Raw genomic sequence first — 576,716 nt, forward strand, 5'->3', positions numbered from 1 at the left:
ACCTGCCTGCCTGTATATGAACCGTGCCAGTCTGTATACCAGCTTTACCTGTCTACACCTGCCTTGTCTTCCAGTATACCTGTCGTGTCTGCCTGTACTCGCCAAGTCTACCCATTCCTGGCAGTTCCAGCTTCCTGCCTCTTTGGGGGTCAGCTGCCGTGTGTCCGAAGTCTTTCCTGGAGTAGCACCTGGTGTCCATCTGGAGCCAAGTCTAACCACACCTTCAGGGACTCTATCAAAGAGTCAGGTATTCGTCTAGTTGCACCACACCAGACTCTCCTAGGTCCATGGCACAGTAGTTCCACCACTGTTCCCATTACCGATTGCTCAGGCCATGGAATCCGATGGGCTCTGAATCTTCCTCTATCACCGATCTGTACCAGGAAGTCTCCCGCCAGAAAGACCAGCAGAACAAAATCTTCACCTATCTGCGGACAGTAACCACCCGCTTGGACACGCTGACATCTGTGACTACATCCGCTCCTGTCCAAGCTATGGCAACCTAAGGGCCCCGTCACACTAAGCGATGCAGCAGCGATCCCGACAACGATACGACCTGTCAGGGATCGTTGCTGCATCGCTAATACATCGCTGGTGAGCTGTCAAACAGGCAGGCTCACCAGCGATCAGGGGAGCAGCGATATCGTGGAAAGAATCGTTCCACGATGTCCTGCTCCCGTTACCAGCCTGCTGCAAGCAGGAGCAGGCTGGTAACTATGGTAAACATCGGGTTACTAAGTGCGCGTGTGCCCCTAGTAACCCGCTGTTTACCATGGATACCACTCTGCTACGGTGCGCGGGAGCCTCCGTGCACCGTAGCAGAGTGGTATCCATGGTAAACAGCGGGTTACTAAGTGCGCACGTGCCCCTAGTAACCAGATGTTTACCATAGTTACCAGCCAGATCGTTGGTCCCGCTGGTCACACACAGCGATGTGTGCTGGCCAGCGGGAGGCCAACGACCAAAAAATGGTCCAGGACACTTTGCAACGATCAGCGACCTCACAGCAGGGGCCTGATCGTTGCAAAGTGTCACACACAGCGACATCGCTGGTGAGGTCGCTGGTGAGTCACCAAAACCGTGACTCAGCAGCGATATCGCTAGCGATATCGCTATGTGAGACGGGGGATTAAGTTGTGACTTACCAGCCTACCAGCTGGTTACAGACCTTGTCTGTCGGCTGACGGTGATTCTACTCTATGCCGTGGATTCATTAATCAATACACGCTGCGCTTTGAACTCTGGGCACATCAGTTTGCTTCAGATCGGGCCAAAGTGGTATTTATCATGTCCCATCTTACTGGTGAAGCTCTGGCATGGCTCAATCCCCTATGTGAGAGAGGGGATCCTCTTGTCTCCAACCTCCAGACTTTCTTAGAAGCCTTTCGCAAAGGTCTTTGATGAGCTAGGCCGTGTTTCGTCTACAGCTTCCTCTCTCCTCAGATTGCGCCAGGGAGATCTCACTGTGGGCCAGTATGCCGTCCGTTTCCGCACCCTGTCCTCCAAGCTCGCCTGGAATAATAGCTGCATTCTGGAAGGGTCTGTCAGGGAGAATTAAGGATGAGCTGTTCGGTCGAGATGTTCCCATCTCTCTAGATGATCTGGTGTCCCTAGCTACCCGGATTGAGCTCATATTTCAAGAGCGCTCCAAGGAGGTGATCCGAGAGAGATCTATGCGCTTGGCTCCCACCTTCCAAAGGCTGGTCATGCTGCAAACCTCAGCTTCGACACCCTCCTTTGAATCCATGCAAATTGAGTGGGTGAAGCTGGCCAAGCATCGTCAGGAGGTCCGTCGTGCTGAGGAGAAGTGATTCTATTGCGACAGTCCCGAACATTTAATTTGCTTCTGTCCTGAAAAACCGGGAAACTCCAGAGCCTAGGGTCTGTAGGAGAGGCTACCGTGGGCGAGGATTACTCCTCTCCCTCACTGACTCTGCCTGTGTCTGTTTCCTGTGGTAACATCCGTTTCATTGAATCGGACTATCTGGACTCTGGTTCTGCAGGATATTTCATTCAAAAAGCTGTTATGGAGCGGTATCAGATCCCCATCCAACATCTACAGAGTCCTTTGGTGGTATCTGTGAATGGGAAACCTCTATCCGAAGACATTCTTTTAGTTTCCGAGCCTTTAGAACTTCAGGTAGGAATGTTGCACTCAGAGAAGATCCCTCTCTATGTACTATCAGGTCTGTCCCATCTCTTGCTCCTGGGCCTGCCATAGCCATGTACACACAAGCCAGTCTTGGATTGGAAATCTGAAGAAAAACTTAGCTGGGGTCAGGCCTGTCACTGGAGATGTCTTGTCCCCATTCGTCCTGCCCGACCTCCGACTAATCCATCAAAATTACCTTTCTTGCCTTCAGATTATTGTGCCTATGCGGACGTTTCGATAAAAAGGAGACGAAGACACTACCACCACACAGGCCGTACTACTGCCCTATAGACCTCCTCCCTGGCTCTTCTCCTCCATGAGGCCATATCTACCCTCAGTCCCAGGCTGAGACCCGAGCCATGTCCGAATATACCAAAGAGAACCTAGCCAGGGGATTTATCCGGAAGTCATCCTTCCCGGTTGGAGCAGGATTCTTCTTTGTAAAGGAGGATGGCTCAGTTCGTCCCGGTATAGACTATAGGGTTCTCAACTAGATAACGATCAAGAATAAATATCCTCTGCCTCTCATATCAGAGTTGATTGATTATCTTAAAGGCTTTACTAAACTAGACCTGCAGGGGGCATATAAACTAATCCAAATACGCCAGATGACAAGTGGAAGACTGCCTTTAACACCTGGGATGGCCATTATGAGTATTGCGTAATGCCGTTTGGGCTCTGTAATGCCCCAGCAGTCTTCCAAGGACTGGTGAATGATATCTTCCGGGACCTTCTCTACTTGTGTGTGGTAATTTATCTGGACAACATATTGGTGTTCTTTCCCGATCTGCCCACACACAGCAGGGATGTCCTCCAGGTTGTGCAGAGATTGAGGAAGAACCGTTTGTACGCCAAGTATGAGAAATACGTCTTGGTGCAAACTTCTCTTCCATTCCTAAGGTACATCATCTCTGAGACCGGACTGAGGATGGATCCCGAGAAGGTGTCTGCCGTCCTGAAGTGGCCCCGTCCTGAAAGCAATCCAGCGATTTCTTAAATTTAAAAATTTAAATTACTACCACCAGTTCATTCCGCATTTTTCCTCTCGAACTACCCGATTTCTGCTGACCTGCAAGGGAGTTAACCCTAAGGTATGGATTTCGGTGGCTCAAAGTGCCTTTCTCTCCTTAAAACAGGCCTTCTCCTCAGCTCCATTGCTGCACCGACCTGCACCGCCCACGGGGACCAGAGCCATCCTCACTCAGAAGTCTACTTCCGGCCGTATGGTAACATGCAGTTTCTTTTCCAAAGTCTTCTTGGCTTGAGAATGCAACTTCTCGTAAGGCGACCGAGAACTGTTGGCAATTAAACTGGCTCTCGCTGAGTGGCGCTTTTTACTTGAAGGAGCAATGCATCCAGTAATTATTTACACTGACCACAAGAACTTAGCCTATCTGCAGTTGGCATAGTGGCTAAATCCGCGTCAAGCCAGGTGGTCTCTGTTCTTCACCTGGTTTCATTTTATTCTTCATTTCTCACTGGCGGACAAGAACGTCAAGGCGGATGCACTTTCTAGGTCCTTTCTGTCTTCTGACCAGGAGGAAGAGCCTCAACACATCATTGGCTCCTTCAAAATGGTTACCATCGCTCCTCTGGATTTGTCCCAAGTTCCATCCAGAAAGACCTTTTGTCGCCGAACCAGACAGGAAGCAGGTCCTTTAGTGGGGTAACTCATCTAAATTGGCTGGTCATGCCGGACAGAAGAAAACTGCCCTTCTCATTTCATTCAATGTGTTCGACCCCAAGGCTGTAGGTCTGGTGGGGGGAGAAACAAAAAACAGGCGCAGATTTAAGTGTAGATGTATATATATATATAGAAACAGAAGAAAAATGAACTGCTCACCTTTAGCAGATCTTGTACCAAGGCTTATCGACCAATTCTGGTCTAATGTGGGTAGCTGGTCCACTGGTATGCAGCTTCTATCTGGATTAAACGGATCTCCCAGCTGGAGTCCGTAAGAATAGGGTTCAGAGTATGTATCCAGCCAATTGAGCGCTCCCAGGGTCACAAGGAATGATTATCCAAAAAAAGGATTTACTTCTTCAGAAGATTTATTCAAGTTAGTAAATAGATAAAACTTATAAATAAAACAATGCGTTTCGGCTATTAAAATTAAAGATATATAGCCTTCCTCAGGTCTAATGTAAGAGAGTCCTCTCTTACATTAGACCTGAGGAAGGCTATATATCTTTAATTTTACTCTGAACCCTTCTCATTTCATGGCATTATTGGTGGCCATCCCTGCACAAAGATATTGAGGATTTAGTTTCGGCCTGTCCCTCCTGTGCCCAGAATAAGACTCTGAAACGGCTTCCGACTGGTCGGTTACTTTCTTTGCCCATACCATCAGCTCCCTGACAGCACATAGCAATGGACTTTATTACTGATCTTCCAGTATCAGTCAGATGTACCGTCATCTGGGTAGTTGTGGATCACTTCTCCAAGATGGCCAATTTTATTCCTCTGTCTAGTCTCCCATCTGCTCCTGTGCTTGCCGAGAAGTTCATCCAACATATCTTCTGCCTCCATGGGTTACCTCTCCATATAGTCTCTGATAGAGGTGTCCCAGTTTACATCTCGCTTCTGAAGGGCTACCTGCAAATTACTAAATGTCCCTTTTGGTTTTCTCATCAGCCTATCACCCACAATCCATTGGCCAGTGTAAGGTGGCTGTTAGACACATAGTTGATGGGAGATAAACCTTAAGTAATGCTTTAGTGAATATATGACTGAAAGGGGTTAATCAGCCATGATAGGTTGATTACACAGGTCTGCAAAAAATAAAATTTCAAGAGCTGTTTTGGTTATTCCACGTAATCTTTGTTGTTTGGTGCGCTGAATCCGAAAATGACCTCTGTTTTGTCATAGGACATCACATTTCCTGACAATTTAGGTAACTATGTTAAATAAGGCAATACTGTGAAATAAATTAAAATAGACTTATAAAATTATTTTTTTATTACAAATTTTTAATGAAAATAATTTTTGAACTGAAATGAGCTCACTAACACTCACTAAAATCATTTTTTTCCCTGTGAGGCTCCTCTTGGTACATTTACGCTTGTGAGTAGCATCTGGGATGTCTCTCTGAAGCATCCAACAGTAGTCTGCCATCATTGTAATGCTCCATTTTCCCTGGTATCTTCTTTCCATCTCTTTAATGTCCTGGTGTAATCGTTCACCTTGCTCTTCAGTCACAGCTCCCAAATTTTCAGAAAAGCAGTCAAGGTGGGAATGGAGGAAATGCACTTTCAAACTCATCAGGCAACCTAAAGCTTGAAATGCTTTCAGCATTCGTCCGATGATCTCTTTGTATTCAGGATCTTTTTTATTGCCTGAAACTTTCTCTACGACCTCTTTAAATGCAATCTACCCTTCTTTTTGAGGATCTGTCATGGTATTGACAAACTCTTTATCACCTATAAGCTGATGAACACACCTTCCTTCCATTTTGCCTCCAAGAGGCTTGGAAACTTGATGACCAAGTATTTGAAGCATTCCCCATCTCTTGGAAGTGATTTTACAAATTGCTTCATCAAGCGCAATTTTATGTGGAAAGGTGATAGAAAAACTTTATAGGTAGGTACCAAAGTTTCTTGGAGGACATTTTTTTCACAGACTGTGAGCACTCTCGGCTGCCAACTCTTCTTGGCCCAGTGATTTTGTCAGTCTCGACTATCCCACAGACACAGAAAACAAGGGTATTTGGTATACCCAGCTTGTTACCCGAGCAGCATGCACAAGACCTTCCAATCCCCACACACTTGCCAACCATGGTCTTCATATTTAAGTTTACGAAGAACCAATTCCAAGTTCTCTTAAGTTTCCTTCAAGTCTACGGAATGACCTACAGGGATGGAAAGTTAAAAACCGCCGTTGTGAAGTAAAACTGCTTTGAGACTTCTTTTTGAAGAATCTATAAAAAGACACCATTGCGCTGAATCATATTGTATTTTGAATTGACCCATCAAATCTTAGACATCGATGCAATAAACCAACTTGTCTTCCTGGGCAAAGTAAGGAACGAACTTCTTTTCACGATGTCTGAACTATGAAAAAGACACTCCTGGTAACAATACATTCCTGCTTTTGAGCCTTGATTCGAGTAACTCAGGGGCATCTTTGGGAAGATTCAAGTCTCTTACTAAATCCTTCATCTCGTCCTGGGAAAAAAACTGTGGTCTTGTATCATCTTCAAAGTCAGAATTTATCTGGTTCAGGTATGATTCCACCTTCATCGGAGCTAGGTATCTCTCTCAAGGTAACAGGGGTCTTGGGTACTGGTATATCTGTGCCATGAGGGATGGGACACATTGCAGAGTGAAGATTGGGGTATGAAATGGAATGCTCCATGTGGAATTATACCCTTTCACATTGCATGAACAAAAATAACAGTTGTCACTATTGTTCTTTTCCTCTCGCCATACCATAGGAATCCCATAACGGAAAGCTTTTTTCTTACCCTTGAACCAATTTCGGAGGTCCTCAACACACGGTTGGCACACTTTGAGGCGCCCAAACTTTATCTTGATCTCCAAGTTTTAGTCCGAAGTATGCCAAGTATACTTTTTTTACAAAGTCTAATATTCAGCTGTTGCGTCAACACTGTATATTCACCACAAATGAAACAGAAACCGTCAGGCGAATTTAAACACTTGCACAAAGCCAAAACGCTAATTTGGGGAAACATGGTTGATGAATCAAATTCCAATGCAAGTTTCTTGAAAGCATAAGGACCTTTCATTATGTCACTAACCACCTGACTGCCACCAGAAAATCGCGCAGTTGCTATTGATGTTAATAGGGAAAGGAAATAAGCTGCCTGACGATGATTCACACCAGAGTTTGCAGAAGAACCTATGTTTAGTAATTTTTTTTCGTTATCAAAACACCAAAATACATAGAAATTATAAGAAAATAAGCTTTTTAGTCGCTTGCCATGCCGCAGACACTGAGAAGCTCCTCAGTGAAGCTCCTCAGTGTCTGGCTGTGACAGCATCCAGATGAGCCGAGTTCATGTCCAATGAACTCAGCTCACCTCATGCACGTCACTGACAGCGTGGGAGAATTCTCCTGCGCATGCGGTGCCGGCAAATGACGTCACCACTTGAGCAGGAGAATTCTCCCACGCTGGGATGGCATTGAGATGGCAGGTTGGATAGTAGCAGAACGCTGCCATCCAGCATGCCATCCTTCAGAGACACTGAGGAGCGCAGGCATGCTTGTCATTTGCCGACACCGCTTGAGAAGGAGAATTCTCCCACGCTGTCAGTGACATGCATGAGGTGAGCTGAGTTCATTGGACATGAAATCGGCTCATATGGATGCCGTCACCGCCAGACACTGAGGAGCTTCACTGAGGAGCTTCTCAGTGTCTGCGGCATGGCAAGCTGGATGGCAGCATTCTGCTGCGATCCAGCATGTCATGTCAATGTAGCAGAGCTGAAGCCGTCCTGGGAACCATGGAAAGGTAAGGATGAGATTGGTTTATTATTTTACTTTTATTGCAGGAGATCGTTGGCTTCAGCTGGAAAGGGCGTGACGGTAAGTAGAGTTTAATTTAGAACATTAAAGAATTGTGTCTTTATTTCAATTAAAGGACTTTATTCTGGGTGTTTGTGTTTTTTTTTTTAACTTTCACTATGGGGTTAGTAATGGGGGTGTCTTATAGACGCCTCTCCATTACTAACCTGGGCTTGATGTCAGCTGGCATTATAAGCTGATATCAACCCCAACCCTATTATCCCACTGCCACCGCTACAGAGCAGTGGGAAGAGCGAGGCTAAGTGCCAGAATTGGTGCATCCTATGGATGCGCCATTTCTGGAGCGGCTGACGGCTGGTGTTTCTAGCCTGGGAGGGGGCCAATATTCATGGCACCCTTCCTGGGCTATGAATATAAGCCCCCAGCTGTCTGCCTAACCTTTGCTAGCTATTAAAATAGGGGGGACCCAATGTCATTTTTTTTTTGGGTCCCCCATTTTAATAGCTAGTAAAGGCTAGGTATTCAGCTGGGGGCTGATGTTAGTAGCCTGGGAAGCTCTGTGGGTATTACCCCCTTCCCAGGCTTCAAACATCAGCCCCAGCCGTCTGCTTAACCTCCGCTAGAGACTAAAATTACGGGGAACCCCACGCCAATTTTTTTTTTAATAAATCCTTTATTTTAACACGAAATGACAAGTACAGTAACCAACACTGTCAGTGTACTTCTTATATATGTGACTGACATGTAGATAAATGGTATCTGACCCAGCACCACAATTATCAAAATACACGCTTGTGCCAAAGTCCCTGTATAAATGTTAAGCAAGCAAAAGAGGAAAAGAGGGACAATAAAGGCACCAAGCGCGTTAAATGATTAAATGAGAATGCAATATAATGAGAAAAATATAGAAATTTTATTATTAATAGGACACTGGACACAACCATTTAAAAACATGATTAAAAAAACATGTAAGACAAAAAAGGGACATAAAAGCAAAAAAATCCCCTTACAGAAATTGACATATAGATCCGATATAATATATAATTACAAACAATTAGTCTGTGGAAAATATTTAACAGATGTAATAAATAACCTAACACATCTGGTATTTGCACAATAACATGATTAGGGTATACCCTCCATTATTCAGTATATATGGTCCCCAGACAAATGGGATACCTGATAAATAAATAAATAGTAAGTATTAGAAGGTCCCAGAATAAGAAGGAATCTAAAAGTACAAACCATATGTATCCACAGAAAGATAGAGGAGATGTCAAAATACAAAACCTACGCGTTACGCCGTCCAATTATGGCTTCCTCAGGGGTATAATGATTCCTTCTTATTCTGGGACCTTCTAATACTTACTATTTATTTATTTATCAGGTATCCCATTTGTCTGGGGACCATATACAGTATATTGGATAATGGAGGGTATACCCTAATCATGTTATTGTGCAAACACCAGATGTGTTAGGTTATTTATTACATCTGTCAAATATTTTCCACAGACTAATTGTTTGTAATTATATACTAGCTATTGAACCCGTTCTACGCCCGGGTGGCGAGCATTTTTATTGGTACATGGTCTCCCATGCTGGTATGTGCTGCCCCCATCCTGTCCCCACCATCCAATCCCGGTATGCGTGGCTCCCCTCATCCCAGATCCCGGTATGCATGGCTCCCCTCATCCCCGATCCCGGTATGCGTGGCTCCCCTCATCCCCGATCCCGGTATGCGTGCCTCCCCTCATCCCCGATCCCGGTATGCGTGCCTCCCCTCATCCCCGATCCCGGTATGCGTGGCTCTCCTCATCCCCGATCCCGGTATGCGTGGCTCCCCTCATCCCCATTTCCGGTATGCGTGGCTCCCCTCATCCCCATTTCCGGTATGCGTGGCACCCCTCACCCCCAATCCCGGTATGCGTGGCACCCCTCACCCCCAAATCCTGGTATGCGTGGCACCCCTCACCCCCAAATCCTGGTATGTGTGGCCTCCTCAATCCCCCAATCCTGGTATGTGTGGCCTCCTCAATCACCCAATCCTGGTATGTGTGGCCTTTTCAATCCCCAAATCCTGGTATGTGTGGCCTCCTCAACCCCCCAATCCTGGTATGTGTGGCCTCCTCAATCCCCCATTCTTGGTATGTGTGGCCTCCTCAACCCCCCAAGCCTGGTATGTGTGGCCTCCTCAATCCCCCATTCCTGGTATGTGTGGCCTCCTCAATCCCCCATTACTCTCATGTGTGGCTTCCTCAATCCCCAAATCCTGGTATGTGTGGCCTCCTCAATCCTCAAATCCTGGTACGTGTGGCCTCCTCAATCCCCCATTCCTCATATGTGTGGCCTCCTCAATCCCCCCATTCCTGGTATGTGTGGCCTCCTCAATCCCCTAATCCCTGGTATATGTGGCCTCCTCAATCCCCCATTCCTGGTATGTGTGGCCTCCTCAATCCCCCATTCATGGTATGTGTGGCCTCCTCAATCCCCCCATTCCTGGTATGTGTGGCCTCCTCAATCCCCCATTCGTGGTATGTGTGGCCTCCTCAATCCCCCATTCCTGGTATGTGTGGCCTCCTCAATCCAAGTATCCTGGTATGTGTGGCCCCCTCATCCCCCAATCACTGCACACATAAAACAATAAACACTTATACTCACCTTCCTTCCTCACCTCTGCTCCAGCGCTGAGTCCTGTCTGCAGCAGCTCATGTCGGCATCTGAGCAGCGCGCGCTCTCAGAAGCCGAGGTGAGCTGCTGCTGCCGGCACATTCACTCCTCTCCACGCCGGAACTATGGGCGTGGAGAAGCGTGAATATGCTTTCTCTTTAGCGGCGGCCACTGACAGCAGGAGCCGGGGCTCAGCGCTCCTCTGTGCCTGCTACTAAAGAGAATGAATATTCCGTCTTCTCCACGCCCATGGGATAGCTGCAGCAGCTGGCTACTGCATGTGCACCGCTCCTCCACTGCGCAACCCGCTCCTCTGCCGCCGCAACCTCCTACTCACCTACCCTCCTCGTTCCCACACTGCTTGGGGCCCTCACGGGCCCCCTCCGGCCACGGGCCCCATAGCAGTGGCGTGGTCTGCCGCCATTGGCGGTACGCCACTGTCTCACCTGTAACGGCTGGATGCGGTCTTCTGTCTGGAGCCAGACTGCGCGTCACGCATGCGCAGTCTATCGAGGCTTCGCACAGAGACCCGCATCTCCCGTTATATTAATATCGGATCTATATGTCAATTTCTGTAAGGAGGTTTTTTTGCTTATATGTCCCTTTTTTGTCTTACATGTTTTTTTAATCATGTTTTTAAATGGTTGTGTCCAGTGTCCTATTAATAATAAAATTTCTATATTTTTCTCATTATATTGTATTCTTATTTCATCATTTAACGCGCTTGGTGCCTTTATTGTCCCTCTTTAACTTTTGTTTGCTTAATATGTGACTAACATGTTTCTATCTATCTAATCTATGTGTGATGCTCTATTCTTTCTGTTCTAAATTGTCGGGTACCGGTGTATGCCGCTGATGAATTGCCGGCCGGCTTTTTTAAAGAGACCGGTGCATGAAAATCGGAGGGCACTAGTGTGTTCCAAGTGCCCTGCTATGTTTTTCATGCACCCTCCTATATACCGTGCCTGCCTGTCTGCCTATATATTCTGCCTGCCTGACGTTTAATTGAGCACTGTTCCCATCGATTTGGGCAATTTTTGACCTTCTGCAGACCGCCGGGGGGGACCGCCAGAAAAATGCTCGAGTTTCCCGTAGACTTACATTGGGCTCGATGCTGGGGTTGAGCACCCGAGTATTCCAATGTGCTCGACCCGAGCTTCGAGCACCCAAGCATTTTAGTGCTTGCTCATCACTAGTCAACACCCCAATATTCCATTCCCTGTGGCTACCACCTACGACATCCCTGCGGCCGAAGCTTTCAACAAGTGCTTCTCCAGAATTTGGGAGGACACCAAGGCCGCATTGGTGAAGTCTTCTGAAAGGATGAAGAGACACGCAGACATGAGGCATCTGGACCCACCTCAGTTTTGTCCTGGGGACAATGTTTTGCTTTCTTCGAAGTTTGTTTGACTCAAGCTAGCTTTGTACAATTTAGGTTCTCGTTTTATTAGTCCTTTCGAGGTTCTCAAAGAGATAAATTCTGTATCCTAAAAGCTCAAGCTCCCAGTCGCTTTACGTATCCCCAACTCATTCCATTCTCCTCAAGCCTGTTATCTTAAACTCCTTCTTCAAGGACCCGGGTAACACTCTTGCTCCAGTCGGGTCTGAAGCTGTCCTTTTGGTAGAGAATATTCAGGCTACTAAAATGCTAAGAGGGAAAACCTTTTTTTCTAGTAGATTAGGAGTTTGGACCTGAGGAGAGGTTGTAGGAGCCAAAGGAAAATATCCATGCCCCTCTCTTCCTGGAGAGATTTCTTGCAGGCTTGAAGAAGAGGGGGCTTAAAGGTGGGGTAATGTAGCACTGGCATTCCTGTACGCTACCTATCCTTCTCTCCCCTGGCAGGGATGCATACTTAACACTCTAGTCCTCAGAGCACACGTCCTCCTCCTGCTCCTGATTCCCTGGGTCTGCGCTCCTGGCAGATCCCTGGGCACTGTGCTTAAGGCACGTGCTCCCTGTCTCTTAAAGAGACAGAGCGCACTGTCCTAAATTGTCCCAAGCCAGTGGCTGAGAGATATTTATTATTTAAAGTACCTCCACCTGTTGGGAGGTGCCTGAGCAATGTGTTGTTCACTCTGCTTGTTTGCATGCTTGCTAGTTCTCAGGGCTCCTGTCCTAGTTTATCTTCAAGTACCTGCCTGCACCTGCTGTGCCTGTCTGTATACCAGCAGTACTTGTCTACACCTGCCTTGTTTTCCAGTATACCTGCCCTGCTAGTCTGTACTTGCCAAGTCTACCCATTCCTGGCAGCTCCAGCTTCTTGCCTTTTTCTTTGGGGGTCAGCTGTCGTGTGTCTGAGGTCTTTGCTGGAGTAGAACCTGGCGTCCATTTGGAGCCAAGTCTAACCACACCTTCAGAGGCTCTAGCGAAGAGTCAGGTGTTCACCTAGTTACGCCCCTCCAGGCTCTCTTTGGTCTGCAGCACAGTGGTTCCACCACTATTCCCGGTACACCCTCAAGATTGACAGTATTTGAATCACCAGCCATGGCTAATTTCGTGCCGTTGAAGATGGCCCATTTGCTTGTTTTTTTAATTCCAATGTAGAATCAAAATGAAACTGATCCAAGAAAAACTTGCTGACTTGATGCTGTGCTGCAAGTCCATAAAGTTGCCATTCAGTGTATGTGCATCTGCAGACTATGCAGATATTATTTTACAAATATGACTAGGTAGCTTTATAGTGTTGTTCCCAAAATAGTTCACTGGTAGTCTGACAGTTTGAACAACCGATTCCGAGACCCTGGCTCTGGAAGCCAGACATTAGGTTTTGTTGATTTCCAGAATGAATCAGAGGTGCACAGAGGTGTAGTTAGGGATTCAACTCAGGAGGATGGGGGAGCAAAACATCTGAGTGGACCCCTAATCCCTGAATAATACTATGGTGACGCACTTTAATCGTGGGTGCAGGGGAACCTCAGCAGATGACCTTGCTGTAACTGAATAAAAATATCCACAAAGACCAACACTGATATTCAGCATCGGACTGGCCCACTGGGACACCGGACGATCCTCCGGTGGGCCCCGGGTCCTCGGTGGGTCCCCGTGCCGGATATAGCGGGGACCCACTGGTAACCGTGGTCTTTAGAAAGACCACGGGCCTATTAAAGTGCACACTACTGTCATGATGGCCACCGGGAACGTCACTGCTATGCACCGTGCACTGCCATCATCATGCGGTACATGCACAGGTAAAGTCCAGGTAACAAGCTCTGCAGCTTCCACAACACTGTCTGGAGACTTCCATCTCCAGACCACACTCCAGAGAAAAAAAAAAGGACTGAGCTTTTACACATTGCTCAGCCACACCCTGAGAGGAGGTAGGGGGAATGACGTCCCGCCCTCTTTGCCATTCCCATAAAACCGCACACCCTTTAACAGAGTAAACCTACCAGCATATAACACGCTGGCAGAAAAATAAAGTAGGTCTTAGTTCACACAGGAGAGCATCCTGAGTGACACATACCTCCCCTCACATATAAAACCAGTGACACTGTCACATATTCCCCCCCTCAGCCCAAAGCCGGGGGTTTGGGCACCTTCTGACACCAGGCAGGGAATCCTAGAGAGGGCATCTGCATTCCCTTGTAACTTCCCGGGCCTATGCTCCACGTGAAAGTTAAAATCTTGAAGCCCTAGGAACCATCTAGTTACCCTGGCATTTTTACCCCTCTTCTCCCTCAACCATCTCAACGGGGCATGGTCTGATACTAATTTAAACTTCCGGCCTAGTAGGTAATATTTCATTGTTTCCACGGCCCATTTTATGGCTAAACACTCTTTCTCTACTATGGCGAAGTTCTTCTCGCAGGAGGACAGCTTTCGGCTTAGATAGAGAATGGAATGTTCTTCCCCATTTATCTCTTGGGAGAGTACAGCCCCTAGACCAACCTCTGAAGCGTCCGTCTGGACCACAAATTCTTTCTTGAAGTCTGGCGCGACCAGGACCGGCTACTTGCACAGTGTTAGCTTCAACTGTTGAAACGCGGTCTCCGTTTCTTCCGTCCATTTCACCATGGTTGATTTGGTGCGTTTTAGAGGATCCGTTAGTGGCGCGGCAATCATGCCGAAATTCGGGATAAACCCCTGGTAGTATCCCACCATTCCCAGGAATGCTCTCACCTGCTTCTTCGAGAGCGGTTGCGGCCAGGTTTGAATTGTACTTTCTTGATTTGCGGCTTTATTTCGCCTCTCCCAACAACATAGCCCAGGTACTTGGCCTCCTCTTTTCCGATGGCACTTTCTCAGATTTATGGTAAATCCTGCCTTCCTTAGCGCCTCCAGAACGGCCTGTAGTTTAGGTAGGTGACTAGCCCAGTCTGGGCTAAAGACCACAATGTCGTCGAGGTAGGCTGCGGCATACTTCTTATGTGGGGCTAGGATCCGATCCATAGCCCTCTGGAAAGTGGCTGGGGCCCCCTGTAGTCCGAAAGGCATCCGCGTGTATTGAAAACACCCATCAGGTGTTGAGAAAGCCGTCTTCTCCTTAGCCATCTGGGACATGGGGATCTGCCAGTAGCCCTTCGTCAGGTCAAGAGTGGTGTTGTACCTCGCCGGTCCAAGCCTCTCGATGAGTTCGTCGACGCCGGGCATCGGGTACGCGTCACACTTGGATACCTCATTCAGCCGGCAATAGTCATTACAAAACCTCCACTCTCCATTGGGTTTCGGCACGAGGACGATTGGGCTCGACCACCCACTCTTTGACTCCTCTATTACCCCGAGGTCTAACATCCTCTTCACCTCAGCCGAGATCACCTCCCTGCGTGCTTTCGGAATCCGATACGGTTTCAGATTCACTCGTACGTGCGGCTCTGTCAGCACGTCATGCTCTACCACTTGAGTATGCCCCCGCAACTCTGAGAGCAGCTCCCGATTCCGCTGTAGTAATTCTCGACACTGTTGCTTCTGGGCCGGTGATAGAGTCTCTGCAATAGTGACATCCTCCACCTTGCCTTCTGGTGCGGCTCCCAGGCAAGGAGTTTCCACAGGTTCACGGTCCCGCCACGGCTTGAGCAAATTTACATGATATATTTGATGCGGCATTCTTCGGCCAGGCTGGTGGACTTTATAATTAACCTCGCTGACTTTCTCCACCACCTCGTATGGACCTTGCCATTTGGCAAGGAACTTGCTCTCGACGGTAGGGATCAGCACCAAAACACGGTCCCCGGGCTGGAACTGTCTTAGTCTCGCCGACCGGTTATAGACCCTCGCCTGGGCTTCCTGCGCCTGGAGGAGATTTTCCTTCACGATGGGCATCACCTTTGACATTCTCTCTTGTAACTGGGCGACATGTTCGATGATACTCCGGTGTGGCGTGACTTCAGCCTCCCAAGTTTCCTTAGCGATGTCTAGGAGACCTCTTGGATGCCGCCCATATAGGAGCTCAAATGGAGAGAAGCCAGTGGAGGCTTGAGGAACTTCTCAGACCGAGAAAAGCAGAAATGGGAGCAGGTAGTTCCAGTCTCGCCCATCCTTTTCAACGACCTTCTTGAGCATCGCCTTTAACATCTTGTTGAAGCATTCCACTAGGCCGTCCGTCTGTGGATAATAAACCGAGGTCCGAAGCTGAGTTATCTGAAGGACTCTGCAAAGCTCCTTCATCACCTTGCTTATGAAGGGGGTTCCTTGGTCTGTCAGAATCTCTTTTGGCAGACCTGTCCGAGCAAAAATATGGACCAGCTCTCGGGCTATACTTTTACTGGACGAGTTCCTTAGGGGAACCGCTTCAGGGTACCGGGTCGCATAGTCCATGACGACCAGGATATATTGGTGGCCCCGAGCTAATTTAACTAAGGGGCCCATGAGGTCCATCGCAATCCTCTCAAAGGGAACCTCTATCACAGGTAGTAGGACTAAGGGGCTATGGAAGTGGGAGGACGGAGCAGTTATTTGGCAGGTGGGGCAGGACCTACAATAGTTTTGAACTTCTCTATAACACCCTGGCCAATAAAACCTTCTCAGTATCCTCTCCTGAGTTTTCTCGACCCCTAGGTGTCCCCCCAGAACATGTGAGTGGGCCATATCTAGCACCCACCGTCTGTATGGCCCCGGCACTAACAGCTGTTCCACTATCTCACCGCCCCTCAGTTTGGCCACCCGATATAGCAACTCCCCCTGCACTGCAAAGTGGGGTAATCTGGTGTCGGCCCCCGGCTCTTGGGCAACCCCATTACATACAGTAACTTGGTCGAACGCCCCTTTTAAGGTCAGGTCTCAAACTTGAGCAGTCCCAAAGTTCTCTCCGGACATATCTAACGCAGGGAGGTCGGCCTCCTCGGTCACCGTCTCACCCTAGTCACCGACAAGGACGCACGGTGGGAACTCCTCCATCTGAGACTTCGTCTGGGGTTCTTCTTCAAGGACCTGGCTTTTCCCCATGCTACTTAGTCCAGTTCCCTTCCCCCACAAGTCCCAAAATAAGGAAAAATCATGGCCCAATATGACAGGGTGTATCAGGTCCTTCACTACCCCGACTTCATGGGACTGGGCACCACAGTCTGTCCCCACTGTCACTGTGGCCATGGGATAGTCCTTGGCATCACCATGGATGCACCGAATGCCCACGGTTTTGGAAGGGATCAACTGGTGGGGAAGGGTTGCTCTGATCAAGGTCACCAGACTCCCGGAGTCCAACAGCCCAAGCACTTTTACTCCATTAATGGACACTGCACACGCCTGCGGCCCCTCGCCGGGTCGACAGTCCACGCTACAGGCTGGATAGGCATAATAGGAGACCCATCTGCCTAGGCTGCAGTCCATGGGCTCAGGGGATATTTGACACCTGGCGGCTACATGTCCAGGGTTGTGACACCGCCAACAAACTATATCTTTACCAACAGTTCTAACGGCACCTTCAGTGGGAGTGGGACGTCCCCTAGTGGTGGCTCTAGACCCCTCCGTGCTGAACCCGCCCCCTTTTGAGTATCCCAGTCGGGAGAAGTGACTGCATCCGGTTTCAAAAGGGATCTCTCAACTACCCGGTACCTTTCTACCAGGCCGATGAAGTCATCTGCGTTCTGGGGATCACCCTGAGCAACCCAGGTCTGTACTGGCTTGGGAAGGGAATGCATGAATCTGTCAATCACCACCCGCTCAACCATCTGGGCCGGAGTGGAGGACTCCGGTTGTAGCCACTTCTGAACAAGATGCAGGAGGTCAAACATCTGCGAGCGAGGGGGTTTGTCGCTAGCATACGCCCAGTGATTAACTCGTTGGGCTCTCACCGCCATATTTACTCCCAGACATGCTAAGATCTCTGTCTTTAGTTTGGGATACTCCTTAGCATCTTGCAGCGCCAAGTCAAAATACGCCTTTTGGGGTTCACCCGATAAATATGGCGCCTGAACCTCTGCCCACTGTGCTGGTGGAAGTCTCTCCCGATCAGCCACCCTCTCAAAAACAGTCAGAAATGCTTCTACATCATCCCCAGGGGTCATCTTCTGCATGGCCCGCCTTACCGCCTTCCTGACGTGAGAATCATCAGTCGGCCCTGGGGGTGGAGCGGCCGCCCTGCTCTGGATGGCGTCCACCAAAAGCTGTATCTGCTGTTGCGCCTCCTGCTGGTGCTGCTGCGACTTTTGCTGCAACTGGATTTGCTGAAGCAACAGTTTGGTTGTCTCCTGGTGCTGCTGCTGCATGCTCTGCTGGGCCTGCTGCATACTCTGCTGGCTCTGTAGGTGTAGCTGCTGCATGCTCTGCTGGCTCTGGACCAGGTGCTTAATGAGCTCCTCCATGCTGCTGGAATTCTCTGGCTGGCTGGCAGCCTTCACCCAGGACATCCACCAGTCTTTGTGGCAGGTACATGTATTCCTGGAATCCTGCACGCAATCTCACACCAACTGTGGCAAGACGACTCGCTCGGCTCTCCCGGAGGCAGACTCAGGACACACGTTCTCAGGTTACCTTTCTGCTGGTTTATTATCTGGCATAAACTCATGCTGGGTTCCGCAGGAAAATAAAACAAGACCCCCCTGGGTTAAATGGGAAAACAAAACAAAGTATAGCTCAGTCCATAGGTGAGCGGGTTCCGCCCGCTCTCGGTAGCATAAACTGCACAGGTAAAGTCCAGGTAACAAGCTCTGCAGCTTCCACAACACTGTCTGGAGACTGCCCTCTCCAGACCACACTCCAGAGAAAAAAAAAAGGACTGAGCTTTTACACATTGCTCAGCCACACCCTGAGGGGAGGTAGGGGGAATGGCATCCCGCCCTCTTTGCCATTCCCATAAAACCACACACCCTTTAACCCCTTTACAGCCCATGACGTATTAATACGGGTCAGTGCCCTGGGCTTTAAGAGCCTGACCCGTATTAGTATGTCATCGCGATCGCGCGCGCACACAGGCTGTGCGGGCGCGATCGCCGCTGGGTGTCAGCTGATAGTACCGGGTGTCAGCTGTGACAATGTGCAGGGAGCGGTCCCGCACCTCTCCCAGCACATTAACCCCTGCAATGCTGCGATCGAAGTCGATCGCAGCATTGCGGAGGCAAGGGGAGGTGATCGCAATACTCACCTCCTCTTCCGGCCTCCAGCGCTGTCTGCCGCGGCTTCCCGGGTGTTGCCATGACGACCCGATGTCGTCATGACAACATCCGGGTCACCAGGCAGCAGGAACATTGTTTGGTCATGTGCAGTGCACGACCACACAATGTTCTCACTTTGCAGCGCTGACTGCCTGCATGGAACAGGGATGGTGCTCCATCTCTATGCTGTGCAGGCGATCAGAATAAAAAAAGTTAAAGTCCCAGAGTGGGACAGAGTAAAAAAGTGTAAAACCTCTCAGAAAGTGAAAAAAAAAAAAAAAATTGTAAAAATATTTTTTAAAAAATAAAAAAAATAATCCACCAAAAATAAAAATATAATGTACCCATCAATAAATATTATTATGAAAAAAAAGCAAACAAACAATAAAAGTACACATATTTGGTATCGCCGCGTCCAGAACGACCTGACCTATAAAACTGTCCCACTAGTTAACCCCTTCAGTGAACATGGTAAAAAAAATAAATAAAAAACAAAGCAAAAAACAATGCTTAATCATCATACCGCCAAACAAAAAATGGAATAACACACGATCAAAAAGACAAATATAAATAAAAATGGTACAGCTGAAAACATCATCTTGTCCCGCAAAAAACAAGCTGCCATACAGCGCCATCATCCGAAAAATCAAAAAATTATAGCTCTCAGAATAAAGCAATGCAAAAAAATATTTTTTTCTATAAAATAGCTTTTATTGTGTAAAAGCGCCAAAACATAGAAAAACAATATAAATGTGGTACCGCTGTAAACGCACTGACCCAAAGAATAAAGCTACCTTATCAATTTTACCACATGCGGAACAGAATAAAAAAAAACAAAAAAAACAATTCCTGAATTGTTGTTTTTTGTTTATTCTGCCTCCCAAAAATCGGAATAGAAAGCGATCAAAAAATGTCACGTGCCTGAAAATGGCACCAATAAAAACGTCAACTCATCCCGCAAAAAACAAGCTGTCACATGACTCTGTCTGCCAAAATATGGAAAAATTATAGCTCTCAAAATATGGCGATGCAAAAACTAGATTTTACAAAAAATGCGTCTTTTAGTGTGTGACAGCTGTCAATCATAAAAACCCGATATGATTCTGGTATCACTGTAATCGCACCGACCCGAAGAATAAAGTCGTCTAATCACTTATACCACACGAGGAACGGCGTAAAAAATAAACTCTCGGGTTAGGGTTGTGCTAGGGTTAGGGTTAGGGTTAGGGTTGGGGTTAGGGTTGGGCTAGGGCTAGGGTTAGGGTTAGGGTTAGTGTTGTGCTAGGGTTAGGGTTGTGCTAGGGTTAGGGCTGGGGTTGGGGTTAGGGTTGTGGTTGTTTTTTTTTTCAAAAGTAAGAAAAAAAGATGACGATATAGCGACTAGTGTTGAGCGCAAGTGCTCGCTACTTGAGTTTGCATCGGGTGCTCTGGTATTCATTGAGTATCATGGGTATTTGAGTGACATGCTCGAGTCTCTGCCCCATATGCTTCGCGGCCAAAAAAACTTTGCGGGGATTGCCTGCCATGCACGAGCGATCCCCGCATGTTTTTTTTTGGGTGTCTAATAACCGTGAAACATGCGGGGCAGGGACTCGAGCATGTCACTCGAGCACACGCAGTACATGGTGCATACCTGAGCACCCGATGCAAACTCAAGTAGCGAGCACTTGCGCTCAAGACTAATGACAACTTATTCAATATGATGACCTAATATTATCAAATTCTGTGTCGTACCTCTGGGTTCAAAATGTTCACTATACCCCTTAATAAAATCCTTGAGGGGTATAGTTTCCTTCCAAAATGGGGTCACTTGTGGGGGAGCTCCACTGTTTAGGCACATCAGGGGCTCTCCAAATGCGACATGGTGTCCGCTAACAAATTGAATGGAAAATCGGCTCAAATTGTTAGCGGATGCCATGTTGCGTTTGGAGAGCCCCTGTGTGCCTAAACATTGGAGCTCCCCCACAAGTGACCCCATTTTGGAAACTAGACCCCCCAAGGCACCTATCTAGATGCATAGTGAGCACTTGGAACCCCCAGGTGCTTCACAAATTGATTCGTACAAATAAAAAAGTGTTTTTTTTTTCCACTTTTTCATTTTTACGAATCAATTTGTGATGCACCTGGGGGTTCCAAGTGCTCACTATGCATCTAGATAGGTGCCTTGGGGGGGTCTAGTTTCCAAAATGGGGTCACTTGTGGGGGAGCTCTAATGTTTAGGCACACAGGGGCTCTCCAAACGCAACATGGTGTCCGCTAACAATTTGAGCCGATTTTCCATTCAATTTGTTAGCGGACACCATGTTGCATTTGGAGAGCCCCTGTGTGCCTAAAATTGCAAAATTTTCAACATTTTCGCCAAATTTACGTTTTTTTCACAAATAAACGCAAGTGATATCGAAGAAATTTGACCACAATCATGAAGTACAATATGTCATGAAAAAACAATCTCAGAATCAGGGGGATCCGTTGAAGCGTTCCAGAGTAATTACCTCATAAATTGACAGTGGTCAGAATTGTAAAAATTGGCCTGGTCATTAACGTGCAAACCACCCTTGGGGGTAAAGGGGTTAACAGAGTAAACCTACCAGCATATAACACGCTGGCAGAAAAATAAAGTAGGTCTTAGTTCACACGGGAGAGCATCCTGATTGACACATACCTCCCCGCACATATAAAACCAGTGACACTGTCACAATATGTATGAGTGTGTGAACATACACATGTGTGTATATATATGTATGAGTGTGTGAACATACACATGTGTGAGTATATATGTATGAGTGTGTGAACATACACATGTGTGTGTATATATGTACGAGTGTGTGAACATACACACGTGTGTATATATGTATGAGTGTGTGAACATACACATGTGTGTATATATGTATGAGTGTGTGAACATACACGTGTGTATATATGTACAGTACAGACCAAAACTTTGGACACACCTTCTCATTTAGAGATTTTTCTGTATTTTCATGACTATGAAAATTGTACATTCACACTTAAGGCATCAAAACTATGAATTAACACTTGTGGAATTATATACTTAACAAAAAAGTGTGAAACAACTGTAAATATGTCTTATATTCTAGGTTCTTCAAAGTAGCCACCTTTTGCTTTGATGACTGCTTTGCACACTCTTGGCATTCTCTTGATGAGCTTCAAGAGGTAGTCACCGGAAATGGTTTTCACTTCACAGGTGTGCCCTGTCAGGTTTAATAAGTGGGATTTCTTGCCTTATAAATGGGGTTGGGACCATCAGTTGTGTTGTGCAGAAGTCTGGTAGATACACAGCTGATAGTCCTACTGAATAGACTGTTAGAATTTGTATTATGGCAAGAAAAAAGCAGCTAAGTAAAGAAAAACGAGTGGCCATCATTACTTTAAGAAATTAAGGTAAGTTAGTCCGAAAAATTGGGCAAACTTTGAAAGTGTCCCCAAATGCAGTTGCAAAAACCATCAAGCGCTACAAAGAAACTGGCTCAGATGAGGACCGCCCCAGAAAAGGAAGACCAAGAGTCACCTCTGCTTCTGAGGATAAGTTTATCCGAGTCACCAGCCTCAAAAATCGCAGGTTAACAGCAGCTCAGATTAGAGACCAGGTCAATGCCACAAAGAGTTCTAGCAGCAGACACATCTCTACAACAACTGTTAAGAGGAGACTTTGTACAGCAGGCCTTCATGGTAAAATAGCTGCTAGGAAACCACTGCTAAGGACAGGCAACAAGCAGAAGAGACTTGTTTGGGCTAAAGAACACAAGGAATGGACATTAGACCAGTGGAAATCTGTGCTTTGGTCTGATGAGTTCAAATTTGAGATCTTTGGTTCCAACCACTTTTTCTTAGTGCGACGCAGAAAAGGTGAACGGATGGACTCTGCATGCCTGGTTCCCACTGTGAAGCATGGAGGAGGAGGTGTGATGGTGTGGGGGTGCTTTGCTGGTGACACTGTTGGGGATTTATTCAAAATTGAAGGCATACTGAAGCAGCATGGCTACCACAGCATCTTGCAGTGGCATGCTATTCCATCCGGTTTGTGTTTAATTGGACCATCATTTATTTTTCAACAGGACAATGACCCCAAACACACCTCCAGGCTGAGTAAGGGCTATTTGACCAAGAAGGAGAGTGATGGGGTGCTACGCCAGATGACCTGGCCTCCACAGTCACCAGACCTGAACCCAATCGACATGGTTTGGGGTGAGCTGGACCGCAGAGTGAAGGCAAAAGGGCCAACAAGTGCTAAGCATCTCTGGGAACTCCTTCAAGATTGTTGGAAGACCATTTCCGGTGACTACCTCTTGAAGCTCATCAAGAGAATGCCAAGAGTGTGCAAAGCAGTCATCAAAGCAAAAGGTGGCTACTTTGAAGAACCTAGAATATAAGACATATTTTCAGTTGTTTCACACTTTTTTGTAAAGTATATAATTCCACATGTGTTAATTCATAGTTTTGATGCCTTTAGTGTGAATGTACAATTTTCATAGTCATGAAAATACAAAAATATCTTTAAATGAGGTGTGTCCAAACTTTTGGTCTGTACTGTATGAGTGTGTGAACATACACACGTGTGTATATATGTATGAGTGTGTGAACATACACACGTGTGTATATATGTATGAGTGTGTGAACATACACATGTGTGTATATATGTATGAGTGTGTGAACATACACGTGTGTATATATGTATGAGTGTGTGAACATACACATGTGTGTATATATATGTATGAGTGTGTGAACATAAACACGTGTGTGTGTATATATGTATGAGTGTGTGAACATACACGTGTGTATATATGTATGAGTGTGTGAATATACACGTGTGTATATATGTATGAGTGTGTGAATATACACGTGTGTATATATATGTATGAGTGTGTGAACATACACGTGTGTGTGTATATATGTATGAGTGTGTGAACATACACGTGTGTATATATGTATGAGTGTGTGAATATACACGTGTGTATATATGTATGAGTGTGTGAACATACACATGTGTATATATGTATGAGTATGTGAACATACACGTGTATATATATGTATGAGTGTGTGAACATACACGTGTGTATATATATGTATGAGTGTGTGAACATATACGTGTGTGTGTATATATGTATGAGTGTGTGAACATACATGTGTGTATATATGTATGAGTGTGTGAATATACACGTGTGTATATATGTATGAGTGTGTGAACATACACATGTGTATATATGTATGAGTATGTGAAAATACATGTGTATATATATGTATGAGTGTGTGAACATACACGTGTGTATATATGTATGAGCGTGTGAACATACACGTGTATATATATATGTATGAGTGTGTGAACATACACATGTGTGTATATATATGTATGTATGAGTGTGTGAACATACACAAGTGTGAATATATATATGTATGAGTGTGTGAACATACACACGTGTGTATATATATGTATGGGTGTGTGAACATACACATGTGTGTATATATATATATATATATATATATATATATATATATATATATATATATATATATAGGAGTGTGTGAACATACACATGTGTATATACAGCACAGACCAAAAGTTTGGACACACCTTCTCATTTAAAGATTTTTCTGTATTTTCATGACTTTGAAAATTGTACATTCACACTGAAGGCATCAAAACTATGAATTAACACATGTGGAATTATATACTTAACAAAAAAGTGTGAAACAACTGAAAATATGTCTTATATTCTAGGTTCTTCAAAGTAGCCACCTTTTGCTTTGATGACTGCTTTGCACACTCTTGGCATTCTCTTGATGAGCTTCAAGAGGTAGTCACCGGAAATGGTTTTCACTTCACAGGTGTGCCCTGTCAGGTTTAATAAGTGGGATTTCTTGCCTTATAAATGGGGTTGGGACCATCAGTTGTGTTGTGCAGAAGTCTGGTGGATACACAGCTGATAGTCCTACTAAATAGACTGTTAGAATTTGTATTATGGCAAGAAAAAAGCAGCTAAGTAAAGAAAAACGAGTGGCCATCATTACTTTAAGAAATGAAGGTAAGTTAGTCCGAAAAATTGGACAAACTTTGAAAGTGTCCCCAAATGCAGTTGCAAAAACCATCAAGCGCTACAAAGAAACTGGCTCAGATGAGGACCGCCCCAGAAAAGGAAGACCAAGAGTCACCTCTGCTTCTGAGGATAAGTTTATCCGAATCACCAGCCTCAGAAATCGCAGGTTAACAGCAGCTCAGATTAGAGACCAGGTCAATGCCACAAAGAGTTCTAGCAGCAGACACATCTCTTCAACAACTGTTAAGAGGAGACTTTGTACAGCAGGCCTTCATGGTAAAATAGCTGCTAGGAAACCACTGCTAAGAACAGGCAACAAGCAGAAGAGACTTGTTTGGGCTAAAGAACACAAGGAATGGACATTAGACCAGTGGAAATCTGTGCTTTGGTCTGATGAGTTCAAATTTGAGATCTTTGGTTCCAACCACTTTGTCTTAGTGCGACGCAGAAAAGGTGAACGGATGGACTCTACATGCCTGGTTCCCACTGTGAAGCATGGAGGAGGAGGTGTGATAGTGTGGGGGTGCTTTGCTGGTGACACTGTTGGGGATTTATTCAAAATTGAAGGCATACTGAAGCAGCATGGCTACCACAGCATCTTGCAGTGGCATGCTATTCCATCCGGTTTGTGTTTAATTGGACCATCATTTATTTTTCAACAGGACAATGACCCCAAACACACCTCCAGGCTGTGTAAAGGCTATTTGACCAAGAAGGAGAGTGATGGGGTGCTACGCCAGATGACCTGGCCTCCACAGTCACCAGACCTGAACCCAATCGACATGGTTTGGGGTGAGCTGGACCGCAGAGTGAAGGCAAAAGGGCCAACAAGTGCTAAGCATCTCTGGGAACTCCTTCAAGATTGTTGGAAGACCATTTCCGGTGACTACCTCTTGAAGCTCATCAAGAGAATGCCAAGAGTGTGCAAAGCAGTCATCAAAGCAAAAGGTGGCTACTTTGAAGAACCTAGAATATAAGACATATTTTCAGTTGTTTCACACTTTTTTGTTAAGTATATAATTCCACATGTGTTAATTCATAGTTTTGATGCCTTCAGTGTGAATGTACAATTTTCATAGTCATGAAAATACAGAAATATCTTTAAATGAGGTGTGTCCAAACTTTTGGTCTGTACTGTATGAGTGTGTGAACATACACACGTGTGTATATATGTATGAGTGTGTGAACATACACACGTGTGTATATATGTATGAGTGTGTGAACATACACATGTGTGTATATATGTATGAGTGTGTGAACATACACATGTGTGTGTATATATGTATGAGTGTGTGAACATACACGTGTGTATATATGTATGAGTGTATGAACAAACACGTGTGTATATATGTATGAGTGTGTGAACATACACGTGTGTATATATGTATGAGTGTGTGAACATACACACGTGTGTATATATATGTATGAGTGTGTGAACATAAACACGTGTGTGTGTATATATGTATGAGTGTGTGAACATACACGTGTGTATATATATGTATGAGTGTGTGAATATACACGTGTGTATATATGTATGAGTGTGTGAACATACACGTGTATATATGTATGAGTGTGTGAACATACACGTGTGTATGTATATATGTATGAGTGTGTGAACATACACGTGTGTATATATGTATGAGTGTGTGAATATACACGTGTGTATATATGTATGAGTGTGTGAACATACACGTGTGTATATATGTATGAGTGTGTGAACATACACACGTGTGTATATATATATGTATGAGTGTGTGAACATACACGTGTGTGTGTATATATGTATGAGTGTGTGAACATACACGTGTGTATATATGTATGAGTGTGTGAATATACACGTGTGTATATATGTATGAGTGTGTGAACATACACATGTGTATATATGTATGAGTATGTGAACATACACGTGTATATATATGTGTGAGTATGTGAACATACACGTGTATATATATGTATGAGTATGTGAATATACACGTGTGTATATATGTATGAGCGTGTGAACATACACGTGTATATATATATATATGAGTGTGTGAATATACACATGTGTGTATCACACGTGTGTATATATATATATATGAGTGTGTGAACATACACACGTGTGTATATATATGTATGGGTGTGTGAACATACACATGTGTATATACAGTACAGACCAAAAGTTTGGACACACCTCATTTAAAGATTTTTCTGTACTTTCATGACTTTGAAAATTGTACATTCACACTGAAGGCATCAAAACTATGAATTAACACATGTGGAATTATATACTTAACAAAAAAGTGTGAAACAACTGAAAATATGTCTTATATTCTAGGTTCTTCAAAGTAGCCACCTTTTGCTTTGATGACTGCTTTGCACACTCTTGGCATTCTCTTGATGAGCTTCAAGAGGTAGTCACCGGAAATGGTTTTCACTTCACAGGTGTGCCCTGTCAGGTTTATAAGTGGGATTTCTTGCCTTATAAATGGGGTTGGGACCATCAGTTGTGTTGTGAAGAAGTCTGGTGGATACACAGCTGATAGTCCTACTGAATAGACTGTTAGAATTTGTATTATGGCAAGAAAAAAGCAGGTAATTAAAGAAAAACGAGTGGCCATCATTACTTTAAGAAATGAAGGTCAGTCAGTCCGAAAAATTGGGAAAACTTTGAAAGTGTCCCCAAGTGCAGTTGCAAAAACCATCAAGCGCTACAAAGAAACTGGCTCACATGAGGAACGCCCCAGGAAAGGAAGACCAAGAGTCACCTCTGCTTCTGAGGATAAGTTTATCCGAGTCACCAGCCTCAGAAATCACAGGTTAACAGCAGCTCAGATTAGAGACCAGGTCAATGCCACACAGAGTTCTAGCAGCAGACACATCTCTACAACAACTGTTAAGAGGAGACTTTGTGCAGCAGGCCTTCATGGTAAAATAGCAGCTAGGAAACCACTGCTAAGGACAGGCAACAAGCAGAAGAGACTTGTTTGGGCTAAAGAACACAAGGAGTTGACATTACACCAGTGGAAATCTGTGCTTTGGTCTGATGAGTCCAAATTTGAGATCTTTGGTTTCAACCACCGTGTCTTTGTGCGACGCAGAAAGGGTGAACGGATGGACTCTACATGCCTGGGTCCCACCGTGAAGCATGGAGGAGGAGGTGTGATGGTGTGGGGGTGCTTTGCTGGTGACACTGTTGGGGATTTATTCAAAATTGAAGGCATACTGAACTAGCATGGCTACCACCGCATCTTGCAGCGGCATGCTATTCCATCCGGTTTGCGTTTAGTTGGACCATCATTTATTTTTCAACAGGACAATGACCCCAAACACACCTCCAGGCTGTTTAAGGGCTATTTGACCAAGAAGGAGAGTGATGGGGTGCTACGCCAGATGACCTGGCCTCCACAGTCACCAGACCTGAACCCAATCGAGATGGTTTGGGGTGAGCTGGACCGCAGAGTGAAGGCAAAAGGGCCAACTAGTGCTAAGTATCTGTGGGAACTCCTTCAAGATTGTTGGAAGACCGTGACTACTTCTTGAGGTATTTTCAGTTGTTTCACACTTTTTTGTTAAGTATATAATTCCACATGTGTTAATTCATAGTTTTGATGCCTTCAGTGTGAATGTACAATTTTCATAGCCATGAAAATACAGAAAAATCTTTAAATGAGGTGTGTCCAAACTTTTGGTCTGTACTGTATATATGTAGGAGTATATATGTAGGAGTGTGTGAACATACACTGGTGGTGGTGACCTGACAGCAGCCCTCGCCGTCACTACAATCCTCCGCACAGTAGTGATATGTAGCAGTGAGCTCACAGCCGAGGTCTCCTGTACAGGCTCAATAAATGTGGCAATAACACCGCGCACTGTAAGAAGTATTTGGTCTCCGGAAACATGGCGGTCACCAAGCAGCAATAGGGACATGTTATGTGTAAAAGGACATACATTTCATCCCTGGAAGAGGAACTTGATGCAAATGATCAGTAAATCTCCGTGTACAATGTAGCCATGACAAAGGGGCGTTCAGGAAGTCGTTCTCCTCCACAAGGTACAACCGTGATGTCACAGCCGGCCAGGTGAGCAGGGTCCGGGTTGGCACGGGGAGCAGTCACCGCGCTTCATTCCGGAGGAGGAAGAAGAAGAGGAGTCGCGGTCTGAGGAGTCGCTGGCAACATGGTGGCCGCCCGCTACACTCGCCTTCTTCCCATGATGGTTGTGTGTCTGTGGCCGGGCCTGCGTGAGGTGGAAGCGGTGCCGGAGCAGGGAATCTGGAGTGTCCCGACGTCTAGTGTGAGTGCTGGTCTATTACTATATCCACAGCAGGGAGGGGGGCACTATGGTCACAGGACCGGTCATAGTGGCCACAGGACCAGTCGTAGTGGCTGCTGAGACTTGTAGTGCCTCAACGTAGACAGATAAAGATACAGCTCTTCTTAGTTTTAGTTTTGCAATCTGTGACAGCTAATTTCTGCTGTGTGCTAAAGCCACGCTGCCCCTTCTCACCCTCCATAGCCGGGTGTTCTTATTTCTGTCACTTGTCCCCTTTCAGGCTGGTTGTGGGTATACTGTCTGCAGTGTTTCCGCATCAGAATCCTCACGTCACCTGAGGATATTGTTCAGACTTTTCATTGGAGAGCGCCGCCGGCAGTGATGTCCCCCCCTGCAGTGATCCCGGAAATTTCCAATATTGATATGTTATGGCTGGGGCATTTTCACAATATTGGAGGGTCACCCACAGACGATGGAGGCTGACCGACGGTGGGGAACTGCCTGACAAGCCACAGGGCCAGGGGTCATTGATCTTAGTGTCCCATGTACAGACTGTAGGAACTGATTTCATTATTGATTTCTCTTCACACTGTAGGCATCGCTGTACCATGACACATAAGGGTCAGTTCACATGATGTAACCTGACCTCTATGGCAGAGGGTTTTCCTATTTAGTAATTGGTGTCTCCAGGACTCTAAAGTAGTTGCCGTTGCATCAAACTTTCATACTTTCAAACTTTCCTGTGGTCAGGCCCTCCGAGCTGAGAATTTGGGGTCCGCAGCTGTCCGGACTCAGTTACACAAATGTAGCACATGGAGTACTAGTTTTCTGAAAGGCTGTATAGGCACTGGCATGGGGCTGCCATGGGGCTACATATGTACAGTACAGACCAAAAGTTTGGACACACCTTCTCATTTAATGATTTTTCTGTATTTTCATGACTATGAAAATTGCACATTCACACTGAAGGCATCAAAACTATGAATTAACACATGTAGAATTATATACTTAAAAAAGTGTGAAACAACTGAAAATATGTCTTATATTCTAGGTTCTTCAAAGTAACCACCTTTTGCTTTGATGACTGCTTTGCACACTCTTGGCATTCTCTTGATGAGCTTCAAGAGGTAGTCTCCAGAAATGGTCTTCCAACAATCTTGAAGGAGTTCCCAGAGATGCTTAGCACTTGTTGGCCCTTTTGCCTTCACTCTGCGGTCCAGCTCACCCCAAACCATCTCGATTGGGTTCAGCTCTGGTGACTGTGGAGGCCAGGTCATCTGGCGTAGCACCCCATCACTCTCCTTCTTGGTAAAATAGCCCTTACACAGCCTGGAGGTGTGTTTGGGGTCATTGTCCCGTTGAAAAATAAATGATGGTCCAACTAAACGCAAACCGGATGGAATAGCATGCCGCTGCAAGATGCTGTTGTAGCCATGCTGGTTCAGTATGCCTTCAATTTTGAATAAATCCCCAACAGTGTCACCAGCAAAGCACCCCCACACCATCACACCTCCTCCTCCATGCTTCACGGTGGGAACCCGGCATGTAGAGTCCATCCGTTCACCTTTTCTGCATCGCACAAAGACACTGTGGTTGGAACCAAAGATCTCAAATTTGTACTCATCAGACCAAAGCACAGATTTCCACTGGTCTAATGTCCATTCCTTGTGTTCTTTAGCCCAAACAAGTCTCTTCTGCTTGTGGTTTCCAAGCAGCTATTTTACCATGAAGGCCTGCTGCACAAAGTCTCCTCTTAACAGTTGTTGTAGAGATGTGTCTGCTGCTAGAACTCTGTGTGGCATTGACCTGGTCTCTAATCTGAGCTGCTGTTAACCTGCGATTTCTGAGGCTGGTGGCTCGGATAAACTTATCCTCAGAAGCAGAGGTGACTCTTGGTCTTCCTTTCCTGGGGCGGTCCTCATGTGAGCCAGTTTCTTTGTAACGCTTAATGGTTTTTGCAACTGCACTTGGGGACACTTTCAAAGTTTTCCCAATTTTTCGCACTGACTGACCTTCATTTCTTAAAGTAATGATGGCCACTCATTTTTCTTTACTTAGCTGCTTTTTTCTTGCCATAATACAAATTCTAACAGTCTATTCAGTAGGACTATCAGCTGTGTATCTACCAGACTTCTGCACAACACAACTGATGGTCCCAACCCCATTTATAAGGCAAGAAATCCCACTTATTAAACCTGACAGGGCACACCTGTGAAGTGAAAACCATTTCCGGTGACTACCTCTTGAAGCTCATCAATAGGATGCCAAGAGTGTGCAAAGCAGTCATCAAAGCAAAAGGTGGCTACTTTGAAGAACCTAGAATATAAGACATATTTTCAGTTGTTTCACACTTTTTTAAGTATATAATTCCACATGTGTTAATTCATAGTTATGATGCCTTCAGTGTGAATGTACAATTTTCATAGTCATGAAAATACAGAAAAATCTTTAAATAAGAAGGTGTGTCCAAACTTTTGGTCTGTACTGTATGTGCTATGGATTGTCTATATGGTTGACACCACGGCTTGGTACCTGCTCAGCACTCCTTCAGGACTTCTATCTGAATAACTGAAAAATGGTCTGTAGACTTTCCACTGAGAAGTGATAGACCACAGTGAGGCAAACAAGAAATTGGGGTCTCAATTCCACCATAGCAGACTTCAGTGTGCCATCATAAATATTATGGTAAGACCCTTTAGGCTTCATTTGTAGAATGATTGTGTGATATAGAAAAGGCGAGACATCTCTACAGCTGTCACCTTTGCTCTATTCTGAGTGATATGACATAAACAGAACACTTTTACAATCAATTTATTGCTTTGCAGAGCCACAAGAAAAATATGTATAATGCTCTCTTGTAGTGAAGTTATACATGCAGTGATCATGGTGCACGACATGTGGATGATCTGGAACGTGAAGAAAACAGATTTATCACCCCATTGTTATATATTGTAGTTTATGTGAAGGCAGTGATGTGCAGCAAGGTGGAAGCACTTCAGGCAGTCTTGAATGGAATCTGTCACCAGGTTTTTGCTATGTAATTGGAGAGCACCATAATGTAGGTTCAGAGACCTTGATTCCAGTGTTGTGTCACTTACTAGGCTGTGTTTTGCTTTTTCAACACAATTAGTGTTTTATCAGCAGGAGATTATCACTACAGGACAACTGACCTCCTGGTCTAACCACGTCCCCAGCACTGATTAGCAGCTTTCTGTCACTGAACAACCGGGGTGGGGAACTTTTTTTTTTTCTTCTGCCAAGGGTCATTTGGATATTTATAACATTCGGTGGCCGTACAAAATTATCAATTTGAAATTTACCCTGCTATATTTGGTCAAACAGTTAATTGACTCCCCCCTAATGGGGCGGCTGGAGCTGCTTCTCTTTGGTGCAGCTGATTTTTCAGGCTTGCGTCAGTCTGGAGTGCAGTCAACTCTTTACGAAAAAGTTAAAGGAGTTGTTCACTAGTAGGACAACCCCCTCCTTGAACGAAATGTTTGGCCCCGATAAAATAAAAAAACCTATACTCACCTCCCTTGCTGACGCCGTTCCCGTGGTGTCAGCACTCGCTCTCCCCGGGACCCCCGTGCTGTTGTTGTGACGCTGTCGCCCAATCAGAACAGCTGTTGACAGGTCCTCTTTAAGTTGTAAAATGTGACACTGGTGCAAAAAGCAGGATTGTAAGAGGCATCTGGACTTGGATTAATCAGCTCAATATAAAATATATATTTTATATTTATTTACAGTAAATGGTGGGAGAGGTAGATATGTAATAAGCTTCTTGCCTATTGGACACAATTTTTATTAACGATCAAATCTTTTAATGTACTTTCAGGCTATGAGCAACAATCCTCTTTTATTCCGGAAGATATTGTTCAACCATACGTACATACATCTAAATTGTAAGTATCACAGATCTTATGTCCTGCTTGCTTTTCTGACACTGCTGAGTAACTTCAGTGCTTTTATGTGCTTTTTTTTACAGGGGCATGCGGTATAGATATCTAAGACTAATGATGGCACTCAATATTATATATATATATTTTTTTTATTAACCCAAATAAAAAATACCAGCTTCCCCCTTGGGTCCTCCTGTGGGAGGACTTAAACATTGCACATGGACTGACCCCACCAATGTTGTGGTACAGCTGCTGTGTGTAATATTGTATAAATCTTCAGTTGTAGATCAAACTCACTCTAAAGAGGCTCTGTTCAGATTTGATGGGTGGAATACCATAAAAACAATGGACACTAGAATAATCTCTGACAGACCCCATTATAAGACAGTGGGATCCATCGGGTGGTGGTGGTACGGGGTGTATTATAGATATGGCAGAGCAAAATGTGAACATAAACTTAAAGGGTTTGTGCTTAGTTAAAACTTGTACGGAGTGTAGTTGCCCACACTCCACCTCTGATCCATTCTTGGGATCGGTGAGGAACCACACTGATCTGTTTCCTAGAATAGCTTACTCGGTGCTGGAGGTCAAACTTCTGGGACCGCGACCAAACCTAAGAACAGGGCTTTGCTCAGCCCCCTTTAAATGGAGTGTAGGGGGAGAATGCATACCTTTGTTTCATTTATATGGGAGCCTTGCTGCCAGATGGAAATGAACTTTATTCCTCCCAACAACCTCGGGCTTTCAGTCATAGGGTTGCGGCATGTGCAACTTCAGTCACCGTTCAGTGGCTAGTGAGCAGCGGCTGTAACCGCGTCCCGACACTGACTGACTGCCAGCTCAAGGCTGCCAGGAGAAATAAAATTTGTTTCCTCCCTGCAGTGGGGCTCTTAGTACAGGCGCTGGGCATCTTCAGAATTCTATTAACCTGCAGATTAACCCCATGCCTGCAGAATAAAGAAATGTTAATTAATATACTCGCCTACGGCTGCTCTCTCCAGTGTCTAGCGCCCTTCTCAGTGATGTCACCACAATTTTGACTAGCCGGCTTACTCTGTGTGAGCCTGAAGTCTCTTTCACAATGAAAGGAGCCTCCTTCAGAAGAGGAGAATAACGGCGCTTTACCCCGGAGAGAGCAGCTTTAGGTGAGTATATTAATGCACTCACACTACCTTACATGCACATACAGTGAGTGAAATAAGTATTGAACATGTCTCCAATTTTCTAAGTAAATATATTTCTAAAGGTGCTATTGACATGAAATTTTCACCAGATGTCGGTAACAACCCATCCAATCCACACAGGGAAAGAAATTCAGTCATTTATGTCAATAAATTAAGTTGCGTGTAATAGTGAGGTCTAAGGGATAACGTTTTTCCTTGTGGAGAGTAACAAGCCTAGCCTGGCATGTCAGAGTGAGGAGATTTATAAGCCATGCATGCTCGTCTGGGAAATTAAAAATGCAAATTGTCTCTTCAGAGAGGAAGAGGACTTGAACTCTAGCGCCACCTATTGGAAGCCTCTCTGAAGAGCCAATTTGCATATTACATTTCACAGAGGAGCATGGATATTTTATAAGTCTCCTCAATCTGATTTGCCAGGCTTGGCTTGTCACTCTCCACAAAGAGAAACGTTACCTCTTAGACCACAGTCCAGAGCCTCTCTCCTAACCAAATCAGATCTCCTACTTTGCACTGATGAGGAGCAACACCCAGAAATACTTTGTCTGCAAACTGAGATTCTGGTTTTGCTTTTAATCCTAAGTCATGTAGCAAGGAAGTTAGAGTTGATATTTACTTTCAGGATCGCTCCTTCTAATAGGTGGCAGTAGAGTTCTAGTCCTCTTCCTCTCTGAAGAGACAATTTGCTTGTGTAAAAATGAGAAATTACACAGGGAAAAAGTATTGAACATGTGACTAAAATTTATTTAATACTTCACACAAAAGTCTTTGTTGGTGTTGGCCGCTTCAAGACGCCTCATGTATGGAGAAACTAGTTACATGCATTGCTCAGATGTGATTTTGGCCCATTCTTCCACACAAACGCTCTTCAAATCCTGAAGGTTCAGTGGGCTCCTTCTATGAACTCTGAGCCTTAGTTTCTTTCATAAATTTTCTATTGGATTCTGGTCAGGTTGATTGGCTGGGCCATTCTAGCAGCTTTTATTTTCTTTCTGTGAAACCAGTTGAGAGTTTCCTTGGTTGTGTGTTTGGGTTCATAGTCCACCCTCGATTCATCTTCATCATCCTGGTAAATGGCAGCAGATTTTTATCAAGAATGTCTCTACAATTTTCCATTCATTCTTCCTTCAATAATATGAAGTTTGCTAGTGCCGTATGCTGGAAAACAGCCCCACACCATGATGTTCCCACCTCCAAACTTCACTGTTGGTATGGTGTTTTTGTGGTGATATGCAGTGCCTTTTGCCTCTAAACATGGTGTGTATTATGGCATCCAAAGAGTTCAATTTTGGTCTCCTCTGACCAGACTATATTCTCCCAGTATTTCACAGGCTTGTCTAAATGTTGTTGAGCAAACTATAAATGCGCTTAAACATACTTTCCAGTCTATCCCTCCGTTCAGCACCACTGGAGGAGTCATTCCTTGACCTATGACGGGACAGGATCACAGAGAGGTTAAGAGACCACTCCCACCTCTACCCTCCAGTGTTTTTCCTGTCCCCATTAGGGACCGACGCATGAGAGGAGCGTGGGAGGAGCGGAGAAAATTTTCCTGATCAACCGGACCTTCCCTGATTGCCAGACGCAGGAGGATCGGGTGGGGTCTTCGCATCTCTCCCCTTCCTCCTGCAACAGTGTCTGGAGGCTGACACGTCGCTAAACAAGAGGTCCCTCAGCCTGCCAGTAGAGCTGGAGCTCCTGGTACAAGCCCCTTCCCCCTCAGGGGGGCTCTCGGCTCTTTTTCGTCCATCCCCTGATCGCGCGGTAGGGAGGTTCACCGCTGAGACGCCGGCATACAAAGACACTTTTCTGGTTTACAGGTGAGCGACATGTAAGTCTCCATCGCCCAGCCTGCGGTCCAGCATGGACCACACTTCTTGGATTTGGAAAAGGAGTGCCAAGAATCACCTACTTAAAGGGGAAGGCCGCTCCTAACGGAGCAAATGGAAACAGGTGAGAGTTACCAGTGCAGCGAAATAGCCAGCATTTGAGAAACAAAACATTAGCTGTTCTGACATCCCTATTAAATCACTGGGACAAGTGAGTAGTGTCTCCCCCTTTCAAGCGGTCTGGGGCCGACACCTCTCGGGATAGAGGTCCCTCAGCTAACAGCCAGCCAGTGCACTTTCTACAACAATGCAATGTTCCTGGTTATGTCGCCACTTCCCTTCATGTGGGCTTGTGGCATTTCCAGCTTACCCGGTTCTTCTAATGATTGAGAGGTGAGGGGAGGCAGCACAGATAAGTGCACAGTGTAAGTATTGTCTTGAACGACAAGGCTTCTGGGCAAATACTAGCCTCATGTCTTAATGCCGAAGCTGGCCTGAGGGCCTTGTGCTGATGTTTTGGCTTCAAAGTTAACTTTTGCGAAGCATGTTATCCTTAGTTCTGGTTGAATGACACTCAGATGGTTTTCACTGTTGTCCACCAGACCAATACCAGTCTAACTACTCCAGATCTGTGGGAGGACATATGGTGTTAATACAGCACATTATCTCTGTGAAGGCTGCCCTCTAGCTGCGGTGCATTAATTGGCTCCTTCGGGTGAGGCTAGTCTGACAATTGTGGTTGGTAGGTTTATCCTGAATTCCAATGGATTACCCTCTTAAATGTAAGTCTGAGTCTGGTCTTGTGTGTCGCACCTTCAAGCGCTGCCTAGCCAAGTGCCTCGGGGCGCCTCGGTAGTGCCTCCTTTAGGGCCTTGGGGCGCCTCGGTAGTGCCTCCTTTAGGGCCTCGAGGCGCCTCGGTAGTGCCTCCTCTAGGGCCTCGGGGCGCCTCGGTAGTGCCTCCTCGGGGCGCCTCGGTAGTGCCTCCTCTAGGGCCTCGGGGCGCCTCGGTAGTGCCTCCTCTAGGGCCTCGGGGGGCCTCGGTAGTGCCTCCTCTAGGGCCTCGGTAGTGCCTCCTCTAGGGCCTCGGGGCGCCTCGGTAGTGCCTCCTCTAGGGCCTCGGTAGTGCCTCCTCTAGGGCCTCGGTAGTGCCTCCTCTAGGGCCTCGGGGCGCCTCGGTAGTGCCTCCTCTAGGGCCTCGGTAGTGCCTCCTCTAGGGCCTCGGGGCGCCTCAGGGCTCTTTTATAGCTCTTCTGTGCTTTATAGGGCTTCATAGTGCCTCTAGTTTGAGCCTTGTGTGTTTAGCTTGGTGCCTTGTATGTCCTAGCTTTGCGATTCTTGCTTGGGGCCTTGTGCCTGTGGGCGGGAGCCTCTTTCTTCATGCTTTGTGCTTTTAATCGGTCTGGCACTTCGCACTTTGTCTCTAGCCTCAACTCCGGTTAGAGAGTCTGGACCCAGATCCAGCTGCAACTTCTTAGCCACAGGAGCAACTATGTTTGGATTGGCCTAGTATTTCTTTTGTTTCAGAACAGGTGTCTTAATTCAGTATACTGTTTAGTCAGGAGTTTAAGACTTGGTCCTTAATGGCTAAAGTCGGGACGCTCTTTCATAGTTACGGTGGAAGGGAGACGTAGGTCTATTGAATTCATCCTACAACACGACACACTACTGCCGGAAAAATTCCCACGAGGTAGAAGATAATTTCCTCATTGAGGGAAAGATAGTTCCCGCCTCCACATATGGCAATCGGATTCGTTACCTCGATCAACAGATTCTAATGCTATAATTTGTAGTATTATTCATCAAAGAAGGCATCTAGGCCCTCTTTGTACTTTTGGCAGGAATCAACAGTACAGCTTCACAGGGTAGAAGGTCGCATACTCTCACTACTATTTTCAGTAAAGAACCCATAGTTAGGGCTCGTACAATTAAGAACCCAAGGTTCCACTGCCCTCACAGTAGAGTATCTCCCTCTGTTTGGAAGAAAACTTTCTTTCACTGGAACCTTCAGTAGTTTAGAAATTCTTCTCTAACCAATGCCATCAGTATGTTTTCAACAATAAATTTATGAAGGCACATGAGACGGCTCTCTAGTTTTACCCATCATGAGATGTTTCTTGTGTAGCACCTTGGTAATGAGACACCTTTTTATAGACCTTCATTTGAACCAGCTGATATTATTTTTCACTAAGTGGCAGGATTGCTTTCTAATTACTGATGGATTTCAGCTGGTGTCATGACTTTCCATGTCTTTTTGCACCTTTTTTCAGGTATTCAATACTTTTTCCCTGTGTCATTTCTCATTATTACACATAAGTTAATTTATGAGCATCTATGGTTTGATTTATTTTCGCTTGTGGATTGGACGGGTTGTTACTGACATCTGGTGAGAATTTCATGGCAATAGCACCTTTTAGAAATATATATTTACTTAGAAAATTGGAGACGTGTTCAATACTTATTTCACCTACTGTATACGCACATTTAATGAATAACAACTGTGATGGGAGTGCTTTGTTAACCTGCAGATATGGGTTTATTCTGTAGGTTAATAGCGTTTGGAAGCTGTCCGGCGCCCGCACTGAAAGCCCCGCTGGCAGGAGGAAATAAGCTTTTTTTTCCTGGCAGCTGCCGGGAGGAATAAAGTTAATCTCCTCCCGGCAGCGGGGCTCTCAGTGCGGCGGCGGGCATCTTCAGAATTCTATTAACCTGCAGATTAACCCCATAACTGCAAGTTAATAGTTTTTTTTTTACATGACAGGTTCCCTTTTAATTAGTTGCAAGATTAGTTCATTTTTATTTTATTATTTAGAATGTGTTTTTTTTTTTTTTAACGCTTCTTCAGTTTTCTTTTAACAGTTGTTAAAATAAATTGTACTAGTTCTATGAAGATTACCGTGGAATGGTACCTGAAACATCACAAGTGTTACAATGAATTCACAACCATTGAGGTAAGTGTTATGACAAGAAGTGCATGGTCTTCAATGGACGAAAGCTCATATAGTTATTGTCTCAAGAGATGCTTTGGCGGACTCTAGTTGATTGTTTTTGTTGAATGGTCAGCATGTAATATAGCAACAGACATCTCTTCTCCTAGTGATATCAGTGCTTTTAAGAAGTCCTATTCTAATGCTAATATCAGGGACCAGAAAAGAACTGGAAACAAGTATTTTCTCTATTCTTCCTTACTTCTAATCCTATATTTTGCCTGTAAAAAGTACAGTAATATTATCTCCTTTTAGCACATGCTGTTTCTTTAAGGGGTTGACTAATTTACGTGGATACTCATCTTATGTATAGGGGCAGTGCACTTATGGCAGGCCATCTTCTCATAAACTAGTTTCACTGTTTTCTCTAAGTCACTACAGTTGTGGAATCTGTCTATTTTTGCTCAGCAATTAGGGACAGCTGCTCAATTACCAATCCCCAAATATTTATTTTGCTCTCTTATATAGCGTCATTAACTCCACAGAGCTTTACGGACATCATCATCACTGTCCCCATTGGTAGTCAATCTAAGTTCCATATCATTATGTCTTTGGCGTGAGGGATGAAACCCACACACAGACTGGGAAAACATACATACTCCTTACAGATGTTGTCTTTGGTGGGTTTTGAACCCAGGACCCCAGCGCTGCAAAGCAACAGTGCTAAGCACTGAGCCACTTTGCTGCCAACATGAAAGTATTGTAAAACCTTGCCCATCAACTACAGAGTCCTTCCATTATTTATAACCACCTATCCTTAGGGGAGTTAAACTTTAACTCCTCATTTAGGAAGCCGGCATTGGATCCCTATCCAGTGCCCAGAGCTAATTTTCTCATTATATAGCCTGAGGTCAGACATGAGTAAGTACTGTCATGCTCATCGTTATTTTCACCCATTCATTTATTTCATAGACTGTACAATATCTTCAGAAATAAATGGAAATGTACCAAAGTTATAGCCTCAGGATTTTTTAATTAGTGGTCCAAAGTAATACAACAATAAAACATTGTTTTTCAACTTCCATGTTGCAATTTCAAAGAAGAAACAGAATGAACAGCATGTGCAGCAATAAAAGCACCCCTATTTAATACTTGGTTGCATACCCTTTGGCATTGATGACAGCTTCTACATTTCTGGTAGCCATCTATAAGCTTCTTGCACTTCTCAGCTGGAATTTTCTCCCACTCTTCCTTTGCAGTTTGTTCAAGCTCTTGAATGTTTGCAGGGTTCTTTTTCCCAATGGCAGATTTCAGCTCACCCCAAAGATTTTCAATGAGATTGAGGTCAGGACGCATTGCTGGCCATTTTAACACAGTCCATTTTTTTCTTTTTCAACCAATCCTGTGCACTTTTGGATGTGTTCTTTGGGTCATTGTCTTGCTGGAGGACCCATGATCTTTGACTCAAACTAAGTTTTCTTACACCGGGTAGGACATTTCGCTCTAAAACCTCTTGATAATTCTCAGATTTCATGATTCCTGTGATACAGTCAAAGCATCCAGTACCAGAAGCAGCAAAGCAACCCCACAGCATTATGGATCCTCCACCATGCTTAACTGTTGGTAAGGTGTTCTTTTTGTTTCATCTGTCCACAGAACATTTTCCCAGAAGGATTATGGTTTGTCAAGGTACTCTTTGGCAAAGATCAGTCATTCCTTTTTATGTCTTTTCTTCAACATTGGTTTCTTCCTTGGCCTTCCCTCTTAAAGCTCTGCTTGGTTTAGTGTGCAGCAAATGGTACTTGTTGAAGCCATGACCCCAGACTGTTCCAGGTTGGCCTTTCGGCCTTTGGATGTTTGACGTGGTGTTTTTTCCACCATTTACACCAACCTTCGAAGACATTTCTTGTCAATTTTCCGCTTTCCCCTTGTCCAGGGAGGTTCTTTACTGTTCCATGCTTGGCAAACTTCTTAATAACATTTTGCACTGTTGAAACTGGGATACCAAGGTCTTTGGAGATGGCCTTATACCCTTTGGAAGTCTTATTTGCTAATAATAGTAGTTCTGGTGTCCTCAGACAGCTCCTTTGTCTTCACCATTGTGACAAAGGAACAGGGCCTACTATGTGGCTTTTTAAAATGGTGGAGTCATTATTCATTGGCAAATTCATGTCACATGGGCACCGACAATTAATCACAGGTGGATCTCTTTTGTGGTTTACCACAGGCGAGTCAAAATGTGTTTCCATACTAAATTAATGTAAAGGGTGCCAATACCAGTGTCAGAGCAAGCTTTAGGTTTTTATATTTTTCCCTCCCATTGTTTTTTTGTTTTAAATTATTTATCATTTGCTCTTTTGTATTTAACACGAGTGCACTATACAAAAAAACTGCTTCACTTGACTCATTTTTTTCAGGAGATATTCCACATTATGTACTTAAACTTCATGGGTGCCAATAACTATAAGCAGGACTGTGTAAGCAGAGCGATCTTTACCTTGGCTTCTGTAGAGGTTAATGGCTAACTTTCAGTCCTTCCGTGTATTTATTAAATGCAACAAGAAGCATTTACAATATTTATGGTCACTTAAAGGAATCAAGAAACACTCTGGCAGACTCGGGTTGACCATTTTTGTTGATTGGCCGGCAAGTAATGTAGCTACAGACTTATAGTAACAGTAGTTGATCTCTGTGAGACAATCCTTTAAGATAGCCTAAGGGAGCTACTACCATATAGAATAGGATAATATCTGTGACCACATGAAGTGAGCAGAGAATTGGGAAAAAGTATTTATTTTTTTTCTTTGCTTCCTTTCTTCTCATCCTATAAGCAATCTTGAAAGAATATATGATCTAATTTCTTTTTGATTTATTGTTTAATAGCAGTAAATAGAAATGTTCAAGGGGTTTTCCATTACGCAACCAACCCCTTTTCAATTACTATATTCTCCCATATAAAATAATGTCAGCCTGTACTGGTGTGCTCCAGCGGTGACAGCACTGGCTCCTGGGGCTTGCGTGAGATTGGCCGCAGGGATCAAGTGACAATCCTCTTTTACTTCCTTTGGACGAAATTGACACCTGGAAGAAGTGAGAGCTGCTTCTGCTCTCGGATTTCCTCTGATTGTCAGTTATGTCCAAAGGAAGTGAGTGAAGAGGCCACTGATTATGTCACTTGAGCCCTGCAACCAATCTCACGCGAGCCCCAGGAATACAGTGCCGATACTGCAGGAACGGCACGGAGGCGAGCATAGGCTGTTGTTATTTTATATTGGGGAATGTAGCAATTGTAAAGTGGGTGTCTGAGTTCTGGATAACCCTTTTTTAAGCGGATCGAACAACTGGTTATATATTTTCAGTGGATTGTTCATCAGTATATTTTAGGAGGTTTGGGTTGAATTACACGTTCTTCGAGAAAACGCACACAAGCATCAGTAGATGGATAAAAATTTGGAATTTCTATACTTAAAGGAGTTGTCCAGTACTTTTGACAAATGCCCCAATGTATTTACCTTGGACCCATAAGTGTTTTTTGTAATTACCTTGCTGTATCTTTTTGGCCTGTGAGTGTTATCTGTGGCCGCTCACAGGCATCACACGACCCCTCGGCTGCAGCCGGCTCTGACATCTGCTGATGTCATGTCAAGTTCCAGCTGCAGCCGGGGGGTGACTCACTTCTGCGTTCCACGCTTTCCCTCTCCTCATTCTTTGGGAAAGCGCGGGGTAACCCCGCCCACAGCCCAGCATCCACCACGGGGACCGCGTCACTGATGTCACGCCTCACTTGACGTGACATCGGAAGAAGAAAAAGCCAGCTGCTGCCGGAGTCACGTGGTGCCTGTGAGTGGCCAGGTAATTACAAAAACACTTATGGGCTCAAGGTAAATACATTGGGGGACATTGGGGCATTTATCAAAAGTACTGGACAAACTTCTTTAAAGCAAGATCCAAGAGGGAATAAATGACTAACAAGCATTTTCAGAACAGAATCCTGCTGCCCCATTAAAGGAGTTGTTTACTTTATATTTTAACAAATGGATTTGGAACATGATTTTGTGGCACTTGCTAATATATAAGTATTACAGGTTCTCCTCCTGGACTTGTTACTGCAGTCGTCTTCACAGACTGCAGAGTTTTCTTGTTCTCAAAATAGTCACTGACTGAGGAGCATGTGATCAGACCTGTCCGTCATGTTTAAAAACAGGCAGTGACATGTTTTACCTCACAAAAGGAATCAGCTGTGATCTCGTGCTGTAAAGTCTGTATCCTCTTTTCCTTCCTGCCCAGGAGCTGTGGTATGATCAGACCATGTTCCTGCACGGTCAGACAGTCATTACACAGTACACAGCAGGGGCACATTTATAAGATTATCTCAGCACAGGAACATTTTATTTAAACACATCCAATTTTGGAAATTATTATTATTCCAAGATCTATTGATTAAAATGTACTTTGTTAATGCGACAACCCCTCTAACTGGAGGATTCACACATAGTTTTAGCAATTGAATTTCTAAAATATTCAAAAGTGATGGTTGGCAGACATTGGTCAATTGTTACATGGAGCCTTTTCCAAAAATTTTCAGCAGAAATTGCCTTATTTGGATGTTAGATCTGTGTATGTTTGTAAAATGACATTTTAAGCTTTATTGTATAGGATCTTCAGGCAAGTTCCAAAGTTTTTTCTGAGAAAAATGAAGAAAACTCTGAAACCTTCAATTGTGACCCAGATTTGCAATCATTCTCTCCTCATAACGTAAGTGTTCAGTACAGTAAGTGGGGGGATGCTTTAGATCTCTGTAGTTCTCCTTCTCTAAAGTCAGGTTCAGCTTTTCCAGTTGAACCTTGTTACTAGATACTACGTGCCCGATTCTTCAAGAACAGCGTTGTCCTTGCTGGTCTTAATGAGGGGGTGTGCTGGGGTCAGAAGCTCCTGATTCATAAAGAGGTTCACGCCTGTTCATGAATCTGAGATATCTGATGAGTGGCATGCGCCTCTGGGCGTTATGCCTGAAAACTAACTCCAGTCAGGCGTAGCGAACGTCACAGCTAATCATGAAATGGACTATCTGTGGCATCTTGCTGCTACCATACCCCGCCCCTGTTCCGCTCACTTTGGCGGAGCTGTGAGAAACTAGCGTCAATACGCCAAGTCACAAAACTTAGCCCCAACTCTGAGTTTTCTCAGAGAATTGTGCCATGAAAGCTTTGATGAATCAGACCCTAATACAGTTATACAGGGTGGTCCAAAAGTAGGTGGCCAGAAAATAACATTTATTTTGATTTATATATAAAATTATATTTACTAACACAAGCATAACATTGACAATTACATTTTATTCTGAACAATAAAGCCCTTAAATTTTATCAACGCAGGTGCTCAAACTGTTTTCCATTACTATTTGCACAGCTTTGAAGTCTGCCTCTTACGCTTCTACAAACTTTTTTGCACAAGTCTCTTTGGGTATTAATTTCTTGAAATGCATCTCATATGTAATTTTTCAAATCACTGACACTTTTTGGTTTTCGACTATAAACTTTGTCCTTGAGAACTACCCAAAAGAAAAAATCCATTGGGGTCAAGTCTGGTGAACGTGCCGGCCAATCAAGTGGGCCTCTTCAGCCAATCCATTTATTAGGAAATGTTTCATCTAGATACTTGCGGACTACTCTTGAATAATGTGGAGGGGCCCCATCTTGTTGGAAATAAAGGTCATTTGAATTAGGCTGTTGCTGTAACTGGGGAACAACTTGATTCATTAGAATTTTGAGATCTCCTGTGACTGTTCCATCAAAAAATATTGGTCCTAAAACACCAAAACTTGAAATAACACCCCAAACATTGACACCAGGCTCATTTAGTTGTTTCTCTAATGTTAAAAGCATGTTCTCATTATACCAGTAAAAACAATTATGTCTGTTAATGTGGCCGGATAATTTGAAAGAAGCTTCATCACTCCACATAATGTTATCTAAAATTATTGGATTATCTTCAATTTCATTAAGCATAATCTCACTAAATTGCAGCCGCCTGTCTGGATCATCCTCCAATAAACCATGAATTAGACGTGGACGATAAGCTTTCCACCCAATAGATTTAAGGATTTGCATGATAGAAGCTCGTGAAATTCCAAAAAGGCTCTTCTGGTGGACTTTTTTGGACTCTGAACAAATGTTTCAGCAACAAGTTGTTTATTATCTTCTGTACAGACTGTTTTGGGTCGACCAGTTTCACTTTACACCATGTTTGATAAATCTCCCTCTTCATAACCTTATTACACTTTCTGTCTACCTGCTTTTGGACCACCTTGACCTTGATGACACGAGTGTGAGCTGGTAACTCCAAGAGCCTGCCCCTATTTTTGTGTACCAATTTCTTGCCGTATTGTCTTTGAGAAGGTGACAAATTTCCTGCTCCTTTGACATCCGCAATGTTGTCTTCTAACTGGGCTAACAAGCAAGGGGGGATTTTTAGGAGGTACATATTCTTCCAGGTATGATTTTTTTTGTGCTGTATAAAAGATAATTTAATTAGATGAGCGAACATTTCTCTCGTTCATCAGGTGATCTGTAGCCTGTTTACATGACAAGATAATCGTGAAACGAGCATTTTTAACAGTTGTTCATGATTACCTTGCAGTGTAGATGCCCCTTTAGGATATGCTCCTCTCAAAGCTGTCAATCCGTAGGCTTGTGTTCATCGTCCCCACCCTAATCTTCCTGAAATATAGAGACCGTAAAAAGGATTATCTTGTGATCCTATTGTACAGGTCACATGTAATGGTTATTGTCATAAGGGATGAACTTATAAAATTGCATCTTCTGGTTTCTTTTTAACAGAAAAAGTTGTCCGCTTCAGAGGACTTGCAGAAGCAGGTATGAAATCTTGTCTATAGGATTATAAATGAAAACTTGCTGATCTGAACTCAATAAAGCACTTACTCATGTACTGCTACTTTGACAATCCATAATTATTCAGTAACCCACTGTCCTGCACTTTGTAGTGTATGCGCTACTTGTCTTCTCAACAACCCTGCACTTTGCAAACTGGTGAGAAGAGTCAAACTGGTGGGGAAAGGGAGGGAGACCATGGAAAACGTGAATGGCAGGATTTGCAACTTCTTTATGCATGCTGTAAAGACTGGCACCACCTTTAAAGCATCACTACAGTGTTTTGTTTTTTTATTACAGAGCTGGAGTGGTGCTACTAATCTTAAGTTTCCTGCCCCATGTCTTATACTCACCAGCCACCATCTTCATCTGTTATCGGCGGCATTCCAGTCAGTCTTCTGCAGGTTTTGACTTGCTGGATCACTCCAGTGCTGGCTGGGCGATCCGGAAGTCACAACTCAATGGAGGTCTATGAGAGCTTGTGACTGTTACTTCTGACTTCTGTTCAGTCACAAGATGGCGGCGTGGGTCCCGAGCAGCGATGCTAAGAGCTGAAGACGGGGGCTAGTAAGTTTACTGCTACACTGGAGTGGTTCTTTAATGAAGGAGGTTCCCAGCATTGCAGATGAGTGCAAAGAGGTTTTTGAAAAACTTGCTGAAAATATGAAATGGAGAACAACACATTTATTAATGAACTTCCATCGAAGCAGGAGTAAGATTTGTTTGTAATAGAGTTGTCTGCATGGCAAAACCGTGTTCTGTGATGAGTTCCCAAACATTAAGCAGATCCTGAGGGTTCATCTGCCAATAAGTGGCTATTGGCAGGGAGGTGCTGATGTCTGGAGCAGTACTTTCATGTTCCTATTGCTAGAGATAAAAGTGGTGGTGTGGTGTTGCTGTTGACATTTCTGCTTTCAGCTGATCTATAGAAGTAGAGATTTTATGCTGAGATTTCCCCACTTTTTGACTAGTGATTTTTTTTTGTCATGTAATGTAGACAGAATTTAAGGAGTTATTTGTCAGTAAAGGTTTTTCCTCCCTTGTTTTTCAGAAATCTGTCCTCTTCAACTCAAAGGTGAGATGATTTATGGAACTTTCATGGGATTTAGTGGATTCAAGGTATAAAAATACACCAAAATTCTAATGGAACAACACCAAAAAGTTGAGCACCAAATGTATTGTGTGTTTGAGGCATTTTTTAACCCTTTTCCTGTCCGGGTGATTATTTTTTTTGTTTTTGTTTTTTTACGCTTTTGTTTTTTTCCTCCTCTTTTTCCAAGACACATCATTTTTTTTAATTCTCCATTGACATAGCTGTAGGAGGGCTTTGTTTTTTTTCGTGGAACGAGTTGTACTGTTGAATGACACCATCCATTTTATCATGGGATGTACTGACAGTCGGAAAAAAAATGCAAGTGCAGCGAAATAGTGAAAAAATGTCTCAAATTTTTTTTATTTACTGCTTTTACTATATGGCACATGACCTGGAAATATAATTCTCCAGGTCAGTACAATTGCGGTGAATACCAAACATGCATACTTTTTTCATTCAAATGGTAAAAAAATAATCTAAAATTTTGAAAAAAAATTGCTTGTCTCCATTTTCCCAGAGCCATAATATTTTCAATTTTTTCGGAATAGATGCGATGTTGTATTTTTTGTACTGTTGCTGGGGCCAAAAAATCCGCAATTCTGAGATTTTAATATATATATTTTTTATCATTACTCTTTTTAATGTTTTGGGTTAATTCATTATATAGTTTAATAGATCGGACTTTTACAGATGTAGTGATACTAGTGATGAGCGAGTATGTTTTGTTAACCCTTTTGCCGAGTATGCTCGGGCGAGCACCGAGTATTTACAGCTGCTCGGTGATATGTTTGAATCGCTCCCATGTGAATGATTTGCAACTGTTTGACAGCTTTATTACATGTGAGGAATGTCTATTTCTTACACATTCCTCCCATGTAATAAAACTGTCAAACAGTCGCAAATCATGCACACGGAGCGATTTAACCTTATCACCGAGCAGCTGTAAATACTTGGAGCTCGGCCCGAGCATACTCGGCAAAAGGGTTAATAGAACATACTCGCTCATCACTAAGTGATACCAAATATGTGTTTTGTTTTTTGCGCTTTATTTTTAATGGGGAGAAAAGAGGGGTGATTTGAGCTTTTTAGATTTTCTTTATTCATATTTTTTTTCTTTACTTTATTCTATTAGTCCCCTTGGGTGACATTAACCATTTGTCTGGCGTATGCTATATACAGCAATATAACAGTACTGCTGTATATAGCAAAAAACATGGTCTCTTATGAACACCAGCCATGTGGCCTTGATTCATAACCCCTTTACAACCTTTAACGTATAGGTACGTCATAGGTTGCATTCCCCTCCAGCGTTGAGCCCGCACCTTTTCCGGCACATGACAACTGATCTGATTAGCTGTCATGTGCCCCTAACAGCCGCGGCTGTTAACATGTTAAATGCCGCTGTCAATCTCTGACAGCGGCAATTAACTTGCACAAACTAGATGCGTGTCATTGGCTCCGCCCATGGATGCGCTCGTCACATGATCGCGGGCCGCCAATGGGTTGGCATGACAATCCAGGGTCTGCAGGAGACTCCTGTGGTTGTCATAGCCGATCTGAGATGAGCAATTTTGTTACACATAGCTGGGCTAAAGCCATGCTATGTGTAACACAAGCGATCAGATGACCGTAGCATCATTGAAGCATGTGAAAAGTAAAAAATATACAGTACAGACCAAAAGTTTGGACACACCTTCTTATTTAAAGATTTTTCTGTATTTTCATGACTATGAAAATTGTACATTCACACTGAAGGCATCAAAACTATGAATTATCACATGTGGAATTATATACTTAACAAAAAAGTGTGAAACAACTGAAAATATGTCTTATATTCTAGGTTCTTCAAAGTAGCCGCCTTTTGCTTTGATGACTGCTTTGCACACTCTTGGCATTCTCTTGATGAGCTTCAAGAGGTAGTCACCAGAAATGGTCTTCCAACAATCTTGAAGGAGTTCCCAGAGATGCTTAGCACTTGTTGGCCCTTTTGCCTTCACTCTGCGGTCCAGCTAACTCCAAACCATCTTGATTGGGTTCAGGTCTGGTGACTGTGGAGGCCAGGTCATCTGGCGTAGCACCCCATCACTCTCCTTCTTGGTCAAATAGCCCTTAAACAGCCTGGAGGTGTGTTTGGGGTCATTGTCCTGTTGAAAAATAAATGATGGTCCAATTAAACGCAAACCGGATGGAATAGCATGCCGCTGCAAGATGCTGTGGTAATCATGCTGGTTCAGTATGCCTTCAATTTTGAATAAATCCCCAACAGTGTCACCAGCAAAGCACCCCCACACCATCACACCTCCTCCTCCATGCTTCACAGTGGGAACCAGGCATGTAAAGTCCATCCGTTCACCTTTTCTGCGTCGCACAAAGACACGGTGGATGGAACCAAAGATCTCAAATTTGGACTCATCAGACCAAAGCACAGATTTCCACTGGTCTAATGTCCATTCCTTGTGTTCTTTAGCCCAAACAAGTCTCTTCTGCTTGTTGCCTGTCCTTAGCAGTGATTTCCTAGAAGCTAGTTTACCATGAAGGCCTGCTGCACAAAGTCTCCTCTTAACAGTTGTTGTAGAGATGTGTCTGCTGCTAGAACTCTGTGTGGCATTGACCTGGTCTCTAATCTGAGCTCCTGTTAACCTGCGATTTCTGAGGCTGGTGACTCGGATAAACTTATCCTCAGAAGCAGAGGTGACTCTTGGTCTTCCTTTCCTGGGGCGGTCCTCATGTGAGCCAGTTTCTTTGTAGCGCTTGATGGTTTTTGCAACTGCACTTGGGGACACTTTCAAAGTTTGCCCAATTTTTCGGACTGACTGACCTTCATTTCTTAAAGTAATGATGGCCACTCGTTTTTATTTACTTAGCTGCTTTTTTCTTGCCATAATACAAATTCTAACAGTCTATTCAGTAGGATTATCAGCTGTGTATCCACCAGACTTTTGCACAACACAAGTGATGCTCCCAACGCCATTTATAAGGCAAGAAATCCCACTTATTAAACCTGATAGGGCAGACCTGTGAAGTGAAAACCATTTCCAGTGACTACCTCTTGAAGCTCATCAAGAGAATGCCAAGAGTGTGCAAAGCAGTCATCAAAGCAAAAGGTGGCTACTTTGAAGAAGGTAGAATATAAGACATATTTTCAGTTGTTTCACACTTTTTTGTTAAGTATATAATTCCACATGTGTTAATTCATAGTTTTGATGCCTTCAGTGTGAATGTACAATTTTCATAGTCATGAAAATACAGAAAAATCTTTAAATGAGGTGTGTCCAAACTTTTGGTCTGTACTGTATATTTTTAAAAATATTAACAAAAAATGTAAAAGTTCAAATCACCCCCCCCCTTTCGCCCCATTCAAAATAAAACAAAACAATGGAAAAAATCAAAACCTAACACATATTTGGTATCACCGCGTTGGCCCAATCTAACAAAATATAAAAATAATTAATCCGATAAATAAACAGGGTAAAGAGAAAAAAAATCAAAACTCCAGAATTGCGTTTTTTTGGTCGCCGCAAAATTGCAATGACGGGCGATCAAAACATCACGTCTATTCCAAAATGGTATCAATAAAAATGTCAGCTTGGCGTGCAAAAAAATAAGCCCTCACCCTGCCCAAAATCTTGAAAAATGGAGAGGCAACGGGTCTCGGAAAAATGGTGCCTTTTTTTTTTCGGACAAACTTTTGGATTTTTTTTTTCACCACCTAAATAAAAAAGAACCTATAAATGCTTGGTATCTGCAAACTTGAAATGACCTGGAGAATCATATTGACAGGGGAGTTTTAGCATTTAGTGAACATGGTAAATAAAAAAAAAACAAAAAACAATTGTGGAATTGCACTTTTTTTTGCAATTTCACCGCACTTGGAATTTTTTTCCTGTTTTCCAGTACACTATATGGTAAAATCAATAGTGTCGTTCAAAAGTACAACTTGCCTTGCAAAAAACAAGCCCTCACATGGCCATATTGACGTAAATATAAAAAACTTATGGCTCTGGAAAGAAGGGGAGCAAAAAACTAAAACGCAAAAACAGTTAAAACCCAAGATGGTAAAGGGTTTAAGCTTAATTAAGTAAGATGCTCCAAGATTTGCGCCTCTTTAATGAATTTGCCACATATTCCAACTGCCATGCACCACTGCCAGGAATGTACACCATGCAATAGCTGGTGTTATTTCTGTTGTAATTTGTCATTTTTTGTGCTTGACCATGCCTCACCCTGCCAGAGCGCCACCTATTTTTCAATAAATTGGTGGGGTGACATAAAAATTGCAAGTTGCTAGATTTTTGCACAACTTTGAGTTGTACAGAAATTTAGCATTGTGTCCAGAAAACTACTTTGTTGGCCCTATGTTTATGCATTTCTATATTCTATTTAGTCTCATGTCGTTATGTAATGTTAGCAGAATGGATTGCTTTTCTTGCAGGTGATTCCATAATCACGAGCTACTTCTTGAGAGTAGAAAAAGCCTGCATTGTGCTGCCCAATAGAGCTGTTATGGCATCACTAATGTTTTACTAAGAATTTGCCAATTCCCCATTCTAAATTGTTTAAAATCAATCCAAATTAACTTCAAATACATTTTGGGGCTCCTTAAGTAGTATTAAGACTCTCATATGTTTGTGTTCAGCATCTGGATGTTGTGGCGCAGACTCAGCAAGACGGACCCCATGCTTTTGCAGTCCACGTGTCTTCAGATACCAAGGATCAAAAATGGAGTTTAACAGGTATCAAGTGAAATTGGGTAACTCCTGTTATATCAGTTTTCAGCAGGATCTAACAGTTGCACGTTATCGTACATAATGTAGGGATATAGCCTTCAGATGTAATGCTACAGAAGATCATGTCTCAGAGGACATATGTAGAAATAGAGTTGCCTCTAGAGGGCAGTACTGATGAACTCTATATCACTCCCTGTAGTGCAGGGATGTCAAACTCAAACACACAGAGGGCCAAAATGAAAAACTTTGACAAAGTTGCAGGCCAACCAGTATACAGTATAATGGGCCTCACATAGTCCTTCGTACAGAATAATGGGTCCCACATAGTCCTTCATACAGAATAAGGCGTGGTGGTTCTGGTGTCATGGGCCAAATATAATCACCCTGCTGGCCAGTTTGACATATATGCTGTATAGTAATATCGCTTTTCTAAATATCTGACTGGTGAATTAACAAGCAAAATCTCATGATTATAAAAGTCATAGACCTTAAATTAATGTTGACCGAACCCACTATTTTCAGTGTAACCAATTTATGTGGGTCACCCTCAACCCTAAATAAAAGGGACACAGACAAATTTGTTTTCCCTGGAGAATCGCTTCCGTCAGAGGCCTGTAATACTTACTTACTCTCCTCCTCCTTTACTGAAAACATGCATGTTCGATCGAACTGGGCATCCATGTGTATGGGGGATGGGAAAGATTTATGTTGGCTTAAAGCGAACCTGTCAGCAGGATTGTGCTCAGTAAACTACATACACTGTCAGGTGGGTGACATTACACTGATTAATATGATACCTTGGTTGAAGAAATCCATCTTGTGGTTCTTGTGTAATCTTTACTTTCAGTTTGGAGATAATGATATACTCGTGCTCCGGGGCGACCTGTGGGGGGCGCTCTGTCTGGTACTCTGCTTACATATTCATCTGTATGCTCTTATGACAGGTTACTGATCCTTCACTTACCTGCCTCATATTTTACCTAGCCCCGCACTACTAGATGCATTATGTAAAATAGGAGGCTGGTCAGTGAAGGATCAGTGATACCGTGTCCATTTTAGGACATGATCAGATATCAAAGTCAAACATCAGAATAATGTCAGTTTGAGGCTAAATATCCTGTCTGAGAAGTGACTTTGGCATCTGACTTTGACATATGATGATGATGATGAAGATGTCACTGTTCGCTGCTGGGGCTTGAACCCAAAGCTGTATGTCTAGAAACCAGTTGAGCTATCCACACTCCGTTGACAAAACCTAGGCTTTCTATTTTGTTATGTGATTTTCAGTGCAAACCTGTCTGAAACTCAGTTGGTCTTATACACAAACTTCAAGCAAGACAAATTCAAATGATGTGTGAGTTTGATATCTGACTTTCTTCACACATCAGAATCACAATGACTTTTAGATACCCTGACCATTTTCATGGTTAATCCCATAAACCAAGAAAAACTGCTAGTCATTATCACTTGACCCGATGGCTGAATGGTAAAACATCAACCTCTGAAACTCCAGCTTCTGGGTTCAGATCCCAGGAGCAATAAAAAAATTTTTGTTTAAAATTATGTTTAGTTAGCACACAAACTACAGGGATCTTTTATTTTTAATACCTGTCATTCTGATTGCCATCCTGACATGTTAAAAAAGAGTTTCAGACGTGTTTTCTATTTGCATGGTAAATCACATCGCCAAAGTAAATTGGGAGTTTGCAGCCAGTTCTTGGGTGGATGGAAAGAAAAATTTACAATAATATGTTATCATTAGACCCCTTTATGAAATTATGCAAATGTACAGTCACTTGGAAATAGATATATAGTAAATTAGTGCCTCCCAAACATCCCCATTGACACATCCCTCTCAGCTGTCTCTAAGCATCTATCTCTCACTTCCTCCTTCGGCCTCACTCAATGGTCTTCTTCAGCCACTCACAGAGGGTCACACACTGGACCTCATCTTCTCCCGCCTCTGTCCCCACTCCACAAACTTGAACATCTTACAGACATAAGTGTCCTACACAATGCAGATGCTGCTGCTGTATTATATAACACCACAATAGCTGCAGCTCTCAAATCGGTCGAACCTCTCACACATACCAAAACTTGCCAAATCAACAGGCAAGCCTGGCACACCAACCTGACTAAAAGAAATGAGACGGGCTTCCAGGATTGCTGAGCGGAGATGGAAAACATCCCACTCCAACGAGCACTTTATCACATTAAAACAGTCCCTCACTACTTTCAAGCCCACACTCACTGCAGCAAAGCAAATCTACTTCTCATCTCTCATATCCTCCCTGTCTCACAACACTAAACAGCTATTCAACACTTTCAGTTCTCTCCTCTATCCCCCACCACAGACTTGACCCTATCTTGGATCTCCTCATTCCTAACAGACCTCCTCATCTTGCCCCTATCTTTTGTGTCTTGCAAGGTTTAGTTCTTGGGCCCCCCCTCTTCTCCAGTTACTCCTTTGGCCTGGGAAAGCTCATAGTCCCATGGTTTTCAGTATCACCTCTATGCTGATGACACACAGATCTACCTCTCTGGACCCGATATGTCCTTACTAACCAGAATCCCACAATGTCTGTCTGCTATTTCATCCTTCTCTGCTAGATTTCTAAAACTTTACATGGGTAAAACATTCTTCATATTCTTTTTCCCTATCTCACTCAACACCCCCACCACCCCCAATGGACCTATCCATTAAAGTAAATGGTTGCCCACTAAGTCCAGTCCCGCAAGCTCGCTGCCTTCGGTAACCCTGGACTCTGATCTCTCCTTCAAACCACATATCCAAGCCCTTTCCACTTCCTGCCGACTCCAACTCAAAAATATTTTCCGGATCCACACATTTCTTAATCAAAAATCTGCAAAAACGCTAGTCTATGCACACATCATCTCTCACCTCGACTGCTGCAACCTCCTGCTTTGTGGCCTCCCCTTTAACACTCTCGCACCTCTTCAATCTATCCTAAACTCTGCTGCTCGACTAATCCACCTGTCCCCCCGCTATTCCCCAGCCTCCCCCCTCTGTCAATTCCTTCACTGGCTCACAATTACCCAAAGACTCCAGTTCAAAATCCTAACCTTGGCATATAAAGCCATCCACAACCTGCCCCCTCCATACATCTGTGATCTAGTCTCCCGGTACTTACCTGCACGCAACCTCGGATCCTCACAAGATCTCCTTCTCTACTCCCCTCTCATCTTCTCTTCCCACAATTGCATACAAGATTTCTCCTGTGCATCCCCCCTCCCTACTGTGGAACTCTCTACCCCAACATATCAGACTCTCGCCTACCGTGGAAACCTTCAAAAGGAACCTGAAGACCCACTTCTTCCGACAAGTCTACAACCTGCAGTAACCACCACTCCACCATACCGCTGCACGACAAGCTCTATCCTCACCTACTGTATCCTCACCTATCCCTTGTAGATTGTGCACCATCGCAAGCAGGGTCCTCTCTCCTCCTGTACCAGTTGGGGACTTCTATTGTTTAAGATTATTGTACTTGCTTGCTATATATACCCTTTTCACATGTAAAGCGCTATGGAATAAATTGCACTAATGTGTTGTGAGGTTGTGAAATTATATATCTGCCAGATATCTGTCTCTTTATATAAGCTTGCTTTCTTTTTTTTTTCAACCAGCTTTATAAGCTACAAATAGCAATCATTGCTGAACAAAAATGCAGGTGAAAAACGCATGCAAAAACGTGCGTATTGTCTGTTTTTCCTGCCAAGAGATAGAGAAATTTCTGCATCCAAATACTCAACGTGTGTACAAGCCCTAATAGTCATAATTTGTTATTAATATGCAGTTTAATTTCTTAGCTTTACTATTCTACTAGGGTTTTACTATTCTACTAGGGTTTTCTGTTAATTAAACCCTATATCTGCAATTGCAAGTTAGTGGGGCTGATTTCAGTGCAGTGCACAGGAAAAATCCTCCAATATGGGACACCGATGCTGTAAAATATCATCATGTGAGAATGAGGAATGGATATACACAAGCCTTCTGTTTCTTCCCTGACAGTGTCTACCTCAATGGAAGGCCCTCATGGGTACATCTCTGCTTCAGAATGGCCATTGATGATTGTAAGTAAATAATCATTGTATACGCTGTTTATAGGCACGCTAATAGTGTGCTACAAGCGCTTGTGTCATTAAACGGAAACTTCCAGTTGATTCATGCTGCAAAAAACACAGGCGGCATAAATCTGAGCCTGTGTTGCGTCTTGCGGCGTTCAGAAAAAACATAATTTGAAAAGCCAGCTGGCCAAAAGGGAGAGACTTGATAGTCCGATGAAATCCCCGGCCAGATTCTCCCTGCCCCGCTATACTTGAATGACTGGTCTCTCGTATGTATGTGTGTATGTAGGTAGGAATCTGTTATTCACCTGGAGCGGGTGGAATAGTCAGGTCTCTCCCTATAGTTCCTAGCCCATCCTTCAGACTATGCTTTTCTGCTATAGTGCAGCCAGGTTCTAATTCATGCTGCCTGTTGTTCGGGCGGCATGAATCTAGTGAAGGGTTCCCTTTAACACTTTTTTTCTATTTAAATGTTTAATGCACCACTCCAGCGTTTTTTTTTTGTTTTTTTTATTGCACTGCTGGAGTGGTGCTTTAAATGTAAGTCCCTGTCTCATACTCGCCTGTTGTCCCGTTCATTCTTTTCCAGCATCGCTCCGGTCCGTCTCCTGCGAAAAGTGACCAGTAGTGTTTGCTGGAGCGTGTCAGATGTCACTTTTCAATGCATCTCTGTGAGAACCTCGTTCTGGCTCTCATAGACTTGTACTGAGACCTTGTGATGTAGTTTCTGACTTCCGGCCAGTCAGAAGCTACTGTCACAAGATGGTGCTGCGGAACCGGAGTGGAGCCAGTAAAAGGTGAAGCCGCCGGAGGGTGAGTATAAGAACGGTGGCAGGGGACTTGCTTTTAAAGCACCACTCCAGCACTAAAAAAAAGCAAATTACTGGAGTGGTGCTTTAAATTGGTTTGTGATCAGACAAACACATGGTATTTTTTTTTTCCTGAATTTTCTTTAATTCTATCTATGAAGAACTTGGCAGTCAATTGAAGTAAAAAAAAAAGTTGCTTTATTTCCAATTTCTTTAATTCTATTAAATTCAACAATAAAAATGCTCTTCCCAGCTTGAAATGACTGATAACAGGAACAATAGATTCTAAACTGGGAATGACAGCCCAAAAGATTTCTTCGCTCTTGTTAAATATCTTCTGTTTTCCTGGTTATTCACACAATGGGACATAACGGCATGAATACATAAGACACACTACAGTATATAACCGCATGAATACCTTTTATCTTTACAGTTCTACATGGTGATGTGCATTATGTACATTGTGCTGGGACTGATGTGGTTCATCTGGTCGGCCTGCTATTGGAAGGACTTGTTAAGGATCCAGTTTTGGATCGCAGCAGTTATTTTCCTAGGAATGTTGGAAAAAGCTGTGTTTTATGCTGAATATCAGAATATAAATAGCACCGGAGTGTCCTGTGAGTTACTCTCTTAGAAATATACCATTCATTAAAATTCACAATCAAACATCTAATTGCTATTCTCTTTCCCTCTTTGTAGCTCCTGGTCTGCTGATATTTGCAGAGTTGGTATCTGCTGTTAAAAGAACGCTGGCTCGGTTATTAGTTACCATTGTCAGCTTGGGATATGGTACAGTAAAGTAAGTGATTGATTTTTTTTAGCCTTTCTGCATCTTTTATTTTAAGAATATACTACTGTAGTATCACTCTGTCCTCTCTTGGACGATGCAGTATTGAGGCAACATACTTACTGTGAGGGTATATGAGGTCTTATAGCCTCAGGTTATATTTTGGCATTGGTATTTCTGGAGGAAAAGCTTCTACCTTTTGGAATCTGGATGTCTGCATCTTTCATGTACTTGATGAGTTTGTACCAATAATAAATTCAGTTCCTTTACCAAAAACCAACAATCAGACAAAATATACACTTATTTGGAGAAACAGGCTATGATTGGGAAGCATTTTTGCCTAAGTCATATGTTCATCACGTAAAAAAAAGTTTTAGATGTTTTCTAACAACTTGTGTTTTAAAATTGAAACAGATTTAATTTTCCACATCCCATTTTCTGAAGTTTTCTTTTTGTCATTTATCTATTTGTACACAATTTATATGATTCTTTATAATATCCTTTGGTGCAGATCAAAAAATACTTGCTTCATTATGCTAGAAGAATGGGACATTTTCTAATGATTCGTTGAAGGGAGGTCTTTGATGCTTGTGGAAGCTCTGAGTGGCAGAACTGAAGACTTTCCTTTTGGAATGAGAGCCATCTGCCCTACCATTTTCCTTTGCCACTTTTTAAAAAGCCACCTCCTAATTAAAGTCTTGAAGTCCAGACATCATTTTACAGTGTAGTATTATTTGAGACTCGTTTAGCAGTTTGCGATAAGGTGCTTTCATCATCCTTGCAAGTAAGCATCATAAACATTGGTAAATCCTAGGTGGCTTACCATGGACAAGGGTTAAACAGGAAATATATTCGACAAGAACACTGAACCTATTATGAAAATTATGCTGTCAAGTGCATGAAATAAATCCTGCTTGATTTCTGTTTATTAGGAAACCCTTTATCCTTTTTGGTAAGAGTTTGTCTGCTAGTCAGTTTTCACCATAACCATAGCTGAAATGGAAGAGCAAGAGTACATGTAAGAAAATATACTGGGTAGGCAGCCTATTTAATACTTCAAAGTACAATAACATAATTTTTGGTAATCTTGAACTAAATATGTCACCATTTCATTGTATATTGAATTGTCATCTGTTCTTGTTTCCTTGGTCAGGCCTCGATTAGGTGCCGTCATGCATCGTGTGGTTGGGATGGGCGTCCTGTACTTGGTATTCGCTACTGTTGAAGGAGTAATGAGAGTCATTGGGGTAAAATGTTTTCTTTTGATTAATGCTTATAGATTTTGAGCATTGCTTTCGCTAATCTTCTGCAATGTACAAGCCTAATTGGTCCCGCTCCATTTTCAGCACTAATTAGCTGGCCATACGCATGAGATGTGTGTCTGCCAAAAGAAAATTTGGCTAAAATCTATCTCTCCATACTCCCTCATATACATGAACACTTAACTTGGCCAAACATACTTGTTTTCTCAACAAAGAGAATGGTGAAAGCTGCTGCCGGACACCTCTGATAACAGCTTTCTTGCCAGAAAACAAAAGGATCCAGCATTTTATTTCCGACTGCCTGATCCTTCTTTTCCTGGCCTCATTGATGGGGAAGAATCTGGAAGCCTGCCTAGACAATCAGCTGATCAGCTAGTTTGACCAACTTTAACTTAATGTGTTTGGGTTCTTAACCAAATGCTTTGGTTTAAAGCCATGACATCTGCAGTTGAACTTTATTTTTGTATTCACGGAGATCTGCATTCTACACACATTACTATATTGCTTTGTCAGGACAGATCTCATGGCTGCTTTTTCTGCATGTAATTGTAATACAGTGAATGGGTTTGTTTTATTCCAGGCAAAAGAATCAGATTTGGTATTGCTGGCAAGTATCCCATTAGCTCTGCTGGACTCTATGTTGTGCTGGTGGATATCCTTTAATTGTACCACTTTAGGAAGAAAGAACATATGTACTGTTTCTTGATCGGGTTTGGTGTACTTTCAGCCAAAGTGATCTAGTTAGATAAATGTGCTTACTATTCATTGTGAAAATGTATGAAATTTGCAAATTACTGTATTTAATAATGATGTTTCTCATCCCTGGAAAATTACTCAAAAGTGCTGGCCCCTGAAGATGCATTTACCCAAAAGATTATCAGGAACGAGCATTCTTAAGAAGTGTAAATAAGCTGCCACTTGTCCAATGAATGGGCTAAATGCTGTTTCTTTGGGTAAAATGATGAGATCAGCATTCTTGGTGAACAAGGCTTGTGCTTTGGAGAACAATGGCAGCTTGTGCACTTAGCGATCTATTGACAGATCGCTTAGTGCACATCCTTTACTTTGGGCTGACTGTGTAAACAGGCTATTAAGCGATTGCCAATTAGTAAATATTTATTGATCTGTGGTTGTGTAGTGTCACTGGTCGGTTGATGTAAATGGACCTTAATGTCCAATTCTTGTTATCAAATCTGCCTCTAGTAGCGGAGGCGCTGAGACCGGGTACAAAAAGTGAAGGACGGCTTTGTCTGTTTGCTCTTGCTCTCCAGCACACGAGCCATTGGGCAGTGGCTGGAACAGTGCATCTTAATTCCTTTATTTCTCAATCGAGTTGATGTTATGCGGCAGTCACACCACTTGAATTTTGATATTATTTTTTTTTTTTTTTTAGCAGTTTGTATGTTGCAATATGTTTTCTGTTTTTGTGTATTTCTAGTGATTGATCTGCTTTCCTTAACCCATATATACATATTTGTAAGTCTGGCACAAACAATGAAGGTACTAAAGTTAAGAAAGAATGCAGTGAAATATTCGTTATATAGACACTTTACCAACACCTTGATTTTTGCTATATTAGGTAAGTCTTCCTAAGTTCCGTTTCTTCGTGGTTTCAAATGGTTTCCCTTTTCTAATTTGTATTGTCTTTTCCCAAAGCTTCTGTAGTATTTATGGCTTGGACAACTAAAAAGTTCCGATTGGCAGATTGTCCATCTGTAAGTATAACATGGATACATATAAATAGCAAATGATTATTACAATTTTGAAAGATTTAGAAGGAAGCTCTACATTTAGACAATAATACTGTGTTAAATTTATACATCTAATCCCTTTGTGCTTGAGGTAGATAGTCCCTGCCAGAGATGGCTGCAAATTACCCCACAGTCCCCATTAAAAGCACATTACCGCTTGGAGCAAACCAAACGTTCATGTATATGTGTGTGTTTATGTGGAGGTCGGGAAAGATGGATGTTGACTGACCGCTAGCGAAGGAGGTGTATTTGAAACTTTAAAGAGGTTTTCCCACATATAAAATTGATTTTAATCAATAGATCTTGGAATAATAATAATTTCCACAATTAGATGCGTTTAACCCCTTTACTCCCAAGGGTGGTTTGAACGTTAATGACCAGGCCAATTTTTACAATTCTGACCACTGTCACTTTGAGGTAATTACTCTGGAACACTTCAATTGATTCCCCTGATTCTGAGATTGTTTTTTTCGTGACATATTGTACTTCATGATAGTCGTAAAATTTCTTCGATATCACTTGTGTTTATTTGCGGAAAAATCGGAAAGTTGGCGAAAATTTCGCAATTTTCAAATTTTGAATTTTCATGTCCTTAAATCTGAGTGCTATGTCACACAAAATAGTTAATAAATAACATTTCCCACATCTCTACTTTACATCAGCACAATTTTGGAACCAAAATCTTTTTTTGTTAGGGAGCTATAAGGGTTAAAATTTGACCAGCGATTTTTCATTTTTACAACAAAATTTACAAAAGCATTTTTTTTAGGGACCGCATCACATTTGAAGTGACTTTGAGGGGCCTTTATGACAGGAAATACGCAAAAGTGACACCATTCTAAATACTGCACCCCTCAAGGTGCTCAAAACTACATTCAAGAAGTTTATTAACCCTTCAGGTGCTTCACAGGAATGTTTGGAATGTGGAAGAAAAAAATAAATATTTTATTTTTTTTCACAAAAAATGTTACTTTAGACCCCAATTTTTTTATTTTCGCAAGGGTATCAGGAAAAAGTGGACCCCAAAATTTGTTGTGCAATTTCTCCTGAGTAAGCCGATACCCCATATGTAGGGGAAAACCACTGTTTGGGCGCACCACAGGGTTCAAAAGGGAAGGAGTTCATTTGACTTTTTGAATGTAAAATTAGCTTAAATAATAAGCGGGACGCCATGTTGTCACGTTTGGGGAGCCCCTGATGTGCCTAAACAGTGGAAACCCCCCACAAGTGACCCCCATTTTGGAAACTATACCCCTTAGGGAACTTATCTAGATATGTGATGAACACCCTGAACCACCAGGTGCTTCACAGAAGTTTATAATATTGAGCCGTAAAAAATAAATTTTCACATTTTTCCCACAAAAATGTTTTTCAGCCCCAAATTTTGCATTTTCATAAGGGTAACAGGAGAAATTGCACCATGCAATTTGTTGTGCCTCCTGAGTAAGCCGATACCCCATATGTGGGAGAAAACCACTGTTTGGGCGCATGGCAGGGTTCGGAAGGGAAGGAGCGCCATTTGACTTTTTGAATGTAAAATTTGCTTGAATAATTAGCGGATGCCATGTTGCATTTGGGGAGTCGCTGATGTGCCTAAACAGTGGAAATCCCCCACAAGTGACTCCAAAAATTTTATCAAGGGGTATAGTGAACATTTTGAACCCAGAGGTATGACACAGAATTTGTTAACATTAGGTCATCATATTGAATAAGTTGTCATTAGTCTTGAGCGCAAGTGCTCGTTACTTGAGCTTGCATCTGGTACTCTAGGGCTAGGGTTAGGGTTGGGATTTTTTCAGAAGTAAAAAAAAAAAAAAATGATGACGATATGGCGATTAGTGTTGAGCGCAAGTGCTCGCTACTTGAGTTTGCATCGGGTGCTCAAGTGACATGCTCGAGTCTCCACCTGCATGTTTCACGGTTTTTAGACACCCAAAAAAAAACCATGCGGGGATCGCTCGTGCATGGCAGGCAATCTCTGCAAGGTTTTTTTTCTGTATAACAGCTGCAACACATATGGGGCGAAGACTCGAGCATGTTACTCGAGCACCCGATGCAAACTCAAGTAGCGAGCACTTGCGCTCAACACTAATCGCCATATCGTCATCATTTTTTTTTTTACTTCTGAAAAAATCCCAACCCTAGCACAACCCTAGCCTAGTTTATTTTTTACGCCATTCATAATGCAGTATAAGTGATTAGATGTCTTTATTCTTCGGGTCAGGGCGATTACAGCGATACCAGATTGATATTGGGTTTTTATGATTGACAGCTAAATTTTATGATTGACACACTAAAAAACACTTTTTTTGCAAGACTAGTTTTTGCATTGAAATATTTTGAAAGCTATAATTTTTCCATATTTCGGCCATCAGAGTCATGTGACGACTTGTTTTTTGCGGGACAAGTTGATGTTTTTATTGGTACGATTTTCGGGCACGTGACATTTTTTGATCGCTTTCTGTTCCAATTTTTGGGAGGCAGAATAAACACAAATTCAGGAATTTTTTTTTTTATGCCGTTCCGCGTGCGGTAAAATTGGTAAGGTAGCTTTATTCTTCGGGTGAGTACTTTTACAGAGGTACCACATTTATATATTTTTTTATGTTTTGGCGCTTTTACGCAATAAAAACTATTTTATAGAAAAAAGAATTGTTTTTGCATCGCTTTATTCTGAGAGCTATATCTTTTTATTTTTCGGCCGTTGGAGCTGTATAGCGGCTTGTTTTTTGCAGGACAAGATGACGTTTTCAGCGGTACCATTTTTATTTACATTCGTCTTTTTGATCGCGTTTTATTCCATTTTTTGTTTGACGGTATGATGATAAAGCATCAATTCTTTTTTTTTTTTTTGCTTCGTTTTTTTTATTTTATTTTTTACCGTATTCACTAAAGGGGTTAACTAGTGGGACCGTTTTATAGGTTAGGTCGTTCCAGATCCAGCAATACCAAATATTTTTACTTCTATTGGTTTATTTATGGGTACAATATATTTTTATTTGGGACTATATTTTTCCATTGTTTTAAAAATATTTTTACAATTTTTTTTTTTTTTTCATTTTTTTTTCACTTTCTGACACTTTTTGATCTTTTACACTTTGTCCCACTATAGGACTTTCACTTTTAACATTCTGATCGTCTGTATAGCATAGGAATGCAGCAACATCCCTGTGCTATACAGCCTGTCAGCGCTGCACGGGGAGAAGTTACTTTGGTCACACACCAAAGTAACTTTTTGCCTCCTGGTGACCCGGATTTTGTCATGACGACATCGGGTCACCATGACCACAACCAGGACCCGGCACAGACACTGCGGGACGCCGGAGAGGAGGTAAGTATCGTCGCTTACCTCCTCTCTTACTCCTGCAATGCTGCGATAGACTTCGATCGCAGCATTTCGGGGTTTAATGTGCAGGGAGCGGTGCGGGACTGCTTCCTGCACATAGCACCGGGTTTCAGCTGTGACAATCAGCTGACACCTGGTGGCGATTGGTCCTGCACAGCCTGTGTGCGGACGACATCGCCAAGGTGCCATCGCCATAAGGATACGTATTAGTACGCCTTGAGCTGGAAAGGGGTTAAATAAAATGTTCCTGTGCTGAGATAATCTTATAAATGTGCCCCTGCTGTGTACTATGTAATGGCTGTGTCTGTATACTTTTTTACTTTCTCCCCCCTCCTGCCCAGGAGATGTGGTATGATCAGACCATGTTCCTGTACGGTAAGACACAGCTATTACACAGTTCACAGCAGGGGCGCCTTTATAAGATTATCTCACAAAGGAACATTTTATTTAAACTCATCCAATTGTGGAAATTATTATTATTCAAAGATCTATTGATTAAAATCAACTTTTGTTTGTGGGAAAACCCCTTTAAGCAAAACTTCAAAAGTTAATTTTTTTTTTTTTTTTTATCTACTTGTACATCCGCCTTATGTAGTTTGTAGTTAGGCATAAAAAGATGGATGCTATTTCTAGTTGTCTTCCTTTTGTGACTCCAGTATTCCTCTTAATATATTTTACAGGACTGGATGGAGCTCTGGGTGGATGACGCTTTCTGGAGGTTTCTGTTCTCTGTTGTGTTATTGGTTATTATGTTTCTGTGGAGACCATCTGCCAACAACCAAAGGTGCATTTCCATGTACTATAAAAGCTGAGTACATTGTAACTACTTTGCTAATTGCTGTTCTCTGCTACTTTCTATGAAGTGTCTAGAAAATGTCTATGAAAAGCCTAAAAACTGATTTGTATGTTAGAAAATACAAATCCCCTGGGTACACACTTAAATTACAGATTCAGCCATTAAAGAAGTTGTCCACTACTTTTCCATTGATGCCCTATCCATAGAATAGGGCATCAATATTTGATCGGCCGGGGTCCTGTACCTGGCACCCCTGCCGATCAGCTGTTATCTATGGCGGCCGCCGATCGGAGGTACTTACTTGCGTTGCTTGGCCTTCTAGCTGTAGTGCAGCCGCAGGGTACTACACATCCGCTTCCTATTCAATGTGAGGCGGATGTGTAGTACCCCTCGGCGGCCACTACAGCTAGACTGCAAAGCACCGCAAATAAGTACTTCTGCCGCCGGCAACAGTACATGTGAAAAAAACTTGGGTATACGAATAGATCACAGATTGAACATGAGTCCACAGTAGGATGCAGCAGCAAAAAAAGACAAACATAAACACCCAGTATAGATCAAGTAATTTTCCCCCTCTACTCCTCTTTGGTCAGACCTCATCAGGGGTCTGGGCACCACATCTTAAAAAAGACATGAAGAAATTGGAGCAAGTTCAGAGAAGAGTGACCAGAATGGTGACCGGTCTGCAAACAATGTCCTATGAGGAACGGTTAGAAGATTTGGGAATGTTTAGATTGCCAAAGAGAAGACTGAGAGGAGACTTAATAGCTGTCTACAAATATCTCAAGGTCTGTCACACTGTAGAGGGATCAGCTTTATTCTCACTTGCACAAAGAAAGACTAGAAGCAATAGGATGAAACTGAATTGGAGAAGATACAGAGTAGATATTAGAAAAAACTTTTTGACAGTGAGGGTGATTAACGAGGGAGATTGGCTGCCACGAGAGGTGGTGAGTTCCCCTTCAATGGAAGTCTTCAAACACAGGCTGGACAGACATCTGTCTGAGATGGTTTAGTGAATCCTGCATTGAGCAGGGGGTTGGACCAGATGACCCAGGAGGTCCCCTCCAAATCTAACATTCTATGAATCTATGATTCTGTGCTCTGAAACTATGTTGTATAAACAGGCATACATGTTTATATTCTTATGCACAGTGTGATGCAGTCTGCAAGGTTGTCACAAGAACTGGTTTCCCAACGCGCATTTCGCGTGTTTACTTGATAACTTGCAATGTTGAGAATAAACCTTTTAAGTACCTTTGGTGTTTAACCTGATAAAGATAGAATTCTCTTTCCTCATTTATTAGGTTTGCATTCACCCCTCTCATGGATGATTCAGATGATGAAGTAGAAGAATTCCTTGTGACAGATCACTTAGGTGAGTAGCAATGTTTTACTAAATCAGTCTGTATTTTCTACTGCTCCGATCTACTCGGGTAATAACTTTCCTATTGTGTTCTTTGTGGCTGAAGGCGTGAAGCTTAGGGGAACAAAGACTGAGCCCAATGGAACAGCCAAGAATACTGCTACAAGTGCTGTGAGTAATGACTTTCTTTTAGAAATCTGTTTGTAAATGGAGGGATGTCTTTGGTTTTTCTGCTAAAGATGCCTCAATAGATTTACATTTCGGCAGATTATTATGACAAGTGAGTGTGTAAAATTATATAATTTATACAAGATGTCCATAGTATTTTAAAGCTATTGGTTATCCTGCTGGCATTCCCAGTTTTGTTTAAATCTGACATCTATTGGCTGAAGGTAATTGCATTAAAAAAATGTAGAATCATTTCCAGTATGCAAAAGTCTCAGATTAGCACTTGACGCTATAACATAACATGGCCGTACATATTAGGATAATGATATGAAAAACAGCTGACAAGGCAAATCTTGTAAGACGCTGTCAATGATTGTCATTATCTTTCCAATAATATCAAATTTATTTTTTTGCTCATTATAACTTGAAAGTACATGAACAGATCAAAGATGTAATTTCTTTCAGTACACTGTAAACAACTGACAATGTACCATTTGCTATACAGTCTTTTGGAAAAGTCAATTTATAAAATTGTTCAAATTTTCTAGTCACATTACTTGGTAAATCATTAAAAATAACTAACTGGACTAAACCATATCAGTTTTGAAGTCTTATTGAGCACTGATATATCAGAGATTGATGCAAGCAACAGGGCTGTGGAGTCGGTAAGCCAAACCTCCGACTCCCTCATTCATGGCTCATGTATAAGTGATAAATTTACTGTAGCACAGATTAATCTCAGCTAAAAGTCTAGACCCTTAGATCAGGAATAGGACAGACATTTATAGGACATTTCATAACTTTCCCAAATTCTTATGAAAAAATATTCCCCACAAACTGCATTGAACTACTGTACCCAATTTATTATATATTTTAGGAGTCGGTCTATTTTATTCCGACTCCGATTCCGACTCCACATCCCTGGTAAGCAAGAACGCGGCATTATTCCTGCATCACTAGGGAAGTGATTAATATTGGGAGTCCAGAATAGTCCGTTATCCTATCAACATTACCCACTTAAATTATAGTAAATGTTAGTTGAGCCAGCCATCGCCTGCCACTTTTAGTTTTTTTTAAAGTTACGTGAGTAGGGGGCCAAACTTTAAAAAAATCACAAGGTATGCCATACATATGGCGTGCTTCTTAATTTGCAGCTTTTTCACACCAGAAAGTGGCATAAACACAATGATAATTGTTCCTATGATATATACTACATTATTCTACAACTTGTGGCTGTGCAGCTGAAGCTAAACTACAACTCTCACTATGCTGGCCAGTCTACAACTGTGCAGGCATGCTCGTAGACTAAACAGCTGCAAGATGGAGCATATTGGTGTGTATACTCCATTCTTGCATAAGGGTTTTATAAAAAGATTTGTGTATGTGCATATGGAAATGTATACACCATCAAACATAATACACCAGTTTACCACTGCTTCAGGGGTTCTGTCCAAATCCAAAAAACAGGATACAGACACCGGCAGCCTCTTTAATAAAGCAGATGAGGCACTTTGTACTCCATCTGGCATCCAATTCAGCGGTGTTCATCTTTTTAGACATTATGGACCACTCTTATTGGTCCAACTAAAAAGACAGACACCACTGGAGGCCCAGTGGAGTACAAAGAGACTTAATCTGCCTCATTATAGTGACTGTGTCAATCGGGGGTCCCACCTGAATCACACTTTTGTATGGAACCTCCAATACATGCTGTAAAGTATAAATGGGATCCTAGCCTTAGACTGGAAAACTATCACTGTCTACAGTATTGTGGGCTTAGATATTCTTGATTACCAATGCAGTATCAAACATCATAGACTTAGCTCTAATTATAAGCACTACTATCTTTATTCTATTGTGGCTAGTTATAGCGGTGCATGAACACAGAACAAAACATGATAGGCTTAGATATGCCAGCTCAGTTGGCAGCATCACACACAGTATGCCGCAATACAATAGACTAGCAGCACAGCACCACACATAACAAACGTAGGATAGACTTGGAGACACAAACCCAATGGATAAGTACCACTATTTAAATTCTCTTGGCATTAGGTACGTGGCTATAGCTATACCAATAACAAGCCTGTCTATTCCAGCACTCACTGATTACTTACCTGGTTGATGGACCGCAGTCCTGCAAATCAATTCTCCCATCTCTACTTAAAAAATTTGATGGTGATCGGTCTTCTTTAAGTGCAAAACTAGTCTGCGCTCTTAAGGGGTTAACATGGTAGTATAATATGTGATTGAGAAACCAGAAGCTCATAACTGTTGGGCTCTGTTCACATTACATTGCAGCCTTGCGATATGTCATCTATAGATCACAGTGTTATGAATAAGTGTCAACTGCACTTTGTCTATGCATACCACCAATTCTGAGGTGGAAGAAGCACTCTTTTGGCTTCTGTTAGGTGAATGGTACCCCATCGATACGTGTTTATAAGACTTAATATGCTGTCTTTACACGGTCTTGGAATGTAAAGTTTGGGATCTGCTGTTAAACTGCTGAGTGGACAGATAGGGGAACCTACTGAGATTAAGAGCTTCAATGATATCTTACTAAGGTACTAAATATGTGTCTGCGGTTGTCTGTTTGAAAGTTAGTTATTACTTAGAAAATCTACCTTGTGCATTAACATCCGAAGAACACGTATTCTATTTAATATGACTGTTAACTTGCTTTCCCCAGTCAGCCCCTTTCTCACCTATCTAACGGATAAGTGACAACTTATTGATTTATGGGGACTGAACTAACCACTGGGACCCGCACTGATTTGGAAGCACAGGAAACTTTTATTCCTGTTAGAATGGAGCAACCGTGTGCATTTTCGACCTGCCATTCCATTCCGCCCTAGGAGGCTTCTGAGTGTTGCACTCAGCTTTTTCTGACGGCCCCATAAAGATTGAATGGAGTTGCTGTTGGGCATGTGATAAAAGTGCCCAATTATGCCAATTGGTGAGGGTCCCAGCAGTCAAACCTTCACCTCCTGATGATAACATGTTTTTAAGTGCACTGCTTTAATTTCCTTATCTTCTTGTTTAGGATGAAAACCTAAAGTGGGTAGAAGAAAATATCCCATCTTCTTTCGCTGACGTGTAATTATCATTTTTTTTTCCGATTTCTGTGGGATTTAAATATTGTATTTGTTTTCTGATGTATCATACTATTAACATTTTCCTAAGGCTGATTTCACACACCTGACATTCATGGTTTGACGACTGGCCTCGAGTCTCCTGACATCGAGGATGGTACTCGGACCATGAGTGTTGAATGTGTAAAATCGACCTTAAAGTGAAGCTGACAACTGATACTCGCTGCTCAATCCCTGGGCCGTATGTATCCGGCACTGGCTGTACGATCTCAGCTTCGGCCTTTCAGAGAATAACATACCTACTTTTGATAAAACCCTGGGGACTGAGGCGCACGGGTGACTAGTCAGACAGGCGGGTCACTGGTGGCTTCCCCCTGCCTGCTGCCATGGATTGACAGGTCTCTGCCTACAATTTGAGAATACACATTTACACATTGGAATGTGTATTCTAGTTTCAGGGAAATTTAAAAATAATGATTGCCTAGTGAAGAAATCATGCCATTTTCCAGTGTACTTTCTCTATCAATTCCTTTTGTTTTTTTATGACCTGGGCTTTATTTAATTCAGTGAGCACATTAATTACTTTTGGTAGATAAAATCCTATGCTGGCCATGTGATGATCACAGAGGAACATGGCTTATTACAAGGCTGTGATAACTGTACAGTTATTGTATATTCACATCTCTGGATATGAACAAATCAGCTCCACACGCTGCTGAAATTGATCTCCTACATGAGGCCCATGCATTCTGGGAAACGTGAGGTTGTCGGCTCGTGGTACCCATAGGGGGATTCTGTCTGTATTTCCCTTACATAATGATCTGCTACATGAGGCCCATGCATTCTGGGAAACGTGAGGTTGTCGGCTCGTGGTACCCATAGGGGGATTCTGTCTGTATTTCCCTTACATAATGATCTGCTACATGAGGCCCATACATTCTGAGAAATGGTGTGAGATGTCGGCTCGTGGTACCCATAGGGGGATTCTGTCTGTATTTCCCTTACATAATGATCTGCTACATGAGGCCCATACATTCTGAGAAATGGTGTGAGATGTCAGCTTGTGGTACCCATAGGGGGATTCTGTCTGTATTTCCCTTACATAATGATCTGCTACATGAGGACCATACATTCTGAGAAATGGTGTGAGATGTCAGCTTGTGGTACCCATAGGGGGATTCTGTCTGTATTTCCCTTACATAATGATCTGCTACATGAGGCCCATACATTCTGAGAAATGGTGTGAGATGTCGGCTTGTGGTACCCATAGGGGGATTCTGTCTGTATTTCCCTTACATAATGATCTGCTACATGAGGCCCATACATTCTGAGAAATGGTGTGAGATGTCGGCTCGTGGTACCCATAGGGGGATTCTGTCTGTATTTCCCTTACATAATGATCTGCTACATGAGGCCCATACATTCTGAGAAATGGTGTGAGATGTCAGCTTGTGGTACCCATAGGGGGATTCTGTCTGTATTTCCCTTACATAATGATCTGCTACATGAGGACCATACATTCTGAGAAATGGTGTGAGATGTCAGCTTGTGGTACCCATAGGGGGATTCTGTCTGTATTTCCCTTACATAATGATCTGCTACATGAGGCCCATACATTCCGAGAAATGGTGTGAGATGTCGGCTTGTGGTACCCATAGGGGGATTCTGTCTGTATTTCCCTTACATAATGATCTGCTACATGAGGACCATACATTCTGAGAAATGGTGTGAGATGTCGGCTTGTGGTACCCATAGGGGGATTCTGTCTGTATTTCCCTTACATAATGATCTGCTACATGAGGACCATACATTCTGAGAAATGGTGTGAGATGTCGGCTCGTGGTACCCATAGGGGGATTCTGTCTGTATTTCCCTTACATAATGATCTGCTACATGAGGACCATACATTCTGAGAAATGGTGTGAGATGTCGGCTCGTGGTACCCATAGGGGGATTCTGTCTGTATTTCCCTTACATAATGATCTGCTACATGAGGACCATACATTCTGAGAAATGGTGTGAGATGTCGGCTTGTGGTACCCATAGGGGGATTCTGTCTGTATTTCCCTTACATAATGATCTGCTACATGAGGCCCATGCATTCTGAGAAATGGTGTGAGATGTCGTCTTGTGGTACCCATAGGGGGATTCTGTCTGTATTTCCCTTACATAATGATCTGCTACGTGAGGCCCATGCATTCTGAGAAATGGTGTGAGATGTCGGCTTGTGGTACCCATAGGGGGATTCTGTCTGTATTTCCCTTACATAATGATCTGCTACATGAGGACCATACATTCTGAGAAATGGTGTGAGATGTCGGTTCGTGGTACCCATAGGGGGATTCTGTCTGTATTTCCCTTACATAATGATCTGCTACATGAGGACCATACATTCTGAGAAATGGTGTGAGATGTCGGCTCGTGGTACCCATAGGGGGATTCTGTCTGTATTTCCCTTACATAATGATCTGCTACATGAGGCCCATACATTCTGAGAAATGGTGTGAGATGTCGGCTCGTGGTACCCATAGGGGGATTCTGTCTGTATTTCCCTTACATAATGATCTGCTACATGAGGCCCATACATTCTGAGAAATGGTGTGAGATGTCGGCTCGTGGTACCCATAGGGGGATTCTGTCTGTATTTCCCTTACATAATGATCTGCTACATGAGGCCCATACATTCTGAGAAATGGTGTGAGATGTCGGCTTGTGGTACCCATAGGGGGATTCTGTCTGTATTTCCCTTACATAATGATCTGCTACATGAGGACCATACATTCTGAGAAATGGTGTGAGATGTCGGCTTGTGGTACCCATAGGGGGATTCTGTCTGTATTTCCCTTACATAATGATCTGCTACATGAGGACCATACATTCTGAGAAATGGTGTGAGATGTCGGCTCGTGGTACCCATAGGGGGATTCTGTCTGTATTTCCCTTACATAATGATCTGCTACATGAGGACCATACATTCTGAGAAATGGTGTGAGATGTCGGCTTGTGGTACCCATAGGGGGATTCTGTCTGTATTTCCCTTACATAATGATCTGCTACATGAGGCCCATACATTCTGAGAAATGGTGTGAGATGTCGGCTTGTGGTACCCATAGGGGGATTCTGTCTGTATTTCCCTTACATAATGATCTGCTACATGAGGCCCATGCATTCTGAGAAATGGTGTGAGATGTCGGCTTGTGGTACCCATAGGGGGATTCTGTCTGTATTTCCCTTACATAATGATCTGCTACATGAGGACCATGCATTCTGAGAAATGGTGTGAGATGTCGGCTCGTGGTACCCATAGGGGGATTCTGTCTGTATTTCCCTTACATAATGATCTGCTACATGAGGACCATACATTCTGAGAAATGGTGTGAGATGTCGGCTTGTGGTACCCATAGGGGGATTCTGTCTGTATTTCCCTTACATAATGATCTGCTACATGAGGACCATACATTCTGAGAAATGGTGTGAGATGTCGGCTTGTGGTACCCATAGGGGGATTCTGTCTGTATTTCCCTTACATAATGATCTGCTACATGAGGACCATGCATTCTGAGAAATGGTGTGAGATGTCGGCTTGTGGTACCCATAGGGGGATTCTGTCTGTATTTCCCTTACATAATGATCTGCTACATGAGGCCCATACATTCTGAGAAATGGTGTGAGATGTCGGCTTGTGGTACCCATAGGGGGATTCTGTCTGTATTTCCCTTACATAATGATCTGCTACATGAGGACCATACATTCTGAGAAATGGTGTGAGATGTCGGCTCGTGGTACCCATAGGGGGATTCTGTCTGTATTTCCCTTACATAATGATCTGCTACATGAGGACCATACATTCTGAGAAATGGTGTGAGATGTCAGGTTGTGGTACCCATAGGGGGATTCTGTCTGTATTTCCCTTACATAATGATCTGCTACATGAGGACCATACATTCTGAGAAATGGTGTGAGATGTCGGCTCGTGGTACCCATAGGGGGATTCTGTCTGTATTTCCCTTACATAATGATCTGCTACATGAGGCCCATACATTCTGAGAAATGGTGTGAGATGTCGGCTTGTGGTACCCATAGGGGGATTCTGTCTGTATTTCCCTTACATAATGATCTGCTACATGAGGCCCATACATTCTGAGAAATGGTGTGAGATGTCAGGTTGTGGTACCCATAGGGGGATTCTGTCTGTATTTCCCTTACATAATGATCTGCTACATGAGGACCATACATTCTGAGAAATGGTGTGAGATATCAGGTTGTGGTACCCATAGGGGGATTCTGTCTGTATTTCCCTTACATAATGATCTGCTACATGAGGACCATACATTCTGAGAAATGGTGTGAGATGTCGGCTCGTGGTACCCATAGGGGGATTCTGTCTGTATTTCCCTTACATAATGATCTGCTACATGAGGACCATACATTCTGAGAAATGGTGTGAGATGTCGGCTTGTGGTACCCATAGGGGGATTCTGTCTGTATTTCCCTTACATAATGATCTGCTACATGAGGCCCATACATTCTGAGAAATGGTGTGAGATGTCGGCTTGTGGTACCCATAGGGGGATTCTGTCTGTATTTCCCTTACATAATGATCTGCTACATGAGGACCATACATTCTGAGAAATGGTGTGAGATGTCGGCTTGTGGTACCCATAGAAGAGCTGTGTCTGTACTTGCTTTACATAATGATCTCCTACATGAGGCCCATGCATTCTGGGAAACATGAGGTTGTCAGCTCATGGTACCCATAGGGGGGCTGTGTCTGTACTTCCTTTACATGGTGATCTCCTATGTGAGGCCCGTGAATTCTGAGAAATGGTGTGAGATATCGGCTTGTGGCACCCTTAGGGGGGCTGTGTCTGTACTTCCTTTACGTGGTGATCCTCTACATGAAGCCCATGCAATCTGAGAAACAACATGGGGTTACTGGCTTGTGGCACCCATAGGAGTGCTGTGTCTGTACTTCCCTTAAATAGTGATCTCCTAGATAATGCCCATGTCTGCCGGGAGCTGTCAGAACATGGCTCTGTGCTAAATTAAATGCCATCCACTTTATATTTTTTCTCTTTATTCTTCACATTGTTAATATTTTCATCCCAATATTAGCTCTGTTTAGTTTGAAATTCCCTTTGAATAATTACAGTTTATCCACTTTGTTTTGTTTCAGAGCACTTCCAATGTTGCTGGACTCTGACGAGGTAAGTCCTACCGATTTGATAGTAAAGTCTGTGTTTATCTCTTTCTCTAAGTTATTTTAACTTACTTTTTGTGTTCTTTTGGACATGCAGGAGATTATGATGACCAAATTTGAAATGTCTAAAACAGAGTGACGGGTTACTTCTCATCTGCGATCTGTGAACTACTCCACCCTGACGCCAGCATTGGTACAGACTTCTTCAGTCTTGAAGAGTTCGAAGTGTAAACTAGTGTTTGGTGTGTTATTACTATTCAGTTATTACAGACTTTTCTCGTTTTTACTGTTGACTAAAAAACTCTATTCTACGAGAGAATAATTTTACAGCAAAGCAAATGTGAAGAGCCTTTCTTACCAATTTTTTTTTCCATTCTTCATTTCCACAAAAATTGTGTTGTGTTTTTTTGGATTAATAGCAAATATGTGTGAACTATACGTATACATTATCATATGTTTAGGATGAGCCTTCAGATTGGTGAGCATTATGGAACACAAGATATTGTACAATTTTGCTCCTGTTGTCCAGCCAGACGGGATATGTACTGTATGTTCTATGCAGTTACTGCAGATGTTAGAGAACATGGTGTGAAGTCACCGATTCCCTTGATCAAGTTCTTTTATAATATTCTTCCATTCTGCAGTACCATAATGATAATGGACTTTTTCTTATTTATTTGATTGCTTACATCTTAATTTATGATTCAGTCATATTCTTTGCCTTAAACAGAGAAGCACATTTCGGGCATGTGGCAAAAGTATTGCAAACGAGGACTGAGGGAGGCGCCGTCTCTTCTAATATGCATACGTTTTTGTGATGCACATTGCAGAGGTTCATGTAAATATTTTGGAGGAACAGCTATGATCCCATGCAAATAAAGTTTTTCAGCTCCTTTCTAATCTTGGAAAATAAGTTTTGTGAATAGAATTTTGACGCATTTGTAACAGGTTTAGCAGATTGCAGCCTCCCCATACTTTACTTTGTAATGTTACCAGCTGCTTTCATTCTTACAAAAGCAATAAATACTTTTGGCTATTAATATTATTATTTTTTAAAGCAGATTTGTATGAATCTAAAAGAACATTATTTTATTTTGTAAACATACATATATTTGATCAAAGGAGGCTTTTTTTTTTTTCTCAGTTGAGATTTCTTATTGAATATTTTACATTTCCGACCCAAATAAGATATTATACATTGCATTACGGAGTTAAAGGGATCACGTCTGGTGATTTTTGCTGCCCAAATCTTGGGCAGAATGAATTGGGAACAGAATTTCCTTATTGTGGGTATGTTTGAAAGAATGTGTGAATGTAAAGAACAGTTATTTGGGCAGGTTTCCATCAACTTTTCTACGCCTAGCTATACTTGATTGACAGGTATCTATCTATACACAAATTAAGCCGAGACAGACCAGTAGCCGCCCACATGACTGCTTTCCCATTCTTTGCTCTTATTTAACCTCTCTTCTTTGAAAAGCTGTAGTAAAATATAGACGTCTGCAATTAGGGGGCCAGTCCCTTATTCATGCTGTCTGGACATAAATCACCTGAGAGGGTCTCTACATTTAAAGAGGTTGTCCACTACTTTTACATTGATGACCTATCTTTAGGATACGTCATCAATGTCTGATTTGGCCGGGGTCAGACACCGTTAACCCCCGCTGTTTATCTGTTATCAATGTAGGCGGCGACGACCATCGGCCGGAAATGCTCACTGGCAAGCATGGGTACTGCACATCCGCCTCCTATTGATTTGAATAGGGGGCGGATATGCAGTACCAAGCCTCATCCACTACCAGAAGACGGAGCAGCTCGGCAAGTGAGTACTTCCGGCCAGCCGCTGCCACCGCCAACACTGATAACAGCTGATCAGTGGGATTGGCCGGTGTCTGACATCTGGCAATCAGACATTGATGGCTTATCCTAGGGATAGGTCATCAATGTAAAAATAGCTGACAACCTCTTTAAATGGCTGTCAACCTTGCTGCTATTTTGGGGTTTATTATAGTAAGATGCCCAAATAAATTTCTGTTTTCAAAAACTAGTTTCTCTTAAATGATGGTGGAATCACAATGGCAATTCTGTTCACGGATGAGCTCTCATGTCCCTGGAGCTGGATGTGTTAGTACATTTCTTTTTTTTTACAGTAGTATTTGGTTGGGTAGGTGTATTTCTTCACGTGTGGATATTGAAGCAGTGCTTTAATGTTGCTGGATGCCAGATTAACTGCAAAGACCACCATGTAATCTCAAGCATCAGACTCTTAAAAGGAAGAACCTTCTAAACTAGATGTCTTTTTTTATCTCAAATATAATGCACCATATTCACTTGTGACCTGTATGGAAAATAAACGTGCAAACAAGTTGCCTATAGCAATAGTTTAGATCCCAAAGGCCGACCAATGATTCCTTTTTATTGAAGCCAATGTGCTATTTGCTACAACTCCTGTACAGGACCTATGTTCAGGTCCTATAGCTTGCTTTCAGTTGTTGTTAGTGTGAACACCCCACTGAGGTGGTAGTAGGGCACATGGATTCCCCCCGCTCTGCTATAATGGCATGTTATGTTTTTTTTATCTAATGAATGCAAAATCTCAAATAAAACAAAAAACTCTTTATGCCTCAGTAAAAAATAGAGGCATATGGAAATAAAGCCGGGACCCAAAGACTTTTTTATATTTTGGGCATATTACAGTTATAGGGACTTTTCCTAAAATTCACTCAATGTAAAACAGCATCACAGTAAATAATTGGTAAAAAAAACCCCTGCAGTGTGTGGATCATCTGTATAGTATGTCATGTAGTACAAAAAAATGATATATATTTTAAAGTAGCACAAATCCTCAATATAATAATAAATATAAAACCGGCAACAATATATTGCTGAAATGATTCTGTACATGCGTTTGTTGGTAACAATGCAACTACTTGGATTCATTCCTGAAGTTACTGTAGATGCCAACATTCTTTTGTTTTTTTTTACTCCAAGAACACTGCAAAATTGTTACGTTTGTTTGTTTAAAACCAGCTGAAAATCTTTTTAATACCGAAATATTTGTTTTTCATCTGAGCCTGAATGATGAGCATGTTGATTCTGAAGGAAATTCTTTACTTGAATCGGAAGTCTTTGTTATTGTGCCTTAAAACTTATTCTGATTCTGAATAAAACTGTGTTTCTAAGGGTTGTTGTTTTAAGTGTGAATTAATAGTCTGATCAGTTCTTTAACCGGTTCAGGACCGCCCATTGTACATAAACGTCGGCGCTGCCTGGGCTCTGTGCAGCGCCGACGTTTAAAAACGGTGGGTGGTCCTGCAAGCGCTGCGGCTCCGGTGCAGAGCGATAGCTCTGACAGGGGACATCATCGGGACATGATTGGATCAGGTCCCAATGATGTTAACCCTTTGCTATCTTCTATATGCCGCTATCTATAGTGATTGCGGCATATAGAAGATAGTGAGAGGAGAGGGGGTCGTCAACTTACCTCTCCGACGGCCCCCTGATATCTTCCAGGACGTGCCGTTGTTATGGCAGCTGGAGGTCACATGACCGCCTCCAGATCTGCCATATATGGTGTCCTGCTAGGCTCAGCCTGCAGCTGAAGCCTGGCAGGAGACACTGACTGTGAAACAGTCAGCTAAGATGTCATGCAATGTAATACATGTCTATTACATTGCATGACATCAGTGATTAGAAAAATAAAAATTAATGTCCCATACAGGGACTAAGTAAAAATGTCAAAAAAATGTTTTCAAACTGTTAAAAAAAAATAATCACAAAATAAATAAAATATTAAACCAATAAATCCGTATATTGATGCAAAAACAAAAAAAGTACACACATTTGGTATCGCCTCCTTCTGTGCACACCGTAATAAAAATAAATAAAAAACCGAGCAAAAAACTATGCTTTTTCATCATATCGCCAAACAAAAAGTGGAAAAAAATGCGATCAAAAAAGCAAAATGGAAATAAAAATGGTACCGCTGAAAACGTCATCTTGTTCCGCAAAAAAAAGCCGCCATACAGCTCCATCAGCCGAAAAATAAAAAAGTCATAGCGCTCAGAATAAAGCGATGCAAAAAAAATATTTTTTCTATAAAATTTTTATTGTGTAAAAGCGCCAAAACATAAAAAAATATACAGTAAGTGTAGTATCGCTGTAAACGTACTGACCCGAAGAATAATGCTGCCTTATCACTTTTACCACACGCAGAACGGCATAAAAATACCCCTCAAAAAACAATTCCTGAATTGTTGGTTTTTGTTAATTTTACCTCCCAAAAAACGGAATAGAAAGCGATCAAAAAATGTCACGTACCCAAAAATGGTACCAATAAAAATGTCAACTCGTCCCGCAAAAAACAAGCCGTCATATGACTCTGTCGGCCGAAATATGGAAAAATTATAGCTCTCAAAATATGGTGATGCAAAAACTAGATTTTGCAAAAAAAAGCGTCTTAGTGTGTGACAGCTGTCAGTCATAAAAACCCGATATAAATCTGGTATCTCTGTAATCGCACCGACCCGAAGAATAAAGTAATCTCATCACTTACACCGCACGAGGAACGGCGTAAAAAAAAAATAAAACCAATTCTTCACCTGCTACTGAATTGTTTATTATGTCTCCCAAAGATCGCAGTAAGGCTCTGCTCACATTTATCCTGGGCTCTGCGCTGAGCACTTACACCAGAGTTTCTGTGTAAATCTCTGAAATACGTGATTCAGACGGAACCCATGACGGAAGATTCCCTGTCATGAAGCAGATATAGGCCACTGTGGATGCCATCTGGCCTGTGATCCCACATTGTCAGTTTTTTTAGGCGTGTGTAAAAGTGCGGTTGGCCACAGTTTTGTGCACTTCTGAAAAAAAGGACACTGGTAAACAGAGGCCAGACGGAGTCCAGAGTAACTCTGCTGCCTCATTACAGTGAATGGATCCCACAGGGGTTTCATCTGAATTATATCACTTGGAAATTTAGATGGAAACCCCGGTGTAAGTGCTCAGCCTAGAGCGCCTCATAAATGTTACGTAAAATGTTCCCAATAAAAGCTTCAACTCAGTCCTCAAAAAAAGCTAGTCCCCACTCAGGTCCGTCATCTGTTAAAAATATAAGGGACTTCCAAGTTACTGGTAGCAGAAAGGCTCTGGAAAAGCAAAATGGCCCTTGCCAAATTCAGAAAATGTTGTGCTCCCAAATCCAAATGCCTATTCTACAATAATTTGTTCTCCAATTGTCAAATAGCGCTCCGTCCCTCCCAGATCTCGCCGTATGGCTAAGCGGTACGATACAGCCACATATGGGGTATTGCCACTTTTAGAAGAAATTGTGTGACACATTTCGGCACCATTTTTACCCATTGCCCTGTGTGAAAATGTAAAATCTGAGGGTAAAACATTTTTTTGTGCTAAAAATATAATTATGCTTTTTTCACTGCCCAATGGTATAAATTTAAAAATTAAAAAATACTCACTACTTCCCTAGATGAATTCCTTGAGAGGTGTAGTTTACAAAATGGGGTCACTTGTGGGGGTTTCTGCTGTTTCGGCATGTCAGCGACTCTTCAAATGTGACATGGTGTCTGCCACCTATCCCAGCCAACATAGCGCTCCTTTCTCTTCCGAACCCTGCCGTACACCAAAGCAGTGGTTTTCCCCCACATATGGGGTATCGACGTACTCAGGAGAAATTGCACAACAAATTTCATGGTGCAATTTCTCCTGTTATCCTTCTGATAATGCAAAATTAGGGAATGAAAAACATTTTTTGTGGCAAAAATGTGAAAATTTTATTTTTACGGCTCAATATTCTGAACTTCTTTTGAAGCCCCTTTGGGTGCAAGGTGCTCACCACACATCTAGATAAGTTCCCTAAGAGGTCTAATTTCCAAAATGGTGTCACTTGTGGGGGGTTTCCACTGTTTAGGCACATTAGGGGCTCTCCAAACGCAACATGGCGTCTGCTAATTATTCAAACAAATTTTACATTCAAAAAGTCTAATGGCGCTCCTTCCTTTCCGAACCCTGCAGTGCGCCCAAACAGTGGTTTTCCCTCACATATGGGGTATCAGCGCGCTCATGAGAAATTGCACTACAAATTGTGTATTCCATTTTTTCCTGTTACCCTTGTGAAAATAAAAAAATTGGGTCTAAAGTAACATTTTTGTGAAAAAAAAAGTTAAATGTTCATTGTTTTCTTCCACATTCCAAAAATTCCCATGAGACACCTGAAGGGTTAATAAGCTTCTTGAATGTGGTTTTGAGCACCTTGAGGGGTGCAGTTTTTAGAATGGTGTCACTTTTGAGTATTTTCTGTCATAAAGGCCCCTCAAAGTCACTTGAAATAAGATGTGGTCCCTAAAAAAAATGTTTTTGTAAATTTTGTTGCAAAAATGAGAAATCGCTGGTCAACTTTTAACCCTTATAGCTTCCTAACAAAAAAAAATTTTGGTTCCAAAATTGTGCTGATGTAAAGTAGACATGTGGGAAATGTTATTTATTAACTATTTTGTGTGACATATCTCTCTGATTTAAGGGCATGAAAATTCAAAGTTTGAAAATTTCAAAACTTTCGCCAAATTTCTGATTTTTTCACAAATAAACGCAAGTGATATCGAAGAAATTTTACCACAATCATGAAGTACAATATGTCCCGAAAAAACAGTCTCAGAATCAGGGGGATCCGTTGAAGCGTTCCAGAGTAATTACCTCATAAAGTGACAGTGGTCAGAATTGAAAAAATTGGCCCGGTCACGAAGGCAAAAACAGGCTCTGGCGCGAAGTGGTTAAAAGATCAATAAACCCAGATGATGTGGTAAGAAAATAAAAAATATATGCCAGCAATCCCCTCCTAAAATAAGATCAAAGAAAGAGGCCATTATATCTTGTATTACAGTTAAAAACTGTGTGTGTTTCTAAGGAACTACTTCCTACTGTCCTGTATCTGGCCCTAAGACAACTTGCTGTGGTAGATACCTCTTTGCTATGCTGTCTTCAGATGGCTTTCAGTGCAAGACAAAACAGATGTAATTGAATGAGGATTTGTAAAGTTAATTGAACACAATATTAGATGTAGAAATCCTTCTTCAGTTTGCTCTTTTGAATAGGTGGTGCAGTCATACCCTCCCGCCATACCTGACTTCAGGCACGGAGAAATGTTATGTGGCTGATTCATCAAAGTCCTCATGCCAGATTTAAAACACTTTGCTTTGTACAAAAATTGTGTAACTTTACAAAGTTGAGCAAAAATTTTAACTTTTGACATTTTCAAATCAGTCCCAGTCAGCTCAGCTCACTGGATGTGACAGAGTATGGGCGCCTCCTGAGTTAATTAAAAGTTATGCTATTATTATAGTGGCTTAGCTTAAGCCTAAGATATTACCCCACCTTTCTGGTGAGGCGGACATCAATGAGAAGATGCGCCGAATTCATTAAGTGGCATGCGCTTCTCAATGAATTTGGCGCATCTTACCACGCCATACCTGTTCATTAACACTGGTGTGTACAACGCCAATCTAAATCAATTGGCCTCTAAGTGTTTAGAGTTGTGAAAAAAACTGCTATGTCAATCAAGTGAAGGGCACAAGTAATATTAATTGCGACACTACAAGACAGGACATGTGAATGTTACTCACTTTGGATGGTTTCCGTAGCAACTGTAGCGCAGTAGTGTTTCGTTATACCCAAAACCAGGTCTTGAGAATAAGTCCCCCTTCACATGTCCGTTCCAGGTACGTATGGGGCTGCGCATATGTCTTTGTGTTCACACGGACGGTGTGACCCACACATAGACATATCAGTTTTTTCCCAGCAGCACAGATGTCAATATGGGACGCACACGTGCACACGGATGACATAGTGTGACATCACTCTGCCGGCTCTGTGACAAGAACCAGAATAGAATGCAGAATAGAAATGACAGATGTTTAGGTGTTAAAAATGTGCAAAGATAAAGTTATATAATTTGTGATTTGCGTGTGTAGCTTACTGTACTTGTATTAAGCTAATAAATGGAAAAAAACAATGTGGGATTCCCCCTATTTTTGATAACCAGCAAAGGTAAAGCAGAAAGCTGTGAGCTGATATCAGACTGGTCCCTGAATATTGGACCCTTCCCATCCTAAAAGTACCAGCCCACAATCGTCCCAGAATTGGCGCATCACATTATAGGCATCAATTCTAGTGCTTTGCCGGGCTTTTCCTGATTGCCCTCTTGCGGTGTCAATCGGGGTTATGGTATTTGGGGTTGATGTCAGCTGTGATTACTCAAAAATCACAGCTGACATCAAGCCCTGGGGTTAGAAATGGAAAGTTGCTTATCAGAGATCCCATTACTAACCCAGTAATCCAAAAAAAAACCCCCACACACACAAAAAAGTTAATTTGAATAAAAATTCCCTTACACTATCCCAGGTTCACCAATTTATTGAAAAAAAAAAAAAAATCCCATTCAGGTCTGCCTTAGCCCACCAAATCCAAAGTAGTCTAGAAATGGAAACCTGAAAAACATAAAAAAGGAGAGAAATAAAAACAATACTGTCCTTCGTTCACCAATTTATTAGCAAAAATGTTTCCACGCAGCAATGACTTAGTCCAGTGTTCCCCGAATCTGGCCCTGGCAACTGTGAATAACAGTAAAGTTACCGCTATTCACTGTCGCGGAGTACTAACTGAGTCGCCGGCTCTGCGTTCAGCCGGTGACTCTGATGAGTGTTGACGTTAGTGCCGTCATTTTACAATCTGTTAAAAATGGGATTTCAGACCAATCACCTCGATGGAACCATTAGCTATAATGAGGCAGATGGATTCACTTTAGACTTTTATCTGAACTCTCTCCTGGTGCCATATCTCTTTTAAGCATGCACAAAAGCGCAGTCAATAATGATTTTGTGTACCTCAAAAAAAGACGGGACACCTCCAGATCAGAGGCCATACAGAGTGCAGAGTGACTTTGTCTGCCTTGTTATAATGAATGGTTCTATTGGTTCAGTATGAATAATATATTTTGTAGCTTTAGACTGAAACCCTGATGTATGTGCTCAGCATAGTGAATGAAGATAAGTGTGAACCAAACCTTAACCCTTTCACCCCAAAGCCTGTTTTTACCTTCCTGACTAGGCCAATTTTTTTGATTCTGACCAGTGTCACTTTATGTGGAAATAACTCTGGAACGCTTCAACAGATCCCAGTGATTCTGAGTTTGTTTTTCTTGACATATTGTACTTTATGATAGTGGTAACATTTCTTTGATTTCACATGTTTATTTGTGAAAAAAATCGAAAATTTGGCAAAAATTTAGCAATTTTCAAACTTAACTTTTATGATTGTAAAATCAGAGAGAAATAGTTAATAAATAACACTTCCCACATGTCTACTTTACATCAGCGCAATTTTTGAAACATATTTTTTTTGTTAGGTTAAAAGTTGACCAGCAATTTCTCATTTTTCTAACACAATTTCCAAAACTATTTTTTTAGGGACCACATCACATTTAAAGTGACACTGAGGGGTCTATATGACAGAGAATAGCCAAAAGTGACATCATTCCAAAAACTGCACCCCTCAAGGTGCTCAAAACCACATTCAAGAAGTTTAAACCTTCAGGTGCTTCACAGGAATTAATAGAATGTGGAAGGGAAAAATAAACATAGCTTTTTTCTTCACACAAATTTTCCTTTTAGACCCAATTTTTTTTTTTTTACTTTCACAAGAGCAATAGGAAAACCCAAAATTTGTTGTGCAATTTCTCCTGAGTACACTGAAACCCCAAATGTGGGGGAAAACTACGGTTTGGCCACATGGCAGGGCTCGGAAGGGAAGGAGCGACATTTGACTTTTTGAATGTAAAAATTGCTGGAATAATTAGCGGACGCCATGTCGCGTTTGGAAAGCCCCTGATGTGCCTAAACAATGGAAACCCCCCCACAAGTGACAACATTTTGGAAACTAATTCCCAACCTTACTGTTCCAAGGTCAGTGTGGGGCAATTACTATAAACACTATTTGCCAAAGGCAGCAAAAAACGCAACCTAGAGACCCCAAAATATAACTTTTAATTTGACTAGTATAAAGGAATATAACTTTAAAAGTTTACAGAGGCCAGTATAACAACTAGCTTTTTATCGAGGATCCATTGATCTCTCATTTCATCTATCTGTATGACTACTATATATCCTAAGGTAAGCAAGGTGTGGCCGCTATCTATGCTCTCCTATGCTTATGTATGACTTTTGTATAGTGACGTATGCCATTAAAACAAAACACAGAGCCTCGCCAACATGTTTCACCAAAGATCTGGCGTCATCGGGGAATAGAGGCTAAATGAGCTGACACATGGGTTGCCAGCCTTCTTAAGCCCTTGCACATGACATCATCAAAAGGTCATCCAATCATATAGCACCGATCATCTACCACTAGCAATCATTACACATAGTCACTCAGCGCAGAGCGCAGGATAAATGTGGGCTGAGCCTTACTGCGATCTTTGGGAGGCAGAATGAACAAATCAACAGCAGCTGAAGAATTGGTTTTATTAATTTTTTACGCCATTCCCAGTGTGGTATAAGTGATTAAACGACTTTATTCTTCGGGTCGGTGCGATTACAGCGATACCAGATTTATATTGGGTTTTTGATTGTCTGCTGTCATATACTAAAAGACGCTTTTTATTGCAAAGACTAGTTTTTGCATCGCCATATTTTGGTAGCTATAGTTTTTCCACATTTTGGCCGACATAGTCATATGAGGGCTTGTTTTTTGCAGTAGATTTTTTTATTGGTACCATTTTCGGGCACATGACATTTTTCGATCGCTTTCTATTCCGATTTTTGGGAGGCAGAATGAACAAACACCAGCAATTCAGGAATAGTTTTTTCTGGTGTTTTTTTTTATGCCATTTCGTTTGTGGTAAAATTGATAAGGCCACTTTATTCTAAGGGTAAGTACAATTACAGCAATACAACATTTATATAGTTTTTGGGGCTTTTACACAATAACATTTTTTTTTATAGAAAAAAATAATTATTTTTGCATTGCTTTATTCTGAGTCAGCTCACCAGATCAACGTTGTAATGAAGTTGTCCAAGTCTTCGCACGAAGCAAGCCAGAACCAGGCGCAGTTAGCAGACAGTAGGAAAACAAAAGATCTCCAGCGAAGAATCAAATAAGTAAAGCTTCAGTATTTATTTGAACATAAAACAGTAGCGGTTCTTCCAGTGGTCTCCAACCAGTGCGTTTTGGATAAGCCTTACTCATGGTTGGAGACCACGGGAAGAACTGCTACTATTTTATGATGTTCACATAAATACTGAAGTTTTACTTCTTAGATAAATGAAAAAAATGCTGTTCTAAGATCCTAGCAAAAAAAAAAGAAAGACTTTTCAAAAACAAAGCTGACAATGTAGACATGTGATAAATGTTAGTCATGCACACAAAATAGTTCATAAATATATGTTTTAAAAGTATAAAATGTAAACATTTTCAAAATTTTGTGAAATTTCAGATATCTTCTTAAATGAAACGCAAATCATATTGGGCTAAATTTACCACTAACATAAAATAAAGTGTGTCATGAACATATGCATGGGAAGGATTTCTGCTACTAATTTTTTCTGCCATTAGTGAACATAGTTAGGTCCAAAAATATTTGAACAGTGACACAATTTTGACATTTTAGCTGTTTACCAAAGCATATTCAAGATAGTTATATAATCAATATGGGGTTAAAGTGCAGATTCTTAGCTTTAATATAAGTTAATTCACATCCTAATTGGAGTAAGGGTTTAGGAATTACCCTTTATCTCTCTAATATGTAGCTGCCTCTTTTTAAAGGGACCAAAAGTAATTGGACAGTTATCTTAAAAGCTCTTTTAATGACCTATTCCCTCGTAAATCCAGTATCAATTAAGCAGGTAAAAGGTCTGGAACCTATTCCAGGTGAGGCATTTGCATTTGGAAGTTGTTGCTGTGAACCCACAACATGCGGTCAAGGGAAATCTCAATGGAAGAGATGCTGACCATCATTACGCTGAAAAACTGAGATCCATCAGAGAGAGCAGAAATGTTAGGATTGGCAAAATCATCAGTTTGATATATTCTGCAAAAAAAAAGCGCACTGGTGAGCTTGGGAACTCAAAAAGACCTGTACATCCACGGAAGAAACCAGTGGTGGATGATCGCAGAATCCTTTCCATGGAGAAGGAAAACCCCTTTGTAACGGGTCTGGGAGGTGGAACCTCTGAGCAACTATACAAGGGGGCAGTCCTTGTAAGGAAGCGGGTGGCTCCCAGGGAAGGCGGGCAGGTAGTCACGGCTAGTGACGGGGACAGTCTCTGGGTAGAAGGGCAGGAGGTCACGGCAAGTGACGGGGACAGTCTCTAGACAGGCGGGTGGTCACGGCAAGTGACGGCAGAGCCTCCAGGTAGGCTAGCAGGCAGGTAGCAGGTGAGCGCTCCCAGGTGAGCGGGCAAGAGTCTCTGGACAGGCAGGTGGTCACAGCACGTGACGGCGGAGCCTCCAGGTAGGCTAGCAGGCAGGTAGCAGGTGAGCGCTCCCAGGTGAGCGGGCAAGAGTCTCTGGACAGGCAGGTGGTCACAGCACGTGACGGCGGAGCCTCCAGGTAGGCTAGCAGACAGGTAGTAGGTGAGCGCTCCCAGGTGAGCGGGCAGGCTGGTCCATAGACAGACTGACAGGTGTCGGAAGGCAGACCGTCGGACCGCAGGCTTGCAAGCAGGTAAGCGGATATAAGGCAGGTATCAAGCAGGAATCTGGCAGGTGACTGGCAGGTAACAAGCAGGAATCTGGCAGGTAACAAGCAGGAATCTGGCAGGTGACTGGCAGGTAACTGGTAACGGGACCTGAGGGCTGAATCAGAGTGAAGGCTTTGCAACAACATTGCTCGGGCACCTCCATTTTGGAGGAGGTGCCTTATATATGGGAGGTCCTCCGGCAATTGGCCGGGGACTCCTTAGGACGGCGCGCGCGGTCCCTTTAAGAGAGGGGGAGCGCGCGCACGCGCGCCCTAAGCACACTGCCGGGGAAGGAGCACGTGCCGGAAGCAGCGAGGAGAGAAGCGCTGGAGGACGCCGCGCCTGGAGCGGGGAGGTGAGAGGGATGGCGTCTCTACCTAGTACCCCCCCCCTTTTGGCCCCCTCTTTTTTTGGCCAGAAAGAAATTTTTCAAGGAGAAGCGGGGCGTTGATGTTCTCCCTGGGTTCCCAAGTTCTCTCCTCAGGACCAAACCCCTTCCAATCCACCAGAAAAAAGGTTTTTCCTCTTACCCTCTTGGAGGCCAGAATACTCTCTACCTCAAAGACGTCATCAGCGGAAACCGGAGCAGGAGGGGCACCTGGATTATTGGAAAAAGAGTTAAAGACAACGGGTTTGAGGAGAGATACGTGGAAGGAGTTGGGAATCCGTAGGGTGGCCGGGAGTTTTAATTTGTAGGCCACAGGGTTAATTTGCCTGAGGACTTCGAAGGGACCGATGAATCGAGGGCCCAACTTGAAGGAGGGTACTTTGAGCCGCACATGTTTGGACGAGAGCCAAACCTTGTCTCCCAGACGGAATTGAGGTGGATCCAGACCTCTCTTATCAGCATATCTCTTCATCCGCTCAGAGGACAGAAGCAGAGCGGACCTGGTACTCTCCCAGATAGTAGAAAATTCGCTGACAAGAGAATCCGCAGCAGGGTTGTCCACCGAAACGGAGACAGGAAGTGGAATCCGGGGATGTTGGCCACCGACTATAAAGAACGGGGATTTGGAAGAGGATTCGCTCTCATGGTTATTGTAAGAGAACTCGGCCCATGGTAGGAGATCCACCCAGTCCGAATGGTGTGCATTAACGAAGTGCCGGAAGTAACTGGTCAGGATCTGATTGATCCGCTCCACTTGACCATTGGACTGTGGGTGGTAAGCGGAGGAGAATTCCAGGGTGATGTCAAGCAGCTTACATGTGGCTCTCCAGAAGCGTGAGGTGAACTGAACCCCACGATCCGACACGATGTGGAGGGGCAGGCCATGGAGACGGAAGATCTGGCGGATAAAGTCTTTAGCCAGCTCGGGTGCAGATGGGAGACCAGGCAGGGGAATGAAGTGGGCCATCTTAGAAAAGCGGTCAGCGACAACCCAAATGACTGTACAACCGGCAGAAATAGGAAGATCGGTGATAAAGTCCATAGAAATGTGCTGCCAAGGAGCAGCAGGTATGGGAAGGGGCAGGAAGTGGCCGGCTGGAAGATGTCTGGGAACTTTGTTACGGGCACAGGATGAGCAGGCCGCGACGAAGTCTACCACGTCCTTACGCAGGGTAGGCCACCAGTAATGCCGGGTAATGAGTTGGAAGGTCTTCTTTTGGCCAGCATGACCAGCTAGTTTAGAAGAATGTCCCCAGCGAAGAACCCTCTCCCGATCTGGTACAGCTACAAACGTCTTATCGGGTGGGAGACGAGTCAGATCCAAGGGGGCCACATTCATCACCTTGGAGGAGTCGATGATGTGCGTAGGCTCCTCCTCTTGATTGGAGGACAGGAAGGACCGGGACAAGGCATCAGCTTTGACGTTCTTGTCCACCGGACGGAAATGAAGAATGAAGTCGAAGCGGGCAAAAAACAACGACCACCGGGCCTGGCGAGGATTGAGTCTCTGGGCATTTTGGAGATATGCCAGGTTTTTGTGATCCGTGTAGATAATTACCGGGTAGAGAGCCCCTTCAAGCAGATAGCGCCACTCCCCCAGTGCCAATTTGATGGCTAGCAATTCACGGTCTCCTATGGAGTAGTTGCGCTCAGACGAGGAGAAGATTTTGGAGAAGAAGCCGCAGGTTACCATTCTCCCGGTAGAAGATTTTTGGGTGAGTACCGCTCCGGCTCCGGAGGAGGAGGCATCAACCAACAGGTAGAATTGTTTATTACAGTCCGGACGGTGCAGGACGGGAGCAGAGGCGAAGGCTTTCTTTAAGGAAAGGAAGGCCTCCTCGGCTTCAGGCGACCATGTCCTGGGATTAGCCCCCTTACGGGTGAGTGCAGATATCGGAGCAGTCCGAGACGAGAAGTGTGGGATGAAAAGACGATAGTAATTAGCGAAGCCCAGGAATCGCTGTATCGCCTTCAAACCTTCAGGACGAGGCCATTTTAGAACGGAAGAGAGCTTCTCGGGATCCATTTGCAGACCTGTCTGGGAGATGACATAGCCCAAGAACGGTAGGGAGGTCTGGTCGAAGAGGCACTTCTCGTATTTGGCATAGAGGTGGTTCTGCCGAAGCCTAAGCAGGACCTGACGAACATCCCTTCGGTGTGTGGGGAGATCCGGAGAGAAGACCAAGATATTGTCCAGGTATACCACTACGCAGGAGTACAGGAGGTCACGGAAGATGTCGTTGACTAGTTCTTGAAAGACAGCGGGAGCATTACAGAGACCGAAGGGCATCACAAGGTACTCATAGTGACCGTCCCGGGTATTGAATGCCGTCTTCCACTAGTCTCCTTGACGGATACGGACCAGGTTATATGCTCCTCGTAGATCCAGCTTGGAGAAGATCCTGGCGCCCTTGAGACGGTCAAACAATTCAGAGATGAGCGGCAGGGGGTATTTGTTTTTTACTGTGATGAGATTGAGTCCTCTGTAGTCAATACAGGGACGTAGCAAGCCGTCTTTCTTTTTGACAAAGAAGAATCCGGCTCCAGCCGGGGAGGTAGATTTTCGGATAAATCCCCTAGCCAGATTCTCTTCAATGTACTCAGTCATGGACCGGGTCTCGGCTGCAGACAACGGGTAGATACGCCCACGGGGAGGAGTGGTGCCAGGTACCAGGTCGATTGGGCAGTCATATGGCCTATGGGGTGGCAACGTCTCTGCTTCCTTCTTACCGAAGACGTCCGCATAGGGCCAGTAAGGAGCCGGAAGACCTGGTAAATTAGCTGGAGTAGGCGGAGGGCGAGCTGGGCGGACCGGAACCAGGCAGGTCCTATGGCAGTCTGGACCCCATCGGAGTACTTCACCGGATCGCCAGTGCAATACGGGTTCGTGTGTCTGGAGCCAAGGTAGACCTAGCAACAGGGAGTGAGAAAGTCCGGACAGCACATGGAATGAGATTTCCTCAGAGTGCAGCATACCCACCTGCAGGGTTATGGGTTCAGTGACGAGCAGGATGGTCTCCGAGAGAAGTCTTCCATCCACGGAGGCGACTGACAATGGTTCAGCCAGTGGGAATACGGTATCTCTCTACCAGAGACTGGGAGATGAGGTTTCCAGCAGCTCCAGAATCCAGGTGGGCGAGTTCAAAGTGACGGTTTTCTCCCCAAGCAATAGAGACCGGTAAAGTCAGAGACGGAGAGGGCTTACTTTTGTCTAGGAGGACCTCTCCGAACGGTCCTAGACACTGGCATTTCCCGGCTTTTCCGGGCAGGAACGGATGAAGTGCTCTATACTGCCACAATAGAAACAGCTTCCCTCGGCTCGGCGAGATTCTTGGCGAGATCTGACCATCTTGGTCTGGTCGATCTGCATAGGTTCAGGCGAGGGCGCCCGCGGAGTGACTGGTTGAGAGGCAGGTCTCAGGGAAGTAGGAGCAGAGCAAGAAAAGTCTTTCTCCCAGGCAGTCTCTTTGGCACGTTCTTGGAACCGGATGCCAATCCGGGTAGCTAGTGACACCAGGTCATCCAGAGTGGTAGGAATGTCCCGACCAGCTAACTCGTCCTTAATCCGACCGGAAAGACCCTCCCAGAAGACGGACACCAGAGCCTCATTTTCCCAGGCAAGCTCAGAAGCGAGGGTGCGGAACCGTATGGCATATTGGCCCACGGTGAGACTCCCTTGGCGGAGACGTAGCAGAGAGGAGGCAGAAGAGGTTTTCGGTCCAGGTTCATCGAAGACTTTCCGGAAAGCAGCGAAGAAAGACGGCAGGTCGGACACCAGGGGATCCCCTCTCTCCCACAGGGGATTTAGCCATGCCAGTGCCTCCCCAGTGAGATGGGACATGATGAAGGCCACCTTGGCCCGGTGGGAGATGAACTGGTATGCCAATAGCTCAAAGTGCAGGGTGCACTGGTTTATGAAACCCCGAGCTAAAGTAGGTTCGCCGGCAAAGCGTGGAGGTGCCAGACTCCGAGGTCCATAGTCGGGTATCATGAAGGGACTGGATTGCGGTACCGCAGGAATGGGCACGGCTGGACCAGAGGTAGACAAAGACGAGTCACACAATGCGCCTAGACGAGAGTTAACGGACCGAAGATAGGACAGTACCACCTCCTGCTGAGTTTTCTGACGTAAGACTTCCTGGTGCAGATCGGAGATCTGGGGACCACCGGGTTCCATGGCCCGAGCAAATTGTAACGGGTCTGGGAGGTGGAACCTCTGAGCAACTATACAAGGGGGCAGTCCTTGTAAGGAAGCGGGTGGCTCCCAGGGAAGGCGGGCAGGTAGTCACGGCTAGTGACGGGGACAGTCTCTGGGTAGAAGGGCAGGAGGTCACGGCAAGTGACGGGGACAGTCTCTAGACAGGTGGGTGGTCACGGCAAGTGACGGCAGAGCCTCCAGGTAGGCTAGCAGGCAGGTAGCAGGTGGACGCTCCCAGGTGAGCGGGCAAGAGTCTCTGGACAGGCAGGTGGTCACAGCACGTGACGGCGGAGCCTCCAGGTAGGCTAGCAGGCAGGTAGCAGGTGAGCGCTCCCAGGTGAGCGGGCAAGAGTCTCTGGACAGGCAGGTGGTCACAGCACGTGACGGCGGAGCCTCCAGGTAGGCTAGCAGACAGGTAGTAGGTGAGCGCTCCCAGGTGAGCGGGCAGGCTGGTCCATAGACAGACTGACAGGTGTCGGAAGGCAGACCGTCGGACCGCAGGCTTGCAAGCAGGTAAGCGGATATCAGGCAGGTATCAAGCAGGAATCTGGAAGGTGACTGGCAGGTAACAAGCAGGAATCTGGCAGGTGACTGGCAGGTAACAAGCAGGAATCTGGCAGGTGACTGGCAGGTAACTGGTAACGGGACCTGAGGGCTGAAGCAGAGTGAAGGCTTTGCAACAACATTGCTCGGGCACCTCCATTTTGGAGGAGGTGCCTAATATATGGGAGGTCCTCCGGCAATTGGCCGGGGACTCCTTAGGACGGCGCGCGCGGTCCCTTTAAGAGAGGGGGCGCGCGCGCGCCCTAAGCACACTGCCGGGGAAGGAGCGCGTGCCGGAAGCAGCGAGGAGAGAAGCGCTGGAGGATGCCGCGCCTGGAGCGGGGAGGTGAGAGGGACGGCGTCTCTGCCTAGTACGGGGCAGAGACGCCGATGCTACACCCTTCACAACATCCGAGGTGAAGAACACTCTCCAAGAAGTAGGTGTGTCAGTATCTACACTTCAATTGCATCTCAGTTGTTTCATTTTAAATAAAAAATAGTGGCATGCAAAGCCCAAATCACGAAGACTTTGTCACTGTCCAAATATTTCTGGACCTTAATGTACAGCTGTATATACAGGTTACCGTTATGGACAGTTTAGTACCCAAGTAAAGTCCTCTGTGCTTTAGAACTCTCAAATACTTTCTGGATGGTTGGCAACACAACCCTGGCACAGAACATGGGCTTCTGCGGAGGATCGCTTTCAAGTCAAATTTCCTGAAATTCACGGTTTTATGTTAATCCGATTATTTTGAGATTCGATTTGTGGTTCAACATTTCCCACACTGATGAAGTGTCAGATAGAAGGCAAATGTCATCAGAGGTCAGCGGTTCCCAGCATGGCACAGTTTGTATGGCAGAGTCATTTTCCATCTCCAGAATTACTGAGTAAATCTCTCTTCTGTAGAATGTAAGCTCTTATGGTCAGCAGGGTCTTATTCCTCTTGTGTTGACTGTAAACTCTTAATAGTCAGCGGGGTCCTCTCTTTCTCACCTATGTAGTGTAAGCAAGGTTCTCTCTCTCTCCCTCTCTCTTTCACCCACGTATGTTTTACGAGCCATTACAAGCTTTCCAGTATTGAAATTAGCGTGAATTTATTCTCTGCAAATCAAATTTTTTGGGAGAATTCTCTGCAAAGTTGGAAATTCGAATTTAGACAAAATAACTAAAGATTTTTTTATTTTATTTAAAAATATAGTATGATCCTGAACAGTTCTCCGGGGCCCATTTGAAGATGCACTATATTGCTGTTCGCTGCAGTGACATTTTATTCATAGACTTGTTGCATGGTATGAAATAGAAACCACATTTATAAGAAATTTATGAGACATATTTTCAGTTGTTTCACACTTTTTTGTTAAGTATATAATTTCACATGTGTTAATTCATAGTTTTGATGCCTTCAGTGTGAATGTACAATTTTCATAGTCATGAAAATACAGAAAATCTTTAAATGAGAAGGTGTGTCCAAACTTTTGGTCTGTACTGTATGTTAACCACAAACAAAAGGGGTCTGATCATTGGTACTTTTTCCCCATCTTTTTCTTATTAATAAAACTTAATTCACAGGGAACTTATTTCACAGAAATGAGAAGGGTAAAGGGATTCTGGTTTGGGTAGAGTCGAGTGAAATCCAGAGATTAACTGAGAATAACTGTCTTGAATAAAAATGAAAACATATTTGTAAACAGGAATATAAAGTATATATTGTTTGGGAATTGCTGTCTTAAATGTATGTATTTACCATTTCTGCCAGCAGGGGGTGCCACAATACTGAGTTACTGTGAATGCAGTTCTCCAGTCAGACTATGAGAACAGCTAAGCAATTATTTTCTCTGTTGTGTGTTTTCTCTTAATTTCATCATGCTTCTAGCTATGGTAGAATATATGCACAATATAGCGCAGTTTTTTGGTACTTCTTACATGTTCACTGTGGAGACACGGTATTGCACTGCTACAAGATCCAATGTACTTTGTTATTTGGGCACCTCGAGAAGATGTCAGGACTAGTTTGCTTATCTGTTTCCTTCCTGGCTTTCTTGTAAATCAGTGAGCGATTGGATCAGGTTATTTCTCTATGCCAATTATCAGGAGTGATGTACTGTTTGGCATATAATGACCCACTATTCTTTCAAAAAAACTAATTCTTAAATTTCCTATGAAATAATAATTCTAGAGTAAATATACTTAAAAGTATACATTGTGTCGTTCCTATGGTATTCCTCCTGAAAATGTATACAGAAACTGACTACCGTATGTTATATATCCTCTAAACATATGGTAAATGCAAAGTTCTAAGAAAAGAAGCTCCCGTATTTTTATTTTGTAAAGCAATACACATATGTACTATAGCAGACGTATCAGGAGCACTAACCATGAAGTTGGTCTACATAGCAAATGCAATGATTACTTCATTTGATATACACGTTCATTCTTAACTATGACATGTGCACCACTGAGGTTTCCCATACAGAGGGTAGGCCAAGCTCTTTTTGGTTTCAGCATATTGGGCAATGAGAACGTGTGAAGGACTCCTCACTTCTGAGATAATGCACTGTATAGGTGGGGGGGGGGGGGGGGGGGGGACTGTCTCAATAATCATGAAATGAATGAAAAGAAACCAAGGATATTAGCTCCTAGATGACATTATGGGGATCGAGAATGATTTTTGCTATGGAGTCCATTCTTATCTCTGTATGCCACAGATATTACTTATGTGTACAGAGTAAAACATCTTTTAGATGATCTCTTCTAGGATGAATGATCCTCTCTAGCAGGAGGGTTTATACACTTTGATATGAATCTTTTAAGGAGAGGGCGACTGTCTCTCCTTAAAGAGAATCTGTCATCAGGTTTTTCCTACCCTATCTGAAACCAGCATGATGTAGGGTCAGCGACCCTGATTCCAGCAATGTATCACTTACTGGGCTGCTTGCTGCAGTTTTGATACAATTCCTGTTTCATCATGCTGCAGATCTACCAGTTTTATGAATGCTGAGCTCTGTATAACCCTACCCACAAAACTCATTGGCAGCTTTCTCTGTACGCTGTGCATAGGCAGAAAACTTCAGATCAATGGCTCATAAATAAAAGAATTCATAAAAATTGGAGTACTACATGGCAACAAGTTTACTAGTCCTCTAGTGATAACCTCCTGCTGACTAAACAGTGATTTTATCTAAACTATAGCAAGCAGCCCAGTAAGTATCACATTGCTGGAATCAGAGTCTCTGTCTCTACATTATGCTGCTCTCAGATTAGGTGGCAGAAATCCGATAACAGATTCCCTTTAAGAAGATGAGGTGAGTAAGGAGTCTTATTGGAAGTGCTACATAAAAGAATTGTGAATATTGTTTAGCTGCCTGAGGACTATTTTCCTGTTCATTTTGCAAGGGACAAGCATTGTCTTCAACTAGGTAGCTCTTTCTCTGCCAAATAAAAGCGGCTGCATGCCAAAGACTGGGAAAGCGTCACATGGCACATAGATTACATGCCGACACCAGCTAGTGATGAATGTTATATCTTATCACTAACTGATGTCAGCAGCATGGTGTCTGATATTGGTGGAGATTCATCTCCATGGTATCGGTGGAGATTCATCTCCATGGTATCGGTGGAGATTCATCTCCATGGTATCGGTGGAGATTCATCTCCATGGTATCGGTGGCGTGCAGCTGAGAGCAGAAGATGTTTAATTAAACGAGTGGGCAGATAGTGCACATGCTTTGAATATGATCGCACATTTGACCTCTTTCTTGCATTTTGTCTCTCATTGGTGTTGTCCTGCTCTTTGTATACTTCCAGTTCTTGACCCATCCTCACACACCCCAGAAGAAGCTGGGCGAAACATGTGTAGCTGAGTTACATTATTATTTCAATTTTCTTTTATTGTCAATTCATTATGGATTTGCCTCCTATAGGGCTATTTACCTATATCCTTTAATCCTGTGGTACTTATCTACCGTACTGTTCTAGTGTTTCTAGCTGTTATTAAATTGCCTGAATCAATTTTTGTAGTCCTCCTGTGTTGTATGTTTTATTCTGCCTTTCTTCTCTTTTAACATTGGCATATAATAAGGATTTATTTTTATTGGACCAGAATCTCCTTTCTGTATATTAGGATCTATGATTATAGGTCATTGCCATTTTGTGTCTTATCTCCCCCCTCACTCATTTTAACTTATAAATAAATTTCTTATAGGGAAAAATATAATTTTCTCTTCTCAAAAGATCAAAAAGGTCATGTTGCATATTATTTTTGCATTAAACTTTGCAACTTTTGTGATTTTACATCTCTCTTGCCACGTTTGACATGTGAGTGGGAAAGTTTGCATGTCAGACAGACAAATACCTTTATTCCTGACATATTCATTTGTCGCTCATCCAACTCCAGTAGGGGGGTAGTGTAAAATTGGAGAAACAGCTCTTAAATGTTCTAACTAAAGACGCCCCAAAGTTCTAAACATTGTGCGACACTAAAAAATTTGACCATTGTAAGGCTGTGTGCCAACTATGCGTTTTTTAAGCGTTTCCGCAGCAGCAATTCCGCCCCAGAAATGCTTAAAAAACTCTTGGTAGAAGGTCTGCTATGTTCCCCAATGATAATCCGCATGTGCTGTGCACATGCTGCGGAAATTTCCGCTGTGGATTATCATTGCGGAAAAATCCACAGCATTACCAATTATTTTGGGGAATCGCAGCGTTTTTGCAGCCATTCACTTGCATTGAATCGCTTAATATCCGCATGACTACATGTGCACATGCGGATATTAAGCGATTCAATGTGCGGATGGTACCTGGTACCCGGGTCTGGAGAAGAGGAGACTCCCCTCCAGACCCGGGTACCATAGTACCTGTAAAAAAAAAAAGAATTTAAAATAAAAAAATACATTATACTCACCTTCTTATGGCCCCCGGTCTCCTTAGTGATGTGTTTTGGCTCCCCGGCAGCTAGCGATGGTCTAAAAGGACCTGACATGACATCATTTAGTCATGTGACGGGTCACGCGACCGCTGACGTTGGCGGTCGCGTGACCTGCCACATGACTAAATGACGTCATGGAAGGTCCTTTTACACAACCGTGAGACACCGGGGAGACCGGACACATTGCATAAGGAGACTGGGGGCCATCGGAAGGTGAGTATATGTTTTTTTTTTTACCATTTTTATTCTTTTAGCTAACTTGGTCACACTATATAAAATCCATGCCAGTTGCATGGATTTATATAGTGTGACCAAGTTGTCAAGCACTTTCCAAGTGATGCTAAAATCGCTTGGAAAGCGCTTGACAACCCGCATGCGAAATCGCATGTGCAAAACGCGTGACAAACGCTTGTCCCTGGCTGAAAAAACGCATGTAAAATCCGCATGCGTTTTTTCTGCCAGGGAGATGCAGAATCCAGAGCATTTCTGCATCGTGTTCACATAGCCTAAAGGTAACGCAGCCTCAAGCACAAGTGACTGTAAAAATTGACATTGAAACCAATGTTTGTGCTCTTTGCATTCAGAGGAAACACTGTATACTGTGCTCAGTGGATATTTCACACATCCTGTCTTTTCAAATGCGAGAACTCCAAGTTTTGTTGGGCTGAATGAGACGTAGTAACTTGCTCTGGCATTGTCAGATCCTGGGTACTTTTTTCCATAAGACGTCCTTTCCCCACCTTTTTAATTTTGCTGAGAAAAATGTGGGAGGGATAGAGAAAGACTTAGTAAGGTACAAGCAGCAACTTAGGTGTCAACAGTTGGAGAAAGCTGTGCGGTAGCAGTCAGAGGCTTGCACACTCAGAGGCTTGCACACTCAGAGGCTTGCACACTCAGAAGCTTACACAAGCACAAGCTTACACACTCAGAAGCTTACACAAGCACAAGCTTACACACTCAGCTTGGCTGGATACTGTTTCAGCTTCATTAACATGAAGTTTTGATCTTGCAGCACCAGTGGTCATGCTGCCTCATTCAAATATATGGGTGTGCATTGAAGACATCTGCTAGAGGAAAGTTCACAGAGAACAGACAGAGAAGAAGCTCTGTGGTTTTCATTAGCCTCCAGTCTGAGTACATTTTGCATTAAGGACTTGTCAGCATGACCTCTGGATTACAGTACAGTCTACTTTTCTTCCTTTGCTTTACAGGCTTTCAGGAGTCACATGCATCTCAGGTAAGATATTCCTTCTAAACCTTCTGTACCTTTAATAAATCTAAATCTGCAGATTATAAAATTGCAATTTATAAAAACACTTTAGCAAGTATGTCAATGTTTCTAGAGGCGCTCAGAAGTGGAGGTAACATGAGATAAAGTAGTAATCATAGGGGGAAGATATTTTTCTGCATATTGTAAGATTTTCCAGGATATTTTAACCTTTCCTTAACCTGAAATGGCTAATAACACTAACAGAGAAACACAGATTGACTTGACAAAAAGATATATTGGTATAATTGGATAGGAAGAGGGGGAGGGTAGGAGTTTGGCTCAGTAGAAAAGCATAAGAATTGTTGCAAGCAAATATAACTGGTGGGTGCTGTACCTGCTGGTGACTTCAGCCGAGATTGCTGAGACGAAATGGTAATTCAGGCACATCCACGCCGGTAGAATAAAATCTTCTTCTTTTAGAACAGTTTAAAAATGTTTAAAAATAGAGGGGAGCCCGACATGGTCGTGTTTCTGGCTCCCCTTAGTCATGGCTTGGAGGGCTCCCCTCTATTTTTAAACGTTTTTAAACTGTTCTAATAGAAGAAGATTTTATTCTACCTGAGTGGATGTGCTGGAATTACCCCTTTGGTATAATGGTATAATCTAGGTTTGGGCTTTCTTTAAAACCGTAGTCAGTAAAGCTATTGTTTAACAAGATACTGCTCTGGTTTTGTGATTCCTGTACATATTTTGCTTGTATATTGCATCAAAGTGGCCGTTACTTTTTACTACTTTGCTAATCTTTGTATGGAATGGAAGATTGGTGTCTATGCTATACTTTAAATGTGTATGATTTGATGATGAAGCTCCCGCCTTACACAGTTCAGATACTCAGGGGATTTTCCATCTGGATTTTCTAGAGTGAAAATACACTGTTGATGGAATTTCAAACATAAGTTGCTGGGAAAATTCACAGCGTAAACTTTGAAATCTGGAAACTGTCAATTTGTGCTAAGCATTATTATTATTAAGGGAAATTCAATTGCACCATCCAATATATGCCAAATTCACATTGGCTACGTAGAGGGCACCATTGTGTGGCAGTGGATATCGGACTCCAGTCTATCATCAAACACGCCGTGCCTGCTGACTGATCTAAATTACTGAACATGTAGCAAAGTATGTTATATACAGTATGTAAAACATGTCTGTAGCTGATATGAAGAAAAGGAATTGTCTGATCACATCATTCTCATGAGACCTCAAACAAAAGTCTGATTCTGTAAGAATTCTGCTGGCAATTTGTCTGCTGCTGGGGAAATGTAGTAAAAACTTAACCTGCTGAGGTCAGAATTTTATAAAAATGCAGGGAGCAATCGAAAACTATAGGGGCACGCAGGTCACAGAAAGTTGAATAAAATGGTACCTTGATCTCTACAATCTGATGTCTTATTCCAGAGATCCACAATTAAATGAGCTGTTAAGATCTATGGGTCAAACATTGATCTCCCTGAGAATCTGCCTCCAGAGCTTATTTTAAGGGGGTGTTATCCATGTGAGTGAGACATGTAGATCAGGAGAGCAGACTGCCAGTCATTACATGTCTCACACTGGTAACGCCCCCTTCCATTTAAAATAAGCTTTGGAGGCAGATTCTCCAGAAGATCTTAAAAGCTCATTTACATATAAGAAAAACATGGATTTCTCTGGAATAAGACATCAAATTGCAGATATCAAGGTATCTTTTTATTCAATTTTCTATGACCTACGTGCCCGTATAGAAGGCTTAGGAAGGTTGATCCTACTGACAGATTCCCTTTAAGAATGACTTTCAAGCATACTGTACCTAAAAGGGGACACATCCGGTACCACCGATGCCCACCATGACAACAGCCAAAGTTCTCTATACAAGAGCCAGCAGAATACCATGGCAAAAACTGTAACAGCATTCAGAGGTAAATAACACACTATATAGCGAAAGGTATTAAGACACCAACACATTATATCTATAGAGCTTTTATGACATCCCAATATAAATCCATAGACATTATTATGGAGTTGGTCCACCCTTTGCAGCTAAAAGTTTTCACTTTTTAGCTTATTTTAAAGCCCAAATTCCAGAGATATGAACTCCAATAGCCTGCAGCTAAAGCCAGTGCAGATGGAGTATGTTCTGTACAGAGCCCTTGTTGTGTAGTGGCTCTTTTCACTGTGCAGTGGCTATTCGTGGTTCCTGCAGCTCAGCTCCCACTGAAGGAAATAAGTGCTGAGCTGCAGTACTTGAGAAGGGGCTCTACATAGAGCTTTGGCATTTTTGCTCTGTAATTTACTTGTGGCCATCACGAGAAATGCGAACAGCTGATCAGTGGAAGTGCTGAGTGTCAGACCACTACCGATCTGATATTGATGACCTGTTATAAAGATTGGTCATCAATGTCATAGTCTTTGGCAACCTCTTTATTGAGTTATTTGAATAGGTCAATACAGTATAATTATCACTGTGACAGATAACTGTCAGCTAGCTAGACTATATTGCCACCAATACCCTTATGCCACTGTAGATCATGGAGAGAACAGTGGTCAGCTATTCCCTATTCGCAGTACTTGCTACTAATTTCGATGGACAAAGTAATTTTTATGAAGTTAGGTAGTAACTTCATGGTAATAACTTACAAAATGTATAAAGTTACTAAATGTATTTTTGCTTGTTATTTAATTTGCAAAATTTAGAGAACTCCTATAAGACAAAAATTCAGCTCCAGAGAGCACTATTTTAAAGTGATAGTGGCAATAATTTAAAAGGCATCGAGTCCTTGCAAACTCCTTGGCTAGTACTCAATTGCTGGCATCCTGGGCGCCTATGGAATTAGTAGGTCCCCGCAACGTCATCATGTCGCAGGGGTCTAGCATTCGCAAGTGTGACCCAGGATATCAGCATTCAAGTGCTGGATGAGGAAGTTTTCACTGTTCAGGTTCAGCTGCCACAGAGTGCTGAAATCCATGCTGGATTGGAGTAATGCAAATCTTTTTGCTAATCTATAGTAGTCACTTTGTTGAGTTGAGCTGATGTTGCACCCATGTACACTGCAAATTCATTTTGTGAGTTACCCTCACTATGAATATTTCTCTTAGAAAACCTCAACCTAACGGCATGTTTGCACTGGGCAATTATCATCACACATTGCTTGATGAGTTTCATTAAAGTGAAACTGCACCACCAAATATAAAAAAAACATTTTTTTGGTCGGCACGTCATTCCAAAATACAGTAATGTTCAAAATAATAGCATTGTGTGAGAAATGCATGTACAACATGTGCTGGATTCACCCTTAAATAAGGGCCAACTGATTCCCACCTGCTTCTTGACAGAATGATTGACCTCACTAATTGAACTCCTCACTATTATTTTGAACACACCTCCTTACAATTAATTATTCAAATACACAGACTCAAAAACCTGCAGATCATGAATGAGGAGTCTGTAGGTTTTCTTAGAATCTACTGCACCAACTGGTAAATTTTTTTGACATGTGGTAATATAATTTATACTAAAAACAGTGATTAATCTGGTTAGTCTTATTGGACTGCTATTATATTGAACACTACTGTATAAGATTGTGAAGCAGCAATTCTGAATTCTTCTTTTTCTTGTATAATAATATGAGTGTTCAGTATACAAAGTGTTTTGGGGACATAGCACCTCCTTCCACAGGTGTTTTTTTTCCAGAATAAAAATCAGCTGCCTCTCAATCCTTTATTTTTATGACGTGCCAACCAAAAACCTCTGTTTTTAATACTTACTATGTCATTACAAGACCAATCCCAGGTGTGTACTCGAGAAAAGTAGGTTCAGCAGCTGCTCATATTGGGATGGCGATAGGCATCCGGGATGTTGTGTTACAAGCGCAGCCCCACAAGGTGAGCATAAGTACCCCACTGAAGTATCGTTATACCAATTATCAGTAGGTTTTTCCCTGTGCAGCAGTTTATTTATTTTTTTTGTACATTTAGAGTTGCAACATGATAAGAACAGTTTTCAGGCTTTTCTTTCTAAGCTACACTACATGTGCCTTATTAAACCCCATCTATATCAAATCATAAAACCCCTTTAAGGCTATAAAAAACATCAAACAGGATAAAACTTCTCTTCTCAGCAGTATCTGGAGACATTTTTGAGATCCAGTAATGTATATCCTAAATTCCTTTCCGTGAATACTTTTATTAAAATTTCATTCATTCCAATCATATCTGACCAGTCACAAAGATTCCATAACCATCATATGAAAACATCATTCATTTTTCTTTGTCAAGATTGAATTAGATGGAAAATGTTACTGTGAAGAGCAATAAGTACATTGGGCGGAGAGGGATTTTCAAGTAAATAAATTAAATGCTGAAAAATGCTAAATGTTGGAATGTTGGTTATAGGAAAGGGGAAATATTTGTGCTAATTTCTTTCAACTTTTTTTGCACTTCAGATCCATAGAGATTGGAAAACCAATTCATAAAATTAGTTTTAATGTAAATTTGAATAATGTTTCTAAAAGTTTATATTGTTAAAAAAGGGTCCACAGTATATATGTAAACATCAAGGGGCACTACCTCTTCCTCCACAATTAGACAAGAAGTAGCCACAATTAGTATTTTAATGGAACATGAAGAGATCGCAGTACTCATGGAATTCTTCAACAATAATCTTTTAATAAAGGCCACATCATATTTACCAGAGCAAATAGCCTATGACCGTTTTTCTAGTCTTCAAACTTTGTCCAGTACCAGAATTCTGATTAAAAACTAGAGTTGCTGTACAGCACATTTATGAAGTGTTTTAGGCTAGTTTCACATCATGTTTTAGCCACATGTCAGTGACTGTGTCAAGGCTTCCATCTGAATCGCTAAAAAAAAAGATTCAGGCGCATCGTCGATGGAGCCATTCACTTTAATGAAGCAGGTTTTTGTGCCTGCCTAAAAAGGCGAGCATATTTTTGTTCCAGCATAAAAAATGTAAATTGTGCCGAAAGTAAGGTCAGACTGTTATGTGCTTTGCAGAGGGACCCCCACATCACCCACTGTAACAAATCTGAGACATCTTCAGACTGTCTTGTCTAATTTTATGCTGTCTAAATTTTAAACAGAATTAGTAAATCTGCCCACCTGTACACACATGAATGAATATAATCTGAGTTACCTCCCGAGGGGGGCCCATGGCCAGATTGCCCTCATTATAATGTTGTGTGCGCCGCCGATGAGGCGCACATATCCAAGCAGGCAGGGGCGGGTCTGATGGACTAGTTTCTCTGCTTGCACAATACAGCAATGCGAACAAAATTAAACAAATCTGCCTGTATGCTGCTAACAAACAAATGGAGCAGTAAAAATGGTGTATTATATTGCTTTTTAAGCAAATAATCAGGATTAAGAGCAAAAAAAAAATAACACTGATATCTATGGCTATGGATATCTGTAACAGCAGCAGACAGAACGTGCAATGGACCCTATTCTGCTCTATACACTCTCCACAAACTCTGCCTGCCTAACTCCTGCTATCACCAGGAGTAATATATGCAGCTGGTTTAGTCCTTAGAAAGACTGTTAGTTCAAATGGATATATATCTTGGCGTGGAATACCTAATATCTCACTAATAAACCGCCAATTCTCTCCCTACTCTGCCTGTCTGAAGGGTATACTGTGACGTGCATAGGGTCATCGGGTCTGATATAGACCCGATGATGCTGTGTGGCCAATCACTGTAATGCCACAACCAACATGTCTGAGGCATTACAGTGAGTGGCAGGCAATTCCCACATGTTTATTCGCTGTCTAAACAGTGCCAAACATGCAGGGCAGGGACCTTACCACTCCTGGTTTTGGTTCCCACTCCTGAGAAAAAATACTGACCGAATACTGACCAAATACTGATAGTGGGGCAGTGGTAGATCATGCAACTTTTTTTCCCTCTTAATTTGTGCTTTAATTTGAATCAATGGCGCAAGTTGAAAGTAAACTTTTATGCTATGTAGTTGCATTGAGTTACAAAGATATTTTGACTGAAGTTCCCGTGTAGAGTCATTAAACACAGTTCTGAACAGTTCAAAGACATTTTTTCACTTATATATACAATAGCATTCTGTAGAGTATGCAAGCAGAGCTATGCAGGTGTGCAATGTCAGACGGGCCCTCCTACGTATCAGAGGATCCTACAGTGGGGGCCCTGGTGTCTAACACCGCAATAGACCCCCTTCCGGCAGAAAAGAAGTTGAGTTACAAATCAACAGTTTTCTTTTAGTTTTTGTCTAAAGCATTTTTAAAATATCTTTGGAAACATAAAGCAATAAGTAAAATAAGTAAAATAAAACAAAGAGAAACAGCTGAACATGGAGACCTTGTAGTGAGTCAGTGTTTTCAAAATGTCAGTAATGTTCACACAAAGGGCACCTTCTGAGGTCAAATCACCATTTCGATGGAAAATATCACAAGTGCTGCTCAGAACAGATGCATTTAGCTGACATTCTTTAAAGCAAATGCCAGGTGTAAGTGAGGTTAACCTCTGCCTAAATGTATGAAGCAACATTCAAAGAATGCATACATATGTTTCTGTTGGCAAGTACACACAGATGTAAGTATTTTGCAATGTTTGTGGTACATGACTACTTTTTGATGCCTATTTCCGACAATTTAAATCTTTGTGACTAAGGTAAATACAATTTTATTTCCCTTAAGGCTACCATGTATAGAAAGTATATGTGTGTGTCTATGTATATATGTATGCCTATATACATTGTGACAGAGTCACTGGTTTTATATGCGAGGGGAGGTATGTGTCACTCAGGATGCTCTCCTGTGTGAACTAAGACCTACGGAATTTCTGCCAGCGTGTTATATGCTAGGGGTTACCTCTTTAAAAGGGTGTGGTTTTATGGTAATGATGTAGAGATGGGAGGGAAGTTATTCCCCGTACCTCCCACTCAGGGTGTGGCTGAACAGGGTTTAAATTTTCAGTCAGTTTGTTTTCCAGGGTGGAGTGTGTGGTCTGGAGATTGAAGTCTGCAAGCTGTGTGTGGCTGATGCCAGAGAGCAACACCGAAGGACTGGTGTTGCTGAAACTTCACAGGACTATCTGCAGCCGGCAAAGGCCTTGCTGGCTAGAGGACTATGCTATATATTTCATCTTTTGTTTTCCCGTTAACCCCAAGAGGGACTGTTTATTTTTATGGGACGCTGCTCGAGTTTATGCCGCACAATAAACGCCAGGAAGTTTACCCAAACCGTGTGTCATGTGTCTGCCTCTGGAAAGCCGAACAAGTCGCTTTACCACAACATATATACATACAGTTGAAACCAAAAGTTTACATACACTATATAAAAAGACACATATGCATGTCTTTCTCAATATCTGACATGAAATCAGAATAAACCTTTCTCGTTTTAGGTCAATTAGGATTACCATCATTTTTAATATTTGCCAAATGCCAGAATAATGAGAATGTTTTAAGGAATTTTTATTACTTACTGCAAAGCCAAAAGTTTACATACATTTCATTAGTATTTGGTACCATTGCCCTTAAACTGAATTACTTGGGTCAAACGTTTGGGATATCCTTACACAAGCTTCTCACAATAGTTGGTTGGAATTTGGGCCCATTCCTCCTGACAAAACTGGTGTAACTGATCCAGGTTTGTAGGTAGCCTTGCTCGCACCTGTTTTTTCAGCTTTGCCCATAAATTTTCTATAGGATTGAGATCAGGGCTTTGTGATGGCCACTCCAAAACATTGACTTTGTTATCCTTAAGACAATTCGTTACCATTTTGGCAGTATGCTTTGGGTTATTGTCCATTTGGAAGACCCATTTACGCAAAAGCTTTAACCTTTAACTTCCTGGCTGATGACTTGAGATGTTGCTTCAGTATTACCACATAATCTTCTTTTCTCATGATTCCATCTGTTTTGTGAAGTGCACTAGTATCTCCTGCAGCAAAACAACCCCACAACATGATGCTGCCACCCCCGTGTTTCACAGTTGGGATGGTGTTCTTAGGCTTTCAAGCTTCTCCCTTTTCCCTCCAAACGTAACGATGGTCATTATGCCCAAAAAGTTCAATTTTAGTTTCATCAAACCACAGGACAAATTAAGGTCTTTGTTCCTGTGTGCATTTGCAAACATTAATCTAGGTTTTTTATGTTTTTATGAGTAATGGCTTCTTCCTGGCAGAGTGGCCTTTCAGCCCATGTTGATACAATACTCGTTTCACTGTGGATATTGACACAATCTTATCAGCTTCAGCCATCATCTTCACAAGCTCTTTTGCTTTTGTCCTTGGGTTGATATGCACATGTTGGACCAAAGCACGTTCATCTCTGGGACACAGAACCCGTCTCCTTCCTGAGCGGCATGATGGCTGGACATTCCCATCTTGTTTGTACTTGACATTAAAATACATCCACAGGTGTGTTTCTAATTAACTCAGATGTTGCCAAAAAAACTATCAGAAGCTTCCAAACACATGACATCATCATATGGGCAGTCCAGAATTGTTTAAAGGCATAGTAATCTTAGTGTATGTAAAATTTTGACTTTGCAGTAAGTAATAAAAATGCCTTAAAACATTCTCTCTCTCATTATTCTGGCATTTAGCAAATATTAAAAATTATGGTAATCCTTTTCTTTTCAAAATTCTGTTTATTATTAATATCAAAGAATAAATTCCACATACAAGTTTGAGACTTACTCATGGAATAAGATTAAGTACAGTATAATAAACAATTATTAAGCAATATGGAACAAGCAAGAAGAAAATAGAGCTCGCACTATAACATTATTTCAGTTCTCGGAAAACCGGACGAGCCGCTTGTAGTGCGGAGTGTAAGTCTAATACAAGGGTAGAGTAGAACATATAAAGTCCACTTATGCGTTCTATACTTGCCTGAAAAACAAGGTGTTTAGAAACTGCAGAAAGCATAAATTTAAATAGATATTAATAGAGAGTAAGATAAAGGAGAGAAAAGAGATGGGGGGGTAGATACAGTAAAGGGGGGGAATAGATAGAAAAGGGGAAGAGAGGGATATGGGAAGGGGGGGAGAGGCACAATGTGTCATGGATTGTGACAAGATAAAATTAAGTTAATTTATTGGGGGAGGGATCTATAGGTAATCCACGGTTGCCAAATTTTTAGGAAATTAGCCTGAGTGTGGTTCACCAGCGATATTGTTTCCGCAACGTGATAAAGCAAATGAACTTTATACTCGAGGTGTAGTAAAGTCGGAAGGGTAGTGGTTTTCCAGTGAATCGGTATTAACAGTTTGGCCACGGCAATAATATGTTGGTCCAAAATCGATGTCTTTCTATGATCAGGCCAGATCAAAAAGTTCAACAAAACTGTCTCTGGTATCAGACGTAAGGTTTTCTTTACCACAATGTGGATAAGGTTCTCTACTTGTTGCCAGAAATTGAGGATGATGGGGCATTGTCACCAAATGTGAAAATAGCTACCAGAACCAGTTCCGCATCTCCAGCACGAAGTTGATGTGTTTGCACTCCAGCCAGAACTCCAAAGAGGTGTATGAAACCATCTCGTGACTATTTTGAAAGAATTCTCTTGTGCACGTACACACTGGATCGGGCCATAGGAATGCTTATAGATATAGAGAGTTTGGGCTGGTGTGAAATGATAACCTAAGTCTCGTTCCCAATGAAAAATATATGCTCTCTTTGGGCAAGTGTGAGAGGTTAGTAGAGTCTGGTTGATAGTAGAGAATATTTTTTGGGGTCTAGTGGTCCTAGTGCATAGTACTGTATTTCATAGTTGGTTAGAACTCTGGAAAGATTGGAATGCTTAATATGTCGTTTAATAAATTCTTTAAAGGAACCATATTGGATAAAGTTTAACGATGCTAGGGATGGATTAAGCTGTAAATCCGATAGTGGGGCTAGCGAACCATCCTGTAGTAAATAATAGATATAGATGTTAGAATATTTTTGACGGCCTCTGGTTTGCCCTGAGCGTGGCATTGAATGGGTTAGAATGTCTGAGAGTCTAAGTATGGGGAAGAAAGGCGGGGTTAAAATGTCACGGGAATCTTGGCAAATTTTGAGCGTGACCCTAGTATGAGGGTTTGGTATAGAGGTGTTAGGTTGGATGTGAGATTGTGTTAGAAAAAGGGATCTAAGAGGGAGAAGAGCGAGTGCTTCCTCCACCTCAACCCATTGCTTATCTTCCGAGCCGCTAACGATGTCCACCGTTCTAGTCAGAATTGCGGCTCTATAGTAGCGTCTGATGTCTGGTGCACCCATTCCCCCACTTGTCCTTGGTAAGGCCAACAAGCGGTATGAGATGCGGGCCTTTTTACTCCTCCAAATGTATGAAGAGAAAAGAGAATTTACCCTCTGAAGATCAGACAGAGGTATTTTTATGAGCAACATCTGAAATAAGTAGGTAAATTTAGGCAGAATCAAACTTTTCAATATATTTTTTCTCCCCATCCATGATAGGTAGGTGTCTCTCCATTGCTTAATGAGATTTACTGTGGAGTCTAACAAGGGAGGAAAGTTCAATTTAAATAAATCTCCATCCGTTCAGCCTATCTTCACCCCAAACTATGTGATATGGGTCTTAGGCCAAGTGAATGGGTATAAGTTTTTCAATTTTGCTAGGGAGTGTGTGGGGATATGAAAGTCCAGAGCTTCCGATTTGGAGAGATTTATTTTGAAATTAGAGAGACTGCCATATCGCTCCATCAGCGCCATCAAGGCAGGAAGAACTTTTAGAGGATTGGTTAAGAGGACCAGAAGGTCATCAGCAAAAGCTGCCGTTTTAAAATTTGAGTTGTGTATTCTGATGCCCTCTATCCTCTGATTTTCTTGTATTGAGATTAATAAAGGTTCCATAGCCAAGACAAAAAACAGTGGAGACAACAGGCAGCCTTGTCTGGTCCCATTATGTATGGTGAATGTGTTTGACAAGGAATCGTTGATTTTGATGCGTGAGTTTGGGTTATGGTACATAGCCATAATGGCAGTAACCAGTGCGGGTGGTAAGCCAAAGCGTAGAAGTGTCTCCTTTAATTAGATCCAGTCCACCCTGTCGAAGGCTTTCTCAGCATCTGTACCCAGTAGTACCAAAGGGGTCTTGTGGGCTTTGGCTTATTGAAGGAGGTGCAAAATTTTGTGAGTATTGTCCTTTCCCTCTCTCTTGCCCACAAATCCAGTTTGATTCAATGAGATAAGATTTGGCAAGAACTCGGCAATCCTACGTGCAAGCATACTGGCCAGCAGTTTCAGGTCAACATTCAATAGGGATATAGGTCTGTAGCTGCCACAAAGGGTCGGGTCCTTGCCTTCTTTATGTATTAATGATATTTTGGCTTCGAGCATTTGTTGTGGAAGAGGTTGACCCTCTAATGTTTCATTGCAAATCTTCAGAAGATGGGGCAAGAGGAGAGGGGCGAAGGTTTTGTAGTATTGCGCAGAGAATCCATCTGGACCAGGGGCTTTGCCTTTCGGGCACCTCGACAGGGTGGACTGAAGTTCTCCTAGTGAGAAGGGTTTAGAAAGTTTGTTTTGTTGAGATGTTATTAATACCGGGAGATTCAATGTAAAAAGTGAGCAGTATCTGACTTTCTTTGTATCACATGAGCTTCTCTGTCATTTGGGCGAAGATTATATAACTGAGAATAATATTCCAGAAAGGCCGTCTCAATATGGGTGGGGTTCTATGCTGTAACACCTCTGGAGTTCATAATGGAGTGGATGTGGGTGCGGGCTTGCCTTTTGCGGAGCCGGGATAAAAGAAATTTGGAGGCCTTATCTCCGTGTACAAACATCCTGTTTTTCCACGACACATACAATTTTGCCGAACTGACATTAAGAATATCTTTCAATTTTTGTCTCTTACTAGTGATGGTGGCCAAAGTTATATTGTCATTGGTTTTTTTGTGGTTCAGCTCCAGCTCTGCTATATCGTCGTATAAGTTTTGAACTTCCTGATGTCTCTTTTTATTATAATAAGATGCAATGGAAATAAGTTCGCCTCTTAGCACAGTTTTATGTGCTTCCCAGAGGGTTTGGGGGGAGGTCCCCTCTAATTCATTTTGTTGGAAGTATTGGAGAAGTTTATTACTCAGCCGCGATCGGATAACAGGTAAGCCCAGTAGTGCTTCATTAATCTGCCAAGATCTGGGACCCGAGTGCATTCCGGGTGTAAATAATGAAAGTAATACAGTGGCGTGGTCAGAGTAAACGTTCGGGGTTATATTTGCAGTAGAAAGTCTAGGCAGGAGCGACCTTGGTACAAAAATGTAATCTATATGGTGGTAGGATTTATGAGGATTGGAATAGAAGGTGTAATCTCGTACGGAGGAATTTAAGTATCTCCATGAATCAATTAGTTGCATAGAATTAAGAGTGGTGCGCAGTCTCACTAGATCTCTAGAAGAGATAGCGCTTTTTTGTTTGGAAGTGTCCAGCTTAAGTTCCAAGGCAATGTTGAGATCTCCTCCAATCAAGAGAATACCCTCCCTAAAGCTCTCTATCATCTTTAGAATCGATATTATTAACCATTTAACCAATTTTTTGTTGGGTGCGTACAGGCTACATAGGGTTACTAATGAACCATTAAGTAACCCCTTAACACATATGTAGCGCCCTTGAGGATCTACGAGGGATTCTCTAAACTGGAATGGGACACCCCGCAGCATAGCAATGGAGACTCCTCTCGAGCCAGATTGAGTTGAGGTGGCATGGTACCATGTATCATAGAGTGAACGTTCAAAGTTTGGCAATCTATTGGGTTTAAAATGGGTCTCTTGGATGAATAGCACATCTGCCTTTTGTTTTTTAAGTCTATGTAGTGTGGGATATCTGGAACTTGGAGAGTTTAAACCGTGGGCATTTAGGGATGCAAAAGTAATTACCTTATCGGCGTCCGTCATAGTGGAATAGGATTTTCCCAGGTGGTGCTTCCGGTGGAAAGAAGCTAATTGTGCCTATAGGGTTTAGGAGATGGAAGGGAATAGGTAGAGGGGAAGAAGGGAAGGAAAGACTAGAGATCAGAGAGAAATGGAAAAAGAAGAGTATTAGTTTAGATGATTGAAAACAATATGAAACAATTCCAGATTCAAATTCAAACCACATACAGTTAGGTCCATATATATTTGGACAGAGACAACATTTTTCTAATTTTGGTTCTAGACATTACCACAATGAATTTTAAACAAAACAATTCCGATGCAGTTGAAGTTCAGACTTTCAGCTTTCATTTGAGGGTACCCACATTAAAATTGGATGAAGGGTTTAGGAGTTTCAGCTCTTTAACATGTGCCACCCTGTTTTTAAAGGGACCAAAAGTAATTGGACAGATTAAATAATTGTAAATAAAATGTTCATTTCTAGTACTTGGTTGAAAACCCTTTGTTGGCAATGACTGCCTGAAGTCTTGAACTCATGGACATCACCAGACGCTGTGTTTCCTCCTTTTTGATGCTCTGCCAGGCCTTCACTGCGGTGGTTTTCAGTTGCTGTTTGTTTGTGGGCCTTTCTGTCTGAAGTTTAGTCTTTAACAAGTGAAATGCATGCTCAATTGGGTTGAGATCAGGTGACTGACTTGGCCATTCAAGAATATTCCACTTCTTTGCTTTAATAAACTCCTGGGTTGCTTTGGCTTTATGTTTTGGGTCATTGTCCATCTGTAGTATGAAACGACGACCAATCAGTTTGGCTGCATTTGGTTGGATCTGAGCACACAGTATGGCTCTGAATACATCAGAATTCATTCGGCTGCTTCCGTCCTGTGTCACATCATCAATAAACACTAGTGACCCAGTGCCACTGGCAGCCATGCATGCCCAAGCCATCACACTGCCTCCGCCGTGTTTTACAGATGATGTGGTATGCCTTGGATCATGAGCTGTACCACGCCTTCGCCATACTTTTCCCTTTCCATCATTCTGGTAGAGGTTGATCTTGGTTTCATCTGTCCAAAGAATGTTCTTCCAGAACTGTGCTGGCTTTTTTAGATGTTTTTTAGCAAAGTCCAGTCTAGCCTTTTTATTCTTGATGCTTATGAGTGGCTTGCACCGTGCAGTGAACCCTCTGCATTTACTTTTATGCAGTCTTCTCTTTATGGTAGATTTGGATATTGATACGCCTACCTCCTGGAGAGTGTTGTTCACTTGGTTGGCTGTTGTGAAGGGGTTTCTCTTCACCATGGAGATTATTCTGCGATCATCCACCACTGTTGTCTTCCGTGGGCGCCCAGGTCTTTTTGCATTGATGAGTTCACCAGTGCTTTCTTTCTTTCTAAGGATGTACCAAACTGTAGATTTTGCCACTCCTAATATTGTAGCAATTTCTCGGATGGGTTTTTTCTGTTTTTGCAGCTTAAGGATGGCTTGTTTCACCTGCATGGAGAGCTCCTTTGACCGCATATTTACTTCACAGCAAAACCTTCCAAATGCAAGCACCACACCTCAAATCAACTCCAGGTCTTTTATCTGCTTAATTGAGAATGACATAACAAAGGGATTGCCCACACCTGTCCATGAAATAGCCTTGGAGTCAATTGTCCAATTACTTTTGGTCCCTTTAAAAACAGGGTGGCACATGTTAAGGAGCTGAAACTCCTAAACCCTTCATCCAATTTTAATGTGGATACCCTCAAATGAAAGCTGAAAGTCTGATCTTCAACTGCATCTGAATTGTTTTGTTTAAAATTCATTGTGGTAATGTCTAGAACCAAAATAAGAAAAATGTTGTCTCTGTCCAAATATATATGGACCTAACTGTATATAATACCTGGCATTGATAGCCAGTTTAGGGGAGCATGACCAACATACAAATTTATATTCAACAACAACATCTTTGTAGAGCATTGCATAACAAGAGTTATGCAAATAGCGAGGCCAAGACCTAAAGTGGGGAATCGTATGATGAGACCAACAATATACTTAGGGATTCAAAAAAGGGAAGAGGTCGAGGCCCGTTTCCGAATTCCTTGTCCGAGACCAACAGAGTCCAGGAGAAAGAAACAAAACAGTTTACCCTTTCACAATTGTCCCGAAAAGGACCAACGAAGAGATGGGACAGCGACGAGTGTCAAAGCCACTCAGGTGATATCATCAGGCCTTTTAGATGTCGGAGACTTAGCTGACTTTCTCCTCGCACGTTGTGCTTTCGGGGTAGCTTGTTGCCAAGGGACTGGACTCGGAAAGGGTTGAATCAGCGTCGCAGAATGAAATGTCTCCAAGTCAGGGTAGGATGCAAGAGATATGTCAAGGGATTTGCAGGCAGCTTTAACATCTGCAGATAATCTAGCGATGATCTTCATGTCTCCTGCTGTCACATGGACTGCTAAGGGGAATAACCAACGGAAACGGTGACCTCTCTGCAGTATAGCATCTGTGAAAGGTTTCAACAACCTTCGTTTTTTTCAAAGTGATAGCTGACAGATCTTGAAAGAGATGGATCCGTGTGTCTTCATAGGAGATCTCCTGTTTTTCCCTTGCTCTACGGAGGATCAGATCTTTTACTCGGTAATCCAAAAAGCGGCATAGTACGTTTCGGGGTGCCTCTCCTTGGGGCGGTTTGGGGCGGAGGGCCCTCTGGACCCGGATTAGTTCGATTTCTCGGGGGTCATCATCAGTAAGTATGCCCCTGAAGATTTCTACTGCAGCTTTGCCCAAAGCTTCAAAAGCCACAGATTCGGGAAGGCCTTTAATTCTAATATTGTTGCGACGCTCACTATTTTCGTGGTCTTCCAGGGTATTATGGATCAGATGTAGTTGTTCATGAGCGTTCAAGTTATCAAGCAGCGCATTGGCTTGGTGTGAGAATGCAGTTTGGGATTGTTCAAGCGACTCCATCCTATGACCCTGTTGAGTAAGATAATTTTTTATCTCTGCCAATTCTAGACCAATTGGTTCGAGGGTTTTAGCCAATATTCGCTTTATAAAGGAGCGAGTAACCGTGGAATCCTTAGTCTGGCATTCACCATCCGAGTCACTTTCCACCTCAGAGTCAGAATCGTCTATGTTTGTCATATCTAAGCGCTTGGCGGTCTTTGTTGATTCAGTTGTAGTGCCTTGTTTCCTTAAGAATTGGTCAGCTTGGGTGACGGATTTCACAGCTTTAGATGTATTTTTAGGGGGTTTAACACTGGACTTCCCCATAGTGTTACTGGAAAGCTCTGTAGAGGAGAATATAGTCAAGTTATAGTGCAATGGCTCCCCCTGCTCGCTTAGGGGTGTTTAATACGACATATCTTGTCAGGCAGTGCTATATGGTCAGAATCTGAATATATTACTGGTAGATCCTACTGGTGGGAGTTGTGGTACGCCAGAAAAGAGAATTAACTGCTGTACAATCCGCTGGATGAGAGCCTATAATAAAGTGCAAAAAAGCTCTATGCACAGCTTCTCTATCGCCTCTAAGATGCTCAAGACGTCAGTCCCAGGACAAAGCTTGCAAGCTCAATTGGGGCTAGAACAGTGGGCTGGTGATAAAATGTCAGAGGGTGTCCAGGTAATGCTGGGACCTGCTGCACCGATTTATATATAAAAGCAGCAGCCTCAGCCTCTGTGACCTTAATTGTTCTTCAGCTCTGCTCAGATTAGGCCAGAGTCTGTGGTACAAATCTTAATAAAGGAGCAATAGCCACAGATTCAGGAGTCTCCACTTCTCCCCAGCACTGCTTAAGTCCCGCACACCTAGTCTAGTCCCCCCCGCTCTGGCGATGGGGCTGAAGGGAATCCCAGGCCCCCGTGATCTCCGGAGCTCTCACCGCTTTTCAATGGCGTCGCCCCTCTTGTCTCTCCGTCTCTCTCACGGAGCGAGCTGCGCGGTCAGCCGGATGAGGGAACCAGAGGCTGATGCGGCTGTGTCGTCCAAGCCGCGCTCCTCTCAGGAAGCAGGACCGCGTGCACGCCGGATCAAGATGGCGATGGGCGGTGGGGGGGACACAGTGCAAACACACCTGGGTCAAGCGGTAAGGCTTCTGCAGCTTTCTTTGTCGGGCTCCTCGGGTCCCAGAAGATGTAGGCACCAAAAGCCTAGGGGGTGGATGGCGTCTTTTGCGAGGCCAGATGGCTTGGATGCTGCTGATCTGGAGAGGAGCTCTGTTTGCAGCAGCCTCCTCAGTCAGCGGCCATCTTGGATCTCTCCCAAAAATTATGCTAATCCTAATTGACCTAAAACGGTAAAGGTTTACTCTGATTTCATGACAGATATTGAGAAAACATGCATATGTGTCTTTTTATAGTGTATGTAAACTTCTGGTTTCAACTGTATATGTTGCATTTCTGAAGAAGAACAAAGGGGGTTACTTATTTATGCTGAGCGCTATATACTGTATGTAATGGAATGTTTATATTGTCGATTCAGACTGAAGGCAGAAAAACCATGACCGAACATGTATGGAAAAAACTAAAGAAATAAATACATGTTAAACAAACCAGAATGTGTATTAAATCTTTGATTCCTCAAAGTATCCCCCCATTTATTTTCATGACTGCTTAACTCCCCCTCTGCATTCTCTCTAGGAGTTTCTTCACATAGTCACCTGGAATGGCTCTCCAACAGTCTTGAATGAGTTCCCAAAATTGCTGAGCACTTGTTGGCTGCTTTTCTTTCACTTTGCAGTCCAACTGATCCCAAATCATCTTAATTGGGTTGTGGATGGGTACTTGTGGAGGCCATGCCATCTGATGCAGTACTCCATCCCTCTAAATCTTTGTAACATAGGCCTTACATAACCTGGAGGTGTGTTTTCGGTCATTGTCCTGTTGCAAATCAAATGATGGTTCCTCTAAGGCTGGGTTCACGCTAGCATATAGCAAATCATCCAAATTGCCACCCGTGTGCAATCCATTTTATACAGCAGCATTTGTTAAGAATTTGCTAGACTAGATTCAGTTTCCTGTGTTAAAGAATCACATTGTATCCATAAAAATTGGATGCTATCCTGCTATATTTTCTTTTTTGCGCACCTATAGACTTGAATGGATGAGTTTCATCCAACACATAGAAGAAACATGTGCATGCTGTGATTTTTTTCGAGGGCAGGTTCAGTTTGTGAAAAAAATCTCTCATTTGCACTGCCTCAATAAATAACATTAATCTAAGTGCTGTCTGTGTGCTGAACGTTTTTTCATGTACAGCACTCAGATCGAAAATATGCTCATGGCGGACCTACCTTAACAAAAAACAGATGAATGCTGTGGTAACCATGCTGTGTAAATGGGCCTAAAATTTTAAATAAATCGCCAACAGTTTCACCAGCAAAGTACCCCCGACACTATCACACATCCCGTGATGGTTGCTATCAAAAATCTTGGCATTTGAATTAGACTGCAGTAAAGATTTCCACTGATTTTATGTTCAGTCTTTGTGTTGCTTGACCCAAATAAGTCTTTTTTTTGCAGTCCCCAGAACTGGTGTCACAACTCTGATGTTGAGTATCCCAGAACTAAGGTCTCCTTCCCTGTCCCTAACGCTGGGGGTGCCCTAGCAATCCCTGCTCCCCGGATTACTTCTAATGGTAAAGACACCAGGGCCACGTAAGTTGCTGAGCTCCTGAAGCTGCCCTCAGTCTGTTCCCTCCCTCCACCAAGGGAAGAGGGGAGTAGTAGTGTATGGCAATGCACTAACCAGACTAACAAGGTAATATGAACAGGGATAAAGTAAAATACCAATCATGCAAATAAGCACTCACAAACAACAGAGGGAAACACCTTGGAGTGAAGAATGGGAAAAAAAACAAAGTAGGAGAAGGCGAGGATTTGCACACAACCAAAACCAAGCAACAGTCTTAGATAAATCCACCAAACGCCTTCTCAAACAATAAAACTCCACCAATTCCTGAACCATGCAGCAATGAAGCTAACCCTGGCACTTCCTGATTGCCAGAGGCCAGTATAAATAGGAGAGGCCAACTCTTAACAGCTGAAAGCATCAGCACAAGCAAGCTTCCAGGAGCTCTCAACTGAAACAGATTAACCCCTGCACTGCTAGAAGAAACCTGCACCGTTTAATATGAAGGTGAAGTGCTTCTAATCAGTACAGGAGTAGGAGAAATCAGACAGCGTGGTCTTCTGGCTCCTTTCTGTCACAGTAAACAAGTGACATGTGGCTTGAATCAATTCAACCATAAAGCTCTGATTTTCGCAGTCTCTTATTGGCAGCTGATGTTAAGATGTAACTGCTACTTGATATCTGTACAACATTTGCAAGGCCTGTTATCTTAGCTACTGTCAATTAACATTTTCTGAGACTGGTGACTCTGATGAACTTATCCTCTGTGTCAGAGTTAATTAATTTTCTTCCTTTTCTGGGGTGGTCCTCATGAGAGTCAGTTTCATCATGGCAACTAGACTAGTTTTGCACTACTAAGGACCTTCTAACCACTTCCTGCACAGATATACCTTGAAAAAAACCCTATTTGGCCGAAGTGTAGGCTCATTCTGTGTTCACATGGGTTGGTTTATCTTAATAAGCTACTATCTTAATTTGCAATCATCTGAGTACCGAAGTTTTTCCTATCTATTTGAAGACTACGTCTTACTTCTGTGCACCTATTAATCACAGTCACAGCAAAATTATTTATCTCCTACACTTGAGGATACATTCAAGGTTTTAGCAATTTTTACAGATTGACGGACCTTAATTTATTAACCCTAGAACGCATGACCATAAAAATCTACTTTTTCACATACCTGGGGCCTTTAAGGGCCGTGTGCAAATAACATGGAATAACTGAAACAAAAATGACAAACAACTATATACCTGAGGAATACCTAGAGTTTCAAAATTCTAACTAAAGTAATCTTGCAGAAAATAGAAAACAATTAACAGGGCGGGCCTGCGAGGCCCCAGGTATGCGTTCTAGGGTTAAAGTAATGATGACCTGTCGATTCTGTTTACTGTGGTGACTGATTCTTGCCATATTATAGCTTAAAACATTTGTGGAATAGGGCTCAGTACTCTATGGAACTGTGTGCCAACACTGTTTCTACAAAATACACCTGATGGTCATGCAAAATCTTTCTGAAGGTCGGTGATTCGACAAACAAACTTTTGACAAGTCATAACTTTCCAATGGAAACCTATCCAGGTGATGGGTGTAAATCTCCCATCAAAGTAAGAGGGGGATCTAAGGTTGAACAAATATTCTGGTTTGTTTCACACTTGTTTTTTACACATTGCTTCCATGTGTTCCTTTGTGGGTTTGCTGACTTCAGTCTGAAGCTACAATTTTCACATTCCAATAAGAACAAGGAAAATCACTGCATAAACGGGTGTGTCCAAACTTTTGACTAGTACTGAGTATAAAATATATTTAGTACTCTACTCCGCAATGACGAGAAGCAAAAACTCTGAAACAAAAGTGTTTACAGATGGGTGTTGAAAGTTTGTCTGACTTACCTAGGCATGTTTCAAAGTGCTTTAATAACCAATAAATTAATTTACAAGCTAATTACCTGTAAGTGGCACTAATGAGGCAGTATTGCGATTTAGGAAGGAGAGCTAGTTTGCATTATGTATTTTAAATTTAAGTATTTGTACCCTCAAATTGTTATCAGAGGAGTTTCATCATGTTCAGATGATCTATTTTCATCTAGATGCAATATACAGTAATTTCTACCAGTACATCAATATATATTCACACTTTGTGCAGGAGCCAAGTTTATCTTCATCCAGATATATAGCACAGTAGTGGGATATCATGTCACAAAAAAGTCTAATTTGCACCCTAACTTGAAATCGGACAATGGCTTGTACAATGTTTTCTTAATTCTCTTAAGAGAGGAAACCTTCTGTGATAAGTTATCAAAATGGTACATTACTTGAAGAGTTAAAGAAGCAATCCCATCAAAGTTTTTATTCTCTTACTATATTGCAGTCATCATACTATATGGCACCTTGTGCTTACAATTGCTCATTGTTACAGATCCGGGTGGTGGAACCTCTGTGCTGTGATACAAGGAGGGACCAGAGGGGCGTATCTAAGTGCCTACCCAGACCGACCCTGGCCACACGGTGGCTTAGTCGACTCCGTGAACCAAGGAGGGACCCAGAAGGTGAACCAAGTGCCACTCTGGGACCGACCTTGTGTGAGAGCAGGCGACTCCCATGGGACTGATGGCCGAGGCCGACAGGCACAGCGGATGAGCACGGCTGGTAGACAGGCAGGTGATGCGGGTAGAGAAGCAGGCGGGCACGGCTGATAGGCAGGCGGGCAAAGCTAATAGACAGGCAGGCAGGCACGGCTGATAGACAGGCAGGCGGGCACTGGGACCTGAGGACTGAGGAGAGTATTAGCACACAAACAACAATCTTGCACAGGCACCTCCATTTTGGAGGAGGTGCCTTATATGAGGCTAGTCCTCCAGCCATTGGCCGGGGACTCTTTAGGATGGCGCGCGTGGCCCCTTTAAGAGGGAGGGAGCGCACACACCCTAAGTACAGGAGGGGAACCGGAGGACGCCGGACCGGGACCGCGGCGGTGAGGGGATCGGCGTCTTTGCCCGACAGGAGGCAGAGACGCTGACTCTACAATACCCCCCCTTTACGCCTCCTCTTCTTTAGGCCTGCAAGAAATTTTTCTAGAAGACGAGGAGCATGAATGTTCTCCCTGGGTTCCCAAGACCTCTCCTCAGGACCAAACCCCTTCCAATCCACAAGAAAGAAAGTCTTTCCTCTTACCCTCTTGATGGCCATAAGATTCTCTACCTCAAAGACGTCCTCAGAGGAGACTTGAGCTGGAGTGGTACCTGGATCATCAGAGAAAGGATTAAGGACAACAGGCTTGAGGAGAGACACATGAAAGGAATTGGGAATCCATAAGCAGGCATGGAGTTTCAGCTTGTACGCCACTGGATTTATTTGGTTCAAAATCTCAAAAGGACTGTTGAACCGCGGACCCAACTTGTTTGATGATATCTTGAGACGGACATATTTGGAGGAAAGCCAGACCTAGTCTCCCGGATGAAATAGAGGCGGATCCAGACATCTCTTATCAGCATGCTTCTTCATCCGCTCGGAGGACTGAAGAAGCGCAGATCTAGTGTCTTCCCAAATCACCGAAAAGTCACTGACGAGAGACTATAAGAAAACTCGGCCCAAGGCAGAAGTTCTACCCAATCGCTATGGTGAGCGTTGACAAAGTGCCGAAGAAAACTGGTAAGGATCTGATTAATACGTTCCACTTGACCATTGGATTGAGGATGATAGGCCGAAGAAAAGTCCAAAGTGACATCCAGCAGCTTGCACGTGGCTCTCCAGAAGCGAGAAGTGAACTGAACTCCTCTGTCCGAGACAATGTGGAGGGGTAAGCCATGGAGACGAAAGATGTGACGGATGAAGTCCTTAGCCAGCACAGGTGTGGACGGAAGACCAGGAAAAGGAATGAAGTGAGCCATCTTGGAGAAGCGGTCAGCGACCACCCATATGATGGTAGAACCAGCAGATACCGGAAGATCAGTGATGAAGTCCATAACAATGTGTTGCCAAGGAGCAGAAGACGACCAGCTGGAAGGTGCCTAGGTATCTTGTTATGGACACAGGAGGAACAAGCTGCGAAAAAATCTGCAACATCCTTGCGCAGGGTGGGCCACCAATAATGTCGCGCAATGAGCAGAAGCGTCTTCCTCTGGCCGGCATGACCAGCAAGTTTGGACAAATGACCCCAGAGTAAGACCCTCTTCCGATCCTGAGCCGCTACAAAGGTCTTACCAGGCGGTAGATGAGACAGGTCAAACGGAGCAACAGTCATTATTCTGGAGGGGTCAATGATGTGTAGAGGCTTCTTCTCTTGGTCGGTAGACAGGAAAGAGCGGGATAGAGCATCAGCTTTAATATTCTTGTCTGCCAGGTGGTAATGGAGAGTGAAACTGAAACGAGCAAAGAACAAGGACCATCTGGCCTGACACGGATTCAGTCTTTGGGCGGTCTGCAAGTAAGCGAGGTTTTTATGGTCAGTGTAGATGACCACCGAGTGCAGAGCCCCCTCAAGTATGTAGCGCCACTCCTCCAGTGCTAATTTGATGGCCAGCAATTCTTGATCTCCTATGGAGTAATTGCGCTCGGACGGAGAAAAGAGTTTGGAGAAGAAGCCGCAGGTCACCATTCGCCCGGACAAGGATTTCTGGGTGAGCACTGCTCCAGCCCCGGATGAAGAGGCATCAACCTCCAGAAAGAACTGTTTATTGCAATCTGGATGATGTAGCACTGGAGCGGAGGAGAAGGTTTGTTTAAGAGAGACAAAGGCACTTTCCGCCTCGAAAGTCCATTCCCTGGGATTTGCCCCTTTACGGGTGAGAGCAGAGATGTGAGCAGTCCGGGAGGAGAAATGAGGAATGAAGGATACGGTAATAGTTAGCGAATCCTCGCTGAATAGCCTTCAATCCCTCAGGTCGGGGCCATTTTAAGACGGCAGACACCTTCTCGGGATCCATCCGCAGTCCGGTCTCAGAGATGATATACCCCAAAAATGGTAGGGAGGTCTGCTCAAAGAGGCATTTCTCATAATTTGCACACAGGCGTTCTTCCGGAGCCTCAGCAGTACCTGACGAACATCCCTCCGGTGAGAGGGCAGATCAGGGGAGAACACCAAGATATCGTCCAGGTACACCACCACGCAGGAATATAGGAGATCTCGGAAGATGTCTTTAATTAACTCGTGGAAGACGGCTGGAGCATTACAGAGACCAAAGGGCATCATGCGGTACTCATAGTGACCATCCCGAGTGTTGAATGCCATCTTCCACTCGTCTCCCTGGCGAATCCGGACCAGATTGTACGCCCCACGAAGATCAAGCTTCGTGAATATCTTCGTGCCTTTTAGGCGGTCAAACAGCTTCGAGATGAGAGGCAGGGGGTACTTATTTTTGATGGTGATCAGGTTTAGACCTCTATAGTCGATACATGGACGAAGAGAGCCGTCCTTCTTTTTAACAAAGAAGAATCCTACTCCAGCCGGAGAGGTGGATTTCTGGATAAATCCCCTAGCAAGATTCTCTTCTATGTACTCAGACATAGCACGGGTCTCGGCCAGCGACAAGGGGTAGATTCGCCCTCGAGGAGGTGAAGCACCAGGTATTAGGTCGATTTGGCGATCATACGGCCTATGAGGTGGTAGTGTCTCTGCCTCTTTTTTATCAAAGATGTCCGCATATGACCAGTAGGGTGCCGGCAGGTCAGGTAGGTTAGCTAGAGTAGACGGAGGTCGAGCAGGATGAACCGGAACCAAACAGTACTTATGACATTCCTGACCCCAACGGAGCACCTCACCCGAGCTCCAATTCAGGATGGGCTCATTTCTCTGTAACCAAGGCAGGCCAAGCAAGAGGGGATGAGAGAGACCAGACAGCAGGAAGAAGGAGATTGTCTCCGAATGTAGCATTCCCACCTGAAGAGTTACAGGCTCAGTGACAAACAAGATGGTCTCAGAGAGAAGCTTTCCATCCATGGAGGAAACCGCTAGAGGATCAGCCAGACGTATGGTAGGAATCTGATATCGCTCCACAACGGCCTGTTGAATGAGGTTCCCAGCGGCTCCGGAATACAGATAGGCAGTCTCGAGGTAGTGGGTCTCACCACTGGTAACCGAAACGGACAGAGTCAAGGGCGGAGGGGAAGAACTTTTGCCTAGGACGACCTCTCCAAGCGGTCCTAGACACTGGAGTTTCCCGGTCTCACCGGACAGGAGCGGATAAGATGCTCTGTACTGCCACAGTAGAAGCAACTTCCCTCGGCGCAGCGGACCTCCTGGCGAGACTTGACCATCTTAACTTGGTCTATTTGCATAGACTCTGGAGAAGACACCCGTGGGGATGCTGGTTGCGAGACTGGCCTTTGGAAGGTTGGTGCGAGGCGCAGGGGCCTTCTCTGACAGGTCGCCTCCTTAGAACGCTCCTGAAAACGGATGTCGATCCGTGTAGCTAATGACACCAGGTCGTCCAGAGAGGGAGGTATGTCACGACCGGCTAGCTCATCCTTGATCCGTCCGGAAAGGCCCTCCCAAAACGTGGACACCAGAGCCTCATTGTTCCAGGCAAGTTCAGATGCGAGGGTGCAGAAATGCATGGCATACTGTCCCACAGAGAGACTCCCTTGGCGGAGTTGGAGAAGAGAGGAGGCAGTTGAAGATTTTCGTCCGGGCTCATCGAACACCTTCCGCAAAGCTGCGAGGAAGGCCTGGAGGTCGGACACCAGAGGATCCCCTCTCTCCCACAGAGGGTTAAGCCACGCCAATGCCTCTCCGCTGAGGTGAGACATGATGAATGCCACCTTGGCCTGGTCGGAGGTGAACTGGTGTGCCAGGAGCTCCAAGTGCAGCGTGCACTGATTTATGAAGCCCCGACATAGGGCAGGGTCACCACCAAAACGTGGAGGTGCAGAAAGCCGGGGTCCTAAGCTGGATGCCACAGCGCCACTGGGTTGAGGTGCCGCCGGAACGGGTACCGCTTGGTTAGAGGCGGACACAGTCCGGATGAACAGCGCATCCAGGCGGGAGTTGACTGTTTGCAAATAGGAAAGGATAGCATCCTGTTGGGATCTCTGGCGAGAGACCTTTTGGTACAGGTCTGAGAGCGAAGGAGCCTGGGAGCCATCGGATTCCATGGCCTGTGCAAACTGTTATGGATCCGGGTGGTGGAACCTCTGTGCTGTGATACGAGGGACCAGAGGGGCGTAACTAAGTGCCTACCCGGACCGACCCTGGCCACACGGCGGCTTAGTCGACTCCGTGAACCAAGGAGGGACCGGGAAGGTGAACCAGGTGCCACTCTGGGACCGCCTTGTGTGAGAGCAGGCGACTCCCACGGGACTGATGGCCGAGGCCGACAGGCACAGTGGATGAGCATGGCTGGTAGACAGGCAGGTGATGCGGCTAGACAAGCAGGCGGGCACGGCCGATAGGCAGGCGGGCACAGCTGGTAGACAGGCAGGTGGGTACGGCTGATAGACAGGCTGGCGGGCACGGCTGATAGGCAGGCGGGTACGGCTGATAGGCAGACGGGCACGGCTGATAGGCAGGCGGGCACGGCTGATAGACAGGCAGGTGGGCACTGCTGATAGACAGGCAGGCGGGCACTGCTAATAGACAGGCAGGCAGCCACGGCTGATAGGCAGGCGGGCACTGGAACCTGAGGACTGAGGAGAGTGTTAGCACACAAACAAAAATCTTGCACAGGCACCTCCATTTTGGAGGAGGTGCCTTATATGAGGGCAGCCCTAAGTACAGTGCCCGGGGAACTGCGCGCACCCCGGGCAGGCGCAGGAGGGGAGCCGGAGGATGCCGAACCGGGACCGCGGCGGTGAGGGGATCGGCGTCTCTGCCCGACAGGAGACAAAGACGCCGGCGCTACACTCATTTTGCCCTTGTTAATTCTTCTCTTTTCCATTAGGTCTATGATATCACGTGATTAAAAACTGACTTTGTGAATCCTTCTAAGCTCTATGTAGAAACAGGAAGTCAATTTTCCTTGCATAAGTCATCCCCCTCTTCAACTCCTGACTCAACTGCTCTGCTCCTTTCCCATGCCAGATACTTTGCAGTGACTAGAAATGTAGTTTTAGTGCTGACTCATACAGGGAAACAGACTTCCTGTTTATATTAAGAGTATAAAAACTGTGATGAAAGTTGCTTTTTTAAGTGCAGAATCAAAGATTTTCTGTACTATAAAAAAACACATTAAAATAGCGCTTCAAATCTGCACAAAAAACGCATGAATTAAGTAAGAAAACATAAAAAGTACAGCAAGAATACAATAACCAAAGAAGATTGTTATACAATAGTTTGGTGCGGACATCTGCAAAAAACGTGCCGAAACCCGATCCTCACAGTATTTATACTACATGTAATAACGGCCCTACAGACACAAAAAAGCAAGATGTCATATACAGTGTTGAGCCACCCCCGTAGTGTTCGAGTTCGGTTCGGTTCGTCGAACACCCGTGTGTTCGCCGAACTGTTCGTCGAACTGTTCGTCGAACACCTTCGAACACCGTTAAAACCAATGGCAGGCAAACAAAAACACATAGAAACACATAGAAAACACCTTCAAAGGTGTCCAAAAGCTGACAAACTGCTCAGAAGACACAACTAACACATGGAAAAGTGACAAGTACATATAGTCATGCAAAAAGAAAAGAGGTGGAGGAGTAAAATGTAGCGCCGGCGTCCCTGCCCTCTGCTAGGCAGGGACGCTGTTCCCCTCACCCCTCTGCTCCGAGCCCGGCGTCCTCCTCCCGCTCTGCTGGCAGCGCGCGCTCCTTCCCGGCCACTGTGCTTAGGGGGCGCGCGCGCGCGCTCCCTCCCTCTTAAAGGGGCCGCGCGCGCCGTCCTAAGGAGTCCCCGGCCAATGGCCGGAGGACTTCACCATATATAAGGCACCTCCTCCAAAATGGAGGTGCCCGAGCAATGTTGTTGCACTGTTCACTACTCTGCTTCAGCCCTCAGGTCCCGTTGCCAGTTACCTGCCAGATACCTGCCAGATTCCTGTCAGCTTGCTGTCTTATTCCTGCCTGATATTCTGCTACCTGCCTGCTAGCCTGAGGTCCGACGGTCTGCCTTACAACTCCTGTCAGTCTGTCTAAGGACCAGCTTGCCCGCTCACCTGGGAGCGCACATCAGCTACCTGCCTGCTTGCCTGAGGTCCGACGGTCTGCCTTCCAACTCCTGTCAGTCTGTCTATGGACCAGCTTGCCCGCTCACCTGGGAGCGCACATCTGCTACCTGCCTGCTAGCCTACCTGGAGGCTCCGCCGTCACGTGCTGTGACCACCTGCCTGTCCAGTGACTTCTGCCCGCTCACCTGGGAGCGCTCATCTGCCGCCTGTCTGTTGGTCTTCCTGGAGGCTCCGCCGTCACATGCCGTGACCACCCGTTTATCCAGAGACTCTCGCCTGCTCACCTGGGAGCTCACGTCTACCATCAGCCGCCACAGGTCATACCAACCCTTTACCCAGAGACTGCCCCGGTCACTTGCCGTGACCATCTGCCCGTTCATCCAGAGACTGCCCCGGTCACTTGCCGTGACCATCTGCCCGTTCATCCAGAGACTGCCCCGGTCACTTGCCGTGACCATCTGCCCGTTCATCCAGAGACTGCCCCGGTCACTTGCCGTGACCATCTGCCCGTTCATCCAGAGACTGCCCCGGTCACTTGCCGTGACCTCCTGCCCGTTCTTCCAGAGACTGTCCCGGTCATCTGCTGTGACTGCCTGCCTGGTCGCCACCCGCTCCCTTACAAGGACCGCCCCCTTGTATAGTAGCTCAGAGGTTCCGCCTCCCAGACCCGTTACAGTTTGCTCGGGCCCCGGAACCCGGTGGCACCCAAGCTCCCTCACTCTCGGACCTGTGTCATGAACTGTCCCATCAGAGCTCACAACAGGAGTCCATCCTGGGTCACCTGCGGAATGTCAATACTCGCCTGGACACTCTGACTGCTCCACCAGCAACCACCGCCAGAGCCATGACTCGCAATCCGACAGCTCCGCTGCCCACCAATTCTATGGTATCCTACCCCGGACCCCGGCTTTCCGCACCTCCTCGCTTCGGAGGCGACTCCGCTCAGGCTCGGGGCTTTATAAATCAGTGCACCCTGCACTTTGAACTCCTGTCCCACCAGTTTAACTCCGACCGGGCCAAAATTGCCTTCATCATGTCCCATCTCACCGGGGAGGCCCTGGCCTGGCTAAATCCTCTATGGGAGAGAGGAGACCCCCTGGTGTCCGACTTGCCTGCCTTTCTCACGGCTTTCCGGAAAGTCTTCGACGAACCTGGACGGAAGACCTCATCCGCATCATCTCTGCTACGCCTCCGTCAGGGAAGTCTCACCGTGGGCCAATATGCCATACGGTTCCGTACCCTTGCCTCGGAGCTGGCCTGGGATAACGACGCTCTGGTATCTGTCTTCTGGGAGGGTCTGTCTGGCCGTATTAAAGATGAACTTGCCGGTCGAGACATTCCTACCACTCTCGATGACCTAATAACTCTTGCCACCCGGATTGACCTACGGTTCCAGGAGCGTGCCAAAGAAGTCACCCGTGAGAGGAGGTTTCCACGTCTAGCTCCTACTTTTCAGAAATCCGTCACTCCCTCCGTTTCTCCCCAGGTACACTCTCCTGAGCCTATGCAGGTCGACCAGACCAAGATGGTCAAAACCCGTCAGGACTTACGCCGTGCCGAGGGGAGCTGCTTCTACTGTGGCAGTAAGGAGCACCGGATCCGTACCTGCCCGGAGAGGTCGGGAAACGCCTGTGTCTAGGTTCGCTCAGAGAGGTCGACCTAGACAAGAATAAATCCTCTCCATCTCTGCTGCTGTCAGTCTCAATTATCTGCGGGGAGAATCGTTATTTCGAACTAGCCCAACTTGACTCTGGAGCGGCCGGGAATCTTATTTCACAGGCCCTGGTAGAAAAATACCGCATTCCCACCAAACCTCTGGCTATACCATTATCTGTCGCTGCTGTGGATGGGGGCCTCTTACCACGTCCCATCCAACTCATCACCGAATCCGTAACTCTGCAGGTGGGAATGCTGCATTCTGAGAGCATCTCTTTTCATGTTCTGCCTGGACTCTCTCACGCCCTCTTACTAGGTCTACCTTGGCTCCAGAGACATGCACCCGTGCTTGACTGGCAGACCGGAGAAGTCCTTCGCTGGGGACAGGACTGTCATAAGACTTGTTTGGTTCCTGTTCATCCCGCCCGTCCTTCTCCTACCCCAACTAATCTACCTGGACTTCCGATTCCCTATTGGTCATTTGCTGATGTCTTTAATAAAAAGGAGGCAGAGACATTACCCTCTCATAGACCATACGACTGTCCTATTGACCTGTTACCCGGTACTACGCCTCCCCGTGGGCGTATTTACCCATTGTCCGCTGCTGAGACCCGGTCGATGTCCGAATATATTGAGGAGAATTTGGCCAGGGGATTCATCCGGAAATCTACCTCCCCGGCGGGAGCAGGCTTCTTTTTCGTAAAAAAGAAGGACGGCTCTCTCCGTCCCTGTATAGACTATAGAGGCCTTAACCAGATCACGGTGAAGAATAAGTACCCCCTTCCGCTCATTCCAGAATTATTTGATCGTCTGAGGGGGGCTAGAATCTTCACCAAACTGGACCTCCGTGGGGCGTACAACCTGGTCCGTATCCGTCAAGGGGATGAATGGAAGACTGCATTCAACACCCGGGACGGCCACTATGAATATCTGGTAATGCCCTTTGGTCTCTGTAACGCTCCTGCCGTCTTTCAAGAGTTGGTCAATGACATCTTCCGGGACCTTCTCTACTCCTGCGTAGTGGTGTACCTGGACGACATCTTGGTCTTCTCTCCGGATCTCCAGACTCACCGGAGAGACGTTCGTCAGGTCCTGCTCAGGCTCAGGCAGAATCACCTCTTCGCTAAATATGAGAAGTGCCTCTTTGAGCAGACCTCGCTTCCGTTTTTGGGCTACATTATTTCTCAGACCGGCCTTCGAATGGATCCAGAGAAACTGTCTGCCATCGAGAAATGGCCCCGACCGGAGGGGTTGAAGGCCATTCAGCGGTTCCTGGGCTTCGCCAACTACTACCGCCTCTTCATTCCGCACTTCTCTTCCCGGACTGCCCCAATTTCCGCGCTCACCCGTAAGGGCACTAATCCCAGAGAGTGGCCGCCCGAAGCAGAGGAGGCCTTTCTTTCCTTAAAACAGGCCTTCTCTTCCGCCCCGGTGCTGCATCGCCCAGATGGCAACAAGCAGTTCTTCCTGGAGGTTGACGCCTCCTCCTCTGGAGCCGGAGCGGTACTTACCCAAAAATCATCTTCCGGGAGAATGGTAACTTGTGGCTTCTTCTCCAAACTCTTCTCCTCTTCTGAGCGCAACTATTTCATAGGAGATCGAGAGTTATTGGCCATCAAGCTGGCATTGGAGGAGTGGCGTTACCTGCTCGAAGGGGCTCTTCACCCGGTAATAATTTACACTGACCACAAGAACTTGGCTTACCTCCAGCATGCCCAGAGACTTAACCCGCGCCAAGCTCGGTGGTCCTTGTTTTTTGCTCGCTTTGATTTTATTCTTCATTTTCGCCCAGCTGACAAAAACATCAAGGCGGACGCCTTGTCCCGATCCTTTCTGGTGTCTGATCTCGAGGAGGAACCGAAACACATCATCGATCCCGCCAGAGTAATGCAGGTGGCTCCCGTGAGTCTAAATCGTCTCCCTCCCGGTAAGACGTTCGTATCAGTACCTGATCGGGAGAAGATCCTACACTGGGGTCACTCGTCTAAACTAGCTGGCCACGCCGGTCAGAAAAAGACCCTCCAGCTTATTACCCGGCACTACTGGTGGCCTACCCTGCACAAGGACGTAATAGACTTTGTTTCTGCCTGTGTGTCCTGCGCCCGCAACAAGGTTCCGAGACATCTGCCAGCCGGTCGCCTCCTTCCGCTCCCAGTACCTGCTGCCCCCTGGCAGCATATAGCAATGGACTTTATAACTGATCTTCCTGTCTCTGCCGGTTGTACGGTCATTTGGGTGGTCGCTGACCGCTTTTCCAAGATGGCTCATTTCGTTTCCCTGCCAGGCCTCCCGTCTGCACCCGAGCTGGCTAAAGACTTTATCCGCCACATCTTCCGTCTTCATGGCCTGCCCCTCCACATCGTGTCGGATCGTGGGGTACAGTTCACTTCACGCTTCTGGAGAGCCACTTGTAAACTGCTAGACGTCACCCTGGACTTCTCCTCCGCTTACCACCCACAGTCTAATGGTCAAGTGGAGCGGATCAATCAGAACCTGACCAGTTACCTCCGGCACTTCGTTAATGCCCACCATTCAGACTGGGTGGATCTCCTGCCATGGGCCGAATTTTCTTACAACAATCACGAGAGCGAATCTTCCTCCAAATCCCCGTTTTTTGTTGTCTTCGGTCAGCATCCTCGGATCCCATTTCCCGTCTCCACCTCGGTGGACAATCCGGCTGCGGAATCTCTTGTTAACAAATTTTCCTCCATATGGGAGAGTACCCGATCTGCACTCCTTCTGTCATCAGAGCGTATGAAAAGACATGCTGACAAAAAACGTCTGGTTCCTCCTCAATTCCGTCCAGGGGATAAGGTCTGGCTCTCGTCCAAGTATGTCCGGCTCAAGATTCCTTCCTATAAGTTAGGGCCTCGGTTCATCGGTCCTCTGGAGGTCATCAGTCAGATCAACCCGGTGGCCTATAAATTGAAACTCCCGGCCAACTTGCGGATCCCTAACTCCTTCCATGTATCTCTCCTCAAACCTGTGGTACTTAATTCTTTTTCCAAGTCTACAGGTACGCCTCCTGCTCCGGTTTCCGCTGAAAACGAATTTGAGGTAGAGAACATTCTGGCCACCAAAAGGGTAAGAGGGAAGACCTTTTTTCTAGTAGATTGGAAGGGGTTTGGTCCTGAAGAGAGAACGTGGGAGCCCCGGGAGAACATCCATGCCCCTCTCATCCTAGCTAAATTTCTCTCTGGCCTAAAAAAGGGGGGGCCTAAAGGGGGGGGTACTGTAGCGCCGGCGTCCCTGCCCTCTGCTAGGCATGGACGCTGTTCCCCTCACCCCTCTGCTCCGAGCCCGGCGTCCTCCTCCCGCTCTGCTGGCAGCGCGCGCTCCTTCCCGGCCACTGTGCTTAGGGCGCGCGCGCGCTCCCTCCCTCTTAAAGGGGCCGCGCGCGCCGTCCTAAGGAGTCCCCGGCCAATGGCCGGAGAACTTCACCATATATAAGGCACCTCCTCCAAAATGGAGGTGCCCGAGCAATGTCGTTGCACTGTTCACTACTCTGCTTCAGCCCTCAGGTCCCGTTGCCAGTTACCTGCCAGATACCTGCCAGATTCCTGTCAGCTTGCTGTCTTATTCCTGCCTGATATTCTGCTACCTGCCTGCTAGCCTGAGGTCCGACGGTCTGCCTTACAACTCCTGTCAGTCTGTCTAAGGACCAGCTTGCCCGCTCACCTGGGAGCGCACATCAGCTACCTGCCTGCTTGCCTGAGGTCCGACGGTCTGCCTTCCAACTCCTGTCAGTCTGTCTATGGACCAGCTTGCCCGCTCACCTGGGAGCGCACATCTGCTACCTGCCTGCTAGCCTACCTGGAGGCTCCGCCGTCACGTGCTATGACCACCTGCCTGTCCAGTGACTTCTGCCCGCTCACCTGGGAGCGCTCATCTGCCGCCTGTCTGTTGGTCTTCCTGGAGGCTCCGCCGTCACATGCCGTGACCACCCGTTTATCCAGAGACTCTCGCCTGCTCACCTGGGAGCTCACATCTACCATCAGCCGCCACAGGTCGTACCAACCCTTTACCCAGAGACTGCCCCGGTCACTTGCCGTGACCATCTGCCCGTTCATCCAGAGACTGCCCCGGTCACTTGCCGTGACCATCTGCCCGTTCATCCAGAGACTGCCCCGGTCACTTGCCGTGACCATCTGCCCGTTCATCCAGAGACTGCCCCGGTCACTTGCCGTGACCTCCTGCCCGTTCTTCCAGAGACTGTCCCGGTCATCTGCTGTGACTGCCTGCCTGGTCGCCACCCGCTCCCTTACAAGGACCGCCCCCTTGTATAGAAGCTCAGAGGTTCCGCCTCCCAGACCCGTTACATAAAAGGAGGGGGAGACACAGATATAGGCATGTCATGCCCTTCTAAAATCCAAAAAGTGAGAAGCCGACACGTTCAGTCCGCTCCTGCCCGTGCCACCTCCGTGTCGCTGGGTTTGTGCCAGAGCCGCGGTGAACCCTGACGGCCAGCCCCCCTCTCCCAATACTGGTGCCTGTCCGCTGGTGGGTCGAGCGAGCCCCCCTGTGGTGGAGGCAGCTCTAAGCTTTTTAATTTAAATTGTCTCTCTAATTTGAATAAATACACTTTAAATCCATTTACAAGGATCTATTGGAGGGCAAGTCTCATGCCAGCAGCCGCGTAATTCCAGCTCCAGTAGCGTCCACTAAAGCTGCTGCAGTTAAAAAGCTTTTATAAGGATCGAGCTCGGCTGTCCACCGCAAGGCATCCTACTGCCAGTCCGAGCCCCTATGCCTTGGGGTGCCTCCTGATGCTCTTCACTGAGTATCCCGTGGTCCCGAAGCATTTCCTTTGAAAAAATGAAGTGTCCAAACTACAGGTGGTGTAGCTTGCTTAACAGCCGGGATAATCCGCTGACTAGCAGACCCTGCTACTAGGCACAAAGTATTTCCTGGGCTAGATGCAGTTAAAAATTTGTAATTAGATACTCTCGTTGGATGCTGAGAAAGCATTCCATAGAGTCTCCTGGCACGCCATATATGATTCTCTTAAAAAGCTTGGGGTAGGGGTCTAGGGGACCCTTTTATAGCCAAAATCACGGCCCTGTATCGCAATACGTCACCTAGGCTGAAGATAAATGGAACTGTAGCACCCTGAGGGCTCGGTTGCTACAGAGGTATTGCACCTCACCCAGAGGTGTGATATCTCACTCTCAGGTAAGGATGTAGTGTGGATCAGGACCCGACACCTGCATGCATTACACCACATTGCCGTGGGGCAGGGCGACCAATATGCCCCTGAGATGAGCTCGACAGTCCCTGTCCCTGGCTGGAGTGGGGGGAGGGAACACTGAGGAAGGGGAACCCTGTAGTGCAGGAGCAGGGAGGAAGCAGTTCCTGGGTGCATTGAGAAGGGAGTATAAAAGGTGGGCACCATCTTAGTTCAGTGCAGAGAAGTCTGAGCAGAAGTGGCAGGGAGCAGGGGCTCTGCATGAGCTCTGCTCCGGAGGCGGGCCTAGTAACAGAGGCCCAGGCCTGGAAGAGGGAGAAGGAAGGAAGAGGAGCGGAGAAGGCTCCAGGAACGAAGGGATCTCAGGGGTGCGGACGGGCGAGTCGCCACCGCACGCCCGAATCCACCTGCGTGGAGGGGTCAGGCCAAAGGGGGAGACCGGTCTCCGAAACTAGTGGAGGCAGGAAACGACCCTCAGCTAGAAACAGGAGGCTGTGACATTTTATGTGGCGCAGCCCCTCGCTACACCCGCTAGGAAGGCACTACATAGGGTCAGGGAAACTGGCGCCAAGTTTACCAAGAGGAGGCCCGAGGCAGCCGGACAGAAGGGTTGGTAAGAAAGGCCAGACAAAGGACACACAAAGGGGGTCCTGTGAAGCACTCCAAAGTTATCTGGGAGTTGTCTGAGCCCCTCACCTGGTGAGCACAGTACGACGTGGGCAGCCGTTACCTGCAGACCTGGTCTGGATAATAAGAACTGTGAGTAAAGGCCCTGGACTGCATCACTGACTCCGTGTCGTTACTGCTGCTGCCCTGCACCATCACCCCCATCCTCTGCATACACTGCCCTGAGGCTATACTCCTCCCGTGGGGAGTTATGCTACGCTCTGCTGCACCCACAACACCAGCCTCAGCGGTCTGCCCTGGAGCGGCGGTTCACTCTGACCGCAATCCACGGGTGGCGTAGTCGGACATTTAAACATCAAAACCACATAAATAGTTCCGCCACTGGTTTGACCGCCCTGAGCCACGGAACCGGGTTGCCGCCACGGAGACTACAACCACCAGCATCCACCAAAAAGGGTCCGGCTCCGGGTGTCCCAAGGCCCAGGGGGCGCGTCAGAACATTTTCATCACCTTTCACAATCACCAATGGGACAAGGCAGGGATGTTCTCTGTCCCCTCTCTTATACATCCTAGTGACGGAGCACCTGCTCTCATCAATTCGCCATAACCCCAATATTAGGTGGATTGAGGTGGGAGGCACCGAGTACAAGTGCTCTCTATTTGCTGATGATGTCCTAGTATATATCACTCAATCACATATATCCATCCATGCTGTTATGGCTGAAATAGATCACTTTGTTACATGGTCAAATTTTAAAATCAATGCAGCGAAGTCTGAGGCCCTCGATGTCTCCCTCCCCAAATCCATATAGGATTCCATCCAGTCCAACTTTCCCTTTGCCTGGCCCTCACAGGGTATCAAATACTTAGGAATTCCTATTCATAGAGACCTCTCCCATCTATGTTATCTTAATTTTGGGCCCTTTATTGAACAACTCCATACAGACCACGGTTGGCAAGTTAGAACTGTAAGATTCACTACGTGAACCACTGGTGTTTTGTGGAAAAGCACATGTACACTGTGTTCCAAATTATTATGCAAAAAGTGTTTAGGAGTGATAAGGGAAGAATTTGTTTGTTTGTCAGTTAAACTCATTGATGGTGATGTGTGTCAGGGCTCTTTATATCACTGTAAGCAATTGCAGACACCTGTGCTAATTAGTTTGGCAGGTGTGTCCAATGAAAGGCAAGACTACTTAAGAAGGCTGTCTCACATTATTAAGCAGCCTACATTTTCTGCCAAAATGGGAAAGAAAAAGGATGTGTCGGCTGCTGAGAAGCAACAAATTGTGGAGTGTTTAGGTCAAGGCATGACTACAATCAACATTGTGCGATGATCAGGATGAAGTGTCTTGGCAATCAAGAAGTATGTAGCTGATTCACAGTACACACGTGTGCGTGCTGATAAGGGCAAATTGAGGACTCTTTCCTACAGGCAATTACGTCAGGTTGAAAGAGCAGCGGCAAAAAAGCCTTGTCATAGCAGCAGACAAGTTTTTGAAGCTGCTTGTGCCTCCAACGTCCCCCGAACAACAAGATGCAGGGTCCTTCAGAGGTTTGCAGCTGTGCATACGCCATCCTGTCGACCTCCTCTATCCACTTCACACAAGCAGAAACGGCTCCAGTGGGCCAAACATTACATGAAGACTGATTTCAAAACTGTTTTGTTCACGGATGAGTGCCGTGCAGCGCTCGATGGTCCAGATGGATGGAGTGGAGGATGGCTGGTTGATGGACACCCCACGCAAACACGGCTACAGCGCCAACAAGGAGGAGGTGGAGTAATGTTTTGGGCTGGAATCATGGGGAGAGAGATTGTCGGCCCCTTTAGGATCCCTGAAGGCGCTAAAGATGAACTCCATAATGTATGTGGATTTTCTCAAACAGCACTTCCTGCCATGGTTCAAGAAGAAGAACCGTGTATTTCACAGCAAGATCATTTTTCTGCATGATAATGCACCATCTCATGCTGCACATAAAACATCTGCATCTCTGGCTGATATGGGCATAAAAGGGGACAAACTTATGGTGTGACCCCCATGCTCCCCTGACCTCTACCCCATTCAGAACCTTTGGAGCATCATTAAAAGGAGTGTCTATGATGGCGGGAGGCAGTTCACATCTAAGCAACAGCTCTGGGAGGGTATTCTGTCCTCATGCAAAACAATTGAAGCAGAAACCATCCAAAACCTGACAAATTCAATGGACGAGAGAGTTCAGAAGCTCCTTTCGAACAAGGGGTCCTATGTGAAAATGTAACATCACCTAGAATAAAGTTTTGAGTTGAAAACTGTTTGATTTCAGTTTCTAACAACCTGCTAATGCTTAGAATTTCAAAAATGACCATTTTTTTGGTCTTTATTAAAATGAAAAGGTTGATCGAAAAGTTTGGGGGATCTAAGAGTGTGGCAACCCAGTAGTCATGATTACTTCGAATTCTGACAATATGAGGGTCATGCTGCAGGTAGTGCAGCAAGAAGGCACTTATGTGTCTTGCGCATCTCGGAGCCCCAAAATTATTTTCCGGGCTAGATGCAGCTAAAAATTATTATTAATTTTAAATCTGGTGAAGCTTTAGTATAGATGGCCTAATAGGATCAGTGCTGCACACTGCTACAAAGCCCAAATTATTTTCCAGTCAAGATACAGATAAACATGATTAGTAATTTTAAATCTGGTGGAGCTTATTATAGATGGCCTAATAGAATCAGTGCTGCACACTGCTACAAAGCCCAAATTATTTTCCAGCCAAGATACAGATAAACATGATTAGTAATTTGAAAGCTTAAAACGGTTGGTAGGGTGATTTTAACCAATCATCAAGCTTTTACTCTCCCCAGGATGACACAGGGGTAGAAAAGTCGTTTCGGATCCATGATTTGTTCATCTTTATGAACGTGAGTCTGTCTACATTATCAGTGGAGAGCCGCGTGCGCTTATCTGTCAGCACACCACCAGCAGCGCTGAACACACGTTCAGACAGAACGCTGGCTGCGGGGCATGACAAGATCTCCAAGGCGTAAGTGGCTAGCTCCGGCCATTTATCCAGATTGGAAGCCCAAAAAGAGCAAGGGTCCAGTGACACAGTCGTGGCTTCAATGTTTACTTGGAGATACTCCTGTACCATCGTCTCTAGGCGTTGACTATGTGTCAGACTTCTTGTCTCCTGTGGCCTTGCAAAGGATGGGCTAAAAAAGTGGTGAAATGATTCCGCAAAATTGATGTTACCAGCAGATACTGTGGTTCTGTTACGGTTTGAGTGCTGAACACTTGACGGTCCCACGGTTGGCAAGTTGGAACTGTGAGATTCACTACGTGCACCACTGGTATTTTGTGGAAAAGCACATGTAAGATTCTGCAACAGTCTCTGCTGATACTCCTGCATGCGTGCATCCCTTTCTATGGCAGGAATAATTTCTGCAAATTTACTTTTGTACCGGGGATCTAACAGTGTGGCAACCCAGTAGTCAGGATTATTTCTAATTCTCACAATTCGAGGGTCATGTTGCAGGTAGTGCAGCAAGAAGGCACTCATGTGTGTTGCGCATCCAGGAGCACCAAGTCCCTGTTGTGTTGGTGGCGAGGTAACAATCATGCTTCCTTCCTCTGTCCTCTCCCCCCAACCTCGCACAACAGAAATGTGATCAAGGTCTCCCTTATCTGATGAGTCTTCCATCAGTTCGTCCTCCACTTCTTCCTGGGCTCCTGCACCTTCCTCACTAGTTTGGCTGCTACCATGCGCCCTGGTAAAACCATCTCCCCCACCCTCACATGCCTGCCGCCTTGGTGCTGCCGACCGTCTGGACCTTGCAGATGTTAGCCCTTCCGCATACAACTCCTCCTCCTCTACTTCCTCCACCTCCTCTTGTGCCACCACCTGACTCCGAATTCTGTTTAACATGTGCTCCAGCATGTAAATCACCGGAATAGTCATGCTGATAATGGCATCGTCAGCACTAAACATCTTCGTCGCCATTTCAAAACTGTGCAGAAGGGTGCATAGGTCCCTGATCTGAGACCACTCCTCCAGCGTGATTTGCCCCACCTCTGGATCTCGTTGGCCCAGGCTATACGTCAGAACGTATTGCACCAGGGCTTGTCGGTGCTGCCACAGTCGCTGCAACATGTGCAGAGTTGAATTCCACCGGGTAGGCACATCGCATTTTAGCCGGAGAAGTGGCAGGCCCAACGACTTCTGTAGAGATGTAAGTCGCTGAGCTGCGGGATGCGAACGGCGAAAGTGAGCACACAGCGACCGTGCCCTCTGCAGAAGGCCATCTAGTCTGGGATAGTGGGCTAAAAATTGCTGGACAACCAGGTTCAACACATGAGCCATACAAGGCACGTGTGTGACATTGCCCCGGCGAAGGGCCGCACCCAGGTTTGCAGCATTGTCGCACACGGCCTTCCCTGGTTTCAGGTCCAGTGGAGACAACCATTCATGAAATTGGTTCTCCAGAGCTGACCACAACTCCTCAGCTGTGTGACTCACATTTCCCAGACATTTCAATGTAAAAACCGCCTGATGACGTTGAGCCCTACTGCCAGCATAGTAAGGAGGTGTGCAGGATCCCTTCTGCACAGTTAGAAAGCTTGTGGCATGACCAGACAGGCTTTGGGTGCAGGTGGAAGACCGAGAGGAGGTTGAGGAGGCAGAAGCAGTGGAGGAACTTTGACATAAAGAGGATTGACGCACAACTCGTGGGGACGGCAAGACTTGGACAGCAGCCCCTTGTCCTGCTGTCACCATAGTTACCCAGTGACCAGTCAGCGACATGTAACGCCCCTGTCCATGCCTACTCGTCCAAGTGTCTGTGGTGAAATGCACCCTGTCACACACAGAGTTTCTCAAAGAAGCGGTGATGTTGTGTGCGACATGCTGGTGGAGCGCAGGCACACCTTTCTTTGAGAAGTAGTGCCGACTTGGCATCTGGTACTGGGGCACTGCGAGGGACATAAGGTCTCGAAAATCCTCTGTGTCCACCAGGCGGAAAGGCAGCATTTCTGTAGCCAAGAACTTGCAGATGGTGAAATTCAACCTCTTAGCTTTCTCATGGCTAGGAGGAAATGGTCTTTTACTTGTCCACATCTGAGGGACCGAGGGCTGGCTATTGTGCTTAGACGGGGTTGATAAGGGTGTCCCCGGCAAACTGCCGGTCTGTGAGGAAGATGCAGGCGGACATGTTAGGTTGCCTTGATCCAAAGGTGGTGCTATCGATGTCGGACAGCGCTCAACACCAGCTGGTGTTACCACCTCCAAAGAAAATGATGACCTGCCAATCACGCTGGCTGTTGCGGGTAAAGAGGTGGCAGGTCTGCGCCCCAAAACAGGCGTGACTGCTGTCCCCCCAGTCACAGAGGATGAAGAGGCCGCGGATGCACAAGATATGGCAGACGGTGGTTGGCCCGGCCGGCTAGGCCGCATTGTAGCACACTGAGCTTCCCACTGCAACTTATGCTTCATGTCCATGTGCCGGTTCATGCATGAAGTACTCAAACTATGTATTTTTTGGCCTCTACTTAGCTTTTGCTGACAAATGTTACAGATAACACGAGTTGGGTCATCTTTATCGATCTGAAAAAATGCCCAGGCTATGCAAGGCTTAGAACCCATGCGACCTGAAGAGCCACCACGACTTGTGGTGAGAGGCAGAGTTGTGTTTGAGGATGCAGTTGTTGACGTGTTTCCAGTACTACGTCTCTGTCCAGGAAGGCGCAACCTGACCTCGTCGTCACTAGCATCTTCCTCCACCTCCTCTGCTGACCTCATCTCTTGGCTGACTGTGGGTTGACAGTAAGTGGGATCTCCAACCTCATCATCATCACCCTGTGCGTTATCACACCCGTCGTCCTCAGAGCCAACCTGTTCCTGCCCTGACAAAAAACTAAAGTTGTTGCTCCAATCAGGTATTTGAGTCTTATCATCGTCTTCCTCATTGTCTCCACCAACAGGAGTTACAGTTTGGGAATGAGGGTCTACATTATGGTCAGAACCTTCTGCGTCTGGTCCTGGATCCGACTCATAAAGATTCTGGGCATCAGTGCAGATCATTTCCTCGTCTGGATTCACAGAAGCGCTGGAGTCGACCTCTGATTCCCAGGCTATAGTATGAGTAAACAGCTCTGCAGACTCAACCATCTGTTCTACCTCATACTCAGACGGGCAGCTGGAGATTTGGGAGCTGTGAGGAAGCAAGTGCGATTTGGGTGACACCTTTGAGGACTGGAGTATTTGTGATGTTGAAGTTGATGTGGAGGAGAGCCCACTTAAAGGAGCACTTGATATCCGTTGAAGCACCTGCTGTTTTTGTGCCTCATCTGGAATTTGTAGCGATTGGCGTGGCCGTAAGAAAGGGATCTTATCACATTGTCCGCTAAAAGAAGTAGACATTTTAGTTTGGCTGGAAGATGGTCTTTCTTCTGCAGATGTTACTGTTGCTTTAACACCTACCCCACGGACACAACCTTTTTTCCCCTTCCCAACACGCCTATTCCCCTTTCCACCAGCAGCAGGCCTTTTCCCACTCATTTTGGTGGTTAACTAATTAACAACTCTGGAGTTGTTTGCACAAAAAAACAATGGATGGGAACCGAGCAGAGCTGAGTGGCCAAACTGTGGTATTAGGCCAAAACTATTGGCTGGGTTAGATGCAGAAAAAAATTATATTCAATTTGCAACCTGATGGAGGTCAGTATAGATGGACTAATAGAGAAAGTCCCACACAGTGCTAGAAGGCCAAATATTTTTTCAGAGCTAGATGCAGAAAAAAATATATTCAGTTTGCAACCTGATGGAGGTCTGTATAGATGGATTAATAGAACAAGTCCCACACACAGCTAGAAGCCCAATATTTTTTCAGAGGTAGATGCAGAAAAAAATATATTCAGTTTGCAACCTGATGGAGGTCAGTATAGATGGACTAATACAACAAGTCCCACACACAGCTAGAAGCCCAATATTTTTTCAGAGGTAGATGCAGAAAAAATATATTCAGTTTGCAACCTGATGGAGGTCTGTATAGATGGATTAATAGAACAAGTCCCACACACAGCTAGAAGCCCAATATTTTTTCAGAGGTAGATGCAGAAAAAAATATATTCAGTTTGCAACCTGATGGAGGTCAGTATAGATGGACTAATACAACAAGTCCCACACACAGCTAGAAGCCCAATATTTTTTCAGAGGTAGATGCAGAAAAAAATATATTCAGTTTGCAACCTGATGGAGGTCTGTATAGATGGATTAATAGAACAAGTCCCACACACAGCTAGAAGCCCAATATTTTTTCAGAGGTAGATGCAGAAAAAAATATATTCAGTTTGCATCCTGATGGAGGTCTGTATAGATGGATTAATAGAACAAGTCCCACACACAGCTAGAAGCCCAATATTTTTTCAGAGGTAGATGCAGAAAAAAATATATTCAGTTTGCAACCTGATGGAGGTCAGTATAGATGGACTAATACAACAAGTCCCACACACAGCTAGAAGCCCAATATTTTTTCAGAGGTAGATGCAGAAAAAAATATATTCAGTTTGCAACCTGATGGAGGTCTGTATAGATGGACTAATACAACAAGTCCCACACACAGCTAGAAGCCCAATATTTTTTCAGAGGTAGATGCAGAAAAAAATATATTCAGTTTGCAACCTGATGGAGGTCAGTATAGATGGACTAATACAACAAGTCCCACACACAGCTAGAAGCCCAATATTTTTTCAGAGGTAGATGCAGAAAAAAATATATTCAGTTTGCAACCTGATGGAGGTCTGTATAGATGGATTAATAGAACAAGTCCCACACACAGCTAGAAGCCCAATATTTTTTCAGAGGTAGATGAAGAAAAAAATATATGCAGTTTGCAACCTGATGGAGGTCAGTATAGATGGACTAATACAACAAGTCCCACACACAGCTAGAAGCCCAATATTTTTTCAGAGCTAGATGCAGAAAAAAATTATATTCAATTTGCAACCTGATGGAGGTCAGTATAGATGGACTAATAGAATGATGCTATGCCCAAAAGATTTTACTTCACTAGGTGCAGTAAAAAAATTGGTATTCTATACACAGGTGGTATATCTTGCAACACAGATAGGCTATTCCACTGACTAACACACTCTGCAATAGGCCAAAAAGGATTAGCTTTGCTAGATTCAGCCAAATGCTGTGAAAAAAACTTGCACAGCACTGGCACAGACCTGCCTGGCAAAAACTGATAGGAACTGATGTAACCTAGTCCTGAAAAGGACTCCAATTACAATTAGTCTTTACTCCCACAATCTATCTATTTAAGAGCACAGACCTGCCTGATAAAAGTCGTAGGAAATGCTGTAACCTAGTCCTTAAAAGGACTGCAATCACAACTATTCCCTACTCCCAAGCTATCTGTAGATTTGTGCGAAAATTGGCTTGAAATTAACAAGGTATAGCGCACACAGCAACAGCGGTGCCGTCTAACACGCAGCTGCAGCAGTGAGAAAATGGTGGCGACGGGGAAAATGGCTTGGTCTTATAGGGCAAGGACATGTGACATACACTGCCAATGACACATGCCCTTGCTTGTGTGAAAAAAAGCACTTCGCTCCGTGTGTGCGCTGCTGATAGGCTGACAGATTGCACCTCCCCACTGTAAATGCGGGAAAGAGAAAAAAAAAATGGAGATCTTCATTGTTCCTGCAGAGATCCATCCCCTGCCCCTCCCCCCACCCCGCTGTACACTCAAACTGCGTATTAACATTAATTTTCATCATTACTGAGAAAAAATCCAGTTATGATTTTGGTGCACGAACAGTTATCGAACATAACCTCGAAGAGCCGAATTTTTCTCAAATTGTTCGTGTTCGCCGAATGGCTCGAACACCGCCCAAAACAGCTCGAATTTGAGATTGGCGAACAGTTCGAGTAGAACAACGCTCATCTCTAGTCATATAATCTAGTGTTAGAGAATGTATAATTGACGGAGAAGGGTTGACCTTGATGGACCTATGTCTTTTTCAACCTATGTAACTAACTATATTGCATCAGTATGCGATTCAATTCCCTCCCTAAAAGACTATTAATTAGTATTGTTGATCTGATGACATGCTGATTCAATAGACCCGTCATACAGATTGAGATTCTTTAATATGTATATGTGAACATGGCCATATTTGAATCAATAGATTTACATGTGTTTTTCTGCTATGTCACTACATCTTTTCAGCAGGGAAAGGGTGTCTTTTCACAGCAGTGAATGATGACTATATTGACGGGCTGGTGGGCAATGCTTGACTTAGGTCAGAACTGTAGTTAACTATAGTGCCTTTTCAGAGGTTGGTGTTTATTATGGCTTTTTGGTCTCCTGGCATAGTGAACAAGTTAAACATAACTTTTCAACAGAGGGCTTATTATAAAGGTGCATTACAGCATAGCAAACAGCTCAGCTGATCTCAGCTTAAGTTTCTGCTAAAACTTGAATATTTACTGTAATTTTGTTGCAAAAAACATACATGAATGAATGTCTGAGCTCTTCAATTTTCTCCTCAAATGAACTCAGTTCTCAGACAGAAAGTATCACTGATTATTAACCCTTTGTACATAGATGAATTTAGAGCAGGGGTGCACAACTTTTTTTGGTCGAAAGGCAGCATTGTCATAATGAACCAGTCCAGGTGGGGCGCAACTAAAAATATATACTGTACCATAAATATCTGATAGGTACAAATTCTACTTCAGTGCACAAAATAAACACTCCAGCTTCACAAACAAACAAAGCTTCTTTATTTATGGGAAAATACAAAGTCCAAGATAGTGGTTAAAAGGTCAGATAAATATCATGACTAAAACATGGTGCATAGCAGAGCTAGGACATCTATGTTGTTCGAGTGCATTGCACCATTAGTCATGATGTCAGTCTCAGAATGCTGGTGCATTTAAATAGTAGTACGTTCCTGTGCACACAGTGACAGACTAATTAATTCATTCACAAAATATAGTAATGCTCATGAAGTAGAATGGTATTTCTCTGTGTAAGAGGCTAGGGGAATGGCTAGCCTTCTCCAGCCTCTGGTGCAGAGAGCACCTAGCTCCCTAAAAGATACAGGGGACATTCTTGAAATCACTAAAGATTTTATTTGGACTTCACAGTTACCTTGGTTAGAATGTGACGTGGTATCACTTCATATCTCCATTCCCCATCAAATTGCCTTGGTTGCATTAAACTTCCATTTGAAAAAATACAGTAATCTCTCTTCCGACCTCCAAACTTTCACCATAGAAGTTGTGTCCTTTCTCATCAGTAACAACTACTTAAGCTTTAATGACTAAATTTATTTTGAAGTCACATGAGTTTCCATGGGAACTAAATATTCCCCATCATTGGCTAATTTAGTAATGAAAAACCAAATTAAAGAGCCGGACTATTGCCTGGTATGTGTGCAAAGTGTATGAGCACATTCACACTGTGGGCATTTCACAGACAAACCCAAGAAAAAAACAAAATGACTCTATTTTGATCAAAAAAGCATAAAAGCCATCCCACCACGACAAAGTGGCCCATGCTTTCTGAGCTAAGTATTTCATCTTTATAGCTTCCCATGGATGGGTGTCTCAGTTGGGGCCCTGTCCTGCTCTGTCCTTATTCACATTGACGTGATATGACACATGGTAAGGTTTTAATATAAAACATGTTTGTACCGTCCCGATGGGTACACCTTGTCGTGGTGGGATGGCTTCTATGCTATTTTGATCAAAATAATGTTAACTAAGTACCCTGTTATTTACATGTACTATTACTATTTACTTGTAGGGTATATGCTCGTTTTGTTTTTTTCTCGGGTTAATTTAGTAATGAGTTTGTAGGAAAAAATGTATATCTTTAATGTTGACAATCCCTTTATCAACTGCATCAAGAGGTATGGCAGGTACATAGATGACCTGCTTTTCAATTGGGAATCTGATGTACCTGCAGTACACTACTTTATTCACTACATTAACCCATTCAATTTGCGCTTCACTCACAATTATCAAAAACATTCTATAGAGTTTTTAGGTCTCATACTTACAGGCATTGACAATACCTTTATCTCTACCTATACATACTGAAAAACTACTGCAGGTAATACCACATTACATGTGAAAAGACATCACCCAAAACATATTATTAAAACTATACCTGTAGAAAAACTTATAAGAGCCAAACGCAACTGTAGCACAGATCAAGCCTATTTAATTGAGATGTCACAAATCAAGTCCAGATTAGAAGACAGCAGCTATAAAAATGGATGATCAATAGAGCCAAAAAATTGTTATAAGAAACCAAGATTTAAACCTTCTAATCCTCCACATTTCAATAATCTAGATCAATCCCCATCAACATTGGTTTTGCAATTCAGCAGGCAATTTCCTGCCATAAGAGATAATTTTTTAAAAATCTTTCTATCTTGAAAACAAATGAACAAACAGCTAATATATTGTATAGGGGTGTCAAGTTGTTTCCAAACAATCTCCATCCTTGGTCCAAACCCTATCATCAAGTTTTCTAAATGCATGCAGTATTAAAACTAAGGGACTATCCACCCAGGGCTTTTTAAAATGCAGTTTGCACTCTTGCAAAACATGTCATTATACAAAAAAATGTAAGACTTTCAGCAATTCATCAATAACGATCAATTTCATATCAAAACCTTTCTCAATTGCAGTTCCGATTACATATTGTACATCATTGAATGCGTCTGTTTTAAACTTGAATATGTTGGCTGCACAATGCGATAAATAAAAATTCGTATTAGAGAACACCTATACAACATTATTATTATTTATATTTGTTTAGAGCACCGTTGCTTCCATGGTGCTGTACATGAGAAGGGGATAGATACAAAATGCAAATATAAATTACGTTTAACAAACTAACAATGACAGACAGAGGACAGATTTAGAAGGAGAAGTATAGAAAATTGTCTGTTAGCTTTGGCAGTAAGCTCTTAGTAATTTTGGCCAAGGCAGTTTTGGTGGAGTGGTGGGGACGGAAGTCGGATTGTAGGTTGTCAAAGAGTGAGTTAGATGATAGGTGGGAGGAAAGTTCAGCATGTGTGGTTCTGTGCTCTCTCCCCTGTGAATAGAGCAGGTTGGGGGCTGCGCTACTCCGGTAGCAGGCACCGCCATTGTCTTGATGCTGGAGGCAGAGCTACTACGCATGCACAGAGACTGTCCCAATCTTTTCGAGCATCACGTTCTGGTGTTGTAGGATGTGTGAGGACGCCGTGTCTGTCACTGATTTCCCCGGTTGCCAGGCAGCGCAATACGCTGCTTTGTTTGGTACTAAGCAATGATGGAATTGTGTTCATTCTGCTGTGCAGGCTAGCAGAGAGTGGCTGTCTGGGCATGATTGCAAGGTATTCAACACCAGATCATTAGGTGGGCTATATAATCCTGCTCCCTGCTCAGTGCCTTACTGTTTATTGCACATGATCTATGGTAAGTTTACAGTGACTGGAGATGTGTGCAGAGAAAGAGGGAAAGTACAGTATACTAAGCCTGTATTGTGCCATTGTTAACACCTTGAACATTACTGCCTACAGAAGAGTCTCAGGAAAGTGCTTACTAGGTGAATTGGTGAAGTGGGAGCAATGTTAAGAGGGAGAAACTGTTTGCGCAGCGATTTATCCATCTTGAGACTGTATAGAAGTCTCAGAATGGTGCTTTGTAGGTTGAATGAGTGGTCACAGAGTGTTTGGAGTGTGTGAGCTCTGCCTCTTGGGAAATGTAGTTTAGATGCACAAGGAGAGAGAGAGCTGTCTGAAAGTTCAGTATGTAAACAATAACAAATCACAAAGATGGCTACAGGGGGCTGAAGGGGAACTAAAATAATAACAAATAAATGTAATGGGGGTATAGGGACTTATTACATGGATAATAATGGATCATTTAAAATTCCTTTTTCTGCCCTGAAAACCCCTTTAAGTCCAGAAAATTATTTTTTAAATCTTCCTGTAACTTTACATTTATTTAAAACTTCCTCAGATGTCATAACAAGGTTGAGATTAGCAGAAGTTGGATCTGTATGGCTAAGGTCTTTCATTTACGTCGAGATGGCTGTTTTCATTTAAAGATCAGCACTTTACTAGAATGTTAAAACACTGCACTTTTACTGCATTATTAATTATGGACATGTCCTAAATATGCTTCCATACATGAACACTATATTTATTCCTACGGAAGATATCAGATACCATGGCAAAAGATTGGTGCTATACAGTCTTGTGCCATAGAGCTATAGGTGCACAATTACGGCTCCGTATAATTTGGAGGTAGTATAGAGCCACTATACAGCCCTGCACATGACCCCTGTGCAATAAATCAATTTGCAATTATTTTTTTTTTAGCATGTAAACAATTATTTCCATAGGTTCATTATTATGAGGCTAGCATGTACATACCTTTTTCCACACAAATCAAGCCACATACATTCATAAATTTGTTATTATTCAGTAACTTATTAGTTATATGCATGAAAAATGTATCCAATGCACAGGGGCGTACATAGGAATCATGGGGCCCCATAGCAGAAGTTCTAATTGGGCCCCCCCCCAAAAAAATGTAATAATTGTCGGGGTCACAGAATGGCAGATCTCACAACTTTCCAGCCTTTACATAGTAATTTTCCTCCTGCTGAAGTCCTAGATTCCTTTTTCATTGCCCCATAAAGTTTGATGCCAACAAAAGTGCCCCCCAAACATAGTATGATACCCCCACGGTGAATTCCTCCACATGCACAGTTTAATGACCATACTGTACCCCACCTCAACTCCCAGGGCAAAGTATGCTGACCCCAACAGTATGATCCCCCAACTGTGACCCCCACACAGCCCTCCATGCAGTATAATGGGCCTATATGCAGTATAGTGGCCCCACACCCTTCCACACTCCACACAGTATAATGCACTCGCCATGGTCCTCCACACAGTATAATGCACTCTCCATGGTCCTCCACATAGTATAATGCACTCGCCATGGTCCTCCACACAGTATAATGCACTCGCCATGTTCCACTACACAGTATAATGCACTCGCCATGGTCCTCCACACAGTATAATGCACTCGCCATGGTCCTCCACACAGTATAATGCACTCGCCATGGTCCTCCACACAGTATAAGACACTCGCCATGGTCCTCCACACAGTATAAGACACTCGCCATGGTCCTCCACACAGTATAATGCACTCCCCATGGTCCTCCACGCAGTATAATTCACTCCCCATGGTCCTCAACACAGTATAATGCACCCCATTGTCTGTACGCAGTATAATGCAGCCCCCTATAGGGTAAAATGCAGCTCCCCCCCACCATGGGGTAAAATGCAGCCCCCAGTCCTCCAGTATTATCAGTACTCACTGATTTATAAATAAATAAATACATACTTACCGCTCCTCGTTCCCCGCTGCTTCAGTCTCTGCAGCGCGTCTCCCTCATCACCTCAGCAGCTGCCAGCTCCACTGTGTGACACAAAGTGGAGCGTCATCACCCCATTGCGTCAGACGCAGAGTAGGAATGATGGGAGAGAGAGTGTCACATGACGTTCTCTCCTCCATCATTGCTATCAACCAGGGCCGGCTCCAGGTTTTCGTTGGCCCCGGGCGAAATAGTCTCAGTGAGCCCTTTAATACATACCAACATTCATGATGCACAGATACGGCGGAGAAATATAGATATAGTACACAGGGCCCAGGCTGTGACCTCATCCTTCACATATGCAGACACGCGCGCACACGGTACGCAGACACGCGCGCACACACGGTACGCAGCCACGCGCGCACACACACGGTACGCAGACACACGCACACACGGTACGCAGACACGCACGCACACAAACAGATACACAGATAAGAACACATACAGACATACGTACATATTTGAACACATTCTTAAAAACACATAAAACAGACATAAATATATATATACACAGTCATACACACTGACATACACACAAGACACATTAGAAATATATTTAATATAGGAATTGGGGAATCTGGCGACAAGCCTCATTCACCTGCCCCTTGGCCTGTGTCCGGTCCAGCTGTGCAGGGTCGCCGGCTTGTCTGATGGCCATCACAGGCCCTGGACCATCAGTGGGGCCCACTCGCCGTCGGGGCCCACACCGCTTCCCCAGCATCTCCGCAGCGAGGACCTCCGGCAGTGTTTGATTGCCGGCACTTCATCGGGGCCCCCTTCGGGGCCTCCCTTCATCAGGGCCCCCTTCAGGGCCTCCCTTCATCAGGACCCCCCTCGGGGCCTCCCTTCACACACAGCCGCACATCGCACTGCGCGCGGCCATGCCGGAAGACAGTGCCTGTAGGCGGCGACAATCATGCAGCTGAGCGGGGAGTGCAGAAGGGGGGCGACTGCTATGGGGCCCCCTCCAGCTCATGGGCCCCATAGCAGTCGCGTGGTCTGCCGCCATTGGCGGTACGCCACTGCCAATGCAAAATTGTCTTGGGATATTTTTGACCTGAGTGCAGACATCGAAAGGAAGGAAACATGATCAAGTTGCATAATTGAAAAAAAGATAATGCTCCCAACTTTTTTTGTTTTATGTGGCACTATTTTTGTATTCCATGCTTTGTTATTATTGGTCTAATCTGCATAAGGTAACATATAATTCCCACTGTTTAAACTGTATGCAATCTGAATCTAATTAAAAAAACATGGACAAGGTCTAGGAACCTTTGAGTTTTCTGAATCAATGCAAAAAGTTGTACTTAAAGGGTCTTGCTATTAACCTCATATGGTGGGTGATAGTTATAAAATTAATGGGGTGTTATTGCTGAAACAAGGGACTCCATCCTCCATTCTGTTTAATATTGTTGTAAGGTAATTGGGAAGAGGTATGAAGCTACAAGTGGAATCTGTTTTTTTGTGCCTGGGGTGGGTAATGAGAGCCAATGAGCGACTCTGCCTCTGCCAGGTTATTTATATACAGGACTGGGCAGTTAACTGGAGCTTTGGTCCAGGTAAGGGAAAGACTAATTAAAACTCTGTATGGTGCTATGAGAAATCGTTCAAATAAACTGGGGCTACTTACAGACTTTTTGAAGCATGAGAGTTAGAATTTCAACTGCTGCATGGCGAGAAATCATAATGTGGTATTATCCTTAAAATAGCTGTAGGCTCAACAAGCTATCATCCCTGACCTTCCTATACATGTTTAAAGAGGACCTTTCACCATTTTTACCATGTTCAGTTGGCCACATCATTAAAGAAGCACTCTTATGAAGATTTTTTATAATTAATCTGCTTATATGTGTATGTAATATAGTGTGTATGTGTATGTGCCTACCGCCGCCTTCTCCAGGATCCAGTGCCCTTCTGCTCCTCTTCTCAGTGATGTCACAACTCTTTAGACTATCTGGCTCACTCTATGCTCTGTGCTCTCTTTAACATGTAAGGGTTCATTCCGACATCTGTGCAAATCATTCTTTGCATGGACCCGAACGTTACAGTGTAAGTCATGCACCATGAGTGTTGTTCAGGATACGGCAGAGCCACGGGCGAGAAAACAAACTCTTACACAGTTTGATATCAAACTAAACTACTTATTTAACTGTGTATTTTTTTACCCAGACCATACAAAAAGACAACATTTAAATATTATGTGACCATTAATCAACAGCTGAACCTCAGTGCTGTACAGCGTGGCACCTAAGCAATCTGTATTTACTCTCTTTTTATAATTTGCCTGCTGGCGTACCTGTCTAAACTGGCGGCCTGTTACCGTTTTACACCTTATTAATTAGATTATATGCATGTAATGTACAGGCTAGCCAGCGGTATAACACTGAGGTTTTACAACCTTACAAATATTTCCTCTATTTACCCAACCAGATTTCCCTTTCCCTTCCCGTCGTATTTACAGAGGAACAGTCTGTCGTCTACTGTAATGAAAATACCCAAAACCAACTGGAGATCAAATATGATCCCGAGTCCGTAGTGTGCCGTGTCGGCACTTCAAAGTGGATTCGGATTAGTTATTAATTCAGCATAAACTGTGGCAGCGAATCCAAAAGTTCTGGACGCTGATATTAGCCACAAGCATTGTGTGAAGAAGTTAATATACCTAACTATCTAACTACAGACTATACTTTAGCCTTGAATATTTTGGCACCAAAATGTAATGTGTGAACAGTTACTCACTGCGGGGCCCCTTTAACAGGTGAGTGGTACCATTGATGCTTAATTTCTCAGTGATGTCCAACCCCTCTTCACCATAGATCCTGGCCTTTATCGTCTCTGGACAGCATTTCTGACAGGAATTTCCTCAGATTTGGACAGGTTCCGGTCGTGAGCAATCTCAGCTTCAATGTCCCGTTTCTCTGGAGTCAATGGGGTGTTTTCACAAGCAGATGCCGCTGAATTCCCTTCAGTTCAGGACATATTCCACACTACCCCCAAAATGGCCGCTCCACTTATTTATGTCACGTACGTTTAACAACGGTCACTGAGAAATCCTCTGAGCACAATAACTAAGCTCCTCCCACACTGGAGCTAGACCAATCACCAACTCCCCTTTGGTTGTTGGGCAAATTTCACCGTTACTACCCTATCATCAATATATTAACTGTTTATTCTCCTTATATAATCATGTAATACAATACATTTTAAATCATTCACAGAGTCAAAACCTTACATATATATACATAGACATTCTTTCAACAAGTACAGTGTTATACTGGTGTGGATACAGATTTACATAATTATAATACTCTGGTGAACCGACACACATCTCACAACAGCTTCACATATTTCTATGATGCTGTCACATTCGGGTGAGGCCCCCAGCCATTCTAAGCATTGCAGTCCGATGTACCTCTGGGACCCCTACCGGTTTTGAAAATGTACAGACTGCATCACTGATTCAGTATTGTGGCCCCATTATTTGGCTCTGCACCACATCATTCCCAGTCACTCGTTTGTGCATGTAACTGCAGCCCATCACTTGAATTGAGCAGTACTCTAGTCCTCTGTGGGTGACTGGGACACTGTTATACAATGAGATGCTGTGAATGTAATTCTCAGGAAGGATTGACAATGGTACCAGAGGTCAGACGTCTATGTAATGGCATGTCCTTGTTTCATCACTTCATTATATGGTAATACCGCTTTAAAAGCAATTTGTCACAGCCCAAAACGCTATTAGCCTACAGATATAGGGTTAATCTGCAAGGTTAATAGCTAGCTACCGCAAAAAATTAAACTTTATTCCTCCTGGTAGCCTTTGGTTTTCAGTCATAGAGGCGTGGCCAGCCTAGTGAGCGGCAGCTGTAGCCACAACCCGGCACTGACTAACAGCCAGCTCTGCACTGATGCACCGGTGAACCTGCTGCCAGTCAGTGCCGGGGTGTGTGGTTACAGCCGCCGCTCACTATGTACCACGCGTTCACTAAAGCCGTGCCAGCAGTTCCTCTATGATTGAAAGCCTAAGGCTGCCGGAAGAGAAAAAGTTAATTTCCTCCCAGTAGACGCGCTTTCAGTGCGGCAGCTGGACAGCTCTGGAATGCTATTAACCTGCAGATTAACCCAGGTTAACTGCAGGTTAATAGCATTTAGGCACATGACAGGTTCCCTTTAAGGAGCTTTGTTGCTTGGCAACAGGCACTTCCAAAACAAGTTTTTCACCTGAAAAATAATATTGTAAAATCTAGTATTAGTTTCTGATTTTTCTAGTCAGTCATGTAAACAAGACATATCTAGCAGATACAGTCTGTTAAAAGTAGAAATCTCTTAAAACTGACCATTGTACAGATCTTTACAGCAATATATAGAATTGCCATAGTGGTATTCCATGATTGCTGTCTGCTTGGATTGTTAAGCAGCCCAACAGTGCTTAGGACTATGTTGTATCTCTCCGTACTTGTATGATAAGAGCTGTGAGTGTGTTTGACTCACTTTTTTGTGTCAAGTTTTGTGCTGAAAATGTAGGAATTAGCAACTTTTAGGTCAATGGAAGTTCATGTACATTGTAGAGAACAATAACCTATTGCATGGTGTGATTGTGTAGTACTGGGTACCTGCAAAAGTCTGTCTTCTCATTTGGCACAGTAGGCATTATGACCTACCTTGTTCATGTTGGAATTTCCATGGTGGCTATGGTTTTTGCATGGCAACCACCGCTGTCCCAGCTCATCTCCATCATTCCTTTCATTCTGAAGATACAGCATACCATGACGTATAAAGTCCAAGTAGGCCAAAAAGTTGGTGCGTCTCAAGTATTCTGTTATCTTTCCCTTTCTATTATATTTACTTAGACTTTTGCATCATTATACATATCTGGGCTTATATTATTTGTATCATCTCTTGAAATAAAGAGCATTCTTCCCCAACCTTACATTATCAGATTGTGTCCGTTACCACACAAACACTGATTTTTTTTCCCCAGAATGTCAGTCATAACCTACCCTGTGTACTCTCCCTACATGTTAGCAATGGGTATAGCTGAAATAAGTTGCTGAACTGAAGTAGAACTGTCTACAAATTCATGGCAATGTAAGCATAAAATGTAGTGCTTCTTCTTAAAGTACATATCATAATGTATCCAAAGCCTTTGACTCCTTCTCCCAGATAAAACGTCATATTTTTCCCCATTCAGAAAACACAATGTTCTCCAAATCTTAATTAGTTTCGTATGGTTGAATGTGATTATTTTAGGCATATTTAAAGTCCAAGACTACAATTTATGATATCTCTGGCTCAGATGTTAAGCTTCCTGTCTTCACAATTTATCTTCACTTGCTACTTTTTCCTGCCTTATAGACTCAGTCCAACTTTCTGAAGTCTAGCACAAGCATTAGTTTAGGCTTCTAAATCACATTTGTCACAACCTCAGTAAATTTAAAACCATTGTGTTATAAGATGATGACCATGTTATCTTACTGGATACAGTCCTGTTAAAATCTTTTAGGCAAGTGTGGAAAAATACTGCAAAGTTAGAACACTCAAAAATAGTAGTCTTAATAGTTTATTTTTTATCAATGAACAAACGAGAAATTTAAATTAAGTCAAAATTTGAAGTGTCCAAGCTTTGACTTTAAAACGTGATCAGTTTTTCTACGTACACTTGCACACATCTATTGAAGGAACTCAGCCGTGAGGTTGCTCCAAACATCTTTGATAACTAACCACAGATCTTCTAGAGCAAATTCTTCTGTCTCATCTTGTACTCCCATACAGCCTCGATGATGATGAAATCTGGGCTCTGTGGAGACCAAATCATGTCTTCCAAGACTTATTGTTCTTCTTTACGCTGAAGATAGTTTTTAATGACATTGACCAAATGTTTAAGGTCATTGTCCAATAAATTTGGAGCAACGATTCATTGGTTTGCCAAGGAAACAGTGCAGCAAATGAAAGACAAGTCATGCTTCCCTTTGAAATTAGAAGATTTCCAGCAGTACCATCAACTCAGACTGGCTGTAACCTGTGGGACCCAGTTAGACCCATCTACTGTTTGTAGAAAAAAACTATACCTTTGACATGGAATCAAAGCTAAGTGACTCAACTATGCACAAAAATATAGGAATTGAGGTGCAATGGCAGTTCTGTGGACTGATAAGTAAAAATGTGAAATATTTTGCTGTAATAAAAGGCAGTTTGCTGAAGGGCTGAAGAGCGGTGCAATAATGAGTGTGCTACAGGCAAAAGTGAAGCATGGTGGAGGTTCTTTGCAAGTTTGGGGCTGCATTTCAGCAGATGTAGTTGGGTATTTGGTAAAGATTAATGATGTCCTCAGTGCTGAGAAATACAGTCAGATACTTATCCATTATGCAATACAATCAGGGAGGTGTCTGATTGCTTACAAATTTATTCTGCAGCAGGACAATGGCCTCAAACATACAGCCAATGTCATCAAGAACTGAACTATCTTCAGAATAAAAAAAGAAAAATTAATCCTGAAAGTGATAATATGGCCCCCACAGAGCAATAATCTTAACCCCATTGAGTCTGTCTGTGATTGCATGAAGAGTCAGAAGAAGATGGAGAAACCTACATCCAAAGACGATCTGTGGTTAGTCTTCCAAGATGTTTGGAACGACCTCTCTGCTGACTTCCTTCAAAAACTGTATGATGCTTTGATGCTATTTTGACGGCAAAATGGGGTCACACAAAATATTTATTTGATTTAGAATTATCTCTTTTCATTCATTTTGCTAATTGATACAAATAAACTACGAGTATTTTAAAAGCATTCTTTCTTTGCAGCATTTTCTCCACATCGGTCTAAAACTTTTACACGGTACTGTGTATTATATAAGTTATTTCATTATGTTAATAACCTCCCCTTCCCTTTAAGATGAACTCACACAAGGCACATTTGTTGCAGACATTTTTGCAACTTTCCTATATATCTGAATACCTGGCATGTAATGCTATGTTTTCCATGTACCATCTGCTACAGGGAAAATGTCTGACTGGCTTTAGCAAAATCAACAGTTTGCCAGGGTGTGGGACTCAGGTTGATCATCTGACTATCCTGATGTGTGCATTTGAAAAGGGGTTGTCTCTGTTAAGTCAGCTGTTTAATAGAAACTATTACAAGAAAAAGAAGCATATTTATGACCTCATTATCAGATATGTAATGGAGCATACATAACTGTGGTTTATGTCTCTGGTAGGATAAGAAGATGCTGAATGATTACCAACATAATGCATAATGTGTGAGTGGCAATATCTATGGTAAACCTAATCTTTAATTGATATATAATAAAAGCCTCTCTAGAAACCATACACACATAAATAAAAGTTCATGTGTACTGAAACCACATATATGCATTTTTTTATTCAAATGGAAATCCATGGACTCATGTCTTGTATTCATTGAACAGTCCATAAATTAATAGTGCATCTAGTGATTAACTCCTTTTTGATGTGAGGCGTAATAATAAGTCTCTGTGACCTGGGCCTTAATGACCAGGTACGTATTATTACGCCTCGGCGATATCGCGCCTGCAAAGAGGCTGTGCAGGTGCGATCGCCGCCTGGTGTCAGCTGATTCTGACAGCTGACACCCGGTACTCTGTGCCAGGAGCAGTCCCTCACCGCTCCCGGTACATTAACCCCCGAAGTGCTGTGATCAAAGTCAATTGCAGCATTTCCGGAGCAGGCAGAGGAAAGAGAGCCCCTCGTACCTTGGATCGGAGACCCCGCGCTGTCAGCGCAGGGTCCCGATCATTGCCATGGTGATTCGAGGTCGTCATGATGACATCCGGGTCACCAGCGATCAGGAAGTTAGTTAGATCATGAGCAGTGCACAATCTATCTAACTTGTGCCAGTACAGAGCTGGCCGCCTGCATAGCACAGGGATGCTACTGCATCCCTATGCTATACAAGTGATAAACCTGCAAAAAATGAAAGTCCCATAGTGGAACAAAGTGTAAAAGTGTCAGAAAGTGAAAAAAAAGTAAAAAGAAAATTGTAAAAATATTAAAAAAAATGAAAAAATAATCCAAAATAAATAAAAATATACTGATAAATAAATATTATTATGAAAAACAAACAAACAATAAAAGTACACATATTTGGTATCACCGTGTCCAGAATGACCTGACCTAAAAAATGTCCTACTAGTTAACTCCTTTAGTGAACACGGTAAAAAAAAAAAAAAAAAAAAATCGAAACAAAAAATGATGCATTTTCATCATACCGTCTAACGAAAAATAGAATAAAACAGGATAAAAAAGATGAATGCAAATAAAAATGGTACCACTGAAAACGTCCTCTTGTCCTGAAAAAAACAAGCCACCACACAGGTCCATCAGCCAAAAAATAAAAAAGTTATAGATAGCTCTCAGAATAAAGCGATGCAAAAAAAATATTTTTTCTATAAAATAGTTTTTATTATGTAAAGGCGCCAAAATATAAAAAAAATAGAAATGTAGTATCGCTGTAAACGTACTGACACGAAGAATAAAGCTGCCTTATCAATTTTACCACATGCGGAACGGCATAAAAAATTCTGAATTGTTTGTTTTTGTTTATTCTGCCTTCCAAGAATCGGAATAGAAAGCGATAAAAAAAACAATCCCTTACATGACTCTGTTGGCCCAAATATGGAAAAATGATTGCAAAAACTAGTCTTTGCAAAAAAAGAGCATCCTTTTAGTGTCTGACAGCTGCCAAACATAAAAACCCGATATGAATCTGGCATCACTGTAATCTCACCGACCCGAAGGATAAAGTCATCTAATCACTTATACCGCACGAGGAACGGCGTAAAATATAAACTCTAGGATTAGAGTTATGGTTAGGATTAGGGTTGTGTTAGGGATAGGGTTGTGTTAGGGATAGGGTTGGGTTAGGGTTGTGTTAGGGTTGTGTTAAGGTTTGGGTTAGGGTTGTGTTAAGGCTAGGGTTGTGTTAGGATTAGGGTTACGGTTAGGGTTGTATTAGGGTTGGGGTTAGGGTTGTATTTGGGTTGGGTTGTGTTGGGGTTGAGATTTTTTCAAAAGTATAGAAAAAAAAATGATGATATGGCTACTAGTGATGAGTGCAAGTGCTCGCTACTTGAGTCTGCATCGGGTGCTCGGGTATGCTAGAGTCTTCACCCCATATGTTTCGCAGCTGTTATACAGCCAAAAAAAACCATGCAGGGTTTGCCTGCCATGCACGGGCAATCCCCGCATGTTTTTTTTTGGGTGTCTAACAACCATGAAACATGAGGGATGGGGACTCGAGCATGTTGCTCAAGAACCCACAATACTTGGTGCATACCTGAGTACCCGATGCAAGCTCAAGTAGCGAGCACTTGCGCTCAAGACTAATGGCAAGTTATTCAATATGATGACCTAATGTTATCAAATTCTGTGTCGTACCTCTGGGTTCAAAATGTTCACTATACCCCTTGATAAAATCTTTGAGGGGTCTAGTTTCCAAAATGGAGTCGCTTGTCTGGTTTTTCCACTGTTTAGACGCATCAGGGGCTCTCCAAACGCGACATGGCATCCGCTCTCCATTCCAGCCAATTTTGCGTTCAAAAAGTCATACAGTGCTCCTTACCTTTAGAACCCTGCCGTGCGCCCAAACAATGTTTTTTCCCCACATATGGGGTATCGGCATACTCAGGAGAAATTGCACAACAATTTTTGGGGTCTGTTTTCTCCTCTTACCTTTGTGAAAATATAAAAATTGGGACTAAAAGATAATTTTTGTGGAAAAAGTTAGATTTTTTTATTTTCACGGCTCTACGTTATAAACTTCTGTGAAGCCCCTGGGGGTTCAGAGTGCTCACCTTACATCTATATAAGTTCCTTGAGGGATCTAGTTTCCAAAACGGGGTCCCTTGTATGCGGTTTACACTGTTTAGGCTCATCAGGGACTCCCCAAACGTGACATGGTGTCCTCTAATTATTTAAGGAAATTTTACATTCAAAAAGTCAAATGGCTCGCCTTCCCTTCTTAACCCTGCCGTGCCCCCAAACAGTGGTTTTCCCTAACTATGGGGTATCGGCTTACTCAGGAGAAATTGCACAACAAATGGTATAGTGCAATTTCTCCTGTTACCTTCATGAAAATGCAAAATTGGAGGCTGAAAAACATTTTTGTGGGAAAAATGTGAAAATTAAATTTTTATGGTACAATATTCTAAACTTCTGTGAAGCACTTGGGGGTTCAAAGTGCTCACCACACATCTAGATAAGTTTCCTGAGGGGTCTAGTGTCCAAAATAGTGTGACTTGTGGGGGGTTTCTACTGTTTAGGCACATCAGGGGCTCCCCAAACACAACATGGCGTCTGCTAATTATTGAAGCAATTTTTACATTTAAAAAGTCAAATGACGCTCCTTTCCCTTCTAAACCCTGCCATGTGCCCAAACAGTGGTTTTCCCCCACATATGGGGTATCAACTTACTCAGGAGAAATTGCACAACAAATGGTAAGGTGAAATTTCTCCTGTTACTCTTATGAAAATACAAGATTGGGGGCTGAAAAACATTTTTGTGGGAAAAATGTGAAAATTTAATTTTTACGGCTCAATGTTATAAACTTCTGTGAAGCACTTGTGGGCTCAAGGTGCTCACCACACATCTAGATAAGTTCCTTGACGGGTCTAGTTTCCAAAATGGTGTCACTTGTGGATGATTTCCACCATTTAGGCACATCAGGAGCTCCCCAAACGCGACATGGTGCCTGCTAATCATTCAAGCAAATTTTAGATTCAAAAAGGCAAATGGCTCTCCTTTCTTCTGAGCCCTGCCGTGTGCCCAAATAGTGGTTTTCCCCCACATATGGGGTATCGGCGTGCTCAAGAGAAATTGCACAACAAATTTTGTGGTCCATTTTTTCCTTTTACCCTTGCAAAAATAAAAAAATTGGGGTCTAAAGTAACATTTTTGTGAAATAAAGTTGTGTTCATTGTTTTCTTACACATTCCAAATTGTCTCTTCAGAGAGGAAGAGGACCAGAACTCTAGTGCCACCTACAGGAAGTAGCAATCCTAAAAGTCAATAGTGACCCTTTAAGGAAAAATGTTACCTCTTAAATACTGGTCTGATGCCTCTCAACCAGCCAAACCAGAACTCATACTTTGCACTGACGAGGGGCAGTACCCCGAAACACAGTGTCTGCAAATTGAGTTTCTGGTTCTGGCTTATATCCTAAGTCATGTGATAAGGCTCGTTAAAGGGTCAATATTGACTATTGACGCCCCCTCTTTTTTAGGCCAGCAAGAAATTCTTTAAGAAGAAGAGGGGCATGGATGTTCTCCCTGAGTTCCCAAGACCTCTCCTCCGGGCCAAACCCCTTCCAATCCACCAAAAAAAAGGTTTTTCCTCTTACCCTTTTGGTGGCCAAAATGTTCTCTACCTCATAGACGTCCTCAGCGGAGACTGGCGCTGGAGTGGTACCTGGATCATCAGAAAAATAATTAAGAACAACTAGTTTGAGGAGAGATACGTGGAAGGAGTTGGGAATCCGTAAGGTGGCCGGGAGTTTTAGCTTGTAAGTCACGGGATTGATTTGCTTGAGAACCTCAAACGGACTGATGAACCGCGGACCCAACTTATACGATGGTATTTTGAGCTGAACATGTTTGGAGGAGACCCAGACCCTGTCTCCTGGACGGAATTGAGGCAGATCCAGATGTCTCTTATCGGCATGTTTCTTCATCAGCTCAGTGGACAGAAGAAGTGTGGATCTAGTGTTCTCCCAAATAGTAGAAAATTCGCTGACCAGAGACTCCGCGGCAGGATTGTCCACAGAAGCGGAGACGGGAAATAGAATCCGGGGGTGTTGGCCGTAGACCACAAAGAACGGGGATTTGGAAGAAGACTCATTCTCATGGTTGTTATAGGAGAACTCGGCCCAGGGCAGGAGCTCAACCCAATGGTGAGCATTGACGAAATGCCGGAGAAAGCTGGTAAGGACCTGGTTGATACGTTCCACTTGACCATTGGACTGGGGATGATAAGAAGAGGAGAAATCCAGAGTGACATCCAGCAGCTTACATGTAGCTCTCCAGAAGCGCGAAGTGAACTGAACCCCGCGATCAGACACAATGTGGAGGGGAAGGCCGTGGAGACGAAAGATGTGATGGATGAAGTCCTTAGCCAGCTCAGATGCGGACGGGAGACCAGGCAGAGGAATGAAGTGGGCCATTTTAGAAAAGTGGTCAGAGACCACCCAAATGACAGTACAACCGGTAGAAACAGGGAAATCCGTAATAAAGTCCATAGCTATGTGTTGCCACGGGGCGGAAGGTACGGGTAAAGGCAGGAGATGTACGGCGGGAAGATGCCTGGGAACTTTGTTATGGGCACAGGAGGAACAAGCCGTGACGAAATCCGCAACATCCTTGAGTAGAGAGGGCCACCAGTAATGCCGGGCGATGAGCAGGAAGGTCTTCCTCTGGCCTGCATGGCCGGCTAGTTTGGACGAATGACCCCAGAGAAGAACCTTCTTACGATCCGGAACAGCTACAAAAGTCTTACTGGGTGGAAGACGAGACAGGTCAAACGGGGCCACGGTCATTACTCTGGAGGGATCGATGATATGCAGAGGCTCCTCCTCTTGGTCGGAGGACAGAAATGAGCGGCGTAGAGCATCGGCTGTAATGTTCTTGTCCGCAGGGCGGTAATGTAGAGTAAAGCAGAATCGGGCAAAGAACAGAGACCACCGGGCCTGACGTGGATTGAGTCTCTGGGCGTTTTGTAAATAGGCCAGGTTTCTGTGGTCTGTGTAAATGATTACCGGGTGCAGAGCCCCTTCCAGCAGGAAGCGCCACTCCTCCAGCGCCAATTTGATGGCAAGCAGCTCACAATCTCATATGGAGTAGTTGCACTCGAATGAGGAGAAGAGCTTGGAGAAGAAGCCGCAGGTTACCATTCTTCCGGACGGGGATTTCTGGGTGAGCACCGCTCCGGCTCCGGAGGAGGAAGCATCAACCTCCAGGAAGAAATGCTTGTTGCAATCTGGACGGTGCAGCACAGGAGCGGAGGAGAAGGCTTGTTTTAGGGAGATGAAGGCCTCCTCCGCTTCGGAAGTCCATTCCTTGGGATTTGCTCCCTTATGGGTGAGCGCGGAGATGGGAGCGGTCCGGGAGGAGAAATGAGGGATGAAGAGGCGGTAATAATTTGCGAAGCCCAGGAATCGCTGAATCGCCTTCAACCCCTCCGGTCGGGGCCATTTTAAGACGGCAGAAACCTTCTCGGGATCCATCCGAAGACCAGTCTCAGAGATAATATATCCCAGGAACGGAAGGGAAGTCTGCTCGAAGAGACATTTCTCAAATTTTGCGTAGAGTCGATTCTGCGGGAGCCTTAGCAGAACCTGACGAACATTCCTCTGGTGTGTGGGCTGATCCGGAGAGAAGACCAAGATATCGTCCAGGTATATCACTACGCAAGAATACAAGAGATCTCGGAAGATGTCATTAACCAGCTCCTGGAAGACGGCTGGAGCATTACAGAGACCAAAGGGAATCACGCGGTATTCATAGTGACCGTCCCGGGTGTTGAATGCTGTCTTCCACTCATCTCCCTGGCGGATCCGGACCAAATTGTACGCCCCACGAAGATCGATCTTGGTGAAGATCCTCGTGCCTTTAAGGCGGTCGAACAGCTCCGAGATGAGAGGCAGGGGGTACTTATTCTTGATGGTAACCTGGTTTAGGCCCCTGTAGTCGATATACGGTCGTAGTGAGCCGTCTTTCTTTTTAGCGAAGAAGAATCCTGCTCCGGCCGGGGAAGTAGATTTCTGAATGAATCCCCTAGCAAGATTCTCCTCAATGTATTCAGACATGGCCCGGGTCTCAGCCAGCGACAAGGGGTAGATATGCCCGCGGCGAGGAGATGCACCGGGTACCAGGTCGATTGGGCAATCATACGGTCTATGGGGTGGTAGAGTCTCAGCCTCCTTCTTGTCAACGACGTCCGCATAGGACCAGTAGGGTGCCGGCAGACCAGGTACATTTGCCGGAGAAGACGGAAGTCGAGCCGGACGAACCAGAACCAGGCAGATCTCATGGCAATCCTGCCCCCAACGGAGCACCTCACCAGATCACCAATTCAGGACGGGTTCATGTCTCTGTAGCCAGGGTAGACCTAGCAATAGGGAGTGAGAGAGTCCGGATAGCACATGAAATGAGATCCTCTCCGAGTGCAGCATTCCCACCTGTAGGGTTACTGGCTCTGTGATGAGCAAGATGGTCTCCGGAAGTAGTCTCCCATCCACGGAAGCGACTGCCAATGGTTCAGCCAGACGTTTGGTAGGAATCTGATACCGCTCCACAAGGGCCTGAGAAATTAAATTCCCAGTGGCTCCGGAATCCAGGTGGGCGGTCTCAAAGAGGCGGATCTCACCACTGGAAATAGAAACGGATAGAGTCAAGGACGGAGAGGATTTACTCTTGCCTAGGACGACCTCTCCGAGCGGTCCTAGACACTGGAGTTTCCCAGCTTCACCGGACAGAAATGGATCAGATGCTCCTTACTGCCACAGTAGAAGCTGCTCCCCTCGGCTCGGCGTGTCTCTTGGCGAGACTTGACCAGCTTGGTCTGGTCAATTTGCATGAGTTCGGGTGAGCGTGACCGGGGAATTTCTGGTTGGGAGGCAGGTTTCTGAAATACAGGAGCGAGGCGAGGAAATCTTCTCTCCCGGGTAGTCTCCTTAACTCGTTCCAAGAAACGAATGTTAATCCGGGTAGCTAGTGACACCAGGTCATCCAGGGTGGAAGGGATGTCACGACCGGCTAGCTCATCCTTGATCTGACCGGAAAGGCCCTCCCAGAATGTGGACACCAGGGCCTCATTGTTCCAGGTAAGCTCAGATGCGAGGGTACGGAACTGTAGGGCATACTGGCCCATGGTGAGACTCCCTTGGCGGAGACAGAGAAGAGAGGAGGCAGTAGAAGTCTTTCGTCCGGGCTCATCGAAGACCTTCCGGAAGGCAGTGAGGAAAGCCGGAAGATCGGACACCAGGGGATCCCCTCTCTCCCATAGAGAGTTTAGCCATGCCAATGCTTCCCCGGTGAGACATGATGAACGCCACCTTGGCCCGGTCAGAGGGAAACTGATGTGCCAGGAGTTCAAAGTGCAGCGTGCACTGGTTTAGAAAATCCCGACATAAGACGGGGTCACCACCAAAACGTGGAGGCGCAGAGAGCCAGGGACCAGGGACCAGGGCCGGATGCCATAACACTAGTAGGCTGAGGCGCCGCTGGAGCAGGTGCCGCTCGGCTCGAGACGAAACCAGGTGGGATGGACTGCGTGTCCAGGCGGGAGTTGACAGACCGCAGGAAGGTCAGGATAGTTTCCTGTTGGGATGAGAAACCTGGTACAGGTCAGAAAGCGAAGGAGCCTGGAAGCCACCGGGTTCCATGGCCCGTGAAAACTGTTACGGATCCGGGTGGTGGGACAGGTGCTCCGGGTAGGCAAGCTGGCGGGTACAACAGGTAACAGGCAGGTGCTTCCAGGGAATCAGGCAAGCAGGCACGGCAGGTAAAGGCAGGTGCTTCCAGGTAAGCAGGCAAGCGGGCACGGCAGGTAACAGGCAGGTGCTTCCAGGAAAGCAGGCTGGTGGGCACGGCAGGTAACAGGCAGGTGCTTCCAGGTAAGTAGGCGGCGGGCACGGCAGGTAACAGGCAGGTGCTTCCAGGTAAGCAGGCGGGCAGAGCCCATAGACAGACTGGTGGACTGGACTGTAGGCAGACTGTAGGCAGACTGTTGGGCTGGAAAGTAGTCAGACTGGCGGACTGGACTGAAGAACAGACTGGCGGACAGGACTGAAGAACAGACTGGTGGACAGGACTGACTTGCAGAGGACCTGAGGGCTGAAGCAAAGTAAGTATAACAGAGCAACAACCTTGCACGGGCAACTCCATATTGGAGGAGGTGCCTTTTATAGAGAAAGTCCTCCGGCCATTGGTCGGGGACTTTTTGGGATGGCGCGCGCGGCCCCTTTAAGAGGGAGGGAGTGCGCACCCTAAGCACAGTGCCAGGGAAGCGGCATGTACCAGCAGCAGCAGGGAGGCCGGAAGACACCGGAGCAGGACCGCGGCGGTAGGGGGAACGGCGTCTCTGCCTGGCAGGGGGCAGAGACGCCGATGCTACAGTACCCCCCCTTTACGCCCCCTCTTTTTTAGGCCAGCAAGAAATTCTTTAAGAAGAAGAGGTACAAAGTGTTATGGATGTTTCCTTTACAGTATGAAGCATTTTCCACACAATCTCCTTCCTCTGTAGGTTACTCCATAGCTAGTGAGGCACACTGTCTTCTCTCTACTTTAACAAGAACCAGGTTTAACGCTACAGTCCTGATCTGCAAGTCTCCTTACTTGCTCTGCTGTTTCGTGTTTTATTTCTTCCACTATTGGTGCCCTGGATCTACCACTTGAGACCCATGTACTCAGTCCTGGTTAGCCCTGTAACCTTTTGCGTTACAAGCTCTGGGGTTTGTGAGTCGACATCCTCTCCAGGGACCCTTCGCTGGAAGGCCAATCTATTTCATCGGTACCTTCTGTTTAGGATCTCACTATCCCTAGCCTTTGGTCTCCTATTACTATGGATCACCCATTAGGCAGCACTGCTCACTCTGCACTCCAAACTCGAACTCCTGACTAACAGGGTGCAGTCACTCTCCCTAACACTAATTCCACCTCCTGTGGGCTAGTCTCAAATCATTAACTGTATCTTACCCTAATGTCACTACCTATGCTACAGTCAACTATCTACATCCTACTATACTATATCTATGCCTTACACTATCACATCCTACACTATATACAATATGCATTACCATATCACAATAAATTGCAACACAATTCATATGACACGATATATACAAAGACATAGGACATTATTCACATTACACAATACACAATACACATAATGCGATTGGTGTCTTCAGGGGTAAGAACGCTGCAGCACAGTCCACCACCGTTACACATATGTAACAGTAAACCCAGTCCCGTAGCCTGATCATCACACTATCAATTTATTATAAAACCCTTTAGCTGTTGAGCAACAGAACAAAAAAACATAAAACACCGGATTCTTAAAGAATTATCTCCCCAAGATATTAGGAAACACCTCAGTTTAAAGAGACAGGCATACTTTTTTTCAGACCATTCCTAGTGCAGCAATACAACAAGTCTGTGTCCTCTGCTTTTGACGTTGCTCCCTGGGGCACCAAAAATGTCACCCCAAAAGACCACGCACCTTGGCTTGACCATTAGGAAGCTTAAAAAAGAGTATCATAACTTGATCAGTGGCCAAACACTATCAAAAATTTTTTTAACTACCAATCAACCATATGAAATAATCCAGCTTTATGTCACAAGAGATGGCTAATGCAAACAGGCGAGCACAGCTGTCCCACGCAATAAATATACTCTGAAATACGGAATGCCTAATATCTACTATTCCATAATTTGAACAGCACTGAAAAATTAGCTCTTTACTTCATCAACAAAGTTTCTACTATCTGGTCTGGCATCTAGAACATACAAAAAAATTACATCAATCGAAATGTTAAAACGTTAAGACACAATTTGCATATTTAGTTTCCCAGAGGAGCATGCATTCTCATACTGGCATGCCAGACCTGGCTTGTGACTCTCCACAAGGAGAAACTTTACCCCTTAAATCCCAGCCTTAGCCTCTTACCTAACCAAATCAGATCTCATACTTTGCACTAACAAGGGGCAATACTCCAAAACACTGTGTCTGCAAATTGGGATTCTGGTTTGGCTTTTATCCTGTCATATTGCAAGGCTCGTTAAAGGGTCGATATTGATTAAGGGTCGATAGGGTTGCTACTTCCAATAGGTGACGCTAGAGTTCAAGTCCTCTTTCTCTCTGAAGAGACAATTTGCATATTTAGTTTCTTCATACTCTCCTCATACTGGCATGCCAGACCTTGCTTTTCACTCTCCAAAAGGAGAAACCTTACCTCTTAGATCTAACTCTATGGTCAAAATTTGATCTCCTTCGTGAACCACAGATCTCAACAATCCTTCAGTGTCTCCACAGAACAATATGCAAACTGGACCACAGTAAAACTTCATGTCTGCTTGAATCTCCTGATCTGCTTATTTCATCAACCAAGAATATGGTTAACTTTTCTTTGCAATGTGTTCTCTTCCCTCATCTATTGAAAGAAGCAGTAAATAAATGGACCCAGGTGCTCTGGGTAGCTATTGACTGGTCTCTAACTTGCTCTTCCTATGGAAAGTTATAGCAGAGGCTGCTGCTATCCAACTAGATACCAGACTGTCAGATGACTAGGTCTATGGCTCTTTCCAGTCTGGCTTCAGAAAAAAACAGCACTGAATCAGTATTCAGAAGATTACTAAATAATCTGCTCATGGCAAGAGACAGGATACGTGCACATCCTAATAATCTTAGATCTTTCTGCACCATTTGTCACAGTTGACCATGACATCCTAATACATAGACTTAAGGACTTATGTGGTATTGATGGCACAGTTCTTCATTGGTTCAGTTCCTTCCTGACTGAATTGCCACAAAGAGTATCTCCTGGCTTCTCATCCACCATCTCAGTTTCCTCAAAATATGGGCTCATAAATGAGGTCCCAGGTCTTTCTCCAATGCTGTTTGCCATTTACATGCTACCATTAGGTAAAATAATCAACAACAATATTTTGGCACACCATTGCTTTGCTAATGATACTCAATGATACCTAACATTCAAGCCAGGAGTCAGTGACCCATTTTTAGTTATAAATGTCTGCTTAGCCAAACTACAAGAATGGATAGATGAATACCTGATAGCAAGATGGCTACATTCAAACCAAACACCTCCATCTTTGGAAAACACAAACCTTCTAAGTGCAAACCAGGTACACAATTTACATGCAGTTACTGATGTGGGAACTATCATTCAAAGACCAAATATCAGTCAATATTAAGTCTTCATTTTTTCATCTGAGCAACATTGCTAATATTAAATACCCTTATTCCATCAGAAGACCTTTCAATGCTGGTACATGGTCTCATAACCCGCTGGAATACTGTAATGCCCTATATGCAGGCCTCTCAGACAAAGCAATACACCGCCTTCACATAGAACAAAATAACCAATCAACCTCATTATTATGACTCAATAATGCCAATTCTCCACACACTGCACTGGCTGCCAGTAAAATGGACAATAAGGCTATGTGCCCACGATGCAGAAATGCTCCGGATTTTTCCTGAGTGTTTCTGCATCTCCCTGGCAGAAAAAAACGCATGCGGATTGTACATGCGGATTGTACATGCGTTTTCCTGCCAGGGACATGCGGATGTGAAGCGTTCTTCACTGGCATTTCCGCATGCGGGTGTCAAGCGCTTTCCAAGCGATTTTAGCATCACTTGGAAAGTGCTTGACAACTAGGTCACACTATATAAATCCATGCAAACAGCATGGATTTATATAGTGTGACCCGAGAGAATGGTTAAAAATAAAAAAATAAACCTATACTTACCTTCTGATGGCCCCTGAGACTTGCTGCGCTCCTGTGCTGGCTGCCGGCAGATCGCGGTACACTGTACTGAAAGACCTGCCGTCACATGACTGTGACATCAGCGCAGGTCCTTCAGTCCTGCACGATCTGTCGGCAAGCACAGAGAAGGAGTCCGGGGGCCGTCGGAAGGTGAATATAATCTTTATTTTTTATTTTATTATTTTTTTTTTACAGCTTTTAATGGTACCTGGGTCCGGAGGAGAGTCTCCTGTCCTCCACACCCGGGTACCATCCGCACATTAGAACGCGCCAATTACACAAGTACAGATGCAGTCTTGCGGAATTGGCGCGTTCTAATGCAAGTCAATGGCGGCGAAAACGCAGCGCTTCCGCAAAATTAATGGACATGCTGTGGATTTTTGAGCGCAGCATAAACGCTGCGGAAAAATCCACAGCATGGGCATTGAAAGTGCGGAATTGCATTGGAGACCATGGGGGAAGGTTTACCAAGTGTTTCCCAAGCGTTTACGCTGTGAAAATTCTGCAGCGTAGACGCTTGAGAAACACATCGTGGGCACACAGCCTAACTTTTAAAATTTGTCTGATGACCTTTAAAACTATGAACAACTTATGCTCCAGCTATTTGAAAGATCTTTGAAGTCATACAGTCCTTGCCGACTGCTCAGATCAGCAGGCATGAATAAACTGTCTATACCTAGAATCCTGTGTTCAACTTTTGGAGGCAGAGACATTTTTTATGCAGTCCCCACTCTCTGGAACTCACTTGTTCAGTTTGGTGTATAAAGACAAAATCACCCTCTACACAGGATATTACACAAAAATGTCCTTTCCAAATGTCCTTTAAGTCCATTATTTGTTATTGTTGTTTTCTATGATGTAACATTTTCCATGCCTTGTGTGATTACTGCTAAGTAATTTATAAAAATATCTTGAAATCCAATACAGGGGTATCCCCTTAATGGCATAGCCACAAATATTTGTGTCACATTTAAGCCACATTCACAAGTTCAGTATTAAGACAGTATTTTACATCAATATGTCACAGGCTTTAAGTAGTCTGTGACTTACAATAGTAAGTGGTGGAGCAAGAGACAGTTAAAAGCAGTGGCTACTCGGGTGTCTGGCAATGCCCCCCTTCCTCTTCGGGCCTGATCATTATGCCACTGATCCTAGGAAATTTCATGAAGTGAAAAGAGACCAACATTTTCGTTCTCAAATATATAAAATTAACAAAACCACAAAATTTACTAATAAAAGCACTGGCCCTTTAAAAAAAGGAGACTGAAGTCGGCTAGAGTCTTTGACATCTCTTAACCCTTTAAAGGCCGCCGATACACATTAAAACGGCGGCCGCTGAAGGGCCTTATTCTTTCCCTCATCGCTGTTTTAAAATGGTGATTGGGAATAAGTCTATAGCGCCCCCCCCCAGAGTCTGAAAATCTTTGGGGGTTTCAGCTGCCAGGGATAGCTGAGACCCTGGAGAACATGATCAGGGCCGGTTTTTCCGGCCCCCGATCACGTGATCGCTGTTATTCATGCAAAAAAAAATGTGTCCGCTATAAAAATGATTTCTCTCTCTTCTGACATGATAAATGTCAGAGGAGAGAGTAATGATGTCCCCAAGCCCCCCCTCTGCATCTCCACCATCCACCAGGCCCTCCTGCTTCGTCCCCCCAGCCCTCCACCTCCTCTTCATGAAAAAAATGGCAGGCGCCGGCACAGTGTGGCCGCCTAGATCTTCCGGCCGACACCTGGCAACAGCAGGGAATTTTCCTATTGGTTCCAGACTCAAAAACCCAATAATTAGTAAATCATTCTCTATTGTGTAATTTCTTTAGTCAGATTAAAAAATATTTTATAATTTTTATTTCTTTCATTCTTTGCAGTTAGGGTTAGAGTTGGGCTTAGGGTTAGGGTTGGGTTTACGATTGGGATTAGGGTTTGGGCTAGGGTTTTTTCATTATAACAAGGGAATTTAACTATTGTTCCAGACTTTTGATCACTGTGATAGACCCTAACAATAGGGTTGGGTTTAGGAATGGGTTTAGGGTGCGGGTTAGTTTTTTTTTTTTTTTTTTTTTTAAAAAAGGGAATTTTCCTATTGATTCCAGACTTTTGATCACTGTCATAGACCCTATCACAGTGATCAAAAGCCCAATAATTAGTAAATCATATCCCCCTGTGTCATCCCCTTCGATTATTTTTTTTTTATTTTATAATTTTTTATTTCTTTCATTCTTTGAAGTTAGGGTTGGGCTTAGGGTTGGGCTTAGAGTTAGGGTTGGGGTTAGAGTTGGGATTAAGCTTAGGGTTAGGGTTCGGGTTAGGGTTAAGGTTGGGCTTAGGATTGGTTTTAGGGTTTGGGTTGTTTTTTTTTGTTTTTTTTTTAAAAATGGGAATTTTCCTATTGGTTCCAGCCTTTTTTCCAGACTTTTGATCACTGTGATAGACCCTGTCACAATGATCAAAAGCCCAATAATTTGTAAATCATCCCCTCTGTCATTCCCTTAGATACATTTTTTTATTTTATCATTTTTATTTCTTTCATTCTTTACAGTTAGGCTTAGGGTTGAGGTGAGGGTTGGGGTTAGAGTTGGGCCTAGGCTTAGGGCTGCGATTAGGGTTGAGGTTAGGCTTGGGGTTGAGGTTAGGCTTAGGGTTGGGGTTAGGGTTGGGCTTGGGGTTAGGGTTGGGGTTAGGATTTTTTCAAAAGTAAAAAAAATAATTGACAATATGACCACTAATGTTGAGCACAAGTGCTTGCTACTCGAGTTTGCATCGGGTGCTTGGTTATGCACCACGTATCGCAGGTGCTCGAGTGACATGCTCAAGTCCCCACCCTGCATGCTTCGTGGCTGTTAGACACCAAAAAAACATGCGGGGATTGCATGCCATACACGGGCACCCGATGTAAACTTGAGTAGCGAGCACTTGCGCTCAACACTAATGATGACAGTATGACGACCTAATGTTATCAAGTTCTGTGCAGTACCTTTGGGTTCAAAATCCTCATTATACCCCTGGATAAAATACTTGAGGGGTGTAGTTTTAAAAATGGGGTCACTTGTGTTTTGTTTTTTTGCTGTTTAGGCACTTTAGAGGCCCTCCAAATGTGACATGTCGCCCGCAATCTATTTCAGTCAATTTGAGTTCTAAAATTCAAATATTGCTCCTTCCGTTCCAAGCCATGCCGATTTTCCAAACGGAACTTTTTGAATACATGTGGGGTATCACAGCACTCGGTTACCTCTTGTAGAAGTGAAAAAATTGCAGCTAAACCAACATTTTAGAGGTAAAATTATTATTATTTTTTCATTCCACTTTGCATTAATTCCTGTGTAGCTTGTGAAGGGTTAAACATTTCCTGACAGTTTGAAAATTGTGATTTTTTTTCAAAATTTTTTCCAAATTTGCGATATTTTCACAAATAAGCGTAAGTCATATCAAACAAATTTTACCACTCTCATGAAGGGTAATATGTCACAAAAAAGAATCTCAGAATTACTGGGATCCATTGAAGCGTTCCAGAGTTATTACCTCATATAGTGACAATGGTCAGATTTAAAAATTTGGCCTGGTCATTGAGGTCAAAATTAGCTCGGTCACTAAGGGGCTAAGATATTCCTGCTTCCAACTTTAGAGATACCAGTATCAGAATGAAAACTGTTATGTACAGCATGTAAACACAAAGGAGATCTGTCCTGCTGTGTTAGTTCATATTATTTGTAGCCATGTAACACACAATGTATGATAGATCCCTGTGTATTATGGAGGAGGAGACTAGAAGAAGCAGGGGCAAAAGCAAATCCCCGTCATAGTCTTCCACTCATTGTGACTGCTGATTTTAAAGTAGTAGTCTCAAGTTTTAAAGTTATTATACTGTCCTCACAGGATAGCATGATGTGCAGTGAGACATGTAGCTTAACCCCCTGTCTTCTTTAAGAAAAATAGAGGCTGTGAACTTGCAACCTTCTTTTATTTGATTGGAGATGAACAGGAAAGGATGAAACTATGGGGTATAATAACATGGTATTCAGAACATGGTAACTGTACAATACATGGATACCGATATTCTGCAATACAGTACAACACGAGGTATTAATATAAGATTGTGATTACCTATCTACTACATTAACATGCTTGCAGCAACACTGCATTAAAAACACATAGATGATGACTCACCAACTATGCTAGAACAGACTGTATGCAAAGAACAAGACAGAGCAACGAGTGGTATGGTACCTCTCCAGTAGAATGCAGGAAATGGCTGCTGCTTCCCTCAGAGAGTAATAGTAAGACCAGAATGCAAAATACCAGAATGCCTAAGGAACCTCCCACAATACTTTGCAGACTGAAAGTAAAGTGTAAACATTAAATTGCCAGCAGATGGTGCTGTTACCAAACAATAAGAACAATAAACAGAGTTCAACACAAGATCTTTGTAATAAACATGACTTAAGTTTCCTGACAGCAGATTCATTGTCAGGACAGGACACTCCCCGCTTAACGTCAACCGACGTCACTATTGTGTTTATTGGATGAGAACAACAGAACGAGTTCCCCTACTGCTCTGAGGAACAATTTGGTCTCGCCCTGTGTCCCTATTCTAACCTCAACTTTACGTTCAATTCCGTCCTTTCTCGGGAATGTCTGGGTAATGAGCCCTAACGGCCATTCGTTTCTTCAAGACTGACAGTCTTAAATAATTCTACATTGCCGGGCTGGAGGTTAGGCTTGCTGGTTTGCCACTGTCTCCTCGGTTGCAGAGTAGGAAGGCATTGTTTCTTCCACTTGTCTCAAAATGCATTGGAGAGATTTTGTACTTGTCTCCAACGACTCCTGTAACGGTCTTTAACGTTAAACTCTCCAGGTGGAGAGCAATTAGATTCAGTCTTCTGTGTAAGCAACATGGCTGGGGTGAGAACAGTTGGGTCATCAGGATCACTGGAAATCGTAGTTACCGGTCTGGCATTTATGATGGCTGACACTTCTGCCATGAAAGTTGTCAAACTTTCGAAGTCAGTTTTGTAGATCCCTCTTGTAAGAAGATTGAGTCAATGATTCTCCTTGCAACACCTATCATTCTCTCCCATACACCATGTGTGAAGAATGCGGCGGGTGAAAGGTCCAAGTACATCCTTGTACACTAGGGTATTTTTCCACGTCATTCACATACAAGTTAGAAGAAAGTTGCAGTTCTCTTACTGCTCCAACAAAGTTTGTGCCTCAGTCAGATCAAATGTTGATAGGTCCTCTGATGGCAATGAAGCGCCAGAGAGCATTTATGAAGCCTGAAGTATCCATAGATTCGATTACCTCTATGTGTACAACTCTAATGGATAGACAAGTGAACATAATCGTCCATCGTTTCCCGCTGGCGTGGCTTCCTCTGGTTTGTCGGACAACCACAGACCAAGGACCAAACACATCTAGACAGACGTTTGTGAAAGGTGGATCTGTGCTAAGTCGATTGTATGGAAGATTCGCCATCTTCAGAATCTGTGACATCTCAGGTTTACCACATAAACTGTGCCTGAGGGAGACAAATCATTTGTAAACTTGTTCTCTGTTGTTAGGCAAGCGTTGTCTTTGAGATTTGAAGGGTAGAGGTGCAATCCAGCTCTTTCTTTTGTCCTGCACCATCCCTTGCTCTATTATTTTTAGGAACAGCCTATCCTCAAATGACATTGCTGTACCATTGTCTTCTTTTGTCTTGCGGAAGACCGTACACCCAAGGTGATTTTGGTCTCTATCCCAGATGCAATCATCGTAGGCGCGACTCTCTAAGATACTTGTACAGAAGTACTGTGTGGCAGTTCTTTTATGAAGAAGTGATTTTCACACAGTCAAAGGCGAGATGGGCGTCCATTCTCAAGCATACTGGTAAGCATGCTGTTGACCGTTGTTGGTTTGTGTGCACTTCCTAAACAGACTTTTCCTACAATGACCCATCCGAGGTCGAGTCTCTGGGCATTGTAGATCTGCTGTCTAATCTTGTGGACTTGTAGGATATCTCTTCCAAGGAGCAAGACTATCTGAGCCTCTGGATCAAGGTTGGGGATCAGGCGTTGTATACGCTTCAGGTGAATATGATGCGATGCTATTTGAGGTGTAGGTATCTCTTACCTATTGTCGGGAATCTGATTACATTCCAGTATGGTTGGTAAGGGTAGACACATTTTTCCATCTATAGACTCGACTATGTAGCCTGTTGATCTCCTACCAGCTGTCTCTACGATGCCGGCACAAGTTCTTAGAGAATAGGGGGCACTGGGTCCTCTGACGTCAAGGCTATCGAAGAAGGCAGTTTGCTAACGATTTGTTGCTCTGATCGTCTAAAATCGCGTATACTTTGATGGCTCTGTGTTTTTGGTTTGCTGGGTAAACTCTCACTAGGGAAATTTTAGAGCAGGACTTGCCTCCTGTGAGGTCTCCACAAACTTCTGTACACTTAGAAGTAATTTCTGGAGCATCAGTATTGGTTTCCTTTAGCTCCCCTCTATGCTCTTGGACTTGGGGCAGAGTCTCCGTTGTTGGTCCAGGGTGTAAAGCTGTGTTATGATCAACGCTGTCACATTCGGCACACTTTGCACTAACCAAAAAAGTCCCTGGCGAAGTGGGATGTTGAAGAACAGCATTTGTAGCAGATGTGGTTCTCCTTAAGGAAGGCCTTCCTTTCTTCCAGTGACTTTTCTCTGAAAGCTCTGCACTTAAGTAAGGAATGTGGCTTCTTGTGTAAGGGGCACTGTCTGCTTGGATCCTTGGATTTGTCTTCTCCTTGACGGGAGCTGAATCCTTTGTGAACTGAACCTGTGGTGGAGCAAGCGTTAGTTTTGTGAAGTTCTATAGTTGCTCTACGAGGTTTAGTAACTTCTCGTTTAAGGTTTAATTAAAATCTCAAATAGACAACAGAGGGAGATGTAATAATATAAGGATCAGAGGACTCCCTGAATCAATAGAACAAAATAAGCTAGAGGACTCCCTGCGACACATCTTTAACTCTATCTTAAAGCTGTCTTGGGATTCTGACATAGAATTTGACAGAGCTCATAGTCCTTAGGCCCTAAATCCACGGATATTAACAGACTGAGAGATGTTATATGCAGGATCCATAGATACAAGGTGAAAGAGGCCATTCTTGTTTAAGCTTGTTTAATGGACTCTATTACATATAAAGAATCCACTATCCAAATTATGCATGATCTGTCCTCGCGCACGCTACAAAGAGGCGGGCTCTGAGACCATTGCTGGACATTCTGAGACAACACAAATTCTCTACTCCTGGGGATTCCCTTTTCGGCTTCAAGTGAGACAATCAGGTTCACTACATATTCTACGTAATCTGGGAGATCTGCCGAGGTTCACTGAGGGTCTGGGGATCCCGTCTGCCTCAGTGTCCTCATTGGACTGGCCGGATGAGTCAGGGGGCTGGAAAAAGGGAGAAGTCACTTGGCCACAAAGGAGAAAGACCCGGAATCCAGGCACAAAACATGGAGGAAGTGCATCACCCACCCCAAGACTGATGGGTTCCCTTTGAGACTCTTTCTATATTATATGCTGTCTTGCTCTTTTATTGGGGCTTGTGAACCTTCATTGAAATTGGAAATATCCATGATAAAAGGGCTCAAAAGAGTCTGATAGACTTAAAGAAGATGGAAGGTGGGTGATACCTAATGCTTTAGAATTTAATATAAATGGGTTCAGTTGTTGAAATATAAGCTATATCTGGTTGAAATATCCAGGTTCAGGGTAGGAGTTGTAAAATATACAGTTCAAATTAATACATTATACTACAAAGGGTCTGTGGTCTGATCCCAGGGGGAAGCTACCCTGTATAGAAAGCGTGTTCCCACTAAGGGGATCTGCACCTCGCTGTTTGAGTGTGGAATTGTATATTACATACTTCCCCCTACCAGTCCACCTTGTAGTGGACTCACCTGGTGGTGGAAAGGGCCTTACTAACTTTTTCTTCCTTTCCACCCCACTCCCCCCTTTTTTTTCTGTCTTTCTCTCCTTTTCTAACCCTATCCTCAACCCTACCCCTAGTGTTCAGAATGTCCTCAGTTAAACTCTGTTCATTAAATGCTAGAGGTCTTAATGACCCTCAGAAGTGCTCTCAAATTCTTTACTCTATGCATAAAAAAAGAGTACATATCCTCATATTACAAGAAACACACTTTAAGTCTGAACATGTTCCCAAAATTAAAGATAGCAATTACCATCATTGGTTTCATAGCACAAATCCTGATTCGAAATCCAAGGGTGTCTCTATTGCAATTCATAAGTCTCTAGCATTCTCCCTTATTGATACACTCGTGGATACTCAGGGCAGATACATCTTTCTCAAATTAAAGATTGCAGAATCCATTTACACGATTGATAACTGGTATCTCCCTAATAGAGACCAGATTCCGGTGTTCCTTTGTTTTCTAAACTCACTCTCTAACATTACAGAAGGTACATTGATTGCAGGTGGTGATTTCAACTTCACATTGAATCCAAAGGTGGATTCATCCTCAGGGAGAGGAACAGTCCCTCTAAGGCAACTGTGCTCTTTTAAGAAGCTCCTCCATGCTCTCTGACTGACTGCTATATGGCGGATATTGAATCCTCAGTGTAAGGACTACACTTACTTTTCACATATACATAATTCATATAACCGCATAGACCTCTTTCTCTTGAGCCACCATGCTTTATCTTGGCAGCCGGAGGCTACAAATTGGAGATATTTTGTGGTCAGACCACGCTCCGTTTTTTTTGTCTTTGACTCTTCCATCCCTGGTCCAACGCCCTTGGACATGGAGACTGAATGATAGCCTTATCGGAGATATCTTATGCTCCTCTGAATTGAGGGAAGCTATTGAATCTTTTGTCCAACTTCATGCCTCTGACCAAATTTCAGGCCCTCTACAGTGGGAGGCTCTGAAATGTGTTATGAGAGGGATCCTAATTAAGCACGGTTCCCGCTTAAAGAGGGAGAAGTCTAAGAAAATGGATGTTTTGTTACACCAAATCCATTTTCTTGAGACTTCACACAAACAAACTTTACAAGCCTCTACCTTTGCTGAATTGATTAAAAAAAGAAGCGAACTGAAAGGAATCTTGGACAAAAAATTCATTAAATCAAAAGAAAAGTTCAAACTTTTTTTATGATTTTTCAGACAAATGTGGGAGACCATTGTCAAGATTACTCCACCCACACTCATCTGCCAAATTTATCTCTCATGTTAAGCGGCAAGATGGGGGAGATGCACATAACCCAAAGGAAATAGTTGATCTTTTTCGCTCCTATTATGAGAAATTATATAATATTAAGAACAAATTTGCAGATATGCCCCCTCTGGATGTCTCGGAAAAGATTAAAAAGTATATATAAGAAACCTCTCTACCCATGCTCAATAACTCGGTCCTGGAGGCACTAGAAGAGGAGATTTCTTTGGAAGAGATCGACTCCGTAATTCGGTCTACCCCATCGGATGAATGCCCAGGACCAGACAGTTTTACATCGACATTCTATAAAAATTTCAGGGAACAGTTCTCTCCAATATTGGCAAAGACCTTTAACTCAATAGATGATAATGTGGGCTTTGTCCCTCAATCTTTAGAGGCACATATTAGTGTGCTTCTTAAGCCAGGTAAGGACCCTTCGATTATAGCTAATTTTAAACCAATTTCTCTACTAAATGTCAATATTAAACTATTCTCAAAAATTCTGGCCAATAGGTTGACTCCATTGCTTCCTTCTGTGATCAACAACTATCAGGTGGGGTTTGTCAAGGGCTGAGAGGCTATAGATAATACCATAAAAACCTCCACTGGAGGTTTATGGAGGAAGCACTTAAACAAATAGGCTTAGGTCTCCGTTTTTTCCAAAACATTTTGGCCCTATATAAGGGCCCAACAGCACGAGTCAGGGTGAATGGGTTGCTGTCTACGCCATTTACAATCAGTAATGGAACTAGGCGGGCTGCCCCCTTTCTACATTGCTGTATGTAGTAGTAATGGAGCATTTAGCTAACGCCATTAGGAACAATGGGGATATCCATGGATACACATTAGGCTCTAAGACATACAAAACATCTCTTTACGCAGACGACTTACTTTTTTTATATATATCACAACCACAGATTTCCTTCCCTGTAGTTCTGAAAGAATTTGATAGATTTGGATCACTCAATAATTTCAAAGTAAACTACTCTAAATCTGAAGCCTTAAATATTTCGCTCCCTCAAAATGAGATTCTTCAAATTATGAACAAGTTCCCATTTAAATGGAAAGGAAAATCGCTAAAATACCTAGGGGTCTTTATCCCATGAGACCCTAATAAATTATTCGAGCTCAACTACCAATCCTTACTACACAAAACGGGTAAAGACCTAATAATATATAGTAAGTTAAAACTATCTTGGTTTGGGAAAATCAATGCTATCAAAATTAACATTTTACCACGTTTCTTATATATCGTCCAGACTGTCCCAATTTCTCCTCCCCATAATTTCTTTTGCAAGTTGAGAATGGCCTTAACTAGATTTATCTGGGGTAAATTAAAACCCTGTATCAGTACTCAAACCCTCTCCCGACCTAAATTGTTAGGTGGTGCTGGTCTGCCAGACTTTAAAATGTATTTCCAAGCTGCCTCTTTGGCAAGGATCCTAGATTGGCATTTTCATTCGAACAATAAACAATGAGTGGGCATAGAACAAGAGGGCTCAGATATACCATTTAGATACCTGCCGTGGTGCTCAGGAGATTTGATAGACCTGGTCATATGTAGTATTACTAAAAGTACTCTTAGAACATGGCTGGCTTTGTGGAGAGAGGTGTTCCCTGGAAGATCAATTAGTCCACTCACATCACTTTTTCTTAATCCTTCTTTTATACCTGGATACATGTGCTGTTCTTTCCTCGGTCGGGGGGCAGTGGAGGACACTCGATTATATTAGATACTAGAAAATGGGAAGTTGCCCTCTTGTTTATCTACAGGAACGGTCTCCAAACAAGAAACTCAAGTGGTTTGAATATCTACAACTGCAATCCTTTTTAGTAACATACAGATTTGATAAATTATCAATTTCAAATTTCACCTTTTATTAAAAACTATTTCTACAAGAAACTAGGCCAGAACACATCATATCAGTGATTTATGGGGGTTTAAGCAGGGAGGGAGGTGTGGAAAAACTGAAATTTCAACAGGAATGGGAAAGAGATTCAGGGGCTGAAATATTTCCTGTAGACTGCGAAAGAAGTTTTCTATTTACTCATAAACTCTCTAGTGCTTGCATTGCGCAGGAGAAAAATTACAAGATACTCACAAGGTGGTATCACTATCCCTCTAAACTACATGTAATATATCCCACTACCTCAGAAATATGTTGGAGATGCGAAATGGAAATAGGCTCTCTGATCCATATTTGGTGGGAAGGTCCCAAGATCAAACCATTTTGGGAAAAGGTATTTGATAATTATCAACAGATTACAGGAAATATAATAGAGAAATCACCACAAATAGCCCTGCTATCGATACTGCCTTCTTCAATAGGATCTCAAAAGAAAGATATCCTTAGATTTTGCCTAATTGCTACAAGGACGGTGATTCCACGCTTTAGGAAATTAACTGACCCCCCTAATATAATGGATTGGTTTAAAGAAATGGTTAACATATGTAGAATGGAGGAATTATCAGCAGATCATAACGATACCAATGATACGTTTCAGAGAATATGGAGCGTGTGGATTTTATTTCAAGATTCAGCTGACTTTCGAAGTTTGTTCCGTTAACTCATAGAAGAACATAGGACAATATGTAACATGTAGGAGATTTTAGGGACCTCTTTTCCTATAACCCCCACTCCCTTTCCCTCCTTTTTACATTTTTCCCTCTATTTTTTATTTTTACCTCTTTCTTCTCTTTAATCTTTTCTCTCTATTTTGCATTTATTTTAAGATTACATGCCTTCGACTGATGACCTCACTTCTTAAAAAAGCTATTGATCATGTTGAGGGGCACTCACTTCACCGGGTCAAAAACACACATTGTAATTTGAAGTCCAGCAGTTTATTACACATCATAAACTGCTTATAACATAGTCCATCTCAGTGGCTTACAGGAATGTTACACATGTAATCTCCTAGAGCCTTTTCAGTGGCAGCTATGCCCGCTTGGCTTCAGATACTGTCTTCAGCAAGGTAACAACATCAATGTCCATATCAAGCACTGTTTTTACCTTTGCCGGGTCTACCTGCTTCCATCAGCTCTGTTCTGCCAAAGCTGTGGTTTAAGGCTCACCAGGTGTGGCCTTCAGGCCTCGTGCCTTCCAGGGCTAATGGTGTCCCACACACAGGGATCAGGTCTCTTGCCTTTCTGTGTTTCAAAACCACCTGGATATATATCCCTCTGTGTGCACAGGACCTGTGATGATGTCACAGTCATGTGATCAGTAATCTGAAGGGAGGTACGTGGTCAGCCAGAACACACCCCCTCAGACATTTTGGCAAATGCAGCAAGCCGCTGCATTACAATGAGTATATATGTATGTTTATATGTATGTATATGTGCACAATAGTTAAAGTATTTCAATACCAAATGCTAAATAAGAAATTATGTTATTCTGTTTGTAAAACACTTAAAATTAGATTGAATATAATTACAATCTAAAATGTGGCCTAGTTTGTGTAGCACAGTAGTACCAACAAATATTGAGATTTAGTAATGTGAACTCCTGTATGGAGCAGAATATCAGCACCAAAGAATTAAAAGTCAAATATGGCATAGTTTCTGTAGCACTGTAGTAACAGAACAAATTAAGGTTTTATAATATGAACCCCTGGATGGAGCAGAATATCAGCACTAAAGAATTAAAAGCTGAAATTTGGTCTGCTTTAGGGCTCTTTCACAAGTCAGTATATCCGTACCTGATACACTGACACACGCAGACCCAGTAAACTTAATGGATGTGTGCACATCTCATTGTATTTTCATGGACCGTGTGTCTGTGTGCTCCACACGGAGACAAGTCAATTTTTTGCGGATACACGGTCCGCAAAACGTACCACACGGATGACATCCGTGTGTCATCCGTATGACACGCATCAGTGCCTGGGAATGGCGCTGTTCCAAAGCGCCGGTGCTGAACACTGCCCTCATCATGGTTCCCTGCTGGTGCTGTGATCAGCACCAGCAGGGACAATGATGAGGGTGGTGGTAGTCTGATCCCGGTGTCCCCGCCTGTAAAAATAAGAGTAAAATAATAAAATCCATGTACTCACGTCTCCTAGGTGTCCCCTGCAGTAATCCATGTGACCGCTGCTGCAGAGAAGCCAGGAAGAATGAGCCACTCCAGAACTGCACTCAGTGAGTTACAGGGCACCTATAACTGTATCGCTGATTCCCAGGCGCCGTTCGTGTGATAATGATGCAGCACACTGACGGCACATGGTTGCCACACGTGTGACACACGGGACACGGATATCTCCGGTACTGTTTTTTACAGTACCGGAGATATTCGGACGTGTGAAACTGGCCTTATGTAGCATGGTAGTAAGACAACAAAGTTAGATTTTATCATGTGAATCCCTGTGGAGAGCAACATCAGCACCAAAGAATTGCAAGGAGATGTGGTCTGCTGTATGTATCACGTTATTAACAGAAGAAATTAGATTTTTTCTGTGGATGAGGCCTGGGTACAGTAGAATATATCCGCCAAAAAATTACAAGCTGAGATGTGGCCTGCTGTATGCATCATGTTAGTAACAGAAGAAATTCGATTTTTTTTTACTGTGGATGAGCTCTGGATACAGCTTAATTTCACAGCAAGAAAATTACAAGCTGAGATGTGGCCTGCTGTATCACATTAGTAACAGAAAAAATAAATTTTTGTACTGTTGACGAGCTCTAGATACAGCTGAATCTCTGTGGAAAAAAAATTATTCGCTGAGATGTGGCCTGCTGTATGTATCATGGTAGTAACAGAAAAGAGATTCAAAGGTGTACTCCTGCATGGAGCACAATATCAGCAGTGCACGGAGTTCTTTGCTGAAATCTGCTGCTGCCTCTGTCTGGACCACACCAATAGCAAAAATTATTTATTTGCTGGAAGGTCGATTTCCCAGCCACACAAGAACCTATTTATCTAAACTATCTGACTTAGAAGCAGCCGCCTATCTAACTATCTCAAATCTCTCAGTATCCAGGGCCATCCTCAGGAGCAGCCTCTCTGCGCTGTTACACTAACAAAATGGCGCTAAAACAACATGTCCGCTCTTTATATGGAGAGGGAAATGTGACTTCAGTAGCCAATGACAGAAGCCCTTGGGTCTGGATGCTGTGGATGGTTCCTGCGCTCTGATTGGCTTGCCAGAGTCTGCACACATGACCTCTCCCACCCCCCTCCCCTCAACAAACATGTCCTCCCAGCTCATCATACAGCACCACTACCATAGCCAAAGTCCTAATAAATACAGTAGTGGAAAAACGATCCTTTCCGGCACTTTTGCTGAATTGGGCTGATTTTCAGTAAAAACGCTCGGGTGTCCGATCACAAATCTGAATGTGCAATATTCTTGCCCAATTTGAAAAAAAACGAACGTTTTCCGAACATGTTCGCTCATCTCTATTGTTTATCGCAATTTATGTGTTTGTTCACCCACTTTTTGAACATTGACCACAAGTTCTCAATGGGACTGAGATATGGGGAGTTTCCTGGCCATGGACCCAAAATTTCAATGTTTTGTTCATCAAGCCACTTAGTTATCAATTTTGCCTTGTGACCTGGTGCTCCATCTTGCTGGAAAAAGCATTGTTCATCTCCAAATTGCTCCTGGATCCTTTGGAGAGGTTGCTCTTGGAGGATGTTTGCAAGAAAAGCAAGCCCACACATGAATAGTCACAGGATGCTTTACTGTTGGCATGACACACTATTCATGGTAGTGCTCACCTTTATCTTCTCCAGACAATCATTCATTCGGATCTTCCAAACTGACTGAAGGAAGCTTCATCAGAGAAAATAACTTTACCCCAGTTCTCTGCAGTCTAATTCCTGTATTTACTGCAGAATGTTAGTCTATCTTTGATGTTTTTCTGGGCTAGAAATGGCTTTTTTTTACCTGCCCTTCTTGACACCAGGCTAGTCTTCAAAAGCCTTTGCATATCTGTGGGTGCAGATGCACCTGCCTGCTGCCATACATGAGCAAGCTCTGTATTGGAGTTGAACTGATCTTGTAGCTGAATCCTCTTTAGGAGACAATCCTGGCATTTGCTGCACTTTTTGGGGTACCCTTTAGCTTGCATGTTTTATTTACAATTCGATTTATCAGATTACTCTTCATAACAATCTAGAGTTAATTTAAATTGCCACTATCAAAACTGGGGCAGCAAACTTTGTGAAAACCAAAATTTGTGTCAGTCTCAAAATTTTTGGCTATGACTGTAGAATCAATACCCCAGAGTGCTAGAAAAACCTGTGTGCCTAGAGGTAAAATGCAGCAAACCTGGGGCTATGAGTAGCTAACTGAATCTACCAGGAGGAGGCTCAACTTGTTGTTTCTATAGAGCCCTTCATCTGCAGTGCATGCTACTGTTTACAATTCCCCATTTCTGTTTTCAAAATGCTACATTACATATCCATATGAAGAACTAATTGGGATTTTAATATGTTTTGGTATGTCTTTCCAGGAAGATAGATTTAGAGAACTTCAAACATAAAGAAATAGGGATATAGAAAACTTGTTTAGGCCAGTCACATAGCAAAATAACAATTACTGTAATGCATGTTTGATTATTACCATGGGATCCGATAGATATTACTGTCCCAGGACATGTTATTGCAGTTAAATGTAGCAAGATATGTAGAATCAGCCGTTCCAAACTTGTTTTTATGCATTTGCCATTCAATCAGTTACTTCACTGAAAAATGACATAGGATGTGCCTGAGTTTTTCTGGCAGTGCTGTGAATGTAAAAGTTGCAGGTCAAATCTGCAGTAAGCCCTCAAGTAACTGCTAAGTTAGCATGTCACAAACATACTAATGAGGCAAAGCTAAAGAACGATGACTTGTGTACACGGCATTCCACTCATGTTTTCTTTCCAACATTCAATGACCTGCCACATAGTGGAAACTTGCCTCTGTATAAATTGCTGCCTTGTGAATGGCTTTTGGGTAAATGCACTCATTTAGTTAGAATCGCATAATGCTGATGGTTATAGTACGTCTATTGATACATCGAGGGGTGAAATACAGAAATTAACATAGAACAAATTATTTTAACCACTTCGCACCAGAGCCTGTTTTTGCCTTCGTGACCGGGCCAATTTTTTCAATTCTGACCACTGTCACTTTACGAAGTAATTACTCTGGAACGCTTCAACGGATCCCCCTGATTCTGAGATTGTTTTTTCGTGACATATTGTACTTCATGATAGTGGTAAAATTTCTTCGATATCACTTGCGTTTATTTGTGAAAAAATCGGAAATTTGGCGAAAATTTAGCAATTTTCAAATTTTGAATTTTCATGCCCTTAAATCAGAGAGATATGTCACACAAAATAGTTAATAAATAACATTTCCCACATGTCTACTTTACATCAGCACAATTTTGGAACCAAAATTTTGTTTGTTAGGGAGCTATAAGGGTTAAAAGTTGACCAGCGATTTCTCATTTTTCCAACAAAATTTACAAAAACATTTTTTTTGGGACCACATCATATTTGAAGTGACTTTGAGGGGTTTTTATGACAGAAAATACCCAAAAGTGACACCATTCTAAAAACGGCACCCCTCAAGGTGCTCAAAACCACATTCAAGAACTTTATTAACCCTACAGGTGCTTCACAGGAATTTTTGGAATGTGGAAGAAAAAAATTAACATTTAACTTTTTTCACAAAAATGTTACTTTAGACCCAATTTTTTTTATTTTCGCAGGGGTAACAGGAAAAAATGGACCCCAAAATTTTTTGTGCAATTTCTCTTGAGCGCACGGATACCCCATATGTGAGGGAAAACCACTGTTTGGGTGTATTGCAGGGTTCGGAAGGGAAGGAGCGCCATTAGACTTTTTGAATGTAAAATTTGTTTGAATAATTAGCAGACGCCATGTTGCGTTTGGAGAGCTCCTGATGTTCCTAAACAGTGGAAACCCTCCACAAGTGACACCATTTTGGAAACTAGACCCCTTAGGGAACTTATCTAGATGTGTGGTGAGCACCTTGAACCCCAAGGTGCTTCACAGAAGTTTATAATATTGAGCTGTAAAAATAAAATTTTCACATTTTTCCCACAAAAACGTTTTTCATCCCTTAATTTTGCATTATCATAAGGGTAATAGGGTAAATTGCACCATGAAATTTGTTGTGCAATTTCTCCTGAACACGCCGATACCCCATATGTGGAGGAAAACCACTGTTTGGGCGCACGGCAGGGTTTGAAAGGGAAGGAGCGCCATTTGACTTTTTGAATGTAAAATTTGTTTGAATAATTAGCAGACGCCATGTCACATTTGGGGAGCCCCTAATGTGCCTAAACAGTGGAAACCCCCCCACAAGTGCCACCATTTTGGAAACTAGACCCCTTAGGGAACTTATCTAGATGTGTGGTGAGCACCTTGAACCCCAAGGTGCTTCACAGAAGTTTATAATATTGAGCCGTAAAAATAAAATTTTCACATTTTTCCCACAAAAAATGTTTTTCATTCCCTAATTTTGCATTATCATAAGGGTAACAGGATAAATTGCACCATGAAATTTGTTGTGCAATTTCTCCTGAGTACGCCGATACCCCATATGTGGGGGAAAACCACTGCTTTGGTGTACGGCAGGGTCCGGAAGAGAAAGGAGCGTTATGTTGGCTGGGATAGGTTGCAGACACCATGTCACATTTGAAGAGTTGCTGACATGCCGAAACAGCAGAAACCTCCACAAGTGACCCCATTTTGTAAACTACACCTCTCAAGGAATTCATCTAGGGAAGTAGTGAGTATTTTTTAATTTTTAAATTTATACCATTGGGCAGTGAAAAAAGCATAATTATATTTTTACCACAAAAAAATGTTTTACCCTCAGATTTTACATTTTCACACAGGGCAATGGGTAAAAATGGTGCCGAAATGTGTCACGCAATTTCTTCTAAAAGTGGCAATACCCCATATGTGGCTGTATCGTACCGCTCAGCCATACGGCGAGATCTGGGGGGGATGGAGTGCTATTTGACAATTGGAGAACAAATTATTGTAGAATAGGTATTTGGATTTGGGAGCACAACATTTTCTGAATTTCTTTTGGGGGGCAAGGGCCATTTCGCTTTTCCAGAGCCTTTCTGCTACCAATAACTTGGACGTCCCTTATATTTTTAACAGATGACGGACCTGAGTGGGGACTAGCTTTTTTTGAGGACTGAGTTGAAGCTTTTATTGGGAACATTTTACATAACATTTATCCGGCGCTCTAGGCTGAGCACTTACATCGGGGTTTCCATCTAAATTTCCAAGTGATGTAATTCAGATGAAACCCCTGCGGGATCCATTCACTGTAATGAGGCAGCAGAGTTACTCTGGACTCCGTCTGGCCTCTGTTTAGCGGTGTCCTTTTTTTCAGAAGTGCACAAAACTGTGGCCAACCGCACTTTTATGTACGCCTAAAACAAATGACACCGTGGGATCACAGGCCAGACGGCATCCACAGTAGCCTATATCTGCCTCATTACTGGGAATCTTCCGTCATGGGTTCGATCTGATTCACGTATTTCAGAGATTTGCACGGAAACTCTGGTGTAAGCGCTTAGCGCAGAGCGCAGGATAAATGGGAGCAGAGCCTTACTGCGATCTTTGGGAGACATAATAAACAAATCAGTAGCAGGTGAAGAATTGGTTTTATTTATTTTTTACGCCGTTCCTCGTGTGATATAACTGATTAGATTACTTTATTCTTCGGGTCTGTGCGATTACAGAGATACCAGATTTATATCGGGTTTTTATGACTGACAGCTGTCACACATTAAGAGACGCTTTTTTTTGCAAAATCTAGTTTTTGCATCGCCATATTTTAAGAGCTATAATTTTTCCATATTTCGGCCGACAGAGTCATCTGATGGCTTGTTTTTTGCGGGACGAGTTGACATTTTTATTGGTACCATTTTTGAGTACATGACATTTTTTGATCGCTTTCTATTCCATTTTTTGGGAGGTAAAATTAACAAAAACCAACAATTCAGGAATTGTTTTTTGAGTTTTTTTTTTATGCCGTTCTGCGTCTGGTAAAAGTGATCAGGCAGCGTTATTCTTTGGGTCAGTACGTTTACAGCGATACTACACTTACTGTATATTTTTTTTTATGTTTTGGCGCTTTTACACAATAAAACAATTTTATAGAAAAAATATTTTTTTTGCATTGCTTTATTCTGAGCGCTATAACTTTTTTATTTTTCGGCTGATGGAGCTGTATGGCGGCTTTTTTTTGTGGAACAAAATGACGTTTTCAGCGGTACCATTTTTATTTCCATTTTGCTTTTTGATCGCATTTTTTTCCACTTTTTGTTTGGCGATATGATGAAAAAGCATATTTTTTTGCTCCGTTTTTTATTTATGTTTATTACGGTGTGCACAGAAGGAGTTAATTAGTGTGACAGTTTTATAGATCGGGTTGTTTCGGACGCGGCGATACCAAATATGTGTACTTTTTTTGGTTTTGCATAAATATACGGATTTATTGGTTTAATATTTTATTTATTTATTTTTATTTATTTTGTGATTCTTTTTTTTTAACAGTTTAAAAACATTTTTTTTTACTTTTTTTTTACATTTTTACTTAGTCCCTGTATGGGACATTAATTTTTATTTTTGTGATCACTGATCTCATGTAATGTAATAGACATGTCTTGCATTACATGAGATCTTTGCTGACTGTTTCACAGTCAGTGTGTCCTGCCAGGCTTCAGCTGCAGGCTGAGCCTGGCAGGACACCATATATGGCAGATCTGGAGGCGGTCATATGACCTCCAGCTGCCATAGCAACGCCTGGTCCTGGAAGGTATCTGGGGTCGTCGGAGAGGTAAGTAAAACGACCCCCTCTCCTCTGTCTATCTTCTATATGCCGCGATCACTATAGATCGCGGCATATAGAAGATAGCAAAGCGTTAACATCATTGGGACGTGATCCAATCTGGTCCCGATGATGTCCCCTGTCAGAGCTAACGCTCTGCACCGGAATCGCAGCGCTTGCAGGACCCTGGGGGTCCTGAGCACTGCGGGACCACCCACCGTTTTTAAACGTTGGCGCTGCACAGAACCCAGCAAGCGCTGACGTTTATCTACAGTGGGCCGTCGCGAAGCGGTTAACTTCCAATATTGAACGTTAACATTCACAAGTGTGTAAGCTTGCAGATGGATAGCGACAATAACTTAGAGCTCGGTATGTGTGGTCAACTACAGTTTACTTTGTATATAACTGGTTGATGGGTTATAAAAACATTTTTATTTATTGCCAGTGACAACCACAACAGTTCATACAAGGTGATTCACTCCTATCTTACCTTTAAAAATTCATGTAACATTTAAAAGAGACAATCCATCGTACTGAAATTTGGACTATACATACCTTGGTTCATGGGAAACTGATGTTTTAAAGCAGGGTTTGAAAATTTCCACCATTCGCATTCATGCTCGCCTGCACGCGCCGTTCCATATTGTCGAATGTATTCCGCAGGACATCTGGGGTTATAGCCTGAAAATCCGAATAAACAGTCAATCGCATATAAAAATATAAATGGCACATATAGAATAATGGATTGGGTGCAAACAAAAAAAAGATGCAAAACACACACAATTAGATTAAAAACAGGCACAATGGCAATAATGAAATAGCCAAAATATTTCTGAGACTATCTGGAACTTTGTACTATTTTGAGAATTTTATAATTTGATTTTTGTTCCTGATATGAAGAGCTAATTTTAGGAACATTTATAATGCTAGAACAATCTGTATAGTGTCTAATAATAATAATAACAATAATAATATAATGTTATATTATTTTAACCCCTTTTTGACTCGAGACGTATGTATACGTCCCTGTGGCCTGGGCCTTAATGACCAGCATATGCACCGCTCCCAGCACTTTAACCCCTTAAATGCAGCATTTAGCGAGTAAGCAGAGGGACAAAAGCCCTTCTGCTCTTGGATTGGAGACCCCACGACATCATCGCGGAGTCCCGATCGTTGCCATGGTGACCAGATGTCGTCCTGACGACATTCAGGTCACAAGGCACTAGCAAAGTAGTTAGATCATGCGCAGTGCATGATCTAACTATCTTGTGTCTGCAGGGCTGACAGCTATAAGGCATAGCAATGAACCTGCACCGCTATGCCTTATAGCAACGATCAGGCTGCAGAAAGTGAAAGTCCCTTAGTGGGACTAAGTAAAAAAGGTAAAAAAAAGTAGCAAAAATATTTTTTTAAAAATCACAAAATAATAAAATATATATACAGTGAAGGAAATAATTATTTGATCCCTTGCTGTTTTTGTAAGTTTGCCCACTGACAAAGACATGAACAGTCTATAATTTTAAGGGTAGGTTAATTTTAACATTGAGAGATAGAATATCCCCCCAAAAATCAAGAAAATCACATTGTATAAATTAGATAAATTTATTTGCATTTTGCAGTGAGAAATAAGTATTTGATCCCCTACAAACCATTATGAGTTTTGGCTCCTACAGACCAGTTAGATGCTCTTAATCAACTCGTTACCTGCATTACAGACAGCTGTCTTACATAGTCACCTGTATAAAAGACTCCTGTCCACAGACTCAATTAATCAGTCAGACTCTAACCTTTACAACATGGGCAAGACCAAAGAGCTTTCTAAGGATGTCAGGGACAAGATCATAGACCTGCACAAAGCTGGAATGGGCGACAAAACCATAAGTAAGATGCTGGGTGAGAAGGAGACAACTGTTGGTGCAATAGTAAGAAAATGGAAGAAATACAAAATGACTGTCAATCGACATCGATCTGGGGCACCATGCAAAATCTCACCTCGTGGGGTATCCTTGATCATGAGGAAGGTGAGAGATCAGCCTAAAACTACTCGGGGGGAACTTGTTAATGATCTCAAGGCAGCAGGGACCACAGTCACCAAGAAAACCATTGGTAACACATTACACCCTAAAGGTTTAAAATCCTGCAGTGCCGCAAGGTCCCCCTGCTCATGAAGGCACATGTGCAGGCCTGTCTGAAGTTTGCCAATGAACACCTGGATGATTCTGTGAGTTATTGGGAGAAGGTGCTGTGGTCAGATGAGACAAAACTTGAGCTCTTTGGCATTAACTCAACTCGCCGTGTTTGGAAGAAGAGAAATGCTGCCTATGACCCAAGGAACACCGTCCCCACTGTCAAGCAAGGAGGTGGAAACATTATGTTTTGTGGTGTTTCTCTGCTAAGGGCACAGGACTACTTCACTGCATCAATGGGAGAATGGATGGAGCCAAGTACCGTAAAATCTTGAGTAACTACCTCCTTCCCTCCGCCAGGACATTAAAAATGGGTCGTGTCTGGGTTTTCCAGCAAGACAATGACCCAAAGCATGCTGCCAAAGAAACAAAGGATTGGCTCAAAAAAAAAACACATTAAGGTCATGGAGTGGCCTAGCCAGTCTCCAGACCTTAATCCCATAGAAAACTTATGGAGGGAGTTGAAGCTCTGAGTTGCCAAGCGACAGCCTCAAAATCTGAATGATTTAGAGATGATCTGCAAAGAGGAGTGGACCAAAATTCCTCCTGACATGTTTGCAACCCTCATCATCAACTACAAAAAACATCTGACTGCTGTGCTTTCCAACAAGGGTTTTGCCGCCAAGTATTAAGTGTTGTACTCATAAATAAAAATTATTATGAAAATAAAATAAACAGAAGTACACATGCAAAAAAGTATAACTGTCCCACTAGTTAACCCCTTTAAAAAAAACGAAGCAAAAAACGGTGATTTATCATACCGCCGATCAAAAAGTGGAATAAAACGCGGTCTAAAAGACGAATGTAAATAAAATGGTAGCGCTGAAAATGTCATCTTGTCCCGCAAAAAACCAGCCACCATACAGCTCCATTATCTGAAATAAAAGAAAGTTATAGCTCTCAGAATAAAGCGATGCAAAAAAATTCTTTTTTCTATGAAAGCTTTTATTGTGTAAATGCGCCAAAACATAAAAAAAAACTATATCAATGTAATATCGCTGTAAACATACTGACCTGAAGAATAATGCTGCTTTATCAATTTTACCACACGCGGAACAGCATAAAAAAACAAACAAAAATTCCTGAGTTGCTGGTTTTTGTTTTTTCTGTCTCCTAAAAATTGGAATAGATAGCGATCAAAAAATGTCACGAGACCAAAAATGGTACCAATAAAAATGTCAACTTGTCCTGCAAAAAACAAGCCCTTACATGATTTTGTTGGACAAAATATGGAAAAATTATAGCTCTCAAAATATGGCAATGCAAAAACTAGTTTTTGCAGAAAAAAAACAAACGTTTTTTAGTATGTGACAGCAGCCAATCCTAAAAACCCGATATGAATCTGGTATCATTGTATCCACACCAATCCGAAGAAAAAAGCCGCCTAATCACTTATACCACACAAGGAACGGCATAACAAATTAAATAAAACAAATTCTTCACCTGCTGCTGATTTGTTCATTCTGCCTCCCAAAGATCGCAGTATGGCTCGACACAAATTTATCCTGTGCTCTGCGCTGAGCGCTTACACTGGGGTTTCCATGTAAATCTCTGAAATACGTGATTCTGGTGGAACCCCCGGCAGAAGACTCTCGGTAATGAGGCAGATGGAGGCACCGTGGACGCTGTCTGGCCTGTGATCCCACGGTGTCCATTTTTTTATTAGGCGTACATAAAAGTGCCGTCAACCACAGCTTTGTGAACCTCTGAAAAAAAGGACACCGCTAAAGAGAGGCCAGACGGAGTCCAGAGTAACTCTGCTGCCTAGTGAATGGATCCCTCTGTGGTTTTATCTGAATCACATCACAGATTTAAATGGAAACCCTGATATTAGTGATAAGCGTAGAGCACAGGATAAATGGGAACATTTTACATAACATTTTAGATCACAATAAAAGCTTTGACTCAATCCACAAAAAAAGCAAGTCCCCACTCAGGTCCGTCATCTGTTAACGGAAATATAGGGGGCTTCCATGTTACTAGTAGCACAAAGGCTCTGAAAAGGCAAAATGGCCCTTGCCCCCAAAAGAAATTCAGAAAATTCTGTGCTCCCAAATGCCCACCTCCCTTTTGAGCCCCACAGTATTCCTAAACTGTAGTTAGCGTCAACATGTTTGGCATTTCTGTAGTGATGAGAGCCCGTCTAATTTTGGGTGCATGTCTCTAGAAGCATGAGTTGGGCATAACGTACTGGTCACTACAACGGCAGTTTGCAATTTTCACTCGGCAGCATCTACTGCTGCTTGATTCTGGAAAACATCCATGTAGTTAAAATCCTCACCACATCTGTAGATAAATTCCCAAAGGGGTATAGTTTCCCAAAGGGAGTCACTTGAGGAGGGATTCTGCTCTTCTAGCACTTAGGGACTCTGTATATGGAGTCTGCATACTATTCTAGGAAAATCTGGGATTGCTCCAGGAGGCAAATAACGCTCCATCCCTCCCGAGTCTCGCCATGTGGCTAAGCAGTACTGTACAGCCACATATGGGGTATTTCTACATTCAGCAAAATTTGTGAGACAAATTTTGGTGCTATTTTTACCCATTTTCCAGTGCAAAAATGTGTCAAATCTGGGGCTAAAACAAAACTTTGGTGGTAAAAATGTAATTATTCTTTCTTCACCGCCCAATGGTGTAAAATTCTGTGAGGCACATGTGGTGTGAACAAGCTCATTGTACCCTTAGATTAATTCATTGAGAGGTGTAGTTTGTCAAATGGGGTCTCTTATGAGGGGTTCTGCTGTTCTTACACCTTATGGGCTCTGCCAATATGACATGGCACCATCAAACCAGTCCACCAAAATATGAACTCCAATATGGCGCTTCTTCCCTTCTGAGCTTTGCACTGTGCCTCAAAAGTAGTTTTTGAACACATATGGATTATCAGCGTACTCAGGAGTAATTGCGCAACGAAGTTTGGGGTCCATTTTCTCCTGCTATCCTTGTGAAAATGAAGATATTGGGGGCTAAAACTACATTTTTGGGGGAAAAATGTATATTTTTTCATTTTTACAGATCCACGTTGTAAAATTCTGTGAAGCACTTGTGGGTTCAAGATGCTCACCACATATAAATAAATTCCTTGAAGGGTATATTTTCTAAAATGGCGTCACTTGTGGGGGGGGTTTCCCACTGTTTAGGCACATCAGGGGCTCTCCAAATGCGACATGGTGTCCGCTAATTATTCAAGCAAATTGTACATTCAAAAAATCAAATGGCGCTCCTTCCCTTCCGAGCCTTGCTGTGCATCCATACAGTGCTTTCTCCCTGTGGGGTATCAGCTTACTCAAGAGAAATTGCACAACAAATGATTTGGTGCAATTTCTCCGTTTCCCTTATGAAAATGCAAAATCTGGGGCTAAAAAACATTTTTGTGGGGAAAATGGGAAAATGTCATTTTTAAGGCTCAATATTAAAAAACTTCTGTGAAGCACTTGGTGGTACAGGGTGTTCACCACACATCTAGATAAGTTCCCTGAGGGTTTTAGTTTTCTAAAATGGTGTCACTTATGGGGGGGGTTTCTCACTGTTTAGGCACATCAGGGGCTTTCCAAACGCTACATAGCATCCGCTAATTATTTAAGGAAATTTTACATTCAAAAAGTCAAATGGCGCTCCTTTCCCTTCTAAGCCCTGCCGTGTGCCCAAACAGTGGTTTTCCCCCACATATGGTGTATTGGCGTGCTCAGGAGACATTTCACAACAAATTTTGGGGTCCATTTTTCCTGTTACCCTTGCAAAAATAAATTAAATTTGGGTCTAAAGTAAATTTTTTGTAAAAAAAAGGTTAAATGTTCATTGTTTTCTTCTACATTCCAAAAATTTCTGTGAAGCACCTGGAGGGTTAATAAACTTCTTGAATGTGGTTTTGAGTACCTTGAGGGGTATAATTTTTAGAATGGTGTCACTTTTGGGTATTTTCTGTCATAATGGCCCCTCAAAGTCACTTCAAATGTGATGTGGTCCTTAAAAAAATGGTTTTGTAAATTTTGTTGGAAAAATTAGAAATCGCTGGTCAACTTTAAACTCTTATAACTTCCTAACAAAAAAAATTTTGGTTACAAAATTGTCCTGATGTAAAGTAGACATGTGGGAAATGTTATTTATTAACTCTTTTATGTGACATATCTCTTTGATTTAAGGGCATGAAAATTCAAAATTTGAAAGTTGCAAAATTTTCAACATTTTTGCCAAATTTTCGATTTTTTCACAAAGTAATGGCAGTCATATCAAATAAATTTTACCACTGTCATAAAGTAAAATATGCCACGAAAAAGCAATCTCAGAATCAGTGGGATCCGTTGAAGCGTTCCTCATAAATTGACACTGGTCAAAATTGTAAAAATCACTAACATGCAAACAGCCTTTGGGGGTAAAGGGGTTAAAGAACACAGATAATTTTTTGTTTACTTTGTCTCTAGAGTAGTACTTACAAGATTATGAGCTACTGTAAATAGACTACAAATGGTTATTTAGGTCCTCCAATTGGAAGTTGAAATTGCCTTGTTATATTTGAGGTCAAGAAGAGTGATCCAATAAATAAACTTATATTATTGAAGTTTTTAAATTTTACAAGTTTTCTTTAAAACTAGATACGTATTGCAATCTAACCCCTTTAATTTTTGCCACACAATTTAAAAAAAGAAATGTTATTGTCCAGAGTTTATAATCACTTGAGCCAATGATTTTATAATTAAAGCTCCGACCCAAAATGTTCTTGTACAGTCAGTTATCTTTTGGAAGGAGAAATTCACAAATTTCTATGACATGAAAGTGTCAGAAGGCCTTTCATAAGTTTTCCCCAATATCTTTCACTTTGGGCAATTTATAAGACTGCATATTACTAATTAATTTAGAATTCTACCCACTAATAAACAAGGTGTAAAGACATTAATTTTTCCATCATATCAATTCAGTATAGACAGAACAGGTGATAGATGGAGAAATCTTATTCTGAGGTTTTGTGACCACATAGCCTTCAAAATGTAATCACATATACAATAATGGTAATGAAACATGTGTGACCAGCAATACTATTTACAAGAGAAAGATAAGGAAATACATATGGCAGGGGTATTACATTGATAAGCCATGAAACAGATGAACTAATTGATACTGAAAAACATATGATCCTGGTTTGTTTTCTTTTTCACCAATAGTGTGATCCTCCATATGGCAATGACCACCCAGAACTACATCAAACAGAGCAGATGAGATAGAAAATGTAACCATTTGTGAATTTAAATAATTTTTATCTAACATATTGTAATGCTTTAATTTATTTATTGTACGTGTTGCAAAAGTAACAATGTATCATACAAGATGCAACCAATATTGCAGTTTGCTCTCTGAAAGCTTTACACACAAAAATAAACTGTAATCCAGAATTTAACCCTTACACCCTTAAGTCTGTATTCATCTTCCTGACCAGGCCATTTTTTTCAATTCTGACCACTGTCAATTTACGAGGTAATAACTCTGGAACGCTTTAACTGATCTTAGTGATTCTGAGATTGTTTTCTCGAGACATATTGTACTTCATGATAGTGGTAACATTTCTTTGATATAACTTGCGTCTATTTGTGAAAAAAATGGAAATTTGGCAAAAATTTTGAAAATTTTGCAATTTTTTGACATTTTGAATTGTTATGCTTTCAAATCAGAGAGTAACAGTGGGGGAATAAGTATTTGATCCCTTGCTGTTTTTGTAAGTTTGACAGATTAATTGAGTCTGTGGACAGGAGTCTTTTATACAGGAGACTAAAGACTCCTGTGGGAGTCTTTAATGCAGGTAACGAGTTGATTAGGAGCATCTAACTGTTCTGTAGGAGCCAGAACTCATAATGGTTTGTAGGGGATCAAATACTTATTTCTCACTGCAAAATGAAAAAAAAATTATCTAATTTATACAATGTGATTTTCTTGATTTTTTTGGATATTCTATCTCTCAATGTTAAAATTAACCTACCCTTAAAATTATAGACTGCTCATGTCTTTGGCAGTGGGTAAACTTACAAAAACAGCAAGGGATCAAATACTTATTTCCCCCACTGTATGTCACACAAAATAGTTAACAAATAACATTTACCATGTGTCTACTTTACATCAGCAGAATTTTGGAAACAATTTTTTTTTGTTACAAAGTTAGAAGGGTTAAGTTGACCTGCGATTTCTCCTTTTTACAACAAAATTTATGAAACCATTATTTTTTAGGGACGACATCAAATTTGAAGTGACTTTGAGGGGTCTGTATGTCAGAAAATACCCAAAAGTGACATAATTCTAAAAACTGCACCCCTTAAGGTGCTCAAAACAACCATATTCAAGAAGTATATTAACCCTTCAGGTGTTTCACAGGAATTAATGGAATGTGGAAGGAAAAATGAACATTTTACTTTTTAGTCAGAAAAATTATCTTTTAGCCCCAAATTTTTTATTTTCACAAAGGTAACAGGAGAAAATGGACCTCAAAAGTTGTTGTACAATTTCTCCTGAGTACGCTGATACCCCATGTGTGGGGAAAAAACACTGTTTCGGTGCACAAAAGGGCTCGGGAGGGGAGGAGCAATATTTGACTTTTTGAACGCAAAATTGGCTGGAATTGAGAGTGGACACTATATAGCGTTTGCAGAGCCCCTGATGTACCTAAACAGTGGAATCCCCCACAATTGACCCCATTTTGGATACTATACCCCTCAATGAATTTATCTAGATGTGTAGTGAGCACTTTGAACCCCTAGGTGCTTCACAGAAGTTTAAAACGTAGAGTGAAAAAAAACAAGCACATTTTTTTCACAAAAAATTATCTTTTACCCTCAATTTTTTTGTTTTCACAAGGGTAACAGGAGAAAATGGACCACAAACATTGTTGTGCAATTTCTCTTGAGTATGCTGATACCCCATATGTGGGGGAAAACCACTGACTGGGCGCATGGCAAGGTTCGGAAGGGAAGGAGCACCATTTGACTTTTTGAACGCAAAATTGGCTGGAATTGAGAGCGGACACTATTTTTTGATGATGGGAAGTTGTATGACTAGGTATCATTGCAATGTACACATTTTGCTGGTTTTATTGTGTATATTCACCCATGGCATTTTTCCATTTTATCCTGCACTGTATTATTAATAAAGTGTTTTTCTGTTTTAGACAACATGGACCTTTTTGTCTTTTTTTCTGACCCTATGGTCATCCCCCTTCCTACCTATAAAACTACTCTGTATGATTTTTTTTTCCTCTAAAACAAAATTGGACGTCACCAAACATGGTGACGTCTGCTACTCTAATGCGCTACCTTGCTACCTATAAGAAGAAGGCTTTGGTTGACTGATCCTGACTGACATCTATATTTGACGGGCTGGATCGGGTTGTGCGCATGCCTCGTCTGTGGTCCGGTTGGTTGCTGCCTCTGTATCTCATGACGACCGGTCACTCGGACGCTGTCGGTCATTTGACGCAGGGGTTGCAGCCTCCGGTCTCTCCTGGCGGCGCATGCGCCATCTATCCCCATTCCAGAGATACTATCTAGACATCCACAATAGTAGGACGCATGCGCTTTCATCACCTATAACCTGCATACAATCTCGCTATCACTATGGACACACCTCCTTCCTCCCAGCTGGAACGCTGTATTCCGGTATTTGAAACACAAAATGAAATGTGACCCGAATGTGACATCATGACCCTCCCCTCTCCCGCGTTATACACCATCCCCTTTTTAAACCTTGCACACTCTATGGACGCTACCCCCTGACGAAGGACGGCGGTCCGAAACCCGAGTCGGGATGTACGCTGTGCAGTGGTTTGCCGATACACAGGTATGTCATTGTACATTTAGAGACACTGTTTGCTATTGATTCCATTCCCTCTCATCTTTCTTACACCCTATGGACTGTTGTTTCCAGCACCTATGTAATTGGGGATAAGGGCTATGCACACATCTGTGAGGTATTTTTCTGAGTATACATACATTGATTTATATAGCTAGTCCTTTATTTAGAGGTTACATTTAAATCCTTACCAGTGTGTGGTGCATTAACCTGTCCCCTCTTCTCTCTGTGTCTGGTGACACGAGTCCGGACTCATATAATGCATATATTACCCTTTTCATCATTCACTTATGTATTATGGAGTAGTGGAGTGAGATCTAGGCACTTTGGTATAGAATAGATTACTATATATAATTTGCCTGTTTCCTGTCCTATCAAAATGTAGAGTATGCATTATTATTTACAAATGTAGTACATGTCATGTGCTGCGCACGTACTTTTCCTTTGTATGGTGTACCATTGTTTCTATATTTAATAAATGTATTTTATTCATCCTTAGCCACTATTCAATTGTTTCCTCTTGCTACCTATAAAACTACTCTGTACTATTTTTTTTCCTCTACCAAAATCGGACATCACCAAACACTGTGACGTCTGCTATTCTAATGCGCTACCTATAAAACTACACTATACTAACTACTATTATTCTTTTTTTCTAAAAAATCCTTTGGCGCAGACTCTGATCAGCAGCAATACTGATCAGAGCGCTGCGGCCACAGGAAGAGCACAGATGCTCAGCGCAGGACGCCGCGCACACAAAAAAAAGTGCGCAAAAAAATGAATGGGGAGTGTGGGGAAGGGAGGGAGTTGGGGGACTGGAACAGGTATTGGGGAACTGCTGCTTCTGTGATCACAGAGGAGTCACACAGCAGCCAGCAGCCCCCAGCACAGGAGATCGCAGCACAGATCTCAGCAGAGATCACAGGACACAGCAGGAGCAGGAGGCTCCACAGCACAGCTCTGGATCGCAGGGGGGGATGACACTGGCCACCAATGAATCCTTGTCTCAGGTACACTAGGGGGTCTCACAACTGCTCTGCATGCCAACACTGAGGTAAATATGGCGTGTAGAGCGGTGATCGCTATTTTGGATTAAACCCTTTGATGCTGAAACAATAGTTTCTGGCCAATCAGCGCCAAAGGGGTTAATCAGACGAGGTGACATCGCGATCACCCCACCCATTGTGATGGCTGTGATTGGTGCTATGTCAGACAGCACCGATCACAGCATGTCACATGTTTTTTTATTTTTTACATTTTATTGACACATTGCTGTAATTGGTCAGAATTGACCAGCCAATCACAGCGATCGCTGACACAGGGGATGGTGGGGGGGCGGTACAGACCCCCGGGGCAATGTGTAGGGATGGCCTGCTGTCAGAGACTGCGCCATACATATACTGTTCTTTGCAGGCAGTATATTTTGTGCGCATGTAGGGAAGGGGTTAAAAAGGTGTCCTGAAGTAGTCGTATGCAAACCGTATGCAAACCCTATGTTCCTAAAAGGCAACAGCATCCAATTGCAGTGCCATCCATTGCTGAAATACTCTTGCATATCCAGAATTTTTTTCAGGATACAAAAGTAAATTTAAAAAGTGACAGATTATATTAGGAGCTATAGAGCAGAACCAAAAGGAGAGGGTTATCTAAGATTAAAGCGAATCTGTCATCAGGTTTTCGCTATCTCAGCTGAGAGCAGCTTGAGGTAGGAAAAGAGACCCTGATTCCAACGATGTATTACTTAGTTTACTGAGTGCAGCAGTTGTGACACAACAGTTTTTAGATGCAGAATGTAGCAGAACTCAGAAAGCTAACCCGCGCACACCATGGCTATCTGTATACATTGTCTATTGGCAGTAAACTACTTATCAGAGGAGGGAGTGTGGTCAGACCACTTGACATGAGAGAGCTAGTCTGGGCAGTGATAATATCCTGGCGATAAAACACTCACTGCATGGAAACAACAACACACAGCCTCATAAGTGACACATGCATGAAACCTGTATCTCAGCCACTACCACATGCTGTCCTCAAATTACATAGCAAAACCCAGCAACAGATTCCCTTTAATCTGTCCTGGTCATGTCATGAGCAAATAGATGCTGGACTGATTTCACTTACTGTATAGTTACCAGAATTGTATTTTGTAACCATGCATACAGCTACAGTGGCATGTAAAAGTTTGAGGTCAAAATTACTGTTATTCTGAACAATTAAGAAAGTTAAAGATGAAATGATGAAACAGCAGACATGGGTTCTTCTAAGCAGCTGCTTAGTACTCTGAAAATGAAAATGGTGGAAGTTCGCAAAGCAGGAGAAGGCTATAAGAAGATAGCAAAGCATTTTCAAGTTGCCGTTTCCTCAGTTCGAAATGTAATCAAGAAATGGCAGTTAACAGGAACAGTGGAGGTCAAGATAAGGTCTGGAAGATCAAGCAAAATTGCAGTGAGAGCTGCTTATAGGATTGCTAGAGAGGCAAATCAGAACCCCAGCTTTACTGCAAAAGACCTTCAGAAAGATTTATCAGACTCTGGAGTTGTGGTACATTGTTATACTGTTCAGAGACATCTGCATAAATATGGCCTTCACGGAAAAGTCATCAGAAGAAAATCTCTCCTGTGTCTTCACCATAAAGTTCAGCATCAGAAGTATGCAAAAGAACATCTAAACAAGCTTGATGCATTTTGGAAACAAGTCCTGTGGACCGATGATGTTAAAACAAAACTTTTTGGCCACAATGACCAAAGGTATGTGTGGAGAAAAAAGGGCACAGAATTTCAGGAAAAGAACATCTCACCAATCATTAAGCATGGGGTGGATCAACCATGCTTTGGTGTAGCATTTCACTAATGGCATAGGGAACATTTCATGGGTAAAGGAGAATGGATGAAAAGACGATGACTTCTACAAATTGATAATGATCCTAAACAAACATAAAAATCCACAATAGACTACCTCAAGAGGCGCAAGCTGAAGATTTTACAATGGACTCACAGTCCCCTGATCTGAACATCATTGAAAATCTGTGGCTAGACCTCAAAATAGCAGTGCATGCAAGATGACAAAGGAGTTTCACAGAACTGGAAGAATTTTCCAAGGAAGAATGGATGAAAATCCCTCAAACAAGAATTGCAAGACTCTTGGCTGGCTCCAAAAAGCATTTACAAGCTGTGATACTTGCAAAAGGGGGTGCTACTAGGTACTAACCATGCAGGGTGCCCAAACTTTTGCATCGGCCCATTTTCCTTTTTGTAATTTTTAAAATGTAAAAAATTACTATATATATATTTTTTTTATATAAAATACAAAGGAAATGTGTCATCTGTTGCGGTGGCTAGTGGGGAAATAGGGTTGGGGTTCATGTCAGCCTTGTATTGGAGGCTGACATGAAGCCCTGTTTGGTAATGGAGAGGCGTCTATAAGACGCCCCCATTACTAACCCCGTTGTAAGTTTTTTGACGTTTTTTAAATAAAGACATGGTTAGAATAAAGTCTTTTATTTTAAATACAATTCCACACGGTTTTAATAATTTATTAAAACATAAAAAAACACCATATACTCACCTAACTCCAAATCCCTGAAGCCCTCATCTCCTGTAAGAAACCAAAAACAAAAAACAAAATCCCTCTCCTGTCCACCATCATGACGTAATCCACATTGTCCCACAGTGATCTGGGTCAATTCTACAGCAGCCACATCAGCAATCACTGATGTGACTGATGTAGAGGACAGCACTGTATACACTGACAGGAGTGTGGTCACTCCTGTCAGTTTATAGTGCTGTGCTGCAGGAGTGAGGTCACTGGAGTTCAAACAGCTGAAGATCAGCTCATCAGCTCCGGTGACTTCACTTATGGCATCAGTGTTGCATGGGAAAATTCTCACGCAGCACCGGTGCCGTAAGTGAGGGCACCAGAGCTCTCAGCTGATCATCAGCTCATGAACTCCAGTGACCTCAGTGCCGGCAGCTCACCGCGATACACTGCGGAAGCAATCGTGCTCCTGTCAGTGTATCGCCGGCTGCACGGTCACATCTCCGGATATAGTGAAATAGACATGGGACACTCACTATTACCTGGACTATGGCGGATAGAGGAGGATTATGATGGTTTATTTTTTTTTTCTTTATTTTAATAGACAATGGCTTCGGGCATTAGGTGTAAGGTGAGTATATTGTGTTTTTTTCTAGTTTTACAGGGGATGAGAACATTGGGGACAAGGTATAGGTGAGTATAATGTGTTTATTATTTTTAATTAAAAAATTATTTATTTATTTAAACTTTTTTTTTTTTACTTTCACTGCACAAGCGCCGGCTGATGAGAGACTACTGTACCTATCAGTGGCATGTGCGCTGCTTGTTTACAGTGACAGAAGGCACCGGATGATGGGGGTAGTAGTCCCATCAGCCGACGCCTATGACCCGCGGTAAGCACCTGACAGCATGATCCCGCAACGCTGTGACCGGCGGTAGCGATGCTATAGCCGATCACAGCCCCTGTTTCCCATGCTGTCACGCAGATGACAGTGTGGGAAACCAGGGATGTTCGTGTTCGGACCGACTTTTGCTAATTTTTCCACTGGTTTGAATCGAGGAACAGCAATGTAGAAGATTTCCCAAGAAAAGAGAAACAGCATCATCCAGCTCATCGATATCGGTTTCTCGGCCAAGAAAATTGCCAAACTGCATCATGCAACTGCCATAACAGTTGGAAGAATACAAAATGAAGTCCATCCATCCATTCAAAAGCCAAAAGTTGGACATCCAGGCAAAATATCGGAGTCAACAAGTCTGCTCATCACAAGGTCTATCAGTTCTGGTGCGACCAACATGGCAGTGGAGGGGGCTGGTATGTTTCGTAACAGTGAGATCACAGACAATGCACATTACAAAAGTCTGGATTTGGTGGGTCAAAAAAAGAAGAAGCCTCGATTTCAATATCGTCATAGGAAGCGTCGGCTCGAGTTTGCAAAAAAGTACGAAAAGTGGACAGTAGAAAATTGAAAACAGGTGATTTGGAGCGATGAGAAGAAAGTAAATAGACTAGGCTCTGATTGGTTCAAATAAGTTTGGAAGAAAAAAAGGAAAAGGGGCTAACAAATAGAGAAATTGAAGGAACTGTCAAGTTTGGTGGAAGAAGCCTGATAATATGGGGTTGTTTCAAAGCAGAAAGCATTGGAATCTTGACCAGGATCGATGGTGGTGTCAATGCTGAGCTATATATGAGTATCCTACAAAATGAGTTACTTTGCACACTCGAGTACTATGGGTATGAAAAGGATAACATAGTGTTCCAGCATGACAACGACCTGAAGCATACGTCGAGATTGGTGAAAAAATGTTTAGATGACAGTGAAGTAGAGGTGTTGGATTGGCCCCCACTGTTCCCAGACCTAAAATCAATCGAACACTTGTGGGTAGAGTTGAAGAAAAAGCTGTATACATACCCAAGTGAGTCCATTAGTATTCACCAACTTTGGGAATGTGTAGGCTGAAAGTCAAAAGTTCAAAACATTGATACCCTTTGCTCGTCACTGTATGATATTGAATAATTTTCCCCAAAAAATAACAAAATCTTATATGTGTTGAGAGTTTTGTTTTATTTGACTCTCTTTATCTACTTTTAAAGAGAACCTGTCAGGTCCCCCGTGATCCAAGAACCAGCAGCAGTTGTGTGTACATATATAAAATCCCTTCCTAACTGTCCCTGTATTACATTACATATATAAGCAGATCTTTAGAAAAAGTGTTTCTAAAGTCCGTTTATGATATGTAAATGAGGCGGGGCGTTAGTGTCACTAGACTAGTCAGCCCATTAAAGCATTTTATCACGCCCCTGTGGACGTGATAACATAACTTGCAAGCGCGGCGTCATGGTAAGCGCTATACTTACCTCACGCATGTGTGCGGATTTTCCCCCTCTCGTCATTGATCCTCTGAACTCCAGTCATGTGCAATGTGTCTCTCTGAAGTCAGGACGTGTACACCCGGCTTCAGGGGATCAATAACGAGAGGGGAAGAAGCCGCGCCCATGCGCGAGGTAGGTATAGCGCTTGCCATGATGACGTGCTTGCAAGTTATGTTATCACGCCCGCAGGGGCGTGATAACATGCTAAGTGGGCCGACTAGTCTGGCGACACTAACAGCCCCCACGACTAGTCAAAGCTCTCCTTTACATATCATAAACTGACTTTAGAAATACTATGTAATGTAATACAGGGACTGTTAGTCAGGGAATTTATATATGCACACGCAACTGCTGCGGGTTCGGGGGACCTGGCAGGTTCCCTTTAATAGTGATGTGAAAATCTGATACCGTTTAAGGTCAAATTTATGCAGAAATATGGACAATTCTGAAATAATGTGGAAAATTCTGAAGTGTTCACAAACTTTCAAGCACCAATGTAAATGTCAACCACTAATTAAGAATATTACTTGACTGCTAAGTCCAGAATGAGCAGAGATTTCAATGAACAGAACATATTTATCACAAACTGATACATCAATTTGTTCAGCTCTTTCCGCTCTATAACATTATGTTGGCTCAGATTGTAGGTTCAATGAATCATGTTCATTTTAAAAAGTGCTGAAAAAGACAATGTAATTCATATAAAGATGATAGCTTTAATACTGATGTGAATTAGCTTTCCAGGAAAATATATATAGCCCAATAAACTTTCTCTTGGCTACAGTTCAATAGACTTCATCAACTTTTACTATAACTCATCCAACAAGTTATTAAAACATCTTTTGGCTGTGTATATTTGGTTTGGGAATATATTAAAAAAGGGAAAGGACTTTTAATGAATTTATAATATAATATAATATCTTCTACTTATTTGATAAATCACACACAAAACAATTAAATGAAATCATTTCTAAATGAACTTTTATGTAATCCACAATTAGTCATATGTAATCAACAATTAGTCATAGTCAATTAGTTATATTGAGGGTTTTCTAGAAGCGACTGTTAGGTGTCAGGTGTTTGCTGGATCTAAAATGGGTTCAGAACCATCAGTGGATTCTGTGGTCTCCCATTCTGATCCAGCCAGGGCAGATGCTGCTCAGCATCACCATTGGTCCCAATGTCTAGCTGGTGCACGAGATGTACAAGCTGTCTCTCAGGTCTTTGTTTCCAGCAATGTGAAGCATAGGTTGCGGAGGGAAACAGGGCTGCTACAGCCTAAGTCCAGGATGCACCGCACTGAGCATGCCCGTGACATGGCGGACCGTGTTTAGTGGTTTGGGAGTCAGCTGATCCGGTGACCTGGCACCGCCTGATTGACCGCGGGTGACGTCACCAATAAGGCGACGGTGGGCAGGGCTTAATCTTTAAATAGCCCGCCCACAAACATGGCGGCACGCTCTGATCATTGAGCTGAGATGGTGTTACTGTGTGGACGCTTGGTTGTTTGGGCTCCACGTGTGCTCTTGCTGTTGTAGCTTTGAACAGGCAGGTTTAGCGGGGGATAGGCAGCCTTAGATGGAGGGAGGCAGGTAGCTCCGACAGTCTGGCTCCGACAAGGGGGTCGCTATACACCCCGAACAGACTGCGGACTCCGTATTCCCGGCACCGCCTGTGAGCCACGTGGAGAGAAACTCCGCAGTCCGGTAGCATGCCGGCTGGGAGCACGTATACACCGGCGTGAATCACACACACATCCTAGCGCCTTCAGCGTAGTCTCTGTGCAGTTAACAGGGCTACGGCTACATTATTTGTCGCACATCTCTCATGCAGTTAACGGAGATAGTTTGAATCCCTATTCCCATCCCAGTGTGCTGTAACACGGGAGGGATTGATATATCAGATTGGTTGTTTTACCTTTCTTACCAGGAAGGTGTTCGGCCGCAGTCCTCCAGGCTGCATCGCGGACCCCGGGTTCGGTTGCTTTCCATTATTAATAAAGTTGTTTGCAACAATCCCCTTAACAGTGACTTTATGTGACATTCAAATTTTTAACAAATGCTCCATCTTTGTCATTTTTCAGACCATGCCCCTTTCTGCAGACCACACGTCCCTCCCTCACCTATAGAATAAAAGTAATGGTAACCAAAATTAAAGGCTTTTTTTCCTGCAGATAATGTAGTAGATGTTTTGTGCAGTCCTATGTAACATTGCTAAACACACACATTATGACAACTTTGAGTACTCATAATGTAGTATCTGTTATTCAAATATTTCACAAGATTACAGAATCTACACAGATTACACAGCACACTGAGGTAGAACCATATTATGCCCTCAACAAATGCAAAATATTAATTTTCCTAACATGAATACAGATATAGTATTCATTACATTGTCAGATGACACATTACTTTATTAACTTAGCACCATAACACTCCATCTGACAAGTTAATGATTGCTATATCTGTATTCAATGAGAACCAATAGGAATACATTAAAATATCACAAGGATCACCATTTGTACATGAATACAGAATCAAAACCAACATCAGTACATAGATACAATACCCAAAGCATCAAAAGTACCCGAATACAGCACCAGAACCACCATCAATATATGAATACAGTTCCAGAAGCTGTGTATGCATGACCATGAACTGCAGCAGCTCTACGTGGTAGGACACATCAAGTTATTACTTCTCAAAGAAAGATGTGCCTGTGCTACACCAGCATGTTACAGACAACATCACTCGTTCCTTGAAAAAATCTATGTCTGACAGAGTGCATGTCACCACTGACACCTGGATAAGCAAGCATGGCCAGGGGAGTTACATCTTGCTAACTGAGCACTGGATGACTCTGATGGCTGTGGGGGCAGGCGGGGAATGGGATGATCCACAAGTCTGGAATCCTCAAGGCTTGCAGGGCACTTGTGGATGGAAAACTAAACCACTTCCCACCAGAAGAGGGAGAACTAAAGTACTAGACAACAGGGGTTGTGTTACGCACACACCCGGACAGACTGGTGTGAGCGTGGTTAGTGATCCCACTGGACCATGAACCGAGGAGTGCCTAGAGGGGCGTGACTAAGTATCAACTCGGTCCGACCAGGGTCGCACGGCAGCTCAGTCGACTCTGTGAACCAGGGAGGAACCGAGCAGAGGGACCAGGTGCTACTCCAGGTCAGACCCCGATCACAGCTGTTGACCCACACCGGGGAATGCAGGAACGGGCAGGCACAGCTGGTATGCAGACGGGTGGGTACTGGCAGGCACGGCTGATATGCAGACAGGCGGGTACTGGCATGCACGGCTGGTATGCAGACAGGCGGGTGCTGGCAGGCACGGCTGATATGCAGACTGGCAGGTAGGAACACAGGCTGGATAGGGACCAGTACAGACTGGGATACAGGAACAGAGCCGTGGGTGCGGTGGACTAGCAGAGAAGAACCGCAGGCGCGGAGGACAAGCAGAGCAGAGCAGAGTGAAACCACAGGTGCAGTGGACAAGCGAAGCAGAGCAGAGCGAAACCGCAGGTGCGGTGGACAAGCAGAGCAGAGCGAAACCGCAGGTGCAATGGACAAGAAGAGCGGAGCAAAACTGCAGGTGCGGTGGACAAGCAGAGCAGAGCAAAACCGCAAGTGCGGTGGACAAACAGAGCAGAGCAAAACCGCAGGTGCGGTGGACAAGCAAAGCGGAGCGAAACCACAGGTGCGTTGAACAAGCAGAGCGAAACCGCAGGTGCGGTGGACAAGCAGAGCGAAATCGCAAGTGCGGTGGACAAGCAGAGCAGAGCAAAACTGCAGGTGTGGTGAACAAGCGGAGCAGAGCGAAACCACGGATGCGGTGGACAAGCAGAGCAGAGTGAAACCGCAAGTGCAGTAGGCAAGCAGAGTAGAGCAAATACACACAAGGTACTTACAATGAAGTAGCGAGTGGACACTAAACTCACAAACAGAAGTACAGAGACAACGAGTTGCAGTTAGGTGCAGGTTCAGACACTGCAGGAAAAGGGAAGATACAGACATAGAGACAAACAAGTAACCGGCTAAGACACTGTTCAGACAGGAACTGAACCAGGAACAAGATACAGGAACGAGCCTGGGAACTCAGCCCCCAGGGTGGCGGAAACAGACTAGAAATCACAGATACAGGTAACGAGCCTGGGTACACAGCCCCCAGGGTGGTAGAACAGGCTAGAAGTCACAGATACAGGTAAAAGGCCTGGGTATACAGCCCTCAGGGTGGTGGAAACAGACAAGATACAGGACAGGACCTGGCAACTCAGTTGCACAGAACACACTGAAAGAAAGTGTTGCTCAGGCACCTCCTACTGGGTGTAGGGGGTTTAATTATCCAGTGACTCACAGCAATAGGCTGGAAACGCATTAGGACTGCGCACACTGTAACTTTAAGAAACAGGCAGTAACTGCGCCGCCGCCCTAAGCAATCAGACAAGAGACATGCACACAGCAGGTCCTGGAGCAAAGTGTGCAGCCTGGACTGATAGGTAAGATGGTGGTCTTGCATGGTGGGAGGTGGTAAGCCATGCCAGCACGCCGCCAGGGATGTTACAGGTTGGAGATCTAAACTACTAAACACCTAGGGTTGCAGAACGAAACAAATATACAACAGAGCATGGAGAACTAAACTAATAGACAACAGGGGTTGGAGAACAAAACTACTAAACAGTTAGGATTGGAGATCTAAACCACTACACACCAGGGGATGGAGCACTAACTCAATAGACATCAAGGTATCACTAGACATCAAGTCTTGGAATCCCCAAGGCTTGTGTGACAAACCTCTTTATCTAACACTTCCTCCACTGCTTCTGCCTCCTCCACCTCCTCTAGGGCCTCCACCTGCACCCTCAATCTCTGTCTTAATGTGACACGCATTCCAACAGTGCAGAGAGAATCCCCCCGCCTCCATACTGCGCAGCCTTGGCTCACCGCAATCAGGCAGTGTTTAAATTAATATGCCTTGCATATTGCAGTCATATAGATCAAGAATTGTGGACAGCTCTCCAGGCCAAGTTTGAGCAATGGCTGTCTCCACTGAACCTGGAGCCAGAGAAGGCCGTGATAACGGTGCTTAACTTAGTGGCGGCCCTACGCCGAGGCAACCTTACAAACATGCCTTGCATGGCTCGCATCCTCAACCTGGTGGTACAGCAATTTCTCCTCCACTATCCCGGCATGGATGTGCTGCTGCAGAAGCCACGGTAGCTGTGTGCCCACTTACGCCATTCGCAACCCGCAGGTGACGACTTGCATTGCTGTAGAGATCTTTCGGCCTACCGGCTAACTGGTTGATATGCGATGTTGCAACATGGTGTAATTGAACTCTGCACATGTTTCAGCGACTGTGGCTGCAGGGATGAGCCCTGACACAGTATGTCATTTTGCATAGTCTGGGCCAATGCAGTACAGACGTGGTTCAAATCACACTTGCAGAGTGGACACAGATGAAGGACCTCTGCACCCTTCTGCACATTTTCAAAATGGCTACTAAGATGGTTAGCACTGACGATGCCATCATCAGCATCACTATTCCGGTCATATACATGCTGGAGCACACTTTAAATAGTCTGTGGGAGGAGGTGGTGGTCCCAAGGAAGAAGGTAGAGGAGGAAACAGAGGAGGATGCGGAAGGGCTAACAATATCTCTAAGCTCCGGACTGTCGTTGCACAGGCGGTTGCCATGGGAGGGTGGATTACAGTGAACAAGGAGGGCTCATGGTACAAGACATCAATAAAGTAAAATCCCAGCACTCACATATGTTTTCAAAGCTTCTTTAATGGACAACCACAGAAGACGTTTCAGCCCATCCCGAGCTTTTATCAATCCCATTGTCCGTTAAAGAAGCATTGAAAACATATGTGAGTGCCGGGATTTTACTTCATTGATTAATATTCTGATTTCCCACATGCACCACCTTTCTCAGAACGGAGTGCCGACCATTTCTACTGGTTTCATGGTATCAGACAAACTGTTAGTGAAGGTGCAGGATCTGAGGAACAAATGGAGGAGGACGAGGAGGAAGAGGTGATGGACGAGCAACAGTTAGGAGATGAACAGGTAAATGATGCCCTCTCTGTTGTCCGCGGTTGCCAGGAGGGGATGGAGGAAACAAGCCTGAGTGTTAGCCCACCACCAACACACTATGGACTTGGACTTCATAAGGGAGAGCGACCCACGAGCACCTTCTTGCTGCACTATCTGCAACATGATTGTTGCCGGTATTGTTAGGATTAGAAATAATGCTGACTATTGGGTTGCCACTCTGTTCGATCCACGGTACAAGAGTAAATTTTACCAGATGCTTCCCCCCCTGGAAAGGGACACGCCCATGCTGGAGTATCAAAACATGCTTGAAGACAATCTTGAGAGTGGTTTTCCCCAAGACAGCAGTGAAGCACACAGTGTGCATCGCAATTATAGACTTCCAATGGAAATGTTGAGTCGTCAATGCAAAAACATTAGCAGCCTTGCAGCGCTGGGGTCCTGCGTTCTAACCCCACCAAGGACAACATCTGCAAGGAGTTTGTATGTTCTCCCCATGTTTGCGAGGGTTTCCTCCTAGTACTCATTTTTCTTCCCACACTCCAAAGATATACTGATAGGAAATTTAGATTGTGAGCCCCAATGGGGACAGTGCCACTAATGTCTGTAAATCTAATACAGAGAGAAAAAGACGCATATGTATGGCATAAAAACTATTTTTGTTAGTAGAAAAGTATATATTAATAACATATGACACATATAGAAATATCACAATATTAGTTGGGACAAAAATGCAGTGTGCCAAGGACTGCGGCATCAACACGCTGCATCGACCCACAGAGTATCCCAATTGGCAGCGTAGTTCATAGGTTACTTATAGCCATCTGGCTGCTCAATAAAAAATATAGGGAGCATCATGTGACATGCAGAAGTAGTGCTGTTGCAGAGTGTGACATGCAGAAGTAGTGCTGTTGCTTTAAAAGCATTCATTAACTATTGGAAGTAACACAAGCACAGGAGACAGGAAGTGTTGTGCTCCAGAAGCATCCAGCAACTAGAGGGGTTAACACAGTCACAGGAGAAGGGGAGTGTTTTAGCAGAGCCCCAGGGGGATTGTGGGGAAGTTGTTTACTGTCTTGCTGGAGTCTAAGAGAAAAGTGGCTTATGATATGCATCTCACAGAAGGCAAGGGAACAGAATTCAGGTCAAGATGGAAGCTAAACAAAGGTCAGTTAGACTCCCTGAGCTAACAGTGTGGAGTATTATCGGCCAGGAAGATAAGGACTGGAAGGAGACTGTACTGTTATTACTGGAGCCTGTTGCTCAAAGAGACATTTGCATTGCACTGGCCGTGCCTCATTAAATGTTACTGTTATACCATTTATAAAGACTTGTTAGATGTGTCTGGTCAGCAACTGAATCTATGGTGTGCCTCAGAAAAGCTGCAGCCTATGGTTGCCCTGAGTAATGGCTCCCCCAGGATTCCAAAGAATTCATGTAACCTGTCTCGCCCCTATCTGAACTTAGGCGGCATACGTGTAACATTGGTGGACCGTACGGGGAATCCTGAGCGGGAATTAGCGTGTAGAGGGAGAAGAGGAAAAGTGTCTGGAAAAACACAGCAGCACAGCACCTCAACTCAACTCTGCTACACCAGTTAAAGGGGACGAGCCCTAAAGAAAAACTCACTACCAGCAATGGATGTGGAAATACAAATGGACAGAATTAGTGAGCTGATTCTTCAGTTAACCTGTGAAGAATTGAGAACAATAGCAAAACATATAAAGATGTCAGTAGAACAGATTTCCAAAGCACACAACCGCAGGCAACTGTTAGCTGCCATTAATGCAAAAATGGATGAGCTGGGGGAGAAAGAAGCTGAAGACGTCATGGGGACATTCCTCCAGGAACTAACACAGTTTCTAACCAGGTTGACGTTGGAGGATGGAGGGGTGGCACCAATTACCAAAAGCAGGAATCTCCATCCACAGACTGAACTACAGGAATTAAAAGAACAATTCAAAGCCCTAACAACAGTCCTGCAGGAATCGACCTAAACCTCTGAACGTGTGATAGACTAGTACAAGACCTTTAACCTGCTCAGGTTAGATAAATCAGGAAGACAGTCTTCTCTAACACAACAAATCATCATAAGGAAAGAATTCAAGATCCTGGGACAGATTGGAGAGTGTCAACAGAAAGAGAGACTGTCTTATAGGAACTTGTTGCACAAGATCGATGCAGGCTTAAAGAAAGGCTACTAGCCAGATGAGATCGTTGAGGGGGTGGTGAAAGCGATATCAGCCCAGGACTGAACCTCCGTAGTATGCTAGAAATGAAAAGTCAATTGACCTTGCAACAGCTGATGATGATTTTAAAAGGGCACTATAAAGAAGAGAGTACTTCAGAATTGTTACACCGACTCATTAACCTCTCATAGAAAAATAATGAATCACCCCAAAGTTTCTTGTTCAGAGCAATTGAACTGAAGAATAGACTGTTTGCATCCAGAGATGTAGAAACGGAAGAGAAGTTTGATGCTGGACTAGTCCAGAAGTTCTTGAGATCATTGGGAATAAGATTAATCAGCAAAGATATCAAGTTGCAGCTGAAACAGTACCCAAAAGATCCTGGAATTTTGGATGAAGTCCTAACTGAAAAAATGAATGAGGCCACTAGTTTGGAAGTCAGAGAGCAAACAGAAGTTAAAGAAAGGCTCTGATCCTAAAAACACCAAAATGAGTCAGCTGAAGATGGCTAGTCCGAAGATCATCATAGAGACCCTCCAGTGCCACCTCCAAGAGGTCACCTTAAATCACCAACAAAAGACAGGACCGCCAGTGCTGACTGGGAGGAAGTAATAGGAGAACTGAGAGCCGAGTTGATTGAGATGAAAAAGTTGATTCGTTCCAGGCCAGAACCAGTATCTCTCAGACCCAGGAGTGGGTTCCAAAACAGAAGATACCTGGCTTATGAAGCGTGCCGTTCATCACATCAGAGTACGGTGTGTGTCCATTGTCTAAGATGTGGTGAGAAAGGACATTATGCCAAGGAATGCCAACGGTCATGGTCGTTTGGGTTTATAGACAGGAGGTTACCAGTGCGGGGCGACTGGTAACCGCGACACGGAGGAGGCCCCAGAAGCAAATGCAAATCTCAGCAAACCCCAGAACGGTGCATGAGGTAAAACGGCTGTGTCTGTACTATCCCCAAGTGTGTTCCCATCTACAACAGCTGCAAGGGAGACAGGGGCATCAATTACTTAATGCCCAGTGTGGAGGTGAAACGATGTACTTCTGGGAGGAGGATTCCTCGGTCAGTAAAGATAGCCTCATCAGACTAATCAGTGAAAGGTGCTTTATACAGTGCCAGCTAGATGGACTCCTAGTAAAAGCACTGTGGGACACAGGAGCCCAAGCGAGCCTTTTAAATGAAGAATGGAGAAGACGCTATCTGCCACATACTTGCATTCGGTCACTAAAATAACTCTTGGGACCAGTGGAACTCCACGGCAAAGCTGTCAACCAGACCGAAATCCCTTTCATAGGGTGGGTGGAAGTGTCTTTCCAACTCACGGCCACAAAGAACAGCAACACCATCGAGCTTTTGGTACCTTTTCTCGTGACTGGTGATCACAACGTGGCAGAGGATCCTATTCTGGGTTATAATGTAATCAGTGAGGTCATCACGAAACACAAGGCAGGGGCTTTGGTGGTGGATGCAATTGCCACATCGCTCGCCATACCCAACGCCGTGGCAGAAAACGTGATTCATGGATTAAAGAAAGCACAGAATACAATGGACCTAAATGAAGTCAAGGTAGGCTTGCGCCCAACCATCATCCCTGCAAACCAAATGGTGGGGGTGAGGTGTGGAGTCCGGGTAGAACCGGGAAGAAAAGTCCAGAAAAGACTGTTTGTGCCAAAAAACTCCTCAGAACTTCCAGAAGGCTTAGTTCAAGGTGAGACAGTGCTTATAATTCCTACTGGTGGGTTTGCTCGAGTGACAGTACCGGTGATGAATACTACGAAACACAAAATTAGACTGTATTCAAAGACTGTGTTAGGTCACGTCGAAACCGTTAAAACCCAGGGGTCTACCGTGAATTCAGTCTCCCCACCAAGGAAAAGGAGTTGCCCAGGGGAGGAAATTGCACAACCCACCTCGGGGTCCTGGGATCCCCCAGGAACACTTGTGTGCTGAAGATCTAGCGGTTGCAAAACTGATGCTGAGAGAAGAGTGTCATGCGTTCTCCAAAGATGACTCTGATATAGGCTGTATCCCTTTGTTGCATTTGAAAATCAATTTGAAAGACACGACCCCAGTAACCAGAAGTTACATGTATGTGCCAAAACCATTACATCGTGATGTGAAAGAATATTTACAAGATCTCATCAACAGAGGTTGGGTCCAAAAGTCGAAGTCGTCTTATTCCTCTCCTATTGTCTGTGTTAGGAAGAAGGACAGTACGTTGAGACTCTGTTGTGATTACCGGGAACTAAACCGAAAGTCAGTACCTGATCGACACCCGATACCAAAGTTCCAAGATATGCTGCATACCCTATCAGGAAGCACCTGGTTCTCTGTCCTCCATCAGGGTAAGGCATACCATCAAGGGTTTGTCGAAGAGTCCAGTAGACCCTTGACTGCATTCATCACACCGTGGGGATTATATGAGTGGATCCCCATACAATTTGGGCTTAGTTCAGCTCCAGCAGAATTCCAGATGAGCATGGAGACATGTTTAAAGGATTGAACGACAATATCTGCCAGCTGTACTTGGATGACAATGTGGTACACAGCAAAACCTTCCGGGAGCACATTGAACACGTGAAGACCGCATTACAACGGTATCAACAACACAGAGTTAAGTTGACCCCAAAGAAGTGTGAACTGTTCAAAAGACAAATCAGATTTCTAGGGAAAATTGTGTCCGGGGAAGGCTATACCATGGACCCAGCAGAAATCGCTCCGGTACTGGCCTTAAAAGGCAAGCGGCCCTCTACTGTCGGGGAGTTGAGGCAGATATTAGGATTCCTCTCCTACTATCATCCTTGCGTTCAGAACTTCTCCAGGATTGCCGCCCCACTATACCTCCTCTTGGGGACGACGACAGAGACATCAACACCCACGGAGAAAAAAAAGAACGCAGGTAGGACCAGGCTTAAAAGAAACAACGCTGTTTCGTCCCAACAGCCCATTCTCTGGACAGCAGACCACCAGGAGGTATTGGAAGAACTAGTAGACTACCTGGTAAAACCACCCATCTTGGGATATCCTGATTTCAATTTACCATTTGTTCTTCATTGTGACGCTTCTCAAGTTCGATTGGCAGCTGCCCTGTATCAGCATCAAGATGGAAAAATGAGAGTCATCGGTTACAGTTCTAGCATATTGACAGATGCCTAGAAGAATTACCATCTACATTCCGGAAAATTGAAGTTCCTGGCATTGAAATGGGCTATCTGTGAACGATTTAGAGATTATCTACACTACAGAAAAGAGTTTGAGCTATACACTGACAACAACCTTTGACCTATGTCCTTACTACAGCCAAACTGAATGCAACAGGTCAGAGATGGGTCGCTGAACTAGCTGACTTCAATTTCAGCATCAAGTACAGGCTAGAAAAATGCAATGCGGATGCTGACGGATTGTCAAGAATGCCACTAGAGCCTGAGGAGTTCATGCAAGAATGCTCGGAGGAAGTCAGTCTGGAAGCAATTGAGAACACTACCCAAGCAGTACAAGCTTATTAGGAGGAAGTCACACCATTGTGGTGTCCTTTGACTGCGGAAACCACCATAAAAGCGAGAGAACAAGATCACCCCAAGTCTATTCAACAACTACCAAAAGGGAAAATCTGTAGAGCACAAAGGGAAGATCAGATAATTGGTAGAATACTACTTTATGTGGACCAAAATCGGTTTCCAAGTAAATGGGAGAGAGACAATGAGTCACCAGCATTATTTGTTTTAATTAAAGGATGGACAAAGCTTTACCTCAGTGAAGACAGTATCCTGTGTCGTAAAGGAGGACAAGACCGGCAGTTGGTACTACCCAGAGTATTCCGTAGGTTGGTCTTCAAAGAACTCCATGAAAACATGGGACACATGGGAGTGGAAAGGAGAACAAATTTGATCCGTGAATGTTTCTACATGCAGAGAAATATTGAAAGATACGTGACCAGGGAGTGTGGGTGTCTGAAAGATAAACGTCCCAGCACATCAACCCGGGCACCTATGGGTAACATCCAAACTACGTATCCGTTTGAGATGGTCTCAATGGACTTTCTACATCTCGAGATGTGCAAGGGTGGTTACAAATACATCTTGGTGTTGATGGACCATTTCACTCGATTTTCTCAATCATATGCCACCACCAATAAAGCAGGTCGAACAGCAGCAGAGAAGATCTTCAATGATTTTGCTTTGAGGTTTGGGTTCCCTATGAGGTTACACCACGACCAAGGAAGAGAATTTGAGAACCAGCTCTTTGCCAAGCTAGGAAAGTACTATAGAATTCAGAGATCCCACACAACGCCCTATCACCCAAAGGGTAATGGACAAGTGGAACGTTTTAACCAGACATTATTGTCAATGTTGCGCACTTTAACAGCTGATGAGAAGAAAGACTGAAAGAGTTCTCTGTCAAAAGTGATACATGCCTATAACTGGAAAAAGAGCGATGCGACGGGTTACTCACCCTTCTTCCTATTGTATGGATGATAGCCAAGACTGCCAACTGACATCATGTTAAATACTCCGGTGACAAAGACTTACAGAACATATCCAGAGAACGTTCGGAAATGGAAGGAACGGATGGCAGAGGCATACAACATAGCTTCCAAAGTGGTTACGCAAGGAGAGAGCAAGAGTAAGTAGTACTATGATCGAAAATGTTATGAAGCAGAATTAGCACCGGGAAGCCAAGAACGTAAGTGAGAAAGGCGGTCCAGGAAAACTTAGTTCATACTGGGAAGACAAGGTGCATGTGGTCGTAAGGAGGAAAGCTGATGACAGCCCAGTGTATGAAACCCGTTTGGAAATGGGAGCCAAAAAAACAGAATAGTCCATCGGAATTTACTACTACCCTGTGATTATCTTCCACCACAACAAGACTTCCTAGAAGTAGACCGACATCGTCCAAGATCGACTAAGAGACCACCACAGACTGAAGCTCCGGAGGTGGATAGTGACCTTGAAAGTTCCGATGGAGAAGAACACACCGTTGTATTTCTCGGTCCGGCAAGGAGAGGGATGTACCATCCTCGGGAAAGTGAACTAAGTCCTGAGGCTCCTGAGTTCGTACCAAGGAGTACAGATGAAGTCCAATTCAGATCTGATGATCGAACACTGGCCTCTGAAGAGACCGATCGACACTCAGGAGGAGCAGAATTACCAGACCGTGCGGAAACAAGCAACTCAGGAGAAGTACAGGCATCCTATAAGGAAAAGGTCCTAAGATTAGGTTGTTATTAATGTTTATGAATGTTATACCAATTTCACAATGCCAATTTATATATAAAGTTATCCAACTTTCACCACTGTCTCAGAATTGGTCAGATTGACCAATTAAGTCGAATGTCGAGGACGACATTCAAAAAGGAGGGAAGAGTGTGACATGCAAAAGTAGTGCTGTTGCAGAGTGTGACATGCAGAAGTAGTGCTGTTGCTTTATAAGCATTCAGCAACTATTAGAAGTAACACAAGCACAGGAGACAGGAAGTGTTGTTCTCCAGAAGCATCAAGCAACTAGAGGGGTTAACACAGTCACAGGAGAAGGGGAGTGTTTTAGCATAGCCCCAGGGGGATTATGGGGAAGATTTTTACTCTCTGGCCGGAGCCAAAGAGAAAGGTGGCTTATGATCTGTATCTCACAGAAGTCAAGGGAACAGAATTAAGGTCAGGAGGGAAGCTAAACAAAGGTCAGTTAGACTCCCTGAGCTAACAGTGTGGAGTATTATCAGCCAGGAAGATAAGGACTGGAAGGAAGCCTGTAATAGAGATCATCTCCCTCATCACACCCTTCCCCCCTCCATCTCCTTACAGGATAAAGAATGCTGCATACTATTGAGTCCTTGTGAAGGAGAAGCCTGTGGTTGTATATGCATTAAAACTGTGCTGTACTGTGCTACCGGATAATAGACTACTTTACTGCTGTGCTGCAAAGGAGACTGTACTGTTATTACTGGAGCCTGTTGCTCAAAGAAACATTTGCATTGCACTGGCCATGCCTCATTAAATGTTACTGTTCTACCATTTATGAAGACTCTTGTTATATGTGTCTGGTCAGCAACTGAATCTATGGTGTGCCTGAGAGAAGCTGCAGCCTATGGTCGCCTGAGTAACAGTTTCCCCAGGATTCCAAAGAATTAATGTAACCTGTCTCGCCCCTATCTGAACTTAGGTGGCGTGCGTGTAACACTCATACTCTGGGCCATCCCACAGTTCCATCAGACTGGTAGATCAAAGTAAATGCTTACCAAAAGGTGGGGCCAAAAGCAGCGTGAGGGGCCACAGGGGGGGGACGTTGGCAAGGAAGCGCCTCGACATGCGTTTCGCCAAAAAATAGTAGGCTTTCTCAAGAGGCGTGCAGCTAGTGTGCTGGTAGGACCTTTAAGTACGCCCCTTCAGTGGTCAGATGTACCATCATGTGACTACATCAAGTTATGTAACCGATGTACTTCACCTTTGCTAAATGCATGACAGCGCATGCATCGGAAGTCCCATGTCCCTGCAGCACAGACGAAGGCTGTCACACCAACAGCGTGTGCGTGGGAGCGCACCAAAAGACGCACCTCCCGAGGACGCGCCAGAGGCACAAGATAGCCAGGTACGAGCACGGGGATGGGGAGACCGCAGTGCAGGCACACTGCATCACCAAGGGGATAAGTATGGGGAATACTGGAAAGAAGTATGTATATGACAACAAACCAACAGAGCAGCAATGCCCATAAGCTTGTGCCAGCCACATCACAAATTCTGGAAAATAGCCATTCTAGTTTGTATGTGCCGTATGCCATAAACAGCTGAAATGTGGACTGCTTCATGTAATTTAGTAGTAAGACCACACATTTAGATTTTATCATGTGAACCCCTGCATGGAGAACAATATCAATACCAAATAACTAAAAGCTGAAATGTGGACTGCTTCATGTAGCATGGTAGTAAGACAATAAATTTAGATTTTATCATGTGAACCCCTGTATGGAGAACAATATCAGCACCAAAGAATTAAAAGCTGAAATGTGGACTGCTTCATGTAATTTAGTAGTAAGACAACAAATTTAAATTTTATCATATGAACTCCTGTATGAAGAACAATATCAGCACCAAAGACTTAAAAGCTGAAAAAAGGAGCAATATGTCTGGCACTCTCGTGAAAAAATTAGCCGCATCAACCAACTAGCTAAATTTGCAAGCGACAGAAATAGATATAAATTCTAATAGGCTAGTGAGATGCAGCTGGTTGTTCACACTTTGTTCAAATTTTCATGTGTGCACACATGATGTGTGTTGTACACATTTTAAAAATTATCTTTTATTTTTATAATATTTCCATATTTTGCAGCTAAAAATGCACCAATTGTACTCTCAACAATTCTAGGAATGGGGATTCGTGGAAACCCATCTGAATGGAGAATAAGTCAAGCATTTGCACCACAGTTCTCTTCTTTGTTCATGGAGTTGTTTTTTTTCTGCTATCTCCAGCAATAAATACAGCAGTATCAGATGATGACCATAGCAGTATTACACCTGCTTGACCATCGTTTTATTCAGACAAAAATCCTATGGAGCCTTGGTCTTAGTGTAGTAACCTCATGTGGTGTATGGTAGACGGGGTGTTATGGCCAAGCTTTCTGTCACAATGATCCTCTCCCCCTCTCTCCAATTACACACACAAAGTCCCCCAATAAAAGTATAAAAAAAAGTGTAACAGTGGGAAGTAGTTTGTCACGACGCCAGGTGCACATCGGACAGTTGGAGATGGGCCTCTGCACACAGGGCTGATAACGAATCCCCAAGTCTGCGCACATCAGAGAGTGTAATGTGACGAATGATGATTTGCACAATAACTATCTCTTTAAGTAGAGTATAATGGTGGTGGTTGTTATTTGTGCAGCCAATCCCTAATCATGAAGAGGCAGGTTAACTTTGAAAGAACAGTCTCTTTACTAAAGATAATGGGTTAAATTACTATATACAAATAGTAGGTAATTGGTGGTCAAACTAAATCCCCCGTCTCACATAGCGAGATCGCTAGCGAGATCGCTGCTGTGTCACGGTTTTGGTGACGCAACAGCGACCTCACCAGTGAGGTCGCTATGTGTGACACTTTGCAGCGATCAGGCCCCTGCTGTGAGGTCGCTGATCGCTGCAAAGTGTCCTGGACCATTTTTTTGTCGTTGCCCTCCTGCTGGTCAGCACACATCGCTTTGTGTGACAAGCAGGAGCAGCGATCAGGCTGGTAACCATGATAAACATCGGGTTACTAGGGGCACACGCGCACTTAGTAACCCGTTGTTTATCATGGTTATGAGCCTGCTAAAGTGAGCGGTAACCTCCCGCTCACTGTAGCAGAGTGGTAACCATGATAAACAACGGGTTACTAGGTGTGCGTGTGCCCCTAGTAACCCGATGTTTATCATGGTTACCAGCCTGCTCCTGCTTCAGCAGGCTGGTAACCAGGAGCAGGACATCGTGGAAAGATTCTTTCCACGATGTCGCTGCTCCCCTGATCGTTGGTGAGCCTGCCTGTTTGACAGCTCACCAGTGACCACATAGCAACGCAGCAACGATCCCTGACAGGTCGTATCGCTGTCGGGATCGTTGCAGCGTCGCTAAGTGTGACGGGGCCTTTACACTCACTGTTAAAGGTTGACCCATGCATGCAGAGAGGCAGATCTCTGTAGGATACTTGTCTTATCAATTCAATTCATTTATTCACAGGCTTTACCCTTTGGTAATCCTCACTCAATGTTCCTTAATTAGGGATGAGCTGTGCTTCTCCTCTGAGGCGTTTTTTTCCTCTTGGAGGTGCAATAGGCATCCTTCTAAATTGAAGGGCTGTCAGCTTGCCTCCTTTTTCATCAGTACCTTTAGACCCAGCAGTCAGCGGGTTATCAACATCTCTTTGTTGACAGTGGGGGAAGGCAGACTGCTTCTCTTCTGTGAGTCTTTTCAGCTGCACTCATTGGCTGACTGCAGGAGAGCTTGTTCCAGCTCTTTCCATAAACTTCTGCATAACAAGCAGAGCTGAGTCATGTAAACAGGCCTCTGAGAGGGAAGGTTAACCCTTTGAGTGCTGCCTGTCAGCAAGCCTCACAATATGTTACAGCATACCGCTTACACAGAAATGACAGTATTTGCATGGAACACACTATACATCCGGTATCTCATGGACGTGGCCACTTTGTTGTGGTCCCAGTGGTCTTACCCCTAGCATATGGGTAGGCGAAAGCTTTAAAACTTGGTACAAACCCTATAATTGTACCTTTCCTTTAGCAAACTGGAATCTACTCTCATTTCTTCATTATAATTAGAATAAAGCAAATTTTACAAAGCTCAGGACTTCTTAGGATTTTAAACAACTATTGATTCACATGGATGCATGGATTTACACCAATCTTTGCCATTTTTCTGTTTTAATAAGACACATCATATCCTATATCCATCAATTTTAATTTTGGCCCCAAATAATATGCAAATTGCCTCTTCAGAGAGGAAGAGGACTTGAACTCTATAGCGCCACCTTTTAGAAGCAGCAATCCTGACTTGTAGGATTTTTGCATCCAACAGGTGGAGCTATAAAGTTCAAGTCCTCTTCCTATCTGAAGAGGCAATCTGCATATTAAATTTCCCAGAGGAGCATTGCACAGTAAATAAGCCTCCTCACAATGGAATACCAAAGCCTTTATGTCACTCTCCACAAGGAGAAACGTCACCCCTTAGACCTCAGCCACAAATATGAATGTTTTTTTGGAAAGTAAAGGCCCCGTCACACAACGAGATCGCTAGCGAGATCGTTAGTGCGTCTCGGTTTTGGGATCGCTGGGGAGCTGTCAAACATGCAGAACTTCCCAACGATTTCGGCCGCCCCAGCGATCTAACTAACGATCTCGGTGGTCGTTGGTAGTGTTGAGCCACCCCCGTAGTGTTCGGGTTCGGTTCGGTTCGTCGAACACCGGGATGTTCGAGGAACTGTTCGTCGAACTGTTCGTCGAACACCGTCGAACACCGTTAAAACCAATGGCAGGCAAACAAAAACACATAGAAACACATAGAAAACACCTTCAAAGGTGTCCAAAAGCTAACAAACTGCTCAGAAGACGCTTTCTTTAAAAAAGCCGGCCGGCAATTCAGCAGCGGCATACACCGGTACCCGACAATTTAGACAAGAAGGAATAGAGCCTCACACATAGATTAGATAGATAGAAACATGTCAGTCACATATATATGAAGTACAGTGACAGTGTTGCTTACTGTACTTGTCATTTAGTGTAAAGGATTTATTAAAAAATATAATAGTGTTTTCATGCGCTGTCTCTTTAAAAAAGCCAGCCGGCAATTCAGCATCTGTACCCGACAATTTATAACAGACAGAATAGAGCTTCACACATAGATTAGATAGATAGAAACATGTCAGTCACATATATATGAAGTACAGTGACAGTGTTGCTTACTGTACTTGTCATTTAGTGTAAAGGATTTATTAAAAAAAATAATAGTGTTTTCATGCACCGTCTCTTTAAAAAAGCCGGCCGGCAATTCAGCATCTGTACCCGACAATTTATAACAGACAGAATAGAGCTTCACACATAGATTAGATAGATAGAAACATGTCAGTCACATATATATGAAGTACAGTGACAGTGTTGCTTACTGTACTTGTCATTTAGTGTAAAGGATTTATTAAAAAAAATAATAGTGTTTTCATGCACCGTCTCTTTAAGAAAGCCGGCCGGCAATTCAGCATCTGTACCCGACAATTTATAACAGACAGAATAGAGCTTCACACATAGATTAGATAGATAGAAACATGTCAGTCACATATATATGAAGTACAGTGATAGTGTTGGTTACTGTACTTGTCATTTAGTATTAAAATAGAGGATTTATTATTAAAAAAATTGGCGTGGGGTTCCCCTTAATTTTAGTCTCTAGCGGAGGTTAAGCAGACAGCTGGGGCAGATGTTTGAAGCCTGGGAAGGGGGTAATACCCACGGAGCTTCCCAGGCTACTAATATCAGCCCCCAGCTGAATACATAGCCTTTACTAGCTATTAAAATGGGGGACCCCCCCAAAAAAATGACGTGGGGTCCCCCCTAATTTAATAGCTAGCAAAGGCTAGGCAGACAGCTGGGGGCTGATATTAATAGCCCAGGAAGGGAGCCATGAATATTGGCCCCCTCCCAGGCTAGAAACACCAGCCGTCAGCCGCCCCAGAAATGGCGCATTCATAGGATGCGCCAATTCTGGCACTTAGCCTCGCTCTTCCACGCTGCCCTGTAGCGGTGGCAGGGGGTAATAGGGCTGGGGTTGATGTCAGCTTATAATGCCAGCTGACATCAAGCCCAGGTTAGTAATGGAGAGGCGTCTATAAGACACCCCCATTACTAACCCCATAGTCAAAGTTAAAAGAAAACACAACACCCAGAATAAAGTCCTTTAATTGAAATAAACACACAATTCTTTATTGTTCTAAATTAAACTATACTTACCATCACGCCCATTCCAGCTAAAGCCAACGATCTCCTGCAATAAAAGAAAAATAATAAACCAACCTCATCCTTACCTTTCCATGGTTCCCACGACAGCTTCAGCTCTGCTACATCGAGATGACAGGCTGGACCGCAGCAGAATGCTGCCATCCAGCCTGTCATGCCGCAGACACTGAGAAGAGCAGGCATGCTTGCGCTCCTCAGTGTCTCGCTGTGACGGCATCCAGATGAGCCGAGGTCATGTCCAATGAACTCGGCTCACCTCATGCACGTCACTGACAGCGTGGGAAAATTCTCACGCTGAAGTGCTGAGTGCAGGAGAATTCTCCCACGCTGTCAGTGACGTGCATGAGGTGAGCTCATGTCCAATGAACTCAGCTCACCTCATGCACCTCACTGACAGCGTGGGAAAATTCTCCTGCACTCAGCGCTTCAGCGTGAGAATTCTCCCACGCTGTTAGTGACGTGCATGAGGTGAGCCGAGTTCATTGGACATGACCTCGGCTCATCTTTATGCCGTCACAGAGAGACAATGTGGAGCGCAAGCAAGCCTGCTCTTCTCAGTGTCTGCGGGATGACAGGCTGGATGGCGGCGTTCTGCTGCGGTCCAGCCTGTCATCTCGATGTAGCAGAGCTGAAGCTGTCGTGGGAACCATGGAAAGGTAAGGATGAGGTTGCTTTATTATTTTATTTTTATTACAGGAGATCGTTGGCTTCAGCTGGAATGGGCGTGACGGTAAGTATGGTTTAATTTAGAACAATAAAGAATTGTGTCTTTATTTCAATTAAAGGACTTTATTCTGGGTGTTTGTGTTTTTTTTAACTTTGACTATGGGGTTAGTAATGGGGGTGTCTTATAGACGCCTCTCCATTACTAACCTGGGCTTGATGTCAGCTGGCATTATAAGCTGACATCAACCCCAGCCCTATTACCCCCTGCCACCGCACCAGGGCAGCGTGGAAGAGCGAGGCTAAGTGCCAGAATTGGCGCATCCTATGAATGCGCCATTTCTGGGGCGGCTGACGGCTGGTGTTTCTAGCCTGGGAGGGGGCCAATATTCATGGCTCCCTTCCTGGGCTATTAATATCAGCCCCCAGCTGTCTGCCTAGCCTTTGCTAGCTATTAAATTAGGGGGGACCCCACGTCATTTTTTTGGGGGGGTCCCCCATTTTAATAGCTAGTAAAGGCTATGTATTCAGCTGGGGGCTGATATTAGTAGCCTGGGAAGCTCCGTGGGTATTACCCCCTTCCCAGGCTTCAAACATCTGCCCCAGCTGTCTGCTTAACCTCCGCTAGAGACTAAAATTAAGGGGAACCCCACGCCAATTTTTTTAATAATAAATCCTCTATTTTAATACTAAATGACAAGTACAGTAACCAACACTATCACTGTACTTCATATATATGTGACTGACATGTTTCTATCTATCTAATCTATGTGTGAAGCTCTATTCTGTCTGTTATAAATTGTCGGGTACAGATGCTGAATTGCCGGCCGGCTTTCTTAAAGAGACGGTGCATGAAAACACTATTATTTTTTTTAATAAATCCTTTACACTAAATGACAAGTACAGTAAGCAACACTGTCACTGTACTTCATATATATGTGACTGACATGTTTCTATCTATCTAATCTATGTGTGATTCTCTATTCCTTCTATTCTAAATTGTTGGGTACAAATGCTGAATTGCCGGCCGGCTTTTTTAAAGAGACGGTGCATGAAAACACTATTATTTTTTTTGATAAATCCTTTACACTAAATGACAAGTACAGTAATCAACACTGTCACTGTACTTCATATATATGTGACTGACATGTTTCTATCTATCTAATCTATGTGTGATTCTCTATTCCTTCTATCCTAAATTGTCGGGTACCGCTGCTGAATTGCCGGCCGGCTTTTTTAAAAAGACGGTGCATGAAAACACTATTATTTTTTTTGATAAATCCTTTACGCTAAATGACAAGTACAGTAAGCAGCACTTTCACTGTACTTCGTATATATGTGGCTGACATGTTTATATCTATCTAATCTATGTGTGAAGCTCTATTCTTTCGGTTCTAAATTGTCGGGTACCGGTGTATGCCGCTGCTGAATTGCCGGCTTTTCGTGTTTCACTGTGAGCACAGTTCCCATCGATTTGGGCAATCACTGTAATGCCACAACCACCATGGCTGTGGCATTACAGTGAGTGGCAGACAATCCCTGCATGATTGGTGCTCTAAATAGCACCAGACATGCAGGACACGCTTTTGGTGCACGAACAGTTATCGAACATAACCTCGAACAGCCGAATTTTTTGCAAATCGTTCGGGTTCGTCGAACAACTCGAACACCGCCCAAAACAGCTCGAATTTGAGATTGGCGAACAGTTCTAGTCGAACACCGCTCATCTCTAGTCGTTGGGACGCTTTCACACAGCAGCTATTTCAACGATCCACACCTTGATAGGGACTGTACTGTGTCACAAAGGCGTGCATAAAATCACTTTTCCGCGCCCCCTCATCTCCGATTGGTGGACATTACTGCGTTCTGATAGGGCGGCCTTGGTTTAACATCGCTACTGCGTCTCCGGTCAGATGGGATCGCTACTGCGTCTCCGGTCAGACCGGAACACTGGTGTGTGCATTGTTCCTGTACAGATGTATGGATGTCCATATATTTATATGAATATATATATGTATAAAGATGTAAATGGCCATTTATGTGTATGCATATCTGTATGTTTGAGAGTATGTATGTGTATATATAGTTATCTGTATACGTATGTGTATATGAGTGTGTGTGTATATATTTATGTACTTAAAAATATGTATGAGTGCATGGATGAATCTGTTTACTTACGAGTACACGAATGTATATGCGTGTATGTATGTGTGTATGTATGTATCTGTATACGCATGTGTATACATATGTATATATATATATGGACTGCTTACTGCGGTGACTACTGCTACTACTGAAAGAATGAGAAACAAAGCTTTTGCATAGTAGAACACACAGTTTATTAGACACATCAGTACAGAAATGTCAGTAGTGTAGAAACATGAGTAGTTGCCCACTATAGGTTCTGATGCTGCCAAGGAACAGCACCAGGACCGTTAAAATACTGTCAGTAGTTGTCGCGGCAGGTCTTCGCATCATGGGTGTTTTTGCCATGTCCCACTGGTTGAAGGCCTGCTATTGCAGGATCGTTTGCACGCCATTCACCGAGCTCCACTTCCCCATTGGCTAGGTCCACAGAGTCCATGAAGCCAGGCGGACAGTACGTAATTGCATCACGACGAAGAAAGTTGTGAAGCGTGCAACAGGCCAAAACAACAGAGTCTATTGATTTAAGCTTCATGTTAATTGGCGTGTGAAAAACTCTGAAGCGGTTGGCCAGGACAGCATGTCAGAAAACGTGCTGTGTGGGTGTGTGTGCACGAGACCCCTAAAATATCTGCCCATGCAAAAGCATATATATTCAGATAGAAGCCAAGCCCTCCCTCCCTGAAGAGCAATGATAGCAGATAATTGGTAGATGTCCTATAAATGAATTAAAAATGGAAACTCATTTGAGACCCCAAACAATACCTACCTCACTAAAGATGTCTGATTTCTTCAAAGTGGAGTCACAGCCGGAGAACGCTAGTGGGATCCAAAAAACATGGACGCAGTAGCGACCACCAATCGGGGACGAGGGGCGCGGAAAAGTTCAATTTATGCATGCCTACGTGTCTCAGTTCTGAATTGCTAATGAGGTCATTGATAAGGTGTCAAATACAGCGATGCACATTGCCCAGCGGAAGCGCAATGACCCAGGAATGGTCCAGGAAGCTTTGTAACGATCAGCGATCTCACAGCAGGGGCCTGATCGTTGCTACCTGTCAGACATAACGAGATCACTAGCAAGATTGCTATTGCATCACGAAAACCGTGACGCATCAACGATCTCGCTAGCGATCTCTTTATGTGTGACGGGGCCTTAAGAGAAGCTTTACTTAGAAAAAAGACTGATAACACCAATTATCACCCAGGCCTGTTACCTGTATCTATGACTTCTAGTCTTTTCTGCCACCTTGGGGGCTGTATGCCCAGGCTCCTTCCTGTATCTCGTTCCAGTGTCAGTTCGTGTCTGAACTGTGTCCTAGCCTGTTACCTGTTTCTCTCTATGTCCGATCCTTCCCTTTTCCTGCAGTTTATGAACCACCTGCGGCTCTGCTCCACTCTGCTCTGCTCCGCTTGTCCTTTGCACCTGCGGCTCTGCTCCGCTCTGCTCAGTTTGTCCTCCGCACCTGCGGCTCTTCTCTGCCTGTCCTCCGCACCTGCAGCTGTGTTCCTGTATCCCAGTCTGTACTGGTCCCTATCCAGCCTGTTTTCCTTGTCCTTGGTGGGATTGCAAAAGAAATGTGGGAAGAGCTGCAGAAAGTGCATGAAAGGATAAATCTCAGCAATAAGTGTAACTTCCCTGAGGTGTGCTGGCATGGCTTACCATCTCCCACGATGCAAGACCGCCAACTTACCTATCAGTCCAGGCTGTGCACTATTCTCCTTTACTTGCTGTGTGCATGTCTCCTGTCTGCTGGCTTAGGGTGGCAGTGCTGGTACTTCCTGATTCTTAAAGTTACAGTGTGCGCAGTCCTAATGCGTCCCCAGCTTATTGCTGTGAGTCACTGGATACTTAAACCTCCCCCACCCAGTGGGAAATGCCTGAGCAATGCTTTCTTTCAGTGTGTTCTGTGCAACTGAGTTGCCAGGTCCTATCCTGTATCTTGTCTATTTCCGCCACCCTGGGGGCTGAGTACTCAGGCCCGTTACCTGTATCTGTGACTTCTAGTCTGTTTCTGTCACCCTGGGGGCTGAGTACCCAGGCCCGTTACCTGTATCTGTGACTTCTAGTCTTTTCCGCCACCCTGGGGGCTGTATGCCCAGGCTCCTTCCTGTATCTCGTTCCTGTGTCAGTTCGTGTCTGAACTGTGTCCTAGCCTGTTACCTGTTTCTCTCTATGTCCGATCCTTCCCTTTTCCTGCAGTTTATGAACCAGTACCTAACTCCTACTTGTTGTCTCTGTACTTCTGTTTTTGAGTTTTGTGTCCACTTGCTACTTCATTGCAAGTAACTTGTGTGTATCTGGTTCTGCTTGTCCCATTTCCCTGCCCCCGTATCTACCTCCTGTGTTCTAGCTATCTTCCTCTGTTTCCCAGTCTGTTCCATGTGAACAGAGCCCTGTCCTGTCCTCGGCACCTGCTGCTCTGCTCCGCTCTGCTCTGCTTGTCCTCCACACCTGTGGCTCTGCTCCGCTTGTCCTCCGCACCTGTGGCTCTGCTCCGCTCTGCTCTGCTTGTCTTCCGCACCTGCTGCTCTGCTCCGCTCTGCTCCGCTTGTCCTCCGCACCTGCGGCTCTGCTCCACTCTGCTCTGCTCCACTTGTCCTTCGCACCTGCGGCTCTGCTCCGCTCTGCTCCGTTTGTCCTCTGCACCTGCGGCTCTGCTCTGCCTGTCCTCCGCACCTGCAGCTGTGTTCCTGTATCCCAGTCTGTACTGGTCCCTATTCAGCCTGTTTTCCTACCTGCCAGTACCAGCCTGTCTGTATACCAGCCATGCCTGCCAGTCTGCATACCAGCCGTGCCTGCCAGTACCCGCCAGTCTGCATACCAACTGTGCCTGCCAGTACCCGTCAGTCTGCATACCAGCCTTGCCTGCCTGTACCCGGCAGTCTGCATACCAGCCATGCCTGCCAGTACCCGCCTGTCTGCATACCAGCCGTGCCTGCCAGTACCCACCTGTCTGCATACCAGCCATGCCTGCCAGTACCCATCTGTCTGCATACCAGCCAAACCTGCCCGTTCCTGCATTGGAGTAGCACCTGGGCCACCTCCCATGTCCCTCCTCGGACCCCGGAGTCGATTAAGCCACCTTGTGTTCGTGGTCGGATCTGGTGAGACCCCTAGTCACACCCCTCCAGGCACTCCTTGGTTCGTGGCCCAGTGGGACCACTAACCACGCTCACGCCAAACAGTCCGGGCGTGAGCGTAACAGTAAGCTCTCTTTAATGAGAAAGCTGTATCAATCTAAGCTAAATAAGGGACAAGAATATGCAGGATTACATAAGAAATACCCTAGAAATTGTGGAGCGCCTGCAGGGCATTGGAAGATCTAAAGGATTTCCATGTTGCTGCACTACTACTAAGTGGTCTACCAGAAAGCTATGACACACTGCACTAGATGCGTGCCCAGATTATGAGTTTAAATTGGAGTATGTCAGAGGAAAGCTTGTAGATGAGTATAAGTGAAAGACAAAAAGTGTAAACAGCAGTGGGGTATCCAAAGCAGAATCCACTTTAAAAACTCAAGACCTATCCAAACATAAAACTCATTTGAAGAAAATATGTGATTGTTTTGTCTGAAAGAAATCAGGGCACCTAAAGTCTGACTGCAGAATCTGGAAAGCTAGAATAAATCAGCTGAAAAAGCAAAACAATCATCATAAGGTTAATATACTGAAGAATATGATCCTTCATGTACTGAAGCTGCGTTTGCTGTTAATGTAAGTACATCATAGCATGCATGGTGTATAGACTCTGGGGCAACTAGTCATATGACTCATGACAGAAGCTTCTTCTCTAATCTAGACCAAAGTAAGTCAGAGAAAGTGATCTTGGCTAATGGTCAGTATATGAATTCAGAGGGAATAGGAGATTGTTACATTAATTGTCAAGTCTATCCAACACAAAGCAGAAAAATCCCATTAAAGGATATGCTCTATGTCCCTAGTCTTGAAAGCAATTTGTTATCTGTGAATAAACTCACAAGACAAGGAAATTAAGTTACATTTAAAGATGACAGCTGTATCATCTGAAATGAAGGTCACACACTAGCAGAAGGAAAAATCAAAGATGAGTTGTACCAGCTAAAATGCAAGGAAAGTGTATACACTGCTAAACACGAACAGCACAAGAATTGTATCCATGTATGGTATAAGTGTCTTGCACATAGAGACCCAGAAGCAATAAAAAAGTTAGTTAAAAAATAACTTGATGATGGTATTACAGTCGATCTGTGTAATCAGACAATGAAATGTACTAGCTGTCTTAAAGGGAAAATGTCAAGAAAATCCTTTCCTAACAATAGTACTAAAAGATCAGAACAGCTTCTGGAGTTAATATACACAGATGTTTGTGGTCCAGTGAGTACTCAAACTCCTGAACAAAAGAGATATTTTCGCACATTTAGCAATGATTATTCAAAATATACAGTAGTCTATCTGCTTCACAGCAAAGATGAAGAGAAACTTGAAATATATCTCGCTGAAGTATATAACAAATTTGGGAGAATGCTAAAACTTCTGGGTACAGGTAATGAAACTGACTATACAAGTAATCAGACACAAAATGTTTAAGGAAAAATGGAATCGTGCTTCAGACCACTGTACCATACAACCCTAAACAAAATGATGTACTGTAAAGAGGGAACCAGACACTTTGAGAAAGTGGAAGAAGTATGCTATTTGACACAGATTTGCCAACAATATATTGGGGCGAAGCAATCATGACAGCTTGCTATCTTCAAAACAGACCACCAGGTAAAGCTACTGAGAAAACTCCATTTGAGCAATGGAATAGCAAGAAGTCTGAACAACAACACATAAGAATATTCCAAAGTAAAGTATTTGTACATATTCCCAAAGAAAAGCATACCAAGTGGGAATCTCATGCAAAAAAAGGTATCCTGGTGGACTATAGTGAAACCCAGAAAGGATATAGAATCCATCACCTAGAAACGGACAGCGTCACAATAAGCAGAGATGTAATGACTAATGAGTACTTTCGTGTCCCTCAAGTTTCATGACATCATACCAGTAGTCCAGCTGAAGCAACAACAATCTCAGTCACAATTTCAAAATAACAAGAAAAAGGATGTAGATGATTGGCTAGGTTCTTCAACCACTGAAGAAGCCACAGAAAAATCAGGTGAACCTGAAGTCTGGAGATCGTTGAGATCAAACAGTGGTATACAATCCAAGCGTCTATCCTACTTTGTCAAAACACTACCTGAGTCAGAGCCACATTAATGAAATGAGATGCAACAACAACCTGTCCGTGAAAAACTGAAGTGGATTAATGCTGCTAATGAGGAAATGAAGTCCCTTCATCGACTTCAAACTTGGAAACTCACCAAACTACCACAAGGCAAAAAGGCAATCAAATGTAAATGTTTTTTAAGACCAAGTATGACTCTGATGGCAAGGTTCACAGATTTAAAGCAAGATTAATCACAAAAGGATATTCTCAGAAATATGGTGAAGATTATGATGCCACATTTTCTCCAGTTGCTAAGCAGACCACATTCAGGACTGTAAAGGTTATAGCTGCTGTTCAGACATTTGTCAGACATTTGGACATCAAAGCTGCCTTTGTAATTGGTGACATTAAAGAGGACTTGTATATGACTCAACCTGAGGCTTATATCAAAGAGGGTGAAGAGAATCTCATTTGCAAGCGATAAAAATCTCTCTATGGTCTTAAGCAATTGGCAAGAGTATTGAACACCAAAATGAACAAAGTCTTATTGGAAAAATGATTTAAAAGAGGTCAAGCAGATCCGTGTTTATATATAAAATGTACATTCGGAAAGTGGATCTTTATTCTCTTATATGTGGACAATGTGATTATGGTTCATCAAGAGGAAACAGAAATTGCAAAGATGACTACAATTTGTAATCAGCATTTTGAAACTAAAGTAATGTGGAAATGTGAAACAACGGATACTGGAAGCCTGTGCTAGCATTTCTTCTGTGGTGTTGCTATCAGTGTGTCAAGAGTGGGAGAAGAGGGTTGCATTGACAATCCAACACAATGGGCAGCACTTTGAACACATTTTATAAGTGGTCATAAACTTGTAAAAAACTCATGAAAGAATAAAGTTGCGTTAAAACCAAGCACACCATTGTTTTTCTTATGAAATTCTCAATAGGTTTGATGTATCACCTGACCCTCTTCCCATTGAAAAAAATAAAGTTGGATCCAAAATGGCCGACTTCAAAATGGCCGCCACGGCCACCACCCATCTGGAACATTTTTCCCCCTCCCATATACTAATGTGCTACAAACAGGAATTTGACATCACCAACCATTCCCATTTAATTTAGGTGTATCTATATAAATGGCCCTCCCTGTATATATATATATATATATACATATATATATATATATACATATATATATACATACACATATATATATATATGTATATATACACACTGCTCAAAAAGATAAAGGGAACACTCAAATAAGACATCCTAGATCTGAATGAATAAAATATTCTCATTGAATACTTTGTTCTGTACAAAGTTGAATGTGCTGAAAACAAAATCACACAAAAATCAACAATAGTAATCAAATTTATTAACCAATGGAGGCCTGGATTTGGAGTCACCCCCAAAATTAAAGTGGAAAAACACACTACAGGCTGATCCAACTTTGATGTAATGTTCTTAAAACAAGTCAAAATGAGGCTTAGTATTGTGTGTGGCCTCCACGTGCCTGTATGACCTCCCTACAATGCCTGGGCATGCTCCTGATAAGGATGCGAATGGTCTCCTGTGGGATCTCCTCCCAGACCTGGACTAAAGCATCCGCCAACTCCTGGACAGTCTGTGGTGCAACGTGACATTGGTGGATGGAGTGAGACATGATGTTCCAGATGTGCTCAATCGGATTCAGGTCTGGGGAACGGGCAGGCCAGTCCATAGCTTCAATGCCTTCATCTTGCAGGAACTGCTGACACACTCCAGCCACATGAGGTCTGGCATTGTCCTGCATTAGGAGGAACCCAGGGCCAACCGCACCAGCATATGGTCTCACAAGGGGTCTGAGGATCTTATTTCGGTATCTAATGGTAGTCAGGCTACCTCTGGTGAGCACATGGAGGGCTGTGCGACCCTCCAAAGAAATGCCACCCCACACCATTACTGACCCACTGCCAAACTGGTCATGCTGAAGGATGTTGCAGGCAGCAGATCGCTCTCCACGGCGTCTCCTGACTCTGTCACGTCTGTCACATGTGCTCAGTGTGAACCTGCTTTCATCTGTGAAGAGCACAGAGCGCCAGTGGCAACTTTGCCAATCCTGGTGTTCTGTGGCAAATGCCAAGCATCCTGCATGGTGTTGGGCTGTGAGCACAACCCCCATCTGTGAACATCGGGCCCTCATACCACCCTCATGGAGTTGGTTTCTAACCGTTTGTGCAGACACATGCACATTTGTGGCCTGCTGGAGGTCATTTCGCAGGGCTCTGCCAGTGCTCCTCCTGTTCCTCCTTGCACAAAGGCGGAGGTAGGGGTCCTGCTGCTGGGTTGTTGCCCTCCTACAGCCCTCTCTACATCTCCTGGTGTACTGGCCTGTCTCCTGGTAGCGCCTTCAGCCTCTGGACACAACGCTGACAGACACAGCAAACCTTCTTGCCACAGCTCGCATTGATGTGCCATCCTGGATGAGCTGCACTACCTGAGCAACTTCTGTGGGTTGTAGAGTCTGTCTCATGCTACCACGAATGTGAAAGCACAACCAAAATTCAAAAGTGACCAAAACATCAGCCAGAAAGCATTGGTACTGAGATGTGGTCTGTGGTCCCCACCAGCAGAAACACTCCTTTATTGAGTGTGTCTTGATAATTGCCAATAATTTCCATCTATTGTCTATTCCATTTGCACAACAGCATGTGAAATTGATTGTCAATCAGTGTTGCTTCCTAAGTGGACAGATTGATTTCACAGAAATTTGATTTACTTGGAGTTATATTCTGTTGTTTTTAAGTGTTCCCTTTATTTTTTTGAGCAGTGTATATGACGCGCCCCTGGGCCTGCTGCTTCGCGCGGCATCACGCGCACGGGGGAGCTTACCCGGATCCGGATCAGATGGGGGTAGTAGTCTCGTGGCGGTGACCCGGTCCGTGCCCAGGGAGTCAAACTGAGTGGCTGAGTAGTAGCAGTAGATGTTGGACGACTACGCCACCCGTTGAATGCGGCGATGAAGCCGCCGCTGCAGGACAGTCCGCTGAGGCCGGTGTTATAGTTGTGCAGCGTAGATGGTATAACCCCCAACGGGAGGGGTACGGCCTCAGGGCAGATAGTGTAGAGATGATGGTGGTAGTGATGGTGCGGTAAGGAGGCACAGAGACGTGGGATGCAGTTTCAGGGTTTTTACTCACAGGTGTTGCTCCGGTCACTCCGGCCTTGAGTGACCACCCGAGTCGTGCTGCGTCCACCAGGTGCGGGACTCGGCCAACCCCCAGGCAAGTCCAGAGCGTGGTCCTGAGCTCCCTTCTCGTCCTTCCTACAGGCCGTCCTCACCAGGGACCCACCTATGTCCAGCTTCCTCGGGCCTTATGGGGCAAAACCTCTCTCCGGTTTTCCTGACCCTATGTGGCGTGCCTTCCCGGTGGATATGGCGAGGGGTCGCGCCAAAACTTGTCCACGACCTCCGGTTCCTGGCTAAGGATGGTTTGCCTCCACCAGCTTGGGATCCGGTACCCTTTACTGCCAACCCTTCACCCTTTTTGGTCTCTTCTGGGATCTCAGGGTTCCCTCTTGTTCTGCGTCTCCGGGCCTTTCTTCCTCCTCCTCTCCACTACAGGCCTGGCCCTGGAGCTGGGCCCAGCCGGAGCCACAGCTCCCTGTCAGCCCTCCTGGCTGAGCTCCTCTCTGAACTCACTGACTGACTCTCTCACCCTGTCTCTAGATGGTGCCCACCTTATATACTCCCTCTATGTGTGAGCCCAGGTGACTAGCACCCAATGGGCTCCTACCTCTATGCCCAGAGCCCCTCCCCTATCTGCCCCTACACTACTGGGATGTTCCACCCCCCTCCCCACTCCAGCCAGGGACAGACACTGTCGTACCTGCACATTCATCTAGTGGGAGTACCATTGATCTGTCCCCCGGAAATGGGGTGTATGTAGTGCATGCAGCTACTGAGCTCAGTCCCACACTCTATCCTTACCCGGGAGTGGAATACCACACCTCTGGCTTGAGGTGTAATACCCCTGTAGCAGCCGAGTCCTCGGGGTGCTACATTCATACAGTATATACATACACATATTCACGTGTATACATATATACAATATAGTTCCTAACTATCAGCATGCCGGGAGTAAGTGGGGACCAAACCTTATTGTTGCACATGCCGGAGGTCACTGGAGCGGAAGTCACAGTGACTCCCTGGCGCCTGCGCACTACACTAGAGCTCAGAAGTGTAAAATGGGGCAGAGAGAAAAAAAACGCACCTTACGTTATAGGCGCATTGCGCATGTGTGGGATATGCAGACCTAGACTGCACGTCACAGGGCACTGTAAAAGGCAGGGGAGGGGGGAATGTTTAAATTAAGTAGGTAGGCGGGGATTTACGCCAAGCATAGGAAAACAGATTTTATAAAAAGATATTTCAAAGCAAGCAGACCTCTAATATGGGCCATACAGGTATGTATAGATTTGCATTTCTATCACCTGTATGCCCATATTAGAGGTTTGATAGGTCCCAGGAGGTGACAGATTCCCTTTAAAGGGGTTGTTCGATATAAAATGAAAAGTCTGCAGTCACTCTGTGTGACTGTAGACTATTGAATCCCCTCAGCACATACACTGTGCATTGTAATGATTCGCCAATTTCTGAGCTGGGAATGGTGGTGATGTATGCTATTTGCATACTTCTGGGCAGAAGCCATCTAGTGGTCACAGCCTCACTCCATACAAGTATACGGAGCGAGGGAGCGGCCATCTAGTGGGTGCAGCCTTCCAGTGGGCGCAGTCATCTAGTGGGCGCAGCATCGCTCAATACGCTTGTATGGAGTTAATGAAATTTCATAAGTTCAGACATTTTAATGAATCAATTTAATATTCTTGATTGTTATCAATTCTACCTACATGTCTGTTATATTTTTGTCCCTTTGAAATGTGACAGTCAAATACAGAAAAGGATATTTCTCTATAATAACACTTAGCAATGTATTCTTTTACGCTCTGATGATACAACTAGCTTTATAAAAGTAAATGTGTGGGCATTCCTCCAGAAATGTTTGGTGCATCCAAAAATCCAAGTGTGTTTCTTTAACTTATAGCCATGAAGCATTGGCTGCAGGTAGTTTGTCTAGTTTGCCATCTAGAAGCAATACTTCCCAATAAATGATTGCTTATAAATGGCTTTTAAATAAAAATGGTGGTGAGTAATGCTGGAAATTCAAAGATAAAAAGTCTTTAGACACATAGCTCATCCTAGTATTTACTGCCTTGGTTCCATTAGGGCACAAGATTATGCAAAGCTGGCACCAGCTTGGGGGGTCACAAACAGCCACATGTTGCTTCCAAGCCAATGATTGGAAAACATTTGATTACTAGGCTATAAACATATTTTTCTTTTTAGATCACACATTCTTTGCTGAATTTAACATTTACCACTTTTTCACAACATATAAAACTGATATGATATTGCAATTTCATAATGATGCTTGTTTTTAATTTCAGAACTGTCCCAACAAGCAGCAAGTCCTGACTGTCATCAAACAAATGCAACAATTCTTAAAGGGTCAAGAAACAAGATTTGCCGAAGGAATCCGTATTATGAAAAGCAGACTTAATCATTTGCAAAACACTGTCAACAAAGGCGGCCCAGAACCACAGCCAGGTTAGTGTTAAATAATAAAATATGGTGTTACTATATTTGCTATCGCTTTAATATTATATGTATACAAAATTCCTTAAATAAAGATTTGAGAAAAAAATAAAATAAAATATGGTGGATAAAATGTATTGGATTATAGTATACTTTAGCACAATATACTTGGTTATGACTGCAACAAAAAGGGGTGCAACCTTAGCAATCACATATGTCCTGGTGCTTCAGAGGGGGCAAAAACCCCTCGACCATCTAAGAAGACACCAGTATTTGAGAGGACCTGTCATGACCGATAACGCTGTTAGCCAGCAGATATTAGGATTAATCTGCAGGTTAATAGTTTTATGTAGGTGCCTGGCCTCAGTATTGAATGTGTGGGACCCAGGAGGATATTAACTACCGGCTTCCAGTCAAACAGGTGTGCCCAGAGCAATTACAGTCACCGCTCACACCATTGAGAGCACTGGCTGTAAGCACGCCCCTGCACTGACCAACAGCTGGCTCAGCAGTGCACCAGTGCAGAGCCGACAGTCTGTGTTGGGGCATGCTTACAGCTTCCACTCTCAGTGGTGTGAGCGGTGACTGTAATTGTTCTGGGTACACCTGCATGACTGAAAGCTAGGATTTCCCGGGAGAAATAAGTTCATTTTTTCCTGGCTGTTGCCCTTTTAGTACTGTGGCTGGGCATCTACATAATGCTATTAACCTACAAAATAACCCTATATCTGCAGACTAATAGTGTTATCGAACATCACAGATTACCTTTAAATAGTAAATGGCACATGGTAGGCGTTTTTACAGATATTTCTTAGTAGTTGTGAGAGGACTTTGTGAACAGGAATTTATTTAGACAGAAGTAAAGAATGCTAACTTTGATTTTTTTATTGTAGTAGATGCAGTTCAGCTGAACAATGACAATTTCCTAACATTGTACTCTGAATGAGGCTAAAAAGTAACCTCTAATCTCCCACCAGTCCAGTCCCACCAGTGCCGCCAATTGACAGTGCAAATGCCCATCTCATTTTCATCTGATGGAGCTGTGACATTCCATATAAATACAAGAACACTTGGCCAATAATTGTCAGCAGCAGTGATTTTTGTAGTTCTAGCGCATAACTGTTTGAGCCAGTGATTTCCTGGAGCTGCGCCATGGTGCTATAAAGTCTCTGAAATAATCATAGGACAAGTTGGGCTCCTTGGAATAACAACACTGAGGTGTCAGGAAATTAAAACATGAGTATTATTTTTTTTTACTTCCTAAATTCTGCTATTTGGAAGTAAAATTTAAATTTTTATACAAAGCCCCTAAAAATAGCTGCTAGCTGTTTCACATTTGGAGAAAGGTATAACTTGAATGACCAGCCATACTGAAAAGTGAATTGCATTGTTCTTGAGGCATACGGTAGTTCACAACTTAGTTGATAATTCTGTAGGCTGAATTTACTTGCTCTCTCATTGTCTACATAAAGCTTGCTTTGGAAATTTATATTCTTGGAAGTGCTGTCTATACTCTAGAATCTGTGGACATCTGTAGATGTGATAGATGTTTGAATGTACATCATAGGCCCACTGTATTGTTGGTCCTCATCTAAACTGTTGAAGGGGTTAACTCATCACATCCAATGGTGGCATATCATTATGAACTGCTACAAATTTTCATGTAAGAAATTCAACTGATGTAAATCCCACTGATTACATGAAAAGAGTGTTGTCACACATGGTAGAAAAGTGGTATGCCTATACTTTTGCTCCACTTATATTTTTTAGAGTAAAAAAGTATCTGCAGAATATGGCTGACTTGAAAAAATCTGGAAGAGCTGATAGAATAAGAATAGCAAGGCACTTCTTACCCTAGAAAATGGTAGGGGTAGTATGTATGTAGAGTGGATGAAATATTGTATGTAGAGTACTGAACACATCACCAATTTTCTAAGTAAATATATTTCTAAAGGTGCTATTGACATGAAATTCTCACCCGATGTCGATAACAACCCATCCAATCCACACAAAGAAATCAAACCATAGATGTCCATAAATTAAGTTTTATGTAATAACAAGGAATGATGCAGGGAAAAATATTGAATACATTAATATAGAGAGGTGCAAAAGCCATGGAAAGTCATGACACCCGCTGAAATCTATCAGTAATTAGAAAGCAGTCCTGCCACTTAGTGAAAATATGGAAGGTTCTAGTGAGCACTGCTGGGGCCATAATCCAGAAGTGGAAAGAACATAATTTCACCATAAACCGGCCACGGTCAGGTGCTCCCTGCAAGATTTCAGACAGAGGAGTGAAACTAATTATCATAAGAGTTGTCTAAGATCAAAAGACCACCTTCGGAGAGCTACAAAAAGACCTGGAATCAGGAGGTATAAATATTTCAAAGAAAACAATTAGTAATGCAGTCAACCTCCATGGCCTGCATGCACACCAAGCAAAACTCTATTGCTGAACAAAAATATGTTCAAGCACCTTTAAAGTTTGGTTAACAACATTTAGACAAGCCTGTGAAATACTAGGAAAATATAGTCTGGTCAGATGAAACCAAAATGAATCTCTTTGGATGTCATAATACACTGTGTGCAGAATTATTAGGCAAATGAGTATTTTGATCACATGATATTTTTTATACATGTTGTCCTACTTCAAGCTGCATAGGCTTGCGAGCTAACTACCAATTAAGTAAATCTGGTGATGTGCATCTCTGTAATGAGGAGGGGTGTTGACTAATGACATCAACACCCTATATAAGGTGTGCTTAATTATTAGGCAATTTCCTTTCCTTTGGCAAAATGGGTCAGAAGAGAGATTTGACGGGCTCTGAAAAGTCCAAAATTGTGAGATGTCTTGCATAGGGATGCAGCAGTCTTGAAATTTCCAAACTTTTGAAGCGTGATCACCGAACAATCAAGCGTTTCATGGCAAATAGCCAATAGGGTCGCAAGAAGCGTGTTGGCCAAAAAAGGCGCAAAATAACTGCCCATGAATTGAGGAAAATCAAGTGTGAAGCTGCCAAGATGCCATTTGCCACCAGTTTTGCCATATTTCAGAGCTGCAACGTTACTGGAGTATCAAAAAGCACAAGGTGTGCGACACTCAGGGACATGGCCAAGGTAAGGAAGGCTGAAAAACGACCACCTTTGAACAAGAAACATAAGTTAAAACGTCAAGAATAGGCCAAGAAATATCTTAAGACTGATTTTTCAAAGGTTTTATGGACTGATGAAATGAGAGTGACTCTTGATGCGCCAGATGGATGGGCCAGAGGCTGGATCAGTAAAGGGCAGAGAGCTCCACTCCAATTCAGATGCCAGCAAGGTCGGGTACTGGTATGGGCTCGTATCATCAAAGATGAACTTGTGGGACCTTTTCGGGTTGAGGATAGAGTGAAGCTCAACTCCCAGACCTACTGCCAGTTTCTGGAAGACAACTTCTTCAAGCAGTGGTACAGGAAGAAGTCGGTATCGTTCAAGAAAAAAATGATTTTCATGCAGGACAATGCTCCATTACATGCATCCAACTACTCCACAGCATGGCTGGCCAGTAAAGGTCTAAAAGAAGAAAAAATAATGACATGGCCCCCTTGTTCACCTGATCTGAATCCCATAGAAAACCTGTGGTCCATCATAAAATGTGAGATCTACAGGGAGGGAAAACAGTACACCTCTCGGAACAGTGTCTGGGAGGCTGTGGTGGCTGCTGCACGCAATGTTGATCGAAAACAGATCAAGCAACTGACAGAATCTATGAATGGAAGGCTGTTGAGTGTCATCATAAAGAAAGGTGGCTATATTCATCACTAATTTTTTTGGTTTTTGTTTTTGCATTTCAGAAATGTTTATTTCTAAATTTTGTGCACTGATATTGGTCTACCTGGTGAAAATAAACAAGTGAGATGGGATTATATTTGGTTTTTATTAAGTTGCCTAATAATTCTGCACAGTAATAGTTACCTGCACAAACAGATATCCTTCTAAGATAGCCAAATCTAAAAAAAAACCACTCCAACTTCCAAAAATATTAAGCTTGGATATTTATGAGTCTTTTTGGTTGATTGAGAACATAGTTGTTGATCAATAAAAATAAACCTCTAAAATACAACTTGCCTAATAATTCTGCACACAGTGTACACACCATGTTTGGAGGTAAAAAGTCACTGTTTATCACCCCATAAACACTATACCAACAGTGAAGTATGGAGGTGGAAACATCATGGTGTGGAGCTGTTTTTCTGCATACAGCACTGACAAACGTCATTTAATTGAAGGAAGGATGAATGGACAAATGAACCAAGATATTCTTGATAAAAATCTGCTGGCATCTACCAGGATGATGAAGATGAAACAAAGGTGGACATTTCAGCAAGACAATGATCCCAAACACACAGCCAAGGAAACTCTCAGTTGGTTTCAGAGAAAGAAACTAAAGCTGCTAGAATCGCCTAGCCAATCACCTGAACTGAATTCAATAGAATATTTATAGAAGGAGCTAAAGCTCAGAGTTCATAGAAGGAGCCCACTGAACCTTCAGGATTTCAAGAGTGTTTGTGTGGAAGAATGGGCCAAAATCACACCCGAGCAATGCATGCAACTAGTTTCTCCATGCAGGAGGTGTTTTGAAGCTGTCATCCACAACAAAGACTTTTGTACGATGTATTAAATACATTTCAGTAAGCTTGTTCAATATTTTGTCCCGATGTCATTTCTCATTATTACACATAATTTATGGACATCTATAGTTTGATTACTTTGCCTGTGTGGATTTGATGGGTTGTTACTGACATCTGGTGAGAATTCTATGTCAAAGGAACCTTTAGAAATATATGTACTTAGAAAATTGGTGACATATTCAATACTTATTTCACATGTATTTTTAGAGGGAAAACTAAGAGCACGGTATTGTATCACACAGCTGTATAAACTTGCTCATATTACAATTTTCCATTTGTCAATCAAGTAAAAAGATAACTTTTATACTGGCTTGGGTGGAATGGTAAAGAACAACTGGAGTCCTAGTAGATCTTTGGGCCTTTGACATCAGCGATATATGCACCAAAATCCCACTCATTGGTCTGTTCTTTCTTACACTAGTAATACATTGGTTCGCTGCAAACGCATGGAGTGTACTAGTGAAAGTACATAATGGAAGAGCATAGCATCTGTGGGATTTCAGCGCAGCTTGCAATGATGTCAAGGGCTCAAGACTCTCAAGGAAAGGAGGCGGGAAAGGCGCCATGATTTCATGACTCTACTAGCACAGCACCTAGGAATTGACGTGGGCTATTTAAATACTGCTCAAGCCAATAGAAAAATTATTTTCTACTAGACTGACAAAGAAATGATTGTAATAAGGGCATGTTTGGAAAGATTATTTGGAAATAAGAAGGAAGAATTGCAGTGTAGATTGGAAACAGAATAATCAGTAAAGTAAATATATTGAAATTTATCAATTCTGGAAAACTCCTTTAAGGAACCAATTTTTTCTTGACTTTACCGATCCCTATTAAGAAAAAGTAAACCAGCACATTCTATTTTTAAATGTTGAAGGATAATGTCAACCAAGCTCTTCAGAATACTGGCCAGATACTGTATTATGTTTGTTTTCAGAACAGTATCAAAGCTGTTAGTAATCCAATCAAAATGTTTTCAAATATTATTGGCAGGTTTTATGTCATCTGCTTAGAAGACAGTCTGTCTGTAGAGTCAGTTTCGAACTCACTGCAGTATATTAACAGGCCTCAATTACATAGAAAGTGATTCAGCGACATGAAGAGCTACATTAAGAAAAGAGGAATTTTAAATTCTATAATTTACTGCTTGCTGCTTAGTTTTCGAGCCACAGCTCTAATCTTTCAGGAGTGGTCAGTTTCCTAGGCAAGGAATGCAGAGTTTGTGAACTGTTTGTTCTAGAGCTTGCTAGCGCTGCTATGAGACTGGCCAGTTCTGGACAGCTTTAGCGCTCCTGTGCTCCTCCAGTGCTGCAGAGGCAAAGCTGCATCTACTAGCAGCATTGCCGACTGTGCAACTATCACTGCCTCCACTCCTCCCTCACGAAGCAGGAAGCTTCCTTGAGATTGATCTTGGGAAAACCCCTTTAAGAATGCTACGAAGATTGCCATTAAAACCCTCAAATTGAGCAATTTAAAAATGTATACATAACATACATAAAAGCAACACCATGAAAATATGAAATCACTGATATATGCAGAAAATATCTGATTGGTTTATAATTTTTTTTCAGTCTCTTGTCCTCTACTGGAAGCTCCTGAGAATGGCAGAAAATTTGGTTCAAAATATCTTGCAGACCATGAGGTACATTTTACATGTGATCCTGGATACCAACTCATTGGTCCAAGCAGCAGGCTATGTCAGCAGAATGGAACCTGGACAGACAATGCCCCACAATGCAAAGGTTGTTAAAATGAGATTTTTTTAATGCTTCATTTAGAGCTAAGAAAATTTGGATAAATGTATGAAAAATATGGCATTCACTTGTATTATTACATTTTCATTATTACTAAGCCCTCAAAATCAGATGATTAATAAGATGACTATATATTTGATCTATAAATAGTGTGTATTAAAGCATTACTATTTTAATTGAACAAATCAAATCTATATTAACTTGTAATTTGTAGAAAAATTGGGTGGTCCTGTAACACATGGCATGGGAGGAACTAAAACCTCTCTGTTGTACCTCGTAATGAACCTAGGAACTTTCCTTTTGCATATAGTGAAGGAAGATATTGTAAGGTACAGAGGTCAAAGTGTGTGTCCTTGAAAACAGATAGAGGGAAAGATGGGAGCTGGTTACATCCAAGCGACAGAAGGACTCCCCAACAGCATCAGAGAGCAGTAGGAGCAGGAGACAAGCTAAGCACTGTGCAATGAGTTATTTACCCAATATGAATAGGAAGGGGAGACCTTTAGCAGCTTGCCAACAGTTTACAGGAACTGATGGCCTTTCCTCAGAAGAAAGAAGAGAAGGAAATTAGGTCTATCATGTACACTGGAGTTGTGCTGCGAGATCAGATTGTATTGGGCCTCAGGGACTAGTCATGGTGGAAAACTCTAAGAGAGGGACTCAAGTTTGAACCTGACCTTACATTACACTAGATGCTGAATGAAGCAGTTGCAATAGTGAAAGAACAAGTCATCACAATCCCAGCGGTCCAGCAATTAGAAGCAGCGCCAGAGGGAAATAAAGGTCTGCTAGCCCGAATTGCAAACTTGGAGTAAGTGATGAAAGACCTGCGGGACACATCATTAGCCAGAGAAGAAACAGTGGTGACTTGGGCACCAACATCTCAAAAGTACACAGGGCAAAACAGACTCACTGGTAGGAAAAATGACAGGCGGCAATGCTGGAAGTACAGCAAAGATTGACATCTTGCCAGTAACTGCCCCAGCTGGTTGGTGACTAGTAGTCAGAAGAATTTAAATGAGATCATCCTATGATTGGGAGGCAAACCACAGAAGGAGATGTCGATTTAAGCCCTTTTCTAGAAGCAAGAGACTTGTTGGGATAGTGTCCGGTGGTGACAAATGTAAAATGGGATAGAGTTAACCCATCTGGTTGACACAGGAACTCAAGTAACCACCTTAGCGAGGTTGGTGTTTGAAAAAACTTTCTCTCCATACAATAAAAGGGTAGTGCTACCTGAGTGTGCCTCAGAGCGGCCAATAGTCTGCCAATACCTGTGGTGGGTGTGATGCAGACAGACATCTTGATATGGGGTAAAGAATTACCAAATAAAGGAGTGGTAATGGTAGAGAAAGCAATGGACCCTGAAGTTCCAGTGATTCTTGGCATGAATGTGTTGCAAGATTTAGATGGACTAATGGCAAACAAGTTGGGACCCACGTATTAGAAAAATGTTTCAAGTCAGAAACCTCAACAAATTACCTCGTAGAGACACTGCTGGATCCAGAATGAGTTACGTAACTGGAAAGCTGGGTTGTGTTCAAGGACCTTCTTTCAAATTAGTAGCAGTCCCAGCAGGGCATTTAGTGTTTTTGTCAATGCCAGTAGCCACTAACTAAGGACTGAGGGGAACTAATGTCCTATTAGAGCCAGAATTACAAAAAGAATGGGTAGCTGTGGCCCCCACACTGTGCACAGTTAAAGCCGGACAGGTATTGTTAAGATCAGCAAATCTTAGCAAACATGATTCTCACACCCATGAAGTTGATTGCAGACGTGTTTCCTATCGTCGATGGTCAAGTCACTCAAAAGTCCGGCTGACATATTGAGCTGGAAGGTGCAACAATCACCCCACTGGTAGTGTGCCAAGATCTTCAGGGGTAGCAGACAATACTGGAGAACAGCTCCTGAGGGAAGTACAATTCTACCTCATTTTCCCAGACTTGTACCAGGAAATTAAAGCCTTCCTAAAGCACATGCTAGATGGCTATATTATTCAACAGAGCAAGAGTTCTTGGGCATAACCCATAGTGCTGGTGAAAATGAAAGATGGAAGCTTGCAGTTTTGCATAGACTACCAAGTTTGAAGCCATGTAGTGTTTTAGATGCCTCTCCCCTTTCTCGAATAGAGGATTTCCTAGCAGCCTTTAGACGTGTCAAGTTCTTCACCACCCTTGATCTGGAAAGTGCGTGTTGGCAAGTGCAAGACAGAAAAAAGACTGCATTCATAACACCAACTATTATTATTATTATCATTTATTTATATAGCACCATTGATTCCATGGTGCTGTACATGAGAAGGGGTTACATAAAAAATACAGATATCACTTATAGTAAACAAACTAACAATGATAAACAGGTAAAGAGGGAAGAGGACCCGGCCCTTGAGGGCTTACATTCTACAGGATGGTGGGGAAGGAGAAAGTAGGTTGGAAAGTTGCAGGAGCTCCGGTGTTGGTGAGGCGGAAGCTCTGGTAGTGGTGAGGAGGCAGCAGGGTTAAGGCAGGCTGTTAGCTTTCTTGAAGAGGTGGGTTTTCAAGTTCCGTCTGAAGGATCCGAATGTGGTAGATAATCGGATGTGTTGGGGCACAGAATTACAGAGGATGGGGATATTCAGGAGAAGTCTTGGAGGCAATTGGTTGAGAAAAGAATAAGTGTGGAGGACAGAAGGAGATCTTGGGAGAATCGGAGATTACGTGAGGGAAAATATCGGGAGATTAGCTCAGAGATATACAAAGATACAGGTTATGGATGGCTTTGTAGGTCAGATTTAGTAGATTGAACTGGATACGCTGGGCAATTGGTAGCCAGTGAAGAGACGGACTGGAGAGGTGTGATAGGGTTAACAGAGAGGCCACGGAGGAGGATGTTTCAGGCGGGAGATGATGAGGGCATGCACAAGCATTTTTAGTAGATTAAGGGTTGAGGAAAGGACGGATTCTAGAAATATTTTTGAGCTGAAGGGAACAGGAGGTGGAAAGAGCTTGGATGTGCGGTTTGAAGGACAGGGCAGAGTCCAGGCTTACTCTAAGGCAGCGGATGTTCGGTACAGGGGAAAGCATGATGTCATTTATTGTGATAGATAGATCAGGTAGGGAAGATACACGTGATGGAGGAAAGATGATGAGTTCAGTTTTGTCCACATTGAGCTTGAGGAAGCGAGAGGAGAAGAAGGAGGATATGGCTGATAGACACTCTGGGATTCTGGACAGCAGGGAGGTGACATCTGGGCCAGAGAGGGAGATCTGAGTTTCATCAGTGTATAGGTGATACTGGAAGCCATGGGACTTTATGAGTTGTCCCAGGCCAAGGGTATAGATTAAGAAGAGGGATTCCAACAGAGAAGGCGGGATAAGGAGGTAGTGTGGGAGTGTGAAACGCTGAATGTGCAGTTAGAAAGGTATGAGGCGATCCAGGATAGGGCAAGGTCTTTGACGCCAAAGGAAGAGAGGATCTGTAGTAGTGGTCAACAGTGTCAAGGGCAGAGGACAGGTCTAGAAGGAGGTGTATAGAAAATTGTCTGTTAGCTTTGCCTGTAAGTCATTAGTAATTTTGGTCGGGGCAGTTTCAGTGGAATGATGGGGACAGAAAGCAGAGTGTAGGTTTTCAAAGAGCAAGTTAGATGAGAGGTGGGAGGAAAGTTCAACGTGGACATGCTGCTATGCTGCTCAAGGAGATTGGAAGCAAATGGGAGCAGCGATATCTTAACATAGTAGTCGGGTCAAGGGATGACTTTTCGAGGATAGGAGTGATTGTGGCACGTTTGAAAGCAGAAGGGAAGGTACCATTAGTGATAGATTGATAGATTAGTGATAGATTGAAGAGATGGGTTAGGGATGGGATTTGTGTGATGGTGAGTTTGAGGAGGAGGTGGGTTGGGATGGGGTCAAGTGCAATTTGGAGAGGACACGAGTAAGCTCTCCTTCAGTGATGTTGGAGAGGGAGGTTATAGGAGAAGGATATTGGTCTGGTATACCAAGGGGTTGTGGTGGTAGAACAATAAAGACTTGCCTTGTTTGGTCGATCTTATTTTTGAAGTGCGTGGCAAAGTCCTCAGCAGAGGTAAGGTGGGTCAGAGGGGGCAGTGTTGGGTGGATGAAGGAGTTAAAAGTGTTGAATTACTGTTTGGGGTTGTAGGATTAGGAAGATACTAGGGTTGTGAAGTAGGCCTGTTTAGCAGAGATGAGGACTGATTTGAATGCGAGTGTTGCTTGTTTGAAAGCAGTGAAGTCATCTTGTGAATGTGTTTTCTTCCAATGCCGCTCCATGACCCTGGACACTTGCTGAAGCTTTTTAGTGAGGTTGTTGCGCCAGGGTTGTCGCACTCTGTCATGTACGAGAGGGGCGACTGCATCAATAGCTGATGCGATAGTGGCATTGTAGAAAGCAGTGGCACTGTCTGTGTCGTGGAGAGATGACATGGATGCCAGTGGTAGAATAGAGTCAGAGAGTGTCAAGTGTCTAGATGTGCAAGGTTTCTGCAGGGGTGTGCTAGTTGCTGGACATGGGTGACTGGTGAGCAGGACAGAGGTGAGAAAGTGAGTAGATAGTGGTTATACAGGGGAAGAGGGGAGGTTGTGAAGTTAGATATGAGAGACGGGTGAAGATAAGGTCCAGTGTGTGTCCCTCTGTGTGCGTGGCTGAGGAGGACCACTGAGTAAGTTCAAAAGTAAGTGACAGGAGTTTCGAGGCTGCTGACTGGTGGGTGTCAGTGGGGATATTGAAGTCACTCATGATGATGGTGGGAATATCAGCAGAGAAAAAGTGAAGAAGCAAGATTGGTCAATAAAGGCAGTGGCTGGGCCCAGAGGTGGGTATTATGACGGCCACTTGGAGGTTGAAGGGAGAGTAGATGTGGACAGAGTGGACTTTGAATGAAGGGAGGATAAGGGAGAGTAGAGGTGGGATTGGGTTAAAGGTGCAGTTGGTAGAAAGGAGAAGACCGACTCCTCCACCATGTCGGTTACTAGAGCGAGGGTTGTGGGTGAAGTGGAGGCCGCCGTAACACAGCGCAGCAGGGGAGGTCATGTCAGAGGGTGTCAGCCATGTTTCCATAAGGCTGGAGAAATTTCCGTAAGGAAGGAGAAATTGCGAGAGGTAAAGAGGTCATGAATCACATGGAGCTTATTGCAAATAGAGCGGGCATTCCAGAATGCTCCAGAGAGAGGGTGGACATCAAGGGGACAGGTTTTACATGGGAGAGAATCTGGTAATTCCTATTAGGTTAAGAGCGATAGGAGGGGGAATTAATGGGAGGTGTCAGCTTTGGGGGGGCAGGATTGGGAGATATGTCACCAGCTTTGAGGAGAAGCAGAGAGAGGGAGAATAGGTGAGAGAAGGAGAGTGGTCGGCTTGTTTTATGTTTTAGTAGGAGCGATCTAAGGTTGAGGAGCAGGTCGGCAGATGAGGTCAGGTGGGGAGGTAAGAGGGACGGAGATATGATTATTTGGTTAGAGGCTGCAGGAGTTTGGGGATAGGGAAGAAGAGTGAGGATTAGTGGAGCAAAAACTGTAAGAGCATAAGTTAGCATGGTGAAAGAGTAGGAGTAAGCTCAAAGAAAAGCTAGGTACATGTAATAAGCAGTGTTTACTGTTGCCTTCTGGTTTATTATTGCAAAACACTTATACAGCCACACTTTGATAAAGCCACACAGACCTCGGTCATCAGACCTATGTCTACATATTTATACATATATGATTAGACCAGGTGTGGGCAGGAGGGAAGAGCCACAGGTCAAATAATCACAGCAGGAGTTAATTAAGACACAGGAGCTAATATGAGCGTATTACTTGCTATACAGTAGGGATGGCAAATGGACCAAAATGGATAGTTAGACAGGTGTGAATTGAGATCAAAGGATTACAGGAAATTACATATTGGGAAAGACAAATACACAGATGTGAATTCAGTACTGTGATTATGAAGGCTGTTACAAGAATTAACAGGCAAGACTTAATAACACAGGTTTGCTGATACAGAGCTGGAGGGAAAATTGGAATTGGCAGACATACCAAAAAATAGACAGATTGATAAGGGACAGGGATCAGTGAATATGGCAGATATTGGAAAGGCAGACATACCCCAAAACAGACAGACTGATATGGAACAGGGATCAGTAAATATGGCAGATTTTGTAATCGGCAGACATACCTGTAGATGAAACAGATGAATTGTCAGATTAGAATTGAAAGTAGTCGGGAATAGTTTATACCATGAGATTACATTTCTGGCATTCCTGTAACACACTTATACAGCCACACTTAGATGCAGCCACAGAGACCAGGCCTGAATCCATTACTGAACTCGTTTGGGTGTATAATAATACAGTACAATCCACTAATGGCTACTCGCCCTTCCTATTGATGTTTGGAAGAAATGGGAGATGTCCTCTCAACATCATATTGCAGAAGAAAGGAGAGGATAGAGATTGTGACGCGCCCCCTGGGCCAGTGCTGTAGTGCGGCGTACGTGTGCGCGGGGGAATACCCGGAGCCGGATCCGATGGGGGTAGTAGTCTCCGAGTGGCGGGGACCCGGTCCGTGCCCAGGGTGGTCAAACTAAGTGTGTGGCAGTCTTTGTAGATGTTGTTTAAGTGTCGACTACGCCACCCGTTGATTTGCGGCCGCAAGGCCGCCGCTACAGAACAGTCCGCTGAGGCCGGTGGTATGTGTGCAGCAATGGTGGCATGACCCCCAACGGGAGAGGTATGGCCTCAGGGCAGCTGGTGCGGGTGAAGGGAGTGATAGAAAGGGCGTCCCGGTACCTTTAGTGCTGGTAGTACGATGGAACACAGAGACTGATGGCAGTTTTCAATGCTTTACTCACAGATGTTATCAGTGTCAGTCCTGCAGGTGATGACGACCCGAGCCGTGCTGCGTCCACCAGGTACGGGGCTCGACCAACCCCCAGGCAGTTCCAGAGTGTGACCTTGAACTCCTTTCTCCGTTCCTTTCTCTGGCCGTCCCCACTAGGGACCCACCCATGTCCAGCTTCCTCGGGCCTTCTGGTGGCGAAACCTATCTCCGGTTTCCCTGACCCTATGTGGCGTGCCTTCGTGGTGAGTGTAGTGAGTGGTCGCGCCAAGACGTGGCCACGACCTCCGGTTCCTGGCTGAGGATAAGTGGCCTCCACCAGTTCGGGATCCGGTACCCTGATCTGCCAACCCTTCACCCGTTTTAGCTCACTCGTGGGATCTCAGGGTTCCCTCTTCCTTCATGTCTCTGGGCCTTTCTCCAGGTTCCATTCCTTCCTTGTTCCTTGTTCCTTTCCTCTTGTCTTTCTCTCTCTTGCTCCCTTCAGGAGCAGCACCCAGACAGGGCTGCTGCTCCCTGTCACTACTCTTCTCCTCTTCTTCTGTCTGACTGAACTCTCCCCACTCCTAAGATGGTGCCCACCTTTTTATACTCCCTCTGACACCCGAGCCCAGGTGACTAGCCACCAATGGGCTCCTTCCTATGCCCAGAGTCCCTCCCCTCTCTGCTCCTGCACCACTGGGATATTCCCCCCCCCTCCCACTCCAGCCAGGGACAGACGCTGTCGTACCTGCACATCTATCTGGTAGGAGTACCGTTGATCTGTCCCCCGGAAATGGGATGTATGTGGTGCATGCAGCTAACAGAGTTCCAGTCCACACTCCATCCTTACCCGGGAGTGGAATACCACACCTCTGGTTCGAGGTGCAATACCCCTGTAGCAGCCGAGCCCTCGGGGTGCTACAATTGCATGCCACATGCCTGGATGGAAAACCATCATAGGAAGGTACAGGAAATATATAATTTTGCTGACCATAGATACAGCCCATTCGAATTCACAATTAATCATAAACTGCGTGAGCTGCAACTGCAAGTAGGCATCATGATGCCCAATGAGACAACTCAAAGAGCTTGGAAGTTAAAGTATAAATGGTAGTCCAGTCCCTATGAATTGGTGAGACAGCCTAATCCTGCGGTACCAGTATTCAAGGTCAAACCCGAGGGTGCTTCAGGGCCACTGAGGATGGTCCACAGGAACATGCTATGGCCCTATACATTTGTGAGCAGACCTCCACCAGCAGAAACAGTTAACCCCCCGACAACAGACAGGACAACAGTAGACAAAGACTGGTGGGTACCATCTGGTTGAAGGGCTGAACCATTGCAAAGAAGAGATGAGGTTGTTGTTCCAACAGTGGAACTAGAGACCACCCATCTAAGCACAGAAGAGTCCACTCAGCTACGTCACTCTCAACGTTTCAACTTTGTCAGATTGCCCTCCAGATTTGAGAAATATATCATCAACATACAGGGTACTGGAACAGCAACCGAAAAAAATGGGGGGTGTGTGGGGGAGGTGTAACTCATGGCAAGGGTGCTGCAATATCTAGATATTACTGAAGAGTATGTAAGAAAGATATGCCTACAGTGACCAGTAGATGTTGCCAAAACCTCTCTATAGTACCCAGTAATGAACCTAGGAACTTTCCTTTTGCATATAGTGAAAGAAGGAATGAAGATTTTGTAAGGTTCAGAGGTCAAAGTGTGTGTCCTGGGGAACAAATACAAGGAAAAATAGGACCTGGCTGCATCACAGCGACTAGTGGGGATAGCAGGCCACCTCAGGAGCATCAGATAGCTGTAGGAGCAGGAGACAGACTGTCATTGCCCATAGGAAGTGGCTGCCTGGCCAAGTGACAAGGTGCAGAAAGAGACTATATACAAGCCAGCAAGAATCCGGCACAAGGGCCTTTGCCTTAACCCATTTGCCCCCCCAGCGATTTTTTTTTTGTTGTTTGCGTTTTTTTGGGACAAGTTGTACATTTGAATGACACCATTCAGTCTGCCATCTAGTGTAATGGAAAACAGGAAAAAAATTCCAAGTGTGGTGAAATTGCAAAAACAAATTCCACAATGGGTTTTTGGATTTTTTATTTTCCATGTTCAATATATGGTAAAACTGACATGGCAATATGATCCCTAGGTCAGTACGAGTATGCAGATACCAAACATGTATATATTTTTTAAATTTAAGTGGTGCAAAAAATTAAGAAATTTGTAAAACAAGTTAACTTTCAACACCATTTCCAAGACACGTAACATTCTCATTTTTTGGGATCTGGGGCTGTGTGAGGGCTTATTTTTATCACCCTGAGCTGATGTATTTACTGATACCATATTGGGGTAGATACAATGTTTTGATCGCCTTTTATAGCAATTTTGCGGCGACAAAAAAAAAACGTGTTCATGTAAAAAGAAAGTTCCTTAGGACCCACTGAAGTGCAGGAGGCGGGAAAAGGCCGTCGTCCGACTTTCATCCACTTCATTCCCTTTCCTCCATGTTTTTAGCTGCAATGCAATAACGGACTTTTAAAGGGACAGTGAGTGCAACCTTTTTTTTCTTTTTTCATGGACTTGTCTGGCAACTGTTTTCTCCAGGTTTGCACACAAGATCCCGGAGTACTGGTTTGCAATATACTGTGTGGCAGGTAATTATATACCAGTGCTTTTCAGATTTTTGGAGCTGTTTTTTTTCTGTTTTTTCTGCTCTTGGAACATTAATACCAAATATGTGTATTTTTTATTTTTTTTAAATTGTTTTATTTTTAATAGGGCAAAATGGTGATTTGAACTTTTGTGTTTTTTTTTTAACTTTTTTTTCACTCTTTACTGTATTTAATAATCCCCTTAGGAGACTTAAAGCTGCGATCGCATAGCAGTGCTTCAGCACTACTATATATAGCAAAAATCACAATCTCCTATGAACAACAGTCACGGGCCTGCGTTCACAGGAGGATCATGATGACAGGCACAGAGGTCTTCAGCAGCCCCCCACTATGATGGCAACCCATTGGTGCCCCACGACCACGTGAGCGGCACGCCGATGGGTGGGATTAATGTCTGTGCATGTTAAATGCCGCTGTCAGTGATTATCTCGGATCCACCCATGGCTGTTAGAGGCACTTGATCGCTGATTAAATCAGTCATCAAGTGTGGGGAAAGATGTAAGCTCAGTGTGTGAGCACGCATCTAAGTCAGGGACACGGCCGATGATGTGAAATTATGTTATCGGTTGGGAAGGAGTTAAAGAGCACATGTACAAGCAACAGTGCAGGAGAATAGGACAGCACCCTCAGAGGCCATAGCTGCTAGAACCAGAGCCCCAGGATCCACCATCTGTGACTGCAAGTATTCAGAGACTTGGAAAACAAAAACAGTTGGAGCGCCAATGGTGAAGAGCCTGAGGTTTGGGGGGGGGGGAGGGGAAGATGTTATGATCACTCACCTGGTCCTGTTGTGCCAAGGAGCCCCGCACAACAAGGGAAAACGCTTCCAGGTGGGAGTCTGTATGATGACCGCAGCTTAACAGGGACTGCTGTAAGGAGTTTCTTCCCGCGGTACCTGAGGAAGATAGCTTCTGCTATCGAAACGCGTCGTGGCATTAGAGAGCATATTAAACAATAAAAGGTTTGTGTTTTATAACCTTAATTCCCTGTCTAGTTGTTCTAGTGCTTCCCTAACACCGCACAATTCTTTCCTTGTTGAGTATTCAGAGACTGATTGCGTTATTACCATACTGGGCCCATTGCCCCTGTTCAAAATCCATCCAGTTAAAGAGACTTCAAATTTGCACTTGCTATTTTCTATATGAACTATATTTCCTGCAATTTGTCATGATCTCACCTAACAGTAATCACTGTCTTGGTGTCTTTGCCCTCCCTGCACCGTACCCTCACAGCACCAGGCCTGCCTCCCCCTGTTAGCACCCACACTACCTGGGGCCCAGTGTGAGCAATGATGATGGGGGAGGGATCATGAGCAGATGCTTCTACTCCCAGCATTCTTCCTCGGCCTCTGACATCTCAGAACATCGGGAGCGATGACATCATTACAGAGCTCCCGTTACTAGGTGATGTCCGGCGCTTCACATCGCACGCTGAGGGGACTGGAGCATCAGGTGGAACCAGGAGAAGTAAGTACTGTATTTCTTTTTTTAAAATCAGTGACCGGTGGTCATAATACAATATGGAGGGTGCATTATATTGTGTGGAAGACCATGGGGAGGTGCATTATGCTGTATGGAGGACCATGGGGGTGCATTTTATTGTATGGAGGACCATGGGGATGCATTATATTGTGTGGAGGATTATGGGGTGTGCATTATACTGTATGGAGGACCATGGGGTGCATTATACTGTATGGAGGACCATGGTGAATGTATTATATTGTGTTGAAGATCACAGGGGGTGCAGTATACTGTATGCAGGACCATGAAGGTGCATTATACTGTATATAGGACCATGGGGGTGCATTATGCTGTATGGAGAACAATGGGGGTGCATTGTGCTGTATGGAGGACCATGGGAGTGCATTATACTGTATGGAGGATCATGGGTGTGCATTATATTGTGTGGAGGACCATGGGGGTGCATTAAACTGTGTAGAGGATCATTATGGATGCATTATATTGTGTGGAGGACCATGGGGGTGCATTATATTGTATGGAGAACCATGGGATGTCAATTATATTGTAAGGAGGACCATGGGGGTGCATTATATTGTGTGCAGGACCATGGGGGGTGCATTATATTGTATGGAGGACCATGGGGAGAGCATTTTATTATATGGAGGACCATGGAGAGTGCATTATACTATATGAAGGACTATGGGGGGCGCATTATACCATATGGAAGGCTATGTGGGACCATCATAATATGTGGGGGTCCATTATACTGTATGCAAGCAATTACACAGTGTTAAGATTAGTGTGGGTCCATCATACTGTATGGGGGCCATTATACTGTTTGGAAGGCTAATGTGGGCCATTATACTATATGTAGGCCCATTAATGTGCATGAAGAACTGTGTGGGGGTCACAGTTAGGGGATCATACTGTGTTGGGGTCACCATACTTTACCTTGGGTGTTGATGTGGGGTACAGTAGGGTCATTATAGTGTATGTGGAGGAATTCACCATGTGGGTATCATAATGTGTTTGGCAGACACTTTTGTTTGCATAATATTTTATGGGGGCAATGAAAAGAGGAATCTAGGACTTTACTATGTAAAGGCTGGAAAGTTGTAAGATATGTTCTTCTGTGACCCTGACAATAATTTTTTTCTTTTTTTTTTGTGCGGGGGGGGAGCCAATTAGAACTTCTGCTATGATGGGGCCCCATGATTTCTATGTACGCCCTTGATTGTAACCTACCCACCTGCATCTTATAGGCTTTCATCAAAGTAATACGTCAATCAGTGTTGTGAAAGCTCTAAAGAATTACTTCAACAATGTGTTTTGGCATCAAACTAACCCTTTTGTGGGACATTTTTTACATTTTGACACTATAAATCACTTTTCCTATGTGGAATCTGCTTAGAAAGGAAATCACTGTGAATGGTATTATTGAAATGGAAGCATTTAGAAACCACAGGGACTCAGTCATGGAGTGGTAGACCGCATAAAATCACAGAGCGGGGAGTTGAGATGCATAGTGCATAAAAGTAGCCAACGTTCTTCTCACTCAATAACTGCAGAGCTGCAAACTGCCATGGTATTAACATTACAAAAACTGTGCACCGGGAGCTTAATGGCATGGGATTCCTTGGCTAAGTAGATACAAGCAAGCCTTACATCACCAAGCACAATGGCAAGTTTCGGATGGAGTGGTGTAAAGTACACTGCCTTTAGAGCAGTTGAAACGTTATGTAGCGTGATGGATCTTGCTTCTTTATCTTGCAGTCTGATGGATGAGTTGGGTTTTGGTGGATGCCAGGAGAACATTACCTGCCTGATTGCTTTTTATCAACTGTAATGTTTGGTGAAGGAGGGATAATGCTATGGGTTATTTGTCAGAGGTTTACTTAGACCCCTTCATTTTATTAGATAGAAATATCAATACTTCAGCATACTTTGCATAACTGAAAGCTTCCAACTTTGTATGAACAGTTTGGGAAAGACTTTTCTATAACACCATGTCTGTGCCCCTGTGCACAAGAGAAGGCATGGTTGGGTGAGTTTGGTGTGGAAGAACTTGACAGGACACACAGAGTCTGGATCTCAACTCCATTGAGCACTTTTGAGATGAACTAAAATGAAGATTTCAAGCCAGGCTCTCTCATCCAACCTCAGTATTTAACCTCACAAATGCTCTTCAGAATAAATGAGCAAAAATTTCCACAGACACGCTCCAAAACCTTGTAGAAAGCCTTCTCAGAAGAATGGAGGATGGTTAAGCTTCAAACATGGAACTAACTCCATATTAATGCATATGGATTTAGAATGGGACATCATGAAAGCTCCTCTAGGTGTCCAAATACTTTTGTCCAATATATTGTATTTACCCTTTTAGGATGTTATGCCTTGTGTTTATCTAGTTATACCTTCACATCTAATTCTGCACATTTCAGAACATATCTGGAATTTGACAAATGATTCATGATACTACTATCATCCTTGTTCTTTTATACTGCGTAACTTAGTTACCTTGCCTTCTCCCATTAACACTACAAATTTAAACCAAGTATTGACCCATTACATCATGGACACAAGACACGGTTGCCAGACTATTCTTTCAGCTTTCCATCGTTTTACTGCAATTTTTTTTCATTGAAACCTCTAGTTGTGATCAGTCCTCAGTTTTTGTTCAGAATTTCTATGAACAAAAACTTTCCTCAATTTAACTTTAATTACGGTAATCTCTGGTACTTTCAATATGAAAAATAAAAATAAAAGAATAAAAATAAATATATATATATATTTTGGCTGGATAACCAGTTATCTTTTCAACTATTGGCCTATTTGGCTGAAATCACACTGCATATTTTTTGTTGCATTTTAAAGATGCATTTTTTTGCTTTGGTTTATGAATTCCCATTGGGAGCTATCAACCAATACAAAATAATTATGATAAAAATCTAATCACACGATTACTAGTTTCTTTTATGAACATGCCAGTTCTGGTCCTAATGCATTTAAATAAAAAAAAAAAAAGACATCAATTTAATTGAGAGTTGCAAAGGAGTGCGGCACAACTGACATCATAGTGACAGACAATGAAACACAACAACATTTCAATAGAACTAAGGATTAAATGGGAACAAAATGTTGGATCACTATCACACGACCACTGGTTTGTTAATTATAGCTAATATCCCTCCATTTGAAACAAACATAGCATAGTTAAATCTTCATAATTAGAAACAAGTGTTAGACTTTTTGGGAAACAGAGAGCTCATACTTTCTTCTCTCTTGGGCAGCTGAAATTAAATGAACCATTGAAATCTCGGTCATTGTGTAATAATAGCTGAAGGCTAATGTCATGTAATGTAATGTCATGTATAATACAGCATCATAAGCATAGATTGATACTTAAAGGGCTGGTCCAAAGACAAAGTATTTTTCCCCATCTATTTAGTCCCATAATCTAAGTTATAGTGTAATATACTAGCTTTAAAACTCCCCTACCGTTCCTTAAGTACACTATCTAACTACTTTTGTATTTTTTTCTCTACTTTCTGTCTGATGACGATTCATTTGAGTATCCCCAGTGCATGCTGGGATATTCAAAGAAAGCATCATAAGGAGGCAGAGTCTGCAGTCACTGTCACAGCCCTGCCCTCTCTCTGAAATGAAGCATCATCAGTGACGCTTGTTTCAGGGGCTAGTCCCTGCTCTGTCTCTGTGGTGTCTCCCTTGTGCAGTGTCTCCCTCAGTGCCCTGTGCGATGAGCGCGGCGTCCAGTTTGTTGTCTGATTAGCTGAATAGTAGTAAGTGTCAGCAGACCTGTGTAACTATACTCGGTGTGCAGGAGGACTAGCGCCGCCAACTAGATGGACGCGGCCTTGCTCAATGCAAGTGTGTTGAACGGGGCCGGAAACAGTCTAGTCGGATTGTTGCCAGGAGTGTACATATGGCATACTTGCCGTCACATGACCGCCATGGCGCTGGCACCGGAGAATCCCTACAGCATGCGGCGGATGCGATGTGAGGATTCACAAGTCTAAGGTCTAAAACCAGACAACCCCTTTAAGCTGATCTCCGGCAGTGATCGGGCAAGGTACTGATCCAAAATATGGAACTCTGTACCACATAGGATGGATGGGGATATCTATTGTCAGGAGTGTGTTCCAGAGGACATATGATCACTCCTCCTAACATGTCTGTTATGATGAATATTCGTCTTCCCATAAAAAATAATGTTGGCACACCTTTACTTAGAACGCTGTTGTATGATCCTGTTATTCCTCCTGGAAATGTACAGTTTGAAAAAATTTACAACTTCAATATTACTAGTGATTCGCGAGCATGCTCGCCACTGCTCGATACTCGATCGAGCATCGGGGTGCTCATGTACGTTCATTACTCGATCGAGTATTGCAGGTGCTTGAGCGCCATGCTCGAGTCCCCACCTCACATGTTTCGGGGATTGCCTGCCATACAGGGTAATGCGGTAGCCATGTTGGCTACTGGCATTACTGTGATTGGCCAGCCGCATCACATCAGCAGGTCTTATATAAGACTTGGTGACACGATGCTCGGCACACTCTCCTGTGGAAGCAGTTCAGATGAGTTGATCTAGGAGTGAGAGCTTAGATTAGAGCAAGCATATAGGCAGTGTTTAATTGCTATTGCAATACTTTTGTACCGCTGCTGCACCATTAAAACAAAAGTCATTTTCAGGGCTACATATTGTCCTTTGTATAGTAAAACCGCTCTTACCTTCAGTGTAGAGATCGCTGCTGGAGGGGGGATAGTTTTGGATTATAGGCATATAGGCAGGGTTTATTGCCTTAAGCTCCTTTTATATGTATACTGCTGCTGCAACCTAAAAGCAAAAATTCCTTTTCAGAGCTACATATTTTCTTTTCCCTATTAATACCGGAAAGTTTGCAGGCATATATTATATACTTAATTTAAAATGCGCAAGGCGTGCGGTAAGGAACGGGGAAGTGGATGTGTTGCTGTTGGTGCACGCAGAGGCCAAGGCCATAGGCCCAGACTTCTCAACCCCACTGGATGACAGCAGCGGAACATAAAGCCAATTCAAATGTTCTATTTTTTTCTGGTATATTCCCATGCACCCCTTCCCACCCCAAAAAGGTATACGGTTCATGGTTTCTTCTTTTTCTTGTCCTCCCCCTCTACCATATCAACAGGGTCATCAGGCGGCCCTTGCTCCAAATTTTTAGAGGGTCATCATGCGGCCCTCGTTCATAATTTTTGAGGGTCATCAGGGGGTCCTCACTCATAATTTTTAGAGGGTCAGCATGTAGCCCTTGCTCATAAATTTTTTTAAGTAAACAGCAGCCCTTGCTCATAATTTTTAGAGGGTCATCAGGCAGCCCTCACTCATAATTTTTAGAGGGTCATCATGCATCCCTTGCTCTTAATTTTTCCAGGGTGTGTATGATGCCTTCTTCATAATTTTTAAAGGATAAGTATGAGGCCTACATCTACAAATCTCTTACATATATATACAGAATGTATACCCTCAAGCGGTAAATGTTTTTCAGCCCTTGCACTTAGTGCATATGTGGCGCCCCTGTGGGTTCAGTCGCTACAGAGGTACTGCATCTCACCCAGAGGTGTGGTATCTCACTCTCAGGTAAGGATGGAGTACTGCCCGGGACCCAAACACCTGCATCCAACACTACACTACTCCAGACCTGCAGGAGGGGCAAGATGCGCTGCTCCTCTGCTGAGCCCTGTCCCTGGCTGGAGTGGGGGGGAACCAAGAGAGGGGGAGCCATGTAGTGGGTGTGGGTGGAGGAAGAAGTTCAGGGGAGCACTTCAGTAGGTGTATAAAAAGGGATGGAACCATCTAGAAGGGTTTCAGTCAGAGGAGGGCAGTGAGTGGGAGCAGGAGCTCTGCAGGAGCTCTGCTCAGGCGGAGCGGGCCTAGTGAGAGGCCCAGGAGGTGAGACTGACTGAAGAGAGGAGAGGAGCAGGAAGGAAGGCTCCAAGAAGGAACGAGGGGATCCTAGGGGTACGGGAAGTGCTGGAGGCCACCCGTACGCCCGAATCTACCAGGAGTGGAAGGATCAAGCAGCAGAGGGGACCGGCCCCTAACTAGTGAGAATTGCAACGTTCAGCTAGAAACCGGAGGCTTCTGTACTTTTAGGGTGAAGTTGCCACAGCCACAATTACACCGCTGAAAAGGTGGCGACTGAGGGTCCACGGGACTGCAGGTCGCCCGACAAGATCCGAGGCTACCGGCTCGGGACACTGATTGTGAGGCGCAGGGCAGAAGGGTGAGAGGCAGGGCAGGAAGACGACTGAGAAAGGCACACAGAAGGGGGTCCCGTTGGGTGCTCTTGAATTATCTGAGGGATTGCTGAACCCCTTCCTTGGTGAACACAGAACGACGTGGGCGGTTATAATCTGGAAAGTGTAACCTGTGGAACTTAACAACTGTGAGTAAACCCTGAAGACTGCACCCCACTGTCTCTGTGAATTATTGCCGCGCCATCATCCCCCTGCACCATACTGCACAACAACATCTACCTCATCTATAATCACCACAGCACCGCCCTGGAGCTTAGCTCTACCTGTGGAGAGCTGAACCAACTCTGCTGCATTACCAACAGCTCCAGAGGACTGCTCCGCAGCGGCGGCTCCTTATAGCGGCATACCTCAGGTGGCGTCACGAACATAAACTATAAAAACTATAATCCCCTTTTATTGACCGCCCTAGGTCACGGACTGGGTCACTGCCACTGTGACATCTCCCCTAGCAACGACTGGCCCGGCTACCGAGTACACCACGGCCCAGGGGGCGTGTCATTCTTGGTGTCACAAACAGGATATGAACCCACCCGTTATCACTGGGTATTGTGCGCCTAGAGACTGTGTTCTATACTGAATGTGGCGCCCGCCCCAGAAGAACGGGCGCCATTATGTGCGTCATCAAGGACAACAAAGAACCTCCCATCGTGGGCCGAGTCCCAGAATGGCGCCAAAAGCGCAACCCACCCCATGCTCCTGTGGCCATATACCTGGATCTGTCCATCAGTCTGGGGAAGCCGCCCTCAGGTGTTGCCGACAGCAAGCAGCCATGGGACCGCCCCAAAAAGGGGAGAGGAGATAAGAAACCTGGGAGACAGGGCGGAGTCTCCATCAGTCTATACAGACCGCACCCGGCAGGCAAGATGGAGAGAGGTCAGCCTGAAGCTCCATCTTGTAACCTACCAAGGAGTGCGTCACCCCTCACCCTGGAGGGGATTCTGATGAAACTGTCCGTGGAGGATACTGGATTCCTCCGTGATGAGGTGCAGGAGCTGGGCAGAAGAATGGAGGAGGCCCAGCAAGCTGCAATCGCTGCCTGGAGAGCGGAGCTCGTGGCGAAGATGATGACCCAGCAGCAGTCGGTGCTGCATGTGACCGGCAGCGCCCCCAGCCCCGGCGGAGCTGCGCATGGACCGGGAGGTGTCAGGCCAAGCGGAAGCAGTTGCGGGAACAGGTAGGAGTGAAGTCCCTGTCCCGGACGCGGCTGGCACTGCTCCATCACTGGTCCCCCTGCAGGAACCTCCGTCCCCGGGCGCCCACGCCCCTGATCTGCTCATGGGCCCAGAACCGTTTATCCCGGGCACTGGTGAGGTGGACCTGCTCTGGGCCCGGAACCGTTAACCCCAGGCGTTGATGACGTAGACCTGCTCCTGGGCCCCATGCAAGAGCCACCTGCCCTTACACCCGAATGGGTGTACGGGCGCACACTCTGGGACTGGTCCGTGGAGGTAGAGGATCGGAGCCTCCTGTTGCTGCCCGCTCCTGAGCCCTTGGTCACCCACAGGGGAGAGGAAGACCAATTCCTGTGGGATAACCCAGGGGGGGATCTCATGGGTTTTATCTGGGAGACCCGGAAGGAGGCTGCACATCGGGAGGAGCACTGTCGGCGGGAGCTCCTGCAGCTGGAGAAGGCGCGGTGCACCCGGCGGGTGCGCTGGGAGAGAATGGAGGCAAGAATATGGAGGAGAAGGCCCGGGCCCACAAGGCAAAGTCGGCCACGCCCGAGCCATGTGCCGAAGGAGTGGTGGTCAAGTTTGACCTGGATCGAGGATGGGGGTTCATCCGCGAGTCACAGCTTGGCACCAACCTCTTTGTTAACCGGCAGGATGTGGAGTCCCATCTCCAACAGGGACATCCCGACCGAGACTTGTACCCCGGTGACCGAGTCACTTACACCTGGCACAGAGGGGAACGGGGCTGGTACGCTCTCCGTGTGCACCGGGTAGAGGAGGATATGCCCCTGCAGGTTGAGGCTGAAGACCCTGCTGGGTTAACCTGCAGCAACCAGGTGTTTCCCAGGAGGGAGCACCACTATTGAACTCCCTGTTTAAAAATGTGTGGATATAGTTACCCGGAAGGGTACAGCAGCAGTGCAGAGTTAAAAGTGTGTGTTTAGAAAGTTTATGCTTATTTGTTTAGTGTACCCGGTTAAGGTACATGGACTGATAGGTTGTGGACAATGAGCAGCCAAAAACTTTTAAACTGTAAATAGTTTGCTCTTCTTAAAGTGCCTCTTATTGGTTTTATATAAAAGACCACAGAACAAAAACCCCTTTGGCATGGCCGAAGACGTGGTCCAACCACTGGATCACCTATGCCCTGCAGCCACGCCCAGGGCCTACGTTGAGGGTTTTCGGACGGGTCCCTCAAATTGCACCTTCTCCAGTGAGATGGACACCTGGTTATGGTTCTCACGGTGTTGAGATGAAAGATGTGTTTTATAAAAAAAAAAAAAATGTTTTATATATATGAAAAAAATAGTATTGAAGAAAGTTTTATAATGTTTTAAAGAAATTAATAAGAAACCTATAACATTTAAGAAATGTGCCTCCCATAAAGGGAAGAAAAAGTTTGTTTATGATTTTATATGCGAATGCATTCTAAAAACTGCATGTCTTTAAAATATTTTGTTTTTACTCTGTTCCAGCCTGCGGACGTGCTGTGTTTTACCAGGGGGGTATGTGGCGCCTCTGTGGGTTCAGTCGCTACAGAGGTACTGCATCTCACCCAGAGGTGTGGTATCTCCCTCTCAGGTAAGGATGGAGTACTGCCAGGGACCCAAACACCTGCATCCACCACTACACTACTCCAGACCTGCAGGAGGGGCAAGATGCGCTGCTCCTCTGCTGAGCCCTGTCCCTGGCTGGAGTGGGGAGGGACCAAGAGAGGGGGAACCATGTAGTGGGTGTGGGTGGAGGAAGAAGTTCAGGGGAGCACTTCAGTAGGTGTATAAAAAGGGATGGAACCATCTAGAAGGGTTTCAGTCAGAGGAGGGCAGTGAGTGGGAGCACGAGCTCTGCAGGAGCTCTGCTCAGGCAGAGCGGGCCTAGTGAGAGGCCCAGGAGGTGAGACTGACTGAAGAGAGGAAAGGAGCAGAAAGGAAGGCTCCAAGAAGGAAAGAGGGGATCCTAGGGGTACGGGAAGTGCTGGAGGCCACCCGTACGCCCGAATCTACCAGGAGTGGAAGGATCAAACCGCAGAGGGGACCGGCCCCCAACAAGTGAGAATTGCAACGTTCAGCTAGAAACCGGAGGCTTCTGTACTTTTAGGATGCAGTTGCCACAGCCACAATTACATACATCGCCAAGAAGGTGGCCACAGAGGGTCCAGGGGACTGCAGGTCGCCCAACAAGATCTGAGGCTACCGGCTCGGGACACTGATTGTGAGGCGCAGGGCAGGAGAGTGAGAGCCAGCGCAGGAAGACGACTGAGAAAGGCACACAGAAGGGGGTCCCGTTAGGTGCTCTTGAATTATTTGAGGGACTGCTGAGCACCTTCCTTGGTGAACACAGGACGACGTGAGCTGTTAGAATCTGGAAAGTGTAACAACTGTGAGTAAACCCTGAAGACTGCACCCCACTGTCTCTGTGAATTATTTGTGCGCCATCATCCCCCTGCACCATACTGCACAACAACATCTACCTCATCTATAATCACCACAGCACCGCCCTGGAGCTTAGCTCTACCTGTGGAGAGCTTAACCAACTCTGCTGCATTGCCAACAGCTCCAGAGGACCTGCTCCACAGCGGCGGCTCCTTATAGCCACATACCACAGGTGGCGTCACGAACATAAGCTATAAAAACTATAATCCCCTTTTATTGACCGCCCTAGGTCACGGACCGGGTCACTGCCACTGTGACATCTCCCCTAGCAACGACTGGCCCGGCTACCGAGTACCCCACGGCCCAGGGGGCGCGTCATTCTTGGTGTCACAAACAGGATATGAACCCACCCGTCACATAGACCTTACCAGTCTAGGAGTCCCACTCCTTAAAAATGGGAAAAAAATGTTTTCTGAGGCCCTCCTCTATGTGTCTTTCAGGATGTATTGTAGTCCCTCCTTCTAATTTTTGGCAGCCCCTGCACTTAGTGCATAGGCTTTATGAGTCTAGGAGTTCACTACCTAACAATTTTAACAGAATGTACATGAGACCCTCCTTCATGTCTAATACAGGTTGTATCGAGGTCCCTCTGCCTTCTAATTTTTGGAAGTTCTTGCATTGTCCACATAGGCTTTGTGAGTTTCAGAGTCCCTCCTTCATAAATTAAACATACCACATGCCCAGATGAGGTAGTAAAATGTTTATGGAGAAATAGGGTGAGAAATGTCCTGACTAATAAGGGGTGGAGGAGGCATTTTTTTCTCTTTTTAATTTTGTCATTATACAAGAAAGAATGTTTCCTAACATTTTTTCCTGTAAAATCCATTTTATCTTCGGTTTTGTATGTTTTATTGTCAGTTTATAAAAGTGGCTTAATACTCTGACAACATTGTTCCCAACAGCGACCTGGGAGTCAGAGATGCGTCAAGGCGCCTTTCCCCATGCTGTTCCCTTGCCATTTCAGTGCTGTTTCCATCCATTTCAGAGATTTTCCTGCCTCCCCAGCCCTCCTGTTAGGGTCTTCTGGAAAAATGCTCAAGTTTCTCTTTGACTTCCATTATACTCGGTACTCGAGTCAAGGCCGTCCAAGAGCCCAACCTGCTGGATTCGAGTACCGAGCACTCGAGCATTTTAGTGCTTGATTAGATATTACCATTTTCTATAGTATTCCTAAACTGTCTGACAATTTTTGCACTGATTAGACTATGTCAGTGTGTGTAGAGGCACATTCTTTTGATAAGGGGAATTAGAAGACCCAGTTGTCACATTATTCAAACAATTCCATTCAGAATGACACAGGAAATGAGCAATGCTGAATTCAAAGGAAAAGAATCTATCATTGCCATTTTATGGGAGCACAATTACTTTCTAAAACAGACTGTAGCGCCGGCGTCCCTGCCCTCTGCTAGGCAGGGACGCTGTTCTCCTCACCCCTCTGCTCCGAGCCCGGCGTCCTCCTCCCGTTCTGCTGGCAGCACGCGCTCCTTCCCGGCCACTGTGCTTAGGGCGCGCGCGTGCTCCCTCCCTCTTAAAGGGGCCGCGCGCGCCGTCCTAAGGAGTCCCCGGCCAATGGCCGGAGGACTTCACCATATATAAGGCACCTCCTCCAAAATGGAGGTGCCCGAGCAATGTTGTTGCACTGTTCACTACTCTGCTTCAGCCCTCAGGTCCCGTTGCCAGTTACCTGCCAGTTACCTGCCAGAAACCTGCCAGTTTGCTGTCTGTTTCCTGCCTGACATTCCTCCTACCTGCTTGCTAGCCTGAGGTCCGACGGTCTGCCTTCCTACCGCTGTCAGTCTGTCTATGGACCAGCTTGCCCGCTCACCTGGGAGCGCTCATCTGCTACCTGTCTGTTTGCCTACCTGGAGGCTCCGCCGTCACATGCTGTGACCACCTGCTTATCCAGAGACTCTCGCCTGCTCACCTGGGAGCACTCATCTGCATCCGCCTGTTAGCCTACCTGGAGGCTCCGCCGTCACATGCTGTGACCACCTGCTTCTCCTGTGACTCTCGCCTGCTCACCTGGGAGCACTCATCTGTCATCCGCCTGCTAGCCTACCTGGAGGCTCAGCCGTCACAGGTCGTACCTGCCCGTTCACCCAGAGACTGCCCCGGTCACTTGCTGTGATCTCCTGCCCGTTCACCCAGAGACTGCCCCGGTCACTTGCTGTGACCTCCTGCCCGTTTACCCAGAGACTGTCCCGGTCACTTGCCGTGACCACCTGCCCGTTTACCCAGAGACTGTCCCGGTCACCTGCTGTGACTACCTGCCCGTCTTCCCTGGTCACCACCCGCTTCCTTACAAGGACCGCCCCCTTGTATAGTAGCTCAGAGGTTCTGCCTCCCAGACCCATTACAGTTTGCTCGGGCCATGGAACCCGGTGGTACCCAAGCTCCCTCGCTCTCGGACCTATGTCATGAACTGTCCCGTCAGAGGTCCCAACAGGAGTCCATCCTGGGTCACCTGCGGAATGTCAACTCACGCCTGGACACTCTGACTGCTCCACCAGCAACCACCGCTAGAGTCATGACTCGCAACCCGGCAGTGCCGCTGCCCACCAATACCATGGTATCCTGCTCCGGACCCCGGCTTTCTGCACCTCCTCGCTTCGGAGGCGACTCCGCTCAGGCTCGGGGCTTCATAAACCAGTGCACCCTGCACTTTGAACGCCTGTCCCACCAGTTTAATTCCGACCGGGCCAAAGTAGCCTTCATCATGTCCCATCTCACGGGGGAGGCACTGGCTTGGCTGAATCCTCTATGGGAGAGAGGAGACCCCCTGGTGTCCGACTTGCCTGCCTTTCTCACGGCTTTCCGGAAAGTCTTCGACGAACCTGGACGGAAGACCTCATCCGCATCGTCTTTGCTACGCCTCCGTCAGGGAAGTCTCACCGTGGGCCAATATGCCATACGGTTCCGTACCCTTGCCTCGGAGCTGGCCTGGGATAACGACGCTCTGGTATCTGTCTTCTGGGAGGGTCTGTCCGGACGTATTAAAGATGAACTCGCCGGTCGGGACATTCCTACCACTCTCGATGATTTAATAACTCTTGCCATCCGGATTGACCTACGGTTCCAGGAGCGTGCCAAAGAGGTCACCCGTGAGAGGAGGTTTCCACGTCTAGCTCCTTCCTTCCAGAAACCCGTCACTCCCTCCGTTTCTCCCCAGGAACACCCTCCTGAGCCTATGCAGGTCGACCAGACCAAGATGGTCAAAACCCGTCAGGACTTACGCCGTGCCGAGGGGAGCTGCTTCTACTGTGGCAGTAAGGAGCACCGGATCCGTACCTGCCCGGAGAGGTCGGGAAACGCCTGTGTCTAGGTTCGCTCAGAGAGGTCGACCTAGACAAGAATAAATCCTCTCCATCTCTGCTGCTGTCAGTCTCAATCGTCTGCGGGGAGAACCGTTATTTCGAACTAGCCCAACTTGACTCTGGAGCAGCCGGGAATCTTATTTCACAGTCCCTGGTAGAGAAATACCGCATCCCCACCAAACCTCTGGCTGTACCCTTGTCTGTTGCTGCCGTGGATGGGGGCCTCTTACCACGTCCCATCCAACTCATCACCGAATCCATTACTCTACAGGTGGGAATGCTGCATTCTGAGAGTATCTCCTTTCATGTTCTGCCTGGACTCTCTCACGCCCTCTTGCTAGGCCTACCTTGGCTCCAGAGACATGCACCCGTGCTTGACTGGCAGACCAGAGAAGTCCTTCGCTGGGGACAGGACTGTCATAAGTCTTGTCTGGTTCCCATCCATCCCGTCCGTCCTTCTCCTACCCCAGCTAATCTACCTGGACTTCCGATTCCTTATTGGTCATATGCTGATGTCTTTAATAAAAAGGAGGCAGAGACACTACCCCCTCATAGACCATACGACTGCCCTATCGACCTGTTAACCGGTACTACTCCTCCCCGTGGGCGTATTTACCCATTGTCCGCTGCTGAGACCCGGTCTATGTCCGAGTATATTGAGGAGAATCTGGCCCGGGGATTTATCCGGAAATCTACCTCCCCGGCGGGAGCAGGCTTCTTCTTTGTTAAAAAGAAGGACGGCTCTCTCCGTCCCTGCATAGACTATAGAGGCCTAAACCAGATCACGGTGAAGAATAAGTACCCCCTTCCGCTCACTCCGGAATTATTTGATCGTCTGAGGGGGGCTAGAATCTTCACCAAACTGGACCTTCGTGGGGCGTACAACCTGGTCCGTATCCGTCAGGGGGATGAATGGAAGATGGCATTCAACACCCGGGACGGCCACTACGAATATCTGGTAATGCCCTTCGGTCTCTGTAACGCTCCCGCCGTCTTTCAAGAGTTGGTCAATGACATCTTCCGGGACCTTCTCTACTCCTGCGTGGTGGTGTACCTGGACGACATCTTGGTCTTCTCTCCGGATCTCCAGACTCACCGGAGGGATGTTCGTCAGGTCCTGCTCAGGCTCAGGCAGAACCACCTCTTCGCTAAATATGAGAAGTGCCTCTTTGAGCAGACCTCGCTTCCGTTTTTGGGCTACATAATTTCTCAGACCGGCCTACGAATGGATCCTGAGAAACTGTCTGCCATCGAGAAGTGGCCTCGACCGGAGGGGTTGAAGGCCATTCAGCGGTTCCTGGGCTTCGCCAACTACTACCGCCTCTTCATACCGCACTTCTCTTCCCGGACTGCCCCAATTTCCGCGCTCACCCGTAAGGGCACTAATCCCAGAGAGTGGCCGCCTGAAGCAGAGGAGGCCTTTCTTTCCTTAAAACAGGCCTTCTCTTCCGCCCCGGTGCTGCATCGCCCTGATGGCAACAAGCAGTTCTTCCCGGAGGTTGACGCCTCCTCCTCTGGAGCCGGAGCGGTACTTACCCAAAAATCGTCTTCCGGGAGAATGGTAACTTGTGGCTTCTTCTCCAAACTCTTCTCCTCTTCTGAGCGCAACTATTCCATAGGAGATCGAGAGTTATTGGCCATCAAGCTGGCATTGGAGGAGTGGCGTTACCTGCTCGAAGGGGCTCTTCACCCGGTAATAATTTACACTGACCACAAGAACTTGGCTTACCTCCAGCATGCCCAGAGACTTAACCCACGCCAAGCCCGGTGGTCCTTGTTTTTTGCTCGCTTTGATTTTGCTCTTCATTTTCGCCCGGCTGACAAAAACATCAAGGCGGACGGCTTATCCCGATCCTTTATGGTGTCTGATCTCGAGGAGGAACCGAAACACATCATCGATCCCGCCAGAGTAATGCAGGTGGCTCCCGTGAGTCTAAATCGTCTCCCTCCCGGTAAGACGTTCGTATCAGTACCTGATCGGGAGAAGATCCTACACTGGGGTCACTCGTCTAAACTAGCTGGCCACGCCGGTCAGAAAAAGACCCTCCAGCTTATTACCCGGCACTACTGGTGGCCTACCCTGCACAAGGACATAATAGACTTTGTTTCTGCCTGTGTGTCCTGCGCCCGCAACAAGGTTCCGAGACATCTGCCAGCCGGTCGCCTCCTTCCGCTCCCAGTACCTGCTGCCCCCTGGCAGCATATAGCAATGGACTTTATAACTGATCTCCCCGTCTCTGCTGGTTGTACGGTCATTTGGGTGGTCGCTGACCGCTTTTCCAAGATGGCTCATTTTGTTCCCCTGCCAGGCCTCCCGTCTGCACCCGAGCTGGCTAAAGACTTTATCCGCCACATCTTCCGTCTTCATGGACTGCCCCTCCACATAGTGTCGGATCGTGGGGTACAGTTCACCTCACGCTTCTGGAGAGCCACTTGTAAACTGCTAGATGTCACCCTGGACTTCTCCTCCGCTTACCACCCACAGTATAATGGTCAAGTGGAGCGGATCAATCAGAACCTGACCAGTTACCTCCGGCACTTCGTTAATGCCCACCATTCAGACTGGGTGGATCTCCTGCCATGGGCCAAATTTTCTTACAACAATCACGAGAGCGAATCTTCCTCCAAATCCCCGTTTTTTGTTGTCTTCGGTCAGCATCCTCGGATCCCATTTCCCGTCTCCACCTCGGTGGACAATCCGGCTGCGGAATCTCGTTAACAAATTTTCCTCCATATGGGAGAGCACCTGGTCCGCACTCCTTCTGTCATCCGAGCGTATGAAAAGACATGCTGACAAAAAACGTCTGGATCCTCCTCAATTCTGTCCAGGGGATAAGGTCTGGCTCTCGTCCAAATATGTCCGGCTCAAGATTCCTTCCTATAAGTTAGGGCCTCGGTTCATCGGTCCTCTGGAGGTCATCAGTCAGATCAACCCGGTGGCCTATAAATTGAAACTCCCGGCCAACTTGCGGATCCCTAACTCCTTCCATGTATCTCTCCTCAAACCTGTGGTACTTAACTCTTTTTCCAAGTCTACAGGTACGCCTCCTGCTCCGGTTTCCGCTGAAAACGAATTTGAGGTAGAGAACATTCTGGCCACCAAAAGGGTAAGAGGGAAGACCTTTTTTCTGGTAGATTGGAAGGGGTTTGGTCCTGAAGAGAGAACGTGGGAGCCCCGGGAGAACATCCATGCCCCTCTCATCCTAGCTAAATTTCTCTCTGGCCTATAAAAGGGGGGGCCTAAAGGGGGGGGTACTGTAGCGCCGGCGTCCCTGCCCTCTGCTAGGCAGGGACGCTGTTCCCCTCACCCCTCTGCTCCGAGCCCGGCGTCCTCCTCCCGCTCTGCTGGCAGCGCGCGCTCCTTCCCGGCCACTGTGCTTAGGGCGCGCGCGCGCTCCCTCCCTCTTAAAGGGGCCGCGCGCGCCGTCCTAAGGAGTCCCCGGCCAATGGCCGGAGGACTTCACCATATATAAGGCACCTCCTCCAAAATGGAGGTGCCCGAGCAATGTTGTTGCACTGTTCACTACTCTGCTTCAGCCCTCAGGTCCCGTTGCCAGTTACCTGCCAGAAACCTGCCAGTTTGCTGTCTGTTTCCTGCCTGACATTCCTCCTACCTGCTTGCTAGCCTGAGGTCAGACGGTCGGCCTTCCTACCGCTGTCAGTCTGTCTATGGACCAGCTTGCCCGCTCACCTGGGAGCGCTCATCTGCTACCTGTTTGCCTACCTGGAGGCTCCGCCGTCACATGCTGTGACCACCTGCTTATCCAGAGACTCTCGCCTGCTCACCTGGGAGCACTCATCTGCATCCGCCTGTTAGCCTACCTGGAGGCTCCGCCGTCACATGCTGTGACCACCTGCTTCTCCAGTTACTCTCGCCTGCTCACCTGGGAGCACTCATCTGTCATCCGCCTGCTAGCCTACCTGGAGGCTCAGCCGTCACAGGTCGTACCTGCCCGTTCACCCAGAGACTGCCCCGGTCACTTGCTGTGATCTCCTGCCCGTTCACCCAGAGACTGCCCCGGTCACTTGCTGTGACCTCCTGCCCGTTTACCCAGAGACTGTCCCGGTCACTTGCCGTGACCACCTGCCCGTTTACCCAGAGACTGTCCCGGTCACCTGCTGTGACTACCTGCCCGTCTTCCCTGGTCACCACCCGCTTCCTTACAAGGACCGCCCCCTTGTATAGTAGCTCAGAGGTTCCGCCTCCCAGACCCGTTACACAGACATAGCCAGAGAGCTGAGTGAATTTAGAAATATAGGCCAATAGTTCTTACAAGGCAGATCTATTTTTTCAAGTCTTTTGCATCATCCTAGAAAATTGGTCATCATTTGCAATATATTTTTTTAATACGGCATAATTAAAAGCTAGGTATTATTGGCCTATTAGTAAAGGGCAGTGGTCAAGTGAGGCTTAGTCCCTTTAGAGCATCATTAATTTTCAAGAGCTAATACTTGCTGCCTAAAATATACGTAGATTGACTAAAATAGAATAGATATCACCATTACCCATGAGTACAAAAGACAAACACTTGTCAAGTAACATACACTAATTAAAAACAATATTATATGACATTCTTTTGGTTCATAAAGCGTCGTAAGTGCATCAATGGTGTGGACATATACCTTAAAGTGACAGTGGTCACCTCTCTAATTTATAGTACATACTGATACAAGATATAGTAGAAAAGGTTTGATCTTACCCAATACTTCGTGTTCAAATCTGGATGGGGTATCCTACACCATTGGTCAACCAGTCTTCCTCTAGTCAGGTGGAGCAGGTAAAGGAGGCCTAGTAAGCCTTAAACATGCTGTCCTTCTGGCCCTATATCCCCATTGCTCCCGCACTGACAAGGGCAGTCCACATCTGATCCTAATAATGTAATTATTGGTTGACCAATGTTGTAGGATATGGTGATCATCCGCATCCTGTTTTGAACACGATGTCTTGTGTGAGATCAAACCTTTTCTACTATATCTTGTATCAGTACGTACTGTAAATTAGGTGACCACTGTCACTTTAAAGTGTATATCCACACCATTGATGCACTTACGACACTTTATGAACCAGAAGAGTGTCATATAATATTGTTTTTAATTAATTTATGTTGCTTGATAAGTGTTTGACTTTTGTACCCATGGGTAATGGTTATATTTATTCTATTTTAATCAATTATTAAGAAATGTTACATTTTATGATTGATAATATTCACCATAGTGCTTTGCCTGATATATTGTGAGTCGGGAGTTCTTAGGAACTTAGAGGTTATTATCTCCACTGTTCCGCCTTCTATTTGCTTCTTCTAAAATATACCTACCCTTGATAGATGCCATTGTAACTAGATAATATTATTTTATTTCACCTTTGGTGGTTTAAAAGTAATGGTTGATCTGTGTATATGCATCAAGTAACATGATTCAGTTGAAATAGATATCACATAGTTGATCTTATTTCTACATATAAGGTGTGACATGTAAATGTATGCAGAAATGAGCCCTGGAACATGCATAGAAAAAGAGAAGCTGAAGTACAACATCAAAACTTCCTACATTGAAGGGTTAAAGCCAGGGCCGGCTCCAGGTTTTTGTGGGCCGTGGGCGAAAGAGTCTCAGTGGGCCCCTTTAACACATACCACGATTCATGATGCACAGATACCACAGAGAAATATATATATAGTGCAATGCCGAAGATTTCACGTCTTACATTACATGAGCGATATATTTTGTAAATTATACAAAAGCTCAGAAACTGGCGAATCCTCTCAGTGCACAGTGCAGACCGGACATTAGAGTCCTCCATACAGTATTATAGGCCCCATATATTGCTCCATACAGAATAATGGACCCCATATAACGCTCCATGCAGGATACTGGTCCCCATATAATGCTCCATACAGGATTATGGTCCCCATATAATGCTCCATACAGAATACTGTCCCCCATATAATTCTCCATACAGGATACTGGCCCCCTTATAACGCTCAATACAGGATACTGGCCCCGACATAATGCCCCATGCAGGATGTCATTTCCCCCCCATATAATGCCCCATGCTGGATGTCACTCTCCCCCCATATAATGCCCCATGCAGGATGTCGCTTTTCCCCCACATAATGCCCCATGCAGGATGTCGCTTCTCCCCCACATAATGCCCCATGCAGGATGTTGCCTCTCCCCCCATATAAAGCCCCATGCAGGATGTCACCTCTCCCCCCATATAATGCCCCATGCAGGATGCCATCTCTCCCCCCATATAATGCCCCATGCAGGATGTCACTTGTTTCCCCCCTCATATAATGCCCCATGCAGGATATCACTTGTTCCCCTCTCCATATAATACCTCATGCAGGATGTCACTTGTCCCCCCCATATAATGCCTCATGCAGGATGTCACTTGTCTCCCCCCCATATAATGCCCCATGCAGGATGTCACTTGTTCCCCCCCATATAATGCCTCATGCAGGATGTCACTTGTCTCTCCCCCCATACAATGCCCCATGCCTCCATACATATAAAAAAAATAAATCAAATATTCACCTCACTTCTCCTCACTTTCTGCTGCTGCTCCAGACTTGAGCATCGCGGCATCTTCCTGCTCTGCGCTGTGACGGCTCAGGAGAGGGCGCGGTGTTAAGACGTCACCGCACCCTCTGACCTGAGATGTCACAGTGCAGCAGCCGCGGAAGAGACTGGACCTGCTGCGGAGGCACGAGGAGAGGCAAGTATTGTGCCGGCTGCCGGGGCCCTGAGCAAGTGTGGGGGGGTGGGGCACTGGCCCCGGCAGTGCACTGCTCACGGGTCCCATAGCGCAGCGGGGTGCCCGACGGTGAGTGGCCCCCCCACCTGCCAGCTCAGGGCCCCCGGCATTTGACTGGGTGCGTCGGGTGCTGATGCCGAGCCTGGTTAAAGATTACAGTGCCATGCTTGTGATTTCACTTATTTTATTTATGTCTTCAGCCTAAGGGCTCATTCCCACCTGCGATGCAATCGGATAAAAAATCGGATTGCACTCGCCCCAATGTTACCCTATGGTGCTGCTCACAGCTGCGATTATTTTCTCATGCAGATTCGACATGTGAAAACAATAGCATCATGCTGCGATTGCACCCGCAAATTGGATCACACACTCTCATATAAGCCTATTGATGAGTGTGAAACATCGCACTGCCCTCGGATATCACCCTAGAGCAGTTTGATTCCCGCAGACACCGGCAACAGAAGAGATGGAGAAATTACTTTCCTCTCTGTGCGAGAGAATCAGAGCACTGACACTTGGCTCACGCTCGCAGCAAAGCAGGAGCCGAGTATCATTAGCAATTCGCATCCAATGCTCTCACATCAGATGCCATATGCTAATGTGACTCTGGCCTTAAACTGAATAAAAATCTGTCCTTCCAATTTTAAACCCTGTTACAATACAGTATAAATTAATTAATATGATAATTTCCTTAAATCAAAAATCCTACTACATAGTTGTACTGTATCTTTAGAAACAAGTATTGTCTGGCCATCCTGCACATTTTTCACCTGTACATTTTTCACTTGATAGTTTCATTCTGGAAGTGCTATCTCATTTCATCTCTGGCACGTGAAACTGATGCCTGCCCACCTGCAAGTAACCCCGTCTACAAAGAAACAAAGATTGGTGTATGTGGAGAAGCAATTTGAAGGACGCATAGGTTAATGCTTCTGACTTTTTGTTAAGTAATTTCAATGTCTATTTGTCCTTAGATATTTAGACTATGCTATTGATGGCAGGGTGAATCAGTTTCTTGGCCAGACCTGGGGAATGTCTTGCCATGTGGCATTCATTGACTCTTTCTGTATAGACATTCCTTGGACATAAGTAACAATAATGGAACATAATATTCTGTTAAATGTCAAATATAGTATTTTGGGCACCAGAGAAATAGATACAGTAATATCCCAGTAATATATTTTACAGATGTTAATTTGATACTTTTTAAATGCCTAAAGTGGAAACAGGTTGTTGCCAGATGAACTCTATTTAACCCATAATTTAAGACAGTATATTTGTAAAGGAAAATATCTTCATTGTAATGCTAAAAGTAAAAAGTAAGTTATGGATTTTAAAGTTAGTAAATTGTAACATTTCTCCATCAGGCAAAAATGCATGAGAAAATCCATATATAGAGTAAGGCTGCATTCAAATGTTGCAGTCACGTTGCATTTTGCTGCAGTTGTGGTAGAACCGCAGTATTATTAGCCTTAATTTTATATCACTGCAAAACGATGTGGTTCTAATGCAAACTCAGCCTAAATTTAATTTCTGAAATGTATTTTCAATTTGCTTTACAGGTTTCAAATTTTGTGAAAACTATCTTGTAGTGGTTATCATTAATTAACACTTAGTTTGGTTTTCAGCTTGTTTCTTATTTGTACTCTAGCTTCCTCCCACACTCCACATACTACAGTCAGTACATAATGAAGGTGAAATGGCTTTTGGTAGCATTAAACCACATACCAATGTAGCAGATTACAATGCGGCAATAGTATTGGAGGAATTCATTCAAAGTGAACAAGAATGGTCGTGCTATGCAAACAGTATAGAATGACTTGGCGTACTACACTATTGTCATATTGGCGACTGATACATCTGTGTGCATGTTGAAGACAGGGAAATTGGAATTTGAATCCCAAATGGAACAGGGGCTAATGTCAATTTTTGTATAGCACTGTGGAATATGTCGCTGCTGTGAAAAATAGTAACTATTTGATTCATGGGATAGGTGTCATGGGTGTATCAAGTGTGACAGACAGTTGTTCTGGATCCGGCTGTAGAAGGTCACTGTGCTTGGCATTGCAGACACCTTCTTGATCCTCTCATCTCTGTAGTGTAGTGATATCCTGTTCCCTTTAGGACGCAGAAGTGACCTCCACCTCCTGCCACTAATTGACACACCCTTGCTTGGTAGTTAAAAACTCTCAGTGTCTCCAGAGAGTCGTCGGTGGTAGTTCTATGTTCCTCTGTCCATGCCTGGAGTACTGGTTGTTGGCTAGTTTCTTCTTGGACTTCAGTTGGAGGACTATTGCCGTTATCTCTCTGGTGTTTTCTCAAGCTAAGTGTATCCTCTGTGTTTGTTTACCTTGTTGTCTTTAGTTACAGTGGGGCCTGACTAGTGTTCACCCCGTCCCCTCCCTACCTAGGGCCTAGTTCTAGGGACATTCAGGAATTAGGTTTCCTGCTCGGCGATAAGTGTGGAACCTATATAGGGATGATAGGATAGTCAGGGTGATATTAGATCTGCCTAGGGGTCTCCACTCCCCCTTTCCCTAGTTGTTGGGCTCCCTTTTCCCTCTTCCTGTAGTTGTACACTTGTTCCTTCCCTCACCTTGCATGACAATAGGGACCTAAGGGGTAACGTTTCTCCTTGTGGAGAGTGACATGCCTGGCATGTCAGAGCAAGGATCCTTATACTCTATGCAATGCTCCTCTAGGAAATTAAATAAGTACTGAATACCATGTCTGCAAACTGAGATTCTGGCTTGGTTTTTAGTCTAAATAATATGGCAAGGCTAGTTAAGGAGTCGATATTGACGTTTAGGATTGCTACCCCTCATAGGTGGCACTAGAGTTCAAGTTCTCTTCCTGTCTGAAGAGTGAGTTTGCATATTATTGTGATACAACACTTGATTCAACACTTGCTTAGCTGCCCTGGATGTGTTATCCCAGAAAATGCTTTAGAACATGAGTTGACTAATTGCTAACCAGAAACCATTCATCTGGAAGATGTTTGTTTTGGTCTTTTGAGCCTCATAAGCCTAATCCCGGCACACAATTTGCTATGTGAGTTGCCTTAGATAACATCTCACTGAAATGATTCTCATTAGGGAGAATTAGCAATAACCGCTATTTGCATGTTTTCACAGGAACAACTACCAAAGCATTTTTTCCTCCCTGTTTATTTTCACTTAGGTGAGTTAGTATGTCATTGTTACTTATCTCAGAATGTCAAGAATTCTGCAAGAATTCAACAAATTACAAAGTTTAGGAACTCAGCTATGTTTTGTTTCCAGTGTGTTTCAAGGAGTGTGTACTATAATCTTCACAATCACATAGAATTAAATCCAAAGGAAGAATATTGCCTTATAAATATATTTATTACTATTCTGTTTTATTACATGTCAAACCTGGTAAGTTCTGCATCATTTTATTGGGGTCATCTGTGGAATCAATTGCATTGTTGCAGTGAACTATATGCTTTCTAAACATTTTTTTTTTTCATTTTTTAGTCTCAAAGAAAACTTATAAATTGTAAGAACTGTATCTAATGCCTGGGCCCCAGCAGTGATTACAATTCCAGCAACATGTTTCATTTTTAAGTTAACCAGACATTGCTTTTAAGGTAGCCAAAATTTTGCATCATAATTGAGATATACAAACTGTACTGAAACTGTAATTCAGAATGCAAAATTAATGACTATATGGATCTATATGGCGTGGAAATCATATCTTATCTTGACTGATATCTCATCAAAATCCTTCTGGTCCACACATCCTCCAAGGATGGTTCTACTGACTGATATTCCTGTGCCTAATAACAAGCCACTATACATAAACTACCTCAGGTACTACTTCTATGCACCATGTACCCTCAGTTGCATGTCATTTTAGCTTTGTAGTGCAGTACATATGCACCTCCTTGTGCTTCAAAGATCAAACATCCAATCAAAATCCATAAATTCTTACCTGTTACCATGGGGATGCACAAATAAGTGTTCCTTTACCCCCAAAGGTGGTTTGCACGTTAATGACCAGGCCAATTTTTACAGTTCTGGCAACTGTCATTTTTTGAGGTACTAACTCTGGAATGCTTCAACGGATCCCCCTGATTCTGAGATTTTTTTTCGTGACATATTGTACATCAGGATAGTGATGAAATTTCTTCAATATGACTTGCGTTACTTTGTGAAAAAATTGGAAATTTGGTGAAAAGTTTTAAAATTTTGCAATTTTTAAAATTTGAATTTTCATGCCCTTAAATAAGAAAGATATGTCACACAAAATAGTTAATAAATAACATTTCCCACATGTCCACTTTACATCATCACAATTTTGGAACCCAAATTTTTTTTTGTTAGGAAGTTATAAGGGTTAAAAGTTGACCAGCGATTTCTCATTTTTCCAACAAAATTTACAAAACCATTTTTTTAGGGACCACATCACATTTGAAGTGACTTTGAGGGTCCTTTATGACAGAAAATACCCAAACGTGACACCATTCTGAAAACTGCACCCCTCAAGGTGCTCAAAACCACATTCAAGAAGTTTATTAACCCTTCAGGTACTTCACAGGAATTTTTGAAATGTGGAAGAAAGCAATGAACATTTAACTTTTTTTCACAAAAATGTTACCCAAATTGTTTTATTTTCGCAAGGGTAGCAAGAAAAAATGGACCACAAAATTTCTTGTGCAATTTTTCCTGAGCACGCCGATACCCCATATGTGGGGGAAAACAACTGTTTGGGCATACGGCAGAGCTCGGAAGGGAAGGCGCCCCATTTGACTTTTTGAATGTAAAATTTGCTTGAATTGTTAGCGGACGCCATGTTGTTGTGTTTGGGGAGCCCCTGATGTACCTAAACAGTGAAAAACCCCCACATGTGACACAATTTTGGAAACTAGACCCCTCAGGGAATTTATCAAGATGTGTGGTGAGCTGCTTGAATCCCAAGGTGCTTCATAGAAGTTTATAACATTGAGCCGTAAAAATAAAATTTTCACATTTTTCCCACAAAAATGTTTTTCAGCCCCCAATTTTGCATTTTTATAAGGATAACAGGAGAAATTAAACCATACAATTTGTTGTGCAATTTCTCCTGAGTAAGCTGATACTCCATATGTGGGGGAAAACCATTGTTTAGGTGCAGGGCAGGGTTCGGAAGAGAAGAAGCGTCATTTGTCTTTTTGAATGTAAAATTAGCTTGAGTAATTAGCGGACGCCATGTCGCGTTTGGAGAGCCCCTGATGTGGAAACCACCCACAACTAACCCAATTTTGGAAACTAGACCCCTCAAGGAACTTCTGTAGATGTGTGGTGAGCACCCTGAACCCCCAGAAGCTTCACAGAAGTTTATAACATTGGCCTGTGAAAATAAAAAAATCTAACTTTTTCCACTAAAATGATCTTTTAGCCCCAAATGCTTTATTTTCACAAGAGTAACAGGAGAAAATGGACCCGAAAAACTGTTGTGCAATTTCTCTTGAGTACGCCGATACCCCCATATGTGGGGAAAACACACTATTTGGGTGCATGGCAGGGTTCAGAGGGAAAGGATCACTGTGTGACTTTTTGAACGTAAAATTAGCTCGAATTGAGAGCGGATGCCATGTCGCGTTTGGATAGCCCCGGATGTGCCTAAACAGTGGAAACCCCCACAAGTTACCCCATTTTGGAAACTAGACCCCTCGAGGATTTTATCAAGGGGTATAGTGAACATTTTAAACCCAGAAGTATGACCCAGAATTTGATAACATTAGGTCATCATATTGAATAAGTTGTCATTAGTCTTGCAAGTGGTTGCTACTTGAGTTTGCATCAGGTACTCGGGTATGCACCAAGTATCTCGGGTGCCCGAGTGACATGCTCGAGTCCCTGCCCCGCATGTTTCACGGTTGTTAAACACCAAAAAAAACATGCGGGGATCGCTTGTGCATGGCAGACAATCCCCGCATGTGTTTTTTGGCTGTATAACAGCCGCAAAACATATGGGGCGGAGACTCGAGCATGTCACTCAAGCACCCGCAATACTCGGCGCATACCAAAGCAGACTCAAGTAGCGAGCAGTTGCGCTCAATACTAGTTGCCATATCGTCATCATTATTTTTTCTTTACTTTTGAAAAAATCCTAACCCCAGCACAAACCTAACCACAACCCTAACACAAATACAACCCCAACCTTGACACAACCCTATCCCTAGCACAACCCTAGAGTTTATTTTTTATGCCGTTCCTCGTGCAGTATAAGTGATTAGACGACTTTATTCTTCGGGTCAGTGCGAATACAGCGATACCAGATTCAAATGGGGTTTTTATGTTTGGCAGCTGTCACACACTAAAAGGCAGAATAAACCAGAACCAACAATTCAGGAATTGTTTTTTTTTTTATGCTGTTCCGCATGTGGTAAAATTGATAAGGTAGCTTTATTCTTCGGATCAGTACATTTACAGTGATACTACATTTATATTGTTTTTTTATGTTTTGGCGCTTTAACACAATGAAATCTATTTTATAGAAAAAATATTTTTTTTTGCATCGCTTTATTCTGAGAGCTATAACTTTTTAAATTTTCGGCTGACGGAGCTGTATGGCGGCTTGTTTCTTGCGAGACAAGATGACGTTTTCAGCGGTACCATTTTTATTTACATTCGTCTTTTTGATCGCATTTATTCCATGTTTTGTTTGGCAGTATGATGATAAGGCATAGTTTTTTGCTTCATTTTTTTTTTTTTTACCGTATTCACTAAAGGGGTTAACTTGTGGGACAGTTTTATAGGTCAGTTCGTTCCGGAAGTGTAAATACCAAATATGGGTACTTTTATTGTTTTTTTTTTCATAACAATATTTATTTATGATATATTTAAATTTTTTTTGGATTATTTTTCATTTTTTTTAAATATTTTTACTTTTTTTTTTTTTTTTCACTTTCTGACATTTTCTTTCTCTTTTATACTTTGTCCCACTATGGGACTTTCACTTTTTGCAGACTGATGGCTTGTATAGCATAGAGATACAGCAGCATTCTTATGCTATGCAGACTGTCAGCTCTGCACTGGCACAAGTTAGATAGATTGTGCACTGCACATGATCTATCTAACTTCCTGATGCCTGGTGACCCGGATGTCTTCATGACGACATCGGCTCACCAATTTCAACGATCGGGACCCCGATCAATGCTTTGATCGCAGCATTTCGGGGGTTAATGTGCTTGGGGCGGTGCGGGACCGCTCCTGGCACATAGTACTGGGTGTCAGCTGTTAGAATCAGCTGACACCCGGCGGTGTCAGAGGCTGTGCAGGCGCGATCACTGAGGCGTAATAATACGTCCCTGGCCATTAAGGCCAGGTCACAGGTACGTATTATTACGCCCCACGTCAGAATAGGGTTAATGCTTTATGCAGTCAATCTTTGATGATGCAATTTGTTATACCATGGAGAATGCCATAATTACTAGACACCCATATGATTTTTATTAAAGCATCCTGCAAAGACCATACATCCTAGAACTAGGGCAAAGTATTTCTAAACATTTGCCAGCTCACTGGCAAATTACTTAGGTGCTGTCTAAGGTTGTCTCTAGACCAGGGGTCTCAAACTCGGCCGGGGTAATGAGCCGCACATAAAAAAAAATTTGAATAAAAAGGACTGAGGTCTAAGGGGTAACATTTCTCCTTGTGGAGAGTGACACACCGGCTCTGGCATGCCAAAGTAAGGAGGCTTATTCGCCGTGCAATGATCCTCTGGGAAATTTAATAGGCAAATTGCCTCTTCAGAGAAAAAGAGGAGTTGAACTCTATTGATTGTGACTTGTAGGATTGCTGCTTCCAATAGGTGGTGCTTTAGAGTTCAAGCCTTCTTTTTCTCTGAAGAGGCAATTTGCAATATAAACTACAGCGTTCTTTGCGGGAGAAGATGACATTTTCAGTGATACTACTGTAATAATCTCCTGTAATAATGTAGTAATCCCCTTTCCTCTAAGAATGTCCCTCATTCTGTAATAATGTCCCTTGTCCTATAATATGGATCCTCATCTTGTAGTAATGTTCCATCCTGATACTCATCTTGTAGTAATGTCCCCATCCTGGTCCCCATCTTGTAGTAATGTCCCCATCCTGGACTCCAACTTATAGTAATGTCCCCATCCTGGTCCTCATCTTGTAGTAATGTCCCCATCCTGGTCCTCATCTTGTAGTAATGTCCCTATCCTGGACCTCATCTTGTAGTAATGTCCGCATCCTGGTTGCCATCATATAGTAATATCGCCATCCTGGTCCCCTTCTTGTAGTCATGTCCCCATCTTGTCCTTGTAAGTCATGTCCCCATCTTGTCCTTGTAACAATGTCCCACATTATGTCACTCTTTACACACACATTAAAAAAGTCCTTCTCACCTGACCTCGCTCCCTCAGCGAACAGTGTCTTCCTCCTCCTCCACAGTCGGGACGGCGCATGGCAGTGACGTAATGTGTGTCAGTGACAGAGATGCCGACATCAACTACGGGTACTGGTATTGTGGTGCAGAGAGTCGGTCTCTGTGACGCAATACACTTCAATTGAATGTATGTCCTCGGATGCACACTCAGTTGAAAAGAATCGCTAACATCGGCAGCTGCTGGCCTGGGCCGCGATCATATCAGGGGCCCAGGGGCCACACAACAGAGTCTCGGGGGCAGCATGTGGCACACAGGTCATGTGTTTCAGACCCCTGCTCTAGACAGTGGTATTTGTGTCAAGTCAAGATGGGGCAATGGCCTGGTTGAAATTTGGTGGCATTAGTCGAAAATAATAAATTACTAAACAAGACATATATGTATTTTGTCAAACTAGCTGGTGAGGTCACTCCTCTTACTCTATAGTAGGGCATGTGCCAATTAATTCTTACTTGTTATTTAATGATTTGAATAAACCTCATTCTCTAAAATTAGTCAGCCTCACCAATCAAAACAATATTAGAAGTAAACACGTTATTATTAGTTTGATGCGTCTAATACTCTCCATTGTAGAACATGTATATTCTTGTATGCAGAGGTATAGCTAAGGGTTTAGCTCATAAGGGCCTCAATAAAAGTAATAATACCCACTGAGGTTCCCACATATAGTAAAGCCCCCAAGTTCCACCCATAGAGTAATAATGCCTGCTGAGCCCCCAACATACTGTAATAATGTCCTGCATTCCTGCACATATACCTGTAGTTATAATGTACCCCGAATTCCAGCTTGTATAATAATGTCCCCTCAGTTCCAGCACATATATTTGTAATGGCCCCTGAGTCATCCCATACACAGTAATAATCACAGGATTCAAAGGAGAAAAAAACTGACATCCTGTTCGTGCCCCTGCAATTCTGTAGTCCACAGGCCTAAAACGACCTGCGGCTTATAGAATGGAGAGTGATAGGGCACGAAGACCATGGCTCCCTGTGCTGCCACAGAGTTTAACTGTATAAGAATGCTATGCATGCCGATACAATTAAGAGTGGCGGTTGCTCCAGGTAGGCCCATCTATCCAAGTTGGCCAGGGCTGACTGTCCCCTCAGCCCCAACGGTAAGTATGCTACTGGTTGAACGCTAAGAATTAGCATTAAAGGGAATCTGTCACCCCCTGGGATGTAACTAACCTATTTAATAGATTTAGTCACCTCACTAGAGTGGAGTATCTAAAATGAGGTCCTCAAAAAATCACCTTCGATCTAGACGGCTCATTACAGAAGCTGCTAGAATGCAGTTACTGCAGCGCGGGGGATAACGAGGCCCAGGAATAAAGGAGATTAGAGTTTTTTTGTCTTCTTGAATAGTAATTACGTTATTAAATATTATAAATTATTACAGAAATGTCCGGGGGCATTTCTCCCGCTCACCCTTCATTAAAGGGGATATCCGGGACTTTATGAAAAAAAATGTTTTGCTACTTACCTGCCTGCTGTGCACAGTGCCATTGTTCCTGTCGGGGATTCAGTTGCCTGTGCCAGGGAACAACGGTGCCGGGCACCACAGGCAGATAAGTAGCAACTACCTGCTAGTTAGTGCTTTGGCACATTTTTTGTTTTTCCATAAAGTTCTGGATATACCCTGTTACACGCCGCTAGGTTCAGATAGGGCGAGACGGGTTTCATGAATTCTTTGGAATCCTGGGGGAACTGTTACTCAGGGCGACCATAGGCTGCAGCTTCTCTCAGGCACACAATAGATTCAGCTGCTGACCAGACACATCTGACAAGAGTCTTTTTCAAGTTTAACAGTGGAATTTAATATGAAGCACGGCCAGTGCAATTCAGGGATATTACAGCACAATCTTCATTACAGTACAGTCTGAGATTCTTGAGCAACCGGCTCCAGTAACAATACAGTAGTTTTTTCGCAAGGCACAGTATTACAGTTTCTTAAGTAGCATAATTCAGCATAGATTAGATCTCTTAGCAGCACACTTCTATGCATACACAGCCACAGGCTTTTCCTTCACAAGGACACAGTAGTACACAGCATTATTTATCCTGTATGGAGATGGAGGGGGCGATGGTTTGATGAGGGAGATGATCCCTGTGACACAATTCCTTCCAGTCCTTATCTTCCTGCCCAATAATACTCTGCGCTGTTAGTTCAGGGAGTTTATCTGACTTGTGTTTAGCTTCTCTCCTGATCTGAATCCTGTTCAGTTGCCTTCTGTCAGATCCAGATAACACACCACCTTTTTCTCTGGCTTCCGCCAGAGTACAATAACAAGTTCCCCACAATCCCCCTAGGGCTCTGCTAAACACTCCCTGTCTCCTGTGACTGTGTTAACTCTTATAGTTGCTGGATGCTTTTGAAGCAACAGCACTACTTCTGCATGTCACACTCTTCCCTCCTTTTTGAATGTCGTCAACGACATTCGTCTTAATTGGTCAATCTGACCAATTATGAGACAGTGGTGAAAATTGAGTAACTTTATATTCAAATTGGCATAACAGTTATAAACATTTATAACAACCTATTCTAAGACCTTTTTCTTGTAGTACTCCTGCAAGAAATAAACAATTAACACAATTAACACAATCAGTCTCTTCAGCTGGAGCTTTTCGTACGTATTCAACCAGCTCTCTCTCTCTCAGTAGGCCTTAACAGTTCTTTGTTTCTACAAAGTCTTTTAAGGAAAATCAAAGCAAGACAGCAAGTCTTTCCACCAGGAAGCATCTTCCATACTGCCTCTCGGTGGTGAATACCACTCCAGTAGGCTTACCTGGTCCATAGGCAGAGATACCTGTTTCCAGTCGACAGTCCTTGGCACTTGACCTGGTTCACCAAGTGTGTCATACGTCAGCATCACAGGCCTCCTCACTCCTCGAGTCGACATCCTCCTGGTGGGTTATTTCTAGGATACAATGGGTTCTTCGGTCACAGGAGTTTCTTCCACTGCACTCATTTCCCGTGCTTCCTCAGATGCTCCTGGAACAGCCTCTGTAAGTTCCTGTACTTCTTCGGAATTGCCTGGTTCCACATGGTCTGGTAATTTCGCTTCTCCTGAGTGTCGATCGGTCTCTCCAGTGACTGGTGTTCGATCATCAGATCTGAATTGGACTTCATCTGTACTCCTTGGTACAAACTCTGGAGGCTCGGGACTTGGTTCACTCTCCTGAGGATGGTACATCCCTCTCCTTGCCGGTCCGAGAAATACAACGGTGTGCTCTTCTTCATCGGAACTTTTAAGGTCACTATCCACCACCAGAGCTTCAATCTGTGGTGGTCTCTTAGTCGATCTCGGTCGATGTTGGTCTGCTTCTGGGAAGTCTTGTGGTGGGAGATAATCACAGGGTAGTAATACATTCCGATGGACTATTCTGGTTTTCTTGTCCCCTCTTTCCAATCGGATTTCATACACTGGACTGTCATCGGCTTTCCTCTTTACGACCACATACTCCTTGTCTTCCCAGTACGAACGAAGTTTTCCTGGACCGCCTTTCTCACTTACGTTCTTGAGTAGCACCCGGCTTCCCGGTGCCAATTCTGCTCCATAGCATTTTCGATCATAGTACTCCTTACTCTTGCTCTGTACTTGCATAACCACTTTGGATGCTATGTTGTATGCCTCTGCCATCCATTCCTTCCATTTCTGAACATACTTTGGATACGTTCTGTAAGTCTCTGACACCGGAGTATCGAACATGATGTCAGTCGTGGTGATCATCCATACAATAGGAAGAAGGGTGAGTAACCCGTTGCATCGCTCTTTTTACAGTTATAGGCATGTACCACTTTTGACAGAGAACTCTTCCAGTCTTTCTTCTTGTCAGCTGTTAAAGTGCGCAACTTCAACAATAATATGATAGGGCATTGTGCGGGATCTCTGAATTCTACAGTACTTTCCTAGCTTGGCAAAGAGCTGGTTCTCAAATTCTTTTCCTTGGTTGTGGTGTAACCTCGTAGGGAACCCAAACCTCAAAGGAAAATCGTTGAAAATCTTCTCTGCCGCTGTTCGACCAGCTTTATTGGTGGTGGCATATGCTTGGGCAAATGGAGTAAAATGGTCCATCACCACCAATATGTATTCGTAACCACCCTTGCACTTCTCGAGATATAGAAAGTCTATTTAGACCATCTCAAATGGATACGTAGTTTGGATGTTGCTCATAGGTGCCCGGATGGTGTGTTAAGACATTTATCTTTCAGACACCCACACTCCCTGGTCACGTACCTCTCAATATCTCTCTGCATGTACGGCCAGAAGAAAAGTTCACAAATAAAGTTGGTTGTCCTTTCCACTCCCAGGTGTCCCATGTTTTCATGGAGTTCTTTGAAGATCAACCTACGAAATACTCTGGGTAGTACCAACTGCCGGTTTTGTCCTCCTTTACGATACAGGATGCCGTCTTCACTGAGGTAGCGCTTCGTCCATTCTTTAACTAAAACAGATACTGCTGGTGACTCATTATCTCTCTCCTGTTTACTTGGAAACCGATTTTGGTCCAAATAAAGTAGTATTCTACCAATTATCTGATCTTCCTGTTGTGCTCTATGGATTTTTCCTTTTGGTAGTTGTTGAATAGACATGGGGTGATCTTGTTCTTTCACTTTTATGGTGGTTTCCACAGTCAACGGACACCACAATGGTGTGTCTTGCACTGCTTGGGTAGTGCTCTCAATTGCTTCCAAACTGACTTCCTCCTAGCATTCTTGCATGAACTCCTCAGGCTCTAATGGCATTCTCGACAATCCATCAGCATCCGCATTTCATTTTCCTAGCCTGTACTTGATGCTGAAATTGAAGTCAACTAGTTCAGCGACCCATCTCTGACCCATTGCATTCAGTTTGGCTGTAATGAGGACATAGGTCAAGGGGTTGTTGTCAGTGTATACCTCAAACTCTTTGCTGTAGTAGAGATAATCTCTAAATCGTTCACAGTTAGCCCATTTCAATGCTAGGAACTCCAATTTTCTGGAATGTAGATGGTAATTCTTCTCGGCGTCTGTCAACGTTCTGGAACCGTAACCGATGACTCTCAATTTTCCATCTTGATGCTGATACAGGGCAGCTCCCAGTCAAACTTGAGAAGGGTCACAATGAAGAACAAATGGTAAGTTGAAATCAGGATATCCCAAGATGGGTGGTTTTACCAGGGAGTCTACCAGTTCTTCCAATACCTCTTGGTGGTCTGCCAGTGCCTGTTATGATCTGCAACAAGAACTAAGGAAAGAAGGGGAAAGCTTTCCCTACAGTAAGACTAAGCTGAATCCCTACGATGTAGCGGGCTGCCTGTTCCTAGCGAACAGACCCGCCTTAGTCCTAGGCTAGTCTGAACGAAGACCTATAGAGTAAAGGGAAGGGGTCCTTAAAAGAACTAAGGACTGGAACAAAAAAGGGACACCTCCTGAACAGAGAAAGTTGTTGCAGACATGAAAGATAAACTGACAAAAGGTACTAGAGGTCCCAAAGGACCAAGCAAACTGAGAGATAGGCACAGAAGCGCCTGGCTAGCAAAACAGTCAAACAACACTGTCCAGCAGAGCCAAAAAGGCGGAGCTGGAATATAAAGGCAGATGGTCACGTGACCGCAAAACACAAGATGGAAAAAAACAAACAGGAGGCTTCTAACAGTACCCCCTCTTTTAAGGGGATCCTCTGGATCCTCCAGGCCCAGGCCTAACCGGAAACCTATTGTGGAAAGCTCTAACAAGCTTAGGAGCAGAGACATCATCCGCCCGTACCCAGGAGTTATCTTCGGGACAGAAACCCTTCCAGGAGACGAGATACTGTACTCTTCCTCTATGCCATCTAGAATTCAAGATACGTGAAATTTCATATTCGCCGTCTTCCACCACAGGAGGAACTGAGACAGTGGCATCCCTATCAGATACATCCGCCTTTTTCAACAAGGAAACATGAAACACAGGATTAATCTTCCAGGAAGTAGGAACATCCAACCTAACGGCAGACGGGTTAACAACCTGAAGCACTTTAAATGGACCCACAAACTTAGGACCCAGTTTTTAGAGGGAATCCTCAACCGCAGGTTCCTTGAGGACAACCAAACCATGTCACCCACAGGAAACAAAACCTCCTTTCGTTTCCTGTCAAAATACTTATTGGACTTCTTGTTAGCCTCTTGAAGGTTGCAACGTACATTAGTCCAAACTCTCTCCAAATCACCGTAAAAATTCTCCTCCTTCGGCACCGCCGACCCCAATTTTGAGAACGAACCAAAAGACAGATGTCTCCCAGTACAAAAAAAAAAGGAGAACACCCAGCTGAGGAGGATGTATGATTGTTAAGAGCAAATTCTGCGAGAGGCAGAAACTCAGACCACACCTCTTGATTGTCTGCCACAAAACATCGCAAAAACTGTTCTACATCCTGGTTCTTTCTTTCAGTCTGTCCATTAGACTCAGGATGATACCCACACGAAAATGACAAATGGACTCCCAACCTGTCACAAAAAGCACGCCAAAAGCGAGCCACAAACTGAGGTCCTCTATCAGAAACAATATCCGTGGGAACGCCATGAAGCTTGACAATCTCCTTAACAAACGCCTTAGCAAGTGTCTTGGCGCAAGGCAACTTAATGAATGGAACCAAATGACACATCTTACTAGAATGGTCCACGACCACCCAGATGACAGTATAACCCTCGGACACGGGCAGATCAGTAATAAAACCCATTGTGAGATGCGTCCAAGGAGCACTAGGAACCTCCAGAGGGCAAAGCAACCCTGCAGCAGGAGTATGTGAAGCCTTTGACCTAGCACACACCGTACATTGACGCACCCACTTGATGACTTCTTTCTGCCATCCAGGCCACCAAAAACTGCCACTGATAAGTCTCTTAGTCTCAGAAATTCTGGATGACCTGCCAACCGAGACTCATGACACTCCACAAACAAGTCTCTCCTAAAGGTTCTAGGCACGAACAACCTCCCATGGGGATTGTTAGATGGAGCATCATCTTGAGCTTTTAGAATCCCATTCTCTACAACGGAGTCCAATGCCGCCACCACAACTCCTTTTTGTAAAATGTTATCCTCCTCAGCACCGACTGCAGGAGAGAAGCTGCGAGATAAAGCATCGGCTTTAACATTCTTAGTACCAGGGATATAGGTAACAGAAAAATGAAACCGAGGAAAAAAAAGTGCCCACCTAGCTTGACGGGCATTCAAGCGTTTGGCAGCATCCAGAGAGATAAAATTGTTATGATCTGTGAAAACCTGAATAGGAAATCTAGCGCCCTCCAAAAAATGACGCCAATGTTCAAACGTGAGTTTAATAGCCAGCAACTCCCGATTACCAACATCATAATTCAATTCTGTTTCCGAATTTTTTTTCGAAAAGAAGGCACAAGGAAGTACTCCATCCCTGTTGTCCTGAGACAAAACTGCTCCGACCCCCACTGATGAAGCATCTACCTCGATCAAAAAAGGCTTGGTCTCAACAGGCTGCATAAGGATAGACCCGCCTTAGTCCTAGGCTAGTCTGAACGAAGACCTATAGAGTAAAGGGAAGGGGTCCCTAAAACAACTAAGGACTGGAACAAAAAAGGGACACCTCCTGAACAGAGAAAGTTGTTGCAAACACGAAAGATAAACTGACAAAAGGTACTAGAGGTCCCAAAGGACCAAGCGAAGATAGGCACAGAAGCACCTGGCTAGCAAAACAGTCAAACAACACTGAAGTCCAGCAGAGCCAAAAAGGCGGAGCTGGAATATAAAGCCAGATGGTCGCGTGACCGCAAAACACAAGATGGAAGAAAACAAACAGGAGGGTTCTAACAGTACTGGAGCGATTTCTGCTGGGTCCATGGTATATCCTTCTCCGGACACAATTTTCCCTAGAAATCGGATTTGCCTTTTGAACAGTTTAAACTTCTTTAGGATCAACTTAACTCTGTGTTGTTGATACTACTGTAATACGGTACTCACATGTTCAACATGCTTGCTGTGTACCACATTGTCATCCAACTACGGCTGGCAGATATCGTCCCTCAATCCTTCCAAACATGTCTCCATGCTCCTCTGAAATTCTGCTGGAGCTGAACTGAGCCCAAACGATATGCGGATCCACTCATATAATCCCCACGGTGTGATGAATGCTGTCAAGGGTCTACTGTTCTCTTCAACAAACCCTTGATGGTATGCTTTACCCTGATCGAGGACAGAGAACCAGGTACTTCCAGATAGGCTGTCCAGCATATCTTGAATCTTTGGCATCGGGTGCCGATCAGGTACTGACTTTCGGTTTAGTTCCCAATAATCGCAGCAGAGTCTCAACGTACCATCGTTTTTCCTAACACAAACAATAGGAGAGGAATAAGACGACTTTGACTTTTGGACCCAACCTCTGTTGATTAGATCTTGTAAATACTCTTTCACTTCACGGTGTAATGATTTTGGCACAGACATGTAACTTCTGGTTACTGGGGTCGTGTCTTTCAAATTGATTTTCAATTGCAACGACGGGTTACAGCCTATATCAGAGTCATCTTTAGAGAATGCATGGCACTTTTCTCTCAACATCTGTTTTGCTATCGCTATATCTTCAGCACACAATTGTTCCAGGGATACTGCTGGATTCCAGGACCCTGAGGTGGGTCGTGCAATTTCCTCCCCTGGGCAACTCCTGTTTCTTGGTGTGGAGACTGAATTCACGGTAGACCCTTGGGCTGGTCTCACACTGGCTGGATATACCGTTTTAACAGTTTCAATGTGGATCCAGTCTAATTTTGTGTTTCGTAGTATTCATCACCGGCACTGTCACTCCAGCAAACCCACCAGTAGGAATCATAAGCACAGTCTCACCTTGAACTAGGCCTTCTGGAAGTTCTGAGGAGTCTTTGGCATGAACAGTCTTTTCTGTACTTTTCTTCCCGGTTATACCTGGACTCCACACCTCACCCCCACCATTTGGTTTGCAGGGATGATAGTTGGGCAGCAGCCTACCTTGACTTCTTTTGGGCCCATTGTATTCTGTGCTTTCTTTACTCTATGAATCACATTTTCTGCCACGGCGTTGGGTATGGCAAGTGATGGGGCAATTGCATCCACCACCAGCGTCCCTGACTTGTGTTTCGTTATGACCTCACTGATTACATTATAACCCAGGATACGATCCTCTGCCACGTTCTGATCACCGGTCATGAGAAAAGGTACATAAAGCTCAATGGTGTTGCTGTTCTTCTTGGCCCTCAGTTGGAAAGTCACTTCCACAAAGCCTATTGAAGGGATTTCAGTCTGGTTGACAGCTTTGCCGTTTAGTTCCACTGGTCCTAAGAGTTCTTTTAGCGACTGAAGGCAGGTATGTGGCAGGTAGCGACTTCTTCATTCTTCACTTAAAAGGTTCGCTTGGGCTCCTGTGTCCCACAGTGCTTTTACCAGGAGTCCATCTAGCTGGCACTGTATAAAGCACCTTTCACCGATTAGGCTGATGAGGCTATCTTTACTGACCGATGAATCCTCCTCCCAGGAATACATCATTTGACCCCTGCACTGGGCATTAAGTATCTGATGCCCCTGTCTCTCTTGCAGCTGTTGTACACGGGAGCACACTTGGGGATAGTAGTGATGCATCCGTTTTACCTCATGCGCCGTTCTGGGATTTGGTGAGATTTGGATTTGCTTCTGGGGCCTCCTCCGAGTCACTGTTACCAGTCGCCTCCTGGTAACCTGTCTTTTAACCCAAACGACCGTGACCATTGTCATTCCTTGGCATAATGTCCTTCCTCACCACATCTTAGACAGTGGACACACACCGTACTCTGATTTGATGACTGGCACGCTTCACAAGCTGGTTATCTTCTGTTTTGGAACCCACTCCTGGGTCTGAGGGATACAGGTTCTGGGCTGGAACGAATCAACTTTTTCACCTCAATCAACTCAGCTCGCAGTTCTCCTATTACTTCCTCCAAGTCAGCGCTGGCGGTCCTCTCTTTTGTTGGTGCTTTAAGGTTCCCTCTCGGAGGTGGCACTGGAGGGTCTCCATGATGATCTTCGGACTGGCCACCGGGGGTCTCCAACTTCAGCTGACTCATTTTTGTGATTTTAGGAGCAGAGCCTTTCTTTAACTTCTGTTCACTCTCTGACTCCAAACCAGCTACTTCATTCATTTTTTCAATTAGGACTTCGTCCTGAATGCCAGGATCTTCTAGGTACTGTTTCAGCTGCAACTTGATATCTTTGCTGATTAATCCCGTTCCCAATGATCTCAACAACGTCTTCTGGACTAGTCCAGCATCAAACTTCTCCTCCGCTTCTACATCTCTGCATGCAAACAACAGTATGTCCTTCAGTTCAATTGCTCTGAACAAGAAACTTTGGGGTGATTCATTATTTTTCTGTGAGAGGTTAATGAGTCGGTGGAACAATTCTGAAGTACTCTCTTCTTTATAGTGCCCTTTTCAAATAATCTTCAGCTGTTTCAAGGTCAATTGACTCTTCATTTATAGCATACTACATAGGTTCAGTCTTGGGCTGATCGCTTTCACCATCCCCTCAACAATCTCATCTGGCTGGTAGAATTCCTGTAAGCCTGCATCGATCTGGTGCAACAAGTTCATATAAGACAGTTTCTCTTTCTGTTCACACTCTCCAATCTGTCCCAGAATCTTGAATTCTTTCCTCATGGTGATTTGTGGTGTTAGAGTGGACTGTCTTCCTGATTTATCTAACCCGAGCAGGGTAAAGGTTCTGTCTGAGTCTGTCACCCATTCAGAGGTTTTGGTCGATTCCTCCAGGTCTATTAGGGCTTTGAATCGTTCTTTCAATTCCTGTACTTCTGTCTGCGGAGAGAGATTCCCGCTTTTGGTAATAGGTGCCGCCCCTCCATCCTCCAACTTCAACTTGGTTAGAAACTGTGTTAGCTCCTGGAGGAACGTCCCCATGACATCTTCATCTTCTTTCTCCCCCAGCTCATCCATTTTTGCATTAATGGCAACTAACAGTTGCCTGCGGTTGTGTGCTTTAGAAATTTGTTCTTCTGACATCTTTATATGTTCTGCTACTGTTCTCAATTCTTCACAGGTTAACTGAAGAAGCAGCTGACTAATTCCGTCCATTTGTATTTCCACATCCATTGCTGCTAGTGAGTTTTCTTTAGGGCTGGTCCCCTTTAACTGATGTAACAGAGTTGAATTGAGGTGCTGTGCTGCTGTGTTTTTCCAGACACTTTTCCTCTTCTACCTCTACACACTAATTCCCGCTCAGGATTCCCCTACGGGACACCAATGTTACACACATGCCGCTAGGTTCAGATAGGGCGAGACAGGTTTCATGAATTCTTTGGAATCCTGGGGGAACCGTTATTCAGGGCAACCATAGGCTGCAGCTTCTCTCAGGCACACGATAAATTCAATTGCTGATCAGACACATCTGACAAGAGTCTTTTTCAACAGTTTAGCAGTGGAATTTAATCTGAAGCACAGCCAGTGCAATTCAGGGATATTACAGCAACAATCTTCATTACAGTACAGTCTGAGATTCTTGAGCAACCGGCTCCAGTAACAATACATTAGTTTCTTCACAAGGCACAGTAGTACAGTCTCTTCAGTAGCATAATTTAGCATAGATTAGATCTCTTAGCAGCACACTTCTATGCATACACAGCCACAGGCTTTTCCTTCACAAGGACACAATATTACATAGCATTCTTTATGGTGCATGGAGATAGAGGGGGGGGTTGATGAGGGAGATGATCCCTGTGACACAATTCCTTCCAGTCCTTATCTTCCTGCCTGATGATACTCTGCACTGTTGGTTCAGGGAGTTTATCTGACTTGTGTTTAGTTTCTCTCCTAATCTGAGTCCTGTTCAGTTGCCTTCTGTCAGATCCAGATAACACACCACCTTTCTATTCGGCTTCAGCCAGACTAAAGTTCCCCACAATCCCCCTGGGGCTTTGCTAAACACTCCCTGTCTCCTGTGACTATGTTAACCCCTCTAGTCACAGGAGACAGAGGGATTAACAGGATTCTTCTGAAGCACAACACTTCCTGTCTCTTGTGACTGTGTTAACTCTTATAGTTTCTGGATGCTTTTGAAGCAACAGCACTACTTCTGCATGTCACAACCCTTTAAGACTGGCATGCAAAATTCTGTTCTTCGTGAATTGGGCTGTAATCTTTTGTAACTGTCTGCCAAGAAATAGTTCCCTGCAGCAACTCCATTCCAGCTGTCTAGATACAGAGAGGACTAGACCGGAGTTGCTGCACAGAGGTTCATGATTTCTGTGCACAGTACTGTCTATAAGGACGTCCTCTGTACAGCAACTCCATTCTAGCTGTCTCACTACAGAGATGACTATATCGGAGTTGTCTCACCTAGGTTCATGATTTCTGGGCACACAGTACTGTCTATAAGGATGTCCTCTGTACAGAAACTCCATTCTAGCTGTCTCACTACAGAGATGACTAGATCGGACTTGCCTCACCTAGGTTCATGATTTCTGGGCACACAGTACTGTCTATAAGGATGTCCTCTGTACAGAAACGCCATTCTAGCTGTCTCACTACAGAGATGACTAGATCGAAGTTGCCTCACCTAGGTTCATGATTTATGGGCACACAGTACTGTCTATAAGGACATCCTCACTGCAGCAATTCCATTCTAGCTGTCTCATTACAGAGATGACTAGATCGGAGTTGCTGCATGGTGGCTCGTGATTCCTGTGCACAGTACTGTCTATAAGGACGTCCTCTGTACAGCAACTCCATTATAGCTGTCTCACTACAGAGATGACTAGATCGGAGTTGCTGCACTGAGCTCCATCATTTCTGTGCACTCTAACGTCTATTCTACAGGGCACACTAAGACTTCCATGCATGCAAGGCTAAAGTCGACAGGTTCAGCCAAAAATCTGATGTAGATTGGGGCTTCACGACTTTACTTCCATACTTTATGTGAGGAAAGGGAAGGACTGGCGTGTTGGAATTCCAATGATTGATCCTCTTGTTCTCTCTAAAGATAAGCCACTTCTAGAGGAGCCAGATATCTGCTCTCTTATATACAGCACAAGAACGTTTGGCGAACTGCTCTTGTGTATGTGATAGTCAGGAGAGATAGCTGTGAGCCCTAAAGCCACTTGGGCCAGACTGGCCATCTGGCATTTCTGGCAAATGCCAGAAGGGCCGGTCCCTGTAGTGGACCACTCGATCTATTGCCCCTGCCATGCTTCGACTGCCAGCGTGCCTTGCGCACACGATCACGCCGCACTGCAGAAATCACTACTGCCGCTCTAGACAGTAGGAAGTGGGCTGTCTGATCTCCTGATCACGAGCCACAGTGATAACATAGAGACAGGGCAGGGGGGCTGCGCTGTGCTGTTCTTTGCTGCTCCGCCCCTGTCTTTCACTGCAGCTCGTGATCCGGACATCAGACCGACCACTTCTTCCTGTCTATCGGGACGGCAGGGCAAGAAACCATTTACAAGCAGCATGAGCACACAGAGCAGAAGTGCACAGAAAGCAAGCACCAGAGTGGTGCTTAGGAAAAAAAGGCAAGCATTAGTCTAATTAAGAAAAAAAGGATATAAAAGTACTGTGTCCACTCTGCTCCCATTCCAATAGGTCAGAAGAAAATCACCACTCCTATGATGAACTATAACTCCCAGCTTGCCATAGGAGCTCCATAGGCAAAAGGATAATGGTCAACCACGCATCAGGCACTGGCTGCACAATTTCCAGCCAGGTATGTTTGACTCTGAAATGCTGTGCATACTTTAAAAGCTGCATGGGTGATTAATCAGACAGGCGGGTCCCTGGTGGCTTCTCCCCATCTGTTCCCACTGAGTGACAATTTTCTTCCTGCATGTGTACAGGAAGAGACCAGTCAGCAGGGTAGGTGTCACCACCTGGCGCACCCGTGCAACCCGGGCAAGTGCCGGGGCCCTGAACAAGCAGGGGGGCCCACCGTCGGAGGACACCTTCATGCTATGGAGCCCGTGAGTTGGCACCAGGACCCCCCTTGCTTAGTACTTGAAACTGTTTGCAATACTCACCTCTCCCTGTTCCTCTGCAGCTCCGGTCTCTTCCGCGTCTTCTGACTCTGTGACATCTCAGGGAAGAGGGCACGATGACGTCACAACACCGCGTCCTATGTGCTGAGCAGTGTAGATAGCCAGAAGATGCTGAGGAGACCGGACCTGCGGTCAGCGAGGAGAGGTGAGTATTTGATTATTATATTTTATGAATGAAGCATTATATGGGGCCCATTCTGTATGCAGCATTATATGAGGCCCGTGCTGTATGAAGTATTCTATCGGGCCCAATCTGTATGGAGCAATATATGGGGCCCAATACTGAATGGAGCAATATATGGGGCCCATTCATATATCAAATAATGTTCGAAAAACCCATGCTTCACCTGGTGTCTATTATAATTGTCTGCATCTCTGACATCACGCCAATAGCGCTGCAGACAGTCAGTTAGCTGCTGACCTCCGTGACTGACTGACGCACTGTTGACAGGACGTGACATCAAAGCTGCAGACATTGGACCTGGGGAGTGTGGGTAAAGCTCTGTTTGTTTGTTTTTCTTAAAAAACAACATGGGGGAAAAGCTTTTCAAAACCGGAAAAAACATTTTTAGATTTCTCTCCCACTTACATATAAAATCGTTGCGTGCAGTGTGATAAAAAATTACTTTTTTATTTTTGATTACTGGGTTAGTAATGGGGGCGTCTGATAGAGGCCTCTCCATTACTAACACCAGTGGTTGATATCAGGTGTCTTTTTGAACAAATCACAGCTGACATCAACCTCAACTACCATTACTCTGATTGCCACCGCTCCAGGGCACTCTGGAAGAGCAAAGGCAAAGCCTCAGAATTGGCACATCTAATGTGATGTGCCACTTCTGGGGTGGCGGCGGGCTGCTATTTTTAGGCTGGGAAGGGCCTAATAACCAGAGACCTTCCTAACCTGGTAATATCAGCCCCCAGCTGTCTACTTTACCTGTGCTGGTTATCAAAAATAGGGGTACCACATGTCGTTTTATTTTATTTATTTATTAAGTTAAACAAAGATAAATTCCCTTTTGTGCCACATGAAAGACACTAAAGGGTGCAAGTTTATAATATGTAGGGGGTTGTGAAATTATATATCTACAGGACATGTAGCTATTCTATCTATCTATTATCTATATAATATCTTTCTATCATATATCTATATCTTTATATGAGATTGTTTTATTACTTTTGTAAAGTAGCTTTAAGTTACATAGAGTATTATAGTATGTAAAAGATCATGTTAAAAACACATTACATATGTATTGCATAAGAATGTCATACGCGTGCTAGACAAGAAAAAAAAACGTACTTGTCCAACTTTTCAGCATGAACATCAGAGCAATTTTATATACATAGATGTGAGTGAGGCCTTAACGTGATTATCAAGTACTTGAAACTGATCGCTTATCTGTAGAATAGGCTTCCCATCAGCTATATGAAGAGGTTGCAACACTATGGAGAACGCAGCATCCTCTTCACTATCAACGAGACCCAGCTCTGTACGTAAATACCAACTTTACTTGGTCCTGCAGCTAAGAGCAATAAATAGGACTGAACTGTAATACAGGACGCAGCTGTGACTATGTTACAGCTGTTACACTTGTGGCGCCCTGCTGTGCATTGGTGCCACAGATCCTAGAGGGGTGCATAGACGGATTCCTCCACAAGAGGCCCTCATAGCATTCACACACCTCCACCTTCCACCTTAGACCAGCAGAGGGAGCCAGATAGGGATATAAATAAGGAAGGTGGAGCTAGGCAGCTCAGTCTAAAGTCTGCTGCAGTCAGAGAAGTTGCCAGTCCAGCCCAGACTCAGGAAGCTCAGTCAGTGAGCCTAAGGCGTGCCGACGCCATAAGAGCGGTGAAGAGTAGAGAGGCCTACTGCCAGTGTGAAGCCTAGTTAGGGCCCTGAGTGCCGAAGGCAAGTGGAGTAAGCGAGCTACATAGGGGGCAGAGGAGCTTAACCAGCTCACCCCACAAGCATTTACCGGACACCGGGTTCGCGTCTGCAGGGATCTCTACGACCAGCAGAAACTACCGGAATCCCTGGCGAACTACATGTCCCAGGAACACCAAAAGCTGACCGTTATACCAGGGTCAGGAGTCACTGAGGCCCAGGAGACCAGGGAGTGTGAACTCCAACAGAAGGTCCTACCACCAGGTTAGCCGGTGCAAGACAGAGATCAAGTTAGGCCTAGCTCCAGGCAGGTCATAAACTTAACAGGAAAAGGCAAGAAGCAGGAGGCCCCACACCTGCTCACTGAGGAGAGTCCTGAAATGCACCCTTCACCCTACAGTGCCCTGGATCGTGCCTGGAACACCACCAGTAAAGGTACTGAAGTGAACTGTCGTGTGTGTGCCTATTCTTCCTCCGACCCGGCTGGGTCCCCTCTGTCCTGCATCCCTTCTCCTACGCTGCCCTGAGGCCCTGCTCCACCTGTGGGGAGCTGCACCAACTAAGCTGCCTGACCACCGGCCTCAGAGGACGGTAGCAACGCTGGTGAGTCTCACCAGACACCACGGGTGGCGTCACGAACTATCCCCTTTCCCATACACCTTTTCCCCCAATTCCTTGCTTTCTTTTAAGAGTGACCTCAGAGTACAGCCCCGGGAGCCGGCCACCGCGGCATCCCCCACAACTACCAACAAGGCCCGGTCGCCGAGTCGTCCCCATCCCCTGGGCGCATCACACTCACCTCACTTCTTGTAAGCTACAAGTGCACAAAGATATTATACATTCACCACGTGACAAGTGGGCCTGTGTATCTTCAAATGGAAAGGCTGAATTTTAGTCCCTGGACACAGGAATAATGGATCAGCACTCCGCTAGCGTGGTGCAGGTGGAGTAAAATATGCAGAAAGGAAGTAATTCCCGGCACTCACGTGTTCAATGAATAATTGCTCTTTCATTTCAATGCTCCAAAGGACGTTTCAGCCTGTCCCAGGCTTTTTTCAACAAAGTCCTTTGGAGCAATGAAATAAAAGAGCAATTATTCATTGAACACGTGAGTGCCGGGGATTACTTCCTTTCTGAATTTTAGTTCCTGTCCGGCCTTACAGCTAACTAATATTTTTAAGGGTCTAAAAGTGACTCTGTCAGCACAGAATGACTGTTCAAACCCCCTTCTCCACACAGCCAATCATCATCATCCCCCCTTTTTCACACAGTCCATCATCATCGCCCCCTTCTCCGCACAGCCCCTCTTAATCATCCTCCCTTCTCCTCACAGCCCCTCATCATCATCGTCCCCCCCTTCTCCACACAGCCCCTCATCATCATTCTCCCTTCTCCGCACAGCCCTTTCCTCATAATCCCTCCTTCTCCACACAGCCCCTCCTCATAATTTCCCCCTCTTTGCACAGCCTTCCTCATAATTCCCCCTTCTCCGCACAGCCCCTCATCATCATCCCCCTTCTCCACACAGCCCCTCCACATAATTCATTCTCCACATAGCCCCTCATCATCATCATCCCCCCTTCTCCGCACAGCCCCTCATCATCACCCCCTTTCTCTGCACAGCCCCTCATCATCATCCCTCCTTTTCTGCAGAGCCCTTCCTCATAATCGTCCTTCTCCGCACAGCCACCCTTATAATCTCCCCTTCTCCGCACAGCCCTTCCTCATAATCCCATTTTCTACACAGCCCATCATCATTTCCCCCTTCTACACAGAGTCGATCATCATCATCCCCCCTTCTTCACACAACCCATCATCATCATCCCTTCTCTTCACAGTCCCTCATCACTCCTTCTCCGCACAGCCCCTCATCATCATCATCCCCTTCTCCTCACAGCCCCTCATCAAAATCATCGTCCCCCCTTCTCTTCACAGCCCATTTTTATCGTCCCCCATTCTCCGTGCAGCCCCTCTTCATCCCCCTTCTCTGCAGAGCCCCTCCTCATGATCGTCCCTCCTTCTCCGCACAGCCCCTCCTCATAATCTCCCTTTCTCCACACAGCCCATCATCATCATCATCCCTCCTTCTTCACACAGCCCATCATTATCGCCCCCTTCTCCACACAGCCACTCATCGTCATCTCCTTCTCCACACAGCCCCTCCTCCTCATCATTGTCCCCCCTTCTCTACACAGGCCCTCCTCATCATCCCCCTTCTCCACACAGCCCCTCCTCATCATCCCCCCTTCTGTACACAGCCCCTCATCGTCACCTCCTTCTCCACACAGCCCCTCCTCATCATCATAGTCCCCCTTTCTCCACACAGCCCCTCCTCACCATCATCCCCCCTTCTCTGCACAGCCCCTCCTCATCATCATTGTCCTTCCTTCGCCGCACAGCCCACTTCGTCACTGCTGGGGCCTGCGCAGAGGCGCAGAAGATCACTGAATACACTAGTCTATGATTTTCTGCACATGCGCCGTTGGGTCACCGAGACTCGTGGGAGGGAGAGAGGGAGGATCGTGGCGGGATTTTAACGCGCAGGTGCGAGATTGCAGCTCCGCAACAGGACACTGTAATGTGCAGGGGAGGGGGGTTCTATGATAATAGAGAGAAGAGGTGGGGATTCCTTATTGGCCTGGTGCCTGGAGCAATCATTACCAAAAAGGTATAATATTAGATTTCAGAACATCAAAAATATTAATATAAGGCATACAGGTATGAAAAGATTTACATTTCTATCACCTGTATGCCCATATTAATAGGTTAGTTATGTCACAGGGGGTGACAGAATCCCTTTAATGCTAATTCTTAGAGTTCAACCAGTAGCATACTTACCGGTGGGGCAGAAGGGACAGTTGGCCCTGGCCAACTTGCATAGATGGGCCTACCTGGAGCAACCGCCACTCTTAATTGTATCGGCATGCATAGCATTCTTATACAGTTAAATTCTGTGGTAGCACAGGGAGCCATGGTCTTCCTGCCCTATCACTCTACATTCTATAAGCCGCAGGTCGTTTTAGGCCTGTGGACTACAGAATGGCAGGGACACGCACAGGATGTCAGTTTTTTTCTCCTCTGTATGCTGTGATTATTACTGGGTATGGGATGACTCAGGGGCCATTACAAATATATGTGCAGGAACTGAGGGAGCATTATTATACAAGCTGGAATTCAGGGTACATTATAACTATATGTGCAAAACTTTATTACAGTATGTTGGGGGCTCAGGAGGCATTATATGGGTGGGACTTGGGGGCTTTACTATATGTGGGAACCTCAGTGGGTATTATTACTTTTATTAAGACCCTTATGAGCTAAACCCTTAGCTATATCTCTGCATTCAATGTAAGATTATACATGTTCTACAATGGAGAGTATCAGACGCATCAAACTAATAATAACGTGTTTACTTCTAATATTGTTTTGATTGGTGAGGCTGAATAATTTCAGCCTGACCCTGCTGACATCTTTACTAACTTGAAACTGATTTATAGTATTTTTGTTGTAGACATCAGGCCTTGCAGTAGCCAACCCTGTCTAAATGGAGGCACATGTGTGGAAGGAACAAATCAATACAAATGTAACTGTCCTCCAGAATGGAGAGGAACCAACTGCCATATTAAAACACCTACAGGTATAGAACATTTCTGTATTATATTATACTAATATAGGACATGCATTTTGTAGATGTAGAGCATTTTAAAGCTGAATATTAATGATCTGTAGTACTAGACACAGACTAGTAGACTAGAATAGTTTTTGCACTAAGGCAGCCATGGTTTTCTAATCCCACAGAATCCATTTTTAAATATTTTTTTTCTTTCAACTTGTCTGTTTAGCACCATCCGACTCACCAGTAGTCAATGATGCTGCATTAAGTCGCAAAGCCAGCTGCACCAGAGTAGATCACACTCAGCACTGTAGCTGTGATCCTGGCTTCCAGATGAGTGGTACTGCAGAAAATAACTTATGTCAAGGTAAGTAAAACATTTTAAAATATATTTGTAATAAAGAGAGAATTCAGACAAAAAGTGTAGCTGTATACACAGTGTCAGAAGAAAAAATGTATACAATGCATTGTAAAAAAAAAAAATCTGTCAGTAAGATCACCACCCTAAACTGCATTTATGGGCATGCAGGTAAATCCATTGACACCTTTATATCTTCTATCTGTTTCTGCATTACTGAGTAATCAGCATTCTAATTCATATGCAAATGAGGCATTAAGTGCACTGGGCTATAAGTGCACTTAAGAATATTTAAGGAGCTACTACATCTAGAGATTGTTAGCTTCTTTCCTTACCCAACACAAGCCTCTTTAGCTTGATTGTTAGCTCACTGTTGGATTTCCTTGCCTGGCTCCTGAAGCCACACAGACAGTGCTCTATCAATCAAGCTAAACAGGATGGTGCTAGGCAGGAGAACAAGCTCAGGAGGCAGGGGCTCTTTAAGTGCTCTGTAATGTTCAGAACACTTTATGCCTCATTTCAATATAAATTAAAATGTTAATCACTCTGGAATGCAGCAACAGATAGAAGATATACAGGCGTTGATGAATTTGCATTTCAAAGACCTGCATGTGACGCGCCCCCTGGGACATATTTCGTTTTGAGGGGAATACCCGGCACCGGATCAGATGGGGGGGGGGTTGTAGTCTCCGAGCGGCTGTGACCCGGTCCCGTGCCCAGGGCGTCAAGCTCAGGGTTATGTGGCAGTCTTTACTGATGTTATTAAAGTTCGTTGTGTCGACTACGCCACCCGTTGTGATGCGGTCACTGTGGCCGCCGCTGCTGCAGGGTCCGCTGAGGCTGATGGTGGATGCGCAGCTTGGTGGGATAACCCCCAACGGGAGGGGTATAGCCTCAGAGGGGACAGGCGCAGAGGATGGGGGTTGTGGTGGTGCGGTGCAGCCGGTAATGATTACAGACTCGGGTAGTGCAGTTAAGGGTCTTTACTTACTGCAGATGTTCCTGGTCACTCTAGCTCCAAGTGACCTCCCGAGCCGTGCTGCGTCCACCAGGTCCTGGATCCGGCCAACCCCCAAACAAGTCCGGAGCGTGGCCCTGAGCTCTCCCTCTGTCCTTCCTTCAGCCGTCCCCACCAGTGATTCACCTAAATCCAGCTCCCTCGGGCCTTCTGTTGGGCAACCTTTGGCCTCAGGTTCCCTGACCCTCCATGTGGTGTGCCTTCAGGGTGAATGTAGTGGGTGACCGTGACAGACTCTGCCCACGGTCTCCGGTCTCTGGCTGGGGAATGTCTTTACCCCCACCAGCTTGGGTTCCGGTACCCTTCTGCTGACTCCTCACCCGGTGTTCTTATTTGGGTTCTTGGGTCCCTTCTTTGTCCCCCTCTGGGTCTTTCTGTACTCCACTCTCTCACTCTTCAGGCTCAGGTCTGTTCTGCTCCCTTGCTGCAGGCTGACTTCCTCTGCAGCAGACTTACTCTCTGCGTCTGACCCTGATCTTTGATGGTGCCCACCTTATATAGCCCTCTATGTGTGAGCTCAGGTGACCAGCACCCAATGAGCTCCTACCACTACCCAGACTGCTCCCCCTATCTGCCCCTACACTACATGGGATGTTCCTCCCCCCTCCCACTCCAGCCAGGAACAGGCTCGGTCGCACCTGCACATTTCTAAGTGGGAGTGCCGTCGGCCTGCTCCTCTGGAATGGGATGTATGTAGTGCATGCAGTCTATCTGAGCTCAGTTCCACACTCCTTCCTTACCCGGGAGTGGAATATCACACCTCTGGGTTGAGGTGCAATACTCCTGTAGCAGCCGAATCCTCAGGGTGCTACATTCCCCCCTGGTAAATCACAGCACGTCCTCGGGCTGCAAAGACAAAAAACACCAAAACATACAACATTTTATAAACATGTAAAACATATTAAATATTATACGAAATACTATATAAATATATATATAAACTTTTTCAGGTAAACAACATTCTCGTCGTCTCTTTCTCTCTTCTGTTCCTCTGGTCACCGTGCAACTCGTGACCAGGTAGAGTGCGACAGTCTTTTAGAAAAATGGTTTTTCCTATAAAACCGGTAGGGGCGCTTTAGGACGCGCAACTATGTACAGGGAAATTTTGGCCGTTCTCAGTCCCCGGCCAGGTAAAGGGAAAGGGATGGCTGCTCACAGTCCTCAGCCTGGTATGGAAAGGGTTACAGGTAACAGTTCGCTGGTCCCAACGGGGACTATTTTAGCAGCAACAACAGTTCCAGTTTCAGTTTCAGTTCCGATTCACTGTGCCCCGACAGGCAACTATATACAGTCTCCTGCTCTGCCGCACTCAACGGCGTCTGCCTCCTGCTCTTATCTTACGGCTGGTGGTTTCTTCAGACCCGTCCGGGTCCTCTGACTCCTCCCAGATGCGGCACTCTTGGTATTACGGGCGCGGGCGCGGTGGTGGTGGCGCCCGGGTTGCCCAGGGCACCGTTAATACGGCGGCGCCCTGGGTTACCTGGCCTTGCGACCAGGCCGGAGGCTCCGCGGAGGTAGATGGCTCTGCTTTGGATGCGGCGCCCGGAAATGCTAGGCCCTGTGACCAGGCCGGAGGCTCCTCTTCCGGCGCCACGCTCCGGGTCACGATGCGTGACGTCATCGGGGTCGCGACGGCGGCTTCCGGTCGGGGCCTAGTCGGTGGCGATGTCATGGCGGTCTCGGGTACGGCCGGGGGACCTTCGGGCTCTGCGACGGGGAGCTGGGGCAGGTAAGCGGTCTTCCGGTATGGGGTATAGGCATCCCCCTTACCTGCGGCCATGCGTCTCGCTCCCTCTTCTGCGCCGTCTCCGGCCTTGGGTCCTCCCGCGTCATCCGCAGAGGCAGTCGATGTCTTCTTCCAAGGGAGCGGGTTAAGTGGACGGGTTCCAGCTTGCTGGGCCATCTCCCGGCCCCACTCCGCCAGGATCTCCCTCTGCACTCGGGCCATCCTTCCCGCGAGGCCCTCCAGGGCACTCCGCGCGCACTCCCGATCTCGGGGAAGCTGCGCCAGGATCTCCGCTAAGCCTAGCGGGGTTGTTGACTCCAGCAGGCTCCTGACCATCGGGTCGGTGCTGCTCTGCTCTGCTTCCGGCAGGCTCCTGGCCAGCGGGCCGGTGCTGCTCTGCCCTCCTTCCTCGGTCTCTAGCAGACTCCTGGCCAGCGGGCCGGTGCTGTTCTGCTCTCTTTCCATCTCCGGGTGAGCTTTTCTGCTGCTCCTTTCCAGGCTTCCTGCCTCCGGGTGCGCTCGTTCTACACTGCTCCAAGCGACACCCATCTTTGCTCTTTTCTTTCGTCTCCTCCCACTTCGAGGGCGGTCCCGGGGCAACTCGGTGACTGTCAGCTCCAGGGGGAGTTCTTTCACGCTGACAGACACCTCCAGCATCACAGTCTCTGTTGGTGGGGGCGGTTTCCACTTTTGGCGCCATTTTCTGTCCTGGCCCACGATGGGAGGTGGCCTCTCGCCCTCCTTTGGCACGCCCATAATGGCGTCCGCTGCTCTTCCAAGGCGGGAAATCTGCGGTTTTGGCGGGAATCGCTTCCCAGTGGCGGGAAACTCGGCAGATGGCGGGAACAAGCTGGAAATGGCGGACAATCGGCGGGAAACGACTGGTGATGGAGTCCGATGGCGTGGACCCTCCGGAACCGGCGGGAGACTTCTCTCTGAGGTAAACTTGCACTTTTCTTCAGGCACGCAGTACCCGGGTGTTGCGGGCACGTAATCCTGCCGACTACGCCAAAGTTGACGCGCCCCCTGGGACATATTCCGTTTTGAGGGGAATACCCGGCACCGGATCAGATGGGGGGGGGGTTGTAGTCTCCGAGCGGCTGTGACCCGGTCCCGTGCCCAGGGCGTCAAGCTCAGGGTTATGTGGCAGTCTTTACTGATGTTATTAAAGTTCGTTGTGTCGACTACGCCACCCGTTGTGATGCGGTCACTGTGGCCGCCGCTGCTGCAGGGTCCGCTGAGGCTGATGGTGGATGCGCAGCTTGGTGGGATAACCCCCAACGGGAGGGGTATAGCCTCAGAGGGGACAGGCGCAGAGGATGGGGGTTGTGGTGGTGCGGTGCAGCCGGTAATGATTACAGACTCGGGTAGTGCAGTTAAGGGTCTTTACTTACTGCAGATGTTCCTGGTCACTCTAGCTCCAAGTGACCTCCCGAGCCGTGCTGCGTCCACCAGGTCCTGGATCCGGCCAACCCCCAAACAAGTCCGGAGCGTGGCCCTGAGCTCTCCCTCTGTCCTTCCTTCAGCCGTCCCCACCAGTGATTCACCTAAATCCAGCTCCCTCGGGCCTTCTGTTGGGCAACCTTTGGCCTCAGGTTCCCTGACCCTCCATGTGGTGTGCCTTCAGGGTGAATGTAGTGGGTGACCGTGACAGACTCTGCCCACGGTCTCCGGTCTCTGGCTGGGGAATGTCTTTACCCCCACCAGCTTGGGTTCCGGTACCCTTCTGCTGACTCCTCACCCGGTGTTCTTATTTGGGTTCTTGGGTCCCTTCTTTGTCCCCCTCTGGGTCTTTCTGTACTCCACTCTCTCACTCTTCAGGCTCAGGTCTGTTCTGCTCCCTTGCTGCAGGCTGACTTCCTCTGCAGCAGACTTACTCTCTGCGTCTGACCCTGATCTTTGATGGTGCCCACCTTATATAGCCCTCTATGTGTGAGCTCAGGTGACCAGCACCCAATGAGCTCCTACCACTACCCAGACTGCTCCCCCTATCTGCCCCTACACTACATGGGATGTTCCTCCCCCCTCCCACTCCAGCCAGGAACAGGCTCGGTCGCACCTGCACATTTCTAAGTGGGAGTGCCGTCGGCCTGCTCCTCTGGAATGGGATGTATGTAGTGCATGCAGTCTATCTGAGCTCAGTTCCACACTCCTTCCTTACCCGGGAGTGGAATATCACACCTCTGGGTTGAGGTGCAATACTCCTGTAGCAGCCGAATCCTCAGGGTGCTACACATGCCCATATATAGTCATAGTCATAGTTTTTAAGGTTGAAGGAAGACTAAGTCCATCTAGTTCAACCCATAGCCTAACATGTTGATCCAGAGGAAGGCAAAAAACCCCATGTGGCAAACACTAAGCTCCACATTGGGGAAAAAAATTCCTTCCCAACTCCATACGACAATCAGACTAGTTCCCTGGATCAACGCTCTATCAAGGAATCTAGTATATATAACCTGTAATATTATACTTTTCAAGAAAGGCATCCATGCCCTTCTTAAATTTTAATAGTGACTCACTCATTACAACATCATGCGGCAGAGAGTCCCATAGTCTCACTGCTCTTACTGTAAAGAATCCGCGTCTGTGATTATGATTAAACCTTCTTTCCTCCAGACGTAGAAGATGCCCCCTTGTCCCCGTCTCTGGCCTCAGAGTAAAAGGATCAGTAGAAAGGTCTTTGTACTGTCCCCTTATATACTTGTTCATAGTAATAAGATCACCCCTAAGCCTTTGTTTTTCCAAACTAAATAACCCCAAGTGTAATAACCTGTCTTGGTATTGCAGACCCCCCAGTCCTCTAATAACCTTGGTCGCTCTTCTCTGCACCTGCTCTTGTTCAGCTATGTCTTTCTTATACACCAGAGACCAGAACTGTACACAGTATTCTAAGTGTGGTCGCACTAATGACTTGTATAGAGGTAAAATTATGTTCTCCTCATGAACATCTATGCCTCTTTTAATGCATCCCATTATTTTATTTGCCTTTGCAGCAGCTGCCTGACACTGGCCACTAAATGTGAGCTTGTCGTCCACCAATACACCCAGGTCTTTTTCAGTTACAGTTTTGCCCAGTTTGGAGGTCAGAGGTGCAGGGTTGATCTTACTGACAGATTCCCTTTAAAAAGAGAGTCAGTTCTATAGGTTTTGTTGAATAGTGATGTGTGGACATTATAAGCAGTAATGGGGAGGAATATGTTAATACCTCTTCTTAATAAAGCATTATCAAGAGAAGTGGTGGTGCAGGGTACTGAAGTAAATGGAACAAAGCTGCGATGCCCTGCATTGCCACTCCTGTGTACACACTTTGCCGATAATCGAAGCAGAAGAGGCTGCAACACTCCATGAACATTGCGGCTCTCTTAAATACTTGAGTGTTGGGGAAGTGAGGGAAAAAATAATGGCTTATCCTAAGGATTAGGTCATCAATAATCTAATAAAAAAATCCTTAGGTTATCAATATTCTGAACTTGGAAAATAACCTTTAGGTTTAAGCTGTTAGATAAAGTTTGCCTATCATGACATATTGTATGCAAAACACTTGCATTGCAGCTATTTCTTATAGTATAGGTCTGCATACTATAAATTGCAGTGCTGACTGCAGAGATATATAAAGAAGTTTAGCATATCTGAATGTGTATTTTCTTGTAGATGTTAATGAATGTGAAGTGTACAAAGCAAGAGGAATAACCCGGCTTTGTGTACATGCTTGCATTAACACTCCTGGATCTTACCGGTGCTCCTGCCCTGCAGGCTATAAACTCCTTGGTGATGGCAAAAATTGTGAAGGTAAGAGCAGTGCAAATAATGTGTGTGTAAGCATGATTACTGCTATAGCAGGTCAAGAGCCAAAAGCCTAAGCAGAACTAAAATACCCTGTAAAGGGATCCACCAAGGTAAGTGATTGGGTGTGGAGGAGGAGGAGAAAAGAAAAATATACTGTATGGGATAAAAAAAACCCATAAAGATACTAATCTATATTCTAAATTATTTTTAATGCTATTTTAATGCTGAAGTGGCCCCATTCTAAGAAATGCTATTGGACCTTATGGCTTTTTGTCATGCCTGTAATAAGATGCTTTTATAAAGGTCAAATCACTTTAATTGTAGAACAATGTAATGATATCAAAAATGTTTATTAAATTAAATAAAAACATATTTAGTTTCAGTTACAGATGTGCAGTTTTTCCACCATTGTGTATTATTACACTAACATGCAACCATTTCTTTAGATGATGACTAAAAGATTGTAAAGCACCTATCCACAGTATATGCTACCATCTGAAGCTAACTAGATGTAACACAGCCTAAATCTTTACGTTTAGTTGTGGGCTTTCAACATCATATCTGTATTACCCTCTTTGTGTGGGAATGTAGTAGGCTGTCACACACCTATATCAGAGATAGCTGTCAATCCTTGATTAGACTCGCCCATTGAGAAGTCATTCAACGCAGCCCTCAGTGTGAAGGAGCCAGAAAAAAGTCCATGTAAAATATATGCTTGCTCCTTCATCTAACCAGCAAGTGTCCATGCTATTTCACCAGACTTTTGATCAGCTTCTTCACTCTGAGGGCTGCACAGAATTCATTTAATGCCTTCATTAAAGACTACATTCACATGGCAGTATTTTGGTCAGTTTCTCATTTCTCACATCAATATTTGTAAGCCAAAACCAGGAGTGGAACAATCAGAAAAAAAGTATAATAGAAACACGTCACCACTTCTGTATTTTTGAACTGTTCCTGGTTTTAGCTTGCCAATACTGATGTGAAATATTGTCCAAATTCTCCGTTTAGGTGTCCAGTTGTTGTATTTCACTGGTTTGATTTTGATGAGCAGTAATACAGTAGATATTTGTTTGATCAAATTAGCAAATATATCAGGGAAAGGAGTAAACATACACGTACCCCCTGTACCCCCCACATCCCACAGCCAAAAGCGGTATTCGTGTGACTATCAGCTACCGTTTCTTGGACTTTTGGCTAAGATTAGGTGTAATATCTTTGAAAAAGGTGGAAAAGTCCAGGGACTACTTTAGTACAATGATACGATGCACACTGGAATGAAGGAATGGGGGTCTAGTCTGAATGGCTCATATAGTCATCAGGACCATAGGCGGATTATAATGAGGGCAATCTGGGCTACCGCCCGGGGCCCCGGGCCTGCAGGGGGCCCGCGGCTCCAGGCAGGGTGTCTAATGCCGGATTGCCCTCATTATATGTGCGGGCCGCCGCGGCACATACCGGTAGCAGTGGCGGGAGGGTGGGCCTCGGACCGCTCCCCCAGCAGCGGCCGCCACTACTTCTTCATCGGCCGGGCCAGCACTGCAGCAGTTAACTTCCCTGTGCTGGCCCGGCCGCGTCACTGCTAGGAGACACAGCCCTGTGCGCGGCCATGTCTCCTAGCTGTGACGTCACGCAGTGCGCGCCCGGCCTGCACTGCTGCAATGGAGAAGAGCGAGCAGGCAGGAAGAATGGAGTCGAGTAATGGTGAGTCTGTGTGTGTGTGTGTGTGTGTGTATGTATGTATGTATGTATGTATGTATGTGTGTGTGTGTGCAGGCAGATATCATTGTGTGATGTCTGTTTATATGTATTTTTGTGTTTCAAATGTGTTTATGCGTGTATGTATATGTCTGTATATGTTTGTGTGTGTGCGTGACTGCATGCGTGACTGCGAGCGGCCTCCTGCTGAGTATAGTTGGCGCCGTGCGGCCTCCTGCTGTCTCTGGGGGGGGGGCGCCGCGCGGCCTCCCACTATGTATAGATGGCGCCGTGCGGCCTCCCACTATATATAGATGGTGCCGTGCGGCCCCCTGCTGTGTATAGATGGCGCCGTGCGGCCCTCTGCTGTGTATAGATGGCGCCGTGCGGCCCTCTGCTGTGCATAGATGGTGCCGTGCGGCCCTCTGCTGTGTATAGATGGCGCCGTGCGGCCTCCTGCTGTGTATAGATGGCGCCGTGCGGCCTCCTGCTGTGTATAGATGGCGCCGTGCGGCCTCCTGCTGTGTATAGATGGCGCCGTGCGGCCTCCTGCTGTGTATAGATGGCGCCGTGCGGCCCTCTGCTGTGTATAGATGGCGCCGTGCGGCCCTCTGCTGTGTATAGATGGCGCCGTGCGGCCTCCTGCTGTATATAGATGGCGCCGGGCGGCCTCCTGCTGTGTATAGATGGCGCCGTGCGGCCTCCTGCTGTGTATAGATGGCGCCGTGCGGCCTCCTGCTGTGTATAGATGGCGCCATGCGGCCTCCTGCTGTCTCTGGGGGGGGCGCCGTGTGGCCTCCTGCTGTGTATAGATGGCGCCGTGCGGCCTCCTGCTGTGTATAGATGGCTACGTGCGGCCTCCTGCTGTGTATAGATGGCGCCGTGCGGCCTCCTGCTGTGTATAGATGGCGCCGTGCGGCCTCCTGCTGTCTCTGGGGGGGGCGCCGTGCGGCCTACTGCTGTGTATAGATGGCGCCGTGCGGCCTCCTGCTGTGTATAGATGGCTACGTGCGGCCTCCTGCTGAGTATAGATGGCACCGTGCGGCCTCCTGCTGACTCTGGGGGGGGCGCCCTGCGGCCTCCCGCTGTGTATAGATGGCGTTGTGCGGCCTCCTGCTGTGAATAGATGGCGCCATGCGGCCTCCCGCTGTGTATAGATGGCTACGTGCGGCCTCCCGTTGTGTATAGATGGCTATGTGCGGCCTCCCGCTGTGTATAGATGGCTACGTGCGGCCTCCCGCTGTGTATAGATGGCTACGTGCAGCCTCCCGCTGTGTATAGATGGCACCGTGCAGCCTCCCGCTGTGTATAGATGGCTACGTGTGCTCAATATTGAGTCATACAATTAATACAATACAATTAATTGAGTCATTCAATTAATGTAAGGCTATGTGCCCACGATACAGAAATGTTCCGGATTTTTTTTGAGCGTTTCTGCATCTCCCTGGCAGAAAAAACGCATGTGGATTTTACATGCGGATTGGACATGTGGATTGTACATGCGTTTTCCTGCCAGGGACATGCGAATGTGAAGCGTTCTTCACTTGCATTTCCGCATGCGGGTTGACAAGCGCTTTCCAAGCGATTTTAGCATCACTTGGAAAGTGCTTGACAACTTGGTTACACTATATAAATCCATGCAACTGGCATGGATTTATATAGTGTGACCGTAAAAGAATGGTAAAAAAAATATATATACTTACCTTCTGATGGCTTGCCGACGTCAGCGGTCACATGACTAAATGACATCACGGCAGGTCCTTTTCAGACCATTGCGAGCTGCCGGCAAGCCAGGACGCATCGGATAAAGACACCGGGGGCCATCAGAAGGTAAGTATAATGTATATTTTTTATTTTATTCTTTTTTTACAGGTTCTATGGTACCTGGGTCCGGAGGAGAGTCTCCTCTCCTCTAGACCTGGGTACCATCCGCACATTGAAACGCATGGATTCCGCAACTACAGATGCAGGGATGCGGATTCCATGCGTTCTAATGCAAGTCAATGGCGGAGAAAACGCTGCGCTTCCGCAAAATAATTGGTAATGCTGCGGATTTTTCCGCAGCGGAAATTTCCGCAGCATGTACACAGCACATGCGGATTATCATTGGGGAACATGGCAGACCTTCTACCAAGCGTTTTTTAAGCGTTTCTGCAGCGGAATTGCCGCTGCGGAAACGCTTAAAAAGCGCATAGTGGGCACACAGCCTAAAAAAAATATATTATAATTAATATTGTGCCAAATTAATTTCACGTGAACTATCACATGATCTATCACAGGTGATCATGTGACATGTCACGTGATAAATCAGGTAGATTTGTAGACCCAAGGTGCAAAGTGCCCCAGAGAATAGTTGACTGGGGTGCCTAAACTCACTGATTTTGGAACCCCAGCTGAGTTTCATTGCACTTTGGCATGCACCTGACTTTAATTTTTTTTTTAAGCACACTCCCCTTTCTGAATCTTCTGACTAAGATGGGGAATTTTTAAAATACTAGTCAAGGGTCCAGTCAGTTTTGAACTGAAAACATTCTCTAGGCTAGGCCAATCTCTTTATTTTACTAGTCTGGCAGCCTAGGTAGATGGTAAGAGCACGACTAGACTTTCTGTATGCTTTGAAGAAGGGTAATCATCGATCTCCAACCCTTGCTGTAGCCTTCTGGTCTGGAGGGAAGGGGATAGTTTATTGGTGCCCTTCTCTTTTTGGAGTAGGCCCTGTTAAATCCTCACCATTGTGTGATGTTTTTTTATTCTATAGCACTGCCATGTTCTTCAATGCATGGAGTGGAGTGAAAAGTTGGACACAGCTAGTTACACAGGATAGATCAGGAGTGCATTTATAGGTTACAAATACATTTTGGAACTGCTTAGTTTTCCAAGGTCTATTTGTTAAAATGTACTTTTGTTTGTGGGACAATCCCTTTAACTCCTTCATATTGCATTAATAAGACACTATTCTATCAAATAAATATTGCCCTTGCTTTTCCAGATTTGGTAACTTCTTTTATAAAGAAAAACATTTTTACCCATTTTACTGTTTCCATAGTTTTTCAGCAATGTGTCTGTACTGCCAATGCATCTTCTACACAGTAACCAATACCACAAATGTATTAATGCACTAAAAGTTACCAATAGTAAGCAGGAACATCTTGCTCTTTCTGCATAATGATAATGAATATACAGCACCATTGTGTTCAATGATACAGGGTATCTCATTGGTCTCTTCATTTGTAGTGCATGCGTTGTCATGGGGATGTTGATAATGGTATTTTAGAAAATGTTATTTTTTTAGAATTTTCTTAAAGGCATTGGGTAAGGCAAATAAAATTTATTATAAAAAGTATACAATAGTATAAGTATCACACAAATTGCCGTTGGTTAAAAGGAATAAATTAATAATCATATTTCAATATTATAACTTAATAAGGGCATTGTTAAAGACTACATAGGCCTGCCCTTTTTATTTAATAAAAGAGTTGGCAGCCACAGACTATCTAGTGATTTTATTAAATGTAAGTTTGTGTAAATCCCGACAATAAATACTCCTCATGTCCTCCAAAATGGCTAAGCTTTTTATTAAGTCGGGCCCGAACCTCCAGATTGTGGGATCCGAGTATGCATAGCGGGATACCACAACCCCCATGGCTGTTCCCAAAGTGAAAAAGGGAGTTCTCACTCTTTGCACTATACCATTGCTGCCATATATGGTACTTTACTAAGCTTTTACAGTAATATTACAGCGGTTACCATTTCGTGCCAGCTTACTAAAGTATTCAGCGGAGATGGACTAGTGCAAACACTGTGAATCACTGTGGAATCTCAATCTGCATGCTGGAATGCTACAACATGGAAGTTCAGGCCCTCTTGGGGGACATTAGGAACACTTATGAGCTGTTTTGACACTAACTTATACATAATAAAATGACCAGTCTGTGACTGTCAACTCTTTTATTAAATAGAAAAGGCAGTCCAAGTTTGGTTATAGGTACTCTTTAAGTATCAAAAGTATATTTTATTGTCTTACTCCCATGACTAAAGGATAGAAATGAGCAAAACGTTTCAAGGTGAATTGAATTTATCAACATTTTTTCCACAAATTTGGATTCATGAGAATTCAGTATATTTGTGATTTGCAAAGTGGGGGCACGTCGACTGCTATATTTCTGGAATAAAGATGGTAGGAAAGGGTTAAAAATAATACTCACCCCTCCCCATACCTGTTCCACAGCTTCTGGTACTCTTATCACCTCTTGAATCTTTTGTTTTTTTTTTATCTTGTCTTCTTTTAGCTTTCCTATAGCCAGTTCTCCCATTCACTAGGCCCCAGTCATCACATTATGGTGTGGGGCCTAGTGAATGAAAGACCAGGCTGAAAGGAAAATAGAAGATGGATGATGGAAGAAGCCAGAAGATAGTAGAGTCAATGGAAGGACTAGAGGCTGTACTTGTATCTTCCATCATCTATCTCCCTTAGAGCTGGCTTCATTTCACTAGTCCTTTTCATGATTATGTGGGGCCTAGTGCATGAAAGACCTGGCAATAACGAAGATAGAAGAGCTAATGGAAGAACTTGTGTCTGATGGACATGTATTAGGAGAGCCAATGAGAGGTGAGTATAAGATTGATTCAGCTGGGAAAGGGTTAAGAAAAATCTTATACTCACCTCTCTTTGGCTTTCCCGGTACCTGTCCCACAGTTCCCCCTCCTCTCAACGGCTCTTCTATTCGACTCTACTAAAAATGTTATTCCAATTGTAAGCGAAGGTGAACATGAAGCCAATGTTAAATAGTCATTCAAAATTCTTAAATTGGAATGCTCCACTCAACAAAAGTCATTACCAGATGTTACACGCTCCAGTTTCAATTTGTCCATCCTGTAAACAATTATCTGAATCGTATAATTAAATTAATATGAAAAGTTTCCAGATTAGCCTGCCATAGATGATTTCATTAATCTCAGAAAATAATATATAAACTCATAAAGTAAGTATGTGAAATGTGCCTCTGGCTAAAATCATTATTGTGAATTAACATTATTTCTATAATTTTATTACTGTACTTGGCAGATCTACACAATATGTTTACTAGAGATTAAACACTTTCAGTTGTGTTTCCTTTTCCTTTCCTGATTCATATTTGCTAGTATTGTAATTATTAGAGTCCCACCCCAACTTCAACTATGACTTTCACAAAACATTGGATAACAGTTTTAATAGCCATTTTCTGAATATACTTCAATTGGCAGACTTGCGTATCTTCAGGAACTTTGCAAAAGCTGGTTGTATTGCATATGGCCATATTCATGAAACAAGTGGCAATAAGTGTATGGAAACTGTACTTTCAAAAAACTTTGCATAAATCAATAGTACAGTTGAATACAAGAAACTTTGTGATATATCATATCAAGGAAATCAGCCTCCTTCCCCACTTATAGGACATTTCTTTCTGTCCCATCAGTCTCCTGAATTTCTCATTCACTCAAAACAGCTCAAATACATCATACTCAGGCAAGACTGATGGCCAGCTCACTGTGGTATCATGTGATACAGGCCATTATATGTTGTGAAGAGGAGAGGAGGGAGGAGTGAAGAGCAGGGAGAGGAAACAGGCAGAGGGAAACAAAGAACTTTCTAACAATTTATTTACATCACAGCAAAGCACATCACATCCAGACAGCTCAGTGTTGCTGTGTAATTTCCTTTATGTTGCTGCAACTTGTGTATGGGAGAGATCATAGCAGTTAGTCGCCCCCCCACCCCCTGCTCAAAGTGGATTGTAAATTAGAGGTAGAACATGGAGAGGAAAAAACTGGTGAAAAAGCAAGCTACAAGTCAAACTATGGCCTTAAGTAGTGCTATTACTCATGTACACACACAGGACATGTTATTCTGAAAAGTTAATTGAAAGTTACACTTTCAGGTGTAAATAGACCACACCTACCGCTATTCAGAATAGTGTAACCTGGTGTACTCACAATACTAAATGTGTATGTAGTATTTTCTAATCAGAGGGTAAGATTTATTTTAAGTGTGCTTAGACTTATTTAACAGTCATCCCTCTTCATGAGTTGCTTGTATGCAGTATAACCAGTACAAGTATTCTGGCCTAAAAATCATGATTAGTGTTGAGCGAATTTGTTCGGCATTTCAAATTCGGGTTTGTGTTCGGGGCTCCGGCTTGTTCGAGCCACAAAATCGGCTCTGCCCATGAACATCCCTAATTTGCCATGCTGTCACGCAGATGTTATCTGTGTGACAGCGTGGCAAATCAGGGATGTTCATGGGCGGAGCCGATTTTTTGGCGCGAACAAGCCAGAACCCTGCATACAAACCCAAATTTAAAATGCCGAATAAATTCGCTCAACACTAATCATGATGTCCATTTTTCACTCTCATCAGCTGCAAAGAATTAACCCGTTAGTGACCAAGCCAATTTTGTCCTTAATGACCAAGCCAAAATTTATAATTTTACCAGTGTCACTTTATGTGGTAATAACTCTGGAATGCTTCAACGGATCGCACGGATTCTGAGATTGTTTTTTTGTGACATATTGTAATTCATAATAGTGGTAAAATTTGTTCGATATGACTTGCGTTTATTTGTAAAAATATTGGAAATTTGGCAAAAATTTGGAAAATTTCGCAATTTTCAAACTTTTAATTCTTATGCCTTTAAACCAGAGAGTTATGTCACACAAAATAGTTAATAAATAACATTTCCCATATACCTACTTTACATCTGCATGATTTTTGAAACATTATTGTTTTTTGTTGGGAAGTTAAAAGGGTTAAAAGTTGATCAGCAATTTCTCATTTTTCCAACAAAATTTACAAAGCCATTTTTTTAGGGGCCATATCAAATTTGAAGTGACTTTGGGGGGCCTAAATGACAGAAAATACCCAAAAATGAAACCATTCTAAAAACTTCAACCCTCAAAGTCCTCAAAACCACATTCAGGAAGTTTATTAACCCTTCAGGTGCTTCACAGGAACTATAGCTTGTGGAATGAAAAAATGAACATTTTACCTTTTTCCACAAAAATTTATATTTACCCCCAAATTTTTCATTTTCACAAGAGTAACAGGAGAAAATGGACTCTAAAATTTGTTGTGCAATTTCTCCTGAGCATGCTAATACCCCATATCTGGGGTAAAACTACTGTTTGGGTGCATGGCAGGGCTTGGAACGGAAGAAGCACCATTTGACTTTTTGAAAACAGAAATGGCTGGAATCGAGAGCGGATTCCATGTTCCATTTGGAGAGCCCCTGATGTGCCTAAATAGTGAAAACCCCCAAGTAACCCCATTTTAGAAACTAGATCCACAAAGGAAAGTATCTAGATGTGTGGTGAACACCTTGAACTCCCAGGAGCTTCACAGAAGTTTATAACGTAGAGTCGTGAAAATAAAAAAATATATAATTTTTTCCTCAAAAATGTACTTTTAGCCAAACATTTGTTATTTTCACAAAGGTAACAGGAGAAAATTGACCCCAAAATCAGTTTTGAAATTGCTTCTGAGTATGCTGATACCTCATATGTAGGGGAAAACTATTGTTTGGGCGCACAGAAGGGCTCGGAATGGAAGGAGTGACGTTTTGGAATGCAGACTTTGATGGAATGGTCTGTGGGCATCATGTCGCGTTTGGAGAGCCCCTGATGTGCCTAAACAGTGGAAACCCCCTAGAAATTACCCCACTTTGGAAACTAACCCCCTCAAGTATTTTATCCAGGGGTATAGTGAGCATTTTGAATGCACAGGTACTACACAGAATTTGATAACATTAGGTTGTCATATTGAAAATTTTCTTTTTTTTTCACGAAAATGTAGTTTTAGCCCCAAATTTGTAATTTTCACAATGGATAATAGGAGAAAATGGACCCCATAATTATGTTATGCAATTTCTCCCGATTCCAGTGATACCCCATATGTTGTCAAAAACTTCTGTTTGGGCACATGACAAGGCTAGGAAAGGAAAAAGCGACATTTGTCTGGTATAGACAGTGAATGCCATGTTGCATTTGCAGAGCCCCTGACATGCGAAAACAGCAAAAAACCTCCACAGCTGACCCCATTTTGGAAACTAGTCCCGTCAACGAATTCATCTAGGGGTGCAATGAGAATATTTAACCAACAGGTGATTCACAAAACTTTATAACTTCTAGATGTGGGAACAAAAAAATTATTTTTTCCACTAAAATACTGTTTTAGCACCAAATTTATAATTTACATAAGGGGTAATAGGAGAAAATGGACCCCAAAATTTGTTATGCAATTTTTACCGAATACAGTGATACCCCATATGTGGTTGTACACTACGGTTTGAGCACACAGGTTGGATGAGAAGGAACACTAGAACACTACTTGGCTATCAAAACGCAGATTTCGTTTTAATAGATTGTGGGCTTCTTTAGCTGAGCCCCCCAGGAGACCCCATATTGGAAACTTCACTGCCTAAGGAATTCATCTAGGGGTGTAGTGGGTGTAGTGAGTCCTTTGAACCCATAGGTGCCTACTAGGGTTGAGCGAGTATGTTCTGTCCGAGTATGCTCGGGCCGAGCTCCGAGTATTTATAGCTGCTCGGTGATAAGGTTAAATTGCTCCCGTGTGCATGATTTGTGACTGACAGTTTTATTACATGTGAGGAATGTGTAAGAAATAGACATTCCTCACATGTAATAAAGCTGTCAAACAGTTGCAAATCATGCACACGGGAGCGATTCAACCATATCACCGAGCAGCTATAAATACTCGGAGCTTGGCCCGAGCATACTCGGCGAAAGGGTTAATAGAACATACTCGCTCAACACTAGTGCCTACCAGAATTTTATATCACTTAGAAGTGGAATTATGGCATTTTTGTGGTAAAAATGTTATTTTTTTATTTGCAGCAAACTTGTCAGGGACACAGGGGTTAATAGGTTAAACCGGACCCCATAATTTATTGCACAATTTCTCCCAAATGCAGTGATGCCCCATACAGTAAGTTGTCAGAAATTACTGTTAGGCCACACGTCAGGGCTGAGAAAGAAGGCGCACTATTTGGCTTTTGGAGCACAGATTTTGCTAGAATAGTTTGCTGGCGACATTTGCGGAGCCTTAAAGGTGCCAGAACAGCAGAGAAACCCCAAAAGTGACCACATTGTAGAAATTACACCTCTCAATCTACGGCTGCAGTGACTATTTTGTAACATCCATGCCAGGTTTTTTTTCTGGAGAATTGCAAATATGCCAGTTTAGAGCCCATATATTGTGCCCCCATATATTGTAGCGCCCCCATACATTGTGCCCAGCTTGAGTTTCTGGTGACATGCACCCCGTACATGGTAAAGTGCTCTCTCCCCACTACAATAATGCCAAACATGTGTTCTCTTACTATTATTTGGGCACAATGGGACCCTGAAGTAATGGGGCATTTGGATTTGGTAGCGCCGAACTCACTGGATTTTATTTGAGAGGACAGGAGCCATGTCACATGGGAACCCCCTATAGTTTCAGTGACAGATGATGGACCTGAGTGGGGGCTAGTTTTGTGAGGGATAATTTAGGGCTTTTATTGGTAACATTTTGGGGTACATAATATTTTTCAATCGCTTCCAGAATAAGACAGGATCATTCTTATGTTCTATGCCTAGCAGTTACGTTGGGGTTCCCGTGTAAATCCCACAAAAATGTGATTCAGATGAAACCCCCAATGGAACCATCAACCATAATGAGGCAGATAGAGACACTTTGGAGTCCGTTTGGCATCTTCTCCAGTGGTATCCGTTTTTGCACAGATCTGTGGTCACCCACACTTGTGCACTATAAAGACGCCTAAAATGATAGGACACCGCCGGAACACAGAACAGTTCAAATTTACTCCATCAGCCTCATATGTGAGTGGCTCTGTCGGGGATTTTGTCCGAATAGCGGTTTTGGAGAATTTACATGGAAACTTCGACGTAAATGCTCAGCAGAGAGCGCAGGATAAATGTGAGCCATGCCTTGTTCCGATTTTTAGGAGGCAGAGTAAACAAATAGACAGCGGTACAAGAATAGTTCTTATTTTTATTTTTGAGCGGTTCACCGTGTGGCTGTCACGCAAGGTGAGGGAAGGCACAAGTGTACGACGACAGGAAGAGGGGAAAGGGAGCCCAACAACTAGAGAAAGTGGGAGTGGAGACCCCTAGGCAGATCTAATATCACCCTGTCTACCCTATCGTCACTATATAGAGTCCGCACCTATCACCGAGCAGGAACCTAATCCCTGAATGTCCCTAGAGCTAGGCCCTAGATAGGGAGGGGACAGGGTGAGCACTAGTCAGGCCCCACTACAAACTAAAGACAACAAGGTAAACAAACAAAGGGGATACACTTAGCTTGAGCAAACACCAGAGAGATAACGCCAACTGTACTCCAAGGGCACCAAATAAGAAGTTAGCCGACTGCTAGGACTCCAATCCTGCACAGAGGTACATAGAACTATCACTGGCGACTCTGTGGAGAAACTGAGAGTTTTTAAACTACCAAGCAAGGGTGTGTTAATCAGCAGCAGAAGGTGAAGGTCACTGCTGGATCCTAAAGGAAGAAGGATATCACTATACTACAGAGATGAGAGGATCAAGAATAGAGATGAGCGGTGTTCGACTCGAACTGTTCGCCAATCTCAAATTTGAGATGTTTTGAGTGGTGTTCGAGCCGTTCGGCGAACACGAACGATTTGAAAAAAATCCGTCTGTTCGAGGTTATGTTCGATAACTGTTCGTGCACCAAAATCATAACTGGATTTTTTCACAGTAATGCTGATAATCAATGTTAATACGCAGTTTGAGTGTACAGCGGGGCAGGGGGAGCGGCAGGGGATGGATCTCTGCATAAATAATGAAGATCTCCATTTTTTTTTCTCTTTCCCGCATTTACAGTGGGGAGGTGCAATCTGTCAGCCTATCAGCAGCGCACACACGGAGCGAACTGCTTTTTTTCACACAAGCAAGGGCATGTGTCATTGGCTGTGTATGTCACATGTCCTTGCCCTATAAGACCCAGCCATTTTCCCCGTCGCCACCATTTTCTCACTGCTGCAGCTGCGTGTTAGCCGGCACCGCTGTTGCTGTGTGCGCTATACTTTCAGTGTTAATTTCAAGCCAATTTTCTCAGAAATATACAGATAGCTTGGGAGTAGGGAATAGTTGTGATTGCAGTCCTTTTGAGGACTAGGTTACATCATTTCCTACGACTTTTAGCAGGCAGGTCTGTGCACTTAAATAGATAGGTTGGGAGTAGGGTCTACTTGTAATTGCAGTCCTTTTGAGGACTAGGTTACAGCATTTCCTACAACTTTTAGCAGGCAGGTCTGTGCTCTTAAATAGACAGCTTGGGGGTAGGGACTAGTTGTAATTGCAGTCCTTTTGAGGACTAGGTTACAGCATTTCCTAGGACTTTTTGCCAGGCAGGTCTGTGCCAGTGCTGTGCAAGTGTTTTTCACAGCATTTGGCTAAATCTAGCTAAGCAAATCCTTTTTGGCCTCTTGCAGTGTGTGTTAGTCAGTGGAGTAGCGTATCTCTGTTGCAAGCTACACCACCTGTGTATAGAATACAATTTTTTTTTACTGCACCTAGCCAAGTAAAACCTTTTGGGCATAGCATCATTCTATTAGGCCATCTATACTAAGCTCCACCAGCTTGCAAATTACTAATAATTTTTATCTGCATCTAGCTCGGAAAATAATTTTGGGCTTGTAGCAGTGTGTAGGACTTATTCTATTAGTCCATCTATACTAAGCTCCACCAGCTTGCAAATTACAAGTAATTTTTATCTGCATCTAGCTCGGAAAATAATTTTGGGCTTGTAGCAGTGTGTGAGACTTATTCTATTAGTCCATCTACACTAAGCTCCACCAGCTTGCAAATTACAAATAATTTTTAGCTGCATCTTGTCTGGAAAATAATTTTGGGCATAGTAGCAGTGTGTGGTACTCATTCTATTAGTCCATCTATACTAAGCTCTACCAGCTTGCAAATTACAAATAATTTTTATCTGCATCTAGCTCGGAAAATAATTTTGGGCTTGTAGCAGTGTGTGGGACTTATTCTATTAGTCCATCTATACTAAGCTCCACCAGCTTGCAAATTACAAATAATTTTTAGCTGCATCTTGTCTGGAAAATAATTTTGGGCATAATAGCAGTGTGTGGTACTCATTCTATTAGGCCATCTATACTAAGCTCCACCAGCTTGCAAATTACAAATAATTTTTAGCTGCATCTTGTCTTTTGGGCATAGTAGCAGTGTGTCGTACTCATTCTAACCAACCGTTTTAAGCAACTCTGGGGCAATTGATGCCACTTAAGTGGTGTCTGTGCCACAAATTTTTGGAAAAAATGGAGACTCTTTTTGGAGTCCCCTTGCTTTGTTTTATGTGACGTTGCCATCGTCAATTAGAGGTGGGTTGGGTCCCCCCCCCTTTTAACCGTAAGAAATACATACACTATGGCTTGGGGTAACACAGATGGTTGAGTCTGAAGAGCTGTTTACTCAGAGGTCTGCTCCAAAGCTTCAGTGTCTGCTAGTCAGCGTAGTAACCCAGCTGCGAAGCAAGCTGCACCGCCTGTGTATCTAATAATGATTTTTAAATGCATCTAGCCTAGGCAGACTGTGGGGACCCCTAACCAAACCCAGACGCTCAGCCCCCTAACCCCCCCTTTCATTGACAATACAATCATGTAACTCTTACAACTGGATGGGTGAGGATCGGTCACAGCTTTATTAACTGTTTATACTCATTCCATTAAAAATGCATTTTATTTCTAAAATAATTCAGCTTGTTGCAGCATGCCCTGTGTCTCCAGTCTCCACAACGGCAAGTTGGCCAACAAGTGTAACTCTCCAACATGTCCTTTCTATTTCCAGGCCACGGAGGATCCTGCTTACTCGTATGCAGGACTCCGACCCCCATCCTTCACTCTCAACGCTTGTTCCACTCCGTCCTGGAGTCCTGACAGTAATATGTCCAGTCCAATATCCTTAAAGTGAACACCGTCGGGCCGTATGAGGCCTGCTTTATCTCCTTCCAGTTGTCGGTGTCGTATCACTACACAGCCTCTGTCTCTTATAAATTTTGCCATCCGAATATTTATTACTTGCCTTGTCCGTTCGATGTCTCACGCACCTTGCCATACCGTTCTCGCCACAATCTCTGACCATACTATAGTTAGTTTTGTGAAAAATTCTCTGAAGCGCTCAGTGTCTAGTTTCATTATTGCCATTAGTTATGCGTTCTTGTGATAAGCTATGTCGTTTCCCCCGGCCTGTATAACTAAGATGACCGGACCTCTTGCCTCTCTCCCTACCTTGATTACCTCCATTAGTACCTGTGGCCATTGCAGGCCTCTAATACCTCTCCAGTTCAAATATGTGTTATGAAACTCCAATTTCCTCCCGCCTGGGCGGACTTTCACCCTTCTTTCTGCACAATATATATATGAGTTCTTAATCATTCCATAGCAAAAAAAACAGCAAGGAAGTGGTATTTATATGTCATGTCCTGCTATGCACCTGTTCAAGGCTGAGTTAATCAGAAATTTAAACACACATACCATGTTAAAATCATATAGCATAGAAACAATGTATATAAATGTAAATAATCAAAAAGAAAAAGAAAAGAAGAAAAAAGGAACATATATATAATAATAATCTATAATTGATCACTCATAATGATACAGTACAGACCAAAAGTTTGGACACACCTTCTCATTTAAAGATTTTTCTGTATTTTCATGACTATGAAAATTGTACATTCACACTGAAGGCATCAAAACTATGAATTAACACATGTGGAATTATATACTTAGCAAAAAAGTGTGAAACAACTGAAAATATGTCTTATATTCTAGGTTCTTCAAAGTAGCCACCTTTTGCTTTGATGACTGCTTTGCACATTCTTGGCATTCTCTTGATGAGCTTCAAGAGGTAGTCACCGGAAATGGTCTTCCAACAATCTTGAAGGAGTTCCCAGAGATGCTTAGCACTTGTTGGCCCTTTTGCCTTCACTCTGCGGTCCAGCTCACCCAAACCATCTCAATTGGGTTCGGGTCTGGTGACTGTGGAGGCCAGGTTATCTGATGTAGCACCACATCACTCTCCCTCTTGGTCAAATAGCCCTTACACAGCCTGGAGGTGTGTTTGGGGTCATTGTCCTGTTGAAAAATAAATGATGGTCCAACCAAACGCAAACCGGATGGAATAGCATGCCGCTGCAGGATGCTGTGGTAGCCATGCTGGTTCAGTATGCCTTCAATTTTGAATAAATCCCCAACAGTGTCACCAGCAAAGCACCCCCACACCATCACACTTCCTCCTCCATGCTTCACGGTAGGAACCAGGCATGTAGAGTCCATCCGTTCACCTTTTCTGTGTCGCACAAAGACAAGGTGGTTGGAACCAAAGATCTCAAATTTGGACTCATCAGATCAAAGCACAGATTTCCACTGGTCTAATGTCCATTCCTTTTGTTCTTTAGCCCAAACAAGTCTCTTCTGCTTGTTGCCTGTCGTTAGCAGTGGTTTCCAAGCAGCTATTTTACTATGAAGGCCTGCTGCACAAAGTCTCTTCTTAACAGTTGTTGAAGAGATGTGTCTGCTGCTAGAACTCTGTGTGGCATTGACCTGGTCTCTAATCTGAGCTGCTGTTAACCTGCGATTTCTGAGGCTGGTGACTCGGATAAACTTATCCTCAGAAGCAGAGGTGACTCTTGGTCTTCCTTTGCTGGGGCGGTCCTCATGTGAGCCAGTTTCTTTGTAGCGCTTGATGGTTTTTGCAACTGCACTTGGGGACACTTTCAAAGTTTGCCCAATTTTTCGGACTGATTGACCTTCATTTCTTAAAGTAATGATGGCCACTCATTTTTCTTTACTTAGCTGCTTTTTTCTTGCCATAATACAAATTCTAACAGTCTATTCAGTTGGACTATCAGCTGTGTATCCACCTGACTTCTGCACAACACAACTGATGGTCCCAACCCCATTTATAAGGCAAGAAATCCCACTTATTAAACCTGACAGGGCACACCTGTGAAGTGAAAACCATTTCCGGTGACTACCTCTTGAAGCTCATCAAGAGAATGCCAAGAATGTGCAAAGCAGTCATCAAAGCAAAAGGTGGCTACTTTGAAGAACCTAGAATATAAGACATATTTTCAGTTGTTTCATACTTTTTTGTTAAGTATATAATTCCACATGTGTTAATTCATAGTTGTGATGCCTTCAGTGTGAATGTACAATTTTCATAGTCATGAAAATACAGAAAAATCTTTAAATTAGAAGGTGTGTCCAAACTTTTGGTCTGTACTGTACATCAAATCATGTCTGATGTTTAAACCCGCTGGTACACGTGTATTTAAAGTATAAATCCACCAACTTTCTCTATTAAGGAGCTTTCTTCTATAATCATCCACCAAATCTCCACCAATCTCCATGGCCCACGGAGGGGCCACCACAGTCAGTGAATCCTTCCTTATTTAGTATAGAGTCTACCAATACTTTGGGCGTATTAGCCCAGCTGCGAAGCAAGCTGCACCGCCTGTGTATCTAATTATTTAAATTTTTAACTACATCTAGCCTAGGCAGACTGTGGGGACCCCCAACCAAACCCAGACGCTCTGCATCTAACCCAGACAATCATTTGATAGTATGGCTAGTAGCAGAGTCGCATGGGCTCTAAACCTTGCATAGCCTGTGCATTTTTTCAGATCGCTAAGGATGACCCAACTCGTGTTATCTGTAACATTTGTCACCAAAAGCTAAGTAGAGGCCAAAAAATACATAGTTTGAGTACTTCATGCATGAACCGTTACATGGATATGAAGCATAAGTTGCAGTGCGAAGCTCACTGTGCTACAATGCGGCCTAGCGGGCCAGGACAATCACCATCTGCCCCACCTGTGTCATCCTGGGGAGACTAAAAGCTACTGCGTAGTCTTTTACAAAAATTTGAGGGAATTACCACAGGAATGGTTTGGAAGAGGTATAAGAGTTTAGGTAGGACGTTCATTTTTAGTATACTTATTCTGCCGAACCAGGAAAAATCCTTCACCGTCCAAGAAGTAAGATCTTTATGGAGTTGTTCAATAAAGGGCCCAAAATTAAGATAAAATAGACGGGAGAGGTCTCTATGAATACGAATTCCTAAGTATTTGATACCCTGTGAGGGCCAGGCAAAGGGAAAGTTGGACTGGATGGAATCCTGTATGGATTTGGGGAGGGAGACATCGAGGGCCTCAGACTTCGCTGCATTAATTTTAAAATTTGACCATGTAACAAAGTGATCTATTTCAGCCATAACAGCAGGGATGGATATATGTGATTGAGTGATATATACTAGGACATTATCAGCAAATGCAGAGCACTTGTACTCGGTGCCTCCCACCTCAATCCACCTAATATTGGGGTTATCGCAAATTGATGAGAGCAGGTGCTCCATCCTAGGATGTATAAGAGAGAGGACATCCCTGCCTTGTCCCATTGATGATTATGAAAGGCAGGGATGACGCGCCGCATGTCAGTTTCCATGGGTGATCCGCAGATGCATAGTGGACATGGAATTTCTACAAATCCCATCCAGTATGCTGTAACATCTGGCCGCTGCAGCTTTGACGTGGCATAACACACAGCGTCAAACCCGCAGTGGCTCCTGACCGTGTGCACATACCCTTACTGATATTACTTGCAACTTTTTCCTCTGTCACAGAAACAGAGAGCCGTAAATTAGAACTCAGAATATTGCCCATTTAATATTGAATTTGGTATCAGATGTAAGCTCTGGTTATGGCAAGCATTCAAAGTTAAGATGATTATGACGCGCCCCTGGGCCTGTGTCGCGCTGCGTTGCGCACGCGGGAGCTTACCCGGAGCCGGATCTCTTGAGGGTTGTAGTCTCGTGGCGGTGACCCGGTCCGTGCCCAGGGAGTCAAACTGAGCGGCGATGTAACAGCGGTAGATGTAGGACGACTACGCCACCCGTTGAATGCAGCTATGGAGCTGCCGCTGCAAGACAGTCCGCTGAGGCCGGTGGATGGATGGTGCAGCGTAGATGGTATAACCCCCAACGGGAGGGGTATGGCCTCAGGGCAGCAGATGTGGATGATGGGGGTAGCAGGAACCACTCAGAGACGGTGCGGTGTAATTCAGGGTCTTTACTGGTAACAACGATAGACCCTCCCGGAGTACTTGCTAGTGAACGGGGCCTGGTCAGTCCTTGAGCAGATGGGATCTCCCCTGGCCAGGCGGAGTTGTAGGCCTCCCAAACTGACTGTACTCTTCTGGCTACCTTGCTAGAAGCGGATATAAGTAGCCCACGTCCCTGAGTGTACCGTGTGGTGCTCACCCATATGGCCGGTGACTCGGGGCCTTCTAATGGCTTCCGCTCCACGATGGCGGTGCTGGTCCCACGCGTGTGACCGTGCCTTCGGGTTTCTGGGCCTGAGGACCTGAAATCCCCTGCCGGTCGGCTTCTGCTGCTGGGTAAGAGTTAGTCCCCACAGCCTCGGACGCCGGGTCCGGTAAGAAAGCTTCTCAGTCAGGGCGAGCTCTGCAGCTGCCAGCCCCTGACTTGTAGTAGTATTGCTCCCACTGAGCTTCTGCTGTTTCTTCCTGTGACTGTTTCTTGTCTCTACTCTCCTTGACTGACTAACCCTGCTTCAGCCCCGGGTTTATATAGGGGAAGGTCTTCCCCTCCCAAGACTGGGCAGGAGGTGTGGCATGCACAGGATCCCTGACCAAAGGACCTCCCACCTGCTCTCAGACATAACATTACATTACTGTGGGAAACCAGACCCCTGGGGTGCCACATTCCCCCCTAGTGAAATTTAGTACTACGGGACTAAACATATTTTAGAAAAACATAACAAGATATAACAACAATAATAGTACAATAAGAAGAAACACATAAAGGTGGTCACGGCATGTCCGTAACCGGGTGTAGTCTTTGAAGAAAAGCAAGGTGTCCATTTCACCAAAACAGGGAGACGTAACCAGGTAGGGGTCTGTCCTACCCCGAGTCCTTAACAGTCTCTAGTCCATCCTGGGTTACGCTCCAACTATGTACAAGGATTCCCGGTAAATCCACCAAGGATTCCTAAAAATAACTGGAAACACAAAATTATACACAAGCAACAATACACAGATAAACATAAATAAAACAATTTATACACTTCAAATCCTCCAGCGTGCGGGTAACTGGCCTCTAGTGGCCCTAGTGGACCTACGGAGCTGACTGTCTGGCCCTGAACTACAGGGTGTAGGAGCTGTCAAGGGTAAACTGGGCAGCTGTCTACCGGCTCTTTGTCTCACTAGGGGTACGGCAGGCTCACTATAAGCAGAGGGTTGATCCTCCTGTTCTGCTTGTGTGGAGTCTTCTGCCTCCTGGACCGGCTGTTCTTCCAGCTCTACCTGTTGCTCCGTAGGTGCTTGGGATGCTGGTTGGAGGAAGGTGAGTACGGGTACCACAACTGCACCATTGACTTGAGTCCAAGACCGAGGGAAGTCCCCGAGCACAGTACTAACCATATCTTCCCTTTCCTCTACGGGTCGATGGTCTTCTTGTTCCTCTTCAGGGTTCCTCAGTTGTTCGGGACACTTCTTCAGGTGGTCCCGGGATACAATGGCTGTGGTTTCCCCTCCGTCTTTACTGATGGTACAAACCTTCGGGTTCTCGTGGCTTGAGGGCAGTACGGTGTACGGGTCCTTCTCCCACTGGTCATCCAACTTGTGGAGCCGTCTCTTCCTCTTCAAGACCTGCTCTCCGGGTACCAGGGGAACAGCGGGAGCATACTGGTTGTAAGTTTTCTCTTGTCTTTCCCTAGCCTGACAGAGACTTCGCTCCACGCTCTCCTGTACTCTCCGGTACTGCTGCTGCCTCTCTGTGTCCCAGTCTGTTTCTGGTGAAGTGTCCTCGGGTGTCAGGACTCCCATTTCCAGGTCAACAGGTAACTTACCAGGTCTTGCCCTCATTAGGTAAGCCGGGGTACAGTTGGTGGAACCTACCGGGATGTGGTTGTATAGGTCCACCAGATCGGGCAACTTCTCAGGCCACAGACTGCGTTCTTCCAGGGGCAACGTTTTTAGAAGATCCATTACCACCTGGTTCATTTTCTCACAAAGTCCATTAGTTTGCGGATGGTAGGGTGTCGTCCTTATCTTCCGGCAGCCATACAGATTGCAGAATTCCTGGAAGACCTCCGCTTCAAAGGCAGGTCCCTGGTCCGTCAGCACTTGGTCTGGGTACCCGTGTGGACGGCAAAAGTGCTGCTGGAAGGCTCTAGCTGCTGTTTGAGCCGTTAAGTCCTTGACGGGGACGACAACCAGAAACCGGGAGTAATGATCCACGATGGTTAACGCGTAGACGTAGCCACTTCTGCTTGGGGTCAGTTTTACATGATCCAAGGCTACCAGTTCCAACGGTTGCCGGGTGACGATGGACTGCAGGGGAGTCTTCTGGCTGGCACGGTCCCTCCTTCTCAGGTTGCACGGGCCACAGTCTCTGCACCACTTCTCGATGGTTCCCCTCATGCCTACCCAGTGGAACCGCTCGCGCAGCAGGAACTCCAGCTTCTTCCACCCGAAGTGTCCAGCTCCGTCGTGGTATGCCTCCATCACCATGGCTGCGTCTCTTCGTGGCACCACTACTTGCCAGAGTAATTCATGCGTCCGGGAGTTAACCATTCTGCGGCACAACTTCCCTTTGTAAAGGAACAGTCGACTCTTCTCTGCCCATAGTTGTTTGGCTTCCTCCGGAGCGTCTGGTTCAAGGCGAGCCTCCGGCCGAGTCAGCATCTCCTTCACCAGTCGGACGGCAGGGTCGCTGTCTTGCGTTTCCGCCCAGTTGTAGTGGGGTAAGGGGTTCAATGTAGCAGCCTGCTTACTCCTTACCCGGTGGGAATACTGGATAGTCCCATGACGGTGGAACGCAGGGAGTTCAACTTCTTCCAGTCCCTCCGGATCTTCTCCTCCGTCCGGCATGTTGGGCATCCTGGACAGGGCGTCCGCGTTGGTATTGGAGCGTCCTGCCCGGTATTTGATTGTGAACTCGTAGTTGGACAGACGGGCCATCCACCTCTGCTCCAGGGCACCGAGTCTTGCCGTGTCCAGGTGTGTCAACGGGTTGTTATCCGTGTACACGGTGAACCGGGAAGAAGCGAGGTAATGCTTAAAGCGCTCGGTGACTGCCCATACTACGGCCAGGAACTCTAACTTAAATGAGCTGTAATTCTCGGGGTTCCTTTCGGTGGGTCGCAGTTTTCGGCTGGCGTAGGCGATTACTCGTTCCTTCCCCTGCTGGATCTGGGACAGTACGGCTCCTAGCCCGATGTTACTGGCGTCGGTGTAGAGGATAAAGGGCTGGCTATAATCCGGGTACGCCAGGATTTCGTCCCCCGTGAGGGCCATCTTCAGCTGGCGGAAGGACTCTTCTTCCAGCTCCTCCCATTTGAAGGGCGGCTTCTGGTTCTTGGCCTTCCGGGACTGGCCTATCAGGAGGTCCTGCATAGGTGCTGCCTTTTTGGTGAAACCGGGAATAAACCTTCGGTAGTAGCCTACCAACCCGAGGAACTGCCGCACTTCTTTTACGCTGGAGGGGCTTGGCCATTCCTTAATTGCGGTGATCTTATCAGGGTCGGGAGCCACTCCGTCAGCGCTCACCACATGTCCCAGGTACTGCACCTTTGGTTTCAGGAGGTGACACTTGGAGGGTTTCACCTTTAGGCCGTAACTTGCCAGAGCTTCGAACACTTCCGCCAGGTGTTTCAGGTGGTCCTCATACGTCTTAGAATATACGATGACATCGTCCAGGTACAACAGGACCGTCTCGAAGTTTCTGTGGCCCAGACAACACTCCATTAGTCGTTGGAAGGTTCCCGGTGCGTTGCAGAGTCCGAACGGCATGCAGGTGAACTCGCTAAGTCCCATCGGGGTGGTGAATGTGGTCTTCTCCCGGTCCGCCTCTGCTACAGGAACCTGCCAGTACCCGCTAGTGAGATCCAAGGTAGAGAAGAAGTTAGCAGATCTTAAAGCAGCCAATGACTCCTCTATCCTTGGTAAGGGGTACGCATCCTTGTGTGTGATACGATTGATTTTCCGGTAATCTACACACATCCTCATGGTGTTGTCTTTCTTTCGGACTAAGACTAGTGGAGCTGCCCAGGGGCTACAGCTATCCCTGATCACCCCAGCCTCCTTCATGTCTCTAAGCATCCCCTTGGCGTGTTGGTAGTGGGCAGGGGGTACGGGTCGATACCTCTCTTTTATAGGAGGATGGTCTCCCGTGGGGATGTGGTGTTCTACCCCCTTGACTCGCCCGAAGTCTAACGGGTGTTTACTGAACACTCTCTCGTACTCCTGAACCACCCGATAGACTCCTTGTTTCTGGTGTGCGGGAGTGGAGTCAGTACCCAGATGTAGTTGCTGACACCAGTCCTCCATGTTTTTCTTAGAGCCGTTACCTTCCTCCGGGTGAGATGGAGGCAAGGGTTCCACAGATTGTATAGAATTTTGGTTAATGGTATATAATTTGGCTAGCGTGGCATACCGGGGCAGGTACACTTCCCTCTCCCCGATATTTATTATGCGAACGGGCACCCTCCCATGGCGTACATCAACCACCCCCCGTGCTGTCAAAATGGTGGGCCTACTGTCCGAGTAAACTGGTTCTACCATTGCCTGGTAATCTCTACCTCTCAGACCAATAGCTGCCCGGCACCAAATCATCATTTCACTTTTTGGGGGCATGGCAATAGGAAAAGGGTCACACATTCTTACGCTACCAATCTCACCGCCGGAGAGTTCCACCTGTTGCCGTCGCATCAGTGCCCGGATCTCTTTCTGGAGCACCCGCTGCTCGCCGGAGCTGGCGTTCTTGGCAACCTGCTGTAAAAGGAAAATCACCTCTGCAAGACAATTTTCAATTACATTAGTTCCTAGAGTTATTTTTGGGTGACTCTCATGTTTGTCAATATCTACAATGATCAGTCCCTGTGCTGCCAGTTCGACTCTACCGATTTTGATGGTCACCTCTTTAAATCCGATCTGTGGCACGGGCTGGCCATTGCTGGCGATGATACTCAAGTCGTCGTCAGGGTAGCGGGTAATATCCGAGTCATTCCAGTACTGCTTAAAGAGCACGTACGGGATGGTGGTGACCTGTGACCCGGTGTCCAGTAGGGCACTCATGGGAATGCCATCCAGTACCACAGGCAAGACTGGACGTCCTCCCACATATCTGTCGCGCCAGTTCGATGGGCCTGGTGATCTTTTTCCTGGGGGTTGGCCCTCTACCCCAGGTTGTGCCCGTTTAAAGAACAGTACCTTGCCATATGTCCAGGTTGATTGCAGCGGCGGCAGATGGGTCGTCCGTCCTCGCTGTATCGGTCACTGGGTCTTCCTCTGGCCGGTGGGGTCCTCCTTGGTCGACGCCACGGGATGTCCTCCGGTCCGGATGCCAGCTGGATCTTCCCTGGGGTGGAAGCCTGTAAAGACTGCACAGTTCGGGTTAGCGCAGCAACGCTCTTAGCTAGCTCTTGGACCTGATGGTGTAGGTCTGGAGCCGGGTCATTGTCCAAAGCCTGCGCATCAGCTCCCACAGGCCCTGCCGACAAGGGCGCCGCCTCCTGGTGGTAAGTGATAGCAGGGCGCTTGTGGGTCACAACGCCACCCGGTGCCGGTTCTCGGAGCACCCGGATGGCTCTGTCCTTGAACTGTGCAAAGCCCAGATGGGGATCCTGTAAGGCCATTGCCCGCAACTGGGTTCGGTGGGTATTACAATACAGTCCCTCTATAAACTGTTCGGTCAACAGCCTGTCCTCGTTTCCCACTCCATCAGGGTCGATCTGCTTAATGGCCCTCAGGGCCTCTTGTAGGTTTAGTGCATAGTCCCTTATACTCTCATGCGCTCGCTGCTTGCACCCGTAGAATCTAAGCTTAATCTCGGCTGAGGTGCGGGTATCAAAGGTGTCCTTCAGCCGGGTTAGTATCCCTGCGACAGTCTTCCTCCCAGGTGGCCAGGATTTTACTTCCCTTTTGGCTGCCCCGGTTAGTTGAGCCACCAGGATGCTCACTTTTTGCTCTTCTGTGAGGGGGTACACCTGGAAGAGGCTATTGTTAGAACCTTGCTGTTAGGTTTTTTTTTCCTTTGCTGGTCACATGACCTTGTTGGCCTATTTAATCCTGCTCCGCCCTTCTGGCTTTGCTGGACTTCATTGTATATCTACTTTCTAGCTAGCCTGTGCTCTGTGTCTTGCTCTGTTAGTTTGCTTGGTCTACGGACCTCTATGTTCTTTATATTTTGTTTGTTCGTCTGTCTGCTACTATTTCTGTTAGGAGGTGTCCCATATTCCTCCCAGTCCTTAGTACTTGTAGGGATTCCTCCCCCACATCTATAGGTCTTCGTACAGACTAGCTTAGGACTTTAGCAGGTCTGATCGCAGGATCAGGTTCCCTGTTACATCGTAGGGATTCAGCTGAGTCCTATAGTAGGGACAGATCTCCTCTCTTTCCTTAGCTCTGGTAGCAGAACATAACAGTAAGTCCAGCCAGCAAATTCTCTAAGGAAAGATTTTTTTTGTTCCATCATGGTGTCGGTTCAGGATTTGGCTAAACACCTGCAGGGACTCTCTCTGGAAGTGGCCGAGCTCCGTCAGCACGTGAGTAACTGTTCTGGAGCACATTTCTTGGAGCCTAAGGTATGTTTGCCGGATTTATTTTTTGGTGAACATCGAGAATTTTTTTCATTTAAAAATGCTTGCTTATTGTATTTTCGTTTGAGACCCAAGTCCTCTGGGGATGAATCCCAGCGCGTAGGGTTCATAATGTCACTTTTGCGCAAAGAGCCTCAGGAGTGGGCCTTTTCTTTGCAACCTAGTGATACATGCTTCAGATCAGTGGATAGTTTTTTTTCTGCTTTAGGACTATTATATGATGATCCTGACCGTGTCGCATCAGCTGAGACTGAGTTGAGACGTTTAAAACAAGGATCAGGTAATGTCGAAAAATATTGTACACATTTTCGTCGTTGGTCCACTCAAACAGGGTGGAACGATTCTGCTCTGAAAAGTCTATTTCTTGCTGGGCTCAGTGAAAGGGTTAAAGACCTGCTAATTGCTTATCCTACACCTGAGGATTTGCAACAGGCTATGCAATTAGCTATACGGGTGGATAGAAGACTGCGTGCTAGTGTTAATGAGAGCAAATCCTCTGCTATGTCAGTTTCTGGTTATGAGAATGTGTGTACTAACAGTGGTGAACCGATGGAGATTGGATCGGTGGCACCTCGCTCTCAAGAAAAAGACCGTCGTTTTTCGAAAGGCTTGTGTTTCTATTGCGGAAAATCTGGTCATTTGATTAAAGGCTGTGAGCTTCGTATGAAGAAAGAAAAAAAAATGGTCAGTAACGCCCGTATTGCCTGTTTAAATTCCAAGGGTGTATTTTTAGCTGCTTCCACGATTGCTCAGGAAAAATTAATGGAATTTCGGGTGTTTGTTGATTGCGGGTCTACACTGAATGTTATTGATGGGGGATTCGTGGAAAAACTCAATTTAAAACCTGAACCTTTATCATCCCCCATTGCTGTGGTTTCTGTGGATGGTTCCCCTTTGAAGAATATTACTCTCAAGGTCTGTGAATTTCCTCTCACTATTAATGGTGTTCACCATGAGAAATTGGATTTGGTAGTGTTGAATAACTTGCCTTCTCCAGTAATATTGGGTTTGCCCTGGTTAAAATTTCACAATCCTGTACTGGATTGGTCTACCAGTGAAATTAAATCCTGGAGCCATAAATGTTATGACAAGTGTTGTAACGGGCGTATTGCAGCTTTGGATAGGGGAGAATTACCTGTTCCTATTCAGGATTTTTGGAGAGTTTTTTCTGAGAAAGAATCGCAGGTTTTGCCTCCCCATAGAGACTATGATTGTTCTATTGAATTTGTCCCTGGAGCGACTCTTCCTAAAAGTCGTTTATTTAACCTTACTATTCCTGAGAGGAAGGCTTTGGAGGAATACATACAGACAAGTTTGGCCGCCGGTCACATTAGGCCCTCTAAGTCTCCTGTGGCGGTTGGATTTTTTTTTGTAAAAAAAAAGGACGGCGGTTTACGTCCTTGTCTGGATTTTCGTGAGATTAACAAAATTACGGTACGCAATCCTTACCCACTGCCATTGATTCCTGATCTGTTTAACCAGTTATTGGGGGCCAAGTGGTTCTCTAAAATTGACCTTAAGGGGGCATACAATCTGTTGCGCATGAAGGAGGGTGATGAATGGAAGACTGCTTTTAACACTCCTTTGGGTCATTTTGAGAATCTGGTTATGCCTTTTGGTCTTACTAATGCTCCTGCATTTTTTCAGAATCTGATTAATGACATCCTTAGACCTTTGATCGGTAAAAATGTGGTTGTGTATTTGGATGACATTTTGATTTATTCGCCAGATCTGGAGTCTCATTGGCGGAGCGTGCGTGAGGTATTACAGTTATTAATGGACAATTCGCTTTTTGCTAAGCTGGAGAAATGTGAGTTCGCTGTACAGAGAATTAGTTTTTTGGGCTACATTATCTCCAGCAAAGGTTTTGAGATGGATCCGGTTAAGGTTCAGGCTGTGCAGGAATGGCCTAGGCCTATTGGTTTGAAATCGATACAGAGGTTTTTGGGTTTCGCCAATTACTATAGAAAATTCATAAAAAATTTTTCTAGTATTGTCAAACCTCTGACTGATCTCACCAGGAAAGGTGCTGATGCGGTTCAGTGGTCTTCTGAGGCCATTGAAGCTTTTGTGTATCTCAAGGAGAGGTTCACCTCTGCTCCCATCCTTATGCAGCCTGATGTTACTAGGCCGTTTTTGGTTGAGGTTGATGCTTCCTCTGTGGGGGTTGGCGCAGTATTGTCTCAGGATAACGGGGATGGATTACATCCCTGTGCCTTTTTTTCAAAAAAATTTTCAGAGACTGAATTGAATTACGATATTGGTAATCGGGAATTATTGGCTATTAAACTCGCATTTGAACACTGGCGCCACTTCTTGGAAGGTGCGGAATTTCCCGTTCAGGTTCTTACGGATCATAAAAATCTGATATATCTTGACGCTGCCAAGCGCCTGAATGCCCGTCAGGCTAGGTGGGCACTGTTTTTCTCGCGGTTTAATTTCTCCGTTACTTACATCCCTGGTACTAAGAATGTTAAGGCGGATGCCTTGTCTCGCAGTTTTTCTCCCATAGTCGGTGCTGAGAAAGAGGAAAACATTTTACAAGAAGGTGTTGTGATAGCTGCTTTAGACTCCGTTTTGGAAGATGAGATTCTTAAAGCTCAGGAGAATGCCCCATCTAACACTCCTCATGGGAGGTTGTTTGTGCCTGGGACCTTTAGGAGAGATTTGTTTGTTGAGTGTCACGAATCTCGGTTGGCAGGTCATCCCGGAATCTCTGAGACCAAGAGACTGGTGGGTCGCAGTTTTTGGTGGCCTGGATGGCAGAAGGAAGTCATTAAGTGGGTACGCCAATGTACTGTATGTGCTAGATCTAAGTCCTCACATACTCCTGCTGCGGGGTTGCTTTGTCCTTTGGAGGTCCCCAGTGCTCCTTGGACACATTTGGCTATGGACTTTATAACTGACCTTCCCCCCTCTGAGGGTTTTACTGTCATCTGGGTGGTCGTGGACCGTTTTAGCAAGATGTGTCACTTGGTTCCCTTCATCAAACTGCCCTGCGCTAAAACTCTCGCTAAGGCCTTTGTCAAGGAAATTGTCAGACTTCATGGCGTTCCTACTGACATTGTTTCTGATAGGGGTCCTCAGTTCGTGGCTCGTTTTTGGCGTGCCTTTTGTGACAGGTTGGGAATTCATTTGTCGTTTTCGTCCGGATATCATCCTGAATCTAATGGCCAGACAGAAAGGAAAAACCAGGATGTTGAGCAGTTCTTGCGTTGTTTTGTGGCAGACAATCAAGAGGGGTGGTCTGAGTTTCTGCCACTTGCCGAATTTGCTCTGAACAATCATACATCTTCTTCTGCTGGTTGTTCGCCTTTTTTTTGTTGTTCTGGGAGACATCCGTCGTTTGGGTCGTTCTCCAAGTTGGGATCTGCCGTGCCTGAGGAGGAGAATTTTTCCGGTGATTTGGAAAAAGTTTGGACGGATGTGCGTGGTAATCTTCAGGAGGCCAACAGAAAATCTAAAGACTACTTTGATAGGAAACGACAGGAGGTTTTGTTCGCTGTTGGTGACATGGTTTGGTTGTCCTCTAGGAATCTGCGGTTGAGGATTCCTTCTAAGAAATTGGGTCCCAAGTTTGTAGGGCCCTTTAAGGTGCTTCAGGTTGTCAACCAATCTGCTGTTAGGTTGGAGGTTCCTACCTCCTGGAGAATTAATCCGGTCTTTCATGTCTCTCTGTTAAAAAAAGCTGTTGTGTCGGATGGTGACGCCTCTGCCTCTGTTCCTCCGGTGGTGGAGGACGGGGAATATGAAATTTCTCGCATCCTTGACTCTAGACGGTATAGAGGTAGTTTGCAGTATCTTGTGGCCTGGAAAGGTTTCGGACCCGAGGATAACTCTTGGGTGAGGTCAGATGATGTTTCCGCGTCCAGACTTATCAGAGCGTTTCACAGGAGATTTCCTGATAAGCCTGGTCCTAGGGGATCCGGAGGATCCTCTTAGAAGGGGGGGTACTGTTAGAACCTTGCTGTTAGGTTTTTTTTTCCTTTGCTGGTCACATGACCTTGTTGGCCTATTTAATCCTGCTCCGCCCTTCTGGCTTTGCTGGACTTCATTGTATATCTACTTTCTAGCTAGCCTGTGCTCTGTGTCTTGCTCTGTTAGTTTGCTTGGTCTACGGACCTCTATGTTCTTTATATTTTGTTTGTTCGTCTGTCTGCTACTATTTCTGTTAGGAGGTGTCCCATATTCCTCCCAGTCCTTAGTACTTGTAGGGATTCCTCCCCCACATCTATAGGTCTTCGTACAGACTAGCTTAGGACTTTAGCAGGTCTGATCGCAGGATCAGGTTCCCTGTTACATCGTAGGGATTCAGCTGAGTCCTATAGTAGGGACAGATCTCCTCTCTTTCCTTAGCTCTGGTAGCAGAACATAACAGCTATCCAGCTTTTCTCTAAAGTCATGCAGGGTATGTGACTCCCCTGAGTACTGGGGTAGCCAAGCTGCTCCCGGGATATAGGGCATGGTGAAGGGCATAACTGCAGCAGCGGTGGCGCTGGCGGGGGTTGAGGCAATGAAGCTCTCCTCCGCATCCGACATCTTCCTCCCCCCTAGTGGACCGTGGCCTACCTTGCGATGATCCTGTTCCGTAGGCCGCGGCTCCGCAGTAGATCGTCAGGGTTGAGGACCTTCCGTCGCGCTCCGGTGACGTCGGCGTCTGCTGGGCTCCTTCCAGGACCTTACGCAACGTCCGGACGTGAGGCGGGGCTTCAGTTCTCGCGCGCTTTCGGAGTCCACGCCCCTCTTCTTCCCGCGCGGCGTCCTCAAGATGGCGTCCAACGGCGGGAAAACTCCACGGATGGCGGGAAGAAGGCTGAAGATGGCGCCGGATGGCGGGAATCTTCACAGATGGCGGGAAGAAGGCTGAAAATGGCGCCGGATGGCGGGAATCTTCACCGATGGCGGGAAAACTTCACGGATGGTAAGTTTTAAAAGTCTCTTTTTCAGGCACGCAGTACCCGGTGGTTGCGGGCACGAAATCCTGCCGACTACGCCAAAGTTGACGCGCCCCTGGGCCTGTGTCGCGCTGCGTTGCGCACGCGGGAGCTTACCCGGAGCCGGATCTCTTGAGGGTTGTAGTCTCGTGGCGGTGACCCGGTCCGTGCCCAGGGAGTCAAACTGAGCGGCGATGTAACAGCGGTAGATGTAGGACGACTACGCCACCCGTTGAATGCAGCTATGGAGCTGCCGCTGCAAGAGAGTCCGCTGAGGCCGGTGGATGGATGGTGCAGCGTAGATGGTATAACCCCCAACGGGAGGGGTATGGCCTCAGGGCAGCAGATGTGGATGATGGGGGTAGCAGGAACCACTCAGAGACGGTGCGGTGTAATTCAGGGTCTTTACTGGTAACAACGATAGACCCTCCCGGAGTACTTGCTAGTGAACGGGGCCTGGTCAGTCCTTGAGCAGATGGGATCTCCCCTGGCCAGGCGGAGTTGTAGGCCTCCCAAACTGACTGTACTCTTCTGGCTACCTTGCTAGAAGCGGATATAAGTAGCCCACGTCCCTGAGTGTACCGTGTGGTGCTCACCCGTATGGCCGGTGACTCGGGGCCTTCTAATGGCTTCCGCTCCACGATGGCGGTGCTGGTCCCACGCGTGTGACCGTGCCTTCGGGTTTCTGGGCCTGAGGACCTGAAATCCCCTGCCGGTCGGCTTCTGCTGCTGGGTAAGAGTTAGTCCCCACAGCCTCGGACGCCGGGTCCGGTAAGAAAGCTTCTCAGTCAGGGCGAGCTCTGCAGCTGCCAGCCCCTGACTTGTAGTAGTATTGCTCCCACTGAGCTTCTGCTGTTTCTTCCTGTGACTGTTTCTTGTCTCTACTCTCCTTGACTGACTAACCCTGCTTCAGCCCCGGGTTTATATAGGGGAAGGTCTTCCCCTCCCAAGACTGGGCAGGAGGTGTGGCATGCACAGGATCCCTGACCAAAGGACCTCCCACCTGCTCTCAGACATAACATTACATTACTGTGGGAAACCAGACCCCTGGGGTGCCACAATTACTTACATCCACTCATGGTTTAGACAGAAATATCTGTGTCTATGCACAGGCCAGAGTGGACCTGGACTATGGAAACAGCTGAGCAGTCTGCACTATGCTTTTTTTGTAACTCAAATAGAAGTATATGTGAGGAATGGAAACAACGTGCTTTATCCTTAATTCTTGAGTTTTATTTTTATCGTAGATACAGAAACAGCATAGGGCAGTCAGCATGACTGTTGCAGGGGTCTAACCTTCCTATGGTCTGTGCATAGAGGCAGATAATGCCCCTTTAATGTTATGTCTCCCTTCCTGAGGTTTTCTTTAAAAGATCCTAAAGTTTTCCTAGTAGTGATCTACTTGTTAAACTAAATGTAACCCTACATTATTGTCTGTTTAATTTTCAGATATAGATGAATGTACATTAGGATTACACAACTGCACAAAACACTCCATGTGCATAAACACTGCGGGTGGTTTTCAGTGTCTCCTCCCTGAGTGTCCAAAACCCAATGGGAATATCAGCTATGTGAAGACATCACCAATGTAAGTAGAGAATCCTTAACTTAACATGGTTGAGTTGAAGGTCAGTTACTCTACCCTCATAAATAATAAAATACCATGAAGTTGAAATTTATAACCTTATATGTAACCACAAATTGCATTCAGACTAGAGCGCTGCTCTCACTTCCTAGATACTGTTGCAGAAGATAAGACTCAATGCAATTTATTCATCTTATGCTTGGAAAAAATGAGTAACATTTGGAATTTTTAGCCTTCAATCATCTTCATTATTTTGTCTGAAGGATTTTCTATTGAATTAATACCATCACCCCCAAAATGCATTTTAAATGCACTATACAGTGTTGTTGGGACTTAGCCCCTATAACAACCATACTAGCACTGTTCCTATTACTGCTACAATACCCGAGAAAATAGATTTTAATTCATGTTCAAATGAGAAGGCTTTTGTGCACCCATTTCATGGCCAAGAGTGTGGTGCACCATCACACATCCTCATTTGCATATTGGATCCTTCCCCCGCTTCTGATTGTCAGTGCTTGACTCCCATAGCGAGAACTGTCTGAATGCTGCCACATATGTGCAGTCGAGCACGCATGCAATTGCTGCCCACGTTTTCCTCTGTCTCCTTTCTTCTGACTCTCTCGCTACACTAATACACCCGGAAATGCGGTGAGCAAGGTCAGAAGAAAGGAGACAGGGAGGAGCATGCTCTTGGCCACACACATACACCGGCAGCAATCAAACAGTATTTGCTCTGGGAAGCAAGCATTGTCAATCAGAAAAGGGGGAATGGCTACAATATGCATATGAGGAGGTATAATGGTGCCCCACACTCTTGGCCATGCCAAGGGCACAGCAAAGCCTCCTCATTTGCATGTGAAGTAAAAGTTATTTTCTCTGACACTGTTCCAGGAACAGGGTCAGTGCTACTATGGTTGCTATAGAGGTTAAGTCCCCTACAACACTGTGTAGCCCATTTAAAATGCATCTTTGGGGTGATGGACTCCCTTTAAACAACTGCCTAGCAACAATCATTATGCTACATTTTGTGGAGACTATCAATTACCGGGGGTCACATGATGCTTGTGAGCGGCCAGTGATAGCGCCGCTCACTGGTATTATCTGCAACACAAGGTATTTACAGAGATACTTATGCCCACGTGCTGAATACATTGAGTAACTTAAAAAAAAGTACCCAACAACCCCTTTAATGAAAGGGTTATTCCTATCTCCAAGATCCTATCCCATTATGTAGTTGTAACGCTGGTGGGTGTGGACTCAATGCGCCACGGGTCGGGCTTACTCAGAAGGAGCATGACTAAGCAACTGCCTGGTTTTTGATAGAGCCTCTGGTGGTGAGGTTAGGCTTGGCCACAGGTAGTCGGCAGGTACTATTCCAGGGCAGTCCCCGGGGGACAGCTCCTGACCGGAGGGTCAGAGGCACGGGTACGGGGAACAGGAGGGCAAAAATAAAACATGGTCATACGGTCCAAGGTCGGAATAGGCAGTAGAGGATCAGTAAACGAGGTCAAGGTCAAGCAGAGAGGTCAGGCAGTACAGGTAAACAGGCCGGATCGTTAATGGGAAGCGGAATACAGAAGGATGCATTCACGTGAACTACCAGAGCAGGAACCAATATTTGGGTGGGGAGTGGTAGACGAAGCTGCCTAATAAAGGCCCTGCTAGCATGGGATAGGCCAGTGAACCTAATCTCTGTAGGACCTAGCCGAGTTAAATTCCCGCAGAAACCTTCCACACCCCTCTAAGGCTAAATGATTGTCATAAGCAGATGCAGCAGTGCAGCATGGGGCAGACTAACGCCCTGACTTTGGGTGAAACCACACTGTGAGTAGAGGGGTGCCGAAGAGGCATGCGAGTTACGACCGTGACAGTGATAGGTGTAATAATAATAATAATAATAATTATAACAATAAGTGTAATAATAATTAGCAAATACCTCTAATTATAAATGTAGTACAGTTCTTCTCATTCACTATGTTGCTTACCCCATGTGCAGGGCATTGCGATAGCTTAGGTATCCATGGTTGCGACAACTCATATAGTGACAGTTAGTTAGTTATTTAGTTAGTAATTAGTGGTCATAACCATGGATACTTAAGCTACTGCAATGCCCTCCAAATGGGGCAAGTGCTATTGGGATTTTGGACCTAGGAATACCCCTTTAAATGTCTCTTTTTTACCAGTTGTTATGAAAGTTTTTGTTTTTCAAAAATACAGTTAGAGCAGTCAGATATTTGATATCAGTGGAGGTATTCCTGGAGATAAAAAAAAGCAAACAAAAAAAATATCTGCCTAATGTGGCACCCCAGGGAACCGGTTGCCACAGTGGCATTGCCTCCCTCACAAGGGGTGATGCCATGCCTGGAAGCAAAGAGGGGTCCCCGAATCAGGTTTACCGGCATACAACACTTTCCTGGCTCCAGACCAGAAAGGGGAGCTCCTCCCCTTAGCAACTGGAATATGGAAGCAGGATTAGTTAGAGTCAGTTGAGGGGAGTTGAAAACAGGACAGCGACTAGGAAGTACCTGGGGAGGGGAGCTGTGTACAAGCTCACCCCAGAGGAGAGAAGCGCAGAAAAACCGGACACCGGAGTCTGAGGTTGTGGGGCACTGAAGGCCCAGCAGCAGAAACCGGAGGACAGGAGACTGCAGGTCTCCTGGCCCCATCAGACGCCCGGCGACACAGCAGCACCGCAGGGCCCAGCACCGCCACGTGGGAGCGACACATAAGGAAGGCCCGAGCTGCCTGCCATACAGGTGAGCACAAAGACGTTTTACTCAGGGACGAGGGCCGCAGCATAGCTACAAGCAGCAGAGCCAAAGAGATTAATGCAGAGGGAAGGCCTACAACTTCACCTGGCGAGGTGGATCCCCAACTTGCTTCCAGGCCGCCCGGATCTCTACTACCAGCTAGTACCCGTGCCCCGGTCTGCTTAACAACCGCAAGTAAAGATGAGAGGAAACCGCCATTAAGTTGTGGACTGGTCATTATCTGCGCCATCACCTGCACTACACCGCACCAGCACATCTACATCATAAAATCCCCATATACTGCCCTGGAGCTAAGCTCTGCCTGTGGAGAGCTGAACCAACTCTGCTGCATCACCATCAGCTCCAGAGGATCTGCACCGCAGCGGCGGCCCCATATAGCCGCATACCACAGGTGGAGCATGAACATTATCTCTATAAACTTTATTCCCTTTAACTTTTACCCTTTAATTGACCGCCCTGGGTCACCGACCGGGTCACTGAAAAACAGAAAGCACATTTCTAAGAAACAACTTCCCAAAATTGTCACTTCATGGTAAATAAAGCAATTACTAGAATTGATTTGTCAAGACATCTGCCAGTTCCTTTTTATATATTAAATATAGACATATTTGGAGGATGACTGATTAGAGAGAAATCTAATTGTTGGATGTTTTTAATACTAATTACTGGGACTTGATAAAGAAAAAGATTCCAAGGCTGCCCTGAAACACTGTTGATAATGCCTACAACTACCGTATTTTTTGGACTATAAGTTTGATCTTTAGGGCTCAATATGCCTCATTGCAGTGAGTAGACATGTCGAGTGGCATGTCTTATATATAGCGTTTTCAGAAAACGCAACTTTCAACATAGAACATTGTCCTAATGTGAACATAGTTTTTGTTAAATATTTTTGCTTGTTTTGGATACAGTTATTTTAATAATGATTTATTTATCTTTTACAGTCAATGTGAACGCAATCCTTGTCCAATGGACAGCCGATCCTGTCATTATGCACCAAAGACCATCTCTTTCCATTACCTCTCCTTACCTTCAAATATTCCCACACCAGTCTCACTTTTTCGTATGGCAACAGCGTCAGCCCCAGGACGACCGGGCCCAGACAGCCTGAGATTTGGAATAGTGGGAGGAAATAGCAGAGGGAACTTTGTCATGCAAAGATCAGATCGACAGACAGGAGAACTAATACTTGTTCAAAGCCTTCAAGGACCCCAGACCATAGAAGTGGATGTGGATATGTCTGAGTACTTAGACCGCATGTTTCAAGCAAAGCATGTTTCAAAGATTACTGTCTTTGTTTCACCTTATAACTTTTAAGCAAAGGTGAGAGAAGAATGAACATTAAGACGCTGCATAATTTGTGAAAGTAAATTTCTGCTTACAGAAAGGACATTTGAACTTCAATGGCAACATGGAAAACTGTAGCTATAGTATACTCTAAGTTACCTCACAATCAATACAATTTTAGGGCTGCATCTTTTTAAGTATGCTGTTCTTAAACCGGTGCTGGGAGCAGATACACTATATGAACAAAATTATTGGGACACCTGCACATTACGCTCACAGGAGCTTTTATTACATCCCATTCTAAATCCATAGGTAATAATATGGAGTTGGTCTCCCCTTTGCAGCTACAACAGCTTCCACCGTTCTTGTAAGACTTTCTACAAGATTTTGGAATGCGTCTGGTAGGATTTTTGTCGTTCGTTCACCCACAAGAGCATTTGTGAGGCAATATACTCATGTCGGACAAGAGGGCTTGACTCACAATCTCTGTTCTAGTTGGTCCCAACGTTTTTAGATGCAGTCAAGGTTAGGGCGTTGTGAGGAAAACAAATTCACCCAACCATATGCCATTGTGGACCTTGCTTAATGCACTGGAGCACAGTTATGCTGAAACAGAAAAGGGCCTTCTCCAAGCTGTTCCCACAAAGCTGGATGCATACAATTATCCAAAATGTTTTGACATGCCGATAGTCTCTTAAGCATTAAGATTTCAATTCACTCTAACAATGGGGCTGAGATCAATCCCTGAAAACAACCCAATAAAATTAACTTTCCTCAACCTGCCTTTACAGTTGGCAAAATGCAATAAGGCAGGTGACTTTTCCTGGCATTCACCAGATCCACACTCATCCATCAGACTGCCATATAGAGAAACGTCATTTGTCTCTCCAGGGAATATGTTTACTCTGCTCCAAAATCCAGTGATGGCATGCGTTATACCACTTCATCTGATGCTTGGCATTGTACTTAGTGATGTAAGGCTTGCAGGCAGATGCTTGGCCATGGAAACCCATGCCATAAAGCTCCTGAAAATAGGTTTTGTGCTGATGTTAATATCAGAGGAGGTGTGGAGCTCCGCTCACAGGCAGTATCAGCAGCGCAAGGTAATTAGAAAGAAGGTTGTATTTACCATTAAAACACACTGGTATTTTTTTAAAAGTACCGGATAACCCCTTTAAAGTTACCTTTTTTTTCACAATGTTTGTAGAGGAAGACTGTGATTTTCTACCCCTGTGGCAAAGATACAGAATTAACAATCTGAATTCAGTAATTAAGACGTGTCCCAATACTTTTGTCCACATAGTGTATATCATGTAGGAGGTATGGGATCATCTTTCCATAGACTAAATGCCCCATAGACATTCGATAACAGCTATCTCTACTGACACAGGGGACTTGGGATAGTCTTGTGGCAGCAGGTTATCTCAAGGGAGAAGAAAAGGATTGCCCTCTGAAATTCAGTAGGCAAAATTCTTCTCTCCTTTGACATGTGTTGGGGAAGAGTCGAGAGGTCTCGTTCACATTAGACTGCTGATCCCATCGATATTGGAGGGCTTGGCCAACATTAGTCTAATGTGTATAGGGTCCTTAAACATTTTGCATTCCATTATGGATCAATATGAGAGATGGCCATTAAAGAAGTATACTTAATGACTGAGAAATATGTTAATGTTTTGCCAATGGAACAAATTTTCATTATTTGAGTGCAAATGTTTTATAACCAAGCATAATGATTATCATTAAACTTCATGTATGGTCAGATTATAATCCTAACTATATCAAACTTTAGAAATATCTGGTGAGATTTTGGAATCCCTTTTTTAGATACATTAGAAAGGTGCATGTCCATTTAGTGTTTTTATAGGAAAATTGTTTAAAAGCGTGGGTTATTCAACTTGTAATAATTTTGTAAATCCTTCTGGTACAAGAGTAAAATAACAAAACCATCTAATTTTGAACTCACCCACTCTCTCCCCAGTGATTCAGCACTGTCCCTCATGCAGCTTACCAGACTTTATTTAATTGAGACACATGTCACTGCTACATCAAATCAATGACCTATAGACATCATATTTCGTATCACCGAATTGTGATGCGAGTAGTATGGCACGTGATCGCAGTGCCCACTGAATGGTTGCAGCACTTCATCACTGGGGGAGAGAGTATGTGATTACTGAAAACTATATTATTTTACAATATTAGCAACAGTTCTTACTAAATGTTTACAACCTGGATAATCCCTTTAAGTGACTTGATTCATTGGCTTTGTAAATTGAAAACATTTATTACTTTTAGAAGTTAATGAAAATAACATAGTTTACACAGGCATACCTATGCACTTTTTATATTGCAGCTAAATGCATGCAATATAATTTTTAATGAGTATGTCTAAAAATATATCAATATAGCAAAATTAACACATAGTGGGCTATTCTGCTCTTGTGCAATCTTCAGACATTAATATTTTTATATTCTTAATTTTTTAAAGACTGTATTTAACCTGCTGCTTTGTACATGCCAACAGATTACAACAACATTGAATAGATAAGGACGGCTGTATAATAACTAATATAGAAGTTTTAAAAGCTATTTTTCTTTGTCAGAACATCTATTAAAAAGTGTAGCTTGAAATTTTGGGGCACTAATCATTCATGATTTTACATCCTGTTATGTGCAGAAGTGCTCTGTAAAGTATTGCATACATTATAAATCTGAAGTACCCCTATGTAAAGAGCTATTACTCCACACTATGTAATATTTACAATAGAGGCAGTCCTAATTGGTTGCTTGTTGGTCCTGTACCCTTTGCTACTGCCAAGTCATAGTCTTTTAAGGACTCCCCTCAGCGGAGAATTGCCTATAGACTAATGAAAAGAGAGTGGACAAGAGAACAAATAAACACCAGGACCTTCAGTTCCGTGGCAAAATTAAAATGCGTGGTCCGTTTCATGGTTTGCTATCAACAATTCTTTCTTCCATTTTATTGCACTGTTGGCAGCTTGTGTATATTAGAAAAATGAATCAGTGCAGGATTGCAGCCATAATGGTAATAGATCATTTCATGCTGGAAATCTAGGACAAACTGACACAGTTAGGGCAACTATTTTCAAAGGGTTCCTCTGTCAAATAGCTATATGCTGATCATGAGAATGGTTTGCTTAACTGATGGGTTGGCAGTTTATCTATTTTGTGTAATAAATTGTCACGATTGGTGCAGACTGATCCACAGACTTGCAGAGAGTGATAGGAAGTATAATACTAATATTCTGTAAGTTAATTTGTATTATATAATGCCCACACATCCCTTTAAAAAGCATGCTAATAATGTTGTAAGTCCAACAAAATACTGTGCTGTAAACCTCTAGGTATCCATTCTTTCATTATTTGCATACTATTAATATGTATATGAAACCTGTGATTTCTACAATTCCATCATGACTTTTCCTTTTTGGTTTTGAAATGTAAAAATTGACACACACACACACATATATATATATATATATATATATATATATATATATATATATATATATATATATATATATATATATATATATATATATATATATATATATATATATATATTAGTGTGGTAGGCCGGCTCACTCAACAGCACACGAAGGTAGACACGGGAACACTGTCTCTTTAAATTCTTCCCAGGTTTATTATACTGGCAGCATAAACCGTGATGAAGTACAAATAAACACGGCCCTTTGGGCAAAAACAAAGCAAAGTGGTAGCACAAAGCACAGTCCTTGTGGTAGCGGGGATCCGCCAGCTCAGAGTTTAGCAAACAAGCGGTTCAGCTTTTCCTTGCCAGGACACAAAACACTGGAGTTCCTCTCTCCAGCCCTACTGAACACTGAATGATTCAAAAGGGCGCAGATATGATGAACAGCTTCCCACCCGCTCTACAGCTGTTCACATAAAATCCTAGCCCATTAAAAATGGCTGATTAACCCCTAGACGCATAGTGTGATGGAGCAAACTTCTAGGTTCCATCTTACTGAAGCTAATAGCCTCAGTGAAACATATCTCCCCTCCAGTACTTTGCCAATGACTTTGACACATACCTCCCCCCTCTGACCAAAGCTGGGGGTTTTGGCACCTTCAGTCATCAAACAGGGAAGTCTAGACAGGGCATCTGCATTACTGTGTAATTTCCTGGGCCTTTGCTCCATATGAAAACTAAAGACCTAGAGGTCTAGAAACCACCTTGTCACTCAGTCATTCTTCCCCTTTCTTTCCCTCATCCATCTCAGGGGCGCATGATCTGACACTAGCTTGAACTTTCGGTCTAACAGGTAGTACCACAGAGTGTCAATTGCCCACTTGATGGCCAAGCACTCCTTTTCCACGATGGCGTAGTTTTTCTCACAGTTAGAGAGTTTTTTGCTCAAGTACAGGATGGGATGTTCCTCCCCATTTACTACTTGGGACAACACGAGTCCTAACCCGAACTCTGAGCCATCCGTCTGGACTACGAACTCCTTACTGAAGTCCGGTGCAACCAAGACTGGCTGCTTACACAAGGCGAGCTTCAACTTTGGCCATTGACATCTTCGTGCCTTTAAGAAAGTCGGTTAGGGGTACGGCTATCATGGTGAAATTCGGGATAAATCGCCGATAGTATCCCACAATTCCCAGAAACACCCAAACCTGTTTCTTCGAGACCGGTTGCGGCCAATTTTGGATTGCCTCCACCTTTTTCACTTGCGGCTTTATTTCACCTCTTCCGACAATGTAGCCCATGTACTTTGCCTGTTCTTTTCCTATGGTGCACTTCTTTAGTTTATAGTAAGCCCTGCATTCCTCAGTGCCTCCAGTACCACCTGGATCTTCTGCAGGTGACTTCCCCAATCCGGGCTGAAGATCACAATGTCATCCAGATAAGCTGCGGTGTACTTTTTGTGAGAGATTAGGATCCGGTCCATAGCCATCTGGAAGGTAGCTGGGGCTCCCTGCAGACCGAACGGCATCCTGGTGTATTGAAAGCATCCTTCAATTGTTGAGAAGGCCGTCTTCTCCTTGACCCTTGGAGATAGGAGAATTTGCCAGTACCCTTTCGTTAGGTTCAGGGTGGTGATGTATCTGGCTGGACCTAGTCTCTCAATGAGTTCATCCACATGGGGAATCAGATACATGTCGAACTTGGAAACCTCATTTAGCTTGCTGTAATCATTGCAAAAGCGTCCCTCTCCATCAGGCTTCAGCACAAGGACAATTGATTCCTCGATGACGACCAGGCTCAACATTCTCCTCACCTCCTTTGAGATTACCTCGCAGCATGCTTCAGGAATCTGATATGGCTTGAGGTTCACCCGAACATGTGGTTCTGTCAGGATTTCATGCTCCACAACCTGCGTACATCCTGGCAACTCCAAAAACAGGTCCCGGTTCCGCTGAAGCAGTTCTCAGCACTGTTGCTTCTGGGCTGGTGACAGTGTCTGAGCCACTGTGACATTCTCAATCCTGGCTTCAGGATTGGCCACCAGACACGTAGCTTCCACCGATTCCCTGTCTCGCCACATTTTCAGCATACCTGGTATGGCTTTCTTCTCCCTGGCTGGTGGACCTTGTAGTTGACATCACTCAACTTTTCGACCACCTCGTATGGCCCTTGCCACTTGGCCAGGAACCTTCTCTCCACCGTGGGGATCAACACCAACACCCGATCTCCAGGGCTCCATGGGAGTCACCTGCTCTCATACAAGGACTGGCCCAGAGTAGCACCTGGTCCCTCTGCTCGGTCCTTCCCTGGTTCACGGAGTCGATTGAGCCGCCGTGCGACCTTGATCAGTCCGAGTTGATACCTAGTTACGCCCCTCTGGTCCCGTCACAAGTATCCCATTTATTGTTACAGGACATGACTGTGGCCCCTAACCGGGCTGACAGTCCACACTGCTGGCTGGATAGGCATAATACAAACAGCACCCCCAAATGCTGCAGCTCATCTGTTCGAAGGACATAGGACAACAAGCGGCTGTGTGTCCAGGACTGTGACATCTCCAACAAGTCTTTACCAGTGGCTTTCAGCAGCACCTCATCGACCCCTTGGGACCTCCAACTCCCCCCAGTTGTGGCTCTACTACCCCTCTTTTTGAGATTCAGGTTCCTTCTGAGTACCCCAGTACGGGGATGCAACAACGCCCGGCTTCCTTGGGGACATCTCAACCACCTAGTACCTTTCTCCTAGGCCAATTAGGTCATCTGCATTTCAGGGGTCCCCTTGGGCAACCCAGGTCTGCATCCACCTTGGAAGGGAATGATAAATCTGTCTATAATAATTCACTCAACCATCTGGACTGGAGTGGAGGACTCCGGCTGCAACCACTTTTGTACCACATGCAGTAAGTCGAACATCTGGGAACGAGAGGGTTTGTCACCACATTATGCCCAGTGGTAAACTCTTTGGGCTCTGACCGACAAGTCACTCCGGCTCGTTTTTAATTTGGCATACTACTGTGCATCCTGTAATGCCAGGTCATAATAAGCCTTTTGGGGCTCGCCAGTTAGATAGGGGGCCAACACCTCCTCCCACTGCTCTCGCGGCAGCTTCTCTCATTCTGCTACCTGTTCCAAAATACAATATAAGTTTCTCAATTGGTGCATATTAAAGATAGTATATATCTTGCTAAATAGCTAGCACCTACTGGTGGAAATCTAGGTTAGGTCGTTTAAACATAGATAAATACTTGAAGAGAGAAAATACGACCATATCAACCCAAAACAATTATGAAAATTAACTTTTATTCATAAATAGTATAAAAAGTTTACTTCATAGTCAATATAAGGCACAATACAGAAATACAGAAAGACACATATCATGTAGAAAAAACCGTCTCACTGAAGGGACGATGTGGTCCACATATGAAAGGGGGCCTCGGCGCCACAGCAAAAGCATATATATCTAGTCCTTCATCTGTCATACCAATAAAGAGGACTATCAGATGGCCACAGTGTAATATCCATAATAATATCCATATAGTAGTGCATATCACAAGTAGTATCAAAGTACTTAAAAATACCTCATAGAGGACTCATAATCAATACTGTCAGAATGCCATATGCCAGCAGCTAAACTGTGCTTTTCATCATATCAAATGCTACATAAGACACACTAATAATAGCCACAATGATACAATTATGGTCAAAATATGACGGCTAAAAAGATTCAATTAATTGAATTTATACTGGCAGAGTCTATATCGGACAAGTATAAAGATAAATAGGTACAAAATAGGGTAAGAAACAAGTACTGCATTGTATCAAGAGGATTACCTGGGCCACAAGCTGTGATGTCAAGGCACCCCCACGTGGACCGCTCGCCCACCCCAATGCACGTTTCGGCGTTTGCCTTCTTCAGGGGGCATCAACTTCCTCAAGGGGAGTGTGAATTTAAATATTGTGTTGGCCAATCAGATGGAGGGGGTGGACCCGTAGTGACGCGCGTAGCGTCCCCGCTACCAAGCAACCGGTGACGCGGGCGTCATGCAAGGAATCACATGATGGTCACATGGACCCACGTGATGCAGGTCCTTGCATAGAGACGCCAGGCGGCACGGGGCACTCAGAAAGCGGCGACGCTCGCGCGTAAGGTCCTTTAGACTCACATAGTTGGGGAACATAACGGAAGGTATATACTCCTATTGCGTGATGTATACATTCACCACCACCACTTAAGTATATGGATGTATCATATTATATCGCAATATCCCAATCGAGCAAATTAACATTATGGCAACCAACATATAATACATCATTACATCAACTGTATATATCCCAGCATAAGAAAACTAATACATGTCATTTTCAATCCCATATATACATAGGTAAATGTGTAAAGGCCATATTGTCACACCAGTAATATATACTAAGTGGAATCTCAAAAGATAACATCCTATATATCATCATAAGTTCACAAAGAACCATATCTAATGTGGGGGTAGCGAACTTCCCTGATCTAGATTCCATTGAAACAATAAGGTCTATAAGGATCTTAGAGCACAGGACAAAGATCCACAATATATATATATACACCGCAGTAGTTGTTCCCAGATGAAATGGATTATTCAATATATTCTTATTCGCATATTAATCCATATGATATCAGCCATAGTGTAGACACGACTCGTCAGAAGAAGTAAGGTGCAAACGGATGGTGTAGAAAACTAGAAATTAAAAAAGAGTATTAAAATCATAAAAACCACAACAAGAACATGTGACAGGGGAGAGATTAAAGGAAGGGAGCGAAGCTGAGATTCTCATTGAGTCCATTGGGATGTACGGTATTTAGTCGCCAAATCCATCTAGATTCGAGCTGAGCCAAATGTTGGCTCTGTTTACCTCCACGAATACCAACTCTTAACGCGCCTATCCCCCGAACCCTTAGGAGGGAACTATCACAGTCATGATGGAGTTTAAAATGTTTTGGTATAGTCCTGAGTGTGGAGGGATCCGTGCAGTCGGTCGCCGCCAATATCCCCAATATATGTTCTCTTATTCTCACTTTAAGTTGGCGCGTTGTTAGGCCAACATAAATAAGCCCACAAGGGCAGGTGGCATAATAAATAACAAATCGTGAGATACATGTAATGCGGCATCTTATTTCATAAGTTTTAGTACCAGCTGCATTGGAAAAAATACTGGTTCTATCCATATTGGGGCAGGCGACACATCGACCGCACGGAAAGCTCCCACAGTCAGGACCCGACGCACCAAAAATTGTAGACGTGCCTGATGCAGTTTGATAGTGACTATGTACAAAGTAGTCACGGAGATTCTTGGAGCGGCGTACAGTAATGGGTGGGCGATCAGGAAGAATTTTTGACAATACCGGATCTATCAGGAGGATGGGCCAAGCTTGAGTCAAACATTTCCTCATCCGTCCGAATTGTCCATGGTAGTTTGTTATAAATCTTGGTTTGTCATTGATCTTAGGACTTCTTTGCAAATAGAGCAAATCGTGCCTATTCGCGTATTTGGCACGATGGTACGCTCTTTTAACCACCCGTTTACTGTAGCCTCTCTCATAGAATCTCTTCTTCATGTCCATGGACTGTCTAACAAAATCTTCGTCACTGGAACAAAGTCTGCGGAGACGCAAAAATTGTCCAGTGGGTACTGATCGAACCATCCACGGGGGATGGGAGGACGACGCGTGGAGCAGCATATTTGTGGAGGTATCCTTTCTATAGATGTTTGTTTGTATCAAATTATTATGGTCCCTTGTAAGGGTAACATCAAGAAAATTAACTGTATCAATATCCCAATTGAAAGTAATGTGAATATTCATATCATTAGTGTTGAGGAGTTGCACAAATATTTGCAAGTCCTCAACTGAACCCTGCCAGATCAGCAGGATGTCATCAATGTAGCGCGTCCAAAAGGGGACGCGCTCCATTGATGCCCGCAGATCCGGCAGGGAGAGGTCCCTCTCCCACAGCCCCAGGAACAAATTTGCGTAAGCTGGCGCAAAAGATGCACCCATTGCTGTACCCTGGAGCTGTAGGTAGAAGGACCCCTTGAAGGTGAAAAAGCTGTGGGTAAGGGAAAACTCCAAAAGGCACATCACCAAGTCGACAATATCTCTTGGTAGGTTAGAGGTATTGAGGAAAAACGCACAGGCTCTTAGACCATCCACATGTTTAATGTTAGTATATAGTGATTCCACATCTCCTGTCACAAGGATCATCTCTGGGTCCAGGTACAATCCATCCACTTTCTTAAGTAGATCGCCTGTGTCTAGAAGAAATGATGGAAGACTTTCTACTAGCGGCTGAAGTTTACTGTCAATCCATCGGTTGACATTCTCTAGAAAGTTCCCTGTTCCAGAGATGATTGGGCGCCCAGGTGGTGAGGACATATTCTTGTGAACTTTGGGCAACAAGTAGAATGTAGATATCGTCGGTTCGTTAACCAATAGTGCTGAAGCCAGTCCGGCAGTGATGATCCCATCGGCTACGGCTTTGTGGATAATTTTAGACAGTTGAGATGAGAAGGAGGCCAGAGGATTAAATGTCAAGCATTTATAGCAGGTTTTATTATGAAGCTGTCTAAAGGCCTCTCTCTCATACATGTCTTTTGGCCATAGCACGATGTTCCCACCCTTGTCGGCCGGCTTCAACACTATATTAGGGAGGCTCTGGAGAGCCCGAAGGCGGTCCCGCTCCTGTGTGGTTAGGTTGTCCTTCTCTATATAACGTGGCATACGTTCAAACTCTCTCGTGACCACCTGTACAAATAAGTCTATGTTGGCGCACGTGGACAGTGGGGGAAACTTCTTGGACCTTACTCTAATAGATGCAGGGATCTTACCTCCTTCTTCCATATTATGTTCCATGGAAAGTTCATCCAATGTACGTAAGGCTACTTGTTCCTCTTCTGTTGGAAAGAGATTAAATTGTGTCTCATCAAAAAAGTGCTTTTTGAACATCAAAGACCTCGCAAATAAATGGAGGTCCTTGATGGCAGAGAAGACATCAAAATTACTCTTAGGCGAGAAGGAAAGACCCCTGCCTAACAGAGCAAGGTCCATATCAGTAAGTTTGTAACTACTAAGGTTGATTACCTTGTTGTCCCCACTGTCCATGGGCGACTGTCTAAACTGTCTACGTCTGTAGGGATGGAAATTCGTATCCCGTGTCCTCTTGAGGCTTAGTCCTGACCATGTGACCACGGAGGAAGACGTGATGCTAGATGAATCACTAAGAGATGAACATGATGTGATGGAGGAAGAACGTTGTGCTACAGAATGTTGAATATTCGTCTTTCTCCAGTGGTAGACCATATTAGAAGAGAAATCTCTTTGATCCCTCGCCATTTTATTGGCTTGGGTGTCATGAAGTTTTTTTACGCATAAATCCAAGTTCTTATCAATTTGTGCGTCAAATTCTTGAAGTTTCTCACTCGGGCAACTACTTCTGAGTGTATTCTGTGCTTCATCAATAGAAACATCCAGAGCTGTAATAGCCTTAGTGTTAAGATCAATTAGTAATCGCATAAATCCAAACGAACACGTATTACAATGGTCTTCCCAACTGGAGATGAAATCTGTATCGTCCACCACAAATGTAGGGATCACCCGAACTCTCAGACCTCTCGGGATAAGTTTATTGGTGATGTACCTCTGTAGGAAGGCCCTATTCCACCACAGCTTAGTCCGCTTCAAAATTAATGACTGAATGGACCGGACCTGAGAATCCCAGCTCCGCTCACTCTCCACCTGTGGTTCCGCACTGCCTGCGCCAAATACCTGATCCATCTGACCGAGCCAGTTCTTTTCCTTGGCTCTAAAGTCCATCACTATTGGAAACAAAAATTCTGTGCATAACACAGACACAATAATCCAATATAAGTTTCTCAATTGGTGCATATTAAAGATAGTATATATCTTGCTAAATAGCTAGCACCTACTGGTGGAAATCTAGGTTAGGTCGTTTAAACATAGATAAATACTTGAAGAGAGAAAATACGACCATATCAACCCAAAACAATTATGAAAATTAACTTTTATTCATAAATAGTATAAAAAGTTTACTTCATAGTCAATATAAGGCACAATACAGAAATACAGAAAGACACATATCATGTAGAAAAAACCGTCTCACTGAAGGGACGATGTGGTCCACATATGAAAGGGGGCCTCGGCGCCACAGCAAAAGCATATATATCTAGTCCTTCATCTGTCATACCAATAAAGAGGACTATCAGATGGCCACAGTGTAATATCCATAATAATATCCATATAGTAGTGCATATCACAAGTAGTATCAAAGTACTTAAAAATACCTCATAGAGGACTCATAATCAATACTGTCAGAATGCCATATCCCAGCAGCTAAACTGTGCTTTTCATCATATCAAATGCTACATAAGAGACACTAATAATAGCCACAATGATACAATTATGGTCAAAATATGACGGCTAAAAAGATTCAATTAATTGAATTTATACTGGCAGAGTCTATATCGGACAAGTATAAAGATAAATAGGTACAAAATAGGGTAAGAAACAAGTACTGCATTGTATCAAGAGGATTACCTGGGCCACAAGCTGTGATGTCAAGGCACCCCCACGTGGACCGCTCGCCCACCCCAACGCACGTTTCGGCGAATCTCCGTGACTACTTTGTACATAGTCACTATCAAACTGCATCAGGCACGTCTACAATTTTTGGTGCGTCGGGTCCTGACTGTGGGAGCTTTCCGTGCGGTCGATGTGTCGCCTGCCCCAATATGGATAGAACCAGTATTTTTTCCAATGCAGCTGGTACTAAAACTTATGAAATAAGATGCCGCATTACATGTATCTCACGATTTGTTATTTATTATGCCACCTGCCCTTGTGGGCTTATTTATGTTGGCCTAACAACGCGCCAACTTAAAGTGAGAATAAGAGAACATATATTGGGGATATTGGCGGCGACCGACTGCACGGATCCCTCCACACTCAGGACTATACCAAAACATTTTAAACTCCATCATGACTGTGATAGTTCCCTCCTAAGGGTTCGGGGGATAGACGCGTTAAGAGTTGGTATTCGTGGAGGTAAACAGAGCCAACGTTTGGCTCAGCTCGAATCTAGATGGATTTGGCGACTAAATACCGTACATCCCAATGGACTCAATGAGAATCTCAGCTTCGCTCCCTTCCTTTAATCTCTCCCCTGTCACATATTCTTGTTGTGGTTTTTATGATTTTAATACTCTTTTTTAATTTCTAGTTTTCTACACCATCCGTTTGCACCTTACTTCTTCTGACGAGTCGTGTCTACACTATGGCTGATATCATATGGATTAATATGCGAATAAGAATATATTGAATAATCCATTTCATCTGGGAACAACTACTGCGGTGTATATATATATATATTGTGGATCTTTGTCCTGTGCTCTAAGATCCTTATAGACCTTATTGTTTCAATGTAATCTAGATCAGGGAAGTTCGCTACCCCCACATTAGATATGGTTCTTTGTGAACTTATGATGATATATAGGATGTTATCTTTTGAGATTCCACTTAGTATATATTACTGGTGTGACAATATGGCCTTTACACATTTACCTATGTATATATGGGATTGAAAATGACATGTATTAGTTTTCTTATGCTGGGATATATACAGTTGATGTAATGATGTATTATATGTTGGTTGCCATAATGTTAATTTGCTCGATTGGGATATTGCGATATAATATGATACATCCATATACTTAAGTGGTGGTGGTGAATGTATACATCACGCAATAGGAGTATATACCTTCCGTTATGTTCCCTAACTATGTGAGTCTAAAGGACCTTACGCGCGAGCGTCGCCGCTTTCTGAGTGCCCCGTGCCGCCTGGCGTCTCTATGCAAGGACCTGCATCACGTGGGTCCATGTGACCATCATGTGATTCCTTGCATGACGCCCGCGTCACCGGTTGCTTGGTAGCGGGGACGCTACGCGCGTCACTACGGGTCCACCCCCTCCATCTGATTGGCCAACACAATATTTAAATTCACACTCCCCTTGAGGAAGTTGACGCCCCCTGAAGAAGGCAAACGCCGAAATGTGCGTTGGGGTGGGCGAGCGGTCCACGTGGGGGTGCCTTGACATCACAGCTTGTGGCCCAGGTAATCCTCTTGATACAATGCAGTACTTGTTTCTTACCCTATTTTGTACCTATTTATCTTTATACTTGTCCGATATAGACTCTGCCAGTATAAATTCAATTAATTGAATCTTTTTAGCCGTCATATTTTGACCATAATTGTATCATTGTGGCTATTATTAGTGTCTCTTATGTAGCTTTTGATATGATGAAAAGCACAGTTTAGCTGCTGGCATATGGCATTCTGACAGTATTGATTATGAGTCCTCTATGAGGTATTTTTAAGTACTTTGATACTACTTGTGATATGCACTACTATATGGATATTATTATGGATATTACACTGTGGCCATCTGATAGTCCTCTTTATTGGTATGACAGATGAAGGACTAGATATATATGCTTTTGCTGTGGCGCCGAGGCCCCCTTTCATATGTGGACCACATCGTCCCTTCAGTGAGACGGTTTTTTCTACATGATATGTGTCTTTCTGTATTTCTGTATTGTGCCTTATATTGACTATGAAGTAAACTTTTTATACTATTTATGAATAAAAGTTAATTTTCATAATTGTTTTGGGTTGATATGGTCGTATTTTCTCTCTTCAAGTATTTATCTGTTCCAAAATAGTCAAAAATGCCTCCACATCATCCCCTTGGGTCATCTTTTGCATGGCTTGTCTTACCACTTTCCGAACGTACGAGTCATCACCTGGACTTGGGGTAGGGGTCGCCGGCCCCCCACGAACCGCGTCCGTGAGCAACTCAATCTGCTGCTGCTGTTTTCGGTACTAGTCTTGTTGCTGCTGCTGTTGTCAGTACTGGTCTTATTGCTGCTTCTGCTGCTGTTGTTGGATCTGTTGCTTCAGCAGCTTACTTGTCTCCTGATATGCAAGCTGTTGCTGCTGTTTGGCCAGCTTTTGCAGCTGTTAAGCTTTCAGCAGGTGTTTAATCAGGTCCTCCATGCTGTCTGACTTCGCTTCCTGGCTCACTGCCAACTTCACCCAAGACATGCAGGTTATCCGTCACCATCACACATGCTCCCGGGGGATATTGCCCCATTTCTAGCACCACCTGTGGTAGACTGGCCTACTCGACACACGGAATTAGACACAGGAACACTGTCTCTTTAAATTCTTCCCAGGTTTATTATACAGGCATCATAAACCATGGTAAAGTAAAAATAAACATGGCCTTTTGGGCAAAAAAGGAAAATAAAGCAAAGGGGTAGCACTAAGAACAATCCTTGTGGTAGCGGGGATCCGCTCAGTTTAGCAAACAAATGGTCCAGCTTTTCCTTCTCAGGACGCACTGGAGTTCTTCTCTCCATCCCTACTGAACACTGAATGATTCAAAAGGCTGGCTATTTATAGACCAGGCCACACAGTGGGGTGGAGATATGGTGAACAGCTTCCCACCCACTCTACAGCTGTTCACATAAAATCCTAGCCCATTAAAAATGGCCGATTAACCCCTAGACACATAGTGCGCTGGAGCAAGCTTCTAGGTTTCAACTCACTGAAGCTAATAGCCTCAGTGAAACATATCTCCCCTCCAGTACTTTGCCAATGCCTTTATCACGATATATATATATATATATATATATATATATATATATATTATATATATATATATATATTATATTGTATGAAAGCAAGAGGTAAGGTTCTGGATGGCAGATATGTGTCACTGAGGTGGTTGGCCTTGATAATGTAAAATCTGTACTATAACACTATGTTACTGAGAGAGTTTTCATTTCACTGGAATTTGGGTCTGGGATTTAGGAGCAACTAAAAGAGTCTGGGTGGAAAATGTTGTTCCCATAATCCAGGCCTGGTTTACAGATTTAAATACAGCAGTTGGATTAGCTCAGCAAAGTGGAGTTTGGGCTGAAGCTGAATAGAGTTATGTTTGTCTGGTGAATGTGTTTAAACTGCTGGAGCTGCTACTGCCTGAAATATCGAGATTGGTGAGGCTGCTACATTCACCTTTTTCATTGTGTCTGAAGGAAGGACTCTTTATGTTATTCACTTGTATTGGAGGAAGGCTGTTTTCGTTTTGGAGCTGTAAAGTTTATGATGGACAATAAACTTTATCCTGTTTTGATATAAAAACCCAGTGACTATGCATATCCATGAGGCTACCAGAAACCTGAAACCCTACAATACACACACACATCAAAGACAACATATCTATAACATAATTTTCTCTGTTTGCTGATAAAACTCAAAATAATAGTAATAATTTTAATAAAAGTCATACAGTTACCAAATAATACCGCTACTGTATTCATGTATGGCTAATTTCACACTTGCTTTCAGACATACCATTTGTCTGTTATATTTTTAGGAACAGACAAACAGAATTCATGAGCAAAAAGGATTCATTGCATAACCGATCTCAGTGGAATAAGAGGGACTTCATTGGATATTATGAAATCCATCTGGATAAAATACTGCATGATGTGCATTTTCTTTCATTTGAAAAACAGACACATAAAGATACCAAGACAGACACCATAATGATCCATGAGGTCCCTCTGCTTCCTTTTGTTTTAATTAAAAAATGTGTCCATTTTGGATACTAATTCCATCTGTCTGGAAATCCCTAAAGGAATTGGGAATGTAGTTTAAAGTATACTGTTACTGAACAAAATCCGGCATGCCAAGACAAATAATATCAAAAATATTGCTATAAATGGGTAAATATTACCATTAGAGATGAGCGGACCCCTGGATGTTCGAGTCCGGCGGGTTCAGCCGAACATATATTTAACGTTTGGGTTTGGGTACCAGAACAGTAAGCAAACCCGAACCCGGACTCCATTCATATTATGAATGGGGTCCCTAACATCCCTGATTTCCTGTGCTGTCATCTGTGTGACAGTGTGGGAAATAGGGGCTCTGACTGGCAGTAACATCATTACTGCCGGTCAGAGTGCTGTAAGATCAAGCTGTCAGATGTCAGCGTGATCTGGCAGCTGTGACTGTGACCAGCAGTAAAAAGCTTACTGCAGGTCACAAGCATCAGCTAATGAGGCGCCGCTGATGGGAGGAATCGTCACTCATCAGCCGGTGCCTGTGCTCCAAGTAAAAAAAAAAGAAGTTAAAATTAATAGATAAATATTTAAATGAAAGTAAAAAAAACAGTTATACTCACCTACGCCTAATCCCTGAAGCCATTGTCCCCTGTAAAACACGGAAAATAAAAAACACCATAATACTCACCTAACACCTAATCCCCGATGTCCATGTCACCTGTAAAAAATAAAAATAATAAACCACCATATACTCACCTGTTAAGGGGACGGTTGCAAACAACTTTATTATAATGGAACGCAACCGACCCCAGGGTCTGCAATGCAGCCTGGTGGACTGCTGCCGAACACCTTCCAGTTGAGAAAGTAAAACAACAAACTTAAATAACAATCCCCTCCGTGTTACAGCACACTGGAGCAGGAATAGGAATTTGCACTATCTCCGTTAACTGCACGAGAGATGTGTGATAAATAAAGTATCTGTAGTCCTGTTGCAGCACAGGGACTACACAGTTGGCGCTAGGATGCATGTGTGACTCACGCCGGCGTGTAAGTGCTCTCAGCCGGCGTGCTACCAGACTGAGGAGAATCATTCCACATGGCTTAAAGGCGGTACCGGTAATACGGCGTCTGCAGACTGCTCGAGGTGTATGGCGACCCCCTAGTCGGAGCCAGACTGTCAGACGAAGCTACCTGCCTATTTCCACTAAAGCACACGTGGAGCTCAAACGACCAAGCGTCCACACAACACCATCACTGCCCAATGATCAGAGTGCGCCGCCATGTTTGTGGGTGGGCTTTTTAAAGATTAAGCCCTGCCCACCGTTGCACCATTGGTGACGTCACCCGCGACCAATAAGGCGGTGCCAGGTCACCGGATCAGCTGACTCCCAAACCACCAATCACGGTCCGCCATGTCACGGGCATGCTCAGTACAGAGAAACCTGGACTTAGGCTTTAGCAGCCCTGTCTCCCTCCGCAACTTATGCTTCATGTTGCTAGGCACAAAGAGCTGAGAGACAACCTGTACGTCTAATGGACCAGCTAGGTGTTGGGACTGATGATGATGCTGAGCAGCATCAGCCCAGGCTGGACCAGAATGGGAGACCACAGAAGGTTCTGAACCCATTTTGAATCAAGCAGATGCCTAACATTATCCCCCCTTCTAACATCCCCCTTCACTTGACACTCATTTTCCTCACCGAGCAGGGGAGAATGAATGTGGTCCACCGGTTCACAGGAATGATCCTCAGGTCCATGGCCCCTCCAGTGTACTGGGTAACCTTTTTTCCACGAACCATCTTAGACCACATAATAGCCTGCACCTCGAGATTATCACCCCTGGTGTCTGTAGCAGGTTGGGGTTCAGCGAGTTTTGTAAGGTGAGCGAGCTTTGTAAGGTGAACGGGTTTAAGGAGCGACACATGGAAAGTGTCGAGACTCCACAGGTGTCGTGGTAACTGTAGCAGGTACATTACAGAGTTTACTTGGGCCAAAATTTTGAAAGGACCAATAAAGCGGAGGGCAAACTTAGCAGATTCCCCGCATACTTTAGTATTGCGAGCTGTGAGCCACACTCTGTCGCCCGGATAGAATACGGGAGCAGGACAACGAAGAGTGTCAGTCGACTCTCTATCTGTGGAGTCCGCCAGGGGTAACGGGTGGAGAAGGCCAGCTGGACTTTGACGGGAAGATTTATCTCTCGCACAGAAGGCGCATGCAAGAATATATTCCTTAATGTCCTGGCACCACCGAGGCCACCAATAGGACCGTTGAAGGGACTTTGTGGTACATTTGACCCCAAGATGGCCTCTGATCTTAGGGGAATGAGCCCAGGAGAGCACCTCATTTTGTAGATTAGGGGGAACGAACGTCCTCCCCGAAGGAACCTGGTTTAAGGACACTGGGGCCACAACGGTAGAAGGGTCAGAGACTACCCTCCGGGTGACTGTAACCATACACTGAGACACACAATTCTCTAATAATCTACGTGCTTCTCCAGGCTAAAAACAGCCAATGCAACAGAGAGTACAAGTTCCTATAACAGTTGACAAGAACAGTCTACAGGTGACCAGTTTAAAATCTCCCTCTCAAGTGGAGTCAGCAGCTGAGAAAAACAATACAACAAACATTAGCAAGAGAGCATTACATCAGGCCCATCTGCATGGAATGGGATGTGGTCTAGAATGTAAAGTGACAGAACACTATTGGCAATCCCTGAATCCATTTTTTAACTACTGTGCTCGGTTCAGTAACGGCAAAATTCTGATGTCAGCAGCTGCTCCACAGACAATGGGGCCCCTAAAGGCTTTCAAAGCAGAGAAGCCACCACGTCAGAACGCTCCCATCGAACCTGTCTGTTCAACTGCCGAACATCAGGATCTATTTTCAGTGGATGTGTAGCATGTAGTGATGTTTAAAGATGTTGCTAAGGAAGAAAAACAAGCATCACATATATGAGAAATTGCTACCAGAACTCAATTAAACTCATGGCTCATCTCCATGAGTACAAGGGCTGTACTCTAAAACCTCGCACTCGAAAAACCTGGTGGAAATGTAAGGAGGTGATACAACTAGTGATGAGTGCAAGTGCTCATTACTCGAGTTTGCCTAGTGAGCTCAGTCATGCACCGAGTATCGCGGGTGCTAGCGTGACATGTTCGAGTCCCCGCGGCTGCATATTTTGCAGCTGTTAGAAAGCCACAAAACATGCAGGGATTGCCTGATATACACGGGCAATCACCGCATGCATTGTGGCTATTTTACAGCCACAAAACATGCGGGTGCGGGGACTCGAACATGACTGTAATAATTATAATGGATACCACAGGAGTCTTTTTGCGTGGAACAAAGATACAACAGAACACAACTTATAGGTGTCAAAGTGTATATTATAAACACATGGTGTTTTAAACAAGTGCAGATGAAAATACAACGTCCATTAACACTCAGGGGAAAATGCAATTAGCAGAGCAGTTTGTAAAGCACTGTTCACACTAGAGGATGCTAGAAAACAAGGAAGTCTTTATCAAGTCCAAACAATATATATTATATAATCCAGGGAGGCCTGGGTAGGAAGTCCCAGATAATGCAGCACAGACTCGTGCTCTAAATGTAATCAGCAAAGCAATCTGTAAAGCACAATTCACACTAGAGGATGCTAGAAAACAAGGAAGTCCTTATCAAGTCCATGCAAGGAAGTCCATACAATATTTAGATAATCCAGGGAGGCCTGGGTAGGAAGTCCCTGATAGTGCAGCACAGTCCCGTGCTCTGCAGCTATCTAAAGCAGGTGAGTCAGAGCAGAAACCAGCTTACTTGTTAGCAGAATGCAGGTGAAGACTGAGGCTCAGAGGTAACAGCAGGAGCAGCCAGAAGAAGGAGGAATACTGGTAACAACTGAATGCAGCAGAGTCTCTGAGAGCAGGTAACAGAAGATCCAAACAAGTCTGCAGGGCAGAGCAGGAAACTAGGAAACCACCTGGAGAGATCACAGGCAGAATACTCTAGCACTGATTAGAGGCTGGGGTGGAGTTATAAAGCAGGAAGACAAGGGGCACATGAGACAAAAGACACCATCTTGAAAGAGGGCAAAAAGGGCCAAAATGTAATTAAAAATATTTGCAGTCCTGACAATGACACTCGAGCACCCGCGATACTTGGTGCATACCCGAAAACTCTAGACAAATGTGGCGCCCTGCTGTGCACTGGTGCCACAGATCCCAGAGGCGTGCATGGATGGAATTCTCCCCAGTGGCCTCAATACATACAGACACCTCCACCCAAGTCCACTAGATGGAGCCCTGTCAGGTATATAAATACTGGGGGGTGGAGTTCAGGAAGTCAGTCAGTGGGAAGCAGACAGTGTGACACCATGCTGCTGCTCCAGACAAGCTGAAATCTGTGTGGCTGAAGGCCAGGCAAGGCCCAAGCTGCGGGCTAGTCTGGCCAGTGAGAGCCTGGAGCGGGCTAGAAGGCAAGTGAGAGTTCTTGTCAGGCACAGACAGGGACAGAACTCAGAGAGTCTGCTGAGGGAGTCTGCATGAGAGAGTCTGCAGACTGAGGAGAAGAAGGAGAAACACATAGGGGGCAGAGGAGCATAACAGGCTCACCCCGAACCATATACCGGACACCGGGTCCGCGCCTACAGGGATCTTTATGACCAGTAGGAACAACCGCAATCCCTGGAGAACTACAAGTCCCAGGTTAACCAACCACTGACCACAGCAACAGGGTTAGGTACCACTAAGGCTCCAGCGACCAGGAATAGTGGGAACCATGAGAAAACCCTACCACCAGGTCAGTAGGTACAAGAAGGAAGCAGTAAGCAAGCCAGGCCTAGCTCCAGGCAGGCCCGAAGCTTAGAGAGTAAAAGACACAGATCAGGAGGCCTTACACCCGCTCACTGGGGAGAGTCCAGAAATGTACCCTTCGCCCTGAGTGCCCTGGACCGTACCTGCATCACCACCAGTAAAGGTATTGAAGTTTGCCCTTGTGTGTGTGCCTATACTTCCTCTCGGACCGTCCTGCCGTCTCTCTCCTGCTTCCACCAGCTTTCTACACCTCTACACTGCCCTGAGGCCTGCTCCACCTGTGGGGAGCCGTCCCATCATAGCTGCCCCTAACATCAGCCTCAGTGGACTGTCGCAGCGCTGGTAACCTCTTACCAGAATCCACAGGTGGCGTCACGAAAAATCCCAAATGCCCCATATATACATATTCCCCTTTTCAGTGACCGCCCTGGGCCACGGACCGGGCCAGCCACCGTGATATCCCCTGCAAGCAGACAGAGGCCCGGCTGCCGAGTACCCCACGGCCCTGGGGGCGCGTCACAAACTCGAGCAAAGAGCACTTGTGCTCATCACTAGATACAACCCCTTTAAAAATTGTTCATACCTTCTTTGAATGTCAGAGGTATTCCTGCCACAAAGAGGGAGCCCACCTGAGGTTTTGATGTTTCTCCTCAATATATGTCTTCCTTTTTGTGTCTGTCTTGTGCCTGAAGTGCAAATGGGGTTATAAAAGAGCCATCCACCAATGAGTGTGTAGCGCCGGCGTTCCTGCCCTCTGCTAGGCAGGGACGCTGTTCCCCTCACCTCTCTGCTCCGTGCCCGGCGTCCTCCTCCCGCTCTGCTGGCAGCGCGCGCTCCTTCCCGGCCACTGTGCTTAGGGCGCGCGCGCTCTCCCTCCCTCTTAAAGGGGCCGCGCGCGCCGTCCTAAGGAGTCCCCGGCCAATGGCCGGAGGACTTCACCATATATAAGGCACCTCCTCCAAAATGGAGGTGCCCGAGCAATGTTGTTGCACTGTTCTCTACTCTGCTTCAGCCCTCAGGTCCCGTTGCCAGTTACCTGCCAGATACCTGCCAGATTCCTGCCAGCTCGCTGTCTTATTCCTGCCTGATATTCTGCTACCTGCCTGCTAGCCTGAGGTCCGACGGTCTGCCTTACAACTCCTGTCAGTCTGTCTAAGGACCAGCTTGCCCGCTCACCTGGGAGCGCACATCAGCTACCTGCCCGCTTGCCTGAGGTCCGACGGTCTGCCTTCCAACTCCTGTCAGTCTGTCTATGGACCAGCTTGCCCGCTCACCTGGGAGCGCACATCTGCTACCTGCCTGCTAGCCTACCTGGAGGCTCCGCCGTCACGTTCTGTGACCACCTGCCTGTCCAGTGACTCCTGCCCGCTCACCTGGGAGCGCTCATCTGCTGCCTGTCTGCTAGCCTACCTGGAGGCTCTGCCGTCACGTGCTGTGACCACCTGCCTGTCCAGAGACTTCTGCCCGCTCACCTGGGAGCGCTCATCTGCCGCCTGTCTGTTGGTCTGCCTGGAGGCTCCGCCGTCACATGCTGTGACCACCCGTTTATCCAGAGACTCTCGCCTGCTCACCTGGGAGCTCACGTCTACCATCAGCCGCCACAGGTCGTACCAACCCTTTACCCAGAGACTGCCCCGGTCACTTGCCGTGACCATCTGCCCATTCATCCAGAGACTGCCCCGGTCACTTGCCGTGACCATCTGCCCGTTCATCCAGAGACTGCCCCGGTCACTTGCCGTGACCATCTGCCCGTTCATCCAGAGACTGCCCCGGTCACTTGCCGTGACCATCTGCCCGTTCATCCAGAGACTGCCCCGGTCACTTGCCGTGACCTCCTGCCCCTTCTTCCAGAGACTGTCCCGGTCACCTGCTGTGACTGCCTGCCTGGTCGCCACCCGCTCCCTTACAAGGACCACCCCGTTGTATAGTAGCTCAGAGGTTCCGCCTCCCAGACCCGTTACAGAGTGTTATGTTTGCAGTCTTGATTGATAACCAACCAGGTGCCAGCTCATGGTGAGACAGGAAGAGGCAGCTATGTACATGGATGTCAGGAGCAGGGAGAGTATTGAGCAGGGAAACACCCTGCATATTGTGGCTCTGACTAGAGAGCTTGATAGGTTGGGTCAGTGGTTACTGATTAATTAATAAGTAATCAGGTTAGCCCTCCGTCACATACAATATCGGTTCTAACGAGTTCACATACAATGTGACTGTCAGGCGCAGGCTAGAAAAATACCTATAATATCTAATGTTTGCAATTTCAGTGCTCTAAAAGTGATCAGTGACCTTCATAGGGATGTAATAAAAGAGACTACACATAATCAGGTGCAAAAAAAACCCATTTACTTAACATAAAACTAATAACTCTGAAATACAAACATTTCAAAACTCCCGCCAAATAGTCCCCAGTTCGACTCTGTCAAAAAACTCTACAAAGAAAATTTATGGAAACAAACTTAATTTTAAGGTACCTTAAGTACTATTAAACACACATTCAATCAGAATTAGATCCTGAAGTTTCCCCAGAAAAATTACACTTGCAGAGCAAAGAGCAAGAATTACACATCATTTTTGCATGTGTCAGGCAGATTGCATTATGACATTTGTGACATTTATAATTAGAAAGCCTTCTGATTCCGCTTTCCGTGGTGCATCTCTTCTTTTGGGAGGTGGTGCAGGTGGTGAATTTTCACTATCATCTTCTGGGCGGAATCTTTTGAGCTGAACTTGAAGGCGAGAGGGGATACCGATTGTTTTCATACTTCTCCTGCGTAGCTCTCCAAGCACTAGTCCATGGGCCAATTTTTTCAGATAGAATCGTCTACGGAGTGGTTCAAGCTTGTTTTCAAGGTAAATGACTTGTGAATTTATACCACCCAAATTCAACATAGCAAAAAATATGACCATTGGCCAGCGTTTGGTGTTTCTGCTGACGTTGAAAGTTGAGCACATCTGATCAGCTGTATCAACACCCCCTTTGGTTGCATTATAAAATGTAATTATCTCCATTTTTTTTGTGCCTCAGTCCCTGGATCGATGGCATCATCATCATGAAGTGTTGATAGAAGAAGTACAATTTTTTTTGCTTGTGGTACATAGGAAACCAAAACCTTTCCATTATGGAATGCAAACATACTGCTGTACTGTTGTCTCCCTTTCACACTTACAAACTGTGTAGGCAATTCTTTTTTATTTTTTCTTACAGTTCCGACATATGAAAGCTTCTGCATTTTCAGATAATCAATCAAATCACAATTTGAAAACCAATTGTCAGCTGTTATATTGCGACCCGATCCAAATAAGGGCTCAGCCAGTCTTTTTACAACATCACTGGGTTTGTTGCTGACACAGTAAGGACCTTCTGGTTGTTTTCCTGCATAAACTTCCAGGTTGTAAGTGTAGGTCTTACTGGCATCAACAAGGGCATACATTTTTATTCCATATTTGTTATTCTTTGATGGAATATATTGACGAAAGGCACATTTACCACGAAAGCATTTCGTCAATAGTGAGATTCTCCCCAGGGCAATAGCTTTTTTTTACAGTTTTCAACAAATTTTTGGAATATATCCCGAATTGGAGCAAGTCGGTCATGTGTTTTACGTTCGGTTCGGGTAGTTCTGTCGTCAAACCGAAGGCAACGCATTAGAAGCTTGAATCTATTTATGGACATAACAAGGCCAAATTTTTCAACTCCATCCCCATCTTTACTCCAAAGTTCCTCCAAACTTTGTCTATTTGCCCTATAAGCTCCTGCAAGGTATAATAATCCAAAAAAAGCACGCAGTTCTATTTCATCTGTGGCCTTGATGGTTCTGTTGCAGATGAACTTGTCCTCTATAATGTCTATATATTGGTTGGTATATGTGACAATAGAGTCCAGAATGTCATCTGTGAATAAACTATTCCAGCATTCAACTGCAGTTTTTGCATTACTTGCAGTTCCTATAACTGCAGGAAGGTGAGTAATAATGTTTTGAGGTTCCCTACGTTTTTTCTGGAGTGGCTTCTTGTTCCATTGTTTTTTTTTTATCTTTTCCCATATAATAAGATTCTACATCTTCATCCTCATCACTGTCACCATCTTGCTCTGTTTCAGAATCCACTTCACATACTTCCACCTCATCATGAGAATCAATCTCACTTTCCTCTCCTAAATCCTCATTCAGTGTGGGGTCTGCATCATCTAACAGCATGTTTGTTACTTCCTCAGCATCAAGGTTTTTTGATAAATTGTACATTTTCCTCTCCATTTCAGCAGATAATCTGAAGCTAGAGAAGGAATATGTGTTAGGGAACTACTGTATATGCCTGAGCAGCACACTTTCTTTTTTAATCTGCCTTATTTCTATGAAATATCCTTACACTTTGTGCTATACATTCATAAAAGAAGCTAAATAAACAATTGTGATGAATAAAAACATAAAATACCAACCTTATTGAGTGTGACGTGTTCACATACAATGAGCCTGAGAGATTAGCGCAGTTATATCTGTCCTCCTGAAGCTCTGCAATCCAACTGTGGTATGAGGTTTCACAGAGCTGCTAGAGACAGGAGACTACCTGGAGGGAGGGGATTTCCTCACAATCTGGTGAGGAAGGAGAAATGAAAGTAAAAGAGATGTGCCTGTCAGGCCTATTGTATGTGACGGATGGTTAATAAGAACTGATATACTCTATACTCAATTCTCAAGAATAGGAGGACTGGACTAAAAGTGTTTGTCATTGGTCAAAGTGACTAGTCTTGTAAACAAACTTCTTATAGTTCTCATGCCTCCAGAGATAAGAAAAAACTGTTGATTGAAGAAATACTTGTTTCCTGTCATTGCAGCACTCATCTTAAATGTAGACAATATTGATGAACAGGGAAACTGTATACTTTCAGGAAGAATTACACACTGTAGTAGGAGTGTAATAGTGTGAACAGAACCAGTATCAGCAGAAATGAGTTAATTATTCTTACAGTAAACAATTGATTAAACCCAGATCTGATCCAAGAGGTAAATGCAAGTAAATAATAGACAAGCAAGAGTTCCCTTAAGAGATGATTAGTCAGCTGAGTGAAATAGATGATGAAACAAAACTGCTAAAGTACAGGTTAACTGGATGCAAAGCTATTGAATATTGAATTTGTATTAAAGGCCATGGGTGTTGATGACAAAGGAGCTTGCCAGGTTACTTTAAAGAGGGGAGGCAGCCATAGGAGATAGGAGCAGGGTTTTGTGCTGTATCTGGGACAAATGAGTAACAGTATCCTAATCTTCACTTATTTCCTGAAGTATTAAAATATAATTTTGCTGATTTATTAAAAACAGTTGTTACATCAAAGAAGGCAACTAGGGTTGGAGTGGACACAGGTTGAGATGCAACCCTGATAGAAGTTGTGGTTGCATGTGAGCACTATGACTTGCTCCCCAATCTCATATTCAGTCATACAGTTACACATGACTGAGCATTATCCTGAGGTGTTCTATTTCATGTTTGGAGAGTCTCATTTTGTAAAGTTCTCCTACTAGACCTAGGATGCCATCTTTCCTGCATAGGTGTATTTTGTGAAAGTGGTATGAGTTGTGTAAGGTGCCCCAGCGAGGTAGTCGTGGGCGAGCTGTAGCCCCCTCTCACTCTGGCACCCTACAGACAATTTGTGTCCTCCCTCTGATGTGTGGCTGTGTATGTGGGGCTCTCCACTTACTTCAAACCATCCGATCGCGGCTGTCTCCAGGCATTTCTCTTCTGGGACCAGGGCAGCAATAAATTCAGAGGACACGAGGTTCTTAGCCATAACTTGGACTTTGGGGAAGAGGAATATGTACAGTATTTACAGGCAGATATAATGGATAAGGCCCGACAGGTTATTATCTCCCTCACAGGCGCTGGCAACATCTTCAGCCCTGGTTCCCTCTTTAAGTGAAGCATCTCTGTGACTCTAATCTCTAGCCCAAGAGACTCTTCTGCAATACCAACAGTGTTCCGGATCCAATATCTCCCCCACGTCTTAGCCTGGAGTCCTATTTATCTTCCTCTGCTTTCCTTCAGACTAGAAGTGCCCCGGGTTCTCAATACCTCTGTTGAGTTTCTCCGGCCGGCTAACAGGACTCTTGCGTAGGGAGACTTTTACACTGGTGATCCCACTGTCTGAGGGTATGGAGCTCCCGTCTACCCTAGCAGCCACCATATAGTCAGGCTGCCTGTACAGTTCACTGTCCTATCTCCTACTACTCATCACTTCCTGCTTCTGGAAACTAAGCAGAGATTTTCCTAATGTGCCCACCCTCTGTGGACTGTCATCATACAGCATTAACCCCATCACTGTCTGTAACACTGCTAGCAGACTCAACCTAACATCTGCACCCAGGACAGTGGCATCTTGTGGCTGATTACAGGTACTGCAGCCCACAGGGCATTATGCCAGAACCAAGCTCTATAACACTCAAGGCTTGGTCAGGGCACAAAGTTCCCCTTCTTCTCTACTGACTGGACCACTGATGCTAACCTCTTAGATTGGCCTACTAACAGTCCTGAGAGGTTTAACTACGGGAACACTCCCTTTAACTACTTCAGTGCCAAAAGGAAGGCTACGTCCTTCCTCACTATAACAGTTGCTGCACTTATGGCATTTCATGTGGCATTATTAGTGTTATCACTAGTGATGAGCGAACGCGCTCGCCACTACTCGGTACTTGCCCGAGCATCATGGTGCTCGACAAGCTCGGCGAGTATTTCCGGGTTGCTCGGGCGGGAACTTGGGTCCCCTCCCTGCATGTTTGGTGCTCTTTAGAGAGCCAATGAACATGCAGGGATTGCCTGCCATGCACTGTAATGTGCATTACAGTGATTGGCTGGCCGCACAGCGTCATCAGGTCTATATAAGACCTGGCGCCGCCATGCTCGTCACATGCTCGTCACAGTCACTCCGGATCAGACAGTGTAGGGAGAGCTGCTGCTGTGTCAGGGAGAGATTTAATCGTGTATTAGGTAGTGTAGGGAGAAAAACCGTACATTACACATATCCAGCTTAACAAACAGTCCTTTTGAGGACTAACTAATCCATCTGCAGAGATATCAGGCAGGCAGTGTATATAGGCAGGCAGGCAGGGTATATAACAGACTGCAGTGCACATAGGACAAGAGGCTCCATTCCAGTTCTGCCTTCTGCTGCTGTTATATTTCTAGAAATAGGCCCAGGTCTCAGGGGCCAGGAATAATTTTTTTTGCATCTTAATCCTCATAATTTGCTTAAAAAGCAATCCAGAGAACACCGTTTTTCGGATCACATATACGTTTTCAGAAAATACTGCCATTTCTGGCCTGCATTAAATTTTTTTTTCAGTGTGTCAGCAAAGTTTTTGACACTGGTTTGCTGTTCAAAACAGTTACCTACAGGCCAGGTACTTAAAACTGTGTTATCTTCGTCACACAGATCACATATACGTTTTCAGAAAATACTGCCATTTCTGGTCTGCATTAAAAAAAATTTCAGTGTGTCAGTGAAGCAATTGACACCAGATTGCTGTTCAAAATAGTTACCTACAGGCCAGGTATCTAAAACTGTGTTTTCTCCGTCACATGGCTCACATATACGTTGTCAGAAAATACTGCCATTTCTGGCCTCCATTAAAAATTTCTTTCAGTGTGTCAGCAAAGTTTTTAACACTGGTTTGCTGTTCAAAACAGTTACTTACAGGCCAGGTATTTAAAACTGTGTTTTCTCCGTCACACGGATTACATATACGTTTTCACAAAATACTGCCATTTCTGGCCTCCATTAAAAAAAAATTTCAGTGTGTCAGTGAAGCAACTGACACCAGATTGCTGTTTAAAATAGTTACCTACAGGCCAGGTATTTAAAACTGTGTTTTCTGCGTCACACGGATCACATATACGTTTTCAGAAAATACTGCCATTTCTGGCCTCCATTAAAAAAAAATTTCAGTGTGTCAGTGAAGCAATTCACAGCAGTTTGCTGTTCAAACTACTTACCTACAGGCCAGGTATTTAAAACTGTGTTATCTCCGTCAAACGGCTCACATATAAGTTCGCTCCAAACTCAGTCATTTGTAGTGAGCATGGAAGATACTGTCCATTTAAAATGGGCAAGGCACGTGGCAAGGGATGAGGAACTGGACGTGATGGTAATGGTGCATGCAGAGGCCGAGGACAAGGCCGTGGGCAAGCCAAAATTGTGCCACAACAAACACCTACATCTTCTCGCCTGACCTTCCTGTCCCAATTTCTAGGGGACCGCAGCACACCACCATTGAACCCAGAGCAGTGTCAAAAGGTTGTTGGTTGGATAGCAGATAATGATTCCAGTCACTTAGCCACCACCACCACCACCCTGTCTTCCACACGGTCAAGTCTCAGTAGCCGTGAGTCATATTCCTCACCCTGATCCTCTTTCCTTCCACCATGCCGAGTACCCAGAGACAACTGATCCCACACTTGGACACTCTGAAGAGCTGTTCACTTTTTCATTTATAGATTAGGGCCTCTCGCCCGGTCCACTTGAAGCGGGGCAAGAGGAGATCGCATGTAGCGATTCCCAAATATTTGAGCAGCCACGGTCACACGAAGATGATGGTGGGAAAGTGTCACAAGAGGTGGACGATGATGAGACACAATTGCCAGAAAGTCAGGAGGTGGACCAGGGTGCGGAAGTGGAAGACGAGGTGGTGGACAATATAGTAACTGACCCAACCTGACAGGAGGACATGCAGAGTGAGGACAGCAGCACATAGGGGGAGGAAGGCAGAGCACCCCAACAGGCAGGAAGAAGCAGTGTGGTGGTCGCAGACAGAAGGCAGGCAACTGTTCCCCGTAACATCAACACGAATGAAGTTGCCAGTACAACTGTTAGGTCTTCCCGAGTCTGGTTGTTTTTTAAAGACTCTGCCGATAACCCCAAAAGGCCATTTGCACCACCTGCCAGGCCATCATCAGCAGGGCTGGCAAAACGACCAGCCTGACCACCACCAGCATGATAAGGCACATGGCAGCAAAGCACCCGACTTAGTGGGCCGAACCCCAGGGTCCAGGAACAGTGTCTGCGGGTGGCACCACTGCTTCCGCTATTGTGAATGCAAGTCAATCCCCTGTCCATGGTGCATGCGAAGATGCCTCCTGCCCTGCACCTGTCGTTGCACACTCTCAAGTAGCAGCATCAAGAAGCACGTCCATGTCCTTGTCCCAGTGCAGCATTCAGTTGTCCATACCCTAGTCCTTGGAACGCAAGCGCAAATAGGCAGCCAACGCCCCACAGGCCACACTACTAAATTCTCACATTTCACGACTGCTTGCGCTCGAAATGTTGCCTTTTAGGCTCGTGGAGACGGAAGCATTCTGCAACCTGATGGCGGCGGCCGTCCCTCTGTACTCGGTCCCCAGCCACCACTATTTCTCCAGGTGTGCCGTCCCCGCATTACGCAAGCACGTGTCCCAAAACATTAGCCGTGCTCTCAGCAACGCAGTTACTGGTAAAGTCCACCTAACCACAGACATGTGGTCAAGTGCTTGTGGGCAGGGACGGTACATCTCGCTGACGGCACACTGGGTTACCATAGTGGAAGCCGGGACCCAGTCGGACCTTGGGATGGAACACACCAAGGATTGCGGGCCCTAGGTCAATCAGGGTTGCCCCCACAGTCTACAGCTCCTGCACCTCATCCTCCTCAGCCTCCTCCTCCTCTTCAGCCTCCATCTCCGAAATGACCACATCAGTCACAAGCTGGAAGCACTGCAGCACTGCCTCGGCCAAGTGGCAACAGGCTGTGCTGAAGCTAATATGCTTATTTGAAAAACCGCACAATGCTGAAGAGTTGTGGGCAGCTCTGAAAGCGCAGGCAGATCTGTGGCTCACACTGCTGAACCTACAGCCAGGCATGGTCATGTGTGACAATGGCCGTAACCTGGTGGCGGCTCTGAGGCGAGGTGAGCTCACACACGTACGATGCCTGGCCTATGTGCTTAACCTCGTAGTTGAGCAGTTTCTCAAATCCTACCCGGAGCTGCCGGATCTGCTTGTTAAAGTATGCCGCCTGTGTGCCAATTTTAGAAAGTCAGCTACAGCTTCCGCTGCCCTTGCAGTGTTTCAGCAGCGTTTTGTGTGATATCCCCATGCATTGGAACTCTACACTGCAGATGTTGGGAAGGATTTGTGAGCAGAAGAGGGCAGTGGTTGAGTACCAGCATGAACAAGGCGATTTGTATTCAGTTCAGACTCCACACATAAGACCACAGGAGTGGACATGGATGTCAGACATATGTACCATCCTCCAACACTTTGAGGACTCCACCAAGATGGTGAGCGGCGATGACGCCATAATTAGCGTCACCATCCCGCTTTTCTGTCTTCTGAAACGCTCTCTGCTCACAATCAAAGAGGATGCATTGCAGGCGGAGCACGATGAGATGGAGCAAGGACCATACAGGTTGATTACACACTGCCAAGCCTCATCTCATCCCAACGTGGATTGGGTGACAATGAGGAAGAGGAGGAGGAGGAGGAAGGACAGGAGCTAGTTTCATGTACTATAGACGGTACTACCTGCACAGCTGTCATACCATCTGTTCAGTGTGGATGGCCAGAGGACAGAGAGGAGGAGCAGGAGAGCATGGTCAGTCATCCTCTTGGTGAGGACACGGAAGTCTTGCCTATTAGTAGTCTAGCACGCATGGCTGAGTTTATGTTACGCTGCCTTTCCCATGACCCTCGCGTTCTCAAAATTTTGGGTGACAGTCATTACTGGTTGGTGACACATCTAAACCCATGCTACAAGAAGAACTTTATATCTCTTATTCCTGAGGCGGACAGGTCTACAAAAATGGGGCAGTACCAGAAGGCCCTTGTTGCGGAACTATTAAAAACATTCCCATCTGAAAATGCTGGCGGCAGAGGGCACACTTCTTTGGACAACCAAGGAGTACAGGCGAGAGAGACACAACTTCAATCCAGCAGAGGCAGGGGAACACTGTCAAAGTTCTGGGAGAGTTTTCTCAGAACCTCCCATCGCACAGGCCCTGAGGCGCGGGGTACTCTCACAAGGAGTGAAAAGTTTGGAAAGATGCTGAGGGAGTATCTTGCCGACTATAAAAACAACATCCTCCGTGATTCCTCTGTGCCTTATAATTATTGGGTATCCAAGCTGGATACGTGGAATGAACTGGCTCTCTATGCCTTGGAGGTCCTGGCCTTCCCTGCCGCCAGCGTTTTATCATAGTGGGTTTTTAGTGCCGCTAGAGGAATTATAACTAATAAGCTCATCCGCCTGTCAACTGAAAATGCTGACAGGCTGACTATTACAAAAATTAACAAGGGCTGGATTGGGCCAGACTTCTCAACACCACCGAATGATAGCAGCGTAACATAAACTCAAATCCAGTGTCTTTTCTTGGGAGGTGTATTCCCATGCACCTTTTCACACCCACACATGGGTATACGCTTCCTGATTTTGTCTATTTGCTCTTGTTCTCCTCCTTCTCCTCATCCTCCACCACCATATCACCAGGGTGACCGTGGTCCATGATGGAACACCCACATCATTTTTTTAAAGGGTGTTTATGATGCCCGTAAAATTTTTTTTTTTAAACAGTATGTTCATGTATACCCACCAGGGGTAAATGTTTGTCAGCCCATACACTTAGGGCATGGGCATTACAAGTATAGGAGGCCCGTTCCTTTCTAATGGGAACATTTTTTTATGAGGCCCTCCTCCACGTCTCTTCCAAGGGCCATTGAAGTGCCTCCAAATTTTTGGCAGCCCTTGCATTCACTGCATAGGCCAACACTATGGGAGACTCTCTCCTTTCTAATGTGAATTTGTCATTACTGTGGCCCTGCTCTATGTGTCTTTAAATTCTCAGCGGGTTTTTACTAAAATTGGTCAGCCGTTGGACTCACTGTATACCCTATAACTGTATAGCAAACCCTCTCCTTTCTAATGGGAACATGTCATACCTTCTTACTGTGGCCCTGCTCCATGTGTCTTTAAATTCTTAGTGGGGTTTTTCCTAAAACTGGTCAGCCGTTGGAATCACTGCATACCCTATAACTGTATAGAAGACCCTTTCCTTTCTAATGGGAACATGTCGTACAATGTGACTGTGGCCCTGCTCTATGTGTATTTAAATTCTTAGTGGTGTTTTTACTAAAATTGGTCAGCCGTTGGACTCACTGCATACCCTATAACTGTATAGCAGATCCTCTCCTTTCTAATAGGAACATGTCGTACCTTGTTACTGTGGCCCTGCTCCATGTGTCTTTAAATTCTTAGTGGGGTTTTTCCTAAACTTAGTCAGCCGTTGGACTCACTGCATACCCTATAACTGTATAGCAGACCCTCTCCTTTCTAATGGGAACATGTCGTACCTTGTTACTGTGGCCCTGCTTTATGTGTCTTTAAATTCTTAGTGGGGTTCTTCCTAAAATTGGTCAACCGTTGGACTCACTGCATACCCTATAACTGTATAGCAGACTCTCTCCTTTCTAATGGGAACATGTCATACTTGTTACTGTGGCCCTGCTCCTTGTGTCTTTAAATTCTTAGTGGGATTTTTCCTAAAATTGGTCAGCCGTTGGACTCACTGCATACCCTATAACTGTATAGCAGACCCTCTCCTTTCTAATGGGAACATGTCGCACCTTGTTACTGTGGCCCTGCTCTATGTGTCTTTAAATTCTTAGTGGGGTTTTTCCCAAATTTTGGCAGCCCTTGCAGTCACAGCATGGGCATTACCACTATAGGAAACCCACTCATTTATAATGGGAACATTTTTTTTACTGAGACTCTCCTCTATGTCTCTTCAAAGGGGTATTGGGTTGTGGCCAAATTTTTGGCAGCCCTTGCAGTCACTGGATACGCAATAACAGTATAGGAGACCCACTTGTTAATAATGGGAACAACAAAGCATAGCCGGCTGATGGCTCTCTAACAATAGTGAGGGCCAACTGCTGGCCTTTTAAGATTAGTAAGGGCCGTCTGATGTCCCTATAAAAATAGCCTTTATGACTTTCAGAGTCACTCCATCATAAATAAAAAAGGATGTGTCAGATGATGTGTCACACACCACATTGCCAGATAAGGTTGTAAAATGTTAAAATGACATTTCCCGGTGAATGCATTTGTCTTAAAAAATAACGTAAAAAAACAGAACAATAGGATCTCTCTTTAGTATAAAAAACAGTGTCGCCAATTTAACCTCAATGTAATCACATTGTTCAGCTCATGTACCTCCTCCTCCATCTCCGAAATGGCCACATCAGTCACAAGCTGACAGCACTACAGCACTGCCTTGGCCAAGAGTCAACAGACTGTGCTGATGATAACATGCTTAATGCTTATTTGACAAACCGCCCAGCGCTGCAGAGTTGTTGAAAGCTGTAACACAGCAGCCTGATCTGTGGCTCTCACCGCTGAACATACAGCCAGGCATGGTCGTGTGTGACAATGGGCGGAACCTGGTGACGGAGAAATGACAGCCGGGGTAGATACGGTTTCCCTCTTTGCCAGTCCTTTCACTGAGCTAAAGAATATGGCTGTGGTGAAATACAACTCCCACTGAGAAGCTGTTTCAGATTGAAAAACATTGTGCCCACCAGAGGATTTGATTCTGAGGGCTAACCTTTCTCACCCGCTCAAGAGCCCCATAGCAGCTGCAAAGTTAGCGCTATCATGAACTCTCCTGAGGTAGAAGCCAAGGCACACCAGAGGATTCTCTGGTGAGACCGTCCAACACTGCCGAGAACCAGTCCTGGCTAAAAAAAGTGTGTGGGAAGGTTCCTGGACACTCTATGGCTGCTTTTTTACTGAGGAAACACACGCAAACACGGGGAGAACATACAAAGTCTTTGCAGATGTTGTCCTTGCTGGGATTTGAACCTAGGATCCCAGCGCTGCAAGGCTTCAGTGCTAACCACTGATTCCATGTGCTGGCGTTCACCCTCTAATATCTAACAGGCTGGAGAAACTTGTACCTACTGCCACTCTATCTTCAGCTCCTTTGTGAGAAAATGTATTTGGGCAGCCACTCAGTCTACCAAATAAAATTCCTGAGAAGGAAATTGGGGGTGGCTTCGCTACTGGTACTGGGGGCAGTGCTAATACCATGGCGTCATACCATAGTTTGCTGGAAATATTCCAGGCTGGTAGGAGGCAAGCAAATTCCCACAGAAAAGTACCAGCAGTAATGTTCAGGCCACATTTCAAGTGCAAGCAGCGTTAGAGGACTTCCTGGGAGAAATGACACGCAGGGTAGATACGGTTTCCGTGTAAACATGAAAAAGCCTCTAAAAAGAATTTTTATTCTGATTCCTTTTAAAACACACCAAAAAACCCCTGTGATATGTAAGTAAGAAGGTTCATGATTATATCAAGATCCGTCCAAAAATCCCTTAGGGACTACTTAGCATTGAGTCAAAAATGGAAATAGATAATCACTCATGGGTCAGTGAAGTCTTAAGCATGATAAACATTCATATACAATATAGACTTAAAACTGCCTTATCTTGAAAAGCCTCAGCTGATACTGCCTGTCATGGAGGTTGGCACCCTAGTATACGAATCTGGCGCCCCCATTCAACGGCGGCTGTCCCTCACTTTCCCTGCTAGACCCTGATAATGTGAGTTATAAACAAGTAATGAGTGACTGCCTATTCTAATACATTTTTCATACTATGCTAATAGATAAATAGAGAATGCAGCATAATGGCAAACTTATCTCATATTCTGGAAATCACCCCAACTCATTTCCCCTTCCTGTAGGTTCATCAGGAGGCCAAATGTACAGAACTCCAGAAAATCATGAGTGAAGATGTCGCTCAATAAAGGATATGGCAGGCTATGCTAGTATGTGCCACGGCTGTATTTAAATATCGTGCTCAATCATAGTCCCATAAATCTCGTACACCTACTTCTGAAACCATACAGTTTCCCTCTATGCCAGTCCTTTCACCGAACTAAATACAACTCTTAGCAAAAAAAGCTGTGGACTGGTTCCGTACCATCCCTGGCCACATTCACCTGTCCATGTGTTTGTGGTTAGGCGGTCCTTCCCAGTAAGTGCACTGGGGAGGGCACGGGTAATGTTGTGGGACCCGTGCTTGTGGAAGGCGGAGGCGATACCGGGAAATATAGTGGCGGCTGGGGACCGAGTATGGACACCCAGCCGCCGCCGGCATGAGGTTATGAAAAGCTTCTACCTCCACGAACTTAAAAGGCCATATTTCAAGTGCAAAGAGCTGCCCAGAAATCTGGCAGTTTAGTGTTGCAGCCTGTGGGTGGGTGGCTGGCTGCATACTTGCACTTGCATTCCAAGTAACAGAAAACTAAGCAGATGGTGGCCTCTATCATCATCATGGCCTCACCTCAGCACTATGAACTTTCCTGAAAGAGAAGCCAGGGCCCGCCGGAGGAGTCTCCGGTTCTCTGGTGGGCCCGTCCAACCCTGCCGAAAAGCAGCCCTGGCTAAGAAAAGTGTGGGGGAAGGTTCCCGGACACTCTATGGCTGCTTTTTTAATGTGGATCGGCCATGCTTATGCATGTTATTTCTCAAAACGCATTACAGATCAGGCCATTGTCCAACTCTGTATTCAAGAAATTAAATGCGCAAAAAAAGATGTGTGTGTGTCAAAGCACCACCGACAAGTGCGAGTTGATGTTGGATGGGCTGCCATTGCTTCTGCAACAAGCTCAATTACAGGACTTCCTGGGAGAAATGACACGCAGGGTAGATACGGTTTCCCTCTATGCCAGTCCTTTCACCGAGCTAAATACAACTCTTAGCAAAAAAAAGTTGTGAACTGGCTCCATACAATCCCTGGCCACATTCACCTGTCCATGTGTTTGTGGTTAGGCGGTCCTTCTCAGTAAGCGCATTGGGGAGGGGACGGGTAATGTTGTGGGACCCGTGCTTGTGGAAGGCCGAGGCGATACCGGGAAATATAGTGGCGGCTGGGGACCGAGTATGGACACCCGGCCGCCGCCGGCATGAGGTTATGAAAAGCTTCCGCCTCCACGAGCCTAAAAGCCACATTTCAAGTGCAAGCAGCTCTCAAAAATTTGGCAGTATAGTATTGCAGCCTGTTGGCTGCCTGCATACTTGCACTTGCATTCCAAGGAATGGGGTAGGGACAACTGAATTCTGCACTGGGAGAAGGACATGGACGGTGATTTTTGCAAGTCTGCAACGACAGGTGCATGGCGGGAAGCATCTTCGCATGCGCCAAGGATCACTTATGATGGGCACACTTTTAGGCAGCGATCTGGGAGTCAGAGATGCTTCCAGAGGTCTTCCCCCTGCTGTTCCCATGTCTTTTCAGCACTGTATGCATGTGTCTGATGATGTGTCACACACCACATGGCCAGATAAGGTTGTAAAATGTTAAAATTACATTTCCTGGTGAATGCAATTGTCTTGGTTGAAAGCAATACAAAAGTGCAAAAACGCATAAAAATTAAACTTGTGAACATAGCCCAAGGTCTGGAGGAGTATTTTTGTTTTTGGTTATTTATTTTGCCTTATATACAAGTCACTACCCTGGAAAGGATGTTCCTTAACATATTTCCCAGGAAAATCCATTTTGGTTTCGTTTTTGTATGTTTTATTGTGAGTCCATAAAAGTGGCATAATACTCTGACAACGTTGTTGACAGCAGTGATCTAGGAGTCAGAGATGCTTCCAGGGGTCTTCCCCATGCTGTTCCCATGTCATTTGAGCACTGTTCCCATCGATTTGGGCAATTTTTAGGCCCTCTGCAGACCGCCGGGGGGAACCGCCTGAAAAATGCTCGAGTTTCCCATAGACTTACATTGGGCTCGTTGCTCGGGTCGAGCACCCGAGTATTCCAATTTGCTCGACCCGAGCAATGAGTACCCGAGCATTTTAGTGCTCGCTCATCACTACTTGCAACTGAATGAGGATCTTGAGGAGATGGTTTACAGGGTGAAGATCTATACAAAATCTGTCGGCAGCTGAAACCTCCCTGAATCTGCTGGATGGGATTGGATTTGGAGATTTGGAAGTCGGAATTCAAATTCAATTGTGGTGGCTGGAGATCCACTTGATAGCTGTCATCCCTGTGGCTCTCTCTTTCTGTTCTGCTTGTAGCTGGAGCTTCCATGGGTCTGAGAGGGATTTGGGATTTGGAGGTCGAAGTGCAAATTTAGTGGTGGTGGCTGCAGATCAGTTTGGTTTTTGACCATCATTACTGCTGTTCTTTCCTGTTGTCCTGGAGATTTGAACAGGGACAAGTCTTTATGGAGACCAACTTCGTTCTCTGCTTCCTTCTTGTCCCCTCTGCTGCAGAGGATTTCTGGTCCACCTCTCCCTCACCGCAGTAACAGCATTGTTAGATCTCTGATGTCCAACAACAGTAGAAGGTCTTCCCTGATGTCTTCGAGAAGACCTCAGTTTTTGGACAATTTTTGACTGACTTACAAAGATATTATAATCTAGTTAAAATACCTTTTTGAACATTGGGGTGGGCCCTGCTTTTACTATGGGGTGTACAGAAAGGGAAAATCTAGCAAAGATTGTGTCAATTACGGACTTTGAAAACATGCTCATTGGACCTTTTCTGGGGACAGCACAAGACAGGGTTGGAACCAGCCAGATGATAAAACTGCCCGCAAGGTAGACTCAGCTATGCTTCATTGTCAGCAATAAGTTGTCTCAGTTCCCAGGAACTCATGGCTTTGTTTCCAAAAGTTGAGATGTTGCAATATCGGATAACTAAGTTCTCTGGTGGCGCCTGTGTTATTGTGAGATGATCAAATAGAAACAATGTAAAAAAACACTAGATATGTAAAATGAACTAGATCACTTACCATGACCAATGTAATGTCTCATTGAAAGCAATAACTCATAACATGGTGCTGATGCTATAATAATCTAGAATGCCATAATGACGTCACTTGAGAGTGCGACCTCATCATCTAATAATTCGTCACCACTGATGCTGATCATATCCCTGTGACATCATGGTAATCAGGCTTCTGGGTTGCTTACTGACAACTGCTGAATATTTGAACAAGACTGAGAAGTGTTTCTAATAGTGATAAGTGAGCATGCTCGCCACTATTCGATACTTGCCCGAGCATCTCAGTGCTCAAGATGCTAGGTGCTAGTGAGGTATTCCACACTATTATAAATCTAAACTAACAGTCCTTCTAAGGACTAATTCTGATGCATATTAATCCTAGTGATAGCAGTAGTTAGGCAGGCACAGTTTGTGGAGAGCATTTACAACAGAATAGGGTCCATTCCACGTTTTTTGTGCTGCTGTTACTCAAATTCATAGCCCTAGATATCAAGGCTAATAATCTTGTTGCTCTTAATCCTGATTATTTTGTTGAAAAGCAATATAATACACAATTTTTACTGCTCCATTTGCTTGTTAGCAGCATACAGACAGATTTGGTTAATATTAATAGCATTGCTGCATTGTGGAAGCAGAGAAACTTGTCCATCATCAGACGTGATCCTATATTACTGCGGTAATAATCCTGACATTTTTGGGAACATCACAAATATTATACTCCATTTAAAGTCTGCCAGTTGTGTGTTCAAACCTATTCACACTTGGTCACTGACCAATACCATATCTATTAGGCCACTGCCTAAAACCGTGGTCATCAGATGTCATCCTATATTACTGCGGTAATAAATCTGACATTTTTAGGAACGTGACAAATATTATACTCCATTTGAAATGGGCAAGGCACAAGGCAAGGGTTGGGGAAGTGGACGTGATGGTGATGGTGCACGCAGATGCTGAGGCTGTGGGCAAGCTAAAATTGTGCTTGCTGAGGGAGCACAACAAGCACTCACATCATGTAGCCCTACCTTCCTGTCCCACTTTTTAGGGGGCCGCGGAACAGCACTCTTGAAGCCAGACCAATGTGAAAAGGTTGTTGGCTGGATAGCAGATAATTCTTCCAGTCAGTATTCCACCACCACCACCCTGTCTTCCACACGGCCCAGTCTCAGTAGCCATAAGTCTGGACTACCTATTCCTCACCCTGATCCCCCTTCCTCCCACCATGCCGAGTGCCCGGAGACAAGTGTTCCCACACTTGGACACTCTGAAGAGCTGTTCACCTTTCCATTTATAGATTCAGGACTCTCACCCAGCACGCTTGAGGTAGGGCATGAGGAGATCGCATGTCACATGCCCAAATATTTGAGCAGCCATGGTCACATGAAGGTGATGGTAGGAAAGTGCAATTACTGTTACAAGAGGTGGATGATGAGGAGACAAAATTGCCAGCAAGTCAGGAGGAGGCCCAGGGTGAGTATGTGGAAGACGAGGTGGTGGACGATGAAGTCACTGACCCAACCTGGGAAGGTGACATGCATAGCGAGGACAGCAGCGCAGAAGGGGAGGGAGCCATAGCACCACAACAAGTAGGAACAAGCAGCGGGATGGCCACAGACACAAGGTGGGCAACCGTTCCCCAGAACACCAATACGAGTGAAGTCCAACTAATAAGTCTTCCCGAGTATTGCTCTTTTAAAAAACTCTCCCGTTAACCCCAAAAAGGCTATTTGCAACATCTGCCATTCTAACATTAGCAGGGGCAGCAAAACTATCAGTCTGACCACCACCACCACCATGCTCAGGCACATGACAGCAAAGCACCCGAGTAGTTGGGCCAAACGCCAGGGTCCAGAAACACTGTCTGCGGGTAAACCACTGCCTGTTCCGCTGTTGTGTGTGCACGTCAATCCCCTGTCCATGGCACAGGAGAAGATGCCTCCCACCCTGCACCTATTGTTGCACACTTGCATCCACCACCATCAGCAACCACATCCACGTCCTTGTCCCAGCACAACATTCGTTTGTCCCTACCCCAGTCCTTGTAACATAAGCGCAAATATGCAGCCAACCACCCACAGGCCACAATACGAACCTGCCACATTTCTCGACTGCTTGCACTGGAAATGTTGCCTTCTAGGCTCATGGAGACGGAATCTTTCTGCAACCTCATGGCGGCGGCCGTCCCTCCGTACTCGGTCCCCAGCCGCTACTATTTTTCCCGGTGTGCCATCCTTACCTTACACAAGCACGTGTCGTAAACATTACCCATGCCCTCACCAAGATAGTTAATGGGAAGGTCCATATAACCACGGACACATGGACAAGTGCTTGTGGCCAGGGACGGTAGATCTCACTGACGGCACACTGGGTTAATATTGTGGGAGCCGGGACCAAATCGGACCCTGGGATGGAACACGTCCTCCTGACGCCGAGGATTGCGGGTCCTGGATCAGTCAAGGTTGTCAACACATTCTATAGATCCGCACCTCCTCCTCTTCAGCCTCCATCTCCAAAATGACCGCATCAGTCAGAAGCTGGAAGCACTGCAGCACTGCCTCGGCCAAATGGCAACAGGCTGTGCTGAAGCTAATATGCTTAGGTGACAAACCGCACACCACTGCAGAGTTGTTGAAAGCTGTAACTGAGCAGGCAGATCTGTGGCTCTCATCGCTGAACCTACAGCCAGGCATGGTTGTGTGTAACAATGGTCAAAACCTAGTGGCGGCTCTGAGGCTTGGCAACGTCGCACACGTACCATGCCTTACCCATGTGCTCAACCTAGTGGTTCAGCAGTTTCTCAAAACCTACCCGGATCTGCCTGAGCTGCTTGTGAAAGTACGCCGTGAGTGTGCCCATTTGAGAAAGTCAGCTACAGCTTCCGCCACCCTTGCCTTCAGCAGCGTTTGCAGCTTTCAGCTCACCGACTGGTGTGCAATGTCAGTACGCGTTGGAACTCAATGTTGCATATGTTGGGATTTGTGAGCAGCAGAGGGCAGTTGTTGAGTGCCAGCTTCAACACGCCCATCGGTATTCTGGTCAGCCTCCGCACATAAGAGCTGATGAGTGAGCATGGATGTCTGACATCTGTGCCATCCTCCAAAACTTTGAGGACTCCACCAAAATGGTGAGCAGCGATGACACCATAATTAGCGTCACCATCTTGCTTCTCTGTCTACTGAACCGCTTGCTGCTCACAATTAAAGAGTAGAGATGAGCGGACATTTAAATTTTCGGTTCGAAAAAGTTTGCCAAAGAAATAGACATTCACCGAATTTGTTCGTCGAACATTCGACGAACATTCCCAAACACCATAGGAGTCAATGGGGGGACCAAAAAAATGCATATACTGTACAACACCTACAAACGGGCCCAAAAGCTGCCAAAACACATCAAATTAGGTGTAGACAGCATGGAAGTGCCATCAATTGACCCAGAGTACAAGTACAATTATTATTATTACTATGACAGCGACATTTATTCCGTGGCGCTTTACATGTCAAAAGGGGTCACCAACTGGTACAAGAGGAGAGAGGACCCTGCCTCGGAGGGCGCACAAACAATCTGCAAGGGATGGGGGAGGGTACAGCTAGTCGTGCAGCGATATGCTGAAGCGACGGTTACCGCAGATTGCATGCTTGTCACAAGAAGTGGATCTTCAGCTTCCTTTTCAAGGTTTCCACAGTAGGCATCAGTCTCATGTGTTGGGGTTCAGATTTACACAGTAACGGAGATGCTCCGGACAAATCTTGTATGCAATTTTGACAAGAAGAGATAAGAGGGAAGTAGAGAAGGAGATCTTGGAAGGATGGGAGGTAACGTGCAGGTAACTAGTACAGGAAGACTAGGTCACACATGTATGGAGGAAACAGATTTTCAATGGCTTGGTATGCCAAAGTTAGGCTTTTCAACTGGAGTGTCTGGGCAACAGGAAGCCCACGCAGGGATTGACAGAGGGGAGAAGCCTAGGAATAGCGGGGTGAAAGGTGGATTAATTGGCCAGCACACTTTAGTATAGATTGGAGGGGTGCAAGAGTGATAGAAGGGAGGCCGCAGAGCAGGAGCTTGTAGTAAAAGAGGCGGGAAATGATGAGGGCCTGCACTGGTGTTTTTCTAGATGCATAGTTGAGGAATGTGTGGATCCCCGAGATACTTTGGAGTTGGAGTCAGCAGCAAGTGGAAAGGGCTTGGATCTGACGTTTGAAGGACAGATCAGAGTCAGCCTTGAAGGACTGGGGAGAGTGGGTAGCTATTCACTTTGATGGATAGGTCAGTTGGGGGGGGGGATGAATGAGATGGTGGAAACACGATGCATTCGGTTTTATACATGTTAACTTTTACAAATCTAGTAGAGAAAAAAGATGAAATACAGGGCACACATTCTGGGATTCTGGTTAGTAACGAGTTGATATCAGGTCCAGAGAGGTAGATCTGTGTGTCATCAGCATAGAGGTGATACTGAAAGCTGTGAGACCATGAGCTGTCTCAGGCCGAAGGTGTAGATGGATCCCAGAACATTACCCGTGCCCTCCCCAGTGCACTTACTGGGAAGGACTGCTTAACCACAAACACGTGGACAAGTGAATGTGACCATGGACGGTACGGAGCCAGTCCCCAGCTTGTCGGTGAGAGTTGTATTTCACCACAGCCATATTCTTTAGCTCGGTGAAAGGACTTGGGAAACCATGTCTACTCTAGCTGTCATTTCTCCCAGGAAGTCCTCTAATGCAGCTTCTTATATAAGCAGTGGCAGCCATTCCAACATCAGCTCACACTTCTTGTTGGTGCTTAGCCACAGACAAAGATCTTTCCTTGAATTTAATCACTACAGAGTTGGACAATGGCCTGATCTGCAATGCATTTTGAGAAATAATGTGCATATGCAAAGCCACGGTTTAGGCCACTGAAGGTCATTAAGCGAAACTCATACAGGTTTCCCAGAGACTAAATGAGGGGTATCAAGACTTCCAAGACAGGCAAGACTTCCCTGTTCTCTCCAAGAGGATGACTGTCCATGTTCTCCTCCTCATCGTCCTCATTATCACCCAATCCGCATTGAGATGAGATGAGGCTGGGCTGCATAGTTCCTTGCTCTGCCTGCCATGCCTCCTCTTTACCTGTGATCAGCGAGCGTTTCAGCAGACAGAGAAGCGGGATGGTGACGCTAGTTATGGTTATGGCGTCATCGCCACTCACCATCTTGGTGGAGTCCTCAAAGTTTTGAAGGACGGCACAGATGTCAGACATCCATGCCCACTCATCAGCTCTTATGTGCGTAGGCTGATCTGAATGCCGATAGACATGTTGAAGCTGATACTCAACAACTGCCCTCTGCTGCTCACAAATCCTTCCCAACATCTGCAACGTTGATTTCCAACATGTGGTAACATCCCACAACAGTACACGAGCTGGAAGCTGCAAACGCTGCTGAAGCACTGCCAGGGTACCGGAAGCTATAACTGACTTTCTCAAATGGTCACACATGCGTTCTACTTTCACAAGCAGCTGTGGCAGATCTGGGTAGGTTTTGAGAAATCTCTAAACCACTAAGTTGAGCACATTTAGTGCTCTCTCATTGCTAATGTGTAACCCTGAATGGAGAACAATATCAGCACCGAAAAATGAAATATAGCCTGCTTTATATACCATGGTACTAAGAAAACCTATTTCGATTCTATCTTGTGTACCCCTGTGACAAAAATATCTGCACCAAAGAATTAATTTCACTAGAGTAGAACTAGAATAATGGTGACCGACAACTCTTCCACTACAGCCAAACCCAATGGAGACCCAATCAGGATACTCCACATTTACAAAAATTAGTGGCAGACACCATCAAAGTAGCATTGATTTCACCAGAGTAGAAGTAGTTTAATAGAGACAGAAACCTCTTCCACTACAGCCAAACCCAATAGATGGAGACCCAATCAGGATTCTCCACATTTCCAAAAATTTGTGTCAGACACCAGCAAAGTGGCATCAATTTCACTACAGTACAAATAATATAATTAGGACCTACACCTCTTCCACTACAGCCAACCCAGTAGATGGAGACACAATCAGGACTGTTCACATGTAAGAAAATTAGGACTTAAGACCTTTCCGTGGCCTACAGATTGGAGTTGGTGGAGTTCAACCTTTTAGCTTTGTCATGTGTAGGAGCAAACAATCTTTTACATGACCGCAACTGCGGTACCGAGGGTTGGCTGAGGTGCTGAGAGAGGGCAGAGTATGGTGAAATGGATAAACTGCTAGACCATGAGTGCAGGGGGAGATTTTTCGGTGGATTGAGAAACATGTGATGTGCTCAATGACACAAACACAGCAGGCATGTCCGCTTCTGTTACAGCTGATGGACTCTCACTCAGCCTGACTGGAGCAAGTATACAACCGTAGCTTCTACGGTTGGAGACCTGCGTGACAATACTTGGCGCGGTAACAGAGGAGGAGGAGAAGACCTAACCAGGGATGTTCACATTTCTATAAATTAGGGCCTAACACCAACAAAGTGGCATCAATGTCACTACAGTAGAAATAGTGTAATTAGGACCTACACCTCTTCCACTACAGCCAACCCAGGAGATGGAGACACAATCAGGACTGTTCACATGTAAGAAAATTAGGGCTTAAGACCTTTCCGTGGCCTACAGATTGGAGTTGGTGGAGTTCAACCTTTTAGCTTTGTCATGTGTAGGAGTAAACAATCTTTTACATGACCGCAACTGCGGTACCGAGGGCTGGCTGAGGTGCTGAGAGAGGGCAGAGTATGGTGAAACGGATAAACTGCTAGACCATGAGTGCAGGGGGAGATTTTTCGGTGGATTGAGAAACATGTGATGTGCTCAATGACACAAATACAGCAGGCATGTCCGCTTCTGTTACAGCTGATGGACTCTCACTCAGCCTGACTGGAGCGAGTATACAACCGTAGCTTCTACGGTTGGAGACCTGCATGACAATACTTGGCGCGGTAACAGAGGAGGAGGAGAAGACCTAACCAGGGATGTTCACATTTCAATAAATTAGGGCCTAACACTAACAAAGTGGCATCAATTTCACTACAGTAGAAATAGTGTAATTAGGACCTACACTTTTTCCAGTACAGCCAACCCAGGAGATGGAGACTCAGTCAGGACTGTTCACATTTCCCTAAATTATGGCCTAACACCACCGAAGTGGCATCAATTTCACTAGAGTATAACTATTGCAAAGGAGACCAAAACCTCTTCCACTACAGCTAACGGTTACGCCAGCAAAGTGTAATTAATTTCACTACAGTAGAAATAGTGTAAATAAGACCCACATCTCTTCCAGTACAGCCAACCCAGGAGATGGAGACTCAATCGGAAGTGTTTACATTTAAAGAAATAGGGCTAAGAGCACAATTTCCATGGCCTAGATATTGGAGATGGTGGAGTTCAACAACTTCGGGACTGAGGGCTGGCTGCAGTGCTGAGAGAGGGCAGAGTATGGTGAAATGGACAAACTGATAGACCGTGAGTGAGGTGCAGGCGGAGATGTTACGGTGGATTGAGAAATGTGTGGTGTGCTCAGTGAAACAGACACAGCAGGCATGGCCACTTCTGTTACAGCTGATGGGCTCTCAATCAGTCTAACTTCAGCGAGTATACAGCTGGTTCTGTTGGAGACCTGCGTGACAATACTTGGCACGGTAACAGAGGAGGAGGAAGAAGCAGCAGAGGCGTTTGATGGGGCGGCTGATGGTTGTTTATTGAAAATCAATTTAGAGTTTATCATGTTTGTGTACCCGTTTGGGAAGAACAATATCTGCACCAAATACTCAATTTCACTAGAGTATAACTATACAAATGCATTGAGACCCAAACCTCTCCCACTACAGCCAACCCAATGGATGGAGACCCAATCAGGATTCTCCACATTTCCAAGAATTAGTGACAGACGCAAGCAAAGTGTAATTAATTTCACTACAGTAGAAATAGTGTAAATAAGACCCATACCTCTTCCAGTAGAGATAACCCAGGAGATGGAGACCTAACCAGAACTGTTCACATTTCCCTAAATTAAGGCCTAACACCAGCGAAGTGGCATCAATTTCACTAGAGTATAACTATTGCAAAGGAGACCAAAACCTCTTCCACTACAGCCAACCCAATAGATGGAACCCAATCTGGATTCTCCACATTTCCAAAAATTAGTGGCAGACACTAGCAATGTGTAATCAATTTCACTACAGTAGAAATAGTGTAAATAAGACCCACATCTCTTCCAGTACAGCCAACCCAGGAGATGGAGACTCAATCAGAAGTGTTTACATTTAAAAAAATAGGGCCTAAATGCACAATTTCCATGGCCTAGAGATTGGAGCTGGTGGAGTTCAACAACTGCGGGACTGAGGGCTGGCTGCAGTGCTGAGAGAGGGCAAAGTATGGTGAAATGGACAGACTGATAGACCGTGAGTGAGGTGCAGGCGGAGATGTTACGGTGGATTGAGAAACGTGTGGTGTGCTCAGTGAAACAGACACAGCAGGCATGTCCACTTCTGTTACAGCTGATGGGCTCTCAATCAGCCTAACTTCAGCGAGTATACAGCTGGTTCTGTTGGAGACCTGCGTGACAATACTTCGCACGGTAACAGAGGAGGAGGAAGAAGCAGCAGAGGCGTTTGATGGGGCGGCTGATGGTTGTTTATTGAAAATCAATTTAGAGTTTATCATGTTTGTGTACCCGTTTGGGAAGAACAATATCTGCACCAAATACTCAATTTCACTAGAGTATAACTATACAAATGCATGGAGACCCAAACCACTTCTACTACAGTCAACCTAATAGATGGAGACCCAATCAGGATTCTCCACATTTCCAAAAATTAGTGGCAGATGTCAGCAAAATGTAATCAATTTCACTACAGTAGAAATAGTATTAATAAGACCCACATCTCTTCCAATATAGACAACCAAGGAGATGGGGACCTAACCAGGAGTGTTCACATTTCCCTAAATGAGGGCCTAACACCACCGAAGTGACATAAATTTCACTAGAGTATAAGTATTGCAAAGGAGACCAAAACCTCTTCCCCTACAGCCAACCCAATAGATAGAGACCCAATCAGGATTCTCCACATTTCCAGAAAATAGCGGCAGGCGCCAGCAAAGTGGCATCAATTTCACTACAGTAGAAATAGTGTAAATCAGACCCACACCTCTTCACTACAGCCAACCCAGGAGATGGAGACCTAACCAGGACTGTTCACATTTCCCTAAATGAGGGCCTAACACCACCGAAGTGGTATCAATTTCATCAGACTACAAGTAGTTTAACGGAGACCCAAACCTCTCCCACTACAGCCAACCTAATGGATGGAGACCCAATCAGGATTCTCCACATTTCCCAAAATTAGGGCCTAAAACCTGCAGCAGCAGCAGCAAGAGCAGGCACAGAAGCCATATGACAGACTGCAATTCTGCGAGATTAATGCAGCACACTAAAAACTAAAATATCGCCTACTCTGTACAGTCTGCAATTGGGGTACAAAAGTCCTTGGAGATCCATGACTTGTTCATCTTGTTGAAAGTTAGGCGGTCTACACTTTCATGGGACAGCTTATCCGTCAAGGCACCACCAGCAGCGCTGAAGACACGTTCTGAGAGAACGCTGGCTGCCGGGCATGATAAAACCTTCCAAGGAGTGACAGGCAAGCTCAGGCCATTCATCCATTTTTGAAGACCAAAATGTAAAAGTGTCCAAATCCTCCCTGATGGTATTCATATTAAGCTCTAGAAACTCGTCCACCATCCTCTCCAGTCGTTCACCACGTGTCAGACTTCTACTCTGTTGTGCTGGTGCACGAGATGGTCTAAAAAATGTGTGAAAGGACTCACAGAAATTGCTTCTGCCACTTATTCTACTGCTGCTGCTGCTAATGTTTTGGCATTGACAAACTGATGTGCCAGAGGTTGAAAGACTACAGCTGCGATGCACACTGTGTGCCTCACTGCTATCTTGGGGAAAAGCTCTATTAAGGTTGCTTAAAAGCTTGTTTCGATGCTCCAACATAAGCGGGTCCCTTTCCAGGGTGGGAAGCTTCTGGCAAAATTGACTCTAACGTGGCAACCCAGTAGTCAGCATTATTTCAAATCCTAACTATACGGGGATTATGTTGCAGATAGTGCATCAAGAATGCACTCATATGTCAGACTCTTGCAGGTGGTCCAAAGCCAGGTTGTATTGTGGGCTGCGTAACACTGATGCTTGTTTCCTCCATCCCCTCCTGCCAACCATGTTCAACTGAGAGGGGATGATTATCGTCTTCATCCTCTGACAGCTGCTCGCCCATCACCTCTTCCTCCTCCATTACGTCCTTGGCTCTTGCACCTTCACGAACAGTTTGCCTGCTATCACCAAACCCCCTTGATCGCAGGAATCCACCGTCACTTGGCATCCGCCTGTGTGACGAGAGTATGGAACTTTGAGACATTCTCATGCGATCCGCATCCTCCTCTTCTTCTGAGACCACCACCTCCTGCCGCAGGTTATTCAAAGTCTGCTCTAGCATGTAGATGACCGGAATAGTGATGCTGATGAGGGCATCGTCAGCGCTGACCAGTTTAGTAGCCATTTCAAAACTGTGCAGAAGGGTGTAGAGGTCCTTAATCTGTTCCCACTGCATAAATGTTATATGCCCCATATCCGTACTGCATTGGCCCAGGCTATATGACATGACATACTGCGTCAGAACTTGTTGATGCTGCCACAGTCACTGCAACATGTGCAGAGTGGAATTCCACCGCGTCGGCACATCGCAGATCAAGCTGTTAACTGGCACGGACAAAGACCTCTGTATCGATGCTGCCCCCACAGCCACCAGAATCGCCCAGTGCCTAATCAGCGAGATGTAACGCCCTTGGCCATGCTTACTCGTCCAAGTGTCTGTGGTGAAATGCACCCTGGCAGACGTAGATTTAGACAAGTAATGGGTGATGTTGTCTGCAACATGCTGGTGTAGCGCAGGCACAGCTTTCTTAGAGAAGTAATGGCGACTGGGCAACTGGTACTGGGGGACTGCGATGGCTATCAGCTTTCAGAAACCATCTGTATCTACCAGGCTGAAAGGCAGCATTTCCGTGGCCAACAGATTGGAGATGGTGGAGTTCAAACTCTTAGCTTTGTCATGCAGAGGATGAAGCAATCTTTTATGTGACCACAACTGCGGGACCGAGGGCTGGCTGCGGTGCTGAGAGAGGGCGGAGTATGGTGAACCAGACAAACTGTTGGACAGTGAGTGAGATGCAGGTGCAGATGTAACGGTGGATTGAGAAACATGCGGTGTACTCGGTGAAACAAACACAGCAGGCGTGTCTGCTTCCGTTACAACTGACGGGCTGTCACTCAGCCTGACTGGAGCGGGTAAAGAACCGGAGTTTCTGCGATGGGAGACCTTGCGTGACAATACTTGGCACAGTAACAGAAGAGGAGGAAGAAGCAGTGGATGTGTTTGATGGGGCAGCTGATGGTTGTTGAGGTCCGCTGGTCCACGTTTTAGCACGGTGAGATTCCCAGCATAATGCATGTTGTTTGAGCATGTGAATGTTCATGCATGTAGTAGTCAAATTATTGCAGTTTTTCCATCTACTGAGTTTTTTATCGCAAAGTTTGCAGATAACGTGAGTTGGCTCATCCTTTGCGGTGACAAAAAAGGCCCATGCTAGGCAACCCTTGCCGCCCCTGCGATCTGCAGACCCATGACCGCTGTTGGCCACAGCCACGGTTGTGGCTAAGGATGCAGTGCTCCTCGTGCTTGCATCACTTCGTGTCTGTGCCGTACGGCGAAATGTAACTTCCTTGTCTTCCTCCTCCACCTCCTCAGATGAGCCACTCGGCTGCGTGACTCTGGGTTCACACCAAGTAGGATCTTCAACCTCGTCATCATCCAATGTGTTATCCCATTCCTTGCCCTCACAGTGACCATTCTCCTCTTGTTGCCCTGACAGCACAGTACAGTCCGCATGAGCCTCAGGTATCTGAGTCTCATTGGGATCACCTCCCTCCCCTGCCGTTAACATCTGGTGACGAGGGTCATGAACCTGCTCGGACCCTACTTATTCCTGCTCCGAATACAAGCTAAAAAGATTTTGGGCATTGGTGCAGATGCTTTCCTCCTCTTAACTATGTGACTGTTTGGAGTACATTTCTGATGCCCATGGTATAGAATGGGTGAACAGTTCTACAGACTTGCCCATCTGTGGTTCGCTACAGTCACTTGGGCAGTTGGACTGTTGTGACGCGGGGGGAAGCATGGGTAATTGGGGTGCCACCTCTGTGGACTGTACTGCGTGTGATGTTGAGGTGGAGGAAGAAAAGGAGAGGGCACTTGAAGCAGAGCTTGCCATCCACTGGAGCACCTGCAATTTTAGCCCTTATCAAGAAGGCGTATCGCTTTGCAGCTGCCAAAGAAAGGCAGTGGAGTAGGCCGTCCAGTAACAGAAGTTGTCAGTTGTCTTTGGATAGGATCTGTTTGTGTTGGTTCAATAATGCTTTCACTAACATTACCACCTACCCCACGTATAGCTTGAACACCAAGCCTATTCCCCCTTCCACCACGACCTCTCTTTTTCCCACTCATGTTGCTCAGATACTGTTGTAGGAGCACGCTATTAACTAAAGAAAAATTAGTTTTTTTCCTCTGCAACAGCTCTGCACACCTGAATTTCAGCAACACTAAATGACAAGGTAAGATATGGTCTGCCGTATAACTTTACGAACAGACGAAAGAAATTTTTTAGTGCGGATGAGGCCGATAAAACATACGAGATATTCTCCAAACAATTTCAAACTGAGATATGCCCAGTTCTATCACATTAGTAACAGAAGAAAGTATATTTTTACTGTGGATGAGGCTTGTGTATCATAAAAGATATGATACGAATAGTGTTGAGCGAGCACTAAAATGCTCGGGTGCTCGAAGCTCGGGCCAAGCTCACCGTGATACTCGGGTGCTCGACCCAAGCAACGAGCCCAATGTTAATCTATGGGAGACCCGAGCAATTTTGCGGCAGCACCCCCGGCAGTCTGTAGAAAGTCTAAAAAGTGCCCAAAACGATAGTGACAGTGCTCAAAAGACATGGGGACAGCATGGGCATCGCCCCAGGAAGCATTTCTGACCCCCAGGTCACTGCTGTCAACAATGTGGTCAGAGGTATTAACCCTCCGTCAGGGGCAATATGTTTCATAACGAGTTTAGGGGCATTGCGCCTGTCAGGCACAGGCTAGAAAATTGGCTATATTTTCCTTTTTTTTAAATTTCAATGCTCTAAAAGTGATCAGTTACCTTAATAGGAATGTAATAAATGGCTTCTCAGGTTTCACACAGCCTTTAAAGTTAGGAAGGTACTGGTAGGATGGTGTTTCCCAGACAAACCACTGAAAATAGAGAAATGAAACTAAGTGAGCTGCGCCTGTCAGATCAGTTGCCCCTGACGGAGGGTTAAGCCACTTTTACGGGCTCACAAGAAAACGTTCAAAAACGAAACTCAAAGTGCTTTCCTGTGAAATATGTTAAGGAACTTCCTTTCCGGGGTAAAGACTTGTGTATAAGGTAAAATAAGTAACTAAAAACAAAAATACTCCTCCACACCTTGGGCTATGTTCACAAGTAGCATTTTTTATGCGTTTTTGCACTTTTGCATTGCTTTCAACCGTGACAAATGTATTCACCGGGAAATGTCATTTTAACATTTTACAATCTTATCTGGTCATGTGCTGTGTGACACATGCATACAGTGCTGAAAAGACATGGGAACAGCATGGGGAAGACTCCTGGAAGCATCTCTGACACCCAGATCACTGCCTAAAAGTGTGCCCATCAGAAGTGATCCTTGCCACATCAGAAGATGCAGACTTGCAACTATCCCCATGCAAGTCTTTCTCCCAGAGCAGTGTTCAATTGTACCTCCCCCATTCCTTGCAATGCAAGCGCAAGTATGCAGCCTGCCACCCACCCACCCCCAGGCTGCAATACCATACTGCTAGCTTGCTTGCACTTGAAATTGGGCCTTTTAGGCATGTGGAGGCAGACGCCGGCCACCATGTCATGGCTGCGTCGGCGGCCTGGTATCCATACTCAGTCCCCAGCCGCCCGGCAGCCGGGTGTCCACGCTCGGTCCCCAGGTGCCAGGGGGAGGCCGGGTGTCCATAAACGGTCCCCAGCCACCCCTATTTCTCCGCTGAACTTCCCCCACACTTTTCTTAGCCTGGCCTGCTTTAGGGCAGCATTGGACAAGCCCACCAGAGAACCAGACTCCTCCGGTGGGCCCTGGCTTCTCCATCAGGGGAGTTGAGAGTGCCAAGGTGAGGAGCATGATGATGATGATAGAAGTTAGCATCTGCTTTGTTTTCTTGGAATGCAAGCGTAAGTGTGCAACCTGCCACCCACCCACCCCCAGGCTGCAATACCATACTGCTAGCTTGCACTTGAAATGGGGCCTTTTAGTTTGGAGGAGGCCGAAGCTGGCCACTACCTCATGGCTGCTTCGGCAGCGAGGTATGCATACTCAGTCCCCAGCTGCCTGGCGGCCTGGTGTCCACGCTCGGTCCTCAGCCGCCAGGGGGCGGCCGGGTGTCCATACACGGTCCCCAGCCGCCCCATGGCCGGGTGTCCACGCACGGTCCCCAGCCGCCTGGGGGTGGCCGGGTGTCCATAAACGGTCCTCAGCCGCCCCTATTTCTCCGCTGAACTTCCCCCACACTTTTCTTAGCCCGGCCTGCTTTAGGGCAGCATTGGACGAGCCCACCAGAGAACCAGACTCCTCCAGTGGGCCCTGGCTTCTCCATCAGGGGAGTTGAGAGTGCCAAGGTGAGGAGCATGATGATGATGATAGAAGTTAGCATCTGCTTTGTTTTCTTGGAATGCAAGCGCATGTATGTAGTAGCGGCTAGGCCTGAGGTGGTCAGCGTTTTGGCGCATATCCTACCTCCTCCTAGGATTGCTGGATGTTTTCCTGCTACTATCCCAGTTCTATGACTCCTGTTAAAACAAAGCTTCAGGTGATGAATGATGGATGAGGCTGTGGCAAAGGAGAAAGAGCAGGAGGAACAGGGACCATTCACATCAATATCAGGCCAGTCAACCACACATGTCTTGTAGGATATGTTTCTGTACGAAAAGGAGTGGTTCGGCTACACAGTTATATGGCATGCAGTGAGTGCAATGCCTAACAAAAATTTTGAGGCACTCCAATGCCCCTTGGAAATGACATGGAGGTCAGGGGGCCTCAACTAAACCATTTTTTCCATTTATAGCTACTGGGTCTCCTGTGCACTGTTGGCCTAAGCAGTGAATGGAAGGCTTTCCAAAAATTATGAGGAACTGCAATGCCCCTTAAAACAGACGTGGATTACAGCATACTAAAAGCCTTCTACCCATTATTGGGGAGTGGGTCTCCCTTAGTGTTCGCCTGTGCATTGAAAAGCAAAAGCTGACTAAAATTGGGAGGAAATGCAATGCCCGTTGGAAGAATGGTGGAGGTCACAGTGGAATAAAAAGACTATATCAATGCCCCTTGGAAAAGTGGTGGAGGTCGCAGTAGCTTAACAAGACGGTTTTAATGCCCCTTGGAAGAGACATGGAGGTCGCAGTGGAATAAAAAGACAATATCAATGCCCCTGGGAAAAGTGGTGGAGGTTGCAGTAGCTTAACAAGACGGTTTTAATGCCCCTTGGAAGAGAGGTGGAGGTCGCAGTGGAATAAAAAGACAATATCAATGCCCCTGAGAAAAGTGGTGGAGATCGCAGTAGCTTAACAAGATGGTTTTAATGCCCCTTGGAAGAGACGTGGAGGTTGCAGTAGCTTAACAAGACAGTTTTAATGCCCCTTGGAAGAGACGTGGAGGTCGCAGTGGAATAAAAAGACAATATCAATGCCCCTGGGAAAAGTGGTGGAGGTCGCAGTAGCTTAACTAGATGGCTTTAATGCCCTTTGGAAGAGACGTGGAGGTCGCAGTGGAATAAAAAGACAATATCAATGCCCCTGGGAAAAGTGGTGGAGGTCGCAGTAGCTTAACAAGATGGTTTTAATGCCCCTTGGAAGAGACGTGGAGGTTGCAGTAGCTTAACAAGACAGTTTTAATGCCCCTTGGAAGAGACGTCGAGGTCGCAGTGGAATAAAAAGACAATATCAATGCCCCTGGGAAAAGTGGTGGAGGTCGCAGTAGCTTAACTAGATGGTTTTAATGCCCTTTGGAAGAGTCGTGGAGGTCGCAGTGGAATAAAAAGACAATATCAATGCCCCTGGGAAAAGTGGTGGAGGTCGCAGTAGCTTAACAAGATGGTTTTAATGCCCCTTGAAAGAGACGTGGAGGTTGCAGTATCTTAACAAGACGGTTTTAATGCCCTTTGGAAGAGACGTGGAGGCCGCAGTGGAATAAAAAGACAATATCAATGCCCCTTGGAAAAGTGGTGGAGGTCGCAGTAGCTTAACAAGACAGTTTTAATGCCCCTTGGAAGAGACATTGGGGTTACAGTGGAATAAAAAAACAAGATCAATGCCCCTTGGAAAAGTGGTGGAGGTCGCAGTAGCTTAACAAGACAGTTTTAATGCCCCTTGAAAGAGACGTGGAGGTCGCAGTGGAATAAAAAAACAAGATCAATGCCCCTGGGAAAAGTGGTGGAGTTCGCAGTAGCTTAACAAGATGGTTTTAATGCCCCTTGGAAGAGACGTGGAGGTTGCAGTAGCTTAACAAGACGGTTTTCATGCCCCTTAGAAGAGACGTGGAGGTCGCAGTGGAATAAAAAGACAATATCAATGCCCCTGGGAAAAGTGGTGGAGGTCGCAGTAGCTTAACAAGATGGTACAGCCGAAACGAGGAAGTGTATACCCATGTGTGGGTGTGAAGCGGTGCATGGGAATACACCTCCCGAAATAACACAGTGGATTTGACTTTATGTTGCTCTGCTGTCATTTGGTGGTGATGAGAAGTCTGGCCCAATCCAGCCCTTGTTCATTTTGATAAGGGTCAGCTTGTCAGCATTGTCAGTTGACAGGTGAGTGCGCTTATCAGTTATAATTCCCCCAGTGGCACTAAAAACACGCTCCGATAACACGCTAGTGGCAGGGCAGGCCAGGACCTCCAAGGCGTACAGAGCGAGTTCATTCCAAGTGTCCAGCTTGGATACCCCATAATTAAAAGGCATAGAGGAATCCCGGAGGATGCTGGTACGGTTGGCAAGATACTCCCTCATGAAACTTTCCACTCCTTGTGAGAGTACCCCGCGCCTCAGGGCCTGTTAGCTGGGCGGGTCTCAGAAAACTGTCCCAGAATGTTGGCAGTGTTCCCCTGCCTCTGCTGGATTAGAGTTGCTTCTCACTCGCCTGTACGCCTTGGTTGGTCAACGAACTATGACCTCTGCTGCTAGCGTGTTCAGATGGGAATTTTTTTAAGAGTTCTGCAGCAAGGGCCTTCTGGTACTGCCCCATTTTTGTAGACCTCTCCACCTCAGGAATAAGAGAGTGAAAGTTCTCCTTGTAGCGGGGGTCTAAAAGTGTCACAAACCAGTAATGACTGTCACTCAACATTTTGACAATGCGAGGGTCACGGTTAAGGCAGCATAACATAAAGTCAGCCATACGTGCCAGACTGGTAACGGACAAGACTTCCGTGTCCTCATCAAGATGACGACTGACCATGCTCACCTCCTCCTCCTCCCCCCTGTCCTCAGGCCACCCACGCTGAACCGACGGTATGACAGTTGTACAGGTACTACCGTCTACAGCGCATGATACCAGCTCCTGTTCTTCCTCCTCCTCCTCTCCTCCCTCATTGTTCCCCAATGCACGTTGGGACGAGATGAGGCTGGGCTGTGTGTAATCGCCCGCTACGGCTTCTTGATCCATCTCATCATACTCTGGATGCAATGCCTCCTCTTTAATTCTCTGCAGAGAGCGTTGCAAAAGACAGACAAGTGGGATGCTGACGCTAATGATGGCATCATCGCCACTCACCATCTTGGTGGACTCCTCAAAGTTTGTCAGGATGGTACATATGTCAGACATCCAGGTCCACTCCTGAGGTCTTATGTGTGAAGTCTGACCTGAATATCGACGGCCTTGTTGCAGCTGGTACTCCACAACTGCTCTCTTCTGCTCACAAATCCTTTGCAACATGTGGAGGGTAGAGTTCCAACGTGTGGGGACATCACACACCAGTCGGTGTGCCGGAAGCTGCAAACGCTGCTGCAACACAGCAAGGGCGGCGGAAGCTGTAGCCGACTTGCGAAAATGAGCTGACAGGCGGCGTACTGTGACGAGCAAATCTGGCAACTCGGGGTACGATTTAAGAAACCGCTGAACCACGAGATTAAGCACATGAGCCAGGCATGGTACGTGTGTGATCTCGCCTCGCCTCAGAGCCGCCACCAGGTTATGGCCATTGTCACACATGACCATACCTGGATGTAGGTTCAGCGGTCTCAGCCACTGATCTGCCTGCTCTTTCACAGCTGTCCACAACTCACAAGCAGTGTGAGGTTTATCACCTAAGCTTATGAGTTTCAGCACAGCCTGTTGCCGCTTGGCTGAGGCAGTACTGCAGTGCTTCGAGCTTGTAACTGATGTGGTGATATCTGAGATGGAGGCTGAACATGAGGAGGAGGAGGAGGATGATGCGCAGCAGCTGCACACTGTGGGGGCACCTCTGACTGACATAGGGCCCGCAATCCTCGATGTGGGGAGGATGTGTTCCGTCCCAAGGTCCGACTGGGTCCCAGCTTCCACTATGTTTACCCAGTGTGCCGTCAGGGAGATGTACCGTCCCTGGTCACGAGCACTTGTCCACGTGTCCGGTGTCAGGTGGACTCTCCCAGTAACTGTATTGTTGAGGGCACGGCAGATGTTTTGGGACACGTGCTTGTGTAGTGCGGGGATGGCACACCGGGCAAAATAGTGTCAGCTGGGGACTGAGTACTGAAGGACGGCCACCGCCATAAGGTTGCGGAAGGATTCCGTCTCCACCAGCCTAAAAGGCAGCATTTCTAATGTGAGGAGTCGTGAAATGTGCGAATTTAGGACTGTGGCCTGTGGGGCGTTGGCTGCGAATTTCCGCTTTCGTTCAAAGCTCTGGGATATGGACAATTGAATGCTGCGGTGGGACGTGGATGTGGACGTTGATGCTGTTGTTGCCATAACAAGTGAAGACTGAGAGGAGGGGGCATGCAGTATGGACAGGGGATTGCCTTGCACGCACAACAGGGGGTTCTATCACACGCACAACAGCGGAAGAAGCAGTGGTGACACCCGCTGACACTGATCGTGGACCCTGGGTTTCGCCCCACAAAGTCGGGTGCTTTGCTGCCATGTGCCTGATCGTGCTGGTGGTGGTCAGGCTGGTAGTTTGTCACCCCTGCTGATGCTGGCATGGCAGGTGGTAAAAATGGCCTTTTTGGGGTTATCAGCAGAGTCTTTAAAAAAATTCCAGACTCTGGAAGACCTACCGGTTGTACTGGCAACGTCCCTCGTGTTGGTGTTACGGGGAACTGTTGCCTGCCTTCTGTGTGCGGCCACCACACTGCTTCTTCCTGCCTGTTGGGGTACTCGGCCTCCCTCCCCCTGTGTGCTACTGGCCTCGCTCTGCGTGTCCTCCTGCCACGTTGGGTCAGTTACTAGATCATCCTCCACCTCCTCCTCTTCCACTTGCGCACCACGATCCTCCTCCTCACTTCGTGGCAATTGTGTCTCGTCATCGTCCACATCTTGTGACAAATTGCCAGCGTCGACTTCCTATGGCTGTGGCTGTTCAAATATTTGGGCATCGCTACATGGGATCTCCTCTTCCACCACTTCAAGCGGAGCAGGCGAGGGGCACAAATATGGAAATGGACCAGTGAACAGCTCTTCAGAGTGTCCAAGTGTGGGATCAGTTGCTGTCTGACGACACTCGGCATGGTGGGAGGAAGGAGCATCAGGGTGAGGAGGAGTATGCGGTCGAGACTCACGGGTACTAAAACTTGACCGTGGGAAGACAGACCGGAGGTGGTGGTGCCCAGGTAACTGGAAGTATTATCTGCTATCCAATTAATAACCTGTTCACACTGATCAGTTCGCAATACTGGTGTTGTAGTGTGCTTCCCTAGTAATTCGGTCAGGAAGTGGGAGCGAGAAGATGTGGCTGTTGGTTGTGGCACATTTTCACCTTGGCCACGGCCCTGTCCTCTACACGCACCATCACCAGAACGTCCAGTTCCACGTCCCTTGCCACACGCCTTGCCCATTGTAAATGAAGTAAAATAGCTTACACTCGCACTATCAATGGAAAAAGGGTAATAAAAAGGAGATTAGAACCGTGGAAGAGGAAAACCACAGTTCTATTTGTCTGGCCTACACCAGAATCTTTTAAAAAGATATATTTGTGACTGAAAAGACAGGGAGACACTATTACTGTTTTTTTATGTAAAACAGGCCAAAAGCTGGATAATACAGAGATTTGAACCGTGGAACTGCAAAACCACAGTTCTAATTTACTGGCATATACCAGACTTTTTTAAATAGATATATTTGGGGCTGAACACTCAAACTGTTTTTTTTATGTAAAAAAGACCCAAAAGTGGATAATACAGAGATTTGACCCGTGGAACTGCCAAACCACAGTTATAGTTATATTGCGTACACCAGACTCTTTTAAACATATATATTGGTGTCTGACCAGTCAGGGAGACACCATTACAGTTTTTTTTTACGGCAAAAAATGCCAAAAACAGGATAATACAGAGATTTGACCCGTGGAACTGCAAAACCACAGTTCTATTTTTCTGGCCTATACCAGACTCTTTTAAACAGATATATTGGTGTCTGAACAGTCAGGGAGACACTATTACTGTTTTTTTTACGGCAAAAAATACAAAAAGCTGGATAATACAGAGATTTGACCCGTGGAACTGCAAAACCACAGTTATAGTTATGTGGCATAAACCAGACTCTTTTAAACAGATATATTGGTGTCTGACCAGTCAGGGAGACACTATTACAGTTTTTTTTTATGGCAAAAAATGCCAAAAACAGGATAATACAGAGATTTGACCCGTGGAACTGCAAAACCACAGTTGTATTTTTCTGACCTACACCAGACTCTTTTAAACAGATATGTTGGTGTCTGAACAGTCACAGACACACTAAATTTTTTTTTTGGGGGGGGGAAATACCCAAAGGTTAATAAGACGCGTATTTGGACAGTCTGACTGAGGAAAAAAATAAAATACAGGATTTAGATTGAAAAAAAAAAAAATGTCCTGGCCCCTGAGACCGGGGTGATAACTCTAGCAATTTGACCACAGGAGCACACAGGACTGTAATGCAGCGTTTGCTGGTATAACCACTGTGTTTCTTATACAGCCTGCCAGATATCTGGGATGGATATTAGTCTTGAGAAGGACTGTTTGTTTGATTTGGCAGCCTTTAGAGACCCTACACTACCTATTTCGCACTTTATATCTCTCCCTAACTGAGCAGCACTGACCCTACACTGGCTGATTCGGAGCGACTGTGTCCAAGATGGCGGCACCCGGTTTTAAATACTCGAGGTGACGCTGTGCGGCCAGCCAATCACTGTAATGCCCACAAACAACATGGCTGTGGCATTACAGTGACTGGCTGGCAATCCCTGCATGTTTATTGGCTCTGTAAAGAGCGCCAAACGTGCAGGGCGGAGACCCGAGCTCCCGCCCGAGTAACCCGGAAATGCTCGGTGCTCACCGAACATCCCGACTAGCGTGATGCTCGGGCGAGTAACGAGCAGTGTCGAGCATGCTCGCTCAACACTAGATATGAACAATTTCAAACTGAGATGCCCACTGCTGTATAACGTTAGGAACAGAAGAAAGTATTTTTTTTAGTGTGGATGAGGCCTGTATAACATAGGAACTATTATCCAAACTATTTCAAACTGAGATGCCCCCTGCTGTATCACATTAGGAACAGAAGAATTTTTTTTTTTACTGTGGATGAGCCCAGTGTGATATAGAATATATGCTCCAAAATATTTCAAACTCAGATCTAGCCTGCTGTATCATGTTACTCAGAGCAAAAAAATTTTTTTTTGTTACTCTTCATAAGCTCTGCGTACGGCTGAATTTGTCCCCCACTGACGTAGTAGCTGGCTTTTAGCACAGTGTATCACTTTTGTCATGCGAAAAAATATTTTTTGGCTGTGCCTAGCAAGAGAAAAAATGGATTTTCTTGCTCTGAAAACAGCTGAAGTTCAAGGCCACTAAAATAGTATCTGGCTTTTAGCAGACTGGATCACGTTTGCGACACTAAAAAAACTTTTGAGGACTCTGCCTGCCAACAAAAAATATATATTTGTTTGACTGTGCGTACAGCTGAATTTGACCGCCACTGACATAGTAGCTGGCTTATAGCACAGTGTATCACGTTTGTCACACGAAAAAATATTTTTTGGACTGTGCCTAGCAAGTGAAAAAAATTATTTTTTTACTCTCAAAACAGCTGAAGTTCAACGCCACTAAAATAGTATCTGGCTTTTAGTAGACTAGATCACGTTTGTGTCACACAAAAAACTTTTGTGGCCTCTGCCTGCCAACCCAAAAAATATATTTGTTTTACTGTGCATGCAGCTGCATTTCACCCACCAAAAAAAGGAAAAACTGGGCTAACACAGCTTGCACTATCACATTAGCAACAGAAAAACAAGGTTTTTGTGCTCCTCAATCAGAAGCTCTGCAAACTCTGCATAGAGCAGAATTTCCACCCCACAAAATGAAAAGGTGGGCTGCGCTTGCTTGATCACATTAGCAAGTGCAAAAATAGATTGAAGGTATACTCATGCATGGAGCCCAATACAAATGGTGCACAACGCTGTTCTATGGCATGGGCCCTGCTCTTTCTGTCAGAATCTCAGTACTTGCACAAGAAAACAAAAAATGTGTTGCACCATCGATTGCACAGGTACACCGGCCAGAATTATCTACACTATCTGACTTCCACACAAGCGCCCATCTAGCTAGCTAATATCTGTCATTATATAGGAGCACACTGAGCTGCATCTGTCTCCCCAGCAGTTACACGGATAGAATGGCACTGAGGGAACATGGACGCTTTTTATATAGGGAGGGCATGTGATTTCAGCAGCCAATTGCACAAGCTCTTTTGTCTGGACAATGTGGATGCTTCCTGCACTCTGATTGGCTGGCCGCGCTTTCCTGACTTATAGGTACCGCCTACCGGGAAAAAAAAAAGCACTGATCTGACCTGTTCTGAGCTCTCCACAGCCCCCACACTCATCTACCTGCGCAACATACACTTGCACTATGCTAGCAAAACTGTTCAAAACACTGTGGTTGCCCCGTATTCACGTTCCCGCGCTTATTCGTCGAACAATTTCCGATTTTAGCAAATTTTGCTCACCTTTCTGTCCACGAATCCGAATATGCCATATTCATGCCAAATTTGAAACTTTAGAACATTCGCCGAGCAAATTGCTCAACATTATAAAGAGAAGGCATTACAGGCGGAGCACAATGAAATGGAGCAAGGAACTATACAGGGTGATGCTACATAGCCCAGCCTCATCTCATCTCAACGCAGATTGGGTGATTATGAGGAGGAGGAAGTGGAGGAGGAGGGGGAACAGGAGCTGGTTTCCTGTGCTACAGACTGTACTACCCACACAACATTCATACCGTCTGTTCAGCGTGGATGGCCTGAGAAGAGGGAGAATGAGGAGGAGGACCAGGAGGAGGATGACGAGGAGAGCATGGACATTCGTCAGGACAGGAAAGTCTTGGTTGTTGGCAGTCTGGCACACATGGCTGACTTTATGCTACTCTGCCTTTCCCTCGCATTGTAGGCATTTTGGGTGACAGTAATTACTAGTTGGTCACACTTCTAGACCCATGCTACAAGGAGAACTTTCTATCTCTCCGTCCTGTGACGGAGAGGTTTAATAAAATGTTGCAGTACCAGAAGGTCCTTGTTGAAGAATTATTACAACCAAGAAGTACAGGCGAGGGAGATACAAACCAGATGCAGTAGAGCTCGCTTATCACTATAATACATGCACTAATATATATGTATAGGAAATAAAAATACAATAAAAATATAATCAAAACAATATAGATTGGTTCCAAGTTTGTATAATGTGGATATTGTCTGATATGTAGATATGTAATGTAGATATGTGATACTTCAGTTTTTCTTTTTTAATAAATTTGCAAAAAATTCTACATTTCTGTTTTTTTTCAGTCAAGATTGGGTGCAGAGTGTACTTTAATGAGAAAAAAAATGAACTTTTTAGAATTTACCAAATGGCTGCAATGAAACAAAGAGTGAAAAATTTAAAGGGGTCTGAATATATTTCGTACCCATTGTGTATGATGAACCTGATCTCGTCTCCTTAGCCGAGGTCACATTGCGCCAATTTTGGCAGGGAGACCGACCGACGGAGGTGGACCACAGATACCAAGTGGGATGACCCCGCACTCCATAGTCTGTTTTGTGAGGGGCTTACGTTAAGGGTAAAGGATGCCTTAGCCCTGTATGAGACTCCTGACTCCCTTGAGACCGCCATGTCTCTGGCGATTCGTGTTGATCGCCGTCTTCGCCAGAGATATAGGGAGTCACCTCCGTGTGTGGAGGGTCCAAGGTCCAGGGAGGTCAACGTGGAGTCACCTGAGGAAATTGCCAGTAGTCCAGCGTAAGGGGGGAGTGTGTTACTTTTGTGGAAAAAAGGGCCATTTCTTGGGTACATGTCCTTCCTGTCCTCATAGTAAGCAACCGCCGGAAAACTAGATGGCCCGGGCTGCTGAGAGATTAGCAACCTGGTTGTACTTATCACCCCTGTGGGTAGGACACAGTTTTTCCTGCCAACTGTAGTTCATGTATTAAGGTGGAGGTTTCAGCCTTTCTGGACAGTGGGACAGGGTTTAATTTGATCAATGTTAGGTTCGTCCAGGCCCAAGGCCTCAGCCCATATACCCTGTCAAGACCTATACCCATAATAGCTATCGACTCCGCCCCCTTGAGACAGGGGCACTTTACTCATGCTGTCCATGACTTGTGGCTTCAGGTGGGGGCCATACACACCGAGGTGTTAGACTGTTATGAACTAGAGGGTTTGCCCTTACCTGTGGTACTGGGTTTCCCTTGGCTTGCTCTCCACAATCCAGTGGTAGATTGCCAGACTCAGGAGGAAGTAAAATGAAGTGGGTATTGCCAAGGACACTGCTTGGGTACCCAGTTGCCTAGGGTGGATACCCGGTCTGTGCCTAGTTACCTGTCGGATTTTGGGGATGTTTTCTCGGAGCAGGGGTGCCAAGAACTTGCTCTCCATCGTCTCTATGATTGTGCCATAAATCTCGTGCCTGGGGCCAAGCTGCCCAAGAGCAGACTCTACAATATATCTGAGCCGGAGAGACAGGCCATGAGGGATTACATCACGGAAAGCCTGGCTAAGGGTCAAATCAGACCTTCCTCTTCCCCCTTTGCCGCTGGGTTTTTGTTTGTTAAAAAAGAAAGGTGATGGGTTAAGGCCATGCCTGGATTTCTGTGAGCTCAATGCGATCACTGTCCATTAGCCAAATTGTCTGGGCTAAATGGTTCTCTAAAATGGACCTCAGGGGGGCGTATAATCTCATATGCATTAAAGAGGGAGATAAGTGGAAGACCACATCTAATACGCCTGAAGGGCACTATGAGAATCTTTTGATGCATTTTGGGTTGACGACTAGTGTTGAGCCACCCCCGTAGTGTTCGAGTTCGGTTCGGTTCGTCGAACACCCGTGTGTTCGCCGAACTGTTCGTCAAACTGTTCGTCGAACACCTTCGAACACCATTAAAACCAATGGCAGGCAAACAAAAACACATAGAAACACATAGAAAACACCTTCAAAGGTGTCCAAAAGCTGACAAACTGCTCAGAAGACATAACTAACACATGGAAAAGTGACAAGTACATATAGTCATGCGAAAAGAAAAGAGGTGGAGGAGTAAAAGGAGGGGGAGACACAGATATAGGCATGTCATGCCCTTCTAAAATCCAAAAAGTGAGAAGCCGACACGGCCAGTCCGCTCCTGCCCATGCCACCTCCGTGTCGCCGGGTTTGTGCCAGAGCGGCAGTGAACCCTGACGGCCAGCCCCCCTCTCCCAATACTGGTGCCTGTCCGCTGGTGGGTCGAGCGAGACCCCCTGTGGTGGATGCAGCTCTAAGCTTTTTAATTTAAATTGTCTCTCTAATTTGAATGAATACACTTAAATCCATTTACAAGGATCTATAGGAGGGCAAGTCTCATGCCAGCAGCCGCGTAATTCCAGCTCCAGTAGCGTCCACTAAAGCTGCTGCAGTTAAAAAGCTTTTATAAGGATCGAGCTCGGCTGTCCACCGCAAGGCATCCTACTGCCAGTCCCAGCCCCTATGCCTTGGGGTGCCTCCTGATGCTCTTCACTGAGTATCCCGTGGTCCCGAAGCATTTCCTTTGAAAAAATTAAGTGTCCAAACTACAGGTGGTGTAGCTTGCTTAACAGCCAGGATAATCCGCTGACTAGCAGACACTGCTACTAGGCACAAAGTATTTCCTGGGCTAGATGCAGTTAAAAATTTGTAATTAGATACTCTCGTTGGATGCTGAGAAAGCATTCCATAGAGTCTCCTGGCACGCCATATATTATTCTCTTAAAAAGTTTGGGGTAGGGGTCTAGGGGACCCTTTTATAGCCAAAATCACGGCCCTGTATCGCAATACGTCACCTAGGCTGAAGATAAATGGAACTGTAGCAACCTGAGGGCTCGGTTGCTACAGAGGTATTGACCCTCACCCAGAGGTGTGATATCTCACTCTCAGGTAAGGATGGAGTGTGGATCAGGACCCGATACCTGCATGCATTACACCACATTGCCGTGGGGCAGGGCGACCAATATGCCCCTGAGATGGGCACGACAGTCCCTGTCCCTGATTGGAGTGGGGGGAGGGAACACTGAGGAAGGGGAACCCTGTAGTGCAGGAGCAGGGAGGAAGCAGTTCCTGGGTGCATTGAGAAGGGAGAATAAAAGGTGGGCACCATCTTAGTTCAGTGCAGAGAAGTCTGAGCAGAAGTGACAGGGAGCAGGGGCTCTGCATGAGCTCTGCTCCGGAGGCGGGCCTAGTAACAGAGGCCCAGGCCTGGAAGAGGGAGAAGGAAGGAAGAGGAGCGGAGAAGGCTCCAGGAACGAGGAACGAAGGGATCCCAGGGGTGCGAACGGGAGAGTCGCCACCGCACACCCGAATCCACCTGCGTGGAGGGGTCAGGCCAAAGGGGGAGACCGATCACCGAAACTAGAGGAGGCGGGAAACGACCCTCAGCTAGAAACCGGAGGCTGTGACATTTTATGTGGCGCAGCCCCTCGCTACACCCGCTAGGAAGGCACCACATAGGGTCAGGGAAACTGGCGCCAAGTTTACCAAGAGGAGGCCTGAGGCAGCCGGACAGAAGGGTTGGTAAGAAAGGCCAGACAAAGGACACACAAATGGGGTCCTGTGAAGCGCTCCAAAGTTATCTGGGAGTTGTCTGAGCCCCTCACCTGGTGAGCACAGTACGACGTGGGCAGCCGTTACCTGCAGACGTGAATAATAAGAACTGTGAGAAAAGGCCCTGGACTGCATCACTGACTCCGTGTCGTTACTGCTGCTGCCCTGCACCATCACCCCCATCCTCCGCATACACTGCCCTGAGGCTATACTCCTCCCGTGGGGAGTTATGCTACGCTCTGCTGCACCCACAACACCAGTCTCAGTGGTCTGCCCTGCAGCGGCGGTTCACTCTGACCACAATCCACGGGTGGCATAGTCGGACATTTAAACATCAAAACCACATAAATAGTTCCGCCACTGGTTTGACCCCCTTGAGCCACGGAACCGGGTCGCCGCCACGGAGACTACAACCACCAGCATCCACCAAAAAGAGTCCGGCTCCGGGTGTCCCAAGGCCCAGGGGGCGCGTCAGAACATTTTCATCACCTTTCATAATCACCAATGGGACAAGGCAGGGATGTCCTCTGTCCCCTCTCTTATACATCCTAGTGACGGAGCACCTGCTCTCATCAATTCGCCATAACCCCAATATTAGGTGGATTGAGGTGGGAGGCACCGAGTACAAGTGCTCTCTATTTGCTGATGATGTCCTAGTATATATCACTCAATCACATATATCCATCCCTGCTGTTATGGCTGAAATAGATCACTTTGTTACATGGTCAAATTTTAAAATCAATGCAGCGAAGTCTGAGGCCCTCGATGTCTCCCTCCCCAAATCCATACAGGATTCCATCCAGTCCAACTTTCCCTTTACCTGGCCCTCACAGGGTATCAAATACTTAGGAATTCCTATTCATAGAGACCTCTCCCATCTATGTTATCTTAATTTTGGGCCCTTTATTGAACAACTCCATACAGACCACGGTTGGCAAGTTAGAACTGTAAGATTCACCACGTGAACCACTGGTGTTTTGTGGAAAAGCACATGTACACTGTGTTCCAAATTATTATGCAAAAAGTGTTTAGGAGTGATAAGGGAAGAATTTGTTTGTTTGTCAGTTAAACTCATTGATGGTGATGTGTGTCAGGGCTCTTTATATCACTGTAAGCAATTGCAGACACCTGTGCTAATTAGTTTGGCAGGTGTGTCCAATGAAAGGCAAGACTACTTAAGAAGGCTGTCCCACATTATTAAGCAGCCTACATTTTCTGCCAAAATGGGAAAGAAAAAGGATGTGTCGGCTGCTGAGAAGCAACAAATTGTGGAGTGTTTAGGTCAAGGCATGACTACAATCAACATTGTGCGATGATCAGGATGAAGTGTCTTAGCAATCAAGAAGTATGTAGCTGATTCACAGTACACACGTGTGCCTGCTGATAAGGGCAAATTGAGGACTCTTTCCTACAGGCAATTACGTCAGGTTAAAAGAGCAGCGGCAAAAAAGCCTTGTCATAGCAGCTGACAAGTTTTTGAAGCTGCTGGTGCCTCCAACGTTCCCCGAACAACAAGATGCAGGGTCCTTCAGAGGTTTGCAGCTGTGCATAGGCCATCTTGTCGACCTCCTCTATCCACTTCACACAAGCAGAAACGGCCCCAGTGGGCCAAACATTACATGAAGACTGATTTCAAAACTGTTTTGTTCACGGATGAGTGCCGTGCAATGCTCGATGGTCCAGATGGATGGAGTGGAGGATGGCTGGTTGATGGACACCCCACGCAAACACGGCTACAGCGCCAACAAGGAGGAGGTGGAGTAATGTTTTGGGCTGGAATCATGGGGAGAGAGATTGTCGGCCCTTTTAGGATCCCTGAAGGGGTAAAGATGAACTCCATAATGTATGTGGAGTTTCTCAAACAGCACTTCCTGCCATGGTTCAAGAAGAAGAACCGTGTATTCCACAGCAAGATCATTTTTATGCATGATAATGCACCGTCTCATGCTGCACATAACACATTTGCATCTCTGGCTGATATGGGCATAAAAGGGGACAAACTTATGGTGTGACCCCCATGCTCCCCTGACCTCTACCCCATTCAGAACCTCTGGAGCATCATCAAAAGGAGTGTCTATGATGGCGGGAGGCAGTTCACATCTAAGCAACAGCTCTGGGAGGGTATTCTGTCTTCATGCAAAACAATTGAAGCAGAAACCATCCAAAACCTGACAAATTCAATGGACGAGAGAGTTCAGAAGCTCCATTCGAACAAGGGGTCCTATGTGCAAATGTAACATCACCTAGAATAAAGTTTTGAGTTGAAAACTGTTTGATTTCAGTTTCTAATAACCTGCTAATGCTTATAATTTCAAAAATGACCATTTTTTTGGTCTTTATTAAAATGAAAAGGTTGATCGAAGAGTGTGGGGGATCTAAGAGTGTGGCAACCCAGTAGTCAGGATTACTTCGAATTCTGACAATCTGAGGGTCATGTTGCAGGTAGTGCAGCAAGAAGGCACTTATGTGTCTTGCGCATCTCGGAGCCCCAAAATTATTTTCCGGGCTACATGCAGCTAAAAATTATTATTATTTTTAAATCTGGTGGAGCTTTGTATAGATGGCCTAATAGAATCAGTACTGCACACTGCTACAAAGCCCAAATTATTTTCCAGCCAAGATACAGATAAACATGATTAGTAATTTTAAATCTGGTGGAGCTTAGTATAGATGGCCTAATAGGAACAGTACTGCACACTGCTACAAAGCCCAAATAATTTTCCAGCCAAGATACAGATAAACATGATTAGTAATTTGAAAGCTTAAAATGGTTGGTGAGGTGATTTTAACCAATCATCAAGCTTTTACTCTCCCCAGGATGACACAGGGGTAGAAAAGTCATTTCGGATCCATGATTTGTTCATCTTTATAAACGTGAGTCTGTCTACATTATCAGTGGAGAGACGCGTGCGCTTATCTGTCAGCACACCACCAGCAGCGCTGAACACACGTTCAGACAGAACGCTGGCTGCGGGGCATGACAAGATCTCCAAGGCGTAAGTGGCTAGCTCCGGCCATTTATCCGGATTGGAAGCCCCAAAAGAGCAAGGGTCCATTGACACAGACATGGCTTCAATGTTTACTTGGAGATACTCCTGTACCATCGTCTCTAGGCGTTGACTATGTGTCAGACTTCTTGTCTCCTGTGGCCTTGCAAAGGATGGGCTAAAAAAGTGGTGAAATGATTCTGCAAAATTGATGTTACCAGCAGATACTGTGTTTCTGTTACGGTTTGAGTGCTGAACACTCGACGGTCCCACGGTTGGCAAGTTGGAACTGTGAGATTCAGTACGTGCACCACTGGTGTTTTGTGGAAAAGCACATGTAAGATTCTGCAACAGTCTCTGCTGATACTCCTGCATGCGTGCATCCCTTTCTATGGCAGGAATAATTTCTGCAAATTTACTTTTGTACCGGGATCTAACAGTGTGGCAACCCAGTAGTCAGGATTATTTCTAATTCTCACAATTCGAGGGTCATGTTGCAGGTAGTGCAGCAAGAAGGCACTCATGTGTGTTGCGCATCCAGGAGCACCAAGTCCCTGTTGTGTTGGTGGCGAGGTAACAATCATGCTTCCTTCCTCTGTCCTCTCCCCCCAACCTCGCACAACAGAAATGTGATCAAGGTCTCCCTCATCTGTTGAGTCTTCCACCAGTTCGTCCTCCACTTCTTCCTGGGCTCCTGCACCTTCCTCACTAGTTTGGCTGCTACCATGCGCCCTGGTAAAACCATCTCCCCCACCCTCACATGCCTGCCGCCTTGGTGCTGCCGACCGTCTGGACCTTGCAGATGTTAGCCCTTCCGCATACAACTCCTCCTCCTCTACTTCCTCCACCTCCTCTTGTGCCACCACCTGACTCCGAATTCTGTTTAACATGTGCTCCAGCATGTAAATCACCGGAATAGTAATGCTGATAATGGCATCGTCAGCACTAAACATCTTCGTCGCCATTTCAAAACTGGGCAGAAGGGTGCATAGGTCCCTGATCTGAGACCACTCCTCCAGCGTGATTTGCCCCACCTCTGGATCTCGTTGGCCCAGGCTATACGTCAGAACGTATTGCACCAGGGCTTGTCGGTGCTGCCACAGTCGCTGCAACATGTGCAGAGTTGAATTCCACCGGGTAGGCACATCGCATTTTAGCCGGTGAAGTGGCAGGCCCAACGACTTCTGTAGAGATGTAAGTCGCTGAGCTGCGGGATGCGAATGGCGGAAGTGAGCACACAGCGACCGTGCCCTCTGCAGAAGGCCATCTAGTCCGGGATAGTGGGCTAAAAATTGCTGGACAACCAGGTTCAACACGTGAGCCATACAAGGCACGTGTGTGACATTGCCCCGGCGAAGGGCCGCACCCAGGTTTGCAGCATTGTCGCACACGGCCTTCCCTGGTTTCAGGTCCAGTGGAGACAACCATTCATGAAATTGGTTCTCCAGAGCTGACCACAACTCCTCAGCTGTGTGACTCACATTTACCAGACATTTCAAAGTAAAAACCGCCTGATGACGTTGAGCCCTACTGCCAGCATAGTAAGGAGGTGTGCAGGATCCCTTCTGCGCAGTTAGAAAGCTTGTGGCATGACCAGACAGGCTTTGGGTGCAGGTGGAGGACCGAGAGGAGGTTGAGGAGGCAGAAGCAGTGGAGGAACTTTGAGATAAAGAGGATTGACGCACAACTCGTGGGGACGGCAAGATTTGGACAGCAGCCCCTTGTCCTGCTGTCACCATAGTTACCCAGTGCCCAGTCAGCGACATGTAACGCCCCTGTCCATGCCTACTCGTCCAAGTATCTGTGGTGAAATGCACCCTGTCACACACAGAGTTTCTCAAAGAAGCGGTGATGTTGTGTGCGACATGCTGGTGGAGCGCAGGCACACCTTTCTTTGAGAAGTAGTGCCGACTGGGCATCTGGTACTGGGGCACTGCGACGGACATAAGGTCTCGAAAATCCTCTGTGTCCACCAGGCGGAAAGGCAGCATTTCTGTAGCCAAGAGCTTGCAGATGGTGAAATTCAACCTCTTAGCTTTCTCATGGCTAGGAGGAAATGGTCTTTTACTTGTCCACATCTGAGGGACCGAGGGCTGGCTATTGTGCTTAGACGGGGTTGATAAGGGTGTCCTCGGCAAACTGCCAGTCTGTGAGGAAGATGCAGGGGGACATGTTAGGTTGCCTTGATCCAAAGGTGGTGCTATTGATGTCGGACAGCGCTCAACACCAGCTGGTGTTACCACCTCCAAAGAAAATGATGACCTGCCAATCACGCTGGCTGTTGCGGGTAAAGAGGTGGCAGGTCTGCGCCCCAAAACAGGTGTGACTGCTGTCCCCCCAGTCACAGAGGATGAAGAGGCCGCGGATGCACAAGATATGGCAGACGGTGGTTGGCCCGGCCGGCTAGGCCGCATTGTAGCACAGTGAGCTTCCCACTGCAACTTGTGCTTCATGTCCATGTGCCGGTTCATGCATGAAGTACTCAAACTATGTATTTTTCGGCCTCTACTTAGCTTTTGCTGACAAATGTTACAGATAACACGAGTTGGGTCATCTTTATCGATCTGAAAAAATGCCCAGGCTATGCAAGGCTTAGCACCCATGCGACCTGAAGAGCCACCACGACTTGTGGTGAGAGGCAGAGTTGTGTTTGAGGATGCAGTTGTTGACGTGCTTCCAGTACTACGTCTCTGTCCAGGAAGGCGCAACCTGACCTCGTCGTCACTAGCATTCTCCTCCACCTCCTCTGCTGACCTCATCTCTTGGCTGACTGTGGGTTGACAGTAAGTGGGATCTCCAACCTCATCATCATCACCCTGTGCGTTATCACACCCGTCGTCCTCAGAGCCAACCTGTTCCTGCCCTGACAAAAAACTAAAGTTGTCGCTCCAATCAGGTATTTGAGTCTCATCATCGTCTTCATCATTGTCTCCACCAACAGGAGTTACAGTTTGGGAATGAGGGTCTACATTATGGTCAGAACCTTCAGCGTCTGGTCCTGGATCCGACTCATAAAGATTCTGGGCATCAGTGAAGATCATTTCCTCGTCTGGATTCACAGAAGCGCTGGAGCCGACCTCTGATTCCTAGGCTATAGTATGAGTAAACAGCTCTGCAGACTCAACCATCTGTTCTACCTCATACTCAGACGGGCAGCTGGAGATTTGGGAGCAGTGAGGAAGCAAGTGCGATTGGGGTGACACCTTTGAGGACTGGAGTATTTGCGATGTTGAAGTTGATGTGGAGGAGAGCCCACTTAAAGGAACACTTGATATCCGTTGAAGCACCTGCTGCTTTTGTGCCTCATCTGGAATTTGTAGCGATTGGCGTGGCCGTAAGAAAGGGATCTTATCACATTGCTAAAAGAAGTAGACATCTTAGTTTGGCTGGAAGATGGTCTTTCTTCTGCAGATGTTACTGTTGCTTTAACACCTACCCCACGGACACAACCTTTTTTCCCCTTCCCAACACGCCTATTCCCCTTTCCACCAGCAGCAGGCCTTTTTCCACTCATTTTGGTGGTTAACTAATTCACAACTCTGGAGTTGTTTGCACAAAAAAACAATGGATGGGAACCGAGCAGAGCTGAGTGGCCAAACTGTGGTATTAGGCCAAAACTATTGCCTGGGTTAGATGCAGAAAAAAATTATATTCAATTTGCAACCTGATGGAGGTCAGTATAGATGGACTAATAGAACAAGTCCCACACACAGCTAGAAGCCCAAATATTTTTTCAGAGGTAGATGCAGAAAAAAATTATATTCAGTTTGCAACCTGATGGAGGTCAGTATAGATGGACTAATAGAACAAGTCCCACACACTGCTAGAAGGCCAAATATTTTTTCAGAGCTAGATGCAGAAAAATATTATATTCAATTTGCAACCTGATGGAGGTCAGTATAGATGGACTAATAGAACAAGTCCCACACACAGCTAGAAGCCCAAATATTTTTTCAGAGGTAGATGCAGAAAAAAATTATATTCAGTTTGGAACCTGATGGAGGTCAGTATAGATGGACTAATAGAACAAGTCCCACATACTGCTAGAAGACAAAATATTTTTTCAGAGCTAGAGGCAGACAAAAAATTATTTTTAATTTGCAACCTGATGGAGGTCAGTATAGATGGACTAATAGAACAAGTCCCACACACTGCTAGAAGGCCAAATATTTTTTCAGAGCTAGATGCTGAAAAATATTATATTCAATTTGCAACCTGATGGAGGTCAGTATAGATGGACTAATAGACCAAGTCCCACACACTGCTAGAAGCCCAAATATTTTTTCAGAGCTATATGCAGAAAAAAATTATATTCAATTTGCAACCTGATGGAGGTCAGTATAGATGGACTAATAGACCAAGTCCCACACACTGCTAGAAGGCCAAATATTTTTTCAGAGCTAGATGCAGACAAAAAAATATTTTTAATTTGCAACCTGATGGAGGTCAGTATAGATGGACTAATAGAACAAGTCCCACACACTGCTAGAAGGCCAAATATTTTTTCAGAGCTAGATGCAGAAAAAAATTATTTTTAATTTGCAACCTGATGGAGGTCAGTATAGATGGACTAATAAAACAAGTCCCACACACTGCTAGAAGCCCAAATATTTTTTCAGAGGTAGATGCAGAAAAAAATTATATTCAGTTTGCAACCTGATGGAGGTCAGTATAGATAGACTAATAGAACAAGTCCCACACACAGCTAGAAGGCCAAATATTTTTTCAGAGCTAGATGCAGATAAAAAATATTTTTAATTTGCAAACTGATGGAGGTCAGTATAGATGGACTAATAAAACAAGTCCCACACACTGCTAGAAGGACAAATATTTTTTCAGAGCTAGATGCAGATAAAAATTATTTTTAATTTGCAACCTGATGGAGGTCAGTATAGATGGACTAGTAGAACAAGTCCCACACACTGCTAGAAGGACAAATATTTTTTCAGAGCTAAATGCAGAAAAAAATTTTTTTTGAATTTGCAACCTGATGGAGGTCAGTATAGATGGACTAGTAGAACAAGTCCCACACACTGCTAGAAGGACAATTATTTTTTCAGAGGTAGATGCAGAAAAATATTATATTCAATTTGCAACCTGATGGAGGTCAGTATAGATGGACTAATAGAACAAGTCCCACACACTGCTAGAAGGCCAAATATTTTTTCAGAGCTAGATGCAGACAAAAAAATTATTTTTAATTTGCAACCTGATGGAGGTCAGTATAGATGGACTAATAGAACAAGTCCCACACCCTGCTAGAAGGCCAAATATTTTTTCAGAGCTAGATGCAGATAAAAATTATTTTTAATTTGCAACCTGATGGAGGTCAGTATAGATGGACTAATAAAACAAGTCCCACACACTGCTAGAAGCCCAAATATTTTTTCAGAGGTAGATGCAGAAAAAAATTATATTCAGTTTGCAACCTGATGGAGGTCAGTATAGATGGACTAGTAGAACAAGTCCCACACACTGCTAGAAGGACAAATATTTTTTCAGAGCTAGATGCAGAAAAAAATTATTTTTAATTTGCAACCTGATGGAGGTCAGTATAGATGGACTAGTAGAACAAGTCCCACACACTGCTAGAAGGACAAATATTTTTTCAGAGCTAGATGCAGAAAAAAATTATATTCAATTTGCAACCTGATGGAGGTCAGTATAGATGGACTAATAGAACAAGTCCCACACACTGCTAGAAGGCCAAATATTTTTTCAGAGCTAGATGCAGACAAAAAATTATTTTTAATTTGCAACCTGATGGAGGTCAGTATAGATGGACTAATAGAACAAGTCCCACACACTGCTAGAAGGCCAAATATTTTTTCAGAGCTAGATGCAGATAAAAATTATTTTTAATTTGCAACCTGATGGAGGTCAGCATAGATGGACTAATAGAACAAGTCCCACACACTGCTAGAAGCCCAAATATTTTTTCAGAGCTAGATGCAGATAAAAATTATTTTTAATTTGCAACCTGATGGAGGTCAGTATAGATGGACTAATAGAACAAGTCCCACACACTGCTAGAAGGCCAAATATTTTTTCAGAGCTAGATGCAGACAAAAAAATATTTTTAATTTGCAACCTGATGGAGGTCAGTATAGATGGACTAATAGACCAAGTCCCACACACTGCTAGAAGGCCAAATATTTTTTCAGAGCTAGATGCAGACAAAAAAATATTTTTAATTTGCAACCTGATGGAGGTCAGTATAGATGGACTAGTAGAACAAGTCCCACACACTGCTAGAAGAACAAATATTTTTTCAGAGCTAGATGCAGAAAAAAATTATATTCAATTTGCAACCTTATGGAGGTCAGTATAGAGGGACTAATAGAATGATGCTATGCCCAAAAGGTTTTACTTCACTAGGTGCAGTAAAAAAATTGGTATTCTATACACAGGTGGTGTATCTTGCAACACAGGTAGGCTACTCCACTGACTAACACACTCTGCAATAGGCCAAAAAGGATTAGCTTTGCTAGATTCAGCCAAATGCTGTGAAAAAAACTTGCACAGCACTGGCACAGACCTGCCTGGCAAAAACTGATAGGAACTGATGTAACTTAGTCCTGAAAAGGACTGCAATTACAATTAGTCTTTACTCCCACAACCTATCTATTTAAGAGCACAGACCAGCCTGATAAAAGTCGTAGGAAATGCTGTAACCTAGTCCTTAAAAGGACTGCAATCACAACTATTCCCTACTCCCAAGCTATCTGTAGATTTGTGCGAAAATTGGCTTGAAATTAACAAGGTATAGCGCACACAGCAACAGCGGTGCCGTCTAACACGCAGCTGCAGCAGTGAGAAAATGGTGGCGACGGGTAAAATGGCTGGGTCTTATAGGGCAAGGACATGTGACATACACTGCCAATGACACATGCCCTTGCTTGTGTGAAAAAAAGCACTTCTCTCCATGTGTGCGCTGCTGATAGGCTGACAGATTGCACCTCCCCACTGTAAATGCGGGAAAGAGAAAAAAAAATGGAGATCTTCATTATTCCTGCAGAGATCCATCCCCTGCCCCTCCCCCCGCCACGCTGTACACTAAAACTGCGTATTAACATTAATTTTCATCATTACTGAGAAAAAATCCAGTTATGATTTTGGTGCACAAACAGTTATCGAACATAACCTCGAACAGCCGAATTTTTCTCAAATCGTTCGTGTTCGCCGAACGGCTCGAACACCGCCCAAAACAGCTCGAATTTGAGATTGGCGAACAGTTCGAGTCGAACAACGCTCATCTCTATTGACGACTGCGCCTGACGTCTTTCAACACTTTATAAATTACATCTTTAGCCATCTGATAGGCAGGTTTGTGGTGATCTACCTGGATAACATACTAATTTATTCTCCTGACTTTGAGTCACACCTGGTACACGTCAGGCAGGTATTACATATTCTTCGAGACAATAAATTATATGTTAAACTTGAGAAGTATATGTTCTCAGTTGACGAGCTCCCATTCCTTAGATACGTGTTGTCTTCCACTAGTCTTCACATGGATCCAGCGAAAGTCCGGGTGGTATTGGATTGGGATCGTCCAGAGAATTTGAAGGCGTTACAAAGGTTTTTAGGTTTCACCAACTATTACTGCAAGTTCATAAAGAATTTTTCAGTAGTAGTCAAACCGCTTACAGATATGACCAGGAAGGGGACGGATTTCTCCATGTGGTCCAGTCCTGCCAGGGAGGCATTTGATAAGTTGAAAAAGTGTTTTTCTTCTGCGCCGATTCTTATACAGCCTGACGTCTCTCAGCCTTTTATAGTTGAGGTCGATGCGTCTGAGGTGGGAGTGGGGGCTGTGTTGTCACAGGGGGGCGTCTCCTGGTAAATGGCAACCATGTGCTTATTTCTCTAAAAAACTGTCACCTGCCGAGAGAAATTATGACATTGGTAACTGGGAACTCTTAGCTATCAAATGGGCTTTTGAGGAGTGGCGTCATTTTTTGGAGGGGGCGGTCCACCCTGTGGTGGTAGTCACGGATCATAAGAATTTGGTATACCTGGAATCGACAAAAGGTCCAACACCTCGTCAGGCTAGATGGGCATTGTTTTCTACCAGGTTTAATTATTTTTTCACATATAGGCCGGGGAACAAAAACATTAAAGCAGATGACTTATCCCATTGCTTTCCCGGGGTAGGAGATAAGTGTGAACCGGTACCTATTCTTCTAAAAGGGGTGGTTATGGCGTCTATATGCTCCGATCTGGAAAGAGAGGTTGCTGACGCTCAGGGGGACGCCCCTGCTGCCTGTCCACTTGGTAAACTGTTTGTTGCTGTAAATCTCCGTCTTAGAGTTTTCAGTGAATATCATGATTTGGTGTTGGCCAGAAATCCTGGTAAATAATGCCACCGCGGATCTGCTTAGTTGCCGTTTTTGGTGGCCAGGTGCTCATAAGGATGTCCGAGAGTATGTAGCTGCCTGCAGTGTCGGTGCGCATTCTAAAACCCCTCATACTCATCCATCAGGGGCTCTACAACCCTTTGAGATTCCCAGCAAACCTTGGACTCACTTATTGGTCGATTTTATCACGGATCTTCCCGTGTCAGCGGGGAATACTGTAATTCTTGTGGTGGTTGATAGATTCTGTAAAATGTCTCATTTTGTTGCATTAGCAGCTTTACCAAATGCCAAAACCTTGGCGCAAGTTTTTATCAGGGAAATAGGTTTCATGGGATCCAGAGTGACATTGTTTCTGATCGCGCGGTGCAGTTTGTCTCCAAGTTTTGGAGGGCATGTTGCACCCGTTTGGGGATCCATTTATCATTTTCTTCCACGTTTCACCAGCAGTCTAATGGTCAGATGGAGCGGGTTAACCTGAATCTGGAGACGGACCTCAGGTGTTTTGTATCTGAAAGTCAGGAGGACTGGGTTACTTATTTGCCGTAAGTCGAATTCGCTGTAAATAATCGTTGTCAGGAATCGACTGGTAAGTCCCCGTTTTTCAGGGCATATGGGTTCCATTCTCAATTTAGTTCTTTTATTAAGAAGTAATCACCCTTCTGGATTACTGAGTGATTACTAAAATTACTATTTTTACTATTAGGCAGGAGGTTGCTTATAATTTGAGGAAGATGGGATCCAAGTATAAGAGTGTGGCTGATCGGAGACGTTTGGTGGGTCCGGGCCTGTGTGTGGGTGACTTGATGTGGCTGTCCTCTAGGAAAATTAAGTTGAAAGTTCCGTCGTGGAAACTGGGTCCCAGGTTTATCGGTCCACATAAAATCATAGCCGTCGTCAATCCCGTAGCCTTTCGCCTTGCTCTGCCACCTACCTTTAGGATCCATAATGTTTTTCATCGTTCTCTCCTCAAAAAATACGTTGCATCTTCTGTACCATCACCTCTACCTCCATCACCTGTCATTGTCAATGGTAATTTGAAGTTTCAGATTGCTAAGATCTTGAATTCTCATCTTGTTTGTCGGTCGCTTCAGTATCTGGTACATTGGAGGGGGTATGGTCCTGAGGACAGGATGTGGGTACTAGCATCTGAGCTACATGCGGCCAGACTGCTCAGGGCTTTTCATGTGGCTCACCCCGATAGGCCTGGTCTTTAGGTCCCGGAGGTCCCTCGTAAAGAGGGGGTACTGTCAAGGGGTTGCCGCAGCAGTTAGGAGCCAGGTGACCTCGGCATCGGATGGCTGCTACTCCAACTCTGAGAAGAAGCACTTCTCCATCATTTTAAATGTGTGTTTATTTCTTCCGGCAGAACAGGGGTTAAGAGGCCATGTTGAAATTCCCTGTGCTCACAGCTGAGCTCGGTTAGCCACTCCTTTTCCCTTTGTAATCTGGGCTCTGATACAAGTTCTTGTCAGTGCTAGCTTTTGCTGAATGGCTAACGCAGGGAGAGGAGTTCTTATGAGAAGGAGTGTTGAAAGAATTATTTGTGACTAGTCTGGTTTGTACGCGTCGTCATTCCTTATCCTTCTCCATTTTTGGTTTATTCCCATACCTTCACACCCGGTGCTTTCCTCTGTTATATGTGAGTGAATATTTCGTGTGCCTGGAGTTTTCTGTTTATCCCTATCTGTGTAACCCTGTTTGTTGGGTTGGTGTACTACGGTGCACAGTAGCGCCCCCTTCTCTGTGTGGGGGGAGTGAACAGATGGAGGTCTTACTAATGAGTTAGGGTTAAGGTGGAGGCCCCAGCATCCTCACCTTCAGAGGTATCCTGGGGAATAGGGCAAGGTAGGGCGCCCCCTAGTGTTAGGAACAGGGTAGGAGCCCCTGGTCCCTGGTCACCCGACAGCTGTGTCGTGACAGATATTTTACCTACTGGTATTTATGATATGTGGGCGTTCATTAAATATTTCCCCTGACCAACTTCTATTTATCACAGGATGCTGAAACTTCACGTCTAATGATATAAGTCTCTATAGGTTACGTGCCAATTTGCAACTCAGAACTGATAACGGTCTTGATTTTACAGGTGATGAAGTGGTGTGAGGTTTGATAATGGACCCAGTGGAATACAGAGCAGTCACCAAGTTCCTTTACTTGAAAGGCCGCACACCAAAGGAGACGTTTGAGGGGATGAAAGAGGTTTATGGTGATGATTCCCCATCATATGATGTAGTCAAAAACTGTCATCATCAATTGAAATGTGGTAGGACTTTGGTGCAAAAGGCTCCAATTCCAGGACAACCCCACTCTGCACTCTGTGGAAAAAATCATCCAAGACCATCTTCACATGCATTAGGTTCCCCGGCTGTTCACACCTTTCCAGAAGCAGGAACGAGTCGAATGCTCTCAGGCTCTATTGACGATGTGCCATAGAACCCAGGAGGACTTTTTCAACAGACTGATCACACAGGATGAAAGCTGGGTCCATCACTATGACCCCGAGACTCAAGTCCATTCGATGCAATGGAAGCATCATGACTCACCGCTTCCAATGAAGGCAGGTGCCCAACCCTCGGCAGGTAAGGTCATGCTCACAGTATTTTGGAAACAGCACGGAGTAATATTGATGGATTTCCTAGTAAAGGGTACCATGATCACTAGGGCATACTATGTTTCACTGCTGCGGAAATTGCGGGAGGCCATCAAAATCAAGAGACGTGGTATGCTCACCAAAGGTGTCCGCCTTCTGCAAGACAGTGCACCAGTTCCCAACTCACATGTTGCCCAAATGGAAGCATACTCCTCTGGCTTTGAAATTCTACTGTATCCCACTTATTCACCCTAGCTCGCACCATCGAACTTCCACCTCTTTCCAAAAATCAAGTTATTTTTGAATTTTTGTTTACAGTTGCTTAAAAAGATGGGAGAAGTGTGTGTCCCTAGGTGGCACCTATGTAAAGGACTAATAACTGTGCCAAGTTTCATTGCTCTTAGTCCACAGGAAGTGGGTCAGGGGAAATCTTTAATGAACACCCCTCGTATATGAGTTAATAAATGCTTGTTTTTGCAAGTTTTCCGACCTACAAAGAATGGAGAGATCTGTAATTTTTATCATAGATACACTTCAACTGTGAGAGACAGAATCATAAAAAAATCCAGAAAAACACATTGTGTGAATTTTATTTAATTAATTTGAATTTTATTGCATGAAGTAAGTATTTGATACAATAGAAAGACAGAACTTAATATCTGGTACTGAAATCTTTGTTTACAATTACAGAGGTCAGACGTTTCCTGTAGTTTTTGGCCCACTACTCCATGCAGATCTTCTCCAGCTCTTTCAGGTTTCAGAGCTGTCGCTTGTCAACATTGAATTTCAGTTCCCTCCAAAGATTTTCTATTGGGTACAGGTCTGGAGAGTGGCTAGGCCACTTCAGGACCTTGAAATGCTTCTTACGGAGCCACTCCTTAGTTGCCCTGGCTGTGTGTTTTGGGTCATTGTCATGCGGGAAGATCCAGCCATGTCCCATATTCAATGCTCTTACTGAGAGAAGAAGGTTATTGGCCAAAATCTTGCGCTACATGACCCCATTCATTTTCCCTTCAATACAATTTAGTCGTGCTGTCCACTTTACAGACAAGCACCCCCAAAGTATGATGCTTCCCCCACCATGCTTCATGGTTAGGACAGTGTTCTTGGGTTGTACTCATCCTTCTTTTTCCTCCAAACACAGGGAATGGAGTTGATACCAAAAATTTCTATTTTGGTCTCACCTGACCACATGACCTTCTCCCATGCTTCTTCTGGATCATGCAGATGCTCATTGGCGAACTTCAATGGGTCTGGACATGTGCTGGCGTGAGCATGGAGACCTTGCGTGCCCTGCAGGATTTTAATCTATTATGGCGTATTGTGTTACGGTAATGTTTGACACTGTGGTCCCAGCTCTCTTCAGGCCATTGACCAGGTCCTCCCAAATAGAGTTGAGCCACCCCCCGTAGTGTTCGGGGTTTGGTTCGGTTCGTCGAACAACGGTGTGTTCGCAGAACTGTTCGTCGAACTGTTCGTCGAACACTGTCGAACACCATTAAAACCAATGACAGGCAAACAAAAACACATAGAAACACATAGAAAACACCTTCAAAGGTGTCCAAAAGCTGACAAACTGCTCAGAAGACACAACTAGCACATGGAAAAGTGACAAGTACATATAGTCATGTGAAAAGAAAAGAGAGTAAAAGGAGGGGGAGACATAGATATAGGCATGTCATGCCCTTTTAAAATCAAGAAAGGCTGGAGTAAAAATCTAAAATCAGCCTACCAACACCCAGACGTTGTGACAAGAAAATTAAAAGAATAAATATCTTTAGGTAGAATGGTGGTTCCATTCAGAACACTTTCCTTACAAGACGTAGTGGTATCCCCGTTGTGAGTTGTGCCAAAAACGGAACCCAATACATCAAGATCAAGAAGTTGGGAAGGGTCACCCTAATGGCCAAAACAGACATTGATGCGGCGTTCCGGTTACTTACTACCTGTGCCTCCGAATAGTGTCCACCTATTGGGCTGCTTCTGGGAAGGAGCATACTATATAGATCGATGTTAGCCCATGCGGTGGTCCAGATCCTGCTCACTATTTGAGGCGTTTAGTTGCTTCCTCGAACGGGTTGTAATGGACGTTTCTAAGGGGGCACATATTATCCATTACCTCGACAACTTCTTATGCCTGGGCCCAAAAGATTAGCCACAGTGTGAATACACGCGGTAGTCCACCTGTGAGAAGGAGAGAGCTGGAGGGAGAGCGAACACCACAGAGTCGAGGGGTTAGATGGAGAACAGAAGAAGGAAAGAGGGCGAGGGAGGTAAGGGAGTACAGTGGAAGGCCGACCTGAGCTCCCCCACGTTCCTGCTGGGCAGGGAACAGCCCTGGGAAGAAAAGCCGCTTGCACATCCCTTTGAGGTTACGGGCGCGAGCGGGCAGAGGGACTACGCTGGAGTGCGAAGCCGACACGGCCAGTCCGTTTGTGCCAGAGCCGCGGTGGACCCTGACGGCCAGCCCGCCTCTCCCAATACTGGTGCCTGTCCGCAGTGGGGGGGGGAGTAACATCTGCAGAAGAAAGACCATCTTCCAGCCAAACTAAGATGTCTACTTCTTTTCGTGGACAATGTGATACGATCCCTTTCTTACGGACACGCCCATCGCTACAAATTCCAGATGAGGCACAAAAACAGCAGGTGCTTCAACGGATATCAAGTGCTCCTTCAATTGGGCTCTCCTCCACCTCAACTTCAACATCACAAATACTCCAGTCCTCAGAGGTGTCACCCCAATCGCACTTGCTTCCTCACAGCTCCCAAGTCTCCAGCTGCCCGTCTGAGTATGGGGTAACACAGATGGTTGAGTCTGCAGAGCTGTTTACTCATACTATAGCCTGGGAAACGGAGGTCTGCTCCAGAGCTTCTGTTAATCCAGATGAGGAAATGATCTGCACTGATGCCCAGAATCGTTATGAGTCGGATCCAGGACCAGATGAAGAAGGTTCTGAGCATAATATAGACCCTCGTTCCCAAACTGTAACTCCTGTTGGTGGAGACAATGATGAAGACGATGATGAGACTCAAATACCTGATTGGAGCGACAATTGACTTTTCAGTCAGGGCAGGAAGAGGTTGGCTCTGAGGACGACGGGTGTGAGAACACACAGGGTGATGATGACAAGGTTGGAGATCCCACTTACTGTCAACCCACAGTCAGCCAGTCGATGAGGTCAGCAAAGGAGGTGGAGGAGGATGCTATTGACGATGAGGTTAGGTTGCGCCTTCCTGGACAGAGATGGAGTACTGGAAGCACGTCAACAACTGCATCCTCAACCACAACTCTGCCTCTGACCACAAATCGTGGTGGCTCTTCAGGTTGCATGGGCTCTAAGCCTTGCATAGCCTGGGCATTTTTTCAGATCGATGAGGATGACCCAACTCGTGTTATCTGTAATATTTGTCACTAAAAGCTAAGTAGAGGCCAAAAAATCCATAGTTTGAGTACTTCATGCATGAACCGTCACATGGATATGAAGCATAAGTTGCAGTGGGAAGCTCACTGTGCTACAATGCGGCCTAGCGGAGCGGGTCAACCACCGTCTGCCCCATCTTGTGCATCTGCGGCCTCTTCATCCTCTGTGACTGGGGGGACAGCAGTCACACATGTTTTTGAACGCAGACCTGCCACCTCTTTACCCGCAACAGCCAGTGTGATTGGCAGGTCATCATTTCATTTGGAAGTGGAAACACCAGCTGGTGTTGAGCGCTCTCCGACATCGAGAGCACCACCTTTGGATCAAGGCAACCTAACTTTTCCGCCTGCATCTTCCTCACAGACCGGCAGTTTGCCGGGGACACCCTACTCAACCCCGTCTAAGCACAACAGCCAGCCCTCGGTCCCTCAGATGTGGACAAGTAAAAGACCATTTCCTCCTAGCCATGACAAAGCTAAGAGGTTGAATATCACCATCTGCAAGCTGTTGGCTACAGAAATGCTGCCTTTCCGCCTGGTGGACACAGAGGATTTTCGAGACCTTATGTCCGTCGCAGTGCCTCAGTACCAGATGCCCAGTTGGCACTACTTCTCAAAGAAAGGTGTGCCTGCGCCATTCCAGCATGTCGCACACAACATCACCGCTTCTTTGAGAAACTCTGTGTGTGACAGGGTGCATTTAAACCACAGACACTTGGACGAGTAGGCATGGACAGGGGCATTACATGTCGCTGACTGGGCACTGGGTAACTATGGTGACAGCAGGACAAGGGGCTGCTGTCCAAGTCTTGCCGTCCCCACGAGTTGTGCATCAATCCTTTTTATCTAGAAGTTCCTCCACTGCTTCTGCCTCCTCAACCTCCTCTTGGTCCTCCACCTGCACCCAAAGCCTGTCTGGTAATGCCACCCACTTTCTAACTGCGCAGAAGGAATCCTGCACACCTCCTTACTATGCTGGCAGCAGGGCTCAACGGCATCAGGCGGTTTTTACTTTGAAATGTCTGGGAAATGTGAGTCAGACAGCTGAGGAGTTGTGGTCAACTCTGGAGACCCAGTTTCATGAATGGTTGTCTCCACTGGACCTGCAACCAGGGAAGGCCGTGTGCGACAATACTGCAAACCTGGGTGCGGCCCTTCGCCGGGGCAATGTCACACACGTGCCTTGTATGGCTCACGTGTTGAACCTGGTTGTCCAATTTTTAGCCCACTATTCCGGACTAGATGGCCTTCTGCAAAGGGCACGGTCGCTGTGTGCTCACTTCTGCTGTTCGCATCCCGCAGCTCAACGACTTACATCTCTACAGAAGTCGTTGGGCCTGCCAGTTCAACAGCTGAAATGCGATGTGCCGACACGGGGGAATTCAACTCTGCACATGTTGCAGCGACTGTGGCAGCACCAACAAGCCCTGGTGCAATACGTTCTGACGTATAGCCTGGGTCAACGAGATCCAGAGGTGGGGCAAATCACGCTGCAGGAGTGGTCTCAGATCAGGGACCTATGCACCCTTCTGCACAGTTTTGAAATGGCGACGAAGATTTTTAGTGCTGACGATGCCATTATCAGCATGACTATTCCGGTGATTTACATGCTGGAGCACATGTTAAACAGAATTCGGAGTCAGGTGGTGGGACAAGAAGAGGTGGAGGAAGTAGACGAGGAGTCGTATGCGGAAGGGATAACATCTCCAAGGTCCAGACGGTCGGCAGCACCAAGGCGGCAGGCATGGGAGGGTGGGGGAGAGGGATTAACCAGGGCGCATGGTAGCAGCCAAACTGTTGAGGAAGGTGCAGGAGCCAAGGAAGAAGTGAAGGACGAACTGGCGATGGGCATGGAAGACTCATCAGATGAGGGAGACCTTGATCACATTTCTGTTGTGCGAGGTTGGGGGGAGAGGGCAGAGGAAGGAAGCATGATTCTTACCTCGCTACCAACACAACAAGGACTTGGTCCTCCTGGATGCGCAAGACACATGAGTGCCTTTTTGCTGCACTACCTGCAACATGACCCTCGGATTGTCAGAATTCGAAGTAATCCCGACTACTGGGTTGCCACACTCTTAGATCCCCGGTACAAAAGTAAATTTGCCGAAATAATTCCTGCAATAGAAAGGGATTCACGCATGCAGGAATATCAGCAGAGACTGTTGCAGAATCTTACATGTGCTTTTCCACAAAACACCAGTGGTGCACGTAGTGAATCTCACAGTTCTAACTTGCCAACCGTGGGACTGTCGAGTCTTCATCACTCAAACCGTAACAGTAACACAGTATCTGCTGGTAACAGCAATTTTGTGGAATCGTTTCAACACTTTTTTAGACCATCCTTTGCAAGGCCACACGAGACAAGAAGTCTGACACATAGTCAACCCCTAGAGAGGATGGTACAGGAGTATCTCCAAGTGAACTTCGAAGCCATGACTGTGTCACTGGACCCTTGCTCATTTTGGGCTTCCAATCTGGAAAAATGGCCGGAGCTCGCCACTCACGCCTTGGAGATCTTGTCATGCCCTGCAACCAGCGTTCTCTCTGAACTTGTGTTCAGCGCTGCTTGTGGTGTGCTGACAGATAAGCGCACGCGGTTGTCCACTGAGAATGTAGACAGACTCACGTTCATAAAGATGAACAAATCATGGATCCGCAAGGACTTTTCTACCCCTGTGTCATCCTGGGGAGACTAAAAGCTTGAGGATTTGGTAAAATCACCTCACGAACCCGTTTTAAGCAACTCTGGTTCAATTGATGCCACTTAAGTGGTGTCTGTGCCACAATTTTTGGAAAAAATGGAGACTCTTTTTGGAGTCCCCTTGCTGTGTTTTACGTGACGTTGGCATCGTCAATTCCATGTGGGTTGGGTCGCTCCCCCCCCCTTTTTAACCGTAAGAAACTACATACACTATGGCTTGGGGTAACACAGATGGTTGAGTCTGAAAAGCTGTTTACTCAGAGGTCTGCGCCAAAGCTTCAGTGTCTGCTAGTCAGCGTAGTAGCCCAGCTCTGAAGCAAGCTACACCACCTGTGTATCTAATAAGAATTTTTAACTGTGTCTAGCCTAGGCAATACTTTGGACATAGTAGCCTAGCTGTGAAGCAAGCTGCACCGCCTGTGTATCTAATAAGAATTTTTAACTGCATTTAGCCCAGGCAATACTTTGGACGTAGTAGCCCAGCTGCGAAGCAAGCTGCACCGCCTGTGTATCTAATAAGAATTTTTAACTGCATCTAGCCTAGGCCGACTGTGGGGACCCCAACCAAACCCAGACGCTCAGCCCCCCTACCGCCCCCCTTTCCATGACAATACAATAATGTAACTCTTACAACTGGATGGGTGAGGATCGGTCACAGCTTTATTAACTCTTTAACTCTTTTTACTCATTCCATTAGAAAGGCATTTTATTTCTAAAATAATTCAGTTTGTTGCAGCATGCCCTGGGTCTCCACACCGGCAAGTTGGCCAACAAGTGGAACTCTCCAACATGTCCTTTCTATTTCCAGGCCACGGAGGATCCTGCGTACTCGTATGCAGGACTCTGACCCCCATCCATCACTCTTAACGCTTGTTCCACTCCGTCCTGGAGTCCTGACAGGAATATGTCCAGTCCAATATCCATTAAGGGAACACCGTTGGGCCGTATGAGGCCTGCTTTATCTCCTTCCAGTTGTCGGTGTCGTATCACTACAACGCCTATGTCTCTTCTAAATTTTGCCATCCGAATATTTATTACCCGCCTTGTCCGTTCGATGGCCGTGATGTCTCGCGCACCTTGCCATACCGCTATCGGTACAATCTCTGACCATACTATAACTAGTTTTGTGAAAAATTCTCTGAAGCGCTCACTGTCTTGTTTCATTATTGCCATTAGTTATGCGCTCTTGTAATGACTTAGGTCGTTTCCCTCGGCCTGTATAACTAAGATGACCGGACCTCTTGCCTCTCTCCCTACCTTGATTACCTCCATTAGTACCTGTGGCTATTGCAGGCCTCTAATACCTCTCCAGTTGAAATATGTGTTATGAAACTCTAATTTCCTCCCGCCTGGGCGGACTTTTGCCCTTTTTTCTGCCCAATATATATACGAGTGGCCTATCACCCACACTGTTGGCTTAGCGTCACCTTTAAAAGAAGCAAACCACGTTAGGATAACAAGTCCGGTCTTATGTATCTAACCAACACGTGGATCGCCATCTCCCTATCCTCTGAACTTCCATTTCTGACAGTCCTGCTCTTGCTGCTTCCATGGCCGCGCCTATGCCGAATGAGTGTGTCCCGTAATCTTTGGGGTGGTTCCCTGCTGATGTTAGGCATTTATTAAATATAGCTTTGAACTGGTATCTTGATAATGGCATTCCATCAATGTGTGATAAGAAGAAATTACTTTGTGATCTGATGGTTATATATGTTTTTACTATTGTTACCTGACTCAGTGTACCGTTTGTGGGTTGTAGAAGTACCCAAGTACCCCTGCCCGCTGGAACCGTTTTCGATTTGCGTATGCGTAGACATATTGCACTATTGACTGTGACTACGTCCTGGTGTAATAAGCCTCCACTGGTGGTAATTTTGGATTGAGGGACTAATTCGCTTATGCATAGCGCCCCGAAGAAGGCGATCGCAAATGCAGTAGACAGTAGTGTTGCTTTTGAGTGTCATGTTAATGGTGTTAGGGATATGATGTGAGAAATCAGTTTTAGGCTATGTGCCCACGTTGCGGACCTGAAGCATATTTTTTACGCTTCTCCCTGGCGGGAAAATCGCATGCGGATATTACATGCGGTTTTCCCGCCAGGTAGAAGCGTTTGTGAGGCGTCTTTGCATGCATTTCCGCATGCGGGTTATCAAGCACTTCTCCAAGCATCACTTGGAAAAGTGCTTGACAACTTGTTCAGAATGGTAAAAAATAAAAAAATAAACTTTATACTCACCTTCCGATGCATTCTCTGCCCCGTCCGGAGTCTTGAGCGGCTCATGCTGTTGTGTGCAGGACCTGCGGTGACGTCATTGAGTCATGTGGTGGGTCACATGACTCAATGACGTGGCAGGTCCTTCAGACAACAGCGCGACGGAGGGAAAACATCAGAAGATAAGTATAAACTTTATTTTATTCTTTTTTTTACAGGTTCTTTGGTACCCAGGTCTGGAGGAGAGTCTCCTCTCCTCCAGACTTGGGTACCATCCGCACATTGATTCCGCAGCGCTTCCGCAAAATTAATGAACATGCTGCGGATTTTTGACTGCAGCATATACGCTGCGGAAAAATCCGCAGCATGGGCATTGACATTGCGGAATGCCATTGGGGACCATGGGGTGCGGATCTACATGCGTTTTTCAAGCGTTTACGCTGCGGAAATTCCGCAGCATATACGCTTGAAAAACGCTACGTGGGCACACAGCCTTAGTGACACGGGACGGGATGTTTACACTCCTGACTTGGCTGACCCCTTTTCCACCCTTTTATGGATTGTCTGATGATGAATCTCTTTGTCACATCTCCCCAATTCAGTAGTTGGAAGTGAAATGCTATTCCGGTCAGACACCGCTGCGCTGACGCCCCTGATATGCCCCTCATCATTAGCTGGTGGAGAAATTCTATGGTGACTTGTAATCTGGCTTGTTCACATTGGTCAACCCGTCTGCCTGCTACTAGTCGTGTCCACTCTTCCCATGCCTTACTGTATGCTTGCCACGTCGACGGGGCAACTGACGCTCTGATTAATGGCATCAACTATTCGCCACTAGATCCCATAGGGAGGGTGGCAACTGTTGCCTGATGGGTGGGCGTTGGGGAGGAGCTCTGTGAAAATCTGCCAATTGAATTGTGATAAAGCGTTAGCAGCAGCGTTAGACCCCTCAGTGGCTAGCGCGGACCCATACATTGTGTTTTAGGCACAGGAATGCTAGCCGGTGTAGTAGGCCTAGCACTGGGAGAGACGATGATGCCATCTTATTAAAGCAGTGCGCTAGGCTGGTGTTTTTTGCTATGAAGTGTATATTTTTGTTAGCCAGGCGCGCGCCCCATATTTCTATTGCTACCACTATTGGGAAAAGTTCCAGGAGTGTCTGTTTTTTTGTAAGCACTTGTTCTGCCCAATACGGAGGCCATAAGCTTGTGCACCATTGGTTATTTAGTATCGCTGCATATCCGTACAGATGGGCCTGTAGACACTGCTACAGGTCCAAAAGGTTTTACTTGGCTAGATGCAGTAAAAAATTGTTATTAAATACAAAGGTGGTGTAGCTTGGTACAGATGGGCTACTACAATGAGTAACAGACACTGCTACAGGCCCAAAAGGTTTTACTTGGCTAGATGCAGTAAAAATGTTTTATTAAATACAAAGGTGGTGCAGCTTGGTACAGATGGGCTACTACAATTAGTAACAGACACTGCTACAGGCCCAAAAGTATTTACTGGGCTAGATGCAGTAAAAAAAGTTATTAAATACAAAGGTGGTGTAGCTTGGTACAGATGGGCTACTACAATGAGTAACAGACACTACTACAGGCCCAAAAGTATTTACTGGGCTACGTGCAGTAAAAAATTGTTATTAAATACAAAGGTGGTGTAGCTTGGTACAGATGGGCTACTACAATGAGTAACAGACACTGCTACTATGCTCAAGAGGTTTTACTTGGCTAAATGTAGTAAAAAATTGTTATTAAATACAAAGGTGGTTTAGCTTTGTACAGATGGGCTACTCCAATGAGTAACAGACACTGCTACTATGCCCAAAAGGTTTTACTTGGCTAGGTGCAGTAAAAAATTGTTATTAAATACAAAGGTGGTGTAGCTTGGTACAGATGGGCTACTACAATGAGTAACAGACACTGCTACAGGCCCAAAAGGTTTTACTTGGCTAGATGCAGTAAAAAATTGTTATTAAATACAAAGGTTGTGTATCTTGGTACAGATGGGCTACTACAATGAGTAACAGACACTGCTACAGGCCCAAAAGTATTTACTGGGCTAGATGCAGAAAAAAATCTTATTAAATACAAAGGTGGTGTAGCTTGGTACAGATGTGCTACTACAATGAGTAACAGACACTGCTACAGGCCCAAAAATATTTACTGGGCTACGTGCAGTAAAAAATTGTTATTAAATACAAAGGTGGTGTAGCTTGGTACAGATGGGCTACTACAATGAGTAACAGACACTGCTACTATGCCCAAGAGGTTTTACTGGGCTAAATGCAGTAAAAAAATGTTATTAAATACAAAGGTGGTTTAGCTTGGTACAAATGGGCTACTCCAATGAGTAACAGACACTGCTACAGGCCCAAAAGTATTTGCTGGGCTAGATGCAGTAAAAAATTGTTATTAAATGCAAAGGTGGGGTATCTTGGTACAGATGGGCTACTACAATGAATAACAGACACTGCTACAGGCCCAAAAGTATTTACTGGGCAGGATGCAGTAAAAAAATGTTATTAAATACAAAGGTGGTGTAGCTTGGTACAGATCGGCTACTCCAATGAGTAACAGACACTGCTACAGGCCCAAAAGGTTTTAATTGGCTAGATGCAGTAAAAAATTGTTATTAAATACAAAGGTGGTGTAGCTTGGTACAGATGGGCTACTACAATGAGTAACAGACACTGCTACAGGCCCAAAAGTATTTACTGGGCTAGATGCAGTAAAAAATTGTTATTAAATACAAAGGTGGTGTAGCTTGGTACAGATGGGCTACTACAATGAGTAACAGACACTGCTACATGCTCAAAAGTATTTACTGGGCTAGATGCAGTAAAAAAAGTTATTAAATACAAAGGTGGTGTAGCTTGGTACAGATGGGCTACTACAATGAGTAACAGACACTGCTACAGGCCCAAAAGTATTTACTGGGCTACGTGCAGTAAAAAATTGTTATTAAATACAAAGGTGGTGTAGCTTAGTACAGATGGGCTACTCCAATGAGTAACAGACACTGATGCTATGCCTAAGAGGTTTTACTGGGCTAAATGCAGTAAAAAATTGTTATTAAATACAAAGGTGGTGTAGCTTGGTACAGATGGGCTACTACAATGAGTATCAGACACGGCTACAGGCCCAAAAGTATTTACTGGTCTGCGTGCAGTAAAAAAATGTTATTAAATACAAAGGTAGTGTAGCTTGGTACAGATGGGCTACTCCAATGAGTAACAGACACTGCTACTATACCCAAGAGGTTTTACTGGGCTAAATGCAGTAAAAAATTGTTATTAAATACAAAGGTGGTATATCTTGGTACAGATGGGCTACTCCAATGAGTAACAGACACTGCTACTATGCTCATAAGGTTTTACTTGGCTAGGTGCAGTAAAAAATTGTTATTAAATACAAAGGTGGTGTAGCTTGGTACAGATGGGCTACTACAATGAGTAACAGACACTGCTACAGGCCCAAAAGTATTTACTGGGCTAGATGCAGTAAAAAATTGTTATTAAATCCAAAGGTGGTGTAGCTTGGTACAGATGGGCTACTACAATGAGTAACAGACACTGCTACAGGCCCAAAAGTATTTACTGGGCTAGATGCAGTAAAAAATGTTATTAAATACAAAGGTGGTGTAGCTTGGTACAGATGGGTACTCCAATGAGTAACAGACACTGCTACTATGCCCAAAAGGTTTTACTTGGCTACGGGCAGTAAAAAATTGGTATTAGATACACAGGTGGTGTAGCTTGCAACACAGATAGGCTACTCTACTGACTAACACACACTGCTAGAGGCCCAAAAGAATTGGCTTAGCTAGATTTAGCCAAATGCTGTGAAAAACACTTGCACAGCACTGGCACAGACCTGCCTGGCAAAAAGTGCTAAAATTGCTGTAACCTAGTCCTCAAAAGGGCTGCAATTACAACTAGTCCCTACTCCCTAAACTTATCTGTCTATTTAAGAGCAAATTCGCTTGCAATTCACACAGTTACAAAGTATAGCGCCCACAGCAGCAGCAGTGCCGTCTAACACTCAGCTGCAGCAGTGAGAAAATGGTGGCGACGGGGAAAATGGTTGGGTCTTATAGGGCAAGGACATGTGACATACACAGCCAATGACACATGCCCTTGCTTGTGTGAAAAAAAAGCACTTCGCTGTGTGTGTGCGCTGCTGATAGGCTGACAGACTGCACCTCCCCACTGTAAATGCGGGAAAAAAAAAAAAATGGAGATCAGCATTATTTCTGCAGAGATCCATCCCCTGCCCCTCCCCCCACCCACTCTACACTGAAACTGTCTATTAACATTGATTAACAGTATTACTGTGAAAAAATGCAGTTACGATTTTGGTGCACGAACAGTTATCGAACATAACCTCCAACAGCCGCATTTTTTGCAAATTGTTCGGGTTCGTCGAACGGCTCGAACACCGCCAAAAACAGCTCGAATTTGAGATTGGCGAACAGTCCGAGTCGAACACCGCTCATCTCTACTCCCAAGTAGTTCTGGCCTGATTCCTGATCTTTCTCAGAATCATCCTTACCCCACGAGGCAAGACCTTTCATGGAGCCTTAGAACGAGGAAGATTGACAGTCATCTTGTGTTTCTTCTATTTGCTAATAACTGTGCCAACAGTTGTTGCCTTCTCACCAAGCTGCCTGCCTATTGTCCTGTAGCCCATCCCAGCCTTGTGCATGTCTACAATTTTGTCCCTCATGCCCTTAGAAGGCTCTTTGTTCTTGGCCATGGTGGAGAGGATGGAGTGTGATTGATTCAGTGTGTGGATTGGTGTCTTTTATACAGATAACAAGTTCAAACAGGTACAATTAATACAGGTAATAAGTGAAGAGTAGAAGGGCTTCTTAAAGAAAAACTAACAGGTCTGTGAGAGCCAGAATTCTTGCTGGTTGGTAGGTGATCAAATACTTTTTTCATGCAATAAAATGCAATTTAATTATTTAGCAATCATACAATATGATTTTCTGGTTTTTATTTTCAGATTCTGTCTCTAACAGTTGAAGTGTACCTACGATTAAAATTACTGACCTCTCCATTCTTTGTAGGTGGAAAAACTTGCAAAATAGGGAGTGTATCAAATACTTATTTAGCCTACTGTATATTACAAGTTTATTAGTAGATTTTAAAATGCACAAAGCCCTAGGTGACCTTAAGATTCTTTATCATTTTTAAGAGGGTTTTCATTTTTTGATATAAGACAAATCTGCTGCTGCATACACCCATCTCCTGAAGAACCAGTTTCTGAAGATTAAGGCTGAATTCAAACATCTCTTAAATAAGGTTCGGGTACGGATGTGATGTCCAGACCAGCTGCAGGGTTCATACAGCCTCAGGTATATATGATATATTTCGCAAACTTCTGAATTTGGCCAGTGCATTATGATGTTCTAATACTACTCATTCTCACCTTGAGACCTATCTGCTTCACAGTTTACTACAAAACTCCCTGTACAAGGGGTACTTTGCACCTGAAACATTACTTGATGGCAGGTGACTGAGGTAACCAGAAGCCCCTGGTACCCAATGTAAACCTGTAACTGGACCCCATTGCATGTGCCACAAGTGTCTTCTTATGTTGAACATAGGCCTAGAGGGTCCCGTGAAGAGATAGGACCCTGGTACAATTAGTATCTCTGCAACCTTATAACTTATAGCAGGAACACTAGAACTTAAATTTGCTTTGTGCATATACAGTTAAGGAAATAATTATTTGATCCCTTGCTATTTTTGTAAGTTTGCCCACTGACAAAGACATGAACCAACTATAATTTTAAGGGTAGGTTAATTTTAATGGTGTGAGATAGAATATCCCCCCCAAAAAATCAAGAAAATCACATTGTATATATTAGATACATTTTTTTGCATTTTGCGGTGAGAAATAAGTATTTGATTTCTCTGGCAAACAACAGTTAATACTTGGTGGCAAAACCCTTGTTGGCAAGCACAGCAGTAAGACTCTTTTTGTAGTTGATGATGAGGGTTGTGCACATGTCAGGAGGAATTTTGGTCCACTCCTCTTTGCAGCTCATCTCTAAATCATTAAGATTTTGAGGCTGTCGCTTGGCAATTCGGAGCTTCAACTCCCTCCATAAGTTTTCTATGGGGTTAAGGTCTGGGGACTGGCTAGGCCACTCCATGACCTTACTATGCTTCTTTTTGAGCCACTCCTTTGTTGCCTTGGCTGTATGTTTTGGGTCATTGTCTTGCTGGAAGACCAGCCACGACCCATCTTCAATGCTCTTACTGAGGGAAGGAGGATGTGGGCAAAATCTTGCGATACATGACCCCATCCATCTTCCCTACAGTACGGTGCAGTCATCTTGTAGCCTTTGCAGAAAAGCACCTCCAAAGTATAATCTTTCCCCCAACATGCTTCACGGTTGGGACGATGTTCTTAGGGTTGTACTCATCCTTCTTCTTCCTCCAAACACGATGAGTTGAGTTAATGCCAAAGAGCTCAATTTTTGTCTCATCTGACCACAGCACCTTCTCCCAATAACTCACAGAATCATCCAGGTGTTCATTGGCAAACTTCAGATGGGCCTGCATATGTGCCTTCTTGAGCAGGGGAACGCCTTTAAGGCGTAATGTGTTACCAATGGTTTTCTTGCTGACTGTGGTCCCAGCTGCCTTAAGATCATTAAGTTTTCCCAGTGTAGTTTTAGGCTGATCTGTCACCTTCCTCATGATCAAGGATACCCCACGAGCTCAGATTTTGCATGGTGCCCCAGATCGATGTCGATTGACAGTCATTTGGTATTTTTTCAATTTTCTTACAATTGCACCAACAGTGCGTCTTACTTATGGTTTTGTAGCCCATTCCAGCTTTGTGCTGGTCTTTGATCTTGTCTCTGAAATCCTTGAAAGCTCTTTGGTCTTGCTCATGTTGTAGAGGTTAGAATCTGACTGATTAATTGAGTCTGTGGACAGGAGTCTTTTTTACAGGTGACTATCTAAGACAGCTGTCTTTAATGCAGGTAACGAGTTGATTAGGAGCGTCTAACTGGTCTGTAGGAGCCAGAACTCATAATGGTTTGTAGGGGATCAAATACTTATTTCTCAGTGCAAAATGCAAATAAATTTATCTAATTTATACAATGTGATTTTCTTGATTTTTTTTTGGGGATATTCTATCTCTCAATGTTAAAATTAACCTACCCTTACAATTATAGACTTTTCATGTCTTTGTCAGTGGGCAAACTTACAAAAACAGCAAGGGATCAAATAATTATTTCCTTCACTGTATATGGAAGAAAAGAGAACAAAACCTGAGCTATTACGGGTTTCCGTCATATTAACATCAAGATGACCAGAGACAATATATCATTGATCAATTTTGCAGGAAATTTGTTTTACTCTGCGAACTGGCTTGTAGCTATGCTGTGAATAATAGAGATATGTCCCAATTACTTCAAAACAATATAACACACACTTAGGTTTCTGCAGATGTCCATAATGAAAAAGTTGAGGGAATTTTATGTCAATCAATTGAGGACAGGAAGCTCACTATTAAATAAGAGGTTGTGCAGCAGCTGAGTATTTGATATGTAATGAATAAACTTGTCAACTCTCCTGAAACATTCCAGAGGCTCCCCAAATAAGGGGAATCTCACTCACAGCCTCTTGAATGCTTTAACATAATATCTTTCAACTTTAGATTAGCTTCTTTAATTTATTTTGAAAAAGACTCATCTGGAGCCGAAACGTATCACATTAAAGAGATTGTATAGAGATTTATCTATTTGAATAAAACAACAATGCATTCATGCAACAAGTGAGTGATTATCTTTATTTTCTACATACAGTTATGGCAAGTAGTATTGTCATCCTTGAAATTGTTCTGCAAATTAAGTACCGTATTTTTCGGACTATAGGGCACACTTTTTTTCTACAAAATTTTGGAGGAACGTGGGGAGTGCGTCCTATAGTCCAGATGTACGGTCTGGCTGTGGATGGTAGGGGCTGAGGCCGGAGCGTCAGCAGTTGAGGAGCAGGGCACAGGAGGAAGGAGCCACCTGCTGCAGCTAACACTGTGCCCGCTGTTAAACAAAATGAATATTCACTGCTCACCACGCCCATGAGCGTGTGGAGCAATGAATATTCATTTCCCTTAATAGCGCACTCCTGCAGCTGCTCGGCGATCATGTGTGCCCGCTATTAAAAAGCATGAATATTCATTGCTCTCCACGCCCATGGGAGTGTGGAGCAGTGAATATTCATTCTCTTTAATAGAGGGCACACGTGATCGCCCATCTCCTACCAGAGCTGCTGCTGCGGCTGACACTGTGCGTGCTATTAAGGAGAATGAATGTTCATTGCTCCCTACTCCCACAGTCCCACAGTGACGTCATGCGTTACTTACACGGTGAGATCAGCTGCTGGCATCAGAACAGGAAGCAAGCACTGGAGCAGAGGGAAGGTGAGTAGAATAGTTTATTTTTTTCATGTATGCAGCGTGATGGGGATGTGGGTGCCATACATACTAGGATGGGGGTGCATACCATGATGGGGATTGGGGCGTCATGCATACTAGGATGGGAATGGGGTGCCATGCATACCAGGATGGGGATAGGGGTGCCATGCATACCAGGATGGGGATGGCAGTGCCATGCTTACCGGGATGGGGGCGCAATGCATACCAGGATGGGGGTGTCATGCATACCAGGATGGGTGTGGGAGTGCCATGCATACCAGGTTGGAGGTGCCATGCATACCAGGATTTGGGTGGGGTTGCCATGCATACCAAGATGGGGATGGGGATGCCATGAATAACAGGATGAAGATGGGGGTACGATGCATACCAGGATGGGGGTAGGGGTGCCATGCATACCAGGATGGGGTGCCATGCATACCAGGATGGGGGTGCCATGCATAACAGGAAGGGGTTGAGGGTGCCTTGCATAAAAGGATGGGGGTGCCATGCATACCAGGATGGGGGTGCCATGCATACCAGGATGAGGGTACCATGCATACCAGGATGGGGGACCTTGTATAACCGGATAGGGAGGCATGTATACCAGGATGGGGATGAGGGCCACGTATAACAAGAAGGGGTGGGGGCATATATATACCAGGATGAGGGATATTAGTACAGAATTGGGGGACATTACCCCTATAACAGTGTCAGCGGCAGACCCCCTCCCCCATAACAGTGCATCTTGACAACATTTTTTGTTTAAATCTTTTTTTCTATTTTACTCCTTTAAAACCTAGGTGTGTCTTATGGTCTTAAGAAAATCTTTGTTTTGCTATGCACATGTTTATTTCCTTTGTGTGTATTGGTGCAACATAAAAAAACAGAGAAAAAAAGCAAATTTGACACAATTTCACACAAAACCCCAAAAATGGTCTTGACAAAATTTTTGCCATCTTTCCAAAATTGTGGGTAAACCACTTTGTTTCAAGTATGTGATGCTCATTTAAACTCACCTGTCGCAAGAAACAGGTGTGGGCAATATGAAAACCACGAGTACATTTAGGGAAAAAAACAGCTCACCCTCCAAGTGTTCTCCTGTGAAATTGGTAGCTGACTTTGGCATGCGACGGGAGCGATTGACAACACTGCCATGTGCCCCGTCTGGTGCACGCCAACATCAGCTGCTGGATGCACATCCAGTTGAAGTTTCTGCTGGCGTTGGCAGGCCCCTGACCCGCTGGGCCCGGTCTCTAAGGCAACCACTGCAACTGTGGTCATTACTGCCCAGGAGGACCCCACTGCTGACAAAGAGACATAAAAAAGCTAGACTTCCAGTTTGCGAAAATGTGCACGAGTAAGCCAAAATACAGTGGCTTGCAAAAGTATTTACCCCCCTTAGCTTTTTACCTATTTTGTTACATTACAATCATATTTTTGTAATCCAATTTGTGTGTGATGCATCAGCACTAAAAAGTCTAAGTTGGTGAAGTGAAGTGAGAAAAATATAGGCATAAATTAAATTTATGGGATCAAATAACATAAAATTGGCATGTCCATATGTATTCACCTCTTTTGCTATGAAGCTCCTAAAAATTTCTGGTGCAAGAAAATTACCTTCATAAGTCACATGCTTAGTGAAAGGAAGTCCACCTGTGTGCAATCTAAGTGTCACTTGGTCTGTCAGTATATACACACCTTTTCTGAAAGGCCACAGAGGCTGCAACACCATTAAGCAAGAGGCACCTCTTACCAAACAACACCATGAAGACCAAGGTGATCTCAAAACAAGTCAGGGACAAAGTTGTTGAGAAGTACAAATCAGGGTTGGGTTATAAAAAGATATCCCAATCTCTGATGATCCCCTGGAGCACCATCAAATCCATTATCATTAAATGAAAAGAACATGGTACCACGACCACCTGCCAGGAGAGGGCTGCTCACCAAAACTCTCAGCCCGGGGAAGGAGGGAATTAATCAGAGAGGCAGCACAGAGACCAAAGGTAACCCTGAATGGACTGCAGAGTTCCCAAGCAGAGACTGGAATATTTGTTCATACTACCAAAATAGGCCGTACAACCTCATAGAGGTGGCCTTTATGGAAGAGTGTGCACAAAAAAGCCTTTACTTTCATTCAAAAATTCTAACTCTGTTTTGAGTTTGCCAAAAGACATGTGGGAGACTCCCCAAATGTATGGAAGAAGGTGATGTGGTCAGTTAAGACCAAAATTGAACTTTATCTCCACCAAGGTAAACACTATGTCTGGCGTCAAGCAACACACCTCATCAGCCTAAGAACACCATCACCACAGTGAAACATGGTGGTGGCAGCATCATGCTGTTAAGAAGTTTTTTCGGCAGCAGGGACTGAGAAAATGGTCCGAGTCAAGGAGGAGATGGATGCTGTGAAATACAGGGATATTCTTGAGCAAAACCTGTTTCAGTCTGTCAGTGATTTGAGCCTGGGATGGAGGTTCACCTTCCAACAAGTCAATGACCCAAAGAATACTGCTAAAGCAACACACGAGTGGTTTAAGGGGAAATATGTAAATGCTTTAGAGTGGCCTAGTAAAAGCACAGACCTTAATCCAATTGAGAATCTGTGGTCATACTTGAAGATTGCTGTTCACCAGAGGAAACCATCTATCTTGAAGGAGCTGGAGCAGTTTTGCCTTGAGGAATGGGCAAAATTCCCAGTGGTAAGATGTAGAAAGCTCATAGAGACATATCCAAGGTACTTGCAGCTGTAATTTCCACAAAGGGAGGCTGTACAAAGTAATGACTTTAGGGGGCAGGGTGAATAGTTTTGTACACTGAAGTTTTCAGTAATTTTGTTCTATTGTTTGTTGTTTGCTTCATAATAAAAAGTAAACCAAATGTAGGCATGTTCCTTACATAAACTGATGCAGACCATCAAAAAAAAACAGTGAAAGTTCAGATTGTGAGGTAGCAAAGCACGAAAAATGCCAAGGGGGAATACTTTGCAAGCCACTGTACTTCTTGGAAAGCTTCTTGTGGACAGATGAGAGCAAGATAGAGCTTTTTGGTAAAGCACATTATTCTACTGTTTACCAAAAACGGAATGAGGCTTACAAAGAAAAGCACACTGTACTTTCAGTCGTATATGAAGGAGGTTCAAAGATGTTTTGGGGTTGTTTTTCTGCCTCTGGCACTGGGTGCCTTGACTGTGTGCAAGGCATCATGAAATGTGAAGATCCCTAAAGGATCAATGTTCTGCCCAGTGTCAAAAAGCTGGGTTTGCGTCCTAGGTCATAGGTCTTTCAACAGGACAATGATCCCAAACATATATCAAGAAGCACCCAGAAATGAATGAAAACAAAGCACCTGAGAGTTCTGAAGTGGGCAGCAATGAGTCTGGATTTAAATACCATTGAACACCTGTTGGGAGAAGGCAACTTATTATTATTATTATTATTAATTATTATTATAGCACCATTTATTCCATGGCGCTTTACATGTGAAAAAGGGGTATACATACCAAAAACAATTACAATAATATTGAACACAATGTGACAGCGACTGGTACAGGAGAAGAGAGGACCCTGCCTTTGAGGGCTCACAATCTACAAGGGATGGGTGAGGATACAGTAGGTGAGGGTAGAGCTGGTCATGCAGCGGTATGGTGGAGTGGTGGTTACTGCAGTTTGTAGGCTTGTCGAAAGAGGTGGGTCTTCAAGCTCCTTTTGAAGGTTTCCACGGTCGACGAGAGTCTGATGTGTTGGGGTAGAGAGTTCCAGAGTAGGGGGGAAGCTCGGGAGAAATCTTGTATGAGATTGTGGGAAGAGGAGATAAGAGAGGAGTAGAGAAGGAGATCTTGTGATGATCAGAGGTTGCGTGTGGGTATGTAACGAGAGACTAGGTCAGAGATATATGGAGGAGACAGGTTGTGAATGGCTTTGTATGCCATGGTTAGGGTTTTGAACTGGAGTCTCTGCGCAATGGGGAGCCAGTGAAGAGATTGACAGAGAGGAGAGGCCAGGAAATAGCGGGGGGGGACAGGTGGATTAGTCAGGCAGCAGAGTTTAGGATGGATTGGAGGGGTGTGAGAGTGTTGGAAGGGAGGCCACAGAGCAGGAGGTTGCAGTAGTCAATGCGGGAGATGATGAGGGCATGCACTAGTGTTTTTGCAGATTCATGGTTGAGGAATGTGCGGATCCGGGAGATATTTTTGAGTTGCAGTCGGCAGGAAGTGGAAAGGGCTTGGATATGTGGTTTGAAGGAGAGGTCAGAGTCCAGGGTTACCCCAAGGCAGCGAGCTTGAGCTACTGGGGAGAGTGGGCAGCCATTGACGTTGATAGATAGGTCAGTGGGGGGGTTGAATGAGATGGCGGAAAGATGATGAATTCTGTTTTGTCCATGTTAAGTTTTAGAAATCTAGCAGAGAAGAAGGATGAAATAGCGGACAGACATTGTGGGATTTTGGTTAGTAAGGAGGTGATATCGGGTCCAGAGAGGTAGATCTGTGTGTCATCAGCATAGAGGTGATAATGAAATCCATGAGACTCTATGAGCTGTCCCAGGCCTAAGGTGTAGATGGAGAAGAGTAGGGGTCCTAGAACTGAACCTTGGGGGACACCAACAGATAGGGGGCGAGATGAGGAGGTGGTGTGTGAGTGGGAGACACTGAATGTCCTGTCTGTTAGGTATGAGGAGATCCAGGATAGGGCCAAGTCTTTGATGCCGAGAGATGAGAGAGTTTGTAGTAAGAGGGAATGGTCCACTGTGTCGAAGGCAGATGACAGGTCTAGGAGGAGGAGGACAGAGTAGTGTCGCTTGGATGTGGCGGTTAGTAGGTCGTTGGTGACTTTCAGTGCAGTTTCAGTAGAATGGTGCGGTCGGAAACCAGATTGTAGGCGGTTGAAAAGAGAGCAGGAGGAGAGGTGGGAGGACAGGTCAGAATGGATGTGTTGTTCCAATAGTTTTGAGGCATAGGGGAGAAGTGATATGGGACGATAGCTAGTCAGAGAGGATGGATCAAGGGAGGGCTTTTTGAGGATGGGTGTGATTGAGGTATGTTTGAAGCATGAAGGGAAGACACCAGTTGTTAGTGACAGGTTGAAGAGGTGGGCTAGGGTTGGGATGAAGATAGTGGTAAGGTTTGGGATGAGGTGGGACGGGATTGCATCAAGTTTACAGGTGGTAAGGTGTGATTTGGAGAGTAAAGAGGAAAGTTGGTCTTCCGTAATGGTGGAGAAGGTGGTTTTGGAGGAGGAGGGTTGAGTAGGTCTGAGGAGGGTCTCTGGGGGCTATAGGCAAAAGTTTTGTCTGATGGTATCAATATTCTGGTTGAAGAATGAGGCAAAGTCTTCGGCTGAAATAAGAGGAGAGGGAGGAGGCACTGGGGGATGGAGGAGAGAATTGAAGGTGTTGAATAGTTGTTTGGGGTTGTGAGACAGAGAGGATATGAGAGATTCGAAGTATATTTGTTTTGCTGTAGCGAGTGTGGACTTGAAGGTAGTGAGGGACTGTTTGAATGCGATGAAGTGCTCATTGGAGTGGGACCTTTTCCATCTACGCTCAGCAACCCTGGAGTCCCGTCGCAGTTCTTTAGTTAGGCTGGTTTTCCAGGGTTGTCTGTTGATTGTGCGAGCTTTGGTATGCGTGAGGGGAGCGACTGAGTCAAGAGCTGCAGCTGTTGTGGTGTTCTATAAAGTGGCAGCAACATCTGCATCATGTAAGGAGCTAATGTCTGTAAGAGGGAGAAGGGATTCAGAGAGTGAGTGTAGGTCAAGGTGTTTAAGATTTCTGCGAGGGTATACAAGTTTGTGGAGTGGGCATTGTTGCCCTGGAGAGGAGAGGGTAGAGAATGTAAGTAGGTTGTGGTCAGAGAGAGGGAGAGGTGAGTTAGAGAAGTTAGATAGGGAACAGAGGCGGGTGAAGATGAGATCCAGTGTGTGGCCGTCTTGGTGGGTGTGGAAGACCATTGAGTAAGACCGAAGGAGGAAGTGAGGGATAGAAGCTTAGAGGCAGCTGAGAGGGAAGTGTCAATGGGGATGTTGAAGGATAGTGGGGATGTCAGCGGAGAGGAAATAAAGTAGCCAAGTGGTGAAGTGGCCATAGAAAGTGGTGGTTGATCCTGGGGGGCGGTAAATGACAGCCAGTTGAAGGTTGGAGGGGGAGTAGATGTGCACGCAGTGCACTTCAAAAGAGGGGAGAGTAATGGAGGGCGGAAGTGGGATATGGGTGAAGGACCAGTTATCTGATAGGAGGAAACCTATTCCTCCACCATGCTTGTGGGTGGGGCGGGGGGAATGGGAAAGGTGAATTCGCCATACGAAAGTGCAGCAGGAGAGGCCGTATCGGAGGGAGCGAGCCAGGTTTCAGTGATGCTGAGGAAGGAAAGCTTGTTAGTGATGAAGAGATCGTGAATGTAGGAAAGTTTGTTGCAGACGGAGTGAGCATTCCATAGAGCTCCTGTTAGAGGGACTGGGGAAGCGGGGGCTGGGCGGATGGGTATAAGGTTAGAAGGGTTACAAGAGTTTGGGATAGCTTGTGGGTAGGAGGTGGACGTGATTGTAGGGATGTGGTGAGGAGGGCCAGGATGTGTAGAGATGTCGCCGGCAGTGAGGAGGAGCAGAGAAAGCGTTAGTAGGTGGGAGCAGGAGAGGGCATGAGGTGGCTGTCTATGTTTGGAGACAAAGGATTGTATGTTGCGGAATAGCTCTGAGGAGGAGGTGAGATGGGTGGGGAGAATGGAGGGAGAGATGAAGAGTTCATTACTAGGTGTAGGGATTAGGGGTGGTTGTAAGAAGTGAAGGATTAAGGGGGTGAGAGTGAAAACAAAGATAAACATTGTTTACTGTGACTTAGTATCCAGTTACCTTCAGTTCCCTTCAGGTTCAATTCAGGATTAATTCATATTTCTCACACTTAAGCAATGGGACACTTAAGGTGATGGACACAGACTAAAGTCTAACAGACTTCTAGTTCACAAAATATTTGCTACAGAATGCATTCAGCTGTGAACCAGAGGGGAGTGGTCTGTGCTCATCTTGATCAGCTGCTTAAGGCTGAAACAGATGATGGATAGTCAAAGGCTAAGTAAATAAGGTCATAAATGAAAGTGGGGGGTAGCTGGTGTTACTTGGAGAACATACCGTTAGTAAATAGGAGTAGAGAGGTATAGAGAAGTCTGCATGGAAGTCAGGATGGGAAACTTACAAATATGAGAGACCTGGAGCAGTTTGCAAAAGAAGAGTGGTCCAAAATTCCAGTTGAGAGGTGTAAGAAGCTTGTTGATGGTTATAGGTAGTAATTGATTGTAGTTATTTATTTCAAAGGGTGTGCAACCAAATATTAAGTTGAGGGTCCCAACAATTTTGTCAGGCACATTTTTGGGGTTATGTGTGAAATTATGTCCAATTTGCCTTTTTTTCACTGTTTTTTTTTTGTGTTGTTCCAATACATACAAAAAAAATAAACATGTGTATGCCAAAACATATGTAATTGCAATAATTTTCTTGGAGAAATAATTAATTTTCTTGGAACAATATCAAGGGTGCCAACACTTTCGGCCAAGACTGTATATGCTATATATGCAATCTGTTGAGGAGAAATTATTCCTGAAACACGTTAGTGAAATTTCAAAAAAAGAAAAATATTTTACTACACAGTCATGTCTTCAATGAATCTACTTTATAACACTCTCATCTCATCTGGATATCCAGCAGCGCTATTAAAGTGTTCTAAATAATAACATAGTCCTACTATTTCTACTTGTGCCCCTCTGGCCGATGCAGTTTCTGATTAGGGTTCCTGCACTTGACACCTATCAGCAGCAAGGAAAACCTATTGCTTCCGATTTGTTCAGGATACATGCCATTACATTGCTTACATTAGGTAAGCAGCTCTTTGTTAACTCCAGAAGGGTAAAGGGTCCTTACCGATAGCATATTACACAAGGTGCCATCCTCTTTTTATGTTTTTTTTTTAAATATCGTATTTTTCTGACTATAAGACGCACCAGACCATAAGACGCACCTAGGTTTTAAAAGAGGAAAATAGAAAAGAAAATTTAAGAAAAAAATGTGGTCATGATGCACTGTTAACGGGAAGGGGGTCTGCAGCTGACACTGTTATAGTGGTAATGTCCCCCAATTCTGTTACTATCCCCCATCCTGGTATATATGGCCCCCTCCTTCCTGTTATACATGGCCCTCATCCCCATCCTGATATGCATGGCACCCCCCATCCCCATCCTGGTATGCATGGCACCCCTCATCCCCATCCTGGTATGCATGACACCCCAATCCCCCATCCTGGTATGCATGGCACCACAATCCCCCATCCTGGTATGCATGGCACCCCCTGATGCCCATCCTGGTATGCATTGCACCCCTCATCCTGGCATGCATGGCACCCCTCATCCTGGTATGCATGGCACCCCAATCCCCCATCCTCGTATGCATGACACCCCAATCCCCCATCTTGGTACGCATGGCACCCCAATCCCCCATCCTGGTACGCATGGCACCCCAATCCCCCATCCTGGTATGCATGGCACCACAATCCCCCATCCTGGTATGCATGGCACCCCCTGATGCCCATCCTGGTATGCATTGCACCCCTCATCCTGGCATGCATGGCACCCCTCATCCTGGTATGCATGGCACCCCAATCCCTCATCCTGGTATGCATGACACCCCTCATCCCGGTATTCATGGCCCCCCTCATCTTGGTATGCATGGCACCCCTCATCCCTCTTCCTGGTATGCATGGCACCTTTCATCCCTCATCCTGGTATGCATGGCCCCTCTCATCCCTCTTCGAGGTATGTATGGCACCCTTCATCCCTCATCCTGGTATGCATGGCACCCTTCATCCCTCTTCCTAGTATGTATGGCCCCCCTCATCCCTCTTCGTTGTGTGCGTGGCAAAACTTATCCCTCATCCTGGTATGCATGGCACCCTTCATCCCTCTTCCTGGTATGCATGGCACCCTTCATCCCTCTTCCTGGTATGCATGGCACCCCTCATTGTTCTTCCTGGTATGCTTGGCACCCCTCCATCCTGGTATGCATGGCACCCCCTGATCCGTATCATGCTGCACGCAAAAAAACAAATAATTACACTCACCTCCTCTCTGCAACCGTGCTGCGTCCTGCTCTGCTGTTGACACTGATCTCACTGTGTGAACTGCGCATGGCGTCACTGCCATGAGCCCTCACACTGTGAGATGCTCTGCCGGAATAGTCACTGCTCCCCACGCTGGGACTATGGATGTGGGGAGCAGAGACCATTCACTCTCCTTAATAGCATGCACACTGTACCAGCAGCGTGGCTCCTGCAGCGGCAGGCGGTCTTGTGTGCCCACTGTTAAAGAGCATGAATATTCACTACTCTCCACGCCCATGAGAGTGGGTTGTTATTATTATTATTAATAATTTATATAGCGCCATTGATTCCATGGCGCTGTACATAAGGGGTTACATACCAAATACAGATATCACTTGCAGTAAACAAACTAACAATGATAGAACGGTGCAGAGGGAAGAGGGCTGTGGTGAATATTCATTGTTTTTAATAGCGGGCACACATGACAGCCGAGCCGCTGCAGGAGCCGTGCTGCGGGTACGGTGTGCGCTCTGTTAAGGAAAATTAATATTCACTGCTCTCCACGCCCAGGGGCGCAGCCAACATTCAAAAGTGACCAAAACATCAACCAGAAACCATTGGTACTGAGATGTGGTCTGTGGTCCCCACCTGCAGAACCACTCCTTTATTGAGGTTGTCTTGATAATTGCCAATAATTTCCATCTATTGTCTATTTCATTTTCACAACAGCATGTGAAATTGATTGTCAATAAGTGTTGCTTCCTAAGTGGACAGTTTGATTTCACAGAAGTTTGATGATTATGGCTTGCAGCCAATGAAAACACAAAAGTCATTATCTCAGTAAATTAAAATAATTAACAAAAAACACCTGCAAAGGCTTCCTAAGCATTTAAAAATGTCCCTTAGTCTGTTTCTGTAGGCTCCACAATCATGGGGAAGACTGCTGACTTGACAGATATCCAGAAGGCAGTCATTGACACACTCCACAAGGTCCCAGAGTTCCAATTTTCATTTGGAAATCAAGGTCTGAAGGAAGAGTGGAGGGGCACACAATCCAAGCTGCTTGAGGTAATTTGTGAAGTTTCCACAATCAGTGATGGTTTGTGGAGCCATGTCATCTGCTGGTGTAGGTCCACTGTGTTTTATCAAGACCAAAGTCAGAGCAGCCGTCTACCAGGAAATTTTAGAGCACTTCATGCTTCCCTCTGTGACAAACTTTTTGGAGATGGAAATTTCATTCTCCAGCAGGACTTGGCACCTGTCCATACTGCCAAAAGTAACAATACCTGGTTTAAAAACAACAGCATCATTGTAGTTGATTGACCACCAAACTCACCCGACCTTAATCCCATAGAGAATCTGTGGGGTATTGTCAAGAGGAAGATGAGAGACACCAGACCCAACAATAAAGAGGAGCTGCAGGCTACTATCAAAGCAACCTGGACTTCCATAACACCTCAGTAGTGCCACAGGCTGATCGCCTCCATGCCGCGCCACATTGATGCAGTAATTAATGCAAAAGGAGCTCCGACCAAGTATTAAGTGCATTTACTGAACATACATTTCAGTAGGCCAACATTTCGGATCTTAAAAACATTTTTCAAGCTGTTGTTTTAAAGTATTCTAATTTACTGAGATAATGACTTTTGTGTTTTCATTGGCTAAGCCATAATCATCAACATTAACAGAAATAAACACTTGAAATAGATCACTCTGTTGGTTAAGACTCTATATAATATATGAGTTTCACTTTTTGTATTGAAGAACTTAAGTACGGTTAGGTCCATATATATTTGGACAGAGACAACATTTTTCTAATTTTGGTTCTAGACATTACCACAATGAATTTTAAACAAAACAATTCAGATGCAGTTGAAGTTCAGACTTTCAGCTTTCATTTGAGGGTATCCACATTAAAATTGGATGAAGGGTTTAGGAGTTTCAGCTCCTTAACATGTGCCACCCCGTTTATAAAGGGACCAAAAGTAATTGGACAATTGACCCCAAGGCTATTTCATGGACAGGTGTGGGCAGTCCCTTTGTTATGCCATTCTCAATTAAGCAGATAAAAGGCCTGGAGTTGATTTGAGGTGTGGTGCTTGCATTTGGAAGGTTTTGGTGTGAAGTAAACATGCGGTCAAAGCAGCTCTCCATGCAGGTGAAACAAGCCATCCTTAAGCTGCAAAAACAGAAAAAACCCATCCGAGAAATTGCTACAATATTAGGAGTGGCAAAATCTACAGTTTGGTACATCCTGAGAAAGAAAGAAAGCACTGGTGAACTCATCAATGCAAAAAGACATGGGCGCCCATGGAAGACAACAGTGGTGGATGATCCCAGAATAATCTCCATGGTGAAGAGAAACCCCTTCACAACAGCCAACAAAGTGAACAACACTCTCCAGGAGGTAGGCGTATCAATATCCAAATCTACCATAAAGAGAAGACTGCATGAAAGTAAATACAGTGTGTTCACTGTACGGTGCAAGCCACTCATAAGCATCAAGAATAAAAAGGCTATACTGGACTTTGCTAAAAAACATCTAAAAAAGCCAGCACAGTTCTGGAAGAACATTCTTTGGACAGATGAAACCAAGATCAACCTCTACCAGAATGATGGAAAGAGAAAAGTATAGCTAAGGCGTGGTACAGCTCATGATCCAAAGCATACCACATCATCTGTAAAACACGGCGGAGGCAGTGTGATGGCTTGGGCATGCATGGCTGCCAGTGGCACTGGGTCACTAGTGTTTATTGATGATGTGACACAGGACAGTAGCAGCCGAATGAATTCTGATGTATTCAGAGCCATACTGTGTGCTCAGATCCAGCCAAATGCAGCCAAACTGATTGGTCGTCGTTTCATATTACAGATGGACAAAGACCCAAAACATAAAGCCAAAGTAACCCAGGAGTTTATTAAAGCAAAGAAGTGGAATATTCTTGAATGGCCAAGTCAGTCACCTGATCTCAACCCAATTGAGCATGCATTTCACTTGTTAAAGACTAAACTTCAGACAGAAAGGCCCACAAACAAACAGCAACTGAAAATCACTGCCGTGAAGGCCTGGCAGAGCATCAAAAAGGAGGAAACACAGCGTCTGGTGATGTCCATGAGTTCAAGACTTCAGGTTGTCATTGCCAACAAAGAGTTTTCAACCAAGTACTAGAAATGAACATTTTATTTACAATTATTTAATCTGTCCAATTACTTTTGGTCCCTTTAAAAACAGGGTTGCACTTGTTAAAGAGCTGAAACTCCTAAACCATTCATCTAATTTTAATGTGGATACCCTCAAATGAAAGCTGAAAGTCTGAACTTCAACTGCATCTGAATTGTTTTGTTTAAAATTCATTGTGGTAATGTCTAGAACCAAAATTAGAAAAATGTTGTCTCTGTCCAAATATATATGGACCTAACTGTAAATGAACGTTTTGATGATATTCTAATTTAATGAGTTGCACCTGTATATACAGTTGTGCTCAAAAGTTTACATACCCTGGCAGAATTTTTGCTTTCTTGGCCTTGTTTCAGAGAATATGAATAATAACAAAAAACATTTTCTCCACTCATGGGTATTGGTTGTGTTAGGTGTCAGGCAGTTGCTGGACCTGAAATTGAGTCAGAATCATCTGTGGTCGCCCATTCTGGTCCAGGTGGGGCAGATGCTGCTTAGCGTTGATGTTGGTCCCAACGCCTAGCCAGTGCACAAAAAGTACAGGCTGTCTCTTGGGTCCTTCTTCCTAGTAGTGTTAAGCATAGGTTGCAGAGGGGAACAGGGGCTGCTACAGCCTAAGTCCAGGATGCACTGCACTGAGCATGCCCGTGACATGGCGGACCGTGATTGGTGCTTTGGTGTCAGCTGATCCGGTGACCTGGCACCGCCTGATTGGCCGCGGGTGATGTCATCAGTAGTGCGACCAATAATGCAACAGTGGGCAGGGCTTAGTCTTTAAATAGGCCGCCCACAAGCATGGCGGCTTGCTCTGATCATTGAGCTAAGGTTGTGTTCATGTGTGGACGCTTTTCTGTTTGAGCTCCACGTGCTCTCTTGCTGCTCTAGCTTCGAACAGGCAGGTTTAGCTGGGTATAGGCAGTCTTAGCTGGAGGGAGGCAGGTAGTTCCGTTTGACAGTCTGGCTCCGACAAGGGGGTCGCTATACACCCCGAGCAGACTGCAGACTCCTTATTCCTGGCACCGCCTGTTAGCCCCGTGGAGATTTACTCCACAGTCCGGTCGCACACCGGCTGGGAGCATGTATACGCTGGCTTGAGTCACACACATGTCCTAGCACCTACTGAGTAACCTCTGTGTAGTTAACAGGGCTACGGCTACCTTATTTGTTGCACATCTCTCATGCAGTTAACGGAGATAGTGAGAATCCCTCTTCTCGTCCCGGTGTGCAGTAATACTGGAGGGATTTCTATATTAGTTGGTTGTTTTACCTTCTTACCCGGAAGGTGTTCGGCCGCAGTCTTCCAGGCTGCATCGCGGACCCCGGGTTTGGTTGCTTTCCATTATTCATAAAGTTGTTTGCAACCGTCCCCTTAACAGGTTGGGTGAAGCCATTTATTGTCAAACTACTGTGTTTTCTCTTTTTAAATCTTAATGAGAACCAAAAACATCCAAATGACCCTGATCAAAAGTTCACATACCCCAGTTTTTAATACCGTGTATTGCCCCCTTTAACATCAATGACAGCTTGATGTCTTTTGTGGTAGTTGTGGATGAGGTTCTTTATTTTTTCAGATGGTAAAGCTGTCCATTCTTCTTGGCAAAAAACCTCCAGTTCCTGTAAATTCCTGGTCTGTCTAGCATGAACTGCACCCTTGATATCTCCCCAGAGTGGCTCAGTGATATTGAGGTCAGGAGACTGAGATGGCCACTCAACACTCTGCTGTAGCCAATGACAGGTCGACTTGACCTTATGCGTTGGATCGTTGTCATGTTGGAACATCGAAGTACGTCCCATGCGCAGCTTCCGGGCTGATGAGTGCAAATTTACCTCCAGTATTTGCTGATAACGTGCTGCATTCATCTTTCCTTCCACTTTTACCAAGTTTCCTGTGCCTTTGTAGCTCACACATCCCCAAAACATCAGCGATCCACCTCCGTGCTTTACAGTAGGAATGGTGTTCCTTTCATCATAGGCCTTGTTGACCTCTCTCCAAATGTAACGTTTATGGTTGTGGCCAAAAAGTTCAATTTTGGTCTCATCACTCAAAATTACCTTGTTCCAGAGGTTTTGAGGTTTGTCTCTGTGCTGTTTGGCATATTATAGGTGAGATACTTTGTGGCATTTGCGCAGTAACGGCTATCTTCTGGTGACTCGACCATGCAGCCCATTTTTCTTCAAGTGCCTCCTTATTGTGCATCTTGAAACAGCCACATTGCTAGTTTTCAGAGAGTCCTGAATTTCAGCTGATGTTATTTGTGGGTTTTTCTTTGCATGCCAAACAATTTTCCTGGCAGTCGTGGCCGAAATTTTTGTTGGTCTACCTGACCGTGATTTGGTTTTTACAGAGCCCCTGATTTTCCATTTGATAATCACAGTTTGAATGCTGCTGACTGGCATTATCAATTCTTTGGATGTCTTTTTGTATCCCTTTCCTGTGTTATACAATTCAACTACCTTTTCCCGTAGATCCATTGACAATTCTTTTGCTTTCCCTATGACTCACAATCCAGAAACGTCAGTGGCTGGATAAAAGATGCAAGAGTCTGTCTGGATCCCAGAAACTCACTCAGCTTTTATGCACACACTGATTACAAGCAAACAGGTCACAGGTGAGGATGCTACCTTTAGTAGCCATTCAAACCCATTTGTGTCAAATTCTGAGCATGTTATCAGGCTAAAATCACCAGGGTATGTGAACTTTTGATCAGGGTCATTTGGATGTTTTTGGTTGTCATTAAGATTTAAAAGAAAAAGCACAGTAGTTTGACAATAAATGGTTTCACCCAACCAATAACCATGAGTGGAGAAAAAGTTTTTTGTTATCATTCATATTCTCTGAAACAAGGCCAAGAAAGCAAAACTTCTGGTGGGGTATGCAAACTTTTGAGCACAACTGTATATTCGGACTATAAGACACACCCCTCACTTTCCTCCAAAACTTTGGAGGAAAAAAGTGCGTTTTATAGTCTGAAAAATACGGTACATTATTTTTATACAGACAAAAAAATTTTCATCTTAAATAAATTGATTATGGGGACATTTTTTGTCAATAGCAACAGGTGTAGGCAGCATGCGGCTGATAAATCACATACGAGAAGAACATGATGAGGACCTATTACAGTTTGTCGGGCTAGAACAAGTTACCCATACCACCATAAGGGACAGTGTTTCGTGATGGGATAATTACCATTATTAATAATATATACAGTGGGGAAAATAAGTATTTGATACACTGCCGATTTTGCCAGTTTCTCCACCAGAATTTTAATTTTGACATACTGTAGTTTCTGTCTATAACAGTTGAAGTGTAACTACGATAATAATTACAGACCTCTCCATTCTTTGTAGGTGGAAAAATTTGCAAAATCAGCAGTGTATCAAACACTTATTTCCCCCACTGTATAATGATTGAGCATGTATGTTGCATATAAATCTGTAAATATGTGATCGGGAACTGCTTCCCTTTTATGCTGTATGGTTGTGTATTATCATTTGAGAAAGGGGGCTGATACTGTATCTATTGGACTTGGTCCATAGGCCTCAGGAAAGTGCAATGTGCTTGTGGTATCATCATTCTGTCATTGATTTTGTACTGTTGTTGTTTGTTTGCATGTGTTTAACTTGCTCTTTATTGGTGGTAGGGTGTATAATAGGGCATACAAGAGCGGAGGCGCCTCTTCGTATATATTAGGGGGCCAACCTCCGCTGCAAGGTAGGGAATTTTTTGAAGGGAGAGTATAGGGACAATTAAGGTACCTTAACTCCATATATTCAATTTGCATTGTCTTAGATTCCCTAATACAACACCTAGCAATGTGCGACACTGCAACTATTTTAGAATTGGGAGTGTAAAACCTGTATTGCAGAATTTTAATTTTGAATAAATAAAATATTGCTGGTTTATGGGTTTTTTCTTTAGATTTTTTTAAACAATCAAATAATGCCAATGAATCAAACATTCACATAACATACACACATATATTCTAATACATTCCTTAAGTGAAATAAAAATAATTATCTCAATACATTCTTCCTGAGCGGTGGCTTACTACAAGCTCATATTGAACTTCTGTATATCTCCTGATTCATACTTTCTGACATATGCAATATGAAAATAATAGTTGTGTCATATTACTTAATATATTGTATTATAGCGGTATTTTACTCTAGAAGAATTGCCTCCAGAAGAGAATATGGTTCCGTTTGGCACATGGAATGGCTCAATAAATCCATAAAACAGAATAGTGAATTCAGTAACAGTTGTTTTCCATTACAGGCACTAGCAATAAAACGAAGGGTGTGCAAGTATATAAATAATATAACAAATATAGCAACTGGGAGACATTTAAATGTTGTTCATTGGTTGTGATTGAGAAATCTGCTATTGGCTAAAGCTGAGAAAAACAGAACATGTCTCCAGCATCACCATGCTAGGTTTATTTTCCTGGTCTGCAGCCAATTCATGATTAAACTAATCCTTGGATAAATAATTCTCATTGAACGTTGCCAAAAGAATGAAATCCCCAAAAGAATAATTCCACATAGTATTAAGACTCTGCTTGAATAGTTGAATTAATAAATGCCTCTGTATAAAACTGTGACGTACATGTACACACAGAGTATAAATCACTCACAAATTAACCTTAAATAGACTATGTTATTCCTCTGGGCTAATTCTAGAATTTCTAGAATAGAAAAGCAACAAATATAATTGTAGTCACAATGGATGATTTTACCTAATACTTTTAATATTCTGGAACAAATAAAATGTCCATGGTCAGCAACTTTTGAGCCTTTGGACTAGTACAAGGAATTGACCCTTTGCAAGCAAGAAATAGTAATACAACAAAAAGTAGATTGGCACTCACCACCTGGTATAATAAAACAGCTGTTTATTTTCTTGCATGGTCCAGTGGTATACAAAAAGAACAATATTCGGCAGGTCAGCTCTGTCTTTAGCAGTACCAATATGTATGTGAAACTTATTAAGGTAGAATCATTTATTACTTTATTGATAACATACAGTGGGTATGGACAGTATTCAGACCCTTTTAAAGTTTTCATTCTTTGTTTCATTGCAGCCATTTGGTAAGTTCTAAAAGTTCATTTTTTTTCTCATTAATGTACACTCTGCACCCCATCTTGACTGAAAAAAAACAGAAATGTAGAAATTTTTGCAAATTTGTTAAAAAAGAAAAACTGAAATATCACATGTTCATAAGTATTCTGACCCTTTGCTCAGTATTGAGTAGAAGCACCCTTTTGAGCTAGTACAGCAATGAGTCTTCTTGGGAATGATGCAACAAGTTTTTCATTCTGGATTTGGGGATCCTCTGCCATTCTTCCTTGCAGATCCTTTCCAGTTCCGTCAGGTTGGATGGTGAACGTTGGTGGACAGTCATTTTCAGGTCTCTCCAGAGATGCTCAATTCGGTTAAGGTCAGGGCTCTGGCTGGGCCAGTCAAGAAAGGTAACAGATTTGTTCTGAAGCCACTCCTTTGTTATTTTAGCTGTGTGCTTAGGGTCATTGTCTTGTTGGAAGGTGAACCTTCGGCCAAGTCTGAGGTCCAGAGCACTGTGGAAGAGGTTTTCATCCAGGATATCTCTGTACTTGGCCGCATTCATGTTTCCTTCAATTGCAACCAGTCGTCCTGTCCCTGCAGCTGAAAAACACTCCCATAGCATGATGCTGCCACCACCATTTTTCACTGTTGGGAATGTATTGGGCAGGTGATGAGCAGTGCCTCGTTTTCTCCACACATACCGCTTAGAATTATCACCAAAAAGTTCTATCTTCGTCTCATCAGACCAGAGAATCTTATTTCTCATAGTCTGGAAGTCCTTCATGTGCTTTTGAGCAAACTCTATGCAGGCTTTCATATGTCTTGTACTGAGGAGAGGCTTCTGTCGGGCCACTCTGCCATGAAGGCCCAAACTGGTGGAGGGCTGCAGTGATAGTTGACTTTGTGGAACTTTCTCCCATCTCCCTACTGCATCTCTGGAGCTCAGCCACAGTGATCTTGGGGTTCTTCTTTACCTCTCTCACCAAGGCTCTTCTCCCTCAATTGCTCAGTTTGGCTGGATGGCCAGGTCTAGGAAGACTTCTGGTGGTCCCAAACTTCTTCCATTTAAGGATTATGGAGGCCACTGTGCTCTTAAGAACCTTGAGTAATGCAGAAATTCTTTTATAAACTTTCCAGATCTGTGCCTAGCCACAATTCTGTCTCTGAGCTCCTTGGGCAGTTCCTTTGAGCTCATGATTCTCATTTGGTCTGACATGCACTGTTAGCTGTGAGGTCTTATACAGACAGGTTTGTGCCTTTCCAAATCAAGTCCTATCAGTTTAATTAAACACAGCTTGACTCCAATGAAGGAGTAGAACCATCTCAAGGAGGATCACAAAGAAATGGACTGCATGTGACTTAAATATGAGTGTCTGAGCAAAGGGTCTGAATACTTATGACCATGTGATATTTCAGTTTTTTCATTCAAGATGGGGTGCAGAGTGTACTTTAATGAGAAAAAAATGAACTTTTTAGAATTTACCAAATGGCTGCAATGAAACAAAGAGTGAAAAATTTAATGTCCATATGGGTATAATCACAGACACTTTTTCATCCACTTGTATTAAAATGTATTAATTACTTAAAATCTCACAAGCTAAAATTCAACACAAAATGTAAGATCACTAAATTCTACCTCTTTCTCTATTGAACAATTAAGGCTCACTGAGTCTCACAACTAAATAATTAGACATATAATTAAAGCATTGTAGCATTTAGTAATTCTACAAAAATACTCTTTGTCCCTATAAACAATGTTTCAATTCATTCCTACTTCAACATGTTTCTCCAAGTGCACATACACTGGGCACATCGGGAGGCTTCGTTTATAGTGCAGTACAATATGTTAAACACCAGAGCCCTGATGGAGTACTCTGGCAACATAGTTGCAAGCTGCATAAGGCGGCTAGAACACTAAATATTTAAGCATAAAGCGATGTCTCCACCCGATGACATCAATTGTGCAATTGAACGCCTGATTTGACCTCAACACACTATTAAGACCTGTGGCAGCACGTATGAGTGATATGGAATCACGGGTACGAGGTTCAAGAGGGCGAGGCAAAAGTGTAGTCAAATGGTCCGAGGTCAGGGCAGGCAGCACAGGTTCAAAATAGAAAGCCAGATTCAAAGAGGTCAGGAACGGAGAGGTCAGACAGAATGGGTAAACGAGCCGGGTCAGTAGCAGGTGAAATGAGACAAAATAACATTGGAATAATTGCTGAGACTGACAAGAACCAGGAACTTATGTTCAGGCAAAGGGTGGAGGTTGCTTTATATATCACCTGCTGGCAGGTGGGAGGCCGGGGAAGCAGATCTCTGAAGCATAGTGGATGCAAATTCCAGCAGAATTTGTCCGTGCCTCTCTATAGAGTCACAGCAAAAGGCAGAAACAGCAGACCTGGAAGTGTAGCACAAGGCACCTCAGAGCGAAGGTCAGGTACTGGGTGGAGAACGCCGTGAGTAGGGTAGCGCTTAGAAAGTGTGCAAATCAACAGTGTTATAGTTCCTGGTATCATCTCTCTTTCTAGTGAATTTATCTTAATCATATGTCTGCTCTGGTAGCGGCTGGGCAATCACGTGTGCCCACTATTAAAGAGAATGAATAAAATATATACTCCCGGCAATGAATACTGATCCATCCTCAGTGGCGTCTTTTATGCTGAAGGGACAGACCGGCCCACACACCCCCTGTGCTGACATCACGTGGGCTGGCCTCCAGCCTTCATATTTTTGTTAACATCTCTAACTTCTGGGATAACTTATCGCTTGTTGATCGCAGAAGCTTGCAAGCGATGCCATATTTTCCGTAATGAATTTGCCTTTCTTTAGAGACCACACATGGCGTAGCTGCGATCCAGTACTTGTGTGCCACAGATCCCGGGAGGGGATCACCGCTACGGGAAAATAAGCATAATGTTCCTTGGCTGACCCTGATACTAAATATATAGGCCCATTATTATCGGATGCATGGAACCTTAGTTATTCCATATTTCGCGTTGGCTATGGCCCGGCTACAGTCCTCTGTTAAATTCTCTTCAAAGCTCTGGGAATACAACCTTCTCAGCTAAATGTAAGTTTATCACAAGCCTGTGTTAATTGGGTTTGGTAGCACCTTTTGGGCTAGCATTCGCTTACAAGGCATTTCTCATGTGTGTGTTATTTGCATATAGACAGATGGTAGATTGTAAGCACTTCTCTCCGGACAAATAATATGGGAGAGGGGGGAGAAGAAGAAGGGTCTGGGAGGGAGAAATTCTTAATATTTTTCTGACAAAATCTATGATCTTTCTATCTATCCATATATCTATTATCTATCCACGATCATTTGTAATAAAAGTAAAATAATAAACCAACCTCATCCTTACCTTTCTGACACAATCCAAATAACGAGTGTCCCACGAACATTCCTTGAACAGAGCGGCCACATTGTATGTGACCGCTCTGTTCATTTGCCGGCAATACACGGACTTTATTACGATTTATAGATATATAGATAATATATATGGATAGATAGATAGATGGATAGCTAATAGATAGATAAATAGATAATAGATAGATATATGGATAGATAAATAGATAATAGATATATGGATAGATAGATAAATAGATTAATAGATATATGGGTAGATAGATACAGTATATAATAGATATATGGATAGCTATATAGATAGATAGATAATAGATATATGGATATATAGAGAAATGGATAGATAATAGATATATGGATAGATAGATATATAGATAATAGATAGATAATAGATAGATATACACATAGATATAAATACAGGTGCATCTCAGTAAATTAGAATATCATCAAAAAGTTTATTTCTGTTCTTCAATGCAAAAACTGAAACTTATATATTATATGTAGTAATGAGCGAGCACTAAAATGCTCGGTTACTCATTGCTCGGGTCGAGCAAATTGGAATACTCGGGTGCTCAACTCAAGCAACAAGCCCAATGTAAGTCTATGGGAAACTCGAGCATTTTTCAGGCGGCTCCACCCAGCGGTCTGCAGAGGGCCTAAAAATTGTCCAAATTGATGGGAACAGTGCTCAAATGACATGGGGACAGCATGGGGAAGACACCTGGAAGCATTTCTGACTCCCAGGTCACTTCTGTCAACAACGTTGTCAGAGGTATACGCCTCTTTTACGGACTCACAATAAAAGATACTAAAACAAAACCAAAATGGATTTTCCTGGGAAATATGTTAAGGAACATCCTTTCCATGACATGTACAATGTATATAAAACAAACTAAATAACCAAAACCAAAAATACTCCTCCACACCTTGGGCTATATTCACACGTAGCGTTTGATGCGTTTTTGCACTTTTGCATTGCTTTCGATAAAGACAAATGCATTCACTGGGAAATGTCATTTTAACATTTTACAACCTTATCTGGCCATGTGGTGTGTGACACATCATCAGGCACATGCATACAGTGCGGAAAAGACATGGGAACAGCATGGGGAAGACCTCTGGAAGCATTTCTGACTCCCAGGTCACTGCCTAAAAGTGTGCCCATCATAAGTGATCCTTGGCGCATGCGAAGATGCCTCCCGCCATGCACCTGTCATTGCAGACTTGCAACAACCACCGTCCACGTCCATGTCCCAGTGCAGCGTTCAGTTGTCCCTACCCCATTCCTTGGAGTGCAAGCGCAAGTATACAGCCAGCCACCCACCCACCCACAGGCTGCAATACTATACTGCCAAATTTTTGACAGCTTCTTGCACTTGAAATGTGGCATTTTTGACGCTTTCACAACCTCATGCAGGCGGCAGCCGGGTGTCTATATTCGGTCCCCAGCCGCCACTGTTTCTCCCGGTGTCGCCTCTGCCTTCCACAAGCACGGGTCCCACAACATTACCTGTGCCTTCCCCAGTGCACTTACTGGGAAGGACCGCCTAACGACAAACACGTCGACAGGTGAATGTGGCCAGGGACGGTACGGAGGCAGTCCACAACTTTTTTTGCTGACAGTTGTATTTAGCTCGGTGAAAGGACTGGCAAAGAGGGAAACCGTATCCACCCTGCGTGCTATTTCTCACAGGAAGTCCTCTAATGCAGCTTGTTGCAGAAGCAATGGCAGCCCGTCCAACATCAACTATCACTTGTCGGAGGTGCTTTGACACACACACATCTTTCTTTGCGCAATAATTTCTTGAATACAGAGTTGGACAATGGCCTGATCTGTAATGCGGTTTAAGAAATAACATGCATAAGAATGGCCGATCCACATTGAAAAAGCAGCCATAGAGTGTCTGGGAACCTTTCGCCACACTTTTCTTAGCCAGGGCTGCTTCTCGACAGGGTTGGACGGGCCCACCAGAGAAAGGGAGACTCCTCCGGTGGGCCCGGGCTTCTCCTTCAGGAGAGTTCATAGTGCCAAGGTGAGGCCATGATAATGATAGAGGCCACCATCTGCTTACTTTTCTGTTACTTGGAATGTAAGTGCAAGTATGCAGCCAGCCACCCACCCACCCACAGGCCGCAACACTAAACTGCCAGATTTCTGGGCAGCTGCTTGCACTTGAAATATGGCCTTTTAAGCTCATGGAGGCGGAAGCTTTTCACAACCTCATGCCGGCGGCGGCCGGGTGTCCATACTCGGTCCCCAGCCGCCACTATTTCTCCCGGTATCGTCTCCGCCTTCCACAAGTACGGGTCCCACAACATTACCCGTGCCCTCCCCAGTGCACTCACTGGGAAGGACCGCCTAACCACAAACACGTGGACAGGTGAATGTGGCCAGGGACGGTACGGAGCCAGTCCACAACTTTTTTTTGCTGAGAGTTGTATTTAGCTCGGTGAAAGGACTGGCATAGAGGGAAACCGTATCTACTCCGGCTGTCATTTCTCCGTCACCAGGTTCCGCCCATTGTCACACACAACCATGCCTGGCTGTATGTTCAGCGGTGAGAGCCACAGATCAGGCTGCTGTGTTACAGCTTTCAATAACTCTGCAGAGTTGGGTGGTTTGTCAATTAAGCATTAAGCATGTTATCTTCAGCACAGCCTGTTGCCGCTTGGCCAAGGCAGTGCTGCAGTGCTGTCAGCTTGTGACTGATGTGGTCATTTTGGAGATGGAAGAGGAGGTGCATGAGCTGAACAATGTGATTACATTGAGGTTAAATAGGTGACGCTGTTTTTTATGCTAAAGAAAGATCATATTGTTTTCATTTTTTTATGTTATTTTTTCAGACCAATGCATTCACCAGGAAATGTCATTTTAACATTTTACAACCTTATCTGGCAATGTGGTGTGTGACACATCATCAGACACATCCTGTTTTATTTATAATGGAGGGACTCTGAAAGTCATAAAGCCTATTTTTATAGGGACATCAGACGCTATTGACGCGCCCCCTGGGCCAGTGCTGTAGTACGGCGCGCGTGCGCGCGGGGAATACCCGGAGCCGGATCAGATAGGGGTAGTAGTCCTCGTGGCGGTGACCCGGTCCGTGCCCAGGGTGTCAAACTAAGTGGCGTTATTGATATGATGGTATTAGTGTCCGACTACGCCACCCGTTGAATGCGGCTATGAAGCCGCCGCTGCAGGGCAGTCCGCTGAGGCCGGTGGTACGGATGTGCAGCGTGGATGGTATAACCCCCAACGGGAGGGGTATGGCCTCAGGGCAGCTATGTTAGAGATGACAATGGGAGTGATGGTGCGGGTGTCCCAGTACTGATGGTGCAGGTGCGACGACGAAACACGGAGGCTTGAAGTGCAGTTTCAAAAGCTTTACTCACAGTTCTTTACCAGGTCGCCCGTGCACAGTAGGACCACCCGAGTCGTGCTGCGTCCACCAGGTCAGGGACTCGGCCAACTCCCAGGCAGTTCCAGAGCGTGGTCCTGAGCTCCCCTCTCTTCCTTCCTACTGGCTGTCCCCACCAGGGATCCACCTTTGTCCAGCTCCCTCGGGCCTTCTGGTGGTGAAACCTTTCCCGGCTTCCCTGACCCTATACGTGGTATGCCTTCCTGGTGGATATGGCGAGGGGTCGCGCCAAAACTTGTCCACGACCTCCGGTTCCTGGCTAAGGATAATTGGCCTCCACCAGTTTGGGATCCGGTACCCTGCTCTGCCAACCCTTCACCCGTTTCCGTTCTCTCGTGGGATCTCAGGGTTCCCTCTATGCTTTCGTCTCTGGGCCTTTCCTTGCGTCTCTCTTCTTCCTCCTTTTTCCTTCTCTCTCTCTCTCTCTGCTTCAGGCCTGGCTCTGGAGCTGGGCCCAGACGGAGCCACAGCTCCCTGTCAGCCCTCTCTGGCTGAGCTCCTCTCTGCACAGAGCAGACCCAAAAAACCCTGTCCTAAGATGGTGCCCACCTTATATACTCCCTCTGACACCCGAGCCCAGGTGACAAGCACCCAATGGGCTCCTACCTATGCCCAGAGTCCCTCCCCTGTCTGCTCCTACACCACTAGGATGTTCCTCCCCCCTCCCCACTCCAGCCAGGGACAGAAGCTGTCGTACCTGCACATCTATCTGGTGGGAGTACCGTTGATCTGTCCCCCGGAAATGGGGTGAGTGTGGTGCATGCAGCTATCTGAGCCCAGTTCCACACTCCATCCTTACCCGGGAGTGGAATACCACACCTCTGGTTCGAGGTGCAATACCCCTGTAGCAGCCGAGTCCTCGGGGTGCTACACTATTGTTAGAGTGCCTTCAGCCGGCTATGCTTTGTTGTTCCCATTATTAACAAGTGGGTCTCCTATACTGTTATTGCATATCCAGTGACTGCAAGGGCTGCCAAAAATTTGGATGCAGCCCAATACCCCTTTGAAAAGACATAAAGGAGGGTCTTAGTAAAAAAAATGTTCCCATTATAAAGGAGCGGGTCTCATATAGTGGCAATGCCCATGCTGTGACTGCAAGGGATGCCAAAATTTGGGAAAAATCCCATTAAGAATTTAAAGACACACAGATCAGGACCACAGTTACATGGACGACATGTTCCCATTAGAAAGGAGAGAGTCTGCTACACAGTTATAGGGTATGCAGTGAGTCCAAGGGCTATCCAATTTTAGGAAAAACTCCACTAAGAATTTAAAGACACACAGACCAGGGCCACAGTAACAAGTACGACATGTTCCCATTAGAAAGGAGAGAGTCTGCTATACAGTTATAGGGTATGCAGTGAGTCCAGCGGCTGACCAATTTTAGGAAAAAACCCACTAAGAATTTAAAGACACAGAGAGCAGGGCCACAGTAACAAGGTACGACATGTTCCCATTAGAAAGGAGAGGGTCTGCTATACAGTTATAGGGTATGCAGTGAGTCCAACGGCTGACCAATTTTAGGAAAAACCCCACTAAGAATTTAAAGACACATAGAGCAGGGCCATGGTAACAAGGTACGACATGTTCCCATTAGAAAGGAGAGGGTCTGCTATACAGTTATAGGGTATGCAGTGAGTCCAACAGCTGACCAATTTTAGGAAAAACCCCACTAAGAATTTAAAGACACACAGAGCAGGGCCACAGTAACAAGTCCGACATGTTCCCATTAGAAAGGAGAGGGTCTGATATACAGTTATACGGTATGCAGTGAGTCCAACGGCTGACCAATTTTAGGAAAACCCCCACTAAGAATATAAAGACACACACAGTAGGGCCACAGTAATGTGGCGCCCTGCTGCGCATTGGTGCCAAAGAACCCAGAATGGTGCATGGATGGACTTCTGCACAAGAGGCCCTCACACATTCACACACCTCCACCTTATCACCTCAGACCAGCAGAGGGAGCCCGTTAGGGATATATATAGGGAGGGTGGAGCCCGGCAGCTCAGTCTTTAGTTAGTTAGTCTCTCAGACACAGAGAGAGACAGAGCTCAGAGTTGAGCTGAGAGTGTGCTGATGCTCAGAGAGCATCGAAGAGGCAGCGCGCTGGCTGTTGTGCTTAGGCGAGCCAAGGCCTACAGCACGTCTGAAGGCCTAGTGAGGGCCTTGAGTGGGCCAAAGGCGAGAGGAGAAGGAAGAAGTAGCGAGGGAGCAGAGGAGCATACAGGCTCACCCCAATATATATTTATACTGGACACCGGGTCCACGCTTACAGGGACCCTTTACACTCAGTAGGAACCACCGGAACCCCTGGAGGACTACAGGTCCCAGGTTCACCAAACGCTGACTACAGTACCAGGGCTAGGAGTCACGGAGGCCCCAGCGTCCAGGGATAGTGATCTCCAAAGAGAAGGCCCTACCACCAGGTCAGTAGGTGCAAAGAGAGACAGTAACCAAGCTAGGCCTAGTTCCAGGCAGGCCAGAAGCTTAGCGAGTAAAGCAATGGATCAGGAGGCCATATACCCGCTCACTGGGGAGAGTCCAAAAGTGCGCCCTTCGCCCGGAGTACCCTGGACCGTGCCTGCACCATCACCAGTAAAGGTACTGAAGCTTACCCCCATGTGAGTGTCCGTCTTTCCTCTGGGACCGTCCTGCCGTCTCTCCCCTGCACCACCATCCATTACACCCCACGCTGCCCTGGAGCTAGCTCTACCTGTGGAGAGCCACACCATCCCTGCTGCCATAACACTAGCTCCAGAGGACTTCTCTGCAGCGGCAGCACCCCTTAGCCGCATTCAACAGGTGGCGTCACGAACACTTAAATCCCTTATAAATACCCCCTTTTTACGGACCGCCCTGGGTCACGGACCGGGCCAGCTACCGTGATATCCCCATACCGGCATCCGTAAGAGGCCCGACTGCCGAGTACCCCACGGCCCATGGGGCGCGTCCGTAACAAGGTATGACATTTTCCCATTAGAAAGGAGAGTGTCTGCTATACAGTAATAGGGTATGCAGTGAGTCCAACGGCTGACCAATTTTAGGAAAAACCCCACTAAGAATTTAAGGACACTTAGAGTAGAGCCACAGTAATGACAAATTCCCATTAGAAAGGAGAGAGTCTCCCATAGTGTTGGCCTATGCAGTGAATGCAAGGGCTGCCAAAATAATTTGGAGGCACTTCAATGCCCCTTGGAAAAGACGTGGAGGAGGGCCTCATAAAAAAATGTTCCCATTAGAAAGGAGCAGGCCTCCTATACTTGTAATGCCCATGCCCTAAGTGTATGGGCTGACAAACATTTACCCCTGGGGGGTATACATGAACATACTGTATAAAATTTTTTTTTTACGGGCATCATAAACAACCTTTAAAAAAATGATGTGGGTGTTGCATCACGGACCATGGTCACCCTGGTGATATGGTGATGGAGGATGAGGAGAAGGAGGAGGACAAGAGCAAATATCCAAAATCAGGAAACATATACCCATGTGTGGGTGTGAAAAGGTGCATGGGAATACACCTCCCAAGAAAAGACACTGGATTTGAGTTTATGTTACGCTGCTATCATTTGGGGGCATTGAGAAGTCTGGCCCAATCCAGCCCTTGTTCATTTTTATAAGAGTCAGCCTGTCAGCATTTTCAGTTGACAGGCGGATGCGCTTATCACTTATAATTCCACCAGCGGCACTAAAAACCCGCTCTGATAAAACGCTGGCGGCAGGGCAGGCCAGGACCTCCAAGGCATAGAGAGCCAGTTCATTCCACGTATCCAGCTTGGATACCCAATAATTATAAGGCACAGCGGAATCACGGAGGACGTTGGTACGGTCGGCAAGGTACTCCCTCAGCATCTTCCCAAACTTTGCACTTCTTGTGAGAGTACCCCGCGCCTCAGGGCCTGTGCGATGGAAGGGTCTGAGAAAACTCTCCCAGAACTTTGACAGTGTTCCCCTGCCTCTGCTGGATTGAAGTTGTGTCTCTCTCACCTGTACTCCTTGGTTGTCCAACGAAGTGTGCCCTCTGCCGCCAGCGTTTTCAGATGGGAATTTTTTTAATAGTTCCGCAACAAGGGCCTTCTGGTACAGCCCCATTTTTGTAGACCTGTCCGCCTCAGGAATAAGAGATATAAAGTTCTCCTTGTAGTGTGGGTCTAGAAGTGTCACCAACCAGTAATGACTGTCACCCCAAATTTTGAGAACGCGAGGGTCATGGGAAAGGCAGCGTAACATAAACTTAGCCATGCGTGCCAGACTACTAACAGGCAAGACTTCCGTGTCCTCACCAAGAGGATGACTGACCATGCTCTCCTCCTCCTCCTCTCTGTTCTCTGGCCATCCACTCTGAAAAGACAGTATGACATCTGTGCAGGTAGTATCATCTATAGTGCAAGAAACTAGCTCCTGTCCTTCCTCCTCCTCCTCTTCCTCATTGTCACCCAATCCATGTTGGGATGAGATGAGGCTTGGCTGTGTGTAATCACGCTGTATGGTTCCTTGCTCCATCTCATCGTGCTCCGCCTGCAATGCATCCTCTTTGATTGTGAGCAGAGAGCGTTTCAGAAGACAGAGAAGCGGGACGGTGACGGTAATTATGGCCATAAATGGCAGTATTTTCTGACAACGTATATGTGATCTGTGTGACGGAGAAAACAGAGTTTTAAATACCTGGCCTGTAGGTAAGTAGTTAGAACAGCAAACTGCTGTGAATTGCTTCACTGACACACTAAAGGAAATTTTTAATGGAGGCCAGAAATGTCAGTATTTCCTGACAACGTATATGTGATCTGTTTGACGGAGAAAACACAATTTTAAATAGCTGGATTTCTAGAGCTGTAATATGGAAAGGACCTGGATGTATTATGTATTCTGCAGTGCCAACAAGCAAATGGCGCAGAAAAACGGTTTGCTCTGGATTGCTTTTTAAGCAAATAATGAGAATTAAGATCCAAAGAAAAGTATTCCAGGCCCCTGAGACCTAGACCTTTGTATAGAACTATCTAACAGCAGCAGAAGGCAGAATTGGAATGGAGCCTCTTGTGCTATATGCACTGCAGTCTGCTATGTACACCGCCTGCCTATACACCCTGCCTGCCTGATATCTCTGCAGATGGATTAGTCCTCAGAAGGACTGTTTGTTAAGATGGATATGTGTAATGTACGGTTTTTCTCCCTACACTACCTAATACACAAGCAAATCTCTCCCTGACGCAGCAGCAGCTCTCCCTACACTGTCTGATCCGGAGTAACTGTGACGAGCATGGCGGCGCCAGGTCTGATATAAACCTGATGACGCTGTGCGGCCAGCCAATCACTGTAATGCCCACAACCAACATGGCTACGGCATTACAGTGCATGGCAGGCAATCCCTGCATGTTCATTGGCTCTCTAAAGAGCGCCAAACATGCAGGGAGGGGACCCGAGTTCCCTCCCGAGCAACCCGGAAATACTCGGCGAGCGCCGAGCATCTCGAGCAGTGAGATGCTCGGGCGAGCACCGAGCAGTAGCGAGCATGATCGCTCATCACTAATTATATGTCATTACAAACAAAGTGATCTATTTCAAGTGTTTATTTCTGTTAATGTTGATGATTATGGCTTACAGCCAATGAAAACGCAAAAGTCATTATCTCAGTAAATTAAAATAATTAACAAAAAATAGGCTTCCTAAGCATTTAAAAATGTCCCTTAGTCTGTTTCAGTAGGCTCCACAATCATGGGGAAGACTGCTGACTTAACAGATGTCCAGAAGCCAGTCATTGACACACTCCACAAGGTCTCAGAGTTCCAATTTTCATTTGGAAATCAAGGTCCCAGAGTCTGGAGGAAGAGTGGAGAGGCACAGAATCCAAGCTGCTTGAAGTCTAGTGTGAAGTTTCCGCAATTAGTGATGGTTTGGGGAGCCATGTCATCTGCTGGTGTAGATCCACTGTGTTTTATCAAGACCAAAGTCAGCGCAGCCATCTACCAGGAAATTTTAGAGCATTTCATGCTTCCCTCTGCCGATAAGCTTTTTGGAGATGGAAATTTCATTCTCCAGCAGGACTTGGCACCTGTCCCCACTGCCAAAAGTACCAATACCTGGTTTAAAAACAACAGTATCACGGTGCTTGATTGGCCAGCAAACTCACCTGACCTTAACCCCATAGAGAATCTATGGGGTATTGTCAAGAGGAAGATGAGAGACACCAGACCCAGCAATGCAGATGAGCTGAAGGCTGCTATCAAAGCAACCTGGGCTTCCATAACACCTCAGCAGTGCCACAGGCTTTTCGCCTCCATGCCACGCTGCATTGATACAGTAATTGATGCAAAAGGAGCCCCGACCAAGCATTGAGTGCATTTACTGAACATATATTTCAGTAGGCCAACATTTCGAATTTTAAAATAATTTTTCAAGCTTTTGTTTTAAAGTATTCTAATTTACTGACATAATGACTTTTGTGTAATCATCAACATTAACCCCTTTCTGGCCCAGGGCGTACTAATACGCATCTGTGTCCTTGGCCTTATGGACCTGATACGTATTACTACGCCTTGGTGTGGGCGAGATCGCCACCGGGTGTCAGCTGATTGTCACAGCTGACACCCGGTGCTATGTGCAGGGAGCGGTTCCGCACCACTCCCTTCACATTAACCTACGAAATCGAAATCAATCGCAGCATTCCGGTGGCAAGAGGAGGTAAGCGCGATACTTACCTTCTCTGCCGGTGTCCCGCGGAGTCTGAGTCCGGTCCCGGATGTTGTCATGGTGACCTGATGTCATCATGACAGCATCTGGGTCACCAGGAGGCAGGAAGTTACTTTGGTAATGCGCGGTGAGCGACCAAAGTAGCTTCTCCCTGTGCAGCGCTGACAGGCTGCTTAGCACAGGGATGGTTCTGCATTTCTGCGCTATACAGTCGATCAGGCTGCAAAAAGTGAAAGTCCCATAATGGGACAATGTGTAAAAGTAATAAAAATGTCAGAAAATGAAAAAATAAAAATAAAAGAAAATTGTAAAAATATGAAAGAAAAAATAAAAAAATTATAAAAAAAAATAAAAATATATTGTACCCATAAATAAATAATCTTATGAAAAAAAAATAAACCAATAAAAGTACACATCTTTGGTATCGCCACATCCGGAACAGCCTGACCTATAAAACTGTCCCATTAGTTAACCCCTTTAGTGAACACGTTAAAAAAATAAATAAAAAACGAAACATAAAACAATGCTTTACATCATACCGCCAAACAAAAAAATGGAATAAAATGCAATCAAAAAGGCAAATATAAATAAAAATGGTATCTCTGAAAACGTCATCTTGTCCCACAAAAAAAAAAAATCGCCATACAGCTCCAACAGCCAAAAGATAAAAAATTATAGCTCTCAGAATAAAGCGATGCAAAAACAACTCTTTTTTTGTATCTTGTGTAAAAGCACCAAAACATAACAAAAAATATAAATATGGTACCACTGTAAATGTACTGACCCAAAGAAAAAAGCTGCCTTATCAATTTTACCACACGCAGAGCAGCATAAAAAGAAACCCCAAAAAAATTCCTGAATTGTTGGTTTTTGTTTATTCTGCCTCACAAAAATCGGAATAGAAAGCGATCAAAAAATGTCACGTGCCAGAAAATGGTACCAATAAAAACGTCAACTTGTCCTGCAAAAAACAAGCCATCACATGACTCTGTCGGCCGAAATATGGAAAAATTATAGCTCTCAAAATATGGCAATGGAAAAACTAGTCCTTGCAAAAAAAAGGTATTTTTAGTGTGTGACAGCTGTCAATCATAAAAACCCGATATGAATCTAGTATTGCTGTAATTTCCCCGACCCGAAGAATAAAGTTGTCTAATCACTTTTATCGCACAAGGAACAATGTAAAAAATAAACTCAAGGGTTAGGATTAGGGTTGTGCTAGGGTTAGGGTTGTGCTAGGGTTAGGATTATGGTTGTGCTATGGTTAGGGTTGGGCTAGGCCTAGGGTTAGGGTTGGACTAGGGTTAGAGTTGGGCTAGGGTTAGGGTTGGGCTAGGGTTAGGGTTGGGCTAGGGTTAGGGTTGAGCTAGGGTTAGGGTTGTGCTAGGGTTAGGGTTGTGATAGGGTTAGGGTTGGGCTAGGATTGGGTTAGGGTTGGGGTTGTATTAGGGTTGGGGTTAGGCTTGTGTTGGGGTTGGGATTTTTTCAGAAGTAAAGAAAAACTGACGACGATATGGCGACTAATGTTGAGCTCAAGTGCTCGCTACTTGAGTTTGCATCGCGTGTTTGGGTATGCACTGAGTATAGCGGATGCTCGAGTGACATGCTCGAGTCTCCACCCCAAATGTTTTGCAGCTGTTATACAGCCAAAAAAACTTGCGGGGATTGTTTGCCATGCCCGAGCGATCCCCGCATGTTTTTTTTGGGTGTCTAATAACCATGAAACATGCGGGGCGGGGACTTGAGCATGTCACTTGAGCACCCGTGATACTTGGTGCATACCCGAATACCCGATGCAAACTCAAGTAGCGAGCACTTGCACTCAAGACTATTGACAACTTATTCAATATGATGACCTAATGTTATCAAATTCTGTGTCATACCTCTGGGTTCAAAATGTTCGCTATACCCCTTGATAAAATCCTTGAGGTGTGTAGTTTCCAAAATGGAGTCACTTGGGGGGGGTTTCCACTGTTTAGGCACATCAGGGGCTCTCCAAATGCAACATGGCGTCCGCTAATTATTCAAGCAAATTTTACATTCAAAAAGTTAAATGGCACTCCTTCCGTTCCGAACCCTGCCGTGCGCCCAAACAGTGTTTTTTCCCCACATATGGGGTATCGGCTTACTCAGGAGAAATTGCACAACAAACAGCATGGTGCAATTTCTCCTATTACCCTTATGAAAATGCAAAATTTGAGGCTGAAAAACATTTTTGTTGCAAAATTTGAAAATTTTATTTTCATGGCCCAATGTTATAAACTTTTGCGAAGCACCTGAGGGCTCAAGGTGCTCACCACACATCTAGATAAGTTCCCTGGGGGTCTTGTTTCCAAAATGGGGTCACTTGGATGGGGTTTCCACTGTTTAGGCACACCAGGGGCTCCCCAAACGCAACATGGCGTCCGCTAATTATTCAAACAAATTTTTACATTCAAAACGTCAAATAGCGCTCCTTCCCTTCCGAACCCTGCCATGCGCCCAAACAGTGTTTTTCCCCCATATATGTGGTATCAGCGTGCTCAGAAGGAATTGTGCAACAAATTTTGGGGTTCATTTTTTAATGATACCCTTGTGAAAATAAAAAAATTGGGGTCTAAAGTAACATTTTTGTGAAAAAAAATAAATGTTAATTTTTTTCTTCCACATTCCAAAAATTCCTGTGAAGCACCTGAAGGGTTAATAAACTTCTTGATTGTGGTTTTGAGCACCTTGAGGGGTTCAGTTTTTAGAATGGTGTCACTTTTTGGTATTTTCTGTCATAAAGTCCCCTCAAAGTCACTTCAAATGTGATGCGGTCCCTAAAAAAATTGTTTTGTAAATTTTGTTGTAAAAATGAGAAATCTCTGGTCAACTTTTAACCCTTATAGCTCCCTAACTAAAAAAAATTTTGGTTCCAAAATTGTGCTTATGTAAAGTAGACATGTGGGAAATGTTATTTATTAACTATTTTGTGTGATATATCTCTCTGATTTAAGGGCATGGAAATTCAAAGTTTGAAAATTGCAAAATTTTCAAAATTTTTTGCAAAATTTCCATTTTTTTCACAAATAAACACAAACGATATCGAAGAAATTTTACCACTGTCATGAAGTACAATATGTCATGAAAAAAGAGTCTCAGAATCAGGGTGATCCGTTGAAGTGTTCCAGAGTAAATACCTCATAAAATGACAGTGGTCAGAATTGTAAAAATTGGCCTGGTCATTAACGTGCAAACCACGCTCGAGGGTAAAGGGGTTAACAGAAATAAACACTTGAAATAGATCACTCTGTTTGTAATGACTCTATATAATATATGAGTTTTACTTTTTGTATTGAAGAACTGAAATAAATTAACTTTTTGATGATATTCTTATTTAGTAAAATGCACCTGTATGTAATAGATATAATCCATGCTTTGCATGTGTACCTTACTGTTCATGTCATTTATTGATAAATGAGTAAATTTCTGGGAAAAAAATGGCGTGGAGTCCCCCGTAATATTATTAGCCAGCAGAGGGAAAGCGGGCAGTTGGGGTGGATGTTTTTATCCTGGGAAGGGGGTAATTCCCATGGAGTTTCCCAAGCTACTAATATCAACCCTCAGGTGTTTACATAGCCTTTTCTGGCTATTAAAATGGGGACCCCCCCAAAAAACAAGACCTGGGGTCCCCCTATTTTAACAGCCAGCAAAAGCTGGGGGCTGATATTAATAGCCTGGGAAAGGGACATGAATATTGGCACCCTCCGAGACTAGAGACAGGAGCCCTCAGCCGCCACAGAAATGGCGCATCCATAGGAGTGTATGGCGCCGGAGATCGCGGTATGCGTAGACACTGGACGCATACCGCGATCTCCGGCGCCATACTTACATACTTACCTGACCGGGAGGAGCATTGCCGTGGCGCCTCTCTTCTCGCCGGAGACCTTGGGCGGAGTGAAGGCATTGGAATCGGCGCATGCGCATAGCGCTATGTGAGGGGGCCACACATATCATGATTGGGGGATGAGGGGTACCATACATACCAGGATTGGGGGATGAGGGATGCCATACATACCATGATTGGGGGTGAGGGGACCACGCATACCAGGATTGGGAGTGAGGAGGCCACACATACCAGGATAGGCATAGGGGTACCATGCATACCAGGATGAGGGGCACCATACATACTAGGATAGCGATGAGGTGTGCCATGCATATCAGTATTGGGGATGAGGGGTGCCATACATACGAGGATAAGGATGAGGGGTACCATGTATACCAGGATAAGAATGAGGGATACCATGCATACCAGCATGACAGATGGGGTGCTATGCATACCAGGATAAGAATGAGGGGCGCCATGCATGCCAGGATTGGGATGAGGGGTGCCACGCATGCCAGGATTGGGATGAGGGGTGCCATGCATGCCAGGATTGGGGGTGAGGGGTACCATGCATACCAGGATTGAAGGTGAGGGGTGCCATGCATACCAGAATTGAAGGTGAGGGGTGCCATGCATACCAGGATAGGGATGAGGGGTGCCATGCATACCAGGATAAGGATGAGGCGTGCCATGCATACCAGGATAGGGATGAGAGCAGCACATAAAAGGATGGGGGAAGAGGATGGGGGCAGCCAAATACCAGGATGGGGGCAGCACAAATACCAGCATGGGAGACCATATACCAATAAAAATGCTCGCCACCTGGGAGTAGAACGGACTCAATAGCTAGTATAGATATATTGATAGATAATAAATATATGGATAGATTTATTGATAGATGTATAGATAGATAATAGATATATGGATAGATAGATAAATAGATTAATAGATATATGGATAGATATATAGATAGATAATAGATATATGGATAGATTTATTGATAGATACATAATAGAGATATGGATAGGTAGATAAATAGATTAACAGATATATGGATAGATATATAGATAGATAATAGATATATGGATAGATTTAATGATAGATATATAGATAGATATTAGATATATGGATAGATAGATATATGGATAGATAAATAGATAATAGAATGATAGATAGATATATGGATAGATAATAGATAAATAGGTAATAGATAGATAGATATATTGCTAAATATATGGATAATTATATTTATAGATAGATAATAGTTAGATATATGCATATGTGGCGTCTCTGCGGGTTCAGTCACCACAGAGGTACTGCATCTCACCCAGAGGTGTGGTGCCCCACTCTCAGGTAAGGATGGGGTACTACCCGGGACCCACCCACCAGCATCCAACACTACACCATTCCAGACCAGCAGGAGGGGCAAGATGCATGCGTACAGTGCTGAGCCCTGTCCCTGGTTGGAAGGGGGGGAACCAAGAGAGGGGGAACCATGTAGTGGGTGTGGGTGGAGAAAGTAGTTAGGGGAGCACCATCAGAAAGAGTATAAGAAAGCAAGGAACCATTTAGAAGGGTCGAGTCCTGCTCAGGAGAGCAGTGGAGGAGGTCCAGGCTCCTGGCTCCAGTACTTGGAGCAGGAGTTGAGAGTAGTGGGGCCTAGTAAAACAGGCCCAGGAAAGAGAGAGAGAGAGGACGGGAACAGGGAAGGCTCCAGGAGGAACAGAAGGGATCCTAGGGGCACGGGAAGTGCGGATGCCACCCGTGCGCCCAAATCTGCAGGAACGTGGAGGGATCAGGCCGCAGAGGGAACCGGCCCCTAAATTAGTGGAGAACTACAAGGCTCAGCTAGAAAACTGGAGGCTTCTGTACTTTCAGGATGCAGTTGCTCATAACCGCAACTACATTGCTAAAAAGATAGCCACATAGAATTCAGGGAACTGCAGGTTGCCAGCCAAAATCCGACACTGGTTGCGAGGCGCAGGGCAGGAGGGTGAGAGCCAGCGCAGGAAGGCGACCGAGGAAGGCACACAGAACGGAGTCCCATTATGTACTCCTGAAATACCTGAGGGATTGCTGAACCCCTTCTTTGGTGAACGCAGGATGACGTGGGAGGTTACTCTAGTACTGGTAACCTGGAGGTCAACAACTGTGAGTAAACCTTGAAGACTGCACCCCACTGTGTCCTAGAATTATTATCTGCGCAATCCCCTGCACTACACTGCACAGCAACATCTACCTCATCATTAACCATCACAGCACCGCTCTGGAGCTTAGCTCTACCTGTGTAGAGCTGTCCCAACTCTGCTGCGTCACCATCAGCTCCAGAAGATCTGCACCGCAGCGGCAGCTCCTTATAGCCACATACCACAGGTGGCGTCACAAACATTAAACTATAAAAACTATAATCCCCTTTTTATTGACCGCCCTGGGTCATGGACCGGGTCACTGCCACTGTGACATACCCTGCATCGACTGGCCCGGCACCGAGTACCCCACAGCCCAGGGGTCGCGTCACATATATAGATATATTGATAGATAGACAAGCTTTGTAAAAACATGTGAACTGTATTTTTCTGTCTTTCTGTCTTCTGTTTTATGTGTTTTTCCCATTATTGTAATTACATTTATTAAGATAAAAAATACATTTTATTATATATTAAATTAATTTAATAATATATTATTATTTTTAAATAAAGTAGTTTACCTTGTTATGTAAAAATACCCTATTTTCACTTCTCTTACTGGTGCAGTTCCAGTGATGTCTGCCAGGACTCGCAAGCCCTAAAGCCAATTAGCAGCTGCTATTAGACTGCTGTGCTATCACGACATCCATTTATCCAAGAGTCAGCTGAAGGAAGTGAGAGTCCAGAAGCCTAATAGCACCTGCTGATTGGCTGCAGGCCTCATGTGATATAACTATGTCACATGAGCCCCAAGAGAACCCAGCTCAGAATCGCTGGAACTTCGCCAGTAAGAGAAGTGAATATAGGGTAGTTTTATTTTATAGAATGGACTATCTTGGAGAGGTAGTTGCCTTGGGCTACAGATTCTATAATGGCACAATTTTTCACGCTTTCCATCCCCAGTGTGAAATAGTTCAGGGGGCCAGAGCTGCACTTCCTGAGTAAGGCAAAGTGGATAAAAAAGGCATTCAGAGGTTGGTCTGTCAGCTCAGCAATGCTGCCAGGGCCTATGCAGAGCACAGCAGTCAAGATGACTTTGGGTTTGTGCCCACGGACAAGAGCTGCTGTGGGTTTGACGCTGCATGTCTATGCAGCGTTAAACCTGTAGTGTCCAGATGTTACAGCATAATGGATAGGATTTCTAGAAAACTCATGTCCACTATGCGTCACCCGCGGAAACTGATATGCGGCGCATCTTTCAGACCCACAGCATGTCAATTTCTCTTGCTGGTCTGCTAGCGGACTTTAACATCTATGAGGAAAGTCTGCATGTGAAAAAAAAAATTGTGCTACTTGCATAATGAGGGCAGAATCTGCGCAGCTATCCTGCAGCGGCGGGCCCGCAGGCAGCTCCTGACCATGGCACATACCCTAAGTCTTCGCCTGTTGCAAGCGAGTGAGCTGACATAAGATGATCAACTAATGAATGGAAGCTGCATTGAATCAAGTGTAGTGATAAGAACTGCTTTTATGATTTTGCAAACCTTTTCTAACCTTAATTAAAATTAGGGACTAGGTTAGGGCTAGGATCAGGGATAAAGATTAGGTTGTGTGTTAGTGCTATGATAGAAAAAGAGTTATGGTACATATGAAAAATAGAAAATAAAAAGTTAAAAATATAACTAAAACAATGTGTAATTTTTTTATATCTTAAATTTAATGTCAGATTTTAGCGGAAAAAAAAGGAAATGATTACTACAAGAACATTGGAATTTTTGTTCATTTTTTGTTCATCTGGTCATTGTAAAGTTGTTCTGTCTTTCTTTTTACTAGGTCATCTTAGAGGCTAAGATTACATTTGATCAAGACCACAGTTATGTTACTACTGACCAGGTAATAAAACAGACCCCCTTCATTTTCCTGACACATCTGTTTTCAGAAAATACTGAAATTCTCCATTAATATAACCACTTTGTAGCATCTTTTAATACAGTCTTAGCCCATATATGTGACGCGCCCCTGGGCCTGTGTCGCGCTGCGTTGCGCACGCGGGAGCTTACCCGGAGCCGGATCTCTTGAGGGTTGTAGTCTCGTGGCGGTGACCCGGTCCGTGCCCAGGGAGTCAAACTGAGCGGCGATGCAACAGCGGTAGATGCAGGATGACTACGCCACCCGTTGAATGCAGCTATGGAGCTGCCGCTGCAGGACAGTCCACTGAGGCCGGTGGATGGATGGTGCAGCGTAGATGGTATAACCCCCAACGGGAGGGGTATGGCCTCAGGGAAGCAGATGTGGATGATGGGGGTAGCAGGAACCACTCAGAGACGGTGCAGTGTAATTCAGGGTCTTTACTGGTAACAACGATAGACCCTCCCGGAGTACTTGCTAGTGAACGGGGCTTGGTCAGTCCTTGAGCAGATGGGATCTCCCCTGGCCAGGCGGAGTTGTAGGCCTCCCAAACTGACTGTACTCTTCTGGCTACCTTGCTAGAAGCGGATATAAGTAGCCCACGTCCTTGAGTGTACCGTGTGGTGCTCACCCGTATGGCCGGTGACTCGGGGCCTTCTAATGGCTTCCGCTCCACGATGGCGGTGCTGGTCCCACGCGTGTGACCGTGCCTTCGGGTTTCTGGGCCTGAGGACCTGAAATCCCCTGCCGGTCGGCTTCTGCTGCTGGGTAAGAGTTAGTCCCCACAGCCTCGGACGCCGGGTCCGGTAAGAAAGCTTCTCAGTCAGGGCGAGCTCTGCAGCTGCCAGCCCCTGACTCGTAGTAGTATTGCTTCTGCTGTTTCTTGTCTCTACTCTCCTTGACTGCTAACCCTGCTTCAGCCCCGGGTTTATATAGGGGAAGGTCTTCCCCTCCCAAGACTGGGCAGGAGGTGTGGCATGCACAGGATCCCTGGCCAAGAGACCTCCCACCTGCTCTCAGACATAACATTGCTTGTTACTGTGGAAACCAGACCCCTGGGGTGCCACATATGCATATTGTATATTTTGCACAGAGTGGGAATTAGGCTTCCATAGAAGCACATGAGGTTTCTATTGTAACTCTATATACCTCAGATTTAATAAAGACAACTTTTTTTGTTGGGTTCCTTGAAATAAAGGGATAAATAAATTGTAATAACCTAAACACGAGCAAATCACAGAAAGTGAAATGCAATCTCCAAATAACCAAACAAAGACCAAACTAGAGTCTAATAGGTATCATGAAATAAATCTAATAAATAGTAAACTAATAAAAGAAAATATATAGATACCCAAGACACATCGGAGATATATATGAAATATTATAGTTTTATTCACAAAAGTACATTACTTTATAAGACGCACCACATGATAGGTTATGGGAAGAAGACAACTAAAAAAATTGGGGATACAGGGTGTATAATCCCAAGATAACAAGGCAGAACTGTTAGCATAGCCCCAAATCAGTAAAACTACTACACAGGTTATAATATGATAGTGTTCAACATGATAATCAACCGTAGGCAAATCAATCACATAGTAAGTAAAGAAATATTTTTGTGATAAATATACAATAGTAGAATTGTGTATATAAGATATCAATAAATATCAAAAAATAGGGTAATATTTGTGCTGAAAATTGTGCACATAAAGCGATGACAGGTATCTAGATTGAACCGCTGGCAGGAACACTATGACATGCTGACAAACAGTAGTGTAAATCTCTCAAGTCAAGATAGGTGACCAGGGACTCGTGATAATAGTCAGCCTATTTACGTTGGAAAAGAGAAAGCTTAGGGGAGAACTCATAAACATGTATAAATATATCAGGGGGCAGTACAGAGATCTCTCCCATGACCTGTTTATACCAAGGATGGTGACAAAGACGAGGGGGCACACTATGCGTCTGGAGGAAAGGAGGTTCCTGCACCAGCAAAGAAGGGGATTCTTTACGGTCAGAGCCGTGAGACTCTGGAACTCTCTGGGAGAGGAAGTGGTGATGTCCAACTCACTTAATGAGTAGTGTTGAGCCACCCCCGTAGTGTTCGAGTTCGGTTCGGTTCGTCGAACACCCGTGTGTTCGCCGAACTGTTCGTCGAACTGTTCGTCGAACACCTTCGAACACCGTTAAAACCAATGGCAGGCAAACAAAAACACATAGAAACACATAGAAAACACCTTCAAAGGTGTCCAAAAGCTGACAAACTGCTCAGAAGACACAACTAACACATGGAAAAGTGACAAGTACATATAGTCATGCGAAAAGAAAAGAGGTGGAGGAGTAAAAGGAGGGGGAGACACAGATATAGGCATGTCATGCCCTTCTAAAATCCAAAAAGTGAGAAGCCGAGACGGCCAGTCCGCTCCTGCCAGTGCCACCTCCGTGTCGCCGGGTTTGTGCCAGAGCCGCGGTGAACCCTGACGGCCAGCCCCCCTCTCCCAATACTGGTGCCTGTCCGCTGGTGGGTCGAGAGAGCCCCCCTGTGGTGGAGGCAGCTCTAAGCTTTTTAATTTAAATTGTCCCTCTAATTTGAATGAATACACTTTAAATCCATTTACAAGGATCTATTGGAGGGCAAGTCTCATGCCAGCAGCCGCGTAATTCCAGCTCCAGTAGCGTCCACTAAAGCTGCTGCAGTTAAAAAGCTTTTATAAGGATCGAGCTCGGCTGTCCACCGCAAGGCATCCTAGTGCCAGTCCCAGCCCCTATGCCTTGGGGTGCCTCCTGATGCTCTTCACTAAGTATCCCGTGGTCCCGAAGCATTTCCTTTGAAAAAATTAAGTGTCCAAACTACAGGTGGTGTAGCTTGCTTAACAGCCGGGATAATCCGCTGACTAGCAGACACTGCTACTAGGCACAAAGTATTTCCTGGGCTAGATGCAGTTAAAAATTTGTAAGTAGATACTCTCGTTGGATGCTGAGAAAGCATTCCATAGAGTCTCCTGGCACGCCATATATGATTCTCTTAAAAAGCTTGGGGTAGGGGTCTAGGGGACCCTTTTATAGCCAAAATCATGGCCCTGTATCACAATACGTCACCTAGGCTGAAGATAAATGGAACTGTAGCACCGAGGGCTAAGTTGCTACAGACGTATTGCACCTCACCCAGAGGTGTGATATCTCACTCTCAGATAAGGATGGAGTGTGGATCAGGACCCGACACCTGCATGCATTACACCACATTGCCGTGGGGCAGGGCGACCAATATGCCCCTGAGATGGGCACGACAGTCCCTGTCCCTGGCTGGAGTGGGGGGAGGGAACACTGAGGAAGGGGAACCCTGCAGTGCAGGAGCAGGGAGGAAGCAGTTCCTGGGTGCATTGAGAAGGGAGTATAAAAGGTGGGCACCATCTTAGTTCAGTGCAGAGAAGTCTGAGCAGAAGTGGCAGGGAGCAGGGGCTCTGCATGAGCTCTGCTCCGGAGGCGGGCCTAGTAACAGAGGCCCAGGCCTGCAAGAGGGAGAAGGAAGGAAGAGGAGCGGAGAAGGCTCCAGGAACGAGGAATGAAGGGATCCCAGGGGTGCGGACGGGCGAGTCGCCACCGCACGCCCGAATCCACCTGCGTGGAGGGGTCAGGCCAAAGGGGGAGACCGGTCCCCGAACTAGTGGAGGCAGGAAACGACCCTCAGCTAGAAACCGGAGGCTCTGACATTTTATGTGGCGCAGCCCCTTGCTCCACCCGCTAGGAAGGCACCACATAGGGTCAGGGAAACTGGCGCCAAGTTTACCAAGAGGAGGCCCGAGGCAGCCGGACAGAAGTGTTGGTAAGAAAGGCCAGACAAAGGACACACAAAGGGGGTCCTGTGAAGCGCTCCAAAGTTATCTGGGAGTTGTCTGAGCCCCTCACCTGGTGAGCACAGTACGACGTGGGCAGCCGTTACCTGCAGACGTGGTCTGGATAATAAGAACTGTGAGTAAAGGCCCTGAACTGCATCACTGACTCCGTGTCGTTACTGCTGCTGCCCTGCACCATCACCCCCATCCTCCGCATACACTGCCCTGAGGCTATACTCCTCCCGTGGGGAGTTATGCTACGCTCTGCTGCACCCACAACACCAGCCTTAGCGGTCTGCCCTGTAGCGGCGGTTCACTCTGACCGCAATCCACGGGTGGCGTAGTCGGACATTTAAACATCAAAACCACATAAATAGTTCCGCCACTGGTTTGACCGCCCTGAGCCACGGAACCGGATCCCCGCCACGAAGACTACAACCACCAGCATCCACCAAAAAGGGTCCGGCTCCGGGTGTCCCAAGGCCCAGGGGGTGCGTCAGAACATTTTCATCACCTTTCACAATCACCAATGGGACAAGGCAGGGATGTCCTCTGTCCCCTCTCTTATACATCCTAGTGACGGAGCACCTGCTCTCATCAATTCGCCATAACCCCAATATTAGGTGGATTGAGGTGGGAGGCACCGAGTACAAGTGCTCTCTATTTGCTGATGATGTCCTAGTATATATCACTCAATCACATATATCCATCCCTGCTGTTATGGCTGAAATAGATCACTTTGTTACATGGTAAAATTTTAAAATCAATGCAGCGAAGTCTGAGGCCCTCGATGTCTCCCTCCCTAAATCCATATAGGATTCCATCCAGTCCAACTTTCCCTTTGCCTGGCCCTCACAGGGTATCAAATACTTAGGAATTCCTATTCATAGAGACCTCTCCCATCTATGTTATCTTAATTTTGGGCCCTTTATTGAACAATTCCATACAGACCACGGTTGGCAAGTTAGAACTGTAAGATTCACTACGTGAACCACTGGTGTTTTGTGGAAAAGCACATGTACACCGCGTTCCAAATTATTATGCAAAAAGTGTTTAGGAGTGATAAGGGAAGAATTTGTTTGTTTGTCAGTTAAACTCATTGATGGTGATGTGTGTCAGGGCTCTTTATATCACTGTAAGCAATTGCAGACACCTGTGCTAATTAGTTTGGCAGGTGTGTCCAATGAAAGGCAAGACTACTTAAGAAGGCTCTCTCACATTATTAAGCAGCCTACATTTTCTGCCAAAATGGGAAAGAAAAAGGATGTGTCGGCTGCTGAGAAGCAACAAATTGTGGAGTGTTTAGGTCAAGGCATGACTACAATCAACATTGTGCGATGATCAGGATCAAGTGTCTTGGCAATCAAGAAGTATGTAGCTGATTCACAGTACACACGTGTGCGTGCTGATAAGGGCAAATTGAGGACTCTTTCCTACAGGCAATTACGTCAGGTTGAAAGAGCAGCGGCAAAAAAGCCTTGTCATAGCAGCAGACAAGTTTTTGAAGCTGCTTGTGCCTCCAACGTCCCCCGAACAACAAGATGCAGGGTCCTTCAGAGGTTTGCAGCTGTGCATACGCCATCCTGTCGACCTCCTCTATCCACTTCACACAAGCAGAAACGGCTCCAGTGGGCCAAACATTACATGAAGACTGATTTCAAAACTGTTTTGTTCACGGATGAGTGCCGTGCAGCGCTCGATGGTCCAGATGAATGGAGTGGAGGATGGCTGGTTGATGGACACCCCACGCAAACACGGCTACAGCGCCAACAAGGAGGAGGTGGAGTAATGTTTTGGGCTGGAATCATGGGGAGAGAGATTGTCGGCCCCTTTAGGATCCCTGAAGGCGCTAAAGATGAACTCCATAATGTATGTGGATTTTCTCAAACAGCACTTCCTGCCATGGTTCAAGAAGAAGAACCGTGTATTTCACAGCAAGATCATTTTTCTGCATGATAATGCACCATCTCATGCTGCACATAAAACATCTGCATCTCTGGCTGATATGGGCATAAAAGGGGACAAACTTATGGTGTGACCCCCATGCTCCCCTGACCTCTACCCCATTCAGAACCTTTGGAGCATCATTAAAAGGAGTGTCTATGATGGCGGGAGGCAGTTCACATCTAAGCAACAGCTCTGGGAGGGTATTCTGTCCTCATGCAAAACAATTGAAGCAGAAACCATCCAAAACCTGACAAATTCAATGGACGAGAGAGTTCAGAAGCTCCTTTCGAACAAGGGGTCCTATGTGAAAATGTAACATCACCTAGAATAAAGTTTTGAGTTGAAAACTGTTTGATTTCAGTTTCTAACAACCTGCTAATGCTTATAATTTCAAAAATGACCATTTTTTTGGTCTTTATTAAAATGAAAAGGTTGATCGAAAAGTTTGGGGGAATCTAAGAGTGTGGCAACCCAGTAGTCATGATTACTTCGAATTCTGACAATATGAGGGTCATGCTGCAGGTAGTGCAGCAAGAAGGCACTTATGTGTCTTGCGCATCTCGGAGCCCCAAAATTATTTTCCGGGCTAGATGCAGCTAAAAATTATTTTTAATTTTAAATCTGGTGAAGCTTATTATAGATGGCCTAATAGGATCAGTGCTGCACACTGCTACAAAGCCCAAATTATTTTCCAGTCAAGATACAGATAAACATGATTAGTAATTTGAAAGCTTAAAACGGTTGGTAGGGTGATTTTAACCAATCATCAAGCTTTTACTCTCCCCAGGATGACACAGGGGTAGAAAAGTCGTTTCGGATCCATGATTTGTTCATCTTTATGAACGTGAGTCTGTCTACATTATCAGTGGAGAGCCGCGTGCGCTTATCTGTCAGCACACCACCAGCAGCGCTGAACACACGTTCAGACAGAACGCTGGCTGCGGGGCATGACAAGATCTCCAAGGCGTAAGTGGCTAGCTCCGGCCATTTATCCAGATTGGAAGCCCAAAAAGAGCAAGGGTCCAGTGACACAGTCGTGGCTTCAATGTTTACTTGGAGATACTCCTGTACCATCGTCTCTAGGCGTTGACTATGTGTCAGACTTCTTGTCTCCTGTGGCCTTGCAAAGGATGGGCTAAAAAAGTGGTGAAATGATTCCGCAAAATTGATGTTACCAGCAGATACTGTGGTTCTGTTACGGTTTGAGTGCTGAACACTTGACGGTCCCACGGTTGGCAAGTTGGAACTGTGAGATTCACTACGTGCACCACTGGTATTTTGTGGAAAAGCACATGTAAGATTCTGCAACAGTCTCTGCTGATACTCCTGCATGCGTGCATCCCTTTCTATGGCAGGAATAATTTCTGCAAATTTACTTTTGTACCGGGGATCTAACAGTGTGGCAACCCAGTAGTCAGGATTATTTCTAATTCTCACAATTCGAGGGTCATGTTGCAGGTAGTGCAGCAAGAAGGCACTCATGTGTGTTGCGCATCCAGGAGCACCAAGTCCCTGTTGTGTTGGTGGCGAGGTAACAATCATGCTTCCTTCCTCTGTCCTCTCCCCCCAACCTCGCACAACAGAAATGTGATCAAGGTCTCCCTCATCTGATGAGTCTTCCATCAGTTCGTCCTCCACTTCTTCCTGGGCTCCTGCACCTTCCTCACTAGTTTGGCTGCTACCATGCGCCCTGGTAAAATCATCTCCCCCACCCTCACATGCCTGCCGCCCTGGTGCTGCCGACCGTCTGGACCTTGCAGATGTTAGCCCTTCCGCATACAACTCCTCCTCCTCTACTTCCTCCACCTCCTCTTGTGCCACCACCTGACTCCGAATTCTGTTTAACATGTGCTCCAGCATGTAAATCACCGGAATAGTCATGCTGATAATGGCATCGTCAGCACTAAACATCTTCGTCGCCATTTCAAAACTGTGCAGAAGGGTGCATAGGTCCCTGATCTGAGACCACTCCTCCAGCGTGATTTGCCCCACCTCTGAATCTCGTTGGCCCAGGCTATACGTCAGAACGTATTGCACCAGGGCTTGTCGGTGCTGCCACAGTCGCTGCAACATGTGCAGAGTTGAATTCCACCGGGTAGGCACATCGCATTTTAGCCGGTGAAGTGGCAGGCCCAACGACTTCTGTAGAGATGTAAGTCGCTGAGCTGCGGGATGCGAACGGCGGAAGTGAGCACACAGCGACCGTGCCCTTTGCAGAAGGCCATCTAGTCTGGGATAGTGGGCTAAAAATTGCTGGACAACCAGGTTCAACACGTGAGCCATACAAGGCACGTGTGTGACATTGCCCCGGCGAAGGGCCGCACCCAGGTTTGCAGCATTGTCGCACACGGCCTTCTCTGGTTTCAGGTCCAGTGGAGACAACCATTCATGAAATTGGTTCTCCAGAGCTGACCACAACTCCTCAGCTGTGTGACTCACATTTCCCAGACATTTCAATGTAAAAACCGCCTGATGACGTTGAGCCCTACTGCCAGCATAGTAAGGAGGTGTGCAGGATCCCTTCTGCGCAGTTAGAAAGCTTGTGGCATGACCAGACAGGCTTTGGGTGCAGGTGGAAGACCGAGAGGAGGTTGAGGAGGCAGAAGCAGTGGAGGAACTTTGAGATAAAGAGGATTGACGCACAACTCGTGGGGACGGCAAGACTTGGACAGCAGCCCCTTGTCCTGCTGTCACCATAGTTACCCAGTGCCCAGTCAGCGACATGTAACGCCCCTGTCCATGCCTACTCGTCCAAGTGTCTGTGGTGAAATGCACCCTGTCACACACAGAGTTTCTCAAAGAAGCGGTGATGTTGTGTGCGACATGCTGGTGGAGCGCAGGCACACCTTTCTTTGAGAAGTAGTGCCGACTGGGCATCTGGTACTGGGGCACTGCGACGGACATAAGGTCTCGAAAATCCTCTGTGTCCACCAGGCGGAAAGGCAGCATTTCTGTAGCCAAGAGCTTGCAGATGGTGAAATTCAACCTCTTAGCTTTCTCATGGCTAGGAGGAAATGGTCTTTTACTTGTCCACATCTGAGGGACCGAGGGCTGGCTATTGTGCTTAGACGGGGTTGATAAGGGTGTCCCCGGCAAACTGCCGGTCTGTGAGGAAGATGCAGGTGGACATGTTAGGTTGCCTTGATCCAAAGGTGGTGCTATCGATGTCGGACAGCGCTCAAGACCAGCTGGTGTTACCACCTCCAAAGAAAATGATGACCTGCCAATCACGCTGGCTGTTGCGGGTAAAGAGGTGGCAGGTCTGCGCCCCAAAACAGGTGTGACTGCTGTCCCCCCAGTCACAGAGGATGAAGAGGCCGCGGATGCACAAGATATGGCAGACGGTGGTTGGCGTGGCCGGCTAGACCGCATTGTAGCACACTGAGCTTCCCACTGCAACTTATGCTTCATGTCCATGTGCCGGTTCATGCATGAAGTACTCAAACTATGTATTTTTTGGCCTCTACTTAGCTTTTGCTGACAAATGTTACAGATAACACGAGTTGGGTCATCTTTATCGATCTGAAAAAATGCCCAGGCTATGCAAGGCTTAGCACCCATGCGACCTGAAGAGCCACCACGACTTGTGGTGAGAGGCAGAGTTGTGTTTGAGGATGCAGTTGTTGACGTGCTTCCAGTACTACGTCTCTGTCCAGGAAGGCGCAACCTGACCTCGTCGTCACTAGCATCTTCCTCCACCTCCTCTGCTGACCTCATCTCTTGGCTGACTGTGGGTTGACAGTATGTGGGATCTCCGACCTCATCATCATCACCCTGTGCGTTATCACACCCGTCGTCCTCAGAGCCAACCTGTTCCTGCCCTGACAAAAAACTAAAGTTGTCGCTCCAATCAGGTATTTGAGTCTTATCATCGTCTTCCTCATTGTCTCCACCAACAGGAGTTACAGTTTGGGAATGAGGGTCTACATTATGGTCAGAACCTTCTGCATCTGGTCCTGGATCCGACTCATAAAGATTCTGGGCATCAGTGCAGATCATTTCCTCGTCTGGATTTACAGAAGCGCTGGAGTCGACCTCTGATTCCCAGGCTATAGTATGAGTAAACAGCTCTGCAGACTCAACCATCTGTTCTACCTCATACTCAGACGGGCAGCTGGAGATTTGGGAGCTGTGAGGAAGCAAGTGCGATTTGGGTGACACCTTTGAGGACTGGAGTATTTGTGATGTTGAAGTTGATGTGGAGGAGAGCCCACTTAAAGGAGCACTTGATATCCGTTGAAGCACCTGCTGTTTTTGTGCCTCATCTGGAATTTGTAGCGATTGGCGTGGCCGTAAGAAAGGGATCTTATCACATTGTCCGCTAAAAGAAGTAGACATTTTAGTTTGGCTGGAAGATGGTCTTTCTTCTGCACCTACCCCACGGACACAACCTTTTTTCCCCTTCCCAACACGCCTATTCCCCTTTCCACCAGCAGCAGGCCTTTTTCCACTCATTTTGGTGGTTAACTAATTCACAACTCTGGAGTTGTTTGCCCAAAAATCAATGGATGGTAACTGAGCAGAGCTGAGTGGCCAAACTGTGGTATTAGGCCAAAACTATTGGCTGGGTTAGATGCAGAAAAAAATTATTTTTAATTTGCAACCTGATGGAGGTCAGTATAGATGGACTAATAGACCAAGTCCCACACACCGCTAGAAGCCCAAATATTTTTTCAGAGCTAGATGCAGAAAATTTTTTTATTCAATTTGCAACCTGATGGAGGTCAGTATAGATGGACTAATAGACCAAGTCCCACACACTGCTAGAAGCCCAAATATTTTTTCAGAGCTAGATGCAGAAAAAAATTATTTTTAATTTGCAACCTGATGGAGGTCAGTATAGATGGACTAATAGACCAAGTCCCACACACCGCTAGAAGCCCAAATATTTTTTCAGAGCTAGATGCAGAAAAAAATTATTTTTAATTTGCAACCTGATGGAGGTCAGTATAGATGGACTAATAGACCAAGTCCCACACACCGCTAGAAGCCCAAATATTTTTTCAGAGCTAGATGCAGAAAAAAATTATATTCAATTTGCAACCTGCTGGAGGTCAGTATAGAAGGACTAATAGAACAAGTCCCACACACTGCTAGAAGCCCAAATATTTTTTCAGAGATAAATGAAGAAAAAAATTATTTTTAATTTGCAACCTGATGGAGGTCAGTATAGATGGACTAATAGACCAAGTCCCACACACCGCTAGAAGCCCAAATATTTTTTCAGAGCTAGATGCAGAAATTTTTTTTATTCAATTTGCAACCTGATGGAGGTCAGTATAGATGGACTAATAGACCAAGTCCCACACACTGCTAGAAGCCCAAATATTTTTTCAGAGCTAGATGCAGAAAAAAATTATTTTTAATTTGCAACCTGATGGAGGTCAGTATAGATGGACTAATAGACCAAGTCCCACACACCGCTAGAAGCCCAAATATTTTTTCAGAGCTAGATGCAGAAAAAAATTATTTTTAATTTGCAACCTGATGGAGGTCAGTATAGATGGACTAATAGACCAAGTCCCACACACCGCTAGAAGCCCAAATATTTTTTCAGAGCTAGATGCAGAAAAAAATTATATTCAATTTGCAACCTGCTGGAGGTCAGTATAGAAGGACTAATAGAACAAGTCCCACACACTGCTAGAAGCCCAAATATTTTTTCAGAGCTAAATGAAGAAAAAAATTATTTTTAATTTGCAACCTGATGGAGGTCAGTATAGATGCACTAATAGACCAAGTCCCACACACTGCTAGAAGCCCAAATATTTTTTCAGAGCTAGATGCAGAAAAAAATTATATTCAGTTTGCAACCTGATGGAGGTCAGTATAGATGGACTAATAGAATGATGCTATGCCCAAAAGATTTTACTTCACTAGGTGCAGTAAAAAAATTGGTATTCTATACACAGGTGGTATATCTTGCAACACAGATAGGCTACTCCACTGACTAACACACTCTGCAATAGGCCAAAAAGGATTAGCTTTGCTAGATTCAGCCAAATGCTGTGAAAAAAACTTGCACAGCACTGGCACAGACCTGCCTGGCAAAAACTGATAGGAACTGATGTAACCTAGTCCTGAAAAGGACTCCAATTACAATTAGTCTTTACTCCCACAATCTATCTATTTAAGAGCACAGACCTGCCTGATAAAAGTCGTAGGAAATGCTGTAACCTAGTCCTTAAAAGGACTGCAATCACAACTATTCCCTACTCCCAAGCTATCTGTATATTTGTGCGAAAATTGGCTTGAAATTAACAAGGTATAGCGCACACAGCAACAGCGGTGCCGTCTAACACGCAGCTGCAGCAGTGAGAAAATGGTGGCGACGGGGAAAATGGCTTGGTCTTATAGGGCAAGGACATGTGACATACACTGCCAATCACACATGCCCTTGCTTGTGTGAAAAAAAGCACTTCGCTCCGTGTGTGCGCTGCTGATAGGCTGACAGATTGCACCTCCCCACTGCAAATGCGGGAAAGAGAAAAAAAAATGGAGATCTTCATTGTTCCTGCAGAGATCCATCCCCTGCCCCTCCCCCCGCCCCGCTGTACACTCAAACTGCGTATTAACATTAATTTTCATCATTACTGAGAAAAAATCCAGTTATGATTTTGGTGCACGAACAGTTATCGAACATAACCTCGAACAGCCGAATTTTTCTCAAATTGTTCGTGTTCGCCGACCGGCTCGAACACCGCCCAAAACAGCTCGAATTTGAGATTGGCGAACAGTTCGAGTAGAACAACGCTCATCTCTATTAATGAGTTCAAGAGAGGCCTGGACGCCTTTCTTGAGAACAATAAAATTACATCTTATGCTTAGTGATAGTTAATTAATCCAGTGATTTAATCTGACTGCCAGATTGGAGTCGGGAAGTGAATTTTTCCTCAATGATGTAAATTGGCCTATACCGCATGTTTTTTTTTTTGCCTTCCCCTGGATCAACGCTGCGGAATAGCTGCAGTGCACAAGAAATAGGCTGAACTGGATGGACGCTTGTCTTTTTTCGGCCTTATAAACTATGTAACTATGTAACTATCTCGATTAATCATATAATATGTTGATCAGAGAGTTAGGTGTAAATACCTTGAGTCATCTTAAGAAATCAGGGGCGCTTGTGGTGACTGTCTGCCTGACGCCTCGACGCGCGTTTCGCCTCAGCTTCGTCAGGAGGCGTGGTTAGAATAAAAGGTGGGTCCTATTTATCTGAATGAAGTGTGCTTAGCCGCCAATTGGCACGCTAGCTCCCGCGATGCCGCGCCTCCAGCAATGATGCAGCCCGACATGCAGCCCTCACGATGAGGGGGAGGAATAACGTCACCCCCCCCATCACCCGGGCAACGACGTACAGGCTGCGACGCCGCCGGGGCGCCGCAGTGCGCGAGAGAGAGCGCGTCCACGCGAAGCAGGAAGAAAAGACAAAGTGTAAGCAGGGGTACTCTCTGCTCCTGAATGGCATCATTGCAGACGGGGGGTGGCCAGTCCCCCATCGCCAATGAGGACAGGTCTGGATAAGTTAAGAATAATAACCTGCCCCAACCTATTATGTAGTGATGGAGGTCATCACTCCATTGCCCAACAAATTTAGACATATAATAATAATAATCCCCTGAAATATGGTCAAAATAAGTCCCCTAAATGATCACTACAGTGCTTATAAATATAGTACACTGGTGATGGTAAACCAGTGGAAGAAGGTCAGTAATCATACATAATACAGTAAGTATACAGGTAAGTATTACACGCATAATTATAAAATAGTGAAAAAATACGGCAAGTAAATAAATAAATCAATAAATAAGTGCACAGATAAAAATCTTGATTGGAGATTGAATTGATGAAATTCCCTCAGGGGATACATGGCATCTTTTCTATTGCTTGACAGAACGTCAGAACTTTATATCGGAATGAATCATAACAATAAGGTGGCAGCCAGTAGATAACAGAGTACTAGGAATATCAGAGAACATGTAGTTAATAATAAATAGATACAAAAACACATATAAAGAGTTATAAAAAGAACATATATAGAAACCCATCATTAAAATAGCACAATAGAGGAATTTTTACAAAAAAAACTTGAAGCTCACAGACTCATTTAAACCAGAGGGCGTAACTGTATCCAACATAATAATCCAGCGTGTCTCCTTTTGGAGCAATTTTTGTTTAGTATTACCTCCCCTTATACCCATGTACACTCTATCTATGCCCCGGACCGAAAGGCCCTTAGGGCTACAGCCGTGGGCCTCGAAAAAATGCCTTGGAATAGTTTTGAGTTGTTGGGGATCTAAGCAGGTAGCGGCATTTTTTATGTCCCTGATGTGTTCTTGGATATGAATTTTAAGAGGTCTCGTGGTCATGCCTATATAGACAAGATCACAGTGACATCTGATGTGATAAATGACCGCATCTGTCTCGCATGTAATATGATGCACAATTTTAAACGTTTTATTTTTACCGGAATCTGAAAATTCTCCCGTTTTGGCAATGTATTTACAAATAGAACATTTGCCACAGGAGAAGCAGCCCCATGGTGGGCCCTTACTGCTGAAGAGAAATTGTTTTTTTCTGAGGGACATAATGGCTTCTGAAGACCATATCTCCAAGAGTCTTAGCTCTACGCCATGTTATCAATGGTTGTTTAGTAAGTTGACCGCGTAAATCGCGGTCCGTAAGCAGAATGGGCCAATGTTTGAAAAAAAAAATTCTAATATTAATCCAGTTAGTATTAAATGTTGTGATAAATCTTGGTGATGTATCAGTATTCAGTTTCATTTTAGGACCAGACAGTAGGCATTGTCTATTGATAGCTTTAGCTCTGAAAAAGCCACGTTTAACATCCTGCTTTGGATATCCCCTATCCTGAAATCTACGGGATAACTCGTATGCTTGTTGAAAGAATTTATCATCATTAGAGCAGATACGTCGTGCTCTTAAAAATTGACCTACAGGGATGGAGCTTTTTAGTTTTGGCGGATGTGAGGAGGAGTAATGTAATAAGGCATTAATGGAAGTTTCCTTCCTAAAGATGTCAGTCTCAATCCTGATGTCTCCTGATTTAGTAATAAGTAAGTCCAAAAAGTCAACTGATGTCTGACTATATTTCCAGGTTAAGTGAATATTGAAGATGTTTTTATTAAGGCTGTTAAGGAATGTATCCAATCGTGAGGTGGAGCCCTGCCAGATGAATAATATATCATCGATATATCTCGACCAGGACATGACGGCTTCATGGCCTCGTGTATTAAGGACAGTGTCCCTCTCCCACAGCCCCAGGAACAAGTTGGCATATGAGGGCGCACAGGACGCCCCCATTGCCGTGCCCTGCAGCTGTAGGAAGGGGCGGTCCTTAAACACAAAATAATTGTGTCTCAAAATGAAATCCAAGAGAGAAAGAATAAACAATACAAGCTCTGGGTCTAAATTAGTCATGGTCAGAAAAAATTCCACAGCCGTCATGCCCTGGTCGTGACGTATCGAGGTGTATAGAGACTCCACATCACAAGTAACGAGCCACATGTCCTCCTCGAGAGTAATCCCATCAAGACGTCTAAGGACATCGGTGGTGTCCTTAACAAAAGATGGGAGAGTCTCCACACATCTTTGAAGATAGAAGTCCACAAATTTACATATAGGTTCACAAAGACCCCCAATGCCCGACACAATGGGTCTACCAGGAGGGCAGAGGGGGTCTTTGTGAATCTTGGGCAACAAATAAAAAGTCTGCACGATTGGATGTTCTAGCAACAATGCCTCTTTCATTTTAGGGGGAATAGCTGAGTTATCCACGGCATCATCCAACAAGTGTGAAAGCTCTCTTGTAAAAGCTGGGGTAGGGATGTTGTCCAGCCTCCTATAATTTTGAGCATTGTTGAACTGTCTAAAGGCCTCCCGTTCATATGCTTGAACAGGCCATAACACGACGTCCCTTGTCCGCCCTTTTAATAACGATATCCCTCAAATTTTTAAGTTTACGGATGGCTTATCTCTGGGGTCCAGATAAATTATCACCAAAGATGCCCTCCCTAAGTTGGAGAAGGTCCTTTTTAACCAACTTAACAAAAATATCAACCTGAGAGCAGGCGGACAGGGGCGGAAACGCACGTGAACGTCTGTACAAATGTGTGGGAAATTTCACTAGATCATAATCGCTCTCCTCTGATGCCAGTGACTCAAGATCCTGCGGGGCCTGGATCTCGGCATCCGAAGAGAGCGCATCTGGTCTATATGATGAATGGCTAAACTACTTCTTAAAAATGAGCTTACGAGCAAATAATTCTAGATCTTTAATAGTAGTGAAATGATCATAGCCTTCCACTGGTGAGAAGGAGAGGCCCCTTGACAGCACCTCAATCTGTGGCTTAGATAAGATATGTTTGGATAAATTAATTACCTTTAAATTCTCTTTCCTCTCTTTTGTCTGAAGTTGTATGAATGGTTTTTCCTTTGTGTATACCGGGTCCTTGGCTGCTGAAAAGTATTTATGGGCAGTGCCTCGCCGGGCAAAGCCCGTTTGTCTAAAAAATGCCCTCCACATTCTTCCTCAGAGTTAGACGAAATGCTCGAGGCCGATTGGGAACTTATTCGTATTTTATTGTATTTATTTTTATGATGCCAATGATAAATATTCTTGGATTGATAGTCCTCAAAGTCTCTCAAGTACTTCTTAGTTTTGAAGGCCTGGATCTCAGATTCCCATTTAGAGAGCTCCTCCTTCAATGATAGGTCGAAATTTTTATATTCGTCAGTCGAAAGAAAAGATTGGATTTTCTCACGCAGAGCATCAATCTCTTTTTCAATAGGTTCTAATGCCTTTTTATCAGCTCCAATAAGGATTTCCAATAGCGTGCGGGAACATTTAGTGAGAGTCTCCTCCCACTTGCCTATGAGCACCGAATCATCAGTGTCCAAAGTGGGGAATAGTTGGATGCGGAGCCCTCTGGGTATAATGTCTTTACATAAATAATTTTCTAAGGCGGATTTATTCCACCAGAGTTTTATTCTCTTTTTGAGTAGATCTTTAATTTGCTGCTTCAAGTCTTTAATATCACTTGTATCCTTAGAAGTAGTTGACTTCTCACCAAAAACCGTCCCGAGTTGAATAACTCGGGCTTTATCTCTCATTTTAAAGTCCATAAATCCTGTTAAGGAAGCTGCAAAAACTATGCAATCATGTAATAACTTAAACACGAGCAAATCACAGAAAGTGAAATGCAATCTCCAAATAACCAAACAAAGACCAAACTAGAGTCTAATAGGTATCATGAAATAAATCTAATAAATAGTAAGCTAATAAAAGAAAATAAATAGATACCCAAGACACATCGGAGATATATATGAAATATTATAGTTTTATTCACAAAAGTACATTGCTTTATAAGACGCATCACATGATAGGTTATGGGAAGAAGACAACTAAAAAAATTGGGGATATAGGGTGTATAATCCCAAGATAACAAGGCAGAACTGTGAGCATTGCCCAAAATCAGTAAAACTACTACACAGAAGCACTCCATAGAAGCACATGAGGTTTCTATTGTAACTCTATATACCTCAGTATGTACAAATGTATCAAGAAATAGAACTTCCAGTGGAAAATTTCTCTGTATGTCAATTCTAATGGAGTTAACCACTTAACCCCTGAGCCTGTTTTCAGCTTCCTGACCAGGACAAATTTTACAATTCTGACCGGTGTCACTTTATGTAGTAATTACTCTGGAACACTTCAATGGATCCCAGTGATTCTGAGAATTTTTTTTGTCACACTTTGAACTTCTTGTTAGTGGTAAACTTAGGTAACATGTTTTGGCTTTATTTGTGAAAATATCATAATTTGGGCGAAAATCTTTAAAATTTTGCAATTTTCAAACTTTACATTTTTATTCCCTTAAACCAGAAAGCTATATCACAAAAAACAGTTAATAACTAACAACAAAATTTACAAAACAGATTTTTGTAGGGACCACATCACCTTTGAAGTGACTTTGAGGGGCCGATGAAGTGACCGCGGGCAAGGCCGCGCATTGGTATCTATGATCTGGCCCAGCAAGATCCCCACACACAGACTCTATCTTGATAACCATAACTTTACTCGTATACATTTTTAACACAGCAAAGAAAAACAATAAATGACAACCGTAAATATGCACAGTAATAACGTGTACTGATAAGCTGACCCTCACTGTCCCTGCTCACACGTTACCAGTCCTTTACTCCAGAAGGATGTGTCCCCCGTCGCAGGCCTGTCTGTCTTTGCGGGAGGGCGTCCCAGCCGGAAAAAAAAACAGGAACAGCAGAATTCGCGGAAAGAAAGGAAGGGATACTTCTGCCTCTCGCCAGAGGTCCCGCTTACAGTCTCTCTGATCCGGATAGAAGCTCTGGTGGGTCCCCTTATGTAGTCCACACTCCAGTAGCAGGGAGTGTAACAGCTGAATCCTTCAGCAGTGCAGGAGCTGGGGAAGGCTCCGAGGATATGGTGTCAGATAGAAGAAATCACGTTGAGAGTCTCTCCTGCGCCACACACGAGGGCCTGCACACCGTCCTGGCTCTTTTCACAGACCACAGCAGACTCTTTGCGCGCTTTTTCCTGCTTCCCACTTTGGTCACGTGACTCTCTAGGGCGGGACACAGGAGACTCAGTCTTTTTCTCTGTCATCACACCCTGCGCAGGTGCAACCTCTGGCCACAAGGTGGCAACATCATCCTGTGTAATCACTTCTGTAACAGGCTCTATATCAATTATCACAGAACAGCCAGAGCCGGCCAGCTCACTACACGCCCCCCCACTCAAAGGTTGGCAGTCCCTGCCAACGACCGGCTCTAGGGCGGCGATGGCTGTGGATGTGACAGGGGGCGGCTGGGAAGAGGGCCACACATATTGGTCTCTGTAGGACTGTCCTGGAGGTACCCCTGCAGTGGTCCTCGTTGTCCGCCTAACGGGTTGGATCCCCTCTCTCCTATCAGTCACCCCACTCTCTTTCCCAGTCGACATGTCAGTAGAGGAGGTAATCGGTTCAAGTGCGTCAGTCGGACGGACAGGGGTAGGCATGCATTCAGTCTCTACATCCCCGGGGTCAGTGTCTCCGACAGTATTAGTGATATCCATCTCTCTAGGTATCACAGTAGGGGAGTCAGGCTGGGAATGGCAGGGGCGCAACATATTATGGTGCAAAGTTCGGATGCTGCCGCTGTCTTCGCCCTGCACTCGATAGACGGGGCCGCCGGGGTATGGCTGTCCAATTACTCGATAGACTTCGGTCTCCCACTTGGGCCGGAGTTTCCCTTGCGGCTTCTTTATTCGGACTAGGACCAGTTGACCTACATTCAGTGGGTCTTTTTGTACCGGAAGTGGGTCAGCGTGCTCTTGATTAGAGATGAGCGGTGTTCGACTAGAACTGTTCGCCAATCTCAAATTCGAGCTGTTTTGGGCGGTGTTCGAGTTGTTCGACGAACCCGAACGATTTGCAAAAAATTCGGCTGTTCGAGGTTATGTTCGATAACTGTTCGTGCACCAAAAGCGTGTCCTGCATGTCTGCCGCTATTTAGAGCACCAATCATGCAGGGATTGTCTGCCACTCACTGTAATGCCACAGCCATGGTGGTTGTGGCATTACAGTGATTGAACAAATCGATGGGAACAGTGCTCACAGTGAAACATGAAAAGCCGGCAATTCAGCAGCGGCGCACACCGGTACCCGACAATTTAGAACAGAAAGAATAGAGCTTCACACATAGATTAGATAGATATAAACATGTCAGTCACACATATAAGAAGCACAGTGACAGTGTTGCTTACTGTACTTGTCATTTAGTGTAAAGGATTTATCAAAAAAAATAATAGTGTTTTCATGCACCGTCTCTTTAAAAAAGCCGCCGGCAATTCAGCAGCGGTACCCGACAATTTATAACAGACAGAATAGAGAATCACACATAGATTAGATAGATAGAAACATGTCAGCCACATATATACGAAGTACAGTGACAGTGTTGCTTACTGTACTTGTCATTTAGTGTAAAGAATTTATTAAAAAATATAATAGTGTTTTCATGCACCGTCTCTTTAAAAAAGCCGGCCGGCAATTCAGCAGGGTACCCGACAATTTATAACAGACAGAATAGAGCTTCACACATAGATTAGATAGATAGAAACATGTCAGTCACATATATAATAAGTACAGTGACAGTGTTGGTTACTGTACTTGTCATTTAGTATTAAAATAAAGGATTTATTATTAAAAAAAATTGGCGTGGGGTTCCCCGTAATTTTAGTCTCTAGCGGAGGTTAAGCAGACGGCTGGGGCAGATGTTTGAAGCCTGGGAAGGGGGTAATACCCACGGAGCTTCCCAGACTACTAATATCAGCCCCCAGCTGAATACCTAGCCTTTACTAGCTATTAAAATGGGGGACCCCCCAAAAAAATGACGTGGGGTCCCCCCTAATTTAATAGCTAGCAAAGGCTAGGCAGACAGCTGGGGGCTGATATTAATAGCCCAGGAAGGGAACCATGAATATTGGCCCCCTCCCAGGCTAGAAACACCAGCCGTCAGCCGCCCCAGAAATGGCGCATCCATAGGATGCGCCAATTCTGGCACTTAGCCTCGCTCTTCCCACTGCCCTGTAGCGGTGGCAGTGGGGTAATAGGGCTGGGGTTGATGTCAGCTTATAATGCCAGCTGACATCAAGCCCAGGTTAGTAATGGAGAGGCGTCTATAAGACACCCCCATTACTAACCCCATAGTCAAAGTTAAAAGAAAACACAAACACCCAGAATAAAGTCCTTTAATTGAAATAAAGACACATTCCTTTATTGTTCTAAATTAAACCATACTTACCATCACGCCCATTCCAGCTGAAGCCAACGATCTCCTGCAATAAAAGAAAAATAATAAAGCAACCTCATCCTTACCTTTCCATGGTTCCCACGACAGCTTCAGCTCTGCTACATCGAGATAACAGGCTGGACCGCAGCAGAACGCTGCCATCCAGCCTGTCATCCCGCAGACACTGAGAAGCGCAGGCATGCTTGCGCTCTGCAGTGTCTGGCTGTGACGGCATAAAGATGAGACGAGTTCATGTCCAATGAACTCGGCGCACCTCATGCACGTCACTGACAGCGTGGGAGAATTCTCCTGCACTCAGCACTTCAGCGTGAGAATTCTCCCACGCTGTCAGTGACGTGCATGAGGTCAGCTGAGTTCATTGGACATGAATGAGCTCACCTCATGCACGTCACTGACAGCGTGGGAAAATTCTCCTGCACTCAGCGCTTCAGCGTGAGAATTTTCCCACGCTGTCAGTGACGTGCATGAGGTGCGCCGAGTTCATTGGACATGAACTCGGCTCATCTTTATGCCGTCACAGCCAGACACTGAGGAGCGCAAGCATGCCTGCGCTTCTCAGTGTCTGCGGGATGACAGGCTGGATGGCAGCGTTCTGCTGCGGTCCAGCCTGTCATCTCGATGTAGCAGAGCTGAAGCTGTCGTGGGAACCATGGAAAGGTAAGGATGAGGTTGGTTTATTATTTTACTTTTATTGCAGAAGACATTGGCTTCAGCTGGAATGGGCGTGACGGTAAGTATGGTTTAATTTAGAACAATAAAGAATTGTGTGTTTATTTCAATTAAAGGACTTTATTCTGGGTGTTGTGTTTTTTTAAATACTTTACTAGAAATTCATGGTGGTCATGTCTAATATTGGCGTGACCCCATGAATTTCGGGCTTAGGGCCAGCTGATAATGCCAAGCTGGCCTTAACCCCTTTATTACCCAGTGAGCCACCGCACCAGGGCCCTGGATGAGTTGGGTACAGCGCCAGAAGATGGCGCTTCTATGAACGCGCCATTTTCCGGGGCGGCTGCGGACTGCAATATGCAGCGGGTGGGGTCCAGAAAGCTTGGGCCTCCCTGCGCTGCAGATTCCAGCCCCCAGCTGCCTAGTTGTACCTGGCTGGGCACAAAAATAGGGCGAAGCCCCACGCATTTTTTTTTAAAATTATTTCATGAAATTCATGGAATAATTAAGAAAAAAAGGGCTTCCCTATATTGTTGTGTCTGGTCAATTTTTTTTAAATTATTTCAGGAAATTCATGAAATAATGAAAAAAAAATTGATGTGGGGCTTCGCCCTATATTTGTGTCCAGTCAGGTACAGCAGGCAGGAACGGGCTGCCCCCAACCACCAGCTGCCTATTTGTACCTGGCCGGACACAACAATATAGGGAAGCCCTTTTTTTCTTAATTATTCCATGAATTTCATGAATTAAAAAAAAAAATACGTGGAGCTTCGCCCTATTTTTGTGTCCAGCCAGGTACAACTAGGCAGCTGGGGGCTGGAATCTGCAGCGCAGGGAGGCCCAAGCTTTCTGGGCCCCACCCGCTGCAAATTGCAGTCCGCAGCCGCCCCGGAAAATGGCGCGTTCATAGAAGCGCCATCTTCTGGCGCTATACCCAACTCATCCAGGGCCCTGGTGCGGTGGCTCACTGGGTAATAAAGGGGTTAAGGCCAGCTTGGCATTATCAGCTGGCCCTAAGCCCGAAATTCATGGGGTCACGCCAATATTAGACATGACCACCATGAATTTCTAGTAAAGTATTTAAAAAAAACACAAACACCCAGAAAAAAGTCCTTTAATTGAAATAAACACACAATTCTTTATTGTTCTAAATTAAACCATACTTACCGCCACGCCCATTCCAGCTGAAGCCAATGATCTCCTGCAATAAAAGTAAAATAATAAAGCAACATCATCCTTACCTTTCCATGGCTCCCACGACAGCTTCAGCTCTGCTACATCGAGATGACAGGCTGGACCGCAGCAGAACGCTGCCATCCAGCCTGTCATCCCGCAGACACTGAGAAGCGCAGGCATGCTTGCGCTACTCAGTGTCTGACTGTGACGGCATCCAGATGAGCCGAGGTCATGTCCAATGAACTCGGCTCACCTCATGCACGTCACTGACAGCGTGGGAAAATTCTCACGCTGAAGCGCTGAGTGCAGGAGAATTTTCCCACGCTGTCAGTGACGTACATGAGGTGAGCCGAGTTCATTGTCGGCTCATCTGGATGCCGTCACAGTCAGACACTGAGGAGCGCAAGCATGCCTGTGCTTCTCAGTGTGTGCGGCATGGCAAGCTGGATGGCAGCGTTCTGCTGCGGTCCAGCCTGTCATCTCGATGTAGCAGAGCTGGAGCTGTCCTGGGAACCATGGAAAGGTAAGGATGAGGTTGCTTTATTATTTTTCTTTTATTGCAGGAGATCGTTGGCTTCAGCTGGAATGGGCGTGATGGTAAGTATGGTTTAATTTAGAACAATAAAGAGTTGTGTCTTTATTTCAATTAAAGGACTTTATTCTGGGTGTTTGTGTTTTTTTTTTAACTTTGACTATGGGGTTAGTAATGGGGGTGTCTTATAGACGCCTCTCCATTACTAACCTGGGCTTGATGTCAGCTGGCATTATAAGCTGACATCAACCCCAACCCTATTACCCCCTGCCACCGCACCAGGGCAGCGTGGAAGAGCGAGGCTAAGTGCCAGAATTGGCGCATCCTATGGATGCGCCATTTCTGGGGCGGCTGAGGGCTGGTGTTTCTAGCCTGGGAGGGGGCCAATATTCATGGTTCCCTTCCTGGGCTATTAATATCAGCCCCCAGCTGTCTGCCTAGCCTTTGCTAGCTATTAAATTAGGGGGGACCCCACGTCATTTTTTTGGGGGGGTCCTCCATTTTAATAGCTAGTAAAGGCTAGGTATTCAGCTGGGGGCTGATATTAGTAGCCTGGGAAGCTCCGTGGGTATTACCCCCTTCCCAGGCTTCAAACATCTGCCCCAGCTGTCTGCTTAACCTCCGCTAGAGACTAAAATTACGGGGAACCCCACGCCAATTTTTTTTAATAATAAATCCTTTATTTTAATACTAAATGACAAGTACAGTAACCAACACTGTCACTGTACTTCATATATATGTGACTGACATGTTTCTATCTATCTAATCTATGTGTGATTCTCTATTCCTTCTATTCTAAATTCTCGGGTACAGATGCTGAATTGCCGGCCGGCTTTTTTAAAGAGACGGTGCATGAAAACACTATTATTTTTTTAAATAAATTCTTTGCAGTAAATGACAAGTACAGTAAGCAACACTGTCACAGTACTTCATATATATGTGACTGACATGTTTCTATCTATCTAATCTATGTGTGAAGCTCTATTCTGTCTGTTATAAATTGTCGGGTACCGCTGCTGAATTGCCGGCCGGCTTTTTTAAAGAGACGGTGCACGAAAACACTATTATATTTTTTAATAAATCCTTTACACTAAATGACAAGTACAGTAAGCAACACTGTCACTGTACTTCTTATATGTGTGACTGACATGTTTCTATCTATCTAATCTATGTGTGATGTTCTATTCCTTCTTGTCTAAATTGTCGGGTACCGGTGTATGCCGCTGATGAATTTGCCGGCCGGCTTTTTTAAAGAGAGTGTCTTCTGAGCAGTTTGTCAGCTTTTGGACACCTTTGAAGGTGTTTTCTATGTGTTCCTATGTGTTTTTGTTTGCCTGCCATTGGTTTTAACGGTGTTCGACGGTGTTCTAAGGTGTTCGACGAACAGTTCGACGAACAGTTCCTCGAACATCCCGGTGTTCGACGAACCGAACCAAACCCGAACACTACGGGGGTGGCTCAACACTACTCTTGATCCTGAATTTGTCGGCCTACTAGCCGGTAGACAGTCTCCATTCTCTGGCGGTGTGTTTGTAGCCAGGAAGGATAGGTACCACAGGTATCTTCTTCGGAGCTAGACAGTTGCAACTCATGGATGTCTTTGCCTGGACGGCCAAAGAGAAGGGTGTATGGGGTGTATCCGGTGACGGAATGGACCTGATTATTATAGGCCCACAGCAGTTCCGGGAGGAATCGAGGCCAGTTGGGCTTTTTGTCTTCAGCCAAAGTCCGGATCAGTTGTAAGAGGGTCCGGTTAAAGCGTTCACATGCGCCATTCCCTTGTGGATGGTAAGGGGTGGTCCTGGACTTCTTGATTCCATACATCCGTTGGAGTTCTTCAATGACTCACCCTTCGAAACAAGCCCCCTGATCAGAGTGTAGACGCTCCGGACACCCGTAGACCCAAACGAATTGCTGACAGATAGCCTGTGTAGCTGATTCAGCAGTCTGATCCTTGGTAGCAACAGCGACAGCGAATTTCGTGAAGTGGTCCACCATCACCAGACAGTACTGGTAGCCACTATTCACCGTTCCGATCAACAGATAGTCCACCATCAACAGCTCGAGGGGCCTCGACGTCTTAATAGTCTGGACGGGGGCACGCTGCTCCGTGGACTTGTGGAATTCAGAGGTACGGCATGCTTGACAGACGTTTTCAACCAACTTACGGAGCCCCGGACAAAAAATGAACTGCTGGGTCCACCGGAGGGTCTTGTCTATGCCGAAGTGGCCGTTCCTCCTGTGAGCTTCGCCCACCATCTCATGGGCCAACTGCACCGGGACGACAATCTGCAAACACTCCTCCAGCATATGGGATAAAAGGGCCCTGCGACACAGGACTCCATCTTTCACGATCAGCCGATCCCACTGGGCAAGCAGAGCCAAGGCTCCGGTCGATAGTCGGGCTCTCACTTCGGAGGGCGGTTTCTCTTGTTTATTCACATACTGTTTCAGTAAGACGTGCTCGGGATCTCGATCTTGAAGCTTGGCCCATTCTTGCTGGGACAGGGGAGATCCCACTACGGCTTCAATCCCTCCTACCGCATACTGGCGGCTATCTTCTATTTGCTTTGCGAGCGGGGCAAAGTCAGGCATCTCATCTTCCTCCAACTCTTCATCCCGGTCCCCCACTGGCGGGGATGATGTCACTCTAGACAGGCTGTCAGCATTCTGATTCTCGTTCCCCGCTCTGTATTTAATTTTGTACTGGAATCTAGAAAGCCTGGCCATCCAGCGCTGTTCCATTGCCCCTAGTTTGGCATTCTCTCGGTGGGCAAGAGGATTGTTGTCCGTCATGACCAGCACCTCCGCTCCTGTCAGATAGCCGGCAAATTTCTCTGTCATAGCCCAAGTCAGAGCCAAGAGTTTCAAGCGGAAGGAGCTGTAGTTGACGGGATTCTTTTCGGTGTCACAGAGAGACCTACTGGCATAGGCTATCACGCGTTCTTTATTATCTTGAACTTGAGAGAGGACCGCCCCTAGACCTTGAAGGCTGGCGTCGGTGTGCAACTGAAACGGTAATGTGTAGTCTGCATATGCCAGAACAGGGGGTGATGTTAGAGCAGCCTTAAGTGCCTGAAAGGATTTTTCTCGGTCAGGCCCCCAACTGATGCGTCGTCCTCTGGGGCTGTTCGCGGTCCCTCGGAGAACCTCATGCAGTGGTTCAGCAAGCCGAGCAAAGTCCTTGACAAACCGACGGTAGTAGCCTGCCAGCCCCAGAAAAGCCCGGACTTCTTTGACGGTAGTTGGCTGCGGCCACTCTTGAACGGCTGCTATCTTCTCCGGAGAGGGCTGGACACCTTCGGCCGAGATCCGGTGGCCCAAGTAGTCGATTTCCTGCTGGAACAGACGGCACTTGCTGGGCTTCAACTTCAAGCCGTGTCTCCTCAAGCGCTGGAACACTTGGCCAAGCTTATGAAGATGATCCTCAAAGGTGGCAGAATATACCACGATGTCATCAAGGTATATCAGCATAAACTCAAAGTTGAAGTCTCCCAGACAGCGTTCCATTAGTCTCTGAAAGGTCCCCGGTGCGTTATTCAAGCCGAACGGCATCCGGTCGAACTCATACAGGCCCATGGGAAGGATGAAGGCGGTCTTTTCCCTGTCCTTCTCACTCATTGGAACCTGCCAATATCCACTGGCCAGGTCTAGGGACGAAAAATATTTGGCCTTCTTCAGGGCGGTCAGTGACTCTTCGATCCGAGGAAGTGGATATGAGTCCCAGATAGTGCAAGCGTTCAGCCTACGGTAGTCCACGCAAAACCTTAGGGAACCATCTTTCTTTTTGACTATCACCACGGGTGCAGCCCACTGGCTCTGGCTTTCACGTACCACTCCGGTGTGTAGCATAGATTCTAACAGGCTTTTCACCTCCTGGTATTGCTGAGGTGGTATCTGCCGGTACCTCTCCGGATAGGGGGCATATCGCCCGTGGGTATCTCGTGCTAGATACTGGTGGTACACCCAAAGTCTGTGTCATGCTTTGCAAAGGAGTCTTGGTGTTCCCGGAGGAGTTCCTCCACTTGAGACACTTCTTGTTTGGTGTACTGAGACGTGTCTAGCTGCACTTTTTCCCATAGTTTTCGCCCAATGTCTTCATCGTCTACTTGAGCGTTTATGGCTGAGACGGTTACCGTCCAGTCGCCTTCTGTAGACGGGGTGAATTCTAGGGGCCCAATGGGATTCACTTCCGTGGGTAGAGCATATACCCGGGCAAGTTGAGTGCCTGCTTCAAGGGCTAGGCCTACGTCTGCGGTGTTGTTTAGCCTGACAGGGACTCTCCCATTCCTCACGACGGCTAGAGTGCGAGCAACTAGTGGGTTTAGCTTACCCCCACTTGGGGTCCTCGGCTCGATCAACACTTCAACCCCCTCAAGTTGTCGGTGGGTGTTAAGGGGTAAGGAAATGACTGTCTCTTTTTCAGCGGGCAAAGTAATCCGAGTACGGCGTGGCACCGTAATGGCGGCTAGGGGTAGTTGTTCCTCTGCCATCTGTTGAAGTCCAACGGTCCGGATTACGCGCTGGAACGCCAGACGAGTCGGCTTATGTTTGGTGACTTTCTGCCAGTATTTGGGTCCTTTTCTTGTCAACAGCATAAGATCCAGGTCCTTCAAGATGTTCATTCCAACTATCACTTGGGTTTCGGAGCCGAAACCTTCCTTGACGATGATGATCCCTCGTTTCCCTAAGTCCTGTCCGCAGGCCTTTGTGTCCATCCAAGCAACTCCGGTCACTGGAATGGGTAGATTATTAGCCGCAATAATCTTAATGGAGGTGTCTGGGTCACGAGCAGTTCTTGGTTTGAGGTAATTTTCGTAAAACTGTTCAGAGATCGTTGTCACTTGTGACCCGGTGTCCATCAGTCCCTGTACGGCAATTCCTTCCAGGACAACTTCAAGTGTCGGGCTATTCGCGGCAAGAGCACTCGGCCATCGGCTCTGTTTTTCCACACCCCTCTCCTTGGCCTCCCCTGCTGCGCGAGCCTCAGCTGCAGGGGTGTCTAGTTTAACGGCGGCCATTGTGGTGAGGCCCGGCGTGGTAGCTCTGCTTGTGGATATGACTGGGGTTCCATTCGCTGGTCTGATCGAAATTCCCTTCGCTGTGGTGACTGAGGGTTTGTTCGTTGGTGCGACGGAGGTTGTTGCAGAGGGAAGTGTTGAGGACAACGATTTGCCCTATGGAGAGGATCACCGCATGACCAACACTGTCCCACCGGACGACTAGGCTGTCTTCGCTGGTCTCCTTGTCGGTCTAATGTTAACTGTAATATCTGTCTCTGTAAGTCTGCTACCATCTGTTTCAGGTCTTCCGTGTCACTGTTCGGATTTTTTATGTCAGATATGGATCTGCACGCAGCACCTTGAATCCCCACATCCATGACGGGTCCCCTTGAACGTTCTATGGCTTCCTGTTTGACTTCAGCAAAAGTAAGAGCCAGCATCATCCGGATCAAGTCCTGTAACGTGCGGTTAAGATACTGGTCTCTCAGTCCTATTACAAATTGGTCTCTCAGTACCAGGTCACGAGAAGCCATACCAGCTAGTTGCTCCCCTTTTCCACAGGTTTGTTCAAGGAGTACCTGAAGGGCGTTCGCATATTGGGGAATATCCTCCCATTCAAGCTGCGTCCGTCTAAAGAACATGTGTCACAGTGTTCCCTGGTATGTGGTCGGCCCATATGTGTTCTCCAGCACCCGCACCAAATCATTTACTGTACGCTGACCCCTGACCGTCTCCAGTCTGACTGTCGTCCATGCCTTCCCCTCTAGCGTAGGTACCACCATTTCTGCCAAGGTCTTAGGGTCAATATTATACATTTCCCCCAGTATCCGGACTTGTTCCGCCCACTCTGGTACAGGGTAGTTTCGTCCGCCAAATTTCCTGACCTGATTCACAATAGACACCGGCGGGGATTTCTGACTGTACACATGGCCTGGGTGGGAATCCTGTTGGTCACAGATCCTGCCGACTACGCCAGATGAAGTGACCGCGGGCAAGGCCGTGCATTGGTATCTATGATCTGGCCCAGCAAGATCCCCACACACAGACTCTATCTTGATAACCGTATCTTTACTCGTATACATTTTTAACACAGCAAAGAAAAACAATAAATGACAACCGTAAATATGCACAGTAATAACGTGTACTGATAAGCTGACCCTCACTGTCCCTACTCACACGTTACCAGTCCTTTACTCCAGAAGGATGTGTCCCCCGTCGCAGGCCTGTCTGTCTTTGCAGGAGGGCGTCCCAGCCGGAAAAAAAAACAGGAACAGCAGAATACGCGGAAAGAAAGGAAGGGATACTTCAGCCTCTCGCCAGAGGTCCCGCTTACAGTCTCTCTGATCCGGATAGAAGCTCTGGTGGGTCCCCTTATGTAGTCCACACTCCAGTAGCAGGGAGTGTAACAGCTGAATCCTTCAGCAGTGCAGGAGCTGGGGAAGGCTCCGAGGATATGGTGTCAGATAGAAGAAATCACGTTGAGAGTCTCTCCTGCGCCACACACGAGGGCCTGCACACCGTCCTGGCTCTTTTCACAGACCACAGCAGACTCTTCGCGCGCTTTTTCCTGCTTCCCACTTTGGTCACGTGACTCTCTAGGGCGGGACACAGGAGGCTCAGTCTTTTTCTCTGTCATCACACCCTGCGCAGGTGCAACCTCTGGCCACAAGGTGGCAACATCATCCTGTGTAATCACTTCTGTAACAGGCTCTATATCAATTATCACAGAACAGCCAGAGCCGGCCAGCTCACTACACCTATATGACAGAAAATACACAAAATATGACACAAAAGAGACACCATTTTAAAAACTGCACCCCTCAAGGTGCTCAAAACCACTTTAATAAGTTTGGTAACCCTTCAGGTGCTTCACATGAATTAAAGCAATGTGGAAGGAAAAAATGAAAACTTGACTTTCCCCCACAAAAATGTTGTTTAAGCTGCAAATTTTGCATTTTCATAAGGAGAACATGGACCATATATTTTGTTGTGCAATTTCTCCTGAGTACACCGATATGTGGTGTCGTGTTTGGGGGCACTGCAGAACTTGGAAAAGAAGGAGTACCATTTTACTTTTAGAGTGCAAAATTGGCTGGAACAGATAGTGGATGCTATGTCGCAATTGCAGAGCCCCTGATGTTCCTAAACAGTGAAAAACTCCTATAATTGACCCCATTTTGGAGACTAAACCCCTCAAGGAACTTATCTCGAGGTGTGGTGAGCACCTGGAACCCACAGGTGCTTCACAGAATTTTATAACGTTGAGCCGTGAAAACGAAAAAATTAATTTTTCCCGCAAAAATGTTGGTCTTGCCCCAAATTTCCAAATATTGGGAACATTTTACATATCATTTTGGATCACATTTATCCTGCATAGTGATGGGCGAACACTAACATTATTGGGTGCTCGATGCTCAGGTCTAGCAAATAGGAATGCTCGGGTGCTCGACCCGAGCAACGAGCCCAATGTAAGTCTATTGGAAGCTTGAGCATTTTTCAGGCGGCTCCCCCCGGCGGTCTGCAGAGGGCCTAAAAATTCCCAAATCGATGGGAACAGTGCTCAAATGACATAGGAACAGCATGGGGAAGCATTTCTGACTCCCAGGTCACTGCTGTCAACAATGTTGTCAGAGGAATTACGCTACTTTTACGAACTCACAATAAACATACAAAAACAAAACCAAAATGGATTTTCCTGGGAAATGTGTTAAGGAACATTCTTTCCAGGGTAATGACTTGTATATAAGGCAAAATAAATAACCAAAAACAAAAATACTCCTCCACACCTTGGGCTATGTTCACACGTAGCGTTTTTGCACTGCTTTCAACAGTGACAAATGCATTCACCGGGAAATGTCATTTTAACATTTTAGAACCTTATCTGGCCATGTGGTGTGTGAGACATGATCAGACACATCCTGTTTCATTTATGAAGGAGGGACTCTGAAAGTCACAAAGCCTATTTTTATATGGCCATCAGGTGGCCTTTACTATTCTTAAAGGGCCAGCTGTCGGCCCTCGCTATTCTTAGAGAGCCATCAGCCGCCTATGCTTTGTTGTTCCCATTACTAAAGAGTGGGTCTCCTATTCTGTTATTGCGTATGCAGTGAGTGGCAGGGCTGCCCAAAATTTGGACGCACCCCAATACCCCTTTGAAGAGACTTAAAGGAGGGCCTCCTGAAAACAATGTTCCCATTATTAGGAAGTGGGTCTCCCATATTGTTTGCCTATGCAGTGAATACAAAGGTTGCCAAAAATTTGGAGGCACTCCAATGCCCCCTGGAAGAGACGTGGAGGTCAGAGGGCCTCCTGAAAACAATGTTCCCATTAATAGGAAGTGGGTCTCCCATTGTGTTTGCCTATGCAGTGAATGCAAGGGTTGCCAAAAATTTGGAGGCACTCCAATACCCCTTGGAAGAAATGTGGAGGTCAGAGGGCCTCCTGAAAACAATGTTCCCATTATTAGGAAGTAGGTCTCCCATAGTGTCTGCCTATGCAGTGAATGCAAGGGTTGCCAAAAATTTGGAGGCACTCCAATGCCCCTTGGAAGAGACTTGGAGGTCAAAGGGCCTCCTGAAGAGAATGTTCCCATTATTAGGAAGTGGGTCTCCCATAGTGTTGGCCTATGCAGTGAATGCAAGGGCTGAAAAAAAATTGGGAGACACTCCAATGCCGCTTGGAAGAGACGTAGATGGCATCATGAAAAAATGTTCCCATTATTAGGAAATGAGTCTCCTATAGTGTTGGCCTATGCAGTGAATGCAAGGGCTGCCAAAAATTGGGAGGCACTTACAATGCACCTTGGAAAAGAAGTGGAGGAGGGCCTCATAAAAAAATGTTCCCACTAGAAAGGAGCGGGTCTCCTATACTTGTAATGCCCACGCACTAAGTGTATGAGCTGACAAACATTTACCCCTGGGGGGTATACATGAACATACTGTATAAATTTTTTTTTTTACAGGCATCATAAACACCCTTTAAAAAAATGATGTGGGTGTTGCATCAGGGACAATGGTCAACCTGGTGATATGGTGGTGGAGGATGAGGAGAAAGAGGAGGAGAAGAGCAAATAGCCAAAATCAGAAAACGCATATGTGTGGGTGTGAAAAGGGGCATGGGAATACGCATCCCAAAAAAAGATTTGCGTTTATGTTACGCTGCTATCATTCAGTGGTGTTAAGAAGTTTGGCCCAATCCAGCCCTTGTTCATTTTTATAAGAGTCAGCCTGTCAGCATTTTCAGTTGACAGGTATGCGCTTATCAGCTATAATTCCACCAGCACCACTAAAAACACGCTCTGATAAAACGCTAGTGGCAGGGCAGGCCATGACTTCCAAGGCATAGAGAGCCAGTTCATTCAACGTGTCCAGCTTGAATACCCAATAATTATAAGGCACAGAGGAATCACGAAGGATGTTGGTATTGTCGGCAAGGTACTCCCTCAGCATCATCCCAAAGCCTCAGGGTCTCTGCGATAGGAGGGTCTGAGAAAACTGTCCCAGAACTTTGACAGTGTTCCCCTGCCTCTGCTGGATTGGAGTTGTGTCTCTCTCATCTGTACTCCTTCATTGTCCAACGAACTGTGACCTCTGCCGCCAGCGTTTTCAGATGGGAATTCTTTTTAATAGTTCTGCAACTAGGGCCTTCTGGTACAGCCCCATTTTTGTAGATCTGTCCGCCTCAGGAATAAGAGATATAAAGTTCTCCTTGTAGCGTGGATGTAGCAGTGTCACCAACCAGTAATAACTGTCACCCAAAATTTTGAGAATGCGAGGGTCACGGGAAAGGCAGCGTAACATAAACTCAGCCATGCGTGCCAGACTGCTAACAGGCAAGACTTCAGTGTCCTCACCAACAGGACCACTGACCATGCTCTCCACCTCCTCCTCCTCCCTGTCCTCAGGCCATGCACACTGAACAGACGGTATGACAGTTGTGCAGGTAGAACCATCTATAGCTGATGAAACTAGCCCCTGTTCTTCCTCCTCCTCCTCTTCCTCATTGTCACCCAGCCCACGTTTGGATAAGATGAGGCTGGGCTGTGTGTAATCACCCTATATGGTTCCTTGCTCCATCTCATCGTGCTCCGTCTGCAATGCATCCTCTTTGATTGTGAGCAGAGAGCCTTTCAGAAGACAGAGAAGCGGGATGGTGATGCTAATTATGGTGTCATCACCGCTCACCATCTCGGTGGAGTCCTCAAAGTTTTGGAGGATGGAACATATGTCTGACATCCATGTCCACTCCTGAGGTCTTATGTGCGTAGTCTGAACTGAATACCGACGGCCTTGTTGATGTTGGTAGTCAACAACTGCCCTCTTCTGCTCACAAATCCTTCCCAACATCTGCAGTGTAGAGTTCTAACGAGTGGGTACATCACACACCAGTCGGTGAGCCGAAAGCTGCAAACGCTGCTGAAGCACGGCAAGGGCTGCGGAAGCTGTAGCTGACTTTCTAAAATGGGCACACAAGCAGCGCATTTTTACAAGCAGATCCGGCAGCTCCAGGTGGGTTTTGAGAAACCACTGAACCACGAGGTTAAGCACATAGGCCAGCATAGTACATGTGTAATCTCGCCTCGCCTCAGAGCCGCCACCAGGTTCCGGCCATTGTCACACACGACTATGCCTGGCTGTAGGTTCAGCAGTGTCAGCCACAAATCTGCCTGCTCTTTCAGAGCTGTCCACAACTCTTCAGCATTGTGCGGTTTGTCACCTAACATATTAGCTTCAGCACCAGCCTGTTGCCGCTTGGCTGAGGCAGTGCTGCAGTGCTTCCAGCTTGTGACTGATGTGGTCATTTCAGAGATGGAGGCTGAAGAGGAGGAGGAGGCTGAGGAGGAAGAGGTGCAGGAGCTGTAGACTGTGGGGGCAACCCTGATTGACCTAGGTCCCGCAATCCTCGGCATTGGGAGGATGTGTTCCGTCCCAAGGTCCAACTGGGTACCGGCTTCCACTATGTTAACCCAGTGTGCCATCAGCGAGATGTGCCATCCCTGCCCACAAGCACTTGTCCACGTGTCCGTGGTTAGGTGGACTTTCCCAGTAACTGCATTGTTGAGGGCACGGCTAATGTTGTGGGACACGTGCTTGTGTAATGCGGGTACGGCACACTGGGAGAAATAGTGGCGGCTGGGGACCGAGTAAAGAGGGACGGCCGCTGCCATCAGGTTGCAGAATGCTTCCGTCTCCACGAGCCTAAAAGGCAACATTTTGAGTGCAAGCAGTCGCGAAATGTGGGAATTTAGTAGTGTGGCCTGTGGGACGTTAACTGTGTATTTGCGTTTGTTTTCCAAGGACTGGGGTAGGGACAACTGAACGCTGTGCTGGAACAAGGATGTGGACGTGCTTTCTGACGGTGGTAGTTGAGAGTGTTCAACGACAGGTGCGGGGCGGGAGGCATCTTGGCATGCGCCATAGACAGGGGATTGGCGTGCATGCACAACAGCGGAACAAGCAGTGGTGTCACCCACAGACACTGTTCCTGGACCCTGGGGTTTGGCCAACTTAGTCAGGTGCTTTGCTGCCATGTGTCTGATCATGCTGGTGGTGGTCAGGTCGTGCAAATGGCCTTTTTGAGGTTATCAGCAGAGTCTTTAAAAAACAATCAGACTCAGGAAGATCTAACAGTTGTACTGGCAACTTCCGTCTGGTTGTTGTTTCGGGGAATGGTTGCCTGCCTTCTGTCTGCGGCTACCACACTGCTTCTTCCTGCCTGTTGTGGTGCTCTGCCTCCCTCCCACTGTGTGCTGCTGTCCTCGCTCTGCATGTCCTCTTGCCAGGTTGGGTCAGTTACTATATCATCCACCACCTCGTCTTCCACTTCCTGGTCCTCCTCCTGACTTTGTGGCAATTGTGTCTCATCATCGTCCACCTCTTGTGACAATTTCCCACCGTCGCCTTCCTATGACCGCGGCTGCTCAAATATTTGGGCATTGCTACAGGCGATCTCCTCTTGTGCTGCTTCAAGTGGACCAGGCAAGAGGCCCGAATCTATAAATGGAAAAGTGAACTGCTCTTCGGAGTGTCCAAGTGTGGGATCAGTTGTCTCTGAGTACTCGGCATGGTGGGAGGAAGGATGATCAGGGTGAGGAATATGCAGTCCAGACTCACGGCTACTGAGACTTGATCATGTGGAAGACAGGGTGGTGGTGGTAGGGGCTAGGTGACTGGAAGCATTATCTACTATCCAACCAATAACCTTTTCACACTTTGTGTGTTCAATAGTGGTGTTCTGCGGTCCCCTATTAATTATGACAGGAAGGTCGAGCAAGAAGATGTGGGTGTTTTTTGTGGCACAATTTCAGCTTGCCCACGGCCTCGGCCTCTGCATGCACCATCACCATCATGTCCAGTTCCCCGCCCCTTGCCACGCGCCTTGCCCATTTTAAATGGAGGACAATATCTTCCACGCTCACTACAAATGGCTAAATTTGGAGCGAACTTATATGTGATCCGTGTGATGGACAAACCACAGTTTTAAATAGCTGGCCTGTAGGTAACTATTTTTAACAGCGACCTCATGTCAATAAGTTTGCTGACGCACTGAAACAAATTTTTAATGGAGGCCAGGACTGGCAGAATTTCAAGCGAACTTATATATGATCCGTGTGATGGACAAACCACAGTTTTAAATAGCTGGCCTGTAGGTAACTATTTTTAACAACACCGACCTCGCTGACACACTGCAACAAAATTTCAATGGAGGCCAGAAATGGCAATATTTTCAGTGCAATTATATGTGATCCGTGTGACGGACAAACCACAGTTTGAAATAGGTGGATTTTTAGCGCTGAAATATGGAAAGGAGCTGGCTGTATTCTGCAGTTCCAACAAGGTAATGGCGCAGAAAAACGGTGTTCTCTGGATTGCTTTTTAAGCAAATAATGAAGATTAATATAAAAAAAAATATTCCTGGCCCCTGATACCTAGGGCTATTTCTACAAATATCTGTAAAAGCACCAGCAGACAGAACTGGAATGGACCCTCTTGCTATGTGCACTGCAGTCTGCTATATACCCTGCCTGCCTGCCTAGCATTGATATCTCTGCAGCTGGATTAGTCCTCAGAAGGACTGTTAGTTGAGATGGATATGTAGAGAATCTTGTCTAACTAACTAATAAACAAGCAAATTTCTCCCTAGCTCAGCAGCACCTCTCCCTACACTGCCTGATTGTGGAATAGGCTGTGACGAGCACGGCGGCACCTCGTCTGATATAGACCTGATGACGCTGTGCGGCCAGCCAATCACTGTAATGACACAAGCAACATGGCTGCGGCATTATGTAGCGTCGGCGTCCCTGCCTCCTGCTTGGCAGGGATGCTGTTCCCCTCACCTCTCCGCTCCATGCCCGGCGTCCTCCTCCCGCTCTGCTGGCAGCGCGCACTGCTTCCCGGCCACTGTGCTTAGGGCGCGCGCGCTCCCCCTCTCTTAAAAGGGCCGCGCGCGCCGTCCTAAGGAGTCCCCGGCCAATGGCCGGAGGACCTCACCATATATAAGTCACCTCCTCCAAAATGGAGGTGCCCGAGCAATGTTGTTGCATAGCTTATCACTCTGCTTCAGCCCTCAGGTCCCGTTACCAGATACCTGCCAGTTACCTGCCAGATTCCTGCTTGATACCTGCCTGATACTTGTCTATCTACTTGCATTCCTGCGGTCCGACAGTCTGCCTACCAGCCCTGCCAGTCTGTCTATGGATCTGATTGCCCGCTCACCTGGGAGCGCTCATCTGCTACCTGCCTGCTAGCCTATCTGGAGGCTCTGCCGTCACGTGCTCTGACCTCCTGCCTGTCCAGAGACTCTTACCCGCTCACCTGGGAGCGCTCATCTGCTACCTGCCTGCTAACCTACCTGGAGGCTCTGCCGTCACGTGCTGTGACCTCCTGCCTGTCCAGAGACTCTTACCTGCTCACCTGGGAGCGCTCATCTGCTACCTGCCTGCTAGCCTACCTGGAGGCTCTGCCGTCACGTGCTGTGACCACCTGCCTGTCCAGAGACTATTACCCGCTCTCCTGGGAGCGTCCGCCTGCTACCTGCCCGCTAGCCTACCTGGAGGCTCTGCCGTCACTTGCCGTGACCACCCGCCTATCCAGAGACTCTTGCCCGCTCACCTGGGAGCGTTCACCTGCTACCTGCCTGCTAGTGTACCTGGAGGCTTAGCCATCACTTGCTGTGACCACCTGCCTGTCCAGAGACTCTTGCCCGCTCACCTGGGAGCGTCCACCTGCTACCCGCCTGCTAGCCTATCTGGAGACTTAGCCGTCACTTGCCGTGACCACCCGCCTGTCCAGAGACTGTCCCCGTCACTTGCCGTGACCTCCTGCCCTTCTACCCAGAGACTGCCCCCGTCACTTGCCGTGACTACCTGCCCGCCTACCCTGGGAGCCACCCGCTTCCTTACAAGGACTGCCCCTTTGTATCGTTGCTCAGAGGTTCCACCTCCCAGGCCCGTTGCACATTACAGTGTGTAGCAGACAATCCCTGCATGTTGATTGGATCTCTAAAGAGCGCCAAACATGCAGGGAGGGGACCCAAGCTCCCTCCGAGCAACCCCGGAAATACTCGGCGAACACCGAGCATCTCGAGCTGTGAGATGCTCGGGCGAGCACCGAGCAGTAGCGAGCATGCTCGCTCATCACTAATTCTGCGCTCTAAGTTGAGCGCTTATTGTTATTTATTATTATAGCGTCATTCATGTCTCTTTCCATGTGAAAAGCGGTATACATAATAAAAACAAGTACAATAGAAGTCGCTAACTGGTACAGGAGGAGAGAGGACCCTGCCCGCGAGAGCTCACAGTCTACAAGGGATGGATGAGGATACAGTAGGTGAGGGTAGAGCTGGTCGTGCAGCGGTATGGTGGAGCGAGGGTTACTGTAGGTTGTAGGCTTGTCAGAAGAGCTAGGTCTTCAGGTTCCTTTTGAAGTTGTGCATGGTAGGTGAGAGTTTGATATGTTGGGGGAAGAAAGTTCCAGAGTAGGAGAGATGCACTGGAGAAATCTTGCATGTGATTATGAGAAGAGGAGATAAGAGGGGAGCAGAAAAGGAGATCCTGTGAGGATCGGAGGTTGCATGCAGGTAAGTACTGGGAGACTAGGTCACAGATGTATGGAGGAGACAGGTTGTGAATGGCTTTGTTTGCCATGGTTAGAGTTTTCAATTGGAGTCTCTGGGAAATGGGATTGATAGAGGGGAGAGGCCGGGGAATAGCGGGGTGGCAGATGGATTAGTCTGGCAGTAGAGCTTAGAATAGATTGCAGGGGTGTGAGAGCTTTAGAAGGGAGGCAACAGAGCAGGAGGTTGCAGTAGTAGAGGCGGGAGATGATGAGGGCGTGCACTAGTGTTTTTGCAGATTCTTGAGTAAGGAATGTGTGGATCCAGGAGATACAGTGGGTACGGAAAGTATGCAGACCCATTTAAATTTTTCACTCTTTGTTTCATTTGGTAAATTCTAAAAAGTTCATTTTTTGTCTCATTAAAATACACTCTGCACCCCATCTTGACTGAAAAAAACAGAAATGTAGAAATTTTTGCAAATTCATTAAAAGAGAAAATCTGAAATATCACATGATCATAAGTATTCAGACCCTTTGCTCAGTATTGAGTAGAAGCACCCTTTGAGCTAGTACAGCCATGAGTCTTCTTGGAAATGATGCAACAAGTTTTACACACCTGGATTTGGGGATCCTCTGCCATTCTTCCTTGCAGATCCCCTCCAGTTCCGTCAGGTTGGATGGTGAACATTGGTGGACAGCCATTTTCAAGTCTCTCCAGAGATGCTCAATTGGGTTTAGGTCAGGGCTCTGGGCCAGTCAAGAATGGTCACAGGTTTGTTCTGAAGCCACTCCTTTGTTTTTTAGCTGTGTGCTTGGGGTCATTGTCTTGTTGGAAGGTGAACCTTTGGCCAAGTCTGAGGGCCAGAGCACTCTGGAAAATTTTTTAATCCAGGATATCTCTGTACTTGGCCGCATTCATGTTTCCTTCAATTGCAGCCAGTCTTTCTGCTCCTGCAGCTGAAAAACACCCCCATAGCATGATGCTGCCACCACCATGTTTCACTGTTGGCATTGCATTGGGCAGGTGATAAGCAGTGCCTGGTTTTCTCCACACATACCTCTTAGAATTATCACCAAAAAGTTCTATCTTCGTCTCATCAGATCAGAGAATCTTATTTCACATAGTCTGGGAGTCCTTCATGCGTTTTTTAGCAAACTGTATTCAGGCTTTCATATGTCTTGCACTGAGGAGAGGCTTCCATCGGGCCACTCTGACTTAAAGGCCCAACTGGTGGAGGGCTGCAGTGATAGTTGACTTTGTGGAACGTTCTCCCATTTCCCTACTGCATCTCTGGAGCTCAGCCACAGTGATCTTGGGGTTCTTCTTTACCTCTCTCACCAAGGCTCTTCTCCCACGATTGCTCAGTTTGGCTTCCATTTAAGGATTATGGAGGCCACTGTGCTCTTAGGAACCTTGAGTAATGCGGAAATTCTTTTAGAACCTTTGCCAGATCTGTGCCTTGCCACAATTATGTCTCTGATCAGTTCCTTTGAGCTCATGATTCTCATTTGGTCTGACATGCACTGTGAGGTCGTATATAGACAGGTGTGTGCCTTTCAAAACCAAGTCCTATCAGTTTAATTAAACACTGCTGGACTCCAATGAAGGAGTAGAACCATCTCAAGGAGGATCACAAGGAAATGGACAGCATGTGACTTAAATATGAGTGTCGAATCAAAGGGTCTGAATACTTATGACCATGTGATATTTCAGTTTTTCTTTTTTAATAAATTTGCAAAAATGTCTACGTTTATGATTTTTTTCCAGTCAAGATGGGGTGCAGAGTGTACTTTAATAAGAAAAAAATGAACTTTTTAGAATTTACCAAATGGTTGCAATGAAACAAAGAATGAAAAATTTAAAGGGGTCTGAATACTTTCCGTACCCAGTGTATTTTTGAGTTGGAGTCGGCAGTAAGAGAAAGCGCTTGGATATGTGGTTTGAAGGAGAGATTAGAGTCCAAGGTTACCCAGAGGCAGCGAGCTTGCGGAACTTAGGAGAGTGAGCAGCCATTTACTTTAATTGATAGGTCTGTTGGGGGGGTTGAGTGAGATGGGGAAAAGATTATGATTTCTGTTTTGTCCATGTTAAGTTTTAGAAATCTAACAGAGAGGAAGGATGAAATAGCAGACAGATATTGTGGGATTCTGGTTAGTAGAGATGAGACATTGGGTCCAGATAGGTAGATCTGTGCGTCATCAGCATTAAGGTGGTACTGAAAGCCGTGAGACTCTATGAGCTTTCCCAGGCCGAAGGTGTAAATGGAGAAGAGCAGGGGCCCTAGGACTGAACCTTGCGGGACACCGGCAGATAGGGGGCGAGATGAGGATGTGGTGTGTGAGTGGGAGATGCCGAATGTCTGGTCTGTTAGGTATGACAAGATCCAAGCTAAGGCCAAGTCTGTGATGCCAAGAGATGAGAAAATCGGTAGTAATAGGGAATGGTCCACTATGTCAAAAGCAGGTACCAGGTTCAGAAGGAGGACGACAGAGTAATGTTGCTTGGATTTGGTGGTTAGTAGGTCATTGGTGATTTTAGTCGGGGCAGTTCCAGTGGAGTGATGCAGTTGGAAGCCAGATTGTAAGCGGTCAAAGAGGGAGCAAGAGGAGAGGGGGGAGGACAGATCAAGGTGGACGTGTTGTCCCAGTAGTTTTGAGGCATGGGGGAGAAGTGATATGGGGCGATAGCTAGACATAGAGGATGGGTCAAGGAAGGGCTTTTTGAGGATGGGTGTGATTGAGGCATGTTTAAAGCATGAGGGAAAGACACCAGTTGTTAGTGACAGGTTTAAGAGATGGGTTATGGTTGGGTTAAAGATTGTGGTGAGGTTTGGGATGAGGTGGGACGGGATCGGGTCGAGTGCACAGGTGGTAAGATGTGATTTTGAGAGTAGAGGAGAAAGTTGATCTTCTGTGATGGTGGAGAAGCTGTTTTTTTAGGAGGAGGGCTGAGTAGCTATAAGGAGGAGCTGTGGGGGATGTAGGCCTAAGCTTAATCTGATGTTATCAATCTTCTGCTTGAAGAATGAAGCAAAATCTTCCGCTGAAATGTGAGAAGAGGGAGGAGGCGCTGGGGGACGGAGGAGAGTATTGAAAGTGTTAAATAGCTGTTTAGGGTTGTGGGTTGTAAGACGGTGAGGAGTATGTTTGAGGAGTATGATGAGGAGTATGTTTGCTTTGCTGCAGTGAGTTTGGACTTTAAAGTAGTGAGGGACTGCTTGAATGCGATGAAGGGCTCTTTGGAGTGTGATCTCTTCCATCTCCGCTCAGCAACTCTGGAAGCCGCCTCAGTTCTTTGGTGTTATATAGAGCGGCAGTAACATCTGCATTGTGTAAGGAACTTGTCATGTGTATGTAAGAGGTAGAAGGGATTCAGAGAGTGAGTGTAGATCAAGATGTTTAAGATTTCTGCGAGGGTGTGCAGGTTTTCAGAGTGGGGGTTGTGGACCTGGAGAGTAGGGGGATGAGAATGTAAGTAGGTTGTGGTCAGAAAGAGGGAGAGGTGAGTTAGAGAGATTAGATAGAGAACAGAGACAGGTGAAGATGAGGTCCAGTGTGTGGCCATCTTTGTGAGTGGCTGTGGAAGACCATTGAGTGAGGCCCAAGTAAGTGAGTGAGCACTAGAAGCTTAGAGACAGCTGAGAGGGAAGTGTCAATGGGGATGTTGAAGTCACCCATGATGATAGTGGGGATGTCAGCAGAAAGGAAGTGAAGCAGCCAGGTGGTGAAGTGGTCGAAGAACGTGGTCGCTGACCCTGGGGGCAGTAAATGACAGCCAGCTGGAGATTGGAGGAGAAGTAGATGCGCACACAGTGCACCTCAAAAGAGGGGAGGGTAACGGAGGGTTGCAGTGGAATTGGGGTGAAAGAGAAGTTATATGACAGGAAAAAAGCAACTCCTCCGCCATGCTTGGCAATGAGGAGGGGGGTGTTGGAAAGGTGGAATTCACCTTGCAAAAGAGCATCTGGAGAGGCTGTGTCAGAGGGGGTGAGCCAGGTTTCAGTGATGTGGGGGAAGGAACGTTTGCTAGTAATGAAAAGATCATGGATGTATGAGAGTTTGTTGCAGACAGAGCGAGCGTTCCATAGGGCTACTGTAAATGGTACTGGGAAGTAGGGGCTGAGCAGATGGGTATAAGGTTAGATGGATTACGGAAATTTGTGGTAGATCGTGGATAGGAGGTAGAAGTGACTGTAGGGATGTGGTGAGGAGGGCCAGGATTTGAGGAGATATCGCCGGCAGTGAGGAGGAGCAGAGAAAGTGTTAGTAGGTGAGAGCAGGAGAGGGCAAGAGGTGGCTGTCTAAGTTTGGAGACACAGGATTGAATGTTGGGGAATAGTTCTGAAGGGGAGGTGAGATTGATGGGGAGGAAGAGGGAGAGATGGTGTAGGGATTAGGGGTGGTTGTAAAAGGTGAAGGATTATAGGGGTGAGAGTGAAAATAAACAAAGACATTGTTTACAGTGTCCAAGAATCCAGTTACCTTTATATTAAATTCAGGTATAATTCTTATTTTTACACTTAAGTAATGATGCACTAAGGCTATGTGCCCACGAGGCAGAAATGCTGCATATTTTTTCCGCTTCTCCCTGGCAGGAAAAACGCATGCGGTTTTAAAATGCGTTTTTCCCGCCAGGTAGAAGCGTTTGTCAAGCGTTTTTGTATGCATTTCTGCATGCGGGTTATCAAGTGCTTTTCCAAGCGATTTTAGCATCACTTGAAAAAGTGCTTGACAACTTGTTCACACTATATAAATCCATGCAACTGGCATGTATTTATAGTAGTGTGACCAAGTTAGTTGAAAAAAATAGAATAAAAATGGTAAAAAATAAAAAATAAAGATTATACTTACCTTCTGATGTCCTCCCGGTGTTTTCTTTGCTGCGTCCGGTGTCTTGGGCGGCTCGCGGTGGTGTGAAGGACCTGCGGTGACGTAATTGAGTCATGTGACAGGTCACATGACTCAATGATGTCATGGCAGGTCCTTCACAACACCGCGACCCATACAGCAGAGCAGACGGAGGGGAGAAAACACCGGGGGACATCGGAAGGTAAGTATAATCTTTATTTTTTATTTTAAATTCTTTTTTTAACAGGTTCTATGGTACCCAGGTCAGGATGAGAGTCTCCTCTCCTCCAGACCTGGGTACCATCCCCACATTAAACTGTGTGATATCCACATGTGCAGATGCAGTGATGCGGATGTCACGCAGTCCAATACAAGTCAGTGGCGGCGATTACGCTGCGTGTCCGCAAAATTAATGGACATGCTGCGTATTTTTCCGCAATGAAAATCCGCAGCGGAAATTTCCGCAGCATGTGCATAGCACATGCGGATTATCATTGGGGACCATGGGGCACGTATTACCAAGTGTTTTTTAAGCATTTTCGCTGCGGAAATTCCACGGCAAAAACGCTTGAAAAACGCATAGTGGTCACGCAGCCTTAAGGCGATGGACTGCAGACTAAAGTCATTGCAGACAAGTAACTCACAATATATTTGCTACAGAATGCATTCAGGTGTGAACCAGAGGGGAGTGGTCTGTGCTCATCTTGATTAGTTGATTAAGACTGAGCCAGATGCTGGATATTCCAGGCAGAATAAACAAGGAGGTCATAAATTAAAGTTGGAAAGTGGGGTGGGGGAGCAGTGGGTAGTTGAAGAACATACCAAGTGAATGAATGCGAGGAGCAGAGGTAGAGAGAATCACAAGATGGAAAAGCTGGGTGACATACCAAGTGAATGAATGCGAGGAACAGAGGCAGGGAGAATCACAAGATGGAAAAGCTGGGTAACATAACAAGTGTTAGAACCCTCCTGTTTGTTTTTTCCATCTTGTGTTTTGCGGTCACGTGACCATCTGCCTTTATATTCCAGCTCTGCCCTTCTGGCTGTGCTGGACTTCAGTGTTTGACTGTTTCTCTAGCCAGGTGCTTCTGTGCCTTTTTCTGTCAGTTCTTGGTCCTTCTGGGACCTCTAGTACTTTTTTGTCAGTTTGTCTTTTTGTGTTCTGCAACTACTTTTCTGTTTAGGAGGTGTCCCATTTTTGTCCCAGTCCTTAGTTCTTTTAGGGACCCTTCCCGTTATGCTATAGGTCTTCGTTCAGACTAGCTGAAGACTAAGGCGGGTCTGTTCGCTAGGAACAGGCAGCCCGCTACATCGGGATTCAGCTTAGTCTTACTGTAGGGACAGTTTTCCCCTATCTTTCCTTAGTTCTTGTTGCAGATCATAACAGTAAGTCCAGCCCAAAAAACTAAAAGGAAAGAAATTCGGGGATCAGTATGGTTTCCGTCCAGGATTTGGTTCAACTCCTGCAGGGATTGTCTCTGGAGGTGGCCGAGCTTCAGCAACACGTGACTGCCTGATGTTTTTTATGGTAAACAGCAAGATTTTTTTTCCTTTAAAAATGCTTGTTTGTTATATTTTCGTTTGAGGCCAAAGTCCTCTGGGAATGAATCACAGCGCACTGGTTTTATTATGTCACTTTTGCGCAATGAACCACAGGGGTGGGCCTTTTCTCTCCAACCTAATGATCCATGTTTAAGGTCTGTTGAAGAATTTTTTTCTGCTTTGGGGCTGTTTTATGACGATCCTGATCGAATCTCATCTGCTGAGGCAGAAATCAGACGTTTGAATCAGGGGTCATATGATGTTGAAAATTATTGCACACACTTCAGGAGATGGGCCTCAGAAGTTAAATGTAATGATCCTGCGCTGAAATGTTTATTTCTTGCTGGTCTGAGTGAAAAGGTTAAGGATCTTCTAATTGCATTCCCTGCACCTGAGACTCTGCAGGATGCCATGCAATTAGCTGTTCTTGTGGACAGGAGGCTGAGGTGCAGGCTGAATGAGGTAAATACTACTGTAATGTCAGTTCTTAGTCCCCAGAAAATCTGCTCAGATGGCGGAGAACCGATGGAAGTTGGAGCGATGTCACTCCGCTCTCAGGAAAGAGACCAGAGGTTCGCCGAGGGATTGAGTCTTTATTGTGGTAAAGCTGACCATTTGATTAAGTATTGTGAGCGTCGTTTAAGTAAAGAAAAAAAAAAGGTCAGTTATGCCCGTATAGCTTGTTTACGCTCTGCAGGAGTATTTCTTTCTGGGAGTACTACTTTGCATTGAGATTTGATTGAATTTCAGGTATTTGTGGATTGTGGTTCAACACTTAATGTTAATGATAAAGGGTTTTTGGAAAACCTTAAATTGAAATCCAAACCTTTGTCATCACCTATTTCTGTGATTGCAATTGATAACACTCCCTTGAAATGTATTACTCACAAGGTTGCTGCATTTCCCCTCATTATCAGTGGAGTTCACAAAGAAATTTTGGACTTGGTTGTTTTAGATAATTTACCCTCTCCGGTTGTTCTTGGATTGCCTTGGTTAAAACTGCACAATCCTTTACTGGACTGGTCTACTAATGTGATTAAGTCTTGGAGTCCAAATTGCTATGATAAATGTTGTAATGGTCGCATTGCGGCTGTGGAAAAAGGGGAATTACCTGTACCTATTCAAGATTTTTGGAGGGTTTTTTCGGAGGAGGAGTCGCAAGTTTTACCTCCTCATAGGGATTATGATTGCGCCATTGCGTTTGTTTCGGGAGCTACTCTTTCCAAGAGTCGCTTGTTTAATCTGACTATCCCTGAAAGAAAGGCCTTGGAGGAATACATACAGACTAGCCTGGCTGCTGGTCACATTAAACCTTCTAAGTCGCCTGTGGCAGTTGGTTGGATTTTTCTTTGTTAAAAAAAAGGATGGGGGTTTACGTCCATGTCTGCATTTTCGTGAAATTAATAAGATTACTGTACGCTATTCCTACCCATTGCCGTTAATTCCTGACTTGTTTAACCAGTTAGTGGGGGCCAAGTGGTTCTCTAAAATTGATCTCCGGGGGGCATACAATTTGTTACGAGTGAAGGAGGGTGACGAATGGAAAACTGCCTTTAACACTCCGGTAGGTCATTTTGAGAATCTGGTGATGCCATTTGGTCTTACCAATGCACCTGATTTTTTTCAGAACCTTATAAATGACATCCTGAGACCTTTGATTGGTAAGAATGTGGTGGTGTATTTGGATGACATTTTGATTTACTCACCAGATCTAGAGTCCCATTGGCAGAGTGTACGTGAAGTTTTGCAGTTACTGAGTGATAATTCACTCTTTGCTAAGCGGGAGAAATGTGAGTTCGCTGTGCAGAAAATTAGTTTTTTGGGCTACATTGTCTCCAGCAAGGGCTTTGAGATGGACCCTGTGAAGCTTCAGGCTGTACAGGAATGGCCTAGGCCTATTGGTTTGAAATCTATACAGAGATTTTTGTGTTTTGCCAATTATTACAGGAAATTCATTAAGAATTTTTCTGTAATTGTTAAACCTCTAACCGATCTCACCAGGAAAGGTGCGAATACAGTCCAGTGGACTACTGAGGCTATTGAAGCGTTTGAGTATCTCAAGGAGAGGTTCAGTTCTGCCCCTATCCTTATGCAGCCTGATGAGTCCAAGCCTTTTTGGGTAGAGGTCCATGCTTCATCGGTGGGGGTCGGAGCAGTTTTGTCTCAGGAGAACAAGGGTGGAGTACATCCTTGTGCCTTCTTTTCAAAAACAATTTTGGAAACCGAACTGAATTATGATGTTGGAAATCGGGAGTTGCTGGCTATTAAACTGGCGTTTGAACATTGGCGTCATGTTTTGGAAGACGCTAGATTTCCTATTCAGGTTTTCACAGATCATAAGAATTTGATCTATCTGGATGCTGCCAAGCGCTTGAATGCCCGTCAAGCTAGGTGAGCACTTTTTTTTTCTTGGTTTCATTTTTCTGTTACCTATATCCCTGGTACTAAGAATGTTAAAGCCGATGCTTTATCTCGCAGCTTCTCTCCTACAGTCGGTGCCGAGGAGGAGGAGAGCATTTTACAGAACGGAGTTGTGGTAGCAGCATTGGACTCCATTTTGGAGAATGGGATTCTGAAAGCTCAAGATGATGCTCCATCTAACACTCCCCATGGGAGGTTGTTCATGCCTAGAGTCTTTAGGAGAGATTTGTTTGTGGAGTGTCATGAGTCTCGGTAAACAGGTCATCCAGGAATTTCGGAGATCCGTCTTTTGGTTCGTTCTCCAAATTGGGGTCGGCGGTGCCGGAGGAGGAGAATTTTTCTGGTGCTTTGGAGAGAGTTTGGACTAATGTACGTTGCAACCTTCAAGAGGCTAACAAGAAGTCCAAGAAGTATTTTGACAGGAAACGTAAGGAGGTTTTGTTTACTGTGGGTGACATGGTTTGGTTGTCCTCGAAGAACCTGCGGTTGAGGATTCCATCTAAAAAACTGGGTCCTAAGTTTGTGGGTCCATTTAAAGTGCTTCAGGTTGTTAACCCGTCTGCTGTTAGGTTGGATGTCCCTACTTCCTGGAAGATTAATCCTGTGTTTCATGTTTCCTTGTTGAAAAAGGCGGATGTATCTGATAGGGATTTTCACAGTTCCTCCTGTGGTGGAAGACGGCAAATATGAAATTTCTCGTATCTTGAATTCTAGATGGCATAGAGGGAGATTACAGTATCTTGTCTCCTGGAAGGGTTTTGGTCCCGAAGACAACTCCTGGGTAAGGACGGATGATGTCTCTGCTCCTAGGCTTGTTAAAGCTTTCCACAGGAGGTTTCCGGATAGGCCTGGGCCTGGAGGATCCGGAGGATTCTCATAAAAGAGGGGGTACTGTTAGAACCCTCCTGTTTGTTTTTTCCATCTTGTGTTTTGCGGTCACGTGACCATCTGCCTTTGTATTCCAGCTCCGCCCTTGTGGCTGTGCTGGACTTCAGTGTTTGACTGTTTCTCTAGCCAGGTGCTTCTGTGCCTTTCTTTGTCAGTTCTTGGTCCTTCTGGGACCTCTAGTACTTTTTTGTCAGTTTGTCTTTTTGTGTTCTGCAACTACTTTTCTGTTTAGGAGGTGTCCCAATTTTGTCCCAGTCCTTAGTTCTTTTAGGGACCCCTCCCGTTATGCTATAGGTCTTCGTTCAGACTTAGCGAGGACTAAGGCGGGTCTGTTCGCTAGGAACAGGCAGACCGCTACATCATAGGGATTCAGCTTAGTCTTACTGTAGGGACAGTTTTCGCCTATCTTTCCTTAGTTCTTGTTGCAGATCATAACAACAAGTGAATGAATGCAAGGATCAGAGGTAGGGAGAATCACAAGATGGAAAAGCTGGATGACATTCCAAGTGAATGAATGCGAGGAGCAGAGGTAGGGAGAATCACAACATGGAAAAGCTATGTGACATAACAAATGAATGAATGTGAGGAGCAGAGGTAGGGAGAATCACAATATGGAAAAGCTGGGTGACATACCAAGTGAATGAATGCAAGGAGCAGAGGTAGGGAGAATCACAATATGGAAAAGCTGGGTGACATACCAAGTGAATGAATGCGAGGAGCAGAGGTAGGGAGAATCACAATATGGAAAAGATGGGTGACATACCTGTAGGAGGAATGGATAAATAAACATGCTGATTAGAGTGCGATGGTGGCAGATGACAAGGTACAGTCTGTATACATCATATTAAATTCAGGTATAATTCTTATTTCTACACTTAATCAATGATACACTTAAGGCGATGAACTGCAGATTAAAATGATGAGATTCAGATGAAACCCCGAGGGATTCATTCACTATAATGAGGCAGCAGAGTTACTTTGTACTCCGTCTGGCAACTGTTCAGTGGTGTCCTTCTTCTCAGAGGTGCAGAAAACTGCAGCCGATCACAGTTTTATGCATGATTAAAAAGAAGGACATCGCTGGATCATAGGCCAGACGGTGTCTAGAGTGCCTCTATCTGCCTCATTATAGGGAATCTACCATTGTGAATTCTGTCTGAATAAAGTATTACAGAGATTTACACGGAAACCCTGGTTAGCGCACTCAGTGTAGAGGGCAGGATAAATGTGAGCTGAGCCTTACTGTGATTTTTGGGAGGCAGAATGAACAAATCAACAGCAGGTCAAGAATTGGTTTATTTATTTTTACGCCATTTCTCATACAGTATAAGTGATTAGACGACTTTATTCTTCGGGTCGGTGCGATTACAGCGATAATAGATTTATATAGTTTTTATGTTTGGCTGCTATCACACACTAAAAGACATTTGCAAAATAAAGTGTTTGCATCACCATATTTTAAGACCTATAATTTTTCTATATTTCTGCCAACAGAGTCATGTAAGGGATTGTTTTTAGCGGAATGAATTGACGTTTTTATTACCATTTTCAGGCACATAACATTTTTTGATCGCTTTCTATGCTGATTTTTGGAAGGCAGAATGAAAAAAAAACCCAGCAATTCAGGAATTGTTTTTTTTTGCCTTGCACCATATGGTAAAAATGATTAGACTGATTTATTCTTCTGGTCAGTACAATTTCAGCAACACCACATTCATAGAATTTTCTTCATGTTTTGCTGCTTTTACACAATAAAAACAATTTTTACAGAAAAAATAATTGTTTTTGTATTGCTATATTTTGAGAGGAGCTATAACTTTTTTATTTCTCTGCTGTATGATGGCTTGGATTTGTGGAACAAGAAGTTTTCAGCTATAACATTTTTATTCACATTCGTTTTTTTTTATCATGTTTTATTGCACTTTTTTTTGGCGGTATGATAAAAAAACATTTTTTTGCCACATTTTTTATTATTTTTTTTTATGCAGTTTACTGAAGGGGTTAAATAGTATGACAGTTTTATAGGTAAAGTCGTTCCAGACGTGGCGATACCAAATATACACCAGCACCAGCATTGAAGTGCATTATAACTGTCAGTGCTGCACTGACAGAAGCTTCTTTGACCATGCTCTGAGCTTGAGGCTCGGCTTTCACTTAAGCCGAGCTACTGGCATTGCTTGTGCGGCCACTACTCCTGTGCCATGATCACCATGACGTAAGTTTTGGTCACTTTGCGGGAACCCCTTCCCTACCATGAAGTAAACTTACGTCAAATGTCGTGAAGGGGTTAAGTGCATTGTTGTACGGGTCCCTACACAGGTCATTGCTGTATGTCATCATCAGCCCCTAGAATCTACTTGCATTCCTTCCTATTATTAAATTTTGTGAGCTGAATTGAAAGGTTTTTTTTTTCTACTTGCTGACTGTTTGACTGTTCCTGTTGTAATGCTACTTCCCATGTATTTATAAATGAATTTGCCCTTTTGTGTCTTAATTAGTGATGAGCGAGCACTAAAATGCTCGGGTGCTCATTGCTCGGGTAGAGCAAACTGAAATGCTTGAGTGCTCAGTCCGATCAACAAGCCCAAAGTAAGTCTATGGGAAACTCGAGCATTTTTCCGGCACCCCCTCCATCCCTCCGGCGGTCTGCAGAGGGCCTAAAAATTGCTCAAATCGATGAGAACAGTGCCCAAATGACATGGCAACAGTAATCAGCACCAGCAACCCCCGGAAGCATCTCTGACTCCGAGGTCACTGCTGTCAACAATGTTGTCAGAGGTATTACGCCACTTTTATGGACTCACAATAAAGCATACAAAAATGAAACCAAAAAGGATTTTGCTGAGGAAAAAAGTTAAGGAACATCCTTTCCAAGGTAATGACTTGTATATAAGCCAAAATAAATATACAAAAAAAAAAATGCTCCTCCACACCTTGGGTTATGTTCACACGTAGCGTTTTTGATGCATTTTTGCACTTCTGCATTGTTTTCAACGGTGAAAAGTGCATTCACCGGGAAATGTCATTTTAACATTTTACAGCCTTATCTGGCCATGTGGTGTGTGAGAAATCATCAGACACATCCTGTTTCATTTATGAAGGAGGGACTCTGAAAGTCAGTCATAAACACTATTTTTATAGGGCCATCAGGCGGCCCTTACTATTCTAAAAGGTCCAGCTGTTGGCTATACTTTGTTGATCCCATTATTAAAGAGTGGGTCTCCTATACTGTTATTGCATATGCAGTGATTGCAAGGGCTGCCAAAAATTTGGACGCAACCCAATACCCCTTTGAAGAGACATAGAGGAGGGTCTCAGTAAAAAAAATGTTCCCATTATAAAGGAGTGGGTCTCCTACAGTGGTAATGCCCATGCAGTTTAGGAAAAAACCCAATAAGAATTTAAAGACACATAGAGCTGGGCTTCAGTAACGACATGGTCCCATTAGAAAGGAGAGGGTCTGCTATACAGTTATAGGGTATGCAGTGAGTCCAACGGCTGCCAAAATTTATGAAAAAACCCCAATACATGTCAATTGATTCTTACAGATGACATGTGCCCGCAACAGCCGTGGGTGGAATCGCGATCCACCCGCGGCTGTTAACCAGCTAAATGCCGCTGTCAATCGTTACTGTGGCTCAGCTCTATGTGTCTTTAAATTGTTAGTGGGTAGTGATGAGCGAGTATGTTCTGTTAACCCTTTCGCCGAGTATTCTCGGCCGAGCACAGAGCAGTTACATCTGCTCAGTGTTATGTTTGAATCACTCCCCTGTGCATGATTTGCGACCGTTTGACAGCTTTATTACATGTGAGGAATGTGTAAGAAATAGACATGTTCCCATTAGAAAGGAGAGGTTCTGCTATACAGTTATTGGGTATGCAGCGAGTCTGACGGCTGCCAAAATGTAGGAAAAACCCCAATACTAATTTAAAGACACATAGAGCTGGGCCACAGTAATGACATGTTCCCATTAGAAAGGAGTGTGTCTGCAATACAGTTATAGGGTATGCAGTGAGTCCAACGGTTGTCAAAACTTAGGAAAAGCCCACTAACAATTTAAAGACACATAGAGCAGGGCCACAGTAACGAGTACGACATGTTCCCATTAGAAAGGAGAGGGTCTGCTATACAGTTATAGGGTATGCAGTGAATCCAACGGCTGCCAAAATTTAGAAAAAACCCTACTAACAATTTAAAGACGCATAGAGCTGGGCCACAGTAACGACATGTTCCCATTAAAAAGGAGTAGGTCTCCCATACTTTTCTTGTATATGCAGTGACTGAAATGGCTGCCAAAAATTTGAAGGCACTCCAATGCCCCTGGCAAGAGACGTCGAGGTCAAAGGGTCTCCTGAAAAAACTGTTCTTCTTATTAGGAAGTTGGTCTTCCATACTGTTTGCCCATGCAGTGAATGCAACGGCTGCCAAAAATTTGGAGGAACTCCAATGTTCCTTGCAAGAGACGTAGAGGTCGAAGGCCCTCCTGAAAACAATGTTCCCATTATTAGAAAGTGGGTCTCCCATACTGTTTGCCTATGCAGTGACTGCAATGGCTGAAAAAAATTTGGAGGAACTCCAATGTCCCTTGCAAGAGACGTAGAGGTCAGAGGGCCTCCTGAGAACAATGTTCCCATTATTAGGAAGTGGGTCTCCCATACTGTTTGCCTAGGTAGCGAATTTAACGGCTGCCAAAAATTTGGAGGAACTCCAATGCTCCTTGCAACTCCAATGCTCCTTGGATATGGTGATATGGTAGATATGGTGGTGATATGGTGGTGGAGGATAAGGGTGAGGAGAAGAAGGAGGACAAGAGCAAATAGACAAAATCAGGAATGGTGTACCCATGTTTGGGTGTGAAGACAGAGGTGCATGGAGATAGAGTTAGACCTCCCAAAAAAAGACACTGTATTTGAGTTTATGTTACTCTGCTATCATTCGGTGGTGTTGAAAAGTCTGGCTCAATCCAGTCCTTGTGTATTTTTATAAGAGTCAGCCTGTCAGCATTTTCAGTTGACAGGCGGATGTGCTTATCAGTTATAATTCCACCAGCGGCACTAAAAACCCGCTCTGATAAAACGCTGGCGGCAGGGCAGGCCAGGACCTCCAAGGCATAGAGAGCCAGTTCATTCCACGTATCCAGCTTGGATACCCAATAATTATAAGGCACAGAGGAATCACGGAGGACGTTGGTACTCGGGAAGGTACTCCCTCAGCATCTTCCAAAACTTTGCACTCCTTGTGAGAGTACCCCGCGCCTCAGGGCCTGTGCAATGGGAGGGTCTGACTCTTATAAAAATGAACAAGGGCTGGATTGGGCCAGACTTCTCAACACCACCGAATGATAGCAGCTTGGAAGGTGTATTCCCATGCACCTTTTCACACCCAGACATGGGTATACGCTTCCTGATTTTGGCTATTTGCTCTTGTCGAGCTGATGCGCCCCCTGGCACGTGCGGTACCCGGTGCCGGGCCTATGGATGCCGGTATGGGGAATATCACGGTGGCTGGCCCGGTCCGTGACCAAGGGCGGTCAGTAAAAAGGGAGAAATTTATAGGGGATTTGGAAAGTTCGTGACGCCACTTGTGGATTGCGGCTAAAGGGTGCCGCCGCTGCGGAGGGGTCCTCTGGAGCTGGTGTTAAGGCAGCAGGGATGGTGTGGCTCTCCACAGGTAGAGCTGGCTCCAGGGCAGTGTAGGTAATGGAGGTTGCGCTGGGCATTGTAGTGCAGGGAGGGATAGATGGCGTAGCTGGAATAATGGACGGAGGCCGTGCGATCACCTGAGTTTTTACTCACAGTTCTTATGACAGTTCCACTGGTGCACTGTACAGGTGTCAGCCTCCCACGTCGCGCTGCGTTCACCAGGCAGGGGTTCAGCACTTCCTCAGGCAGATCAGGAGTACCTGACAGAACCCCACTTTCTTGTGTTCCTAGCTAGACCGTCTTCACGCTGGGTCTTTCTCCCTCCTGCCCTGCGCTTCCTACTCTCAATCCCGCTCGGGTGCACTGAAGTCCCTCCTGTCACGTTGGAGTTCCCAGACCTGCTTGACCCTCATGGGGATTAGAATGAGGCTTCGGCAACTGACTATATAAGCCAGAAGCCTCCGGTTTTCCCAGCCGAGACGTAGAGTAACACGGCTGGACCTGGGGCCGGTCCCCTTCTTGCGGCCTAAGATCCCTCTGTCTTCTGACAGAAGCGGGGCATACGGGTGCAGTCCTGCACTCGCCGTTCCTCCTAGGATCCCTTCTGTAGATCGGAGCCTACTCCTCTGCTCCCCTCCTGGGACTCTAGGACTAGGCCCTACTTGTGTAGCAGAGCTCATAAAGAGACTCTGCTGACTATTCTCCACTGACTAATCTGACTGACCTGCCACCCTAAGATGGCTTCCCTTTTTATATCTCACTCTATAGTGCTCCCCTAAACTTCTTCCTCCACCCACACCCACTATTGGTTGCCCCTACCTTTGGGTTCCCCCCACTCCAGCCAGGGACAGGGCTCAGCAGCTGCGCTCATGCATGTTGCCCTTCCAGCTGGCCTGGAGCAGTGTAGTGTTGGATGCAGGTGTTGGGGTTCTGGGCAGCACTCCCTCCTTACCTGAGAGAAGGAGATACCACACCTCTGGGTGAGATGCAGTACCTCTGTGGCGACTGAACCCTCAGGGGCGCCACACTCCTCCATCTCCTCATCCTCCACCACTATATCATCAGGGTGACCGTGGTCTGTGAACCAACACCCACATAATTTTTTTAAAGGGTGTTTATGATGCCCGTAAACATTTTTTTTTATACAGTATGTTCATGTATACCCCCAGGGGTAAATGTTTGTCAGCCCATACACTTAGTGCATGGGCATTACAAGTATAGGAGGTCCGCTCCTTTCTAATGGGAACATACATTTTTTATGAGGCCCTCCTGCACGTCTCTTCCAAGGGGCATTGAAGTGCCTCCAAGTTTTTGGCAGCCCTTGCATTCACTGCATAGGCCAACACTATGAGAGACTCTCTCCTTTCTAATGGGAATTTGTCATTACTGTGGCCCTGCTCTATGCGTCTTTAAATTCTTAGTGGGTTTTTTCCTAAAATTGGTCAGCCGTTGGACTTACTGCATACCCTATAACTGTATAGCAGACTCTCTCTTTTCTTATGGGAATTTGTCATTAATGTGTCCCTGCTCCATGTGTCTTTAAATTCTTAGTGGGGTTTTTCTTAAAATTGGTCAGCCTTTGGACTCACTGCATACCCTATAACTGTATAGCAGACTCTCTCCTTTCTTATGGGAATTTGTCGTTATTGTGGCCCTGCTCTATGTGTCTTTAAATTCTTAGTGGGGTTTTTCCTAAAATTGGTCAGCCGTTGGACTCACTGCATACCCTATAACTGTATAGCAGATTCTCTAATTTCTTATGGGAATTTGTCGTTACTGTGGCCCTGCTCTATGTGTCTTTAAATTCTTAGTGGGGTTTTTCCTAAAATTGGTCAGCCGTTGGACTCACTGCATACCCTATAACTGTATAGCAGACTCTCTCCTTTCTAATGGGAACATGTCGTACGCGTTACTGTGGCCCCCCTGCTTTATGTGTATTTAAATTCTTAGTGGAGTTTTTCCAAAAATTGGTCAGCCGTTGGTCTCACTGCATACCCTATAACTGTATAGCAGACTCTCTCCTTTCTAATGGGAACATGTCATACTCGTTACTGTGGCCCTGCTCTGTGTGTCTTTAAATTCTTAGTGGGGTTTTTCCTAAAATTGGTCAGCCGTTGGACTCACAGCATACCCTATAACTGTATAGCAGACTCTCTCCTTTCTTATGGGAATTTGTCGTTATTGTGGCCCTGCTCTATGTGTCTTTAAATTCTTAGTGGGGTTTTTCCTAAAATTGGTCAGCCGTTGGACTCACTGCATACCCTATAACTGTATAGCAGATTCTCTCATTTCTTATGGGAATTTGTCGTTACTGTGGCCCTGCTCTATGTGTCTTTAAATTCTTAGTGGGGTTTTTCCTAAAATTGGTCAGCCGTTGGACTCACTGCATACCCTATAACTGTATAGCAGACTCTCTCCTTTCTAATGGGAATTTGCCATCACTGTGGCCCTGCTCTATGTGTCTTTAAATTCTTAGTGGGGTTTTTCCTAAAATTGGTCAGTCGTTGGACTCACTGCATACCCTATAACTGTATAGCAGACTCTCTCCTTTCTAATGGGAACAAGTCGTACTCATTACTGTGGCCCCCCTGCTCTATGTGTATTTAAATTCTTAGTGGGGTTTTTCCAAAAATTGGTCAGCCGTTGGTCTCACTGCATACCCTATAACTGTATAGCAGACTCTCTCCTTTCTAATGGGAACATGTCATACTCGTTACTGTGGCCCTGCTCTGTGTGTCTTTAAATTCTTAGTGGGGTTTTTCCTAAAATTGGTCAGCCGTTGGACTCACAGCATACCCTATAACTGTATAGCAGACTCTCTCCTTTCTAATGGGAACATGTCGTACTCATTACTGTGGCCCTGCTCTGCGTGTCTTTAAATTCTTAGTGGGGTTTTTCCTAAAATTGGTCAGCCGTTGGACTAATAGCATACCCTATAACTGTATAGCAGACTCTCTCCTTTCTTATGGGAATTTGTCGTTACTGTGGCCCTGCTCTATGTGTCTTTTTTTTTTCCCAAATTTTGGCAGCCCTTGCAGTCACAGCATGGGCATACCACTATAGGAGACCCGCTCCTTTAGAATGGGAACATTTTTTTTACTGAGACCCTCCTGTATGTCTCTTCAAAGGGGTATTGGGTTGCGTCCAAATTTTTGGTAGCCCTTGCAGTCACTGGATATGCAATAACAGTATAGGAGACCCACTTGTTAATAATGGGAACAACAAAGCATAGCCGGCTGATGGCTATCTGACAATAGCGAGGGTCGACTTCTGGCCTTTTAAGAATAGTAAGGGCCGCCTGATGGCTCTATAAAAATTGGACTTATGACTTTCAGAGTCCCTCCATCATAAATAAAACAGGATGTGTCTCATGATGTGTCACACACCACATTGCCAGATAAGGTTGTAAAATGTTAAAATGACATTTCCCGGTGAATGCATTTGTCTTAAAAAAATAACATAAAAAAACCCCCCCAAACAATAGGATCTTTCTTTAGAATAAAAATCAGCGTCACCAATTTAACCTCAATCTTATCACATTGTTCAGCTCATGCACCTCCTCCTCCATCTCCGAAATGACCACATCAGTCACAAGCTGACAGCACTGCAGCACTGCCTTGGCCAAGCGGCAACAGGCTGTGCTGAAGATCCTCTATGCCAGTACTTTCACTGAGCTAAATACAACTCTCAGCAAAAAAAGTTGTGGACTGGCTCTGTACCTTCCCTGGCTACATTCACCTGTCCACGTGTTTGTGGTTAGGCGCTCCCTCCCAGTAAGTGCACTCGGGAGGGCACGGGTAATGTTGTGGGACCCGTGCTTGTGGAAGGCGGAGGTGACACCGGGAGTAACAGTGGCGGCTGGGGACCGAGTATTGACACCCAGCCGCCGCCGGCATGAGGTTATGAAAAGCTTCCGCCTCCACGAGCTTAAAAGGCCATATTTCAAGTGCAAGCAGCGGCCCAGAAATCTGGCAGTTTAGTGTTGCGGCCTGTGGGTGGGTGGCTGGCTGCATACTTGCACTTGCATTCCAAGTAACAGAAAACTAAGCAGGTGGTGGCCTCTATCATCATCATGGCCTCATCTCAGCACTATGAACACTCCTGAAGGAGAAGCTAGGGCTCGCCGGAGGAGTCTCCGGTTCTCTGGTGGGCCCGTCCAACCCTGCCGAGAAGCAGCCCTGGCTAAGAAAAGTGTGTGGGAAGGTTTCCGGACACTCTATGGCTGCTTTTTTAATGTGGATCGGCCATGCTTATGCATGTTATTTCTTAAACCGCATTACAGATCAGGCCATTGTCCAACTTTGTATTCAAGAAATTAAATGCGCAAAGAAAGATGTGTGTGTGTCAAAGCTCCACCGACAAGTGCGAGTTGATGTTGGACGGGCTGCCATTGCTTCTGCAACAAGCTGCATTAGAGGACTTCCTGGGAGAAATGACATGCAGGGTAGATACGGTTTGCTTCTATGCCAATCCTTTCACTGAGCTAAATACAACTCTCAGCAAAAAAAAGTGGTGGACTGGCTCCGTACCGTCCCTGGCCACATTCACCTGTCCACGTGTTTGTGGTTAGGCGGTCCTTCCCAATAAGTGCACTGGGGAGGGTACTGCTAATGTTGTGGGACCCGTGCTTGTGGAAGGCGGAGGCGACACCGGTAGAAAGAGTGGTGGCTGGGGACCAAGTATGGACACCCAGCAGCTGCCAGCATGAGGTTATGAAAAGCTTCTGCCTCCATGAGCCTACAAGGCCACATTTCAAGTGCAAGCAGCTGTCAAAAATTTGGCAGTATAGTATTGCAGCCTGTGGGTGGGTGGCTGGCTGCATACTTGCACTTGCATTCCAAGGAATGGGGTAGAGACAACTGAACGCTGCACTAGACGTGGACGGTGATTGTTGCAAGTCTGCAACGACAGGTGCATGGTGGGAACCAGGCATGTAGAGTCCATCTGGTTTCTAATCTGAGCTGCTGTTAACCTGCGATTTCTGAGGCTGATGACTCGGATAAACTTATCCTCAGAAGCAGAGGTGACTCTTGGTCTTCCCTTCCTGGGGCGGTCCTCATGTGAGCCAGTTTCTTTGCAGCGCTTGATGGTTTTTGCAACTGCACTTGGGGACACTTTCAAAGTTTGCCCAATTATTCAGACTGACTGACCTTCATTTCTTAAAGTAATGATGGCCACTCGTTTTTCTTTACTTAGCTGCTTTTTTCTTGCCGTAATACAAATTCTAACAGTCTATTCAGTAGGACTATCAGCTGTGTATCCACCTGACTTCTGCACAACACAACTGATGGTCCCAACCCCATTTATAGGGCAAGAAATCCCACTTATTAAGCCTGACAGGGCGCACCTGTGAAGTGAAAACCATTTCGGGTGACTACCTCTTGAAGCTCATCAAGAGAATGCCAAGAGTGTGCAAAGCAGTCATCAAAGCAAAAGGTGGCTACTTTGAAGAACCTAGAATATAAGACATATTTTCAGTTGTTTCACACTTTTTTGTTAAGTATATAATTTCACATGTGTTAATTCATAGTTTTGATGCCTTCAGTGTGAATGTACAATTTTCAAAGTCATGAAAATGCAGAAAAATCTTTAAATGAGAAGGTGTGTCCAAACTTTTGTTCTGTACTGTATGTGCAAAAAAATTACAAGCTGAGATGTTGCCTGCTGTATGTATCACAGTAGTAACATTAAGAAATTATATTTTTTACTGTGGACGAGCCCCTGTATACAGCTAAATCTCAGCACAAAAACAATACATGCTGAGATGTGGCCTGTTGTACAGTACAGACCAAAAGTTTGGACACACCTTCTCATTTAAAGATTTTTCTGTATTTTCATGACTTTGAAAATTGTACATTCACACTGAAGGCATCAAAACTATGAATTAACACATGTGGAATGATATACTTAACAAAAAAGTGTGAAACAACTGAAAATATGTCTTATATTCAAGGTTCTTCAAAGTAGCCACCTTTAACTTTGATGACTGCTTTGCACACTCTTGGCATTCTCTTGATGAGCTTCAAGAGGTAGTCACCGGAAATGGTTTTCACTTCACAGGTGTGCCCTGTCATGTTCAACAAGTGGGATTTCTTGCCTTATAAATGGGGTTGGGACCATCAGTTGTGTTGTGCAGAAGTCTGGTGGAGACACAGCTGATAGTCCTACTGAATAGACTGTTAGAATTTGTATTATGGCAAGAAAAAAGCAGCTAAGTAAAGAAAAACGAGTGGCCATCATTACTTTTTGAAATGAAGGTCAGTCAGTGCGAAAAATTGGGAAAACTTTGAAAGTGTCCCCAAGTGCAGTTGCAAAAACCATCAAGCGCTACAAAGAAACTGGCGCACATGAGGACCGCCCCAGGAAAGGAAGACCAAGAGTCACCTCTGCTTCCGAGGATAAGTTTATCCGAGTCACCAGCCTCAGAAATCGCAGGTTAACAGCAGCTCAGATTAGAGACCAGGTTAATGCCACACCGAGTTGTAGCAGCAGACACATCTCTACAACAACTGTTAAGAGGAGACTTTGTGCAGCAGGCCTTCATGGTAAAATAGCTGCTGGGAAACCACTGCTAAGGACCAAGCAACAAGCAGAAGAGACTTGTTTGGGCTTAAGAACACAAGGAATGGACATTAGACCTGTGGAAATCTGTGCTTTGGTCTGATGAGTCCAAATTTGAGATCTTTGGTTCCAACCACCGTGTCTCTGTGCGACGCTGAAAAGGTGAACAGATGGACTCTACATGCCTGGTTCCCACTGTGAAGCATGGAGGAGGAGGTGTGATGGTGTGGGGGTGCTTTGCTGGTGACACTGTTGGGGATTTATTCAAAATTGAAGGCATTCTGAACCAGCATGGCTACCACAGCATCTTGCAGCGGCATGCTATTTCATCCGGTTTGCGTTTAGTTGGACCATCATTTAATTTTCAACAGGACAATGACCCCAAACACACCTCCAGGCTGTGTAAGGGCTATTTGACCAAGAAGGAGAGTGATGGGGTGCTACGCCAGATGACCTGGCCTCCACAGTCACCAGACCTGAACCCAATCGACATGGTTTGGGGTGAGCTGGACCGCAGAGTGAAGGCAAAAGGGCCAACAAGTGCTTAGCATCTCTGGGAAATCCTTCAAGATTGTTGGAAGACCATTTCCGGTGACTACCTCTTGAAGCTCATCAAGAGAATGCCAAGAGAGTGCAAAGCAGTCATCAAAGCAAAAGGTGGCTACTTTGAAGAACCTAGAATATAAGACATATTTTCAGTTGTTTCACACTTTTTTGTTAAGTATATAATTCCACATGTGTTTTGATGCCTTCAGTGTGAATGTACAATTTTCATAGTCATGAAAATACAGAAAAATCTTTAAATGAGAAGGTGTGTCCAAACTTTTGGTCTGTATGTATCATGGTAGTAACAGAAGAAATTATATTTTTTTACTGTGGACGATCTCTGGATACAGCAGAATCTCTGCGCAAAAAAAATTATAAGCTCAGATTTGGCCTACTTTATGTAGAACAGTAGGAACAGAAAAAAAATAGATTTTGAAAGGTGTACTCCTGCACTGAGCACAATATCAGCAGTGCACAACAATGTTCTATGCTGAAATATGGCCTGTTGTCTCTGTCTAGACCACACTAATAGCAAAAACGATTGATCAGCTGGAAGGTCGATTTCATAGCCACATCAGGATCCTATCTATCTAAACTATCTGACTTACAAGCAGCCTTCTAACTAACTAACTATCTCAATCTATCAGTATCGAGGAGCTATTAGCACAAAGAATTTAGATTCTGAAACGTGGTCTCCTGGCTGGAGCACAATATTAGCATCACAAAATATTTATATGCTGAAATGTGCCCTGGTTTCTGGACCATGCTATTAGCAAAAAGGATTGATCTGCTGGAAGGTTGATTTCACAGCCACACAGGATCCTATCTATCTGAACTAGCTGACCCACAATCAACCGTCTAGATAATTATCTGACTAATCTGTAGCAACAGCACGAGCAGCCTCTCTGCGCTGTTAGTGATAAAATGGCGCTAAAACTACATATCCGCTCTTTATATGGAGAGGGACATGTGACTTCAGCAGAAGAAAAAATGTTTTTTGTAAGTTTTGTTGGAAAAATAAGAAATTGCTGGTTAACTTTTCACACTTATAACTTCCTAACAAAAAAAATTGTTTCAAAAATTGTGCTGATATCAAGTAGACATGTGGGAAATTTTTTTAATTAACTATTTTGTGTCATGTATCTCCCTGATTTAAGGGCATAAAAATTAAAAGTTTGAAAATTGCTAAATTTCTCATTATCAGTGAAAACCATTTATAAAATGGTGTCACTTTTGGGTATTTTCTGTCACATAGGCCCCTCAAAGTCACTTCAAATGTGATGTGGTCCATAAAAAAAATTGGTTTTGAAAATTTTGTTGGAAAAATGAAAAATTGCTGATTAACTTTTAACACTTCTAACTTCCTAACAAAAATTACTGTTTCAAAAATTATGCTAATATAAAATGGACATCTGATATATGTTATTTATTAACTATTTTGTGTGGTATAACTATCTGGTGTAGGTGCATAAAAATTAAAATTTTGAAAATTGTTAAATTATCACATTTTTAGTTAAATTTTTGATATTTTTATAAATAAGCGCAAATTATATCAACCTAAATTTACCACTAACATGAAGTAAAATGTGTCACGAAATAACAATCTCAGATTCACAGGATACCTTGAAGCATTCCAGAGTTATTAACTCATAAAGTGACACTGGTTATAATTGAAAAATTTGGCATGTTCAGGAAGGTGAAAACAGGCCTTGGGCATGTTGAACTGGACACACAATTTAATAGAGGCTGCAGAGTGGAATAAAACATTTTGTTTGTTTTTAATTTTGCCTCCAAGTTGCGAAGATATCATTAAGACTGTTGGAAAAATAACATGAAGTTAGTTAAGAGAATGATGAAGGCCTTTGCTAGGATGTTTTAATTTTTTTTAATTTTAATTCCTCTTTCAATTACTTTGCTTTTAATTTTAGTGAAGGGTGGCTATTAAAAAATAAGGTATAGAATGATGATGATAAAAATACTAACATTAGGGATTTTCTATTTGTATATTAACTTTATGTATGCATATTTTAATCCCCCTTAATAGTAATTACTGTGGATTAAAATGTATTTCCTAAATGCTGCTTTTTCTTGTTTTTACCAAACATTGTGCTTTGGTGGGCTGGTTGCTAATGACTGTAGAATGGATGCAATCCAAATACTTTGCAAATTAAAATATTAATCATTTACAGTTCTCATTTTTGTATAAGTCAGAGTTTTTCTGATGTCATTCTCTTTTTTCAATAAGTACTTTGAAAGACTTTAGGGTATGATCCAATGTAGCAAACAAGCTGCAGATTTTTTTCGATGGGATAGTGTGAAGAAAAACAGAGCTGTATACAGTTCTAGCAAAGTGGTTTAGATTTGACAATATCTCTTCCACATGTGGTAGCATAAATTAGAAGCCTAAATTGACTTGGGGTGTGGAACAAAGCACTGTATTTGAACAAATAAACCTAAAGAAAAAAAACAATCTACACAGAATTTGCTTGGGCTTTTCCCTTGTGGAAAATGCGCAGCATATTCTTTAAGTCCTATGTGTAGGTATCTTTACTATGTTTTTCGTAAGTTCCCGATGCTGAAATATTAGAAAACTATATCTATTTTTTCCACAGAAAATGGTTCTAATAAAATTACTTAAATCTAAAATCATTTGCTGTATATACTATCTTCTGTAAAGATTCATATTCAAATATTTCATAAACTAAAGCTCAGAAAGCAGACGCTTTACTTGACTTGTTTTGAATCTGTGCGAGGTTTTCACAAGAAAAATGCCAAATGGATGCTCAAAAAACCGTCGCTAAAAGACCATAAATCACCATAGGTTCTTAATACACTATCACTTTGTTCTGAAGAAATCAGATTTATACTGTAGGCAAAACTCACATATCGCAGTTCATTGAAGACTTAAGTGCACTCCATAAACTACAATGAGTGCAAACAGATGTGACAATAAGCTTATTATCTCAAGCCACCAGGTGGAAAAGACGTGTCCCATGGGTAATTATCATGAAATTTATGACCAGCATGTGCATTTTGTTTCTACAGTTTAAGTAGCAGTAACATAAATATAGTGATCTAAGAAAAATCAAGAGATTATGCCTCTGTAAGAAATTATATCCAAGAGTTGTCTTTTCTGTTAAAGATGCACAAAAGTTGAGAGTTACAGTGGGGAAAATAAGTACACACGTGGTCAAAATTGTTGGTACCCCTCGTTTAATGAAAGAAAAACCCACAATGGTCACAGAAATAACTTGAATCTGACAAAAGTAATGATAAATTAAACATCTAAGAAAATGAACAAAGGAAAGTCAGACATTGCTTTTCAACCCTGCTTCCACAGAATTTAAAAAAAAATTAAACTCATGAAATAGGCCTGGACAGAAATGATGGAACCCCTGAAAATAATGTGACAAATGGGACATGTTAAATCAAGTTGTGTCCACTAATTAGCACCCCAGGTGTCTACAATTTTGTAAACAGTCAGTGGGCCTGTATATAGGGCTACAGAATACTCATTGTGCTGTTTGGTGAGATGCATGACCCCATCCATCCTACCTACAATATGGTGCAGTCATCCTGTACCATTTGCAGAAAAGAACTCCCAAAGTATAATGTTTCTCCCACCATGCTTCATAGTTGGGATGGTGTTCTTGGGGTTGCACTCATCCTTCTTCTTCCTCCAAACACGGCGAGTGGAGTTGATTCCAAAAAGTTCTATTTTGGTCTCATATGACCACATGACCTTCTCCCAGGTCTCCTCTGGATCATCCATTGGTGAATTTCAAACGGGCCTTGACATGTGCTGGCGTGAGCAGTGGGGCCTTGCGTGCTCTGCAGGATTTTAATCTGTGACGGCTTAGTGTGTTAATAATGGTAATGTTTGAGACTGTGGTTAAATGCTCTCTTTAGGTCATTGACCAGGTCCTCCAGTGTAGTTCTTGTCTGATTCCTGATCTATCTCAGAAACATCCTAACCCCACCAGGTGAGATCTTGCATGAAGCCCTAAACCGAGGAAGATTGACAGTCATCTTGTGTTTCTTCCATTTTCTAATAATTGTGCCAATAGTTTTTGCCTTCTCACCAAGCTGCTTGCGTTTGCCCTGTAGCCCATCCCAGCCTTGTTCTACAATTTTGTCCCTGGTGTCCTTAGCTCTTTGGTCTTGGCCATGGTGGAGAGGTTGTAGTGTTATTGATTGAGTGTGTGGACAAGTTTCTTTTATGCAGGTAATGAGTTCAAACAGGTGCAATTAATACAGGCAATGAGTGCAGAGAAGGAGGGCTTCTTAAAGAAAAACTAACAGGTCTGTGAGAGCCAGAATTCTTGCTGGTTGGTAGGTGATCAAATACTTGTTTCATGCAATAAAATGCAATTTAATTCTTTAAAACTCATACAATGTGATGTTCTGGATTTTTTTTAGATTCTGTCTCTCACAGTTGGAGTGTACCTCTCCATTTTTTGTAGGTGGGAAAACTTGAAAAATCGGCAGTGTATCAAATACTAATTTCCCCACTGTATATCTGGTTTGTGTATAATACCGTAAAACCCTACCCACTGTATCAGTGGTTGCCAGTAGAAAGTAACCTGTTGCAATATATTGGGGACCTTTGTGCACCTTTTCGTTAATTAAAATATCTAATTAGTAAGTTTTCAGTTGCATGGATGCATAAAGATGTACAATATACTTGACAACAGTACCAATTTGCTGGGGCAATCCTGTCTTGTGATCTGAAGCACAAAAGGGAAAGGAGTTTTGTTAGTCCAACAAGAAAATGGGCATTTTGCAAGGTTTCTGGATGCGTCCAGGGCGGACCTCAAATATCTCAATTTTGGTTAGTAAAATGATTATAAGTATAGTATAGTACAGACATGGTCAAGTCAAAATACAAAGGATAACTTTTTTAAGAGGATTGGTACTTTACATGCTTTTTGAAAAGCGTAAATATTTTTTCACCACAATTTCTCGGCTCCATTTATATTAAAGCATTACTTTAATTTATTGTTACCACTTTAAAAAACTTAAATTTTTTTTAAAAGTGGTGTTGGTTTTGGTTGCATTTGAGTTTTATATATTTTTCTAATAAATCATTGCATTTTATAGGAATCTCCTGCTGGTGGAATTTTTGTTCAGCTTTAACATATTTCTAATTACAGGAGGAACATTCTCTTACATAGCTTATATGGGTGGTCATACAGTTCATGATTTATCCTAAAAGCCCTGTCTTGTCTGCATGGATACCACTTCCTGAAAATTGTGAATATATGGACAAAAGATTACACTAGGTTTTACCATATTTTTATTATCCCTTGATAGAGAGACAGTTTTTGGTGATTTTTACTTTGCTGAAATAATAACTAGGGGAGACAATGTTACCAATAGTAACTTCCCTTGAAATTTCAGCCAGGCTGTAGAATCTTTCTAAGCATTTCATTGGTATGTAAGATATGCAGATACCTTTTAATGATGAATTCCACTTGACCATAATAAACAATATATCGAGTGGAAAAAGTGATTTTGTTTCGGTCAGAATTTTATTCAGCTGCAATTTTATTGGGAAGAAAGTATTGGGCTTTGGTTTAAATATTCACTTTAGACTTAGTTTGTATTAAATTATTAAGTGTGTATCCCCCTAGCCAAAATACGGTGTTCACAGGTGTTGATTTCAGCATCGTTTGGCTCTGACGAATTCCCCCATTGGATAATTGCAGATAATATGTTTGGGGTGGCAACTATAGCTATCTAAAATAGAGCTGCCTGAAAAAAACTTTCTACATAGTGTAAATATATATGTAAAAAACACTGGCGCTCTTCCTTAACCAACTGTAAGGTGTAGCTGCTGGTAGAGAAACAGGTTCTGTGTGCTGACCCTTCAAAGAAAATAGATAAGGATTTAATTAACCCTGATTAATACCAAAGGAACACAGCCCACCATGTGAGATCCATTCAGAAAAAATATTCAGACTGTGCCTTATAAAACTATGCACAATATGTATGGAGTCTCTACAAGTACACAATCCCACAATGCCAGATGAGCCCTGTAATAAAAGCTGATATCAAACAAAATGTATTTGCATTACAGGTGAAGTAATTGTACAGCAATTATAATTGTAAAAAGTCTTGTATTACACTTAAGAACTGTAAAGCTATAATGGAAAGCCCTGCAATTCACGTAAATACTATGCAGCAATGGTATCATGTACTTCAATTGATATCTGACGAGTTAACTTATTTTGAAAATGGTTCTAAAAGAAAGGTTTATACGTGACTGTCAGGATAAAAATTTTGTCAAGATTAGTGATGAGCGAGCATGTTCGCTACTGCTCGGTGCTCACCCGAGCATCTCACTGCTCGACATGCTCGGCGCTCGCCGAGTATTTCCGGGGTTGCTCGCCGGGAGCTCGGGTCTCCTCCCTGCATGTTTGACGCTCTTTAGAGAGCCAATGAACATGCAGAGATTGCCTGCCACTCACTGTAATGCCGTAGCCATGTTGGTTGTGGCATTACAGTGATTGGCTGGCCGCACAGATCATCAGGTCTATATCAGACCTGGCGCCGCCATGCTTATCACAGTCACTCCGGAATCAGACAGTGTAAGGAGAGCAGCTGCTGAGCTAGGGAGAAATTTGCTTGTTTCTAGTTTGTGTATGTCTACAGACTATATTAGAGACAGATATCCATCTCAACAAACAGTCCTTCTGAGGACTAATCCATCTGCAGAGGTATCAGGCAGGCGGTATATATAGGCAGGCAGGCAGTGTACATAGGCAGGCAGGGTATATAGCAGACTGCAGTTCACATAGCACAAGAAGCTCCATTCCAGTTCTGCATTCTGCTGCTGTTAGATATTTCTATACAAAGGCCCAGGTCTCAGGGGCCAGGAATAATTTTTTTTGGATCTTAATCCTCATTATTTGCTTAAAAAGCAATCCAGAGAACACCGTTTTTCTGCGCCATTTGCTTGTTGGCACTGAAGAATACAGCCAGGTCCTTTCCATATTACAGCGCTAAAAATCCAGCTATTTAAAACTGTGTTTTCTCCGTCACATGGATCACATATACTTTTTCATTTCTGGCGTCCATTAAAAATGTGTTGCAGTGTGTCAGTGAAGCAATTGACATCAGATTGCTGTTCAAAACAGTTACCTACAGGCCAGGTATTTAAAGCGGTGTTTTCACCGTCACATGCATCACATATACATTTTCAGAAAATACTGCCATTTCGGATCTTCATTAAAAATTTGTTGCAGTGTGTCAATGAAGCAATTGACACCAGTTTGCTGTTCAAAATAGTTACCTACAGGTCAGGTATTTAAAACTGTGGTTTGTCCGTCACACGGATCACATATAAGTTTGCGCCAAATTCAGTGATTTGTTGTTAGCGTGGAAGATATTGTCCTCCATTTAAAATGGGCAAGGCACGTGGCAAGGGATGGGGAACTGGACGACATGGTGATGATGGTGCATGCAGAGGTCGAGGCCATGGGCAAGCTGAAATTGTGCCACAACAAACACCCACATCTTCTCGCTCGACCTTCCTGTCCCAACTAATACTGGACCGCAGAACACCACTATTGAACACAGCGCAGTGTCAAAAGGTTATTGGTTGGATAGCAGATAATGCTTCCAGTCACTTAGCCACTACCACCACCTTGTCTTCTACATGGTCAAGTCTCAGTAGATGTAAGTCTGGACCACATATTCCTCACCCTAAACCTCCTTCCTCCCACCATGCCGAGTGCCCAGAGACAACTGATCCCACACTTGGACACTCGAAGAGATGTTTACTTTCCCATTTATAGATTCACGCCACTCGCCCTGTCCACTTGAAACGGAGCAAGAGATCGCATGTAGCGATGCCCAACTATTTGATCAGCCACGATTACACAATGGCGACGGTGGGAAAGTGTCCAAAGAGGTGGACGATGATGAGACACAATTGCCAGAAAGTCAGGAGGAGGACCAGAATGCGGAAGTTGAAGACGAGGTGGTGGATGAAATAGTACTGACCCAACCTGGCAGGAGGACATGCAGAGCAAGGACAGCAGCACACAGGGGGAGGGAGTTAGAGCACCCCAACAGTCAGGAAGATGCAGTGTGGTAGCTGCAGAAAGAAGGCAGGCAACCGTTCTCCGTAACACCAACTTGAAGAAGGTTGCCAGTACAACTGTTAGGTCTTCCCGAGTCTGGTTGTTTTTTAAAGACTCTGCTGATAACCCCAAAAATGCCATTTGCACCACCTGCCACTCCAGCATCAGCAGGGGTGGCAAAACGACCAGCCTGACCACCAACAGCATGATCAGGCACATGGCAGCAAAGCTCCCGACTTTGTGGGCCGAACCCCAGGGTCCAGGAACAGTGTCTGCAGGTGGCACCATTGATTCTTCCGCTGTTATGCATGCAAGCCAATCCCCTGTCCATGGTGCATGCGAAGATGCCTCCGGCCCTGCATCCGTCGTTGCACACTCTCAAGTAGCAGCATCAGGAAGCACATCCACGTCCTTGTCCCAGCGCAGAATTCAGTTGTCCATACCCTGGTCCTTGGAACGCAAGCGCAAATACGCAGCCAACGCCCCACCGGCCACAGTACTAAATTCCCACATTTCACGACTGCTTGTGTTCGAAATGTTACTTTTTAGGCTCGTAGAGACCGAAGCATTCCGCAACCTGATGGTGGCGGCCGTCCATCGGTATTCGGTCCCCAGCCGCCACTATTTCTCCCGGTGAGCTGTCCCCGCATTACACAAGCACGTGTCCCAAAACATAAGCCGTACACTCAACAACGCAGTTACCAGGAGAGTCCACCTAACCATGGACATGTGGACAAGTGCTTGTGGGCAGGGACAGTACATCTCGCTGACGGCACACTGGGTTAACATAGTGGAAGCTGGGACCCAGTTGGACCTTGGGACGGAACACGTCCTCCCGACGCCAAGGATTGCGGGCCCTAGGTTAATCAGGGTTGCCCCCACAGTCTACAGCTCCTGCACCTCATCCTCCTCAGCCTCCTCCTCCTCTTCAGCCTCCATCTCCGAAATGACCACATCAGTCACAAGCTGGAAGCACTGCAGCACTGCCTTGGCAAAGCGGAAACAGGCTGTGTTGAAGCTATTATGCTTAGGTGGCAAACCGCACAATGCTGAAGAGTTGTGGACAGCTCTGAAAGAGCAGGCAGATCTGTGGCTCACACCGCTGAACCTACAGCCAGGCATGGTCGTGTGTGACAATGACAATGGCCGTAACCTGGTGGCGGCTCTGAGGTGAGGCGAGCTCACACACGTACCATGCCTGGCCCATGTGCTTAACCTCGTGGTTCAGCAGTTTCTCAAATCCTACCCGGAACTGCCAGATTTGCTTGTTAAAGTACGCCGCCTGTGTGCCCACTTCCGCCGCCCTTGCCGTGTTTCAGCAGCGTTTGCAGCTTCCGGCTCACAGACTGGTATGTGATGTCCCCACGCATTGGAACTCTACACTGCAGATGTTGGGAAAGATTTGTGAGCAGAAGAGGGCAGTTGTTGAGTACCAGCATCAACAAGGCTGTCGGTATTCAGTTCAGACTCCACACATAAGACCTCAGGAGTGGACATGGATGTCAGACATATGTACCATCCTCCAAAACTTTGAGGACTCCACCAAGATGGTGAGCGGCGATGACGCTATAATTAGCATCACCATCCTGCTTCTCTGTCTTCTGAAACACTCTCTGCTCATAATAAAAGAGGATGCATTACAGGTGGAGCACAATGAGATGGAGCAAGGAACCATACAGGGTGATTACACATAGCCAAGCCTCATCTCATCCCAAAGTGAATTGGGTGACAATGAGGAAGAGGAGGAAGAGGAGGAAGAACAGGAGCTGGTTTCATGCGCTATAGATGGTACTACCTTCACAACTGTCATACCGTCTGTTCAGCGTGGATGGCCAGAGGACAGAGAGGAGGAGTAGGAGGAGAGCATGGTCAGTCATCCTCTTGGTGAGGACACGGAAGTCTTGCCTGTTAGCAGTCTGGCACACATGGCTGAGTTTGTTACGCTGCCTTTCCCATGACTCTTCTAGACCCATGCTACAAGTAGAACTTTATATCTCTTATTCCTGGGGCAGACTGGTCTACAAAAATGGGCAGTATGAGAAGGCCCTTGTGGAACTATTAAAAAAATTCCCATCTGAAAATTTTGGCGGCAGAGGTCACAGTTCTTTGGACAACAAAGGAGTACAGGCGAGAGAGACACAAATGCAATCCAGCAGAGGCAGAGGAACACTGTCAAAGTTCTGGGACAGTTTTCTCAGACCCTCCCGTCGCATAGGCCCTGAAGTGCGGGGTACTCTCAGAAGGAGTGCAAAGTTTGGGAAGATGCTGATAGAGTACCTTGCCGACCGTACCAACGTGCTCCATGATTCCTCTGTGCCTTTTAATTATTGGGTATCCAAGCTGGATACGTGGAATTAACTGGCTCTCTACACCTTGGAGGTCCTGGGCTGCCCTGCCGTTAGCTTTTTATCAGAGTGGGTTTTTAGTGCCGCTGGTGGAATTATAACTGATAAGCGCATCCGCCTGTCAACTGAAAATGCTGACAGGCTGACTCTTATAAAAATGAACAAGGGCTGTATTGGGCTAGACTTCTCAACACCACCGAATGATAGCAGCGTAACATAAGCTCAAAACCAGTGTCTTTTTTTGGGAGGTACTGTATATTCCCATGCACCTTTTCACACCCACACATGGGTATACGCTTCCTAATTTTGGCTCTTCGCTCTTGTCCTTCTCCTCATCCTCCACCACCATATCACCAGGGTGACCATGGTCCGTGATGCAACACCCACATAATTTTTTTAAAGGGTGTATATGATGCCGTAAAAAAAAAAAATTATACAGTATGTTCATGTATACCCCCAGGGGTAAATGTTTGTCAGCCTATACACTTAGTGCATGGGCATTCCAAGTATAGGAGACCCGCTCCTTTTTAATGGGAACATTTTTTTATGAGACCCTCTAAGTCTCTTCCATGGGGCATTGGAGTGCCCCTCAATTTTTGGCAGCCCTTGCATTCACTGCATAGGCCAACACTATGCGAGACCCTCTCCTTTTTAATGAGAATTTGTCGTTACTGTGGCCCTGCTCTTTGTGTCTTTAAATTCTTATTGGGGTTTTTCCTAAAATTGGTCAGCCGTTGAACTCACTGCATACCCTATAACTGTGTAGCAGACCCTCTCATTTCTAATGGGAACATGTCGTACTTGTCACTGTGGCCCTGCTCTATGTGTCTTTAAATTCTTAGTGTATTTTTCCTAAATTTGGTCAGCCGTTGACTCACTGAATACCCTATAACTGTATAGCAGACTCTCTCCTTTCTAATGGGAATTTGTCATTACTGTGGCCTCTATGTGTCTTTAAATTCTTAGTGGGGTTTTTCCCAAGTTTTTGCAGCCCTTGCAGTCACAGCATGGGCATTACCACTATAGGAGACCCGCTCCTTTATAATGGGAACATTTTTTTTTACTGAGACCCTCCTCTGTGTCTCTTCAAAGGGGTATTGGGTTGCGTCCAAATTTTTGGCAGCCCTTGCAGTCACTGGATACGCAATAACAGTTTAGGAGACCCACTTGTCAATAATGAGAACAGCAAAGCCTAGCCGGCTGATGGCTCTCTAACAATAGCGAGGGTCGACTGCTGGCCTTTTAAGAATAGTAAGGACTGCCTGATGGCCCTATAAAAATAGGCTTTATGACTTTCAGAGTCCCTCCATCATAAATAAAACAGGATGTGTCTAATGATGTGTCACACACCACATTGCCAGATAAGATTGTAAAATGTTAAAATGACATTTTCCGGTAAATGCATTTGTCTTAAAAAATAACGTAAAAAACCCCCAAACAATAGGATCTTTCTTTAGTATGAAAAACAGCGTCACCAATTTAACCTCAATGTAATCACATTGTTCAGCTCCTGCACCTCCTCCTTCTCCGAAATGACCACATCAGTCACAAGCTGACAGCACTGCCTTAGCCAAGCGGCAACAGGCTGTGCTGAAGATAACATGCTTAATGCTTAGGTGACAAACCACCCAGCGCTGCAGAGCTGTTGAAAGCTGTAACATAGCAGCCTGATCTGTGGCTCTCACCGCTGAACATACAGCCAGGCATGGTCGTGTGTGACAATGGGCGGAACCTGGTGACGGAGAAATGACAGCCAGAGCAGATATGGTTTCCCTCTATGCCAGTCCTTTCACCTAGCTAAAGAATATGGCTGTGGTGAAATAGAACTCCCACTGAATCTGTTTCAGATTGAAAAACATTGTGCACACCCGAGGATTTGATTCTGAGGGTTCACCTTTCTTCCCCGCTCAAGAGCCACATAGCAGCTACAAAGTTAGCGCTATCATGAACTCTCCTGAGGTAGAAGCCAAGGCACACCAGAGGATTCTCTGGTGGGACCGTCCAACCCTGCTGAGAAGCAGTCCTGGCTAAGAAAAGTGTGGGGGAAGGTTCCCGGACTCTCTATGGCTGTTTTTTTAATGCGGATCGGACGTGCTTATGCATGCTATTTGTCAAACCGCATTGCAGATCAGGCCATTGCCCAACTCTGTAGTCATGAAATTAAATACGCAAAGAAAGATGTGTGTATGTCCATGTGTTTGTGGTTAGGCATTCCTTCCCAGTAAGTGCACTGGGTGGGTTTTGGCTGCATATTTTCGCTTGCATTCCAAGTAACAGAAACAGAAAACTAAGCAGATTGTGGCCGCTATCATCATCCTGGCCTCACCTCAGCACTATGAATTCTCCTGAAGGAGAAGCCAAGGCTCACCGGAGGAGTCTCCGGTTCTCTGGTGGGCCCGTTCAACCCTGCCGAGAAGCAGCCCTGGCTAAGAAGTTTTTAATGCGGATCGGATGTGCTTATGCATGTTATTTGTCAAACTGCATTGCAGATCAGGCCATTGCCCAACTCTGTATTCATGAAATTAAATGCGCAAGGAATGATGTGTGTGTGTCAAAGCACCACCGACAAATGCGAGTTGATGCTGGACAGGCTGCCATTGCTTCTGCAACAAGCTGCATTAGAGGACTTCCTGGGAGAAATTACACCCAGAGTAGATACGATTTCCCTCTATGTCAGTCCTTTCACCGAGCTAAATACAACTCAGCAAAAAAAAGCTGTGGACTGTCTCCGTACCGTCCCTAGCCACATTCACCTGTCCACGTGTTTGTGGTTAGGCGGTCCTTCCCAGTAAGTGCACTGAGGAGGGCACGGTAATGTTGTGGGACCCGTGCTTGTGGAAGGCGGAAACGATACCGGGAAAAATAGTGGTGGCTTGGGACCGAGTATGGATAACCGGTCGCCACCGCCATAAGATTGTGGACAGCTTCCATCTCCATGATCCTAAAAAGCCACATTTCAAGTGCAAGCAGTTGTCAAAAATTTGGCAGGATAGTATTGCAGCCTGTGTAAGGGTGGGTGGCTGACTGCATACTTGCGCTTGCATTCCAAGGAATGGGGTAGGGACAACTGAACACTGCGCTGGGACAATGACGTGGACGGTGATTGTTGTAAGTCTGCAACGACAGGTGCACTTATGATGGGCACACTTTTAGGCAGTGACCTGGGAGTCAGAAATGCTTCCAGAGGTCTTCCCCATGCTGTTCCCATGTCTTTTCAGCACTGTATGCATATGTCTGATGATGTGTCACACACCACATCTCCAGATAAGGTTGTAAAATTTTAAAATGACATTTCCCAGTGAATGCATTTGTCTTGGTTGAAAGCAATGCAAAAGTGCAAAAACACATCAAAAACGCTACGTGTGAACATAGCCCAAGGTGTGGAGGATGATTTTTGGTTTTGGTTATTTATTTTGCCTTATATACAAGTCATTACCCTGGAAAGGATGTTCCTTAACATATTTCCCAGGAAAATCCATTTTGGTTTCATTTTTGTATGTTTTATTTTGAGCCCTTAAAAGTGGCATAATGCTCTGACAACGTTGTTGACAGCAGTGACCTGGGAGTCAGAAATGCTTCCAGGGGTCTTCACCATGCTGTTCCCATGTCATTTGAGCACTATTCCCATCGATTTGAGCAATTTTTAGGCCCTCTGCAGATCGCCGGGGGGAGCCGCCTGAAAAATGCTCGATTTTCCCATAGACTTGGGCTCGTTGCTCGGGTCAAGCACCCGAGTATTCCAATTTGCTCGACTCGAGCAACGAGTACCTGAGCATTTTAGTGCTCGCTCATCACTAGTCAAGATGTGCTGCAGGAGTGTCCCCCCGTCTCTCTTGTATTGTCATCCCGATATGCAGATCGATCCAGTCAGTATTGTTACTGGGCCTAAGTTGCATGGGAAGATGGTGGGTGACGTCACTGAATGACACTACAGAATGCCAATGCGGCCAAGGAAACCGACACATTTCAAAGGAACAACAATCTTCTTCATCAATGTATGGCCATAGCATGAGGAGTCTCTTTATATATCCTTAGTGAAATACATTCTCAATCATTAATGTATTACCAAGGAGGAAGATGCTCAAAATAACATTGCAATTGTTAGTGACTCTTTTAGACTGAAGATTTAAAATTAAATAATAAAATCAGATGCTTTATTAATAAATTATATAAATAAAATATATATGTACAGTGAAGGAAATAATTATTTGATCCCCTGCTGTTTTTATAAGTTTGCCCACTGACAAAAACATGAACAGTCTATAATTTTAAGGGTAGTTTAATTTTAACATTGAGAGATAGAATATTCTCCCCAAAAAATAAAGAAAATCACATTTTTAAATTAGATAAATTTATTTGCATTTTGCAGTGAGAAATAAGTATTTGATCCCTCTGGAAAAGAACACTTAATACTTGGTGGCAAAACCCTTGTTGGCAAGCACAGCAGTCAGACGCTGTTTGTAGTTGATGATGAAGTTTGCACACATGTCAGGAGGAATTTTGGTCCACTCCTCTTTGCAGATTATCTCTAAATCATTCAGATTTTGAGGCTGTCGCTTGGCAACTCGGAGCTTAAACTCCCTCCATAAGTTTTCTATGGGATTAAGATCTGGAGACTGGCTAGGCCACTCCATGACCTTAATGTGCTTCTTTTTGAGCCTCTCCTTTGTTGCCTTGGCTGTATGTTTTGGGTATGTTTATGGAAGATCCAGCCACGACCCATTTTTAGGGATAGAAGGAGGTTGTCACTCAGGGTTTTACGGTACATAGAAGCCCATTGGTACATCCATTCTCCCATTGATGCGGTGAAGTAGTCCTGTGCCATTAGCAGAGAAACACCCCCAAAATATAATGTATCCACCTCCATGTTTGACAGTGGGGACGATGTTCATTGGGTCATAGGCAGCATTTCTCTTCCTCCAAACACGGCAAGTTGAGTTAATGCCAAAGAGCTCAATTTTTGTCTCATCTTACCAATAACTCACATAATCATCCAGGTGTTCATTGTCAATCTTCAGACGGGCCTGTACATGTGCTTCTTGAGCAGGGGGATCTTGTGGGCACTGCAGGATTTTAAACCTTTAAGCCGTAATGTGTTACCAATGGTTTTCTTGGTGACGGTGGTCCCAGCTGCCTTGAGATCATTAACAAGTTCCCCCCATGTAGTTTTAGGCTGATCTCTCACCTTCCTCATGATCAAGGATACCCCCCACGAGGTGAGATTTTGCATGGTGACCCAGATCGATGTCCATTGACAGTCATTTTGTATTTCTTAAAATTTTCTTACTATTGCACCAACAGTTGTCTCCTTCTCACCCAGCATCTTTCTTATGGTTTTGTCGCCCATTCCAGCTTTGTGAAGGTTTATGATCTTGTCCCTGACATCTTTAGAAAGCTCTTTGGTCTTGCCCATGTTGCAGAGGTTACAGTCTGACTGCTTAATTGAGTCTGTGGACAGAAGTCTTTTATACAGGTGACTATGTAAGACAGTTGTCTTTAATGCAGGTAGTGAGTTGATTAGGAGCCTCTCACTGGTCTGTAGGAGCCAGAACTCATAATGGTTTGCAGGGGTTCAAATACTTATTTCTCACTGTAAAATACAAATAAATTTATCTAATTTATACAATGTGATTTTCTTGATTTTTTTTTGGATATTCTATCTCTCAATGTTAAAATTAACCTACCCTTAAAATTATTGACTGTTCATGTCTTTGTCAGTGGGCAAACTTACAAAAACAGCAATGGATCAAATAATTATTTCCTTCACTGTAAAGATACAAAAATTGTACATATAAAATTTATAAAAATATATATTCGTCTAAAATATATATATATAAATAAAAGAAGGGGGAGACATAACAAAAATATATTTATACTAATCTATGTAAGTTATTATAGATTATAATTAGATAGTTAGTGTAATAAAAATGAGGACAAAAGTGAGGTTGTTAAAAATTGGACCCCTAAAGTTAGGTAAATGGGGGTTCTCATTCAAATTAGTATAAATCCATCTTGTGTCACAAAAGAAAACCATCACAATGGTTTACCCACTAATTAGCGCATATCCTTTTGGAGTGGTAACCTTATGAGAAGTCTGTGCTGGAGAGGAATTCCAGAAGTCCAATGTGCAAGCGCATATTGGAAAGTTGGCTGTCTCAGACATGAGGGTCTTGAGGTATTTACTTTTTTGTGAAAACTGTTAAAGATAATTCAAAGGCATATATTTCAATCTTGTGATTAAGCCCTGTGGGTGCTAAACTATTGAACATAAAAATCCATTTGGACTCAATTCTCAACATTTTCTTGAGGTACTTGTGGTATAATACTTTATAAAGCTTTGTTGCAATATGTTTTTGATATATCTCCCTCCATATATTTTTTTTTTATACATGTTGACCATTTCCGAAACATCTCTAGTCTTTTACACATATAGCAATACAGATTCCACTCAATATAGCCCACTAGTGTTTCAAGTCACTGGTGTTAGGGGGTTGTATCAAGATTATTTCACAATAAATATCTCTAAAGGGGATGGGCTAAAGTCCGTGTTACTGTTCGGGTTTGGCAGCCCGGACATCCTGTGTTTCCTATGCAGTCATTTGTGTGACAGCGCGAGAAACACTGGCTCTGAGATAGATGCCTCAACATTACTAACCCCCGGGCTTGATATCAGCTTACATTAAAAAGCTGACATAAACCCCACAAATATTACCCCACTTGCCATTGCATCAGGGCAGAACTGCCAGAATTGGCGCATCTAATAAATGCGCCTTTTCTGAGGCGGCTGCAATTTCTATTTTTAGGCTGGGGAAGGCCAATAACCATGGCACCATCCCAGTCTGGGAATACCAGCCCCCAGCTGTCTGCTTTAGCTTGATTGTTTGTCAAAAATGAGGAGGACCCCACGCCATTTTTTTAAAATTATTTAGATAATTTAAAAAAATGACGTGGGTCCCCTCTATTTTTGATAACCATCCAATATAAATCTGACATCTGAGGGCTGCAACCCGCAGCTGTCAGCTTTACTTGCACTAGTTAGCAAAAGTAGAGATGACCGCACGTCATTTTTTAAATTTTATTTATTGCACATTGCCGGCTGATGAATACTCTCATCAGCTTCGCCTGCTCTTGCTGCTATTAGCGAAACCATGCATACACCGATGAGAGTAATACTCTCATCAGCCAACACCTGTGACTGGCGGTAAAAAAGTTATCACCAAAATTTCTGGCGGTGATCTTATTGAGGTCACTGCAGTTCATCCGTCCGTTCACACTGATTTGCCCGTGGGAACCACAGCTTGTGACCTGTGGTAACTTCAACGACGTCATCGCAAGTCACTGAAGCTGCGCTCTTAGCTGCTTAGTGTCTCCTGGATTCATGCATCATGCCACCACACAGCCATGAAAACAAGTTAAAGACGGGCTGGACTCATCGTGGGACAAATGGATTGTCATCGGACAGGTGAGGAATATGGTGTTTTATTATTTTTAATTTTACAGTAATAAATGGGGAAAAGAGGATGGAAGGGTTCGTTTCAAATAAGGAGTCTGCGTGAGTCCAACACTAGACACTCCATCTGAACATCTGTTACTAGCTCCGACGGCATCAAAATATAATCAGTGTATAGAGCCAAAACAGCACGGCTCCATACACTGTTTAGTTACTTCTTGAATAAGTGCTGAATTCCATAGTACGGCCACTACACAGTGAACAGAGCGGTTTTACATTTGGCCATTGCTGGAGCTGACAACAGCTCAGCAGTGGGGGTGTCAGATGTTGGAATCCCATGGTTCTGATATTAATGACCTAACCTAAGGATAGGTCATCCTCATCATAGTAGTGGACAATCCCTTTAATGAATGTGTGAAACAAAAATATAATTTTAAGTTTTCAATGTCAGCTCTGCACGTACCAGTTCCTAGACATTTACTATGTTTATATTGCCACGACCAGGTATGTTCTGTAAAACTGTAAATAACCTCATACCCTATCCATCAGTTCAACTCTCTCCTGTGGACGAATATATACCAAATAGTTATTTTCACAGCTGTTGGTTTACAGCGTTCTCAAATCTCAAGGTGGCAGAAACAGAGGCAAACTTTAACGTTCTAAGGAAATTACTTAATTATTTTCATATCTTAACGTATGGATGCCAGCTTAAATTCTTTTACACAATAAACTTAATGGTTTAAACATTTGATACGTGTGGGCATTTTACTAAAAGTACATTTTCTCTCTCTTTTTTTTTTTTTATAAATATTCACATTACTGGACAATCTTGGCCTGATCTTAATTCGAGCATAAAAATATTCCAATTTCTTAAAAAACTAATTCGAAGATTGAAATGAGTTTGGAAACAATGTGTTTAAAAATTTTTCTTTCAATTAATATAAAGTATCTGATATTGAAATCCCAGAAATCCAATTGGAAAGTATATGACTTTGCCTATAGCCCAATATAGCTTGTTTTGGTTGTTGGTTACCAATAAAAACATCAGATGGTAAAACTGAGATTTTAATAAGTGGTGTAATTGGAGGCAAAATGCTCCCAGATCTTGGTTCCAAAGAAAACCTATTACTTTTAAAATTATTATTTCTACACTGACACTAAAACATATCACTATTGCTCTCTTTGTGTACCTCCCAATACAGATACATGATCAAACATAATGTACATTGTGGCCTGTGTGCTTACATTTGTTGTGGGCTGGAGTTTTTATCTCAGAGTCATTAGATAACAACTCAGGGGGTGCAAACAGTAAATCAGCCAAAGCCATGTGGAAACACATAAGTATAGATTTATTTTTTTATTTTTTGACATTCTTTACGGTCACACTAATATAAATCCATGCTGTTTGCATGGATTTATATAGTGTGACCAAGTTGTCAAGCACTTTCCAAGTGATGCTAAAATCGCTTGGAAAGCGCTTGACAACCCGCGTGCGGAAATGCATGTGAAGAACGCTTCACATCCGCATGTCCCTGGCAGGAAAACGCATGTACAATCTGTAAATTTTGGCTATTTTGGCTATCAAATTCAACAAAATTGCTAGCTTTTTTTTATGGCATAAATGCTACCAGGGTAACACTGCTTTTGGGCACATGGAGGCGCACACCAGTGAGAAGACACGCTGACTTTATTGGCGTGAAGCTCTTAATGAGTTTGGCGCATCTTACTTCAGCGAGCCTTTCATAAAGACTGGAGTGTGCAATGCCAGTCTTACTGAATCGGTTCCTAAGAGTATTAATTACCCGTTCAGATAAACATTTAATGTAAATTCACGGTCTAATGAGCAGTGGCTGTGGAAACATTGAAGGAAATTGGCCTGTGTTGCTTTTACACACATTTTCTCTTCATAAAATGGGAAGTGTACAATAACTTACAACAGTTTAAATTTACTTTAACTTGTGTCTAAAGGATGTCGCCCCTCCCATCCCGCCTACCAATGACTTTATTGATGATGTTTTTAAAGTAAATATTAAGCTCGCTAAACATAGGATCTGTTCATTGCTGGTCCTATATTTATATGATTTATTCTCCCTTCACTTCTTTCCGTTTTTGGATGCAATAGGTATTTTATTTGGCAAGATTTGTTTTCCTGTGAATCTATGGCCAGTGCAGTCTCAAGACATACTGCTCACACCTGGCTGAGCTTCCTGGCTAGCAGATGGACAGATTAATACATGTCAGCAATAGCTACATCCTTTCACACTCAGCAAAGTTCGTCACGTTATAATATGCATTTTACAAGTCAATCACATATGATCTCCATCAGTTATACACGTCTTAGTGTTTCCTGAGAGCAATTTACTAGTACTGCAGAAGAGTACAAAAAGGAATGGAATCATAAAATTAGTAGTCAAAATAATTTTATTATGACGTGATTACAAAGTGTAAATTAGATGAGACTCAATTTTTAGAGTCTTCTTGGGCTAAAGCTACATGGCAACTTTAGCCACAACAGCAGTCGCGTGACCTATGTTCTCTCAGTGGTATACACTATACAAGTCAATGGAGTCTCATTGAGACACTTACACAACCGTGACCACAACCAGCAATTCTCAAAAATTCAGACTCAATTGGATTTTTTTTACGACTTGCTTGTTTTAGTAGCAGTAATGCAATTGTTGCAGTGCAACCTCATTCACTTGTACAGTGCTGCAATGTAGCAGCGACTCTGAGCAAACTTTAGTCACGCAAGGACTGACACAGCCAAAGTCAAGGTGTAGCCCTAGCCCAAGGAGTTCCTCCTAATTATCCTTAAAGTCCTCTAATATGAAAATTGCCTCTTCAGAGAAAAAGAGGACTTGAACTCTATAGCGCCACCTATTGGAAGTAGCAATCCTACAAGTCACAATCAACCCTTTAACGAGTCGTGCAATATGACTTAGGATAAAAGCCAAATCAGAATCTCAATTTGCAGACACGGTGTTTTGGGCTGTTGGCCCTTGTCAGTGCAAAGTATGAGAACTGATTTGGCTAGGTGAGAGGCTCTGGACTGAGGTCTAAAGGGTAGCATTTCTCCTTATGGAGAGTGACACACCAGCTCTGACACGTCAAGGTAAGGAGGCTTATTCGTTGCTACTTCCAATAGGTGGCGCTATAGAGTACAAGACCTCTTTTTCTCTGAAGAGGCAATTTGCATATTAAATTTCCCAGAGAAGCATTGCATGGCGAATAAGCCTTCTTACCTTGACGTGCCAAAGCTGGTGTGTCACTCTCCATAAGGAGAAATGCTACCCCTTAGACTTAAGTCCTCTATAAAGACAGCAGTTGGTAGGTATGCAAGGCATGTTAGGGAGGTGAGGATAGGGGCAGCAAACAAAAATGATGGCTGTGGAGCTGCTATATATTCAGATCCAGACCAGGCTGAATTCTAAAAAGAATTCAGACCTTAGCCAAACCATTAATTTACTATAGATAGCAGACCAGACTCTGAAATTAAATTAGATCCTTGTCCATTCCTCAAAATTAATCAGCCTAAAAGCCAAACCCAAAATTCATTCAAATCCCCGAAAAAACTTTTAAACTATGTAGGAAATGACAATGGATGCAATGCAGTAATAATGAAAAATGCATAACTGTCTTCTGGGACATATACAATATAATTTGTGAATGGTTGAAGGAGGAGAGGGTTTATGCAGGGCTAGCATTAAGGAGTGCCTGTGTGGGGGAGGCAGATTGAGCATTTATCACTCTCACATTCTCTCATACTGGTCACTGGAAGTTCAACATGGCACCTCATGGCAAAGAATTCTCTAAGGATCTGAAAAAAATAATTGTTCCTCTACATAAAAATGGCCTGGGCTATAAGAAGATTGCCAACACCATGAAACTGAACACGATGGCAAAGACCATACAGCGGTTTAACGAAACAGGTTACACTCAGCACAGGCCTCGCCATAGTCAACCAACGACACATGCTCAGCATCATATCCAGAGGTTGTCTTTTCAAAATAAACGTATGAGTGCTGTCAGCATAGCTGCAGAGGTGAAAGGGGTGGGTGGTAATCACTCACATCAAATATCGCCATATTCCGAGACCCTTAATGTTTTTCATTTTTGGGATTTGGGGCTGTGTGAGGGCTTATTTTTTGTTCCCTGTGCTGATGCTTTTGCTGATACCATTTTCGGCTAGATACAATGTTTTGATTGGCTCTCATTGCATTTTATTGCAATGTTGTATTGCAGTGGCCAAAAAAACGTAATTCTGGTGTTTCAATTTTCCTTCTCATTACACCATTTACCGATTGTCAGGGATTCCACTGAGACGACTCCGGGAAGATCACACAATATCTCGCTATTGCCGTCACTCTGTCAGGATTTCATCAGGGATGAGCAAGCACACGATCCCGACTACTCACTACGGAGGTATCGGCAAGTGACCAGTGAGCGTATGGCATCACACTTTTGGATTCCAACGCATGGAATATGTGTTTACGCCCTCCGTACGGTCACTGTCAGCTTCACAATAGCCCGATTATTAATATTATTCGCTGCTACCCCCGGCCTAGTTTGAAATATATCACAGGCCTGGCCGAACGCCTGCTTTCTGGTAGCGTATGGCTTTGGGGAAGGGAACGATTACAGGACAAAAGAAACAGAACTATTAAATTCTATGTTTAATCCAAACGGGAGGCAGTGTTTAGGAAAAATATACAAAAGATTTTACAAAAGGAGACAATACAATACATAAGCAGTTACACAAAATAATAAGGATTAAAGCAGAAACTTACTATACGATCGCTGAAACGATTCAATTTAGCTCTCTTCTGATTTGACTGTTATTGAACAGGATCCGTTGCTTATATTAGCTATATACTCCCGCAATGAATGCTACTCCAACCTCAGCAGACTATTTTATGCTGAAGGGAGAGACCTGCCCACACCTCCCTGTGCTGACATGACAGGGGCTGCACTCCACCCTTCATATTTTTATTAAAAACGCTAACTTCTGCAATAACTTATCGCTCATTGATCGCAGAAGCTTGCAAATGATGCCATATTTTCCGTTATGATTTTACCTTCGTTTAGAGACCACGCGTGGCTGCAATAAGTTATTCTGAGTTTAAGAGAATTGCCAGTTTATTCGTTAGGTATAGGTATCAGATCACAAAAATAGAAAATAAATTCATGGGTGTGTACACAAGTCTTACATAAAAAAACGATTTAAAAGATAACTTTTAATGATTTGCATTAAAAATGCCTTAAGGCTCACAATGAATACCATAGAAATAGACAAATATAAAATTGTGATCCATCTACTATCAACATATAGATTATTTCATCAAAGGGAGGGCTATAGAAAATATATTGATGAACATGTGAGAACTTACTAAATCTTCTATCATTTTATTTTGCATGGGATGATATCTGCCGTTTATTGTCCCCAGCTGGGAAAAATATCTGTTTATAATATCTGTTTAATTAATCTGGAGTGGCTTATGGTTCCTACCTAGTAAATGATTGAACACTATTATATAGTTGGTGCAATAAGGTGCTGTATGCAGATAATATATCTATAGACGCTTGCAACCGGGTATATTTTCTATTTTCTATATTTTCTATATTTTCTATTTTCTATGGCTCCTACCTGGTAATTAGTTTGGGTATTGAAATGAAATAAATTATTGTATACGAGTATTTATCCTATATATTTGGTGTATTAAGGTACTGTATACAGTTAATATATATACACTTGTACCAGGTCTATCTACTTTTGGAACTACAACAGACCAGTGATATCCACTGGCTCCACTCCACGGTGGTGTTTGTGTGTCTCGGTGATCTATCACTATTAAAGGTGAATGGGCTCTGGTTGTGAGGGACTTAGTAAGTTCTCACATGTTCATCAATATATTTTCTATAGCCCTCCCTTTGATGAAATAATCTATATGTTGATAGATGGATCACAATTTTATATTTGTCTATTTCTATGGTATTCATTGTGAGCCTTAAGGCATTTTTAATGCAAATCATTAAAAGTTATCTTTTAAATGGGTTTTTTATGTTAGGTATAGGTATTCCACATCCACAGCAATATATACACTGCTCAAAAAATAAAGGGAACACTTAAACAACAGAAGATAACTCCAAGTAAATCAAACTTCTCTGAAATCAAACTGTCCACTTAGGAAGCGACACTGATTGAAAATCAATTTCACATGCTGTTGTGTAAATGGAATAGACAATAGACGGAAATTATTGGCAATTACAAGACACACTCAATAAAGGAGTGGTTCTGCAGGTGGGGACCACAGACCACATCTCAGTACCAATGCTTTCTGGCTGATGTTTTGGTCACTTTTGAAGGTTGGTTGTGCTTTCATACTCGTGGTAGCATGAAACGAACTCTACAACCCACAGAAGTTGCTCAGGTAGTGCAGCTCATCCTAGATGGCACATCAATGCGAGCTGTGGCAAGAAGGTTTGCTGTTTCTGTCAGCGTAGTGTCCAGAGGCTGGAGGCTCTACCAGGAGACAGGCCAGTACACCAGGAGATGTGTAGGGGGCCGTAGGAGGGCAACAACCCAGCAGCAGGACCGCTACCTGCTCCTTTGTGCAAGGGGGAACAGGAGAAGCACTGCCAGAGCCTGCAAAATGATCTCCAGCAGGCCACAAATGTGCATGTGTCTACACAAACGGTTAGAAACCGACTCCATGAGGGTGGTATAAGGGCCCGACGTCCACAGATGGGGGTTGTGCTCACAGCCCAACACCGTGCAGGACGCTTGGCATTTGCCACAGAACACCAGGATTGGCAAAGTTGCCACTGGCCCCCTGTGCTCTTTACAGATGAAAGCAGGTTCACACTGAGCACATGTGACTGACGTGACAGAGTCTGGAGACGCCGTGTAGAGCGATCTGCTGCCTGCAACATCCTTCAGCATGACCGGTTTGGCAGTGGGTTAGTAATTGTGTTGGGTGGCCTTTCTTTGGAGGGTCCCACAGCCCTTCATGTCCTCACCAGAGGTAGCCTGACTGCCATTAGTGTTACGGATCCGGGTGGTGGAAACTCTGTGCTGCGGTGCAAGGAGGGACCAGAGGGGCATAACTAGGTATCAACTCGGACTGACCAATGTCGCACGGTGGCTCAATCGACTATGTGAACCAGGGAAGGACCGAGCAGAGGGACCAGGTGCTACTCTGAACCAGTCCTTGTATGAGAGCAGGTGACTCCCACGAGTCAGGAGGCAGGGACTGACTGGTACAGCAGATGAGCACGGCAGGCAGGCTGACGGGTGAACCGGGAAGACGGACTGGCAGACACCACGGGTTACTTGCAGGAGCCTCCAGGTAGGCTGGCTGGTAGGCACGGCAAATAACTGGTACGTTCTCCGTAGCCTAGCCCATAGACAGACTGGCGGGTTAGGACCATAGACAGACCGTCGGGCTGGAGAGTGTACTTGGCTGGCGGACTGGACTGGTAGTCAGGCTGGCGGACTGGACTGCTAGTCAGGCTGGACTGGACTGCAGATTGCACATTTTATGTTAGTACAATAAACCTCATTTCAAGGCAGAAACATTACTGTGTCCAACAGTTATTACATATATCAAACTGAAATAGCTGTTGCAAAAACACCAATTTTTATAAAACATTAAGCTTAAGATTAATATGGGTGCCCAAACTTTTTCATATAACTGTAAATATATATATATATATATATACACACACACACACACACAGGTGCATCTCACTAAATTAGAATATCATCAAAAAGATAATTTATTTCAGTCCTTCAATACAAAAAGTGGAACTCATATTTTATATAGAGCCATTACAAACAGAGTGATCTATTTCAAGTGTTTATTTCTGTTAATGTTGATGATTATGGCTTACAGCCAATGAAAACACAAAAGTCATTATCTCAGTAAATTAGAATACTTTAAAACAACAGCTTGAAAAATGTTTTTAAAATCAGTAAATGCACTCAATACTTGGTTGGGGCTCCTTTTGCATCAATTAGTGCATCAATCTGGCGTGGAATGGAGGCGATCAGCCTGTGGCACTGCTGAGGTGTTATGGAAGTACAGGTTGCTTTGATAGCAGCCTTCAGCTCGTCTGCATTGTTGGGTCTGGTGTCTCTCTTCTTCCTCTTGACAATAGCCCATAGATTCTCTATAGGTTAAGGTCAGGCGAGTTTGCTGGCAAATCAAGCACAGTGATACTGTTGTTTTTAAACCAGGTATTAGTACTTTTGGCAGTGTGGACAGGTGCTAAGTTCTGCCGGAGAATGAAATTTCCATCTCCAAAGAGCTTGTCGGCAGAGGGAAGCATGAAGTGCTCTAAAATTTCCTGGTAGACAGCTGCTCTGACTTTGGTCTTGATAAAATACAGTGGACCTACACAACAGATGACATGGCTCCCCAAACCATCACTGATTGTGGAAACTTCACACTAGACTTCAAGCAGCTTGGATTGTGTGCCCCTCCACTCTTCCTCCAGACTTTGGGGACCTTGATTTCCAAATGAAAATTGGAACTCTGGGACCTTGTGGAGTGTGTCAATGACTGCCTTCTGGACATCTGTCAAGTCAGCAGTGTTCCCCGTGATTGTGGAGCCTACTGAAATAGACTAAGGGACCTTTTTAAATGCTTAGGAAGCCTTTGCAGGTGTTTTTTGCTAATTATTTCAATTTACTGAAATAATGACTTTTGTGCTTTCATTGACAGTAAGCCATAATCATCAACATTAACAGAAATAAACGCTTGAAATAGATCACTCTGCTTGTAATGACTCTATATAATATATGAGTATCACTTTTTATATTGAAGAACTAAAATAAATAAACTTTTTGATGATATTCTAATTTAGTGAGATGCACCTGTACATCTGAACTAAGTCCTTCTAAGGACTAATCTAGCTGCATATATTATTACTGGTGATAGAAGGAGTTGGGTAGGTAAAGTTTGTATGACGCGCCCCCTGGGCCATGGGGTACTCGGTAGCCGGGCCGGTCGGTGCTGCGGATATCACGGTTTCAGTGACCCGGTCCGTGAGCCAGGGCGGTCAATTAAAGGGAAAGTAAAAGGGAATAAAGTTTTTAGGATAATAATGTTCGTGACGCCACCTGTGGTGTGCAGCTAAATGGAGCCACTGCAGTTCAGCTCTCCACAGGCAGAGCTTAGCTCCAGGGCAGGATATAGTGATGCTATGAGGTAGATGTTGTTGGTGCGGTGTAGTGCAGGTGATGGCACAGATAATGACCTGTCCACAGCTTAATGACGGTTTCCTCCTATCTTTACTTGCAGTAGTTAAGCAGACCGGGGCACGGGTACTAGCTGGTAGTAGAGGTCTGGACTGCCTGGGAGCAAGTTGGGGATCCACCTCGCCAGGTGGAGTTGTAGACCTTCCCTCTGTGCTATTCTCTTTGGTCTGCTGCTTGTAGCTATGCTGTGGCCCTCGTCCCTGAGTAAAACGTCTTTTCCTTACCCGTATGGGAGGCAGCTCAGGCCTTCCTTAAGTGTCGCTCCCACGTGGCGGTGCTGGGCCCTATGTGCTCCTGAGCCTCCGGGCGTCTGGTGGGGCCAGGAGACCTGCAGTCTCCTGCCCTCCGGTTTCTGCTGCTGGGCCTTCACTGCCCCACAACCTCGGACTCTGTTGTCCGGTCCTTCTGCGCTTCTCTCTGGGGTGAGCTTGTCTACAGCTCCCTTCTCCAGGTCCTACCTCGTCGCTGTCCTGTCTTCAACTCCTCTTAACTACACTTAGTAACCCCGCCTCCAGATTCCAGTTGCTAAGGGGAGGAGCTCCCCTTCCTGGTCTGAAGCCAGGAAAGTGTTGTATGCTGGTATACCTGATTAGGGGACCCCTCCTTGCTTCCTGGCATGGCATCACCCCTTGTGAGGGAGCCAATGCCACTGTGGCAACCGGACCCCTGGGGTGCCACATGTATAGAGCAGAATAGGGTCAATTGCACGTTCTGTCTGCTGCTGTTACAGATATGCATAGCCTTAGATATCATGGCAAATTTTCTTTTTTTTTTTGCTCTTAATCCTGATTATTTGCTTAAAAACCAACATAGTAAACCATTTTTACTGCTGCATTTGCTTTTTAGCAGAATACAACCAGATTTGTTTAATTGTATTCGCATTGCTGTATTGTGGAAGCAGAGAAACTTGTCCATCATCATCTGATATGACTGCCGTAATAATCGGGACTTTTTTGGAGCGTGACAAACATTACCAGGGCAGTATATGAAGAATTGTGGAGGTAGATGTTGTTGCTGCAGTGTAATGCAGGTGATGGCGCAGCAATTATTCAAAGACACAATAGGGTGCAGTCTTTAGGTTTTAGTCACAGTTCTTAAGTTCTCCAAGTTACAGTCACCAGTGTGCAACTGCCCACGTCTTCCTGTGTCCTCCGGGGTAGTGATCCAGCAAACTCTCATATATTTCAGGAGCACTTGGACGGGACCCCGTTCTATGTACCATTCCTGGTCGTCTCACTGCACTGGCTCTCACCCTCCTGCCCTGCGCCTCACAATCAGTGTCCCAAGCCAGTGGCCTCGGGCCTTGTAGGGTGACTTGCAATCCTCTGGACCCTATGTGGCCACCTTTTCAGTGATATAATTGTGGATTTTGTCTGAAACACCTTGAAAATGCTGCAGCCTCCGGTTGGCTAGCTGAGCCAGGTTCTTCTCCACTAGTCTGGTGGGTGGTCACCTTCTGCAGCCCGATCCCTCCACGTCAGTGTGAATTCGGGCGCACGGGTGGCTTCCTGCACTCACCATGCCCCTGGGATCCCCTCTGTCTCTGGAGCCTTTCCCTCTGCTCCCATCTTCTCTCACTCTCCTTCTGGGCCTCTCTTACTAGGCCCGACTCCTCTCTTTCTTTCCTTGCTCTCCTGAGCGCCCACTCCCCACTGAACTTGAACCTCTGAGCTCTTTCTAGATGATTCTCCCTTTTCTTATACTCCTACCCTCTGTTCTCCAAAGATCTACTTCCTCCACCCACCTCCTCTACCTAGTTCCACCCTCCAGCTAGGGACCAGGGACTTTTCTCTCCCTTAGGAGCAATCTCGTCCTTCCCTCCAGAAGTGGAGTGTATTGGATGTGGGTGTCTCGGTCCCAGGTAGTACTCCATCCTTACCTGAGAGTGGGGTACCACACCTCTGGGTGAGATGCAGTACCTCTGTGGCAACTGGACCAGCAGGGGCGCCACAACACCACTGCCTGTTCTGCTTTTATTCGTGCACGCCAATTGCCTGTCCATGTCGCAGGGGAAGATGTCTCCCACCCTGCACCTGTCATTGCATACTTGCAAACACCACCATCAGCAACCACGTCCACTTCCTTGTCCCAGAGCAGTGTTCAGTTGTCCCTACCCTAGTCCTTTGAACGCAAGTGCAAATATGAAGTCAACCAGCCATAGTCCACAGTGCTAAACTGCCATATTTCTAGACTGCTTGCACTTGAAATGTTGACTTTTAGGCTCATGGAGACGGAATCTTTCTACAACCTCATGGCAGCGGTCATCTCTAGGTACTCAGTCCCCACCCGCAACTATTTCTACCGATGTGCCGTCCCCGCCTTACACAAGCACATGTCCCAGAACATTACCCGTGCCCTCAACAACGCAGTTACTGGGAAGGTCCACCTAACCACGGACACAAGGACAAGTGCTTGTTGCCTGGGATGGTACATCTCGCTGATGGCACACTGGGTTAATATAGTGGAAGCCGGGACCCAGTCGGACCCTGAGACGTAACACATCCTCCCCATGCTGAGGATTGCATGCCCTGGGTCAATCAGGGTTGCCCCCACATTCCACAGCTCCTGCACCTCCTCCTCCTCTTCAGCATCCATCTCCAAAATCAGCATATCAATCAGAAGCTGGAAGCACTGCAGCACTGCCTCGGCCAAGCGCAACAGGCTGTGCTGAAGCTAACATGCTTAGGGGACAAACTGCACAATGCTGCAGATTTGTTGACAGCTGTAACAGAGCAGGTAGATCTGTGGCTGTCACCACTGAACCTACAGGCAGGCATGGTTGTGTGTGACAATGGCCGGAACCTTTTGGCGGCTCTGAAGCTAGGCAAGCTCGTACACATACAATGCCTGGCCCATTAGCTCAACCTATGGTTCAGCGGTTTCTCAAAACCTACCCGGATCTGCTTGTGAAAGTACGTCACGTGTGTGCCCATTTCCGAAGGTCACCTACAGCTTCCACGCACTCGCCATGCTTCAGCAGCGTTTGCAGCTTCCAGCTCACCGACTGGTGTGCGATTTCACCATGCATTGGAACTCAACATTGCATATGCTGGAAAGGATTTGAGAGCAGCAGAGGGTAGTTGTTGAGTATCAGCTTCAACACGCCTGTCGTTATTCAGGTCAGCCTCCGCACATAAGAGTTGATGAGTAGGCATGGATGTCTTACATTTGTGCCATCCACCAAAATGTTGAGGACTCCACCAAGATGGTGAGCAGCGATAACGCCATAATTAGCGTCACCACCCCGCTTTTCTGTGTACTGAAATGCTCGCTGCTCACAATTAAAGAGGAGGTATTGCAGGAGGAGCACAATGAGATGGAGCAAGGAATCATACAAGGTGATGCCACAGAGCCCAGCCTCATTTCATCTCAACGCGGATTGGGTGACAATGAGGAAGAAGAGGAGGAGGAGGAACAGGAGCTGTTTTCCTGTGTTACAGACGGTACTACCCACACAACAAAATGAAGAACTTGGCACTCAATGACAGTATAGTGAAAATAAAGTTCCTTTTTATTGCATTCAGTATAACGTTGAACGTTTTCGGTCTAGTCTTAGCAGTTAAAAATTTCACAACGCTGTCCTCCAACGCTAGATATATTCTATACAGCAATATAATAGTAGAGTCTGAAGTACTTGAAAGGTGAGGTAGTGGCTATACAAGCTGGCATGACCATATTGTTACAAAAAGGATACAGGAACATCCTACCGGTGATCTAAGAGAGAGTCCGGGTGAAATCTCACTGTGTAGAGTGATATGAGATGAATTCCCAGACTCCTGTGGAACAAACTTCCATGAGAAACTTCCAAAAAGAAAGCGGCCCAGGAGAGGAAGGGACTCCCCTGGGGGGAAGGGGTGAAAGTGGAAAAGGAAGGGGGGGGGAAGGAGCAGAACATCATAAAAATTTGTGATTGGTAGTACTACTACCTTACAGTATTTTCCCTGACAGCGTCAGCCCTTCACTGAGTACTTGCATAAAATATAGGTCCTCTCAGTACCTTTTCACATAGTTCTGTTCCCTATACATGTGCGCAGTTATGCTCTAACTGCCTTCCCTATGTACCATGCTGCGCTATTTTTAGCCCCATAGACAGCACCAATCTGCTCCGCCCAGTTCTCCTATATACACTGTGTGCAGAATTATTAGGCAAGTTGTATTTTAGAGGATTATTTTTATTATTGATCAACAACTATGTTCTCAATCAACCGAAAAGACTCCAAGCTTAATATTTTTGGAAGTTGGAGTGGGTTTTTTTTAGATTTGGCTATCCTAGGAGGATATCTGTTTGTGAAGGTAACTATTACTGTGCAGAATTATTAGGCAACTTAATAAAAACCAAAAATAATCCCATCTCACTTGTTTATTTTCACCAGGTAAAACAATATCAGTGCACAAAATTTAGAAATAAACATTTCTGACATGCAAAAACAAAAACCCAAAAAATTAGTAATCAATATAGCCACCTTTCTTTATGATGACACTCAACAGCCTTCCATTCATAGATTCTGTCAGTTGCTTGATCTGTTTTTGATCAACATTGCATGCAGCAGCCACCACAGCCTCCCAGACACTGTTCCGAGCGGTGTACTGTTTTCCCTCCCTGTAGATCTCACATTTTATGATGGATCACAGGTTCTCTATAGGAATCAGATCAGGTGAACACGGGGGCCATGTCATTATTTTTTCTTCTTTTATACCTTTACTGGCCAGCCACACTGTGGAGTAGTTGGATGCATGTGATGGAGAATTGTCCTGCATGAAAATCATGTTTTTCTTGAACGATACCAACTTCTTCCTTACCACTGCTTGAAGAAGTTGTCTTACAGAAACTGGCAGTAGGTCTGGGAGTTGAGCTTCACTCCATCCTCAACCCTAAAAGGTCCCACAAGTTAATCTTGGATGATACCAACCCATACCAGTACCCCACCTCCACCTTGCTGGCATCTGAGTCAGAGTGGAGCTCTCAGCTAGTGTTGAGCCACCCCCGTAGTGTTCGAGTTCGGTTCGGTTCGTCGAACACCCGTGTGTTCGCCGAACTGTTCGTCGAACTGTTCGTCGAACACCTTCGAACACCGTTAAAACCAATGGCAGGCAAACAAAAACACATAGAAACACATAGAAAACACCTTCAAAGGTGTCCAAAAGCTGACAAACTGCTCAGAAGACATAACTAACACATGGAAAAGTGACAAGTACATATAGTCATGCGAAAATAAAAGAGGTGGAGGAGTAAAAGGAGGGGGAGACACAGATATAGGCATGTCATGCCCTTCTAAAATCCAAAAAGTGAGAAGCCGACACGGCCAGTCCGCTCCTGCCCGTGCCACCTCCGTGTCGCCGGGTTTGTGCCAGAGCCGCGGTGAACCCTGATGGCCAGCCCCCCTCTCCCAATACTGGTGCCTGTCCGCTGGTGGGTCGAGCGAGCCCCCCTGTGGTGGAGGCAGCTCTAAGCTTTTTAATTTAAATTGTCTCTCTAATTTGAATGAATACACTTTAAATCCATTTACAAGGATCTATTGGAGGGCAAGTCTCATGCCAGCAGCCGCGTAATTCCAGCTCCAGTAGCGTCCACTAAAGCTGCTGCAGTTAAAAAGCTTTTATAAGGATCGAGCTCGGCTGTCCACCGCAAGGCATCCTACTGCCAGTCCCAGCCCCTATGCCTTGGGGTGCCTCCTGATGCTCTTCACTGAGTATCCCGTGGTCCCGAAGCATTTCCTTTGAAAAAATGAAGTGTCCAAACTACAGGTGGTGTAGCTTGCTTAACAGCCGGGATAATCCGCTGACTAGCAGACCCTGCTACTAGGCACAAAGTATTTCCTGGGCTAGATGCAGTTAAAAATTTGTATTTAGATACTCTCGTTGGATGCTGAGAAAGCATTCCATAGAGTCTCCTGGCACGCCATATATGATTCTCTTAAAAAGCTTGGGGTAGGGGTCTAGGGGACCCTTTTATAGCCAAAATCACGGCCCTGTATCGCAATACGTCACCTAGGCTGAAGATAAATGGAACTGTAGCACCCTGAGGGCTCGGTTGCTACAGAGGTATTGCACCTCACCCAGAGGTGTGATATCTCACTCTCAGGTAAGGATGTAGTGTGGATCAGGACCCGACACCTGCATGCATTACACCACATTGCCGTGGGGCAGGGCGACCAATATGCCCCTGAGATGGGCACGACAGTCCCTGTCCCTGGCTGGAGTGGGGGGAGGGAACACTGAGGAAGGGGAACCCTGTAGTGCAGGAGCAGGGAGGAAGCAGTTCCTGGGTGCATTGAAAAGGGAGTATAAAAGGTGGGCACCATCTTAGTTCAGTGCAGAGAAGTCTGAGCAGAAGTGGCAGGGAGCAGGGGCTCTGCATGAGCTCTGCTCCGGAGGCGGGCCTAGTAACAGAGGCCCAGGCCTGGAAGAGGGAGAAGGAAGGAAGAGGAGCGGAGAAGGCTCCAGGAACGAGGGACGAAGGGATCTCAGGGGTGCGGACGGGCAAGTCGCCACCGCACGCCAGAATCCACCTGCGTGGAGGGGTCAGGCCAAAGGGGGAGACCGGTCCCCGAAACTAGTGGAGGCAGGAAACGACCCTCAGCTAGAAACAGGAGGCTGTGACATTTTATGTGGCGCAGAACCTCGCTACACCCGCTAGGAAGGCACCACATAGGGTCAGGGAAACTGGCGCCAAGTTTACCAAGAGGAGGCCCGAGGCAGCCGGACAGAAGGGTTGGTAAGAAAGGCCAGACAAAGGACACACAAAGGGGGTCCTGTGAAGCGCTCCAAAGTTATCTGGGAGTTGTCTGAGCCCCTCACCTGGTGAGCACAGTACGACGTGGGCAGCCGTTACCTGCAGACGTGGTCTGGATAATAATAACTGTGAGTAAAGGCCCTGGACTGCATCACTGACTCCGTGTCATTACTGCTGCTGCCCTGCACCATCACCCCCATCCTCCGCATACACTGCCCTGAGGCTATACTCCTCCCGTGGGGAGTTATGCTACGCTCTGCTGCACCCACAACACCAGCCTCAGCGGTCTGCCCTGGAGCGGCGGTTCACTCTGACCGCAATCCACGGGTGGCGTAGTCGGACATTTAAAAATCAAAACCACATAAATAGTTCCGCCACTGGTTTGACCGCCCTGAGCCACGGAACCGGGTTGCCGCCACGGAGACTACAACCACCAGCATCCACCAAAAAGGGTCCAGCTCCGGGTGTCCCAAGGCCCAGGGGGCGCGTCAGAACATTTTCATCACCTTTCACAATCACCAATGGGACAAGGCAGGGATGTTCTCTGTCCCCTCTCTTATACATCCTAGTGACGGAGCACCTGCTCTCATCAATTCGCCATAACCCCAATATTAGGTGGATTGAGGTGGGAGGCACCGAGTACAAGTGCTCTCTATTTGCTGATGATGTCCTAGTATATATCACTCAATCACATATATCCATCCATGCTGTTATGGCTGAAATAGATCAATTTGTTACATGGTCAAATTTTAAAATCAATGCAGCGAAGTCTGAGGCCCTCGATGTCTCCCTCCCCAAATCCATATAGGATTCCATCCAGTCCAACTTTCCCTTTGCCTGGCCCTCACAGGGTATCAAATACTTAGGAATTCCTATTCATAGAGACCTCTCCCATCAATGTTATCTTAATTTTGGGCCCTTTATTGAACAACTCCATACAGACCACGGTTGGCAAGTTAGAACTGTAAGATTCACTACGTGAACCACTGGTGTTTTGTGGAAAAGCACATGTACACTGTGTTCCAAATTATTATGCAAAAAGTGTTTAGGAGTGATAAGGGAAGAATTTGTTTGTTTGTCAGTTAAACTCATTGATGGTGATGTGTGTCAGGGCTCTTTATATCACTGTAAGCAATTGCAGACACCAGTGCTAATTAGTTTGTCAGGTGTGTCCAATGAAAGGCAAGACTACTTAAGAAGGCTCTCTCACATTATTCAGCAGCCTACATTTTCTGCCAAAATGGGAAAGAAAAAGGATGTGTCGGCTGCTGAGAAGCAACAAATTGTGGAGTGTTTAGGTCAAGGCATGACTGCAATCAACATTGTGCGATGATCAGGATGAAGTGTCTTGGCAATCAAGAAGTATGTAGCTGATTCACAGTACACACGTGTGCGTGCTGATAAGGGCAAATTGAGGACTCTTTCCTACAGGCAATTACGTCAGGTTGAAAGAGCAGCGGCAAAAAAGCCTTGTCATAGCAGCAGACAAGTTTTTGAAGCTGCTTGTGCCTCCAACGTCCCCCGAACAACAAGATGCAGGGTCCTTCAGAGGTTTGCAGCTGTGCATACGCCATCCTGTCGACCTCCTCTATCCACTTCACACAAGCAGAAACGGCTCCAGTGGGCCAAACATTACATGAAGACTGATTTCAAAACTGTTTTGTTCACGGATGAGTGCCGTGCAGCGCTCGATGGTCCAGATGGATGGAGTGGAGGATGGCTGGTTGATGGACACCCCACGCAAACACGGCTACAGCGCCAACAAGGAGGAGGTGGAGTAATGTTTTG

At 44.8% G+C, this 576,716-nt stretch overlaps 2 protein-coding genes across 3 annotated transcripts; both read left to right on the plus strand.

Moving 5' to 3' along the window:
* Positions 1-28,797: 28,797 nt before the first annotated feature.
* Positions 28,798-77,070, plus strand: TMEM87B (transmembrane protein 87B). Of its 2 annotated transcripts, none has more exons than XM_073672783.1 (20): positions 28,798-29,158; positions 32,973-33,039; positions 38,904-38,995; positions 43,628-43,726; positions 45,811-45,846; positions 46,913-46,936; positions 51,591-51,687; positions 55,715-55,776; positions 57,013-57,196; positions 57,279-57,378; positions 58,520-58,613; positions 59,209-59,280; positions 60,099-60,207; positions 60,285-60,343; positions 64,406-64,509; positions 65,829-65,899; positions 65,994-66,058; positions 69,102-69,154; positions 74,327-74,357; positions 74,448-77,070. In XM_073672783.1, the coding sequence occupies exons 1-20, from the start codon at positions 29,042-29,044 to the stop codon at positions 74,487-74,489; spliced, it is 1,578 nt and encodes a 525-aa protein (XP_073528884.1). In that variant the 5' UTR covers positions 28,798-29,041; the 3' UTR covers positions 74,490-77,070. The 2 variants fall into 2 exon arrangements, with proteins under 2 accessions (XP_073528884.1, XP_073528885.1); XM_073672784.1 differs by having other exon boundaries at positions 29,087-29,158; positions 38,890-38,995.
* Positions 77,071-97,779: 20,709 nt separating this feature from the next.
* Positions 97,780-348,223, plus strand: FBLN7 (fibulin 7). Its single transcript, XM_073672785.1, has 8 exons — positions 97,780-98,387; positions 236,577-236,736; positions 242,969-243,139; positions 301,931-302,056; positions 302,262-302,399; positions 308,786-308,923; positions 340,721-340,859; positions 344,575-348,223. Exons 1-8 carry the CDS (start codon positions 98,313-98,315, stop codon positions 344,945-344,947), a joined length of 1,320 nt encoding a protein of 439 aa, XP_073528886.1. The 5' UTR covers positions 97,780-98,312; the 3' UTR covers positions 344,948-348,223.
* The last annotated feature ends 228,493 nt before the right edge of the window (positions 348,224-576,716 follow it).

Source organism: Phyllobates terribilis, unplaced genomic scaffold (assembly GCF_046119375.1).
Source record: "Phyllobates terribilis strain yellow unplaced genomic scaffold, ASM4611937v1 Scaffold_3__8_contigs__length_932513732, whole genome shotgun sequence".
NCBI classification, from domain to species: Eukaryota; Metazoa; Chordata; class Amphibia; order Anura; family Dendrobatidae; genus Phyllobates; species Phyllobates terribilis.

Bases quoted from the DNA above. Each gene is read 5' to 3' on its own strand.
- TMEM87B (XM_073672783.1), top strand. From the start codon at position 29,042: ATGGTGGCCGCCCGCTACACTCGCCTTCTTCCCATGATGGTTGTGTGT. The intron at 43,727-45,810 runs GTAAGTGTTCAG...TCTTTTTAACAG, and splicing joins AATCATTCTCTCCTCATAAC to AAAAAGTTGTCCGCTTCAGA. The intron at 65,900-65,993 runs GTGAGTAGCAAT...TTGTGGCTGAAG, and splicing joins CCTTGTGACAGATCACTTAG to GCGTGAAGCTTAGGGGAACA.
- FBLN7 (XM_073672785.1), top strand. From the start codon at position 98,313: ATGACCTCTGGATTACAGTACAGTCTACTTTTCTTCCTTTGCTTTACA. The intron at 236,737-242,968 runs GTTAGTGTTAAA...ATTTTTTTTCAG, and splicing joins CGGCCCAGAACCACAGCCAG to TCTCTTGTCCTCTACTGGAA. The intron at 308,924-340,720 runs GTAAGAGCAGTG...TTTAATTTTCAG, and splicing joins TGATGGCAAAAATTGTGAAG to ATATAGATGAATGTACATTA.